Source organism: Gavia stellata, chromosome 6 (genome assembly GCF_030936135.1).
Source record: "Gavia stellata isolate bGavSte3 chromosome 6, bGavSte3.hap2, whole genome shotgun sequence".
Lineage (NCBI taxonomy): Eukaryota > Metazoa > Chordata > Aves > Gaviiformes > Gaviidae > Gavia > Gavia stellata.
Window position 1 is genome coordinate 58,590,914 of NC_082599.1, and position 576,716 is coordinate 59,167,629.

The 576,716-nt window shown below is 41.8% G+C and overlaps 3 protein-coding genes across 3 annotated transcripts; 1 reads left to right on the plus strand and 2 right to left on the minus strand.

The window, feature by feature from the left end:
* Window positions 1–93,013: 93,013 nt before the first annotated feature.
* On the minus strand, window positions 93,014–94,590 carry LOC104261553 (putative protein FAM10A4). The gene is made up of 2 exons (XM_009817633.2): window positions 94,453–94,590; window positions 93,014–94,000 (listed from the first exon to the last, which is right to left on the minus strand). The coding sequence occupies exons 1-2, from the start codon at window positions 94,588–94,590 to the stop codon at window positions 93,014–93,016; spliced, it is 1,125 nt and encodes a 374-aa protein (XP_009815935.2).
* A 16,525-nt stretch (window positions 94,591–111,115) lies between these two features.
* SEC61G (SEC61 translocon subunit gamma) lies at window positions 111,116–114,370 on the plus strand. Its single transcript, XM_059818919.1, has 4 exons — window positions 111,116–111,159; window positions 111,966–112,065; window positions 113,291–113,393; window positions 114,257–114,370. The coding sequence occupies exons 2-4, from the start codon at window positions 111,972–111,974 to the stop codon at window positions 114,264–114,266; spliced, it is 207 nt and encodes a 68-aa protein (XP_059674902.1). The 5' UTR covers window positions 111,116–111,159; window positions 111,966–111,971; the 3' UTR covers window positions 114,267–114,370.
* A 1,357-nt stretch (window positions 114,371–115,727) lies between these two features.
* TPK1 (thiamin pyrophosphokinase 1) lies at window positions 115,728–359,198 on the minus strand. Its single transcript, XM_059819089.1, has 8 exons — window positions 359,144–359,198; window positions 358,751–358,825; window positions 301,548–301,617; window positions 273,102–273,174; window positions 238,700–238,795; window positions 220,509–220,655; window positions 178,663–178,774; window positions 115,728–115,995 (listed from the first exon to the last, which is right to left on the minus strand). Exons 1-8 carry the CDS (start codon window positions 359,196–359,198, stop codon window positions 115,877–115,879), a joined length of 747 nt encoding a protein of 248 aa, XP_059675072.1. The 3' UTR covers window positions 115,728–115,876.
* Window positions 359,199–576,716: the final 217,518 nt, after the last annotated feature.

Here is a 576,716-nt window from a genome sequence, read left to right on the forward strand (position 1 = left end):
TCCACAGCCAGCAGCAGACAGGACAGGGATGTTGTTATCACACCGGCCTGACTCTGATTTCCCAGCCCAGATGACCAGGTACCCCTTTCCAGCGGGATGTGCCTGCAGAGACTCGGTTCTCTGGCTCCAGAGCCAACTACTTCAGTTGCTCCACCACCCTGTCCCTGTCACCTCCCTTCCCTTACCCTGATGCAGCCTTATATAAAGTCCCTTAAAAAATTATTCTTGGAGTATGAAAAGACATCCAAGGTCTATGCTTGATTCCTTCCTCCCTTGCTGTGTCCCAGTACGTACTGCAAAGCTGAGAGCAGCGGAGTTAGCGGCAGCTGCCTGCAGCTCATCTGTTGGCAAGGCTGGAGCTGAAATCACATTCTCCAAGTGCCAGAAAGATAGACCTTCTGAAAGGAAGTATCGGGTGAAAGAGCAGGAAAGCGAGTTCGCTTCCAAACAATAAACATGCAGATCGGAAATAATTGAGGCACTAGAACAAGGGGGAGGGAAAAGAAAACAAACCATAACAACAGAGCCTCAGATGAACTGGTTTTCCCTAGCAATAGGGAAGGGGGAGGAGGGGGAAGAGAGAAAAAAAACCCCTCTAGGTAGCTCAGAGCTGACCAAAAGAAGATTTTTCACTTTCTGATAAATCCTGAGGAGTTGCTAAGTCTTTATGTTCAGCGTCACAGTGACAAGCTGGCATCGTGGCGGTTCTGGCAAAAGAGATGGAGTCTTTCAGGACCTGCCTGCCTGCTGGCTGACCCGCCAAGGAGCCGGGCAGCGAGCCGCTTCGCCTGGTTTCCTTTAAAAACGCCAACAAAATTGACCCATTTCAACAGGGCGTTTCAGATCTACCAACTCACCATCTTCTAGCAGACTCCTGTCTGATTGAGAGACTGCCAAATGGCTCCGAGATGCCAGATAATTACAGCTATAAATATTTTTATTATGGGGTGCCACGATACTGTTCTGCAGAAAGACAAGGAACAGAATAAAGGCCAACGTCCTCTACTACCAGACAGCGCATAGGCTGTGTGTGAACAATAACCTCCAAGCTGCTAAGCGGATGACTTCTGGGTCTCTTGGGGGCCAGGGGAAAGAGGGACAAACAATTCTGGAAAGCTGGGGAGCACCCACACAAACTAGAGGAAAGCGGGAAAATGGACGTTTTTTGTGGCTTCACGGGATACCGTGTACAGACGTGTAAATGTACGTGATACTGTTTTCTACAGCACAACAAGAGGTGTTTTCAGAGCACTGAATTTAGGCACCCAGCCTAGCTGGTTAAGTTACTTGGCTTACCTCCTTAAACTCCCTTAACAGAGAAGCTCTCCTAGAGGCAATTCAGAATAGGAGCCTGACAGAGGCTTACTGAATTGCTCCTGCAAGCGAGTCTCTCTCCCCTTTTTCCATTGACTCCAGAAAGAACCTGGAGAGCCGAGCTGGCTAGCTTAACCAGCCAAGTTGGGTGGCTAAATTTGGGTGGTCTGAACCCCTCCGCTTCTGCGTGGGGCCTGGATTAGGATTTGAGCTTTGTCTAACATCTGCATTTGCTGAAGAAGTACACCGTCGCTCTTCAGCCTTGATGTTGCTGTGCTTTAGATGCAATACGTATTTACGTTAGACATACTTTGGTTTTCACTAGTACGTAGGGTATGAAAGTGAAAAGTCTAGAAATGTGGTGTGTTCATGAAGGGAAGGACAAGGGGTAAGTTGATAAATAATCTGGAAATGACCAGAAGTTCACATTCACTTTGGGGCATTCCCTCTATCGGAGACTGCATCTTCTTGCATTCTGAGTCACAGGAGTGAATAATGAATATCAATGAAAGCCCTGAGTGACTCTACGAGCAACGTGGTATTGTTCACTCCTTGTTCACCGGCTTTATAATGAATTCTCTCTAAGTACGTCTGCTCTCTGTCTGGTTTTCGCAGCCTTCCAAATATGAACATGCCTCTCCAGCTTCAGCTCGCATTATTGCATTCCAGCATACTCGCTTTGCGTGACATACCAGTTACCTTCAAACAAACTTTGGGCTAAGTTTGCGAAGACTAATTCAAAGGTTGTCATTTAAAGAAGCTAAGCATTTCACTGCTAGGTATTCTGAAGCTAAACTCTCACCAAACATCTAGTCAGATCTTTCTTTCAGGCCAACAAAATAATATGCAGCCAGCCCTCTCCCACCTTTCCAGAGCTGGCCTTCAACAGTGCAGACTCAGACCAGAGTAGGAAGCTGAATCATAAATTATTCCTTAAAAAAATAAGCCAAGTCACTTGCCTGTAGTCCCAAGAGCCCAATCCTTATCGCAGCAGGGTGAGCTGCCTCTCCTGTGCCACAGGTAACAGTCTGAACATGGTGGTACCTCCAAGCACTTGGCACGCAGCAGGAAGAGCACTGGACAGACCAGGTTGTGTCACCCCAAGCAGGTGCTTGGGAGAATGATGTGGTCCTGCATCTGGAACATCTTTCCTTCCCCAGGTGATGCAGAATCACTGAAAGAGTCACATTTTGCAGCCCAGATCTCTTGCCACTTCCTGAACAAATGAGCCTGTTAAGGAGAAATACGTATTTATTGTCAGAGCAATCCAAGCATGAGTCTAAAAGGTCAGGGGGTAGATCTGTTGACGAAGATGGAGTTACCGTTACTAACACATTTTTCAAAGCAGAACCACAAAGATTCTGTACCATACATCTACCCTTTTCATATCATGGGGGTGGGTGGGAAGACAGACAGAAATGTTTTCCAGTCTTGAAATTAATGCTATTGCATACTGTTTCTTGCAGTTTCCCCCAGCTCAAGAGGCATAGAAGAATCCACATACACTTGGATTCTTGCAGAGAAACATCAGAGGAAAACAAAATAAATTTTCCCATGCTCCTGTCGCCGGATTTTCACTATGCAGAACGCAGACCTGTAATGGTGCTATTGTATATTCCTCAAATAGGGGTAGGTCTGAAAACATCTGGCCTGGTCACATCACGCTTGGCATGGATGAAAATTCGTATATAAACTCTAATAACCAAGATCTACCGATAGGCAAAAAATGCTGAGATTTTGTTGTGTATACTTTGGAAGAAGTAATTACATTTAGTTACATAAGCAGTTACAGAACACAGATTCTCCTCAAAGTAAGCGGTAGTTCCATCCATGAAGACTTTTGATGTGGGTTCCAAGAATTTATAATAAATCAAGGCATAAACAGGCTTTTCAGTGGCGCAGGTTGGAAATCTTACAAGGAAACAACATTTCCTTGAAAAAAACCCACTGCTTTTGAACAAACACTTTGTTTTCACTGAACTTTTACCGAATACGAGACTTTGGGCCATACATGGGTCCTTGGAGAGTCTGCCTGAGGCCAGTGGTCCTCAGACCCTGGAAGTCCTTGGCCTCAGAGCAGGTCACACGTACATCTGCTCCGCAGCCGCATCCCCAGCCCCAGAGCAGACAGGCCTGAGGGTTACCATCCTGCTGCCAGAGCTGCTAAAACTAGAGGGTTTCTGGCTCCAAGGCTCACACGCTCAACGGCTCTGCCATAGGAAAAGGGGCTCTGGAAGCTTCTTGCAACCACCCTGAGAGATGAATGTTTTTGAATACCGGCGAAGCCAGGAGACCTTCCAGCTTGATTGCAGAAAATTAAATAAAAGTTGGATTCTCATCAGAATCCAAACGAGCTGAATTAAAATGAGAAATTATCCTGCAAGCCTCTGCCTGGTGTGTGGCACTCTCAGTACCACTTGTCTTGGTTTCCTCCAGAACTGGAAGTGGTTTTGTCAGCACACGGGACAGGACTATCAGCTGGTACCTGTTCCAAGTCAGAGGGGACTATGTCTGATCAAATCAGTCAAGGATATAACCAGAAAGCTCAATTTTGAGCCAGTTAGTGTCATATGGAAGTAACTTTCCCCTGGCATCTCTGGGAAGCTTTGACGTATTTACTGTGGTCAGTGCTCAAGGTCTTATGTTCCAGTGCTGCAGTGCAAAAACGAGCAACGTAAGAGATACCAAACCCTCATGTTTCTGTCCAAAATCTTGCATCTTTCTGAAAAGAATATTCCAAATAATGAATGACAAAACTGAAACTATTCGAAAGAGAGTGTGAATGCTTTGGGAGGAGGAAAAAAACCGTCGGACCTTGTCTAAACTCTAACACAAGTAGCTTGAGCTCAGAAGACTGAGAGGGATAAAAAGCATGCAGCCCGTTCTTGTGGAACGTGTTTGCAGAAGCTGGCCTGCAATAGTTTTAATATTCAGTCTGGTGCCCAATAGCTAGAAACATTAAACTGAGGGTTTGGTGGGGAGATTTAGGCCAACTGACGTGACCCCTCAAATTCATGCAGAAGATTTTAATTCATTTTATTGCGGTTACCCTGAAATTCTGTTTCTTTCGTTACTATGGCCTGAAGTCAGTAATACACTTGAAAGCACGTGTATATCTTTAACATAAATTTGAACACGTGAGTAGCCCCATTATCATCAATGAACACGCACGAGTACTCCTCTGGGGCCTGGGTACGCTCTTACTCACCAGCTCAACAGCGCTGGCCAAAAGAAATGCCTCACTTTCTTTTTTTTTTTTCTTTTTTTTTTCTTAAATTAACTAGAGCATGACAATAAAGATTCTCTGAATGATGTCCCTCATTAACCAACAGAGGCATTCATTTTTATGCAGTCATTATTTCTACTTCACGGCTCCAAATTGAAGCAATGTTGTTCTTGCAACAAGGGTTTAAACACTTTCAGTGTTTTACATAGCTCCCCATGGTGACCTGTTGTAACTGGAGCTGGAATACAGAGATGTATTTAAGGTACTGCCTTGTTTTGGTTATTGAGATACATCATTGCACAAGTCCAGAAGGCCTTCTATCAGAAGATCTTCCTTCACAGGGTTAGGTCCATGGCAGTCCATCAGGATTTGGTAGGACTGAAAATTATGATTGCAGTATCATACAAATTTCTCTCTGTGCCTTTAATGTTTCTCTCTGAGGCAATGTTTTATGACGTCTCTCTTGCAGTTTGGCCTTCTGCAAAGAAATATACGAAAAACCTATTGTCGGCTTCAAGTTTGGAGCCTTCTAAATTAATGCAGCAATTCTGAACAATGTGAAAACATCTAATTCACTAGACACATTTGTAAACAGGACTTTCTTCTTTCCTGCCAAAGTAATAACAAATGCATTTTCTTGCTGAACGACCTCCACAAAATGGGCTACATCTATTTATGCAAAGTTAATTAGGTCATAACATTTACTTTTCCTGTTCACAGATGAACAACTTCTTACAAATCAAAATTGAAGCTTTGCCTCCTTCCCAGTATGCTATTTTAAAAATACTTCTGGTGAACATCATACTTTTTTTATTGTGAAATTTTAATTTAATGGAAAATTTAATAAAATTTTTAGCTGCAGCTTTTCAGGCATCACGTTTTCACATGGCAGGGTCTCCACTCTTTTGAATGCTGAAACACAATCTTGAGTTTTTGTTGAACCTATGTTAAAGCTTTTTAAAGGACTAAACCCATCAATTTATAAGTATGCACCACGCAGATAGCATCATACTACAGATTTTCATTTGAATGTAAATATATTCAGTCATTCAGTGGATCTGAATTCTTCAATACAAGGACCGAAAAGCACATTGTGGGTCAGAGGCGAATTCCCTGTTACTGTAAAAATAGTATAGTATAAACTTGATTATAAAACTATCCAGCCCTATTATGAACATGTTTATTCTAACTATTGGAAGCCTCTGCAAGAAAATACCTTCTAATTTACACATTAGATGTAGTCACAGATATGTACATATTTTTATATGTATATATGCACATGCATGTATGTATATGTATGTAGCGCTGAATAACATTTGAGAAAGTGCCAGTCTACATGGGCTGCTCTCAGTGCCAAGAAAATAATTAATGGACAGTTGCAATAATTTTCTAAATTATAGCTACAATAGTAATACGTGAGCTTGAAAAGGGGCCATGGTAATATTTTTGACACAGCGTGAAGCTATTCCTTTCTCTTTATAGCTCCGTAACAAAGCTCTTAAACACATGCGTAAATCCCCAACAACCTGAATTGAACTTCAAAATATATTTAAGGGCTTTGCATAATGCACCTGGGACTTGAGAGGTCAGAAATGGCACACTTCTACATCCCAGAAAATACTGATATTTTGATATTTTTCCAGTTTGAAGTGGAGCAAAAAGATGAAAACATTCTGCAAAATGAACACTCCAGAATTAATTCTTATACCCAAAGCTATCAATTTCAAAGAGATTTGACAGATAAACCATTACAAAATAGTAATACGCAAATTAAAATTCATCCCCATAAGATCAATAGAAACGGAAAAACCAGAACAAAATATATTGATGCCATCCAAATAAAAAACCCCAAAATTCCCCATTTAAACATTTTCTCTTTTCAACACTACAAAATCAAGATAATTTCCACAAACACTTTCAGTTTCAAAAAAGTACAGATTCCAATCTCACTTTTTCTTAAGCTTTTTTTAACCAACCAGCCAGTATTATTTGTTGGTTTAATCATGCAAAACAAATCTTGATATCTATCCTACCGTCAGCATTTCCGCTGAGTTTCTACAATGCCCCAGGAGTTGATCTGTGTGTTTCTTTTCACGATAACTAGAGACCAGGATGCACGTTTCATGGCTCCAGGTTATGAATCAGTGGCTGGGTATCTTTTACAATGGAGTTCAGTTGAAACCATACCTAGAAATGCTGCATATCATTTTGGGAGTAGCTGAATACTTGAAATATATCAACCCTTTGCCGACAAAAGCAATGAAAAGATGCACTGTTTGAGTTGGGGAAACATACGCACTCAAAATTATGTATTAAAAAAAAATATTATTCACTTAACTCCCATAAAAGACCTAATTTTAAACAAACCAGGCTTGCTCACAGCAAGGTACTCATCCTCCTGTCATTATTTATGCTGCAGTAGTCCCTAGAAGCCCCAGGTCCCCATTGAGCTACAAATACAGAGTGATTGTACATTTATTTATAGGGCATTAGATTTCCCCGCTCCTGAGCAAACAGGTAAAGCAGTGATTACCGAGGACGCACATATACCCAGGCAGCGAGCCAGCCAGCCACAGAAAGTAATTTCAGCCTGAGCCTTTGTTTTAAATAAACACCTGCATTTTCATATGGAGAAAAGCATTTGTTTCACAATGAGCTGTCACAGCATGTTTGCCTGCTAATGAACCAAAAGCTCTTTGAATTCTGTCTCCCATCCTTCCCACACTGCAATTTTGCCAGCCCTGACTATCCCTTTTATTGCTTTTTTCTGTTTTTTTTTTTTTTTTCCTTGAACAAAACATTCTTGCTTAGCCCTGCAGTTACTTTGTAATTCCGCATCATTTACTGCGGTGAGAGGCCGTGTCTCCATCCAGAGGAGAAAGCAGCAGATGGCCACAGCTGCTACGTGCAGACAGGTAGTCCCTATTTGACGGTATTTCAGTGGGAAAATACATCTGGTGGTCAGGACAGGGAGCTCGGGACAAGGCTGCTCGTCTCATCCAGGACCGTGACAGGGTCCCGTGCTCCCGAGAGTCCACACGCAACCCAACCTGATCCCACCAGTGGCTGTACGCTCTAGTCGGTTAAATCCCTGAAGCCTTAAGTGGATGAAGCCCTCCTCTGACGCAGGAGGGTCTGGCGCATGGCAATGCACTCCCCGCTCCCCCTGCGAGCCAACCCTTGCTTTTAGCAATGGAAAACACGGAGTCAGCCTTCACCTTTCTGTACCGTCTTGAGCCGCGCTCCAGAGTTTTATGCAAGAAAGTCTGTTTTCTTTGGGCTTCTCGACCAAGGCAAATCCTTTGACAATTGTGGCATTTAACCTTTCTGCTCCCTGGGTTGCTCACCGGGGAGAAGCACATATTGAAAAAGTGATGTTATGCCAACGCAAGGTTTTGTTAACCTAGGAAATTTCTCATGGGGCCCATTATATCATATGAGGAAGAACAACTGAGTCATTTTTAAGTATAGGACCTAAAGCATAAAAATAGCCAAGAATCCTTAGCTTGAGCGCCTGCCCCAAACTCATCCCTCCGCCCTTCCCTTCTGCCTTCCCATCGTGCGTGGGCTTTCCCCTGCGCTCATGAAGAGCGTTTTCCATGCCTGCATTATACTGCACATATCTCACCTAAACCTTGCTTCACGGCAACGTGAAAGGGACTCCACTGGCTCTCCCTTCTTCCCCCAGCTTAAAAGAGGAGACAGGTCTGCCTGGGCAGCCCCTGCAGAGCACTGGGGGTATGGAGATGGAGAGGGTCTCTTGCAGCTGGGGCTGGGGGTGAGCAACCAGCCCGGGGTGGGGATGGGGAGGTGCCGGGGAGACTCTCTGCTGCCCAGCCATGCAGGGACACGTGGGCACAGGGGTGTCGGTGCCATCACGGGGCATCTCTGTGCGGCGTGCCCCGTGCATCCTCGCCACTTTGCAATAGGAAAAGTCTCCTTAAGCTCCTATTTTCCTTCCAAATCCTCCTTCCCTGACTGTCAGACTCCACGAACCACAGATTTTTTTGGAGCTACACAAGCAATGGGGAAATAAAAAAAAAAGGTCAACAACCGCTTGGCACCTTTTCCAAGACGAGAGCGGGTAAAGGCAGAAGAAGGGATGGCTCACCAGCCTCCCTCCCACTCCCCCCGCCCCGCTCTTTCCAGGAGCCGGCCAGGCGGTCCCCGGGCGGTCGGCGTGCACATCCCGTCCCGGGATGTTCTTGCACCCAGCAAAACTCCCCTGGAGAGAGGGCAGGGTCACAGCCCTGCCTTACCTTGCAGGGCCAGGCCAGGCAGGCGGAGGGCACGCTACCTGCTGCCAAAATCCTCAAGCTGGCACGGCGGTGCTTCCTGAGGCATCTCGTCTGCCTCCAGGCCACCAGCATCACCTCCCCAAAGGGTCACTCCCCAAGCAGCCCTCCATGGGCCAGCTCAGAAAACCAAACGCCTTTAAGCTGAGACTGGCTTCCTCTCAGCACGGTTGGCCTCCATTTTGCCAGCCGCTCCTTGAAACTAAAAGCCCTTCATAAAAAAATAATATAGAAAAATATAGCAGGCAAGAAATGCCCAAGTGCTGCACATGATGGCTAGACTGCTGTTCCACTGTGCTGACCGAGGGATCAGAAAAAACCCTGTATTAATGTTAAAGAGAGGGGGAGGGAGGTGCTTTCGGCCGGGAGGCAGAGACGCAGGGCTGTGACTCAGTCCTCCCCCTGCCCCGCGCTCCCCGGGTCCGCTCTCTGCCTTCCCTTCCACATCCTTCAGGCGGACCCGACACGGGGATGCCAAGCGCGGCCGAGGCTTTGAAACGCCTCCTCTGCGTGGGTAAGAAAAAAAAGTAGAATTTTTCCTTTAATCCTCACCATGACCCAAATAGAATTACGCCAGTTTACAACAGATGAGTTTTAACATGGAAGAAAGAAAATAAAACCAACCAGAGAGCTATCTGATGAAAGTTCTCAGCTGGAGGTCTTTTAGACACTTATTGCCATTTTTCCTCTACCACACACCCATTTTACACTTCCAGGGATACCACGCAGCTAATACTAACAGCAAACACTGTACCATTCCCACAGCAGAGTTCAACCCAGAAATTAAATAAGAATCTGCCTTGCTTTGATTTGTGGCTGAATTTAACCCTTGGATGTCAGATGTCAGACTAAATTTTGAAAAAGCAAAATTCTTTATTTGCAACTAAATACACTGAGGCTCACCGGGATTGAAAGGACCGGGGTGGTTTTCTTGCTCCTTGATGAAAGGGAATCAGCAGGCCAAAAGACCATTTTTAAGCTGTCTTGAAAGACAAACTTAAAAGAAATACTCTATAACCGGAGGGGAAGGTGGTAGGGTGGGATAGGATTTTCTTCTCCTGTTTATTAAAAACACACCTTGGGCACCATTCTAATCTGATTTAAGCATCACGTGAGGTGTATTTATTACATGGGAAAATTGCCTCAGTGCTTTCACTGACACAGTTTGGACCCAGCCTGCAAAAGTCACTCTGCATGCAGAGGAATCTCCAGCACACAGAGATGAAGCGCAGGGGAGGGAAGAGCAGCCAAGAAGTAAAAAGGGAATATCTCAGGGAAAGCCATCTGAAAAATAGCAGAAGGTGCCTTGAGGCTTAGTGAGCAAAGACGTCCTGCTCCCAAAAGCTGCAGAGCAGTGGCAACCAAGAAGGGTGGGACCACTGGGAGAGGGGAAGGGAGAGGATGAGGAGAAACCAGTGGGGTCTGGAAAGTCTTGGAGCCACTCCATAAAACTGAGCAAATTATAGTCATCAAAATAACGTGTGAAAGAGCCAGACGTTCCCGAATGTGCCAAATCGCGCTACTGCACAGTTTCAAGGCTTATAGCCTGGAGGCGCAGAAACCCCAGAACAAGGGATAGGCAGCAAGGCTCTGGTCTTCCAGCTAGAGCAAGGAGCATCTGTGGGTCCCCGGGGCTATGGGGGACACCCGCTTCACAATAAAGGCAACTGGAAAACAACTCGCAGGAGTAGGCGGTGAACAAAAGCGCCTGGCGATGACAGCAATGGGGAGCAGATAGCTGAAGCACCTCGTCGAGGGTGCAGCGAGCGGAGGAGAGCAGCCTCATGCCGCAGGGTTAACAGTCACTTGGCGAGGGCTCCCTCCAAGCAGCCAAATCCGGGCTGCACCGTGATGGAGCTGTGGGACTTGACATCAACACAACGTGCACATGGGATGGGGGAGGCAGCGCGAGAGAATCAGCCAGCATCTCACGTAATCAGTAATCTCTGCTCCAAAAGGAGGACTTATTATTCAAAAATAGCCAGTTTTCTGGGCAACAGCCCAGGGCAGTACTTTGCTAGAGGTCTGTAGAAACCAAATCCAGCCTTTTCCCCTTGCTGCCAGCCAAAGGCATTGCCGTAGGCTCCCCATCTCACAGTTCCTCCTCTCTCCAAGCAACACAGTTCGTGAAATCATCCCAAATGTCTCCAGGGTTAAAGCCCAACCTCTCCCAGTAGATCAGTCAATTAGCAAAAGACTTTAGCGTGTCCAGGATAGCGTGCTCCAGGTCCTTATAAACAGACACACTTCCTCTGGACAACTCTCCCTACAAACCTCTGTGCTGCATGGAAAAGCACGTTTAGCCCAGTCTCATCCTTACTCACAGTTGGAATGAGCCTTTTGCAGTGTCAGAGACCCGTTGAGTGGAACCTGGAGGTGGAGAAGCTGAGGTTATGCCTACAGCAGCCAATGAAGGAGGCCAATGATGCGTGTGTGGGGAAAAAAAATATCACAAATGTGTCATCAATTATTAATATTCACCAAAGCTCCTGGGGGTCAAGGGGAGTCGGGACCTCAGAGTGCTGAGTACCACACAAGGCTCTGTCCCTGCAAGGCGATGGGACGCTACGTAGAAATCCCTCAGGCGATAGAAACCAAACACGCTCTCAAAGCAGCATCATCCTCTCAGTCAATAACTGAACAGCTTGATTACCTTGGGCAACGTACCCTGTTAACGTGGGATCCTGCAGCCCTGTCTCTGCCACACCGGCTGCTGGAGCCCTTGCCAGGGGTGCCCAGCCTGGAAAACCACTGGCAGTAACAATGTCTTAGACCGCAACATTTGGATTTTTCTCCAGTTTCACCCCCTCTGCCCAAGTCCACAGTTCAGTGGCACAGCTGGCAGAGGAAGAACCCGCTGGAGAGCCTGAGCTAGAACAGCTCAGGTGAGGACACACTGTCTGCTCCCTGCTGTTGTATTAAGCAACAGTATTAAGATCAGACTAGGTACAATGAAGCCTCTTTTGACATGACATCTACCAGAATTCATTCTAAAATTGGCCAAATTGTTCTGGATCTTGGTTATGAACTGTAGACTGTGTTGGATTTATTATTACTACGCTCGCTACACCATTATTGTCCATGTCTCGGGATCAAAACTGATAATCTACAATACAGTACGGAAATCCCTCATCCCAGACCATGAAAAGCAGTTTCAATAGGTGAGACTATAATGGTAGTGGGATTTTATGTCAGTCACTGATAAAACAACACAACTCCTGCCTACTACCTCCTCAGAAAGATCTTCTGTTTTCCCTAAATTAGGTGTAAAATGTTTAGTCCATGCCACATTAGGATATGGGCTTCCTACTTCAGGGATAGAAATCCACAGCCAAGTCTGTAGATGACCACCTAAACGTTGGCAAGCAGATGCGTATGCAGCAGATACCGATGACCATATCTATTGCCAAGTGCTAGTCCTGTAGATACCTTCCAAAGGTGAAGTCAGGGCAATTATTTATGCAAAAACATTGTTCTCACTTCAGAAGTCATACATAGACAGAGGAAATCACGGAAAAGTCGGTTAGGAAGGGGCCTCAAGAAGCTGTCTACATTTCCTCCTGCACTGAGGAAGAATGGTGTATGTCTAGCTATCCTGGTCGTTGGCTCTGTGACTGAGAGAAATGCATACTAGTGTGAAAGAAACCACATGTTGACTTTTTATGTTACCAGGTTACTTCTTACAAAGCTACACGTCCCAGAAGGGCAGATTGCGGTTGCGGCAGCTGGGTATATTATTAATTAGATCTTTGGCTGCAGCTTAAAGGGTGCATTGTATCTCACAGGTCAGACTTTCCTGCTGCCAGTGCCATCAAAGAATTTGTAATTGACTCCATAATTCACTTAAATTTTTCTGGCAAAACACTGCATTGAGGACTACCTGACACTTCTTCCTACATAAGTTCTCTACAGGGCACATGGTAATAATGACTTATTTAACCCCTGCATACATGTTTGTTTTTTTCTATGCATAGACATCCATTGAAATGCAGACTAATTTTTTATCCATAGATAACAACTACCTTATATATCACATGGACTTTATTGTGACTGCAAAGACACCCTGGAAGAACACAGCAATGCAGAGACACTTGCAACTCAACATTCCTTCTTTCTTGCAATATGAAATTAATGATTTATTATGAAACTGGCTCTGGCTCAGCTAATCTGACTGTCAAGGGGAGAACAGTGCCTTCTAGTCTGCCCTGTCCCATCCCTATTTAGGTGCTCCAAATAGCTGAATTACACAGGGAAAGACCTATGGTTTCTGCAGCTACTGTAGAAAACTCACTCGTGAGCTGTTTACTGCTCCACCAGGCAGTTTGGTGGTATGCACTGTGGTACAAATTCCATTAATTAGTGTCTGAACACCTAATGGCAGAACTGCATGAAAAAGAAAAGGAAAGAAATGTAAAAAAATTAATAATTAAGACAAGGAATAATAATAAAAAATAAATAAATCCACAAACAATAGACTGAATGCATATTACTGTTCTCTCCAATCAAAGCTAAATGGATTTTCTTCAGACTCTTCTCCTCAGACACAAATGAGTATTCCCCTTCGGATCAGAATCAAGTACACTTAACACCACAGCAGTGCTTTACTTTGTTTCAGAGAAGGTTACATGACTTTAGAAATAGAAATTATGGCTCCACTATGGAAGGGCTCATTCTCAAGGCTACTGTTACCTCTCCAAAACATTGCAGGGAAGTGGTCGTGCAATGGGAAGCTAAGCTTGCAAACGCCACGTCAGACACGGCTCTGACAAAACATTAATTCATTTCTGCTGATTCGGTTCGCTATCTTAGCCTCAGCTACTGTATCAGCTCCTGGAATGACAACATGGCTCATGAAGAATTGTCAGTCACCGTTATCTCTAATATAAGGAATAGTTATAAGAGAGAGCTATGAGTCCCTCCCACTCTCTGTGGGATAAGTGCTTTATAAGATTGGTTTCCTGAGCTGGAGGATGAAGGAAGTTTGTTTTGAGGTGACCCTGCTCCACAATGTCTCCATATGTCATCTCTGTTTTATAGGGAAGAAATCAAAGCTTGTTAGAATAAGGTGACTTGCCTGAAGTTACACAGCGCTAAAAATAAAATCCAGGTGTCCCAAACCCTGGTACAACAGGAACCTTTGTGTAGCACCAACCCATTTCTTCTCCAGTTCAACAATACCAGCAGCAAGATACTATATACTTGGGCTTTATGAGATACTGGCTCCTTACATTTACTTTAGATGAGAAAACATACAATGGTCTAGCTCTGAAAAACCTCAACCCTCCCCACCACCTGCTACCCTCCTACAGACCTACATTAGCACAGAATACACCAGGTTAACGATTTTCAACTAAATTGATATTCAGCCTTCTAATGTTTTTTAGTGGTGGTTTAGCCTTCCGATCAGTGAAATTTCACTTTATTGACAGTACCTTGCTTTCTTATTTACCTGTCATCGATCCCCTCAGAAGTAGTTCCCGGGCCACGGGGACTCTGCCAAACGCAGACTGAAACCACTTCTCCAGAGAACTGCTTGTCAAGTTATTTTATGGCCCAGTCTTTTACACTGCAACATAAATCCTACAATAAATCTAAACCAAACTTTGTATACAAGCGGACCAGCTTATGTCCAGAATGTATTACTTCCTATCTTATCACATCTTCACTACCTTTGTTTTACGTAGCACTTGTCATCCGTAAGGGCTTTAGGATCTTATTCCAAAATGCTTCTGGGTCTGCTGCAGATGTGCCTGCTCTCCCAGGACAAAAACCAGAGCAATACTCTCTCCTCAAACCTTGCCACGCAGAGAAAAAGAGTATTGGTCTCTACTAAGGTCATTGATTACAAAGCCATACGTCAAAATGGCAAACACCATAACCAAATCATATCTGTTAAAGGTTCATACAAACTACAAAGAAGCAACCAGTAAGGCAAGTTTTCTGTGCTGATACCTTAAAGAAATACCTTTCTCTCCCTAACACAGACTGCTGCAGAAGGATGTCTCCGCAGGACTTCCTCGGAGAGGCAGCAAATCTCTGCTTTCACCCACTGCTGAAATGCAGCAGCCACGTTTGGGAAGAACCGAGCTCCCGGGCATGGTTTTCATCACCGTCACTCTCAGCCCCGCACCCTGAGCAACCCCGAATGAAAAAAACAACAAGAAGATGACCCTTCTTGTGCCACTATCTGTATTTCACCTGCAAGATGAAGAAAAAAGTAACTTCTCATCAATGTAAAATATCTGAAGGTCAACAAGGAGACCTGCAGCGCTACAGACGGTATCGCAGGCTGCTGAACAGCCAACGCTGGCTACCGACAATAAAGCAAAACCACTCTGGGAGAAAAGCCAAAAATAATTGTAACAATTAGAAGTATATATATAAATATAGTATGTATGCATGAATTTTTTTCATTTAAACGAAAGCAAGTTGTAATTATTTGGTGTTTGGATTTTGCTCAAGAAATGAGGAAAACTTCATTTTGTTGTTTTTCCCCCCTCTAAAGACATTCTCATTTTGGAAAGGAACAGATAAAACTGAGAATCTACTGCATGCTGAGCAAGGGTCTCATCCCTTTGGCATTTCATCTTCTTCTGTAGTGGTACCTCCCCTTGTGACAAAATATCACGGTCTCTCTTCAGCTTTGAGATCCCGCGCGTCAGGTCTGGCTGAGCGTCTGCTGGTCTACCAGACACCCCCGGCTCGTCGCAACCTCCAGTGAGGGTATGGAACTGCCCATAATGGAGCGGCACGTGCCTTTAAGCAAGGCTTGTCCTAGGGCAAAACACTGCTAGGAGGCACGTGCTCCTGATGGCAGGTTCAGCTGGTAGCCCTTCCACCACATATGACCTCCTCCCATGGGCAGATAGGGAGAGAGGTGCCTTCTCTCCCTCCTACAAGTCATAGAATCATTTAGGTTGGAAAAGACCTTCAAGATCACTGAGTCCAACTGTAAACATTAAATCATTTAGTGGTAAATTCAAACTTCAAATGCATGTTAGAAATTAATTTTAATAGTCTGTCTGTTTGAATCCAAGAGGCCAGTGTAGAAGACATGCAGGGTGAAAATGTTCATCACTTACAACATGTTGGCATGGAAGAAGAAAAGAGGAAACAAGTCTGAAAAACAGAACTCAAGTCTGATGTGCGACCTTGCTTCAGATAAGCGCCTGGGTGTCTAGGTCTATCCAAACTATCCAGATCTCTTGGGTTTGTTGCAAATGAGCTGTAAACTTTCCAAGACAATTGCCTGTTATGAGGTTATCACTATTAAAGGGAGTACAAGAAGAAACCCAAAGTTGTTTTTCCTGAATCCCTACATGTGTAGAAGTTCAGGAGGCAGCTACTAGTTGGTGCACTGACTGCCATTAACACACACACAAAAAAAAGTCTGCCTTTCCTCTTTTTTCCCCCTCTCCTCCCATTTTTTTTTTTTCTTCTTCCCTCAGTTTGGTGCCTTATGTCGACATTTGAACTCCTGTGCAGTGAGCGTAAATGTGCCCCCGCAATCTGGTAGCACTGTACATCCACTTCGCACAGGCATAAATTATTTAGCAGGGTTTCAGACAGCAGCAATCAGGCCAACACCATCCACGCTCTCACGAAGACACTGCTTTTTTGCTCTTGTCTTTTTCGCTTAATCTGAAAGGTCACTGCAACTGGAAACATATGTTTATTCTTTTATATGGAAAATATAATACTACTTATTTCCTTCCTGAGAAGCCAGAAACGCTGCAGCAACCATTTCTTTCACAGAATTACTACACTTCTGTTTCTCATCCTGTCTGCAACCTAGAATTTCAAAAGGGCATAAAATAATGGAAAAGTTATGATGAACATTTACGGAAAGTAAAAAAGGGAAAAATTGAGTTGTCTCTAAAAGTAAAAATTATTATATATTTTAAATCAGTTCATCCACCTTGCTTGACTTTGCAGTCCCAGAGGCTGTCAATTCAGAGCAATCGCCAGGGCTTCACGACCAGCTCTTTTGAAAGGATGCATTTTTTTGATCAGCTTTGACTTATCACTGCTAAGCGGTGAGGAAATAAACCTACATTAACGGTATATACCGATACAGCTATCCCGTCCTTTAGTTTTAGCTCAAGCTATCAGAGTTTTGTGGCAGAGCTGCAAGCAGCTTGATAAATTCTGTAGTTCTGCAGTTCTTCCCTGTGGATCCACCTAGTTCCTTTGCCAGAACTGAAACCAAGCTCAGCTGCTAAGGCAGCAATTGAATGGGTCTGCGGAACAAAATTTCCTGGTCTGTGACAAGAAAACGAAGTTTGATTCATTAGCGAGGTGAAAAAGCAGAAAAACAGACTTTGTACCAGAACTGCAGTTCTGCAAACTGTGATTTGAATTTCTGAAATCTGTTCTGCATAGTTTGAGCTTTAACTTATTTTAGCTCCGAGTCTCCCATGGGGCATTTCTGGTTATTTTGAGGATTCCTGATGGGTAACAGCCTTGGCATTGCCCTGGTTTCTGTATTACTCAGTGACCAAGAGCCTCTCTGTTGAAAAGCTTTTTGCTTCCACAAAAATAGAAGCAATATTTGATGCATGCGATACCTGGAGACCAAGGGTGAAACTCAGCACTCGTGGGTCTTCATGGAGTTTTGCTCTCAGTCTTATCCATGCGATCAACAACATTCCTCCTCAGGAGTGATGGGTGAAAGGAATGAAAGGCATGAGGAAAGGTCTTTATAAAAAGAATAAAACAAATAGGCCAAGTTTTGCTCTTGCATGTGACTTCTAGTGTGCCAGAAAAAAAAAAAGCTTCTCCAGACATACTCAGACTAGTGTAATGAAGATAAATGAAAATATGTTTTATTTAGCCTTTCATCTTTGGTTTTTTTCAATTAAAAGCTTAAAAAGATAAATTCTTCCAGACAAAGAAATGATTCCTCATTAAAATGCGATAGATCTTTTGCAGTAGTACCTCAGGTACGCCTGCTGTATTCTTACAGAACAGATTCCTCTTTCTTTGTCTTACACGGCCCTTACTTCACAAACTATGTGCTGAAAACGAGCATGAAATGAAGAGCTGTATGCTTTTTTTAACCCACGGTCAGAGCTTGCAGAGCAAGTACCTAAATTCAGTCCGAAGAGGAGTGGCAATGTACTTAACCACCAAGTCAGAAACCACTAGAAAGATCGGTACATTGTAAAGGTAATGTCAGTGGTGACTTAGGATTTCTTTTTTCCTTTTTTTTTTTTTTCATCTATGGATGCCATTATGGGAGAAAGGTTTTTCCCTCCATTGGAATTAGAAAAAAAAAATTTAAAAAATCTGTCTATAGTAATTATTTTTACATTTTTTTTAATGAAGAGGTCATCTACAATTTCTTCTTTTATATTTTTCATCCCAAGAAAGTCACTTACAAGCCACGAAGAAATGACCTTCCAGCTCCATAAATCAACATGACAGGTGATTCAATCAGCCACATGCCTTCCCTGATTTAAGCAGCTGCTGACTCCCATAGAGCACGCCGAGCGCAGGTCCCCGCGGCCCTGCGAGTGATGAAGAAAGCAGCAGCTTTGCACTTTTAAAACCACTGAAGCCTGGCTGAGGAAATCACTGACACAAGTGAAATAAAAGGGACTGGATATTTAATTTGCATGAGCTGCTGGCACCGTACACACCTCCGCATCGCATTTTCTCACTCTGCGTGCGCTGTCAGTATCGCTAAAGAAGCTGCAACCTCGGTGTAGATTTTGTTCCTACGAAGCGATACTTGAGTCCGTGCCTGCGACGTTTGTGTGCTTCCCAGGCGCGCGCTTCATGAACTTTAAAAGAACTACTGCAACGAGGGTAGGGGAAATACTGTTTAATCTCAAATGGGAAAAGCAGGACTGGACAGGCTGCTGAGTGCTGAAAGGAGACCGTCACTTGGTGGGCCAAATTCTCTTTACATTCAGAGTGGCTCATTATATCAGAATGCCTCTCTGTTGAATTTTTATGGCATTGCTTTGGATTTCTTCAGCTAGATATAAGAAGAGGGTTCAACAGAGTTGCAGGAGTCTAAGCCAAGATACAGTTTATGCCTGCAACCAAGAAGATGTACTTCATCTACTCAGGTAGTCCATATTTTTCTCCTCGCCTAAACTTCATTTGCACATCGCTATCTCAAAATACCCTACAAATTCAACAGTTGACAGTGCTTTCCCAGGACTGAAACTTGGCCTCTCTTAGCTTTAATGCTTCAGGCCACCAAAGGAAGCACAAAGAAAGATCCATGAAGCTTTCCTATGAAAGCTGAGAAGTCCCATCTTAGGAGCATGCTGGCAACTTGCTTTCAGACTTCGCAAAATCTACTTTGAACAAGTATTTAACAGGCCTTGGGGACTGGCAAACTTCATGCAATTACTTAGAATCAAGTCTCTGAGTCTCAGTACTGTTCTTTTAATAAAGGACGTTGCAGAGATTAATTCACTGAAAGGAAACGAAAACACGGAAGAAAAACCAGAAGACTGTCAGCCTTATTTTCATAGTAGTAGTAAAATTCACCTCTTTCTTGGGGGAAGAGCAGTGGGAAGGTTCTGAAGTGTACATGGAGTAATTCCCCTCGACCCTGGAACATAAGACCTGGCATACTGCCTTAGCCGAAACATCCATCTAGCCCAATGTCCTGTTTTAAAAGTACAAACAGTGGAAACTCAAGGTAAAAGACCCATGAAAAATAACAGATACTTACATAAAGTATGTCACAAAGTAATTGTTGTCACAATGCCCTCCTAGCTACTAGCAAATTAGTGCTTCGGGGGCATCTATAGATTGCATCCCGATCCACAGCATTTGGTGATCACTAATAAGCGCACCCTTCATGGACATGTTAAATAATTTAAAAATAAAAAAATCATTTACAGTTCTGGACTCCAATACGTTCTGCAGCAATGAGTTATGGGAATGCTATCATAAGTTTTGTGGAAGAAAAAAAAAATTAAATACATTCTTCACTTTTGTCTAAAGCTGCTGCACCATAATTTCACTACAAGCTTTTTAGTTTAATACAGAAATATTAAACTGTGTAAATGGTTGAGGGATCCACCATTCATTTTCTCCACACCATACATGAATTCACAGACCTGCTTGCACACATCATCTCTTTTATCAAACCTGAAAAGTCCTAATCTTCCTTGTATTGAAGACATCTCATACCTGGGATAACCCGTGTTACATTTGCCCATATTTATTCCAGGTTTGTTGCCTGTTTGAGTTGGGTTGGCCAGAGTCGCATGCGGCCACAAAGATCTACACACAACACGGCTTTATCTACACGACGGCATAATTTTATGTCTTCCTTTTGTTAACAGAAAGTAAACAGACCTACGCACACACATACGGAAGAAGGGACAGCCCTGCCTCAGGTGGCTGCACCCCAGCCGACCATCCCTTACCTTGCCACCTCCTGTCTCACTGCCTCAGCACGCGGCCACCACCCTGACCGAGCGGCAGCAACCCTGCCAGCCCTCCGCAGTTGCACCAAATTCAAGCATTAGGATGTGCCAACTACACAAAGCATGCACATTCCGCCTAGAAGGAACAGCTGATTTTTCATGGCATGGCTCCTTTTGCCCTCTCTCCCACACATGGTTTTGATCAAGGCTTAATTTGGGGAAGTTTTGTGGCTAATGCTATGAAGGAAATCAGACTGACTTACTGAATTGGTCCTTTTTGGCCTTGAAATAGGAAGAAAACCTGTGGTGCACAGAAAATTTGAAGGACATGCTCCCCCACCTTCTGGAGGGAAAAAGAGGAAAGAAAGGAAAGGTCTCCAATCCCCTTCTCTTACAAATTGCTTTCCCTCCACTCACCATGTTTTCCATCATCATTATTTTTCCATGGATCTGCTCTCTCTGATACCTTATTGTCAACTTTCCTCCCTCAAATAAGCCCATTAGGCGTGTTCAACTTCAAAAGCTAACTGGCAGAGGTGCAAAAAACCACTGACACAGACATGATCATTAATAATGAGCAATGGTGAGCATGGTTTCATGCTTTTCCTCTTTAATTCCAGTGCATCAGCTGCATTAATGCATGCTGTTTAAACTCCATCCCACAAAATGATCCAGATTTAGAGGAAGAGCAGCCCAGTCCTGATTGTTTTAGGCAGGCTTCCGGTCTCCTCCAAAGTCATGGCTTTCTACTGGATCCTCAACCAGAAAATGCCGGCATGAAGAGCAAAATACTGAAGTGAAGATCGGTCCTTCATTTGGGAGAAAAGATTCTCACCTGCAGTACATAGTTTCGGCAAGAAATCCCTGAAACTAATCTAACCTCAGGTTGCATGACTACGCTATTTCATGCTATTTTTACTTGGACAAAATGAGTATAAAGCACACACCAAAAAACACGGAAAAATATTTAGGAAGAGAACATGGAACATGCCTCCCAGCTGGAAAGCTAACTTCCTTGTCAACCCTAATCCGCAAAGACAAGATGAGTTTAAAGCTTGGAAGGAGAGAGGCTGCTGGCTGGAATTAAAAAAAAAAAAAAAAAAAAAAAGAAAAACAAAAAAAAAAAAGGAAAAAGAGAAAGGATTTATGGTACATTTGCACTTAAGTCCATCTGAACCTTAGGCAATAAACAGTTCTTGATTATTCCATTTTAGTAGTTGGAGAACGGATTAAAGGCTACATTCTTAGTTGGAGCAAATCAGTTTTATGAATGTGAACAGAGGCTTGCATAAGGCAAGAACCAGAGCTTTGTATTTTTCTAGGTGTGTAGTGGATTCGCTTATTTTCATTTTAAGCCAAAGAACGGAATAATTTGGGGGGGAATCATGAATGGATTAAAGGAAAAACATAACATGGGAGCTTGTGCCAATGCTCCAGCTGCTCTGAAATGACAAGTTCTCCAGGCTGAAACTGCAGTGAAAAATTTCTGTCTATCACTTCATCTGCTTCAAGGATTCTCAGAGAAATACATCGCTACATTCCAAAAATGCAGTCATTTGTCCTGTATTGCTTCATTTCTTGGAATCTTTTTTGAAAACTCTCTCTCTCTCATAAAGTAAGACTGAAGAAGCGAGCAGATGAAAAAGAAAAGATATTTCCAAGGAGTGAAATCACCAAATTATTCTTAGAACCATGGAGATGACAAAGACTTTGTTCTTTCCGTAAAATCTGTAAAATCTTAGCCACAAAAAAATTCTAGTAACATCAATGTCATAATGAGCTGTCCAGGCATGGTACTTTCTCTTTTTTTTTTTTTTAACTAGCAACATCCCCAGTAAGGAAGAAGTAGATACACGTGCAAGGAGATAACCTTGAGTCTCCAAGACCCCTGCTACGCACTGTATTCGGATGTGTCTTCCCTCTACAATAATCAGGTGTTTCCTAACTTATCACAGATTTGCAATTCGTTTGAGAGGGGAATGTCTGTTGCAAATGGGAAGCTGAGACACAGCTGAAGCCTGGAAAAGGTATTTAGGAGCTTAAATCCCCTTGAAATGAGTTATTTCATTGTGTAATCTTTCTGTTGATCTCTGACTGGCAGTAACAGGACATGAATTCAAATGTTAGGAGTCACTAATAACCATTGGCTTCAGCATCTTTCTAGAAATCTGGGAAAATGAAACTGTTCAGTGCTCTGATGAGCTAATCTTTCTCATTGCAAGGGATGTATTGGGCAGCTGTACAAAGGATGTTTTAAGAAACAACAGAAAAGGACAAGAGGAAGATAAACCGATAACAAGCAATACCAGCTGCTCCTTTCCCGAAGCATAGCGATAAACATGTGAATGTCCCTCTCATATTTTCTGCTGAGGACCGGCTAGGACGGCTGGCCGCGTCCCCTCATGCGGGAACATCTCACTCGCAGCTGGAGGGTGTTAAGCCCCGGGGCACTGTCACGTCGGGCCACGGGACCCCAGCCCTGGCCCACCCTACCTAGCTGCTCCTCTGCTGATCACGCCAGCTAATCTCCCACTCCTCTGCTCTTCAGGAGATGTAGAGCAAAGGCTAAGGACAGCCATTTCGAAGAGGTAACATTTCTAAAAAACCCCCTTTTATCTCCTTTTTTTAGGCTCCGATTTTTGCACTCCAAAGGTGCAAATTATTGCCCTGCACTAAGATGACTCCAGCACTGCTTAGAAGTAGTTACTTGGCTCTCATTTTCACACCCGATGAAATTGCTTTACTTTAGGATGTGCTTACATTTACAACGGAAATGCTCCCAAATATGATAATACAAACACAAATAAGCCATTTAAGGCCTATCCATTCTTTTAATTCACACCCGCTCCTCTTGACGAGACATCACCGAACTCTTTCCCCGCTCCAGGAATCGGAAGACCAAACATTGGACTACTTTTTCATCGGAAACATGCCTTTCACCAAAGTAAAGGCAGCAGATGGAAGTGCAAGACCTAAGCTACATATCCCCTTCCTCTGCAAGTGTAAACAGCTTGTTCTGCTGCCTGTTAAGTCAGGTAGATCTTTTTTCTGCTAAGCAAGGTATTAATTATCTCTTTCATTATTTGGAAGAAAAATATCTTTATCTCATTGTCAAAAGCAAACACTTCCAGACATTTGATCATGAGTTTTATAGCAGGGTTTGCATGGAATACAGGCACAATCTTGCAATCTTAAATTTCTCAGGCACCTTGAGGATTATGTTTTCCATTCTTGGTCGCTGCCCACAAGTACAAGCACAGCTCAATCAGCTGATAAACAGTGTAATAAGGATGAAAAAGAGACAATAGTCTTGCAAATTAATCCAACCATGCATTGTTAAGAAGAAACAACTGAGGTTTTAACTTGACTTGGATTTAATCCTCATTAATATCTTTATTTGGTTTGGATGGAGTAAGAAGCAGGAGCATGGGAACAAGGAGAGTACTGGGGCGATCCCGATCACTGTTCTCCTTAGAGATGGAGAAGTTCGCTTTTCAAGGTGGATGTTTTGGGCATCAGTAGACAGCATACAACAAAGCATGCTTTTCAGATCGGATGAAAGGTGTTAACAGTAATTCCACTCTTTTGCATGGCATGCCAAAATCTTAGTATTTCTCTGAAACTTTAAATACATTATGCTAATCCATTTTAAGGAGGCTTACATTTCTCTGTTTGAAAGCTCACGCAGGATACTATTTCTACCTTGCTTTCATCCCTTTAAACAACTTGAGAAACAAGGGGCAAAGAGTGACAGTAAATACCATCCGTGAAAGCTCAAACGATCAGGAAACATAGGGGTTTTTCAATCACGTCTGGGCTTCTGGAAGGGAACGTAAATCTATTTATTTCAATAAGATCACTGTCAAACATGCTACGCTTCAAAAATTCAGATCCTTATTTTGGGACTCTCTATGCCCAAGTCAATTTTAAAAGCCTAGTAACAGTTTGCGAAATCTTGGCCTGAAGTGGTATTGGCTATTTAATTCTCCAAACATCTCCGAGAGATGAATGGTCACGTGCAAGTTCTTCTGACTTTAGGGAGGGGGAAAGTAGGGACAGAACATAAAACGACATGCCCACAGGAAGGTGGTAATTCAGAGCACCGGCCCACGGGCCTTGTCCTGTGGAGTTGGTGCCAGCTAAGGGAGTTCCCAGCCTTGCTCCATACTGTCACTCTTCCCAGCTCATGCATGCATAGGTTGGGATCAGGAACTGCATCGATGAGCCATACCGCAAAAGAATAAAAGGGGTTTATTCTAGCCCCTCTCTGAGCTGCAGCTGGTTTACAACTGAAAAAACAAAGGCGTGCACGTGAGGGGAGGAAGGACAATGTGCGAAGAAAGAGCTGGGATCAATGACGACAGAAGGGAACAGTTTAAACCGACGTTACTTCTGAACAAAAGGTCTGAGCTGGCAGAGCCAAGAGGAGAACATGTAACTTCCTGACATTTAATCCCAGAGGCTTGGGTGATACAGGTCACTTCTTGTTTCTCCCAGTTTACCGCCTGAGCTTCCTATACTCAGTTCTTAAGAACACCCTCAAACATTAAAATTTCTCTTCTAGCTTTCCTGTACACAATTCTCCTCATTTTCACCCATGACATACAGAGGAAGTCCAAAAAAAGTGCCACAGAGCTCAAGAAAGAACAGCTTCATGGAGGGAAAGGAAAAATTGCCCTTTCATGCAGCAATTTATATGTGGGTAATAGTACACAGTGTTCCTCAGCCAGAATTTGAACCAGGTCTCTAGAGTTTGTGAACCAACCAAGAAAACTGGGGCCAGGTCCTGACCGAATCTGGGCTGAATTTCCAGTGATCTCACTCCCTTTCCATGGGCTCCACAACAAGGTTTACGCATTATTTCAGTACGGTCTGGCTAGATACTGTGAAGTTAGAAGTAAGTGGTGTCAGCAGATGGATTTTATTTTGGTTTTAAGTTAGGAAATATCTTAAGGCATTAAAGTTACGAATGCTCCAAGGTGCCTGCCATCTCTTGAGCCTCAAACTCAGGTTTTTACGTAAGAAATGCTGCAACACTAATTACTATGGTATTTGGATGGCCTGTTTTCTCATGCTATAAGACACAAAAGGCCCACACAAAATTATCAAATAGGTGTGCACTATTGCTTAGGGGGGGGAAAAAGGTGTGTGTATGTATATAACTCAGCTAAATGATGAGTAAGAGTGTAATTGGTCTATAGGAGGAGTCAGTAAACATAGAAAAATAGGATACAGCTAACAGCAGCGTATAAAGTTAAAATGTTGCCTAAAAGGAGGAAGGAAGAACACCTCTCAGATCATAAGAGAGTCTCTGGAAGATGACAGTGGATGGTCTTCCATACTAGTACAGCGGTAATCACTAAAAGGTCCGTGGTTACTAATAGTTATAAGGGTTACCATGAGTCTTTTGTACCTGAATAAATGCGAGATGATGACATGCAAGATGCACACACCCCGTAACTGCCATAGGTAGATTGAACTGCTCGGGCAAGAACCCGGCTCGATGATACAGCAGGCAGAAAGGTGTGATAATGTTTTCACTTTCCTAATAGTTTCAAAAGCAGAAACTGAAATAATGCCTCAAATACATTCCAAGGGGGGACACAGCCGAGCTATCTTTTGTGCACATCTGCTATAACCACAATTTAACACAGCCTAACTACTGATCATTAACACAGGGTGCGATCCTAGGACAGGGCCAACAATTGTTCGTCTGCTGGACATCAGTCACTGTCTTCTCAACTAACCCTATGACTGAATATGAAGAGAATAGTGACTATTTTCATATTGTTTTGAATCCATCTATTTTTACCCTTTAGCTTAAAAAGCTCCCAAGCCCTAACACACTGTAAGACTGTCATCCGAAAGACAGCATGCCTATCCACTGAGGTTTTTGGATGTCTAACACATCAGAAGTCCTAATGCAGAACAACATCACTGCATTCTTCTTCCTGTTTTTCTCCATTTTGTTTACTCCAATAAATGTTCAACCTCCTGGCAGGGACAGGAGCAATTGCAGGATCTGGGAGAAGTGAGGGGAGGGTTCAACAGCGAGCGTCATGCCGTGCCTGGGATTTTTCAGGCTGAGTGATTTGGATGCTGCAGAGATGCGCCGACAGGAGCGAGACAAGCTGCAAGTCCTACCCATGCGAAAAAGATTCATGGTGCTGCTCTTGATTCTCCGGATAAACAAACAACTTTGCTTCCCGGGACTACCAGGCTGCAGTTGCCAAGCTTGCTGTTTCTGCAAGGGCGGCCACGCTTTTGGGGACTCCCTCTGACCCCGTATGCTTTGCAAATCTCCTAATTTTCTTGGAGGCCTTTGTGGGCTCAACAAGCAAGGCAGAGAAGATACTCCAAACCTCAAAACGGCCTTCAAGTAACAGCTGGGAAATTGGAGCAGGGACCCAAAAATCAAACGCGTTCAGAGATCCGGGAACGAGAGCCACTCCTTCAACAGCTGACAAGGAGAAAGCGGAGGAGACCGCAGCATGGAGAGGAAGGCGACCTGCAAATTTCCCTTTCAAAAAATCCTCCAGAATGCACTTAAGCCCTTCGAACTGCACTCCTTTGATGGTCACAAACACACTGCTGCACCTCAGTTTTCTATCACGTGCCACGAGGTTTTAAAAAATTACTTCTATAGAAAGCTATTTATTTAATCCTTTTAATCTCTTCAAGTATATTTTCTATGTTCCTTATTCAGTTCTGATCTTTAGATCTATGGGATTAAATTTGCATTGTAGAAGAGTCTGCAGTGTTGCTTTTCAGTTGTATTTTACTGGGGGGAAAACCCCCCAAGTTTAAATTACTAAAATAAATATCAAATGACCCAAGCAGCAGTTCATCAAGTTCACACCACTACAAGTTAGAGCAAGCTACGGATTTACAAAGCATGAACCATGAGAACAATTGCAACATAGATCCAGCGAAAACTCCACTGAGTCCCTAAAGAATTGCACAGCTGTTTTAGGCGGTCTACATCTATCTTCCCTGGGTGCATGCTTTGATCATTTTCCCACAATGACATTTCATTTCAGATTTTGTGACCTCCTCCCTAATTCTTTGTTGCCTTATTCCTTGAATGCCTGGTTTCTTCTTGTGCTCTATGCAAAGTGAGTCTGGGGTGGTTGTAAAAAGTCACTGAATTGAAACAACTCTACTGCCCATGGGACGTTCACTTTGTATAGGAGTACGCAACTCTCTCTGTAGTTCCAGGAGGGGGGGGGGGGGGGAGGGGGGAACCCAAACCAAACCATAGTGGGTCTTGCTGGGTGGTTTTCTGCTCTCCCTCACCCCACTCCCTTGCCTTTTTTTTAAAAAAAAAAAAAAAAAAAAAATCAATTTACAACATGGTTCATGGCCCAGCCTCACAAATAGCTTTACTGCTGCAACTCAGGGAGCAGCATGGGTGAAGCCGTGGCCTTAGCGGTTAAAGTACCGAGCAGAGGAAGCTGGGATCTGCCAAATTACATGAAATTTCTTTCTAAACTAGGGGGAATAAAAAGAGACCTGTCCTGACTTTAGCATGAGTATATTCTGTAGGTTCAGATTCATAGACAGTGTATATTATATTGGCAAGAATTTTTAAGAAATCCCAAATCCAAAAAAGGAATTCGTTAACATGGGAGAAGAGCAATTTCTCTGTACAAAAGGTCAATTTTTATGAGGTTACATGCAAATAAGACTACTTTCAGTATATGTCTGTGATTAAGTTTAGGATAACCTATTGAAAGTGTGAGGGGAAAGATGCTTGGTAAAGTTTATTCTCACTTGTTCTGTCTTGGCAGTGGGCACTTTCCCCTTGGCAAAGCAAAGGGATACAAGGTCATGCATTTCACCCTGTATTTCACAGGTCTTCAGTTACCAGCCCAGCTGACACAAGGCAACTCATTCAGCCATGAAAAACACCTCAGCTGCCTCACCCCGCTGCCTGATGTCACCAACCAACACACACCTTGCTCACGCTCACGTCCCATCAAGACCTCGTACCTACCAACCTCTCGTGGTTCACTCTGACTAAGCATAGCTAGAGGCGAAAGAGGACGCGGTGGGAGTGGTGGTGATGTTCCCAGTCCCCTTTTGAGCATTAATTCAACAGCCCGAGAGTTTGTCTGTTGTGCGAGAGAACGGGGTTCAGTTCTTCATCCATCAGAAGACCTGTGAGGCTGCACCTCCCCTGACACAGGGTAATGTTTTAACACAGACCAGAAGGTTGGGGCAGGGGGGGGATGTCCCTCACTCCTCTTTGCTGGAGAGGGCTAGAGATGAATCGGACAGATGAAATAATTGTTGCAATCATTAATAAGAATGACCAAATATGTCTGAAGCCACAATTACTGCAGTTCTTGGAAACAAACACACAACTCACAGCCTCACAATGCAATAATGCAGCATACGGATACCTGCTGTAACCGGAACAGTGGGCTCCGAGGCATGCACTTGTTCAGCAGTCGTGTTTCTTTTTGCTGGAAGGGCTTAGCTATTTGCTTTGAAGCTCAGCATGGAGCTGAGAGGAGCAGTTATCACTAACCACTGCATGGTTGTGTACTCTTTTCTCATTTTCTCTCAATCCCTCTTATAAAACATTCCATCCTCTTGTAAGCTGCTGTTCCAGTAAGCTGCAGCAAGGTTTTGTGTGAACATGTGCTGCGCTTTGAATACAGAGTAAGCAGTTAGGTTACTGTGTCAGTGTTTGCCTCATGTGAGACAGCTCTTACTGCATTTTCAGAGTTTGCTTCATTTATTTTCAAAAGCCTAATAACTATGCTAACAAGTTTGGTTTGTTTCTCTTTTTTTTTTTTTTTTTAAAAAAAGATGCCACAAGCAACCAACAAAGTAGTGGCATGAATAGGAACCTCTGAACTATACAAAAGTTTAGTCTAACTACTCAGTTTAACTTGCTATCCATTATAGGCTCTGTGAGGGGCATTATTCATCAGCAGTATTTTCATCTAGGTCTCTGAATGTGTGTTGACATTATCCCTGGCAGCTTGACTGGAAGAAGAGGCCTTTTAAAAAGTGCACTAAAGATTAAGATACTCAGTAAACACAGATGTGTGTTTTGACAATTGTAGAGTTGCATGATTTAATGTCAAACACTAACAGTACTTCAAGGAGCACCCCCTCCACCCCCTTCCCCCCCCCCCCCCCCAAAAGTACAAGGATGTTGGGCAGCAATTATTAAATGACAGAGCCTCAAGACACAATAAGACAGCCCTGTTTTTCTTAAAATCCAGCCATTCCAGACAATGTAGAACAAACCCCATCCTCATCGACAACAAGGTTAGGCAAAGAACAGGTCAGAAGCAGGGGAGAGCAAGAACACCTTTCAGCTGGACTGAAACCTGGCACTGGAAGTCTGAAAGCCCTACCAGTGCTAACAGCCTCTCCGAGAACGAAGCGAGGCTGGCAGCAGAGCAGAGGACACCTTGCAAACGTCCACCGCAGTGGCAGGCTGAGTACAGATGGTCTCTCAGATGGATCCCAGCTCACAGACAGCCTGGAAGTCCTGAAACAATGCCTGCAGGGATGGGCAGCGTGAGAAGAACAAGTACATTTGCCTCCATGAAAGATACAGCCCGTGTCTTGGCCCAGCTGCCATTTACAAAGAGATACAGGGAGCTGCTACTGCTGTCTTGCCTGCCCAGGGGGAAGAGAGAGAAATAGCAGGACACGGCGATTAGGAACCATCCTGGAGAATAGCAAAGAGGGTATTTGACATCACAACAGAACGTCCCCATCGTGCGCAGAAGCGTAAACTCATTTAGGTGACCACCCCTCTGCTGCACTCCGCGCACTCCCCAAACACCTCTCAGCCTCGCAATGCCGTACCTGTCATTGCGGGATCTGTGCTGTCTTCAGGCTCCCGTGCCCTCGACAGCACTATTTGCCCAGCTGGTGACGACTACAGCTGGGCACAGGCAGGGCCACTCCGGCTGGAAGCGTGCCTGCTGTCCTCTCTTAGTGCCGCACAAGCCCCCGAAGGGTGGCAAAGCCCCTCGTCATACTGACGGCAGTTCAAAAGAGGTTGGGGAGAGGATGGGGAGCCCCTGCCTCCAACACTGCCGCTGCAAGCACGTAGGAGGCCATCAGAGAACCCGTCCTTTTATGAAACGCACACGGCTCCAAAAGGAGGACAACGAGCCAAGACTCCTTGACCCGTCCATCATAACCATCTCTGAAACAGACTTAAGCAGACGTTCTCGGTCTTTGTGCACAGGGCAAGGAGCCAGAGCAGAAATGGTGGAAGAGATGCAGAACTCGCAAACCTGGACAACCGTGCAAGTGCTGCAAGCGCAGGGAAAAACACGGGTGCGTGCAGGGTGTTGCTTGATCCCCAAACGTCACTGACTTGCTATATACTATTTATCCTCAGTGAAGCCGTCTCCGGCAACCAGTAATACTATGGCAAAATGAGATGCAGTAGACAATGCCATGTTTTAGAGAATTTTTTTGAAAAGGGATTGAAGAAGCAACTGTAGTTCCCAGACAAATTTTTCAGCCTTTTTTTGGTCAGAATGTGACATGGACACATTTAGCTGAATTAGGGCTGTGGGATTTGCCCTTCAGTGCTGCTCTGAAAAAAATCTTATCGAGAACCCAACCTTACCATTTGTACTGGCTCAGCTCCTCCTGCTTTTCAGAAAGCAGTAATTCCACACAGCTTGTTTTACTTAGCTTCAGATCTCCCCCCTGGGAACCAATACTTCTCATTTCAGTGAACGGAGCTGAAGCTGAGAAAACGAAGCCTATTGTTACTTGATCTCAAGAGGCAAAAAGATGTTTGGAAGTTTTATAAGTTTGGCTTAGAAGATGAGGATCTTTCCTACCCTCACCATCCACTGGGACCAGCTGAGCTACAGGCTTATGCTTTGATAATATGGAGAAATATTTCTTTCACAACTGCAAGGGCACCACCCTTCTCCAAACGCCTCCGTCCGTTGAGCGGAGCTCCTTGGCAGCTCTGTCAGTGCAATTACAGCCCATCTCAGGCACTGAATATACCATGTATCCTGGATTTCCCCTAGATGTTCAATTCAGACTGAGTATAAATGAACCATAACTACATCTCAGCTGGGAAATAAGATTTCTAACCAGCTGAGCAGAGAGGATCTGAAACAGTTATGCCACTGGGAGGAGTGAATGCAAAAAGTTTAATTGTTTTTGAGACAGAGCTTGATCTAGCATTCCCTAGGATTAGAGGGAATAGCTGCCCACACAATCATGAGGTTGCTGGTCATGACATCACTTCTAGCCCCATGGTATACTAAAGAATTTGCACAAAGCTAGAGACAAAAGTAAGCCACCAGGCTAATGCACTGTGCGCAGAGTTAACTTGCGCTCGCTACAGCTGTATCCCCATTTCTTAACAACTAGTTTTGCACTTACTGGAGAGCTGGAATACATAAGTCTTCTTAATCCAGTGGAAAGATCATGCGCATTTCAGAGAGTGCGGAATTCCACAAGATATGTTGCTCAAGTCCATCTTCCGTTTGCCAGCGAGGCATCAGACAGTTTTCACTGCAGACCTTTATCTTTGCATGAGTTGAGCTACCACAAAGCTGCAGGACACCCTCACAAAACATACCTGGAAAAAGTAGTGGTAGAGGAGCAATGGGCAGGCAGCACTTCTTCATCACCAGGTCTGACTCCTCCTGTTCCTGTGTTATCACTCCCCTTCCATTCCTCTTAAAAAGGCATCAGCTGAGCCTTTTCTCTTTGTGGTTCCTGCTCCCCACATTTCTCATCTGCATACAGCTGAGACTGTGATCCTGTGAGATTTATGGCAGGTGAAGGGAAGTGTGGGTTAACCATCTTCAGAGACCACGTCTGGCCACACCGCATCTAAGTGCAGGTCTGGGGTGGGCTGGAATCTCTTAAGTCCAGTCCCTCTCTTCCACAACCCTTCCCTACTTGGGAAAGTGCCATAAGGAGTTCAGAAGAAGCACGATCAGATCGAAGGTGTTTGTCATTAATGTTCTGGATCCCGTTAAAGAGGTTCTTTAATCAGAAGTTGATTTAAGACACAGGATCAGGTTTAAAGTATTCTTAGTGCTTGCTACTTATCTGCCTGGCTTGGCCTGAACCTACCACACAAATAAGTGGTATTAGCAAAACCTGAAGGTGTCTTCAGTGCTTTTGGACATAGAACCTTAAGACCTATTAAGTCAGCCACCACTCACATTAGCCTACTATACAGAATAATTAGCCCTGGTGATCCACCTCTCTAGCGATGGATCTAGCGTGGCCTTCCACCAAAGGTTTCAGATGCTGTATTCTGCCTCCCAAAATGTCAACAATTTTGACACACAAAAACATTTAGGAAGTTCACGTATCGCAGCTGAACCAAAAGGATACATGCCTTTATTAGCTCTAGAAATGGCAAAGAAACAGTGGATTACACCAGCACAAACAAAAAGTTGAAAATAGGCCCTAACATGGCATTTCTACTTCTACTGCAGAAAGGCACCATTTTGAAAGCTTTTTACAATTGTAAGCAATTAAATTTTTCAAAATGCTGCTCAGGAAATATATCCTGCCAAGAAAGCCCTAACTTAGGGATTTTGCAAAACATTTCTCTGCACATGGTGAACTTTGGATTTCTGACAGCTCGTACATCAGGCAATTCAAAGCTTAGAGGTCCGCCTTGTAAGAATTGTTTTTGTTCCCTTTTTTGGCTTTATTATCTGGTTTCTCATGTGAGATTTGTGATTTTAAACAAGCCTTTCTTTCAAAACAAGACATTTTTCCTGCTGGAATTCAAACAACAGTCCTACAGCACTACATGAATTATCCCCTTAGACAAATGTCAAAATTTATAGCAACTCAAAACAAAATAGCTTCTACTGTCTTCAGTTCAGGCTTACAAGCAATAAAACCCAAGAAGGTTATGTAAAAGAACCTGATTGTCTATTTTATATGGCATAGCAGAAATACTTAAGCACCAGAACGCTGGTGTACAGCATAGAAATGTACTTCTCTTGTCTTTTATACAGATCAGGCAAACGGGAACATGTGGATGAGGGCATAAAGTTTATTCGCTATGAAGAATTCAGCAAAACCAGAATAATTTTCTTTTAGAGCTTTTAAAATTAAATGTCTTTAAAACTTACATATGTGTGTTTTGTCAAAAATTAAAATGTTTAGGTTTTTGAAAGGAAGGTCCTTCCCAAAGAAACAAGAAGTAAATCTTTAGCAAAACAGTTACTCACTAAAATTTTGTTTTCTTCTTTTTTTTTTTTTCCTCTTCTTTTGTGAGAACGACACCCATGAGAAGAGTCAAACTTCAGTATTTGGTGGTTTGCATTATTATTCTAGGTTTCATATAGCTTCAAGAGGGGTATGAGCTATAGGATTAGAATTATAAGTGTCACCGAGCGAGCACATTCCCCCCGAAACCATTGAGATTCAGGTTGAAATTGAGGAAAATGTCATTCAGTATATAAATCAGAGGTGTGTATGTGAGGAAGCAAAAGTACCAAGCTCGCCCACCGATTTCAGCGAGTGGCTCAGCATTTTTGAAAGTCTGGCTTCTGTTTTATGACCCTGATTTTTGACATCCAGTTTTGAATATCCAGGCTTTAATTTCCATGGCTATATAGCATCAGTTTGTACATTTGATTTTTGTTGTGAAGGTTTTGTAAAGCTTTATGTACGCATACAGAAAAGGATATCTTCAGTGTGACCACAGACTATTGTAGACAGCGTAACCTCAGAGTACCATCACTGAAGATAAAGCTCTTCAGAGTTAATTTCAGTGTAGCTACAAGCACAGCTCAGTCCACTCTCTCTTAAGGGGTTTGCAAAATGGCCCTCTGCTACATCTTCCCCGTAACACGCTTGTAATTACTTTCTGGCCCTGATTTGGTCCTTCGAAGCTAAGCAGATGGTCCTGCCACCCCACTGTCCCCTTCTCCATTAAACGCTCGTGTTGGCAAGTGAATCCTTTGTAGATGGAGCCCAGGACAGGGTACTCACAGTGACAGCTGTGGGCCCAGCTAACCCTTGACTAATGGGGCGTTTGTGATGGCTCTGGTTTCTGAAGACATTGACAGGATTGGAACCACACTGACAGCCCTGGAGGGAGGTCTGGTATTTCACACACGCTGTCCAGTACATCATTTTTACATTTGGGGGTTATGCATGGATGCACATGAGCTGGGCTCTCCCCAGCCATACTTTGAGCCTTCCTAGCGCTTGGCAGTGCAGGTGCATTCTCTCTATATTCCTTAAAAAGAAACAAAACCAAAACATCAGGCTTGGTAATGGAAGCCAGAAGCAACAAAGCCACAGCGTTGAAAAGCAACTGTTAAAATAATGTTCTGGGATACTGCAATTCTGAGACAACAAAGTTTGTGAGCGGCACTCTTTCTTCTTGCTGCCAGGTCTCTGAACTGCTGTCCGAGAGCCAGGTCCTTCTGTCTGGCCACCTGTCACGAGGTGCTGCAGACTGAGTGGTGGCCTCAGAAGAACTTGTGCACCATCACTGGTTTTGCAGATTTGCCACATGGAGCTGGTTAGAGTTTGGTAGTCAGTGGTTTGCAGGAGAGCTGCCGACTGTCAGTAGCAGGAAAAATGCATTTCTCATCAGCAGAGTCAGCAGACAGGACAGAAAGCAGCTCTGTCAAATTAGAAGATACTGTTTTAAAATAGGCAATACCTTGGAAGAGGACCCGTTCTTTCGGCTTTGTGGAAGGGTGTTTTGACAAATGTGGTGGAGAGACAACCTGGAGGTCTCTCATCTTTACATAACCTGTTCCAGCTGTTGCTGAGCCTCATTTCCTGATCTCAGGAACCTAACATTTGACATCTACCAGACCATTTGTTTTTTGCATTGTACCAGAAATTGAGATAATGCCCTTGTTCTAACAGGGAGCACGACCTCTGAAATTCTGCCCATCTGTAGACACCCATCTCAACCAAGTTTGTACAGTCGACAAGGCACGGCTGTGCACAGCAGCCAAATAAAACTTCCCACATTTCAAATACTATTTCTATGTAGAGTCACACTCTGTAGTTGAGGGCAGGCCTGTCTCATCTCTCTCACCTGTCAGCCACTTGGCTCGGGATGCTAGCCAAGTGAGCTCTCCTAATTCATCAGATGCCAAATCACCAAAACAATCACTTTCTTAACAAGAACTAAGCTTAAACTAAATGTATTTTGCAAGTTATTCATCAATGCATTATGTCAGTTATTTATCAAATGCTTTTCTGTCGGTTTATTTTTTCTTCATGGTTTTCTGCTGCTCACCCATAACTCTTGGCACTTCTAAAATTAGCATCTCCCACACTTTTCTAAAAAAATGAGTGAGTTTTCTGAACAAGAGTTCAGTTAATCATCTTTCCAGTGCTGTTCTTTCAGTTTCTACCCTTCCACACAGACCAGCATGAAGCCAACCCAACTACTACGTAATATTCAGGGGAAGGGAATTGAACTCAGACTTACTGGAAAACAAAAGAGACAATTTTTTTTTGGCTTATGTGATGCTATTTTCTTTCAGTTAGAATCAAGTCCTAGTTTTGTGATATTCACGGGTGTTTCTCTAAGAGTTCTGAAAACTACAGTTATCCAGACTCTCCTGAAACATTCTTTACGTTCTAGGGTGATAGGGATGAGAGGTGTTTGCCGAGGGATTTGTTTTTGTGGTCTTAGAGCCACATGTACACACAGCTTCCCTCTCCCCAAAACAGAGAAGAGTTTTCTTTAAGGTTGTTAGGTTTGAACAGATCTTTCTGAGATCAAGCCGCAGCTCTGAACTCATTCAGACAGCCCTAATGGCTTGACACCCCTTCCCAAACTTGTGACATGCTCTCCTTTTGGTGAAGCAAAGTCAATAAGAGTAATTAACTTAAGAGTTTATAACAAAGAACCCAGAGCATAGCTCCCTAAACAGGCACCTGCTCAACACTCACAAACCAGATGGATTACCTGACACATGCACAAACTGCACTGCTAACATTTATCCTGCCAGTTTTGCATGCGAGCTGGTACCTCAAGGGGACATGCAGAATCTCTTGAACCTGACTTAACCCAACTCGTGTCACTCTAGGCTTCACTCTTGGCAGGAAGTGGAACAAACAAACAAATAAAAAAAGCACAGTGCTGCCATCTGCTTAATTTTATTTGGAAAAATACAATCTAAGGCTGACAAAAAAACCCAGAAGTTGCTCAACCTATTAAAAAACAAATAAAGTAGATATATGGATGTTTGCTGGAAGGGGCAGGAGATCAAAGCACATGGGAGTCAAGAAAGGATCTGGGAGAGCAGATGAGCGGAGAAGAGGACAGAATGGGTGAGATGATCAAGTCAGGGGTACAGATCATGAGAGATGAGGTATTTCCTAAATATACACATACACATCCTGAGTAATAAGGCCACTGAGGCCCCTGGATGGACCAGGGCCACGGCTCAGTAGGTCAGAGTACAGCAGGGGCCAGATGCCTAGGCCTGGAAAACTACTCATTTTGGGCTACCTGAAAAAAGATGTGCCATCACTTGGGCTTGCAGTAGAAGACATCAAGAAGACATCAACAGCATCTCACTTGTGAATAGCTTAGATAAATGGGCTGGGTTGAGGGGAGGGTAACTGGAAATGGAGGCTGATGGAGAAGGAGAGACACACCTCTCCCATGTTTTTGGTTTCTGTAACCACTCTGGAATAAAATAGACAAGGCTTTGGGATACAGCCCAGGGCTGTGATTCCTCTCGGTTGGTGAGTTACGAGTGACGCACGCTGAACGTTTCAAAGCACAACTGTAATCTCCATTTGATGTCAAAGGGTAGGGGGTAGAGAAGGAGAAGCAGGCAAAGGAAACAATGGAATTCCTAACTATAGTAGTGTCTTAGCCACGTACACTTGTTTCCCATTTTGCTGCAACCATTTCCACATGGCAAGAAGTTTGCCGAGAGCTGCCACCACCTCTGCTATGCAGCACAGCGAGGAGGCATGCCGGAGCTCCTTCACCGGCACCTGGGGCTATTTGTTCATACATGGCCAGGTGAGACAGCAGGGCTCTCCCATCTGGCACAGAAACACGGCCCAGCCACATCTTTTCTTATCGTATCTAAACTGTGCTTCCTTATAAGCACGGCTGTCTTCTGAATAATACCACGGCTACAAGCTAGTCCAGCGAGCGTAGCCAGAAAGTTATCACTGGCTACTGCTGGCTCCAGGGAAAGGGCAGCGGTAGACTTCAAAATACTGGACATGTGCTACAGTTTTGTTATCTCCGGGTTTTCAGAGATTTGATTCTGAAATATCTAACTTTTCCACCCCTCCAGAGGCGAGAGGTTTGCTGAATGGGCTGTTTCAGAAGGCAGCGAGACACAGTGGCATAACTTTAACTCACTGGTAATGAAGTCTAGCGCTAAGGAGCAAAGCTCTGAGGTTGCGAGCCCAAGTCGCAATGGCAGCTGTACTCCGTGAGCCCCCAGGAGAGATACTGTCTCTGCCGTCTCTTCCTTGGCTTCTACCATCCAGAGGCCTCACTTTATTAGCAAAAAATTGCATCGACTTTGCCAGTTTCCAGAGTCAGAGAGCCAGTTGGTTATTTTTCTCTACTGCACCAGCCATACCTCCATGACACAGTAACACAAGTGAAGTTGGTGTCTGTTTTTCATGTCATTTATAGATTGTGTATAAATACGAAGCAGAGGTAAGCACTGTATACGGGAACATTGATTGAACCCCACAATGGTGTCTCGTTTGCATGCACATGTGACTGCAGGTTGGCTCATACTGAAGGCTGCTTGCAGTAATTTGTTCCGTCATATTGTTTACAGCTCTGTTTCTGCATTTTGCGTAATAGGCTGCGTTAGCAACTGCTGCTTGGGATTCTCAACGTGCATCTGATTTAAGGAGACAGATACCAATACAAAAGAAGCCAGAAGTGGCAACAGAAATTGTTGGCACTGCTTATACGTACTGAGATTGAGAACCCCTGCTGCTGCTTCTGCTGCATAGAAGAAAATTAACATGGGTAAACCTGAAGTATTAATCAAAGAACAAGGAGAAACTGGATTTTCTTCTGGACTGATCAGGAACTATTGGCCAAAACTAAAACTTCTCACTCCCTTCGCCCCACCGCTGCCCCAGCTATAATAGTCCAATTGGGCCATTAAAAACATTTTATGAGACTGCTTAGAGCTTGGCCACATTCAAGTGCTCCATGAAGTCTTAGACCAGTTTATCATTTGCCCATATGTTCTTTATTAGAGGGCTTGCACTGAAGTGCTTATGCTCCCTGGCTTCTCATTTCTACCCACTTCAAAGCTTCTTAATTACAAAATTCTCCTGGTCTGAAGTTTTGAATTTCGCTGCATTTTAAAAGAATGAAAAATAATTATGCATCAAGTAATGAAGAATTGCTCCTTAGACTCTTGGCCCCTAAAGTAGTACATGTTATTCATTCTGTCATTGAATCTAAAGTCTTTTATATTGTTTTGATCGTGGTGTAAGCGTCTGTCTCAGAAATCCCAGTGGGAAGAACTAACAAGGGAGGCAGTCAGCACAAGATGCTGTTGATGGAACCAACATTACTAGAGGAGACCCTGAAGCTGAAGATCAAAACTATGCACTGCCAGCTTGGTCCCACTGCCTTCTGGCCAGCTAACCCCAAAACCACAGGAGGTAAAAATGTCTGCAGAAGGAAGCTTCTCTATAGCTTGGGCTTCTCCTGCTCAGTTCCTGCTATGGGCATGCCTTATAGCCATTTTCACAACGTGTGGCTCCCATCCGCTGCCACCGCAAAGGCAGACACGTCTCCTGGGTGGGTAAGGCGTACATGGGGATTGCAACTTCTTTCTCACACATCCACACATTGCTGGTGACAAAGGCAGCAATGATCAGAAGAGGGAGACTATCATTAATGGTCAGTATAAAAAAGACAGAACTAATTGTTCCCACTTTGGCTGATCTGTTTGAAAAATTAGACCCACCAAAGAATTCCTTCTTCCAGAGTGGAAAGCTGAGAAACCTCTTAGGTGACTGTTTTCCCCCCCCACCCCCCCAAACAGAAGTCAGAATTCAAAACTCAAAGCCGTAATTTGTTTACATTTACTGTAAAGACCTTTCTGGGCTTTTCAGGGAACTCTGTCTTACAATTCTCTCCTTCACAGTGAGAAATTTAACAATTCCCAGGATTATGAAAACAGAAGGAATTTACCAAGTTATATCATATCCAAATGATAATGGAATCATTTCAATCCAAGAGAGTAATTTTTTCCATTTTAGCGTCCTCCCCTATAAGACACCCCACCCTTTTCTACAGACTTGCCAAAATCTCATTCCTTCCATCTGAGCTGCTCCAAGAAAAAAAATGGAAGTAACTATTTCCCTGTGTAAAAGCTGACTTGGGAGAAAACATTATCCTTTTGAACATAGTATGCAGCACGCTATCTTATCAGGAGCTGGATGAAAAATGTCTTGGAGACATTTCCTTTGTTCAGTACAGTCACAGGGAGCTTTAAGACAGCTCAAATCCAATCACTGAGAGACTGGTTTTTTTCAGAGGGGTCTCACTATCTGCCTTCCATTTGATCCCGCACTACTTTATACACAAGTATTTCTGCACATCCAACCAACAGACCTAGATATAGAAGGCCCTGTCTCTAGGAACAGTGGTGGTGGTAAGATGAAGGACTGTTCATGAATTTTATTCCACTGTTGCAACCATGTGTGCAATTACAGAATCACACAGAATCACTAAGGTTGGAAAAGACCTTTAAGATCATCAAGTCCAACCATCACCCCAACATCACCATTGCCCACTAAACCATGTCCCACAGTGCCACGTCCACATGTTCCTTGAACACCTCCAGGGATGGGGACTCCACCATCTCCCTGGGCAGCCTCTTCCAATGCTTCACCACTCTCTCAGGAAAGACATTTTTCCTAATATCCGGCCTGAACCTCCCCTGGTGCAACTTGAGGCCATTTCCTCTTGTCCTGTCACTCGTTACTTGGGAGAAGAGACCAACACCCACCTCACCACAACCCCCTTTCAGGCAGTTGTAGAGAGCGATGAGGTCTCCCCTCAGCCTCCTCTTCTCCAGACTGAACAACCCCAGCTCCCTCAGCCGCTCCTCATCAGACTTGTGTTCCAGACCCCTCACCAGCTTCGTCGCCCTTCTCTGGACACGCTCCAGCACCTCAATGTCCTTCTTGTAGCGAGGGGCCCATATTCAACGCATAAAGCAGGGCCCACTGTGAAAGTACTCTTAAAACTGCCATTAGCTCTAGCATCTTCTTAGGAAACATATCTGGCTACTAAGCCCCAGGTCTCTTCCTTTCAGAGAAGCTGAGGTGGCCACTACAAGGAAGAATACACATTTTTGGACAAAGTAATTTCCTTGTCACTCTGTATAACCAGATCTATGGAAACAGATTTTAGATGTGGGACATTTCCCTCCCCTTCTCTCTTCTGCAGGCCTCGTAGAAGCAACATGGACAGCCCCTGGCTGCGAACGCTTGAGCAGCCCAAAGCACGGTGCCTCCATTCCCATCTTCTTCTCCAAGACGGACATCAAAATACGGAACCTGTCTGTGTGCAGAGTCATCTTGCTTTTCCACACACTGCCATAACAGCCTTTACTGCCTTTCCAAGGACAAAGTTGGTGGTGGCCAGACAGCTAGGTCACCAGCTACATCGGATGTCTAAAACATGGTAAACAAATTAGCTCATCTGATATCTGCCACGGTAGAAACGGATGCCTGAATACATGTCATGCTTCTGAGAAGTACAAAGCAGTGCACACCTGCTCTCAGCATTGGCTAGAGCCTTGGGGCGCAGGGGCCTCAGAAAATTAGGGCGTTTATGGGGACTTGGAGGGCAGCAATTAAATACGTGCAAACAGTAGCCAAGACTCTAACATTTACCCAGTATACAGGCAATGTTGAGGCTTGCTCAGCTTCCTATAAACATTAACACTGCTAAAAAATGTCTAGAAGGGCTTTTGGCTTGGTTTGTTTTCAGAAAGAAGAAGAAAGAGAGAAGGAAGAGGAGTGAAGAGCACGAATACTTGTTGAAGCTTGTTTTCAGAGTACTGACTAAACCAAATTCCGTGAGATTCCTTGTTATCTCACAACAAGTAAGGCTAGAGACACTTGCAACTCACACAATTTATCAGGACCCAACTTAAAAATGGTAAGCATTCGAATAAGCCTCTTATTAAAGTGTGCCTTAAAAGTATACGCTGTGGTTTGTGAATATTTGTTAACCTAAAAACATGTACCATTCTGAAATGGACACTTGCAGATTTCCTTGATAGCTAAAGAGAGATTAATATTCCTACACAAGAGATTTGTACCCAGATACGGAAACATGTCCGCCCTGGATTGCCACTCTGTCCCCCACTGCAGCGTGCAATCAGTCATTCACACAGGAAACGTTTCTTGAGCCAGCCCTTACCCACAGAAACACACAAACACTTTATAATGCTACAATACCAAGCCACAACCTACTTAAAAAGAATAGGAAAATGGGTTAGTCACGGTATTGCCACGTTAGCTCTTGAGCTTCCACTTCCATGAACCTCAGTAAAACAGACTATGTAAGACCTTAACTTGGCCAGGTTGTCTCTACAATCTTTAATTCACTCCTGCCTGCCCCCGGCTCCTCTGCCGCAGTTTGGCTACCTTCTCTGTCCCCCAGCCAAGACCAGTAACACAGATTCCTTTTGGGAGCAACAGTCATCTGCTCTTCTCCTCCCAGCTACTGAAATCTTCTCCCGTCTCCAAAGCCACGACAAATTCAGGCTGCCCTACATGGTCTGTGATTTTGTGATTTACATATCATATGGCTGCTCTTCACACTTGGATGACTTTCATTTTACATTCAGCAAAATTCATAGGCTAAAACTTTGCCCTTTTCTTCCACGAAAGGGGAAAGCGTACTCTGCAACCGGGGGGAGTGGGAAAAGGGGGGGAGAGGGAGGAGAGAAGAAGGGGAAAGGAGGGGGAAAGAGGAAAGGCTTTACCTTTCTGCAATCACGCTGAGGTATCTGTCTGATGTGGGGAAATATCCAGCCACGTGAAAAATTAAGAGAGAGTTAATGAATTTTATTCCGTTGTTGCAAATTGTGAGTGCAATTTAACTAATGCATAAAGCAGGACCCGCTATGGAAAATACTCTTGAAACGGTCATTAGGTCTAGCATCTTCTTCAGAAACATGTCTGGCTACTAAGCTTGAGGTCTGTTCCTTTCAGGGAAGCCGAGGTAGCCACTACAAGGAAGAATACACATTTTTGGAAGAAGGCATTTTCTTGGCCATAGTCCGATGACTGTGGTTATCCGGTCTTGTCAGTTCACTGGGAACCAGAAGTGCTCAGAATGGGCATTAAAAAAAACTTTTTCCATTTTTCAATAAAGCAAGTGACTATCTTACGGCCATTAGCACAGCCTAAAGGCAGAACAGGATGTTTTACAGGCCGGTACCTTCCCTTCAGTCAGTGGGGGCCGAAGTCAGGCACCCCTTCGGGATTTGCCCAGCTGATGGTGTGCATGCTTTGACAAGCCCTGCTCTGCCAGCTCACTCCAGCCGTCTCCAGTCACCCTGCTCACAGGCCTTTCCAAGCCTGAAGTGCCAATGTAAACACCCATATGAGTGCTCGGTCTACTTCTGCTGGTGTTTGGAAGAGGAAAGAAACATCATGGCATGAACTAGCCACAAGCCAGAATTCATTCAGTTGTTTCAGCTATTTATTTGTTTTTAATCAAAGCTGGTGCTTCATTTCAGGAAAGCATCTGGAAACATTTGTTTCCAAATAAATTGCTTTTAGACTAAACTTTGGATGACTAGCTTCTGAATGAAGTGAGCTTTTCTAGCAATTTGTAAGAGAACTGCCAGCAGATGGTTAGATATATTGTTCCGCTATAATTAGAGCAACATCGACTTAAACAACCAAGTTGGAGGCCTTTGGGCTGTACCTGGTTTTAGTCTGGAAAGGACCCTTGTATCTGAAAAAGCTGTTTCAATGTGAGGCTGAGTGAGGGAGCACTGATAAGGCCACGCTACCTTCAGAGTCTGACAGTATCTATGCAGTCTTGCTAAACAGAAAATTCAACCCAAAATGGAAATATCCCAGGAGCTTGCAGTCTACTAGGGACCGTGTTAGTGCTAGCGAGGTTAAACCTGACAGACAGTATCTAAAGCCCCAAGGTACAGTGGGACAACAGCCACGAGTCAACCCGCTCTGCCCAGCTATTTCTAAAATGCCGTCAACTCAGTATTGGGGTACCAACGCCATCGTGACGCTAGAGGGCAATCAATTCAGCCTTTGATAATCCACCAAGAGAGCCATTATACAAATTCATAGACCAAAGTAAAATCTGTAACGTGCAACAGGAACAGAGTTACTAATGTCGCTGTGGAGGTTAATCTAAGTCTTGTGTGTGGTAAGGCTCTGCATCTTCCTACATCAAGACGCTACTCATGATCATTTTCTTTCCAAGTAGTTCATTTTTACGCACCATCTCTGATGAGTGTGCTTGCTCATGCGCTCTCTCTCCCACAATGACTTTCGCCAACTGAGTTTAAAAGGAAACGCTTTTCAGGGATGCGGAGCACAGCATTTTGGGGCTGCCGGAGCCTGCCAGCTCTGTGCGTTTCCTTGGCTGGAGGCAGATGGCAGCGGGGCTCTTGGGCAGCCAGCGAGCAGATGACATGCTCAGGGTGCGTTGTCTGCTCCAGCACACCGCACAGGAGCCAAACCGAGCTCCTCAGAGTCAATCCTCCCGTGGCATTTTGAGGCTTGCTCTAAATCTGGGAAGGAGGTAATCAGGCCATAGCTGGCTGTGATGTGTCTGCAGCCTTAGAAAGCTGATTAATATCTTCTTCAGGAGTAAGACCTTAACACAGTCACTCTCAGCTAACTAATGAGCACCCAGCTCTTTTTGAAATGTTCCAGCACAGGATATCAACAGCATCCAATCTTACATTAACAAAATGATGTTATCAGGCTTTTTAATATTCACAGAAGCATTGAAATTCAAAGCTACCATCTGCACATCAAATTGTAAAAGGCACCAAGCCATGAACTGTATTTTGTGTTGGTTAATACCCCAAACTATGTGAAATCACAAGACCTTTAGATATGCAAGAGCAGGGATGACCCCAGTCTGGAGAGGCATGGGAGTTGGTTGCAACAGGGAGATTTTAAATTTGAGTTTCCCAGAAGTCTGAGGATTGTGAAGATTAAATGTTGCTTTGGAGTCGTCTTTCCCCTGTCTGAGGCGTTCAGTCCAGTACCCTGACCAGACACCGCATGCTGCTCATTCCCTGTGGCAGACCTTTCACACTTGGCTAGTTTGGAGAAAAATCGGAATGGATTTGCTGGAACTTTCCACATACATTAATTCTTGGCCGGAGTGAAAGCAGGAGGAACAGTATCATCAAAACAGTCCTTTCAGGGAAAAATCTTAAACCATTGAAAAGGGGGACTTCTAATAAAAATGACGATTCAGTCCATATCAGCAAGTTGCCTATAACTGGGCTGTAGAAGTGTCAGGGCAAATAGTCCAGCGTGAATATTTTAGTCTCCGGGTCAAAAGCATTAGTGTTTTACATCACCTTCAGAAGGTGATGCATAGTTCAGAGTCTGTGGCAACAGAAGGATCTCTTACTTTCAGGTGATAGCGTAAAGCACCCTCAGCCTGTCCTCCACAGGGGAGCAGGAGCCAGAGCCCGCTCAGAAACAACTGCCAGTGAAGAATGCAGTCTAGGATGCCCTGCTGTGAAAGTGGTTTGTTTTGCACAATAGTCTTATGAAAGGTGGCATACTATATAGCTGTTGGGATTTCATTCTTGGTCTTCTACAGCCGGGGGGGATTTAACCTTTACGTCTTCAGCTTCTCCCTGGTGCAGCAATCTTTGTCCTCAGTAATCTCACCAGCCATCACTCTTCATCCAAGAAACATTTGGAAATTCCAGCCTGATTTCTCAAGACCTCCTAAAAAGTGACTGAAGCGATATCCCCAAGTCAGAGATAATCACAAACGCCTTCCTGCCTGCAGAAAGGATTTTTTAAGCTTAGTCACACAATAGTTCATGTAACTTGGCTACTGGTGGGAGCAACAGGAAGAAAAAGCCAACCTATGTAGCGGTTTAACATGGAAAGGAGGAGAAACTGTTGGAGGAACTGCTGTAATCTATCCCAGAATGATTACGCTGCCTGAGAGGGGTCCTATGCACAAACGCACACCCATTGGTAAGCTCTAGAATGACATGCACTTCAACCTTGGGCAGAGGGGTGAGAAGTGCAAGACTGGCCCTATCCGCCTGTTGGTCTGCGCAGCGAGATGCCACACTGCGCTAGCTGAGGAATGCGCTCAGCTTGGCCCCCCGGAGTACATCGAGCAGAGATGAATCCACACTGTAAACCTTAGTTCATCCCAGCCAAGATGATTTAATTCCTTTAGAGCTTGCCGATGTTTCTGCTTTTTGTCTACTGGAGAACCTCCCCCTTTCAAGTCCCAGGCAGAAGCTTCCCAGAATCTCAGCAACATTTCCTCCCTCTCACTGGTAAAATTAAACAAAAATATCTTCCCACATGTCTGGTGCAAGGAGAACCAAGTATTTAGGTTGCTCATCCTTTCAGCTCTGCTCTCACACAGCTGAACATGTGCTGTCATTGCAGATCCAAACACCACTTCAACATGTACTGCTTCCCAGACTCAAAAGCCATTCATAGTGGGGCTCAGGACAGGTCCATGGACGCTTGCCAACGCTCAGGTAAAAGTTACATGGATTGAATAATATTTCTTTTGGGTGCTTTGAATGGTTTTGATTAGAACTGCTTAAGCTAAAAGGATCTTTCCTTTAACTTTTGGGCACTGCTACTTCCTCAGCAGAGATTTAGAACACATTTTCCACATATACATGCCTGTGCTTACATTGGAGAGTTACATATCTTCTACGTGGCTGAGAAGCAGATGTAGCTGGCATTGTCCTCATTCTCCAAGCTGTTAAATACATCAGGCTCTAGACAAACAAAGATTGGTACTTTGCAACATGTGCGTAAAATTAATCAGATGTCACATTAATGAGAAAGAAGTCAAGGCCACATCCAAATTTGGATTCATGCTGCAAATTGTACTTGAAACTTGATGGTTGGGACCTCCATGATGAGTTCATTCCTGCTAGGCAAAGGGCTGACTGCAAAGGTCATGTGCGCCAGGATTTGACAGAGCTCCCAAATGGCTTTGCTGGCCAGCTTGGAGGAACCAAATTGCACCGAGGGGAAAGCGGGGGAGACGGGGAAGGATGGCTGGTGTGGGGCAGCAGCTAAGTGGGAAACCTCAAAACTGTCAAATCCAGCCAGCCAGAGCGGCAGAATCTGTGCAAAACAGCATTGATTTAGGACTGTGAAGAGAGAGCAGTGCAATGGCGTTCCCCTCTTCACTCTTTGGGGGTCCTAATCCTGCATTTCCTAGCGCTGTGCTTAACAGCATTTTGTGTTTTAGACGCTTCCAAATGACAATTACGTTTTGCTCTAAGTAACATACACGTAAGACCCACTAACTTATGGGGAAACTGTATCCATGCATCCAGTCTAGAATTCAGCCCTCGTTTTACGACGTACAAAGAGGCGTTTTCTCACCACCCAGAAATATTTTGCCCAGCCCAGAATTCAGGAAATCGGGTTATACAACACTTGGGAGATGGATGTCAGCATGACCTCTAGGAGGCAGATTTAACAGAAGTCACATCAGTCAGAGGCATTTTAAAGCAAAATTAGCAGCACGGAATCCTGTGGAGCGACCTGACGGGGCAGCACGTATTTGTTTTACAGCCTGACCTTCCGGCACTGGAAGTTTAAACAAGTTCAGACGTTTTCACTGGCCTCGGTACTCAGCCTCTGTTATCCTATGTCACTTCTCGACAAGCTGTGCAAAATATTTTCATACACAATGGAAAATTGCAATTTTTCTTCCCTGTGACTTTTTCCCACAATATAAATCTGCTATTTGTCTAAAAACCAACAGGGAGCAAAATTTATTTAAAATCAGATTCTAGGTTTTTTTCTGTTCAGAACAAATTAATCATGAAACAGAAACAAAAGCCTATTAAGTGAGCTTGTCCTGAACTCGTTTTTACCGTAATCACACATGGGATGATAGGGAATTGCTGAAACTGGACAGGTAAGTAAATGCACAGAGCTTTCAGTGCAAAGCTGAGGCACAAAGAAAGAAGAGGACAGGGGCACAGTACCCAACAACTCTCCTGGGAGAGGCTTCGTAATGAAGGTGATAGGATTAAAGAAGAGAGGACCAAGTGTCTTGAGGCTTATTTTTCACCCTCCCTCTCCCCCAGACTTCCCCAGGGGGAGGTTTCTGAAAGTTTGAACACACTCAGACCTAAGGGAACAGGATTAGGAATCTGATCTGGCATCCTGTTCCAGGGACTATCTATGATCTATGGAGCTGACATGAGTGGTCCCATCATTACATCTTACAGTAATGTTATTGCAGCTGTGAAGAAATCCCAGCGTCTGTATTTCTGGATGATTACAGATGGACATCATGCCCTGGATATAACCTTTTGGTATGGCACGTAGTAAGCTCTAAGTCTACCATGACACTCAGGAACAGAATTTCAAATCAAGAAGTGTGCTCAGCACCCATTGATACTGATAGGAATGTGGCAGTTAAAGCAGAATATAAAGCTCTAAAAACATGCCAGTCCTCAAGTCCTCACTATGTCAAAATCATCCCATTAGACTGAATTCAGCTTTGGCATGGATGACCAAAGCCGTTTGGGCACACACACTTAACTGGAATTTAATCTGAGCGATGACTGCAGTCTAACCCATAGGCTTTCCATTAAAATATATTCAACAGATAGCTCTTATCTCTTCTTCTGACATGTCTAACAGCAAAGCTAGACATGGCAGTTAAAAAATATGCATCTGTCTCACTAAAATATTCCTAGATACAGTTATAACCTAGTTTCCTAGACTATGCAATTAGCTGGAAGAAAATGGTCTTTATTTTTACCATTATCTGTGGACCTTCTCTGGGCACCACACCTATCACAAAAGCTATTCTAAATGAGGCAGAGAGACTATTAGCATACTTCTGATGAATAGTTAATAGCATACAGAGAACTAGCAGTCACAGGGTTTTTTCCCCTGTTAGCTCACAGATTGATTTTCTTCTGCTTTGACTTTCTTCTGTTAATAAACATTTTTTGAGGCACTGGGAAAGCTGATTGGAAAAAAAAATATCAGTATCCCCTAATGACTGTTTTGTTAGAACTGATAACCTCTTGGAGTTCAATTAGGCAAGCTGCAGACATGTCGTGAATAACCGGGGAAACTGAGAAGACTTTCCCCCCCCTCAAAGTGTTCGCACACACACACAAACACAGAGGAGAAAGCTCACTGCTTGTCTCTGCTGCCTTTCTCGGAAACGTAATTAAACGTTTCCCTCATTTGTCCCTGAGAAAGATTACCTTCTCAGGCAAGAACAGCAAAGAAGAAAAGCATGGCCTTTATCTCTTTTAAATGCCTGTCATGAGAGCAGCTTAAAAAGTACTATCTAGAAAGGGTGGGGGTTTTTTTCACCGTACTTCTGGCACCATCACCCTGGTGCGTCATTTCCACTCATCTGCTAAAACAGAAACACAAGGTGCTAGCGCACTTCGCGTGGCCGAAATGAAGGGGTGCAGCGGGCAACCAGGACGCGGGACAGCCATCGCATCTATCCCACGCCCTCCTGGTCTCCCAGGAGAGGACAAATGATACCACTAATTTTCTAGACTTGGAGATCTAATTTTGTCACTCACTATCAACAATGCAGAGCTGCTCCCTATTGTGTCTAGCATCACTAAATTACAATAATTGTTCCTGAACCTACTCCTCACCCCCACCTTTTTCTGTTGTGTGTGGGGTTTTTTTTTTTTTTGTGCAGTTAAAGAGTCTAGCTATCAGCAGTTTCAGGGGTTCATTATTATTCAAAGTGAAGTTTGGCAGAGAAGACAGGCGGCTATTTTTGGTTTTGAATTAAATCTGGCTGACATTTGCTTAGCTGGTTCTCAGCTCTAGAAGTAAAACAAGAGAAGTAGCTTTGTTATTTCACTCTGTTTTTATCATTTTTTAAGGCCAGCTTGAATTAAAAAACAAACAGGGAGCCCATATGCTGGGCTTTGCAGATAAAAAGCCCTTTGAACAGCTAAAACGGTACGCCAAATTCAGAGGTTACGTGTCAGATGGTTCAAGGTTTTCATCAGAAATAGTTACAAGTGTCTGAAGCTAAAATCCAGCTCTGCTTAAATCAAAACCAAAGACTCCCAATGACTTCAGCCCAAGATCAGCAGGAAGGAGGAGCTCAGCTCAAAGTTAAGTCGGAAGGAGTCTGACTTAAACATCCTTGTATGACTCTTCATTGTGAAAGACTGCTCCAGAAGGTGACAAACAACCCCAAATGAAGCTAGGGCTTTAGAGAGATCAAAGGTCCACGGAATTTTATAGATAATAATACTTTTTCTACAGAAGCTTAAAGCCACTTCTAGAGCACACTGACAATAGCACCCCATTACAATAGCCTACAGATGGATTTAAAATGAATGGAATTACGGGGTTTTCTATTACATGCCGTAATTCTTCCACAACGCTGTTATCTAAGTCTTCGGATTGGGCTTGGTGACTCACAAACACTGGAAGTGACTCATGCCTTCCACTGAGATCACCATTACAACAGGTAAGCCCTGAAGAAAGGTGCTGCCGGCAGGTATGCAGAGACAGTGATTCAGGCACAAAGCCAGGAGCCGGAGACAGACATTTTGCTACCTGAATGCTTCTGATCATTTTGGCCACGTCAAAACAAGGTAATTGCAACGACTGCAGTGCAGAGACCAGCCGGGCAAGGCTCAATAGCATCCAACATCACTTTTACTGTTTTGGTACCTTCCCAGAATCAGTGGCCACTAATGACTAAAATTTTTACTAGGGAAAAACAGTTGGGATTGCCTCCTAAGGACAGTAGTAGTCACTACAAGGAGAAGGAGACTTTCTACTACACCGTTGCTTGCTAAAGCATCATAGTGGAAACGCACTGAGGATAACACATGATGAGAAAGATGCCTTCTTCCCCCTTCTCCCAGTAATTACTGCAGAATCATGATGAGTCCTAAAGGAGTTAAAATACGGACTCTAGGGAAAGTGGCACAGTGTAGATGATCTATAACTTGAGATGCCTTTTGTCCTGACCAGAAAAAAACCTGCCATCTATGCTAGATGGTAAAAAAACGTGTGTAAAACTATGTCAGTTGCTGGAACATGTATCAGAAGTTAGGTACTTTCCTGTGGTGTTAACTTCCAGCACCTATCTTGGATTCCCAAATGGTAGTAACTCGAACGAGTTGCACCAGTGGTACACCGCATACAGATTTGGCATAGAAAACCATACAGTTTTCTTACTCTACCACTGGCTCACGGGCAGTAAAATACAGTTAAAATACATTAAAAACATAGTGAAAATATGCTCACATAGCAACATAGAAAGGGATTTGGGGAGAAAGAGCAAGGCACATGGAAAACATATTTTCTGCATGAAGTAACTGTTCTTCCTGCTTAAAAAGGTCTTCGGGGTTCAATGAGGAATTTCAATAGAAATCCCAAATGTTTGATTTCCCTTGAGCATGTTCATTAAGCATGTACAGGCAGATTTTCAAAAATACTCGTTCCTCTACAACTCTTATTAAGAATAATGAGACTTGCTGTATGCTAAACAAACTAAAGATGTAGCAGGAACTGGATAAGGAAGCAAAGTCTTCACAAACATAGCCGTGCCAGGGGTCTGCCAGTGAGCTCCGGCTGCCCCTTCTCTGCCTGTTCTCCTATATCGGTGCTACAGGAAACCTTTGTTAGATGAGGCAGACACTGTGAGCCGGTTTCTCGTCGCAGTCATACAGCATCTAATCCTGAGAAACTACGGAAAACCATGTCATTATTTGGCTTCATCATATTTACATGGATCTGACACGTACGTAGAGGAATGAGAACTTGGCCCTGAAACTCCACATGCCATGTGGAAAGTAAGTCACTTGTTCAGCACCAACAGCATGTTCAGAAAGTGCCAAGAATCACAATATATTAATAATATTTTCTTTGTGGCATTAAGAAGCTTGGAACTAGATCCAAAACAGCAAAGTGGCTTGGAAAAAATGTCTTGCACTTCCACTGCCATCGTATGTCATCCTGCCAGCATGATTGATCCTACAGAAGATGAGCCAAAATAAACAGAGTGGGTGATTTCCCTTCCAATGAGGACAATAAAGTATATTTGCTATTAGAAGCAAGCAACAAAGATGGAAAGAAATAGTAAAATTAAAAAAGAGATCATGAAATACGTGCATTTCTTGCAAAGACTTGAAAATAGAATGAAATAATTAATCTCTATGATCGAGATTATGGCAATAAATGGTAGGTAGGCTAATCTGCTGACAGAAACTGTTGTTCCTAACTGACAGAGCGAAACCAATATGTGCCTCATTTAAGCCAAGACAGTGCCCACCAAAAATTTTGCATTGTCTTAATTAAGCCTGGTGTAAGGTGTGAAAGGAAGAGAAGAAGAAAAAGAAGAAAGATAATCACAGTTTAATTAAGTTGACACAACTATGTTTTTAGAAACCCCCTGAGGTCCTGGATTTAACAGTCATGCCTCTTGTGCCCGAGTTTAGAAGAATAACTCCATTTATCCCACCCAATACACAGGCACAGGTGTTGCTGAAGGCCTTGAACAGACAATCTCTCAGAGTGTTACTCAGTGCGTGCTCCAAAGAGTAGTTCAGTTGAAGCCAAGTTTAAACAGGGTAATAAACCCTGGAAATGGGAAAAGAGTAAACAATAAAAGAAAAGAGAGTAAACAATAGGAATACATGATTAAAGGCAACAGCCAAGAAGATTTCAGATCAAATACAGATGTAAATAAATAACAGAGGGGCCAACAGTGGCAATGAATGGCAGCAATAAGATCCCCTCTGTGATCCCAGTCAATGTGTCATATCGCCTTATCCTTGGGGAGATGGGAATATAAGCATTTCTTCCCATCACAAGGTGGCTGTAAGAGATAAGAATATTGCAAACTGCAAGGCACTCTGGTAGAAGGATGATGGAAGCCATATGAACTTGCAACGCAGGTAGAGATAGGACAAAAACCCATCCAAATGTCGAAGCGTGGTGACCTAGAAAAAAACCCCAGACAATAGAAGACAACAGATCTGTGGCTGCAGCTGGTATGGGGCCTGCTCTGTAGCTACAACTTTCCCTACAAATTATGAGTCTGACACTGTCATCAGCTAACGCTTGCAGACATCTCCTCTATCTTTTATGTTACGGATACAGATGATTACGAGAGAGCAAGTTAGAGCGGCATTACCAGTTACAATCCGTTCTTAGTTGGGCTCTACAGCTAATATAAAACGTGTCAGTGTACAGCTGCTTCAACAGACCATGATACGTGTAGTAGAAATCCTTCCGCCCCTGATGTTAAGGGTACTGCTACCTTCCTGATGGTTTACGCTCCTGGATCCCGCCCCGCAGTGGTAAACCAGGAGTGGTTTAATAAAAGCACGGAATCAGTCTCATTGACTGAGCTATTGAATGCGCCGCTTAGTGCTGCAACAATCTATACCCCAATGCACAAAGTTCCTGCAAGGTTTTCCTGGAATCACCTAGGCTTATAAAGGCCGGTATAGATGTCATATATATGTAAATGCATATATGTATACATACACAGAAGAATCCATTTATAGGATTTGAATTTAACCTGCAGATCCAATCTGCTGGGAGACGTTCTTTGGCTTTGCCATTTTCCCTTTTTTATTGCTTGTTCTTGAGGGACATCCAGGGTTATATGCTGGTTTCAGCCTTCTTCTAGTAATTCTTATTTTTTATCTCAGTCCTCCTCCCTGCTGCATATTAAATGAAGGACAAACATGTTAATAGCATCAAGAGATACTGAACGGATATTTAAGATGATTAACAGGCATGCACACCTGGCCCCTCACATTAACCTATATCAGCATGTTCCATAAGGTTCCATTATACAATGTGCTATAAAATAAGGTTACCAGGACAGAAACTCAATTACCAAGTATGTAGATCAGATACCCAGCTGTAATTCATATCAAGTCAAAATTCAGTGCAGTAAGCTGAAGCAGGGGGAAGGAAAAAGGAAAGACAAACAATTCAGATGAGGCACTAATTACCTTTTGCAGTTCAAGCAGGGGAGACGCATAAGAAGGGAATTATCTCAGGTTACATTCAGAGAGAGTTTGGATTGCAACCTTTTAATAAAAGGCTATAAATTGCTATGCAGAAAAATCAAGAAAAGAAAAGCTCCATAATGAAGCCACAGTGATATTCTGGTTTGACTTGGGTGGGAAAGGGGGGAGAAATCGCTCATGGGAAGTTTTGGCATTTGTCACAAAAATGTATTTAAAACCAAGATGAGTTTCAGCTGCAAAGCATGAACCTGGAGTTCCGCAAAGCTCACAGATGTTTGACTCCAAGGTTTGGTTCAAGCTCATCTATATGTAAAGAGTTGAATTAACCCATTAAGAGTCACTCTAGCTGTTATTTTCAACCTGTTTTGAAAAGCAAAAGGAAAAAAAAAAAAAAGAATTTGAGCATCTACAGTTTGAGACAAATGGTTAGTCTCTAAATCTAATTGAGATGCATCCAGTCAGGTCTGACTATTCACAAAAAATTCCACTCCTACCTCCTAGAAGTCACTTTTAGTCAAATAAATTGGTGTGGAGTCACTGATTATTTTAATCTGCACATTAAGATTTCCACAGTTGCTTTGCAGAGACACAGCTCCTGTGGCATTAGATTCTCTTTCCACACTGTACTCCTCACACTTTTGTTCCCTGCATCCAGCCTCCTGAGTGTATCCAGTCCACTATCTAATGCTCCTGATTTGTACCTTTCTTTGATGCGAAGCAGGAGCAAAAAGCAAACTACTGCAAACATGGTTGATGTACTGAAGAGCAGAAGGTTGCACCTAGAAACGGTTAGAGAGGAATGAGGAGAGGATGCAGCAGAAAATAACCAGAGCAGTATTTCTTCTCACCATGCACTCAACCAAGCAGTTTTCGGAGGGACTCACATGCCGGGGAGGTTGCAAGCAGCTGATGACGGCCAAAGCCGATGCCATTCAGAATCTCAGGTCTACCCTGGCTGCCACAGAGGTGAGTGGGATTGCAAAACCACTGTGTACTCTGTGTTCAGAGGGAAGAAATCCAGCCTATCAATCTGAAATATTTTGAATAAAGCAACTGCTGCTTGGTCAGTGCTATGGAATTAAAATCTCTCTTCAGGTAACCACGCAGACAGCCTATGTTTTTCCCTTCAAGTAACAGAGCACAGGTCTATTTATACTCCGAGCTGTTTTGAGTCACAAAGGCCTAGAGCCAAGGATTTCTCTTCCATTAGCCATATCACAGACGCAGGTCAAAGCCCTGCTCCAAACAGGAGGCACACACATGAGTCAAGACATGCCTTCCGCATCCTCCCATGGAACGAGTAGAAGCCTTTTCTTTAGCTGGCATCAATCAATAACCAGCTGCAGTTTGCCATTCCTTTCTCATCTTGACATTTTTTTCTTTCATTTTGACCCAGTTCTGACCTTAGATAGTCTCAGGGCTGTCATATGTAGCAAAGTGTATGGCCTAATCCTCCTCTGGCTGCCTACATGCTGTGAAAGCCCCGTGATGGCATTTCACTTCTGCACCTGGTGCCACGTGTTCTTATGAATATCAGATCACCCCACTGAACACCTGGTCCATCTGCTGGTGGCCATTTACTCTGCAGATTTCTAAACCCAGAAAACATCACCTAAACAACTGGCTACTTAAGAGTTATTAAGAAAACAGCATGGCCTTTGTGGCCACAACTACTCAAGGTCAAGAAGGATCATAGGATCATTGCATAAATGAAGTTAGAAGGAGCATGGGGGCCTATGACTCAGTTTTCAGTGGATCAATCCCATCTCAGCACCAGAATACTCAACGTCTCTTACCAGGAACTGGCAAAAAGTATTCAGGTAGCACACCAGTGCGTATATACCAGCTCCTGCAGGTACAGCTTTTCTCTTGCAGTCAGGCTCTGGTAAGTGTTGTGAGGATCTTGCGTATCATCCTTCACCTTCTCCTATGTGACAATAGGGGTAGGTCTCAATCCCAGGACTCTGAGCCATACTAAGAAGTCAATGAAATAGAGACGAAGTCCTGGACACTGATACAACCCTGCTCACATGCTGAAAGCCAGACACTCACCTCATTACAAATGAGGATGGCACTGAAGCTGTCAGCTCATCCTTCTCTGACACCACCAGTCTCAGTGTAGTAGCTTTGATTTGTCACAAGCAAATAAGCCTTGGAGAACTCGGGGATGGCCAGATCTGAGGCTCCCATTCCTACTTGTTCAAGGCTACATCCATCTAATAACCTCACCAAGGTGTCCATGCCAGCTTTTTCTGCACAGCACTGCTCTGCTCAAGGACTATTTGCTGTTTTCTCATCCCAACCTTCAACGTCTGCAGAAGTTACTTCCACTGGCAAGGGACATTAACTTGCCTTGAGACCCAACTGAATTTTTCAGTTTCTTCATCCAATACTAGGCAGTCAGAGGTATTTAGGAACAGTACTCAATTAGTAGAATGGCGTCAAGCTCAATTTTTTCATGAAGGTCTTTATAACTCCCCTCTTGGTAATAATGAGCATGGCATACTGGCTGAAGTACTCTGGAGAACGGGCAGACATGTGGCTCATCTCCTGGAGAAAGAAAAGATGGCTAGATACCAGTAACTTGAATTCTTTGAGGTATGCTATCTACGTGTTCGTTCATTTTCTGCCTCCCTCACCTTACTCTTAACTATTTCTGCTTGGATTGCATGTTCAGAAGAGCTCAAGGCAAGGAATTTCTTTCCTGGCCCACGTGTATACACATAAGAGAGGACAGAGTCTCACTCCACAACCACTATTGCTGAGGAAAAAGAACAACTCAAGTGCTATGTCCTTTTGACTCACACACACACACAAAAACCCCAGACACAGACCTCACATCTTAAAAAATTCTGATTATAGAAAAGTGGCACCACTTGGGCCCGAGAGCATTGGGTGGACTGTTTTTGTGATTTACTACACACAAGGTTGCTTAGGTATTCTCAAGTTTAATTAAATATATTGACTCCTATCCTACAGGAAGGAGAAGCTATGCAAGGTTGCCATATCACCACAGGCTTTCTAACTTTGTCCAGTGTTGCTGTAAATTTCATAGATGTTACGTATTTGGTAAGATAGCTAAGCTGCACCAGATATTCCTGGCTTACATAGCTAAGTAAGCACAGATTTGCAAGAAAGTGTATTGCATCTGGAGTCTTTTTTGCAATGGACTGGTCGCTCCTGGGAGAACGAACTGAAATAGAAAAGTAGAGTGCAAAGCTGGCAACCTTGCTGACCTGCAATAAATATGCTTACAATTCTTACACCTTTACATTACAAATACTTTTAAGCGCTCCTGTCGAAATCCTGTGTTTTGAAAACATTTGGAAATCTTCATATTCTAGGTGAAAACAGAATCCCACTTTTGGATTACTGAATAAATAATGGAATTACAGGAACACAATCCCCCATATGTCTCCTTTAGCTTAATAGAGCACTGGTCTGTCATTTGCCAGACTTTCAACTTCCAGCTTCTCCTATTGACATGGATTACTCTCTGGGAAGGATAATTAGGACTATGCTCCTAATTATCTTGGGGTATAGCAGCCTACTGAAAAGCACCTCGAGTGTCTAAAAAAAATCAGAACAAAATGTCATTTTTGAACAAGAACAACATGGTGAGGCAGGCCCTTATGATTACCTTTTCTCGGGTATTATCTAGCCATGCTTTCCCCATTTCCAACTGTCCTTGGCAAGATGGCACAGTTAATCCAAGCCTACAGCAAATCTTGAGAGCCTCAGACATTTTCCTGGAGGAACAACACCGCAATCTGGCTGAGGCACATAAAAGTTTGGGTACTTTTAGGGTCTTTGCATTCCAAGATAAATAAAGCAGCAAGCTCTTAGACACACCTGCTGCACTCAAGTGCTGGCAAATTATCAGGCTTCTCTTTCTGTAGGGAGACTTGGATAAATAGCAGTCTTCCTTGGACACTAGTTCTTCTGCAGGGAGAGGGTAAAGCCCTCTTCAACCACCCTACCCAGCTGCCAGCCTAGAAGCTGTGACCTCCAGCTCCATCCTGGAAGCCTGCATAGATAGGTTTTGCTGCCCGACTAAGGTTTAGTCAACATCTTATTCATACTATCGATAAGTGAATGGATTTTGTTTATATCAGAGCTATCTCCCTTGCTACGAGCTATAACAATACACACCTATCGGAAAATATGGGCATACATTTCCTCAGGAGGAAAAAAACCAGCTTGCTGTTGACACCTCCTTATAACGTTGGTTACTTCATTGTAAATACCACACCCAATAATATTTGCAAGAGATTTTGCCAGTTGCTGATCTTCAAGTTCTTGTAGGCTATAACCTCTACTCAGAAGGTAACTCCAGCTAAAGCTATGTAAATAAACCGAGTCTTCATTTTAATGCCTACTTTCACTGCCTTGCTCCATGTTAGAAAAATAAAAGAAATTCCTGCATTAGGATGTGAGTTAGAAGGAAATAGCTTGTTTCTTTTCTGGGTAACTTTTAAATTGCCTTTCTGAAATTGCCAATTTTGAAACAAATGGTTCAACCCTGTAATTCTGAAAATACTGAAAACACATTTTGAGATTTCAGATTTCAATTTTCTTTCTTTTTTTAGTAATAAGCCCTTTTTAATGAATAGCGAGAATCCTGTCCGAAACAGTAAATTTGTTTCAAAATAAAATTCACTGGGGAAGAGTTGCCTATGTGTAAACTTGCTCGGTGCAGGCTTTTATGCAATAGAAGCCTCCCAGTGGACCATACTGATTGATTCTTCCCAGTTCATATAGTTTCCACAGCAGAGGCTCATCACTGGCTCAGGAACCTTTTAGCCTTTTTGTTCTGGAAGGTTGTTTCATTTCTTTGGTGATCATGTCGTTACTTCTGCCGCATTCAGCAGTGTGCTGGCATTTTCTTCCTCTCCATTTTCTAGACCAGACATAATCAAACAACTCACTGCTGCATAGTGTGCGATATTCTCTGTACCCTTCGGACAAGCCTCCTTGCTAGAGACGTTAAATTCTGTTTTCTCCCCTTCCAATAAGCATATTCACCTCTTGTAAACTACAGTTTTTATTTCTTTTCACCCTCACAGGCTTGTACACAAAGTCAAAGAGGGACCTACACTTTGGGGTATCCAATCAAGAGGGGCCAACCTTCTGATCTGAAATTAACTCATTGCCAGTACAACCAAACACACACAATGAAGTGTGCACTGATCCTCCCTGAAAGCTAATTACTCCAAAAAATGCCAATTTCTGTAAAGGACAAGAACCGTTGCGAAGAACTGTCACCAAGCTAGCACAGACACTTTACCGTATTTCTTCCTTATGAAGAAATAGAGATACCACAAAATCTTCTGTATGCTCCACCAGCAACTTCCCGGGCAGAATAGGTAACAAACACGAGTTATGAGATTAAATAGAGAGACTGGCACCATCATCTACTTTCCTTTACAGCACAGCCAAATTCAATTTTGTGCTGTTGACCCTTGCAGCCAAAATAAATGTACAGCTGGGCCAAAGTTGGCTGGTGACTCCAGTTCGCTTAGCTTTGCTGGGGTTAAGGATGCCTGGAGTATTGCAGAGGCGTTGCCTTCAAGTCTTCAGGGCAAATGCCTGTTGCAGAGGCATGCTTGAGTGACACAGTACACTGAGTATCAAAGTAAACAATGCAAAATAACTACAAAAGAGACATCTGGAAGAAGGGGAACAGATCTGGACCTGAGAAGAGACATCCTTCCAGTGTCTGCGGTGTTCTCTCCCTCCAGTGACCCAAAGCTGGGTGTAGTAAAGTTAAAACTACAGGTAGTACAATGTTTGATAATGTTCTCAATGAGATTTTTGCTTTCCTTAGAGACCACCTTTTGCATTAAAGGAAAGAAGCTACCTGACAGAACCTGATGCTCACTTATAGTCTCCCGATTTCAAATTTGCAACAGAGCTCATGTCCCCACAGCGCTGGGCCTTACTTCTTGGGAATTTATGCCCCGCCTCAGTCCATGCAGCTTTCATGAATCATATTGCATTGCTTTCATGTGCCTCTTCTCTGAAGGCAGATGGGCATGAGCCCCAAACCAAACTCCATTTTCAAGCAAGCCATTTAAATTCACGAGAAGCAGCTTGCTTAATTGTTCTGCCTCATGCATATTCCAACCAATTCTGGAGAGCATCAAAAAGCTGGAGCCACCTGTGTTTTAGGTAGCCAGAAAATAAAAGACTCTCTAGTACTTTCCAGCATTGAAGAGAGTGCCAAAAAGAGAATCAGACAAAGACTGAGCAGATCTCAGGATGCTGTATCCCTCTGTGGTCTAGTTTAATTCCTCACTTCCACTCCAGCCCACCAGCTAGCCCATCCACTTAGGTTATAACGTTCTGCCAGTCTGATACTGCAATCACAGACACAGCATTCTTCCTCCTTCTCCCCAGCAATTTTACAATAGCGATTCCCTTTCAGCTGTGCGTATGGTGAGCATATGAAAAATACTTGACACTACAGGTTCTTTAGGGTGGCTGATTAGAAATGCAAGTGATGCTATTGGGATGCCCCGAGAATCACTGCCTTAGCTTCTTTGAAAAGGCAGCGCTTTCTTTAGGTTGCAATTACAAGGTAGTCAAAACACATAATGGGCAACAGTACTGCACGCAGCTGTAACTCATTTAGAGAGCGCTCTTCCTTTCCCTGGAGCTAATGCTGTGGAGAAGCTGTTCCATCGCTCTTTTGGATTGGTTTCTTGCAATGCCCTTTTCTATTTTGATCAAGTTTATTGCCACAGAGGTAAATTATTGTCTGAGTTATTTCATATGCCTAGTTTATACAGCACATGTTGAACCACGTCTTTGTTAGTGCTCTAGCATGCAAAAGCTTAGCTACAGCCCCGAGTGTTACATTAATTGTCCCTATGAGTTCTTTTGATCAAAAAGAGCTCACATCTTGTCTTACGTATGTATACTTATCTCGAAAAGCAATAGAAACTACATAAATTAGAGTAATGTGTGTTGCTCTTCCTCCCTCTTTTCTCTGCTTGGTGCTTTATTTTGAAGGGGTACAGTTATTCCTTTATATGGTCCTGGGTAGAGACTGAAATGTGTCACCATTCCACCTGGTCCTCCTGATGATAGAAATCAAACTCCCTAGACCCAACAAGCCCAGCGGAGAAGCAAAGCTCTCAAATACCTATTTTTGTTAGAAAGCATGGGGTACAGTGGGGCAGATTTGGCTTTGAACAGGTCAGTCAGTAACAACGGAATCAGGTGTAGTAGCTGTCTCCTCTCCCTCTTCCTATGATGCCTACCCTTCCTATGATGCCTAACTATCTCCCCTGCTCTGGCGGTGCACCTGGGAGAGCCAGGATGTCGCTCCCTGCATGCCATTACACTTGACCTCTCTACCGTCAGTGGCAACAGCACAGCCAGGTTTTCTACTAGTTCTGAACACAAAAAGTAAGCATCCAGCACAGGAGCCAAAGGATTTTTAGCCCTATAAAAGGAGCAACATTACAAACTTCTTCATAAGGTCTATGTACCGTTGATGAATATTCACACCAGGTTTAAGCTGGTCATAGACTGAAGGCAGCGATCGTGCTCCTGGAGCCCTTGCAGTGAAGTACATGCATTTACAGAATCACAGAATCACTACGGTTGGAAAAGACTCACAAGATCATCAAGTCCAACCATCAACCATCCCCACCATGCCCATTAAACCACACTGCCTCATCCACACGTTCCTTGAACAACTCCACCACTTCCCTGGGCAGCTTATTCCAGTGTTTCACCAAACAGCCAGCTTTCCCTTTTGCAGCCAGCAAAACTCCCCTAAATAATTGTATTCACATTATTGATGTAGCTATTACTGAGTTATTACAGTCACTGAGTTTAATAGTCATCTGCAAGGAAAGACAAGCTGCTAAGCTCAATGTTAAGTACCTTACAGCAATCCTTTGAAGGTCGTCATTGGACAAGGCAGAGCCTGGCTTAAGGTCCCACTGAAATGGTTTCAAGGAGCAGGGCAAAATTCCAAGAAAGCACGAAAACAAAGGACTCTATTGCTTCACTGAGGACACCAGGCTTTTGGCCAAGCGCAGGGACTGCGTTCATGCTTCGTATTATGTGAACATAGACACAAGTCCTTGCCCCTGTTTCTCTTGACCAGAAACGCTGCAGCAAGAAGACATCAGTAAGAGGTCTGACAGATGAAGGGGAAAGGATATGCCTCCACATAAAATACAAGAGCAGATGATGGAGATTGAGCTCGATAGAGGGATTATTCGGCAGCATAGGATTCCAGCTTAGAGGACCTGGACTCAATTTGTTGGTCCTCTCTTCAGTCCCTGTGAGATCTTGGACTAGTCAGCCATTCTGCCTCCCCTTTGGAAAAGGCAGGCAGTGCTTCCCTGCCTCACTGCAGGTTTGTGAGGATGTGCTCAGGCACGACAATTTGTAAGGCCACACGGATGGACTGCCAGTTTGCAGGGAAGAGCAGTGGACCTGAGTATCACTCAGCACCACGGAGCTGCAGCTCCAGTACTCCCTCCCCTTCCTCCGCTCTCCACAGGACCTATTAAACTGAAGATACAAATACCCCCTCTCTTGTAGGTTAGATGCACTGATCACTTTGGGAGCTTACAAAGGATTCAGGAAGCAGATCTTTAAAACCAGAACATAAACCTCTTGTCATCTGTCACCTGCTAAAAATCAATAAATGAAGTTTTAAGACCCAGTTTTTGGTTACCTAGAAAACCCAAGCAATTTACTGGCAATCACAATATAGCTTATGGTAAATTAATGTCTTTTAGCAACCGATGTCTCTTTACGTTTTCCACTGGAACTTGGTACATTAGCAGGACAATAATTCTGGAAATAGCCAGATACAAGGTAATCACAAAAGGCCACCATGACATACGAGATTTAAGCAAGTACCAGTAGCTGTGCCTCACTCCTAGATTACACGCGCACTTGCTGAGATGAGTAGTAGAAGTGCCACCGAGCATAAGGACAGCAGGACTGAATTCCCGTGCAGGTCTGACAGTCATTTGCTGTTTAGTCATGAGCCAATGCCCTGAGGGCCACGGCCACAGAAAGCCCAGCTTTCTGTGGAGGCCTTGCTCTTCATCCGCAGCATGGCACAACACGACTGGTGAGAAAGCACACAGCCTTACAGAAAGCACACAGCCTTACAGCACTGCCAGAGATCACCGGTGGAGACCGAGAGCGCTGAGCTCGTCGAGCAATGACAACAACTCGTCAGGTAGAAGCAATGGAGTATTTTTGTCCAGGCAACATTTTTAATGCAAATTAAAATGGATACGCGTCACTCGGATCCGAAATTAAAAAGTAACACAGAAATCCAGTCTATCATTATATTTGTTTGTTACTTCTGGGGATGTATTCCCATTCTTAAAAAAAGTCTTCAGCATGCATAAATATCACGTAACGCTCTCAAGAGAAAGATCCTGTCTTCTCAGAAACTGGTTGAAGTACGTAAGGATGCAGAAAAGGAATAACCTCACAAAAAAACCCCACACTTTCTGCATTTGTCTATGTATTAACTTGCAGTAAAGAAGCAGGCATTGGATATTTGGAGCAATTCATTCTGGTGAGGCAGAAAGAATTAACTCACGCTGAGCGCGCGGTCACACCTCAGCCGCCTTCAGAAATACGTGATGGTCAACCCCCTCAGCAAGGTCTTATGTACGGTAAGGAAGACATCAGAAGTGCAAGTGTTAGGTAAGTAGATCAAATAATACAGCCATTATAGTGCCTGAGGACGTGTCGAAAACAAGCCTTTGTTCAGACACCAGTTTTTCCCTAAACATTTTGGTTGAACCACAGCTGGCCCACTTTGCCTGCATGACATCTGGGCCCTCAGAAAAAATTTCGTGGTCCTTGGCAATACGACTGGGTGGGAAATCAATTCAATAAGGGGAGAATCTTCTCTTTAGTGCCTTAGAAATACCCAAATTTCAATGCTGGGTAGGTCAGGACCGCAGGATAGGGGCACAGGCAGCAACAGACAGGATGCTATCGAGTACCTTCGCTGAGCAACCACGGCCAGCTCTCTCAGAAAAGAAACACTAAGGCAATTTGGAACTGAGCGGCTGATTTATTCAGGGTACAAAAGCAGTACGCCCTGTGTTTCTCCTCTGCTCTTCTCCTTCAGGGACTCCTTGCGCACGCCTGCAGTTTGCACGTCCTCGGCCAAGCAGTGGGGCTGCAGGGAGCCGGCTCCCCCCTCCCGTCGCGGCTTCAGCCCAGAGGTGCCGATGCAGAAACTCCTAAACGGCTCAGGCTAGTCACAGACCTTAAAGACTGCTTTTATATACAAAGCTGTATGTTGGAAACTGGTTAGCTGGCTTTAACTATGAATCAGTTTTATGCTGCTCTATTCCCTCCAGAGGATTCACCTTTAGGGCAAGAATGCCGTACGGGTGTTTTGGCTTTCAATCCACGCGTTTGATAAGAGATGGAGTATGGAAGCAGGCTTCCCTTATGATAATACCACCTTTTCACCCCTTCCCCAGGGCAGCTAAGCTCACGGTCAGAGCTAACACTCATTCTGCAAGCGTGTCGGTATGTTGCAATGAAAGAGAAAACATAAATTTAGTTTTCTCATTTCACAAACACAGAAGCTCTCATCTGCACACACCAAAGGAAGACAAGAATAATTTTCTCCCAGCCTGCACCACATAGGATTTGTTATCTCCTGACAAATATCGGGGCCCAAGCAATTCAACCACAGCTAATTTCCAGAGCCGCAGGTGCAGCACCAGCCAGTCCATAGAACTGAAACAGGGCAGCAGAAGACTGCAAAATACATACATCTAATATCATTAAGCTCTTCCAAAGAGCAACCTGTTGTTTAAGTAACTTCCATCTAAGCTCTTGGCTGCTACCTCCCATGAAACAGTAAACCAACCCTTTATTAAAGAAGAAAACATTATTTTTGTCTAAATTGCCTTTTTTTTCCCTCCAAGATGCTTCAGTTTGTTGTGTTTGACCTTCTCTAGCTACTCAACAAATCCTTGTATTTTGACTTTCATAGTCTGACCTTTCTTATTGTCAGTTGCTTGCTTGTTAACACCAACTGCACCAGCCAAAGGCCTCTCGGGAAAAATAAATATCAAATTAAACTTTGAAGGACTTACAGAGAAGAAACGCTCTGGCTTACATTGTATGAATCTCTGATGTACCCTCGAAGGATACAACACATTAGTTCCCTCACCTCCCCTCAAATTTTCCGCACCAAAATCCATAGGTAGAAACCATTTATCACTGGCTACATCTGTCATATTGTTTCTTCATGTCAAAGCAGTTCTGGCATGAAGTAAACCCAATATGTCCTGTCACGAAATAATCTGATATTTATCCTGTGCAAGAGGGAAGGAAAGATGGGTAAGACTGCTACTGCTCGTTGGGCTTCATGGGGATAGCATGATCTCCTGCCTGGGCTGGAACACTTGGGTTTCATTTATTTATTTATTTATCCATCTATCTATCTATTTATGTAGGCTGCATTCCTATTATCCTATCTAATCTGTGGCTGCACAGAAGTCCTACACTGATATCACAACACAAAACGAACAAAGTGTTTGAAGAGTGAAAATTGAGTGTGAACGGATGCAACAAGACACAAATCAAGGGACATCCCTTAGATCCTTTCTAACAGTTCTGAGCAAAATTATTTTCACCCCTTCAGAGTTCAAGTGCCATCTTTACTATATGTTATGCAACTCTATGGCCTGGAGGGTAATTTGGATTTATGCAATCTGCTAAAAACTTGAAGTGGGTGTCACCCCTACGTTTAAACTACATAAACACTCAAATGTGCTTAACTCTTAAGTAAGAGCTGAATCTGCCGTGTTTGTTCACCTAATGCCTGTCCCCTGCCTGCAGCAAGAGACAAATCATTGGTGGCTTTACTGTAGATGCACGCAGAGGCTGTGCTTTGGTTTTTGAGAGCAACAGTTGGGAAAAACCAAGATCTGTTACCCAAGCAAATACAGCTATTTCTATATAATACATCTAGAATATATATAGTCATTTAAAATACTGTAGGGACTTTGGAAAACGTAGCATGAAAAGAGGAAAGACGGTGCTTGCCAGTTCGGAGCAGTATTTGCACAATCTGAATTTCTGACACGCTTGTAGGTGCAACTGCATTGTTTAGTGTAACTACATGCAAGCCTCTACGAGTTAACACCGGTAGAATTTCTTCCTAAAATATTGTATTAGCCCACTGAAAAGAGGTTGAGAGCAAAGAGATAGGAAGGAAATCATTTTCCGGCAAATTAAAGTGTAAGTAATATGAAATATTGATCTGAAATCATAAGCCCATGAGAATCTTATTTAAAAAAGCTTCCTGAACTGGACAGCACATCCTTTCACATAAAGCAGTACAATCCTCTATATGATACCTGGTCTCATCAGCTCCAGTCTGGTTTATTATTAATTACTTCTTACAGATGCAGCAGTAGCTGGGAAAGCAAACGGAGTGATATAGATGGTAGATTTTTCCTTCATATTAATCCCTTTCATGTCTGAATTAAAGCCAGAGGCTATGGAAGTTAATTCTACGCTGGCCATGCTAGAACTATAATAACCTGTGAAAACTGCAACCTTGACAAAGAGAATTAATCACCGCTTGCATGTATGGGCTTGTGAAACAGAGCAAAGGTTTACATCAGTAGGAAATGCATTTTTCTTCTGCTGATTGAACGACGTGAATCTACGTGCTCACTCGTCGCCTTGGCACCATGAAATAGGGATTAAAAAAATAAACCTTCTTACCACCTTTCCAGAAGGAATTGGACTTGCCAAGCCATTCAAAATACAAAGTTGAGAGATTTATGTGTGGAAGATTAAATGAAGGAAGGGAATTTCATAAAGCCAGGCTGTTACCGAGCCACTGCAGAGAAAGTGAAGGCTGGCAGTGTAGTTACCCCCAACATGCAGCTACGTTCCTGCCCCAATCAGTGCCATTAAATTCAACGCAGAGACAGTACGGAGTCAGAGAAGATTGTTGGTGGTCCAGAAAGCTCATGGTATGTCCTGGGAGCTGGTTACTGAAAGTGTCTGAAGACAGGTCAGGATTGTCGTCTCTCCAGCACGCAGGATCCTCCGTACAACCCTGATCCGGAGCACGAAGTCCATCTTGGTAAGCGTCCGGCTGACCAACAAAACAGTCACTCAACATCACTTGTAAGATCCTAGTGGTTAGAGTACCCAATCAGGGACCCAGATTCAGCTCCTTCTGCTACAGATTCAAACCACCCTCCCATTTCCGCGGCATGTGCGTTCATCCGCCTACCCACTCAACAACGCCCGTTTAGGCCGTGGGATGAAATCAGGCTGTTGCTCAGCTGGTAGGAGCCGTGGGGCGAAGGAGGCTGATGGGAGCTGTGGGGCAAAGGAGCTAAAAGGGAGACGGATGCTAGCCTGGCAGTGAAAGCACTTAGCTGGCACAAAGTCCTAGGGAGTCTGGCCTGAGCCGTGATTCCTCATACAGTTATATGCGTTTAACTCGTTTTATCCTATAGCCCAACATTGAAGGAGAACAGTTCCAGGCAGCAAGCACCACATTGCTTTGCACCTATGGTCTTTGATTATTTCCCTCTCCTTCCAGCCCACTGTTTACATCCCTTGCTGTACGTTGGCCAAAAGCAGCCTGGAGGTTAGGGCACTCTTTTAGTCCTGCATCCCACAGATCCTAAATGTCTTCGCGCTGAGATAGGAAGTGACGCATATAGCTCCGTTCTTAGGTAAATGCTCAAACTATAAGACAATTATACAAAACAAAGGAAATAGAGTTCCCAGCTGCTTTTGTAGGCAAGCAGCCGTAGTTGCTGGGCTTTGTTCTCAACTACTTTTTGCCTGCAAACTCATTAAGTGTATTCAGAGACTTCAGCATTAGACCAGACACCGCTCTGTCTCATTTCTGAACTGCCGTTGTGCTACGTAAGGTGCTAAGCAGGCAGACCATAAGGTCTTCAGAGTGAGGGTTCCCTCTTGCTCTGTAGTTGGGCTGCGTCCATGCAGAGACGTTTAAATACCCTTGAGGATCTGGATCTAAGTGCCCGTTCAATATCATGGAAGAATTTGCCAGTGGAAGAAAGAATGAAGCAGAGGAATTTCCAGTCTTCAGTCAATTATTAATCTGTAAGAACAACTACTCCTAAGAGTACCGGTCTCACACTACACCCAGGTTCATATCTTCAATAATTTACTTTGGATTAAAGAACCCTAAATTATTAAGATGAGACCCACTTTTAAATCTCTGTATATCTCTTGAGGATTGCTTATTTTCACTTCATCCATTAATTATTTTCACTTGTTTTCCTTTAGTAATGCAATAAGTTAAATGGTTTATATAACCTTGACCTTTACCCCTACATTTCCATTCAAATTCTGCCAAACATTCCCCATACTCAAAAAGCAAGCAAGCACATGCTTTTTTTTTTTTAATTAGGAAAAAAGATACAGTCTTTATGAGAAATTATGTTTTTATGACGACACTTCATAGATCTCCTTTCTAGTCGCTACAGACACTGTAAAAACTATGTCTGTTATCCCTGCAGCCAGAGAGCATTCATAGATATTTAGAACAACAGATACAAAAAAACTTGATAGCTCCAATCCTCAGTGACAGGCCAGTAAACTGGCACGATGCACGCCACGATGCATGAGTTGAGACCCTACTTATTTTAATGAAGGATACCTTGACTGAGCAACTCTTAAGTGACAAAACTCCTCTGAACACTTCCAGGAAACATCCCTCACAGCTTTTCTACCACTTCTGGGCTTTACTGACAGCTTTCCTGACCAGTTACAGCGCATTAGACTGCACAGGAATTTGCCCATGAGTCGTGAGTGCATGTGCTGTTCCGCAACATGACGATCTTTACGGTCAGGTCTCAGTGCCATGAGCAACACAGGGAGGAGGACTGCAATTCCTCTCGGGTTAAACTGGCACATCTCTGTCTGTAGGCTCAGGCTCAAGGTAACTAGAGCAGCTCAGACCTCAGCAACTTTGATTCATAGGCATTTTCATAAGCTTTTTTTTGTTACGCCCGTGGCTTCCATAAAGCCAGCCCCTAAGTAAACATCACACCAGTCACAAAGGAGAAAGTTCAGCGGAGGGGGTTTACTCATCCTCGCAGGGCTGTCTGTCCTTTCCACAGCCCCCGGGACAGCTTCATTTCTGGACAAGTGACTGAGGTGTAAGTCACAGAAGCAGCACTGCCAGCTTGTGAGCAGCCGCAAAATGATCTGAATGAGTAACGGTGTGGACGACGAGATTAAAGGAAAGACGGAGAGGGGCCAAAACAAAGGGACCTGCCTCCCAGACTGAACCGACTGGCCACAAAAATTCCCAAGATCTTTGCCAGCCTTTTCAATGAATCAGCATATAACTTCCTTTGCGACTCAGAGTAAGTCATAGAAATCACAGAACTGCAAAGCGGGAGAGGGTCTTCTGATGCAGCCTCCTGGCACAAAGCGGCCAACGTCATGTTGTTTAGAGAAAGACACAACAAAATCTCTTTTCATATTCTTACGGAAACACCCACATTTAAAAAACAAAACCAAAACAACAACAAAACCAGTTCCTTTTTAATCTCCAACTGTTGGCAGCTGCCTCATGCCACAGTGAATGAGGGCTTATACCCCTTCTAGACATAAGGGATAAAATGATGGGTGCTCTCATTATCCATATAAACACCCAATCCTCTCTTGATTCCTGCTATGGTCTTTGCTTTGCTTCAGGCTCAGGGCTTCCACCATTTAGCTGAGCTCCACATCGCGCTTCACCTGTAACATGCTCTACCAGGGAGATTTTATATGGGACGGGCATGCTGTGGCCATGTCGAGGCAACACCGAGCCTCTACGTACGCTGAATGGGTAATACCTGCATTCAGGCACAGCACCAGGCATCACACCTGCCAAAATGCGGGGATGATGCTGTATGACCACATCTCTTACTGTAACTACACGTTCAGTTTTGCTGAGTGTTGAAAAGCTTCATTATATTCTCTAGGGTTGGTTTACACTGTATCTGTAACTTAAGAAGAACCAGACTCAGAATATGCCTCGTAAAAACAAGCCGCTTGACGTGACAAGTCAAAACACAAAAGTTATCTGACGGATTACTAAGGAGGGCTCTTCAGGATCACAAAGCACTTCTCAAATACCCAGCATTTATTTGGAGAGAGTGACTTTCTGGAACTACACTTTCTTTACCTTTCCCACAATGGAGCCACTGCTTTTCTAATTTAAAAATTTATACATTGGGAAGTCTTTCCTAACACTTATTCTTTGTAGGCTGATCTAGCAGAAGAGGATGAGTCAGTGGTTAGAATGCTGCCTGACACTCAAGACTCACAAGGTGCCCACTTTGCGATGGATCCACTCTGGGTTTTAAGAAAAATCACTGAATCTCTCCATTTTCCTTCAATGCATCATGATGATAATGTGTCTAGTTGACAGGGGTGTTACAAAGAGATATTCTTTGGATCAGTGTGGCAGCTGTAGTCATGTAAACCTGTAAGATACATTGGGGTTAAAGACGGAAAGAGAACCGGTAATCAGTATTGCAGAGAAACCCTTCAGCCTTTCACATGCAGGTGAGGTTGCTCACTGGATATTCAGAAGAAGCCGCAAGAAAAAAGTCCTGATCCAGCTGAAATCTACAATGCGACTGAGCTCGCTGGCATTAGGATTTGCTTTTCTGCATTTAAAGTAAGAGCAGCACTGTCTGAAGTAGATTTTTGAAATCTTCTCCTGGCAACAGGGCTGCCAACTGGCAGGTGTAGGATAAGTCCGTCCAGCCCCGAATGATCTTACACCATTACGTGACATTATAAAGCCTATTTGCCTTTCCACTCCAGAGCACAGTTATACAAGAACCCTTCCCCCCACTGCCGAGGCATCGCACAGCCCTGCCTGCAGTTATTAACTGGGATCATCTTTCTGTTACATGTCCAGGCTTTTCCTTTCTGATGTGGACGGGTTTGATTCCCACAAACGAGCCTGCAAGCAAACGATTACGCTCTTTGCATTTTGTGCAGAGGTATGGAAACCAGCCCCTCCGTCCAAAAGGCTGGATGCCGCCCGGGGAGAGTGTGGGAACTGGGCAAAGGGGACTCTTCTAGTCCTTTACAACTGTGGTGCCGGGTACAATATTAAACTGCTGGGGGAAAAGCGCCAGTAAAAACCATGCAGGCCTGAGCTTGATCACAGTCTATTTTTTTTTAGCATCTCAGTCATCTTTTAATCCAAAAAGAATGGATTTATTTACTTGGTGGAGGGTTTTTGGGTTTGTTGGGTTTTTTTTTTTTTCATTTTAAATCAACAAAGCTTTATGGCACTTGGGAGAAATCTAGAGCTTGATTAACGACCACAGAAAATTAACTTTCTAAAATGTTAGAGCGCCGTGTGGAAGTGCACTCCAGGACACCACCTCTAACCAGGTCTGCTAGTTAATTGGGTTTTTCTTTAGGGAGTATGGGGTCCAGCCTTCTCAGATTTCTGATTCTTTTAACCATTTATGTATACTTGAACCATCTTTATCCTTGCATTATCTAGTTATTTGTTAGGAAGTACAGGATAAATGCTGGGGGATGAAACAGGTCAGATTCCCATACCCTAAATATCCCACCTGTATAGCCTCATGAGAACCCTTCAGACACTTCACAGCCCCAAGGCCTTCCTTGGATAAGTGAACTATTCCGCCATCAAATTGAGGAGTTGGGCAATGCTTTGCTAGATTTAGCAGCACTAACTGCTCAGCTCCGCACTTGCAGAGCCAATTCCTTTCCCAGATCCTGTAACTAAAATGTGGAGTGAAAAGTGTGGAGCGAGTGGAGTAATTTCCTTCCTACAGAAAGGTCAAAGTTGGGAAAACATGGTGATGTGCAAAGGTTATTGTTACAAACAGCTCGCTAATTAAAAATGTGGGGTTTCTCATCACATCTACTGGAACAATTCCACTGATGCCAGGAGGAGTTGGGTTCGTAAGACAATCTCTCCGTTAAGGGGCAAGCAGTCCTAGAAAGAAAATAAACAGTAAAGGGAAGTCCTACTATACGGAAGATGGAAGTAGTGTAGGAAGCATGTACGTCTACAGCATCAGAGGTGGAAGTGGGACACCTCTACCTGGTGTCTGTACCAATCTTTCTGAAACTCGCCACAAGGAGTTCAGTCTTTTGGATATGAGAATATTACCATTTTGTGCAGGTTTTTTTTCAGGGGTGCACAGACTATCAATGTTTCTCTTAAAGCCTCAGCTCCAGGAGGCAAGCGATTACATGAGAAGTTCAGCCGTCATTTGAAATGACAGACAAGAGTTTCTAGTCTTATAGCTACACAGAGAAAAAAATGGGAGGGGAAAAAAGGAATCCCTAAGGGTCCAAATCAGTAGGGCAAAAGGGTCCAATCCCAAATGTAAGCCTGACTCTTCAGCTTTTTTACATGTGGGAGCGATAAACACTAATGACATAAAATTACAGTAATGCCAGCTACAATCAAGAACTGTATGATGACTTTGTCAAGACAAAGGTATTAGCGCAGCTGCCCTGGCACATTTTCCAGCTTTCGTCCTCCCAGTCCCCAGCATTTAAATGCTTTCCATTAGAAACAGGCCTCGTCTTTCTTCTGCCAACAGAGACTGGAAGCTGACTTGGCAGAGCACAGCACCCACCACACTCTCCCTTTTGGCTATAGGTGAAGGGACCTCTTCACACACAGAGCCAACTTCTCCATTCACTTGATTCTCCCCGGTGAAAGAGCAGATATTGGCACGGGGCTACGAAATACTTTGCGACTCTTCAACATGAAAGGTAGTGTTAAAGAGGAGGTGTAATTATTAACCTGTGAGCTAGAGGAGACTGTCTGAGAACTTGGAAGCAAACCTAAAACTTGTGAGCAAGATCAAACTAGTCACCTGAGGGAGGACAATAAAAATGTATTTCACGGGGCAGAAAGGCAACAGCAGTCTTGTTAGCGCATGCTAGTAAATGTACCCATTTCTCTCATTTTCCATCTGAAAATTAAGGTTATTATGAGGCACATATTTCCTTTGTCATACTTCACCAAAACATCTGGAGCCAGACTCTGCTAAATGATACTCAGCACCTCACAGCTTGCGCCTCTCGGTACCCTATTAAAATCGGTCCCGCGTTCATTGGTTTACGCTTGCTGCGGTGTGAATGGCGTGTTCGCGCATATCTGACTAACAACTGATAAACAACGTGAACAGAGTGAGCCTTTGCGGATGAAGACGATTTGTTATTTATCAGGTACATTTATCTCCTGCGTTTGCTAGAGCTCAGTCGTTCTCCCCCAGGGCTCAGAAACAGCGGTTGGGTGCCCCGAGGCTGGACAGGTCCTTCTCTGTAGCCTGTCTTGCACGCTTGTTTCTCCGTCTGCCTCATGCGTTTCAGCAACACCTCAAAGTCCCAAACAGGATCAGCATCAGCTTGCACCTTACACAAATTAAAAGGCATTCCCCAGCTTGAATAACCAAGAAGTAAGCGAGCACCCTCCTCTTCCTCCACTGTCTTTTATCTGCTTTCCAGCCCTCTGCCCTCCCTCGAGCTCCGGGGAGCAGAGCAGTGGGCTTTCCCGTGTCGACCCATCCTGTCTGCATTCGCATGCCTCCTCGCCCGTGTTTCTGCTCCTCGACTGCACATACCCCCACTGCTTCTCCGCTGGGTTAAAACTGCCACACCGCTAGAAAACCACAGGCTCTACATGACTGACAACCAGTCCAGCCTCCTCGCTATGACCCACGGGGCGGGAAGCACATTCCCAGCAAGGCTGTGCGGGACAATGAAATTTTAAAGCTTAAATGTCTAACATCCAAAAGGATTATTTTATTTCCCGTCAGACCGATGCTCGCCTGGTGCTTGCCATGGTGCCCCGCGGGACCTGCAGCAGGAATGCCGCATCCCTCGATGCTGCGTAACGAGGACCAGGACCGCAGCTCCTGGAATGGCCACAGCCGTCCAGGTAGATGCAGACTAACTTTGAGTAATAACATGTAAAAAACCAAACAAAAGGAGCGTGCGCTTTGATTTGGCATATAAATAAACGTTGGAACAGGAGAATTTCCTGTTATTTAACCTGCCGTAGTAACGTGGCAGTGTGGCTACACCTTCTAAGGTAGCCACATGGGTGAGTCAGAAAGAGGAAAAAAAAAAAAGGTAAAGTAAAACACAGATCACGTTGTTCAAATTTTACCTCAGGCAAAACTTTATGGGAATCTGACCCAGCATTTATCCTGTACTTCCTAACAAATGGGAACCTGACCTAATTCTTTTGCAACAAGGGTCTGATCTAGGATGAATTATATATATATTTCAGCTCTGTCACGGGCCTCCTCTACTACACTGGGTGGCAAATTATTCAGCTGCTCTGTGCTTCAGTTTTCTTGTCCGCCCAACGATGACAGTTTTGCCAACCTTCTTTGAACAAGCTCCCCACGATATCTTTAGGAGAAGGCTCATTTCAGCATGAAGCAGAGCGTTCTCCCCCAGGCGCCAGTGGCATGCTGAGGGTTACGCATGCTGGTTGGGTGGCATCGTTACAAAAGGGCACTGCAGACCTCTGAGGTTGACCTATTTTAGACCTGCCGTTATAGGGAAAACAGGCAGTTGAGTGCCGTACAACGAGCGTATCTGGAATGACGACGAGATCTCCCTTTCCAGAAGCAGAGATCTTCCCTTTCTTCTGCACCCAGGAGCAAGAATGTCTCCTATGGTTACACTGACACAGACCAAATTAAATAGTAGCTCTCACTGTTCTCCATAATTAATATTCTTTCCTCACACTGCCTCTGCCTCCTTTGATGACTTAAACAACAGCTGTAACAAGCCGTCCTCTACGCTTAAGTTTCTTTCTTAGCCATAGCTTCAAAAAACCCAAATCCTTTAGTTTGTTCCACGACTTTCAACCATATTCTCCCCCTTCCACAAAGTACAAACAAATCAGTCCACAACCACGACCTGCTCCCTTTCGGACAGAAATCCTGCGTCTTGACACAGTTACAACACACTTGAATGGCTCTTTTTACTCACTCATTGGCTTCAAATAACATTTAAACGTGGCACGTAGGGGAGCAGATCACCAAAGGTGATGCTTTAGCAGTGTTTTCAGTCACCATCCACCACAACGAAAGGATAGTCAACAACGTGAAGACAAGGCGGGGGGGGAACATGTTAACCTTTTATCCCCACCAGAAATGCTTCCTCCAGCAGGATGTTTTGGAATGAAGCCACTGTTGTGTTCCTATCACCAATGCAGCGTTATTAAAAAAAATAAAACAAAAATCCCACCCACTGGATGAACTCCCTTCACGGGAACCTCTGTCCATCTGGACGGAGCTGCCTCCCAGCACAAGCTGATTTTGTTTCACGGAGGCTGCCAGGTATTGTAAAGCTGAAATTCCTGTTTGGACTTATTTGGAGCACAAGTCCCAGGACAGCAGAGCAAAGGAAAGAAAAAGTAGTAAAAATAAATACTCTGAGGGGAAAGTATCAGCTGCCTCATCGTTATAGCATAACCATTCACCTATTTTATTGCTGTTTATTAATCAACAAACAAATCATAATAAATAATTACCCTTTCAATGGTTTTTCTTCAGATAAAAAAAAGCTATTCTGTTGCTCAAGGCAAGACACTATTATCGCTAAGTCTTCTGTTGTAAGCTACTGTTAGTGTTCCATATCTCTTATTTTTTCTTACACCTTTTGAAAGTTGTGTCACGAATACTGATTGAAAAATCTTGTAATAGCTATAAAGCGAAAGAAGAAACCACGCAGGAAACAAGCACATAAAAGGGTGTTTTGATAAGTAGTGGCGATTTGCTGAAGAGTAAATGAGGGTGGGTAACAGCAACGTGTTACCCCGGTGCTCAGCCAAAAAGGGCGCAAACATTTTGGCACGGAAAAAGGTACGCTTCCCAGGAGAGGTACAGGAAAGGGGAAAAGCACAAAAAGAAATTCCAGGCCAAAAAGAAATTCATCTCACTTGCCTTTCCAGATTTGCTTCCTGCCTCACCAGAAGGCTTCTGCTTTTTTTATCCCTCTTGTCATTAATTTTAGCTGCCCTCTCACTGTCCGGCACCTATGTTGCCCTTCACACTTTCATGCCCAATGAATCTCTCTGTAAAGGTGTGGATTAAGTGGTCAAAGGGAAGGGGAGATTCTTGGCTATGGAAGATACAATTATTTTTTTTAAAAAAGTAATTAATTGTTCAAGGACATAAAATGATCTTTTTTTCTTTCCCCCCAAGTAAACAAGGGGTAGCTCTTTGTCAGGTGTTTCACAGATATCTACTTGTGTCCAAGGGTCACAGAAACAAGAAAAACATCATCAACTGCTGGTGTTCCCAGACATGAAAAAGGATACACTGGCACGCTCTGCAGGTTTGCACTGGAGAAGAAAGCTGTTCTGTTTATACGGACACCTCGTTCCCCAGCAAAGAGCTTTTGCCCCACTCATGAATGCCTAAAATATTTCCCTCCCTTCTCCTACAAGCCGGGTAGATCCCAGATACATGGCTGTCATGAAAAGATGCGTTTCCTTCTACCTTTCCTAAAACTGAACAAAGAGACTTTTCAGATGTGTTGCATCCCCTAACGCCTAATTGAGTAGTAGTACCTCTCTTCTTTAGATTACTGGTAAAAGCTGCATCTGTATATTTTAAAAAACATTTTTAAGGAGGTTGGGTGTGCTTTTCATTAACAAACTGACAGGAAAAAAAATTGTAATTGGACTTTTTTTTTTAAAACATGCAACTCCTCATGTGCTGCTCAAATCTGATGGCTTAATGACATATCTTGTCATACATCATTTAGCAACTACAGGTGCCCACACATGCCCAAACATTGTGGCAGACACTGTCTGTACATTTATTACATAGATCATCACATCCTGATGAAGCTTCCTTTAGTATTCCAATTTGTCAAGGCTGCTGTTAAAAATTAACAAAACCCTCAACAACATTTAAGAGAAATAAAGAGATCAACAAGGGTGTTATCTAACTATTTCAGAGCTGGAATTTCTTCTCCCTAGATTATGCTCGTACATCAGGAAAAGGTTTATCCCGGATCAGTACAGAGGTATATCGCTCGGGGTCTTGCAAACCACACTCAGAGCTACTTGTGCAACTCAAGGGGTGAGACGGCTTGCAAATTCCTATGAAACCAGGCTGTTCCCAAACAGTGTTTTGGAACATCTTTCCAATGGTATTCTTTAAACAAAAAATGTATTCTCAAAGCAAAATAGCTCTCTGGAAGAGTTTAGCAGAGACAAACCACAGTCCATTTCTATCTCAGCGGAGGTAGATACCTCCAGCTGTACATCTTCAGCAGGGGAGTTCTCCAAAGCTGCACTAAGCAGAAATGGGCTGGGATTTATCTCTGCTGAGACTGTGTAACAAGGTGGCCATCTCCAGCTTGTTATTCTGATATCAAAGTGGTCTTGTAGCATACGTAGGGGTGAGAAAGCCACCTCAGATCCTGCCAACACAGTGCTCCTCACAAGAATTTCAGCCCCGTGAGATAATGCAAACAAAGCTTGAGCTGTGCCCGCATCTTTGACTTTGATGATAAATAGGAAATGATGTGCAGCCAACCACGCCACTGCTGCCTTGCCAGAGAAATCCACACACAGCAATGAGCTGGACTTCAGGAAACTCTGTGCATCTGGATAGACACAAAACCACGGGAACGGTGGAGAAAGCTGGGAGGGATGCTACCCAGAAGTGTAACGCCATTAGAAGGATGGGACGCAATACATGCCAGTTGCCCTGGTAGGATCCGTCCATCAGATACTAAAAATCACTGCTCTGCACGTAAGAAAAGTGCTATTCCTGGGATTGTTAAGACCTTCAACTATGCATTGCTGCTCACTTTTTCCTTCCTTCAGGGTTCAGGTTAATAGTCTCATCCTGGCAGTTCTCTACAGTTTAAGAAGTCTAAATTAATTTTTGTTTGGTAAATGACCCTTAATAAAAGGGCTATAAACAAGATGAATGAGTACAGCTGAGGAAACCGCAAATCAGATATAATGCACTGTCAAACAAATGCACCATAACAGACTTCTCAAAGGAAAGCAAGCCTAGAACAGCCTGTACGTTTTGTGCAGGACCCTTAGCGTGGGGCGTCTTGTACTGGACTAAAGAGATGTGCTAAAACACCTTAACTTGTGAACTGCTTACTTGCCCAACGTGAGCATAGTAAAAAGTCATCGTTATCAAAGCGGGGGCAAAGCCACACAGGCTGGTTTTTATTAGGGTTTCACAAAGAAAGCAGATTTGCATGCTTTGGACACTTGCTGACCTGCAGGCTGACAGAGGATCTGTGGTCACGGCTCACAGAAACCACCACAGGACTTGTCTGCCATCGCCTCCAGAGACTGGTCCTCTGTCCGCATTACCCGGGAAGACGCAGACGTAGCTGGCGGTACTGAACCCAGAGAGTCCCTTACCTAGCATCACGAATCACGCTCAAATAAATCCTTTTCATCTGGTCATCAGCGGAGGTGAGACATTCGACGGGGGCACGAATCAAAGCTAACATCCATGGTACAGTAGTAAAACAGAGTTGGAAATCCTTTCTAGCCTCTGGGCAGAGTAAGGGTTTGTTTTCCCACCACCATCCACGGGCAGCTAACGCGGAGCTGAGCTGCGTTAGCCACGGCTGGGTTGGACTCTGCTGACGCGCTCGCGTTTGAGCTGGCGTTTTGAATATCGCAGTTCCCCTTCACCCCCCGCTCACTTTTGGGATACGCTTATTGCGGCGGTCGGTGTTTTGCTGCCGGTGTAATTACAGGCGCTGCGAGAAGGGCAGCAATCCTCTCAGAGGCAAGCGGCCGAGCGCTTAAGGCTGCTTGAAGATCATCGCTTCAGGGTATAAACAGAGGGTGAGTGCTGAATCGCGTCAAACGATATCGCCCTGCGGATGGTGGCGACCACGTCAACCTTTTCCTCGGTAGCTGCGACCCACCAACGCACGAGAGAAGCGGTGGCCAGACCTGTCCCGGTAGCAAAGACAGCGGGGATGTGGTGGGCCAACAGGACAGGTCTCAAAACCTGATGCAGAAAACCAGGTTATGTTTTACGTTATCTGCTGAGGCAGATGGAAAAGTACTTCTTGCATTAATCAGGAATTCCTAGATGATTTTTTCCACTTTGTCAGTAAAAAAAAAAATAATTAAAAAATCAATTAAGCTTCTTTACACAGTCTCTTGATTGTTTTTTTTTTACTCAGGATTAGTGTCTCTCTCTCTTGATGCAGGGATGAAAACACAGAAACCTAGTTTGACTGAAGACTCGATCTTTAAAGATATTATAACTGTATCCAGCAGCATGAATCGGCACCGCTCAGTCACCCTCTGAAGTAAAGGAAGAAAAAAGCCAAACCCCACACTAACATAACACCTCCCCATCTCCCTCTCCCCACCAACCCCCCCAAACACATTAACCTTTGACAGAAGGCACCAAAACAGCTCTCGGTTGTGGAAGCGTTAGCGCTGCTATGCTATATATAGAAAATATATAAATATTAATAATGCAACAAAACTATTAATATAATTATTACTAAAATATGTTAAATTATATGTAAAATTAAATATATATATAGTATTAGCACTGCAGTACCTTCAGGCTATGTGCCATATATATGTGTAAAAAAAAAGTCATGCCTCTGTGTGTATATACACACACATATATTTAAAAAAAATACACAACTTTGCCTGGGGAATTTCACAACTTGCAATTTGATCTGCAGGTCTCGCACCGGACTGAGCTTTTCCGAATGCCTGGGGCTGCGCGGGGAGCGTGCCGTCGTGTGTACAGCCTGGGGATCCGCTCCAGTAACACTAAAGGCAAACGCCTACGACAGCAGGAACCGATGGACACAGCTAGCTCCTGGTTTGCCTAAAGCTCGGGAGCGAATGCTGGAAAAGACGCCTTTAAGAAAAGGCTTCTATGACTGCGGCCTATTATCATAGCCAGTAAAATACTTATTTGTATTCAAAACTATGTGAAAACTAGTAGCCCGCATTTTCCAACTTTGGACACACGGATAATAGTAGCACCTCCAGAAAAATCCCAGAAAGATTTGTTAAACTGGTGAACTCAGGGTCCATTTTCCATTTCGGCTTGTATTTGTGTTTCCAGAAAGTGAGGAGACTTCTTACTGATAGTTGGCAAGTGCTGGTAGCAAACTGCAGTACCGGGGGGGGGGGGGGGGGGGGGGGGAATAAAAAAAAATTGGGGAAGCCTTGCCGGGTCTATTCAAAATCATTTCAGAAGGCACAACAGATGTTTTGAGAAGAAAAAAAAATAAAATAAAATTTCAAACCTCTGGTAAATGCTTAAAGGAAAATTAAACTTCCTGATTATTAGTTTTTCTTTTCATTATATGTGACTTTCCATTTGCAAGTTTTATTTTAATAATCCTCACAGGGTCAATGGAAGGGGAAAAATGTTATGTAAAACCCCCAACCCTTTTGCTGTCATACTGGGGGTATGACATTTTTATCTTTAAGGATCAGGAGGAAAGGGTTGTGTCCTCATGCTAAAGCAGCTAATGAGGCCCATGGGAACACAACTCTGCTAACTTTCGGTGCTATTTACATCGGAGTCACTCTTAATTTCCTGATCTTAGCGAGGTTTAAAAAGAAAAACATCGCTGAGCAACAAAATTTTATCTGCACTCAGAGATAATATATACATTAGTACATATTAGAATTTGACTTAGGACATAGCAAAACCACACACGTTCATGTATATATATTTTCTTACAGCACCTGATAAATAACTGTTGTTTCAGGGAATGCCAAACAGCTACAGGATACACAGGCTTTTGATAAATCTCCATCAGCATCTTTAGATATTTGTCGTTATTGCTGGTTACATAAAACCGAGATTAAAGAACGCAGAGGTTGCCGAGGGTTTGACTTTTCCTTTTTAGAAGGCAACTGAGCAGTATTTCTCTTTTTGAAACACTGGCAGTAGGCTGGGCACGGATAAGCTTTCCACTGAGATAAGAGAAGCCTGAGGTCCAATTTCCACAGGGGAGTGCAAACAACCAATGAAAACTATGAAACTCAGTAAAAAATGACTGATGAGAACAATCCTGTTTGGGCAAAAAAAGCTGGAGGACTCTGGGGCGGGTGGGAATGAAGACCTGAAAAGCGACCAACTGCGAGATACAACAGGTTTGAGGGGAACTCCTGACTGCACAGACGAGAACGGACGGCACAGCAGGGACTGCTGGATTTAAAACGTTTTACAAAGAGCACCTCTTCTAGGGAAGAGCAATACAGCTAATAAAACACTCACTGTAGCCAAGGTCAACCTTGTATCATCCCCACACCTCACAACACAGACACAGGGTCTCCAAACCTGCTCTACCTGGTCTTTATGACTCTGAACAACAGCCTGTGTTATCATAGCTTTTACTCTGCCAGACACCCATCTTTGTTTGACCTTTTTTGAGAAATTCACGCTAAGGCTGGGTACCGTGAAAATGGGATTTCACGCTTTGGTGTGGAGGTCTACTTGTCTCATCTGGTCACCCAAAGGAAGACGTGGAGCAGGTAGGGGTGGAACAACAGCAGCTTGACCACAAAGGTTGGGTGGCTTTGGCTGTAGGTGGAAAATGGGACCAAAAATAAAGCCAACATACACATCTTAAAAGCAGGAGTGGGCATATTCTGGGCTCAAAACCCAAAGGCAGATCCACATATCTGAATCTAGGTACGCACCAAGTTTGCAGAGGTTTAGAGTAACATAGGACATTGCTGAAATACTTTAAAGGGCTCTGCAGTGCTTGAGCAGAATATCAATGGCATGACACAGCTGTGACCACAGGGACTTTTCCGGATGCTAATATGAGACATGCGCTTTAAAAAAACATAAAACAGGAGGCAGACAATATTTGGCAGGGATTCAGATGCTCTCAGGACAAGAAATACTTATCATCAGTGCACAGACTTTAAAGAAAGGTAAAAATTAAACAGAAGTATTGAGTAAAGTTCGTTGTTTACAAAATGGTCTGTTTAGACATTAGCATGAAAATACTATGTATGTAAAATGAATGCGTTACTGTGAGCCTAGGGTTTGGACTTCAATATAATTTAACATCACATCATGATTTACACTAGGAGACAAACAGTCAGAGAAATGGTTAAGGAAAACAGATTAATGCCTTTTATGAAGCCTGGGAATTTAACAAGCCACAGGATAAATATTGACGAGCTGCAGACAGGTGGAACAGGTTTGTAAAAAGACATAAAATGACTGTTCTAAGGTTGAAGAAACCTGGAAGCTTACTAACAGGTTGTACAAGATAAGTTCTTGGCATGTTCTCCTCCGGCTCAGCAAGGTCAATCAGGCTCAATCCGTGCAGAACTGGGATGACTTTTAATGTTCTCCTGAAGTAACACTGCCATCTAGACGTAACCTCCCTACCCGTGCCTGCTGATGCTGAGCGATGCTTCTTTAGGAGATGCTGCCAATCTGATGGGAGCGTAAGAAAAGCAAAGCACGCCGCGTGCGTAAAACATATCTGTAACTGAAGGTCCGAGTCCGGTCTCAGGCATGTGCAACTTCAGAGGGAAACCAGGTTGACTTGAATTCCTCAGTCTGGTGGGGTGGGGGAAGGATGGGGTGCCAGACCACAGTGGATATCAGCGGGAAGCTCCAAGGCAATTACGTCGGTGGACTGAATCCCGTTTCATACTAACTATACGTGAGGAAGGGTGAGACGCTACTATGCGGCCACCATGAGTGGTTGTAGACCCCCACCTCGGCATGTATGCCTAGAGACTGCGAGGTGCTTAGAGCATTGGTATCGGCAACCTTTTTTGTGAAGCAGGCAAGTACTTCTGTTCCTGCGGTCCAGCTGGGGAACTGAGGGCAAGGCGGTCTACGGCTCAGCTCATGAAAAAATATTCAGACAAAAAACCTCCTATACAACTACATGAGAATTAGACACCAACACAGTTCTAAGGATTTGGGGTCCGTTTGACTCACGGGGTCTGTATGAGAGCAGAGATTGTATGCATCCACTTGTGAGGTGAAACACCTGCGAATGGGACATTTTCCTGTTTACAGAAACCGCTGCGTTTTACCAGTGAGCTGCGAGTTTGGCGGATCCTGAGAAACTGCAAATTCAATTCAAGCCCGAGTTTTTTTTAGAATTCTGAGAGCCTCTCTAGCAGCACAGTTTTAACAACATGCTCTTGCAGAAGTAAACTGTTTTCATTCCAGGCACACGCACGCTCCCTAAATAGGCACAGATCTAGATCTAAATGGGAGGAGGAAAAGGTTACGTTGATTTTTATAGCCCTTACCCTTTATCTAAAGGGCACATAAGATGACAAAGCAAACCACCAAGAACTTCTATTATGAAGCTCTGACACTGAATCTCTTAATGCACGTTTGCATTTTCTCACTTGTAATATGGAAATAGCATTTAATCTTTTCACGCCTACAGAAGCGGCTCCCATTTGCATTGCCTAGCAGATGGAATAGGGTGCTGGCCCATCCACAGAGTCCCACGCTGCTTGCGTGCAGAAGACGGACTGGAAATGTGGCATCCTTTTCACATAACACTTCAGATTCATATACATAAATAAGCAACATAACTGGCTACTCTATTATGTTTATTCATTGTAGCTCATCAAACCAGGGCTGAACGAATACAACTATTAAGTACTCTGCTAGACTTCAGAAAATTAGTTGATCAAGCCCCAAATGTATGTCTTGCACTGCCCTAAGCCAGAAACAAAGCCTATTGACCAGTAAATCCCAGGCTTAGCTCGAGTGGGTAACAGTTAGGAAAACCATCCTGGTACAGGTGTGATGCAGAAATTAATTCAAAAGCATAACTGGGTAAGAAGAAAGCAAGATCATTCTCAAAGTCTATTTAAAGGCATATCCCTTTGGATGCACAGCAGAGTTCAAAGTTGGGAAAAAGGCAGAAAACAAAAGCAGAGTTTCACTAACATTGAAAAGGAAAAGCCACCAAAAAAAGCACTGATGGCCTTTTACAGAGCCTGGGTCTTCAGTGCTTCACAGCACTGGTGCAACAACAAATGTAAAAAATATTATAGGCACCACGAGTGAACTACTCGGGATCAGTAGCATCCTACAGAACCTGCAGATACCATTGGAGCTGCTGGATGGGGCAGAATAAACACACAGGACACCAGGAAATCAAAGAAGTTGTTGAATCTATTTTTTAGTGCCTGCAGCACTGCGTAGTACCGTAAATAAAAAAGAAATCCCCTGCTCCCAAGAAAAGGCCAGTCAGCTTTGCTACAGCTTTTTTTGGCATTCAGTAGAAAGAGCCCACAGAAGGGCACGATCCCTTTAGAGGGCCGATGGGTGATGTTTGCCCCCTCTGCCACGAACAGGGCCCTGCCTCCCTCCTCGTTCGGGCGCAGGGTTTGTTTCTCAGCCGCGGCAGGAGTAGCCTCGCAGGCAGATTTCCTGCCAGCGTGGTCACACTCGATGTGGGAACGTCAGACACAGACAATGAGTGTTTAAAAAAACACCCAGAAAACAACCTTGTAAGCTTTTATTAACTTGTGCTTGTTTCTTTGCTAATGCAATAATTGATTACAGTTCAAGTCAAATGTGGTCAAAATTCAAATAAACCTAATAAAGCCCTTTCTGGGAAGTTACAAGGCATTGGAGCGGCCAAAAATTTAAAGACATAATCCCCCGTGTTTCTCAAGACAAACGGCTAGCCCAAGGGTTGCTAAAGAATTCAGGGCAAGGCAGAGCAGAGGCAGCTCAGAGCTGTGTTGAAACGGAGAGCGGGTTGTCTACTCCCGAGCAGCACTCTGCCCCCAGCCAGCTCACTGCTGTTATCTCCCATCTGCTGTGACTACCTCCTGGCTGTAAGCATCTAGAGGACAGTCTTCCGGTAAGCTCTCAGTTTTCCAGAGAGAGAAAAGGTGCCTCTTCCATATTTCAAGATCAAGAGGTTAGCGAGAGAGTTAGTGATAGCGCAGGAACAGCATCCATCATCTCAACACTCGCCAAGGCAAGAGCCACGCAGAACGTCCCAAGCATCGCACAACGTTGAGCGTTACAAACCTAGAGTCACTGTAAGCTACAGGGACAAAAGCAGATTTCATGGTTTATAGGGATTTCTTTCTCCAACTCTCCGGATGGCTTCAGTGGAACTTTAAGGATTTTTCTCCATATTTTGGGCTTGTGATAGTTCCTCTCCTCTGTTTTAATTGCCTCCAAAGTTATTTAATCCTCTAGCTTCCTTCCCGCACTTAGAACTATGCAATTATGCTGAACACAGCAAACATGCATCTTTTTCACAGGTTTTAAAATGAAAAAGTTTCCCATAAAGAGCAAGGAAGTATCTGTAGAAATCTTGCAACACTCTTTCTTGTGGTTATTTGAATGTACTCAGATATTTTAAGAATGTGTCTTCAGAGAGAGCTCGTCTCTCAGGTTTTCCTGTCACCACCTCTTGTTTTGGCAGTTCATATTTTCATGCAAATAAGTTCAGTGGTCACCGTTAAATGAACTAAGGATTCCAATTCCCAGTGGGCAAATGTCCACGTCACTAAAGCCACTGCTCTGACCAGTATTGATCCATCAGCTGGAAACCGTGCACATAAAACAAAGAGTAGTGCATTACAGAAATAAAAACATGGTCTGTCCAGAAAATGGTTAACAAAAGCCCAATGTCAGGACAGTGTAGAGATGTCTGTATTTTTACTGTCAAGATGCATCTCTTCTTTGGATAAATAAAAGGACAAAGACTCAAAGTCCAGCAGCCCCTAGGAAAACTGACTTCAATTGACAAAAACATAATACAAGTGTGGAAAAATGTTGTATGAAATGGTATGCATGCGGCGGGAGAATTTTTTTTTCCATCAGTTGATTTGCTAGATATGTTCTTTACCTTAATATTGAGGTAACTCCGCTCAAGCCGACAAGTTCCTACTAGTTGCCGATGCAAACCTCCCGAGCCCTAGCAAAGGCGTGCTTTCGTTTACGGCAATGGGATTATTTTCTCAACTGCCTATCTGCGTGATGAGATGTTTTCTTAATTTCCACCTCCCTTTTGTTTTCTGCCAGTTCCCACAGTGAGGTCAAAATTCTGTGACTTGTAACTGGTTATTGGGGGCTGGAGTTGCAGACAGCGGTCCCACCGAACCTGACATGGTGCCGATGTCGGGGGGGGGGGGGGGGGGGTGTCACGTATCCACTAAGGATTTAATTTATATACTCTTACCAAAGATTCAAATATTAAGGTGAACCAGGGCAGAATAAACACCCAAACTAGAAAATCTCTTTGTGTCAAACCAGAACTGAGGCCGGTAATTCTCTGTTCCTTTGACCATTTTCTCTTTCCAAAGACCACACAGAAATCTTTTGCTGGCATTCACCTCCACACTCCACACCACTGAAACTACCTGCTGCTACCTCTCCTCAAGCAGGATTGTCTCATCTTCCACCCTTCCAGATGTTGCTTTGTACCGTGACACCCACCTCTTTCATCAGGATTTTGTCTCGGACTCATGCATTTCCAGCAAAACGCTTCTCTGTGTAGAAAGCTTAACAGACACCCAGGATCTGCCTTAACATTCATTTATCTCCAATTAAAAGAGTATTGCAAGTGTTGCTGTGGTACAACCAGCATTCCCTTCGAGGGGTTTGCAACAAAGCCACTGCGGGTCATTGTTGGCTTCCTCAGAAGCCACCAGTGCCTCAAGCGCGGTTCCCACCCTGGAGCTCCCACATCGCTAGCTGGCTGTGCCAGCACAGGAGGTGCTGGGGTTTCTGCACCCCCAGCTACAGGGGGGAAGGCACCAGCGTAACCCCACAGCCTCTTGTCCCCAGTAGCAGGGCAGGAACCCTGGGGAACAAACCCCTGCCACTCGCCTGCTGATCCTTCCCTTCGGCTCGTCAAGGGACACTGCCTACCAGGGCAACTGGTATCTCACCCTGAGGGTTGTAAAGGTTTGCTGGTGCAGGGGCCACGCAAGACGATGCGCATACATTTTATATAACAGATCGCCCTCGCCCGTGGCACTTTTGCTGTACCCAAACTGCCAAGTAACAGATGGTCATGACAAAACCTTGTGCAAAATGAAGAAATCAGCTGATGTGGTGCAAGCACTGGTCTGTAACAGGACCCCGGATAATGAGACCATGAAGAGAGAGCGCTTGGGTCAGCCCATCAGATTACACCATACTCAGTGCATCATTACACCTGACATTTCATCTGACCCGTTTAATACCTCTATTGATAGCATGTTGGCCACACTGCTTGGGATCAATTTCTCTTATTATTAGACTTTGTTTTCCCCTTACTGTGTAATCCAAAGTCTGTCTCACTCTGGTCACTGCAATGATTAAAAACCCCACCACTATTGTAGTGAGAACACCAATTCCTTTGTCCTACCGCAGTTACAGTTTAGAACGTCCTACCTACCTAACATTCCCTTCTGCTTTCAAGCAAATACAGCGGTTTTGTCCTAGGTTGTGACACAGAGTTGTATGGATTACTTGATACAGAGATGCTGCCTTCTAAAGTTAAAGAGGGCTATATAAATAACTCAGCATGAAGACAACAGAATGCCCTGAAATCTATCACACATCACTTATCGCTCTCTGGAAAAATAAAAATAAGTAAATCTGCAGAACACCACTAGCTGGGAAACACATGCCACAATCTGCCTACCTTAACGCAGAAAATTCCAAAGAATTACATTGTCTGAATTAAAAATCGATTAATTTCTTCTTAGCATGAAAATCCTTTAGATTTAACAAAACCTTCCCTCTTCATTATCTAGAGGAACCCACAAGTTAGACAAGGGCTCTGCTCAATTCCTCTTTCATGTGGCACTCCAGTCCTCCGTCCTCCATCCTCCCTGGTACAAATGGATGGAGAGCGGGCTGAAAGCCCAGGAAACAAGGAAAGGGAAAACAGGTTTCTCCAAGGGGTGACACCAAACTGCTCTCTGAGGATCCTGAGAAGGAGCATGAAGAGTCTCTCCTACTCAGTCTTTCATAGATTCCCCACTGAAAATCATTTTCTTATTTACAGCACGTGGAATAGGTACTAGGAGAGAAGGACAAGCATTTGGCATGCAGAGAGTTTCTGCCTAAAATCCGAGATACCTCATGGGAGAAAAGCCCGCTTGGCACGCTCTCGCTCCCAGCCTCTCACCCTCCTGTGAGTAAATAACTAGCATGTCTGTGGCTGGACAGACTCGCTCAATAATTCATTCTTGTCCAAGTCAAAAAGGCAGAGGTATTCTAGATCAGTTCTAAACTGACTCGAATTAAAATTCAGTATCATTTGTATTCTAATCTACCTGAGTTTTTATGGTCTTGTTACAGAAAGGAGATAGAAGACATCAAATCACACAGACAAGAACATCAGAAGAAACGATACTACAGAACCAAAAGTTATTTCCCCTCTCTTGTGGTAAGCCAAGATTATTTACATTCTGTATTTCAGCTGCTGAGAGTGTTGACAGAGAGTCAATCATTCAAATCTACTTCAACAGCATATAGAAGTCACGACTTCTCGGTGATGTCCTTCTTATATTGACAGTATTGGTTTATATTTTCCAGTGGTCAGCTAATGTTGGTTTCTGATGCAACTTTCTCGCTCATGAGATGAGCCGTTATCCAGCAAGGCAGCCAAAATTGAATTGTTTCCATGATAAATCCCGCCCACATCTGAGATTACACATCACAGCTGGAACTGTGATTTTATAACTACTAAACAGCAGCATCAGCCAAAATGGTTAGAAGTTCAGCAGTGTTGTCTCTGTTCTCACAGCAATATCTGTACTCAGCCTCAGGCTTCGCAGTGCCATGGGAGAGATGCTGGCCAGGCATCCTGCAGACCCTCCAGAAAAGTCGGCCCTGCCAAGGAGCACAGCTGGTTTAACAGAGCCCCTCCACCACCTTAGCGGGATTAGGGGATAATCCTTTTCCTCAGGGGCCACAGGTCATTCTTCCATCGCAGACACATTACTGTCAGTCTAAGATGCGGGATTACCCACTGCCTGCATCACGCAACCTGCGAGACTGGACAAAGCACATCTCGGAAATTATGACAACCCCCAAAACAAAGCCATAACCCAGTTATACCCAGCCAGATCACCTTGCTGGCAGTTCCATTTAACACCCCCCAAGCCTGCAAAACCTCTACTCCATTGGTAGGATTGGCTGCGGCCATTTCATTTGACCCTGAAAGGCTGAAGAAATAAATCTCTTCAGTTCACTGCAAATCCACACATGTGAAAAGCTGCAGGCCTTATCAGCAAGGGGTTTTCCCCAAGATAAGCTGTTAGCAGCTGCAGGCAATAGAGCTCATTGATGGAAGCTAGAAGGGGAGTTGGGCAGAAGAAAGGCGAGACTTCCTTAATAAGCCTCAAGTGTAAGCTGTCCAAGAGCATGATCAATATTACCAGGTCTATGAAAGCAACAGTAGTCTTCAAAGTGTGCTCTGGCTAACTTGTTCCGCAAATTTTGCCCTCAGTTAGGCAGGGGCATTCTGCTTCACTCATCTTGCAGGGTGTGGTGGGATCCTACAGGCCTCTTGGGAGACCCTGCAGCCTCTCAAGATGTGCATCTCCAAGAGAATTGGGGTTTTCTTCTCCTAAGGGAAGGAGGGGGCGCAGAGACCATACTCATCATCCCTCTTTCTGGTGTAACAGCAACTCAGATTGAAGCCAAAGGATATCATACAGTCTGACAAGGTCCTGTGATCATCATGATTATTCCATTATTATCCTAAATAATTCTAATAATAGTCTTAATTCTAAATTACTGTCCTCTACAGTAACAGTAGCAACAGCTACTACTGCAGTATTCCTCCTATAACTATCTTGCTTTTTCTTTTCCTTCCATACAAAATGTCTATTTTATTACTCACTCTTCTTTTAAGTCAGACCACAAGAGGTATCATTGCAGGATGTCAGAAAGCCAGATTTCTACTCAAGGCCAAAAAGCACTTTTGAATTTTTCTCTCCAAAGGTGGTCTTCTGTTGTGGCTAGCTCCATCTGCGTGTCCCACACAGCCACATCACTGAATTTGGCATCCTAACTAATGATGAGTAAGATAAAGGCACTCAGAATATTTTTTTGGAGCAACTCTACGAAATAGTTTCCTTACAGCCACCTCGGGGCAAGCGCAGCAGCAGCACACGGCTGTGCTGCAGTGATGCCCCGCAGCATCCTTCCGGAGAGGCACACCACTTGCCCCACCCTGGCCTCACATACGTGCCCTTGCCCTGGCCGCACGCAAAGCTGCTTCTGCAGCACTCCCTCATCCCACCGAGCAAGCACCTAAGCTTCGGTATGTAAAACGTTAACCCCCACATAGGGAGTAGGTGGTGAGGAAGCTACCTTGCCTTCACGATACACAAGAAGAAGGAGAATCTGTGTCCTTGGCCAGGTATCTACTTTCTCCGGTCTTTTTTAAATTGTAAGATAAATGTCAGCCTGCATTTATTACTAACGCAAGGAAAAAAATAAATGGCTTCTCCTACATTCTGCTAGACTGGTTATGGACCACAGGCTGCTAGCGATGGTGACTCATTGCCTTGACATGATTCCCTAGGAAAGCCAAACACGGAGGTTAATCCCTGGCCCAGAGCACCAAACTCGCTCATCTTCCTTTCCACTAAAGTGCCCAGGCCCAACTCAATACAGGATTTCTTGGCACCCCACCCACACCCTGAAAACCAGCACCCTCAGCTAAGAGGCGCTTTGGAAATCTATACTGCCTTACAAGGTGCTGGCACATTTCACAGCAACGGGGAATGCAGAGGACAGAGTGCATCAGATGTCTCAGAGGTGGCATATGGAAAAGTTGTCCTCTTCTGAGAGCAGGTACCAAAAGTCCTGGCAGTTGTCACCAAAATCAACTGCTTCCAGCATGTCATGGAAGATCCTCTTTTGTCTTCTTATTCAAAATAATATCTAGAGAGCTGTGCCCAAGTTTTATAAAATACCTCAGTGCTTGGGATACCTTATGTCTCCCTTTCCCTTTCTCCCCCTCTCCCTCACACATACGTGCACACGTTTTGGAGCGCGTGCCTCCTGTGCCAAGACAAACTCCCATTTCCATTTTCTTCTCCTGACCATATAACTCCTTATTCCTTTCTTGACATCTCCTGACATCAAAAAAAGACAGAGAGGAGAAAGCACACTTACATGCACGGCCCAACACGAAGATGTCCCCAGGGGCTGTATGCTATAAATCCATCCCCTGAAAGGAGGCAGCTCTTCTCCCAGACATTCATTCCCCAGACAAGGGCACAAACAGCGCGACACAAATGCAACAACAGTTACAGTCAAGCCACATGACAGTTATTTCTCTTAAACCCCAGCCTTTATTCTAAGTTGATTTTTGCTTCTGTCCAGGAAGTGCCAGATCTCCTCCCCACCTCTGGACAAGGGCCAGCTCTAACCTCCACCGTTACAACAGAGGCGCGTTGGGCAGGGGAGAAACAGCACCTGACACCACTCATTTCCTAACACTGGTGTCCTCAGCGCTGTTTTTGAAGCGCCGTCGTTACACTAAACAACTTCCACTCAAACAGAAGAGCTCAGGAACTCATAGGAGTCATTTATCAGGCACAAGGGTGATGCAGAAAGAAGTCTGTTTAGTATTACTCTTACACATTTTATATCTCTCCATAGTTTTAAGAAGCCCTCCACCCCCTTTCTTACTGAGGCGTAAAAAGATAGGAGGAGCTTTCTGTACAAACACAAGACCCACTCTAAATAAGCTCCTCACCACTCATAAACACAGAAGAAAACAACTCAAGTAAGATTTCCTCCAACAGCGCCCCCGAATAAAATGGACAGTTGTACTTTACCCAATTATTCCAGCAGCTCCTATCCACTCCTTCAACAGACAAAGAGCTTCAGAAATTTCAGCCCAAGCCAAGCACCTCTAGTTCCTCTCTGCAGTTGAAAACAGCTCAGTGCTTCCTCTCTCTTCAAATCCCCCTCCTGCTAACAGGCATCACCTGAACCAGCCTCCTGCCCCAACGAGGCAGCAGCTGCAGCAATTACACCGGGGCTTCTGCTCTCCCACGCCGATTTGTGGGCCTGAGTATCCCCTTGTTTTTACTTCGGGCTGCTGCATATAGAATGCACCCCAAAATATTTTCAGCCAACTTTACAGTACTTGGAGTTTATCATATACTTCTAATCCCTTGAATCAAGTGATTAAAGAAATAATCCTCAAAATAAATGAAGTTAGATGCTCCCAGTGCTCCCAGCTGCAAAGTTTGAAAACAAGAGCCATTTCGACTAAAAGCTCAGTGTTTAAATAAAGACAGCCAAAAAAGTTCAAAACACTTTAATTATTTTACGACTATCCTATGGCTTTGTTTTATTTTACTCTAAAGGCTCAAATCCTGGTATTTATGTTTTCTTAATGGTTGCAGGCCTCAACAACTGATTATGCAACAGGCGCTTTAAGAAGCAAATCTAGAGTTTGACTGGAGAGCCTCCGACACAATACGCGTACCCGGGGTGGCTCAAAGCCAGCGCTTGTAAAGGGACTTGCTGACATCAGGATGTTCCCCCCCTGCAGAGAGCGGCTTGGACAAGCAGGATTCCTTTCGAGACCTCAAGCAATTCAGACGTTGATCCCATCAAGCTACCATATGTCAGAAGCAATACACCATTTAATTTTGTCTCCGTGCCACAGATTCACTCTGCCATTTTTAACCCCCTGTTAAATGCCCGCTCCTTCCCTTCAGCAATGATTCCCACCATTTGTTTAACCCCTAAAAGTCCCTCATTCTCCTGGATAAGGAGCCATTAAGAGCGTCAAACATGTACACAGACAGAAAGAAATTGAACCTGCACGAGAACTGAACCTTGACAACCGGGACTCTTTCTGGAAGGTCATGGAAGCTTGTATGTGGGTCGGAACACGGTATGGGAAACACTTCAAATACTTGCTTAAAAAAATACAGTTTAAGTACCAATTCTGTGTGTCTGCTTTTGAAATTTTACTTTAAAGGAAAAAGCACTCACAGACGGCTCCAAATTGAGCTCAGCTCTTCAGCAAACATTTCTCCCTTGGTTTGTCGTTGGGTCAGACAACAAATCACACCTCGGAGAACCACCCCGATTCAGAGGAGTCCCAAACGGGCTTTGCAGGTGGCCCCAGTGATCCTTCTGGTCGGTCTGGACTTCCCCCAGAGCTTAGCCCTTCCTCCAGAACAGTTTTCGGACTGACACTCTGTTCTTCTGCTTCTTTCTCCCAGTCTCTCGCCCTGTTGCAAAGAAGACGTTGCTTGTTCTTTCAGGTCATTCCTCTGAGTTATTTCCAGTTCTCCAGAGAATATTTTGCAGACTGGCCCAGACGCTTCAGTATTCCTCTGAAATTGCACCTCTTCTTCAGGAAGCTTTTTTTTTTTTGGCTCTTTCCCATTGCATAAGGACTTTCTCCTTAAAGTTCCCTTGCTTTCCAACACACTGCTCCTGAGATCTCTCCCGGGCTTTCTGAGCCCTCTCCTGTTCCTCCAGGGCTTTCTTCTGAGCTTTCCCTTACTCACACTGGAGCTCCTTCTGAGCTCTCTCGAGTTCTTCTAGGACCTTTTTTTTTTTTTTCTTTCCCCAGTTCTTCCAAGATTTTATTAGCTTTGTTTTGTCCATTCTTAGCCCTCTCCTGCTCCTCTAAGGCTTGTTGCTGTGTTTTTGCAACTTCTTTCAGGATTTCCTGGGCTCTCTCTTGTTCTCCAACAGCCCTTATTTGAGCCCTCTCCTGCTCCTCCACAGCTTTTCTTTGTGATAGCTGCAGTTCTTGAGCCTTCTGTTCTTCTAACACAGCCCTCTGAGCTCTTTTCTTGCTCTCGTAGGGCCTTTCTATAAGCTTTCTCCAGTTCCTCCAGAGCACTTCTCTGAGCCATCTCCAATGCCAAAGTTGTGCTTTTTCCTTTTCTTGAGAAGTCGGAAGCAGATCCCTCTCCTCTTCTGCCATGAATTTCCCCACCCTTGGCAATGCATCCAACGATTGCTTTGTGTTTTGTTCCTCCTCATATTTTTTTTGGTGCCTGGCAATTTTCTGGACTCTTCTGTGAACCTCCTTCAACATGTTATTGGTATCTTCATCACAATCCAGCTGGCAGGCCAGTGCAAGGTCCTTTGCAGCCTGCTGCCAGTGACCTGGGAGCCGAAATGCTTTCCCTCTCCGCTTGTATGGCTGTGCAGAATTCGGGTCTATTTTTATGGCTTTGTCGCAGTCTCTGATGGCAGCATTTGGCTTTTGCAACGGTACAAAGACACTGGCTCGGTTGACGTACAAAGTACTAAGGCGTGGGTTCAGTTTGACGGCATCAGTGAAGAGCTGAACAGGTTTTTGAAATTCACCTCTTCCCACCGCATCAAAAGCCACCTTTTTCTTTTCATCAGCCTGCTTCATCATATCGCTGGTTATGTCCAAGTTCTCATCTCCCATCTCTGGCTCAATCTCCCCTTCGTTGTCTGTCTCCAACTCGCTCTCATCCCTCCCCGGCTCTCCACTGGACTCTTCCTCCCTCTCAAACTTTGCCTGAGCCTCAGAATCTAATTTACAAGCCAAGGAAACATTACAGGCAGCCTCTTCTAAACACCCCAAATGCTGGAGGGCTTTTCCTCGGCATTTATAGGCCTGTGCTGAACTTGGATTGAGTTTAATAGCTCTGTCACAGTCACTAATGGCCATAGTTGGCTCTTGCAGCTGCAAAAAAGACTGGCTCTGTTAATGTGTGAGCTGGCAAGGTGAAGATTCAGCTTGCTGACACTGGAAAGCGTATCGACTGCTTTCTGATTTTCACCTTTGAGGAAATCAAGGGCCTCTCTTGTTTTTTTCAATAATCTGTTTCATGACCTCCTCTGACTGCCCCCCTTTTTTTTTTTTGTGGATTATGTTTGTGGATCAGTTGTCTTCTCTTCAGCATTTTCCAAACCATGCTTGCCCTCATCTTCTAGAAACTTTCCTGCTGCTGTAACTAGCTCCTTTGCATCTGTTTTGCTTGAAGCAGATGGTAAGTAATTTTCTGCACTTTCTATGGATTTCCAGAGAAAGCGACGATCCTCAGAATTTAGAAAAGATGGGTCTGATTTTGCCAGTATTTTCCTTGAAGGCATGGTGCTCAGATCCCAAAAGGATGATGTTACACAGAATTTGCTGTCACTGAAAGCAGAGGAAGAAAGGTAAGATGAAAAATGGCTTAGGTGAGAGCTCTGACTATTAAGTTAGTGCCAGGTATATGTGGCAAGCTTCCCTGTTCGTCTTCCTTCTGTTGTCTTGCTGTGGGACCTAATTAAGGGGCTAAGGCCAGCTGCAGGGTCCCAATAACTTCGGGAACTGGAATAGAATTTGTCACTTCATATATTGTGTCATCACTGGAATCCCAGCATGGCTTCTTAAAGTCATATCACACAGGACGGGGTCCCTTTTATTATTGCACATTTTACGTATCACAGATATACGTGTGTGCCTCTGTGTGTGTGCATGCCTGTTACAAAGAGCAGACACAGGACTGGAGAGTCTATTTAATTTCACATTTAAACAAAACATCTTTTATGAGCCACAACCAACATGAACGCAATAACAGCTGGATAAGAATTGTGTATTTAGACATGCTTTGGTCAAGTATTTTCCCTTACAAATAAAATACGAAAACTAAACAGCTTGTCTATGGGGAATATGAAGACCAAGAAAAACGGTGCGGCACAGTTGTGTATGGTATCCTTTGTTAGGACATTCTCCAAAATCTTGTAAAACTAACTTTTTCTAAAGTTCATATATTTGCTTCTCAGGAACATCATTATAGCTCCAAAGGTCATTGGAGGGACAATTTACCTGCATCTAGAAGAACCAAGAAATCTTCTTGACGCACAGAAAAATCTTAGCCTTACTGAAGAACTCCTCAAGCTGAGCCCTTGAACATCCTTCCTTAACTTTCATACTAATTTGGGGCTGATGAGCCTCCTTTTGAGTTGGAGCCTCTGGCCCATGTTTGTTCTTACAGCGGATCTGGCTCTAAGGCATCCAAGAGGTTCTATCAGGCTGGGCTGGCACTGTATGGTGCTAAAGGCAGGCAACTACTCTGCTCTCGTATGGCTCACAAAGTTTTTTAATGTGTCTTTTCAGGTAAAAAGTTTGGGGTTTTTTTCCCATTGTTCCTCAAACCCACTTGTTTACTCCTATTAATTTCAGCAGCTTACTATCTTGTCCATGCTATGAACACCCAGGTCTCAGTCATTGTTTATTTCCTTTCACCCTTGCTTCTGATCTTCTTGATGTGCTTCTTCCCTTTTCTGAAACACCAAGTTCTGGAAATCTATTTCTTAACCCACGCTTTTCTTCACACACCACTGGCTTGTCTATTAAGTCCGTATATCTTACGGACTTGAAAAAACCACGTGGACTTGAGATTGCTTTTGTGTATTTCAGTCCTTGAAGCACCCTTTCTGCTTTTGCTAAGGAGTCAACTTAGAATTATGTTTGCACAATCTTTGCAATATTGATCAGTGTATGGATAGCAAAACCCAGCCAACCCAGAGCAAAAATGGACAGTCCCAATAGGCTCAAGAATTAACACTGATGCAACAGAAATTTGTTTAACCTGCCACATCTGCAGAACCCAAACAGAACACTGTTAACCTAAATAAACTAAATCTACTCTTTCGAACATCTCTTTCGCTGAAAAATGCAGTCTGTGGCTGTCACTGTTTTGAGGATAATAATGCCATCTAGTGAGAGAAAAGGCTCAATGTCCTATTTACGTTCTCTTACAGGTATAATACAGAACATTTTAGATTTACCTGTTGAAATGGTTGCATGAAAAGTGCACTACAAGAAATAAAATGTCTTCTCAGGAGGCCACTTTTTTTTTTTTTAAAGCAAGATGTTAACAGTTTCTTCAGCAACACTTGTATATTCATTTGTATGGGAGGATTTTATTATCTCTTCTGGACTTGCCCATTATACATATATATTAAAAAAATTAATGTAAACAGATTTTTTTCTTATGGAATATTTTTCAATAAACACTAAATTTTTCACTGGTTTGCCTTTAAAAAGCCATCTGACAACTGATCACAATGACAATTGATCAGATGATAAAAACAGGTTTCAAAGTTGATTTTGTTTCTGTTGTTGACTTCAAGAAAGGCTGGCAGGCACTCTGTCTGCCTGTCAAGTACTTTTTTTTTTTAATCCATATGTTACGATCATGCACTGAGAAATCTAAGAAAATATGAAATAGACATTTATGTATGCAGGCAAACATTCCTGGGCTAACACGTCCAAAGAAATCTTAGACCAAGGTTGAAAGTCCCAACTTCCACACGGACAAAAACGTCCAGGCAAAAGAAGAGAGTGTGTCTGCAAGAAGAATGGAGGTAGAGATGCCTTAATTACCTGTAAAGACCTCCAGTAAGATGCTTCTCTCCTATGTAACTCCTTTGCGGTGCTGCACCTCGTAGCGCAAGAAACACCACAGTCAGCGCAGGGAGGAGAGGAGTTGGCACCTTGCTCACACGTAAGGCCAGTACAGTTACAACACGGGTGTGTTCCTTTGCTTTTTGCCCTTTTGAGACCCAACCTGCTCTAAAAGCTCAGACTGGTGAGCTTATGCTTACATTAGGGTAAAAAAAGTCAAAATTACAGTAAGTGGGGTACTCGCAGAGGAGGGATGCAAACATGAGAGGTAAGGAAGCGTTGAGACTCTATGTCTGACCCTGGTGGCAGAGAAATGGGGCTCGAGGCTCACCTCCCTCCTCAGCTCTGGGGGAGCCTACACGCATCCCTCCGGGCAACACGGCCCGGGTAACAACAGCGACGAGGCAGGAACGTGAACATAAACCGTGTGGGGGAATAAAATGCCTGTAACTGTTCTGGGAGAAAACCAGTATCACTAAGAGAAAGTTCGCAGTGCCAAAACTCACCTAAGACAACCATTGGGTGGATTAAAAAGTAACTGGGAGACTTTTGAAAAAAGGCATCAGCTTGAAAAGAAGCATAAAAGCAGCCTGGCCGTTTGGCAGCTGTGGGAAGCGGGATCGGAGCAGCGGTCGGGGGGTTGGCACAACCAGATGCCGTCCCGCATGGGCACTGCCACCTCCGGGAGCTGCCCCCACGGCACCGTGAGCATCCCACCTCCTGCGCCCACGCCGCGGGGGATGCGAGGTGCGCACCTGTAACCCATGCCACCACGGGGGTGCGTGTGACTGCAGGTACGTGTTCATGTAGGTGTTTGGGATGAGCTGCAGAAAAGTGGTTAGAAACCCACAGGCGTTTATTAACACCTTGTGTCTGGTATGGGGGTTTATCGACCGCATTGCTCATACTGATCCCAAGAGTTTAGTTCACCGATTGCTGGTTACTTGTGACTGATAAATCAAAAGGCCCCTTTGAGCCTGATTTAAAACCTGTGAGTTGACCAGTTTTTCCCTGAGACAGCAATACCCTGGTCACCACGGTAGATCTGTGAAGCTCATTTGGGCACTTGACTCTTCCCACACAAAGGCTGATGCATCTTCTCAGAGTTGCTCTGGGCGTTAGGACACCTTCAAGTTCGTTGTTGCAGCACCTACACCCCATGATATTCAGCTCCACGAAAGCAGTGGGTACCCAGCAATGCCTGAAACAAACTTCTGGCAAACACATACATATTTGTCACTCAAGATTTGCTCTTTTACTTTGACAAACTGTAAGAAGGATCCCCTGACAGAATTACGACTTCACAACTCACAGCTGTTATTTATGCTCTATAAAATGTCACCAACATCTGCTACCGCAGCTAAACGCAGTACTGCAATGCGATTTTTAAGCTCAGATGTAAACAAACAAAAATTGTTTCCAAACAATGGCATAAAAGGCAATAAAGCTGAAATAACCCTGAGTATTTTAAAATCTAAAAGGGTAGCAATCCGAGGAATTCTTATAGCATGAGATGCGTACGAGAACTGGAAACTTCAGTTTACCAAATGTAATTCTTATGTGTCTGTCTGAATAAATTCAAGGTTTTCAACTCTTGTTTGCATTTTTCGTCTGCTTCTATGCCATGTTGACATTCCTGGTCCTCACATTTAATATTCACAGAAAGACAGGTGCCTCTTCACATAGTGCCCTAGGATCTGTCACCTCTGTCACTTCAGGTTCAACAAGGCCAAGTACCGGGTCCTGCACTTGGGTCACAACAACCCCATGCAACGCTACAGGCTTGGGGACGAGTGGCTGGAAAGCTGCCCTGCAGAAAAGGACCTGGGGGTGTTGATTGACAGCCGGCTGAAGATGAGCCAGCAGTGTGCCCAGGTGGCCAAGAAGGCCAACGGCATCCTGGCCTGGATCAGAAACAGTGTGGGCAGCAGGAGTAGGGAGGGGATCATGCCCCTGTACTCGGCGCTGGTGAGGCCGCACCTTGAATACTGTGTTCAGTTTTGGGCCCCTCACTACAAGAAGGACATTGAGGTGCTGGAGCGTGTCCAGAGAAGGGCGACGAAGCTGGTGAGGGGTCTGGAGCACAAGTCTGATGAGGAGCGGCTGAGGGAGCTGGGGTTGTTCAGTCTTGAGAAGAGGAGGTTGAGGGGAGACCTCATCGCTCTCTACAACTGCCTGAAAGGGGGTTGTGGTGAGGTGGGTGTTGGTCTCTTCTCTCAAGTGACTAGTGATAGGACAAGAGGAGACAGCCTCAAGTTGCGCCAGGGGAGGTTTAGACTCGATATTAGGAAAAATTTCTTTCCTGAGAGAGTGGTGAAGCATTGGAAGAGGCTGCCCAGGGAAGTGGTGGAGTCCCCATCCCTGGAGGTGTTCAAGGAATGTGTGGACGTGGCACTGTGGGACATGGTTTAGTGGGCATGGTGGGGTTGGGTTGATGGTTGGACTTGATGATCTTACAGGTCTTTTCCGACCTTTGTGATTCTGTGATTCTGTGATTCAGAACTGCCACAGGCACACCGGCAGTCGCATCCAGAAAGGGATGTCGCGGGACACTGAGCCAGACCTACAAGCACCTCCTGTGCAGGCTCATGTCATGTTGCACTCGGGCGAGCAGCCACCCCGACCTGGCTGGGAAGAAGAACGTACACACTTGCCTTGGGGCAGCCAAATGACTCCAGCTGTTCTTCCCAGCACCTGGAAATAGCTTTGGTCAGTGAAAAAGCACCAGTTCTTGCAATGCAAGCACCTAAAATTTAGAAACATCTTGTGTAACACTTCTAGGAAATGTAATTACTGCCACATGAGATGCTAACCCAAATGTGCACTTCCAAATACATAGTCTGATTCTTACAGTCTGCAATGGATCTCCACTCCCCATCTTTTGTTTCCTTCAGTATCAAGAAGTAACTCCTCTAACATGACTCACCTAGAGCAAAAGAACCTGTCTCCTAAATTCCAGTAAGATCTTAACTTCTTGGGCTTTTCTGAAATAAGTCCCTGGGAAAAAAATCAGAAAGGGACACTGGAAAAGCACTGGAAGGCCAAAGACTAGACGATCAAACCTTGGGCCACTATATCCATTCGTTGGGACATACTGACAGCCAGTCGCCTAGAAGTAAGCTTTACTGAGATAGGCAATGATGACAACTTCTTCCAAATGTGCAGCTCTATCCACACACCCCAAAGGCGTGGGCTGGTGCCAGAGAAGCCAGGGTCCAGAGGTCAGCAGCCGTCAGAATAGCCCTGTTCTCCCTGGAGTCATGTGAACACTGAGTTGTATAGGATGGAGCCGGTGCCGAATGTCATCGGGATCTTGCTAGTGCTAAATAAGATCAGTGAGAAGGTTTTCTCCACCTCTGACAGATGAAAAAACCCCCAAGTGGAGGGTAGCCAGGGAGCCTTTCACGGAGTATGAGCGCTAGTTAACTTTCTACCCTGAAACAGACCCTCCTCCACTGATACTTGGAGATGCCCAAAGACTGCAACTACAAAACTTGCCCAGCATCACAGTTTTAGTCTGGCACAGGCAACCTATCAGCAGAATCAAGGAAGTCACCATTGCTAGATGACCTTTAAAAAGTAAAGTCTTGCAAACTCTACATTTTCAGAGAAAAATCCTGAAAGATACCTACAGATGGCTTACTACCCTGAGGACCCATCTGGAGAAACACAACTTGAAAGTGCACAGGAGCTGATCAATTAACCTCTAGACAGCCTGTGTGTTCATAGACCTTGGGGCCGTCAGACGCTCTGAGATCATCTGTCCCCTTCCAAGGCTCCAGCTCCCGCGCCTGCCTGGGCCGACACTGTACCAAACAACTCTTCCTGGAGACAGCCAGAAGAAGTTGGATTTTGTCAAACGGCACCAGCTGTGTCTAGCAGGGTAGCATTTCTACGTAAGGTTTGGGACTAAGGAATGGAATAAAACATCCTCCACTCCATGGACTACGCCAAGGGCTTGAGGAGGATATGTAATGAGGGTGCCAACATTTCAAGCAGCTCCAAGAAAGCTCAGGAGTCTAAGGATGGACACGTAAAGATCATCCTGCTAAACAACCTGCAGGGGTAATTAAGAGCCAGAGAAGACTGAAGAAGCTCTGCATTCAGTGCTACATTCAAGGGTTGGCAGAGAGTTTGAAACCAATGCAGGCAATACTATAAATGATTTAACAATAGCTATCTCATAAGCAAAATCTACAGATACACAATGCAGCAGTTGAGGACTACTTCTAAGGCAGGCCAAAGCCACATGACTCATTAACTGCAGACAAGAGACTGAGCCGAGATCTAACGCCTAGGAACACGGCGGAGTCGTGGCAGCTCCAAGAAAAGAAAGCAAAAAAAGCTCCAAGAAACAAAGAGGAACTGACAGAGAAGTGCAGCACCGTCCCCTCCATTTTAGCTGCACATTTCAGACCTAAAGGACTGACCTCATTAGTACAGCCAACAAAGACTATCCGGCTTCAGTGCGTGTACATCGGTACCCCTACAGTGCAACTGCACGTATAGACAAAGCACTTGGAGTAGAATTATGAATGTTTTAAAATGACGTAAAGGAGGCTCACCTGACAGAAAACGTGGGAGTTAATGTCTAAAACCTTTTACGGTCCAAAAGGAAGCCCAGCCCAACTCCTATTACAATTTATCAGTGGTTGCTTCTTCACAGTTGTAAGACTGGAACAAACTGGTGTTTGCCATTTACTTCCAGAGTAGATCGCTACCTGCATGAAATCTGCAACTGATTCCAGCTGTGGTTCCTTATCCCCTCCTGTAAGAGAGGACACGGAGCCTATGAGTGCTATAGGAGAGCCCATATTACTCAAGTCTTCTCAAGCCTTCAGGACCTATTGTCTTGTCCATCTAGAAAAGCTCCACAGAGATTATTTATTTGATAATTCACATCCACCGGCCCCCTCTCAGGCTGCAACTCTGGGAAGTGAGGCTTTCACTGCTCTAGGGTAAAAGAATAGAAAAAGACATCTTGGATATTTTCTGTAGACCATATTTTGCAATTATTTTAAAAATCGGAAGTCTTATTAGCACCGCCTCTTTCAATCCATGAGAAGCTACAGACTGCCAGTAAGATTAGAATTAAAAAGCTGTTGATGCAACAAAAGACCCTAATTTATGTAACTGAAGCTGTATATTTTAAAGGCCAAGGGTATCAATAATGCTGAACTGACGATAACAAAGATTTGTCAGCCCTTAAAAGCCTTAAATCTATACAGCAGACAGAAGTCTTAGATTTCCCAGCATTTCATATCGTTTTAATAGCTTAATGATTAACTCACACTTAATTACATCATGTTCAGTGGCCGCTATGTTTGTCAGGTTCACGTCTAGAAACATTTGTAGGAGTCTAAATACCAGTCTATCTACACTGCAGCCCCAAAGGAATAACGAGAACCTTGGCAAACGTACAGACCAGGCACCGTCGATACCGAAGCGAAAGCTGGGACACTAACCACTGGGCATCTTTATCCTGCACCCGAGGTAGACTAAGCTCCTGAAGATCCACCACTTCTTTCAGCTGAGCTATCTAAATAACCTGGGGAAGATAGTTTGGTACAGACAAATCACACTGCTCTACCCTGAGGCAAAGGACGTTTTTCTTTGCAATTTAATTGCCGAAGGGGCTTAACACGGAAGTACAGTAAGAAGAACTAGTAGAAGAAAATGAACTTTGTACTTTGACAGTGTAACCAGTCCTTCACTGCTTTACCTCGCATTTTCTCTGGCTCCTCAGCTCGTAATTTCCTTCAGCTCAGTCCTCTTACAGCACCACGCTACACAAAATTTCCTTTGTTTGACTTGCATTACGTACCATACCTGAACGTTCCCTGGCCTCATGGCTGTAGGGAAACATGGAGCAACACCTCCTTATGTCGCTCCTACAGGTAGGATGTACTAAACAAGGGTTTTTTCCTAAGCACCTGACTTCTTCTCAGGAGCTAACTAGGGGTAGTTAAGGGCAGGCTATTTTTTTATAGTGAAAATCAGGCTTAGGGGTGAGTGAGGACTGAGTAGGCTAAAGGAAAGGGTGCAGAAAGGATGCCTGTAAGTGAGCTGGGGTTGAACAATTATCAGCATGGTGTGTTTGTGCCTGGCATGGCTAAAAATGTGAAGAGACTACGTATAGCCTCTTTAGCCTGGGAAACTCAGGCAATGTTTATCAGCGACACTGTTATATTACACAGGGATTATTATTTTACAGTATTAGGTTCTTACACGCATATTTTGACGCAAGAAGAGTGAAATATTAATTTCAACAAATAACTCCAAAGACGAGGACAATAACGCCTTGTGATATCAATTTCACAGCTTGACTCAGCATTAGGTTCTAATCAGGATTACAGCTCTTACAGGCCCAGTGCAGGTATCTTTACTCCAGCCACATAAATCCAGAATAACGAGAATTAATGATTTATATGTATGAAATACCTAGGAGATCAAGTTCTCTGTTGCAGGTAATAAGGAAAAGTGCTGTTGACTACACTTGAAAACTGTAATATTACAAATGCCAGTACCAAACAGCTGCCAGGCGCTTTTAAAATGAATTCTATAAAGGTACGCCAGATTTCATTCACATTATGCGCCATCAATCCCCTAGAAGCGAGATATGCAATCCAGTTAATAGCATTATCGGGATAGCATTGTGTCCACACATTAAGACAGATGCAAGGTTCAAAGTACAATTTGCAGATAATCATTTGGGCAAGATTATTTCATACTTGACTAATTTAGCTAACAATTTCAAAAAGGTGCTAATTAAAAAATGCCTGGGGCTGTAACTTGCTGCCAAAATCGCAGAGATGCTGCCATTGAAATGTTTCCACCTAATTATTAAAGAGAGCATTTGGACCGCTTCAGGAGCTGGAGTACAGACACAAACTTACCATAGTGTTAGCAAAACTCACTTTGAAACTTCCTAAATCTGATTACTCCAACATTTTGGACAGTTTTACAACACTGTAACTCTATGATTAAGAAGAAGTGACATGTGGGTAATAAAGGCATCAGAAAACACTAGATCCTCAGGTATTTATTTTTTAAACCAACACCATCTTGCAGACTTCTGTTCTTTTCTCCAATGATGCAAGTAATTGATTTTTATCTTACTGGGAAAGGAAGTGAGAGAAAGGAGATTTACAAATATTTCATTGCCTGCTCCAACTGCAACCGTTACCGACGGGGCTAAGGAACTACTGGCAAGTTTGTGCTGCAAATCGGCCAGATACATTTGTACCAGTTGAACAGAAGATTCCCCAAAGTCTTTTCACCAATAAAGACTTGGAGCATTACTGGAAAGATAAACAAGCAGAGTAATCTACCGAACCTTATCATTCCCTGGGCGGGATGAAATAAAACCCACCGAGACTGCTGCAGATTCAGACAACAGCAAGAAAGGTCTACAGCTTCTTCACGCTGTGAAAAGCAGCTTCTCCCTCCGCGCTCCTGCTTGCATGTCAGGAGGAGTATGCACTCAACTAGTGACCAAACAAAACTGCTTCTCTAATGACCACCATTTTCAGGTCGCTCTCAAGACATCTTTAAAGGACCTACAGTTCTGTTCAGAGACACTCCATCTCTGCTGGCTGAACAGTAGGTCCCACCAAGGTTCCTCAGACTGAGCATCTAGAAACTGAAATAGTCAAAAATCCCAGATCCATTCAAATTTCTTTTTTAGGTAACACACCGAGTGAAGATCTGTGAAAGCAGAAAGGAGAAAAGGGGGGGCATTTAAAAATATCTTCAAAAGAGTAGGAAAAAGGGGCATTAAAAAAAGAAACTTTGCAATTCTAGTTTTCTGAAGTTCAAGAATGATCCCCGTCCCCGTAAAACCTTCCAAAGACGATTTTCAGTTCTGACACACCCAAACTCCTCTGGATTCTTTTATGCCCAAGTTATTATATATTTAGAGTACGCTTCCAAGGCACCTTTTTTGAAAGCACATGCTGCTAGCGTGCCTGAAGCTCCTGCGCAAATCAGCGACACGTCTGCTTTGGCACAGGCACTTGGCAAAATTCAGGAGACCTCAACAGTATTACAAAATGCGAACCCATAAAAGCTTAATCTGAGCCAAAGGCAAATGTCCTACTTAATCTGAAAGCAGGAACACGGACACAGGCAGCCAACCAACTTTATACAGATCAGCAGGAAAAAATATGTAAAAAAACCCTAGGGCAAGTAAGGTATTGCTCTTTTCAGTGGTAAGAAGTTGTTTTTTCTGTCTGTCCACCTCTAGCCTTTCAGCTGCTCATTCTGCCCTACCCGTCGGACGGTTCTCGCTCTCATAAAGCAGTGGCTCTCAACTTCTTTCGTATTTTCACAGTTTTACAACAGGCAAAAGCTGAAGAAACAGCTTTTACCTTCAGAGAAAGAGATGGCATTCTGGCCCACACTCCTAGCCAGCTGGGATTTTGGACCTCACCGGAGATGACATGTAATGAAATAGCTTTTATACCAAAACGCGTATCATGATAGCAGGACTGGGGTCCAGCTCAGCTGGCCCCACTACCAGGACGGAAGAGACATCCTGAGCAGTTACTCCTGAGCCACAAAGCGAGTAGAAGATGTATTGAAACATCACTGAAAGAAAAGACAGTTTTAGTTTACTACACGTATAAAAAGCAAAAAGGGGCACGGGGCATGCTTCACAAGCTGAAATAAGTGCAGATTTGCCAAAACAAAGTAAAACAAGATCTCATCATGAAAGCGGGACTTTTCATTATTGTTTTGACACTATAGCCATGCAACGATGAACGGCGCGTTCATGGTTACTGAACACATTGGTTGCTCTGTCATCTTGGCTTGAAGCAGACAGGGGCACGTTCAATATACTTGAAAAAATGCTTTGCTTGCACTTTTTGCTGCTACTTCTGCATCCGCTATATGATTGAAGTCTTACGCATAATACATGCAACCACTGCATATTTTTGCAAGCTATTTTTAAATCTCTGAACACACACACACACACACACACACACACACACACACACACCACCTGAAAAATGTTTCTGCTGACATAAAATACTCTTCTGCTACAAAAAGAAAACTATCATCACTTCAATTTTAATCAAACTTTGTTCTCAGGAGAAAAAAAAAATCATCTTAAGGTTAAGAATATTTCCAATTTTAATTTGGCTTTTTTTAAACCTGAAGTGGTAATCAGGATTTCCACAACTACTATTAATTATGTTATTATGAAAGATTGAGTAATTTGTTTCTTATTTATACAGAAAAATCTTTAGGTGGAAATTGCAAAGGCAGGGATAGGGCCTGTATCATCAGCTGCTATTTACCAGAGCAAGACTCAGAGGAAACATTTTCTGGCCCATTGTTTATCAAAGTTACTTTTCTTATTACTCTATTTTTGTTGGATGAGCCCAGAAACGATGGGAGAATGATATTAACTGGCACAAAAAACCAAACCTTGAGCTTAAAAAGTGGCGCAGCTCAAAGAAAGAAGTGAGAAGTGGCTAAAAGTAAGAGAAACCACAGCCATCAGTGGCAGCTGTGCTAAACCAGAACAAACCGTTACAAGATTTGCAGCAGAGAAACCAGGAAGCATTTGAATTTTCTTTACCTCTCAGACCTGAACAGCTGATGGAGGCACACCTACTCCTCTGTTAACTTCCCTGTATTGCTTTTGCTATCTAGAAACCTTATCTTCAGACCTTTTTAGTCTGAAGTATCATTTAGTGATGCCATTTTAGTATACTGCCCTGTTTCTCTCATATTGCGTCTATCGTTATACAGACACAAATCTTCTGCTCTCACTCTTCAGGTCTTTCAAATGAAATTGAACACGGACTTTATTTAAAAGGTCATCTTTAAAATTATACACAATAAATCTAACATAGGTAAAAATCTATTTTAACAGCACTCCTCCCTCATCCCCACATTTCATCTCTACTGAATATTAAGCAGCACAAATCAAAGGATGGGGCTTGTTGACGGCTTCAGACTAGTGACATTCCCTTTCACAACCATGGCATTAAAGCCTGATCTAGTGGCATTTCTATAATTAATGAGGCTAACCCAAAGACACGGACCACAAGCACTTCATCGTTTCCTTCTGAACCCCACATCTGAGCTATCATTTCCTTCCTAACATTAATACCTCATTTATGTTCTTCCCCTGCATCTGTACAGCTACTGAGGAGGGAAACCATCTTTCTTCCCACCGTAAATCATGCAGATGTGCTTATCATGTCCAAACAGAGACTCGGGATCATTTAAGAGAATGAAACGCTAAAAATAATTTTTAAATGTCAGAAGCACATAGATATTCTGAAGGTTTCTCAAGATATAAATTAATCAAACATATTTACGATAATGTAAAATTAAGAAATAAAAGGTCCCATATATCTCAACAATTTCTAAAGACTTAATTTTATAGTCATCTAGTCATGCAACAACACCGACTGCCAAGCGATGGATCACTAGCGTGACTTCAGTCAATGGGGCAACTGTGCTGCCGCCTTTGAAAATCTGAGGAGGCACCTACCCGCAGCACTGTTCAACAGGCTGCTCTGTCCACGGAGGTCCCCTGGCACCTCTCCCACACCATCTCCTCGCTTTCTCCTCTCTCTCTTCCTTCTCTGCACTCTTCCCTTGTTTGGGCTGTAAATCTCAGGCTGCTGTATTTGTTCTCTGCTACGTCTGTTTTCTGTCCCAGAGCATACGCAGATGCCCACTGTCCCTGAAGGCCTGTCTTCCTTGCTTACGTAAGTCCACAAGCTGCCACCTTCCCAGTTTTTGTAGTCTTTTTCTTTGCCTTTGCTGCCTCTCAGAATAACCATTTGCCCCTCAAATTCACGAAGGCAAGTCAGATTCTGTCCCCAAAGGCTACTCTGCTCAAACAATCCATCCCTCCCAAAAAGTCCCCTGGCAAAGCAACCTGTCTTTTGCCTTCCCTCCTTCCAGTTCAAATGCTGCCTCGTGCCCTGCCACCAAGAAGGCATTTGGAGACCCTGGCTCACCCCTCTGGCCCGTCCTCCTGGGGAACAGCTCGATTCCTGCTGCCCATCATTGGATGGGAAGGAGACAGCTCAGCAAGACCCTATATCCCACGTCATCACTTTTTGTGCAGCCACAGGAGACCGGCTGGGATCGCTACACCCAAGTATTTTCTTCTAGGACATAGGCAGTACTCCTTGTAACAAGAAAACCAGACTGCCAGGTCTCTCCCCTCCAGCATGCGGAGAGAAGAGCACTACCCCCTACCATCGAGCTGCTGCTGAGGCCACGCAGCACCCGCCTCACAGAAGCCTGAGTAGGAGCTTTGCTCAGGGCTGGAGGAGAGGCAGGGCAGGGAAAGCAGGGTTACCTCCCGCAGGGAAGCTTGGAGGCCCATTCAGAGCTACTGTTCTGTCCTCCCTGCGCCACTCGGGGATCGCACATGTGCCATCTCAGCACGCAGAGGCTGAAGTCCGTCTCATCCTGAAGATTGTGTCTTTTCTCCTCGCCAGCTGAGCCCACAACTACGTTTGCTACTACTTCTGGCAGCCGTCTTCTTTCACCCCGCCATGCTCCGCAGGCTGCAGCGGGATCTACCGTGGGGCAGGCTGGCAGCGTGGAATGGGAGAGGCTGAAGCAGAGATTTATCTCACCCCCACTTCTAAGCATGGGCATAAGCATCCAGATATCCAGGGGGATGGATGTTATCCAATAGTCTAATGTGCCCATAGTTAAAAGCAGGTATTTATCTTTCGTGTCTTCCAAAGGACAAGAAACAAACTACAAATCAAAAGGTGTAAATAAGCAAAGTAAAACTACCATCAGAACAATTCTCTCATCCTCGGAGTGTACAATAGAATAGGAAAAAAAAAAAAAGGACATTGCTCCAGTTCATGGAAAATGAATATCCAGAAGCAAATCAGCATTAGCACACTACAATATAGGATAACAACTGTCCTGTCCTGTTGTGAGAATGATTATTTATTGCTTAGTCAGTCATAAATGCAGACTTGTAACACTGTCATGAAAATTTACACGTGCAAGCACACCGCTTTCCTCCCCAACCTTGCAAGGACCATAAAGAAGTAGAAACAAAACACCCTAGCAATACTCCAGTTTTCAATGTGAAAAATACACATGCCTGGGAAATGTAAACTTTTTCCTGTCTTCCGTAAATGCAGATGACTCTTCGTAAATATATACGGCAAAGTAGCATAGTTGCCCTGAAGACCAAGTCTAAGTAACAATGTTAGTTCAAGGACAATTAAAAAAATAAACGTTGGAAGAGTTTGAGGAACAGCAAATGCTCTCTGTGCACAACACAGGACTCTACCTCTCCCCCAAGCTGTTGCAGTCCAAACTCGCAGCCTGGCAGGGCAAGAAGAGAGCTCATAGGAGAGTTGAGGGACAGCGGAGAGAGAGGACAATTGACACCTTCTACCCCATCACAGAGAACCCATGGTAATGAACCCACGACAAAGCTACGTTGTTAAGCCAGGCAGGATGCGCTAGGATTCTCCAGAACGTTTCTCCCCAGGAAAAACAACCTAAAATAGGGAATTTGGGGGGGAACAAAGCTTTATTTCAGTGAATGCTTTTGAAAATCAAAACCTAATCCAACCAGAAGTCTAGGTCATGAATTGTTTTATACATGTCCATCTTCTTGTTTCAGGTTAATTTCTTTTTAGTCATTGCCATTTGGTTACAGGAACCTTGTGCTGTGGAAACCACTCCTCTGCAGCCATGGTTCATAGCGAGGCTTGCCATGCATCACAGCTGGAGACGTGAGTTTTCTCTGTTGGCCACCGAAATCTGATGCACTGATTCAAAGCAAAGTCCAATGCAAAGGCAGGCCTTTGGAGAAAACTTGTAGGGGAGCTCCAGGCAATAACCCTCCAAAGCTAAAGAGAACACTCATGTTTGAAGGAGACTTGTAATATTGAGCAAACTGCCTTGTGGGCAAAGACAAGGAAGGTGGCTGTCAAAAAAATCCATGGAATACCCAACAACCCCCTGTCATGATGTGATGGTACTTTCTCTGTCATGATGGCTGTTAGTAAAAAGTTCAGCCCAGAAAATATTTTGCGCACACTTAAATCCAATAGCGAGTTGATATCAGCAAAGCGTTTGCCTAATCTGGCTGTGCAAGTCCCATACCTGACTGATGAATTAATAAACTTTGAGTACTCAAGAGACACTCAAAGTGGCAGCCAACTGGGAAGAGAGTTCTGAACCGAAATTAATAATATCAAAAGCAAATTAAGGATAAAAATCACTAAATGTTATTTTTGTTCTTCCCTTACCTGTTACATGACCTGATTTTCCTTTCAAAAAACAGCAAGAAAGGACACACTTTGGGCAGTGACAGCCTCTTGCACCCCCTCATGCAAGGAAGTGTTCTACATTATGCCTGCGGTGCTGAAATGTAAAACGCTTTCTCATTTTTAAGTGCTGTGCTGCATGCTCCTCTATACAAAAAAGCCACAGGAGTCGATGTTTTTAAAGGTGATGAACTCCTGCAGTTCGCAACAGCTTCAGCACTCCTACAAATCAGTAGATGTCTGATTCACGGGCAATCACGGTCTGAGCAAGTTTTTCATGTCGGTTTTTTCCCCCTCCCTTCATCGAACAGCATTTGTTACCGGTATATTGGTACCATCTGCCCTTTACTTCCCGCGACAAGGCTCTTGGATCCTATGGCTGCAACCACACGGAAAAGCAAATTCATTGCCAAACGTCCACAGAGGCGCCCGCTGGGTAAGTTACAGGCGGATCAAACAGCACAGCTGCGCGGGCCTCATCCCCACCAGGCCCCCCCGACAGCCTCCCCCCGCGCTGTGCGCCGGCTGCCCGCCCTGGGGCGCGGAGGCCTCCCCTCCCCGGGGGGCTTCGGGGCCGCTCCAGCGGCGGGAGAGGCCGGGGCAGCGGCGGCGGCTGCTGGTGCAGCCGACCGGGGGTTCCTGCGCTCACACCCCACGCGAGGCTGGGCCACGCCGCCCCCCGCCCCAGGCCCAGGCCCAGGCCCAGGCCCAAGGCCCAGGCCTGTCTTGACACTGCGCGGTCGCCCCGCTGGTGGAGGCGGCGGGGAAGAAGCGAGGAAGGAACCCGGGAACCGGAAAGAAAAAAACCAAACACACCACCACCCTCAAAATCCGCCTTTTTTCTTCTTAAAACAACCCCGCCCCGCCCCGCCCCGCCGGGAAGGGAAGCGGAGGGGAGGGAAGGGGCGCGGCCGCGCGCACGGCGTGCTGACGTCACCGCCCTCCGCCACTGTGCGACGTGGCCTTGGCAGACCCCCGCGAGCGGTAAGGGCGGCACGGGCCCCGCGCGCTCCCCCCGTCTTGCTGCGGGCGCCCCTCCGCCTGAGGGGACGGGGGGCGGCGGGAGGGAGCCCCGGGCCCGCCGGGCCGGTCTCCCCCGGGGGGGCGGTTCGGGGGCCGGGGCTCCCCTTGGAGCGAGGCCGCTGGCCTGTGCGGCGTGTCCCGGGGCGGTGGGGGGAGCTGGGGCAGGCAGGGCGGCCCGGCCTCGGCCGCAGTGACAAGGAGGGGAGTCTCAGGGGGGCCTTAGCAGGGTGACATGAGAGGGTCGGGTGTGAGGGACCGTCCTGTCAGAGGGTCTGTAGTGACGAGTGGCCGCAGAGCCCTCCAGCCTGGTGTCCTGCCGGGGGGTGCTTGGTTTTGAGAACAAGACTAGGCCATGGTATTTCTGTCGGGGCTCACCCACCCTCCACCAGCTTTTGGCTTGGGGATTTTTTGAAACGGGTGACTTTCGTCTGTTTAGGATTTCTCAATCAATAGTTTTCTCAGAAACATAACAGGACATAAGCTGAAAGCAAGCTGCAATGGAGCTGTTGTTTTCTGTGTTGAAAGGCATAATTTTTCATATTTTTGCAGGTAGTGGTAGGTCATCATGTTTATATATTGACACAGTGTCTTTATTTCCTGCAAAGTGGAAGTGTCTTTTGAAGTCCAGCTAGGTTGGAATATGACATTTTAAGTTATCTTAAGTCTTCACAAATTTTGTAGTGCTCCTTCTACTTCTGTGATTAAAAAATTACCTCTTTTCAGTATATATGTGGCACCACCAATACTAAATCCGTTCATCTTTGCAGGTAATCATGGATCAGGTAATGCAATTCGTGGAGCCCAGCCGTCAGTTTGTAAAAGACTCCATACGACTTGTTAAAAGATGCACCAAGCCTGACAGGAAAGGTAAAGCACACAATAAAACAGAACGCAGCCCTTATTTCATCTTATATTTTATGGTGTATCTTTCCCTATGTGACTTGATTTATTTGTCATTAATGTTACTCAGCTTCCAGTATGAGATTTGAACTTGAGCAGTTGTCCAGTTGTTAATGGGTTTATGGTTCTGGGTATAATAAACTCAAATGTGTCCTTTTCTGGTATGTACTCCGTCAGGTGTGTGAGTGGTACTAAAACTCGCCTTATGAAATAGGCTGAGCAGCTGAAATTGGCCATTTTGAGACAGGCAAGTAATAATTTTCACGTATTAGGTAAACTGGTCTGAGAAGAGCTTGCGTGCCCTTTGAAAAGACATATGGAGCAGTCGGGTTTGTCTGATTGCCGTCAAGTTGGGGGAAGTTCTGGAGGAAACTGCTTGTTAATGTGACCTCGGAGGAAACGCTTCATTTTAGGAGACTCCAAAGGAGCTAGGATTGCTTTTGGCAGTGCCCATTCAGTACTTCACGGTTGTCAGTGACTGCCTGATTGGGACAGGAAGAACTTTCTTGCTGGAAGTATAGGAGAGAAGATTTTTGGACTTCCTCGAAGGTGTTAGAGAGAAGCTGTAACTATAACCAGAATATAACTGATTGTCCGTAATGGTAGTAGTTACGATGCTTTATTCACATGCTCAGGATGAAGTTCACTGACATCTTTTGAGATCAGTAAGGAACTTCATTGTCAGACTGGCAGCGTTGTGAGGGGCTGTTGACCTTAGTCCACTTCATGGTTCCTGTCTTAAAATAATTGAGACTATTACTTCAGTAAGTACTCACATTTTGCAGGGACTTAAGATGCCGTCTTCCTGTGACAAACATAAATGCAGCTTTTCCATTTTTGATACTATATTGGGAATTATTTTCAGGGCTTTTAAGAGGTATAAAGGAAAGAGAATGGAATAAACATTCTTTGAATTGTTGTGGACTGTGGGTTATTTCTGATTCTGCTTACTATTTAAAATTATTGAGACTGGCCATGCTTTGTGGAAAGCAGCATCTTCTCTCCTAAAATCTCCTCTGTCTTCTGAAAAAGTGGATTTGTTTCTCAATGTCAATGCAGTTTGCTTTCAAACTGCTTCCTGTGTTAACATTATCATTTCCTAAAGAGAGATCTCTCCTTTGGCCACAGTAGTGCACATCTCCTCTGTGCTATACATGAGGTTTCCTAGACTAAAATTTTTTTGGTTTTCCAGAGTTCCAGAAGATTGCCATGGCAACAGCAATAGGCTTTGCGATAATGGGATTTATTGGTTTCTTTGTCAAATTGATCCATATCCCAATCAACAACATCATTGTGTAAGTAAATATGAACCTTCACTTTCACTAAATTTTACATTGTTTTACCTGTTCAATGTTAAATAGAGGATGTTAGTGAGCCCTACAGGATCCACGTTGCTTTAGTATCTGTGCATTTTGCACGTTAGTGTAATATGACAGGTGCTACTTGATTCAAAGGACATGATGAGGAAGTAGATTGTTAATTTAGCATGCTGCAAAATATTAGATCCATGGTTCTTAATTTTTTTTCTCAAGTATTCTGCTTCAAAGCTAAATGTCAAATATTTTGATTTCCAGTCCCTTAGCGTGTGTTTATCCATACAACATTTACCTTATTTGGATCTTACATACTCCTACTGTTTCCAGTTTGTAATTTGGGTATCCAAAATAAACGCATGGACAGTAAGGTAGAGAAAACCGTGTGATTGTGCTGGAAGCTGACAGGGCACAGAACAAAGTTGGTCTTGTTTCATTTACTGAGCGCTAGATATGTTTGAAACTTTGTTTTACATGTAACTGCATTCTGTAAAATACCTTTTGAAATAAACGTTGCAGCATGAAAACTTGACCCTTAAATTGACAGGCAGCCATGGTACTGATGTATTAATGCTACCAATTACAACTCCTCGGATTCTCCAGAGCTGATGTAATCCCTTTCCTAGCACGGGAATGGATTAAATACTATTCCGTGACCATGACATGTGGCTTGCTTTTACCTGTCAGAGTGGTCCTCTAGGCAAGGAGAAATGCTTGAAAATAGGAGATAAATGGGAGTAACGTTTGTCCTAATAAGGCGATGGTGGGAGGATAAATTAGATTTCAGATGGGATTACTTGATCACACTTGATTAGTCCAAACTGATTACTTTGTTCTCTCAACAGAGGCGGCTGAATATTCATCATGAAGAACAAGACACATTGTGACACTTGCTGCAAAGATTTCACAGCTTTGTAACTTGCTTGCTATTAAACAAGCTCAGTTTGGGTTTTCACACATCCTTGTCATCTTATTCCTCTTTTAAAGTGTATGCGATCGTACCCGTCTACATTACAGGCGTTTTTTTTTAGTAGTAGTAGAGTGGCATTTTTTGTTCTGTTACTTCTTTCAACCATAATAGAATCACTCAGGTAGGAAAGAACCCTGGGAGGCCCACCCTCCTGCTCAAAGCTGGGTCAGCGTTGCATTCTGACAAGGTTGCTTAGGGCTTTGTCCAGTCGCGTATGAAAACCCCCAAGGGTGACAATGGTACAGCCTCTCTTCAGAAGCTGTTCCAATGCTTAATTTACTGCTTAGTAAACAGCATTGTTTCAGCAAAAGTAGGCAGCAAGAAAAGCATTACTGTATCCTCTCCAGTGGTGATTTAAAGGTCTCTCAGCTGAAATTCTTGTCACTAATTTCTGAAATCACCATCATTACTCCTAGTTCCTTTCTGCATTTGGAAGTCCTCTTAGGTTATATTATTATGTACTTGACTGGGAAAAAACCTCCATCAAATAAAGAACTTGCATTGCCCACCCATATTCTGATGGCATAATTAAGTAACCAACTAAGTTTGGCTTTCTAAGATGTACAGCTTGAGGTTAATTTAGTTGTCAGAGCTACTCAGCAGTCCTTCAGCGAATCAACAACTCGCTCACACTGTTGGGACAGGATATACACCCATTTTGGTTCTGTAAGGCAACTGCATATAGAATTATAAAGGGCTCTGCATGTGTTGACCTGGAAGCTGCCATTATTAAACGATTGAATATTTTGATTTGATTTGATTTTAAAAACTAAGCCTGCAAAAACTCTGGTAGATGCAATGCTCTTTGTCCTCAGATTGAGCTTAAGAAATTTGTATTTCACTCCAAAAAGCTTATTGTAACTTCTGCAAATATCAAATGCATACAGTCCTGTTTCTATTACAGACTCTAAAAGCACTTAGTACTGGGAAATCTGATACTGGTATTACAGCAAAACCGAAGCTTGTTCAGTACACAGCCTTGCTTCGTAAGTAGAAAAGTTCAATTATTACTCTTCTAGAGAAATCTTCACCAGCACCTATATACGTTACAAACCAGGGTAGAAAAATTAACTACACTCTTAGAACTATATTAACCGGTGATAGCACTATAATGTGCGACTCTGAACTGTATTTCCTTGTGGCAAAAGGGGAAAAAATAGTTCAGTACTGGAATAAAATACTTTGTAAGAATAGGCTGAACTAACCAGATAAGCAGTAGCAGTTTCTTCACATTCACTTCTGTTTGTGATCATACTGGGTGGCAGCTCATGTGTCTTCTGATTAAGTGGTATGAGGTACCAGAATGAAGTACTCAATTATTGCTACTAATCTTGATTTGATCTCAAGTGCCTTTTTTATTTCAGATTTGTTTTCCATTCAGTACATAAAATCAGTGCCTGCTTACATCTTTCGGAACAGATTTACTGTCTTAATTCAGTGAAATTTTGCAGTAATTTGAGTTGAGTCAGATCAGACAAGGCAGCTGGAACTCATCTTATCTTTTGATAGCCATTGTCCACAGCAAAGGCTTGTCCGTCTCGATGGTCACAGTCCCGGAGTCATCATAGGTATTGGAAGTACTGACGAGCGTTCCAAACCTCAGCACCTGGTTATCTACAAAAACCCAAAAAAGTAGAAGACTTAGTGGTACTCTTGAAACAAATGCATTGATGTGCATTTATTGTTGTGAAGATTGCTGCTTCCGCAAAGAAGGAATAAAACAGCTGAGTAAATCTAACCACGATAAACAACCTCTAAAATAGCTCTGTTAAATATTAATTAGAAGGCTTGTGTAAGACTGTAGCTGATGACCTGTAGAGGGAATAAATTAACACTTAATCCCCAAATTAACATTTTGGGTTTACAGCAGATTATTACAAAAGCAGATTGTTGAATGATCCCCTGACTTTCACATCTGAAAATTTGTATTTCATTAGCATCAGCTCAAGTGCCAGTGCTAGACAAGGTATTTAAAGTAAAAGGCGGCAGAGGATCTTAACTGTAGTTCCAAACGTGGGATTTGCTTTAGCTCAGCAGCAAGCCTATAATCTCTTAAAATGTGAACAGTTCTAGAGCAAAGGCCTGCCGTTAAAAGTGGTATTATTTAACAACTTTTGCTGTGAAATAAGTGACTTACGTCTTTTCTTCTATGGCATATCTAGTGACATAGGTGTCCACGTGCATTAGAAACCAAGTGGCATTACTCTAACAAATAGCTAACGTCAATTTTAGGAGCGTTTAATACAGCTAACAGTGCAGTTGTAATGATAATTTTGAAATATCTGTGCGGTTTTAAACAACTGTTACATGTTGTTTTAGCTGATGTGTTTTAAGGGTTACACAGACTTCCTACAAGCTGAGACCAAAGATAAGAGCTGCCCCCAAAACAAAAAAACCTCAGAGTTTAACTTGTATCTCCCATTTCCTCCCTTTTGGAGCTAGCATTGCTTGCATTTTGCAAACATATGAACTTCCCCAAAGGCACTCTAAGACTAGTCAGTTCTTTATTAGTCCTTGCTTATATAATGGTTCAGAGTAAGAACTCTAAGACTATCCTTTGTTTTAGCCTGTACGAAAAGCCAAATGACAGCTTTTAGTGACGCCACCGAGGGTTACATTTCTATGAAGGATACAAGGAGAGCTGTGGCTGGGGAGAATTGTTCAGGTGGATCAGCAAGCCTGTGTAGCCTGTCAGAGAGGCCAAATCCTGCCTTAATACTGAAGGAGGAATCCTCTGCATTTTCTGTCAAGTGGCCGACCGCAGTTAGAGATCCCTGCGATCATGAGGTGGGCAAAACAACCTATTAAGCTCTATTTTGTGATTTGCACGCGAGACACCTATTCCAATTGTGGATGTGAACATGGGCTACAGTAAACTTGGGTGTAGTAACGTATTACTACAATGCATGTTGCACTGTCTACCCGTTGCTGGAAGCTGCATGGAAGGAATTGATCTTGCCAGGCTGTATGGCTTGAAAATGAGAGACGGTCTGACAAAAGGCAGGATGTACAATGGGGTTCAGTGTCTCTTCTACCAAATCTGTGCTTGCTGCTGTTTGTTCCTGCTCCGACTCTTGTTATTAGCCTGAAAGGAGCTGAAGAGAAGGTTTCGGCTGCTAGCTGTGTTTGGTTGCAATGAGAGAGTAACACCCGAGTTTCACTACTGCTTTAAACGGAAGAGTCCTGCCATTTGAATCTCTCAGGAGTTTGAAGCTTAACTGCAATGCAGTGCTGAAATTCAGCAAGGGGGCGGGGGAGAAAAAGTACTGTACTAGATCAATTCTGTACCTAAAATAAAGGTGCTAGTTTCTATCAGCATGATTTTGGACACACAAGAGTGCTGGGAAGGCTTCTAGACAAATTCCAGGACGCGTGAGTTTTGGTGTTTGACTTTGGAAGAGACGGCAGAGGCCTTGCCAGAAGCTGATGTGCTGGACTGAGTTGCCAGAGAACCCAGATCTCACCCATTGCAGGTAAACGGGTCATTTGCTGAGGTAACACACAGGCCAAGCTCCCTGTGTAAAAATACTCCCCAAATACTTTGTGAGGTGCTACGATCAAGTTATGAATGTTTCCAGTCGGTTTTAAGTAGGAAAGAACCTTAAATAGTTTTAAAGTACTTGTTGACACACAAATTACCCATTTTTGGTTACTATCTATTGAAGCTTGAAGTGGGGGAGGACGAACTTAGTGGATCAACTCGTACTCTTCTTCTGTATAAACGCACACATTTAGTATCACTGCTTCTTGCTCAAGACTGTCAGAATAATTCTTAATGTTTCAGCTTTGCATGTGAAATAAAGGCTCTGTAGAAGGCAAGAATTAAGAACAACATGGCAGCTTAATGAAACAAAATGCAAAGCAGTATTTCTTCATGCATAAAATTAAGTGAATATCTTGCCTTTTTTTTTCTTTAAATAAAAAGTTCATACCCACTAGGTGGAGCCTTTTCTCTTTCTCTACCAGATTTGCTTCTCTGCACGAATCACAGTTTGAAATGCCGAGGTGAAAAAAATGCAAAAACTATAAACCAGCACTGCTGACTCACGTGGCTGAAATGGACCCATTCCAAGTACTTGGTTTCACAACCAGCCAACATTTCAACTAACATAATTAAAAATGTATGCTTTCCATTCAATAAATGAACAGTAATTAATGTGAAAAACTAGGTTTAAGCCAGTAAAGGAGTAAGAGGATGTACATACCTACTGCTTCTAGGAAAACTCCCTGCTGTGTCATGGATTATGATGTGAAGCTTACAAGGTCAAAGAAGTGGGAAGTTTTATCAGTTCATACCTGATCCATTCCCTTTTTTTAAAATGGCTTTCAGTCTTATTTAAGTCCTAGCAAGAGCTTATGCCTTGGGGAAAAAACCTATTACCAACACACCCCTCCCCCCCATTCTTGCTATTGAAATGATTTTTCTGAAGCGCATTCCAAAGCAAACAACCTTTTTATTTCCTCATATTTAGTATTTACAGTTTTGATGGGTACCAAAAATTATTTTAATGAAGGATTTCACAATGTGATTTTTTAAAAGAAATCTAAATCTCAAAACCCCTGGGATTTTTAGAATTCTCTAATTAAAAGGAAATTTATTTTGGATCACTGAAGATTTTCTTTTAGACAGATATTAGTCTTTTGTTTTTCACGAGAACCTTCAAGAGCTGATTTGGATAAAACCAGGAGCGATTCATCAAAAACAACACACCCACCTCTCCAGCAGCATTAGACATTTTTCCCCCCTAAAGTTTTGCTTAGTGCTTTGGTTCCAATCGAACTGTGTTTACTGATAATAGACTGTTGATGAGAAAAATACTCTACCCAGGCTCCTCCACAATGTAGCTATACTATTTTTCATCACTCTCCATCTATAAAGTCAGCATGTCTCGGGGGCACCGAGCGCAGATGGCCAGGCCTCCAAGGAAAGCAGTGGGGGTCATGAGCGGTTACACGAGAAAGTAACTAAGTAGTAGTTCCATGGTGTGGTTTTGAAGTCGGACAACTCCGGACTTCAGAACTAAAAGCAAATGCTTTTCTTGCCTTTTAGAAAAAAACAACAAACCAAGAACAAACCAAAAACCAAAGAACAAAATTATAAGACAGGTTTTTATGCTGTGCCCTATGTCCTTACCTATAAAGAAAGATTCTCACTTCTGTTTGATGGATTTCAATATATCGCTAATTCAGACCTAACCATGGTCATGGGCAGGGCTTATTTCGATGTGGTAGTGGAAGAATGTTTTTCTAGCAGTTTTTAATTTTGTTTAGCAGGTGGTTGAATGTGTCAGGGTTTGAGAATGTTGGAAATAATTTAGAGAAGAAATCTGAGGGTTGTAGGTGAGCTTCCCAAAGGAGCGTAATCACAAAGATCATTATTTCTTAGACATCCCTTTTGCTGATCAAATTATAAGACAAAGGAAGCCTCGTTAACCCCAAGACTGCCACTTCCACTATTTTAGTGGTCCTTTTTGATACTTTTTTTTAAATACACAATTCTAAGGATGCCACGTGGAAAATGTTAATCTCGGATGTAAGATTTTGAAAATTGAGGAACCTTATGGTTGCCAGAACAACATTTGGAAATGTTAACCAAATGCACCCTATAAGTAATCCAGCTATATAAAACAAACAAAATAGCCCAAACCTAAAAAATATATTTTAAAAACTCTTATCATATTTATACCTCTACCATGGTTGGGAGTTTTATTTTTTAGTTGATGGTACTGAAAATGAGACCTAAGCCTTGCTTGCAATGTGTTCACCGTTGTGCTGCAGGCTTTCAGCCTGGGAACTGAGGAATAGCATGGACTAATTATAATGAGATTGGGTCTTGTCATGTTAGGTGCTGCAAAAATACTAACTCTCAGTATCAGGTTACTCCTCTTAATAACTGTATTCATGATCTAGTAGACTTATAAACATTATTTCTATGACTTCATTGTACTATTTAGGATGCTTAAAGTTCAGTCCAGCAGAAGAGGGCTTATATCAAGGTCTCACATACATCTTAGAAGCTGCACTTAAGCAGGGCTTGAGGGAGGCATATATAGAGAAAAAAATTATTCTTAAACATATTACAGAATCATTAAGGTTGGAAAAGACCTGTAAGATCATCAAGTCCAACCATCACCCCAACAGCACCACGCCCACTAAACCATGTCCCGCAGAGCCACGTCCACACGTTCCTTGAACACCTCCAGTGATGGGGACTCCACCACCTCCCTGGGCAGCCTCTTCCAATGCTTCACCACTCTCTCAGGAAAGACATTCTTCCCAATATCCAGCCTGAACCTCCCCTGGACCAACCTGAGGCCATTTCCTCTTGTCCTGTCGCTTGTCACTTGGGAGAAGAGACCAACACCCACCTCACCACAACCCCCTTTCAGGCAGTTGTAGAGAGCGATGAGGTCTCCCCTCAGCCTCCTCTTCTCCAGACTGAACAACCCCAGCTCCCTCAGCCGCTCCTCAGCAGACTTGTGCTCCAGACCCCTCACCAGCTCCGTCGCCCTTCTCTGGACACGCTCCAGCACCTCAATGTCCTTCTTGTAGTGAGGGACCCAAAACTGAACACAGCATTCGAGGTGCGGCCTCACCAGTGCCAAGTACAGGGGCACGATCCCCTCCCTACTCCTGCTGCCCACACTATCCTAGATGTATATGATGTATCATGTATGGCAAAAGCAAATAATGTCATTAATTTGAAAGACTTAATTGAACAAGCAGGCCCTCTGGTTATTCCTACATCTATACCAAACCCACAATGGAATCTGGACAGCTGAGAGGCATTTAACTGCAGTATCTGATGGTCATGCTGGAAGAGGAGTTTATGAAGTGCAAGTCCTTCCCTACCAGAAGTAGGTTTAGTGAAGAAAGTGATTTTGGTGTGAGAACGGCCAGTCACGCCCCATGTCTTTATCCGAAGACATGTAGGCAAACGGAAGCCTTTTGGAAAGCCCTTGAATGCAGCGGTGTAGCACAAGGGTCCCCACTTCATGGGATGTCACCAAGTCAGGGTCTTACTACTGCGACCACAAATGACTGAGAACAAAACACTGTCACGATAAGCATGTCCCACATTGATACCGTGAAATCTATACGATGCTTCCTTTTCTCAACCGTGTGTCTCAATTACTTCCTGCAATATGTAAAGTCACATTATGCTGATGTCCACCACCGAAAATAGAAATAGGTACAGGAATACAAGCAGATTGCCACTGCTGGCATGGATGTTTGGAATATTAAAATAATTAATTATTAATTAAAAGCTTTATTATAGTGAATGTAATCCTCTTCCCCCAGGCAAATGCTGCATCAAAATGATAGAAAATTAAGATCAATAAGCTGAAACACAAGTTAAAGTGAAATATTGAATTACCATTTGGTATCCTATTACAGTTTATCTGGAGAGGATTTCCCTGAAGTTCTGTGTTAGGAGCAAAAATCTGCATTTAAATGGAGATGCATTAGTAACGCATGAGCTAGTACTTTGCAGGTCACCCTGTGTCTGCAGAACAGCAGCATTAATTTTGCTATTTAAAATAAAAACCAAATAGTTTATAGCCTGATTTTCCTTTCATTCCTTCTAGTTTTAAACTTGTGATTAGACTGACTTCACCAGAGTTAATCTTGATTTACACTGATGTATACAAAGGAAAAATTGGGTCCTTGATCTCTGTGCAGTGGGAACCGCAAAACTGGAAGTTGCAAATAACAGTAATTTACAATAAAACACGAACTATTTTCAATACTGACACAACACAGAAGTACCATAAAGGCTTGCCGAGTCTGCTGGGAGGGGACAGGCTAGCCTGTCGTGGCAGAGACCCCTCAGGGCCACGGGGAGTTTTGAACAGGCAGAGATTGCGTTGGGCAACTTTTGTAACTATTGTAACTTGTGGTACCTGGTTTTGTGGCACAGACCAAGGGGTTTGTAATCTCAACAGATTCTCATGAGAGCATCGAGAGACTACGGGGCAAAGGGGGCCCAGCAGGCAGGGCCGGGTGGTTATTCCACCGGTTCAGAGGCTGGCAAAGACTCTGGGCAGGGGCTCTCCAGCACCGGCTGCCGGGCCTCACGTCGGGGGGAATTTAGGATGTGACAACAAAACCACTGGCTGTCAAGGCTTAACGATTTCATTTAAAAAGAGAGAAAAATACATTAACAGAACTGTGTGTTCTACCCTGGATAGAAACCACCCGTCTTGGGTGAGCCTTCAGAAATGCAAATGGATGTCAGAAGTTTTCACATTTATTTCCAGCACACATTTTTTCCACATATTTTTCCAGCTTTGTAATCATGGTGGTACTGTAAGAATAGCTCAAACTCCTCCTGTCACATCACCTGCTTGGTGGCAATTTAAAATGATAAGCTGATAAAAATGATGCTAAGAAATAGAGTGAGCTCTTTCTATGCTAATGTCTCTGCTACTGCTTCACCAACATCAACAAGAATCATTTAACTGCAGGAAGTTTCTATGGCCGTTAGCAGCATTTTAGCACTACTAGCAAGATGTGCTCCAGTGTTTGTTCAAAATCACTTTAGCCTCTTAACTTAATTAAAAGTGGCCCAAAAAGACTGACATGGAAATTGTATATACTATTTTCAGTAGTGCCTTTCCAGTTTAAATATGCTAAAGCTGTACCAATACTACAATAGTAGAAGTGATTTACCAAAAATGTAAGATTACAGAAAGTCAGGGAACCAGCTGGTCTGCAAGATTGTTTCACTAAGCTAAAGGCAAAGTCAGGCTATGAAGTAATTTAAAGAATTTAGTTTAGCCAGTAAGAAGCTGAGTGTTTACTTCATTTTTGATGCTTTTCAGTAGGTTTGTATAACGTTTATCAAACTACTTACAACTCTGAGGGGCTGTACAAGGGACAGGTACTATTAATAATAGTGTTAGAGCATGAAGAAACAGCTGCAGAAATAAAATACAGCTTCAGTTTGACAGTCACTACTGTAGAGATCTTGCATATAATCTAGACAAAATAACTTGTTATTATTTTGGTCTGTCTCTACTTCGCGTTGTGAGATAAAGAACGCTACTCTCATGAGAAAAAGGGGCAAGAGTAATGCTGAGATGCATCAGCTAATGAACTGTCTTAGTTCTAAACTTATCCATGAGATGCCTCATAGCGCACATCATCCCAGTGCGCTGCCATGCTTTAGAGACATTAGTTAGTCACACAAAGCTGAGGATGGCAATCTGGTACAATGCTGAAACCTGAGATTAGCTAAAAACAATGGTGTTCTGTCTTGGCGTTTAGGTCTGAAGCTCTGGTTTGACATGACGGCAAAGAACCTAAAAATACTTGCAATTTCGAAAGCGAAAGCTGCTACACCGCCAAGCTGATATGATGCATCTAATGGTGAAGTACACTGAATTAGTTTAGAGGAAGATACCCAAATGATCCCAGTAAATGACCACATACAGTGCTGCAGAAAAGAGTGAAATTCTCCCTACGTTCCTCCTGACCAGGCTGTTGGAAACAGGGAAGAAAGGTGGGGGAAGAGAAAGGAGAGGCAATCTTTTCCTGACCCAAATTTCAGGGCTGGTAGACTACGTCCATGTACTCAGGCTTCGAACAACTTGGCACCAGCGAGCTTTTCAACACAACCAGATCCAGGACTGACCTTGATCAACATCTTGCCTCTAGCTACAGTCATTTTCCAGCACTTCATAAAAAGATGAAAAAAACCACCCTCTCACAGAAACCCATCTATCCTTTAGTGGGTTTTTAAGTGTGTATTAGTTAACCAGAACACATAGTTAATTATTTTTCTCTTCTGTTCTTTGGAATCCTGATAAATCCTGTCACATTTAGATTCATAAATTCACAAGAAGAGGCAGGAAAAGAGGATTTTAAAACACATGCATAATACAAGTCTTCCAAGCTTCTGTATGGTACCATTGTTCCCATCGTTTGCAAAAATGTGCAGATACAATGATTATTCCCGTAACATCCAAACCGGGCCTGTAGCTGAAATATGGGTATAAGGATATTTGCTCAGTAAATACCTACACAGCTTGGGTTAAATGGGGATCTCGCTCATCTGCTCCACGGAGGAGAAGAGCAGCACTGCCATAAACACTGCACAACCGTCTCAGCCAAGCTCCTCTCCTGCCTACCAGTGCGTAGGAAGAGTCCCCAACGTCAAGTCTGCCATCGAATTTAGCACTGCTCTGCTTCCTTTCTCTGTGGTGGGGATGCGATTTTCCTAAGGGAGTTGATCTAAAGCCAGTCCCTAGCCAGCCCTGAAAAACAAATTTCGGCATGCTAGCTTCTCCTCCTTATCACTGCTGCCAGCACTAGCTCAGCTCCATATCCAGAGTCCTGTTCTGCTGCACAAGTTGCTCTGTCACTGGGCTAGAGTGCCAAAATTAAATTAAATATAATTTGACAAAGCTCTGCAAAGGCTCAGTCCTTAACTCCTGCTTCTGCCACGTTTTGTAGGGGCACGAAGCAGAGCAGCCGAACGATAGCGGGCTGGAACCAATATCTGTGGCAGAACAAAGGTGGCTGTACGCGACGTGCGGTGTTACGATAGCGAAGATCAAAGCAGATCTTCTGAACTCTGGGAGGGGTTCAACATATTGCAGGTTTAAACCCTTCCCCGCCAAGTCCAGCCCCCATCAGAGCCAACCCAGTCCACGGCTGCTCCGTTCAGACTCCTGGGAGGCCCCCAGGAGCCACGTACATGCCGCGGACTCTCTCGACCACCAGTTGCAGAGTTTCTTGCTCCCAGACCTCATGTCAATCAAGCTGCCAGACTAGACAGACTATTAAACTATACCAGAGTAGTGGATCTGGTGCTCAAAGAGCTCCTCTGACCATAAGGAAGCAAACAGTTGCCTTCACCTCTGAGCGCTGGTCAGGGTGCAAAAAAAGCTGGTACCTCCTGTGTGCCCTGCCACACCGAATCCCAGGGCAGCTGGTGGCACAGTGGCTCGCAGAGGGCAAGGGCATCCCCAGCCTTGAATGCAAGCAGCAGCCCCTCTTAGCTACTAGCACTTTACTACAAACAACCAACTTTGATCAAATTAAATCCCGGACAAATGATTTTATTATGCAAGCTTTAATAGCGAACGGCACCATTTCCTAAAAGAGTTTTATGGAAATACGATATTACACTTACACGGAAAAATGAAAAGAACAAACTAGAATATTCATCCTTATGCACAAAAGGCATCATCAATAAAGCAGCTGTGCTTTTGTTTAAAACATTTCTCTGGAAGTGGGTAATTATTATTTAAAAAACCCACACTGATCTGCTCCTGACAGCTCGCAAGGTACGTGTTCATCTACTCGCTCTCCCTGACAGCTGATCTATTCTGAGCACAGGTGACTAACTAATAAAGTCCATTATACTTCTAATAGAAAAGTAATTCCATTTATCTTTGCCGTTCCTAGCAGCACTGCTTCCTTTCCCTGCGCCGGGGTGGGATGCTGTAAGAGGTTTCTAAAATGTGGTTATTTTCACCCCTACAATTGCTGCGCATTACTTAGAATTTTAGATTGCTCTGCTTTCTTCAGGAAAAGCAATTAGACACAGATAATATCACCCTGAGGATGAAGCAAAAGCAATTATTTCTGTTACAAAATGTCCCTCTAGATGTGAACAACTAAGCTTTTTGATTTTTAACTATATTACTTTGTCTTTCTGTTAACAAATAATTAATATGATTACTAACACCCTATGTACCTCTAATGTCTATACTATTTCAATTATAAAGCCATTACTGATGCTTATTAATTCTATTCCATTTATCTTCAAACTTGCATGGTAAACTTACAACATTTGTTGACATTCATGGAGCTGCAGCTCCTCCAAACTCGCTCACAGGAATCCAGCAAAGTTTATCTGCTGCCACCCCTGAGACAGAACATGAAATTCAACAGGAGACGGTAAACCACACTGTTTTTAGTTCAGAGTCACTCAATCGGATTAGATGGCTCTCCACTTCCTCCAAAAAATCAAGGATTTTTTTGAAACAGTGTTGCCCACTGTGTCTTTGCAATCTTCCTTCTTTCTAAGCTATAAAGTCAGCTTTTTTTAAAAAAGTTTCCAACAAAAATGTGACATATGAGACAGCAAAGCCTGTTTTAGCTAGTAATACCCACTTCTCCCACTTCACCCACCATTAGAGCACTTGGCTTCAGGAAGGACACGGGAGTGGTATCTGCCATGTATATGAATCAGAAAGTCAGTGCATATGGCTCATTTAAAGTTTTTGCCTGTTTGCTTTTACAGTCGTCTTTTGGATGCAAGATTCAGATTCATTGTCGATGCTGCTGAAAACAAACAGCTTCTAGATAATGTTTGTCCCCAAAATTAAAAAAGGGAGATCCATCATTAAAGACAAGTCCTAAGTCTCATCGACTGCCAAAGACTTTATTCGAGTGGAAAACTAGCTACTGAGGATCCTTTAGTTAATTGTGCACTCTGGAAAAGCCCGACTGATTTCGAGTAATGATTTCCAATATGGACACTACTCTGTGTTGGTGTGCTTCCTCCTCCTGACCTTTGAAAAGCCTTTCCCCCCCCCCCCCCCCTTGCCTCTCTCCCTTTGCAAACTGGCTAGCGATTCATCTTCTACTTTCAGAAACATGTCATGCACTTCCAGGCCCTGTGATTGTTAAGGATTCAGTGGTTTGGGAAACGTTTTCCCCTGCTGCTTCTCCTCTAGGGAATACTGCCTTAGCAGGGCCATACCATGCTTTCTGCCTGGGCTGAGTGGAATTAAAGGCTTCTGCATTAATCATGCAGCGCCGTGTCAGGCACTGCCCAGGCCAGGTGATGTAAGCTCTTGACCCTCAAAATGCCGAGGCCGAACGCGCTGCTAAATTAATGTAGTGCTACGTGGTACAGTCAAAGACATTAAAGTTTTAAGAGTGCAATTGATTATGTGTGGTTCAACTTTCAAACACATTGGTCAAGATGGATTGCAACAGTCACGCTGTGGCACAGTGATGCATGTCAGCGGGCTCTCAGTTTTACCATATGGAGGACTTGACACTGGCTTTTAATCTACCAATAAACCACCCCTAATGCACTGCAAGGAATAGGCAGGAAAAGGAATTACAAATCCAGTAGTCACGTCTGAAATAAAAGACTAAGCAAACTACATTACAGCTTGTCTGCTTCTGCCGACACCAACCAATTTCTAGCACTTGGGGTTAAAAACCATGATGGCTGCAATTGCCAAGTAAGGAAATACATCCTCAGACAGCCTCTTTTTTTAGGCTATAGGGAGCTTCCAGAAAGTAAATCCGATTTATAGCCTGGGATGTTCCTCATCTCACCTGAAATTACTGTAATCTTCAAACATCTGTCATTCCTCGCTAATTATCAGTGTCTGAGGGGTATTGTAGGAGAAACATTCCTATCGATAGCTAAGGAAGCCACCTTTCTGAATTTTATTTTGAACTCTAAATCAAACTTATTAAATATGACTAGATCTTATTTGACATTGCTTTTCCCGTCTTGGCCATTTGGCGTACTCAACATTTTCCACTCTTTCTTGTTTTGTAGACACTTCACAAAATGTATGACACCTAGCAGAATTTCATAAACTATCTGACTAATTGTTTATAACCATCAAATGTGAAATAATTTATTTTGTAAATAGGGAAAATGTTACTGAAAGCAAAATTATCTCAGAGGAAAAGTAAATTTTGCTAAAAAATACTTTTAAAACATTGCTGTTAGTTCTAGAAACAGTGACAGCAGCTTAAGTTACTCTTAAGTTCACGTATTTCTTAAAAGTATCTGAAGGATGAAAAAGTAGCACTGTAAAAGATTTCTGATTAACGTGGCATCTACAGCAAGAGTAATGTGACTTTTCAGATGTGTGGTATAAGTGTTAGAAAAGGAAATAAGTACAGTTTAAAAAGTTATGAATATGAGTGAGCATCTCTTTATCCTGGGGGAAGAATCATTGGGTTTATTTCCTATGCTGTTTCTAAACTTATTTTAACTAGGTACGTTTGCTTAAAATGGAAAAAATCCCAACAACATTGATTTCTACTTTCACATAAGGCAGGTTAATAATAAAGCACACAGTATTTCCGAATTATAAGCGTACCTTTAACTGCTGCTATGAGGTTTCGTACCAATAGTTTCAACAAGTCTGCTGCATAGTGCATTAAAAGATGGATGTATCTATGACTAATGCATAGGAAAAATTTAATATAGCTAATTAATAAAAATTAATAAAAAAAATAAAGCTAATCCTTTAATTTGAATTCTTCTATACTCTACTATCCTAAATGTTCTACAACATCCAAATAAAATCTCTGACGTCTACATGTTTACAAAGCAAGCAGATGTACCCAAGAATATATTGACACATCTAAGGATTAATCCTGGGATATTCCGATCAGAGTAGACACTTTTCATAACTAACCAAACGCAGAAGTCTCCAAGCAAGCAAGACCTACAACCCTATTTCACCTGTTGGAAGATGTGGAGATAGACACATATTCCTCCTAATATCATAATTTTAGGAGTATATTGCTACATATCACTACAAAACATCCAGTGACATGGAAGAGGGCAGTGTATCTCCGAGGTAACCCTCAAAACCTAGAGATGTCTCATGCAAGCTTTGAGCCCAACATCAGGCTTGGTGATCACTGAACAATTGTATCTATTTTGTAACTTAAGGCACGATCACGTATCAAAAGGTGCGTCTGTCATGGAATAGGCAGCGCTGCTCTTTAGTACCAGGCAGGCTTGTTTTAAGAACCATCAGAATAACGTCACATGCATGCCCACTACAATGCAGACTTCATGAGACCACAGGAAGCACTTTGCAGTGATTCTCAAAATCAGCCAGGAAGAAAGTCTGGTAAGAGCTTAAACCGTACTGGAGGGTGGGCTTAGAGAACACCAAGTAAAACACCAGCATCTCCAGGAAGAGCTGGAGAACCTTGCAAGGTCTGTACAGAACTGATATAGATGAGCCCTGCAGCAATGAGGTCAGTACATGGCAAGACGTTTGTCATGTCATGTCATGTGCAAGAGTGAAACATAGATGATACAGATTTTGAAGTACAGGGCTCATTTACAGGTAGGTAAGCAGAACAGAGAGCAATAAAGTGTCAAGCCTAAAAGCTCTGAGCAAAAATGTAATTATACGACTTCTAACATCGTTGGCAGCCAGGTGGACAAATCTCTGAATGCTGCTTTGAAAGGGTACCCATAAATAGTCATAGGATTCTCCGGCAAAGCACAGGACCTTTAAGGAAGGCCAGAATACTGCAGGAAGCTCTTACTCAAATATACCCGAAGTCAGTCAGCCATCGAGGATGCCTTACAGATCTCACACACACAAACTATATTGGACGTGGACTGAGTGGCTTGAAAACAATGCTGCAGAACAGAAAAAGTCCCTCAAATCTATCATTTAGGAAGAGGGAAGGAACACTACCAAAGATTTAACAGCAGAAAAAACATCCCTTGGAAAGCTTGCCTTGCTACAGCACTCTGAACTCACTAAATGCAGTTTGCTGGCTAACCTGTCGCCCGCAGGTAAACACTCCTGTTAAGGAAGTTTTGTTCCCTCTCTTGGATCATGGACTTCAAAAGTCAGAGGATGCTGAACGCAACACCGGGACAACTCCTGTAATTTGCAGAAGACAGAACGGACAATATCATCGATGTAGTGTAATGAGCCGTTTCCCTCCTCCTACTGTGATTAATGGCGTGGATAGGAGGTCTGTTCACTGCGCTGATAGACCTGATTCTGGCCCTGGAGGCATGCCCTATATATAGCGCTGTGTGAATACATGCATGAGAGACTGGCAGGCAGAAGCAGCCCTGGGAGCCTTTGTTATTGTCCGGTTTACTCTTTCCTGAGCTCCTCCAGCTTGCACAATCTGTGTAGCCTCTGGGAAGGCAGCTTTAGAATTGGCTGGCTTGATGGAAAAAGCTGCTTTTCTCGATGCATATGATGCAAAGCAATATGACAGTGATTGACAGCTGGGGGGGAAGAGGAGAGGAATTATTAGTTAAGGCAGGGTATTGTGCGAAGGAGAAAAAGGGAGAAGGAAAAAAGGAAAATTCCTCATTACCACAGCACGTGTGCAGTGGCAGAGATAAGAGTTGCTGGTTTTTATAATAATAATCATTATTAAAATCAGTTAGGTTGACACAAGTTTATGATGATATAAATAATACCCCAGTGATTACTGGATGTTTTTCTTCAAAACTTAATCTTCCCCAAATAGAAAATAGTTAATAAGTTTAGGAGTCTGCCAGTCTACCCCCCCTCCACATTTTGTGAACAGGTAACGTAATGAGAATATAACCCCCAGGGCCTAGTCCTAGCTACACTTCCATTGATACACACTACGCTCCCAATGCATACATTTACGGTGAGCCAGAATTTGCCTGCCAGTTTCTCATTCCCTTCTCCGTTATACTGTGGAGCCAACTGTAATTTTTATTGAATGCTGCAATTACATTGCAATACACTGGGCAAAAGTGCGCTGCTGCTTTTGTGCTTTCTTAGCTCAGGTCTGAAAACAGCAGAAGAAGCTGTAATTGATTCCATTGGCTTTTTTCATATTGAAACAAAAGGTAACATCTAGAGAAACTTCCTTCCACTAGAAAGATGAGGAACTCAAAATTTGGAGTCTCTCGCTTTTTTCCCTGTAGGAGATGGTACACGCCGGACAGAGACACCCCATTTTAGTTTATCTTCAGCAGACTGTTAGGTTCTGGACCACTAGCATGGAAAGCTGAAGTCTTGGGAAAAAAAAAACAAACCCAAAAACCAAAAGGGGAAATGATACCAACTTGAAGACACTTGTGGCAAACCCAGAGATATTAAAATACATCAAGGAGGAAAGAGCTTATTTGAACAAATCCCAACTGGCTCTTATTCTTAGTGCTGAGTAAAATACCCATTTCCAGAGCTCCAGGAGACTTGCTGGAAACCACTACTCGTTGCTGCTATTTGGAAATAAAAGTTTTACAAGCATCTCATAAGAATATGCCATGCTTGCATTCAGCCTAAAGGAACTACCATCATCAGTAAACAGGTTATGCTGTAGTTTTCCTTCTGTTGCATATGTGCATGCAGCTCTGTATAACAAAGTCATAGGAGACAAGGTTAGGAAATGCCATGCGCAGCAGTTTGTCTGTCAATACAGAAACCTTTTCTTCCAGAGCAGAAACCAAATGTTGGATTTTTTTCGATTAAATTTTGATCTTCTACAAGTACCAGACCATACGCCACAGCACGCTCAGTTTGATGTAGCATTAACACCAGTATTTTAACAACTTCTGCATGGAATCGTGATGCTCTAAACCACCAGACCCTCCCCTCGAAACCCCTTAATTGCTAATGGAACCAATTTCAGTGTATGCCCTTCCGAAAATCCTGGAACTCAAACCCCTCACGCTTTATAGAAGGCTGTAATCCAGGGTCATCTTTGCAAAAGATCTGCAAGTCAAGATGGATCACGACGGGTCAAACTGTGAATGTATTTCTCGCTTTGAAAACATCTACCTGGTAGATCTCACTATCATTCCTTAGGGAGATCGGGTTCAAACAGTACAAATCTTCAGGCCATTTGAGTACATTCGCTATCATCTTCAGGGACAACTGCAGTTCCAAGACATCCGCACACTCATCTTTAGGGTAAATTCATACCTAATTTGGACTTTATCTAGTCGGTCCAGTTCACTGTTCTTTTCTACAGGCTACAGTTCAGAGAGGTGCTAAATCATGTGCTTAAGCTAAGTCAGACAGACATGTCCCTGATATAAAAACCTCAGCACCCAGCCTGTGTTGTGCTGAATCAAAGTCCAAAGGATTCCGCTGAAAACCCCTGACCACGTAACATGATGGAAAAAGGACAGAGAAATTTGTAACCTCTCACAACAACATCTAGACCCACCAGTGCCTTTAATTCTTGATTTAAAAAGCAAGCAAGACAAAACTCAGCCTAGCAAAGCCCTTCTACTTTTAAATTAATCTCTCTATTTATAACCTTAATGATAGTAAGACACATCAATAATAGCATGGTATGAAAACTCCTCTCTTTTCTCCCCAAAGCAGTTTTTCTTACAACGATTATGGTAATTTTTCTTGTCTCTTGATTAAATGAAGGCGGCTTGCTTCACTTAGGTATGTCTTGCCGGAGCCAAGCTGGCTTTACATTTTGGCGCCCACACAGAACTCCAAAACAGAAAAACCTTTGCCAAGAAAGATCTAGCATTCAAAAGCTGCTCAATCTTGACACTGTGTAGTCTCCTCCATTTTCGTTGCAGCTTGGTTAAGGAGGAGGGAAGTTTTTTTACTTGTCGCATTAAGCCAAAATTGGGTTAATCTGACCCTAGTGACAACGAGACAATTTCAGGAACATGTGGAAGTCCTGCGCTACTTTTCAAGAAATGGTACATGCAGGAGTTATCTTCCCCCGCAATCTCTCAAACAAATACCCCTTTCCCACCCCCCACTACCCAAACTAAAGTCATATGTTTAGAAATTCATCCTCTGAAGTGATCTAGACATTCTGACAGCCGCAATTTATCAACATAAATTACTGCACTTCACAGCAAAGCTTCTGTCATAAGAAAACACCGTGTGCCCCAAATTGCCTGCTGCCCTCTTCAATAATCAGCCTAGTTTTTAAGATCTAGAGATCTGCTGATAAAGGACACCTTGGTGCATACAGCGACAAAAAAATTGAGTTTCATACACATCACTGGAAACGTCCACATACTGGTCTATTAATCTTTAGATTGGGGTCATTTTTCTCTGGAGATGTGGTAATAGATTACTTGGAGGGAAAATGGGGAAGAGCACCCAGACAGGGGCCTGCTTAATACCAAGCAAGCTCACCTCCTTCCTTCTCCGTTTAACCCTAAAAAGTATCTAATGGCCAAAGCTGCTGTTAACTCTGTATTGACCAACACCGATGCAAAAGGAGCGCACAATGTGTTCGTAACATCAGTCTGCCCCTACATCTTCTCAAGCACCCTACACCTTAAGACCCATGCTGGCAATGCTCCTCTTCTCTCCCCGATCACAGCCCATTTTGCTGGTTCCAGCGTCATCACCCACCTGCCAGAGAGCTCCTCAAATCCCCTACCCAACCTCCTTTGCATTTCTCTACCTTCTTCTTTTTTCTGGGAATCAAAATCTACTCACTTTTGAAAAGGCACAGGAGAAAGTGAGCAAGCTCTGACCCTTTGTCTTTTCTCCTGTGGAGATTCAGTCTCTAGGTTACCGCAGATAAAAAAGACTTTCTCTCCTCCCCTCGTTCCTCAATCCCTCTGGATGAGCCTCAGCATGGTCCCAGACCTTCAGCCCCACATTTTAATGTTCTTTTGGTTCAGGACCTTTAAAACTACCTGAGGAAAAACATACCTGAAAGTGCCTTGGAAGGACTTACAGAGGGAAGTGGTCTCACGTTCTTCAGTACTTTTGCCAGTCCTGATTTTTATATTATTTCTCCCCACGTGGACTCTGAAAACCGTGAATACCAGCAGCATAGGGAATGCTCACCACTGTCTTTAGGGGCACACTTCTCCACCCACAGACCAGAAATCAGGGCTGGGAACTCAAATCAGTGGAGTTCCCTCTGTGCAAATGACCAAGAACGAGGCAGTGCCCACACTGGGTTCCTCCTCTTTCACCATAGGTCTTTCATTCTGCAGCCAAGGAGACGGTCTGTCAGGGTAGAAGAAAAGCGCATTGTGCTTCGCCACCCCTGCATCAGCTGAGCTGCCTGTGGGGGCCATGTCTATAGGCATAAACTAAAGTAGTCTCAAGCTGCTGCATGGTGTGCCGGCATCCAGCCTGCCTCCTGGATGGCTCAGGAACACCAGCACCGGGAAGGACAATTCAGTGGTTTAATGACATCGCCACTTTGCATCTCTGCAGCCCTCTGGTCTCCTTATACCTCAAGAGAGCCTCAAAATTAAGCTCTTTAGATGTATTTCTCTCTGTTCACCATAACCTCAAAAAACACCTCCTCCTGTATAACACAGTACGCACTGGCATTGCTGAGATTAAAGGGTTCTGTTAGGATTTTCGCTGAATCTTCCTCCTTCCAAGATACCAACATAAGCTTTTCTGTATTATTGCCCATACAAGTTTCTCAGGAGGCACCCGACTTCTAAATGATGACTTAAATGTCTTAAAAGCTTTAGGCTCTTCCTGATCAGTTAGGAACATCTACAAAGAGGGTGGCTGCATTTTGAATTTTTTGGGACAACACAGACTGGACTTGATTGAGAGAGAAAAAAGGTATTTATACGAGGAATAAATTGAAGTATTACCAGGTAGTCCCATATATAATGGGACAGTATAATACTAACCAATTCTAATATATTCTCTAATGGTCCTGTTCTATTTCTCATTTATTTCAGTCTTGAATCCCTAAATGTCACTTGTCCTGTGGGAGACTATTACAGACCCTCATTGATATTAATGGCATCTGCTTCGCAGAGCTAGCAACCCCCCAACAGCATCAGACATTTAGAGCTTTAGGAGGGGAAGCTCTTCCATTATACTTTATCATAGACAACGTGAAATTCTGTCTCTCCACACTCTGGGAACATCACCCCAGTTTCACAGCAGGGATGACTTGCTCATTGTGCTGTTTCTTGCCATTTAGATCACAGAACCACTAAGGTTGGAAAAGACCTGTAAGATCATCAAGTCCAACCATCACCCCAACCCCACCATGCCCACTAAACCATGTCCCACAGTGCCACGTCCACACGTTCCTCGAACACCTCCAGTGATGGTGACTCCACCACCTCCCTGGGCAGCCTGTTCCAATGCTTCAACACTCTCTCAGGAAAGACATTCTTCCCAATATCCAGCCTGAACCTCCCCTGGCGCAACTTGAGGTCATTTCCTCTTGTCCTGGCAGTCATCACTTGGGAGAAGAGATCAGCACCCACCTCCCCACAACCCCCTTTCAGGCAGTTGTAGAGAGCGATGAGGTCTCCCCTCAGCCTCCTCTTCTCCAGACTGAACAACCCCAGCTCCCTCAGCCGCTCCTCATCAGACTTGTGCTCCGGACCCCTCACCAGCTTCGTCGCCCTTCTCTGGACACGCTCCAGCACCTCAATGTCCTTCTTGGAGTGAGGGGCCCAAAACTGAACACAGCATTCGAGGTGTGGCCTCACCAGTGCCGAGTACAGGGGCACGATCCCCTCCCTACTCCTGCTGCCCACACTGTTTCTGATCCAGGCCAGGATGCCATTGGCCTTCTTGGCCACCTGGGCACACTGCTGGCTCATCTTCAGCCGGCTGTCAATCAACACCCCCAGGTCCTTTTCTGCAGGGCAGCTTTCCAGCCACTCGTCCCCAAGCCTGTAACATTGCATGGGGTTGTTGTGACCCAAGTGCAGGACCCGGCACTTGGCCTTATTGTACCTCATACAATTGGCCTCAGCCTGTCGATCCAGCCTGTCCAGATCCCTCTGCAGAGCCTTCCTACCCTCCAACAGATCAACACACCCACCCAACTTGGTGTTGTCTGCAAACTTGCTGAGGGAGCACTCAATCCCCTCATCCAGATCATCGATAAATATATTAAACAAGACCGGCCCCAAAACTGAGCCCTGGGGGACTCCGCTTGTGACCGGCCGCCAACTGGATTTGACTCCATTCACCACAACTCTCTGGGCTCCGCTGTCCAGCCAGTTTTTTACCCAGCGAAGAGTGCACCTGTCTAAGCCACGAGTCGCCAGCTTCTCCAGGAGAGTACTGTGGGAGACAGTGCTGAAGACCCTACTAAAGTCCAGGTAGACAACATCGACAGTGTTTCCCTCATCCACTAGGTGGGTCACCTGGTCATAGAAGGAGATCAGGTTGGTCAACACACCGTATTTTGCGGAACCTTCCCCCTCCTTTTCAGGGCTTGCGCCAGTCTCACAATTTGATGGAGGGAAAAGAACATACTCTTCTTCTTGGGAGAAGCTGCACAAATGAATGACAGAAGTCCTTGCAAAAAAAGGCACTGAGAAAGAGCCACCACATATTGGTCCCACCTGGACGCTAAACCATAGACAAAGCAGTTTTTGGCTGCCAGCAATAGTGTTGAATATCTGCAGGCAACACTTCGAGCACCAACTTTGAAAGCTGTTTTTACACTAAGTAGGTCATAATTTTTGTTCCCAAGTCACTGTGCAGAGAGAAAGAAAAACCAGCTGGGGCACCCAGTGACATTATGGGGGATAGGGTGAAGATAAGATGACAGTGCTTACTTCTTCATTAAACCAAAGCATCTGCCACTTTGTTAATACTCCAGTATGCCCGGCTCTCAGAGACCTGTGAAGGCAGCAATGATTAAAGCCAGCTCTGACTGGGGAAAACGCATGTTACACTGACCTCAAAAGTGTAATTCAAAATTTATGTTGCTACACCCGCCAGCCGAGCGGTCCACACTCTAATCTGAGGAACCATCTGTGTAGACGTAGGTACGGCACATACGCGGTCTCAGGAGAGGCACTCTGGACTTATCATCAGCACGACAGGGAGCAAAAGATGGTCTACTGTCCATCCCTCCTGCCTAACACAATGATTTGAAGTGAAGCTTGTGACCTGGGAGGTAAAAAGTTACTGAACCTAGTCCTTAGAGAGGCCTCTGCACTGACCCAATCAGCTGTAATAGCTCAAAGAAGCCACCACCGGCTGCTCAGGGCAGTTTTCCTGTAAATAGACAGCTGTGAACATAGGAGACTACGGTGGCTTCCTGCCAAAAATCTGCATTTTAATAACTTTGTAATTGCATATTTTTGCAATCTGTTGACTCTGACTTATTTTAAGAACATCCAAGGAGTAAAACAGTATCACCACCAGATTTTCTGGTACTTTAAATTTCATAATGAAGTTTGCAACAACTCAGTAATTGCTGTGAATAATTCATAATAAGGGGTATAATGATGTGCCACATCTTAGTGAATCCCTGAAATTTAGGATGTTTAAGTGATAAAAACAAAATCAAAATGAAATTCAATAGTAAATATTAGAAGAAAAATAATTAAATTCCATAATTAAAAAAACTGATCGCGAATCCAGTCTGGGTGGTGGTGTTGCTATCAAGCTCGTGCAATTTCATTAAAAGTGATTTGCTTTAAAGATGAAGCATCATTTTAATGAAAATGGCGGTGATCCTTCAAAAGCCAGCATCCACAGGCAAAGCCATGCATACAACTAGTCTCACTGCACAACGGGACAACCTGTGCGCAACTATTTGCAAGACTGTGGCCCCAGTCACAGTTTGCACAACAAAACCCTTGAAAAAATAAACCACCTTAATAAAAATAACATGGAATTAAACCCACTTTTACTTGGTTGCGCTTTTTAGATTAGTGCTACGAACAATATATTGGGGTAAGGGATATGGAACAAGTTTCAAATAATCAAAGTCCCTTTGCTTAAAGAAATGGAGTCGAGCATGCCCTTTTCATCACCCAATATTCTGAAACTGTGATCCCTAAAGCAGGCTTCCAGGGACAGCCACAAGACACCTAACTGCAGTATTTCTTTCATTTACTAATATGGTTTGGAATATCCTGAAAATCTTGTTTCACTGGAAATTGAAATAGTAGGCTTTTCACATCTTCACTCTATACAGATACACTGACTGACCATGCAAAGTCAACCACTTGAATGACAGTGCTTAAACAGAATAATAATGTAAATTCAGTTTTTTATTTCTAATGCCTTTTCCCAATGTTAAGTCAAAATCTTAAATATGGAAGGGCTTGTTGTTCCATTTAACGAATGGAAGAATGAAAGCCCAGTTCTCTTACCCCTTTGCCCAAGGAGGCAGCAGGCTGAAATTAGAATCAAGTCTCTAGCTTCCAAGACTGCCATCTAAGGAACCGTCTCATAATACAGCAGATAAATAGTGATAACCTAAAACGTACATCTCCAAAGGCTGATCAGGCTGAATGGGCAGTGACCGACGGCTTTTCTTTCCCCTTCTTGAAAAGCAGTGACAAAAGCTCTTTGTGGGCAGGTAAATTTGCCGAGCCCAGTATACCCTGGGAGGGACAGTGAAAGTCTGCCAGAGGTATGATTTAAGGTATAGCTGCGCAAGCGTTCAGCCCAAGAGGTGGAGGGCTTTTTGTCCCCCTGTCCGCCGAGTTGTCATTCCTTGCCATTAGAGTTTATTTTCTCAGTAAGGTGTATGTGTTTGCTAGCAAGAGAGGGAAAGTGCTGGGTGACGGATCCTGGTGACAGATTTTCCACATATAGCGATATGCTGACACGATGTTCATTATGATTTGCAGACGGAAACAGAGTTCTTTCACCTAATTCTGAAGAATGTAAAAAACGCAAGGAGGGGTTTTTGTTTTCTTTTTTAACATGAACATTTGGCAATGACCTTCTTGACAGCTTGTTGCAATTATTTTCCTGTTATCCCATTACTCTCTTAATTAGTCTCTTCAATAACCACTACACAGGCCTTAGCCCTCCAGTCTGAAACAGTATCACTCAGCCCCAATGAAGCCCCTAATGTACCAAGTTTTACCAACGATGAATGAAATATTGCAGGAAAATAAACTAGAGATGCAAGTATTTACTACTGGTCACTGAATATAAGAGAATAAATACGAGATCCTAGAATGATGGCAGCCATGGTAGATGAGACAGATTCATCATATACGTGGGATGCAAACTCCCCTCACCTTCCTAACCCCACACCTTTTCTAATGGCAAGGGAAACATAGCAGTCTCTTCATCTCCTTGTCAGCTCCACGAAGCAAACTGAAGAGCCTTAGTCACTAACAAATGTAAAGTAATAGACAGTGAAAGACCATTCTTGAAAGGTTCTCCATCTCTCATCCATTAAAAACCTTCATTGCTATGGCAGCGACAGCAACACTTTCTAGCAGAGGCTTCTGGCAGCTGCCTCAAGGCTCAGCGATGCCATAGGAGGAAAGCAGCATTTAATTTTACTTCTTTATTGGTGGATGGGAGGGATGGGAATGTAACAAATGACCCCTGACATAACGCATTTCATGGAGAATTGACCAGTTGGGATTAATAGCCCTTGGCTGCATTTGGGCTATAAAATTTTTCAGCCAGCCATTAATTTTCAGGAAATGCTCTGTGCCTCAGTCATTATTACTTAAATAAAAACATATATTGTATATATGGTCAAATCAAATTATGGCTAGAATTTTGTCAAGCACAGATAAGGGTGTAAATTTACTGTGTTATTAAAGCTTTTCCTTTTACATTCAGATAACTGTAGCTTGGTAGTGGGAATGACTGTTATACATGCCCAAAGAAAACGCCCTTGCTTTGTCCTTGAGTAGAGCGATCGCAGGATTAGAAACCAGGATAACTATTTAAAAAAAATAAAAAAATCATCATCAATTACCTTCATTTTTCTGTTATGATCATGAAGAAAAGTAGTGTACATATACGCACAGACATTCACTGTAATTACATCCAACAATATGTGTACTTATCACACAAAAATATATACAGTATATTAAACACATAGAGAGCTGTGTGGCATTTTTGCAACGAATTTGGGCTGACTGCATTAATTATGCGTGCCAAAGCTCTAAGTGCATAGTACAGATCATCCTAAAGAAAGGCTAATAAAACTTCCCTATCACACTCGTTCCCTGGTTTTTGCTGCACACTGCAGGAGCACCAATTTATATAAAGGATTTTAACAAAATTTTATTGAAGCTATGGCTTGCAAGCCTGAGTCTGTAAAGCCAGGTACTTCAGCTGCCATCAATGAGACCATACAATGATTTGAGAAAGAGAAAGACTATAACCAATAAAATTTTAGAAGCCTCTGTAAATGACTTCAAATAGATTTTCTATACAAGTGCCTTGACTTGAAAATCTAATGGTAAGGTCTGGACCCATGATAGGTATATGGTCCAGTGTAGTTAGTATTAATGTAAGCTTTTTACCAACAGGGAGAGGGAAGTTGTAAGCTTACCAGAGATTGCAAAGCATCTGTGTAGAGCCAAGGATAATCCACAGATATCTGACTTTAAAATCTTGAACACTTTCTATGCCTACAGAAGTGACGTTAGTTCACGTCTGGGGATGTTTCACCCTTACGAGACGCACCAGTTTTCTTCCACCCAGCCTGGATGGAGCAGCACGCCTACTGAGGCGGGGTGTGGCCCCGCTGAGGATGCAGCAGAGCATGGACCGATTTTGAGGTGACAAAGCTAAGAAAGGAACACCGAAGCTTCACGTCACCCTTGCAGCAGCCTGCTCCCTGGCAGCAACAGGGGACTAATGCCATTCCCTGTCTCTGAAGAGAGGCAGGGCTGGACATCAAGCTCCATGCTGCCCCTCAGCACCGGAGGCTGACGGGGCATCTGCAGTGTGTGCCACCCTGAGGGGCGACACGGGGTTTTACACTGTTTTTACAATACCACTTGTAGAAAATGAAGGACGTTCTAAATCCCTGTCAACACCACCCATTTATCAAAGCGCAAATACCAGCGTTGTTTATGCTTAAATGCACATTACTTCATTTCAACTCATGGGCATGCCGTCTCTAACCCTCTCTCTCACCTCCCTGCCTCGGTGCTGCGCTCCCCAGCATCCTCACCGCGGTGCCCCTGAGGTGCTCTGACCATTCCTCCTCCCTCCCAAACCCAGCCTTTGGGCTTCTCCCCCTTGTCTCCTGCACGGGCAGGCATGCTCCTCCTTCGTCGAGTTACCACGTTCATCCCTCTCACGCTCCTTTCCAAGAAGTGCCTTCTCCCTCAGCAAAATAACAACCCGAGTTTTCCAAGCTACTCAGCACCTGCAGTTTGTCAAATGAGAAGGGCGTTTGCCCAAAACACGTGAAGATGGGTGTGTTTTAGAAAGAGTTTCCGCTTTCCAAATAATTTGCCATTCCTAATGTCTTCCACAAGAGTCATGCCTTGTTAGCTCTGTAGATCACACAAAGACTTCAAAGCTGCCCGATATTAAACACTCTAAAAGATGACACAACCAGGAGAGGGCCCAGTGTAATGCGAGTTTTATACTAATACACAGCCACTGAAATAATGACTTACTGCCTCCACACTTCATGGACACATTTGAAACAAAGGAAAATTAAGATTGTGTGTTCTGATTCACCTTGGCCTTCTTCAGCCTTGTACTTAATGCGGTCACTGATACGCAAACCAATTTTATCAAGTCGCAAGAGATTATTCTGGCTGGTGCTAATGACTGAACCAAAAAACTCAGGTTTGATCAGGCTCTGACACTGAATAGCTCCATATTCAGCTCTAAATTTCCTGGCAACTGCCCATTTACAGTGAACACGCACAGCTGGCAAAAAAATGTTTTGTAAGGACACAACACTGGATAAAGTTTATTCTCAAACCCTAGCCCATGTCCGTCCCAGGAATCTAACACACCACAACTGAAAAAGCGGCCAAAATTTTCTTTCCTTTTTAATTCTTTGTACAGAAATGAAACTTTTCCTACACACTATGTTAAACCATAAAAGAATCAGAAAGGAAATATTCATTTCTGCCATAAAAGCGATGAGCAAATGTAGCAAATATTTTATGTTGTAATTTCTGTAACCAGTACTGTAAAAGTTGGTGAAAAATGCATATCCACCTTAAAAAGCCATGAAACCCTGTAATGAAGGTTAATAGTAATTATTACATTTAATTCACCAAACAGATGGAGTTTAAGAGATCATATGGTGTGAAAGATACAATTCAAACAGGTTTAGTGTCCTGGAAAAATATAAAAACAATAAAGAAGAAAGATATATTTATATGCCATGGGGGGCTTTCTTTTCCGAGGAGAGAAAAGGCAGGAAGACACCATTAGGCGATATTGCCATGTACCCTACGCGCACAAACATACTTGAGAAACAATTGGGTAAGAAGAATCATACTTTAGATATACAGAGTCAGCTAATGATCAAAAACGGCATCACAAACCAGTACGTCTTCCCAGCATTTCAAAGAAATGTATCAGCTGGCAGATGAAGAAAACAGCAGTACTATTAAAAAAATTAAAATTAAAAGTTTTTTTTTTTTTTAAAAAACGAAAATGCTTTCCCTAACAGCATGGTTACAGGGAGATAACAGCACTAGCTGTGACCACCGGTTAATACAAATCCACTTGTCTCTATTGCAACATCCTCCTTGCTTTATTTTCCTCTGTTCATCAATGTATTCAGTTGTTTTTGTAAGTCTTTTTGCAAGATTGAGAGCCTTTTGAGGCAGGGATTGTACATATGCTCTATGTTCATACACTGCTTCTTCAAGCCTTGGTTATAGCTCCTAGACATCACTGCAGTGACTGAAAAAAGAAATTTCATCAGCTTAGAAATATGACCCACGAGATGTAACACAGATAGATATCTAAGTATATAGTTTGATTTTAGAAGTACGAATCCAAATACTTCCAAAAATATTAGCAGTAACCTGTGCTACACCTAAGCAAACTAAGGATGGATTAAGCAGTGAAAGCAGTAGTCTTTATTTCCAAGACTTCTGGAGATTTTTATCTGTAATGATTATTAAACATGGTTATCAGAGGGAATTTGTTAAGTGTCTCTGAAAAATCAGGCCACTTAATACAGGGCTTAATTTTGGGGTGTAAACATTTTCACCATGGTAGCATGGAAACTGCATAGTTGGGGAAAAACACCAAGTACCTTCTGCAATTTAAAAATGTACTGTACTATTATTTTCCACATCAGCCAAAACTCCTTCATCTTCCTTATGCACATGAAAAATAATCTGTCAGACACTGAGAAGCAATTATCAGTTCCTGTGTAATGAATCCCTTATGCTTGTAATTAATGTATTTTAGCTTTAAAACAAAGCAAACTTGAAATTGATAAGTATTTCACTACACTTTCTTGTTTGTTCCACAGAACAGGCAGCCAAAGAAGAGCTGTATCAGTATATCTTCTGATAGTTTTCCAAGTTTTTTGGCCTAGGTCATAAAATAATTAAAGATGGTGGAAGAAAAGAATTTGCTCATAATGCTTTGAATGATATGATGTTATCGGTTGGAGGCGATTATCCACTCCTTAATATAATGCTGAAGTATTTTTTCCTACATGTCAGTCCTCATATACACGGATTTTGCGTTCATATGCACAATATATGCATGTATTTCACAACCCCCCCCCAACCATTACAAAAGCACTGTTAGCTGCATCATTCAGTCACTTTCAACTCATGCTGACAACTAACACGAGAATTATTTGCCTCCTTTGTACTCATCCGTTAAGATGTAATTTTAAACACATACTCCGCAGCTATTTTTTCTCCTGCTTCCTGCCCCTCTGATACCGAGGGGTTTTGAATCAGACCCTTGAATTAAGATTCTGTGAGTGGTTTTGCCTGTGAAATATTCTGAACCTGAGTCGGTACTGTGTTTATTCCAGCAGCGCTGAAAGGTTTCTATCCAAACGCACAGCTCAAGTTGTGGTGATGCTGAATTCAGCCCTGATGTCTGAGAAGCTTTGAAATCTCGCAAGGTGAGAAATAGCATGAGCTTGCTTGATCTTGGTATTCAGGCCTTTTGTTCACACCTGCCTGAATGGGCACTATAGGTGAGGACTTTGATTGGGGAAGAGAAATTTCAGGCCAAAACCCTACAGTGAGATACGGTCTCCAGAAAGGTTAACGTGTTCTTCGGAACAGCAAAGATAGATTGCTGCTCGTGAGTAGCACTGTGATCTGCTTAGCTGAGGCATGCAAAAAAAAAATTTTGCTCCTTCTGCTTCCTGATGCCTTTCATCACTCTTTATGTGGTAAAGTAAATAGTTGATGCTGGCCCGGCACCCGGCCAGTCATTGCCCTGTTCATAAATCAGAATAAGGCAAACATCACTTTCTCCACAGTGTAATCAGGACACAAGTTCCCAGTTGATGGTGTTTTCAGCTGTCAGGTTTCCATATTTATCTTGTCTTTTGGAAATCAATCCTATACAATGTGAATGTGGAGAGGTGGAAATGAAGAAGAGAGAAATTTGCACAGTATCACTCCTCAACTTTACTTATCTTGTAAATCCATAAGGCACCGCTCACACTCCTGTAATGAGCATATTATAAATAAAAAAGGAGAAAGAAATCGTCCCTGCAAAGTAAAATCAACAACAAATCTAACCCTTTCACCCTACTAAATGCTAGAAAAATGCATGGAAAAGAGATCCCCCCCTCTTAAATAATTTAAGGCCATATATTTATGCCTGTATAACACATTGGGTATGCTTCCAGTATTAAGGGGGGGGGGGGGAGTTTTCCTTAAAACTCAAGCTATAATGGAAAAGAAACAATAAAAAAGACATTTATAGTGGAACAAAGGCTTTCTCACATGGAATCAGACCTGTATAAATAGAGTGTGTTTACAGACCTGTAAAAATAAAGCCATTATATTAGGCCAGTATTAACTCACTTGCAACTTCTGCTGTAATTGACATATAATTGATAGAGCAATCTATTTTCAAAGATGGTATGCATTGGTCATGACAGGCTATTTACTTCCAACCACCGAGACTCACAGTTCAGCTTCCTTTTAAGTGGCCCGAGGAAGGTTTGGAGATAAGCAAAGTCAGGGCCTCAGGACTTCAACCAGTGTCAACAGACAAAGATGAATATATATTTTTTTAAAGCTTTGATAAACTCTTTTACACTGCTTTAGCTCTGTCTTATTTGCATTACCTGCTATCACCCCATAAACAAGCACAATGCGGACACATTCGAATCATGAAACTTCCTCTAATAGTCCCAAGAGTAAGTATTCATAAAATTTTCTTTAGACATCTAATTTGGTGTCTAAATAACTCCAGAATTGCACAGAATAACCCCACCATTGCCTTCCACCACAGAGGAACTGAACTGCCCGACTTTGATCTTCTAAATCACACCTAAACTAGAAGCTTAAAGTGATTCAAAAGAGGTGGTGGAGCTGCCCCTAAAAGAGGTATCTGGAGGACACCTCTAAGCCACTTCTGATTCACTGCTGATGACCTCCTTGGAGATTGAGGATCATGAGCCTATGGAAGTGGAAGGCCCCTGGGTGCATTAAGTACTAGCAGGCCTTTTAAACAGACCTGAAACATATATTCCCCAGCAGAAAAGGCCAGAAGTGAAGAGGGGGTTATTTTCTTCTCTATTGCAGCTCACTCTTCTCAGGTTAAGACAATTCAGTTTGGTTTCATCTACAGGGGCAAATTTCTAGAGGAAGCAGACCACTAAACAGCTTTTGGCAAGAAATGTCAGCTGATATTCATTCTTGCCACCTCACCTGCAGATGCTGTGGAGCAGAAAAATCAAGAGACAGCCAAAACACAAGTGAAGTTTAAATGAGACTGGTGTGAATCATGACTGTAATAACCAGCTCACCTGGGGCATGTCTCCTATGTGTAGACAGGAGCTCAATCAAAGCAGTCTGGTATAAATGGTGTGATTTTATAGGGAATGACTTAAGCTAACTCAAACTGGTATGTGATCATTTTGTGTAGATCAAAACCTGAAGAAATCAATACAAAATGAAAATTCAACTGGTCGGGCTTTGTGGCAGACCCTGACATTTAGATCTGAGCTCCACAGGCAACCATCTCCTTTCAGGCACAGGCATGTCTCCAAATCAGACCGCTCATTTCACCTGCTTGGCACGGCAGATCTTTACATTGACTATCCCTTACTTCCTTTGGACACCAAAATTAGCCGGGTTAGCTCAGACCTGCAACTGAAACTGTTAAAGCCAACCTGGCCTGAAGCAAATCGGGAAGCGTACAGGTGCCCTGCTCTGACAGCAGACTAAGGGAGTAGCAAGTCCAGAGGGGGAGGAGGATGGGGCAGCGATGTGCCTCTCTGGTCAGGCTGCATCAGGACGACACAGGGGCCACGGCCTCAGGGGAATGTGCAGGGATTTACATTAAGCGCCTGCCATGCTAATCCGTTATGATAGGACAACCCCAAGACTCCTTCCTTATTTGCATTTGGTGCCTTTGTAGAACAGACCAGGCTTAATTCCCAGGCACACGCTCCAGTTAATGTAAGTGCTAAGTGCTTAAAGCATGTACATAACCTTTAGTGAAAGCCTCCTCTTTTTCCACAAAGCACAGAAGTACCTAAGCAAGAAGCTCCAACTCAAATCAGTAGGCTGCTCCATATACTTATGATAGTTAAGAGATTCACATACATAACTCGGGGCCTGTCTATTACGCACTTACCTAATTCTAGTACATATGGTACTAATTGAGTACAGACGATTTTAGGAAATAAAACTCAAAAGATAAAAAAAAGTCCTTGTTGACAAAATGATCAGCATTATTTCCTACAATAAAGGAGTCTTTCAAAACTCTTCAGGTTCACATCAGTCTATCCTAGCTGCTTTTACTCTTTCCATCTGCTTTTCTCTCCTTCACTCACCAATAGCTGACTGAGCATTGGCTCTGCTTGGGTTAATGGGCTCTGTTTTTAGCCATCTTCTCACTTTCTGTGCAGGACCGAGCTACATCTTGGGGAGAACTGGACAATACAAAGAAAGTGAACAAAAACTGAACAGCTATCCTTTGCTTGTAAAAGCTTAATAGGATGCTACAGCAGATATTACATTAAAACCTAAAGTAAATAAACGCAAACCGTTCCTAGCATAGTAAATATGACGCTACCCTCCGTGTAACCCAAGGATCCAAAAGAGAAGAAAAAAACCCCAAACATAAAAAAGGTGATAGAGCAAAATGGCCACCATGCCTTGGTAAAAATGAAGTTACTGGCACTAAGAACCTAAAGCAATATTTGTACCCTTTCTCCTGGGTGATCAACAGGCAATAATTATTTGTTGATTAGCTGCTCGGATCACTATAAGTTGGTGACGGGTTCAGAAATGGCCGGGGAGTAGACCAAGAAGTATTTCTCCCAAGAAATCAATTCGGCTGCTTCAGGAAAACATGATTAATGTTTTTTCTGGGATGCTGCCTGCACCGGAAGGGCAGCCATGACTTTAGACATTATTAATATAAAGTGTACTCCTGCTATAAAACTCTCTCAAGTAAAGCCACCTATGGCAGAATTACCGACCTGTCAGAGTGGGCCAATTTGCCTTGTAACACCAAGACCATCCAAACCATGCGAGTGCTTACCAAAGCTGCTATTTCTCATCCCTCCTGCCTTGCAAGGCCACGTGCCTGCTAGTAGGTGCGGGGAGGCAGACAGGGATTTTCTCCCTTCCGCATACGTGCATAACCATGCATACGTGCATAACCGTGCGGAAACCTGGAGAACAATGTAATGAACCGGAGTCAAGTAGATGGTGTCCTACATTAAACACTTAAACTGCTCCAGGCTGGGGGAGAGGCTTCAGTTCTCCTCTTCAAGGTGAGAAATAAGGATCACTGCTTTTTGATACAAGTTTACGGCTTTGGAAATTGGTTGTTGAATAGTTTTCTCACGTTTTTTGGACATTACTACAGGTCTCATCTCATTGAAAGACTACCTGACGGCATGACAACAGCCCATGTTTATACGTTCTTAGCCACCAAGACATATATGCACACTATACCTAGAGTTATTTACACCTGAATGTGCATTTGTATGTATGAAAATATCCACTTATATAGTGTAAATTATCCTAGAACACAGCATTGTGTAAGTGCTTTTTGTTGTTAAAAATCCCCCCAAAATACAGACTGCATAGCTTTTAACTTTTTCCCCCCATAAGAAAAGACATTGCAGATGAATATGGAAAAGTTTCTTATTACTACAAAATAAGATAATATATTCTCAAGATGTCAATCGAGCAATAAAGCAGAAGTAACCATAAAGTATTCGGCAACTTTTCTGCAGGTTGCTGTACTTCTTTATCCAAGATATTTTTATGTATGTGCAAATGAGCACATATATTATCCGACTTGTCATTAGCTTATCTAAAACCTGACGTGGAGTATAAATTGTTAATGATGTGCAAATAATATTGGAAGTACTGAGAACTGTCAAAAGTATATAGTAGGGCCAAAAGTCAGCACAAAAAGGTAAATGGGGAAAACTTTCAGTGGCATCTTCTTTCCATCTATAAAAAATTAGTTCACTTTAATACCAGTCAAGCAATCTTTATACTACACTGAACAGGTGAGAGAGTAGCAAAAAATCTTATTTCACATGCAACATTACTGATGGGGAAATAACTAAGATGCCTTGAATGAATAGCCAGTCCCAGTCCCTCCTCCAAGACAGAAATCTTCAGATTCCCATGTCTTTGAGCACTAATGTAGGCAACTGATCTCCAAGCAGGATATTGTGCTCTAGTGCCATCCTTGATTTTACACTGCATTTGCAGTTGGATACACTGGTTTGTGTAAACAAGGGGCAGTTTTTTAGTTAACTGCATGAAGAAGGGTCTCATTCATAAGCACTGTTAAATATTTACTCGCCAAGGTTTGAAGACCAGCTGTTACAGGCCTTGAGTTTGATAGGGATTACACCACTAATGAGAAAGTAAGAAAACTACACTCTGTAATGCAAAGGTATACCCCAGGGAAGAAGGAGGGAGGGTGGGAGGGATACCGCCTAGCTTTTTTCTTGTAACCCGTTCAGATACCACAGCTTCTGAGATAAGCAGGAAGATGTCGGTTTCCACTTTGTGTCATGATGTATAAGCAGGAAAGTGTAGTTCTTTTCATCTAAAGACGGGATGAACATCTTCCCCCATCAGACGCATGTGGGTATACAAGTCAGCATGGCTACTCTTGGGATGCTGCAGTTTAAACACTACCTCTTGCTCTGTATCAATAGTGCATAAAGTCAACATCGAGCTCATCCTGGCTTCTAGTAGTTACAACATATATCAGAAGGTACTGGACTGAAGCTAATTGAGTCATTTATGATTTATACCAGTTTAAAGCAAAGCAAAATACAGTAACCTCTGTAGCCCAGAGCTTATGTACTCCTTGTAAATATGTGCGACTGTGAAAGTTTATCCAACCTCCTTGCCTGAAGAAATATTTACTTTCTAAACGGCATGTTTCAAAGTCACATTTCACATCCAACACATGTTTATACTGAAGTACATCGCATTAGCAACTCTTGGCGCACCAGTCTCATTCTACATGCAGCATCGATTCTCCGGCTAGCAGAGCTGCCCTACTTCCTTGAGACTATAGGCTTTGCATCAATTTTATACCTCAGTGCTCTCTGACTGAGGTTTAACATACTCTAGAAGCTCATGCAGAACATCAGCTACTTTCAATCGAGAAAGACATACATATTTCACATGAACGGGTTTTATTCAGTTGGCAGGAACACTGGTTTGTAAAGTGCACTGACAATTCAGTGTTATTACACGTTGCCTCCTAAACTATGGGCCATCATTATTACTGAAAAAATTGTTCATTAACACTTTTTGGAAAAAAACCCAAAACTCTTTTACTTGTACATGGATTCATAGAGTGCTCTGGTAGTCAGAGAAACACACAAGTGAAAACAAAGAATGGGGGTGAACAACCAAACTAGGTGGCCTAAGGCCATGATGACAAAATGTAGGAAGTGAAAATAATAACAGAAACTTTCAAGTGCTGAAGTTTGATGCCCTGCAGTTTAAATGAATTCAAAACCAAATTTCTGTAGTAAGGGAAAACAAGTCACAAGAAATTTGTCCAAAATGGTGTATTTGGGAAACCTGCTGATTCAGCAAGTTAGGATCTATGAAATTATTGCTACACATGAAATCAGCAATTAACCTCTGGGTTCTAAACTTTCTTTTCATATTTGCTGCCATTCATATGCAGAAACACACAGTGCGTTGTTTCTACTGCCTCCGTGGAAGCGGACATGCTCAAGAAATTAGTCAAGAGACAGGTTTAGGGCACAACATTAAACTTTTATTTAAAACTAGAAACGTGGATCTTGAAATCTTAAGGACATAGATTTGTCAAGCAGGCATTTAAGAAAGGGGAACTTCCAGGGTATCATGTAAGGAACAGAGAAAAAAAAATTATGTGTTGAAGGATATAATGACATCTATTAATCCTAACTAGAAATCATGATCATCCTATCACCTAAGTAAAGTAAAGATTCTTTTCGGTCCAGTTAACTTCAGAAAGCCAAAACAACAACTATCACACTTGCTGAAAAATCAGCGGCAAAGCAAATACTAACGCTAGTATTTCCAAGGCACCTAAAACCTTAAGGATGTGCAAAGGCATGGAATCAACAGGACTCATGTACTTTTCTGTCATGCTTCTAAAAATCTCTCCAAAATACTCCAGTTAATAGAAGTGGTCTTTCCAAAGCGTGATTGAGACTAGGTTGCTCTCAGGAGGGAGAGGAGCTGACACTGTCAGGGCTATTGGTAGTTTGGAAATAGAGAGGCTTGTTTAATATCCAGGATATGATGCCTTACATCAGCTTTTACATTTTGAATAATAAAGTTGCTAGAGAGACTGAGTTTCAGGAAAGGGGAACAAACACTGCCTTTACTTTAACTTTGAGGACCATTCCTCACCTCCCTAAAGAGGTGGAGCAGGGCACCAAATTATGTTCATTATTTTCCAGCGAAGCTGAAAATGAGGAAAGTGCTAACAGTCAGATCACCGAGTTAATTCCCTATTCTAGTGCTCATTCTCATTATTACCAGGATTAAAACAAAAGAACCTACAAATCATAGATTAAAAATTACAAGAGAACACCACCACAAAATAAAGAAGAAAAGGGGGTCAAAAGAAGTTGAGAAAAAAAAAAAGGACCACTCCCCTCCACACTTTTCATGTAAATGATATAATTGTTTTTTCAACATTTACCACAGACTTCAGGGCTTACAAGTCTTCTGAATTCAGAAATGGATTTCACAAAGATTGACAGATTTACTAACTATTCAAAACCACAAACCACAGCACTGATTTCAGAACAGAGGGGAGTCCAAGCAGGGCTGCTATTAAGCTTGGGCAATTAATTGGCCTTCTGTTCTAAAAAAAAAAAAAAAAACCAAAACAAAAATCAGAGCAATAAAGTCCACATTATCTTGTTGGGTATTTTTTTGCTTTTGCAAAAGTGACCTTTAAAATTCATTATAAAGGCTTTTGATTAAATGTTCTGATTTACAGCCAGTAAAACCACAGAAAAGCAAGTGCTGTATCTTTGCTAGCACGAAAATGCCACAACTGCACTCATTTTTCAGTTTTCTGAGTTGCACCAATTGTTAATAAGACACTTTAGAAAAAAAGCCAATTGCATTAAGAAAACATTAAGGAAGTGTTTGTCAGCACAGTAATGGTCACCTTTAGAGATCATCACAGGTGTGAGATGGCAACCATTCCCCACACAGCCAATTTCACATTCTGCAGAGGACACAAGGATGAAGCATTTTGACCTTGTATGTTGGAGAGGAAAAAATCTTTAAATAAAGCATGGACTTAGAAGCACAGATATTTGCACCCACAATGAAAATCCTCTGAAAATACACCGAAATAAGAATGATGGCAATTCACAAAGGACTTCTCCTTCCGAAACACATTTCACTCAGGAGAGGAAATGAGGGTGAGATTCATCTGAGTAAATGCAAACACCTACAATGCCCTAAGGCTGTAGCTGTATAGGGGGTGTGACTCATCTTAAGGTAAACATCTGAAGTATATCAAATAAATGATACTCTCAAACTGCCCACTCATCTACTGAGCATAAAAGGAGCAACTGTGAATAGCTAGCTGCAGACCTCTAACATTTGGCAAGATGAATCACAGCATAGGTATCCACATTTTCCTAACAGCACTACTGTGGACAGGCAATTTATCCCTTAATCCCTTGCCCCTTCTCCCCTTGTAAATGTTCTATTTCCTACATATTTTCCGAGTTACAATTTGAGAGGAATGCAGTAACTGTTGTAAGTCTGAAGTACCCACATCAAAACTGTCTGTAATGTGTACATATATGGATTCCTGGATCCCTTGCGGTGAAGGCAAGGATGCTATGGTATTCCATCTGATTATACGCACGTCATGAAGACATCTAAAATACTGTCAAAAGCAGCCTGCAATACCTTGAGAAACATAAACTACAGCTGCCGATTTACATCCATCCAAAGAGCTACTGATGGTTTATGAGCTGTGTATTGATGAACTCTTAATAAAAAGAGCGACCTCAGTTCCCAGAGAGCCCTTTGGTTTCTCCTGCACTAGGAATTACAGGCTTCTCCGGTGGAACCATCATTTCCATTTGTTCACTCTATCGCCCACCTAGAACAAGTTCACAAGAAGTGATGTGGGATCGGTGCTAGGCAAAGGAAGATGTAAGTCAAACCCCCAACTCTCCTGTTGCACCGGGAGCTCATTTAAAGTGCAACAGGAGGAAGACCTAAAAGTCAGATTAATGTCATACGAATGAAAGGAGAGTTATTACACTAAATGTGACGTTTGAGAAATTGTACGCTAAACAAATACAGAAGGAAACAGAAGGCAGCCCAAGCTGTTTTGCTGACTCTCACGTGCTCATGTATTAAACTCCCAACAAAACATTTTAATCATAATTCTGCAGTAAAGCTGGCAAGCAATTCTCAACCAGACTCCCCTCCCTTTCCCAACCTTCTCTGGTTCCACAAGCACTTCTGCAGCTGGCCAGCTGTTCACCGCTTTGTGTTGTCAAGGGGAAAGAAGTATAATAAAATGCACAGACCAGTAAAAAACAGTGTCAATGTTGCTGACCATGTTGGAGAAGGGCAAGTTCGCCTGCTTCTAATGCAGCAGGATTTTACAGAGAGTTAACGAACTGTCCAGGAGTCCAATAATAATTACTTAGGAAAATGTTAATAGTATGGGTAGAGAAAGGACAGTGCAATGAACGTTGAGTTGTCAAACTGCTGGCTTGTGTTTCTCACAGTGATTTGGAGTCCCATCTCTCAGTAAGTGGCGGCATTAGCTTCACGGAACATCACAGGACTACACAGGACGGTGTGTACTTCTGCAGTCAAAACCTGCGTCAAGAACCTCTGGCAGGAGTTTCTGCATTTGCCAGGATGCACCCACAGCTGCACAATTCTTTCCTTTTGCTCCCCTCTCTAGTCATCACGGGTATGAAGACAGCTTTGAAGAAGCGCACTGAGTGAGACAAAGTAAATGCTACCCGAACAGCTTTCAGATGCAACAGCCACCTCATCTGTCACAATGACTTGTTAAACTATTGAACCTAAAAGGTGACAATTAAATATCAGCACAATCATTTACCTGCTGATCATTTAGCAGAAATATCAAGCCTGTCCCACAATCCAAACTGCCTCCCACACAGTGCCAGGTAGAGAACTGAATATTGCAACAACACAAAGGGAAGGTCTGTTTCTAGTCTGTAGCCTCATTTTCCCCCCTGTTAAAAGGTTAATTTAAAAACTTCTTTTCTTTTACGACTTGCTAATACGCAAAAATTATTCATTCAGATTTAAATAGAATACGAATTTAAACTGGTACAGTTATTCTTGTGTAATTTCCTGTATTAGCTGAGAACACCTTCTCATATAGCTCAAGTTCACCTGTGCAGAGATACAAGATTAGCTTAAAAAGCTGCAGTTTCTAGGAATAAAAGCACCTAAAGCAGTGTTACAGGAGCAGTTTGACTGTAGTGATATAACCAGGGAACAGGAAAGTTGGAGGAATATGAAGTGAGAAGCTATGTTCTACAGAAGGTGGGTAACGACACAAGAGAGAAGAGGGATCTCCTCCCTGTGCTATATTGTACAAAATGGGCAGCTAGAGATACAAAAGGACAGGATGCTTCTTTTACAAATCTCAGGCCAGGCTTCCTCCCCAGGAGTAAGCTGAAGAGGAGCAGCAGTCGGAGGCCTTCCAGGACCCCTCAACCTGGCAGTCAGAAGGCAGGAGCTCCCTCAGTGCCTCCCTTCTCCCACCTCTAACCACCCACATCTCTGCAGCTTGGCTCCTTGCAGAGACCCTCATCTTTCTTCCAACCTTTTCTCAAGACCATACAGGCTACCCCCTGCATACTGGCAGCTTATCACCGCTTCTTTCGCTGACTGCATTTCTTCCTTGTGGGAAGCTGGGACGCACGCCAGGAGCTGCACTAGGACCACTTCTCTTGGGGGCAGGAGCGACAGGGAGGGGTGGGAACAAAGCATATGAAGAAAAGACTACTAGGGCTTGTGTAGGATGAGGACTAAACCACAAGATCTATTTTTTTGGTATCATTTAACAGTTAAAGAGTTCAGGTTCTCTGATATTAAAAATTAATTGCATGCCTGCAGAGCTGGTAATGCTCAGGCACAACAGATGCCTCATACAGAAACCTAGGGCTGTTCTCTCAGCAAACCCTTATATTATTAATGCTGCTTTTTCTATCATGCTTAGTAAGAATATAAGCGTCTTTGATGCTTTGGCAAGTCTTCTGTAAGTACCAGATACCTTATTAAATAAAATACCAAATGAAGGAGCAGCCTTAAGTGTTTGACAGAAGGAAAAACAGTGTTGTATTGTTTGTATCAGCAGCTGCAAATGGTGATCCACCTGTGATCTGAGACAGCTGAGGGAATAAACAGCTCCAAAAAGTCAGGTTCTTAACCTTGCAACCTTCATAGCTCTGTTAAAGCCCTTTGGGTTTTTTTAAATGCCATTTTTCCTACGTATTTTTTGACTTTCAAATGAAACAACACCCCCCCCCACCATGTTCAGAGTTGTCATTGAAAGATTGTGTTACAGCTGTTGCATCTCACTGAATTCAAAACAGTCCGGGTAGAAGCAGCGAGAAAGAATTTCTTTTTCTAATGCTCTGATACAACCCACTGATTGTGCCATCTGTCCGACACATGATGAAGAATCTCTAAACAGAGAATAGCTGTGGGGGACATAGTACAGTATTTGCAGATCTATGCTCAGTAAGAGATAAGAGCTTGTATTAAAAAAGCAAATTCGGCTTCTTTGAACACAATAAATTAGATATGCAGTACGTTTCCGGCACGAAGTGAGGAAAAAACCCCAGCAGATCTGTCCAGATGAAGGAGGGGGAAGTACCACCAAAGGCAGGACAAGAAGGTGCTTGCTCCTGTGTGAAGACCATGTCAATGCAATCTGCCTATCACGATCATAAAGGAAGACGCTGGGAGTTTTAAAGATGTCTTTTTGCAATGCAGGAAGTCACACAAAGGATAAAAAAAATACACAGCTCAAATTACCATGGAAAGAGTGTGCAAAACTGTGCTAATGAAAGTGACAGAGCTAAGTGCTTCAGCTAAGTATTTAATAGGATTGTAACAGCTACCTCCATAAATCTGTCCATACCAAATATCAATTATGTAGGGATCTATCTCACTGCAATAATTTCCCTAAATAGGCTCCTCGCTGGAGCCTCTCCAATTATTTTTAGTAGTAAGGATAGTATGTCTTTATCCTTTTGACTGGCATAGGACAACATATCTTCAAAGAGTCTGATATATTTATAGGTCATGTCACCTCAGGAAAACCTGTGGGTATTGCAGGAATTTTAAAGACTCGGGGAAAAGCAGCAGAGCCTGGAGACAGGCAAACCCTCTACCTGTTCAGCAGCTCTGCTTGGATCCCTCTTTGAAATACCGCTGGCTGCCCTCAGCACTGACTGCTGCTGCAGCGAGATGGCTGGGGCAGCGCCCGAGCACTGCGAGCGACTCCCTGGGCACGCAGGGCCAGGCGAGGACGGCACAGCTGGCTCGTTCGCGTGCCCTACGGGTGCAGAGCCGGCCGAAGGCCAGAGGAGCAGCTGTGGAGATTGATGGCCTCTTCAGTGTTCTACTGCCTGCAGATCTCCTGAGCTTGATCTTCTCCCTTCTAAAAATGCATTGCTAAAATCCCAGTCCCGAGAGCTGGCAAGAGCCTTTCAGCAGCGCTACTGTTGAGAACTGAGGCATTTTAAAAAGTCATTATATATTTAAGTACTTGCTTAAACAGAGCGAACAGAAACACTCTTTCCTATATGTCTAAAGCCAAAATGACAACCTAAAATATTCAATGGCATTTTTTTTTCCCCACAGAATTTAAATTATACAGAATTGGAAGTACAGCCCATGCAAACACTATAGATTAAATAAAGAACAAGTTAGCTGTCTGTCGTTTGATTACAAGATCTTTAGAGTTTCACTTCAAAAGGCAAAGGAGCTTGTAAATTTAGCAAGACAAACAGAGAAACAAATACCCAAGACCAGCGTTGTGAAACCAATGGAGACAGCATGCCGCAAAAACTGGCCACCAGCTACTGCATTTTCTCTCAAAGTATCCCAACTTGCCTAAAAGTCAACAGTTTGCATTCTACGCAGTGAGAAAACCTGAAAGATCAAAATGCCACAAGTACAGGAATTCAGCAAGTTAAGAACGATCCAGTTCTGTGCAGGAGGGATTTACAGGCTATTAACATAAGCATCCCGTCAACTTACTAAGTTCAGCTTTAATTACCAGTGCGATAGCAGTCATTGCCTTCAGACTTCATTGTGCTGCACACTGTACAAACAAAATCCACATGAAAAAAAAACCCTACCAGTTAAAGGAACCAAGACAGTGAGAAGGTGGAAAGAGAAGCAAACCAACAGAGAGTGCAGTCTTCTGCCGCAGTTACACAGTGCTTCCAGTGACCCAGGCAGGAATAACACCGGCACCATTAGCTTTTGTACAGAAAGTTTCATCAGTAGATCTCCCAGCACTTAAAGGATGTCGATGGCATTACTCCTGTTCCTGAAGTGGGGAAAATGAAGCACTAAGAAGTACGTTTGGAGTGGCCCTGGGTTACCCAGCAAAACCTGAGAAAATGCCCGAGTGTAATGATTCCTAGCACAGTTCCCATCTGCTGGACTACGATGTCTCTAATCTAAAATGTAATTGAAACCTTTAATGGAGTATAATTAAAAAAAATAATTTTTCTTATGAGGTCAAATCCAGACAGAATATTGGAACAAATATCCAGAACACAGGCAGTGGATATTCACGGCAATAAGATATTAATGTTGACATCAGATCATAAAATCAAAAAAGTGCTAAACGCTTTGTATCTAATGAAGCCTGTGTCCTCCTCCATTTCGTAACTCTGTGAGACGCATGAGCAAAACCCAGTGTTGAAGAGAGTGCTGCTTAAAAGTGAAGAGTCCTCCATAATTCATAAATATTAAGAATTATCAGAGCTTTTCCTGAGGGGACCCAGCAATTCCTAAGCCTTCAACTGGCTAATTCTGGGGATAAGTCCTTCCTCAGACTGTAGACCTGTGACACAAATTACTTGTCAGTATCATTAGTTAAAGGAGTTATTTCTTTGAAGATGTGTACATGAAACTATCTGTGTAGTGGCAATCACAATAAAAACAGATTAAAAGGTAGAGATGTCAGTTTAGAAACAAAATAAAAGAAGTAGGGCTGATTTAACTTGAGAAACAATAACCTTCAATATAACCTAATCCAGAAACTGCCTTTTTTCAATGTAGCTATTAAGGGGGGGGGGGGGGGGGGAGGGGATATATATATTTAGATACCTTAAAAAGGATTTCCTGTTTTTAAAAGTATTTTGTCACAAGCATGAATCCAAAGAAAAATGAGTATCTACCCAACACAAGTGAAAATGCACTTGTCTACTTCCAGGTCAGCCTGTCTGACATCTCTGCCCCTCTTCCCTACACACAGAGAGGAAGGTTTTAGATTCTCTAGTTTACTAAAGATGTGGTCTTATTTCAGAACTGACTAACAGTTCATCTTTAAAACACTTAATGAATGGGATGCCATCCTTTCTGGGGACCCCTCTTGCTCCCCAAGTCTCCATTCCATTCCCACTCCTGAAGACTCAGGCTCTGCAGCTGTTTCTTTGCTTACTTTTCCTGCAAAACTTCCTGTCGAAAAACAACATGCTGATGGACTCATTTGCTGTAATGAGGAAATATAAACTACTGAGACCTATCACAAGACTTCTAACAGTCTTCCCACTAGTTAAGAAGCTGCCCTGAATACCACTATACTGCATAGTTTATGTTAATACTGTCACTGAGATTGGCTGTAAGTTATTTAAGCACTTCTAATTTATGACCGACGATTCCGAAGGAAATGAAAATAAAAAAGGTTTAGGAAAGAAATGGTATTTACCTAACATTAAAAGTTGCTTTAAATACATATTTTGGGTTTTAGGCAAACAACAGCCTTCAGCGTTGACTCTAGGAGGAGGAATATCTTAGGAAAACAACAAGAAGCTAACTTTATGTGAGTGTAAAATTATGATGGAACACTAAAATGCATTCTGGATCTCTGGAAGTACCAGGTTTTTCTCAAAATTGCTCATAAAACAACAGCAACAATACAATGTACTTGGAGTTTATTCTCATCTTAGGATTTCAGTGTGCTTTTATAAACACTAATTAATTAAACTTCAAAAGGCTCCTGTGAGATACAGTAGGTAAGTATTACTATACCTATTAAACACATATAAACCAGAGTTACGATGTTTAATTATATTCAGAGTTGTTTCTTTTTAAATTGATTTTCCTCTATAAAAGAAGATGCTGATTGTCTATTACTTTTAGAACAGGTTTTTATGAGTTCGGTTTTTAATAGGCAACATTTCACGGCACCTATGTTTGCACATGCATTTACTCATTTAGGGCTTAAAAATCTGCAGCCAACGAAAAGCTGGTAACATTCTGCACGAATGGTTTGTGAGACAAACAAGCCTTAAACCAGAACTAGGAGTAATTAGGGGAAAGGGCACACCGATCTCACCAGAAATCTCTTTTTCCTGGTTCGTAATTTTGGTAACTTCCCAACCAAATTCAAAGGTAAGAACAAACCACCTCTAATCTGGGCAGTTCTCACACAGCTAGAATATTTCCCCAGGGAAATATTGTCCTAACCCCTAAAGACTGACTATATACATAGAAACACAAAGGATGTTCCAAGAAATGTTTGTGTCTTTTCTATTTTAACTATGGACAGTTCCATTACTCAAATAAATTATCCACTCTTTCAGATCTTCCGCCATCCTCACATCAGAGGCATTCGTGATGGTTTGCATCTGTTGGGGAAATTGCATGTTGTATGTTATTATGTTATATGCAGCCAAGGACAAGGCAATCGGGTAGGACGACATGCTGCTGCCCAGGCACTCACTTTGAAGGAACATAGTGTAGTCACACACAACCAGTGCTGAACAAAACCTGACACCATCTCAGCCCAGTGCGCTCCAACGTGAAACTGTGCATTGCAGAAAGCAGCACTTTCTTATCAGTTTTCGATTTAGCACAGTTCAGTTTTGCTGAGTATTCCCTGCTGGCTCCTGAGTCTGCATTTCATCCAAGTTCCAGAAGAAAAGGATGTATTTAGTAATTATTTAACCAACTGCTAAGTCTTTCAAGAGCAGACAGAATAGTGAATATGTATGTATTCCAAAACTAAAACATGCAAGGCAATACAAGTCTACTAATAATTAGCTTTGCTTTGATATAAAATGTCATCCGATTGTATCGGGCGACCTGCATCAGTCAGACACAGGAGGATTTGATTTGTCGCTTTTAGTTGTTCAAGAAGCAAATTCTCTATGAAGAAGAATCTGCTTTGCTTTGCCTCCGAGACTCTGGAGCTCCCACGTAATTATCACTGTGATTGTCATTCCCAGCCAGATTAGTGACAGTGGAGACTAACGTGTCATCTCCAGGCTATGGCAGAAACTAGATATTTGAATCAGCCTCTACTAGCTCCAGTGAACCTTGATCTGACAAGGCAGAAGGTCTAAAATACGAAGTACCATAATTTAATGCATTTTTCTTTCCAAGACAAAACACTGCATTTTCAAGCAATGGGATGATTTTTCTTCTTCTGAAGCAACACAATCAGCAGCTTGGAAATTTCCTGCTAGTACCGTACGTTAGCTGAACCACTGATTAGGGGGCAGGAGCTTCTGCATCATCTCTTCCCATCGATTTCTTTTCCATTCATCACATGGGAAAAATCACTTATTTCACTCATTACATATCACACTTCCAATAGGGGCAGCTCGATTCCTGAAATCCAAGACTTTTCAGTAGCCTGCCAGGCACAGCACTGCCATTGCTTGCCACAAAGGACCCGCTGTTTCCCTACCTTTCTGGAAGGCTCGGGACGCGAGACTGAGAACCATTCACGTTTGTAACTCTCAAATCATGAACTATTTCTCTTCTAGTATATGATTGTACCCAAACAGTGAGGAGACAGAGTAATTTAGGCTACAGAAACATAAAGAATAGGCAAATATGGGATGCGGATGGCGCAATTCACGCAACATGAAGTAACACTGCAAAAAGGCAAAGTTACATCAGAAGCACTACTTCCAGACTGTACCTGCTCGAGGTCAATCACTGCTCTACTGCTCACCTGGGATGATTAGGTTTTTTCCCTCAGGGGTTTAGTTTTGGGGAATAAGCTTTCTGCTAGAGTTAGGTGGTACAAGCAAAAAAAAGGTACGAGCTACTTCAAAATTTAACTTTAGTTCCCTGAAGGTAGATTCCTCTGATTACTATATAATGAAGTGCCTCTGATAATCTGGATCCACCACCCTGTACATCCTATCTATCTATCTATATCTATCTATCTCCTCTCTACACTTACAGACACACCTCCATCCACAGATTTTTTTTTTCCTTCTTTTCCTTTCTCTTTTTTTCTTTTCTTGTTGAGAACAGGCTGCATAGGTTCCAAATCCAAGAGACAAAAAACCCCCCCCAAAACCCCAAACAAACCAAAAAAGTGCAAAACTAATGTCCGTAATACTTCTGCATACGGGAAAAACTCACAACCCTTTGTTGGATATTACTTCAATTAACTTCTTCATTAGCTCTTAATGCTTTAGCCAAAGAAACTGCTTGGAAAAATCAGACTGAAGAGAGAAGGTTTTCTTTTGCACGGTGCTAAAATACCAGGATCTTTTAGAAAGATGTGAAAAGTAACACATTTTGCTTCCTATAGCATAATTCAATTACCTTTCTAAATTTGAATTGAAATATTTTACAGATTTAGATGTACAGTCATGACAAGGCAATTCAAGACAAACGGGGTCTTGAAATTTTGGTTATTACGCAACAGGCCAACGATCACAAGAACGATCAGTCAAGCTGCAAATTACAACATCAGATGAAACCCCAAAAGTGGCATTTCTTCCACAATAAAATATAACCCGTCAATGTTGGATTTTGTTACTACAATGTGCAAAAAACGTTTCACTCACCTTCCTTTCCCATCACCCTGTATATAAATGTTACGTAGTAGCATAAAAGCTACAGAGTTATAAGGGCTGCAGTAAGAATTCTGCAACCTTATGCTCCTGCCAGCTGCTACTGTATCTGCAGCAAAATAAAGAGACATTACAGCCTTTAGAAAGCATCATCAAGAGGTTATTATACTGTAGTTTCACCTTTCAAGTCAGTGATGCAACATGCCAAGAAGGTACCCATGGAACATCTAATCTGCAGTTTCAGTCCTAAAACTGATTTACATAAAAACTACAACTCTAAAAGCAACATGGGCTAGACAGAAGCCTTGTTCACAGCTATATCCTGCCCAAAAGCATTCCTTCTGAGCCAGGAGAGATTATATACATCAGAGAAGGTACAAACAGGATGAATTTGAAGAGAACTCAGAGTCAATTTAATTATTTCTCAAAGAGGGCTCAAGGAAAATAGTAAAGAGTTTCCACCTGTCAGGTGAACTGCTATGAATGCACCTGTGGTCAGCAACAACAGCTTAACAAGGGCATTTAATGAAAGATCAACTTCCCAAGGCATAATATGGCTATTGCTCTCAGTTTACGTATACCCCTACTCTTACAGCTCAAGATTTTAGGCCCTCTTGTAGCTGTGTACCCTGTTACACCATGTGTATTTACTTCACAGCCTCTAGAAGGGAAGATACAATCATACCAGTTTTCTGTTAAAAAAATACAAACAAACCAGCCCAAACAGTTTTCTCTGTTAAAAATTCTGAAAACTCAGGAGAGAGTAAGAAGGGAAGTCAACTCATTCTCTGCTTGCGACTCCACGCTTTGGGCTCATAAACCCACTTCCATTGACGTCTGCAGATCTACAATGTCACCTTTAGAAACCCCAACTAGAAAGCAGGTTTTCAAGTAAAGGAGGAAAAGTTCTCCTCTGAAACCTCTGCAGCCAAAGGCCATTACAACGCTGAGGCAGACCCTCAATTGCCAACTGAGTTCGACAAATTAGCAAGCAATTGAAGGCTGTATTTTCTAGCAGCCCAATACCGCACTAGCAGAAAGAGCCCAGAGATGTTAAAGAAGATGTGGCAGGTTAGATGTTTTCAACAGACATAAACACATATTATCACTGTGGTAAACTGTACGAGGGAATGCTTTCTGAAGAAGGGCGCACAGTTCTAGTCCTCTGTCCAAGAAAGGACAATTTGAACTGAAATGATGAGTCCCTAATCTGGGCAGAGGACAAACCAGCTTGGCAGAGAAGCCCAAAAGGAAGAATATAACTGCTCTCTCAGGAGTAAAGAGAGCTACAGACTCTAAGGGTCAAAAGAGCACAAAAACAGCCACTGCTGTCCTGCCAAGGGTTTGTCTTAGTAGGACACTGACACAGGGGCCTCAGGCAATGGTCCATAATGGGTATTTAGGAAAGAACTTTAAAGACAGGGCAATATGGAGTGGTGTTTCCCTCAGCACACCCTTCCTCAAAGCACCGGTAACTTAGGGATTTCTTGAGGTGGAGACTGTATCACTGTATTTACTGGATCATTCTTCCTTAATTTGTCAAGTTTTTTCCTGAATCCATTTATACCGATGGTCTACACAGGTATAATGGCAATTGTGTGGCAATGAGTTCCGCAGCCCAGCTCTGCCTTGAACGATGGAGTCTGGCCAGGCACTGCACAGCACGCTTGCGTGAGGGAGCAAAGACTGGAACCTAATGAGTCACATCCCTAAAATTCCCTCTAGTAAGTCCCCACCCAAGATAATTTCAGTTCTTGGGCAATGAGTTAACATCTCAAAGGTTACCTGAGTGTACACAGGTGCTTTCACACTGACAACTAATGGTTAAAGGGTTGTTAAAGTGGAGACCAAATATTACGCTTGAGTTTTTAGGAAACTGAATTTAACTCCATTTTCACACCTGCACAACCTCTTTATGTTCAGGGATGGACACATATAAAATGACAAACAGTTGACCATATGTTCTACAAGAAAGGCAGTATTTCTAAATATAATTTTATTAGATACACTTTGGAAATAGTAACTATGTACGATAACATTAAACACACCTTAAAAATACTAAATATCAAACAACGAATTCCTTTGTCCTAATTTACTTCTATCAGGATAAAAAACAATCCCAAAGGTCAGGATACTAGGATTCCTACCTTTTGACTAGCTTGCTTTCAATCTCAGACCAGACAAATGCTCTGTGACTCAGTTTCCTCAAAGAAGAGATTGGGAATGAAGCAGTTTCTCACAACAAAAATGTTTTCAGATAAGGTAATGCACTTATTTTTGGTAAAGCGCCTCTATAGCAGGCTGATGGCAGGTGCTATGGAAGTGCAATGAATTATTTCCTTATGTTTCTCTACTTCCTCCTCTGCGAAGGAGGGAACTTGTCATTCTTCCTTTTATTAGCAAATGCAGCTGGGAGCTGGTGACTCTGACTGACTGATTTGGTAGTGTTTATGCAAGTAAGCAGCAAGAAACACTAAATCAGAGCATAAACAAATCTTAGGCTAAATGTGCAGATGAAAACCTAACACATACTAAAAATTGTATGTTCCTGAAATTAGTATTCAGTTGGTAAAGATCCCAATTTTATTTTCCGGTTTAATTTTCAAATAATTTCAGTACTAAAGCATAACTGCAGACTGCACAAGGAAAAAATACTGAAACGGTTATTCTCCCCAAATTTAGAAACCATCTGTTTTGAAGTTCTGTTTGGCTAAGCAAATTACAGGACTCACAGACCAGCTAAGTAGTTAAACACATACAGAACACCTTTTCTTCAGTGCAGGAAAAAAATGTCTTTAGCTGAGCTGTTTTGCATGGCACCTCCAATTTATCCCTTCTCAATTCTCTCCGGCATCTGTGCTGCCGGTGCCAGGGTAACAATCACATCAGGGTGCTCCACAAAGGTTAATGCAGACAATAGCCTGGCAGCATTTGATGTGTAAGCAAACAGGACTACCATTTCCCTTGCACCTAAAAGGTCAACAAAACAGAACCTAATTCACTTCTTTTATACAAGCCCAAGGGCAGGCACGTGACAGAAAAGCTAGCAAGTTCATTGTCAGTTCTACAATGCCACAGAAAAAATAACAGACAGATTCAGCACTGCAGGTGAAGGGAACGGAGCAGGGAGCAGAGGCTGCTAATGAACTGGGGCTTTTCTTTGGTAATATCCTGCTTATTTTTTCCTCAGTGAATAGAACAATTTATGTAGAATGAAGACTTAGCCTGTAATTTAATTACCACAGGTTACTTTTTGCATTGTATGATACACGAAGAGCTGATATTAAACTCAAACTGCTGCAATAAAAATTCCTTTAAAGTAATCGAACTACCAAACATTGTTACTGTGATTAATAATTAGCAAATGGCAGGTGACAAATCAAATAGAATTATAGCATCATTCAGATTATACGAACCTCTTATCCCACCCTGCTTTTCTAGGGACATCCTTGTTTGTTTCCTTGTTCCCATCAATTTCCAATTATCCAACATACTTGTTCTGTCCCAAATGGCTCTTACAATGGGGACGTACGACATTCATTCCGGTGCCTGTCAAATACTGCACCACAAACGTCTCATAGACCTTACCGATCTACAGGGCGGAAGAAATCCACCAAGGTTGACTTTAACTTGAGGAGACAGGACACCGGAAAGTTGAGACGAAAGGCAGAGCCGTGAGAAGCAATAGAATGAAGAGAAACAGCATCTCCTCTTCTTTTGAGCAGTGGATCTGTGGGTCTTCCCCACCCAAAGCCATCATTCAACAGTACTAGGCTCCCCCATCTGCACTTTCAAGCTCTCTCCTATTAACCCCCCTCCCCAGCTGCACTTGTATTCAGGCCCTGAACATCAGCTGGAAGAAGTTTGGTGCTCAGCCCGTTGATATCAACGGCAAAATTCACCAGTTACTCAGGGAACAGCTCTGTGGTTATCCCAGCCTACAATGTTGGTCCTGTATACTCTTTAAAATCTTAGAGTTTGAATTCATATTCGATACATCATCATTTTGCCTACAGGCTCCATCCTTGCGAGGAAGAAAGTGTTTACAACGGTATATAATGATAAACATATAAAGCCATCATCAATCATTCATCAGTTACAATTACCATTTGCATCCATTTATCTAATCACAGTCTGCAGTAACTGCTGCACTTAACAGTTCAAAACCACTTTAAAGATGGAAATGTTGAGGATAACTACTACATAATTACCCTCACATTTTGTAGCACTCTGCTAACTCATATTTCTGTCCCTTTTCAGGTTTAATGTATATTAAATAAAGAGGAGTTACTATTTACGTACACCCCCCCTCACCTACACACGCACATGTAGTGACTGTGAGAGTGCAGTCAGGTGACAGACAGGTGAGAAATGGCAGACTAGTCTCATAAACTCTATTTAACGCACAACTTCAGCTGTCTCAGACACTCAGCCTCCTAGTCTATCTCTGCTGCTACTTTAAATACATTGAATTTCACACCTAACTATGAAAAAAAAGACTCCTTTTTTTCCCCTCCTCCTTCTCTGCAAGATCATCTGCCAGAAAATTATTTCGTATCTGCCCTGGATGTCAGAACTCATTCTCAGACCCCCCCTTCCAGTTTCTCTTTATCAACCCCACTAATTTAAAGATGCCACACAGTGGGTCCTGAGCTAGTAAACAGCTTAAAGGTCAGACACCTTCCAACGTTCCAAAGGTAGACAAAAGAGGACAGACAACAGTTTGTTCTGCACGGACTACAACAACTTAATTTGCTATATTACATAAGTAATGGATTCCTGAGAGTGGAAGGAGTAATATTTGTGTCTTCTTTCACCATTTTTGTCTTTTAAAAAAATATTATCCTGCTTTCTGCACCAAAATTAACGTTTGTCTGAAGAGCACTCTAAAGATTTGGGGGATTAAATCCAGCTCTCCCTGCAATGCCAATACTGTCATTGCAACCAGTGAACCGTGCAAACACACAACTGCTACTTAACAGTTTTCTCTACGGCATGTGCTTAGGTAACAGCATGGGAGGACACCCTCCCCTTCTCCCCAAGTTTAAACTGACTTTTAACAGAGAGGACAGTTGACAGGGTGCTTTACTATACCTGATGTTCACAACATGATCCCAGATGGACTTTCTCTTCTCTTGTCCCTTCCCTCCTTTTTCCACCTCCGTGTGCCTGTCAGACCACTGTAGTAGGTCGTAATGCTTGCTAGGAAAGCTGCAGTTACAGCATTTCTAGAAACAGTTGCATTAAAAAAAAACCCAAACCACGACAAACCCCAACAATTTAGGCTTCTAAGAGAAAGTTAATAATGGGTGGTGTTGATGAAGCCTGGCCTACAGACATTGCAGATTACAGCTGAAGTGGGTGAGCACACAAACCACCTCTCATTTGGGTACCCTGGGTGACAGAATCGGCTTCCCAAGCAGCTGCAGCTGAGAGAGCAGGAACTGCACCCCAGCACTTCAGCAATAGCTCAGCCAGGCTCTTCAACTCTCATCCTCATCCTCCAATTCTGCAGGCATCCGCTAAAAACTTCTAATACACTCTCTAGCCATGAATGTCAACTCTGCTGTGACAAAAAAGAAACAAACCAACAAAAAAACCCAACCAAAAACTCCCATATAATGTATGAAGTGCAGGCTGCACAACCTATTCTGTAGATGGCACTGTATGTTAAACAATGATTTTCTCCTCTTTCCACAGTACAGTTTCTGAAGATAATAATGCAGATGCAGCCTCTAACACATACAGAATATGCATTTATTTAAAAGCAGGAATCATTCCGTGGTATTAACTTTCAACTGTAACTCCAGAAGTCATCTCCCAGTTGCAATTAATAATGTTTATCCCTGTAGCACGCGACTACCAGGCAGGACAGGGTGCACCGTACAGACCCAGGGACGTAGACAGTCCCTGCCCCAAAGAGTTAACAAGACAAAGAGTAGGAGAAGAGAGACAGTATATTAATGAGAGCTAATGATGTGTTTCAGCCCTACTGCTGCATCCCCAGCCTGGTGTGCTACCCACTGAGTCAGCAAGTGGTGCTGTGCCATGATGATGATGATTAAGTTTTTAGGTTTGTTTTGTTTTTGGTTTTTTTTAAAGACTGCCTTAATTATCAGTAACTTCTGAAAGATTTATTGAAAATGGCATCAGAGGAGGTAGACCACAAAAATGGCAGAGAAATTCAGGAAACACGGGTGCAAAACCAAGACTGACAAACATCTAGGGAATCATTCCCTCAGGAAATTAGAGAATGGCATAAACTGGAAAAAGTGAATTTCACAACAGTGAGTAAAATTCTTCTGAGGCGATTTCAGCTGGGACACTAAAATAATTGTGGAGGCATTAAAAGGAACACAAGCTAATCTGAAGATTCACCGACAATAATGTTTGCTTGAGATATTTGGGATGTAAAATTAATCACCATCAGGAGAGCTCCCAAAAATCCAAGACAAGTCTTAAATGGTTCCAGAACTATACTAACAGAAACACACAGGGTAACAAAAAGCAGCAGCAGCAAAGAGGAAGTGGCACGCATGAGCTCTGAAGAACCTGTTTACAATGAGCAATGTAAATCTCTACATAAGCTCACAACAGAAAGCTGTCTTTCAGAGTATTGCCAGCATTTGTTGATTTGCACTTGCCAAAAAACAGTTTGCAGGCTTTTGGAATGTTAAAAGGTAAACACAGCAACCCTTCTTCTTCTAAAATTTTATTTTAAAATAAAAAAGGAACAATACTTAATTGTTCTAGTACAACTAAGTTTTATGTTGATGTTAGTATTTCATACATTCCAGCCTGTAACATGATGTGGAAAATGTTCCCTGTTCCCTAGTGAGCGCCTTGCGTTGGCTGCATATGCGGTTTTAATGTGGATTGAAAAATCTTGCTTTACATAAGGCAGACAAAGCCACAAATGTGTGGCAAATTTTTAGCACTGTAAAAAAAAAAAATAATTCAAATCCATTGTGGTTGATTTACTCTATCCAGACTGTTTTGTTCTCTTACAACTACGCAGCCATATACCATATTCTAATGCTTTTGGCTATTTTAATGAAAACTTTATGATTGTTTAAAAATTCTGGTAGGTATCCAGAAGTCTTTTTTCCAGAATCCTCATATGAAAAATTTACTCGATGCATGGACCTGACAGCTGTATTGGTAGAAAACCACATCTGGTGAACTACAGGTAAAGAAGCCAGATGCGAGAAATATTTGAAAGTCGTTTGTCTTACCATGTCTTCATCCTTTGCTCAGACATTCAACAATAAAATCGTGAGGAATTCATGTAAATTACTACAGCCAACCAGCAATACATAAAAAATGTGCAGAGCTAGAAAAGGGAGCTTTATAGCATTGGTGAGTGAGAAGAGATATTCGAATAGGAACCAGCACTGACAGCTAACCCCAGAGACTGAGATTAAAGTCACTACCATCTTATTTTACATACAGAAAAGCCATTTCAGGCATTTTTGAAGGTTATATCTCCTGCTGCAGAGTTTGACTTGCAGTAAGTACTTCTGCACATGTTTAACTTTACCCACTGAATAATCCCTTCATATTCCACGGAACTAGTCACATGTACGAAAATACATGGATGCCTAAATCTTCTGATGAATCAGGGGCTTAAGTTACCCTAGTTCAGTGAAGGATGGGACAAAGGCACCTCCAGATTACGATACTAATATTAAAGTCAATGTGCAATTCTCCCATTAATTCTGCAAGCTTGATATTAAGTTCTCATGTTTTCATAAAACATGAATTCTTCAACATACACTGGATGGCAAGGTGCGTTTACAAGGGTGTTACAATGATTACGTGGGGATAAATTTGGACGAGGTGCTTTATTTGCGTGTACCAAAGGTGTTCATAAATTGCGCAGGTCCACTGAAACTCATCTTGTTAAAACCTCTTAAATAATGAATTTTTTCCATGCCCGACACACGTGACCCAGCTTACATGTCTTTTAGATAACATTTTTAAAATTAAAGCTAGGATGAAAACTAAAATTTGACATGTGAAACGAATGGAAAACTGACCGTGCTTCAGCTTCAGCTGACTAGACCCAACAGACTAGCTACAATATCAAATCACATAACTATTATTAAATGATTATTGGAAATATAACACCTGTTAAAAACCAGAATGTTAACGTTTAAGCTATCATCATCCAATTTCAAAATACCTGAAGGAAATACCATGAAGAATACTGACTCATTCATGCCACAGCTTTTAGTTCTACATTGAGCTTTTAAATGCATAATCCAGATTCATGATATCAAAGCTCTCTATAATTGTGGTTTGGTTTTTTTTTTACTGTATCAACGCTTTATAAAATGGAAAAAAACCACTGATATTTCTCTTTATAACTTGCTTTTTTCCTGGTTTGTTTTTATAAGCAAAACAAACCCTATCTTTCTCTCCAACTCCTCTGCTTTAAATCAAGAAGCAAGCTCCTGATGAGTGTTCACGCAGCTGATTAGAAAATTGTCTTATAAACAGCATCATTAAGTGGCATGCCAATCAGCGGTGATACACTGGTATTGCTGGTGCCTGTGTAAATTATAGAGTTATGCCCTGCGCTTGGGAAACCTAAACGTGCAATTCTGAGGTTTCTTATTGGCAATTAGATTATAAATGCTGTGTTCTAATGCTTAACAGCATGAGAATATATTTATCACATACTGTATCCACAGAGTACAGAAAGGAAAAAAAAATTCTAATTGGAGCAGACTTCCTGCAGAAGCTGTTATGAAGGAACAGCCAACACTGAAAGCTTATAAAAGAGGAACGTTTTTTTAGGTTTTTCAGGAGCGATGCCATAGGAAAGCTATACGGATTGTAAGATCTCTTGACATCCATTCCACCCCCACTTTTTTGGATTTACTATTTTTTTTAATGACATGAATCACAACCCACTTAAAATATACTAAAAATATTTGGCCCTGTTTGAAAGGTTTCATCAGTTTTATCATATAGAGTCACATCAACCAAGCAGGCCGGACTCTTTCTCTTAACCGACCCACTTTGAGCCCTGATTCATCACAGGGCTTTATGGCTTATTTACTGCATAGATTTAAACTGCATTGAATGCATGCATATTAAATTCCTCATGGGCTTCTGCATGTTGCTCATTACAACAGAATTGATAATGCCATTGCACCTGCTAAACAGTTCCAGAGCAAAGGCACAGACACATTAACGTCAAAAGTGGGTATCTTAAAGATGATACCACAGCTTTCATTTTGGAGTATCCTGTGCTATTCAGGACTGAGGCAGAGCTCTCAAGAACGTCAGGGTGCTGAGAGCTCAGCTCGAGTGCCAAGAGAAATGAACGGCTAACTCGAAGGTAGCTGAAGTACTTGCACAGAGTAGAAACTCCAGACAATCAACTCCCTGAACCACAAGAAAATGCCACGTTTCAGCAGTACATCACCTTACTCGTCCCAGGTATCTCAGTTTCTGCAGTGGGAGAGGCTGAGGTTGTACCTTCTGCACCTTCAACTATGGCTCCAGATTCATTCCCAGAGAACACACCTGGGACACTGAATGGCGCCAATGTCCTGAATCTATTAAGCACGATTCCATCCAAAAACACTACTTAATTTTATTTCCCTGTTTCTGGTTTTCCCTAATTTCAGAGTCTTGAATTGGTAGCCACAAGAGTGCAAATAAAGAGTTTTCCTTCTTGTTTTCAAATCAAATGTCTAATGCCATCTTTTGCTGTTAGATCAATACCCAGGCAGATCCTGGGGACAGGCCTGATCGCTTGAGCTGACCAGTTTACTGACAGCAGAAGTAGGTTATTATGCCTGGACAGCAGTGGAAAATGGGAGAGATTGCTAACACCAGAGAAACAACAAGACTGAGAAATTCTGGTCTCGATTCAGTGCTTCAAAAGCGAAGATGTCAACTGTCTACCTAAACCACCTCTGTTCTCATTTTCTCATTCTCTGTATTTGTATCTTCCCACATTTTTATGTTATCTGTCCCTTCTTCTCTCCAAAACATGTTTCTAATCCCAATGCAATCTCCTCACATCCCAGTTTTGCCACTCTTTTTTTCCTTCCCCTTCCTGCTGTTGCTCTGACTCCCCCATGTGTATTTATTGCCCAAAAGAAGCCGCAGCTGTTTCTACGGCAAGATGTATTCATCTACCAGAAATTTGTGTTTTCCATATTTTCCAGCTCACCTGAAAACAACAGATTTGCTTAGTGGTCTGTAATTGGTATGTACGTCTAAAATTAACAGTTCCAGAGCACACTCACTAGTCAGTTGTTAACGGCTAATTAATTACACTTCAGGATGCCATAAACAACTTACCGCCAAAACATAACTTTTTAGAAGCATACAACAAAAGTCAGTGACGACATCCACCTGACTTTTGCCCTCTCCACAACTTCATATAACAGCAAGGAAAAATCCACCTCTTCTTTTCCACAAACATCTAGAGGCAAAAACTGGGAGAGAGCAGGGCCCCCTCAGATACAATCTGCAAAATGTTTACAAAGGGAGCAACGAATGAAGAATTGAGACACTGTGGAGGGAATAGCCAGAGCTGTTTGCCATTAAGGTACAGGAATAGATCACTGCAGAGGAAATAATTTCCCTCAGTGTCATGTTTTTGGGGAGAAGAGATCAATCACATACACCAGTAGGTACTAAAAAAGAAACAGAACTAAAAGGTCCGTAAACAAATTGGAAAGGAGGAGTCAATTCTTAACGGTAACGCCTACCTACTTGACCAACCCCCCCAAATCTAAATAGCGCACTTGTTCATTAACTGAGTCACCACAGACAAACGCAGCTCATTTTTTAACTCTGGGAGACTCTAGCCAGACGTGATTGATTTGTCCTCCTACCAGTCCTTGCCCTTTTGTGGTTCTGCAGAGATGTTGGGAACTGGCAATAACTCACCACATGCCTCAGAGAGCTTCCTTGTTTTTGGAAATCTCTCAGCAGTGTGACATTTGCATTTATTACGGCTGATTCTGGGCATTTAAATATGAAAACAATTAAAGTATATTTGCAAGGGATATGACAAACGAGCATTTGTACTCCGGCCAATTTTTCACTGACTTTCATTCAAGTACACCATCATGTTTCAGCTTTGCCTCTTCCATTGTCTAAATGAGATGATTTCCCAGGATCCATATGGGCAGTTGACTGATGAGAATGCCTTTAGGGTTAAATGTCTTTAATAGAAACTCAAAGGTCTGTTTCTTGAACAAATTCTGCCCCCACACCCACCGATGAAAATTCATAGCCACTGCTGAAATCCACAGAATTACTTTGGACCCCCACCAATCCAAATGGTAGCTCTCTGCAGATCTCTCTCTTCCCCAGAAAGGTGCTTCATCTCTACAACTTGTATCCTTCAGAAGCAGCAGGTTGCTTTTGATTTTCACGTGACTTTAGCATTCTCACCAACCTACTGCCACCAGCAAGATGAGGATTATCTGCACCAAAGCTGGGCTGAAGCAGAGCACCTATTTCCTCATACCTCCAGGTCACATTTCCATTAGCAGAAGGAGGGAATGTAGGAACAGAGGGGACGCAAGGGGAAGAACAGCATTTTGCTCTCTTGACAACCCTCTCACCTCTACATTAATAATAAAATTAGTTTCCACAGTTGCAATGTGCCACGGCAACGTAGCTAGACATAAATGTCTCCAGTTTACTTCAGGATGGTATTATTTAGGTTGTGGAGAGCCATCCACTCTGTGTGCAGCCGTGCTGGAGAAGTGTCTCCGAGTTTTTTTTATTCTACCTCTTCCTGGCAATTACTGCCTATTACTGCTGTATGGAAGGATCATATATACGCTCCTTATGTTCTGTTAAAAGACAGCCATCCAGCTGGGCTAAACTTAGGGCTGGAAGTGGTTTGAGCTAGTTCAGAACTAAGGTACTCACATGAATCTTTCCATAAGTGGAGTCCTACAGCAATAACGTTGCCCCAACAGTGTGATCTGGAAGAGCATATCTGTTTATCACGTTAAAGCAGCCTTTCCAAACGGAATGCCAGCACCCTGTTACCCCACTAAAGAAGAGCCGGGACCAAATCTCCCTCCCACTAATTCCAAACATTCACTCAAATATGTGGAAATGGACTGAACGTGTGACCTCAAATCCCCATTTCAAGTCCCTTCACGAAGTTTGACCGAGTTTTCAAGCTGCTGTTCAGGAAAAAATGCAAATACAGCTTTAGGGTCCCAGCACAACTGTGCTCTGTGTTCATCAGTCCTTTAATATACACCAAATGGTCTTTTTGGTTTGAAATCATTTCATGCAATGCTAAGCAATGCCCTCATTGTTGCTTTTGCTGACTTGCAGTAAACCGGTGGGATGCCAGGCTGCCACCATCAGAACATCTGCTTTATTGGAAAAGTATTTCAGCAGGCCTCACCTTGTAACAAATGATGTGACCCTGGAAGGTAGACAGCAGCACTCCTGCAGGCAAATAGCTTGCAAAAGGTCAAAAATGCCTGAAGCTTTGGGAGCCACAGCAGCATTTCTGTCACCCCGCCCTAACCCAGGGTCTTAGAGCTGTAATAAGGGAAAAAAACACATCACTGAGGCTCTGAAGATAGATCCCAGTTGATGGACTGGGAGTCTTCTACCAGCGAAGAACCTAAGAAGGGAGGGAAGGAGAGGAAAGCAGAGGAGAGGGGAATCCAGCTGTGATTTCTTTTTTCACTCTGTCACTGAAAACAGAGCTACTCCTGGGAGTGCCGCTTAGTCTGCCTCAGTCAGAATGAACTGGGGCATCAAAATGTGCCATATAAACTATTTCCGTTATGAAACAGGTTACAGCGTGCTTATACAAACAGCTCCACTAGCACACAGATACCTGTCCATCTTAATTTACAGCCTTTTCAGAACAGTCCCTCACCCTCTGCCTTTTTTTTTAAGGATAGTTACGCATTTTCTTTTGTCTTTTTGACTCTGCATTTCTCCTAAGACATATAACCCCACTGCTTTTATAATCTTTTTGTTCCGTTCACAACGCAACGTCAACAAAACCCCAATGAAGTAAAACAGTGAAAAAAACAGCGTAAACATTTCAGTTTTGCTAACAATGTAAACAGCATCAAAAAGATTTTGGATCCTGTTTATCTACCTGTGAAGTTAGGAGTCAGTGGATGCTCTGTTGCTACAGTTAGAGAAAGGTCTTGCTCCCGTTGTTAATGCTATTGCCTTTTGAAGTGAAATGACAGTGGTGCTCTTTTGAATGGTAGCATTTTACAGCAATTTAACTTCCTGCCTAAAGAAGCAAATTTGCATGAAAATTATCTGGAAAGCACAATCACATACGTGCACACTTTATATATATATATGCTGGCATTTTCAGTATAGGTATGACATACAGCATATCAAAGGCCATAGGGATGAAGAGTAAATCAGTTGGCCAGATTATTTTCTGCAGTAATTTCCTACAAAAGGAACCATTTCCTAGAAAAGCCTACCGTTACCCTCCAACCTCTTCTGTGATGAGCAGTGCAGCTGATTTCTACCTTCATTCTTATTTACCTTCCATGAAAGCATCACTGAGGACCTAATGAAGAATGCTGGGTAATTCTGGCGTTATTGGCTTTTTTGTTATTTATTTATTAGACATGGGAGCTGTTATCAGCACGCAGCCAGGTGAGTCAAATCAGATGAAGCATTTTCTGATTCCTGTGCTGTAAATCAGATTTTAATAGAGAAAAGATCCGTACCCCTTTGGGAGTGGAAAGAATATGTTTATAATGTGTTCTGAATGTGTGCTACACAATAGCAAGTATGGATAAAAAAATATTTTCTCTAATCAATTTTCCACTTGCTTCTCCAAGTTCTTTCACCCATAAGATGAGAACTAAAATAAATGAAAGTTCTGAATAAGTGCCAAGTGCTAACTAAGATAAGGTGCACAAAAGCATGTATACATGTTGCATCTTCACACAGACACACACAAAATACTGAATTCTGCAATCTTAAAAGTATAATCAAGACATCATTGTTCCTCTGCTGGCAGAATAGTTTACAGATTTCGGGTTTATCTAATTCATCCATTGCAATGAGACCTTTGGCAGCCTACTCTCAACGCCAATACAGCTTCTGTCTTAGGCATTTATCCTTGCATTTTTCTATTCAGAGGCTATCAAGTCTCTTGACAGGACCTGTGGATTAGGCACAGATAACATCTGAATACCCCTTGAAGGTTTTACAAATTTTAATCAGTAGAGTAATCTAGATATGCTCAGACAGACATCAGGTATTAAACATTAAAAACCTTGATGCAAAGCCAGCTCTTTCTTGAAATCCAGTGTTATCTGAATTTTGAGTTGCTGGAAATTATGATTTGCAAAAAATGAGGGCTCCCCTCTCACCTAACGCATAATTTTTGATTGTTTAGATAGAACTAAAATTTTGGAAATAATTTATCGCCCAGACACTTAAAACAAATCTTTTGAGGACTCCAAAATTACTTTTTAAAAACAAACTTGTTAGTTCATACTCAATTAATTCCATAACAAACCAGACAAAAAGGCCTTTTGTGTCAGATTTGGCTTAAAACCGCCATTTCTTTCATGATTTACACATGAAAATGAATTTATAACCAAACCATTTTATTCATTGAGGTTTACGAAGGTGTGTGCTCAGAGTGGCATTAACAAACAAACAGGGAAAGCCCTGCCACTGCCAGCCATCAGCAGCAATGCTGACATCCATGTCACACCAGTATCTTCTCGTTCCCTTTTCTTCCCAGGTGAGCCTTTGCTTCTCCATCACAATTTACAGGAGGACTAACATTTTTAAAAGTAACTGCAAAACTACAGGCAGCACAGAAGTCATGAACACAATGAAAGCTAGTATCAAACTTGGGTTATCTGAACATAAGGCTCATTTATTAGGGAGAAAATCCCACCAAGCCATAACTAACTACATGCTGTATTTGAGATACTGGTTTCACTTTTGGGGGATGCAACTACATTTTAATTTGTTTTATCAGTATCTGAACAATAACCTGATGCAAAATCTGTATTCGGATGAGTAAAGGTAATCTCTAGTCACTTGGGCACAAAAGAAGTTTCAGGTTGTAAAGACCTTGGTGTCTCAGATAGATTAAACGTCTTCAAGGAAGACCAGATCATTTTTGTTTTTATATATCTGCAATGATAATGCAGAGAAATAAATGAAGGACCTACGACCTGTGAGAAGCATGAATACCGAGACCGAATGTGTAGCCTCTAATGGGGTGCAGCGTACACATCACTAAGGAAAACTCTGAAAAGGTCTGAGGTTTCCTCTTGGAAACAGACAGCAACAAGGACTGGCAGAAGCAGAGATGGTGGTGTCATGTTAACATGAAACAAGTAGGAAACAGTCACTTAAATACTTTTATTGTCTCCCAGAAAAAGAAAAAAAGAAAAAAAAGACCTAATTACGTGTAATAAAAATCCCCGTAGATCCATATCTAGCTTTGCCTTTAAGTAACCTGAAGAAGTTTATTACAGCACAACTAGAATGATAAGCATCAAAGAAACTGATATCTCAACCCAATCCTAGATATAAACTTACTATTAGTTACCACTGCACTTCCCACCGTGTTCCCCTCCAGCTGGCACAGCTCGACTAGTAATCCCTTTCTCCTTAGCTTCAGCAGATCAGGCAATCATAATTCAGTAGTAACAAAGCCATGTCATTTGTGGGAGCAGACAGACCATCTTTAAAATCACCATCTTTCCGATGAGCACCTTGTAAATCTGATGAAATCTATGTCATTAAACTCAAAAAAATTCCGTAGTATCTAAAAAATAACTTGTTTTTTAAACAAAAAAATCAAAACCACAAGAAAGGACTGAAACCTTACAGCATCCACCACATTTTGATCCACACGGTAGCCTTTTGCAAAGCAACATAGGCTTCAGAGATGCTCCCTTCGTTAACGTGAGGCTGGTTGGAGCTTCTTTCACCTCACTCTGGAGGGCAGAACATTTATGAAGAAATGTGGCAACAGGCCACGGAATTCATTGTACAACAGGAGATGAGCAGATGAAGATTCAGTACCTTACTTGTCAACTGTACTTATCAGTACAAATGAAAATACTTGACTCTTTCAAATTAAGAGAAAGTCCCTTATACAATACATTCAGCTCTTACAATCCAGTTTAAAAGGCTGAAAACATCACTAGCCAGACAGCTCTTCACCTAGCAAGTCTCCCAGGTCTTGAAATTAATGCCGTATTTGTATCTTTTATTATTAGCGAGCTACTAATGCCTACCACCTCCTTAACTGCCCATGCTCAAACCCTCAGTGGACCAAGATGCTCCCTAGACTAGCACACGTGCTGCTGGCTGGCACAGTGGGTCAACCTCAGGTCAATTATTAGCCAACGAAGGCACTGCACTGCAAACTGTGAGAACCTTTTCTACATGGGATGGCTCTAAAGTCTGGCCATGTAAATCAGACTGCAAGACCAGAGCCTCTCAATTACTGCTTTGCTTCCCTTAAGTTTTAATGGATCTTTATCTAAAATATCCCGTTATTTTCCTGAGTAAATATATCCTGAATGACTCAGTATGGGAGGAGAGGGCAGGAGGATGAAGACTGTTTCAATTTTTTTTTTTGTCAGGAAACCTCCTTCCTCTACAGATAAATGTCCCTGTTCTAGATCAAATGCACCTTTTCCCACTTTGAATGAATAGACCTTTTTCTTACTTTGGAGTTGACAAACAGACAATATATGCGAAGCAGTTCAGGGGAAGTGAGGTAGCTTTAATAATCTGTATCACATTATTATTTGTCTGTTGTAACTTTATGGCTTATAACCAGGAGTTTAGGCACTCGCAGCTTCCCCTCCCTGGAGGGCAATGTATCAAGATGGTAATGTATCATGACCTCAACAAATGTTCTATTTAAACAGCACAAAGACTCCCAAACGGAAAACACGTTTCTGCCTGCGATATCGCAGGTTTAAATCTATTTCTCTCTTTTTTTTCTTTTTTAAAAAACTTCATTTCTAGAAAAAAATGGCCTGGCAGGGATTCAACACCATGTTCCACCTTCAAACACGTAAGGCCCTTCAGCACTGGTGAGGCTGGCGTAAATGTGTGGTTAGGATAATGTCAAACCCACCGTCCCGGAGGCGTCTGACTTACTGAGGTTCCACTTGAGGCCCGTCGTGGTCACACTCTCGCAGGAGTTCCCAATGGGGATGAGGCCACACCAGGCGCCTTCCAGTCCCGTGTCCACACGCAGCTTGTGCTTGCCCTGCAAGACAGAAGGGCCTCTGCAGTCAGTGCTCGCCAGGGACCCAAACTGCAATTGCCAACAGATCTTGGAAATAAAACAGAAAGTACTTCGGTGGAAACAGGTCCAGAATGTCCCCCAAAGGCTCAGGAATACTTAGCTGCAGGAATGCAGGTTGTTGATGTTTACAGAGGGAAGAGAGACATGTGCTTAGGTTCCAGACCTCAGGGCTTTCAAAAAGTTTGTTTCTGGGCTTTTCTAAGCAGAATCTGGCTTTGCTCATTCTTCCCTGGCATTTTTTGAAGAGGCACTTCTGTCAAAGCTAGGTTCTTTATTCCCGTGAAATGAAGGCATCCTGGCCCAGTCATTCATTTTTTTCCTCATCTAAACAGCTGTGTTTCACTTCCTAAACAATGCTAGTCAAAGCACCGATGAAACTCCTTCATTATTTTGACATCTGTAAAATTTCATGTACTTCTCCAGGCCTGTACTCTTCCCAAAAGAAGAATACGTGCAGAAACTAACTAGGTCCTAGAGAAATTAACCTAAATATTTAGAGTAACATGCTTACACTAAGTAAGAACAACAAAGTGAAATTAAACCTCATTTTTTGTACATCTAAGATTAATTAATCTTGTAACTATCAAGTTCATGGGATGCAGAAGAAGCAGCAGCTATTAATGATGATGGATTTATGACCAAGCTCTTAATTAGTACTTACAGACCCTGTGTGAACATCTTGCCAGGTATCAGCATATGAACAGTTGCAAGGAAGAGTAGATAGTGGAAATTTTTTACAGAATGAAAAAAAGAGGAAAAAAAAAAGCTGAACATTAGACTTCTGGCATAATTTGTGTTCTAAGAAGCTAAGAAAGTGTTTATGAAAACTAGCTACAGAAAACAGCAAATGCAAAACAGTGACAAGACCAGGGGGGAAATCATCCTCTGGTCTCTTCTGCACAGGTAATTTATTCTTTCAAACAAACATGGGCTTCAGCTGGGGGAAAGTTAGGATTCTTTGAAACAGAGGTTTTTTTTGGGGGGGTTTATTTTATTCTCTTGTGGATGCACAGGCAAGTGAAACCCTTGAGCATGTCTTTGATACACATATTCTTCATCACTATAAATAAAATCAGATATGCCCATTTATTAATCTCCAAAATAAAAGAACCCTCTAAAACCCAATGAGTATTCAGTGAGTACTTTGTTAAGCAAGAAACCAAGGTTTTATACCACAAGAAAAAAGAACAGCTGAACCATACAACTCAGGTAAATGTCCCAAGCAGCAAAACCGCTTTCTCACGGATTTCCTTTTGAGGAATGTATTTAAGCTTTTTTCGTATGTCTTGTCCTCTCATATGCTCATTCCAAATGTCTTTGCAAATACAAAGTCACCAATTAGAAAGTCAAAACTGGAGGCGAAGTATCTTATTGCTGAGATGGTGATGTCTGAGGCGTTCGACAGCTTCTCCTGTTAATGCCAAATGCATTATGAAGAAACAACTTCAATACATGTCATGCTCTCGGTTAACAAATGAACCTTGGAAAAGCTGTCAATTAGGGAGTATCAGATTGCATAGCTTAAGCCTGTTTGATTGTTTGCAGCGCAACAAGAAAACCAATCCAATATCATCTGTCTTCTCAGGGTGTCCAGCTTCATGTGGTGATGAGCCATGTATTTCTACAGTGGTTGTGAACGCTTACCTGCCAAATTCAGAGGTGTAACAAATTCAGGCTTGATAACCTTTTAGCTATGCAATATGCCATGGTACTTCTCTCTCACAGTACAGAGGGAGGAGGAAAGGGAAAGGAGAGGTACAAGTGCAAGCTCTCTCGTTATGTGATCACAGAGATTGTCTATAATGATGATGAAGGAGAGAACGAAGGAGTGGAACTGTCTGTTCCCAATGAATGTACCTATCATTGCTCAGAGCTACTCGAGGAGAGTAGGAAACTCACTACATTTATCAACCAGTTAAGGCACATGAAAAAGAGAGGTAAAAGTAACTGGGCCGACAGAGAACCTGATTAAGTCCTGTACTCCCAAAAACCTGCGTCTACCATAGGTTTGCATTTCCTATTTTATGACATTCTGGTTTGCATTACTCTTATGTTTGCATTTCCTATGTAATTTCTATTTCCTATGTAAATCCTATGCATTACTATATGCGTTACTCTTAGGTTTGCCATTTCCTGTTTTATGACATTCTGGCCCAGCTTACAGATAGGAATTCAATTCAGTAAGACATCTATGCAGAAATCTGTCCTTCTGTTCTCATGAAATTAATCTTTGAAACAAAAGACGTCATTACCAGAGGCTTGCCAATATCTAGGATTTTATCAGGAGTCTTTCACTGTCTGATACTTCCCTAAAAATCTCTGTTCCCACGGCCCAGTGATTATGCGAGAATCTTGACTTTCTTCCCTAAAAGGACATTTTCTAGCCCTCAGTTAAGAGAAATTTCAAACTAGGAGCCCAAAGGGCTAGACCCGACACAGCAAGTAAACAGGAATTGAAATATTAAAATGTAAATTATTTTTTAAAAAATGTCTCAACTGTTAAGCCAAACTCATGGCTTAGGGACTGGTTCACTGATATTACTCAATAAAGTTTTTAAGACTTTTCTTTAAATAGATCAGTAAGGGATCTTAATTTATTGGGGACAGTAGGGATAGAAAAGGGAAATGGTCACTGGGGGGGACACACCAAAAAACACCAAATGACCTGCTCATTGTTGCCAAAAAAGATTAATCAGCCAATGCATTTGTACAGTAAGGCTTTAAAGTCAAAGCTCTGCAAGTCTTCCACAGGGGTAATTAGGTGCCCAAGCTTATCTTCAAGTTTTCGAGTACAGATCTTCCAACCAAGCAAGATGGAACTGCTATTTGCAGGAAGAAGGGAGGATCAGAGCTTGTAATTTGCAAATACAAGTAATAATTTGTTCTATTTAAATCTCTGTGATTAAAGGAACAATTATATACTGGCACTTAAAATATGAAACTGTTTTCAATTTTTGTAGAACTCAAAGTTCTAAAATTAGGATTAAAAAGAAAACCAAAGTTTGACTAAATATATCCCTCCTTCTTAAGTTTTTTTTGCCTCTGTAGGAAGTAACTGATATATTTTCACATTTAACTTAAGAATCAAATATTACCATGTTTGAATGATACCAGTGATAAAATAATGGCAAAGAATACAGCTGCATTGATTTTTATCTTATTAAGTCAGTTTTGAAAAACATTGATCAATCTTCAGCACTGATTTTTTTTTCCTTCATTTTGTCTCTGATGCTGGGAAATAAGATCAATTTCTAAGTTCAGCAATAAAAAGAAAATGTCAGAAGATATTTTTAAGAATGCTTCATCCATATAGGTTAAACTTTTCCTTTTGATCCTGATGTCTTATGTTATGAGAAAGCATTTATGCAGTAATGGTTAAATATAGCCCCACTCCAACACTGTTGTTGCCAAGGAAAGACCTAAAGACATAGTTGTTCTCTGCCACATCTCCTAACTCAAATGAATAGAAATCTGATTGCCGGAAACTCATATACCTAACCCTATCCAAGGCTGTAAGGTGCTAAAACCTTTAGTCAAAAAATTTGCAAGCTGAAAAGCATATGAACGGTACCAAGATAAAACCTGGTAGCTTCTATAGGTGCACAGATACCCAATGGGCACTTCATAAAGGAACAGAGAAAATTACTTCTCTGAGGGCTTTCCAGATCAACCTGAATAACTGTATTGCAATAAATGTATACTCTAAAATGGATATCAAGCAACAAAATGTTATGAAAGAGAGAGGGAATGGGGACTGATCTTCAGCACTACATTCTGAAGGGACCTGAAGGAGGGAAACCTGGAACCTGGCAGGTTGAAACTGGACACAGGGGAGAGGCATGAAGCCAGTTACCAAGATGCTGGGGAAGAAGAAGGAATTAAAATTAAGCTTTAAAAAACAAATTAAGAAAGATATAATAAACAGATCTTGGAAACTGCTGAAGTTCTAGGACATGTGAAAGGTAATGGGGAAGGAAAAGGAACGACATACAGGATTAGAGGACAAAGCAACCTTATTCTAATTTTCAGACTGCCCTGACAGTTTGTCCACTATAAATAAATCTACTGAATAACTCAACTCCTACAAGTCGCTGATTTTCTAAACGGTATATTTTCACCTGCACTTGCTGTGAGATGTGGGACTCCAGAGAAATGGGATTCCTTGAGATCTGGCCAACTGCCCTATGATACCTCCTCCACCAGCTAGATCTTGTTTCCCATAATCTTTTGATAAAACTTCTTTCTATATCAGCTTTATTTCAATGATTACTCCATAGATGGCAGCACGCACTTGAAAACAACAGCAGCAGCAAAAGCTAAATACAGATGTAATAGTGTAATACCCAGGGAAAAGGCAAAAACCACAATCTGCTTTAGTACATAAACATCTGGGTGCAGAAAATGGCATATAGATAAAAGACTCGGGGAATGGGTGGAAATCAACACCATCACCAAAGACTGCAGCAGAGAGGAGGAGGAGGAAAGGAACAAGGATGAAACCAAGCTGAGAACATTTATGTTTAAAATCAAATACCATGATTGGCAATAAAGTAAAAAAAAAAGTTCCAGAAATATTTCTACTAATCATTAGTTGTGTAAGAGCATGACTTAACAATAATAAAAGCTTTTAGGGTGAGATTCTGAGCATGATAAACACAGCCAATTTTTCTAAAAGGATGTATTTAAGAAGAGCTATTTTGTTATAACCCTAAAATATCATCAATTGTCTTTTCAAACAAATACACATAGTGCCAAGTTGCTATTACATGAATGCTATTCACAGAACGTTATCTGAGCCAACCAGGCTTATTGTCGCTGTCGAAAATAAAAGTATCTGCAGTTCCAGTGAAAATTTAGAAGTCTAAGACTGCTTATATATCATAACAATGACTGCTTAAACTCATATGGAAAAAAACAGCAAATTCATTGTACTTCAAAACAATATTAAAATATGTTGGACCCAATCCTACCGATCCTTACTGTCAAATGTTAGTAGTGCTCCTGTAACCAAAATGGATAGGTTTCAGTGTATTAGTTATTTGCAGGACAGAGCCCCACAAAGCCTACCCTTCCAGAGGAGCACTTCATAAAATGATGACTCTATAGTGGATAAAATCCCAGGCAGTAGAGAGAGAATAAATTATAATCATTATTAGACTCAATTAATGAACACATCTGCTTCAAACCAATTTATGACAAGGGTATAGAAAGAAATCCCTGTGGAGGTAAGTGCCACTAAAATGGAAAGATTTACTATACCCTGAGGTTATACATTTAAGTGGTTGCTACTGTATATCTAATGTACAAATTATCCACAAAGAGCAAATGATCCCCAAGTTTCACGCAGTCGCACACGAACTTCTTCTATAGGCCTAGTAAAACCCTCCTGAGAGTACACTTCTCATATAATACCGATGGCATGTTTTACTGAGCGCAGTAGGTGCATCCCTTGTTTGCCCACCTCCTCTTGCAGCACGAGCAAGTAAACCAAGTCTCTATCTGCTGCAGTCAAGCCTATATGACTGACAAGAAAACGGTGATCATAGGTACAAAAAACACCGAAGTATATTTCTCTCTGGGACTGCAAGCAGTTAAAACTGCCAGCAGCGTAGACACCGCTAACATGCACGCAAATGAAGTGAAGAAAACACTTTATCAAGCAAATAAGATATCTGGGAATACAAAAGATACTTTAAAAGGGAGTTTGGGTGGTTTAATTTCTTTTCACAGATATATCTTAAAGACTGACAAATGCCATAAATACTAATTCTTCTAATTTGAATACTACCCTAAAGAAAAACTCATTCTTTTGAAACTTCCCACTCGCAAACGGAATTCCACAACATTTTCTTCAGTCTACCATAAATCAATGCAAAACACACCACGAAGGCAGCATGAAACTACAATAATCAAGACCTGGCTGTTCCTTCTCTAAATCCAAGCAAGCCTTACACCGGCCCAGTGTGACATTTTATCCTTGAGCTTGTGCATTTGATGCCCTATCCTCAGTAGGCCCATCATTATAGGTTTAATTAGCATTTTTAGTGAGGCCTTAAAAAAATCAGAACCATTTTCTTTATATCCATTTATGAGACTACAGAGTATAATAGATTGCAGATAAGAGTGAAAAGTAGACAAGCTGCTGAAGATTTCATATTGCCTGTATAATTATTATGCAATGTTGGTGTTAAATTGTCAATCTAGAGGGGCCTTTATTAAGGGCACTAATATTCTATAATTCCTAAGCGATGAAAATTACAGCATAATCTTTCTCACCATCCACCAGTTCGTAGTACATTTAGTGTCACTGTTCATTCTTTTTTGTGCATTTCTACAGGGGAAGAGTCCAGAGGATCTCTTCTACCTAGACTACATTCTCTTACTTTCTTTGGTATTAGAGAAGCCTGGGAGTTTATTTAAAAGACAGGATATAGTTCACCTAACTTGTGGCAAGAAACAATTTCTTCTTCATAGCACTGAATTACTAAGTATTGCCAGAAGGCACCTTTACGCTGTGTAAGAATACACAGAATTTTTGTGTGAGTATATAGTGCTAGGTTTGTTTTGTTTAGTTTTTTTAAAGTGCTTAGGCTCTATTGCTCTGCAAGGAAAAAAGCGTGGTTACCAAGCCTAATGCACATCAGTGTTTAGTAACGTATGCTATACAATAATATTTGATAGATTTTTTTTTTCTTGTCTGGGTTGCACTGATTGGGTTGCTTTCTCTATGCATCTTGCTTTCTCTTCCCTATTAGAGCTTCCCTTTTGCATAGTACTTCACAGTCCATCCTGTGATGGAGCCTATCACATCCTATTTAGTGGAAAGAGATTAATTGATTAATTTTTCCTTTCATTGACTACTGACCATCTGAATCTTGGTTGTAGCACGTGCCTTTGTGATTTCCCCTAAGATTCAAATCTGTTTATCTGTTCTCAGAAGTCTTCCCAGACATACTGGCTCTGTAGCCCTTCTCCTCCAAAATCTCACTTGGAAATCTCTACTACGTAAGTGAGAAGAATGATCAACGGGCTGCTGGTCATCATCATCTTATAGTTTCTTGTACTCCTCAATCTACATCCATGTGATGCCCTTGCTTTTTTATGTGTTACATGATGCAGCAAATCATGAGCCCACAAATCCTCTTATATACCATCATCCTTTTAGTGGAACTGGCTTCATATTCAGGGGGTTCATGTTAGGATTAGGGGCTTCATAAAAGCCTGTCCTCTAGAATTTCTTTGGTGCAAACAGATTGATGAACAGAGTTCTTTGCATTGAGTGGGGGAATCTCACAAACGCTCTTTTCTCCCTTTCATTTCTGACTGTTATTTTCACATACCTCTAGGTAAGAGAGAGGCTTGAAGTAGTGAAGAATGAACTTTTGAGACAATTTTCAGCAACCCTTCTTGATCTCTGTTACAAGAAGGAATAACTTGCTGTTATTATAAAGACATTCATCGACCTGGGGTAAGAAACTATATCTATTTTCAGTAGACAGGGAAAGAGTTTCTGCTTTGTAACAGCAGGCTTTGAAGAAGTGTTATGCCCCAGATCTTGTGCTAGCAATGACTGCCTGCTTCTCTCTATACCCACGAAATTCAAAGACCTGTTGCTCAGGTCAGGAAGACCAAGTATCATTCAAGAAACTTCAAGCCAGCCATTCAAACATATAATTTTTTCTCCTCTTTCTTCCACCTTCTCCCCATTTTCTTGTACAGCTAAGCAGTCAGTTGGAGACTACAATCCACACAAAAATCCATTCTTTTCTTGGAGCATGTGGTGGGGAAACAAAATACTGTACTACCCTGAACTCAATTTTCCTCCTTTATGAATCACTTTTAGCTAGGGTTGTAAAGTTTATTTGCAACAGCCTTTTTATAATGGATATAGCTTCAGTTCCCTTGCATTTCGGTGGGAACTGCACCCACATCATCAGTGACAGATTTGGTCCTTAGAATACAGAGGAATATTCATAAGCACACTAAAATCACTCAAAGTAGGCCAACCTGAGTCCTAAATCTTTGACAGTGATTTCTTACTAGAAACAAATACAGTCAGCCTGGCATCTTTTCTCACAAGACTTTGCAGCTCTGAAAGCCGAAAGCATGTTTCCAGCACCCCATTTGTCATCACAGTTATAATTCTGAGGGAGCATCCCAAAAGAATTATACTGGTGTATTAAAAATACCACCAAAAGGTAGAAGAAATTGCATTGTGCAGCAGACAATGAAAGAACAAAATCGCCATGTGGCATTTACCTTCTGCCTCCCTTAGACCTATGTGGAGGACCTCTTATATGCCCCAAATGAGTATTCAAAATTATCAACAGGCTGATAGCATATTCATCCTCAGCATGACATGGTGGTGGAATTTAAACTTTTTGGTGTAATGAGAAAACAGCTCAGCAGAGTTGCTACCCTGGATTTCAGGAGAGCAAACTTTAAGCTATTCAGGGAGCTGCTCAGCAGTGTCCCCTGGGAAAATGCTTTTGAGAGCTCAGGGGTCCATGAATGCTGGTCAGATTCTAAGAACCACCTTTTAGAAGCACAGGAGTGGGCAATCCCTTTGTGGCAGAAGTCAAGCAAGCGGGGCAGAAGACCAGCTTGGCCGAACAGGGAACTCTTCTTGGAACTCAGGAGGAAAAAGAAATTGTATGATCTCTGGAAGCAAGGTCAGGCTTTGCAGGAAGGTTACAGAGCCATGGTTTGCATATGCAGGGAGAAGACACAAAGGTCCAAAGCTCAGCTAGAGTTGAAGCTGGCCAGTGTTGCTTCAGATAACAAGAAAGGCTTTTTTTGGTATGTTAATAGCAAGACGAGGTCTAAGGAAAACGTTGGACCCATACTTGCTGAAGATGGTCACCTGACAAATAGGGATGAAGAAAAAGCAGAGGCATTCAATGCCTTTTTTGCCTCAGTCTTTAATAATATCGATAGACCTTGGGCTGCCCGGTCCCCTGAGATGGAGGACCACGACTGTGGGAACAGTGATAGTCCGTTTGTGGACACTGACACTATAAGGGACCCGTTGTCTCAGTTGAATGTTCACAAATCCATGGGGCCTGGTGGAATTCATCCCAGAGTACTGAAGGAGCTAGCGGATGTTACGGCGGGACCCCTCTCAATCACCTACCAAAGGTCTTGGGAGCCTGGGGAGGCCCCCGCTGACTGGAAGCTAGCCAGCACTACTCCAATCTACATGAAGGGCTTGAGGGAAGCCCCAGGAAACTACAGACCTGTTAGTCTAACCTCAGTTCCTGGAAGAATTATAGAGAAGATCATGCTGGGTGCTTTTGTACTCTATGAAATCCTTTCTATTTACTATCTGGCAAAATAGAATTTGAAACCATGAAACAGGGGACCACTGCAGAACAAGTAATGCTATACCAAATACAGAGTAATATAATGCAAGAAGAAAAACCCTGACATAAAAACATAGAACAAGGGTCAACAGAATGACAGATTGCTGTAAAAACAATACACAGCTCACCCTGCCAAATGCAGAAAGGCTGGAACAGGTAATACTGCCTATTTAGGCCCTTTGACTTGTACGTATTGTGTTTTCAGTACATAAAAATTTTCGGTCTGTTTCACACAACAGCAAGTCAGAACCCATCTTCTGGAAAAGAAGCTGAACCCTCCTAAAAAACAGAAACTTGCTAGGTCAAATCTATTTGCAGCCTGTATTAACAAGATAGAAGAATCAAATCAGGGTCTTCCATCACAAAAGTATCAAAAGAGAAACATAAAGACAAGCTAGAAAGAAAACATGTGGCCAAACCCTTGAAAAATCTAAAAGCTAAACAATTAATTTCAAGGTATTTAAAGTACTAATAAACTTCAGGAGAACTACAAATTGATGCCTCTCATTAAATAATACATAATCAAGGATCACTTATGGAATTAGGTGCATTACTCTTGAATACTAGATTTCCTTCCTTCCTCATCTTTAGCTACATCTCCCTCTTGGAAAGCATTCACATGATTTCATTGCTGCTTCTGCTCCATGAAGCAAGATGCCTTTGGGTTAGTACTAGGAGAGAATTGCATTCAAGCCATCTAAGATTTCAGAATGAAAACCCTATTGCTTGCTTCAAAACATTACCAGCAACAAGGCCGTGGAAGTTTGCAGACCGAGAGAACTTTTCTGCTAATGAAAATACATTGTCTTCCATCAAATTTCTAAGGCCTACGCATAGTACAAAAAAGAATTTGAAGGTGCATTTTTGTCAGGTTTTAAAAGAACTAGTTAGTGTCCCCAGAACTGGGCAGGGGGAAAGGTGGCTGTTTTTTAATTTCCTCACTTCTTAGCAAGCTGAAGTGGTCCAGCTTTCTAATACCAAAGCCTTGTATTTGTAGCTGCGGGTGTTGCAGACGTCCCTTCTGCGGCTGCTGGTTGGGCTGTGCCTCTATTTGCCTTTATTTCCCCTCGGTCAGCATCAGCACCTTTGAGTGCCTCATCTGTCCCCTGCAGCCAGCAGCAGACTTTTCCACAGTGCTTGTACCTCCTGGCATGGAGTGTACGTGAGATGACATTAGTGCAAAGCAGAGGTTTTTTCTTTTTTTTTTTAAATTTTAAGCAGGTACAGTATGCCTTTGTGATTTCTGCCCCCCAGTCTGGAAACTGAAACATGAAATACAGGAAAGGACAGACAGAACAGGAGAGGACTTTTTATTCAGCACTAAAACAGGCTACTAAATGCTTTAATAGGAAACTCTTACCTACATGAATCACAGAATGGTTTGGGTTAGAAAGGACCCTTAAAGATCATCGAGTCCAACCCCCCTGCCATGGGCAGGGACACCTTGCTCTAGATCAGGTTGCTCGAAACCCTGTCCAACCTGGCCTTGAACACAGCCAGGGATGGAGCACCCACAGCTTCTCTGGGCAACCTGTTCCAGTTGATGAAACACCTTCGTTGTAAAAAATTTCTTCCTTATATCCAATCTAAATCTACACTCTTTCAGTTTAAAACTATTGCCCCTTGTCCTATCACTACAGGCCTTGGTAAAAAGTCTCTCTCCATCTTTCTTATTAGACCCCTTCATATATCAAAAATGCCGCAACAAAGTCTCCCCGGAGCCTTCTCTTCTCCAGGCTGAACAACCCCAACTCTCTCAGCTTTTCTTCATAGGAGAGGTATCCACAAAACCATTTAGCTCAAAATGATCTGAAAATGTCTAATGAGGAAGGAAGTTTTGAAGTAGAACTTTTCTGCCCAAAACACTTGATCTCCCTTTTTTTTTATATAAATAAACAGAAAACTAAATCAGAACTGATTTTGTGAGGACTGCGTAAAATAACAGCACTGAGAAAGAGCAAAGTTTCATTACTCTTAAGTTTCTTCTGACTTATCATTTCAGAAGATGAAGTTTAAAATTATCTGGGATTTACTGCAACCTTGACTTGATTGACTAAGTTCCAACACGGGCACCTCTGAAAAAAAAAATTTTAATAATTTAAACATGTTATCTGAGACTTTGAAACAGGCAGCAATAAATATTCCTGGCTCAAAATAAGCAGCCCATGTGCAGACACCCATGTACACACACACAGGATTTGCAGAGGGACCCTTTCCAGAATCCGGGCAAAGAGAGATTACTACTCTACAGTGTTTCTTGCAAATGAGAAGCACAGGATATGATGCTCTTTAGAAAGATTTTTCCGATATCGGTGTCAGTCCCTTCCCTCATCTCCAATAGCCCTGTTTTGCCCAGCTAAGACTTATGAATTTGCTTCTTAACGACCACGACTTGAGACAAACTGTAGAGAAGCCTATGATGGTTCACTGGAAGTACAGAATCATTTCAACCTCCAGATAAAAGAGCAACCATTTTCACAGGTTTTTTTTCAAAGAGGTTTTTGGTAAAGGTTCAGACTCTTTCCTGACAGACTACTGAAGCGGGAGACGTTCCTGGCTGCGTTACATCTCTGTGAGAGTCGGGGACATGGAACCACTGTCAGGAAGCCTTTGCACTGTGATGCCCGAGAGGTGCTCCAACAGCTCCTGTCACAGGCTGGACTCTGACTCTGCACAAACACAGAGCAACAAGGCACTTCCTCATTTAAAACAAAAAATAAAACCCTACAATAGAGATGTATGACAGGAACCGACGTGTGACAGGCAGCTGACAATCACCGTAGCAGTTTACAGCGTTTCGATGGACGTCTTTCCAAACAGTAGTTAATAGCCAACAATCCCCGCCTGGCCCTTTACGAGGGCTGAACATATAATTAGCCACGTGTGTTCTGGCTACAGGGCCAAGCATGGTTGCAGGATGAAACCAAACAGCTTAATGTATTAACAGAATCTCTGGAGACAAATCACCCACTTCTTCTGGGGGTTTTTGGAGGTTTTTAGAAAGAAACCAAAAGGAAGGTGAATACAGAGTTTCAAACTTTGGTCAAGAGTACGTTGGTTAGTCAATATGGCCAAGAAATAGTAAGCACATCAGATTTTAAAAATGGGAGAAAAAAGAAACATACGCTGTTTTAAAATGTAATTCACCTTGACTACCAGGGGAAAATAGTATGTTATTATTATCAGATAATAAAACAGGCACTCCAAATTTCTTCTGAAAGGGAATGGTAGAAGACCCCTCTCTAATCTGGTACCACTCTAATGATAAACACTCGTCCCCAATAACATTAATTCAATTTATAGGTTTTATTTTATTTTAAATAGTCACAACACCCTTGTTAGCTACCTGAGAAGCACTTGCCTAGATAATTAGTGCATAACTAGAGTGGCTGAAATGCAACAGGAGGTTTTATACGATCATTTAGCAGAAGAATATTTAAGTAATAAATAAGGTAAGTCCATTTGGTTATGCTTTAGCATGGACAATGCCAAAAAAGTTGGCTAATATGTTCTTTCATTCAGCTAGTGCTGCAGACTTCTATATATTCTACAATATGTTACTAATCTAAATTACTTTTGATATTTGAGCTTAATTTAGAAAGCATATCTTGTTAACATCCCCAAAATGTTTCAGTTCAACTAATTAACATGGGAGCTTAATGTCTCAGTATTTTTTTTTTCAAATGAAGTTCACCAGAAGTCAAATCTGAGATGACATATAAGATGAAATATGTTATCATTAATTCTGCCTGTGTCTGGACAATCAAATAGCATGTGCTTGTCCTAGCTCTCAGATAGAATGAAGTTTGGAGAAGAATTATTTGCGACTACGTTCAAATGTGAACAACTTGTACACAATGTAATGAGTATTCTTGGCCTTCATATCCCCTGTAGACCAAAGGATTGTAACTCGTCTTTTTGGGATACAAGGAAGAAAAAAATTCAGGTCTGCCTTCTAAGTTCGTACAGCCTGTTTTTCTCCATTTCTCCTTCTCTCCTTTGCTTTTCTTAGGATAGCTGCAGGACAGCATCTTATCAGCCTCAAGGATGAATAAATTCGAGACGAGTGTTTTCTGTTGGCTTCAAGAAAACATTACTTCTGACAAAAGTGAGTCATTACTGTTTTATCACTAGTGGTTGGTGAGGAAACCATTTCATCTGTTTGTTTGCTCTCAGCCACCAGCCCAGGATTCCCCACGGGTTCTGAGAATGGCAGGAGGGTGTAAGAAACTAGCGGGTTTTAATTTTCTGTCACTCAAATCCTTCCCTAGTTTGTTGGTAAAGACACTGTAAAAGCCCATGAAAACACATGTTTAACTGCATCAGGATTTCCTGTTGCCACATCTGGGCCTTAAGTGCCATGCTAAAATTTAAGTAAAATCCACAAACCTTCAATTTTAGATAAATTATCTTTCAGTGGTCAAACTGGAGACGCAGTTGTTTCCCCCATCTACTTCATGTCTGTCTATCGGGAAGCTTGCACTTAGATTTCAAGCAGGAGAACAGAAAAGAATGAAGAATTCGGATGTCTAAAATGCTTCCCATTGCAAATGCAAACATAGCTAGGCAGCAGAAATGTCACATTTGACTGTGTTAAGTAAGACTAGGGAATTAAAAGCAAAGTTTTATTGGGGCATCAAAAGTTTTGGTGCAGCAGAACTTTTATCAAACTGGAGTGAAACTCCTGGCAAAGAAAAATGGCAAAGCTTTTGAGAATTTAAGTACGAGTGAGAAGGAAAGCTGACAGGTGCTAAGGAGCACTCAGGTCAGACAAAGACATCTGCCAGGGACACCAGCAACATAAAGGTAACTTTGAATCCCATTGTGGAGGACAAGGCAAAAAATAAGAGTTGGAATGAAGGAGGTGCAAGCTTAAATCACAGAATTAATTTCCAAGGAGAACAAAAAAAATCACCCGGGGTGGTAAGGGATTTAAATAAAAGTATACCTATATATAAAATGAGGGAAAACTTAAAGGGCTTAAAGCTGTAAAACAGAAACATACAGACTAGTAGGCTTTTACTACTGGCAATTCATAGTGTGTTTACATTAACATTTTATTTCAGATCAGGGAGGTGGGGGGTTTTTTTGTTTGTTTTTTTGGTTTTTTAAATCAAACCTCTTGAATGTCTCCACATACTGTGCTTTGATTCACCATGAGCTGGAGCACACACAGCAAATTCCTTCTGGACAAAGCTAAGCTGGAAGATGCTCTTCAGAAGAGGACCTAAAGCACTCCACCCACTAACGGGCATTCACAGAGTCACAGACCCAGACTAGGACTAGTCTGAAATAAAACACCCCAAAATGTGTGCAGTGGGGGCATCAGCCACCATGAAGTGTTTCAGCCCTAAGAACCGCCTTCTACTGGTCTGCACTGCTTGTTAAGGCAGACACAGAGTCTGGAGATGAAGGAGGTCTAAGAGAAATGTGATAGTAGTTCGAGGGCAACATCATCTGCCTTCACAGAAGAAAGTGGCAAATGATTACATTCAGCAGGATTTAGGAAGGCAAATTCTTGATGCCTTGAAGCAATTTTGTGATGTCCTTTGCAACAATTCATAAATGCTGTACAATGGCATGATACAGTCTATGAATGGCTTATCTTGGATAGCACATTTTACAGAAAACAGGCAGGCAACAAAACACCAGGACAAATTCTTCTTGAAGAGTTAGTTTGGGACTGTTGCAATATAATTTGAGAGATGAACAACCGTGAAGATTTTGCTTTTTAACTCTGCACAAAAAATACTGGTTGAGAGGATGCCAGATAAAATTCTGGATCCAAACAGTTCGGTTCTGGTTGCGTGGAAGGACCTGCCACTCTCTGGAAAGGAGGACGGACACTTTGGAAGAGCTGTTGGTGAAGGAACCTGCTGAAAAAGGTAAGTCTGCCATCACCAGCGAAGATTAAGGCTAACCATTTAACAGAACTAGAAGCAGCAAGCAGTCTGCATACCAACTTCCTTAAGTGTTTTGGGTTTAATGTTAAAATACACAGCGGGTTGACTGAAGGAGAGTGTCTGATCATTACACCAACTGCTGCTCACAGACTCCTGAAAGGAGGAATCACAGGTCCACAACAGCACTGGATCTGCGAGCCCTCAATGGACCCAACTGCTCCTTGGATCTGCTGGCTCTACAGTATACAAGACAAGAAGCTAGTCCTGACTTATTTCCAGGAAGCCCACACCTAGTTTAAGGAGTAATTGCAACCGAGCTGCTACACCCGCTAACCCCCAAAACTGAAATTTAACCTTTCCAACACCAAATTTATGAAATGCAATTTTTTGGAACTTGCTTACAAGTTAATGAACACAATTCAAAGATTGTATTTCTGCTTTATTTGATCTCTTCTCATCCTTGCTATGTAAACCTTCTTTCTTGCTATAAATTAAAGTAAAAAATAAAAAAATACTGACACAGGGTAAAAACAACAGTGGCATGTGAATAGATCTGCAATCTCTCCACTGCACAAGGTGGTTCCTCTCAAAATTATTACTAAAGCTGGGCATGGCTACTAGGACATATTGCAAAAAACCCCCATTATATATATACACTTGTAGGTATGACTATAGATTTAAATAATAAAACTGCTATTTTACACTGGCCCACACTTCAGCTTTAACTGAGGAACTAAAAAATAATCAGATCAAAGAATAAATAAATAGCTGCTTCTTTACTAAACCTCTCCCCCTCCCCTTCATTCTCCTCCTGAATTATAACCATATATGTTTCTTCATTTCAAACCAGAGTATACATGGTAGTGATGTGCATTGTTCTAGAAGAAATGCATTTTTCTCGTAGGAAATTGTTACACCCACATGCAAGGGAAGACAAATTCAGATACGGAACAATCTGGAAGTTCAGATCCAACTTTAAATCCAAGCTTTCCCCAAACTTTCAAAGCTAAGATACAGAGTTTTTGTTTTCTACTACTGCATACTACTATAAAATGTGACTCATCACAGAAAGCTGCTCTCAGACCAGCACAGGAGAAAGATCTACGAAAGATATGTACGTCTATTTTATTTCTAGAGTAAATGAATATAACAGAAACAAAGTGGGAAAATTTCTGTGTTCCAGATTCTTGTGCACAAAAATAAAATACACGTCTTTTGTCTTATTGCTTCCATACAGCCTCTTTGCCTATCTGCTGGATATATGAATATTCTTTTCATTTTTTAAACAGCTGTAGCTGCTGAAACTGAAACAAGACCTGTATTACACAGACTGCCTAGCAATCTCCTGAGATGCTGGATTGTCTTTAGTCTAGATGTCACTCGGACAGCTCTGTTCGAGGGCCCATTGGCATCTGGGAATTCCAGCTATAAACTTAGTGGTGGTTCTGTTTTGCAAAGGGGTTAATTTTCCGTACGTCTTCTCTGAATGTCAAAATTACTAGTTGCTTCATTGCTTATGCCCTTTCTCTTTTCCACCTGCTGTCTTTGCAGCTATCAACTGTGTAATCCTTAAATTTTGCTTCACAATATGTAATCGGCAGGCAGTTTTCATCAAAGCAGCTAGTGATTTTCTCCAAGAATTTAAAAAACTCCAGAGATTTTTCACTTTTTTTATCCCGGAAACCAAAGAAAGAGCAAGACCCAACAAAACTTAAACTTGAGTTATTACCCCTAACCTAGAGTTACCGCAGCTATGTCCAGAAGAAATGTGTCAGTCGTTAAAGTTTCATGCTCAAAGTAGCAAGCTTGCTTTCAGGATATTGCATCTTAAACTACTAACGGGTAAAGTTAAAAACTCGTGTTTCCTGATGTCTGCAGCTGAGGTAGCCTTAAATCCACTCTAAGTTTGGAGGTTTTGTTTTAAATACCAAGCGCTCTGGGGCACAGCTCTGATGCCTACTTTTTCATTCAATGAAATGTCTAAGCTGTCAAAACGTATGTTTAAACTCAGAAAAATCAGAAAGAGCTCCAAGTAAACATTTATCTATCAGATATTTTTATGAGCTATTCCAACGACCAAGCAATGCAAGTCTAGAAGTCAGTTTATATATAAAACCTCTGGACAACTAGTAATGTGTTTTCTACTGGAAAGTTTGTATACACAAGCAATCATGCACTACACACATCTTTTGCCTTTGCTCAAAAGCAGAAAGGTTGTGAATAATTACCGTCTTTCCCCGTATTCAAAGACCAGAGGTAAATATATCCAGTGCAATGTATTACCTGAAATGATACTGCATTTTTCCTGAACCACCTCTCTCTCCACAGTGTATGCAGATATGGCATACAGAACTTACCACATATAATGTCTATTAGCATAAATTTCTATAACCCATTGGAATCAACATTCAACAGCCCGTTCTATAAATTGGGTGTAGTTAAACCTGGAAAGGACAATCTCTCTAAAACCAAAGGTGAACTTTTCTAGCACAACTTTTCCACACCATGGGGTCAGAGACTGCATTTTCGCCTATATTCAGAAAAGGACACATGATAAACGGTATGCTACACACACATATTTTGATTTTTTTTTTTAATTGCAAATACTGTTAACTGGCAATTTTAAACATTTAAAGATCTCTAGAATGTGATTTTAGATTCCTATGGAATGTAATGCCCTTAAGCCTCTGACTGTATGACACATATCCCTACACAGCTGTATATCTATAATCCCATTTACACCACGCACATTTTTAAATACTATTCCCATGATGAAAAGGAAAAAATCCTTGCTTAGAAAGATAAATTATAATGTGTTCTGAGTTAAAGATAAGCTGCTATATTGTGTAAGAAAAGGAAATACTGGTTACACCTTGAACTGGTTCACTGTACATTGAAGCTTAATCAGAACACAGATGTGGGCTGTACAGTAAACACGGGATATATACTAGGGATATGTGATGTGAAGTACGGGAGGATAGTACTGTTCCTAAATCAGGCTGCAAACTGATCACACCTACACAGCTAAGAGATGAACAACTATTTGCTGTAGGCACCTGCTTGTTCAGCAAGAGAGAGATAGGGCCCATTTCTTGCACTTCCACAACAAAGGCTTCTGACTTCCGTTAAAAAAAATTGGGTGACTGTAAGACCGAGAGGCTGGACAGCAGCCAAAGGTAGAGTTCACCATGAGGATTTCTTAAAGATACGCATGCCCAGAATTTTCAAGTACTTTCTGCTTCATAGCTAAACAGAATCTTCATATTCCATCTCAAGAATTTCATCTTCACTGCTGCCTTCACATCATCACGCAAAAATATTTCAAGACATTTCCAAAAAACGTATAATCTCTTAACTCTGCCATCTGCAGAGCCAGAACAAAATGAACAAGTCTGTTCTGACTTTGTGAATGAAAAATCCTGTGTTTCAGTGACTAGCACCGTACACAGTAAATGTCCATTAACCAGCCAGCTGATAATGTTTAATTTTCACCATTTCCCCAAAAACCTCGTTAATGACTTCTGCAAATTACTGGCAGTCAGTCACAGTTTGCGTGAACAGTACTGCGTGTAATTATGCGGCACAACTAAAACGCAGCAGGCTACAGGCCAAATCTTAGTTTCACTGAAAGGCAATGTTTTACCACAAATTTCAATGACTGGAAGACAGGATTTTTAGTCTTTTTTTTTTACTTCTACAGATTCATCCAACACTCATGGATTTGAATCACTACCGAAATACGCTGCAGAGGCTTCAGCAAACTCGAGACTTGAAAGGAGAATGAGGAAATCAAGGCAACCTCGATCCTTAAAAGGCATTTGCATTTCTACTTCTGGCAGTCCCTGTCTAACCCAAAGGAGAGTTGCTCATTGTTTTTAATTTAAAACACAAATTTCCCCCCCTTGGAAAATTCTCACTGGGATTGCTGTATAGATAAGAGAGTTAGCTGGCAAGTGCAACAGGTATGTGGGTAACCCGTTCAATCCCTTCCCGCTTTCAGATTAGCTGTTATTAACCAGAGGCAGAGAAAGGCACCACAGGATGCTCTTTCTGTAGCTGTCTAAAGACCAGCTCCACAATACCCACCTGATGGGGAGAAGTCCCTCACCCGCCGGAAAACGAGGAAGAAAAAACCCAAACCTACCCTGAGCAACATGAATGACTCTATTCATTTTTATATTCAAACGAGATTATTGGTAATTGCCTCTGCATGCCATGAACACGCTGCTGCTGCTGAACCTTACGCTTCCATGCGGTGCATGGGTCTGCTCAGTTTTTCTCCCTTGCGTAAATAACTCTTTCGACCCAGGGCTCGCATTCCTGAGGAAATCTCTTTCCATTGTCTGAAAACCAGCAGGTTTCATAAAACTATAAGCAAGGGAAGCAAGTAAAGTGTCAATCAGCAGACTTAAAACGTTACTTGTTGTCAAGGCAATGCAACATCTCTCACCAGCAGTCACGTAGCTTTTGCATATTACGTCCGCCTCTCATGCAGCACTTTGTCCGTCTTCCAGAGTCCAGAAAGGCTGAGTAAAGGAACCAGCTGCAATTTTACCAGCACACAGCAGTAACAAGCAGACCCTAGGATGGGGGTCTTTATGGAAAAGCTGTGTATGCAGAGGGGAGGGCCTGACCCACGCAGTAACTAAAAGCACCTGGAGCTCTCTCTCAGGTGAACTCACTGACAAACACATCACTGATTTTAAACACCAAATCCCCTTCCCATCACCCTGTCCCAGCCCTAAAGTGCTTCCAGCCCCGGCTGTCCCTATCTAGCCCCTTGGAGCTCCCCCCACCCTGCCCGAGGCCCAGGACCCCATGTCAGGACCTGGGGCTGTCAGCTCCTGCCCCAGCGTCACCAGGTCCCTGTGGCCCTGCCCTCCTGGGCCCATCTGCCGGCCCCCGCCCTGTCCCGTCCCCATCCCCAGGGAGGTGCCCCATACTCAGGGTTGGGGCTGCCACCCAGCTGGGGTGGTGGGACAGGTTGGGCTGCCAGGCCCTGCCTGGACAGAGCCCCCAGAGCTCCTGGTGCCCAGGGAGCCCCAGCCCTCACCGCACCCCAGATGCCTGTGCTTTCATGTTACTCCTCAGTAAAAAACCACGAAAGCTCAGGAAATTGGAATATATAAGGGGGAAAAAAAAGTTTGCAATTAGAACTCTTACATCTTCCTGAGCGAGATCTAGTATTTCTAAAGCAGAAGATAGAAATAATAAAAAAATTCAGCTTCTCTTATAAGTCAAGCAGAAATAAAAGGTCACAAAAAATTATTTGCCTTTCCCACCAAAAAATTAGACCGGCTATCAGTGACTAATGGATCATCAAACAGAATATTGTCATTTTATTGAAAAATGACATTTTCCGAACCATCTTTTATTCACTTTTTTGCAGAAGTTGTTTCATTTTGCCTAATTTTGCAATATTAAAATGAAGGTCAAAAAGGACCGTCTCTTGTCAGTTACAAAGTTATTCAACCGAGTCCACTGCATTAATTACACACTGTATACTGCCGTACAAATTATGCTTGAAAGAAGAATGAATGAGAAAAGTCAAATTACTGTGTGAAATACTTATCTGAAACTAAGACTTCTGCATGCCTTTCTAAGAAAATCGGTTTCCAGAATCCAATTGTTTTTTCTTATAGTGACAAGTAACCAGCCAGCAGTATATTGGTATTTTATTGATGGGTACAGTAAAAGAACACATAAAAATATTTTCTGTAGACTCATTTACAGGTTTTTCTCCGTGTTACTTCATGTGACATTTCTTCAGTTGCTGTCTGTTCCACTTTAACTTTCTAAAAATAGTCTTGGTCTTGAAAGATCTGCTTTGATTAAGACATCCTTCCTTTACACTGCAAAAGTTATGAAACCACTTCACCGTGCCACAGGTTCGGGTTTTTTGCTCCCAAACACTAGGAACCAACTAAATTAGAAAGACACACTTTCCCCAAGCTCAAGTCCTTGGAAACACATCTGCAGGTGCCCCAGTTTTACTAACCACTGCAGATGGGCTGAAATGTAGAAATTAGCTTTCAAGTCAACATACACACACCCTCTCCCTCATGCACCACACATTTTAAACATCTGACAACAGTTTTATTTCAGGACGGTTAATCATCCATGAGTATTTACTTATAAAAGCCTGTTTTCAAGATAACCTAACTGGACCATAAAAACTTGCTTTAGGCAGAGACAAGCACAAAACAAAACTTAATGCTTTTAGTTTGTTTCCAGAATAATAAAAATTTGTTTGAGCTCTCCTAAGTCATTGACACCAGTGGATCCAGTAAAAATAGCTTTTACTTTTAAATTAAGTTTTACTAACCACAACGTAAAGACACCCAACTGCTCTGATAGTTATTTTACGTCTAAGGTGCTTCAGAGAACAGGCAGTCTGACCAAAAAGACTTTTCTTCAGGAGGGAGGGGCTCTTATTACAAAAAGCTCCCTTTTCCGTATCTCACAGACCAGAGCTGCCACTGGAAGGAGAGTCTGTTGTAGGTCATGCTCCTGTAGCGTTTCTTCTGCACCTCAGAGAAATTTCGGAGGGGTGTTTCCAAGTGCACTCTGTACTCATCTGCCTCTCCTCTCACTAACATCACCATCAAATTCCCTGGGACCCAGTGGGAGCTCAGGTAAGTCACACTCGACATTTTCTGGAAAATGTCAACAATGACTTAAACATACAAAATTGTTTAAATATAGAAGCATTAATTTTTCTAATGCCAATATCCTTGCCTTTCCCCCACGTTTTTTTCTTTCTTACTTCAGATGTATTGACCAACTGCCTAAACCATTGGTTTCCCATTTGGTCTGATACAATTATTTGTAGACAGCTATAAGAAGAGTGGTCTTTAGACTCAACTAGAATTTTTGTATTGTAATGTTATACAGACAGGACATTTACATAAAGGCATGATACACTATCCTGTCTGTAAAAGTCTTTCCCCATCCATTTCTACCCCAGACTCAAGCCTATCAAAATTCCTTTAAGAGCGAGGTTACATTTTTTAGAAACAAAAAAACCCTGCCACAATCAAACTGTTCGTTTGGTAGAAGCAGGTGCTTACCTACAATGTACCATATGTATAAAGCATCCCAAACTCCTAAGCACTGCTGTCAAATCCTACCGGGCATATAATTTATACACAGAGCACAGATTTCCCACACCTTTATTCTCTCTTTTCTGCCTTCATGTCTTCTTTTTTTTTCCTCTGTTCACTCCCCATTCTATTTTTACTTCCTTTATCCTCTGAATATTTTTATATTTGTCCTCTACATCAACCAGAACGTCCCGAGAGCAACATGAGTTAAACCATGTTTGAATTTAGCTATTCATACTGCAGTAAGCATATGGATTCAAGCCTACACAAAGTCCTCTTATTCCTAAATAAAAGAACAGTAGGGATGGCCTTGGACTAAGCCTCCAATCTCACCTCCCCAGAACTTGGAGAAAGTTCAGATCTAACTTCACCTTCCCTAATCAGGACCGTATATACGTACAAGTAAAACCCATCACATTTTAGACAAGAGTTACATAAGAAAGGTACAAAATTCTGAAAAAGAGATCAAGAATGAAGGAAAACGAGAAGTGCATATTGGAGACAAACATACAAGCGACTTGAAAAATGTAGGTATTTTTCTTGACTACTCAGACAGAGTGCTAGCAATGCCAATAAGACTTGCTAAGCTAAGGCATGTCAAGGCAATGTTTCTCACCTTGGCATAACATTTTGACAAGTCTTTTAAGGCCTTAAACTTTAATGAATATGGAAGCAATAATAAGAATGCATGACATATACAGCGTGTTTGCTCCCTAATAGGATGTTTTTCTACCAGAATGTCTTCTGCCTGTAACGTCCCAAAATGTAGCTGGGTAATCTAATGAAATCACAAATGCTCTTAAACTCAAATTCTTTACTATAAAAGTCCATGTGTTTTTATTACCTGTGTACACAAATACACCCATATTTCCTACCCATCATAAATATCAATCAGGAGAGAAATAAGGAGTCAAACTTCACCCTCATCCATTCTCAAAAATTGCAGTAATCTCATTTTCACCATTCAATACTCACATATACAGAAACGCAGGTGCTTATTTCTAGCATTTCTAATATAGCAAATTAAACCACAGAGGGGTCAGGAACCCTGTTTGATAGGAGGGCTCAGGTAGCCTTTTTAAAAATTAACTCCTGCAAATGAGGTCTTGTCCCCCTGCAGAGAACTGCATTCTTCTGGGCAGCACAATTACACACGTGTCTTAGAGAAGTGTAAGATTTCTCATCCACATGGACACACGAATTCAGATAGTGCTAAATATTCTCCTTCCGCTTTCCAATTAGCTTTCTTGTAAACACATGCACTTTCCTGCTGATGCATAAAATATGTCTTAGTCCAAGCAACCCCTTAGATCCAAAAAGCGTTAAACACTGCACAACTAAATCTTTTTAAAATTCTACTGAAGTAAATGGCAGCACACACAATCCTGAAGTTGTGCATATATTTCTAGGACAGATGTCTTTGGGATATTCCTGTTGTAAAGCAAATGTTACATTCATTTTTCCTTTTAAAAAACACATACAGGTAGACATTTGGAGAACACTCTGAGAGTGCTTTAACTCTGTTACTTTACAGTTTATAAAAACAGACCCATCTTTGCACTTCCGTCTAGATGAAAGCTGTATTTTAAAACACTTATTCAGTTTTTAGCTAATTTGTCTTAATAAAATGGAAACACCCTTTTTAACCAGCAGAAACATCAATCAGTTCAAATGGAGTAGCCTTCAAGTAATTTCCAATAGGTATCATTATCTTGCTTTTTCTCCCCCGTAACAATAAAAAAAGTGGCACAAAACACTGTCCCCAAATGATTTATAAACATATTCTTTCCATCCATCACATTCCTGGGAGCATAACAGTTATAACACCATGGTTAATAATTTCCTCTTCAAAAATCATGTTCCATTTTTGAGAACATATTATGGGTCTATAATGAAACTCAGCAAAATGTTCTTTATTGGGTAACAGTCAATTTTTAGAACTATGTAATCTTCTCCAGGTATGTAAAAACGCACCCACACAGCAGAAAAATACCTGAGGGGTTTTGGAAGGGGAAAGGTCCTACAGTCAGAGAATCTTACTTTTTCACACGTGACTAATTTTATCATTGTGATATATTTATAGTTACACACATAGACCTACAAGCTTTAAAACAAACTATCCTCATTAGGTATTACATGATATATCAAGTTCAAGTGATACTTCTTCACAGAAATCACGTCATCTACTCAGAGATGAAATTACTTCTGAGAAGCTCTATCTTTTACTCTGGCTTTGCTTGGTCCTCAGTTATTTCAGCCAGGGCCATTCAATTGTAAGGAACAGACCAAAAGCAATTCTGTTTATTTCCTTTGAATATTTCTTAGGCTGGAGGAAAAAAGTCAAGACCTCTTGAGTGCCACTCAATTGCAGGTAATGAATATTAAGGCTCTGGCTAATGCCAATTAGAGCCCATTTTGCAAAGACTGGCGTGCCTTGCATGGCCTCCTCTGTCCTTGGAAATGGAAGAGTTTGTTTGTGTCTTATTTAGGAAACTCATTGCTTTGTGATGCAGAAACAGGGGTCAGGCAGGAAAAATCCTCATCCCACCCACATACCTCCCTCTGCTTCTGACTCCCTTCCAAGTCTTTTTGTGGCTGTCTCCTCAGCTGGCTATGTCTCCACCTGCCACACTAGCCATGGACTTGCCACCGTGCCCAGTCTCCAGAGCACCCTTTGTGCCAACTTATGTATGAAGGTCTAATGAGAAATTCCTGCTCCTTTCGTCCACAGTTTGCAATGAGACGCCCAGATTATTCTGTATGACTCAACTAAGTATTTCCACTAATCTGATTGGGACTAGGCAGGTGAATAGAGATAAGCACGTATACAAGCATTCACTCAGTGAAAGCCTATACAACCAATGAGAAAAGGAGACACAACTGTAACAAGAAGTACCTTCTTCTGTACACAGGTTATCCATGTAACCCATACTAGGTGCTAAGGAATAATTTACTACACACGAGCATACATTACCTGTGATTTTTCAAATACTGGATTAGAAATAGTGACAGCACACTTTTTACACAGGGTGGTGGATGATCCGTGCACTGACATCTTACCAGAATGTAGTGCGTTCTAAGTGTACTGGTGAATATTTGCACTGGTTTAACATAAAATCAAAACCAAACAACAAAGCAACAAATCTCCAAGACTCACTCCCTTCTTCCCCAATAAATCAAATGGAGAAGAACACTCTCCCCTAATTTTGTCCCCTACATGAATAAACACTGTGAATAAACGCAGTCAACACCACAAGCAGAGTGAATGTGAGTGTGAGCATGTGTGCGTGTGTGTAGGGAGGAGCAATTGCGGTAACGTGATGTAAAGTGCACCCAACACGCACATACAACTGCTAGAGACTATCACAGACCTTCAGAAGAAGCCCACAGCATTCAGACACTGACCGGGCAGTATTTCTCTGAAGTTAACAGCTGGGATGGTTGAGACTCTGGTGGTCACCTGTAAAGTGCAAGGAACAGCTTGGACCCTCTGAAGACCAGGCACAGATGAGACTTGCAATAAATACTTCTGCTATGACCTTAGAGTTCACTTCAATCTCCTTTTCAATCTACCATGGATCCAGACTATAAGCATCTCTTAATATCTTTCCTAAACAATACAATAGGACAAGAAACGCTTTATGTTTTTATGCCAGTAGGTAATTACCATACCCACACTGTTAGTTCTTCATGTCATTTATTGCATTCTCTCCTTCTCTAGCCTGTCTCAAGTCTGTAACACTCTCCTCTCCAGCCCATATACAACTTGCAAGATCTGCATTGCCTCTCTCTTCTCCTTGCATCTTTTCACCAATTTCATTCCTGCAGAGCATTAAGTGCAAATGTTTTCCCTCCACTTCCAAATTTATTGCCTAAGTTGGCCTAGATTACAGACCAAACCTAACACTTAAAAACCTCCTCTGCTTTCCCTCTACAAAAGGACAGACGTGATTCTGGTTTTCTCGTAGTGTATTCAGTTTCTTCCTCCGTGCTGAACACTACACCTCAAATACTTCATTTGACACATATTTGTGAAGTATCTTAATTTCAGGGGTGGGGGGGGGAAGATAAATAAATGTATGCTGGTTTTATACAACTGCGGTGAATGAGCACTCAAATTCTGTATTGTTACACTAATTTCAAGAAATTTGGCCTCTCTTTAAAAACAGAGGTCAGCAGCTCTTCTGGGAAAGGAAAGAATCAATTACTTGCTTAGGGATTTATACAACATCTACAGTTAGAGATTAGTTTGGATAAGAAACAGGGAAAATGTGCCTGTCCATCCAACCACAACAGTTTATCTGACTACATACTCAAGGAGCAGCAACATACTGCTATGCTTGAGTTGGCTGTGTTCATGACAGCTCATTGGACTGGGACACGATATATGAATTTCCTAGAAACCTCACAGAATGAGAACAAATCTTCCTGTAAGGTCTGTCATGTGATATCCTAGGATTTTCTTTTCCTCAGTCACCTATGAAAGACTGTGATAGCTATAATAATTTTCCCTTCTGCATTTCTAACCCATACATCTCTAACACATTAAAAGAGGCAGGAAGGGACAAACACCCATCCTGTAATGTCTCCTGTGGACTGCTTTTTGTCATGACAATCAAAATAGAACTTGTAATACTCTGATGAGATGAAAAATGTTTTATTGGATGGCACAATGCTCACTGCTCATGCACAGGGGCAGAAAGCTAAAAGATGTAGATTTCTAATAATTGTCTGCCACATCCTGACAAGTTCTTCTTTTCTTTTTGCTCCTGGGTATATTCTTCATTAGAAACAATCAGCTCTTGTTATAATTGGCACATATATATTTGGCCAAGCTAAGCCATGACATTCTCAGATTCAGACATGAGATATTTTTCTCATGCTTCTTAAGAGCCGAGATTAATTAATTTATACATATCCAACTTTTTAACAATTTCTCCTAAGGAAGTTAGGATGAATTTTCAGCTAGTAGAGAAAACTGAGCTTTTGTGATTTTTCTGAGAGGATTAAGCGCTTTCAGTAAAAACCTCCATCATCTCTAAAGTTTACTCCTAGTCAAGTCACAAGCACCAAGAATTGGGACAAAAGGTCCCAGCTGACAGGCCACTGGAGATAGGAAGCCAGAAAACTGGATTCAATTTTCAATATGATATTGACTCTCTGGGTACCTGGGCAAATAATTTCATTTCCTCATGCCTTTGTCTCTCTCCCTGTAATATAAGAGTAATATACCTTGAGATCTAGCTAAAGAGTGTGACATGAGATGTAGTCTGAGATTCACTAATGGAGGATCAGAGCCTATATGAAAAGCGAGGTATGTTATTATTCCTCGTCTTATGGATTCTTCTGAAAATAACTATTTCCACCAAAGACTTTGTATGTCAGCTACCTCTCAAAATCAAAAATTTTGAGAATACACATAGCCCTAATAATCTGATTTAAGATATATAATCTGAAGGAAAGAAATCATGCTACTGCAGTATCACACTCTAGTATAAAACTGTACAAACCAGCATCAGGCATGTCTAAATACTAGGCTTATTTTCAGATTTACTTCACCACCATTTCCCTCTCTCCAAGATGACTATAAAGTAGGAATTATCAAAGCAATCAGTCAAGAGAAAGCATCTGCAGGTAAGCTCTAGCTGACTCACCATTGGATTTTCATCCCTCAGATGGGAAAATATGGCCAATAATAAAACAGTGGCCTTAAAATCACCCTGCATTTCCAGCGTCCTATGGAGAAACACTGCCAAACTTCAGGGTGAGAAGATGTTGTTCTCACTCCCCCAGCTGCAAGCAAAGTTTGCATGGGAGGAACCAGATGCAGGCTCTTGGCAGGAGATGCCTCTGGGCTTCCAGGAGGAGACACCAGTCTTTAGTTTGACTAAACTGCAGGGGTTGTCTCAGCCTGTCTCAGAAACACGAGCTCCTACCGTCTTTCAAGATGAGAGATGTGATCATCATTATGCATGGGTTTCCAAGTGCTATAGAAATAAGCAATTACATTTGCTTCATTATCTGAAGACCGTGGCTCCAGCTGATGCTTGTGAACATTGCTGTCCTTGCCACTAAAGTGCATAAATTAGGAAGAGGGACATCTCAGCTGCACATTTGAATTTTATTACCAATGTCATACAGCTCACCATAGTGCTGACAGTTATTTCTGACCATTTAGTGCCTTTTAACAGACTACACTAAATAACTGAAACTGATTCACTTTTCCAGGTGACTTGGTATAAAAAAAATGAATGTTTACGTATTTTACCTCCTTAGAGTTTTCTAGGGGTATGTTTGACAGTTCAATGTGCTTCCATACTGGAAGCACTTAAAAACTATTGTTGGAAAACCTGCTTTCTAAATCAACAGCTTCACAATACCTCCCCAAGGAGACACAGAACACATTTAGTACAGTAATCTGAAACGAGGTTTAAATACAAAAGAGGAAAAAAAAAAAGACAGACTTTCATGAAGGGCATTACTACTAATAAATTATAACGGAGGTCCAATGTTGCCCTGCTACTTCTGCAGTATCACTGATTGATTGTGGACAGGTAAGAAAGGAGATCCATAAGTTAGACACATGAAAGACCAAGAAGTGACACAGGCTGAATGGCATTATTAATTCAGTTGGTATCATTGAGCTTACAGGAAATTGGTAAAATATGTGTAGAAGAGATGGTGAGATACTTCCTTTAACTGCACAGGTCCTGAAGTACACCGTCATTTGTGGCATACATCATCTGGCACAACGGAATAGCTGGATTTGTTTATGATAACTCAGGCTGCTGCTCAAGAGTTCTGCCTGTGGCCATTCATCTTGCACTATGGGACTATACCAGAATCTCCACATTCCCCATGGGATTTCAAGAACCAGTGAGCATGGGTGGGTTAAGGCTGCATGCAGTAGCTTGCACACCTACAACACACAGAAATAACTCCCATGCAATCCTGAATGGACAGGAGGGTCTGGGACTTCACAGAGAGACACACTGGCCCCTCAGAGACCTACCGAGTCCTCCCTTGGTGCTCTTTTAATTGCTTTACAGTTTCTGCTGATACCCTGGGTCCAGTGAATACCCTTATCAATTTTATTCCCGTTCCCAAGTTCCTCTAACATAAAGGAGACAGCTCCTCCTTAAAGAAATTCACCAAGCTCGCAGCTAATGAGACTCTCTGCCTGTGGCATCATTGCCACAGAAGACTAATTCCAGATCTTCAGCTGCTCTCACTTCACTCTGAAGTACCTCCCCCAGTTGAGGAAAAACTGCTGGTGGTTACACAGAGGAGAAAAACATACCTTTTTTTACCAGAGAGGCTTCCTCTTTTTCCTGCCCCAAAAGGAATGTGATAGCTGAGAAAGGACTGAACAAGGTGACCTCATTATTAAGAGCCTAAGGAGACATACCTGCTGCAATGCAGCTTTCAGATGCATATATCTAAAAATCTTTAAGTTGCTGTGAGGTAGGAAGACCTCAGACTCATAACGCAAGGGCATATTTCATTGCCAACACTGTGGTTACTAGTAGAGAATTCTGCAAGCTAATTATTGTTCAGTCTGATAATTTATTCTTTGATCAGAATAAAAGGATTCCCCTCTGGGTGTAGCTCCTTCTTCTCCCTCAGGTACCTGATATTGCTGAAATTGAAGGCCATAATTCAATTAACAATGGATGGGAACTTTTAATGAAAATTAACCATTCAGAAACAGATGTTGACACCACAGAAATGCAGATACTCCCTATGAAGCATCACTGGCTGTCATGTGGGTGGGAAAATGCAGAGACATCTTAACTTGGAATTATACACCAGATGAGATACTATACTTACATCTGCAGACCACAATTCAATGAAGTGCTTAAGCACATGCTTAGATTTCATTAATCTGCTTTGCCATATGCTAGAATTTATTCTGTACTTGTAACATTACTAGCCATTACTTTCACACTAATAAAACTTCCCTGATTGCTAAACCACCTTTGGATAGCTGTGGTTTCTTATGGCATACACAAAAGCGATGCCTTCCGGATATAGTAAGTAAAATGTGAACTTGTGAAGCAGACTCCACGGCTGGGGCTGGAACTAACACTAACCATTTGCAAACCGGCACTGCTAAAAAGCTGGCTGCAGACCACCATGGCTCATGTGACTCATGGTTCAAAATGACTAACGCGACTGCCAGGCTTCAAGTTTAAAAAGCAGGATGTGAAGGACAGTTGGAAACACAATGCCTACATAAGGTTGTATGTTGGCAATTTCTGAAAGTTTTACGTTCAATTTTTTTGGGGAATGCAGCTGGGAATATAAAATCAACATAGTGAGCTCTGTTCCTAACTGTTCCCCTCCTCCCCATTATTCCCTTTTGGAAAGCTGTTGTGGAATCTCAGCAGACCAATGATTAGGGAATCTTTTTTCTAATTTCCGATGGAAATTTATCCATCACTGGTTTAAAGCAATTTACTCTTGTTCTAACATTGGCCTTAAGCTTAAACACTGTTTATCTCCCTGGCATTTACTCCTTCAGTGCATTTAGAGACAGCAATCACTTCTCTTTTCAGCATTTTTTCTGAGAGGTTACACTAGAGACTAAAATGAATCTCCCCTTGTAAGGTAACAAAAACATGGACAGAGATCAGAGCGGACAGAACTACTATTTCTGAGCATGGCCACATAGCCTTCTGTATCAGGAGATCCCAGATTCTTCTCAACAGATACTTGTACAATGGCTCTTAACACCCCTGTTCAATCTACCTGCGTCTCCACAAGTGTCCCAGAATCACTTAGGTGGGAAGGGGTCTCAGGAAGTCACTAAGTGCAGCCTTCCAATCAGGTTTTGAACACTGCCAGCGCCAGAGATTCTCTGGGCAACCTATTCCTGTATGTCACTATCTTCACAGTAGAAATTTTTCCTTATAGTTACCCAGAATCTCCCATTTCAGTTTAGGACCAGTGCCTCTCATTCTTCTGCTGCGCACCTCAGGAATAAGCCTGGCTTCGTCTTCTTGATAACCTCCTCACGGATTCTGGAAGACTGCTATTAGGACTCCCCAAAGCCTTCTGTTCAGGGCTGGGCTGATGAAGCCCAGTATCCTCAGCCTCTTCTCACTGGGCATATGCTCCAGCCCCCATCCACCTTGGTGACCCTTCACTGACCCTGCTGCTTTGACATTCCGAGCTGCCTCCCACAGGATCCCTTCTACTGTGAACTGCTCATTCCCATAAAGGGCCACCACTCTCCTCTTCCTTGCCTGTGTTTCCCAAAAAGCTGCTATCTCCCTATCACAGATCTCCAACCATATGAGCTACCCCATCATTTCTCAGCTATTCCAATGATTTCACTGTTCAGTGTCCATACATGGAGCTCTAGCTCCTCCTGTTTGTTTCCGAGGCTGCATGCATTTGGGTACAGGCACTTGAGATGGGTTCTCTTTTGATTTGTTTTATCTTTCCTGAAGGCTCTCTCACTCCATTCCTCTGCCATTTGAACTTATCACCCCAAACCGCTACTCCATCACTTAACTATAAGTTGTCATCACAATTCTCTGATGTAACCCAGTTTAAAACCTTTTTCATCAGGTTGGCCAGCCTGTTGGCAAAGATGTTCTTTCCTTGCTTTGCCAAATGGATTCTGTCTCTCACTAGCAGTTCTCATTCCTCAGAGGAACCCATGATCATAAAAGCCGAAGCACTTCTTGTGACGCCAGCTACATAGCCAGCTGTTAACTCACAGGTTTTGTCTGCACCTACCTGAGCACTTCCCCCTCAGCTGCAGGATTGAGGAAAACTCTACCTAGGCTTGCATGTAGGCTCAACTTTGCCTAAAGAGCTCTGCAGTCTGTCTTGATTTACTTCAGATTTTCCTTGGCAGTGTCACTGGTGTCCACGTAGATCAGCAGCGCGAGGTAACAGCCCAAGGGCCAGATAAGCCTTAGCAGTCTCTCTGCAACATCCTGGAGCCAGGCCCTTGCCAAAAAACACAACTCCTGTGAAAGCAGAAGGGTACCTCCAGTCACTGTCACCTGCTGCTAAGCTCAGATGGTTCTCCCAGAAGGAGCTTGTTCCCTTTCGCTGGCTATTAGGGCACTGTACCAATTCTGTAAATTTAGATCGGAGGATGGAGAATGAGCCTTTCTTCTGCTGCCAAGTCACAAGCTTCCAGACTCCTTTTCTTGCTTTTAACAGGAACACATTCACTCCAAATATCTTGATTTTAGGATTAGGTGTAGGAAGCCCGTGTCCCATGAAGGTCATTGGGCCCAACTGCAATGTTGGCAAGTATTACTGGTTGCAGTTGACTTGAGAGCAATAAGACACATTACAATCTTAAGAGACACTGAAGAACTCAATCCCTGATCACCGTCTCCTCTTGGGATGTTCTGTTACAGTGCTGAAGTAATGTAACCAGTTGTTACCAACATGAAGAAAATTCGGATTGCAAAGTAAATCACTTTCCATGGCAAAGCTGAACAGTTCTAGCTAAATCTTGTTTATCAGGGTAGTACAGCATTTTCCCTAGAACCTCAGATGTTACTAAGTATTATCATTCTTCTGCACTGACCCTTTTTTAACAATAAGTGTAAATGCAGAAAATCCATACAGTTGACACCACTGCCCTGGCAGATACAGAATTAAGAGTGATACTGTAAGAAATTGGAAAAGCCTAAGTACTTTCATAAAGGGATTGAATTTAAGAGATAACGTATTCTGAAATGTAACCGAGGCCAGAATACAGATGCTCACCTTCTGCAAGTTCAACTAATGCCAATACTCAGATGTGAGCAGAAAGGACCATTTTTAAGTTTTCCTCTAAAGGAATTTATCAACCCTTCAGGCTTGGTCAACCATTAAGTATTCAGCATTCTGATTTTTTTGTTTGTTTGTTTTTGTAGTAGATAACAATTTATCACCTACTGTCACTTCATTTTTTACTGTCATTTACATTCAGTCTAGGAACAATAATACTGATTTTCCCTGCTATATTTTTAATTGTATGCAATAAAATATTTTCCATTCATTTTCTTTCCAGAGGAGGCTCTGTCACAGATTACAGACTTCTGATACCCATTGGTTTCCCTACAGAACTTTCTGTAATGCCAGGGAGGGAGTGGAAAAATCCCATACCCTCAAACTATCACTGAAATCCATTTAATACTCAATGAGGAAAGCTCTTACTACAAAACTCTGGTGAGGTTCACCTCAAGCAAGGCAGAAAATACCTTCAGAGAGACAGTGTAACTTGTAGGTGGCACAGAATCCCAGGACCTGAGAAATTTGGGCTAACACAAAAAAGCTGAACAGTTATAACTCAGCAATAACTTAAGGGTGATGCATAGGCATGCTGCAGTAGACATCACCCCAATAGTTTCCAACACTACACAGATGAGGGCACTTTGGTCATTGGTACAACTGCAGAATCAACAGGAAATACTGCGAGATCCAAGAGGAATAGATGAAGCCAGAACAACAAAAGGGCATTGATGAATTAATGCTTCATAGGATAGAATTTTAACTGCTGCAAGGAGACGAATCCTGGGAAAAATCTTCAGGGCAGCAGTGGCTGCTTAAGTTGAAGCAAGAATATTTTTTTCAAAACTAAAGTAAAAAATTAAGATATCACAATGTGCCAAGAAAAGACAGTTGATGGGATCGAAGAAAAAACCAGAGGGGAAAAAAAAAGGAAAGAAGAAGAAACAAGAATAGAAAGACAAAATAAGATCTTGCTGTATGATGATTAATTAGTAAGGGGAGTGGCCTCTGATCAGGCAAGTCACAGAAAGAGTTCATAATTATCCCTTTAAATCCCCTGAGTCCTTTATGTCTAATGGTTAACCTTGAAACTTCAAAACATTGTATTACTCACTCTAGGTGTCAGGTGGTAGACAAATGTTTTAAATCACAGCAATAATCATAAAAATACTACAAAAATCCATCTGTAAAGTACCAGTCTATGAGACCTTCATACAGACAAGCATTGACTCATTTCTCTGTTTTAAAGTACAAAAATATGGCACCTTGTAGAAAGCTTATTAAATTATGTAAAAAGTATTTAATTCTCTTGATCAAATTTGGAATCCATATTAACAGTTTTTTAAAATGCTTTTTTTTTTTGGTCAAAAATCTACTGACAAAATGCTTGGGAATCCCTTAGCTTGATACAAAATCCCCATATAGGATCAAAGTCCTACCTGGAAAAAAAACCCAAACAAAACTAGAATGCACACACACATGCATGCACACTCCAGCTTGGTCCTGTTTAGTTATAGAAGAAAGATTAAATGAATGCACAGCAAGTGAAAATACTGCTGTGGTCTTCCTCAGCTTACCGCTATCACCACAATGGGAGAAAGTTTTACCAGCTTCCCACTGATCTCAGTTTAAGCATCAGCTCCTAACGATAAGCAAACGTCAAAAGACAAACGTATGTTTTGCTGCTTATCATTTGGCGTAAAGCAAACAACTTGTGCAGCAGAAGAACTGTTTTACAGTACAGAAAATTATTAATGCTACATTACACACAAAAAAATGAAGTATCAGAGCACTGCAGAAAGAAATTTGTTAAGGGTGGGGACGAAAAGAAGGATTAAGACTTCAAAGGAAATGCGAGTAACTGGCAGGTTTGGGAAAAAAAAAACAGCTCTAAGAAAATTAGCTTTGTAACAAAAAACTTCTAGTGATTTCCATAAAGCAGCAAAATAGATATTATCATACAAACCAGATCATATTGTAACAGCTAGGGGCAACAACAGACAGCAGGAACCTCATTGGAAGAGCTTTATTTAGGGTCAAGATTCTCCTAGATGATCATTCATCAGCTGCTGTAGTAACTAATTAAAAATCTGGACAAAGACTGAAAAATTTTGAGGGCAGAACCGTTGAAACTTACCAAACACCAGATATTGGTTCAGAATCAAGCTGGATGACTCCAGAATTTAGAAATACATAAGTAATCCAATTAGACTCCTTACATCATCTTTTCTTGCAGACAACCATTAAGGTCTGAATTTAAAATCAGCTGTGTGATTAACATATCCTGCTATAGAGTGTTACTTGTTTCTTAAGAATTATGAGCAGATGAAAATCTCATTTGGTAAAGACTATTCTTTCTCACTTGGCAATGACGGTTTGGTATTTTCCTTTCCTCTCTGAAAGACAAGTTGTTTTTTTTTTAAAGGGGTTACCTGCAAAATAAGAAATTGATTTATGAATTTGTTGTAATTTGTTTGTCTAAGCAAATGCTGTAGGATGAAACTTACATAAAAAACATATTTTGCATATGTCTTCATTATACAGAAGTAATCTATAACTATTAGATGTCATCCTCTGCAAAAAAGTCCATGAAAAATCCACATAATTCCAAATATTTTGTAAATTTGAGGCAGATTGCCCTTTTAACTGATGCTAAATAAACTGCTTGAAAGGGTATGAGTGTTTCAAAAGCTAATTATTCTTTCTAAGATGCTGTATAAGCTTTGTATATTTCATACTACACATGTGCTGATGCTGGAATAGAACTAAATTACAAAGAATTAAGCTGTTAAGAGAAAAGGTCCCATTTACACAGGCACACTACAAAAACACCTGGTAAGAATGACTGAATGATCATTAGCCCAGCTGGGTTTTCCCAGGGAAGAAGAAAACCACAGGCAGTCTTATTTTTATATATATTCTCTCTCTATAAATATACTTTTTATATTTACTCTAACAGTCTCATTTTAAGAACAAAAGTTGAGCTGTAACCAAATCCTCAAAGTTTCTTACCAAAGAAGGAAACTAAGGCACCTAAACTATCAACATAGCAACTTTTTTTCTGAGAAGCCATTTAAATGCGTTACTGAAGCTCTGGAAGCTCAAACTCCCTTTCTGCAAAGGTTTCTGTGAAGGAATCGGGCTCCCAGAGAAGGGCTTAAGTAAGACTTTTCCACTGCTAATATTTTTGACATTGGCAGTGTTTCTGTCCAGCTGAATGCCTGGCTTCCTCACAAAAAAAGTCACAAAAAGATGTATTTATCGAAGAACAGAAGTTGTATATTTGCAAATTCCATAGATGTTCATTCAAGTGACCTACAAGGAGCTTGAGGCACAGAGACTCACTGCTTTGTCAACTAGATTAAGTTCCAACAGTGCTCTTTGAGAGCAGATACCAAACAGGAAAGACAGCCTTTCAGGGCAATAAATATTTTAAGTGCTAAATATATGTTTAAATATTTTGTTTAAATATTAAATATATGTTTAAATATTAAATATATGTCTAAACCCCTTCCTTGGCAACTGGGACCTTTTTGCAACTGAATCTACCCATAAAATGTATTAATAATAAAGGAAAATTAGACATTAAAGGTTATCCCCAAATTTCCAAATTCCAAACTTATCCCCCAGAAGAGGCACCCTCACAAACGATTTTCTCCACTGAGTGTCAGTGCAAGCCAGATCTGCTTCTTACACGCATGAGGTGGTACAGAACTGATCTGATAACTCATTCTCGAAGTTCCTGAGAAATTCAAGAAACTGGGTGCCAGAAGAAAACTCAGCAGTTGAAGGTACACCCTGAACTTCCCATTAAACTTTACAAGCGTGGACACAAAGCAAAACAAATAACATTGGCATAGAGAATGACAGCGACAAACTCCAGTACAGTTTCCAGTCTTGTATCTTCCCTCACTTACACCTATTGCAGTGTCCCCATCTAGAAGCAGATCTCCATGCCTAGTCACTCTGTCTGCATCTGTAAAAGGGTTCAGGTTTTACTCTCTGGACCTCAAACCAATTGGCAGAGCACTGCTCACATGCGTATGGCTGTTCTCTCTCGTCCCCAAGACAAGGCGGTACCCTCCAAAGGCTTAGTAAGCAGTTACTGGCCTGTGCTAACTCCAAACTGTGCCCAGGCGCTGTCTGCGAGAATGATAGTTAGCTCCCCACTAAAACTGTGCTTGGGACCATGCTAACCTATTAGCTGCACAGCCTACTGTAGGGCAATATTTATATTAATTAAGGGCCTTATTAATACTGTTGTTACGATTACCATAATATTATGTTCTGCCTCGGTGTGGAGCTGAGGATGTAATGGCATTTTGTAAAAAACTAAACGAGCCTCACAGTAGCCATTCAGAGAAGGATGTGGGTTTTATCCAATTTACAAACTAGGAGACTGTGAGATCAAAAGACTATACAATTTACTTCTCTCCAATGAAACGGTAGTAAAGAGCCGAGAATAAGGGATGGGACTCCTGATTCTTATTGCTCATATTAGCTGCTGGACTAGTATCTATGATGTTAAATTATTCATCATTTCTCACAGGGAAGGCAAGCATGCACTCACAAGAAAAGCTGTGTGCAAGAAAAAGGGTTATCAAAGTATTCACACACTCTTTCAAAAGAGTTAGCTAACTGACAAAAATATGCTGCTGTAACACATTTTCGTGTGTAGGTAGCAATTCTTCTCTACATCCCAGGGCTGGAATCCTGTGTGGGGAAAACTGAACTCCTCAGTATAATGTAAAAGACAGGCCTCATTAACTCTTGGACATCTTCTCATTTCTTGGTCATAAATCCTATTACCTTGTATTACAAACTGCCATAAAACTCACAGATAAAAGATAATTTATGCTCAGTGTACAGAAGCTAATGTTTCTGTACTCCTGAGAAGCACAAAGCCAGAAAATGAGAAAGTATGTATGTGAAACCTTAAGCCATTCATATTGAGCATGGCTAGCATGATAAACATGACTCTAAGGGCCTAATGCTCTTCAGCCAGGGTATATTCTAATGGTAATTGATATTACCGAAATTTCAAGCATAAAATGTACGGACTGTTGCGTAAAATATCCTGCTTATAAAGAGTGATTATTCCTTATTAAGAATTCAGGCTTTCCTCCCTTCCTCCACTAGAGAAAGAAATACGATGGCTATTCAGTACAGAGATACTTCTTTTCTTTTTTCCTTTTTTCTTTTTTTCTTTTAAATTCCAATCGTCACATTAGAAAATGCTTCAGAGCAAGCACCACCTCCTGGAATTCTTAGATAGTCTCCCTATTTCTGACTCCTATCCTAATTAGTGTTGCATGGCACACAAAAACTAACAACCCTTGGAGCTGGCAAAATCAAAGGGGCAGCTCAATCTCTTATTTGCTTTTTCTCTGAAGCAATTTAAAGTCTTTGGACTTCGGCACTGATTTTAACTGTGTTGGTTACCTGCTCAAAGGAATATTTTGCTTTAGTGAAGACTGAGCAAAAGATGCATTAAATTTAGGCTATTTGTCATTCATTTCCTTTTCCCATTCAGACCAGAGAAAAATCTTTCACTGTCAACTTACAACTTCTGTAGTAACAAACTATGTTCTCATTGCTTGGTCCCTTCCACAGATGCACCTCATTTCATGCCTGCTTTCTTTTCTTAAATACTTGTTTAATAATTTGACCTATATTGGAATTCATTTATCTAAATTTAGATACCTACAGTGTATACCTAGATCTCAGCCTGCCACCCAATTTCTCCATAGAGTCCATGGAGACAGGTATTGATGGGGTGTAATTCTTCCCATCTTTTTTCTCTTCTCCACCTGTCAGGATAGTTCATCCTTACAGGTCAGAAATTAATATAAAAGAGTTTACTTCCTTGCAGTTTTCTTCACTTCCCATGCCAAAACATTTTTATCAATCTATTGCAAAAACTTGCACTGTCTGTCCATCTATTTCCCAAGAGATGCCTCAGTACTCAAATTGCCAGTTACCCTTACATTCAGTACTTGGATCATTTTATTGGCTGATGAAAAAAGGCTTTGTTTACCTGGTCCTCCTTGCTTGGTAGTCTGTGGTGGAGTCCAAATCAGGCATTGTCCTTGCTCTCTTCCTCTATCACCCTGAAGACTTTTAGCAAGCCTATAAGCCTGTCTCCGACAACACTGTGGACCCTTTACAAATGTGTTAAATATTGATATATTTCTTCTGCTGTACCCCTCTATATCAACATTGTAATAATGTGAAATAACTATCTTTCAAAGCAATTACTTAATAGATTTTATGGTGTACTTAGATATTTACTCACACTGTCCTCCTCTTAGTTTCTGCATTAGTAATTAAAAAATCAGCAGCTTGACTTGTTATTCCGCTTTGTATCCTTCCTAGGGCTGTTACGGGATTACCAGTTTATCTGCTCTGTCCAAATATTTTAGCTTCTGCCTAGGTACATATGATAGAGAACCAACACTAGTCGCCTGCTATAGTGAACAGAGGGCTAATGTTATTTTGAAGCAAAAAACATGGTTATATTTTGCTCGTATATTTTATCCAAAGAATCCAATAAAGATCAGATTCTTCATCCCCAAGAGAGAAAGGTTTCAGATCTACGTTTTATAGAAAAAGCAACATGCTCTTAACTTTATCATTTGCATTAGCATTTGAATCTCAAAACCTTGCTTCATTTGTTGCAGTTTCCAGACTTGTATTTCAAAAAGTCAGTGGGTCTCCTGCTGTGTTCAACTCCCTCCTACCTTGATTTTAAATTACAAAGGGGAGAGGGTAAAAAGAGAAAATGTCATGATTGTGGCTGTAAGAAAAACATCACACTGAACTCCACACAACAAAGAGTACTTCCAAGCTTAGGATCCTCTTTTCTTTCTGTGTATAAACTACTCACTTGATTTTTATCTAAACTATGCAGGATTAATGTTATTATCTGGAGGTACCACGACAGTTGGCTGAAGATGCTGACAGTGACAAGTTTAAACCAACAATGAAAAGCAATTTTGTGTCAAAGTTACCATTAAGATCGTTTAAACGGCCTGCCCCCTATGTCTGCCCTTTATTTCTGAACGCTAGAAACAGCCTGAAGTTGCAGAAGTCAGTTACTAGCAATGCAGACTGACAGCCAGGAATGGCAGAAAAAAATAATATCCTGTGGAACTCTCCCCATCAACAAAAAAAAGTATTAAATGCTTCTCGTACGGCATGATTAAAAACAGAACATAAAGAAGTTTCCAGTAAGCCCAAACAATTAGCAACCTCCCATTTCTATTCAAATGCACAGATCATGAATTTTTGTAAAGTTACAAAGGGTTTAATTATTCATTGAAGACTCTTCTGAAAGCAACCTTAGGCATGGCATTTTAAAGCCACTTATGGAAAAGATGAATGAAAAAAATTAATAGTCTTTCCAGTCCAAGTATGTGTTTTGTAAGCTAAATTGGGAATTCTCCGTCCTATTTCAGCTCTTCAGTATGTCCTTAACCATATCCTAAAATTAATTTACAGTCGTCAGTGAAGTACTGCACCCACAGATCAATCACAAGCCAGTTCATCCTCACTTTCAGATTATAACCACAGTTATCCTTTGCCCTCTTTCCCCCTCACTCTGCTGCCTCTATCCATTTAGCTGTGCAACTAATGATCAGAGTCATTTCCCATCATACTGGCAAATGAGCTCCTGTGCCTACTGTCTTTCCTGCAGACACAGGGCTTCGAAGTTGTTAATACAGCAATTGCCCCTGCGGATTTAAATCTATAATCTCATAGAACCTTATTAATGCTTTTCTCAAATTACAATGAAGCACGTGTGGTGCAGGGTTTTGTCAAATTTATCTGTGAATGTTATTTATTTTAATGAAATAAGCTTGCCAAGATAAAATGGGAAAGTTAGTTAAGCTTCTAGAAACCCTGACGTCAGGAGAAGTTATTTCCAAACAAATAAATGAATCACTGTTAGAGAAGACTTTTTGATGCTTAGATTTGCCTTTAATTTAAATCTTAGAAACCGAAGCCCAGCAAGATCTTTTGTGTGTGTTGTTTTATGAATCAATATATGGAATAACAGACCTGAAAAACCACAAAAATAACACATTTTAAATAAATTCCCTCGTTGATGCTAGCTGGTTTCCCATCATAATGAACTGCACCACTCAGACCATACAAGAGCTCTGCCTGACGTGTTTGTCAGGAACTCCCTCATATCTTCCTTTTACATCCTTCTTTTGTTTCTCTTGCTGCAGACATCCTTATTGCTACTTGACATGTAAAAGGGCTGTGTGCTAAATTTAAACTTACTGGAATCTAATTAAAAAGTTAAATTTTTTTTTCATTTATAATCAAAATACTGGATTTCTATGTTCCTCGCTTTTTAAACAAATCTATCCTGAACAAACTAAACACAATCTTTTCCAAGGCAGGAACGCAGAGCCCATCATTTGCTGTCCACTTCCCTGCAATATATTTTATATTTAGCCTCTGACCCTACAGAACACAATTAAGAAAATGAGCACTTAATGGTGCAAGACGTACAGGGTCAGGGTGGGTGGAAGGTCAGCGTCATTATGAAGTAACTTTTCACAACACTCACAGGTTGAAGCAGGTAAATCAGCGAGCACTCCTGGATAACTATCACTGGAAAAGGAGTGATATTTGTTGCATGAAAAAGTGTTTCCACTGATGCCATTGTTTGGTCAAAGCGTCCTCCAAGTCCACCCAAAGTCACAATCACATCGATCTAAAAGATAAAACAAAAACAGTCACCAAGAAAAGTTTCAGGCACGATCTCTAGACCCTGAAATTCAACAATAAAATCACTTTGGGGAAAACAAAAAGAAAAAATAACTACTGACTATACAAAAGCAAACATCAAATACAGTTATTTACTCCCATTACCGATAAATACCATTATGTGATTTTTTGAGGCTGAGTATTAAAGCTCAGAAAATTCACAGCCGATGTGGTACTTTTGAAGAGGACATAACTGTTCTCCCTAAAATACAGGCCAGTCTTTGCAGGTACTTATCTGTCTGCCCTGAATATATAGACCCTAAGATATACCACCACATCTACGCCCCTCAGCTAAGCGTGGTATATCTCAGCCTTAATAACTTTCATCCCCAGATCTTAACATCATTTCAGTATTACCCTCACAGTTTACAGAGCCAATAAAGGAAATTTCAAGTTAGGGCTGTTGTACGTCGTTCTCGTTCCTGCCACACAGCATTTTAATGTACAAGTGATCCCACTCACAGGTTGGCTCTACTCAAGATTAAAAGTACTACTGAAGCAGGAGGTTCCAGCCCAAGTGACTGGCACATCATCTCCCAGCTGTCAGGGACAGGCACGGGAGCACTCTCCTGTCCCAGTCCCAGACCCGCAGAGAGCACCGCTTGATTGCTTGCAATAGGCCATGGAGTCAGACTGCTGTTGCTCAATTCTCTCACACTCCATCAAGCCTCTGAACACTCTACTTCCTACAAGCAGAAAGGGAGTATTTAAAAGCCTTGGTTAAGAGCTTTTGGCTCTATAGATAAAAGGTCACTGAGTGCAAAGTATTATTATTATTACTTCCATAATGTGGATCAGTTATGTTCAGTAATGGTATTTTAAAAAGCTACCACTGACTAAGTCGTACCTAGAGCCCTAACACATTGCAGCAATAGTCTTTAGAAGCTGCCTTGACAATGGCCATCTGGTGAAGTTTCCAACTTTATAGGGCTCAAGTCTATGGCCACTGTGATTACATGAAGTTTTACTCAACCCAGGAGCCACATACTAGTGCTCCGTCTATCTGGAATGATGTATTAATAGCGTCAGCTTCTATTTTTATTACCAGGGTTAGGGCTTTACGATTCTGTTGAATATTGGTTTGCATGAAAATTAAGCTCTCTTCCTTTTGGTGAAGAACTATACCAACTTTCTCACCATCATCAGGAAAACGCTTGACAATTCAGAGTGGATCAATATAACACATTATGTTAGCAGCAAACACTGAAACAAAAAAGCTATTCTTGTACTGCAGACGGCATGTATTTTCTGTGCAGATTACAGATCACACAGACCTAATATACAACCAGTAGAATATGAACGGTAGGAAAACCTGTCCTTAAACAGGAGACAAACCAGCAAAAGCTAATGGCTAAGCTTATGGCTAAGCCATAATACGTTTTCTATTTTATTGATTCTAGCGTAGAAACAAACTGCTTTTGTTTGACTGGTGACGACTGGGATTAAAATAGTTGACTCAATTACCTGAAAATAATACTACTAAAAAGACCCACCCACAACAGTTCCCTACCAGTGTTGACTGGTAAAGATGCCCCCCACCCCAATGGAGGCCATGGGGAAAATGTGCTACATTAACCTGGAACCACAGTGAATTTAAGGTGACCTTGCAAAGGATCCGTAACCCACATATATGTTGCTTTTCTTGTGAGCAATGGGGCTGAAGCTTAAATACTAGCCTACTCTTCAAAAAGTTGAGCAACTACTGTATAGTTTCTTGGTATATAGGTCTCACCATACGTGAACTTGTTTGTTTTGGCTTTGAGGTGTTCTGCAGTTTAAAAGGTAAGAATGAAGGTAACACAGAGTTCCCTCTGACTTGTAATTAAAATGACGCAATAACATTCTGAATGTGTCTTCTTTCCCTTGTAAAACTGTCAGTATGCGAGACTCATCCTGCTCTGTTATTCACACACGGGTACTTATCGCGAAGTACAGGACCTCTCTGAAACAAGGAATTGCTCACTGACTGCATCTTTTTGTGACAGAGATTGCCAGAGTACTGCAAGTTGAAGAAAAACATTACAATTTCTGTATTTTAAAGTACAACAGAAGTGATCCCAAAGTCCTACTCCTTATTCAAGAGCAACAGTGCAGTGATCTTGTGGATTGGTGCCCAAAAAGTAAGAAAAGAAAACCAACCTAGTGTGGAGTAGATCTGTTGAAAAGGCAGTCATAAAACAGAGGTTTGGGGTTGTGGCATGTTGGGAGAAGACTAATAAAGATATCTGAAAAGGGAATGTAGCTGTTATTTAGAGTTTGCATGGACTGTGAAAATGAAAAATACAGGTATGTGACAGGTACGGAAACAAACCCAGCTGAAGTATGAGAGGAGCAGGCAGAGAGCAAAGCTAAAATTCGGCACTTCTGTGATGGTTGACAGTCTGCCTTTCACTGGATAGTCTTGGCAGCAGTGACAGGCATCCAAACATTGTAGGACTTTTAAAGCCTCTATTTGAAGGTCTAGTTATATACATTTCGTCTATTTAACAAAAACACAGAGAGGCTAAGTCCAACAAAAACCTCAAGAGCCTTTTCATCCTAAAGCTATCACCTCTGTTAAAAAAACACAACACAGAAATCACAAACAAAACAATCAGTTCTTTCCCTGCAATCGCTGCTCCTCTCGCTCTGCCAAGCACTTCAGAAAATGGATGTGCCACAAAAGCACATACACGACTCTTGGTCATTCCAGAACCTAAGACAAAGTGAATATCAAAGCATAAGACATATATATATTCCCACACTACAGCCAGGAAAGGCTGTTCATTTTTCTACTATGCCTTCCTGTATAACACAGGCTACAGAATTATACTGTTACTGCTAATCAGCCCAGCAAGTAGCATTTAACTAACACACTGTACTTCAATTGAAATGTCCATGCTTCACTTAAACGTCCTGTCACCAGTCCCCTTACACAATTTGTTTTCACATTCATTTCCTGAAAAAGGATAAAAAATCCTAAATAACTACAAAGAAAAGCTTAGATCATCGCTGGCACAGTGTAGAGGGCACCATATTCCCTTAGACTATCTATAACCTGACTTAAACATATTGCACAACATCCTTAAAGGTGAGCGAGCTTTAATTTAGAAAGAGTTGAAGATCTAAGGGATTCAGTAATCTTTAAATGATACACTTACACATTAGTATCTCTTGAAAGAGTTTTAGGAGTCACTACCAAACAGCAGGGCAGTTAAAAGAAGAAGGGGAGCATAAAGAAAGACTGGCAACTCAGGGATGTCCTTCTTCCTTCTCCCCTAAGCTGTAATTTAGAGGGTGCAGTAACCAAGGGGAGCCAAGGCTGCCACCACGTCAGAATGAAGTTCACAGAAACACAGAATCACTAAGGTTGGAAAAGACCTGTAAGATCATCAAGTCCAACCATCACCCCAACCCCACCATGCCCACTAAACCACATCCCACAGTGCCACGTCCACACGTTCCTTGAACACCTCCAGGGATGGGGACTCCACCACCTCCCTGGGCAGCCTCTTCCAATGCTTCACCACTCTCTCAGTAAAGACATTTTTCCTAATATCCAGCCCAAACCTCCCCTGGTGCAACTTTTGAGGCCATTTCCTCTTGTCCTGTCTCTAGTTACATGGGGGAAGAGACCAACATCCATCTCCCTGCAACCCCCTTTCAGGTAGTTGTAGAGAGCGATAAGGTCTCCCCTCAGCCTCCTCTTCTCCAGACTGAACAACCCCAGCTCCCTCAGCCGCTCCTCATCAGACTTGTGCTCCAGACCCCTCACCAGCTTCGTCGCCCTTCTCTGGACACGCTCCAGCACCTCAATGTCCTTCTTGGAGTGAGGGGCCCAAAACTGAACACAGCATTCGAGGTGCGGCCTCACCAGCGCCGAGTACAGGGGCACGATCCCCTCCCTACTCCTGCTGCCCACACTGTTTCTGATCCAGGCCAGGATGCCGTTGGCCTTCTTGGCCACCTGGGCACACTGCCGGCTCATATTCAGCCGGCTGTCGACCAACACCCCCAGGTCCTTTTCCGCCAGGCAGCTTTCCAGCCACTCGTCCCCAAGCCTGTAGTGTTGCATGGGGTTGTTGTGACCCAAGTGAGGACCCGGCACTTGGCCTTGTTGAACCTCATACAAGTTGCTCAGGTTCTTGCTTCAACTCTAACAGAGACTACTGAAATGGACAACTTGCTGTAAACTGTTGACAGGCTTGCGAAACACTATCTGTGAAAACTGGTCCAGCTGACATTCCTTTTTCTGGTATGGATGGGTTAAATACAAAGAAGACTTTCACTGTATGATTGAGGAACACATATTTAAGGAGAAGGGTGAAAGGAGACAGGAAGCTGGGAACTGCCTGGGGTGGGTGAAAAGAGTGCAATATCTAGCTTTCTAATGTCAGCATCGCCGTGGCATCTAAGAGCGAATTCCACAGCTCGAATTGACAGCAAAGGATGCCCATTCTTTTCAAAACTGTGCTCGTTATCTCCAATAAGAAATCCTCTCCTCAGGGTCTGGGTAGGGCTCTGGACAGACAATTTCAGTTTCAGCTAGACAGCTTGCAAACAAACACGCCTAAGTCTCAAAGAGGTGGGCAGGTGAAAGGGAATACACTTATTAACAACAACCAGTAGCACTGAATGAACCGTGAAAAAGACCTCCCCTAAAGGAAAACAGGAAGGTATCTGTAATCAGGATGTCGTAAAAGCTCCAGAGCCATGAATAAACCTCCCTCCCTCTGAGGCCATGGAGACCATCCACTGCTAATACCAAAGATATTTCTATGCCAATTACAGGTCAGATATTGTACCTGATTGGAACATAGCTTCCTTTTATCACCTTCTCACTTCACTGATAACTTTTCACCTTTCACAGTCTTTCTTAATTTCCTACCATTCATAAGTCTATTCTTTTAATTTAAAATTTTGGAGGAATATGAGACAGAGAATAAATTATTGTAGTAACATGCATAGTAGGTTGAAGTATATTATATGTTGAGATACATATATATTCAAGTATACTATATGCTGAAAAGCAAACAAGTAGTAGTGTGAATGCTACATTTATTATTGCCTTCTCGCTTTGACACTTTATCCATTTTAACCAGTTTACAAGAAAAGCGGGTTTTTTTTTCTTCATAAGGCAATTCTGTCAAGTCAGGATGTGGTTTGAAAATCCAGATATATCCTTTCTGGTCTCTGCATCAGCTTCAGTACTGAAGACTTTAAAACACAGCAAGCACTTTCCTTTATAACAAATGAGCCGCAGTGGATTTCAGCTCATTCTCCCATAGCTGTATGTGCTATGTGTGTGCTCTTGTGCCGGCCAGATCACAGTCATTTTTTTATATCATCCACAAAACTGCAATGTAAATTTAATGAACTATTAAAATCCCACAACCCAATGCTGAATATATAGCAAGATACTGTCCCTTTTAGTTGATTATACTGGCTCTCTAGCTCAGTGTTTTACATAAAAGGTATGGCATACATTTCCTACGGGAATGATATGCCCAGCCACACAGCAGCATCTGAACTTCGCTCAGGTAGAATCCTCTGCTCTAGCCGGAATTTGCTTGTTGCTTCAGCCATCTGACTCTTCATGGGAACGAGAGCTCTCAGCTGAAGGCTGCCACTCTGTCTGTGTACCTGAGCTGATAACCTTCAATCAGCTTCATCGTCACCTCACTTATTCCACTAATCTTTATATTATATTGTTCCAGCTCCTTCACAAAGCACTTCTGGCTTCTTATGCTAATTTTCTTACACTTTTACCCAAGTGCTTTCTCTATTTGTAACCCTTTTTATTTTAAGTAAGAGGTTAGTTCTTTCTGCTAATGACAATAAGCATGCAAACAGATTGCGTTTGCCTGCTTAAAACAAGCAACATGTATGATGGCAAGATGGAAAAGGAAAAGACAATCTCAAAATCCAGTCACAGATTTGAGTAGCTGGAAACATTTTAATCTTGGTTCTACTACTGACTTGTGTTTATGTCTCTGGTCAAATGACTTGATTTCATCTCAGTGCTTTGGCTTTGCTCTCTCCTGCAGGTAAACGGAACTTTTGAGGGTGTATAGAACATCATCTGGCATAAATTTTGTGGAACATAAACTTCATAAACATTGACTTCATTCTTTCTTACTTACAGAAACCTAATCTACAAAATCCATGTGAACTGCTGGACCCCAAGCAATCTGAATTTTACTGCTTGCTCTCCTGCTGAATATTCCTGTATGACCTTGATCAAACTGTATGCCCTGTGCCTCAGGTAGAGTTAAGGACAGCAACAACTCCCGCTCTGCTACTGCCTGTCAGCTGGAGCGAAGCTCTACAATTCGTGCTGCGTGTGAGATCAGGGTCATTGGAATTCCTTACTGCCTCCAATTTTCTGGGTGAAGGGCTTGCCCCTACTCCCACAGTTGCGATGATGTTGCGAGTAGGCAAAAGCACACTAAAACTCTTAAAGCAATCTGTTCACTGAGGCTTTGGAGGAAAACGTGTGCTGGTTTTGACCCTGCCACATTTATTCTGTGCACGAACAAGGATTCCAGGACTATCAACCACGTTTCTTCTGAAAAATCATATAATCTTCTCATCTTTTAAAATAGTATGAAAAGACATTCACAAACATCAGGCTAACCTTTCTGTTCCCGCAGCTGAACCACTGTAATCCACAGTACGTACTGCGGTATCACCCCCACGGAAATGTAAAACCTATCACTGTAAACTATCATATCCCTAAGAAAGCAAGCCCTGGATTTGTATTAGCAGCAATGCAAGAGGCCCTCAAAAGATTATGCTAAAATCGTCTAGAAAATCTCTTTAACGATCTCATATCCACTCGCATCTAGTGCCAAAAGCTGTGTTTGGCACATGCTGTGTTTTTAATCTTTTCGTATACTGCCTCCAGGAGTAAAAAAAGGAAAAACAAACGAGCTAAAAACTCGCATCAATTAACAACTCAAGGGAAGGAAAAAAGTGATCCTATCTTCTTCAAGAGAATCTGTTCGTTGTGAGCTTTGTATTTCACATTTCGCTTAACTCTGGCTATCAGTCTTTACAGTCTTCATTCCCCACCCTCCAACACACTTCCATGTTGTCACAAGATCAGCAGGACACCACCACTACAACCCACCGCTTCCCTGCCAGCGGCCCCCCGCCCCGCCGTGCTGTTGCCTGTCATCCAGCACCCCTCAACTACAACACGAAGGTCCCTGGCTACTCAGGACCTGATGGATCAGAGACACCGTACATTCTGCCTGCTAGCCCACAAACAGGCTATATATCCCAGGACACATATCAGTGAGATCGTGTGCACCTTCGCACACCTCCATGAGCCCCGACAACTTCTCTTTGATCTCCTTTACAGTCCTGTGGTGGGTTAACCTTGGCTGGTGGCCAGGCACCCATCCCAGCCGCTCTCTCACTCCCCCTCTTCAACAGGACAGGGGGGAGAAAATAAGATGAAAAAGCTCACGGGTCGAGACAAGGACAGGGAGATCATTAATTACCAATTACCATCACAGGGAAAACAGACTTGACTTGGGGAAAATTAATCTAATTTATTGCCAATTAAATATCAAGTTAGAGAAGAAAAAGAAGACAAAACTAAAACCACCTTTTCACCACCCCTCTTTCTCCCAGGCCCAACTTCACTCCATTCCTGACTCCTCTATCTCCCCTCTCCCCCTCAGCAGAATGGGGGGCTGTGGTCAGTCCATAACAGCTCCTCTCTGCCTCTCCTTCCTTCTCATGTTGTTCCCCTGCTATAGCGTGGGTCCTCTCCATGGGATACAGTCCTTCAGGAACAAACTGCTTCAGCGTGGGTCCCCCTCAGGCTGGAGCTTCTGCCAGGAGCCTGCTCCTGCGTGGGCTCCCCACAGGCCGCAGCTCCCTCAGGAGAGACCCACCCGCCCCGGCGCGGGCTCCCCAGGGGGATCTCTGGGGAGGGGCGGCTGGAGCCCCTCCTGCCCCTCCTGCCGCGCTCCCCTCGGGGCTCGCAGGGCTGTTCCTCACCCCTTTCCCCTCACCCCTCACCGCCGGGCAGCGTTCTGCCCTCCCTCAGCCGCGCTTTCCCCAGGCGCCCGCCCGTGGCTGCGGGGCTGGGCTGTGCCCTGCGGTGGGGCCGCTGGAGCCGGCGGGAAGTGGCGGGAACCGGCTGTGTCCGGCTCGGGGCAGCTCCGGCCTCGCCTCTCCTCACAGGGAACCCCGCAGCCCCCCGCCAGCACCTGGGCACACAAACCCGATACGAGTCCCTACTTCAGCCTAACTAATAACCCTCATCGCTTAACTTGTTATTATTTCTCTAGAAGGCTGAGACAAACATAAGATGTGTCTCTCGGCCTCAAAGCTCCCTTTCCATTCCCACCCCACCTTTGTGCGGTGTTGTATCGGCTCCTGCCCGGACGCTGGTCCGGGGCCCTCGGAAAGTCTACAAAGGAGGCTAAACAAACCGGCGGTTTTTCAAGGCAATGGGGTAGATTTTCTGTAGACAAGGGTCGCTATACGAAACGCCCCGCCAACAGCCCACAGATGCTTATACCCAGATGAACAGAGAAAGAAGACTTCAGCACTATGAGAGGTGAAATCTTTTCCTGTGGCTTCCTAAACCAGATGCGTCTTTTCTTGAAAACTAATTTTCTGCCTATTTTTATTTCCATTCTGTCACGTTAAATTTAGGTATCAAATTTTAAGGAAAGAAACACAGATTTTTTAAAGGGAAAACATCCCGTACAAAATACAGACAAGGAAATTTAAAAAAACTTCCATTTTCATTAAAGGGTGATGCTTTTCTTTTTTTTTTTTTTCCTTCATCTGAGCAAGAGTTAATAGCTCAGGCACTTTCCCTGCTTATGTTAACATTTAGCAGTGAAGCCTATATAAAAGACACCACAAATAATGCAGAGCTGTAGGGCATCCTCACTCTCCTGCAGCAGCATCGCAGAGGAGATAATGGCGAAAGAAGCATTTGTGCCTAACTAGGACGAGACGTTACCTCTGCTATTTAAAAAGTTTAAACTTGGGTTCGCACAGGTCCGAAGATCTCTCGACAGGTCCCAACAGAACAGTAATATTTTCAGCTGGTCTGAACATTAATCTTCATGACGAACAAGGGGATAATAGCCTGTCCTATTATACTCAAGGGACAGATATAAGACCTGAAACTAAAGACAGAAATTTTTTCCTGTCTCTCTCAGGCCCAATTCTGCAAATGGTTCCTCTTTTGAGTGATTTCACTGAATACCTGGGCAGTACAGAATTATTATTTTTTTTCCATGGGAGTGCAGATTTGCAGAAAGAAGTCTTGAATTTATACAGTTGTTTCTAAGAGGCTGGAGATATTCTTATATTGAAGGAAGTAGGTTAGGATCTTGGATGCCAATTTTTCTTTTCAGAGTAGGTTCAGTATTTATAGCAGGTAAGCTAAACATAGCCTGAATTATGTCAGCTTACACCCGTTACAGAATCTATTTTATTTTTCTACACTGTCCTCTAGACCATATAAATTTAGCCATGCACTTAAAAAGAAATGAAGCATGATTTCTTAAACTGAAGGCGCTTGTGAAGCTGTAAACATTTTATGTTCACATTTAATTTGCACAAAATATTGAGCCTTAATTGTTCAGTGCTTAGTTGTTCAGTTGTTTAAAAGGGAAGCTCCATGGGTTCTTTAGGCAAGTTGAAGAGACCGTCCCCCGCCTCTCCTCCTTAGCAGTGGCAAAGTCAAATTAAAAGGTAGCTGATTAAAGGAACAGCATGAGCATCAGAACTGGCAAAGCCTGGTTGCCAGTGAGGCTCTGCTACAAAGACCCTTCCATCCCTACCTCTGTTGAGCTCGTGCTACTGCCTTTTTTACAGTGGGAATACTTTAGGAGCCTCATTTTAGGCTGCCTCATTTTCACAATATTTGTGAAGAGTTAAATTACTGTGAGCACCTCCACCCCTTCTTGAACACTACTGGTGTCAGCCAAGAGGTCCAGAGTTAAAGGTCAGGTAAAGTCAAAGGATTTAGGACAAGAGGAAAGGGCCTCAAGTTGCACCAGGGGAGGTTTAGACTGGATATTAGGAAAAACTTCTTCACTGAAAGGGTTGTCAGACATTGGAACAGGCTGCCAAGGGAGGTGGATGACTCACCATCCCTGGAGGTATTTAAAAGATGCGTGGATGAGGCGGTGACAGACATGGCTTAGTGGTGGACTTGGCAGTGTTAGGTTGGACTTGATGATCTTAAAGGTCTTTTCCAACCTAAATGATTCTATGATTTCAGAAGACAGTCAGGCCTCAGGACTACAGACTAAACCATTTCTAGGTAGCACCGGTCACACACTTCTACTTTGCAACAGTCTTAATACCTTCCTCTCCCCTCCAACCCCCAATACTCCTTTCTAGGTAAGGAAAAGAAAAAAAGAGAAAGATCCACCCACAGCTTTGAAAGATTTGACCAGTGTTACAATTTCACTGTTTCTCTTGACTATTCAAAGGCCATACAATGTTACAAAAGGGGGAAAATGTCATGGGGAAAAAAAAACCCACCACCCTAAAACTGGTAAGGAAGCATTCTTACATGCACTGCTTAGGTTAAATAAGTTTCCTTGAACAGGATAAAAAAAGAAGCCACAGAAAAAGGTTAATTTGTTGATTCACCTACTGCTTGAAGGACCAGATCACTGCAGTTTATGAAGTTATGAAACTTGACTCTAAAGCCAGTGTCTCTACACTCATGGATGTAGAAAACTGCTAAAGGATTTCATGAAACTATCTCACCAATAGCCAAACCCCTGTCATTTATTCTTGACAAGCATTTCAATTTAGTAGGAAGAAATCACATTTGAGATGTAAAAAAATGCCCTGACTATTATAATCTGCTGTTAAAATTTGCTGTACCAGCACAATTTTCTTAATATGCTTAATTATAAAGATAAACTTACATCCCATTAACCAAAGAGAATTTCATAAAAATACTCATAACTTATGGGAGATTTCATAACACCACAGTATTCATGTGTCAAGCAGAAAAAAAAAAAAGAAGTTATTTATGAAAATCTCAGGCAACAAACTGAACTCTTAGTCCTTGAACGGCAGAGAAATTCCTGGTGTCAAAACCTATGGCTGTTCATGATTTCCTGCTACAACGTCCACCTCCAAGACTCTGTCAATGCAAGCAGGACAGTCTTTTGAGAACAGTGGTACGTCAATGTAGCCTGACCACGTTCCCAGCATGGAAGTAGTTACAACAGCAATAGCTACTATCAGGGAAGCTGCGCTCCTGTAAAGCGTAAGGAGCTGGGGGGGGGGGGGGGGCGGGGGAGGAGAATCTCTTCTCCTATCAAAAAGTAGTCATAAACAGGACAAAATTGGTGGTTGCAAAAGGAACAGTAAATCGCCTGTCGTGACCTCACGTTTTCTGTTTCAAATATATTTAGCATTTGACCAAGTTGAGAGAATATTAGCTGGCTTCCTTATTAGCTTCCACAGTCTTGTTAATGAGCATATCCTTGATCTCTCCCTCAACAAACTGTATTTTTTCCCCTTGTTCTTCCCCTCCCCAAAGCTTGATGTCGGGTTTATATTTTTTAAACAAACAAAAATCAATGCATTCTCCAGAAATCCCACTCTGCTTCTGCCTTTTTTCTTTAAATTATCTTCATAGTCCAAAGACAAGCCCCAATTGAGTATACAAGGATTACATAAGAAAATATCCCAGTACGTGATGCACTGTGTTCTTGCAGACACCCACTTTGCATGAAATTATTCTAACACAAAGATATTTGGTGTGTCTTGATGCCCACAGCTATAGTGGAACAGGTAGACAGCCTGCTTCCTTTGCATGAAATTAGGGTGTTTCTCTTTGGGAACTGGCAAGTTCTGATATCCTGTATTACGAGAGATGTGCTTTGCCATACCTTTACAATGGGAGGCCTTAAAATAATTCAATGGTAGGAAAGATAGGTTAGATGCTGCATTCCTGGAAGGCGGATTCGGACCTTGGAGTCAAAACAGTCAACACTCAAGGATATGTCTGTGCACCCTAGAGGAGGGATCTACTCCTGTTGAAAGGTATTACGAAATTCTACATTTTAGAAGTGGGAATTAACAGGAAACACTTTAGATCCATTTGTTTCTTTCTAACAGGAAAGGTTTATGAAGAGGATTACTATTAATAACTCATGAAAACCTTTTGATACAGCACTTGACAGTATAGAAACCTTTTCATTACATGTATTTAACTTGCCCTAAAATATATCTCATTTGCATTTTCTTTTCTCCTCCTGTGAGGCATTAAGAAAAACTCAACAGTGCCACCAAAACAGAACAGGTTCATTCTTAGCCCAGCCTGCTGTATGGAATTTGGAGACAGAGCCACAAACTTCAGTGTCCTTGTAAAATCTTCGCACTCCAGCTCCATGCCAGCTTTGGTACCTTCTAGACTGCCTCTCCCCCTATTTGGGGTATTTATAAGTTAATTCCCTGTTCCCAAATCCTGGTAACGGCCTGTCATCATTCCTGGGCTTTCCTTTAAAAGCCATTCCCGCTACTGTTCTGGGCCCCCAAAAGTTTTCAGAAATGAAAACAAGTAGTGATCCCGCATGAAATTACCGACTACTAATGTGAGCAGCAAAATTACAGTTCCGTCAGGAACTGAAGCTGATATATTTACTGTTACAAAAATGTCACGTCATCGGGAATAACCTCAACTGATAGACAAAACCAAAGCTAAGCCTAACAGAGCCTGGTACTTGCAATAATTATAGCCTTTCTACATGGGACTGCTCTTTACGTAAAAAAGTTATTCTCTTTCAAAGTACTTTCTGGTTTTCATTTTAGAGTATTTTCTGTTGTCCTTCAGGGCCTTTCTCTTCCTGTAAAGACAAACCAGAGAGTGCTTAATAAGCTGTTTGAACACTGCATAGCTGCAGGTGGTACACGAACATCACTTCATTGTCTTCTCTTCAGCACTTTACAAACACAGGACTTTACTAACATTATGTTTAGTTTAGCCTCTCTCAACAGAAAAGAATGTGGACTGATTTGACACTTTCTTTAAAAGGGCAAAGAGAAGAATGCTTGCATTCGCTTAAAAGAAGTAATACCCTAGACTGCTGACAGATTGAACCTTTAAAGTGTAATTTTTAAAATGGAAATGTTAGTATAGTATCCCTTTACTGCAAAGGGGTTTTAGGAAGAGTTGGTTTGGATTTTTTCGCTTTTTCATGTTGACACTGATGCTTTCATCAGTTTAAACACACTAACATTAAACCTCTAAAAGGCACGTAGGTTTCAATAAAATTCATTTTTTATATCTTCAGCCCATATAACCAAATGAACTGCTTTAACTTTTTTTAAGCAGAAAAGATAATAAAGTTAAATGAAAAGTCCCAGAGCTTAGTTTTAAGACTAAATGGTATTTTAGATGAAACAGTTAGAGAAAGCAGAGTTTGTAACTCTGAGATAAAGATAATGGCTTAAATCTATCTTTACATTATGAGGATTTTCTTGGAGCTGCATAATTGAGAAACACACTTCCACTTCTCACTGGGGTGAGCTGCTGTGAGCTGCCTGGGAGTCAGACCAGGGACACTGTTATGAAAAGAGCACTTGATGAAAGTTGGGAATTGGAGGATCATCCCCAACTGTACCGCTAGCATGCTGGGAGACTGTGGACTTTTGCTTCTGTACTTGTTTTCTGATCTGCAAATCGAAGATAATAATTGCACTTATAATGCAAGATCTGTTGATCTCTAAATAAGAGATATTGTAAGCAAGCCTATCATTTTGCCAGTTCAGTTGGTTTCTTGAAATAGCTTGTGTTACGTGAGAGAAAATTAAGAACAGAAAGCAGTACCAGACAGAAATTACTGTAAATCAGTTTACTTGAAGGTCTTGTAATGAAGAAAGGAAAGTACTCACATAACCACAGAATGGATAAACTAGTGATTAAAGCAGTAAAGCAAAATGTGCACACCTAAGTGTTCAATAGACCATAAACAACATAAAAGCAGCACATGGCAGAAATAGAGACAGAGTTATTAGGACGTTAAAAAATCATCACACAGGGCCAGGAAGGTACACTGCCAGAAAATTTGTGCATTTACATACATACATGCACATGCATGTGTGTGCATGCATACTCACAGTCATGCAGAAAGAGAAAGAGAAATATCTAACAGCCTTTAGGTTGGAAAGGAACTTCAGGAGCCAGATTCTGGTGGTGGTACTTCACTGCTTCACCCATCCAATACAACGCAATTCACAAATGAATTAGGGCTGTGGAAAGGGAAAATTAAGACTGATTCTCGCTTGCACATGTAAAGGGTACTGCTTGTTCTAACATTCACTGCAGTATGTAATTATAAATACATATAATTAGGTGACTTAGATATAAAATGACCCCAATGCTGCTTTCTGCATGACTTGGCTATGCAACCAAAATATGCAGTGTAAATCAGAAATGAATGACCCTGAGGATTCAGAAACTATTCTAAGAGTTCTTACTTGAGACATAAGGAAAAAGCAGTTATAAATTTGGCAAATTATTCTAGAAGACAGAATAACTGCTGTTTATATTGAACAAGGAGTTCAAGAATTAACAAGGTGTTTTTTCTCCCGGATTTGCATCTCAGTTGACCGTCAACTCCAATTGCATCTTTCCTTGTGGTAGAGGCATTTCTAAGACCTCTTTTCAAACTGAATTCTCCAACAACCAGTAAAATCTAAACTAACTTTGCAGCCTTCTCTCCAGTGGGGGCACCGAGTGTCTATCTCACATTCACTCCCACTCAGGTAATCTCGAAGAAAGCTGTTCGACATGATTATCTTTCCGAACTGTGGTTCCTCTGTTCAAAAGTTATTTGTTCAAAAGCTATTTGGGTGAGCAGGAAGGAAGAGGAGGAGGAGGATGGAGGTGCAGAGACATGGAAAGTAAATTACACAAACTTAATTCCTTCAGAACAAAATATTGCCCCCCTACATTAATGTGAGCTCAAAAACCTCCTTGACGTAGAACTTCCGTAGAGGTGACTGATAGATCACAGTAGAAATTTTATCTGTTCAGTATAGCAGATAAATGGTAACTTATTCTCCAACCAACAGAGGAACATCTGTTTCAAATACCTCAGCTCCTCACAACTGAATTTCATCCAGACAAACTATGTCACAGGATTGTGGATCCATGGTATACATTGAATGTAATTAATTTCCTAGCTTAACATATTGCTACCCAGAAAAAGCAGCAAACACAGCATGACTGCAGTGTAATTTTTTTTTAAGATACTAAAGAGGTACTTTCCTTGTTTAGTAACTTCAACTATAAATCATGGGGAAACAGATTTGTAGTGTCTCTTTGTCATATGCCTCTTCGACAAGTGCTCTGAATAAGCCAGTGTGGGTGAAAATCAAAACTGGAGACACGTATTTTTCCTGGAACCACGAAGACATATTCCACCCAGTTAATACTCTCAGTTAAAAGGAAAGCTTTTATGATATATTTTCCAGAAGGAAAAAACCTTCATGCATTGTGACATGCAAGTTTGTACTTCAGGCCAAAAATGTAAAGGCAGACGAAGAACCCTTCCTCTGTCCACTTCTAGTTTTCAGACCCTGGACCGACCTTCTTTCTCAGCTGTATATACTTCCCAGGTGACCAAAGAATTCAATGGCAGCTTTCTTTTCTGAAGAAATTTGCGTTCTCCTCAAAGATTTTAGGTCTATGGCTTGAACAGTCTGTTTTCTTACTGCTTGACATTTTTTCTGCCAGAATGTTACCCATAAAGACACCTAAATTAAGTGCTAATTTAGGTATTTAAAGAGGCAAGAGTTTCAGAGGAGCCAAGTGGTTGCATCCATAAACTGAGGCCACTATATGTTGAGCCTCCTACCAACGAATTATACCTAATGCTGCTGAACAAAGGGCAAATTGGAACCCAAACTAGTAATTTATATAGTTGTGATACAGTTTGGGGTTCCATTTGTTTAAGTTCCACATATTGAATCAACGACTTCTTGAAACTCCTTATGTCAGAAAATGCAGAAGACTAAAAATAGAAATGTATGCTTTAGCTAGAGTGCATGAATCAGCTGATAGCATCTTATCATTATGTTTTACGGAACAGACACTGCAAGCAAGAAGCAGCTAGGATTTAACGAACATGGTAGTTAGTTTTAGAAAACATATCTGTGTTACTTCTTGCACCTCTGAAAAACTCAGATTGTATTTAAAGCACATCTTACATGTAATAGCACGAAAATATAACTGAACTGAAATCTTAGAGTTCATGCCAATGCACTAAACCTACACAATAATTACACTCTGGCTTGTACTTTACAAAATATCATCAAGGATTACAATGCAGTATCCTTTAGCCAACTTAACAGGGCTTTACCTAGGAGAGTGATCAAAGAATTCAAAGTTTTACAAATACTTATTGTTGAAACACATCTGTAGCTGTCATGTTCCCATTGCTCTTATTTTAACCACACATAGATTATTCATTATAAAACCTCTTGTGATAGCCTAAAAAAAAACCCCCTCTATAGCAACAGCTGAGATTTAATAAGGAACCAAATCCAGGAAACACTCAAGTTCTTCTTCATTCTAAGGGTAATTCTGTGAAGAGGGAAGCACCTTACTTGCCAAAGTCAAAACAAATCCTGGGCGTAGGTGGCTCATCTGTTCCGATGGCACTCATTATCATTCACGTCCTAGATGGCAAGACATCCCTCTGTGCTCTTGTGATGACAAATTATAGGGGGAAAAAAATAAACTAGCATATAAAGAGTTTATCTGTCTAGCTGTGAGCCAGGAAGAGTCATGTATGGAGAAACCCTCCCACCTCTGTCTATACTGATGGGGAAAAAAACCTGAAGAACAAGAGTATGTATTAAGGGTGGCAAGAGGAGACGCAATTGCAGATGGGCATTGTGTGATAGCACTCTGAAATGTGCCGTGGACATATATTTCCTTTAGAAGATCAAGACATTTGAAAATAGCTTAAGCAAAAAAATGGTTAATTATTTATCAGCCTGGAGTGAGGAGAGAAGAAAGAGGGAGTGGTATTGGCATTTCTGTCTCTTGCTGCTTTGTTGGAGCGCAGTGATCTCAGGAAGTTAGCCAACTTTCCTATCCTGCTATAATTAAAATGGGAAAAGAAGAGGTTTACACATCTCCTTCCATCTTGTGCTGTTGTTTTCACTTTCTTACGTGACTCTTGCCCTCACTGTTGGTAAGAGGATGCAGCAGCTGTTTCCTCTCAATTCCTTTCACCTGTAGGTACAGAGCAGAAGCAAGAGCTCAGCCCTTACGAACGACTGCTCCACAGGGACGAAAGGGCAGCAATCCCAAGACCACATCTGCCATCAACTCATCATGCTGGAAATTCCCAAGGAATTTTAACTTCTCATCTCAGAGAGACGAAACAAGCGGGCCTCTGAAACCAAACTGTGGAAGGGGAGGGGGAACGTTGCCTCCTTTGCCTTTCTGATGAAATGAGCAGCTGAAAACTCCATATGGCTCCTTTTAAGTTTAGTGCACGGCTTGCTCTGCAAAGGTTCCCTTTGATTCCAGGGGAACCTTCTGCAGAAGGAGGTATTGCGTACTGTATGTAATGTTGGCAGGGTAAGACTCCCCCTCCCATCTCACCCTTGGGAAGGGAGAGGAAGGAGATGAACATCAAGGCTCAGTGTGCCAAGACTTGAAATTATATTTACATGCCAAAGTGGAACTCTTGCTTTGAACACCAGACACAACAGCTCTTCTGCACTTTGGGTAGTTCATTAACAGAAATCAATACAAGCTGCCTTTTAAGAAAGCCAACGCTTGTTTGTTGACAGACTGTGCAAATCCTTTTAGCAGAAGTATCAATGCTTACCAGGTGTGCAGTAAATTGTGGCAAAACCGCAGAATGGCAAGGATACAGAAAATATTGTTTCATTTCAGTGCAAACTTAAAGCATAAACCTAAATACATTGAGAGGAAGAGTAATCACTAAGAACCAGAGACAAAGGATGTGTTGCCTTTACCTGGAGACCCTTCTTCTCTATCTTTTTCTGGAGTATCTGAAGGCACTTGGTGAAATCTGTGAGCTCCTGATCCATGGTCTCAATTAACTCACATCCCTAGTGAAGAAGCAGCAAAAAGGAGAGAAAAAAAATAATGTCAGTCATCTTTCAATTTCAAGAACTAATGCTGTCTTTGGTGAAATTAACTGCAGTCAACAACTCTTAAAGTCTCTGCATGGAGATGCAGAATTAAGTAAAAGACTATTACCCTTACAGAACCCAAAGACCGTAGGTCCCAGCTGAACTAGTTATTATGAAACAACAGTTTGATAGGCACAGGAGTAGATACTGAAAACCCATCGAGTACATTTGTGAGTCTGCATAAGCATGTTATACGATGCTCTGCTGCATGGACAAGCTCTGGTGTAGTGAGCCCGTGGTGATCACTAACTTCCAGGATCAGGTTCCAGGAAAATGACTGTCCTCTCTGGTGCTACAGTTACTACGTTTCTGCTGCATAGATTCAAATGTGTATAAATGTAAGCAAACAAAAGTGGTCAAACTTCCCGGAAACAGCACTAGTTCATTTGCAGTGATACAACAACAATTTCCTCGCAGTGTGGTAATATGGATGAGAACATGTTAAAGTGGAAAAGAGCAGGAGTTCAGATTTCTTAATTGAGAGCTAAAGCAATTCCTAAGCCTCTGAGAAAAAGCTGAGTAAGGAGAAGTGGAGTATATCTACCACATAAAGTCACTATTCAAAGAGGTTTCAAGGATACAAAATACCCAATACAGCATCGTAAATTAAAATAAGAACCATACACGCTAGATTTAGAGGTTCCCTCTCCTACCACTTCAAGGTCCCCTTAAAAGCCTCCTAGCTTTGTCTTTATCTGACAGATTTTATGTTTCCGCTATACACAATAAAAACCGGTAAGAGAACAGTATTCAGACTACAGAATCTTTGTATGTGTGCCTGTGTGTATAAAGCGCATTATTTCATTACATCAGAAAAAACAACCCAAAATGTTAATGTTGCCTCTACCTTAGTGGTAAAAATAAAGGTACTGAAGACAAAATTTCCCAGATCAGCGCATGGATGGGGTTTAGTGGACTGCATGCAACAAAATACTGAGCCTCCAGTAGGAAGACATACGCTATCATTGAAACACTTCCCCTCACAGCCAGAAGGCATATAAAACCAAACAAAACCACCACGCAGCAGGGGATTCGGATGAAGTGGAAGAGACAAGGGAGGAGACAACAGAATGCTTCTTATTATACCTCTTCTCCTCCCTCCTCAAAAACTTCTGAAAGGAAACCTGGTCAAAAGCAGTAGCATTTCTGATACCTGATATTGCTCTAAATACCTTTTCAAGTAGTAATAACAGCGCCGCCGAGGTGAAGCATCATACAACTGCACAGCGCACGTAATCAAAGGCCTCCCTTGCAGAAGCAATGCTGCTGCCACAACGAAGAGGCTAGGGAAAATGCAGCTGGAGCCTGGACTCAGTGCTAAGCATCAAACAATGTGAAGAGCTGCCGTGTCTCCATTCTTCATCAGGAAAGGCCGAAACATAAAATTGGCAGGGGGAGAAGGGACACAAGCCATCTGGAATCCGTAATGAACACGTGAGTTGTGCAATGCCAGGCAGAGACACCAAGGGAGCCCAAGAAAGGTATCGGGATGTTCAGGCCCACCCAGAAAGCTCACAGTTGGATCTGAAAACTACTGAAGGGAATTTGTTAATCAAAGCCACTCTAAATGAAAAGAGTTCTCATTCACTAAGAACAGGGTGCTCTCAGACAGTCTCGTTATCGGCAAGAGAGACCAAGCTGTGCGAAACTGTGAACAGACAGAACCTCCTCAGTCTTTCACAATCAGCTTTTGAACAGCGTGAGAACGTGACAGAGGAAGACTAAATCAATGGCAGGGACAGCTACTGCTGAGCAGGGGAGAAGAGACAGAACCTGAGTTACCAGCTCTTAAATTAGCAGTAGAGAAGGAAGGTCGTCTATCTTCTGCCAGGGCCATTCCTTGGCTTCACAGCACTGGCAGAAGTGGTTTATAGGTACCAATTTATAAATAAAAGATTTAACCCCTACTCTCCCCCAGCACTCTGAAATATTCCCTCCTGCAGTCACTAACAAGCCCGATCTCCTCCTTGGACAGTCAGGTTTTGGCAGATGCAGGTAGGCTGCTGTTCTGCTTTCCACCCAAGGAAGACCGAATTATCTGGGTTTTTTTTAAAATGACAATCTACAACAGCTTAAATTATTTTACTGTTTATTATTGTTTTATGCTCTCTACTATTAAAAATGTTTCACTTGAGGTTAGCTCTTGCCTAGCTTCTCAGGATGTTCTTTGATAAGAAAAATATTTCAGAGCAACTACAAGGTACTACCAAGGCAAGATAACGTCCGCATGGTGGCTGGAGAGCACCGTAGGTCACTTACCACAGCTCCAGAAGAAATCTGTGATGCACCACACATAAACATCCTACCTTCAGCCCGCTACTGTCTTTTGCACATACTCACAATAAAAGGCCTCAAATACACGTCACGGAAATGCAATCTAAATGTGTAAACAGGACGTCAAATGAACAATTCATTAAAGGCAGGTTACTGCACCCGTGATATTGATACCAAGAGGGTACCGTGGCAGCAGTAACTAAAAACAAAACCTGGCTTAACAGTGGTATCCTGAAACTGTCTACTCACTGTGTGCACCTTTGACACTTTATACAAGTACTGCTGGAGATCATACTGAAAAATGTTGACAGAGTGCCACTATTAAAGCCACCACTTCCTGCAAATTAAACTGTGATTGCTCATTCTCCTTCCACATCAAGCAGATAACCGGTTCTGGAACTGGCAGAGATTTTAGATTTGCTCCTTTTGCCACAACAGCAAAGAGACTGGCGTGGTCAGACTGTACACTGGAGAAGAGGACAGGCAGCAGCACTCGCATCTTCCTGCATCCTCTTCGCAGCCTCACTGGAATTCATGTCTGTGCAGTTCATGTTCACTGATGGTAAGAGAGTTTTAGATAAATCTGTTGCTCCTGACATATCAAATCCAATATTTGATACCACAGAACTGGACGATGACTCAAATGCAGTTCTTGTCAACCTTCACTGTATTATTCCCGAATGACAAAAATCTTGCAGACAGAGCTTTCCGATGCAGCCAGGGTTTAATGAAAGGACAGCATAACAATTGCAAGATAGGCAATAACGCTTGTAGTTTTATAGATACCTGCTCAACTTAATAACATTAACCTTTGGTAAGAAAGTTAAAAAGCCAAACAAATTTAACATTAGGAAAGGTTAGAAAAATCAATACCACACAGCAGGAAAGAACACAACAGATTGCATCTGATGACGATATAACTTTGCTGAGTGATAGGATGAGGCACACAGAATTAGGCTTTGGCTGTTTTGTCTTACTATAGCAGTTATGGGAGGCACATTGCTAAAGGAGGAGCAGTGTGCCAGACACACATAATAGGATTATTGAACCCTATATTTCAGACAGACACTGAAATCAGACAGGCACTGAAATGTCAATCCAAACATCTCAGCATTTCTCTCATTTTTAGAAATACTGTGTCTCACAGCATGTTGTGTGTTTGAAGAAAGCAGTGTGTAGGTGCCCATTCCCCCATGTCCTTATCCATCTCTTATTAAAAGAAAGACATGTTTTTTCTTTCTCTAATCTTTCTGAGTATGGGAATATAATTAGGACAGAATACATAAAATACCCTAATTTGTACTCTATCTCCAAGACCCTCCTATGGCAAGACATTCGAGTCTATCTTTTGAAGCCCGTGTCTGGCTGTGCTCACTGAGTGCACCAGTGACGTCCAGTTCAGCCTTTTAACAATTCCTGTTGCACTGAGGCTCAATTTTGAGGTATCATTCTCAACATAGAGGCATTTATGTATAGTGTTAATGGCAGACACAGGAAAACCATATATCCTCAAGTTAGAAGAGAAGAAAGGAGACAGTTTACAGAGCCTCTCACAACCACAGCATAGACAAATAAAGTTTAAGGAACCTGTATAAATTAAATAACTGCAAGTCTTGGACCAGGCCCAGCAAAGAAGATAAACATGTGGAGGTACAATCAAACAAGTTTAACAGATGACAGACATTACGTTCTACCACCTTGTCCTCCCACAGGAGGGTGGTGGTGTGAGACCAGAGTGTTCAATCAGTATCGGAAAGAAAAAAAAAACAGTTTGGGAAACATTTCTTGCAGAGATGGCAGTCACCCAGACAGCCGTCGTCTTTATCGTTGGCCCAGTGTTTCACAGCTGATCCAGAACAACTCTCCCAAAATGGAAACGAAGTCTAGCATGGGATAAAGATGCAGCAGGCTAGAATGTCACACAATGTTTCTGAAAACATTTAAAGAGACAGGTTTGAAGACAGACAGACAGAACAAGAACTTCTAGCTTGAGCTACTGATAGGCATAAAAGCTGCACAGATTTCCTACAGGCCGTAAGTTACTGGAGAGTGATGTAGTAAGATAGCACCAAAACCATGGGGTTGGTTTATCTCTATGAATTACAAACCAGCAGGAAATCAGTGAATTGAGTCCTTTTGCATTTTGGGAGTAGGATGCAAGTATGGAAGGCAAAGCAGTTAAGTTCACTGATGTGCTCTGGAAGTTTCAAATACTGTTGAACAACAAGTATTGAACAGATTCTCTTTTGATCAGCTTAATTGTATGAATTGCCTTTTGATTTTTGTAGTAGAGAACAAAACAAATATGTGTAATTGGTGAAAATTATTTTGGATATTTAAATAGCCAAAAATACATAATTAAGTGAAATGCATTTTCTTTCAGTTTTTGGACTCAAATTTGGCTGACTGCTTGGCATCAGCACAAAGCTAATGCTGTACAGATTGCTTGGCCCTCAGTTCTGGGGTGGATGATGTTTTGACTCGTCCAACTGCACATTAAGTGGTGCTGCCATTCAGATTAACTAAAAAGAATTTATTAATCACGCTGAAGCATATGCACTGGAAGCCAAATAACTGAAATCCACACTGAAGTGACAGCCCCATTACTGAAAAACAAACCAAGAATGTTCTGTTTTGACCATCACTTCTAACCTTATATAATACCACTTGATTTATTAAACAAGTACTATCTGGTGGCATGAAACACTACCAGTAAATATATGTAAACATATGCACACCTCCGCAAACCAAAAGCTACATGAACTTGTCAAATTTGTCAAGCATTAAAAAAAAAGAAAAAAAAAAAGCAGAGCTCTGTAGTTGAAACTTTGACTGCAACAGCTGCAGCTTCTCCTCCCTTCCCCTATTTCTATTTTGATACGGTCTTTTTCAAAGTAAATAAAATGTTTCCTGTTTTTGTTTTTAATGAGGCAGCATGTGGCTGCTGGTGGAGGATAGCTTTTTTATACCATACATTTGATGTTAACAGAAATGAAACAGTTCTTCTGCATTAATTAGGTTGCCCCCTTTCAAAAGAAAGGGCTATTGTTCATGAAATCATGGCAATTACTTAAAATGAACAGTATATGAGTCTGTCTAGTTGGTATTTGACCAATGCCAAAGAAAGCCAACATGTCGTCTTTGCCACCTTTAACAAACTGAAAAGCAGAAACCCAAAGATTTCTAAATCTAAGAAATCAAACCCAAGCAAGAAACCCTCACAAATTTAAAACAAACAAACAAACAGAAACCAAACAGCACAGTTAGCATTCCATTTGCTGGATAAATTCCCAGTACTTATCTGTACTGGAGCAAATTCTTCCAATTTATTAAGTTTGGTGAATGAAAGCAAGCATCTTAAATACTCACCCACAGGTCATGAAGTGCAATAAAATACACGTCATTGCAACACCTTTATCAGAAGACCACTAATGTCTTTTAAAGCTTTTAAATAACCAAGCAGAAAGGTAAGAGTGTTGTGTGAGAAAACTGAGGTAGAAGGGTCTGTCAGGAGCTGCAGTCTCATATACACAACCCATACTTCTCCATACCCACTTCTGGCATTTAAACAGCAGACCTACATTTGTACATCCCTGTGCAACCCAGACGTGTTATTTCTCCAACCTGATGATTAAAGCTGAGCACAGCGCAGTAGTGACAGCCACCTGCTATTTTTGGTTCTTCTCTGAAATTTCCCTTATTTGCCCTTCCTTGTCTGAAAAACGCAGGTTCAGAGAGAGGAGTTTTAATTGATGGTCAGGCTCCCTCTGTAATCAGGACTGTGAAAAGCTTTTGTCTACCAAGCTGATCAGGCCCTTTGGATCCTAACCTATTGATAGGACTGATTACAGTACTTCGCTTTTCTTGGAAAGTCACTTGGAAACAGGAATCGTTACTCTATCTGTGTGCATTTAAGGGAAATCAGAGTGCTGGAATAGCACCGGTCTCTGACAGAAGGGAAGCACAGGCCACTGACTGTAGACAGTATGAGCCACTACCCAGTCGTGTCAATGAGAGTCTTTTTTGTGGACTTGGATGGACTTTGAATCAATACTAAGAACTATATTGTTTCTAAAACGCTGTAACTACACTTAGACACGTATTAAAACTAATACTATCTTTGGCACTCGGACCAACAACAATGCAAGTAAGAGTCAAGCAGTCTCCTGAAATAAAGCAGGAAACAGGAAAGCTGCCCCAACCACAAATCCTATGCCCCACAAAGCTGAAGAAATAGGGCATGCAGTATTCCTTGCAATTCAACCATTTGAGGTAGCTTTTATGAGGTGGGAGGGAGCTAGAGAGGCTATCTGCATTTCAAATCCCACAACACTTTATGCAGAGTAACCAAACAGGGTTTTGTTTTAGTTTTTGTGTGGTGGTGTGGTTTTTTTGTGTGGTTTTTTTTTTTAATTGTTTTTGTTTTTTTAATTGAAAGGGGTTCAGGTTAACAGCTTTTGCTTTTTTATCACATAGGATGACAGACGCTCTAAAGAACTAGAGTTAATAAGCAGACATTGTATTTGAATTGACTTCAGTTTCCAGACTGATTGCCAATTCTCAAGATTCATCTCAAGGTAAGAAAAACCAGGAGAAAACAGCAAGGCTTGTACTGGGGTGTTTTCAAGGATTTGGGCTGGCAAATTTTAGCCATCCTAAACACTTTCTTAATACGATCCTTTGCCAGCAGCCTAGGGACCCAAGAGCACTGTTGACTGTGAAAAATGCACAGAAAATAGCAGAAGAGATGTTAACCTGGATGGCATAAAATTCCCTGCGAGGCATTTCTAATCATTAAGCTTTTTAAAATATATATGACCAGTACAGTTAGTCTCTCTCTCTCTTGCATTCAGACAGGCTTTATGCGAGAGAATTCCTGTTCCTTAGCTGGTATCTACCAGTATGTCTTTAGTTTGAGAGATATGTACTTGATCTGAAAAGAATTTGGATTGTGAGAGTGGAGCTGCATCTCAGGTATCGATCACTGGACAGAATTAATTGAGACCAGGCCCCAAATGTGTGCTATGCTCACAAAAAAAAGGTACTTTCTTACACAGCTCTGTCTACACATACAAGATGAGCACGAAAGGATTCAAAGATCTTGATTACCTAAAGACAGCAAATTGAAAAGAGAAATATCCTCCTATTGTGGATAAAACTCCAAAATTTGTGCTATCAATACAATTCAGTAGCTCATTTTTCTTTTTGGTATTGGGGTAGTAATGAAAATAGCAAGATTAGTCCCAAGACTGATCCTTCAGGAAAGTCACTGATTACTTCCCACTGCTCGTTAGTTTTCTTAGGAACAGCTGGCTTCCTTTAATTTGTATATTAAGTTCTAACTTGGCTAGGTATGTGACTAGATAATAGTCTTTTTTTTCCCCTTGTTACTGTTCTGTCTGACAGTTTCTAAAACCTCTCAGCCTCAGCATAAGAGCTGTATGTCACACGAAATAGAAGAAACTTTCTGGAGGGGGAGTTTATTCATTGTCTAGAATACCCCATCATTTCAGAATCATTTCATACAGATCAGAAGGAGAACGCTAGACTATATGTACCCTTAGCCCAATTCAGGTCAGCTTCTGTGTTCAACATTTTAAACGATATGCCTGGCCCCTCTTCTTCCTCCTCCAGTTTTGCAACCTTCTTTCCAGTCACATTTCTCCTTCCCTATCAAGGGAATGGCTAATTTAAATTTATGGCTGTCTCCTTTGCTTTCTCTAGGCAGATCATCTGGGACAGGCAGATTATATAACATTTCCAGTATGTGCTGGTGCCTGAGAAAGGCAGCAGGTTTACATCGCTGAAAACTGGGTATCTCCCAGCACTGCTACACCAGGGTCTAAATCCTCCTTGTATATTTATAGGAGACCAGAAACAGTAATGCAGAGTGAAGTTAGTATTTGTTGTTAACTGTACATACTCCACATTAACCACAGGCAGAAAAAACCCACATAAAATAGATGTTGCTTTTGGGAAGTAATTGGAGGAAAGTTCCTATCCCATGCTTCAACAGATTCTTATGTCACAAGTACCAATGTTGTAAAGGGTGCCAAAGTCAAAGGGCACATTGCTATTTATTTAGCTATAGTGTTGTGTACTGAACTGAACTTTATGGGTCCAAGAATTATAAAGACTGAAGAGATTTTGCAAATGCCTGGTCTTCATGTAGACCAGTGGAAACAGGTTTCCCAAATTAAAAAGAAAATTAAATTGTTCTGTATTTCAACAAGTGATATTGCAAAGCTAAGAGCAATGAAAATAAACACTAATACTACTACTAACAACAACAACCACCACCACCTAGCTTTACAATCCTTTTCCATCAAAGATCACCAAACCATCTGGGAGCAGCGAACACAAGTAATTGACACACTGACATTTTGACAGACATAAGGGAAAAGCTCAGGAAAATTAAACTACTGCCCAGCAGAGCAGTTCTGACTTCATCACTAGCAAGTGTTCCACTGAGTATGAACACATTTCCAAGGGAAATTCAGGATATTTGCTGTATTTCCACATAACTGAGGTAGATTCTTGAATAATAAAAGGTCACACATCATATTCACACAGTTGCTTCATTTTTGATTTGTGGAGGGCTTCAACTGCTCTGAATTGAAATGTGAGGTTGCTGAACAAACATTCAGTCTGTAAGTCTGAGAGCGCTTGATTCCTTGGTAAGCTGGAAACCAGTTTTATCTTGCAGGTATACTTCAAGGCCTGCTTTTTCAATAAGCAGAGGTTGCAGGTTTAGAAACAGAGAACACCTTGCAGTTGGGCTGTACATCCTTCTCCCCATCTCTCTTTTCCACATGATGTATAAACAACCACTCGGGACTGTTCGATTAGATAGCAGAATATCCAGGTTACTGTACTGAGAATATTTCCATTGCACATGTGAAATGCTTCAAGCTTTGAACAGGTGACAAACATTACCTCAGACAAAAGAAATAATGTGTAGCCAACTAACAGCAAGGACTCTGCAAGCAATACAGAGCTTTGCGATAAGAGATTTTGCACTGGTATACCCTAGGTCTCTCCTAGTGGGATATTCCTTTGCTTTATATAGCGACAGTGATTTCTGCAGTCTACCAGTGTCAATTCTAGCTCTCCTTACAGATAGCTGTGGATCCCTGGCAAAGGCAAGCTAACACAACATACTAGATACAGACATTACGAAAGGCACTATACAGTCATCATCTTGTTCTAACAAGGTCTGTTCAAAGCCCACTCCACTAACCAGCCTGCGAGCTGCCATCAGTCACAGTCCACTGGATAGGTTATGTTTTAAGGGATGTACGTCCACCTCCAGAAAGCAGGGGTCCCAGTCTGATCTCTACTAATGCTGTAGCATATGCCATAAGTGAATTACCCTGAACAGACATCTATGTGAAAGATCAGATCCCATGATCTTCCCCAACATGACTGAGAGCAGAATTTGGCCTCGCGCATCTGTTGTTGACAAAGGGCAATGGCACAGTCAGGCCACATTCATAATTTCAAAACTCAAGCCACAGCTATTTGTGCAATGAGCTGTAACTGCTTTGCAGGAACTGAATACAGCAAAAAAGCAGAGTTCCACATTGCACTAAAATTTGAATGCAAGTGTCAAAAGGAGCTGGGTGCACACACGAGGGCAGACTGGCCTAACAGACCTTCTGGAGCATGCAAGGATGCAAGATAAGCCATTTCCTTGACTGCTGCCTAGACAAAGCATAAGGCTCAGGAACATCCTGCTGTGCTTTGAGCTTCCCATCAGTTACACGGGCTAACATGATTGCTGGGTGAACCTAACCTAACATTCATTGATACCAATACTCAGGACAGTAAGGCACAAGATAAAATTTCCATAACGCCCTATTCTAACACATGATCACGTCTGGGAGCTTTTCCTTTTCTGCTTTCCTTCTTTCTACATGTCCTCTATTTTATACTGCTGTTAGAAAGAAAAGAAAAAGAAGATATCAAGACCTGCTTGTGCATTTTGATCAGAGATCTAAAAAAAGCTTACAGCTTCAAAAAGCTGTGAGAAGAGACATCAGAAGCTCAGCAGGGCTATATGTGCACTTTTTGAAGGGGTGATTTAAAATTTTTTTTAGCTAATGCAAGTCTTCCCCACATATTGATTATTCTGACTGAACCTTGACTGAGCTGTAAGTCTGAAGCAGATCCAGGTGGAGAGAGCAAGTTATGCAGATACATACTCCCCCAAATTCTGAAGTTTTCAGAATATTTGTCTCTTTTCCAGATGGTGTTTGCAGACAATGGTTATGTCTCCACCATAGCCAATGCTGTGATTGCAAACTGGAGTGGACCTAACCAAGCTTTAGTGGGCAACAAAGCTCAGCCTAGGCTCTACCTGAAAGCCTCAGTCTTCTCTGGCGGGTTTTACAGTCTAAACAGATCTAAAGACTGCCACTGCTCCTGGGAGGACAACTAGCTGGTTCAGAGCTAGGTAGGTTTTCCCAGTGACCTAGTTCACAGCTAGGCAGGTTATGTCTGCACTGAGCAGGCACAGAACAGCCTTATGAGCAAATCAATGCCAGACCTTACCCTACCACTCAAAAGCCTCTCCCTGCAAAGCAGTTTCAAGCAACGATGAACATTAGTGACTGCCCTTTAACCTATTCGGTCAAAGATTTGTAAGACGTTTCTGAAGGGATGAGGATACTTGCAGAGAAAACATTTTCTAAATGTTTTCCAGGGCTAAATTTGCTGTAAGAAGGCCATTAATACACTAATTGGATGATAAAACACGAAGATTAAACTAGCCTTTTCAGTTATCCTGTCCCATCTTTCTAAAGAGAAAGCTTTTCTCCAGTACACTCTCAAGTGTTCTGTTCAGTTTAATTGAAAGATTTTTCAAGCCTCAGAGGTTTTGCTTCTTTCCAGCAGAAAACTGCCCCACTCCACAACTGATCCCGTTAGGTGTTTCTCTTGATATTTACCATAGTCTTTTATTCAGCTGTATCCCCGCCTTGCACATAGGTGTTGCAGAAGTCTATCTCCCCAGTCCTTCGATGCCCATTTACACTCTCTCTCTTTCCTAATCTTTCCACAAACTCATGTTTCAAAATCCCTAGCATCCAAACAGAGAAAACATCAAGGCAAAGCCAATGCACAAGCAATACCTGTGGTATATACAAAGCAGCCTTTCTCCACTGACAGAAGGCATTAGAGCTGCTTTCCTTTTTTGCAGGAACTGATGGTGCTTTTCCTTGCATAATGGGATGGCAGTCCTGTGCCTGAATTGGACCGCAAAAACTATTTGTGTTGAAGGGCTTTGCTTTTCAAGCTGCAGATCATATTCTAAACCTCAACAGATTCCAATACATTCAGTCACTTAATAGTTTTCCCTTAAACAAGCAAAAGCTCCCCCAACACCTTTCATTCCACGTCTGCCTAATTACTAGTTGTCCACCCATGGCATCTAGAGACAATGACCTGCTTTTACCATTCGTTGCAGCCTTCAGTTTTATAATCCACATCCAAACGATTCAGAAGGAACTTGTCTTGCGATCAAGGCACTGAGACAACGTTCATTAGCTAAGGCTTCAGCCACTGATGCTGCCATGGGAATCTTGTGTGATCTGGGCGAGCAGTCAGTGCACAGCCCCACAATCATGTTCGGGCACTAAATGGTTCCTAGCTTCTGTGGCTGTTAGGCTTTGATTTTGGCCTCTCTCCATCTCAGTCCTTCAAGTGTGCAATGAATTAATACTTCTGGTATGCACTGTGAAAATAAGTGAATAAGCGTTCAAGAGATAGTCTATACGGCAACAAGAACCATCATAATACAGACATGTAAAGCAGCCATAATCCTAATCGGATAAACAACTGCTTGAGGCAAACACCTACCTCTCCTCTACAATTTTTTAAGATGTAGCCATATATGAACATCTGTGGTTTTCCTATATTAAAATTCTTTAAATACTTAATTTCTTCACCTTGATTTTTACAGAAAAAAAGAAGTTAGCATAAAAAGGTAGCAATCGTCATCTATTCTGCATCCCCATTTTAGCCATCATAGAAGCTTTTGCTTCCTTTTGAAATTCAAAAACTAAGCACTCTAGAATTACATGCTGCATCAAGTAAAAATAAAAATACCACAACAGAGGAAGTATGCGACTCGCTTATTTTTTCATTTGAATGAATCACATTGGAGACCAACAGTGGAAATGGTTTTGCAGCAGAAAGCAAAAGCTGGTTTCCCAATCAAATTATATTATTACTAAATGAAAGAAGATAGTTATTTAAGACTTTCTTCATGTAAACTTGAAGAACCACTGTTACACTTCTAGATAGTTTATGTGAAGTCAGTACTTTTATTCCCTAGATACTTTAACTCTTCTCAACTTTTTTGTGCAGGTAATGCAAGTGAAATTCAAAACTGCAGCTTTCAATCAGATAGTTTTTTTGAATGTGACAGTCTAGCACTAAAATTGGTATCTGAATGCAGTCTAGTGGAATGTAAAATACATTGTTTTTAATGGATTCACGAGAAAAATAAACTAAAACCACTCTGATCAATTCATTGAAATGATGACTAAGCAAGTAGAGGATTTTGGCTAGATTGTTAGAACAAAAGTAGAAGAGAACTACCACAGACTTAGGTAAGAACATACCATTAAGGAAAAGCTTTGCGTTTGGTATGTTTTGCAAAAAACCGTAACGCATCTCTTCTGACAGTAGGAGCATTTTCCTTCATTGCTAGCAAGCTCAGCCGAAGTTTAGTTAATGTTAAACTTCAGACAGTGGTACAGCACCAGACATTTTAACTAACTACTTACTTGTTTCAAATAATTTGGCTGAAAGTGAACAGAGCTCATTTTAAAAGAAGCCAAGATTATCACGTGCAAGAAGAAATAGAGTCCCTCATTCAAGAGGAATTAGTAGGTCACTCTAAATAACATCTGCATGCTTACTGTAGATCATTTCGGTGACAGAAGGTAATGCCATGCAGTCTGATCAACATTACCGATGAAGCACAGCCAATTATTTTGATACGTTTGTATGACAGATTGCTGTTATTAGTCAACATTAGGATGTCTGATGTAGTTGCATAGGGCTGCGATCCCCCAAACTTCTTGTTTTCTACTCTCAAAAAAGCATATCTGCAAAAATTAAATTGAGGTGAGAAACAGGGATGAGGGTTTTCTTTCACTCGCATCATGTAAAGTTCAACTGCAAGCCACATCTTCTCTTAACTTCTAGCAATCTGTAACTCATCTTGATATCTATACAAATTCTCTTGTGCTGTACCTTCAGCACCTTCCATCATCACCAGTGTCTGCAACCAGAACTCAACCAACACATATGCTTTGCATGATGCAACATTGAACCAAGCCTCCTCCTCCTGGTGAACTGGAGTAACTAAGAGCAAGATCTTCCTTTGCTTCAGGAAAATATGGCATTTTCTCCAAGTTCTCTGAGCTGACAAAGCACCGTTGCTTTATCTACAGTTCATCGCAAAGGGGGCACAGTAATTCTGGTCACGTTCTGTCGCTGCTGTTACGCCGACACTGGTGTATGATGCAGAGATTCTAGTCTGGGGGACAGGAGACTTCCATGTTCCTTGAAAGACCCTCTTCGACTTGAGGGCCAAACAACTATACTTCAAGGAATTCAGCTGTTTCTTTCTGAAGACAAGGAAGATTACAAACAGTGTATATAAATAAAGAATTTGGGAGGCAATAAGCAGACAATAGAAACATACGCTAGAAGACATTGCTGTGCAGACCTTCCTAGGGCTGGCAAAACAGAGGACACACCTGTGAAAGTGTGAAGGCAGTAAGAGAGTCCCAAACACTACTAGCCGGATTTGCTACTGTGATTTGCGTCATTCCATCTTCATCTTCCATTTCATTTTCAATGGTATTTCATATGCTTTGAGTAAATAATGAATTATTGACCTCAGATACTTATTTTTACATACAACATTCATCTCAACGGGAGTCCTGCAAGCGCTGCCAACTGCTGCCAATCACTGTTGTGAACAGCCCATCTCTGAGAAGGCTGATGTGCTGCCTGCTTCTCTCATCCAATTTTCTTTTCTTTAAAAGCAGTGCACCTAGTAGCTATTTAATACTGAACCCGCCTATCACCCTGAAAATCTCCAGTGACTCAAACAGAAGTAAATGTTCTTAGAAGATATTCCTGCCGTACCACCCGGCTCTCACTTTCACTCTCATCTTCCATTCCAAATACTCAATTTTTTGATTTCCCATGTTTCAACTCACTAACCTCTTTCCTAGATTTCTAGCTCAGAAGCAGAAATAAAGACAACATAAAACGCAAATTGTGAGGCAAATAGCAACCCATGTAATTCTTCCCGTTGCTCCCAACGATGGCCTTTCCCTCTTCACTAGTGTCCCATTCCCGTTCTTCATAACTTAGTTTCTCTGCCCAAACCTTTTGGTCAAAAAGCTGCTTCAAACAGGATCCACTGCATCAAACCAAGCCATGGCAAAGGCCAGCCCCTTTATAGGACAACCGCATCCCAAAGCAAAACAAAACATCACCGCAACGGAAGCCATACTCTGCCCTGGCTCACTGCTGAGCGTTGTCCCTCCAGCCACCTTTCCACGTTCCCCACATTGGCCCCTCCTGGCCTGAGAAGCAGCCAGGGTAACTGGGGTTCCCATCGCCAGCTTGCTCTGTCGCCAACAGCAGGAGAGTCACCCATTCTCCCCGTCAGCTCTGAAATGAGCCCACATTTCTAACACTTGGAAGATGTCTCCAAGCTCTGGCTTAGCATTATCAGGAGGAACAACTGGATGGAGTAGACTGAGCCAGATGCTGATTAGTACAGTATTGAACCTGTATGTCACAGTACAAGGAGGGGGAAGGGAAGAACACATATACCCTACCTAACCCCTGAGGATCTCCTTTACTCAGTTTTTCCTAGAGACTGTGAGAGGAGATGAATGCGTGAATCGACGACTCTCAAGAAGTACTGAATGACGCAAGCCCACAATCTGCGGAAACAATACAGGGAAGGCAAGAGTCCTTGACCAGTCTTTGAAAACCTCTGACAAGGCATCTTGTGTTGGAGGGAAACCAGAGCCTTCACCTAAATGGGGAGCACAGTCCCCCTCTAGAATTGCTCTTTTCAGAGTGGGGAACCACGGGAGAGGCAGGGAAGAGAATGACCTAAACATATGGGGCTCACAGGTACTGTGACACCACAAGTGATAACAAAAAGGTCATACATTTCTCTTCTAGATTAAGTGCAGGGATGTACAATGACATCAACAAAGCAAAAGGGACAAGGGAAACAAAGTATTCAGAAATACATGGGCATGGATCAATGAGTTAATAAATTGGCCTAGCAATGCTGGACAAAGGTTCCTTGCAAGGCATCCCAAATAAACTGAAATTGCTAGTGATAATCTGTATGATCCCATTTCCCATAACCGTACCTTATCCCTAAACCAACATCATCCCTTCCTCTGTTATTGATTTATCTTGGGCCTTCCTTCTTCTGTACAGAGATGCAAAATAGCACTGACAGGATTAAATCAAGCCCATGCTTTTAAGTAAGCGATTAGTAAAACTCTAGAGAGGCAGGGGGGCGGGGAGAACAAACACTGTCCATTCGATTGTACCACAACAGTAGCTTTTCTTCCTCAGTAGTATGCTTACAGAGATGGCTTTTTCGGCTGAAAAATTAATCACAACAGACTTTATTACTTCCCATACTACAGAATGATGAAGATGACTAGTGGAATAATTACATTATGCTATAATTACACATAGTAACCAATTGTCAAGAGCACGGCAATGCTCTGGAAGTACTTTGAATTCTAAACATTCTCTGTATTTCTCAGGCAGCTGTTAAGAGCTTTCCTGTACTGATGATTCCCAGCCTACGACCTATAAGCACAGGATACGTGAAACCCAAGTGCACGAGAAGCGCTCCCTCCATGCCAGCTCTGTGCAGAATTGTTGCACAGACCTTCACAACATGTTCTCGGGCTTGGGAGCACTGCAGGTCATGCTGCTGACACACGCAGGTCAATCGGGATAAAGACATCCCAGAGGACACCTAATCAAGTTGGCCTCAAAGGTGGAAGTGGAGGTTTTGAAGAAGAGGAAAAAGGAGAAAAGACAAGGAACGTTACTAGTGACTTTGAGGGAATTTAGCCAGAAGTACTAAGCTTGACAGCCTGCAGTACAACCAGAAACCACAGACGTCAGACAGACAATTGGTTCTGGAACCAGCATGGCAAGGAAACATTGTATTTCATTGGGCAGAAATTGAAAAAAAAAAAAATTAATTAAAAAAATAAAAATCAAGATTTCTTTCATTGTCTCTCTTATCCTCCCTACGACTCTACAACCGCGTCCTGTCTTAGTTGAGAAAAATGTATTCCCTCTTTTTGCACTATATTTCTACAGGACCTGGTCAAAGGGCAACATAAATAACAAGTACGAATAAAATATCAGTCACAACTAGAGGCTTGGAACTCACTCCATAACCACGAACTGGACATTTGATGTGGAAGCTGTTTGATATAGAAGGACACAAGAGAGAGCAGATAAAAATCTGCATCTGTCTACAGCAAAGATGCATCTACTTCACTTAATTTCGAGTACAATCCTTTCAGGGTACTCATACAGACTAATCAGATTAACGAATCTGTAGACTGTCCTGTGTGATAGATTGTCTGAATTTCTTACCTAAAATTTGCATGAAACATGGTGGCTGGTTTGTCTGGAGGTCAAACAGGAGATTTGATCTGAAAGTTTTGTTTGCACTTTTTGTAGTTCAAAGGCACACAGGTTCAAAGTTCCACCGAAAAGCACACATTCACTGTAGGAGTGGCTCACCTGGATTACTAAATTTAGTTAAGTGAAAAGTGAACTTCAGCTCTGCAAGTATGAAGATTCTTATTTTCCCTGAAAAATCCAGTGTTACGCCTTATAATGCACATACCAGCAGTTAATTTAAAAAAATGCATACACTTTAACATTGTTAGTTTATTGTCTATTTAAAAAACAATGCCTGAGAGCTGAATCTATGAATCAGATGCATGTTGACGTAAAAATTTAGGACGTATGCTTTTGCTCTATTAATTCTAGCTTTTTCTGTATTCTTTAGAAATCATCAAGAGGTCTATCAGATTTGGGGGAAAAAATCCTGGAACAGTATTTGTGGTGATAACCAACTTAATTTTCCAATACTGAAAAAGGAATGTTGGTATCAACATTCAAATTAGGCCCATTCTCATCCTATGTTATTTAACAAGATTGAATCTATCAATTGTCAAATTAACCAATAAAGTCATTAAAATGAAATACACGTTCTCTCCACAACAGATGCAAATCCTATCAGGTCATATTAAACTGGCTATTAAAAACATGCAGAAGAAAAATAACCCAATGATTATAAAATCCAGTTTTGCTTCTAGACTATTTATTATTGCAGATTAAACAGGTTTAAAAACCAAACAAACAAAACAATCACCTGCACTGTTTATGTTTAACGATTAGAATTACAACTTGAAAACCATATGCCTGGATTCTGTTCTTTAGAGTCAAGCTGGTTTCAGCAAGGTCGCAGAAACATCTAAACTCATGGTCCAAAACAGAAAACATAAAATTGTCTTCTAAAAGAAAGGCTCTTTCTCTGTAGGTCATCACGATCAGCTCAACCCCGAAAACAGTTTTGTTATTATTCTTAAATGATATGACACATTTACCACCCCCGACACCTCTGTCTAAACACGTTTTTAGTCAGATTATTAATTTTATACATCTTTTTGTTTTTCTAGAAAATAGTGAATGATGCCTCCCATTCACCACATGATCAGTTTTTGGTGTTTGTCCTTTTTTTCAAATCAAGCCACTTTCAGATGGAAATTGGAATCAAATTAAAATGCACACAACCACCGTTTCACATTTTTAAAAGCAATGAAAGATTGTGATTAAAAGCTATGGCAGGTAGGATTGTCCTGTCTCATCAAATTCAACCCAGTGCTGCCACAGGAAACATGTCATGAAATACTTCTCAAACTTTCTAGCATCCATTTTAAAATCAGTCAGGCTTCTTCTTCCCCAACCACAATCTCCTGAAAGGCTCATTCCTCCAAGGGGTAACAGCACACTTCTAATTTGCAGCTTGGTTTTATTTGAACCGATCTTAAATCAATATTATTTTGTATCTTCTCCAATCCTAGTGTTTATAACCCCTTTACATATTTATTTTACTTTACTTTCATTAGGCTAAACAAGACAAGCTCTTTTAGCCTTTTCTCATAAAACAGGCTGTTGAGCCCCTGCTCAACCCTGCTTTTATGTCCAAACTAAGATGCTAACAGGAGGGTTAGCAGGCTTGTTGTCCAGCGTGTAGCTGTCACCTTCTGCTAACAACAGTGATTTTTCACTTCCATGTTCTCCTTCCCATGAGCCAGCATGCTTTTCCCTAACTTCTACTCCATTCTCTTTCCCAAAAACTTAAGACAGGTATCGTTTTGCCATGGAGTGTAGTAAGATGCTGCTCTTCAATAACCAAGTTGTCCTCATGGCTCAGCTTGACCACTTCATCCTTCTGCATTTTCTAGGTAACTGAAGTACCCATGACTACACGTGGAGCTCACAGAAGAGAGCTCTAACTCACTTGCCCATTTTGACCTTCGAAACCATATTTTTGCTGATCAGCCCTCTTTCCTCGCCCTGCCCTCCTCCTCTTGCATGCTTCTTCCTGTTGAGTTCACATGGTTGTAGTTGACGTCTTTCTTGTCTATCTTTCACCTTTTGTTTACAAACCAGTTCCAGACAGAAGTTCTTTAAGACAAAAGGGGTGGAAATCTACCTTCTCTTCATTTAGTGCATAAGCTCCTATACAGATGGCCTTCTGTTCTCAATTTCTTGAGGCTTTCCCCTTTTGAAATACAATTATGTAAGATTTATTAAAAAAAACCCCCAAAACTGAAGTAGAGCACAGACCTCACAGACTTTCTGTTCATCTCCACAGTTCACAAGTCAACTTCTGATCATTCTACCTAAAGTAATTTTTGGTCCCTATGCCTACCAGAAGATGTTTTACTGTCCACCAGAACAATGCTGAAAATACTATGGCTTCTCATTTGTTCAGTGACTGTATGCTGAAAAATCATCTGCCATCCACCAGTCAGGTATACCTGGGTTTTATCACTTAAAGAGCATTTTTTCCCCTCATGCCCCCAAACATGAGCCCAAATCAGCTGGTTTTGCTTGTAGTTCATCATAAACATATAAAGTTATTTCACATTAACCTTTGCTTTTTATTCCTATTATTCCTGATCAGTGAGTGCCTTGTAATATTTCTATTCAATCCTTGCCTGTCATTTCACCGTATTTCCGGTAAAGGTGTAAAATTCTATTTGCATACAAATATTAATTGTTTTAGTTCTTCTGTTTTGCTGCCAAGGTTCTTGTGCATTAGTCAACAAAGCATTTCAGTTACTCCTTACTGACCTCATCCAATTTTCTAGCTGGGTTACGTACATTGTCCAACTACCGCTCCAATCCACATTAAATCGTACTTCCCTCCGTTCCATGCTCTAACCCCCAGTTGTGTCTTTATCCTCTACTAAATAAGGCAATCTGATATGCTATGGAGACATAAATAAGCTTATCTAACCACATTTTGCATTTAAAAGTGAACTGATTTACTGGACACATGTGGTTGAACTCAGTAGCTAGAGATAATATTGATCGTTTCTCACCACCACGCCCTTCTGCACTTTATGAATAGTACTTCTCATCATCTCATACCTCATTTTTATTCATCCACTGAAAGAGAAAATAAACCATTCTACTTTTTTCAAACCTAAGCATTGAACTGAAGTGAAATGTCTACAATAAAATAATAAAAAAAACCTCTGACTCTACAGTAGACCCCTATCAAAATCTTCTTTAGCTTACTCTGGCTCCAAATGCTCAGCTAGTAATGTGGCCAGTTCTCTCCGGTCCTCAGCAGTTCACATTTAAAGAAACCTTATTTACTTTGAATGATTTTAAACTAAACTGAGGAATTTATTAACAAAGCGACACATTTTTCATTTTCATTAGGTCTGCTTTTCAGGAGAAATGTATGAATTTAGTGCAATACCAATCCTATGGGTTTATCTTTCAGATCAGTTTGGTGTGTTTGTTTTAAATTTGTGATAGCAATACAAAAGGTAGCTGCTAAATACTTATTCACCGCTGAAAGGTATGTAAAGGACCCTATGTGTTTCTAAAGCAGATACTCACAGAAGTGCCTGATGAGCAGACTTCAAAAACTGGTATTATCTGCCAACACAGCGACTGGAAGAGACCTCCTGTCTCACCACACTTGCTGCCAGCAGCCCTAGGTAACTGCCTCCAAAACACCCTTCCGCTGAATTCGTCAAAGACCAAAGATGGGCCACAGGCACAGAATTTGGGGTTGAAAGGACTGTGACTGCATAGCCTTATTAAAACCACTGTCAAGGACAAGTGGCCATTTAGAAAGCGTGTCGGTGTACTGTACAACTCATTATTACACAAATACGTTTGTTTAATGCATTTCTGAAGATGCAATTTCAAAGCCTGGCTCTCCCGTCATGTTTTAATTCAGATTTTCGGGTCCAACTGTAATGCTCTTCCTTCCTTCATAACTCAGACAAAACTCCCAGCAAGAAAGGCTTAGGTGCAGAGATTTTAAACTAGTGAGTCTTTGGAAGTAGAGAGGAAAAAAAAAAAAGATAGGAGAGTGGGATGGCTTGCAGTGGGAAGAAATAAACGATCTATTGACAGATAACAGGATAGGAAGGCATTGTCCCTTATTTTACCTTCTGTGCAACTTCTTTGAAAGTGAGTTTAACTCAAGGAGAGACAGCGTAAACACCAGTAAGATGATTTAGGGACAGGTCATCTTTACAAAAATTTTCTGGTATTTATCAAACCATATCAGATTTACCCTAACCCTTCAAAGCATCTTGAGTTTGCCACAAGAAGTACATCACATTAGGGAGCACTATGTATCATTTAAGAACCTCAATCTTTTTATACTATTTCCTTCCCGAATCTAACTGTCCATTGTACATTGGTGCCTCTCTCCTACTCCACCACTCTCCTTCTGCCACAGGGAATTCTGAGCTATTCCACAGCATCTATAAGCTGTCAACCCATACCTACATTTTTCACACTATATAGAAGCAAGTTCAAGAAGAACTTGTCAAAAACCGTCAAATGCAATTACTCTCTTTCCCATATCACTTTATTTCTTTACCGACACACCTACTTGCACTTCAGGTCTGCGAGGCATTTAGGCATAGCATTGATGCAAAAAACATTACACAGGGCTGTCCTGTATTCTGTACAGGAGGGCACAATCACAGGAGAACCACGGACTTGCACTCTAAATGCTGCGTAATCTCTGTTTCCTCTAAGAAGATGTCCCTGTTCAAAATCCTGAGAGCCTCACCATTTGTCATAGTCTTAAATAAGCTGAAAAGTTTGCAAATTCATTGGTTATTTCCCTAAGAGATCAACTGAGCTGTTATCATGTTTTTTGGGCTTCTCTCTGCAGACGGCTGCCTCGGGGAGGACCTGTCCTGAACATCCTGTCACAATCAGTAGAACTGCCATCGACTTGGGTGGGAACAGCACTTCACACCGACTGGCCGTGCCTCCTGCAGACCTGCTGCACGGCATTACGCTTTCTTTGGAAGCCTGGTGCCAAGGGCTACAATCAACGCTTTATCACAGGCTCCAGTCAATTGGAACAAACCAGTTCTTTTTGATGACAAAGTGTTCAAAGAGACTTTCCAGTGAAGCGAGAAGCTTGTTTTACATTTAAGGCGCAGGTTTGACTCATACTTAATTTAAGGCGCTGAACCTCTGAAGGTTCACAGCTAGTCGGGTGCTCTTCTACAGAAGGGGAGCAAAGCAGAAATTGAGCCTGGCCACAGCCAGCTTAGTTGCATCGCTGAGGGCACATTCATTCAGACCACCTGAAAATCCACAGAAGTGGTAAAATCTGTGGGGAGAGCTGTCTCCCTTGGCCGGACTGTTTCTAACTCTTCCCGGGCTGTGGGAACAGCTCTGTGGGAGCTGCTCGCTACCCATCAACCCAGGGCTGCAAACCACAACCAGGGCAGTAGAGTGAGGGTGGCACAAGGACTGAAGCATGCAGAGCAGCTTCAACTCATTAATTAAAGGCAGGATATGTGCTTGAATCCTAACTGCTGGGGGTGAGGAGGAGTTGGCTTGTCCAAACACTAGACAAATTACAAAAAATGTTTGAAAACTCCACTCCCCTCTCGAAGATCAAGCCAAACATATTTTAACTGCAACCACTGGAGCATATATGAGTTGATTCTGTGGCAGACAAAACTATCCCTTGCAACGCCCTGCCCCTCAGACCAAACTATACTTGCTCAAGGCCTGGTGGGTGCAGAGATCTTTTGGAACAGTAATGGAGCCTTTAACATGGAAAAACTCTTCAAGCAGTTTCAGACCCCCTCCACCCTCCCTCCTGTTTTATCCCATCAGTGGGAGAACAAAATGGGAGTTGAACTGTGATATTCCCAGTTTCCTCCCAGCACACGCCCCACTTCCAGTCTGGGATGAGCTCAAGATACTGAGAACATAACCTTATTGCAGAAAAGATTTTTTTTTTTTAATCGCCCTAGAGACCTTGCCCCACATTCAGCTGTGTAAGCAACTGTCGATGCCAGATCAGAAACGCACCTCTGCAGGTACCTCAGGTATTGACAAGTACCTTTATTTGCTCCAAAAACCTGCGATAAATACAGGATACAGAGCACATTCTGATGCCTGAACCTGCTCCACTACTGTCCCTGTTAAAATTTCCACTAGAAAATGTATCTTAAAGCCCCAAGAAAGACACCCATGTTTGATTTGAAGCCAGAATGGATACAGTTCCCACCCCATGAGGACTATTATCCTGTCGAATTGTCTTAGGCAAAGGCTGATACTTCACCTCTCAGAAGTATTTTTGAGGCAGAATCCAAGTAAGTCACCAGTGGATGCAGAGAAAGGGGACAGGACCACAAAGACCATTACATGGCATTATTCCTTCCCTGTGTCCACCGCAGATTGCTTAGTACAAACCCAGTGCTAGAAGTACAGGTGTCCCAGCCGAGACAGTAGTATCCAGCACAACTATTAGCCTGTTGCCTCAATAGAGCAGGTCTCCCAATTTTTACTACTTCTTACAAATACCATTTCAATAGTAATTCAACTATAACGTATTTAAGCCACTAAAGTGTAACGGCTACACTTCACTATATGCTGAAACTGTAGATGGTGAACAAAACAAATGGAAGGCTTTACAAACAGTACCTGCATACGTCAAAAGATTCCGGCTTTTAAATGCCAGGGAAAAACGGAGCTGGGTCACAACAAGCAATTATATCCCACATTTAATCCCTACTCTGTTCTCTAAAGGTGTCCTCCCGCTGCTGAGCTTAAAAGGAAGAAGGTCTTTTCAGCTCTCAAAAGAAGGCTCCTCTTGAAGGCTACATTTTTATCAATTAAATGAAGATCTGGTAATGTTAACTGGCAATTTATGGTAAATTGCCAATTCCTTACTTGAAAGGTTATCATCAATTAAGTGCAGAGTAAATACTTACTAAATTAGTTGCGTCAATTGGATTAACAGTTGCTTAGACACATTCTATATTACAGCAGCAGCTGCTGCAGAATTTGGAAAAAATAGTCTTAACACCTGTAAATTTCCTGTAAATACCTTCCAAATTCCATTGCAGTTATTTTGTATGATTTTCCATTCTTCACCTGATGAAACTCCCATCAAAGCTTGGTCAAGGATGGAATAAACATAGGTCCTCCGATTTTAACTTCAAACAGGAACATTTGAAAACAGTAAAAAAAAAACCCAACAACCCTCCACTCATTCCTAAAAACCTGAAAATCTTACTTTTAGATTAGAAAAATGTGGTTTCCGTGCATGTGTGCTTATCTTATCACACTCACTTCTTCATGGCTCCAAAAAATGACAGCAGAACTAATTTGCTGATGTGTCAGGGAAATTTTTCTTTTTCTGTCCAGTTCTCTTTCCTACCCTCTGCTGATGCTACCTTTATTTTTCTCTTAAAATGCTTCCCTTTTTCTAACTTTTTATAAAGAGTCTCTGCCTTTTTTTCAGTTTCATTCCTCATTTTCCTCTCCCCTGACATTTTTCTCTCTCAACTCATTTCATCACATAGGGGACTGTTTCCATTTCTAATTATACCTCCAAATCCATTTGACTTAAGGAACTTTTATTATTTTTTAATCAAAGACCATCAGAGCTTCTTCAAATGAAGCAATCTGACAGCACACCAGAAGACAAACTAACTCACACTGGTCCTGAGACTCACCAGATTTCAGCCAAGCTTCCTGCACAGTCAGCTTATCAAATCTTTATCCAACCCCTCTTTGCCAGGCTCTGCTGAGCACAATCAAGGACAACAGCAGAACTGAAACAGAAAAACAGAGCTTCAAATGCCTACTGACGACAGTGAAAACAGCAAGAGCCCAAAAGAATATTACAGTCAAGAAATACAGGACAGAAAAATAAAAGGAGAAGGTACCAGAAAGGTAAGTAGGAGAAATATTGCAATTTGCAGAGCTTTCCCCACCGGGCTGTAGTTACAGCTGTCAGAACTTGAGTTCTTCCATTCCCCTCCACCCCCCAGTAATGGTATTTCTCTGCCACTAATGGTCTTCTTTCAAAAATTACATCTGAAGTTAGATTTCCTCCTGGTATATATGAATGCAACTTTTATCATCTTGCACTATTTCTGAGTGCAGCTATAAAAACAAATCTTGTATTTTGCATGTTTTTGACCAAATAAAAATTCAGTATGGAAAAATAACTGTGCTCCAGAAGCTGCACTTGAATTTTCCTGTTGGACTCCACCTCTATCTTGGTTCATAACAAAACTCCAAATAACCTTACACTTCCATGGTTAAGTTAATTAATAAAGGCAAATTCAAGTTTGGCAGCTTTAGCTCATCCTTTGTTTCACTGACAAGCTACAAAAAGCATTTAACTTTTCAGCCTGAACAATACATATAATTTTCTTTTTCTTTTCCATTTGGAGGGTTGTAGAGCACTCATCTATCTGCATGAACGCAAACAGACCAAATCTGGATTATTACCCTTGAGGTTTTGTAACTGTACTGCTGTAAGCGAAGTGTAAGCACCACGAGGGCAACTTTGTGCTAAGGAAAGACGTGGTAGCCCTGGATCGTGTATCCCAATCTATTGTGCCTTTTTATGTTCACAGTTGTGTCAAAGATGAAGAGGCAACGTTTATGGTGGCCTTGGCGAAGCAGGCAAAGTTTATGGTAGCCTTGGCGAATCTGCCTCTGGAGTCTGGGTGTTAGGGAGAATGATCCTGAGTAGACCACACATTCCTTTGTAAAGCAAGGGAACACACTCACCAAAATGCCCACTACAGGTCCCCGAAAGCATTTCAGAAGCATTCCTCCTCCTCCTCCTCTCCAGCCCACCAGCAAACCTTCCGTCTTTGAAATGAGCAACAGACTGCATCTTCTCACTCTGCTTCTGAAATGAGAGCTGCCCCCTCTTTGAGAAGCTGCACAACAGAATCATTCGCAGAGGCTGCCAAGATTCTTCTTAAAATACTTAAAAATCGTAGCATCAGGATCTTGGGGATCTTTTTCTTGGTTGATGATCAGGTTTGTGTTCCTCTTGTGCTTTGGCTAGCTAATGGGCTCCCCCACAACAGAACCAAGCTTACAAATCCCACAGAGCATTTGGGCTGAACTTGGAGTTTGCAGCAACATTTGATGAGCCGCGAGGTTGTGGGTTCTGCAGCTTCATTGGAAACTGCTCTAGTTAGCAGTCCATAGGCACAGACACTGAGCCTTGTGCTCCAGGAATGACTTTCTCTTAAATTCTCTAAAAAGAAAAGATGGATGTATAAACCCCACTTACATCTAAAAAGACCTATCATCTGAGTCTTCAATCACTAGCACCGTATTAAAGCTGTCTCTTCCGTGTGAGGAGGCTTAATCACAAAATAACTCTGTTCAATTTCCTTCTCCAGACTAAGCTGTCATTGTTTAAAACACCTTTTCTGTTCCTTGCACTGGAAATGAAGTTAATTCAATACATTTCTATTTTTTAAACTTTTCTGTTATATTCTCCATCACAGGCTGACAGACCAGAGTAATCACTTCTTTCAGAGATTAACACCAGATTAAATTTTTTAAAACTCTTGGAAGTAACTCAAGCATCTATTGCAATATAGATTCTACCCTTTTCCCTCCTCAGGCCATAAGCAATGAAAGGGAGAAATAAATCTCATATTGCAACATAATATTAAACTGAAATTGGATGCAAGACTAAAATACCACCAGCATCATTTGTGTTATATGGTGCACCGTTTTCTTGCATATTCCACTGTCAGGCAGTTGAGCTTCAGCTAAGGCACTTGTGAGAAGAAAGAAAACAACTCGTAACCTGCAAACCGTCATTTCCAACCTAAGCAAAAGAAAGACAAACCACCCCTAATAAAAGTTTGAGCTCCTAATTTCTGTATACTGTCTCCCAAAGCTACATAACAAGCAGAAAAATACTGCAAAGGCAAATAGAGTAGCACTTCCTTTACGGAACGAGAACTTGGTCAAATTGCATTCTCTATCCTACTAGATAAATCAGGGCCTGCCTCAGGTCCTGATAAAACGTACACGGGGACTCTCAATGACCTCAAAACTCGCTGAATCTCAATGATATTACATTGATCTTACAACACAAGCAGGACTTAGCTGTTTCGTCAGGTTCGAAAGGAGTGGTGTGCAACTCCGGGAGGTAACACAAAGAACACACATTACCTAAAAAGATGCAGGGCTGTGTAACTGAATTTGGGTGGGGTTTCTTCCACAAATCTCACCTGCATTTAAACAGATATATTGTTTTCTGGAAACTGCTACCTTGGTAAAAGCGTGAAGAACAATATTAAGACCTGGACAGAGATTTTTCTTGGTTTTGTTTTTCACCGGCACGTAAGACCAGCACTGTGCAAGCCCAGAGTCCTGCAATCCTTCGCTTTAGGGAAGACTCTTTCCAGCAGGACTTCCCAGCCATTATACGTATATTAACTCAGCAGGACACAAACCATCTGTACAGGCTGTACATAATTTTAGACCAGAATTTTGACGGCATCTGCAATATTCCTTTGGTTTAGCTGTGCACAGACACACCCCTACGTACCTACAGAAATGCTCGGTGCAATCACGCTGATACAATCAGAATGGGAGTGAAGAGGTGGTTAAAGTATGTTCATTCACTCTATATCACAATATAAAAATTCAGAAGACTTAAACGCCACTATCAAAAGTCAAGCTTAAAACCAAAATAACATCCAAAAGACAGATATTCTCCACAGTAAACACTTGGACTGGGGAACACACTGCCAAGGTTTTATGGGGATATTTGCAGATTCATCTATGTAGTTGGAAGAAAAGCATGTAGACTAATTTGGGGAAAATTAAATCAATCTATGAAGCGATTAAACGCAAAGATACCACCTCTGACTTAGGAACTCTTTAAGCCATATATTAGTGGGAGATGAAAAAGTGTATCAAAGAAGCATCACAGTGCATACCTGTGCTTTCAAAGGTATCCTGTACCAACCCAACTGAGACCAGACGCTGGCTGAATGAACCTAGTATGACTATCTGTCATGTTCACCTTTACAAAAGTGCCACCAAGCACAGTACCTCTTACAAATTTATGACATTTCCGGAACATTATGATATTACTTTTGTTTGGCATGAATAAGAAATCCACATAACCCAAATCAACCACACAACTCACTTGGAAACGTGATCTTGACAAGACCTCTGACATACTGGCCAAGAATGGAACCATTTTATGAAAGCTCCCATTGAATAATTACGTGACTAAGACATACAGAAAGCTTCCAGTCCCAAATCCTAAATTGCATATACAGTCATATACAGTTTGAACTATTAATAATAGGACCGTCTCAGCCCTATAAATCATTTTAACTTGATGCACCTCTATCTACATCAAGGCATGGAGGCTCTTTCAATGAATGTACATCAGTAGAAAAAAAATTACACCTTCTAACTTGGTTATAAGTCCAGGTGGCACTGGGCACCCTCAACACGTCAGAAGCTGAACTGAGGTAGGCACAGCACTTCTTGTAATTGTCAGAGATGTCTTCAGCAAGACACAAAACCAGGGACTGCCTGAAAGCTGAAGTGGTGATTGTCAGGTAGGAGTAGCCTGTTCAACAGCAAGACTGAATTGTTTCAGATCCAGCCGCACAACTTTTACAGCTCCTTCTGAAACCTTAAAACCTCTCACAAAGGAATCATGCCCTAAAATGAAGCGTGTTTTCTTAGAAAACTGTTCAGTCTAACAAGAATGCTTTAAATGAGTCAAACTTCTTAAATATTTAGAGTCCCATCCTGTATTAAAAACTAGTTCTAGAAAAAAATATCAAAATACTAGGGATAAAAGGTAAATTAAAACAGTCACAGAAAAACTCAATGTCTTATATGCACTTAAATTATAATACTATAACTGAGGGAAATCAGTTAACATTGTGATTTGCCACAATTATTAAAAAATTTGGCCTCAGAAACCAAGCAGGGAACATGACACTAAAATAGGCAGTTTAGCAAGAAAGTGTAGAAGTCAGCAAGATGTACAAGCACTACTCCACTGCTACAAATACATTTCATAAATCTAATTATAGGTGCATCATCATCATAGAACAAAAAGACAATACCCACACCATACCTATTAAGCATTTCTACAACCCCTGATAACCATTAAACCTTGGAATTGTAATAGAAAAAGGAAAGGGAAAGTGCTACAGCTGCAGAACTGCCTGCAAAAATAAGCAGCTCTATGGGGTTTTAAAAGAAAAGAGAATAGGAAAAACAGTGGGCTTGTAAATGAGTTCACAGCATTTAATTACAGACCTGAAGCAGAGCCTACTAAGACTACAGAAACTTTTTAAAGCACATGAAGCTTGCTTAGAGGAAAAGCCAAACTGGATTTTTAATAAATAGCATAATCTGGATTTTGAAGGGCATTGGATTCAACCTTCTGCTTCTAGGGCTAATAACAGATTTGGTATAATTTTAGATAATTTCTTTGGTCTCAAAACTTCAGAAACTGAGCCTTGTTTGAGGTGTAACAATACAAGCGGCTGCTTTAACTTCAAAAGTAACGTTTAAAGGGTTTCAATAATAGAAACATTCAGCTAACGCAAGAAACAGATGAAACTGCAGTGACAGAAATATCACCACAAGTCCTCCCTGCTTTGTGCAGTGTCATTTCCAATGCGCTTCAGACTATACAGAGAAAGATTGCCACTGCATCTATTATGGGCTCATATAAACATGCCTATTCATCATGAAAGTATGAAAACTCTTCTCAGTATGTTTTAACAATGACAGAAAATATACAGAATAAAGAATATTGAATTGTTATTCTTTACCCTTCATTTATAGTGCAATGTGATTTAAAAAGGAAAATTAAACATGATATTCCATTTCCAGTTGTGCTGCAGTTTTATCCAGTTTTAATGTTATTTAACTCTTTAAGAAATGGAGGAAATCATCAGTAATTTTTTAATATACAGACTAAAAGACTACAAGTACCTACTTGACAAGCCAATGAGGTAAAACCAAGACTGCAGAAAATAAAAAGTAAAGCTGAATAACCTATGACGCATGCTTACTTATTCTCTCCCAAAAGCATACCATGCCTAACCCATCACTTACACATCCCACTCATAAGTCTATTACACGACTACTTTCCAACACAACTGAAAAAACCCAGCACTTTTGCCTTCAGATCTCTTCACTAACTATGGCAAGCCACACCTAGCAGAGATAAAACGGATTTATTTGCTTCACGTTTATGAACTTTATTTAAATAAGGTTCCCTGACACAATGGCGATAATCCTCCTTAAGGGAAAATGGAAACACTTGTCATGTAATCCTCGCTCAACTGAAAACATCAGAGGAACTGGCTTAAAGATATCCCTTCCAATAAAACCCTTCGGCTTCAGGAATCTTATGTCATGTTTCCTACGGTGGCATATATCTGTTCTTGCTTTCATCACTTAAATGAGGTGGAAAACCTTCTGAGTCTAGTAGCAACACCCTGGCACGAGGCTGGTGTGACGGAGGAGTCGAGTCTGTCGTTGTTGCGTGACGATGATACAACTGCTTATAGGCAACGGTTTACAGAACCATAATTAGTTGCACACACCGAGTTTAATACTCCCCCTTCTTACTCAGCACTACACAAGGCTGTCTTTGACACAAACACTTGTAAATGAGGATGTTTTATAACTCAATAATTAATGTCCATAAGCTTTACTATGAAAAAGTAACTCCTCTAAACCAGTGGCATGCTATCTTCAGATAGAGAAAGGGAGTCATGATGTATTAATTTCTGTCAATAAGGGTAGCTTTTATAAATAAATTAAAGAAAAAAACAAACCATCACTGGCACTCTCTTGTAAACATAATACTTAACAGAACTATAAAGCATGTTTACAAAAACCATAAGGAAACTTACCTTCACATTCACAAACACAAAGGAAAAAAAAAAATCACTTTAATTCCTAGTATAACTTAAATCATCACAATTGAAATACCAAAGGAACCTCCAGCTCATTCAGCACTGCTTGCCCTTCACCTGGCAGATGAATCTGCAGCAACCAAGTCAGACTTCAGCAATAGAAAAGTTGGTGTGACTTTTCCCTGTACATCATTTAAGAAGGCAGATGGGATTGCAGAGGGTGAACACCTCTCAGCACTTGCTGCTTGCTCCACTTTCCTTCGTGTTCACTCCGCACACATGATAGCTCCTCCTTTCTGCTGGCCGTAATGAATTACCTGGTTACACACGCTCAAAGGAACACCCACATCCCCACGCACCCCCCATTTCCTTGCAGGTCACAGCAATGTTACAGCCGGGCAGCAGAGCTCTGGACTTACCCCAAGTAAGTGCCTTCAAAAAGCGTCACCTTTCCTTTGAGTAACATGTGGAAATAAAGTACATTAGATCTATATGGAAAAAAAGCAAGGGGCACCAAGAGATGAAAATCTACACGACAGTGGAGGATACTCTACATAGAAAGTGTGAACTTGGAAGAAGCTAAAGCAATAGCTACAGCATAAGTCATTACTAACCCCGGCCTGGCAGCAACCCGAAGCCAGGTGCATGTGACGGGGAAAATTCAGGCAGGGAAGTCCACTGCCCGGCGGAATGGGAACAGCGGCCTGGCAGTAAATGGGAGCAGAAGCATTAGGAATGCCGATAGAATATTCTTGTTATTTTGTGATGAAGACCTAACACCCTGAAAAAATTTACCTAGAGACAAATTTCAAAGGAAAAATAAATATTTAGTTGTCTGAAGGTACCATGCTCAACTTCAGAGAAGTCCAGCTAATGAATGAAATCATTGGCACTAACCTGGGCACATGAAACTGGAGCGATATCGCATGAGAAATGTACGTGCTTGCAAGTAATTCTGTGCAATAAGAACGATTCAGACTTTCCATTCCAGCAAGGGCGAGCATTTGGAAGTGTGACTGTGGAAGGGGAAGGCTGTAGGAGCGTGCCCATGGCAAAGTAATTGACCACCAATACCATAAGCTCGCATGGGAAAGGGCTTTTTCTTTGTACAGGGAAATACTGATCAGTTCGTTAACAGGTGGGATTTCTGTGGATTCTCAGCCACTTGCTCATCAAAAACTGCCACATCACATCAGTCTGAGCTTCGCTACCACAGTTCTTCCATTTTCCCCATTCATAATCGTCAACAATTGATAAAAGAGAATGTTTGAAACAATATACTAATACTATCTAACGATAATGGCTTACCGCGTCTCCGGGTGAAATCTGTAGGCAGGCGAGGGAGCGCTTTGGTGAGGGAGGAAGGACGGCATGGGAAGCAACCCTAACTCTATTCTGGGTCATCAACACATAGAACATTTCCAAATGACAGTGACTTTTGAAATTGCCTGGGCTACAGAGTGTGCTTTGCTGGACAAGATTACAAGGAAAGCAGCACACACCACTCTCCAAATTCTGTGTTTTATTATATTTTTTGCTCAAGACCTCTTTAGACACCCACCCGTATCTACCATTCTAATTTCCTGACTACAGAAGTTTAATTTTAAAGTGCAAACTATGATTTTTCCTACCATGTACATCCAAACTTAAAATCCTAAAGTCAAACGGCTTTTTCCTCAGTCATGTAGGAGGACCCCGGGCAAGGATACCGTAGGCTAGATTACGTTCTTCATTAGACCCTTACAATCCTGATGAAATACCGCTTCTTTTACTCCCCATCAGCCCAGCATTTGCATGGGTGTATGAACTCTGTGTGATGCAGAACGGTTCACCACTACGTGTTCACAAAGAAGAAGTAAACTGCACGTCAACTGTCAGCGACCATGGAGCTGACAAAAGGGATGCTATGGCCAGAAAAGTAATCCCTGTGAAAAAGCATAATACCCATTTAGTTTAGCTTAGCCCTTTCCATATCCTACTGTATTCTTCCCCCTCCTGCCTCTTCCATCTCCCCTCTCTCTGTTGAGCAATCCTTAACCCGCATTCTTTGGTAGGACTTACCTACCTCCCAACACGCAGTTTATATAAGCGTTAATACCAATGTCCATGCCAAACGGAGCAGTGCGTTTTGCAATTTCCCTATTTACTCACAGATCATGAATTTCCAGTTTGTAATGAACAGCATTAACCCAAAGCTTTTTATTTGATTTTGACTTCCCAAGTCGCAACCTAAAGATTCCCAAGCATTTTTCTTGACCTGTTCTCCCATGATGGACAGCCATCACACGCTTCTCCCTTCTAACCAACGAGGTAGAACATGGAAAAAAAAACCCAAACCACACAGTGCTCAGAGAGGGACTAAAACCCAGTCCTACACACTCCTCCAGCCCTCACAGTCTGATATCTTTTATTCTAACCATTTCACCCCGAGTCCATCAGGGAAGATTTTAGGCAGATTTCAGCCTCACACTTTGAATTAGCAGCAGACATATCGCAGACCTCTAAGTCTGCTAGCTCACAAGGACCGAACACTTACCTGCTCTCTCAAGTGCAGCCTGCTGCAAAGGCAAGCTGCCACACCGAGGCGAACTCTGAATTTGCAGAAACCTGCTGTCCAAGACAGGGTAAAGTGCTGTGCTCCACCCAAAAGCCTATACAGGCAGGCAGGTGAAGCGTTAAATGCCAAACAGTCAGCTAAAGGCAGAACTTTGAGCCCTAAGACCTAAGAAATGTGAGTTTACATTTATGTTGCTCACTGGAAACGCGGCGGCTACACTGGGAATAAATTAACATATGCAGGAATGTGTCCAAAAACTCATTAAGGAGGGCACTCCACTAGTGAAGCACGGAAGTAGTCGGGGCATAATTCAACGCTTCAGTGGGTGATGAAAGAGACAGATGTCTCCATCTGCAGCTTCCCGCTAAAAAGGTAAAGTCGTATCATGCAAAAATCACACAGAGAAACTCTTCTCTAGAAAGTCTGTGGGTGCCAGCCATGCGGGAATCACGGGACATTAATCTTTATTGCTCTGTACCTCACTGAGCAAAAGAAGTCACAGATTTTTCAGAAACTTTTATCCTAGTTTCTAGTTGCTATAATCTCCAGCCACGTACGATCTACTTCTTGACCTGGTGCTATGAAACCGCACCCTAGGCAGGACTGGGGCTGTACCGCACCTCCCGCGTTTACTTTAAGCATTAGTACAGTGCCAGGCAGAGAGCAACACCCGAGCTTGTAAGGTGCTTCACAACTGAAGCCTCAAAGAAACCAACGGAGCCAGAACCACTTCATGACCAAGGGGAGCACCAATGGGTTGGATCCTACAATGCTCTAACACACACAAACTCATCAAAGAGATTTAATTTACCTTGACCTTGTAGTACTCCTTGACTTCAGGCTGAATGGAATCAAAATCACCACTGATGTAATCAGGCAAGAAGCTGAAAGGAAAGCAATGAGCAGTGAAATGAAACATTAATCCATCTTACTACAGTTAATATTTATTTTCTCAAGAGCGCTAAGGGGTACAAGCATTAATCTCTCAAGGGAACAGGAGTTAGTTAAAAGCATGTTAAAACAAGAGTTGATATGAGGTGATACAAAATAAGGAAACAGACAAACTATAAAACTGGTAAATCTAGTGTCCCTTCTTTGCTGAGGGAGCTACACATCGCTTAGACATCTCCCTGGGTCAGTACAGCAAGACTTGTATCTGCATGGTTCTAGAAAGACAAGTCTCAGGTACCTTTCAAATGTATCATTCAGTCAGCAAAGTATTTGAAAAAGCGTATCTGAGTGCTGTACATCAAGTCTCGGAGGATATCGTTTGTCAGAAGATGATGATGATGTTTCCTGGACAGCTGGTATGCCACAAATGTTCCAAAGATTTGTATTTCAGTTGTTACTGATGTCATCCCATTTCGGCTCTTCTCCTTGATTATTAAGAAGAGTCCCCCCAAAATATGGAAGCCAAACGCTCAGTGATTTTTAAGTTGTATTTTGGACGTATAAAATGTGCATGAACTTGATTTCAAATCCTAACCAACATTTGTAAAGTAACGTTGTTGCAAAGCACACAGAAATTGTAATGTTGTGATATTTATCCCAACTTGCTTCTTGTTTTTTTAATTGCAGAATGCTTCAAGGTATTTACTGGGCAAATTCTTATCGAATTCATACTGAAAACTCAACTGTGCTACAGAAAGAATAGTTTAAGAATATTTTTTGGAAAAAACCCCACAGAAATACAGCTTCCCACCTTGCACAATTCCTGGAATTTTAAGCAGCAGCAAAGACGACATGTGGAAGTGTTGCCACTGTTTCAACAGAGAAGGCTGAACTGAGTTTTGAAATTCAAGCTGCAATTTCAGTGTTCTCTAACAAATTCAATACATAGCTCCTCACCTCCAAGACTACTACTTCACGAGGGGTATGAGAGTTCATCAGCAAATTAGTTTACAGCTCAAGCTGAGTTACGAGGAATTGGGCAAAGCACACTGAGACATATTTTTCTTCCACGTGATTTTAGAAAAATGCTGCAGGCTCTACACACTCCCCACATCAGTAAAACTTAGAAAAATCTCATGTCCTGGCTCTGTTCAAAGGTTCCAAAAGAGACGCATGGTCACTGGCCACCACTTTCTTTGAAAACTGAAAGCTGCTTCTGCAGAAGCTGGTAAGCACAGTTGTTGCGAGTTAGTTCACGTGCAACTATGGCACTTCAAATCCACTGCTCTCTGCTATTACTAAGGCTGCTATAAAAGGAGATGTTCTAAAAATCATCTCTCCAAAAGTGATGCTCCCCCACTCGTGGTGGGGGGAAAGGCAGTCCCTCCTGCATCGGGTTTTATCAAGGACACAGAAACCAACTAGAAGAAACGCAAATGCTTCAGTGCTCTGTTTTATATGCCCCAGTCAGTACGGTTCAAAACCAGCAAACATTAAACAGAAAATTAGATTTGTTCCTTGATTGTGAGACTGACCTTTACAACGTACAAAAAAACCCCACGTTCTCAAAATTTAAATTTTAAATTACTGCCTTTTTACCTTTCCACAAGTCTCCCCAATGAAATATTTACTGAATACAACAAGCCTAAAAAAGTACAGGTATTCTCTTTCAATTTGTTCTTTTCCTTTCATTTCTTTCTGACTGAAACAAAGCCACTCAAAGTAAACTCAGTGGAGGCGTTACAGCGGTGGCCCCAAACGCAAGCCCTGGCTGCAGCCCAGCAGGCTGGGCAGGAGGACCAACAGCCAGTTGTCACTGAAAGCCAACTTGGTATGACACACACATCCACTCTGATGAAAAAGCTGATGTCTTAAGGTTGTTTATCTTACTGAAATGCAGTACGTAAATCCTAAAGTGTCTTTGTCATTTTTTTTTTCCTCTACAGTAACTACAGACTGCAGTGCTTTTAAGTAATCAACCATTTCTCCTGAGTGCTTCAAGAGGCGTATCTGGGAGCAGAATTAGCCAAAAAATTATCTTCTCCAAATCAAATGCTTCTGTGCAGCTTTTGCCCTTCTCCAAAATAAAACCATTTCCATGACAAAAGCTAGCTGAAGTTCTGTCTGAGTTTTTACCAGCAAAAGAAACAAGAATCTCGGTGGTGCCTCCCATGTGCTCTGCCAGGGCTCCTGGCTACACTGCCTGTACGGGTCTCCTCTGCCAGGAAAGGATATGTCCACTTCACAGAATCATTAAGGTTGGAAAAGACCTGTAAGATCATCAAGTCCAACCATCACCCCAACCCCACCATGCCCACTAAACCATGTCCCGCAGGGCCACGTCCACACGTTCCTTGAACACCTCCAGCGATGGGGACTCCACCACCTCCCTGGGCAGCCTCTTCCAATGCTTCACCACTCTCTCCGTAAAGACATTTTTCCTAATATCCAGCCTAAACCTCCCCTGGCGCAACTTGAGGCCATTTCCTCTTGTTCTATCGCTTGTCACTTGGGAGAAGAGACCAACACCCACCTCACCACAACCCCCTTTCAGGTAGTTGTAGAGAGCGATGAGGTCTCCCCTCAGCCTCCTCTTCTCCAGACTGAACAACCCCAGCTCCCTCAGCCGCTCCTCATCAGACTCGTGCTCCAAAACATCTTTCAAAACATCCTCTTTAAATGGTTCACCTGTAGCCACCACAAAACCAGAAATGACTAACAGAGGGTAAGGAATCGTGGCTGGGAATTTCAACGTTTCAAAAAGTGTAAGCTTTGTATTAGTGAACACGTCCTTTTTCTAGAATAGCATAAATTCTTTCTTCTTTTCTTCTCTTTCCCTTTGACAAACACCAGAAACAAGGAAAATACATAAAGACACTCCTGAATTAAAAAAATATCCTTCATGAGTAAATCTCAACTTTCACCATCTGCTTCACAAACATCACAAAACGTTTCAGCTTTATCTTCAGAGGATGGCTGCTCTTTGTAGCTCATTGACTACACAAACCAACAAAAGGAAGCCAACATTCAGCCACGAGTCAAAAAGCTGCATTTGACTGGTCCTTCCGAGTTCTGCGGCACAAATTGCCCGAGTCAGGTGACTGGAATTCAGTCAAAGCTCTTCTCTTCTCCAGTTGACACAAGTGAAGAAGAGTCATTGTGTGCCGAGTTGCCCTAGACTGACTAACCTCAGAGAAGGTCAGTGCTAGCTGATAGAGAAAAAGGGGAAATAGTTGACACAGAAATATGGAAAAAGCCCCATACGAAAGTAAAGTAAGAATATTTTGTAAGAATTGGTTTTCACTTGTTTGCTCTGGTATAGTTTTGTATTTACCCCACAGTACAGACTAGTCCAGGAGAACAGGCTCTGGAGAATCACATCTCAAACTTACTACTATGTGACTGGAAGAAATTATGTCAGAAAACAGTAACAAGAAATGCCCCTCCATAAAATTTAAAACAGCTGCCTTTATTTAAAGTACGGGTTAAAATCAGGTATTATATCAGTCTAACCCATACTTTCCTACCCTCTGACCTCAAATTCATGAATAATTCTTATTCTGTAGCACAGCTGTATTGAAGATGACACACATTTCAGTGACATGTATGCCACAGACACTTTAGTGAAGGAGGTTATCTTTTTGCCCATGGTGGCAAAAGATGTCTTTAATTCTTTTCAAAGTGCAAATTAAAATTTTAATTTCTAAACAGTCCGGATGATCCAGTCTACTGCATTTCAGAACCATGTTTTACCACTCTCATTAGCTATTAATTATCACTATGCATATAAGGTCATGACCAGCTCAGCTGGCTTGATCCTCTGCTGCTTTACACTGACATTTATCAGGAGCGAGCCAACTCCCTAATCCTAGTGGGACCAAAAGTATAAAATTCACGTGAGATCAGCCTGGTCCACCAAGCCTCTTCTAGAGCTGTCAAGCAGCGTTAACACCAGGCACTGAGCAACAAAAAAATCCTCAGAGGCTTTGGGCCAGCCAGAGTTTTCCTTTCTCTTCTCATTCTCTTCCCTTTCTTGGGGGTTGAGGGGTTTTTTTGTTTGGCTTTGGGTTGTTGCTTGTTTTGTTGTTCTGGTTTTTGTTCTCATGAGGGTATTTTAGAGCCATATGGCATCCATCTAAAATGAGTGTGGAGTCAGGAGAGCCAGGATTGTTTTCAGATAAGGACCTGAAGGCACTTCCATAGCAGACTGCTTATGTTTCGTGTATATAACTTTTTAAAAAAAAAAAAAACCCACAGAGTTTCAACATGAAACCTTTAAAAGTTTAGCTAGCTTACCACGAAAAACCAGCACTATTTCTCAGAAGTTTCGAGATGGATCCCAGCTAGGGGATTTATCCAAACTGGATAAAGGTTGACTGTTGGCTCAACAGTTTTATGAACTCCCAAGACGCTGGGCTGGGGAGCAAGGGGAAAAAAAAAAAAAAAAAAAGAGATTCCAGCAAGTTTGCCACAGTTTCAAGGTACGCTAATGAAATTTTAGTCACCAGTACCATAAAACAGTAACTGACTCATGCCATAGACACAGATTACAAAATAAATAGAAGCTATTTAAAGTCTGAGGTTCTCATGCTAAGTAAGCACAACTGTGCCTTTTGCCTTCAAGAAACCCATCTGATGGACAGAGCTTAATCAAGAAGCAGTTTTATTTTCAAATATTCAACACTAATGAACAGCATGTTACATTTAAAACATCCGAATACTTGGTTCTTTATTCACTCACTTTAAGAATTCAGTATGGAGTGGTAAATATGCCTTTTTATACAGTTATGAAAAAGAAAAAACCCCAACAACATGGCACTTTAGCAGTTTATAATAAAAATCTGTGCTGCCTCCTTAAACAAATTGCTCTGGCATAACTGTTCAGTTCTATCATTAATTCAAAGTTACAGTTTCCTAGTACTATTGACTTTTCTTGTGATGTAGCTCCTTTAGCATGTAATTGTCTGCAATTAACCTTTTTTAAACAAACGTTAACATCAGAGACATGAACATTTAAAGGCAGTATCTGCGGTACCCTTTGCTTCCTTCAGTTACAGCACAGAACAATCCCACGCAGACGAGCCGTACGTGTCCCAGCTGTATCATTCGAGGGCACAGAGTGGGTTCCCTATGCTTTTTTTTTTCACTACTAAAAATAAATTTCAAACCCGGTGCCTTTTACCCCAGACTAACAGACACACACAAGCTACTTCCCAGCAGAAAAAAATACAGTGAAGAGAAAACGCTGCAGACTTAACATGAAGCAAAGTCACTAAAGTCAGCTTTGACTTTCACAAGCATCTAGTAGTTGGGAATAAAGAAGATAAAGCACTCTAGCATTACTTCAGGATAAATATTAAAATCACAGTTCAACAAAAAACCCCAACAGACAGAAATTAATGCCCCCAAATCTACATTTGCTAACTGTTAAGATGCACTTTCAGCTTGCCCTCCTGCCCGTCAGTCTTGTCTAGAAGGGTGAGTGAGGGCTGTTCTCATCAGAAAGGTGTTAAGTCTATTTAAATCTGTCAAAAGTATCCCGTTAACTGCTGTGAAGATCAAAGTGTCTTTCTATCTCCCAGAGACAGGTACAGCACAAGTAGATGCCATTTATATTTTGTCTCAAAGCAGCATACTCAGATGCCCCATCTAGCTGTACGGAGGAGAGTTCCTGGGGAAAGGAGAAATGTCAGATTGTGAGATATATTCGGAGTTAATGGCTATTCAATCTATAAATGCCTTCCCGCTATTACCTGCAAGGTTACCACAAGCAAGGGTCGCACCTGAAACTCAGAAGCCAAACACTAAATACAATTAATGAACTTCAAACTGACCGTCAAAAAGCATTTTGTTTTGGTTCAACCTTGAACAGATCACGTTAAGGATTCCGTAACTTATTATCATCAGGGCTTTAAAAAACAGCTAAAGCACAGCCCTTACCTCCTCCACGCTCTGCTTCCCAATCAAGACTCTCCTGAAGTCAGCTAGCTTACTTTGTTCTGACTCCGTGGTTCACATAACTATTTTTTCAATCCACAAAGCCTCCCTTACCACTATATAAACTTTGTATTAGGGTAGTACTGACAACGACGTTGTGCTACTTGCTGTATGAATTCAGAAAAAAAAAAAAAAGGAAAAAAAACCCCAACAGTTTCCCATCCTTTCTTCCAAGACCTTAATAAACCCTGATGTTCATTACGCACTTGCTTACACAGAACATAATTCCCAAACAACATTCTGTATATTACAGTAAATTCAGATGAGATTTAACAAGATTAAAAAAAAGCAGCACACCACAAAAAACCAATAAAAGGAGGGGGAACAGCAACCATACTGCAGACCCCAATTTAACAAAAAAGCAAGTATATGCGTACATCAGACAGCAGAATCCTGTGACCCTGCCAGAATTCTTTGCACACTGTTACCAAATCTGTGGATTACAGTCAGGTAGCTCTGTGGTTAAAAGTACTTGGTAGTATTTGGCAACCTTGGAGAACAGCCTCTTTTCCCCTTACTTTTTAAAGAGCTTAAAAAGCATAAAAGTATTGTTTTATTTGCAAACGCTATGATTTAAAGAAAAAGATAAAAGTGTGAAGATACGAGGGCAATAACGCATTCATTAATGCTTGCCTGGCATGCAGTGTCACCTTGCAAATAATAAAAAAAAAATATCCGAAATAAATTGTAGAACATATTACCCTCAGTTCAAACCGCTATGCAAAGCACACATCAGGGGAACATCTTCTGCAGGGGACAGCCAACTTGCTCCCATTATCATTAACAAAAATCATGCAGCTAACGCCCTGCCTCGAAACCTTATCCCTCAGTGACAAAGAAAAGTGTTAATGATAGCTACAACTGTTGCATTTTTCTTTTTAATTGCTGATATTTGAAGCTGTTCTCCAGTTACAGTCCATACGGCAGAAAATAAAACGATGCTCCAAGAGCCAGGACAAAAGCTGGGGAAGCATAAGTACTCAGCCCGAAGCGCCAATCTCCAGTCTTCTAGGACACGAGGCCAGAGGAAAGGGGAGAGAAGATGAGCAACATAACCAGGACTCCCTCCAACAGCATCCGACTAACTAGGCTGACAAGACACCCAAAAACATTTTCATGTCAAAGCACGGCAGAATTTGCCCTAAAAATTGAGGAAAACCAGCCACCACATTACAGAAAGGTGAACTGTTCGCTATTAACATTTTAGACAGCGCATGAGGAATCAAGGGGATGGGATGGGATCTAAAACCCGGTAGATTTAGATCGAAGGAGTCACAAAACTACGCAAACTGAGATTTAGACCCCAGTCTCAAAAAGGCAGCACTGGAAGCCAGAGCCAGCTCAGGGCTTCTTCACGGAGTGCCACCAAAGTCGGATTTTGCTGCCCCGAGGTGAGAACAAACTTTTCCAAGACAAGATAAACAATTTCTCTTCTTTCCCCGAAGAGCTAGGAATGCGCACACTGTATTTTTTCTCCTAATTAGATAGTTACTAACAACTCCTACAGTGTGGCTTGAAATCTCATTATACAATTTTAAAAGTCAGCTTTGATAACTAGTATTTTAACTCTACGTGTCCTTTCTGTGAACTTACACACCAGTAAGAATGCTTAAAAGTCAAACACAATCAAACAGTCAGCAGTTACATGTGAAAGACCTTCATGGGGATTTCTCTGCTTCCATAATTTACTTACTCTCGCCTGAGTACCTTAAGTACCTGAGTTTAGCATCTCTTTACGTACTTCCAAAACCAGGGAAGACCTCCTATGCAGGAAAGGCTGAGTTTGAAGAAGCCCTCTGCTTCTTCAGGGCGTGAAACCGCAGTAAGTAGCTTGCGGCAGCAATCCTTTAGAGCCCTTTCTACATAGCGACTCATGAGTGCAATGAGAAGAGATTTATCCCCTTATCGAGCAAGCTGTTCCAAGCAGGCAAGGAGAAATCTGCAGGTTTTCAAAAGGCTTAATTATGCTTCTCCTGTTTGGGTCAGCATTTTCTTTTTTTGATTTCCACACACAAATCATTTTATGGATTAATTTTCTGTTTCATGACCCGAAGAGACATCTTGACACTTACCCATAAGGAGGAAGACCAGCCGTAAAAGGAGAATTGCCACACAAAAATCTATTTAAGAACACCTGCTCAGAAGACATGAAGTCTTAAGGAGGAAACCAGAACATCTGATGGCAACACAACTACTGAAAGGCAAAGTCGACTCCCGTACAGTTCATGAAAACGTCTTCTATCCTGAGCTCTGCCTGTAGAGCAGCCACTCAGCAAACTTCTGACCCTTTTTTTTTTTAGTGAAGATGTGTTTGAGTACCTTAAATACGTTAATCAAATTTCTTCAGGTTTTGAGCCCTTACACTGACAAGCTACATAACATTTGGCAGAGAAAACACTTGGGCTACTCAGAGGAACAATACATACCGCTTCGTCTTTTTAGGGAATGTGAGCCCACACGGCAACGAACGGAGAAAAGAGACGTAACGGGAAGAGAGCTGTTTGAAGCTTGTTGTCTCTGTACGGCTGAAATTGGGTAAGTCAGTGGGAAGCAGAAGTTTTATTAAACCTTTCGCTGCTGACCTCTGCTGCAGCTTCTCCGGAGCTGACGGAGAACCAGGATATTCCACCGGAGCATTAGCATGTCAAAAGGTACCCGCACCTCTTGCCCAGCACAGCACAGAAGCATTAATTAGAGAGACAGCAGAAGATAAATGCGCATACAAAATGAGAGTTGGGCTCTGTTTGATGCTGAATAACCTTTACTAAAAAGCACCCTCACTTTCATCAGATGAACTCAAGGGAGTTTTCTCCCATTTCTACACAATTTAGCCGTACAACGTATGACCCTATTTCATCGTCTGGAACGTGTGATTTAGACAACAACATACTGCAAAGCTTAATAGAAATTCTTTTAAGGTTAGTACTAATCGCAAAATCGAAAGGTTGGCCTTAAGAGCTCTGAAGGAACTGCTGGAAAAGTGTTTAATACAGCAGTGGCCCTGTCTTCAGTGGGCTGGAGCATCACTGCTGGGTAAGGCTCACTTTAATCCTCGTCTTAACCGTCCTCACCTCCTCCCAGTGTCACCACCTCTACAGACTCAAAGTACCAGTATGGATATTTTAGTTAGCAAAGCCAACAGGTTTACAGTTATGAACACACATAAGCAGTTCTCTCTTTCTCAAGTAAGTTTAGAAGTATTTCAAAGAATTATTTTGGTGAGCATAGCTGCCATTTAAATGCCTCTGATAAAGCTCTAATTAAAGAATAAAAACCTCTTTTAGAGTTACCTGACATATGGATGAAATTAAGAAACAACAAAAAAAAAAGCTGCAACTCTGCTGTATAAATAAATCTACCTTCTGATCACAACCTGCTGTACGCAGTTGAAATACTTTTTCTGTTAAGGTTTTATTTGTTCCATGCTTTTTAAGGAACAAAGACTGAGGGATTGACAAAACGTGTTCAGCTAATGAAAAGTCATCTCTTTCTTGCTGTTTTCTTCTGTAAAATGTTTAAACTGCTAAAATAAACAGGTAAGTTCATACCTATGCTCTGCACCTTAATAGATGCAAAAGGATGTCTGGTTGACAGTGACTTGCCGGACCTAGATTTTTATTTCTTTCTGCTATTTATTAGTGAACAAACCTAAGGAAACCTAACAACACATAAGGAAACCCGTGGCAGTGCCACCCTGGCCACTATACGGGCTCTCTGGTTTCCTAAAGACTGCCTCTCCCGAGTGCAAACATGCTAAACTTGCCGTTAACATCTTCCTTCTGCTTTGCTGCAGTCAGGTTCCTCCTCCTGGCAGCCCGCGCAGCTTCCAATGCCCCCGAAGAAAAGGGCTTTTAAGAAGTTAGCCATCACCACAACGGGAAGCTCCCTGCACCTCCCTGGACGGCCTGCCTGAAAAGGGGAGAAAACAATTACGCAGCCATGGTATCCAGTGTAAGGGTGGGAAATGATCCTCAGGAGGAAAAAAACCTGAATTTGGCACTGGCCAAAGCATCGTGCCAAATCCCGAAGTCCCTCTTGTTTCTCGGAGTTTCCTTCGCCCCCCGAAAGCATCAGCTCTCACAGAGATACTCGGAAGGTACAATCTTTTCCCATCTTCAGCTATTGGCTAACGCTGGAGTAACACCCCAGCATGTAATCGAGCCAAGATGACTTACAGAAGCTGAGGATCTGGTTTGTTCTAATTATTTCATAATTTAGCCCACAGCTGTTAAATATTACAACCATGAAGCAGGCCGTCTCTTCTCAGACATTATCTCATACATGTCTAGTGGCTACTGAGGCCACACTGTCCTCATTGGACCTACCAATATTTCACCTGCAGCTTATTAAACTGATTTTACCAAAGAAATCCTGCACAATGTAGAGTGGCTATCATAACAATCACAGGGCTCTGCGCTGGCTTTTATCTCTGGTGCAGACTTTGCAGTCCCAACTCTTGAGAAAGAGCCAACAGCAAATACATGAAGGCAGCAAATTTCTGCAAGAGGTCAGGGTCTGCAGATAACCCTTCCTTCAGATCACATTAGAAGACATCTATCACTGCAAAGCCTTAACTACAGAAATCACTAACGAGCACCAGGAATCTGCACCCACATGCTAAAATCCTTACTAGGTCCCAATCCTTCAAACCCATGCACGTACCGCCTCGCTCAGCACACGTAACCAGCAGCTCTCCTCTCCAGGGAGAGGGAAGCTCTGCGTCGGCTCCATCTGAAAGCAGCACAGCTACATGCAATGCAGCCGCGGAGTCGGAACCCGCAAGGAGTTCAACACAAAACTCAAGTTCAGAAGCAAATTCATGCTTATATTCAGACTTTGCAGATCAGAAGAGGATGTAAAATTAATTTGTTATATTTTACTACATTTAAAACCGAGCGATTTTCCAAATAATCTTTGCTACAAAAAAAAAAAAAAGGAAACAAAAAAGAAAACCACAAAAAACCCCAAGAAAGTGCAAGCGTGACCAAGAGAAATCAAAAGGGCACTGTGAAGGGTCTCCAAGGCTGCACTGAGAACTTGGTTGACCGAAGCGCATATAAATCTGAGCTAGCTTTAAAATAGCTCAGAGACTGGTAGGAGAGTAGTTACAATGGCAGTGGTTGCTGCACTGCTGCGCTTGTTTCCTGGACAATACCAGCTTCAGATACAACAGTCTTAACTGTGTTCAAGAAACAAATGTGTGTGTGCGTCCATCTCGCCCAGTCCATTAGTCAGACTAGGGTGCTATAGTGTGTTTGCAGGAAAGCAAGTAGGTATGTGCTACTATTGCTATTAAGTCGTTAATACCCAGGCTGTGGCCGGGACCTATCTACCAAACTCCTACTGTCTGTGGCTTAAGCTGGCTGCCGTCATTATTTTTTCATCAAAAGCAAAGAAATTGTACTGTGGAGGGAAGCTTTGAAGAGAGCCTGGGCCAGCCCTCCAGTTTGTATCTGCAGCGTTTAGTTTACTGTCGCTTCCCAACATAGTATTTAGAGCACAAATGATAGCATTTCGGTAACTACCCACCTGACAGATATCAAATCCAGGCAGGTCAATGTATAGATTTAGTGCTTACTCATAAATGGCATTCATAAATGGTAATCACAGAAAAAATTGCATACGTGAGGCATTAGAAGCATTACAAACGTACACGTTATCATAGAGTTCTCTGTTCCCAACCTCTCTCCCTAACCCTCCTCCTTTCCCTCTTTTTGTCTATGATGTGGGTTAAAAATGCTCTCAGACAGAAAATACCTCAATTCTCGGTAAGTAGCCCATAGTCCAAAGAGCCCCTATCTTGGGCTCAGCACAAGTAATTTTCTCTCGAGTAGCTGGAAAAAACACTTTTAACATAAACTCTGATGTTGCTGGTGCCCTGCTTATTATATGAAATTTTTAACAATACCCCCTGTATCAACTTCACAATTCATTATGATTTAAAAAATATTTCTAAAACCCTTCACTGCTATCCTACTAAGTTCTATTATCATCATTACTGCTTTCATTTAACCTTTCATTAAATTTCAACACACTAATCAACTTTTCGTATAGAATCAGAAATAGATCTTATGGACACAGATCTACCTATAAATAATACAAATGCAACTATGAGCTCCTATCAAAAGCTATTCCCTTTATATATGGTGATAGTAACCACTCCTCAGGGAAGACATTCCGATATCCCTGCTGCTGTCTGCAGCCATTTACGCTATGACAAGGGGAGGGAGGACTCTTGAGCGGATGCAGCACTGGGAATGCTTTGGAAAAGACTGGACACGGACAAGTTGAGAGTCAGATGTTCTGGATTAGTGCGTGTTGAGATGTCTAGGAGTAGCCCGCAGACCACTGCAGGTGACATGATGTAATGTAACTGTCATTAGAGATGTAATTTAACAGAAGAGTGAGGTTCTGCATGACAGTGTGGCCCATTCCTTCAGTGTAAAATTCACTGCTAGGTAATTTTTTCCACACATTTTAATACCAGCAGGTCACTAATTCACAGGTTGGTAAGTTTTTGAAAACATGTGCCTGATAATCACAGAATCACTAAGGTTGGAAAAGACCTGTAAGATCATCAAGTCCAACCATCACCCCAACCCCACCATGCCCACTAAACCATGTCCCGCAGTGCCACGTCCACACGTTCCTTGAACACCTCCAGGGATGGGGACTCCACCACCTCCCTGGGCAGCCTCTTTCAGTGCTTCACCACTCTCTCAGGAAAGACATTTTTCCTAATATCCAGCCCAAACCTCCCCTGGTGCAACTTGAGGTCATTTCCTCTTGTCCTGTCGCTTGTCACTTGGGAGAAGAGACCAACACCCACCTCCCCACAACCCCCTTTCAGGTAGTTGTAGAGAGATAACAATGAGGTAAGAGACCCATATTTTGCTGGAATGACAGAAAAACTCTCACTGAAGTTCCTTTTGTAATTGTCCTCAGAGAGAAATGGGAAGTCCTCCTGAAGATTAACAGAGAACTCTAGCTCATCGTAAGCAAAACCACCACCTAAATCCCCGGTTGTTAAATACCTGATTAAGCTCAGATGCAAAACAAGCCTGCACCAGCCAGCTAGCAACAAACAGGAATCTGTACTTACATGCTGATAAAAAGATTTCGGACCATTCCCACCTTCAACTTCAGCTCCGCGCACTCTAGGAGGTGCGGCACACCTACTCTCTCCCTCGGTAGCGATGGCTGGTGCGGGTCACGCTGCAGCAGTTTTTGGGGATCCCACCACCAGTGTTTTCGGCAACGTGGCTCCCTGACTTTCGAAAACACCGCCTCCCTTAGCCAGGTGGGTGATAGAGAGGGAGGTGGTGGACACAAACTCCCTTCTCAGAGCCACGGGACCACGGCCAGGTCCACGGCCCGAGAAGAGCAGGCTGCAGCATCAATGAGCGGTGCAGCTTTTCCAGAGGCCCGGCTGCGGAATCGCAGAGCAATTTCTTTTCAGTTGTACTCCTGGTTCATGTTGGTACATGGAAGGGCTGATGGAAGGTAGAAGGATTCTCAGCTTTTACAGAATTTTACAAAATGCAGGTTCCTAGATTCATGCCTATGCTTCGTCTAGCCCAAGAATGAGGAGGTACGAGCAGTTTTCCCCATCCCTTTCTTCCACAAGGTGTGAAATCCAGTTTACAAATGCAGCTTTCAGATGAAACAAAAAAATTCAAGTAATGAAAATTACTTTTAAAACACAGAAGTAAGGAATTAAAACTACAACCCAGCAGCAACCGATGCTTTTGTCCTCTAGATTCCTATAATATGTTCAGAGATTAAAATCACTCACTCTTCAGAGATAACAGAGTGGAGCAAGCCAGTGTATGAACATCTGAATCAGATGGTTTAGAACGATGGTTGGGGGGAAAAAAAAAATAAAGAAAAAAAATCTATGTTTGGATTGACAACTTGCCTGTGGCCCTGTACCAAGATCCTGCCTAATATATTTGAACATGCTGAAATATTAAACCTCAGAAGCACAAGAATTAAAAGAGAAATTTTGATGAGCTCTTAAACAGGGTCATGAACACAACTGTGTTTCTGCTGGTGCTACCGAAAGAAGTCAAAACTCGCCACGGTTTTTCCAGTGCGAGCGTGGCAAAGAAAGCACTTTCCACTCTGATTAAAAATGAGATCCTGCAGAATGGGGAAGGCATCACCCTCCTGATGAAAGCGCTCTTCAGCATGTCAGGAATGCTATTAGAGTTCTCAAAACCACTCCCGAGGTGTATTATGATCACATACATGCATGACAGCGCTGACCACTTAATCCCCCTTCTGTCATAGGCAAGTTGGAGAATAAAAATTACACTGACACCCAAGGGTATTTTATAATAGAATACGAAATAAAATAATAAATTTGCAGATCATTTTGGCTTTGCCTCGTGGTACTGCATTATACACCAAATATTCCTGGCCTCTCATTCATTACTATTTAATTACAACAGAATACCTTTCTTTCAGACTTAATTAACCTCTGAGAGGCCTTTGTGACCTTGGGACCCTCCTGCACACTTGCAACGTGCCGTTAGAATATTGCTCTGCCAGGAAACACTTCCTTCAACGCTGAGGTTTAATGAAATGCACAGGGTTTTATGGGGAACACGCGAAAATACGAGCACCCTGCATGTGGTCACTTAATGAGCAAAAGCTGGAGCATACCAATTAGAATCATAAATCGATACTAGATTAATGCTAAAAGATTCCAGAAGAATTTCCCCAGAGGACAGGCTCATTACAGTAAACATGATCACGGACCCTATTACTTTCACCGTGGGGCAGAGAAGAGGGAGTAAGGAAATGAGGAGGGATTTGCCCATGTAATTCCTATTTGTTTAAGGCAGCAGAAGCTTAAGTGCCCCACCAAGCCCCATGACAGAGTAGCACAGTTCCAGCTCCTGCCTTTGTCAGAAATTGCTGTTCAATCTGACAGGCTTTGACTCTAAAAGGAAATCAGAGAGCAGTAACCTTCTCGCAAGATGAGAGGCAGAACCACAGCCCGTGCAGTCGCTTTCATTGCTTTGCTGCAAAGCTTCAAAGGACGGATCAGCGTTGGCCCCTTGGTGCCAATCAGAGTGGACGCTTGCAGAGCGGCCGCGGGTTCGCTAACTCACTTGCTAGCAACGTTAAGTCTTCAAAACGGATTCTTCACTGGCCTGAGAATTCCCTCCGAGAGCTAATCCCCGCATCAATCTACTCATGCTCCTCACAGGATTCCCTCCTGTACAAAAAACACCCCAAAATTACCCTATGCACAGCTTTCTTTTTTCTTAAAATTAAAAGCATCAGAAAGAAGAGATATTGCCACCCACACCTATCGCTTTCTTACTTAAAAATATTTGTTGTCGCACCTTGCAGATGACGTTTTAACAAAAAAAATGGCACTGAACTGTTTACTGGCTCTTTCTTTTTCAGTTGTATTTTTGGGACAGTCTGTCTTTCTCTTACCACTCAAAATACCTTAATGCACACAATTCCAATCTGATCTGTCACCAGCATTTAACACGCCTGCTGCAGCTTATAAAATTAGAAAACATCAATCCTCCCACAGATACTGCTGGAACTTGCAGAGGCAAATCACATTTTTGTCTTAACTACTATAGAGCCTTCCTTTCTTTATTTCTTGTGACAGAATAACGGTTGCTCCACTGGAGTTATTAGCCTGGTTTATTCCAGAGACTTTTCTCCTTTTCAGCTTTAGTAGCAAAAACATTTTCACTCCCTTGCCATGCTTTTCTTGTACCCTGTTTTTCTCCCTCCCTTCCAATTTTTGCCTGTTTTAGATTATGCCTGTGCCAACCGTCATCTAACCTGTTTAGCTCTCCTAAACACCGAGGCAAAAGCCCTGCTGACTAAGAAACAGAGATATTCAGAGTTCTGTTGCATCAGTGCGTAAAGACCGTACGATTTCAAGCCCTTGCAGAGTGACTTCACTTCTGCACGGAGGGGATGACAAGCCCAGGCACCGCACTCGATGCTCTGCCCTACAGCTGGATGACCGGCACCCTGAACGGTGTCATTGGATTTGTAACACACACCAACTGCAAGGGGGGAAGAAAAAAAAAAAAAAAAAAATCATCACTATTACCCACTAGCGTACTTAAAAAAAACCCACAACCCACCTAAAAATCCTACTACCCTCATACTAAGTAATTGAGCTACACCTGAATACCAGTCTCTTTTTAATGCTGAAGAAAAAGAGAGAGGAAGTCCAAAGGCATGGCCTTTTATCCGCTGCCATTGCTACCCACTGTGTCATTGTTTCGTACATCAGGCACTCTGAAAATATGCCTTTTCCAACCTGCTGATCCTTATCAATCTTCTTTACTGTCATCCTGTTAGCTCTCTCCACAGTAATGGGATAATCCAGTCTCAAGCTGCAAATCCCTAATACTGCCTTCAGTTAGACAGTCACCCTTCTTTATCCGTAATGCTTATAATGAATAAATGAAGGGGAACAGCTATATGATTATTTACTGCTTCTATTCTTTTTTACATTTCAGACACCTTTTACACAGAGATCAAAACACTTAAAAGACACACTGAAGGAAATACAGAGCAAACTGCATGCACATGTGTACTCTGTCAGATCCAAAACATTTTATCTACACATTCCCATTAGCCATATGATGTGGATGCCTTGAATGGGCCACTCAGCTTAATTTCAAAAGAAAGAAGAAACTTATTCCAGCTGGAGTTTCTTAACAACGAGAGAAAGCCAGGCAGTTTGACAGTCAAGCAGCTCGTGTAGGTGGGATATCCCTCAAGAGTTACTAGTCCAAGAACAATTTATTGCTATAGGATGAATTTCATTCCTGGTGTTACTGCTTCCAAAGACTATTCTAAATATTTTGATCACTGTGTGGGCACCACAAAGTAATTCCAAATACAATAAGCAGTAACCATTTCCAACTATTGCCAACGCTGGCTTCAAATCTGAAATCAGAGTAATAGATGCTCACACACTATTTACACAGCTAAAAGTTGTTTGGTTGGGTTTTTTTTAAAGCACAAGGGATAAAAATGGATATGTCCCAGTCTCTGGAGGGCCTGGTTACTGACAAAGTAGCGGCGAGAGTCTCACTTTTGCTCCATCCATTTCACAGGCTGTTGGAACAGTACCAGGTTGCTGAAAACATTCGATCCAGCTGTGGCCGTTTCCCTGCTTGCAATCACCATGGAGAAGCGATGCATCACGTAAAGCATTCATCACATTGCAAGAATTCAGGGCAATGTATGGAGAGGGTGTAATTGCTTAGACATCTAGAGCTTAATCCCTTCCCAATTAAGTCAATAGAAGATCCTGAATCTGTACAAAGGGTGATCCGGGTCCCTATTTGGCAAGTACAGGCCTTATTTATTCTTGTGTTGTGACATTGAAGAAGAAAAACTAAGTAACGCTAAAAAGAAAAAAAACCCAAAAACCTGTGTTAAAAGCTCTGCCAAAGTTGCACGGAATCTTAGCTTCTCCTCATTCACCAAGGGCATTTCAAAATCCCAAACAAACCCAAAACCTAATTTCTAGCAGGATCTGCATGTGGTGTGCCCACAGAGACAGCCACTGGTCAGTTTGGATTTGTTTTTTCTCTCTCTACAATAAAAGATAAACTTCAACCATGGTGAGCTGTATTCGTCCAGAAGTATTATTTGTTTGCCCTTTTTTATTTTGTCATTAATTTAGTTCAGTAGTCATTACTACTCAGAGGAATAAACCAGGACATCAGTCCAAACCCAACAAAAGCCGTGAGCATTTTACTGGAAAGCATCTCTTCCATAGTCCATTTCAGGGCTTTCTTTATACACTACATGCATATGTACCTATTTGAGCTAAAAAGAATTGCTGCAGGACAGATATGTGTCCATTCTGAGTGTGTTTGTGATCAGTGTGTCTCACACCAGACTGGCATTTTGGTGGGATTCTGAAATTGTCACCTAGCCCTTCATCTACTGCTCCCTTATCTCACATCTCTATAAAGTTCACTCTTTTAGGCGTATCTTTGCAGTGCTAAACTGTTCTTGAGGTGCTTACACGTACACGAGCGCTCACAAAAAGATAAGTGAGATGGAAAATATTTGCAAGTATAGGCGTTGCCTATGGCATGCAGAACAAGCTCACTCCGGTGTCAGAAACCGTCCTACTACCTCAGTGCATGTTTCGGCCTCAAACGCTCTCAATTTCTTAGTTGGGTTAATGAGCCAGAGCTGAATGATGTGCTGATACTGGTCCAGAGTTCTGCAGAGACACCAAAACCAGTCTGCAGATAGGCTCTAGACTTGCTCGTACGGAACATACCACACGGGTAGAGAAGCATCGTAAGACAACCCCAGGGCACCTTCATGCATCTCCATTTATCTTAAGACACTCTGTAACCTTGGATCCAATCTACTTTACCAGTTTCACATCCTGCCACACGATCAGACATCATTCTGCTCAATTATTTGTGATCGGGAGGCAAGATAGTTCTGTACAGCTTATGCCGTTTCCAACTAGCTTTTGACTATCTTTTAACATCACTGCCCCCTGTATTTCCACTTGTTATCCAAAAAGATCTTTCTTCCCTTGCTCAAAAGTCAGAAGCCTCTGCATTTCTCTGCAACTGACATTCACTAGTGTTTTCAGGTACATCGCCTAAAACTTCTTTAAAATAAAGTCTGCATGCAAGACAGAGACAGCAAATTATCTCTTTTTTTAAAATAGAACTAAATCAAGGCGTTAGAAGACTTTTTCTCTCCTATTTTGCAAAAATAAAGCCCAGACTGGTACCTAAATAAGGCAGGTAGTATGTTGCTTGCAGAGGAGTGTGCATACCCAGGAGTGTGATTTTTATATGAACTATGAATTAAAGGAGAAGATTTGAGTTTCTCTGAATATAAATGTATCCGAGAGCAGCTTTGCAGGTACCAGTGTACACATTATCCATATGCTTGAGCAAATTGTTTCTGGTAGCAGAACAAAACTGGTTCTATGATGTCTCAGGGCTCTAACTTTTTACGAGGGATTAATCCTCGTCTCTTAAATTACGGAATTTGTAGAGCTGCCTGGCAACCTTACCTAGTCCAACTGATTAACCGATGCTCAACCCTTCACGTGGACGGCTTTGCAACTGGTTCTGCAGTTTTTGCTCCACGGCTTGGCCTCATCAGAAGAGGCACAGAGTACTCATCACTGGGCCCTAAATCATTAATTTATTAACTATTCTCATTTATCAACTGTAATAAGTAGCCTTGATCGTAGTTTGAGAACATAGTTCCTTGTTCTTGATAGCATTTTCTGTGAAAACAGCTGTGGCACAAAACATTTTAAAACGAGAAGTTGAAAGAGTCCATTTGTAAAACAGAAACACTCTTGGAATACAATTAGATTTAAAAACAAATCTTAGCAGAAGAACTAGGAAAAATAGTTTAAAGATAAATGGATTTATATTTTAAAAGTTTTACTTCTCATTATATTCTATAATGCATAAAGTCCCCCATTCGCAAGCTACTGGCTTCACTAACACTAAATTTAAACAGATTTGAAGTATACAATCATCTGTTCTCTAAATAAAGGTGCCCATTTGAATGCAAATTGCTGAACGTCAGAACTTCTGGCTTTCACATATTTATAAAAAGAGAGCAGAGTCTAGTGAAGAAAGAGAATAGGAAAGAAAACCAAGAAATAAACATCCAAAATATCTTTACGCTCCAACAATCACTAATAAGTTTACTGAAAAAGCATTTTAGAGACAGCAAAAACTAATCTGAATAATTTACCTACGGGTGTTATTTGTGTTCAGTCCCATGATGTAATTCTCTGTAATTTGAAGTCACCTGGAAGGGACTGTATCAGCTCTCTCCAGGAATTTTCTAGACTACGGAAAAAAATAGCCAAAAAAGTGAACAGGTGCTATAGCACTAGTAATCCTTCCCTAAATGTCTGAAGGGCAACTGTGCAGATCAGTCAACTTTAAGGTCGTTTATTAACATTCATTTTAAGGCATTGATAGCACACGTATTTCTGTGCTCCCAGATTGATCGCCGATCTTTGCATTCTTCTCAGTCTTAACAGAGCTCCTTTCAAATGTAAGATCGCTCTTGCCATGTTCAATATAAAGTTCATATTTTAAATTTTAAATGACAAGTCCTATTGCAGCAAAGACCCATCCTGGTTTGAGGCTTGTAAGAACTTTCTAGTTTTGCTTTGTTTCAAACACAGGAAAACTCCCACCCCTCCCAGCCTGCCCCAATCACTTGTAAAAAGTATTGCTCCATAAAAGAAAGCATTGCCTGCCTAATCCTTCATTTCTATTGATATTCAGAGATCCAAAAGAAACACAGGCATACGTTTCACCCTAACGCTACCCACAGAGCCAGCTTTCCCTGGATCCTGAGAATGACTCCTTAGGCACAAAGAACCGAAACACTATAAAGTGCGGAGTGCTCTTAGGCCAGCTCAGGACTCTTTTCCAAGCTGCTTTTTCCAGTGGTGACTCAACGCACAGATATTTTATCACTACTAAGTCCTAACTTCTAGCATCGGGGTGGCCATAAATGATTTTTACCATGTCATAAAGCCAGAAATCACCCAGATGGAGATGACATTCCTCTACTTACAGTACACTAGGGGCACAGATACAGCTATTTGAAGAAGAAGCTGAAGCAATACAAACCCTCTGATTGAGAGACTTGGGATTAACTGAAAGTGTCCCTATATTCTCCTTTCCTCAGCCACTTTTTTTTCCCTGTTTTTTCCAGAATTACTGTTCTGGACAAATCGTGACCCTTTATTTTCCTGGTTGGCAATTATAACTTGGTTTATCGGTGCTCTTACTGGGACAGCACAGTTTTATGGGCAGAGCTCCTCACTGGCAGCCAGTCTCAAACTGTCCATCTCTTTCATATTTGCTCATCACTCCATCTCCCCGGACTTTTGTCCTGGTCCTTCCCATCTACTCCTTAACAAGATTAGCATCGTTCCAGAAAAGCAGAGTCTCACTCTGTTGATGTGGCTAAAACAACCGGGTCCTAATACAGTCTTTGAGTGTCTTGTGGTATCAAAAAAAAAAAAAAAAAGAAAATCTGTGGGTTTATGCCAAAATGTGCAGGTACCTGGAGGGCTAATGGAGATCAAGTCCGCCTCCACCTAGGACCTATTAAATACACAGTGATAAATATTAAATCCACCTATTCCTTATTAAATACTGATTTCAGGAGGAATGATACTTGGCCCTCTTACAAGCTCAGCTTTTAACAAGGAAATATCAGAAACTCTGATGAGACCACGTGAACAAGGACAGCATTTTAGCCCTTCTTAAGGGCTATTTGCCCGCATTTTAAAGGTGACTGACTGAGACTCTGAGATTATTTGGTAACTCACTGGATGACTTTGAGCAAACTGGGAACAAACCAAAGGTCTTGATTCCCAGTTCTCCGTTTTAAGCAGTAGACAATACTCTCACTCTTACTCTAGCTGAAACCTGGTACATCTACCTCTGCCACCTGTGAATCATAGCCAGAAGTTCTACCTAAGAGTGCTTCTCTTCTTTAGTCTTCCCCCATAAAGAAAGCACGGTCCCGCACTAAGGCAGTCACTTACTTTCAGTGTCTCCCGAAATAAAAGAAACAAGGCGTGCATGCGTCCGCGTTCATCAGGGATGAAAAGCTAGCTGTTTCCTAGCTTCTCTAAGAGTATGATGAGACTAAGCCTTCTTTCTGATAGTGGTCTAACTTTCAGGAGTCACAACAATGGGCAACGCTGTCACCTCCCATCATTATTAGTTATAAATATTACTATTACTCTACAATTTCCATCTTGACTAGCAAAAGCAACAAATTCAACATAATGAGTAACTTAATCTCAACTAAATTCTGCTAATATTTATAAGCCCATGTGCCTTTTTTTCTTTATAAGTCAAATGATAATCTGCTGTTTGATTTTCAGGTTGAGGGGATGGCGGAAAACCCCTTGTCCATTTTCTGTTATGGTTTATGGAATATAGCAGTCACTACAATTAGAAGCACCTCCAAGTAAACCGAGCTGTAAAACAGCTTTTACAGCTGGTTGCTGGTGTCTCCCTCAAAATATATCTCCTCTTGGTGCGATCTGCAAAACACAGTACTTCTGCCCCTCCTAGAATTCTCAAGTGAATCCGAACTATGGCGATGTAACTTCCAGATTCTTCCTTTATAGCATCTGATGACTAGCTGAATAGAAATAAAGCACCATAGTGACTTAGTCAATAACTCCAGAAGAATACATACTCCTGGTCTGGCTTTATACTGCTGTTAAATATCAAGAGGAACCCAGCAGTAAAAAAAGCACCAATTATTTTCACCTCTCATCGTTTCTGTGAGCATTTGATTCAGAGACCCAACAAGCCCGATACGCCTCGTGATGTTATTGCCTTAGCACTTCCAGGAAACACCTCCCAATACAGGAAGCTCAGCAAGTTTGCAGACGACACCAAGTTGGGAGGGAGTGTTGATCTGCTTGAGGGTAGGAAGGCTCTGCAGAGGGATCTGGACAGGCTGGATCGATGGGCTGAGGCCAACCGGATGAAGTTCAATAAGGCCAAGTGCCGGGTTCTACACTTCGGCCACAACAACCCCAGGCAAAACTACAGGCTTGGGGATGAGTGGCTGGAAAGTTCCCCTGCAGAAAAGGACCTGGGGGTGTTGATCGACACCCGGCTGAATATGAGCCAGCAGTGTGCCCAGGTGGCCAAGAAGGCCAACGGCATCCTGGCTTGCATCAGAAATGGTGTGGCCAGCAGGAGCAGGGAGGTGATCATGCCTCTGTACTCGGCTCTGGTGAGGCCGCACCTCGAATACTGTGTTCAGTTTTGGGCCCCTCACTACAAGAAGGACATTGAGGTGCTGGAGCGTGTCCAGAGAAGGGCGACGAAGCTGGTGAGGGGTCTGGAACACAAGTCTTATGAGGAGCGGCTGAGCGAGCTGGGGTTGTTTAGCCTGGAGAAGAGGAGGCTGAGGGGAGACCTTATCGCTCTCTACAACTACCTGAAAGGGGGTTGCAGAGAGGTGGGTGTTGGTCTCTTCTCCCAAGTGACTAGTGACAGGACTAGAGGAAATGGCCTCAAGTTGCGACAGGGGAGGTTCAGGCTAGACATTAGGAAAAAGTTCTTCACTGAGAGAGTGGTGAAACACTGGAATAGGCTGCCCAGGGAGGTGGTAGAGTCACCCTCCCTGGAGGTATTCAAGGAGCGTGTGGATGTGGCATTGTGGGATGTAGCTTGATGGACATGGTGCTGTGTGGTGTTGGGTTGGACTCGATGATCTTACAGGTCTTTTCCAACCGTACTGATTCTGTGATTCTGTGATGCTAATCTTGGTTTAAATTGAGGACTGAACCTACGAGTATCTCTTGATAACTCAACTCTTCAGTGTTCCTGAAACAAACGTTGAATTATATCTACAGTGCACAGCTACTGGAATAAAAAAGTATTTGAAAAAGTAATCAAGTGAAAGTAATTAAATTGAAGATACCAATGAAAAAAGCCAAAAACTAGATGAACTTAATGTGCCTTAAGAATTTCTCATCGGCACTACCTGAAACAAACACATTATGTAACTCCAAATGGACTCATCTTTCCAAACACTGAGAGATCACTCACTTTGGTTTTTTGAAATTTCTTGATGCCTGGCAGTTTTCTGAAGTATGCTAGGACTTAAAAATGGATCCCAAGTCAGGTATTTCCTAAAGGAGCAGACTGCAGATAGGGATGGGGTTTCTGAACACTCCTGCAGAATTTATTAGGATAAACTCAAGATCCTGATTTTGATCTTTAAACACTGCTACAGTTTTTAGGTCAGGCAAAAATGTCTGATGTAAAAGATTTCTGTAAGCCATCTGACAAATAAAGCACTGCCTCAGCTTTCAACTTTCCTGGCTTTCAGACTGTAATCCCTCAATTCAAAGAACTCTTTACCACCAGCAGCAACGGAAAAGCCATTTCAAATAGCTTTGACCTCACAGTTTCAGAGGCCGTCTTTTTTTTTTTTCCCCCCCAACATTACTGAAACACATCCTTATATCAACAGTAATAAAGCAAAAACTTCACGTGTTACTATCTCACATCCTCCCCAAAACAGACAATGAATAGATTTGAAAGACAAGAAACGACCATTGTACTCTTCTAGTATAACTCTATACTCTGAAAATCTCATTCAATGTTTTCTACATCAGTGCCCTAAATTTTGCCTGAGTGTAAGATAGCTTAAAAACAATATCCAGTTTAATCTGAAGAGCTCAAGCAAAGAATTCCTCTCAACCCTACATTAAGCTACATCAATGGCTAATTACCTTCATAAGTACCCTATTTCTAATACAATATGGAACACAGTGAAGTATAGATGAATTTCTTAGTCTATAATCCTATTAGGGACCCACTTTTCCATGAGTAGAAGGTTATTCAGGAAACAAGACAAAAGATCTCATTTTAGATATGGGTGTTGCTAGTTGTTGTCCCGCTGTTTCTTTTTTTATGATCTTGACCACGGAGACAGTGGTTTCTAAGATTAGGCAAATCCAGTGTAAGTTGTAATAGCCAACTGAACTAGCTAACAAAAGGAAGACAGGATGGCTGGTGAACTGGCACTACTAACCCTCACTGACTGCCAAAATGCACACATGAAGCCATCAAAATATACAGACAATTCCACTACAAGTTATCTTTCCACCTTCCACGCAAGCAAACGTGCGACTACGTTTCCTCACGGAAGTTACGCTAGCTTAGTCTTCCTATTCAAAGGTTGAAAGTGATGTTCTCGGTGATTGTAGGCAACCCACCCCATGTCGTACGGTAAGTCTGACATACCGAAATACTACACAGAACCCCAGAAAGCCAGCATTTTTTATGATAGGATTATCCTTCCTCTTACAGAGCCCACTGCTCCCCCCTCTTTGACCTGAAGCTCTTAGTGTTGCAAAACCTGACTACACGATGGATTTGACATCTCTCTGAAAAACAGCACCTGAGACACAAGCACTAATGATTGTTTTTACAGGTGCCAATACGATGATAGTTTTCGATGCGTCTTCACCTTCATATACTCCAAAGCCAGTGACACACAGGTTAATCGATGCTTTAAGATTTAATCAGAAAGTGTTGAGAGAGAAGTTGCTGTAGTGTGATACAGATAAGCAACTCCTAACTCTGAAGTGGATAACAGCGCTTCATAGTGATTCAAGGAAATTGCAACAGGATAGGCAAGGCAGACAGAATAAGGCAGAGCAAAAAAACCATAAACACCAGTAACTCACCTTTAACTCTGATTAGCTGCCAATGTTTAGCAATCAAGAATGGTTTAGCAGTAATCCTTATTTCTAAGTGGGAACTGACGTTAACAGAGAAAAAACGTAGTCTAAGGAAAATAACCTTTCTGGGCTGTAGAGCCAAAAGAGAGAAAAGCAACAGAGCACAGCAATCCGTCCCTTCTTCCCTCCTGCCTTTCCTCTGTCCCCAACGCTGACAGCTCCCAAGGACAGGCCTCTCTAAGGAAAAGTTAGCCTGCCCTCTTGGTTACTCTTCCCACCCCTCCGGCTCTAGAAGGTAATCTGTTTTAACGTCTTGTTGAAAAAAACAGCATGATTTCTCCTCATCAGTAGTTACAACAATGAAGGTTTTCTTGGGTTTGTTTGCTTTTAAACAAGAATAATTGCAATTCAGATTTGCTGAACTAGTTTCTACAGAAACTTATGGGAAAACCAACCAAACACATCATAAAAATGACACCGCAAACACGGATGAAGACATATAACATCTTACATACGTTAATCTCATGACCTGAAGTCGCATTGCTAAGCCAGCCTGGGCAGCGTGATAGAAAGGAAGGTGAGAGTTTCCTGTGCTTGATGGGAATAGATGAGCCACTCAAGCACAGAAACAAGTCAGGACACCGATGGAGAAAACAGGAAACTGATGGTGGCAGGAAATGGGGGCCCTTGAATCTGCTCCTGCTGCTTTTCATTCAACAGCAAAGGCCAACTTAACGAGCAAGTTAAAGAATTGTTCAGCACTGGGTAAGTCTCCTGTAGAGCATCTCGCCTAGCTTCAGCCACAGCGCCTTAAGATAAATACGGACTAACTGAAGAGAGGCCAATAAGAGCAAGAAGCAAAGATGACCAATAAAGAAAGACGAAACAAGCTGGGCATATTTTAGCCTAAAGCAGAGGAAGGTGGATAAGGAGCCGGAGGGAGGCTGCCACTTGAAGATTTTTAAGAACCAGCTAACTAGGTATGCATCAGGAATGGTTTGTCTTCACCTTAAAGCAGAGGGAAAGAAGGATGGATCTCTTGAGGCCATTTCTAGCCCTGTATTCTTCTAGGATTTGGAAGTGGACCCTTCAGAACAGCAACAGCTACTTCACTTCTCTCCAAAGGAAGACACCCCTATAACAGTCCCGTATTGCAAGCTGTTATAATTTATTCCAGAGTGTTATAATTTATTCCCATTCTATAAGATTCTTCACACTGCCAGAGCGGCAGAAGGACACTTTGGTGTCACCGAGAATCAAGCCCCAAATATCAATCAAGTTCTTTATTTATATCTCTCGGATATAATAATCTCTCTAGAATTAAAGCACTATAGTTTTTCAGTTTTGATACAACACAGTTAGATATCAGGGCTTTGAATAAAATAAAGTTTTAAAAAGAAGGTTAAGACAGCATTAAAAAAATTATTAGCATGTCAGTAGAGTCTGAGCAGACAGCTCTTTAGTAACACTGGACAGGGAATTTAAGGAAAAATACTTCAGAGAAGTAAATGAATATTCTTTCCAGCAAAATGATTCCTTTAAAGACAAAAAAAAAAAAGAAAAATCAAAATTATGCAGGTCTTCTTTTTGTTTCAAAAGAATCACTTTGAAGGTAAAATATACCTACCCAAAGCAATTAAGATGAGAAGAAGAAAGATAGAGGAAAAAGAATACTCCAAGGGCCAAGTATGTTAGACTGAAAGAACTATTCAGTCACGGTATAATCATCCATTTTACTCTGAATTATATTTATTTAATACGAACATAAAGGTGGGCAGAAGAGATGAATGGGTTACAGGAGAAGGTAAAACGAAAGCTTTAAAATGTTGTTCTTTGGAAAGCATCACCATTATCAGAGAGAACTGCTTGCTGCAAATCAAACAGATCTCTATTTGAATTCAAGATTAAGTTGTGCATGGCTCTGTGAGAAGAGAAATAGAAGATTACAGAAGGAACTCCTACAACAGTTAGCAGTGCTTGACAGACTCCAGTCTCTGTTTTAGCAGCTGTAGATCTCAGCCATCAAACTTCTCACAGGTGACAAAGATAGAAATTCCAAATTAACTTTTACTTTAAGACTACAGTCTTCCTCTCCAACTCTGGTCTTTACTTTGAAGGACAGGAGGAAACCGAGCTTCCCCTGGCCTCCATCATATACTTGCCATGAGATGAAAAACAAAATGTGTATCAGATTTTGCTGTACGAACAAAATTGTAAGTTTGTAAGTTCTACCAAATACCTGTCTCACTCCTTTGCCCCGAAAGTCAGCTTTATTAATTTATTTGCTTTTATTAAACTATTGATTTATGAATCCTTGCTCAAAACAACTGTAAATCCTAAAGACAAACACAAAGGATCCTTAGTAACCTCAGATTACACAGAGTTCCATGGTTCCACTACAAAAATAAGAAACCACCTGAATGCAGTATTTTGCATCACAACCCCAGCTCAACGCTTCTGGGGCAGAAATCTGGGATATTTTACAATTTTAAATGCCATTACAGGAAACAAGAACATATTCTCCTTTCGGTCATATTTCCTCACCTAGCATATACATTTATACGCAACCTCTGTACTTGCCTTCGGTCATGTATGATGATGCCCCGACGCTAGTTTAGAAATAATTCAGAAAGAAAAGTAGACTTCCTATTTTCTTACCCATCTCACTTCACAAAGCAAACAGACTTCCTTTAAGGCCTCACAAGAAGAATGAAGAAGACATACTTTGTTTCAGCTCCTGCTGAAGGGAATCAGATGCTTCTTTAGTCAACCCTTGCTAAGGGCACAGCACGTTTTATCAGAGGCTGCACCAAAGGCCTAGAAAATAAGACAGACTGAGAGCAGAGCTTTCAAGAGATAAAAAGGCCAGTGGGCTTAAGGAAAAAAGGTATTTCAGGTTACCTGCGTGTTTTTAAAAATTGTAGCTGGGTATAAAAATTAAAGGTAACATGGAGAAAATACACTACCTGCCACAATTTGTTACAGTACCATGCACAGATCAGGCAGCTACATCGGTAACTGAACAGATCCTGTTCCTCCATATTTTACTTTCATTGAGAAGAGATGACTTCAATGACTTCAGGTTCATATACATGTAAACTTTCAACATACCTGTCCTGGCTTCCTTCTGTGATGTGGTAGAGACGATTGGCACCTCCGTCAGCACAAGCTCTCAGTGCAGCTGCAAGTGAAGAAGCAGAACATCAATGTACCGGCATTATGAACAAAAAGCCACAAGCAGTTACTCCATTACTGACATTTCTGTGTAAACTCGAGTGTTCATTGCAGCACAGGGAATGAACTTGAGATCTCACATGGCTTTTAGCTTCATATACTTGACTACTTCCCTTGTTTCTCTAAATAGACATTTGAACTGGTTTTATCAGACTAGTGCCAATCTTCACCTGACTGTGCCACCGTCCTTTCCAAATAGCTTATTTCGATCTATCCTACCCTACTGCCCAGTCAGCTTGAAGTGCACAGGGGGCAAGTATTCAAAACCTGAAAAGGGCCCATCCTCCCTGTATGGGCATGTACTTGTCTAAACAAGCGGGAGCTTGCACCTTAAACCTAACAGTCTTGTCCCCTGGGCAAAAAGTTCACGGTGGTGGCTCTATAATGACCTGCATAAAAACTGGGGGCGGGGGGGGGGAAGAAAAAAAAGTTAGGCATGACAATACTTATTTTCTCTTTTTTTCCCCTCCTATGACACAAAAATGGTAGCTCTACTACAGTTCCTACACTGTTCCACAGACTGTTTGAATCATCTGACATAAAGCAGGTGGGTTAGGTCTTGGCTTGAAATCTTGAAGTATCCAGGTGCAAAAGGAACAAAACCACAATAATTTTCAGTGCTTCCACCTAACCTGGGGACCGCAAAGGGCACGTGCCACTAATTCCGATTGATTTAAACAAGCACAGACATGCTGTTCTCTTTTGCCCCCTTTCTTTATATATAATTCAATCAGAGAAAAGAGAAAAGTCTAACGCTATTATTACAAAGCCAGATATAAATTGGTATATTTTATTCATAAAGCATCCCTATTAACCATCATTTACCTAAAACACAGTTCTTTCATGAGATTTTTTTAAATATGATAAGCTATTAAAGATTGAAAATTACCATCTTGTCTTAGCAGTCTTTATCGGTTTTGCTCTGAGATGCACAAGTCAGATAACCGCAGCACACAAAATAAAAGAAACTGCTGCTCCTACACTAGAGCAAAGCGTTCCTTCCAGGTCTGCGGGCAAAGAGAGACCGACTGGTAGACCTGAGAGGGCTGAAAGTCAGAGGATCGGGGGCGAGGAGGGGAAAGGGAAAAAGAGGAGAGACAAAGAAAAGGAATGGCCTGCCCAAGTTTTGGAAAAAAAGGTATAAACAATCAGATCAGGCACTTGCAGCTGCTGAAAATCCAATTTTCAGCTAAAGCCACTTTGCTTCGGTGTTTATTTCTCAGTCAGAACCACCTCCCAGCAGTGATACACACCTACATTTTTCCTTTTGGCACTCATGAGGTGGGCAATCCGCCTCTCCCCCTAGCTTAGCCATCAATTTAGCCAGCCTATACAAATTGGGACAACAAGGTTCACCTCTAGATCTGCTCTCACCTTTAAGCCATTCTTTCTTGCTTGGCTGCTGAACTCCCACCACAGGGAACGTTCTGTATGGGTATATCCACCACGCAGTACCACGCGACCTCGGCAGGGCAGCACAAAAGCTTCCCAGTTTATCACAGGTTTGGCTTTGGGTAAAGCAGCTTTTTTCCTGCAGGCTGCAAGAACGTGCAGGGCAGGAGAACTAGCGCTGCACTCCTCGGTATCTCTTCTAGCACTGCTCCTGCTCCAGTGCCCCCTGTTCTCTCTTGTCCATAGTATTACATTACCCACCACGGTAAGCGCTACCTCTCTCAGCCTTCTTGTGCAGACCCTGCTCTTCTCTGGCTCCTTCTCCTCCTTTGCCCGCTCCTTCCAGCCACCATCCAAACCCATATCAACAAGCCAAGGTCAAGCAGATTTCATCCAGACAAATCGTATTAGCTGAAATAATTTCTAAATTGTGGTAGCTGGCCAGCCACTTACCATGGTGATTCACTGCTTCAGGCTCTTCCAGGTGCCTCATCCATCCTGATGAATATAAACATCACAAGACAAGAAGAACAACCTTTTTTGCCCACTGTGTTTGACTGGAAGCTTTTAACTTCTCCTCTCACTTGAGGTTACAACCGAAACTGAATTAATGTAGCTCCTTTCACCTGGGCATATTTGTTAAATTCTCGCAGGTGGTTCAGCTCACACAGAATTTAGTAAAGGCCCATTGCAAGAACAGTGTGTAATACCTGCCCTTAAATTAGCAAGAAGAGTGTGTAATACCTGCCCTTAAATTAGCTATCCTGTCCATCGGTTTTTTCAGCAGATATAAGGCATCTAAGCAAGGCCTAGGACCTAACTAATTACAGAATCTCTTCTTTCCCCTTGAGCTACAAAAGCAATTCATCAGTTGAGACACTCTCTATAACCAAAACCGTAAGAAGGCTGCAGAAAAATTATTTTCTAACTTCAGGCACAGAACCTGCCTAAAGGTTGCTTCCCGAGCCAAAGAGAGCCCCAGCTTTTTCCTTCCGAGAACAGTGATTTTTTACATCTGTTCTCCCGCATTTTAAACAAGTAAGTGGCTTATGACTTCTGGGAAAAAAAGAAGGGATGAGATACAGACAAAGAGAGATGAAAGAGTCTATTAGCTGTCTCACTTACTTTAAGACAGCCAGAGCCTTAACTATCATAAATTACCTCAATGGACTTACAAGTGAAGCCTGGCCTAAGATCTCTCTACCTGATCTTATTATTTTAAAACAACATGACCAAAAAACCAAAACAAACTAAGTATTACAAAACAAATCAGTCTTCAATCAGTCTGGTACATGTAAAACTACTGAGACTCTCTCAAAGACCTGAAGGTGCCTTAGTAACAGGTCTCTGACACTTGATATCTCAAGTCAAAATAGTTGCCTTATACAACGGCAATTTAAAGCTGTCCCCCACATATTTATTCTTATAAATAATAATAAATAATAAAAAAAAAATTAAACTTCGGCAGCATTGTAAAGTTATTTAGAGAAACTATTCATGAGGTACTGATCCTTTACCAGCAAGTTAATAACTTACACTGGAATAAACCAAAGCCCCAGGTGCTTTGAGTAACTAGCAGGTAATTAAGTGATTGGCTGGAGGCCAGTAAATCATATTATTTCCACAGCTACAAACCAAGCCTTGCTTGATAAAAAGTAATGATATATATTAGCTGGAAGAACATGTATCATTATTATCTGGAAGTGTTTAAGGAGACAGTCAGCAATTCTACGCTTACAATTCAGATGGAAAATTCTCTATGAAAAGATAATAGGAACTGATTTTATACAGTGTCTTTTATATTAGAGGCAAAATTGCTTTACAAACAACAATTTGGCCAAGATGCCGCACGGCAACTGTGTAGGCAAATCTAGCAGTCTCTAGGCACTTTGCAACAGCTCACACAAAAACTCATTAATTATTTCAGCAGAAACTGAAGGACCTGAACAAGATCAGGGCTTTGTTTTGCTTGGCATCCCAAAGACAGAAAGACCTTCTTCCAAGAAGTTTACAACTCGAACAGATGAAAAAACCAAATGAAAAGGTGGAAAATGACTCAGAGGGATGAAGTGCTAATGGTCACACATGGGTCAAAGGCAAGTTACCTTCCAGGGTGACCAAAATGGATGGTGGGGCTTGTAGAGGGAAGAATAACTTCAGTGGTCAGCCAGAACACAGGTGGTCTTGCATACACCTTCTCTTCTGACCCAAAGGTTACCATCCCATTATTGGAGACCCCTCAAATTTGCCAGGTGCGCTGCACATGGAAGTACTCTCTAGCTCACGTATGTCAGAAAGAACTAAGTCGTTAAAGACCTCATCTAAAGGCTTTTAGTTAATCCTGCCTCTGTGAACTGAACCAGACTGAGGACTGGTCGCCCAAGTAGCTCACCGAGCTCTGATGGGTCAGGAGGACCAACAACTCCAGCAAAGACGCCGCGATACGCAATTGGGAGCGGTGGCTTTTTCAACCAGCACAGCTGGAAGCAAAGGAGACCCGTGCCCTTGGCCACCCTGCTCAGCTGGAGAGCCCCAAGGTACCGTTTCGTGCTTTTGTTATTAGAAGAGACGACACTAAGAGCACAAGGGCGCAAGCGCACTGCAGCGCTAGCTCGGTGTGCGAATCTGCACTCCTTGGCATTACCACAGCTTACAACCTTTCCAACCTGAATATACTGTGTTAAGTTCCACTCCTCAGAAATAGCTCCGTCTGTCAAATTACCACCTTTTCTATCTGTCAAATCCCTTTCTGATATAACTCCAGCATCATTCGGTGAACTAGGGAATGGAGACATAACCAAAACCATCAACTGTTTCATTGTGCTGCTTAGTGGAAGAGTACAGAAGAGGCAACTCAATGCCACTGCCAATAATTGCTACCCAAGCTGTTGGGAGCAGCGTCTGTTTAGTCCAGTAGCGTTTGAAATTACGGCAAGAGTAAATACCCTTCAGCTCCACCTACGCTGAGGAAGAGTTACATCAAGAGCATAGTATCAGCCCATGATCTCTCTGAAAGAGTTTCCCATAGGCAATGTGAATGAAGAAACCAAAGTCCTTCTGAGCAATGTCCTTCCTTTTAAATGGTGTCTCTTCTGCTAGGAACCAGTGAACTATTTCCCTTTAGTGACCGAAGTTGAGAGGCTAATTTTAGCGAATATGTTTTTAACAAAAAATTACTGTAACACAACAAAAATAATGGAAACCATTTATATTATATTTATATTTACTCTTTTGATAAATATAAATAACGTCCTGTCACTGTGAGACAGAATACGAACAGCATATCAAACACAAAATGAAGGTCTTGGCTCTGAACTAACTAGTACTGAAGCTTTTTGCAGAAGAGAAGCCAGTATTTTATCGCACCTTCAATAGCCCTGCAAACTCAGGCGGGGGAAAAGACTCTACAAAACAGATACAATTCTTGCAGACTGAGTAAGACGAGGGCATAAAAACGGAATACATTTATACACAGTACCAATACCTGGGGAAGAAAAGCATAACTTTATTATTCCTATTATTATGCCTATTCTAGTATTCCTTGCAATTAGCTTTTAAAATATTTCTTCTTTTTTCAAACAGATGTTGAAATTAATCCATGTTTTTGCCGAAATTCAAATTTATGACATCTGCCCTTAAACTGCCTTAGTATATCCCCTCTGTTCCTTGTCTAATTATATACAACAACTTCTAGGTATGCGATCTGTTTCCCTCATGCATTTATTGATTCAGTAACCTGGTAACCATAATTAACCTGCCAGCATAATCTACACATAAGAGAACCCTGCTTAATTAATGACTTGGAGCCCTGGTAGTAATAAATATGTGATAATATACGGTAGATATGCAGAGAATTGCTTGGTTTGCTTGATACATTTGGCTGACACATTTTTGTCTCAGCATTAATAAAAAATACGAGTTACCAGCAACAAAATGCATAATCTGTATTTATGTGCTTTCTCTTTTTCTCCTTCATCCTGCAGAAACTGCAAAAACGTATTTAACAAATCCATGGCTTTGTGTGGCTGCAGATTGCTAGCTAGGTCTATTTGCATCTCAAACTATTCTCTCCCACCCGTGTGTTTCTGCCTGTGTTACCAGGACTGCATGCAACTGCTGTTATATACCGAGCAGAGTGCACCGCAGACATCTCTCTTCTGGTCACCTGCAGCTCTGTTTAGCAAATCACCTGTCAGTCCATAATAGTTTTCTGCTTTGCAGATGGACACTGGCCTTGCTAAGAGGCTTTTTCACTATTTAAAATAGGTCTATCTATCCTTAATTTGTCTAAAACTGAATAGGCTCAGCTCTGGTCACCGGTCTTTTAAATTTGCAGCAGTGCGTGGGGCTTTAAATAAGCACGACAAAGAACCTCACCTGCTCGCGGGATATTCTGTGGTTCCAAATGAAATTAAAGAGATATACAGGTGCCTTCTAAGCTCCTGCTATAGGTGCACATTCATGCTGCTATAATCAGCAGTAGCAAGAGCAGTCAGCCTTCCATCGTAGTACTCGGCACTTTCTAGGATTGAGCCCTTTCTTGGGAATTTCACCCAAAATTTCTTTTTTTTTTTTTTTCTCTTTTTTTCTGCCATAGGCGATTTGTAATTTTTCATGCAAACTTCCAGCCCAAGACCAAATTTTAAAGAAAACAATGCTTGTTGTTCTTAAATTGTACCCAAGAATGGCCCATCAGCTACAAATGTCGCATACCTGACGCCCATACCACCTGTATCACACAAAGAACATAGAAGCCCAGTAACCCTCAAGCAAAACGGATCACCAACAGCGGAGCTGGCAGCCTGCTTCCATACAGACCGGATCATGGATCTCAGATGAAAAACTACTGTACATCTAGTAAGGTAATAATATGCTTCCTACAAAACTGCTGCGCTTCTTTGATCACTCTGCTTTGAGCTATAAACATCATAGAGATCTCTGCTAAGCAGAGGCAGGATTCATTAAGCAATTAAAAATGAGAATACAAGGAAGGAACCAATGTGCTGATGAATTAGGAAACGCTATTCTTTTCTCAGCGCATTGATTCAATATTGAGCAAAAGCCACACAGATAACACATCTCTCTAAAAAGTTCACCCAGAAATGAAACACAGGGAAAATGAAACAATTTCTCCCACAGACAAAAGCCTCCCCTGCCTTTTAGCCAAAAACTAAGTTACGCGGTCATCAAAACAAAATCTTACTTTAAAAAAAATTTCTAAAAGATTTAAAATCTTAATGCTCACTTTGGAAAAAAGAAAAAAAAAGGAATAAGAGAATAGACCAACCCTTTTTAAAACAGATTCTTAAGGACCAAAAAACACAACTGCAAGCAAAAAAACCTGAATATCAGTAAATATAGTAGGAGTAATGTGCTGTCAGAGACCGAGGCAGGAGAGCAACTGTGTTTTCACTAGACGGAGTTTCTGGACTGTCTTCAGGTACACTTCCACGCGGAGTTCATTACAATGATTCATATTCAAGGCTGCTGGGTTTGGAGTAATCTCTTGTCAGGTGTTAGATTTAATATTCCTACAACCCTCACTTAGGGTATGATTTTCTCTTCTCTTTCCTGTCATTCTTCTCCCATTCTGTCAAAGCCGGGCGCTCTGGCACTCACCGCGCTGCCGAACGCTCATTGCCGTAACAGGCTCCGCAAGCGGGAGCAGCCCCGTGCCGTGTCACAGCCAAAACCAGGAGGAAAGAGCCCCAATAGACACCAAAAGTATTTGCTGCCATCATTTTGACCAAAATCTAAGCAACCTTTGCAGGACACGGCCACGTGGCTTCATGCCACTGGGGGAAGAAGTAGGAAGAAGTTTATTCTTTTCATTTTCTCCTTTTTTTTTTTTTGCTCTCTGTTTGAAAAATGACAGCTAAAGCAATAATGTAACATTTAATCAGCTTGTCTTTCTGCCCTGAGCACACATCTATTATTACCAGGTAACAGTAAAAAACACTGATTAAGGCACGCACCAAAAAAAAAAAAAAGGCGAAAAAATGCACTAAAGTGCATAACGTTAATCCTGACTTTTTTCCTGATAAACTATTTGTTCTGAGTGTCTTTAAAGGATAATTTCTCAAAGCAAAGATCCTCATAAATCAAACAAGCTTCTGAAACATAGGCGGGAGACCCTACTTGTGTCTTAAATCCTGTCTTTTCCCGAGTGAGAAGGAATCCAAGCTCTCTACAATCACGTATTTGCGTCTTATTGAGGGCTGGGCTCTGACACCGGGAATTCCCGGAGATTCACAAGCCCTTCCCGCAGAGCCACGTGCCAGCCCCGCGGCTGGGTTGGATCCTGGTTTGCAGACTGCCGTGCAAGTGCCCTGGAGCTTGTTCTGGACTGCGGCTCTTCCCCAGAGGATGTGTAACCGAAATCTCTCATCCAAACGTTGCTCACGGAACTCCCGATCGCTGATGGAGGATCTGCTGAGTCTCAGCCGTCAAACGCGTACAGACACCACGCCGGCTATCCTTCATAATACATCCCATCAGGTTGTCTTTCAAATACCATCTTCTTTCATTGCTTCGTAAGTACAACGCACCTCACTAATGAAACTTTATTATAACCTGTCTACTGGTGTCCTACACCTAAACCAAACACATACATCAAAATATAACCGAAGGTAAAGTAACTGAAAGAGTGTGCAGCTAGTTTTTTTCTGCACCCATTACCTGATTATCAAGTTAAATGGAAAGGCTTCGACATCAATTTTATTTCTGAAGTTTTTGAATTATATTGTTTAATAATTCAGCGTAACGTGCACCGACTTCAAGGTTTGAATGCAACTTTTTATTTCTCATTTTGTATTTTCCATTGCTGCAACATTGATTTCTGACACAAGGAAGATAAACAGCTACAAACATGATGGAATACCCCAACTTCCTGCAATTTTAATTGCCAGCCAGCTTTGTTATCAGGCAAACTTTAGTAGCAAGCTGACTCTATTCCTACATGGAAAAAACTGACAAAAAAAAAATCACCTTTATTAGCATTACAACACACGCATTTGCACAAAGGATCAGACTGTAAAGAGAAAAAAAGGTCTTTTTTTAATCTGGCATTGCTGATTCAATGCCAGCAGCAGCAGCCTGCGTGTGATCACTGCTCCCTACCCCACAGCGAGCAGGATGTGGGGCAGGCGGGGAGGCAATGTGCAGAAAAGGGTGGTCAGCTGTGCCAAAATAGCAAAGAAGGAGAAATAATCTCCCACTGCTACTGGCCACCCGCAAGCTTATGTCCCTCATCACAGCCAGAGTCAGTGCTACTGTCTCTTCTGCTTCCACTGAACAATATGCATCAATAATATGGTTGGACTTGATGATCTTACAGGTCTTTTCCAACCTTAGTGATTCTGTGATTCTGTGAATAACGCAAGCCAACCTGCAAGTGTAAAGCAATAAGCATGGTAAGTTCATATTCATGTCTACGATTAAATATTTTCAGCTAACACATTTATATTTCAAATTTTGTTTGCCTAAATTGGATTTGCAGTAGCCTGCAACTCATCAAAAAATTAATCACACACTTGTTTTAAATAGCACAAAATATATTCATTCTCATGCTACTGAAACACACACCGTTCCTTAGCAGCCCAGAATAAATTTCCACACAACCATTTTATATCATAGTCTAACAAAAACTTTTGTGCCTCAAGGAAATTTCAGAACTCATAAGAGTCAGAAACTCCAATTTTTTAAAAAGACAACTAGAATATTACAACGCATAAATTCCTGAGCCAATCAAACTTGCACCAACACCTCCTTGAAAAATTCCTTAAACTATTCAAAAGAATAATCTTGGTCTAAAAGTTGTTTAGAAGTAAGTGTCAAAAAGAGGGACAAACAAGAAACCAGAGAAGTAAAATTAAGATGGGAAATACAATTTCTTAATGCAAGTGGAACTGCTCTTTAGAATGTGTTTTCTAATGTCTTGATAATATACAGCTACCCTATGTTCATGCTACATAGTCTTGTGCATAGATCATTTCCCCCACGCTTAGCAGGTAAACCTTTCCATAGATTTTCAAGCAGACAACAATAATAGTAAACTATTCAAAACAGCATCAGGAGAAATGTTCATAAAAAAAGGAAGTATTCCATCTGAACAAAAATAAAAGGGTTTATGGGGCATTCTTTAAAGGCACCATAAGCCAATTTAATTTCAGAAATGAACTCATCTTCTGAAACTAGCCCAAATTAAGTGAATACTTTAAAACACTGAAATTAAGCCAGTATCTTGGAATTACTTGTCTAAAACATCGGGAGCAGATAATATCATTGCTGCATTTAGGACAGCGTCGCCCCTTTGTATCTGACCGAACCCCACGTCTTTTCCGTTCTCCTCGCTCTCAGATTTGGGCAGTGGTAAGCTACAGGGGAAGTTTTCCCAAGAAACTGGAAATATAACAGTAGCTATGAAGGAGACTTGATCTTCGCTGCTTGATTTCATATTTGGGATAGCTACAAGTACATACACACTGGCGTCTGTACCAATTTAAACCAGAATTATTTCATGGAAGCTGTGGATTTGCATCGCTATTACTCCGGTACTTCCATCTAAATACAGCTCTAAGGACGAACCTGAACACAATTTTGATATTAGGATGTATTGCTCCTTTCAGGAGAAGAAGAGTTTTATCTACCTGCACCAGGACTAATCTCAGATCCCAAAAATCTTCCTACTAAAATAAATCTAAAATTGAAATAAGATTCTTGCTAGGGCACGTACTTTTTGCTAAATTTTCCAATGGTCAAGAAAGGTCAGCTTAGCACACAGACACCACAGACCAGATCTACAGTATACTTTTGTCAAACATATGTTTCTTTTGTTATTCATATTTGAAAAAAAGAGTAGAAAAACCCATAATGAAGGACAAAATAGGATAGTTGCATTTTTAAAATAATATAAAAGGCGTGAGTTAACATTTTCCAAAGAAATAATCACCAGTGGCAATCATTTTTTGAAAGTTTTTAGTTATCTTGATAAAAGGATACATTAAATCATCACAGGACACAAAGGAAGTGTATTTGGACAGGCAGAATTGGCTACAAACCACGCTAGAAACCCTTAATCTGAATTCTGATTTCTCATCTGAATTCTCTTCCATAGAGCAAATGCAAAAACAATACTGTTCTCCCTGAAAAAAAGGATTGACATCTGTATGGAAACTATCTGGTTATGAATGAAGATGGCACAGCAGTAGTTGCCCGCTTCATAAAAGTGATGAAGAAACAAGTACATTGATTTCAAAACCTCCCTTTAATGAGGCTATAAGAGAACCTTAAGATAAAATTCCAAATAAAAATATTTGTAGGAGGCAATCTAGAGTTTACTGAACAAAACCGAGCGTATGTTCTCGAGGGGAATAAGCTTCTGTGTGACAACTCTCTTCACAGCAAGGCTGCAAACAGAATCAGAGGCTGAACTTACAATACCCGACCTGCGTATCATCCACGACGTGCCCGTGGGAAAAACACGAGGCTGTATCAGTGTTCAAGGTGTCCTTTAGTCCTCCCTCTGAGACAAGAAAAAAAAATGCACCACCATCTGCCTTTTGCCAAGGATTTTCGCTGAAAATTTTATACTCAGGTTCTCCTGAGGATACGCACTTAGGACACAGCTTTCCAGACGACAGTGCAGCTGAGAAATATAATGCCATTAGTTCACCGAAGTCCTGAGACGATCCATATCCAAGTCATCCCTAAAACAGGAAAAGTAGATGCAAAACCAAAAGCTTTGTGCGCGTGCTCTATGAGGACCCAATTCAACGCCGAAAGGAGTTGGCAGTTTTATGCAAAGCTAATGAGGACCTGAAAACCCGATGGGTAGCAGCAAAACAAAGATTGAAACTGTAAAATGATACATTTACTGGAGGTAAATCCAGCCTTTGGGAAGATTTTTAATAGAGGGAAGTCCATAATTTAACCCTATGTTTTGGGGAATATGATGTTTGGATATTATTTAGAGAGCCACCCAATTAGTAACCCATGTAATATCAGTAAAACATCAGACCTCTCGAGCCAGTTTGCTCTCCCACGGAAAATGCTGAAGTGCTAAAACCTTAGTTTTGATGTTCTTCCCGAAGAAGGCGTGATGGGAAAGGCAACTGAGAGGATGCTGGTCACCTGCTGGCCTCAGGTAACTCGTCTAAGGTAATCCGTTCGTAGATCTTCGTGTTAAGCAGACACAGCTCTCGTCCTCTACCTCTGAAACAGCGTCACGGGCAGCTCCCTAAGGGCTCCCAAAGGGAGAAAGGCTCAAAGAGAATGGAAAAGTGGTCTCAGCGGGGACCTCCATCCCCAAACTTTGGGCTGCTCGGTGTTTTAGGAGAGCTTGCAAGCTTCTGGATTTTTTAAAAATGATTTTTAGTAGCAGATTTGTACATAGCTCATTTGCAATTGCAAAGATGATCAGTATATTGCAGATCATTTTCATCAGAATGCTACAGAATGACTGCTGCAGGCCTTCCGTTTCAGTGTGTTCCAAAGATAAATAGCCCCAGAAGTGCAAAACGAAAGAACTTTTTCCTCTCATCTGGGTCCGTATTTTTCATTTTGAAGAAGAGAGACTGGATTTAAGCATATATTAAAGTCTGAAGTGCAGAAGTGAACTCATGGAAACGGGGTAGGAATTCTTTGTTTTGTTTAAATTGTCTGCTATCTGACGGCATGATTTCCCCTTTTAAATGAATGCTAATATGGAAGCAATTTGCCATCCCTTGATCGTAAGACCATTTCATCTTTACTGAACAAAAATTTTGGCCCTTCTTTGGGGCCGTTTTCTCCTTGTAGTTGAAACCTGTGCATTCAATAAATAAAACCTTAGATTTAGCACACCTGAGCTTATTCCCAAAGCCTGCTTTAAGAACACATTCCCAGCAAAACAAACCAACAAAACCCCAAGACACAGTCTTGTTCAAATGGTAATACATTACGTGTTGTATAGTGTTGCTCTTTGTTCTCAAACCGGTTCAGCAAAAAAAAAAACCAAACTCAAAGGACTATACAGTAGCTGTGAATTATACTACAGCAAGTGTTCCTTTTCAGTGTTGCTACTTAACTGCAAATTATCACCCCTTTAAATTTTCCATAGAAACACAGCTTACGAGTGTGGGAGAAAAAATTATCCTAAGTATATCTAATACATCTTTATCTAAATTAGCCAAGTGTTGGCCAAAAAGACTATCAACATTCTATTTAATTTACAAGCTCTGTCCATATAAACACTTCATTATCAGCAACAGAAAGTATTAGAAGACAGGATGTTCAAATGCTATTTGAGTCACTGCACCCATGCTACCCTATCTACCAGATGTGCTGGAGATTCCAGATTAGTACGCATGACATCTTCATTTAAAGTAGTGTGTTCCTGCACTTGGTTTAAATCAGTATTGCCAGTGAAGAGCTGGTAAAATGTTAAAAAAAAAAAACAACCCAGCTTTTACTTGTTTAATCTGGATTTCATCTTTCATAAGCCCTTTGGAGCCTACAGTATCATTAGCTATTGGGCTTTGAAGCACAAGAATTATACAGGTCAGTCTTTTCACCTGGCTTTTATCTCCCTGTTTTAAAAGGAGAGAAATCCTGTCTTCCCCAGATACTCAGTTCTCTCTCCTTCTGCTCATCCGTTCTTGACCAGGTCCTCTGCTAGCTCCCTTTGGTCTATATAGGGGAATTCCCAGACCAGAACCTTACATATTGAATGTTAAAAAGAGGGTTTTTTTAAAAAGAAAAAAAAACCAAAACCACAAAACAAACCCAAATAACGCAGCAGAACAAGCACATATTAGCGTGCAAGGAAGGACTTTTCTCAATTCACCTAAAATATTTGTTTCCTCACTACTTTTTACTTGTTTACTTCCCAACATCTGTGTTGGTCATGCACTAGCTAAGACGCCCGAGGTCAAGTTCCATCAGCCCACTTCAGCAACAGGCATTTAGAGCAGGATCCTCCCTTTTAAGAGGTTTAGTGAAAGGAAAACAGTTTCTTTTACTCTTGATTTGATAATACATGCCTAAGCCCCTAAGGCAGGCAGCTGTCCTTCCGCAGTGTGAAACACCCAAGACTGGGCGACTGTTTTCCCTGGCCATGAACAGGAATTGCAATGCCCTAATTTCACATGTGACACTGCCATGCAGACCCAGAAAGACATTCCCTGAGTCCCTGATTCACAAGACGCTACATGGTACACATCTGTACCATAAAGACAAGCAGCACAGAATGAAGAAAAAGATCTGCTGTTGCTGTGCTTAACCGGTGCAAGGCCTTGCCAGCTGCTTGGAACAGTCACTGAGCTTCTAATGGACTTGGTAATTTGGGGGTTTTTTGATTAAAAATGCAATGATTTCTCTGAGAAAGACGAAACGCTGATCAAACTGCCATCTTTATAAACTAAACGAAGCTTAAAAAACAAAGAGAGAACGAGAGAGACCCTGGTGCTTTCATTTATCTTGTGCACAGGTAAAACTGAGTATTATCAAGTCACAGCTCAACCTATCAATACGCCCCCGGCAGAGAAAAAGAGTTTCAGAAATTTGGTTTAACAGCTGGCTTTCCCGTCTCAAACATTTGATGTTGTTGCTCTTTTAGCAAACCAAAATCAATAGTTGTGAACAATAGAAGTAGGTTAAACTTTCCTTTATGTGATTAATTCTTCCCGTAGCCAACCCTACTCTTAACTCCTACAGTTGCAAAAGGCTTATCTGGAGGGGCATAGAATAGTATTTGCTTTAACCCATATTTTGAGAGGCTTCTGTACACAGCTGGTCCTCACCCCCTGAGGTTTTCAGTGAAGCCACCTCTGCTGAGCAGAGCTCTGCTCTTCAAGTACCAGGATTCAAACCACGCTTAACCACTCTGCCAAATACAAGGTGCCCAGAACAGTTTGAGCCCTAATGCTATATATCTTTGCTTCTCTCTTCACTGTCTGTCTCGATCCCTAATCGCTCCCTCTCTGCCGTTTCATCTATTCCAGCTTCCCGATGCACACATTGTCTCATCAGCTCATGGTGACACAAATACCCTCTGTCAGCCTCACTCTTCCTCCCACAAGCACCAAAAAACCACCTCATATCCTCTTCTTCACCTACTGTCACCTTTCTCCCTCGCTGCTGCTTCTCCCCAGCCGTGTTCCCTCCTATTTCAGGGTCTGCTTTATGAACCACACAATTATGTTACTTTACTTAAAATTTAGCAATTGTGAGAGTAAAGTAGAAAGCGTAACCAGAAGCGCATGGACTTCCTGGGGTTTTGTACAAACATACTCAGAAAACAAAGAAAAGAGGACAGGTTCTCCTAAAATAAACTAGAATAAAAGGGGAGCGGTCATGCCATTTCACAGAATCATTAAGGTTGGAAAAGACCTGTAAGATCATCAAGTCCAACCATCACCCCAACCCCACCATGCCCACTAAACCATGTCCCGCAGTGCCACGTCCACACGTTCCTCAAACACCTCCAGGGATGGGGACTCCACCACCTCCCTGGGCAGCCTCTTCCAATGCTTCACCACTCTCTCAGTAAACCTGGATAGACTCTCTCAGGAAAGAAATTGTTCCTAATATCCAGCCTAAACCTCCCCTGGCACAACTTGAGGCCATTTGCTCTTGTCCTGTCGCTTGTCACTTGGGAGAAGAGACCAACACCCACCTCACCACAACCCCCTTTCAGGCAGTTGTAGAGAGCGATGAGGTCTCCCCTCAACCTCCTCTTCTCCAGACTGAACACCCCCAGCTCCCTCAGCCGCTCCTTGTAAGACTTTCCTCATAAGGCAAATCCATTTGTCTCCATACACAACAACCTCGTGCACTGTCCTGTCACTCTACCAAGGATGAGACCGCCGAGCTGAGCCAGCAGCTCCTCAAAGCCCGTATCACACCCCGGGCAGGCGCAGGATGGAGGCCAAGAGTCCTTCGGGGAGGGCGGTCTTTGCCCCGGGAGCTGCAGAGACAGCACTGCTGTCGTTCTCTCGCTCTGAAGGGCTTTCCAGGCACTGGAGAGCGGGGAGCTGGGCGCTGCCTTCCGCCTGGTGCGAAGATGCTGTCTCCCTCCAGCAGCAGACATAGGTCACTGTGAGAAGCCACCACTGACCCCCCACCGCCCTGCCACCACAAACCGAAGAGAAAGCCTTTGCAGGGGGATGAGACACCCACCTGCCCCCAAGGAGGTACCCATCTGGTTTCCCGAGGAAAGAATGGGGACAGATAGGAAATTGAATTATACCTTTTTTTTCTTTGCCGGCATGAGTGGCACATCTCCTCATGCATAACGAAAATAAGCGGTGTTTAAAGAAACATTTGCTTCCTGAGACAGCGTGTTTCACCGCGGCATTCCCAGTCTCTCCTCTTCTAAAGAGGAATGACACCGCCCGTTTGACAACAAAATGACGCAATGTGCCTTTGGAAAAAAATAAAAAATAAAAAAAAAAGAGAGCCACCAAACCACTGTTCTATTAAAAAATAGGAATGCTAAGAAAGAAATGCTTGTGTAAGAGGAGATAATTAAAAGTAGCCGTACAGAAAAATAAAAAAAACCCAAACAAATAATTAAAGCTAACCTTTAAATTATTGTTGCAGTCTGTAAGGGACCTGCTGCAAACTTTAATAATATTGTTTGGAACATCAGTCATTTTGCTCTTGCTGAAATTCATTTTTGATAATGCAATAGTATCATATCAAGAATGATATTAAGTTTCTACTTTGTATTAAAGTAGAATTGTATTAGCATGGTACAGTATGTGTATCCCTGCTGGGATTACTTTCATGCTGGAAAAAACAATGTTATTTTTCTATTACTGAAATAAGTTATCTATTTTGACAGTGGAAAATATATTTCACTGAACTATAAACTAACCAAATCTGTCATCTAAGAGGATCTCACTAAAGTTTCTCTTCTGGTATACCTGCAATTCCTAGCCAGCAGCAATTCTGCTAATTTTTTTGCACAAACTCATTTGATTTGTGGCATACCTGTGAGCCCATATACTAAAGGTAGCATGTCCAGTCCAATTACTCTTCCTCAATCCTTGACCAAACTATTGGGAAATCTGCCTGAGGAAAGAACAAAAAATTGCGACTGACAGATCTACGACTTTCTGAACAAAACTCAAGCGTCCCCCTTCCAGGATCTCTCTTGATCCAGCCTCTGCCTTTGACTACCTGCACCCCAAGAGAGTGAGCCCAAAAGCAGCTTGGGGGCAGGAAGAAATGGGGAATCCGAGTTCGTTTACATTCAAACACATCTGTATTTTACTGACATCATTTCCCAAAGCACTCAGTCTCATCCTAACTTTTGTTTTGCAGGTTAAGCAGTGGGATCACTGGTCACCATCCACCTTTCACAGTGGTGAGTTACCTTGAACCCTCTCCAGCTGGCCCTAACCCATTGATTTCTTGTCGGGGCAAGGAAGAAATGAGCTCTGACAGGGATTTAAAAGGAGGAGAGTGGAAAAGAGAGGAGTCACCTTATCCGACATAATCTGCCTCTGGTACAAGCTGCAAACAGTTCCAGCTTCGAATTAGGGAGGCTATCAGAGACAGACGTGGAATTAAGCCCCTCACTCATGGATCAAGCCCACGGTTAGCAAATACTGGTACTTTGGCAAAGTCCAGGGTTTAGCCACATAATTACCTCAATTCAACCCAAAACGTACATTTCCAAACATACACCCTAATTTGCCATCGCTGAATGATGTGTAATTTACAGTGCATTTCATGTCGGTTCTGAAGCCAAGCCACAGACTTCCTCACGCTGAAGCCGCACGTCACACCGCGCCTGCAGAGTAACGGAGCTTCGATAAAAATAGGTTAAATTATCATATCGGTGGTGCAAGAAGCAGCATGGGTATCAAGTTTGGGACCCACCATGTGGGTTCCAACTGCTGGCCTGAGGGGCTTTTTCTCTCTTTAGCAATAACACCGGATTCAGAAAGAAGATAGGGAACTTGAATATATTCTAGAAAAGCTACTAGCAATCAGTTGAGGTGCAGAAAATTACACCTTTGAGCTAAGAACTAGCTTTCTGTCAAGTCTGCCCATGGCAGCAGGTGTCGCTGCAAGGCAGAGGTATGGCAATTAGTAAATTATTGGGACAGAGGTAGAAACAGAAGCAGGTGAAGATGCTTTATGCTACGTGGTAAGAACATGGAAGTTCTTGACAGCTGGTAGCTATGCACGCTTTCTGTGCTAAGTGTTTTGGTTGCAAACATGATCAAACAGCAGATTGCTAGTACACACCTGCTGAAAAAAAGTATGGAAACTCTTACTATGGAGGTAACGGCTTGCATAACGGCATTCATTACGTGTAGTTTTCCACTTACTTGCCGAGTGCTCAGTCCTCTTCCACACATTAGAGAGTTTACTGCTATTTAGTGCAAACAGAACTCCAAGCAGCACCTAGTTAAGCACCTCCGGAGCAAGGCTTGTTGTTGGTTCCTCTGAGAACAGCTGGAAACTACCGAAATGGTGCTTTTAAGTTCTTGCAGTGGGCCTTTTAGGGCTAAATTCATACACAATTTTTTGTCACGCTAGTGTCCAGTCATCCCAGGTTACGGATATTGCGTCTTCCAGGGAGCAGTGTCAGCTGGCTTCCACCCAGCACAAAACAAGGGCCAGAAAGCCTCTTTGTTCTGCTCTTCACTTGTGCGCCGTGTCAGCCAGAGGCTGGTATTAGGAAGCATCATTTTTGACCTGCTTCGAGTCCTTTAGGATTCTGTAACGTGTTTTCTTCCACGCTGCCTGGAAAATGCAAAGGCTGATGTGTCCCTGAGAGGAGAAGGGTTTTTTCAGGAGGGTTTTCAGCCTGCTGTCAAGCAGCCTCTCCCTTCTACTCCTTCATGCCTGAAATATTAGCCTTCAGCTACTGCTGACACAAAAAAGACATTTTCTGCTACAGCATTGAGCCATTTCACAAAGAAACTGCCAAAGAAATTAAGAACTAGTCTTCTACTACACAGGCTGACAAGGCAAGGGGAGTAGGCTAGGAAAATGCTAACTCATAGCCCAGAGACTGCTAGAACAACGGTGCCGTGATTTACTTCGATGGAAAAGAGGGCTGTTCCTGCTTAAGAACAGATCCTTCAAGGTCTTGTCTTGCCCTCATGGCTATAAGCCAGAGATAGAAAAGTCAGTGTTCTTACCGCCACTACCACAAACTACTACTAGAGCTGCTCATTTAGTTTAAAAAATAAAAACAACACTTACAAAGCAGACTTACATTATAGTAAGAAAAGGTTGTGCAGAGACTTGAAATGGGCACTGGGGCAAACCCTGAACGTGCTGAGTACCTGCAGCCGGAAAGAGGATGCAGATCAGCAGAACCACTGAGCAAACTCTGAGCAAAGAGGGTTTCTCCTGGACAGCATCCAGTCATTGCCTGGAAGGAGCAAGGTAAAAATAGCTTCTCATCAAGGAATCCACTTCGAGCTGCAGGTACAGCATACTTGATTTTTTTGGTGTTTCTTTAACCAACAGAAACCACTTCTAGAGCAAAGGTTTTATGCTGGCTTCTCTGAAGCACACTCAGAGATTTCCTGTGGGGAGAAGCGTAAGAACTTGGAACAGGAACACACAGAGTCACTCCTCCACCAGCGAGGCACTGATTTCACACCGCCACCGGCGTCAGCACCACCATGCCATGGTGGTAGTTAACGACAGTAACACATAGCCAACCATCAACTAAGGGCAGTTGGGTTCTCCCTGCTTCCTTTTCCCATTTTCGAAACGTCTAATTGAGCTGAACCTGCTTTCTCCTTCCAGCCTCAAAAACCCCAAGCTCTCCTCAATATGCCTGTAGCAGCCCATTTGCCCTTGCACAGGGACTTCCCAGAAGCCACAGATTTGGCTCCTGAACAAGCAGGGTGGTTAAACAAGTGCATCAGGGTGCTGCGGAGCATCAGGCAAGCAAGATACTTTACTACGGCTTTTCCTCTTGTCATTCATCAGTCTCTTTTTTTTTTTTTTTTAAATTTAATATGAACAGGACTAGGCCTAAGAGTTTTTGTGCTTACAGTGACCGGCACACTGCAGGCCCTCTCCAGGCACCACCATAATAAAAACAAGACAGACAAAGCAGAGAGAAAATGGATAATGTATTATCTACAAAATACGCTATACCCACTGGAAGCAACCTGTAGGTTGCTAATGCCGGTCCCTAATGCAGCGTCTCTCTCTTACTTATGTCTGTACAATAACTAATAAAATACAACCTCTGGGGAAGAAACTCATCATCTCCTTCTGTTCCTCTATGCGTGCAAGACCTCTCGTTCACCAGTTCAGCAAAGATCCTGAGCTGCAATCAGAAAAAAAGGTGCCAAGATCATGTACTTTGCTGTGGACTGGACCCAGCCTCCCGTGACTCGTCAGCTGGGCAGGAGGTGGCAGGCGCGGTGGTCCACCCCTGCGATTTTTCCCGGGAATACTCGGTCCGTGACCCGTGGAAGGTGTGCAGCCACACCGGGGGTGGGCTCAGGCAAAGCAGGCACAGCCGGAGCCCTGCAGACAACGGGGCACTTCACTGCTACATCCATCTTAGGAGGCAGAAGTCAAGCCCAAACTCTGAAAATACAGCCTGAACCAGGGGAGACATGACAGCAGGTTATCTACCCGCACTGTGAAGCGGCTTTAGAGGAGGACAGAAAATCCTGCAGACCACAGTCAGGGAAGAATAAGGTTGCAAAAGGTTTCACTTCACATAAAGCCTAACATCAATTTAGTGATTACAGTCCAAACAGGCCCCAATTTTATTTTAAAATTAGATTTTGACTGTCTTCCTATTTTTCGAAAAAGATGACAGAATTGCATGGCCTGTTAAAATTTGATTTTCCTTGGACTTAAGTAATGGGCTTTTGTATACATAACAGGAACATATTGCTTGCAATATCCCTTTGATAGGCAAGTTTCAGGGAAACCTGTTTTGAAAACGTATTTAGTAGCAAAATCAGAAACCATTTTCAAACTGAATGCTTCTGTTTTAAAAGGCATGACTTTTCTTAAAGAAATGTTTGTGGTAATGTAAGGAAACGTAATCACAACGTAAGAAAAAAAAGGAGAGCATAATGTGTGCAATGAGAAAGAAAGGATCGCTGCTCAATATGTTCAATATATTCAGTACACTTGAAATATTTCTATTGCTTGGAGTATTAAAGCATGTTAAATTTCCACCTACGTTTTTTTCCTGTATTTACTATTGTGTGGCAACATTAAACCCGTCTTTTTAATAGTTTTGTCTTTTTTAAATATTTTTGTTCTCCCCTTTTGTCTAGTTGCATGGACTGTTTTAAAAACAGTTAAAGTTTTAAGCTATCAAACAGCAAAGCAGCCCTAAAAGCAAAAACTAGATTCGGTTACCGCAACTGCCGTAATAGCAGAAGCATGTCTTGCAGGTGACCGATGGACCTTTAACGTTCCTGTGACATGGTTCATAGTAGCTTGGCCCACGTCCCGACCTGACTGGAGCTCCATAATCAAGTGAGCAGTGCTGTGTTAAACGTAATTCTCCTACGAGTAAGTTGCATCAAGTTTCCAAGGTGTCCTACCATTAGAAAAGGTTCAGCTTCGGCTGATGCGAATCCACACAGCTACAGCTATTTAAAATCCCACTGCGGAGAGCCACATGCGCACTGTTCATGCTGTCAGCCCTCGATTGAGCCATCTGTTATCGCACCAAAATCCAAAGTAGTTTTACCAAAGAGAGAACGGTCAAACCAACAGTGAAAAAACAGCTGAAAAGTCCATAAACATGTATGTCCGAGATACCTGCCAAGCCTGAAAAGCCATGTTAATAAAATTCAGAAGGGCAAGCAAGGTACAAGAGGCTGCTGAACCATAATATCTCTGTTTTCACTAAATCATCTTAAAAGACACATTAAAAAAATCTTTCATCTCAACTCTATTTGTGGGAGTCCATCATCTGTATCAAAAAGCCGCTATGGCCTTGACGAAATGAAGATCAAAGTGTGGTCTTCAGTATCATCCATGGTATTGTCTTTAAGGAGGTTTTGACATTACTTATGTTCAGTTGAGATCAGTTCCTTCAGCTGCGCCTTTTGCACACATTCACTAGTCTTCCCAAGCAAGCATATACTCTTTTTACTCAATATTAACTCAAATCAAATGCTTTTCTCGCAGAACTGTTAAATTTGGTGTCATAACTAGGCTACATAAACGGCCTCGTGAACCAGAAGTCAAGAAGCACCAGAAATCACTGCTTCAGAACAAGCATTTTTGAGATATTGAGCTATACAGATTGAGACTTTTCTTTTTAGTCTTTAAACCACATTACAATGATACTGCACCTCAGGTTCGGGAGGGTTGGGTAAATAAAATAATACTTTTAAAACAAGTTAGTTATTATAACACTGAAAGTGGTTAGAAAATAAAAACATCTGTTCCAAGTTTTCTTAGAGAAACTTTCCTTTGCTTTTCAACTTAAACTGAGCAATAAAATCTGGGAAACAGCCAGAATTAACCAAATTTCCCATTTCTTCCGATAAACTAAGCTATAGAGTTTGTTATTTGGACCAAGTCGCAGGACGTGATTGGATAAAGGAGCAGACAAATTAATCTGTTCCCACCTCCTCCCCATTCAAAGACAAATATGTTGCAAACCTCAAATTACCCACGCGTAAACCCTACTGTACTCCTACTTTCCACAGGGATGTCTCCGCATCTCCCTTTCCGCTCTCGAATATTCACCTCACCTTGAATCTCTCTTGCCAAGCTACTGTTAATATAAAAGGAAAATACATATTTAAATCCCTCTCCCACTAATCAAATCTGAATAAATAAAAAGGCATTATTTAATCATTAGTCTGAACCAAGAATGATGGTAATACAGACACAGAGGAAGTCAAAGTAAATAATTTTATTCTTGTTTGGGTTTTTTTTCCCCCCTCTAACTTAACGGTGACCATTAAACTCCACTTTCCTCTGCCATTCCAGAGTTATGTGGTAATCCCAAACACATGAAAATAAATTGTTTACTCCACCTCCTCCTCCTCCTCCACGCTCTCTGCATTTATGGTGGTTGTAACTTTGCTACTCATAAAGAGCGACGGAGAATGCAGACCAAATGCAGCAAAGTCAGCATTAACTAATAAAAGGAAATCTCATCACAGAAGGACAAAGTTATCAGCAAACTTAAAACCCGTCTGAAATTAACACACAAATCCACTTCCCAGCAGCTCTGCGGCACCTTCAAAGCAAATTCCCTCTAGAAGTGCTCGACTTAGAAAAGGGGGTGAGGGAAGAAGAGAGGAGAAATAAGTCAAGTGGGAGAAGCTGCGTGTGCACACTTATATACATAATTTTTTCTTATTAGTATAGTCACTGGACAAACCTATTTCCCGTGGATTTAAATATAGTTTTACATGTTATTTCGTGTCGTTTTTAAATGCACAATTTCTACCGCAGCTTCCAAGTCATTAAACTTAAGTCAAGCATCTGAGGGAAGAAAATAAAAAGATACGTCTATTAAATAATTTTTAACAAAACTAGATCAAGCAACACTTTATTTAAGAGCCTTTCCTAAAGACACAGGAAAATCCAGACAAGTTTAGCAGTCACAAATTACTTTCAAAGTGAAAGAAAATGGAAATCATTCTTTCACAGCTCATGTAGATCTATGCGCGTATTGTATTTTATTATCGTCTATACCGGGATCCTCTACTTTGATTCCAATATCCCCTTCTTTGGCAGGACAAGTCTTTTGCATCTACTAGAATCTCTAGGGACTGCCTTAAAAAAAACAAACAAAACCACACCAAACCAAGCCCTGCATTTATTTTTTATTTATATAGGTACATAAAAATTGATTCTGCATATTAACATTGTATATGCAGTAGCAAGTTAAAGCAAAAGGTTTTTAGCATTTTTTCTAACAAGAGAAAAAACCTTTTTAATTTATGTAAACTTCCTTTGGAAGCAGAAAAAAAAGTATTTCTTGTCAACACAGTGTCTTCTCAACAGCAAATGTAGTTTCAGAAATTATTTTGGTTAATATTTTAGGTATATGGAACTTGATATTAACTGTGATAAAATGCAAGGTAATAGGATATGCTAAACTATTTTAAGAACATTAGTATTGCAATATTTATTTATGAGACAGTAAAATATGGGGGAAAAAAGCTCCCAATTGAAAGTTCTGCTCTTTCAACAATGTTCCTGACAAATGCTTTTGAATCCTATGTATTCAGCAGGGTGGTTAAACTAATTGAGCTTCTTTTAACATTCTTAAAAACTCCTGTAATCCATCAGCCCGAAACGCATCCCACACACGGCAGCCACAATCAGGGCGCTGTGGTTTCCCCAAAACAGCAGCCGTTTCTCCACGCTCCAAGGTAGCCGGACCGGCTTCAGGGCGCACAGCTCCACAGGGGAGCGAAAGGCAGTAAAGCACTAACAATATGCCACCGCCACGAAGTCAAATTCAGATGGGATCTTGAAAATCATCCACGCCAGGGACGCTTGCACGCGCGCAGAGCCTGGTGGCAGCCTCCTTGGGAGGATGCAAGGCCAGACCTCCTCCGTGGTCCGCGACCTAACGCGTGGCCCAGAGCACGTGGGCACGCAGACCGAGTACCCAGGGCAGGTTCCCGCATGAGGGCACAAAATACTCCAGTACCTGAGCGAGCACAACTAGTTTCACACTTTGCCACATACAGCAAACAAATGCCCTCTTCAACTAAGATCATGCCATTTTCAGAGAAGCGACAAGAAGTCGTTTTCACGCTCACCAGCAAGCTGAGATGAACTACGCTCTTCCCGTCTGGGATTTGGAAACAAAGGAGAATGATAAAAACAGAACCTCTATTACTACGTTCAGTAAAAACACGTGAATGAACACAGCTCCGACAGCCTCTCGCTGACTTAAAAGCACGTATTATTTTATGAGCTATCACACCTGTTTAGGAAACTGGTTATTTAAAAAAAAAGAAAAAGAAAAGAGACCACCACCACCACCACAACCCCCAAACAAACCCTAGGAAGCCAAAACCTTCGCCACCCAGCGCAACAGAATATTCTTACTGAGTGCCAGGGGCAAGGGAAGGACAGTAAAGTCCTAAGCATCACCCACCCTTTCCCAGTTCTGCTGCTGCGACCACACAGTTAATATTTTGCTGCTGGTACTCTGTGATGGAGATGACGTGTTCGCACGTTGTTTCCATTCTTTTCCTCACCTCCCCTCTTCCCCCTCATTCAATTTTGTGTCATGTTCATTTTGTTTGTTTGTATGAGCACAGAGCAAGTGAACTGAGCCCACATCGTCAATTAAACCGAAGTCAATTTGGAGAGAAGTACAGAAGGTTAATTAACTGCTAATGATTTTGGCGTTTGTTTAGGTTAGTCCCTTAACTTAATTTATTGATGTGACAGTATATCAATGTGCCATGATTTATAAAAGACACTTGAAAAGCAAAAAGGTTGGTCATGCAACATTCAGAGTTGCACACTAAAAATATGTACAGGTGTAATAAAAACTGTTTTAACGGAACACTCTCAGATTATAAACAGCAATTTCACACCTGAAACAACGTATCAGAGGAGAATTGCTCTGAGAACCAGCCAAGCCTAACAGAGCCACAGAATATTCTCCGCTGCTAGCGAAGTCTAAGTACTTCAAGCTCCTAAATGAAACCCTCAACATGGGTTTCGAAACGTAGTGCCAGGCTGCCGTTTCCACAGCCCTCTCTGAGGTCATTTCATGGCATACCCTGACGCACTGGTTTTTCATAGCTGCGGGTAACACTGAAAATCAGGGACACGCAACATCGATGTAGATTTGAATGAAGGCTGCTCTTCTCATGAATACATTGTAAGCTATGGCACAGACAGTACAACCCAGTAAGTTTACTTCAAGTTAACTTTTATGTAAGAAATTGAAGCCAACTGAGACAATGGCACGAGAGGGTAAATAAATACATGATTCTCAACCGCTTTCAGTCACGGGTCAATCTTTCAGGCTGAAGCACTCAAGCACAGTCGGGTCAGGGTCCTCAGAAGCGCAAGTGCAAATCACAGCGTGAGTCAAGGAAGCCACTTCTTCCTGCCGAGGTGGGAAGGCAAAGCGGCATGACTTGGATGAAAACGTGAAAGTTGGCTTTGCGTAGCATTTAGGATTTTGAGCAAAAGCAAAAATTAACATCTGTGGGTTTTTCCCCCCCGCAAAGGAACAGAGGTACTTTCTTACCAGCTTTAGACCTTCTGTCCACAGAGGCCAAAGCTGAGATGAACAGGTAACACGTTGGTGCTCAACGCCACGGGGTGAGAGGGAATCACGCTGCCGTTCATCTATGCACTGAAATCTTAACTAGGCTTCTAAACAAGAGCCTTTTGGGATTCCAGCAGAAAATGATGGTATACGTGAAAGTCTCCTATGCTAAGGGTCACGCACAAGGAGTACAGGAGGTAGGGAACCTCAGCTAGAAACATCTGTCCGACCGCAGCCTTTTTCTCGCTCTAATACCGATGCTGCAACTCCACATTGTAACTTCTAAAGGATGGATGGTCAATCATGAATCCCGTAGTCAGGATATTTAGAACAAGCCAAAAAAACCTTGCCACATTTTTAGCAGACAATCTGCACTGCAAATGCAGGACTCAGGGTAAGAAAGAGACTGAGAGAGCAATAAGCATTTATTGCAGTAACTCAGTGGACCTGAATAAAAGATAATTAAGTTAATAGTGAACTTTCACCCAAATCGGCTCTCTTCATTATTAACATGCTGTAACCAAGACAAAGGTAAATGGAAGGTGATGATAAAAAACCATTCAGGAAAGAGTCTTAAAAATAGCGCTATTGCTACAGAATATCATGTGGCTATGTGGCTGCGCTGCCATTATATATAGTACATAAATTCCGGGGCAGATATAGTTAAAGAAGTGCGGATGCTTAACCAACACCCCGAATCAAGACACACAATAAATAAAAGATTAATGACGTTTGTTGTTGGGAGATGATCCTCGGAGAAGAGAGAGTTTTGCCTCGTGGAAAACAATGAAGTGAAAACACAGACATTAATTTTCACTATCTCCAGTGAACTTCTGCAAAATAAAAGTATTTGCAGACCTTGCTGGTCACAATAAATACAAGAGCAGCACCTATCTAAGAAATAATAATAATTAAAAAAAAAAGTCAAGATGCAAACCAAAGCCACTATTTTCACTCTTACCATCTCACCAGGGTAAGAATCAAAGGAAATTAATATATTACAAACAAGATGGGTGCAAACAGAGCCTGGTGAGAGCTGGGTTGTGTGTTTGTACACGACCTGTCGTAAAAGGGAATATACACATTTCTCTGAAAGCCCTACTAGACAGACCATACTTGTTAAAAAAAAATCTGAAGACAAAGAACGATGAGCTTGCTTTTGCAGCATGAGAACGAAACCGAGAGTACTGAGGTACAATCCTCTGCTCTTCTACAGCTGTGTTGCCTGCGTGACTCCAAGGAAGTCATTTCCCACCTTGATCTTTTCTTCTCCACCCAGTTCAAAGTACTTAAATTGCTACCCTAAATTGTAGTAACAAATGAAAGATTGTTATTTACTATGCACTGTTACATAGTAATATTATCCCTGAAATGACACGTACACAAAAGACTTTAATCTATACCGTGCCATAAACAAGCCCTTATTGGCCAAATACTCGTGAAGGATTAGCACTGCGCCAAACGCAGCACAGAAAAGGGGCTGAACAGATTCCAGTTCTCATTTTGTTCCGTTGTATCCCGAGGCAGCTGTCAGGAAGAGGAAGAGATTCAGCTGCTTCTTTCACACTTCAGGTTGCTACCTGTCGGCCACAGCAGCTTCAGCGTTGCTCCTGTGTTAGGGTGATAGCATACTACACATACACCGACTGTGCTGCCGCAGTCAGACGCTGCCCCAGCTGCAAAAGAAAGCAGTGGTGGCTGCTTAAACCAAATGGCTAGGTGACCCTGAAAACAAGCTGCACAGCTGCTTAGTCCTGTCTTCAAAGCGAGAAGTAGAGCCACGGAGGGACCACTGCCATATTCAGCCTCCTCATCCCTTACCTCCTTCAGATACGCAAGGACTATGCATCTCGTGGCACTCTGCAGGGAGAATTTGTGGTTTGGCTTCTCAGGTGAGCGCAGGAAGGTTCAGCAGGATTTTGCCTGAGACGATCAGGAATAGACCTTGCGCATTACCACCCTCCCCACCACCTGAATGACAGATGGCTGCAAAACTTGATTTCCCCTCCTCCTGCGCGTCCCTGAACCCATAGCTACCCAAATCAGACCAAGTCCTGGCTGTTCTGTGACACCTTCCTTCCCATCTCACACAGGACATACCAAAGTGAAATGGAGCTGTAAACCCAGAGACCTGCAACTCTTGTCTTGTTCCCCTTCTGGAAATGGAGGGATGCGGGAGGGAAGACAAAGACAAAAAGAGAAAAGGTTGTTTTTATAACTCCCATCCCCTCCTATGCCAGTTGCTCCCGGTAAATTCTCTCCTTAAGAGAAATCCCAGAGGTTTTCACATCAGGCTTTTAGATGTTGTAACACGGTCTAACTTAGCCTCTCAACACAACCCTGTGTGCTCCCAAGTTTCATGACATGCTGCAGTAGTGGACAATAACACATCTGAAAAGAAAGCATGATACAGAAAAGGTGAAAGTGCTTCGCTTGCAGGTTTCAGACACTATTGGATATGCCTTATTGATCCAGCCATGCACAGCTCTGAGCTGTTATCAGGCAGCTCCAGGAATGCAGCCGCTCAAGGCCAACACCATAGAAATGGCAAATATAGAAGCTGGAAGAACTTTTTGCCATTTTGAAAATCCTTCAATACAAAACCTTATCCTCCTATTTGCTACAAGCTTATTTTGAAATCCGAAAGTTATTTTTCACTTGCTGCTCCTGCCGCTTTTGCCTCGGTCCCCTTTTTGATCGTTGCACAGCAATAGCACTGCAGATCCGCTGTTCTCAAAGGAGCAAAGGTGGTGCTTCTTTCTCCTTGGACCTACGGCAACAGTCACGCTGCCTTCCACCTTCGCTTTAAAGACAAAGAAACAAAAAAAACCCAAAACAAAACCCCCCCAAATCCTGGGGAGATGAAGCAGAAGCAGTTTGATTTATTTTCCTCAGTAAAACACATACTGCTTTGACTACTAGCAAAGTGCTGAGAAGTATGGGAAGAAGGCTGCGGCAGAAACGTGCAACCTCCTTTTGAAGTTTAGTCAACTGAGGAAAAACTGGCAGCCAAGCTTCAGAAGTAACTGATACGGCTTTTCTCCTCACACTCACCTAGCCTCCACGCATATTTCCTTTCACCTTAAAAACTTAAATCTCAAATGTTTAAGAAAAAAGAAGCCAAACAAGTTCATCCTTAGCTGTAAGTGAAAGCAAAACTTCAGACATGGCCAGCTAGCTCCACAGCAGTATGAAACTCTGCTGGAGGAAGGAAAACAGATAGTCGAGACTGCCTCAGCAATTACTATCTTTACTTCACGCAGTGATGAGAAGGAAGACTCATCACCCCCAAGGCACAGCCCTTGACAGCAGAGAACTGACAGATGCCACTTACTACAAATCAGTCATATGATACTACTTCTACACTACCATGCCCTCAGGACTTCTGATCCCCGTGCCTTCACCAGATCCACAAGAGAAATCCTGACAGCAACCAGGAGTCATCAAACCCCCCTCAGTGTTGCAGAACGGGCATAAAGAAGGAAAAGGAGAAGCCTGCAGAGATGTGTGTGAGACTACAGCCCCAGAAGGTTCGTTGATAGCCAAAGCTACGCTTGCTCTGCACGAGAACATCACATACAATTACCATCTTCCCACCACACCAAAAGGTTTAATCAATCAGTCTTCAGCTCTGCCAGCTGATTAAAAAAACCAAAACAACAGTATTAGCATACAGATAGCCACCACAATTACTTTCTGATTTATTAGCAATTTCTATGGATTAGGATTTATTAGGATTTCTGCGGGTCCTTGAGAAGTAGTTTAAAATAGGGCAGAAAGGTTTAAAAGCATATATTCCTTTTCTGATGTATGACAATAGCAACAAGAGCATGCACAGAAAGTTTCAGGAGGGACTTAGATGGATAAGGGAGCAGAACTAGAAAACAAACATAGCCTGATTATAGAAGAGGCTGAGGCACTGCTGTTCAACGAAGCTCTTTTTCTCAAAGCTGGCTGCTTATAATAATCTCTTATTGCTAATGAAACCTTCCCCTTGCCCCTATATTATTTTTTTTAAATGGCACTCAACCCAAAGCTCACTATTAATAATTTCTTGATAGGTACTAATCTTCCCTAATCAACACTAGCAGAGACCTACAGTTTCCTACGTGAAAGCCAATACTTGGTGGTTAAAACTGCGGCTCTTCTGTCCCAATTCTCAAAGCATTTAGTATCCACTGGTATTCTTCAGGATATTATCCACCTAAATTACTGATTGAGACACTGGCATTTTTTTCACACTCCTACTCTTCATATCTGAAGTGAAGGTAGCCTGTAGGCATGTTGCAGATTTTTTTCTTACTTTTTATGAAATACAGGTTGGCCTTTTTTTTATTTTTCATGAGGTATTAACCCAAGCTGCTCAATGACATGGATTTTGAGCCAGGCTGAGAGGAGAGGGGAAGAGGAGGAAGACAGAGCTGGCATCCAAAGCTGAAGAAGCTCTTGCAGAGAAATAGGTTGGACAGTCTTCTTATTGCTCAAAATTGAACACGATTCAGCACCACCCATTTTTATACTATGTCCAGCTATAAAAATTGGTTTACATGGTAACAGATACATTAAAAAAGCATGAAGAAAATATTCTCTGTGGGACTTGCACCTTCAGCATATGCTTTACTGTCTTTAGTTCTTTCAGCTGCAGAAATTCAGGGACAGATACACAGGGGAGCAGCTGGGGAAAACAGTTACCTCTCAAACCTTCATAGCAGGTACTGTCATTCAAGGAGTCTTACTAGTGGAGCAAAAAAAAAAGAAACAATTTGAAGAAAAAGCTTCCAACAGGCTATATATGCTTTTACATCCAAAGGCAGTGGTCATGCTTGAAGTATCTCCTGACCCACCATCAGAAGCCAGCATGTTTGCACCCCAGATAGATTTTTCTTTTAAATAGGACGACATGACAGCCAGTAAGACAACTAATGCAGCGGCTGATAATTTAGGAATAAAATACGTGTGAGCTAGATAAAACAAGACAAGGTGTCAACTAAAGATTCAGCTGTTACTGTTAACTAGTGGTACTAATACATGCTAATTATATACAGATTCAACCTCATGCTAACACTACAGCTTCTCAAGCTCTCAAGGCACCTCATGGTGGAAGGTCTGTGGATGCTTAACAAGACAAATGCAGCTTTGCAGCCTGTTTGCTCCGGCTGCTCTTCAAACACAGGGAATTCCCCCAGGCCCCTGTTTTAATCTCAGACCCAGTTTCTTTTCCGCAGACAGCCTTCTGCTCCTACCATTCAATATATTTCTCTGTATCCAAGGTCAGGCAGCCTTTACTTTTCCAGAAGAGTGGTTTTTTCCATGTTTGGCCCCATTTTTGTCCTTGAGGATAGAAAGTGGTGATGAGGACTTGGGGAGGGCGTGAGGTGCTGCGTGTACTAGCAGGAACATGCAAGTTCTGCTTTTGTCCTCGGTACTGCGAGGCAAACACCAAAATCCTCAAAGACAGGCATTTTTGTGCACTGGAGCTGCCTTAGGATACAGACACTGGCTTGAATAACAGTTTCCATAACTTTCCTGATTTCACTGCTGATGTTTTCTATCTTTTACCCCACCCCTTCTTCTCTGATAATTTTATACACCCATTTTGATAGTCCCTCAAAAGACATTGAAGAAGAAACCAAGTTTTAGGTTCCCTCAGTATCATACGTCCGCTTGAATCTTAGAAATAGTCAGAGATGCTATGCATCCCATGCCAACATCCGTAACAGCAAACTATAGAGAGCCCTGCTTCTTGCAGCCCAGCCTCTGCGTGCTGGCAACAATTGTACCCAAAAGATGAACGGCAAAGTCAACTCCAAGAACTGGGTACCTCCTTACGTGTTCCCGACATTAGGCAGAAGGACCGTTACTCCAATATGCTCCCACATTTCAATCTTATGTACAGTTTCAGGTAAGAAATTGCCAGTTGTCTTCACTACGATGGAACCGCAGGTGCCTTTGAACTCTTCATTGAGAGCACTGGACACATTGGTTACGGTGCATGTAGAAAACATACTAACCCCAGATTAAAGTCTCTTTAGGAATACAGCTCAGCTAAACCACAATCCCCCAAACCCAAACACACTGTTCTCTGTATGCTCTGGAACACCTTCCCGGCACTGCCAAATGTGAGTTCTCCTCGCACCAGAAATTCCTAGAACATTGCTATTTGGGGACAAGGAGGAACATGCCTTTTTGTTGCTCGGTCTCCGTATAGTTCCAATGCCACTGAATGCTTCTGACCAAATCTTTTTTTAAAACATCATCATGCGGTGACAAAAGACCCTAGAAGATTCCGCTGAGAGAATTATGGAAAATATAAGCAAACGGAAGAAATTAAAGCAATCTGGATTATAGAATCTAGATCTAATCCTGGAAAAAGACATTAACAAAGAAATGCACTGTCCTAGTCTGAGTGTAAATGTTTGCTTTAATCTTGCCATGCTGTCTATTTACACTATGAATATTCATATGTTGTTATAATTAAGATTTAGCGCTTGGCACAAATTAGGAGGTTTGATTTGATTATTCCTTATATGACTGCACATATTTTATTACATAGCTGGGCAGGATTTACTTACTTATTTAGCGTCTACCTGAAAACCCTAGGCACTAGCTCTAGTAGAGAAAGGGTCTCCTTTTTGTTTGCTGCTGTAGGCTGCAGTGCATAGTTTTCCCATGGATGCTCGTATCTCCTGATGTTACTATTTTTTATATCATTCATAAACTGAGATCGTATGGATGGTATCAGTGAAGAATTGGGTAACCAGTTCAGTCTGCCCATATACTTAAGCTGGGAGTGGGACAGAGAGGTCTCTATTCTTCTGCTTCTATTACAACGAGAATCTGCATACTTGACTTTTGTCACGTGAGACAAATAAAAAATATTCTCACTCCCTCTCTTCTGTGTTGCATTTGCTGCAGAATTGACCGTTTGAGTTAATACCACATCTGGGAGCCCGAAATATTTTATCCCAGATCCATTAAACTTGCTTCCTACACAAATCAGATTGACTGAGTCACTCACTACATTTCTGCTAAATCTACTTACTCACTTATTCATCATTGGCTTTTTATATAGCTAGTTGTGATTTAGTCCTTTTGTACAGCCATTAAGATGCTCCCATGAAGAGTACAACATAAGCAGAAGCAATAGGATACTAGCACGTTCTACAACTCGCTCCATCAATTTATGTGCTGAAGATGAGTTTGAAAACTCCCGTGAACTTTAATAGGCACTATGTACACAAATATCCACTGTACTGCTGAGATGTTCAGCCTCCTTAAACCACAAAGGCATAGATCACCTCCTTAAGCCACAGAAAACACAGAGAACTCAGTATTACTGCAATTAGTGGAATTTGTATTTCCTAGCCAACTTTATGTAGATGGCCCACAGAAAGTGATGGTAGATAAAAGCAGCGAAAAGTGTTGAGCTTTATGTATGTTCAGTAGACAGACTGTAGTCCCACCTTGGGCACCAAATACGATTAATTTATGTATGAATGCACATTTTGATATTCTGCATTTTAAGCATCCATTTCTGAGGTCTGGTTTCTCTTCTTTCCTTAGGAAAACTAAGAGCCCCCAACACTCAATAACGTTAGTGAAGAATTACCAAGATGTTTTGTGCTGCTAGCAAAATTGTGTGTCTGGGATGATGCAGCTACTAAGAAACCAAATGAAATAAGATCAGCACAACAGAGATGATGTTCTGCTAGCCACTTCAGTTGCTAGAATAAGCAGGAAGAATTAGCACGTCGGCCTTTTTAGTGGATATACAACAACTTCCCTCTCCCCCCCCATTTCTCTCCTTCAACCCATAGATTTATTTCAAAAGAGTTTATTCATTGCAGATTTAGGTCTTGTCATTCTTGTGAGTCTCAAGTCTATTCACTGGTAACACTTAACATACATTCACTATTTACTTATGTACATAAAATGTATGTACCTAAAACGTACATAAGCTAAACCAAGGTATTTGAAAAGCATTTGCATTTACACAAACACCCTCCTCAGTGCCCTGGCTAAGGTCTCTTCTACATTGCCAGAGAAAAGGGGCATTTGATTGATTTATATCCCACTTTCAGATTCTCTCTTCACTCTAGACAAAATGCTGTAGATGAGTCTTAGTGCAAAAAAAACGTTCTCGACTGAAAATTTACAATGCTGCAGCAACTCCATTTATTGTCTATGGAGAAAGGTTAAGAGCCAAACCAGTTTTTTCCTCATGAGTTCTCCTATGGTTTTAAGTCCAGAAGCTGTGCTAATATCTTGATAACTTCGATAAAATTACTATATTGTGAAGTTGCAACTTTGCAGACATTAAGTCAGCGAGTCTAAAAAGAACCTTCCATGAAGCCTACATCTACTACCATCTTCCTGGACAGTTTCTCTTATCACCATATATATAGTCACTATAAGCAGATGATCTCCTCCAATGGTTCAGTAATGTTTCTAGTATCAGGTGGCACACACCACCTTTTTGAGAACCGGTAGGCTAATACGACGCTCTTTCACTCACCTCACGGCATCAGCCGTTCACTGCTTCATTCTGGCCTCATTGCTGCCTGGCTTACACCACTCTGTCAGGAAAAGGTGGACACATTAAAGGGACTATTTTCTTCTCAGTCTTCTTAAAGAAGAAAAACTCCCTCAAGAGCTACAGCCTTACTACTGCACACATACTGGTCTATGATACCTGTTAGTGACGCACAGCTTTACCAACCCTGCAGGAATCAAGACTCCTTTAGAAGTTAAATTTCCAGCTGTAGCTGCCTTCAATGGATTCAAAACCCAATCCTCAACAGGGGAGTAAGATCTATTATCTTTTTAAGGGGGAAGACTCACAATGAAGGCTGAAGGAGGAGAAAGAAAGATAAGAGCTCTTTCTAGGTTTGGCTGCCAGGAGGTCAGAGTAAAGAGAGGTACACAGCATTAGCAATGCAAAACACTCAACTCCAGAAGTCAATTCCCTCACTGATCTGCACTTGGCAATCTTCTAAAATCATCCCAGGGAGCATCTACTCATTCACTGCCTTGCCTGAGATCTACAGCTTGAAGGGATGGCTTTTTATAAGCAGAGTGGAGTGAATTAGTAAAGGGTGATTTTCTGCTACCTCTTAGTTTTGTTAGCTGAGGTTTTATAGAAGAACGCACAAAGCCTTTTTCATTCCAAGCGAGAACATCAGGAAATCCCGGCAGGACCCCATTCCCTCCTGCTCTATAGCTCTGAGGGGTCCAAGCGAGCGCAACCGCTCGCTTTTGCGAGTGCAACGTACTATTTGATGGCACGCTGATACAGGTTCTGCCAAATTCTGCCACTGACTGGAAGTGCTCGAACACATTTAAAATAATAGAGGACAGTGAAAGCGAGCCAAGAAGTGTTATAAAAAAAAGTCTTATCTGCGACATTCCAGTGAGCAACAGCAAATTTTAAGGCCCTGCCCATCAAATGGCCACCAAAGAGCAATCTCCGTTATGCATAAAACCATATTTTGCTGGCTTGATTTTTATATATACAAGCAATTCATAGATCTTTGAACAGAGTTCTTCAGATTTCACCCAAGCGTTGCTCTCTTTCATAGCCAAACCCCTAATGATCCCTGGTATCTCACCTGGATGCCCGGAATAAAATCTTGCCCTCAGAATGAACGCCAGTGTGAAAGACTGAGACAAAGAGTAAGATCTTCCCATGCTTCCTACTATGCTTTCTAGATTAGTTTGCTAGTAGAAGAGATTAAATCAAAACACTTCTTTCAAGATTTCGTAGGGATGAAAAAATAATCTTATTAAAAAAGGAAAAGCAACCCCCCTCCTAAGAAGGCATACTCAGTTTCAGTTAAAATACAGAAGCACAACAGTGCACACCATATCAGGGTGTTTCCTGTGCTAGGACTGGGTTCAGCCCTCCATTCTTTGTGCCCTAACTTTAATTCTCGCTTTTGTTCATAGAATTAGAATGAAAAGGAGCCAGTCATCAGGGGTATCCTCACTTTTCTTTTTTGTACTACGTGGTTCAGTTTGGTTAAGGAAGCCATTTGTACAGTGGAGAAGAATAAATCAGCTAATGTACAATAATATGCAACAATATCTAAAAGCCTACATTATTGTACTCAATTATATTATTTTGTCCTACCTTCCATTATGATCTTCTGCTATGGGTTTTAATTATTTCTAGCATTCACTAATGAGGTCAGAGACCATAAAAAAAGTCAGTGTATACAAGACTCACTAAAAGATGGGTCAGTCTCCTTTTAGATTAGAAAGGTTTTAAAAGGGAGCTTTCCACTCCATCTCTGGAACAGAAGCTTCTTCCTTCTTTTTCTTCTAAAGAGAACATGCACATAATTGTTACGGTTTTTTCTTGCCATTAGTCAGGTTACGTGAATCTTCATTATAAAAAGAAAGATGTTATGTTCTACCTTTGCACTGAGAGCAATGCTTCTTGGTAGCTTAAAAAAACCAATTCCTTTCTTCTGCCACTCTCTCTGTCCACTTGCACTTAGCACACATTGATTTTTATCCCATCTCTTTAAAGAAGTGTCAGCCATCACAGCTCTGTTTTGTTTACTTTCATCAATACTGGTGTGAACATGTATCACATCTGAGAAAGAAAAAAAAAACAACACAGGGGCTGGTAATTAACTGTTACAGAGGAGAGTGGGGAGGGAAAATGGCAACGACGCAACACTGGTAGTTCTCTTAAGTAACAAAACTTCCAAAAATCTCTTTTGCCGTGTCTTGCAATCTTAGTGTTTTGCACAAGGTGGGTTTTCTGGTGGCTAGTAGTAAGTTTATGCTGTAATTTCAGTGAGAAGCTATGTCAGGAACTAGCAGGATCATTATTCTCCCTCTTTCAACTAGTTACCTATATTCACAAGGCTTACAGCCCATTATTGGTTTTGATACTTCTATCCCTCTCTCAAATTTGTATAAATTTGTCAGCCAATTCAAAACTTGTTTTGGAAGAAAAACAGAGAGCACAATCACATATCCCTTACGTGATATAACTTCACATTGATGTAGAAGCAACAGCCAGGCTATTCTATTAATTTGCAGCAGTTAATACGAGCTGGCACGAAGAATTGCAACGTCCCTCCCACGTATAGGTACACTGCACCTTTGCTTGTTTGAGTATCCAGTACTTTGACTAACCTCAGGGCGTGAGTTTATGCGAAAGCATGAACCGTGGTGTGGTCCAGGGGAGGTTGTAGTTAATGCTTTGCACTGCGCCCCGACCAAAATGACCCAATGCTTTTTTATTCACCCTAACAGCAATGCTTCCATGCAGCCAGCTTTGTAAGGGTATCTTTTTTATTTTCTTTAACAGACATGTATTAAAAAAAAAAAAAAAAATACCTGTGCTGCCAGGCTTCCCTCTAATTTCACACTGGCATCCACTAATACTATGATCAACCAAGGAAAAAGCCCTGTGCCTGTAAATAAATCAGTTAGGTTCCGTAACAGCCTGCTCATTTGCTTGACTTCACTTCTCTTTAGTCTGTCCCAGATTGCAACTCCTACTTGATGTTATTAAGAACCTTTTTTATGTATTGTCTTGCGACTTTTCACTACTTCCAATTTATTTTTGGCATATTAGCAAATATATAAATTATTAGCATTTCCAGGTCAGAGGAACTTAGCATCATTAAAAGGGAGCATCTTGTGATTCTTGTCTTATGTGTGATTTTTACCTGTTTCCTTATTTGTTGATTGCTTAAATACTTATGTAGAAATCTCCCATGGCTATAAGCTGCTTCGTAACAGAAATGACTTGGACGCACTGAAGAAGCGCTTTAGAACGTTGCTCAACAAAAGAATATCCCACACATGTGGATATGGTAAGGATTGCTAGTACACAGAGAGCCTCATCCTACCCTGCCACCATACTGACCTAAGAGAAAGCATGCGTGGAAACTGTACATTTTATCCATTGAAATATATAGATTCTTACTACTGGGTCACTCAGAGCACCACTGACTTTGTAAGCAGACAAATTATTTTTTAAGTTAGAATTTTCTACGGAATTGCTGCACTCCTTATTATGAAATAGGGAAAAGTGTTTGGGCTGTCCAGTGCATACCCTTCACCGAGACATTTGTTACAAATGCAGCAACATGAGGTGCTATGTTAAACACCCGCACAGGCTTCGACTTGCCCGTGTTCCCACTCTCAAGCTGGTGAAGTCACCCAAGCAGCTGCCAAAAAAGCTGCAATTGATTCTTTAATTGCAACACTGGTGCAACAGGGAGCTGAAGTGTAAATTTGGTCTGTTAACACACAGCAGCCTTTGTGCATGATCAGCCCCTAACTCAACCAGCCTGTCTTCCAAAATCACCAGCCCCGTTTTCCTGTGTAAAATGACTTGCATCTATCAGCATCAGACAAGCTCATTTAATATTTTACTGACTTAGTCCCGGTGCAGAAATAACCTCCTACACACACTTCCTTCATCACGGAGGTAAGGCAGACACAAATTTCTGAATAATTATGGTTGCATGTACCGCAATGAGATAACTACAGAAGCCCAATTAGTCCACTCATGATTTCCCTGTGGGAAACCTGGTTATTTTTGGGAGCAAGACTGCGGTTCTTTCCGGAGGGTGTAAGCATTATCTTAAAGCTGGAACTAAAACACGTGCCCATTGCAATAAATACCCCTCACTTTGACATAGTGATTTAGAAGCTACCAGCTAATTGAAAAGCTGACTACATTCCTGGTAAGTCCACTGAAATATGAATCACATCTTGTTCTCCAATTATCGATTAAGATATGAGGTTCTGACCTTAAGCAGAAGTCACAGCCACCCCTGGTGTAGGCATCCCTTGATCGCTCAAGCATGATACCAATTTGTGAGTAAATTCTTGGTGAGTGAACACAAGGTTCTCCAGGGGGAAGCCTGAAATATCCAGATATTAACTAATAATGAAGCAGGATGTGAAGAAAAGGGTGGCCCTGTGTGAGGAAGAGCTGTATCATCAGAAACCAGGCTGAGGGCAAGTAGGGGATGTCAGAAAATGGATGCTCTCACAAGCCTCTGTGCACCAGATGGAAAGTGAGCAGAAAAAAACCTGGGCTTAGAAGTATCAAGGGGACTAAAGGTTCAAACAGGCCTGCAGACCCTGATTCGTCCTGCCTAACTGATCCTAAAAATCTCTGCATAGCAATCAGAGGAACAAGAAAGGAGACTACTCAAGAGGGGGACTGGGGTCAGACGTTAGCGTAGGCACTCCGAGTCGCCTTCCGGAGGTGCCTCTGCCTCTCCCTTCACTGTGAAGGGAGGTAGCCCCTGGCTAGCTAACGCAGGTGCCGCAAATCAAATGGTGTTGAAAAGTGCTATTTTCAAGAACACCTACATCAGTGCTTCTGTAGCAATAACGTGCTTCGTGATTGCCATCGTCTCAAATGATGCTACTGCAACATAGAAGGGATAGCTCAGTAACCCCACATTACAGTAATTGCAACTGTAAATTGGTAAAGAGAAATGGAATCACGCTTGTGTTTAGTCTAGCTAAACTAGTGTTTTATCTATGCCATGACAAGGCTGGATCAGGAGGGAAAAAAAAATGGTTGGTTTTTTTTTTTTTTTAACAAACAGACTAAGGTTATTTCCACCCAATTTCTTTCCATGCATAGCTACACGTTCTGTAGCCCTGTTCCCCTGGGTTGGTTTCTTTTCCATACCCACAGGCCCTTTCGCCTCACACCGTAAGTTTGCTACACATGGAAACACTAAACTAGGTACTTAATGCACTACTTCTCCCACAATCCCACCCGAGGAGGGACAGGAAGAATGATGCAAATGCAGCGTTAGAACCAGCAGAAAAAAACGCTTTAAGGATCACAGCATCCCTGTAAGTCCATTCAACTTCCCAACCAATGAATCAAAAAGCTCCTGCTTAAAAGGCATTCCCCTGTCAAAAAGTGAAGGTTTTTCTTCCTCACACAACAGTTGATACTGACATTGGATTATTCCTTCCCTCGACGGACATCTTGTTCCCTTGCTGTCAAACTTTCATCTTCCTGCGAGGGGCAACTCCTAGCATTTTCAGCAGACTTTCTACTAAATTGCATTTATTAAACCAGCTGCCTCGAGGATAAAGAAAACCTCCCAGTGCCTCCTCCCTTTCCCCAGAAGGTGTGTCACCAGTTCCTACCACAGAAGTAACCTGTTAGCTGAGGAAATCAGCTAGCCCTAACCTTCTTAAAGAGGTAATTTATCCCACCGCAGGCCAATTCCTATTGACGTCCCACGTCACAAACTCGTGCTGGTGGCAGAACATGGAACCCCAGCAGCCCCGTGAGCACACAGGATCCGTTTGTAGGACGGAGCAGACTTCAGAGGGTTTAAACCAGACTTCCCAGGCTTACTTGTCTCAATAAAACCGCAGAGAGAAGTTCTGGCACTGCCGCTGTCCTCCTTCATTCAAGGGAGCTGATGTTTCCCTACTACTTAAAATTCTTGATCCAGCTGTCCTTTCATTACTACTTTGGGACTGTGTTAGGTATATTATGTTAGGTGCTTGTTTATTCAAAACAGCCACCATTTTTCCAAGCCTCCCTTTGTAACAAGCCACCAGCTTGCCTCTCTGTTCAGCTGACTCCCATTATCTGGGCTCCCCATCATCTGAATATATTTAGTCTCACCCAAGTAGTTTTGATTATCAAGATCCTACTACAGTCTAATTAGTGACATTTTTATTACTAATTTGTCACTCAGACACTTTCAGTCACATTAAAAATTCCTGCCAGCTTCTCTGAAATTGCTGTGTGCTTGCAGTCCTTTTCTTTTCACACAAGATCAGCTAAGCATTTTTATTTTGCTGGATCCTTGGGAGACTTTTAAAGAAACACTTAGGAAAACAGTCTCAAGTAGAAGGAGGCTTTTGAGCACCGCAAAGAGGACCCAGCCCAAGGAACTGATATGTGGTTATTTTACCTCTTAGACATCGGTTTGAATACCACTGAGAAAGACATAAAAAACACTCGGAACCCTTACGTCCTTTCCGTTTTGTTTCTAAAGGTATGGAAGTAGTTGAATCAGGACACAGCATGACGCTTCCTCACACTCAACTCACCAGTCAGTGGTGACTCTGTGGTAGTTCCTAATAGTACTACATTTGTGGTCAGCTGTGCCGTGCAAGTCTCTGCGGAGCTGCAAGAGCATGCCAGAACGAGCAGGAGCGGTGAGGCTGGACGTGGTGAAAGTCTGCCAAACTCTACCTGAAACTCAGCCCCACACATCTGGAGTCAGTACCGACTTCAGAACAAAATGCCACCTGTTTGTTATCTCTCTCTTGATCTCTTCATAGTGCGTCTGTCCTTTCAATGGAATGGAAGATGAGGTTTACACCCATATGGTCTGGAAAGGAACGCATTGCTCAGGCTGATCAAACTCAGGCTGTATCCCTGCACCTGCCTTCACCAGGTTCTGAATTTAAGAGATAATATCAACCACCAGGTTTAAAGCCAAGGTGTAAGCCTTCCAGAACAGCGCACACTGGTGAAGGGAGACAATTTCTGGAGACATGGTACAGCTAAAAATGGTATTTAAAATTGCTACCTCAATATTATGCTTTTTTCAGACAAAATCCATCCTGGACTTCAGAATGCAGCCATACATCCCTTACAAAGGGTTAATAAACAATGGTAACATGCATCTTATAGGCACAAGCAGTATGTTTTATAACTGTTAATTACATAGATAGCTGCTATTATAAATAGTTCTGAAGCAATCCATTAACCAGATGGCTGTTAGCAGATCAGAATTTATTACTCTTTTATGAGCTACTTATAAAAATGTAACTTTCACATAACAAACGTGAAACAGCTGAAGCAGTTGTCCGTATCTGTTTTCCATTATAGCGTCTTTGAGGGTAGGGAGAGGGAAGGAAGAAAGCCTCTTATTAACTCTGTACAGACAGCTCATCCTATTGGAAACTTCTCTCCTTTTCCTGGGGAAGGGCAACGCTTGCTTAGACTTCCTCTGCACTGGAGTGCGATGAGGTCTGTTAGCAAGGGCAGTGAAGGCAGTAGAGGATAACACTTCTTTCTGAAACTCTGACCAAAGTCAAGGAAACAACTACTGTTGACATGAGTAACATCATGACTTCTGTCTTAAGTGCCTGCACATAAAAGATAATGATATAAACCATCTGAATAAGTGCCTTAGTATTATATATGAGTTTATTACTCACTTCCTCATGAATCTACTGAAAAGCATTAAGATTCTGAGCAAGACAAATGTAATTTATTTGCAGCCCAAGACATCAATATTTGTTCACATTTCTAAAGATTTTACATTAGAGATTTTGACGAGGTAAGTGTGGCACTCTGTGCTTTCAGCGGCTAGCCTCTGCACAGGAGCATAGGAGAGGGTTAACTTTCAAATGTGTCAATAAAATCCATTTCACAAGTCTTACGGCCTAAATAATATCAGTGGGCAATGAACTGGAATTCACAGTCATTTGGAACTTTGATAGATTAAACTCCAACAGAAAGCTGGCAGATAAAAAAAGTTGAGATTGAAAAATGGCTCCTAACGTTCAGGATTCATTTTACTGCATTCCTCTAAAGAATACTTATCCAAGGAAAGCGCTACTTGGGAAAGCATTGCTGTTTGGGGTTTGTCTGCCTGAGCTTTTTGGTAAAACTTAAGACTCTACTACCTTGTAGGTCTGTAATTTATTCTCCCACACAAACTGACATCCAGAATGGTATGCCAGCTCATCACCCACAGTCCAACATACTTTAAGGAGATAGGCATTGAGCCAAGATTTAATGAAGTCACAGAAAAGTTAACCAACGGTTTCAACGCTTTACAGTGTTTTGCCAGCAAGAGCTCAAAGAAGATTTATCCACCTTTACTCTCTAACCATTAATAGATCATACAAAAAAAAGAAGACAGCACTCTGTGTGTGTTGCCATACACGACCTTCACAGCTGATGAAAGCTTTTGGCCTCTTGCCTTACCACAGCCAAAGTCTCCACGTAAGTCTTGAAAGCATAAACTATGATGAGCGTTATCGCTTGAATAGTTCTCATCAACCACCATGCACAAAAAGACGACTTGCTCTGTATGGCTACTCACAACTTAGCACACCAGGATCTCTTCCCAACTTCCATTTGTAAACAAGGAAAAGAAAGTCTGGGAATCTCAGTTAGATGAACATGTATTTTCACATGATTTGGGTAAGATTTCTCCAAAGAACCAAAGATGATGAAACTTGCCAATTTTAAATGGCACAACTTCTCCAGGCTACTTCGAAAAAGCGTTCCTTAAGCTTATTTATGTTCGGGTATATTACTACTTCAATGTTTCTCTTGGAATGCCCAAATATGCCATATATTCCCCATAAAAATACAGTGTGTCAATCTTCCCGCTCAGCTTCTCTCTCAGCTGCTTCTAGCATGAATGCAGAATGTCTTTTCTAAACAAAATAAACCTGTGCTACAGCACTACAAAGAGACTGAAACAACATTCTGAAAAAACAGTTGGCTTAATACATGTAAATGTATGGTTGCTTCTCAGTCCCTGGTGAACCCGGGGACAATTTGTTTATGTCAGCACTGTATTTCAAACATGGAGTGAACTGGAAGATATCCCAGAAACGGTTTAACGTTCGTGTCATCACAGTATTGGCTGCTCAGAACACGTATGTTTGAAACTTGGCTGCAGTGCCAGATGCTCCTTTCTACTGTTTCCCTCACTGTCTGGAACCATTTAGCATTCAGAAAGATCACAGACAAGGGAGGTAATTCCAATATGATTTCAAACACAATTCTGATTCTGGTAACGGTTCCCAAACAGAAAGTGAGGTACGATGTGAGAACCAGAAACACCTCTAGACCTAGAAAAAACTCTTAACTGACCTTGTATGGAAACATGTGGCTAGACAATCACTCATCCATGTTTGGACACAGAGGAAAAGTTCTTCTGCACAGATGTCAGGGAAGCACTCAGTGCCTTGACGCAAATCTGTCTAGGTCCCACTTTCATATCTACTTTTTCTAGATTCCCTGGGGCAAGGTCAATAGCTCCTAAGTGATCGCAGAAAAAGAAATCACTGCAACTCCCAAGGGAGCAGAGACTGAAATGAATTCTGACCTCTCCACACGGAAGAAAAGTGAAAAGGGGAAATGTACTTGGTTTCCCAAACCGAAGCTCAAAAATCTTCAGCCTGTATTAGAGTGGGTTTGTCTCTAATCAGAGCATTATTTCTCACTATTCTCTGTAATTCTAAAGACTTCAGCATGAAATCACCAAATCCACTGATATCCACTATCTACTAGTGTGTAACACACACTTCTACCTCCCACCTGAACGTCTACAGTGGTCTTGCAGTCTCAGTAAGAAAAAAGGAATGTCCACACAAGTTCCTCATGTACAGGCTTAACAACTGTGTCTACGAATGAAGAAAAACATATCATTAAGTCCCAGCTGCTTCAAACAACCACACTAATTCACAGGAAATAGTGATATCCTTCTTTTACAATACAATGCTAGGTAAAAGTATCACAAATAAACTGGGAATAAGAAGATTAGCAGGCTTAAAGACACCCCCAAACCATTCCAAACAACATCTTTTATAGTTTCTTTTTAGCAGTGCATTCCGTTTGCAGGCAATGATTGTGCCATTCTTCTGGAGCTGGGAATGAGCTGGATACTTCTTCATTACAGTCAAACATGACACATAAAATGTAAATCAAATTTGTTGCCCCAAAGTGTCTTCAAGATCCTTTTTCCCAACCTTTTATGGCTAGTGAGATGGGTTATCAACTACAGCATCCTGCACTGCCTTGATAAAGAAGCGCCCTAGACAATGTGATACTACCACATCAGCAGGGACAAAGGTTCAATGTGCAGTTATTCACGTTATTTTAAGCAGTCCCAGAAGGGATAAGACAGCACACTTACAAAAAAAAAAAATTAAAAAAAAATGCCAAGACTTGCGGCAAACTTCAACAATTTTGCACACCTCTAAATTTAATATCTAAATGAGATCAGCAGCGGCATGCACCTCTTTTAGTAAAGATTCGTTACGCTAATAACACTAGAGCCTACCTATTGTCCTGCACGGTTTGAAAAAGGACACTGCACATGTATATTCAAATTGCCAGAGATGAACAGTGGGTCACAAACAAAACTTAAAATGTTGAACTGCGTCAGCCAAATTGATAGTGCATTTATTATTTCTACCCTTATACATTTTTGCATAGTCAGTTCTGCTGCCAAAGCATTTCTAGAAGGTGAATACAAAGGATATCAAGCACTATAATCACTGAATGAAATATGACTGATGCATTAATGCTCACTCAAATCTATAGATCTAAAGAAAAAGCAATAAAATTAAATGCATGATTTAGAAGTAAGCTTAAATACTAAACTGATCCTAAATTCACTGAGGAGAGCAAGCTTCACAAATCACTGCCAAGAGCATTAGCAATCTCCCTCCCAGACAAAAGGTCAACTTCAGATGCCTTGTTAATATGTATGTGGGTTTTACAAAGTTCTAATGAAAGTCTTGCTCTATGACAAAGGTGCATAGGCCTACAAAAAAAGAGGTGCTCAAGGAAAACAACAACCAAGGCAAGTTCAAAATTAGATGATAGCTTTGCAGTCTCCAGGGTCTTAACCTCATAGTCCTTCCCCTGTTGCTAAATAGAAAAGGAAGGTTTGAGATGGCTAGTGGGAAAGACTTGAGGTAGAAGACTGATAACACTGAGACTAAATAAAGCAGATTAACTATAGATACCAGCCACCACAAAATTCACTTGCCTCTTGTTTTTCTAGTAAACTAGCCAAGGAAACAGAAGAGAAAATAAACTCACATCTAAGCTGCTATTCAGCCCTCCCCACCTCCTCAATTTTAGGTACCTAGCAGATATATCTAAATTTCTGTGGAGAGGCAGAAGACAATTCAGATCTCTGTCCATTGATTAAGAGGAAAACACTGGCACCGACCTAAGAAACTAAGGAACTCCAGCTAAATGTCCCAAGTTAAGTGAGATATAACTGGGGGACCCAGTGAATTACTACTTAAGCAAAATGGGAAGTGCAACTTTAAACCTTGTCAGTGTGACATTTAGTGGACACTTGCTATGCCTCATCCACCCTCCTACGCTTTCTCTTCTCTTTCAGGAAGCAGAGGGAAAGACAGATTCACAAAAAAAAGGGAGACTGTGGCTTTCGCCGAACAGTTGCTAATAGCACAGTTATTTATATTACAGCAACACCAAGGACAACGTATAGACAAATTGGAAGAACCACTGTACTTCTGTAACATGTTGATATTCCCAGAAATTAAAATGGGTTGTAATCCCTCTTTGCCTGACCTAATCTTATTTCCTAAAAAGTATGGATTATACAGCAATGCTCTATGTACTTGGGCACATTCCTCTCCCTCTGTGTGTGTCTTTGCTCACTCTTCATTCCCACCGTAACTATTGAAACAGTTATCTAACTTCAAAAAAACAAATCAAGAAACAGTCTCCAAGACGCAAACTTCCTTTGACTATGAAAAAGAAGCAGGTAAGTAGAGTGAACCAAAACAGCCAGTTCTGTGAGATACTTGGAGGGTTCAACAGGCTCAAAGTTCTTGGTGAGACTACTATTTCCAGCAGAAGCTTCTTCTGATGGTCTAAAGACTTTCCTGCAATTTAAAGATGACTTTTGATATTACGTAACAGCCTTGCATACATTTGTCCAAATGATTACATCGCTCAGCTAAATAAAACTGACACATGATCTATGTCACGCTCCGGTCAACTCATTTGGCAATGACCAAATGTTGTGACTTCTTGAGGAAGTTTTGCTGGTATTAATCACTTTCTAGAGAAACCTCGTAAAAAAAAATCACGTTCCAGATCTGTAATTACTTCACATCATTTTAGCGGTGAAAAGGTTTAAGTCTGAATGACCGCAGAGGTTCCTTCAAATGCAGCATCTGTCACAGAGGACTCAATTTTCCGCACCTTAATGAAATTAACACCAATTCCATCAGACCCCTCATTATCATCTGAAAAGAACAGGAGCAACATTCACTTAAATTGGGATAATAGGAAAAAATAACTATGAAAATTAGAGAGAGATCATTTCAGTACTTCTTCTGTGATGGAGGCCTACCTAGAAAATTCTTCTCCTGGCTTGTAACACTCTTCAACTTGTAGATTTTATAGACCGAGAGAGTATACTGCACTGTGGCTTTGTAAGGGTTTGTTCGCAGTCATGCTCTGCCTGAGGAGTAAGGGACTTAATATTTATCCTCCTAGGAACAGAAGGTATAATTCTCATTCCCTTTATCTTGGTTTAGCTGTCAAGACAGTAAGGGGACTGTTCAAACATTCAGTGTTTTCAGTGGTTTTAAATCAAGGTGAAACAAAGGCCAAGCTGTTAAGACGTGCTGCATGACTGCACGCCTCAGTTGCTCAGGGCTCAGCTTCTCTCCCAGTCCTGGGTGGGTAAAAGGGAAGGTTGGGATGTATTTTAGAGGGAGGGTCACTGTCCCTTTAAAGCCAGAGCCCAGTTAAGATGTCAGTTTGGGCATCCAAAACCAGAAAATAATGAAAGCCCTCTTTCTTTTGGAATGATCTGGGCCAGATATTGCACTTATAGCGCTTTTGTTTTCTACCTCCATGGACTTCAAAGCAGTTTTACCCACCTTAACCCAGTATTAAACATGAGTTGTGTTATTTTGTTGAACCGTCTCTTTTCACAGGCTAAAGAACTTACTCAAAATTATTTGTAAAAATCTTAAGATTATTCTTAAAGTACAGAATCGGCATAGCCCCAAATTAATTTTAAGTCATCGTGACAGCATGTTACAAAGGCATGCTCCTTCTTAGGCCACTTACGTTGCCCAACAGTGCAGTCTAGATGCACTCTGAGCCGCTCCGGTTCTTTCAACTTCAAAATATTTGGGGCCTCTTCAAAGATTTGCCAAGTCAAATCAGTCCCTCTTTCTCTGTTCCTCCTCGAATGAAACACATTTCAAGAGTGATGTTCTAGAATTTATCATCCAGTCTAACGTGACTATCGATTATTCATAGCTTATTACACCTCATGAACACCAAGCTAACACTATGGACTACTGGAAGCTAGGAGCTAATGCAAATGCTTGATGCAGCTCACATTATGAAGGTTGAAAGACAAGTGCATCTTCAGACATAAGCAAAAACTTAGTTACCTGCTGAACAGCTCATACTGCCAGAAAGAGAAGCCCCAAGGAGCCACCCCCTGGGCTCTGAACATAAACAGCAAGGGTCTGAAGTTCAAAGAAGCTGGGATTTTTCAAAAGAAATTCCAATAGAATAATATTCATACTCTACAGCCCCGAATTACTTCAGTGCTAACGCAGCTTACATTGAACCAACATTCATTCTTGTGGTAACACCTTATCCAGGACATCCGAGTTAACGTTAAACTTTAGTTCAGTGAAAACAGGAGCAGGCCCGCTCTAAAGAAAGGATTTTATGAAGGTCTGAGCCAAATTTATTCAAAGTAACTGAAGGAATATTGCTATCAAGAGCCTCTACATCAGACTCCTAGTCATAAAGCTTCCAACAATGGAAGATGATAATAAAACACTTCTAAAAATTATAGGTTGTCCCTGCTATTTCTGAGGTCAATGGAATTTTCCAGAATGAGAAGCCTATTACAATTTTTTCTTTCTGCTCGAATGTGATTCACTGTCAATTAAACCAAAGTCAGGCTGCTGTATGTCACCGTTGTCTCCTCGGTGTATTAGATAAAGAATTGTTAACTTGTGAGAAAAAAAGGTGTTAATAGCCACAATACTCGTTCCATTTTTATATGCTAAGTTTTTTGCTGGTGTAAATACATGAAATTGAATCCAAGTCAACGGAGCTTCATCCATTTACATAAGCAAATCTTTGGTGCAATCAGAAATAAACAAGCCAAAAAAATCAACCAATACTCCAAAGTTCCAATATGGAACTGTTCAACTAATACGGATGCTCAACAGCTGAACATCCATGCTCTATCCCATATATTAACATGTTTATGGCAGAGGAAACAATAATAAATTCAGAAAGTTCTCAAATCATTCTTATAATTTGTCATGCTCAGATAGTATCATTAACACCGTACATAGCTCCTTTGGCTCATCCCAACAAGATGCAGTTCACACCAAATCTAGCAAAGTACCTGATTGCTTATTTTCGGTATGTAAAGCTTAAGAATGATCCCAGTGAAATCATCAGGCTTACCTGTTTATTTGCTATCCATAAGAACTATTTTCTTACTCAAACTCTTAGTGTCTCCAACTAGGTATGTAAAGTGAGGAGCCCAGACCTCCATTAACTCTTGAAAAACTCTGATCTTTGCCTAGGAAAAAACACACCCCTTGATCCCAAACTCCAACAAAACACATCTGCATGCGCCTTACACAGACAACATTTTGAGTATTATCACACCAAAATACATTAAAGAAGCTTAGAAGAAGTAATGCTATAGAAGGTAGTTAACAAAAACAGAAAGGATCACAGAGAAAGCTGCCTTTGACACAAGTCCATCAATCATTTTAGAACTTATATGGTATGTTGTGAGGCAAGCTATCTAACCCATTACACATTAAAAAAAACCCTCACTATGCTGTTTTCAAAATGTAAATGCACATACTATTTTTAGTAAGACATTTATGTAATGCTAAAATCTAACAAAACAGCTGACCTGTACAAAAGAGCAGAGATAATGAGTAGAGCAGAAAAGTTAGCTATTTTCTGACTTATATGAATTTAAAGTTCAATTTTAATACCTGATAATATAGGTGAGCGCAAGACAGTATGTAAACCATTTAGATGAGAAAACCAGCAATCCAACATCCATATTCTCAAACCACCGATGTTCCTTCAGGCACTGAATACAGTGAAGGATGCACACTCCATCAGCCAAGTAACCAGTAAATACCAGAAGAGTTAAACCGTTCACTGGCTGAGTTACTCATTGTTTCAATCGTGGTAATAAAGTAATCAAAACTTCTAAAATTCAAAAGCTGGAAACATAACTAGATTTAGCTAAATTAAAAAGAGGAGATCTACTTTTAAAAAGCAGTCACCATTTGAAATAACCACTGGACCAAGATTAATGGTGAGGTGTTTGTACCAGTACAGGCTTTTTCTTTTTGCTTTTTTTTTTTTTTTTTTTTTTTTTGTCTGCCCTAAGGCAACCCTGGAGTAGAAGGCAGACTATAACACCATGGTTTGATCCAAAGGCCATTACAGCCAGTGAGAAGACCTTGATGTCCACAACCCTAGATAACATCCGTCTTTTACATGACCTTACATCTTTACCCTCGTATTGGATTCATGATAAGCTCTAGCTATGAAAATAATACTTTTGCCCTGTAGTGACTCCCAGAGAAACAACCTTTTTAAACTCTTCTCACTGTGTAGCTTGAGGCAGTGAAAATCCAAGTGTTCCTTTTATGGGATTAAGAACCTGCTCTTTCCTGTCACAGGTCTGTCTTATGCTAACCTCATGCATTCACCCCTGCTCCCTGGGTTCATTCCCAGGACCATTTCTCTTGTTGAATCACTAACAAAATGAGCTATTAATCATCTTTTTTTTTCCTATTGCCTTATGCTTCCCTTTCTGCTTGGGTTGCTCTAAAGCATCCTCCTGACAATATTTTCCAAAGCTCCTTCTTTCAACTGTCCTCTGGGAAACATCATGGTAACCAGATATATAGTACGATGCTATCAAAGGCTTCTATATAGCAAATCTTGTGACAATAGAACTCCCCTAATGGGATTTGCATCCCAGCTCAATAGAAAAAAGCACTGTAATAACCTTCCTTTTTTTTTCCTTGTGCTGTAATCATCTGTTACACTTTTCACTAGTACTTCAAAGTAATTCTCTATTGTTCTGTTACTCTGAACTTCAGCTCAGTGGGGTTTAGCTTGCCAACGCATCACAGAAGGGGATCTTAATTACTAATTTTTTTCATTTTTTCGAACAAAATCTCAAATCCATTAAACAAACAAAAATTCCTTTTAGATCTCAGAATTTCCTGTTGCTGGATTTGCAGAGATTTAAAATCAACAAAAAAATTGCAGCCTAGGATGTCTCAAATTTTATCTAAAGACCTCATTCTATCACAGCTACTGCTATGGTGAGGGAACCTGAACTGTGCAAAAGGCCTGGAAAATCAGCTCTGTTCTCAGCTTTGCCAATACCTGTCTAAAAATTTGCAAAAAATCAATGAGACCTACTTTTCAAAATGTCCATGCTCCTAGGCTACCTCTCAAGAGCCCCAATTCTGAACCAGAAAGGCACTAACAATATACGTGTCACAAATGGGAGAATTTTACCGTATCTCTGGAGCTTTAAGCTTATTTTTACGAAGATAAATGTAAAACTCCAGTTCACCACTGAAAAATCTGGTAGAGGTCAAGCTTATACACTGAGTCATGGGCAAAGCGTGGTGTAGGAAAACTCTCTTGCCAAAATCCCTCCTAGTGCAAACTACTGTATGTCCTAATAACCAGACACTACTTCATTTCCAAGCTTAAAGCATGGTGCTAGCCAGCCCTAATCAGGGCCAGATTTTCTTGTTCCTAAAGTATATCGTAGATTCCCTACCCTCAAGAACACTTGAAATAACTTGTCTCAGACTCCTGTAGTTGAAGGACATTAGCTCACTGCATGCAGTCCAACAACAGGCACACCACCGTACGAAAATGTTGTTTAAATCTAAGTTGAGTGGCACAGAATGGCAAATTTAAGTTACTAAATACAAACCAGAAATTACATTCCTGTTTTGATTCAAATGTGGAAACATGAACTTCATTGTTGACTTATCAGGAGTCTAATATTACTCAGGGGAGAACAGAGTAGTTCAGCTGAGGCCAGCGGTAAGAGTTACTGCTAGTCTGGATGCCTGCTGGAACGTGCAATAAAGCATACAAGTCCATGCGACATCCCAATCACCATTTTTATGAACATTTTCCTATTTATTAATAGTAGCTGCTCTAAATTCACTCAAGTTTTATGCCAGCTGCCAGTTCTGGGTCTAGTACAAATTTGAGATATATTACAAGTAAGTTCACCTAGAAATGAAAATAAAAGGTGAGAAAAAAGCGCACCGTATGCCAACAAGGCAAGTTCATTACTGACAGGTAAGAGGGCAAGTGAATGGCTGTACATACCAATAATTCCAGAAGCGTAGGTGAGCCCAACCACTGAAGACAATGGAGGAAAAGGTATCAATCATGGAGAAGAAAAAATGGCACCAGGGATGGCACAGGTTATTTCCCTCCTGTTATTAAACTGCCGTAACCTTTTCTCTGCTCTGAGACATTCAGACTGTTCCAACTAATCTGTTACCTTCCCCTCAGTACATTTACCTGAGCTTTGCATCGCCCCTTGTATTTGTATCTCATTTACCTTTATACACAGCTCTTGGACCTCAACAGAAGACATTCAAAATATCAATCACCAATTATAGTGCAGACAAAAGCATATGGAACATAAAATGCATGGGAGCATGTGGCGTTCAAAGACAGATGACTCTGAAATTCATGATACAAATTAGCACCTTTCCTTATTTGACTACTCAGGAAGAGGAGACATTTTGTAATTCGCAGTCACCTCCAGGTGCTAACAATCCATTCATTAGCAGCATTTTCACCTACCAGTAGGCTGACCTTGACAGGAAACTTGCCTCAAATTCAAGACACTATTTAAAATCCAATAGCCGCTTTGATTGTTGTAAAACGGGTATTGATAGAGACGTAACCTGAAAAACTCGATTTATGGATAAACAATCACAACAGATGTAGCATAAGAAAGTACTGTTTACATGAAGACATTCTAACACAGTTTGGATCTGAGTTATTACACTGCTGCTGTAGAATTATGCTTCCTCCTACCTCAGTATACAGACCCCCCAAAAATACAGAGCTGCAATCTCTAGGGTGAGCAACATTCCTCTTTCTGGAGTTCCTCCATGTTCATGATCTACAAAGTGTCATACAATACCTATATACTATGCGTATGGAGAAGTGGCTGGTAGGGCAGCATAATAAGGAGGTATAGCTAGACCCCAAATTCCTTCACTGGAAAGAATGGTCCATGAAGGAGAGGATTTAGGGAAGTACTCCTGAAGGACAGACATTTTTGCAGCCCAGTGTCATAGATGTCTCCTCCCCATCTGCTTGTCCAACATTAAATACGCCTCCCACGAGTCAGGATTCAGTCAGCCCGTTCCAAAAGGATGTTGGTAGTTTATTCTAGTACATCAGCCAAGGACATTTTGTAGTATGAACGGCTAATATTTAAAGTAGTGCAACATGTTCTGTTTGATTAAAAGCTTTTGCAGAAAGTCTTTATTTGCAGAAAAAGATCACAATCCTTTTGAGGAAGGCACAGCGGCTAATGTACCACAACCATTGTAAGAATTTAAAAACACCCATGGACATGTTTTCTTACCATAAAGCACAAGTGTAATAGTCTTCCTCTTCAGCCAAGCAGAGCTGCACTAACCAATATTTTAATTCTGCAACTGCATTTATCATGGATATAAGAGCACCCAGCCAGAGGTTAAACGGAACCTAAGGAACAAAACACTGTTGCAATATGTCTTTCTCCACAGGCAAATCTGAAGATGCTATTTAACAACAAACCTGCCACTCCCAGAAATACAGCACTGATGGGAACTTCATCAGATTGCTGTAGAACGTTGCCATTTCACTCTGATTCTTGAAATGATAATCTTATTTTTCAGAGCATAACTTCTTGCTCTTTACAGCTGTCATTGTCAACATTTAAGAATGGAAAGTACTCTACAATGCACAGCCATTTAGCATGCTACCATCAAGCGAGGACATGAAGACAATTCGGGATCATTTGAATAGTATAGCTTGTAGCGGCAGTATTTTCAGAAACGAGAAACAATTTTCAGATCCTGAACTTGAGACAATTTTACAGACATGATTTCTTAGCACTGCAATAATTCTGCCCCTTTCCTGGTACTTCACGAGGGAGACATCAAAAAAACAGAAGCACTTGTGATCACTAGACATTGCGGAAATTCTTGGTAAGTCAGTCATTGAATTTCTGATTAAAGAGATTTTAAAGAGCAGAATCAAAATCTCAGAAACTTTCATTTACTCTCCAGAAAGCCCCTTCTGTTTTCAGCCACTAAAGCTGGGCCTCTGTACTTTTCAAACTTAATGTAGACACAGCTTCAGACTTTCAACAAGCAATCATTTCTGTTAAAGTTGTATTTACATTTGAAACCATTGCAAACTAACCCTAGAGACTAATGTAAACTGAATTTTTTCCCTACTGAATTTTTTGTTAAACAGGATTCAAAACAGGAGTTAGAAACATCGCTGAATACAAGCAGGAATTTAGGGTGTGAGACAGGGTTATTAAGGTAATGCCCCACTGGATCCTCCAGTCTTCCTCATAGGAAGCTCCCAGACCCAAAAACGTGCAGCTCTGAGAAAAGCAGGGCCCTGTCTCTTCCACATATTTTCCACAATTAGGATAAGGACTGCAAGGGAAGCAGTACAACTTCCACTGCTAAAAACGGCTGCATTAACAGCTACAGTCAAAGCACTTTTGACAGACTTGACTGATGTTCCCAGCCTTGTGCTTACTCGTAGTCTATTCCCAACCCTCTGCATCCACCTCACCTTCCCATATTCAGTCTCCTTATATCAGCTTCACTTGCTGTGAGACCTTTTTCCCTTACCTATTCCCCTTTACTGACCTATGCTCTTCAATTTCTCTTGCCATTTGGTTTGTCCCCTCCCCGCTATACCCAACCCAATAAATCCTTCAGTAAACTACCAGTGTTTTCTGCCATATTCTTCATCCTGCTTTTGCAAACTATCCCTTCTCCAGCATTTCATCCCTCCCGCCTTTAGGACAGCACTAATACTGTATGACTGTGCCTAACACAAAGGTAACGTGTTCTAGATTGGTTTACTACAGTAATGGATATAATAGACTAAAATAACAGTAGTCGCTATTGTCACTTAACCAGCTTGTACGGAAAGAGTGGTAATAGCTGTCCCCTGGAAGTGAAGAAATCAGATTTCAGTGTCCTTCACAAAGCACAGGGAAGGAAGTTTATACAAACTTGTACAGATTGAAATAGTTCTTTTCAAAGTATGTCAGTAAAAATAGATTTCATACAATTCTGGAATAAGACAAAGGCTAATTAGCTGCAACAACTTTTTCTTGAGGTCAAAAGGAGTTACACCTGGGATGATTTTAGCCTAGAATAGCCACACTTATCAATGTGATTTTTTTTTTTTTTAAACTCAGGACATACCACATCACACCTTCACTTTTACTTGATGCTAAAGTGACAGGGCTAATGAAACAAGTTATTTTGATAGGACACAACCTACTTGAAAATAACACTTACGTCTCAGCATTCTGTACTTGGTTTAACACCCAAGATTGCTGTAACTTAGAGAAGTCGGTCAATATTCTATCTTTTTTTTTTTCCCCCCTCTGCATTCCTCTCTCCCTTTTTCCCCCAATTTGTGTAGCTGGCAAATATTCTGTGGATCAACAGCCCCACTGTTTCCTTCTCATCACTCCTTTTTGAGATCTCAGGCATATACAGCTGGTCATCAAGCACTGTTTCTAAGGATGTTTCATTCTTTCAGAACTTCTTTCAGTTCACATACCAAAAGCCCAGGTTCTTCTAGGCCTGCAACACTCTCTCTGCTGAGAGTCCTTCCAGAGCAGGATCCAGGAGGCACAAGATAGCTGACCCCTACAGCAGTCCACTAGGATTGTCGGTCAGGCGTTGCCAAAACCTTGTCCTGGATTCACTGAGGTTTACTGAAGCTGAGATGCTTTGAAGAAAAACATTTCCGGTTCACTATGTCACCACCTTCTTCTGTCATTTTACTTAGATAGAAAATATCCACCTATTTCTGGAAGTAACCTCCCAGCAGAAGTCTTAGCTTAAATAGGACTTCTGCTCCTAACTCTCACAGACTCTTTGAAAAACTCTTCAGAGCATCAGTAATTACTTTCAACACAATTATGCTCAGAGGACAGGAACCCATTGAGGTAGTCTCAAGCAAAACAGTCTGTGGTCTACTCCATTTTATTCAGCTTCTTATCCCAACCCTTCACTGAAGCACTACAGTTAAGGGCCCACTAGTGTTACGGTAAGAAGTACTCCATGCCTCAAGGGTCACCCTGCACAGGTTTGATTGCAAGAGGAAGACTTGAAACTCCGAAGAACAGACAAAAAAAGCCTGATTAACAGAACACAGCATAAAAGCAACACATGCAAGGTAACTACAACACGCCAAATACTGCCATTCAGTAACTGTGCATGTCTGGTTTGCTGTCTCTTTTTTAAGCTCAACCCTCAAAACACAGGAAAGGTAGGACAAAGAAATAGGATCAAAATACTTACCTTCTTCCCTTCATTACTTAATACAGAATATGTCTTTCAGTGTATCTTTCTAAACGAAAAAATATGTAGAATCACATCTAGAAAATACACTTGACAGCTCTACCACTGAACACTTCTTGCTGCCACTTCTTGCTGATATTGCAAGTGAAACAGAGCCCGTTTGGGGTACAGTACTCATTCAGATGCTTTGAATCATCCTGCGCAAGTCTCTCCCTTCTTTTCTCACTCCTCTGCCTATATAGGCACCTAATTTAGGTTTGCTGGAATTAAGTGCTACGAATACATCCTGCCCGCTTGATCCCTTACTCCAATTTCTTTTAACAGTACAGTGACCCCCTGCCAGCCCTTATGCCTATGGTGAAATCAAATAGCTCTATCTGCCCCAGGCAGTTAAGAGGAATCTCTCTGCAAGGTTCCCAGCCTGGTAACAAGTTAGAGACAGTTCCTGTGGTTTGTCAGAAAGCTTCTGAAGGACTACATTTCTGCACCGGAGGAATTAATAGCTCCAAGCTTGTAAAGATTTACATATCTCCACAAAACGTCAGTAAATCTGCAGCTATCATACCAGAGATAATGATTAGCACTATGCATATTAAACAAAGGGGTAGTGAAATCTCATTTGCATATTTCTGACACGCATGCAAATTCCCACTGCTTTCACAACGTAATATCTACACGGTTCATTTTATTTTGATTAAAATTAACACATTCCACTGATGGCCTTTAAAAGAATGCTCGCTTCCAGACTCTTAAATGCACCATTGATCTACTACACTTTGTCAGCAAAACAATGATCATTCCTAAGATGCCTCTGAAAAGCTACGGTCTTACACAGATCAGTCCATAAAGTTCCCACTGACGTAAGCAATGCAGAGATGCAGAATTTGCATAATCAGCTCATTTGCTGCATTCAGCAACAAGGGACATATTCTGCCGATTCACACCCTCACCAGAAGGTTGCTCTAGTTAAGAGGAAATTGCCACATTGCAATTCAACAGACATGAAGTGCATTAGCTGGGTAGCAGCTAAGTAAATAAGCAAATGAAGATGTATGTAAGTTATTATTACCTTTGCTCCACAGACAATGAAAGTGACCTTTGTTGAAAGGCTGGTTCAGAATCAGAAGGCAAAACTTCAGGTCTCCTGTAAGACAAACGTTGATTCTTATTAGCAAGAATATTGATTTTTTTTCCCCTTTTTTATTTTTTTTTGGCCGTATTAATTTTAGTCCAACCATCTCAGAGCAACTCTGCTAATTTCCTTGCTTCTTAGGTCTCATAATTTCAGATAGAGAAGCTGCCAGAACTTCATTAGACACCTTTTACTTGGTAGGGTTTTGCTAAACTTTTTATTTATAAGTGACTTTTACCCACTGAAGGCCATCCCCAACAGGAGCCCACATCTATACAGCTCTCTCCTTTAACGTCCCGCTTGCTGCTGCCGCCTGGATGCAGCATTTACTGATACGAGCTTCGCCGTGGTCTCTGTTAACAGGGAAGGCTGTAGCTGACTCCATCTGAAGCTGTCTCTAACCTAGGTCCAATATTCCACTCTCCCGGTGGATGCAGAACTCTGTGCCTACATTTTCATGTCATGTAGAAGCCCTAATTGTGGTAGATCCACGCTGGTAGGTACTTTACAAATACAGAATGAAAGGCCATGCCCAAGGAACTTAAAATCAAAGCTAGTAAAAGCAAAAGCGAACCTTAGCCTGTGTTATCTAGGTCATACTGCAGACTCAAAATCTCAGTGGATTTACCAGCAACCTGAACTGATCCAACTTGATTGGGCTCCTAAAGCCTCCTACCCTAGCAATATGTCTGTTGTGAAGGTCGATAATAAACCTACAAATATAAAAGCCTTAAAATAAAAGGTTTTCTAATGTGACACACTTTGGTTTCAAAGAGTAAATACGTAAATCTTATGATGGTTGCCTGTGGCGGGATTTGAATTATTTAACTTCCTAATTATCTTGCCAATCATATAGGAATACAAGTTTCTCCTGGAGCTTGATATCCTTAGGCAATCAGGTTAATGAAGTATTATTTGGTCATGTGAAGCCACTGTAATTGAAGAAAGAAAATCTCTATCACTAGAAAGTCTTTTGGGCTTGTGACCAGCTCCAGTATAGCAGGAAGCAGAAGGCTACAGTTAAAGCTGTGGCTTAAGCCATATGGCATTAACAGGGAAAATACAGGTGGTGAAAGCCCTGAAGGTGCAGCAACATCTTGGGGTGGGAGTAGGGAGGGGACAATCTTTAAAATAACAAACGAAATGCATGGTTAGGAGCATGAAGTGAGGGTTAGGAGATTGGGACACCACTATTCCGCATCTCGCCTTTCCAGTGATATAGGGTTTCTCCGTGGACCCGTTCTATGCCTCAGTTCCCTAAAACAGAAATAACAGTGTTGTCCTCCTTTTTTAACTACGAGAGAAACACCACTGAAGACCTAGACAATTTTTACTCCAGTAAAAAGTCTACATATTTATCACAGCTATCTTCTGCATGGTGCTTTCAAATACCTTCCCTCATGTCTTCCACTTGCATCTTTGCTGACATGGTCCACACTTCTATTTAATTCATGTATATATAGGGGAATAAATTTACTTAGAAAAGGATGGAGAGGTCAGAGGACCAAGTAAACAAAGCAAAGTGAGAAAAACCTTTTTCTTTGCGTAGTCTGAACAGTTTTGCCTTGTCCTTGAACTTCAAGAGAAAGGTAGAAAACAATACATTCAAACTAAGTGCCAATTTCCAGCTGCCTCACAAAATGGGACCTCAGCAGCAGATCTCCTAATGATGGTTAAGTGGGAAAGGCTGCCAACTCCTTATATTAAACATAATCATCTAGTGGTGCCCTCCACTGAAGACAGCCAGCAAACATCACAGGTTCTTTTACTGATACGGTAATACAAATAGACACCGCTGCTGTAATCCAGTTCCTGCTGGTGAATCACAAAAGGCAGTTCTGTGTCTGTTTTAAACCCTTAAGCCATATCAGCATATGAAAACACAGTAGATTTTTTTAACTCTTTTTGCACATCAGGAGGACTCTTGTTATATATTAAGATACCTTTTTGAAGCCAAGGCCTGGCTGTAGGTCCACACCAAGACTTCAGAGGCCGATTTTCAGAGATGACAATTCCAAGAGCTTCCAATGAGGCCTGTAAGAGTTGCTGGCTCTTACTTGTTCAGTTGTTGCAAAGAAGCAAAGAGGTAGATGCACCCAGGACACAGAGTTAGGAGGGGGGGGTTGTGTGTTTTGGGTTGGGTTGTTTGTTTTTTTGTTTGTTTTGTGGGTTTTTTGTTTTGTTTGTTTTTTTTTTTTAAGCACAGTCATGGGTTGAAAAAGTGGAGAAATGGAAATTATTGTTTCTCCTACTTTTAGAAAAGTGAACATTTCAGTCATTCCAAACCCCTGCAATTAATGCATGATAAAATGCTATAATTAATGCTACCAAAATGAGTCTAAATGTCAATATTTTAATGGTACTCGCTGAGTTAATATAAAGCTGCACAAAGGGCTCAGTCCTCGGTAGATGTAAAACAGTAATAAAACTGGTCTGCAATAATTTACAACCATTGCCCTAGAAACTATTAATAAATTGGGACTTCTGATGGCAAAGACCACATCAACGGACAGAATATGCAACATCCATCACTCCGAGAAAAACTGATGAGAACTCACTGTGCCACTGCTCCGAGCACTCTACTGGCTATTCGTTTGAAAACAAATCTACTTCAAGGCCATTTATCTTTAAAAGCCCTTAACAAGTTAGGAAGCATCTATCTCCTGGCCTGTCTGCCCATCCATTTTTCACAAAGATAATTAGCACCCTGACCCAACCATTAACAAAACTGTGCTCTGTTTGGACTAATGGGAAAGAGAATTCTGTAAGCAAGAATTCAGCAGCGAAAATAGCTTGTCCCCAGATATGGGTATCTCCACTGAAGAAGCTTTTGTTGGCCTTTTGTTAGAGACAGAACAAGTTGGTCTCTCGCACAGTTTCTTCCATTTTTAGTATAATTTTCTCTTCCATTATCTACTTTTCTTCCAGCTTTTGCAGACTGAGCAAATTCAGCCATCTGCAGCACAAGCAGGAAAGAATAAATTCCTCCATACAAAACCTCCAGCTTATTCTTGATGTTTACATCAACACAGAGAATGAATGGAGCCAAGTCCCACAATGTAAGTCCTCTTGTAGAGGAATTAGCCATGCAATAAGGCCCAATTTCTACAGGACAGGATGACAGAAGGATGACTGTAGGAAATTTTTACTTGCATTTAGGGAACCAAATTTGTTCATCTCCAGTCTCACCCGCTTATTTTCCTATTTGCTGCTTCTCAACCTTGCAGTCTTACAGGCATAATTTACAGATGTATGTATTAACAGGTGCACAACTACATCAACAGCCAGTTATATGCAAAAATATAGTTAAAAAAGTATCTTTTAGCAGACTTGGAAAATTCCTAGTCTTTGAATAAAGCTGGATCATTTTAATCCTGCCGGAAACACAGAGAACCATTTCTTTACTTTCCTAGGTTGCAAATCAGCCAACAATCCCTGCAAGTCCCACTGGGACCATCAGTGAATAACCTCATCCTTTATGAAAACTTTTTCCCTTCTCCGCTTTCCAACTTTCATTTAGCTGCACTTCTTTGATGAAGCTTTTCTCATGGCTGCTTAGAAAGGACTTTAATCAAAGGTGTTGTGAATGTCTCTGACAGCTTATGCAATGCCTTTTTACCCCATTTTCACTCACTTGGAGGAATTCCAATATACTTTAGAGCACACATTTGCTATTCTAAAAGCCTTCTCGGCTTCTCCCTGTCATATTATACTAATCCAGCTATTCTATAAATGTTTATAATATCATTATGTGTTTTTTATTGATTTCTCTTTGTCACATGCCAGTCTTGGGGCTGTATGTCTGCCACAAAACATATGCAAAAGGTGTATATATTTTTAAAGACAACCTTTTCTCTGGTAGCCAGTAAAATAGTATATGCCCCTTCTTTGTTTCCTTTCAATGTTAGAATAACATCGCTAGAAGTTATTCCATAGACTGTGAGGTTTCTGGCTATTGAATTTTCCGAGGGGGAAAAAGCTTTCATTGCTTCAAACAAGATCGCCTTTGGGAAAGATCACTGCTATTCCCAGTCTTTGTGAAATGATGTAAGCGGTAACACTCAATGTGGGGATACGTTGTGTTAAGACACCGGCATGCCTCAAGATGCTAACGAAGTATGACTCCAAAGTCAGAGCTTCAACCACAGAAAGGGGCTTCCGCTAAGCAATTCGTGGTTTGGTTTATTGTTTGGTATTTGTGTTTTACTGCTTGCCTGAAGAGGAGCCGTTCCATTCCTTTCCTTTCCAATGATCTATCAAGCATCTTCCACAAAGAGGCAGGTTTAGTACAGAGGAAGAAGGAGGAAAGAAACAGGTAGTACGGGGACAGAGGGGTTTTACCATTAATAAAGTATTTCATTAATTTAATCTAGAAAGTTGAAAGTCAGTTATAAACTTTCATTAAATTTCTGTACTGTTAGAAATACATCTAGATATCCAAGATACTAACCAAGATCCCTTGAAAAGATACTGCAGAGATTTGGGTTATGCATATTCCTGATCACATAGGTGAGAGTCCAAATACACAATGAGCTTCTGAGAGAGAAAAACTCTGAATGATCCCACTGAAAATTTCCTCCTGTCATGTTGCTGCTCTCACAACAGTCTACTTTCCAGGATAAAAAAAAGAAAAAAAGAAGTGATTTGGTTTCCAATACCACCATTCAGGAAATTCCTGCCCCACAGATTTGTTTTTTAAATGAACAGTCACCACCTACTTAAATGCCAGAGTATGTGGGAAGGGACAAGGCATTTTTTCACAATTCCAAAACAGTGACACTGATAAAAGACAGCGGAGCAACAGGCTGAGGCAGCTCTTTGTGTAGCAGCCGAAGTTTCTTCTGCTGCAGAAGAATTAGCATTGAAATTGTGATTCTAAGAATTCCACGTAAGTTATATTTAGTGGGAGCCTATCATAATAAACCCTAAAGAAAGCAGTTCATGAAACCAGCAAACATAACAAAATAATGTTTATGCAGAACTACAGTGAAGATATAGGCAATAAGGCTATTGCTACAGATGACCAAAGCAAAATTACTGAAGCAACTTCCTATGCTGTTGGTTTGGGTTTTGGCTTTGGCGTTGGTTTTGTGTGTGTTTGTTTTTTAATTAATACATTAAACTCTACTATTTAATTGAAATACAACCTACCAAAAATCAGAAGATATCAGTTTTTACTTTAAAAATTTTCTTAACATACTGTGTGGAGTGAAATACTTGGCTCCTGTGTAGTGGTAAGTATTACTAAGTCAAACAAAAGCTGGAATGGGAACGCCTGCTATTGGTGAAGCAGATGTCACTAAAAACAAGGGCTAATTAACAAGTGAGTTGATAGAGGTATGAATTATGACATCAAGAAAAAAAATAATTCATTGTAATGAATTGGAGTGGACAATTTTGACAAACACTTAAGGAAAAAAGGTATTAATACTGATATTCCTTACATTAGGAACACGGCTATTTAAAGAATCCTACTCCATTAAAATAGCCCACATTCTTGCTTAAATGAAGGCTCATGTAGAAAAATGCCACTGATTACACCTGAAGCATTCTGGTTTTACTTCAGTGAAAGAGAAAGGACCCTAGAATAGTATCTTTTGCTGCCTCCAATGGCAGAAAATTATTGTAGTGTTGAATACACAGAAAGGAAAAGTATTCTAGCTGTTCACTACAACCTCAAAAAGCTTCTTGGTAAAACTTTTTTCACTTTGCTGTACTAGTTGTAGCAACACAATTAGCTTTTTCTTTGACATTAATCAGCATTTTTAGTGCAGTCCTAATGGGCTATTTGTTCCACCTATCACTTGAAAAAGAAAAATCAAAAGTACTGAATCAGAGTTTCCACTAAACAAATGACAATATATTTGGTTTTTTTAACCTTGTCTTTATGAAAAAGCAAATACATGCTCAGCACATACACAGACGTTACTTGAACGCAGAGAACGCGGGATTTAAAATCTAAAAGAAAGGAGTTTGGGGGATCAGCACCAAATCTACATCATTTTCTGCCAAGTAAGCACCTGTCCCCAAATGTTAAGTCCAAAACCGATGCTCTGGGAAGAACTACTTGCCGGCTTATTGAAATGGACTGTTTCATTCAGGGCTTGTTTTAAGAGCTACCATCCATTTCCCAAACGTATTCAACTGGAACAGCCTCCCCATCAGAAATGAAGTCGGTAAATGTTTGATTAGACAAAAACTAAGGAGAATAAGTCCTTCACACTACGCAGCATCCCCCGTTTCCTGAAAGGGTTTCTTCATGGTGGTTCTTGGGGTTTTTTTTGTTTTTTAGACATTGAAACATCACCACCTGTCGTATCCTACCCAATACACAGATGCAGTTCCTAATAGGCAATTTACTTGCTGACGTAGCAATTATTCTTGAAAGGTGACTTCTGCCTCACAAGACAAATTTTTGGTTTTATCAATGAACGTCTTTGGCAACTCACTGACTATGAGCGCTATCTATGTCTATGTTAGCAAGTAGCATGGCACAATAAAATCAGGTCTATAGAGCAAAACTGTTGAGGGAGCCTACTTCAGGTTAGGTCTAGTCTGGTCCTGTAGACTAAATACCCGTTAGCAGTAGGAAAGCATTATGCACACTCCTGGAGCACGTTTTTAGTTTCATCCAAAAGGAAATTAGCTTACATAATTCAAAACCACTCTGCAATGTAAAGCAAAGCACAGCAAATAGGCAGGATCAGGAGACTTGCTTCAAAAGCATATTCTTGACCCAAAATAGAGTGCTAAAGTAAACATACCAATAGTCACACAGCTTTTGGCTTACCCATTTTTTATTTTTATTTTTTAAAAGAAAGTCTTTACCAAACTAAGATGACCAATGCCACAAGATCAGCTTAACTGAAACGAGCAACAGATTTTTGTAATCTTACACTCATCAAAATTTGGTTTTAACTTTAGACTGTTATACTTAAGAGGCAACCTGATACTTGTATCTGTCATGTAGGGAAGGGGTGGGGGGGAACGTTAACCCAAAACTTGAGCTTATCTGCACTATGAACTCCTGGAAAAGCACTCGACATCGAAGCCTAAGATAATACTTTTTAAGGTTACCTTTCAGAATAAAACCTCACTTTATACTGAACAAATATTGCACCTTATACAAAGGCACTCCTCATTCTGCTCTTCTCTTTCTTGAACCAAGTTTTCCCCCAGCAGTGCTTCCCTTCACCGGGAAACGCAGTGCTCTGCTGTGATACCGGGGAATCTAAAAAGGATCGCTTCAAACTTATGCAGCCCAAATCAACAGTCTGAAATCTAAATGCGTCACATTTAAAAAGCTTCACAACTCCTGCAGAACTGCTACTTTGAAAATGGAAAAACTTCTTTCAAGACAGTCAGTAAAACCCACTCCCTACATCTGTGCTCTTGCTAACAAGGCAGTTGTCAGCTTTAATTCAGAGAAACAGGTAAGCTTGGACTACTGTATTAATTATAACCACTACTTATAAAACATTGTGTAGCTGCATTTTACCACACTGAATCCCAAGCCTCCAAACAAGCCATTTAATTTTCCTCCTAAGAGTGGCAACTCCAATAATAAACCAGCACAAATTATGCAAAAGGATCACAGACCTTACAAACATGTTCTCAAACTTATTGAATGAATAAATCAAATATGCATACCCAGCTGCTTTTCGTACAAATGCAGTGTTATCCTTGTCAATGCATTTTAGTGTTAATTTTTTCATGTAAATTCTATTGATTTTTAAACATTTTACAGCTCTTAATTCTCCAGGCAAATTCCAGCAAGAGGAGTAGGAAGAACAGGGGATTTGTGCAAACAGCCTTATTGAAAAGCTGCAACGTGGTACTCTCTGGGGACCCCTCTACAAGAATTTATATGGATGAATTCAAACAACTAATTTTTCACAGTAAGTCACAAACACGGCCATACGCACGGGATAACCCACCTACATGATTGACCACTGCTGCTCCCAGAAGGGTGCTACGCCTGCCTTGCAATGAAAACTTGCCAATTAATTCTGGTGCTCTTCTGGAGACTGCGAGGGCTGCATTTTTCATCTCAGTATGTGATGGGACACTTCTTTTCATACCGACTCCTGTAGTCTCTAGCTACATTTCTGAGTGCTTGGAACTTCTGCTCTTCATGTGTCAAACACGTCAGTCTGGTCAAGCAGAATAAGATCACACAGTTCCCAGTAGTAAATCTTCAGTGTTAGGTAACTTGTCCAGCATCACAAAGAAACTTTATGGCAGGATTCAACTCTCCAGGGCAACATTCGACTGAGCTGAATCATGAGAACTGTCTATGTAAATATAAATCATAACAATCACACTTCTTACTACTACATACATGGAAATGATGCTTGTGCACCATTACCAATTCTCTTCTGAAAATAAAACCTCACTTCGGGGAGGCAGCAAGGTACATAAACCCTACAGGGCTCTTGGAGAGACACACTGATATATGCAGCATTTGCTACTGCAAGGCCTTTGGCTTGGTTTACCTCATACCCTTGCTGCTTGTCTCCAGAGATGTTGCTACACCATCCATCCATCATTCTGCACTTTGTGCAAATAGGACTTTCATTTCAACCTGAGCACAACAAAGTTCAGAATTATCTGGAAGCAGCAGAGGTTTTTTTAGCTGAGGTGCTACCACCTAATCGGTTATACTCTTCCAGTTTTCAAGACTGCCAGTTGGACTCAAATTGGTCAGCAATCAAAAAAAGAGATTTCTGGCACAGACAAGTAGAAGTCTAGGAGATTAGTCAGATATATTTCATCCCGTGGCATGGAAAAAATAGCCAGCTGAGGTTGAAGAGATGAATAGGGGGTAAAACAGCAGGAGGAGGGCCAATTTTCTGCAGAATGGGAAGTCTAGTCCACAAGGTTGCGGAATCTGACATGACCTTTCATAATTCAGATCAACTTTGAAAGTGCATGAACTTCGCTGCAGCTACCTTCTAAAAAAAAAATATATATACCAAATGCTTTGCTTTGTTATTCACAGGCAAGTCATCTTCTAAGACAGTACCCATTTTACAGCTTCTAAGTTCAATACCAATTGGAAGCCCTTAAAAGACAAGAATTAGACATACAGGCTTGCTATAAAAATATTGATAGTGTTATGGTAAATTTGACTTTCCTGTTTAAAATTTCTAGGCACAGAGCATTAGGACTGGAGCTTAAATCTACATCAAAGCAAAAATGAAAGCAGATGCAGAGAGAACCTATGAAATTTCCATTTTATCTTCAGGCTGAAAAATAAACACAAATTACTATAAAACATTAGCTTCTAGTTTTAACCTTTTTTCCTCAAAAAGATTAAAACATCTTCACTTTAGAGAAACTTTAGGAACCACGGACCAACCTCTCCAGTGCCCTCAAAACTACGACTACTATTCAAGTAAGTTCCAACCTTAAAAGAAAACCCAAGCCAGTTGCCTGCTTTCTAGCTGTTTCATAGCCAGGTCTAATACACCGTCCTCCTTGCATTTTAAAAAACATAGCATCACACTGTCTGAATACACCATGCTAACAATACTTGTTATCTGGGATGTCTCTGTTTCTAGGGATACTACTAGGCGCACAAACTCCCCAGCTGACTTGAACTCCAGCCGTTATCACCAGCTCAATCTGTACAGCTACAAGAGTAAGGTGACTTCAAGGAATCACAAGGCAAAGAAGGCAGACTTCAGTAGTCTCTTTGGGGAAATTGGTATAAAGCACAATACCCCCGGCAAACATTCAGTTCTGCAAACAGTATAATGCCATCTTATTTCACTTATCTACAGTCAACAGGTATCTTTGGGTATTTTCTATAGGATTAACAAAATTTAATAGATATCTAATGATTTACATATTAGAGTACTGACCAAAGAGTAAGATCTATGTGAACGCCTAAGTGCCTGACCGCTCAGCACTCAAAACCCCTGCTCTGCTGCCACCAAACACTCCACTGACACTTCAGTTATTGGCATTAACATTTCCTATGTACATAAAAGTCTGATTTCTATCTGCACCGAGATGCACCAGAGGTTTAAGAGGCTGACGGAACCTGATGCCTCGTTTGATCTCAAAACACCACTGCCATCCACCAACTAGGCGTTTCTCTATTCATCTTATTTGAAAGGCACGTTTGAAGTAGCTGTTCTCAGAGCATACCTAATAGATCTAGCTTCACAGTGTCAGCCATCTCCTTTCTAAAAACTGGGAAGAAGCTATACCTTTTATCAGCATGGGTTAATAGTTGGAGCGTTCCCTCAGGAGGCTGATAACCCACATTCAGGTTCCTTCTCCATCAGAGAGAATTCACATCCAAATCCCACTTCAGCCAAGACAGCGCACTCCTCCCCAAACAAGATGTTATTCATGGGGAAGCAGATCCTTCCCTCTCTCCTCCAGAAGTTAAATAAATTGAATTAATTTCATAGAACAGTTACACAGGAGGAGCATGTGGAAGTCCGACTCTGCAGTCCACTGACCTGGATACAATTTGTTCTCCAACATTTACTTATCCAAACCTCTCTTTCACACCTTGAATAAATCCTCCAATTACAGAATCACAGAATCACTAAGGTTGGAAAAGCCCTGCAAGATCATCAAGTCCAACCATCACTCAAAGGCTGAAGGCAGCTCCTGGGATTCAATTAATAAACCAGAGGGCTGTCAAAGACAGAGTCACAGAATCACAGAATCATTAAGGTTGGAAAAGACCTGTAAGACCATCAAGTCCGTCACCCCAACCCCACCATGCCCACTAAACCATGTCCCACAGTGCCTCGTCCACATGTTCCTTGAACACCTCCAGGGATGGTGACTCCACCACTTCCCTGGGCAGCCTGTTCCAAAGTTTGACCACCCTCTCAATAAAGACATTCTTCCTAATATCCAGTCTAAACCTCCCCTGGTGCAACTTGAGGCCATTTCCTCTCGTTCTATCGCTAGTTACTTCACCACGGTATTACAATAACATTATCCCCACTGTTGCCTCCTCCCTAACCTGTGACGTGCTTTCAGAGAAAACCGTAACTTCTGGTTTTGTAGGATATTTTTCGGGTGAAAAGAGTGGTTCTCTCACTATCTTCAGAAGATCTGGCACATGGAGTCACAAAAGGAAGAAAGAACTTTCTGCAGCACAGTATAAGATCTCTAAATCCAACAGAGCAGGATTTTAGATGCTTCGTTCTTCCTGCTGCTCATGGTATTCCCACTGACAAGCTCAGCCCGATTCCTTCTTAGTACACTTATTCTGAGGGACTGTACTCTCCACATACAAGAAATTCTCCCTCTGCCCTGTATATACAGTCTGACTACCATGCTCAAGACAAGTACACCGTGGCTAAAAAGTCGTATGTGCATTTGCTGAATAGTCCAAGGGCTATACTCCAGTACAGTGGTGTAAGCGCAGACAGTAATGGCCCATTTTCAGAAATGGGAAAATAGGCATTATGTGACTGCAGGAAGAGCACGTCCCAATTCAGCAAATGAGCAAATACTAAAAAACAAAAGTTCCTTTCTGCTTCTCAGCCTGATTTTAGAACAAACATTACAAATCTTCGGGCCAAATTCTAGTTTGGTCAACTTTACAAACTTCTGTTTCCCTATTTCCCTTCAGCCATCCCAACGAAATACAGCGTCTCTTACTGTCCTGAACTCGTGTACTAATTAAGCACTTATTTAACTGCACATAACATTCAACCAGGCTACCATGGACTTTGGAGTTGGTTGTTTTTTGTATTTAGAAGGCTCACTGAGTTTAAAAGAGTCGTGTAAATTATAAGTCATCTCTGCAATCATCAATTATTTACTCCTCAGATATAATGAGTGAGATTGATGAGAAAACTCCCATTGACTCCCAGGATTTCTCCTCATATGCTTCGATGAAAATCCATGCTGAGACAGTAGGTTCTGCAACACCTCCTGCCTCTTTGGGCTGGATGCCAGAGGTGACGTTTGTGCCCATGCCACCTTTTCAGTCTTGCGGTTTTCCCAAAGCAGATTCCTCTGTCCTTTGAAGGGAGCGGATCTGACGCAAGGTCCAGAGTGCCATCCAGAAGGTTCACAAGGGCAACAGGGGCTTTCAGGGTGGTCAGAACAACAGCCCACGTAAGCGGTGGTGGCAGTGGGAGGGTGTTCAGGCCCCCAGAGAGAGGTTCTGGTAAAGAGTGATGAGGAGGAGAACGTCTTCCACTATTACCCTGAGAATCCTTTTAACAGACATAGGAAGGAAAGGCAACGACTGTAATTTGCCAACACCCTTCACAAACTTTTCACTTCTAAAATAATGTCTTTTGTTTTCATGAGCTTCATTTGATTATTTCTAGAGTTAATTTATTACCTAATGGAGGCAGCTCAGTTCTGCTGCCTGTTTTAGAACATTCTATAACTTTACATCCACTACTGGCTTCTTTGTTTAACAAAATATTTTTAAGACCTACATCTATATATTTTATAAATAGATAAATCGACATCTGGAGAAAACAAGCTAAAATAAATGAAAAGAAAGCTAAAAAAACCCAAAGGCAATGAAAATTGCATTACATTGGCAGCCACGTAAGGAATTTTTATGTAACCTGGACAAAGTTCCTCTTCAGATTTTATTCTGCAGTATGTCACTGTGTTGCATCTGGCAGAAAAGTAAGACCTAAAAATCAAAGTTCTGCGGACTGAATAGCTCTGACTTATGAAAATCAGGAATTTGTCAACATTTGCATTTTGGAATAAAACTACTGCGTGATGAAGAAACAAATGTAGAACGCTGCCAGAATATTGACGCTTCTTCCAGAGGTATAAAAAAAGTGTCTTAATGAAAATTTTGGAGTGAGAGCAGTTCATTCTTCACCTAACTTCTAAACAAGATTGAAAAAGCCCTTTGCAAGTAAACGGTCCGATAGTATTATTGGGATCACTTTGTAGCCTGGTAGAACAGGATACCATAGCTGGCAAATACAGGCTCACAAGAAAGGAGTCCCCCACAGCACACCTGTAAGTAGACTACTTATACAAGAAGAGCCAAATCATTATGACAATCTGTTCCCATAAGATACTTGTCACACAAATAAGGTGTGGTAGGTTTAGTCACTCCGCAAAGTCTATGATAACTGCTTTTACTATAAGCCACTCGTGCTTGTTTATAGTCCCTTGTTTTGACATGCTGCAGATCATATACAATTAAAGATAACTGTTACTTTCTTCCTTCCTCCACAATACAGTAAAGCCTGTAAACAGAGACAAGCTCTGGGACCATTAAGAGAGGCCCTTGTTTGCAGACTGTCTTTCCAACTAGCTCCTTCAATTTCAATACTAAAACTGTCAAGCTTAATTAAGAGTTACGGGGCATAACCATTTCAAAACCATAAATCCATAGCAGAAAAGTAACATGACTGCCTTAGTGAACATCTCTTTTTAAATAAGCAATATCTCTTTCTGAGACCTAATTTAGGTTCCTTATACACAACTTTGTATTGTAAATATCTTTATTGCTTTTCCTGCAGTGAATATAAAGACCCGTCATAAAATAACTTCATCCTGATGTCTTCTGCTTTATTTGACTATTTAAAGTGGACCTCAATGCATATGCTAGCACTTACACTGCTATTCCATCCAAATTCACCATAGCTTTTCGCGAACCTTCAGAAACTCTGCAGAGAACTGCGTTTCTCTCCAGCTTCTTTTAATATTTTCTTTCTAAAGTCGCTTCACCTTTCGAGTGTCCACAGCTCTCCACACGTCCTCACAGCCTCGAGCAGAATGATACTGAGAATTATGAGCTCTTGATAGTTATTTAACTGCTGCCCTTTAAAGACATCTTTTAACCTTTAGCGCACCCAGTCTGAGACACCAATGACCCACTCCAAAACATCCACCAAAATGACACTGTAGCGCAGGCTTAGATTTAATCCTTACAGCCACCTTACCCCTTCCAGGGGAACTACACATTTGCTTCCATTTTAACAGTACTTAGGGCTTCCACCAGAACCTCTGCCGAATCAGTGTTGTAGTGAGATCAAGACCAATTCACAAAACCCAGTGCAACCTGAATCATATTGGTACTTTCAAGAAGAAACTGGAATTTAACAGACAACTGCTTACACTGCTTCAAAAGCGTGAAACTCACAGTATTTAACAGATTTTAAAATCAATGGAATTTTGCCATTTTCAGTGTTAAAAAAGTCCCATGTACAGTCTTACCATTAGCTTTCATTTTTTTAAAGAGATTTTCTGGCCTTTACAGCAAAGAAGCTACACTCAAAAATGCAAATCCTAAAGGCTTAAAAACAGAAGGGTGATTAAAACAGTATCGCATTTATTACTATTTTTTAATCTAATGATTTTTGTGATATGATTGCATGAGGAAGCTTTTGGCTTTGTTCTTCTACTTCATGGACTAACAGTGTAGTTCAATTTATAGAACTGCTAATCACCTAATAGTCAGTCAACAGCCACCCCCTTAAAATAAAAGTTTCCTTAAAACTTAAATGGTTTCTACCTTGATGAGCACTTTTTTATGTGTTAAGCAACATTTGGGTCAACTTATAGAGAAAATTGTGGCTGAATATCTAAAAGCATAATTTATGCAGACTAAACATTAGCTGTCAAAGACTTTTATTGGCTGTTTATCAGATCCAGAGAGGCACAGAAAATACACCCTGACTAGTGAGTTAATACATTTTGGGAAAAGATACTAAGAAAAGGAGCTAAGCCTCTCCCTTCTTCATCACCCTATCTGGAAAATGTGTTTAATAATAATGCTTTGAACTTAAATTTCCATTTGTAGATTTGAAATCACTTTACAAAGGTGCATAAGCATTATTATTCTCATTTCACAGTTGGCCTCACTAAGTACAGAGATTTGTAGCAATTTGTATGAGAAGCAGTGTTCTCTAGTGAATAAGTTAAGAGTCTGAAATTACCTCCCCAGGGTTTTCTTCCCAGTTAAGCTGTAAACTTCAGTCTATGCTGAAACCCACTGGGGCAAAACCAGACACAGTTCATCTGAAATTGGTGGGTTTCTGCACAGGAATAGGAGTCCAGGCCAGAAACTCGTGACGCAGATGTGAAGAATTTCTGCCTAACGTTGCTCTAGTCGATTAAAATTCACTTTTCTGGACCACTGGGGAGATGGTCATCACAGTATTCAGACGCAAAAATATGCAAAGAAATGAAATGGCACCTTCTCAGAAGAAAAAGGAAATAATAAGATAAATAGCAGTAGATAGTCTGGAGTTCAATCAGAAGTCTTCAATCACCGTCATTGCACTTTTTTTCTCCTCTTTTGTTGACAAAAGGAAAAAAAAAAATCTATCACCCCGATTCCCTGTAATACAGTTTTTCTTACTCTATGTAATTCCTCCTCTGGACGACAGCTCCTGCACATGGCAGTAACTTTACCTATGGGATTCAAATTTTGTCATGGAAAGCACTTCTGTTAGATAAGTCCAAGGAGTCAGGAAAATATTAAGAGCACATCTTCTCTGTTAACTGGAACCATTTTAGGATCTTTTATTCTCAAATATCACTTGGTCACTTAGGTTAAACTTTAACCAACATTTCCAATTTCACACTGGATTAAAGGCTAAAAATGAGGAAGTGGTATGGTACTTTTCTTTTTTGGAATTATGGGAACGATAAAAATCAGGCCTATAAAGCTAACATGCAGAAAAAAAAAGATTTTCGAGGTTGCAGCCTTTAAACTATTATCTATTCTTCAAAAAGGTGCTTACTTTCAGGGTCAGGCCTAAACCATGATAGCCCACAAAGTCGAAAGAATCTCTTGCTCTTATCAGCTTCAAAACTACTCCAATGTTTTCCAGAAATATCAGTTGGCCAAGAAAGGACACCAACACAGCCACAGTTAGATTAAGCCAAAAACATGTTTGCAGACTTTTAACTTTAAATAAACAGAGACCTGGTATTTTTTAAAAAATGGCAATAGTGGCCACGGAAATCAATCTGTTTACTCGTATTTTTCTCAGCTGTAGTAGCCTGTACATGTAAAAATTGTATGGACAATCAATTTTGTACTTGAAGGAGAAAAGCATAAACAAAAGTGAACTGTCAAAACAAACAAACAAAAATCTTAAATGTTTATAATTCAACAACAGTTTAGTAAATTTTATACAGAATACAAGCATGAAGTAGACAGAATAAACTACTTTTCCAAGCCCAGTCTGTCAGACAAAGAACAGAAGATGCCAAACTGGAGTTCTAATAATGCAAGATTTTGTTACAGAGGTTGATACCCCTGCAAAATTTTGTAATTCATAAGTCATAAGCAAAAAGGTCAAAAGGACTGTTAAATAATTTAACTCGCATAACAGAAGAATTTTTTTTTCATTCTCTTACACGTCTCGTAAGCACAGAAAAGCCTGTTCAAATTAGTAAGAAAAAAATCAACAGCTGACAAACCCACTGTGGTTTTTGTAGTTTATTTCAGGACAGCATCACCTCTCTCTTTGTGGTACAGTTTTGTGTCGAGGCATAAATCCATAACGGGTTCATGCTAATTTGTGCCCAGTGTGGTAACTGCTATGGCGTGTCTTTGGAGATTGCAACACCGCTTCGTTACACGGTTGTCCCTAACACTCCTATATACAACCACAGTTAGTCAAACTGTAACACACGAACGCGTGTTGATGACGACGACAGGCAAGAACAAAAAGTTTGGGAAATATGCGTAAACCAAACGCGTTTAGTTTGACCACCAGCATCAAGATCTCTTCATCAGTTCTGCAACACACCACAGCGAGTGAATCTTTGAAGACGGAGATCTCAGTGACAGCCCCCTTCCCTCCCCAGCCAGGGCATCATGGGGTCCCCCACCTGGGAGCGTCTCCGCTACACGGGACTCATAACGTTAGGGAGGATGTCACGGGGGAGCCTTGCACTCCGCGTAAAAATTCACCAGAAAAGAGAAGAGGTTGCAGAAATTGCAATCTGCTGGTTTAGCATACTTTTGTGGTTAAGAACTTTTGCTTCTGCTCCGCTCTAACTGCACTACAACCAAATCAAAGTTTCCTGCCAGCAAGATCTACTGGGAATACACACGTTACTTTCAGCTTAACAGCTTTCAGGCTCCTTATGCCACCTCCCACTTCCTCCCTAAAGCCACAACCAAGATCGTTATCGACTAATATGACAATGCCTAACAAGGGTACAGCTGATAAACTGTAGGTTTGATCCCATCTACAACGCTCATATGCCTCCAGCCGACGCGTCAGCTGTCTGATTTTGAAACAGGAGGTAGCACTGCGACTAAATGTAGATGAACTGAGGAAAATATATAAAATAGAAGTTTTTATTTTAGAAAGCACTTTCAAAGAGCATCTCTAATTATGGACAGAATGAGAGAAAAGGAAAATGAACACTAGTCCGTTCAGCACTGCGTTGATTTTCCAGTTCGGCATGTGAATCTATCTTTAATCAAGATTCGTATTTTCTGCACCAGGACAAATTCAGAGGAAGCAAAGGAAGTCAAAGGAGAAAAATAAAGAACTATGGAAGCATAAAAATATCCATGCGCATACACACATGTGCACACACCCACACACACAGCAAGGCATACTTTGCCATATGGGATTACAGCTCTGTATTTAGCTGATGGATTAAGCACCAATAAATTAAAAAAAAAAAAGAAAAGCTGAATATTACTTTTCTAATAAAAATAAGTCAAGGATTTAAAACAGAAAAGCCTTTTTAATGAAAAACAAATGGCATTTAAAACTTAATAGCCCTTAGGTCTAATAAAAAAGTCAAATCCTTTATTTAAAGAAAAGAAACTTTAATAATCACAGACACTACTATGCACAAAAGGAACCACTTGCAATGCAATGGGTCCTACTTAAGGCAGTCTGACCATGGCAAACAGTAGTAGTACTAATGGGAGAAAACACGTATGCGTAGAAGTAAAATGATAAACCGTTTAAACCAGATTAAACTAAGAGGCCATTAACTATTTAAGAACATTTTTAAAAAACATTAACAAGTGTGGGCTTGTCACAGTGTCAAAATGACTTGCTAAGTCTAGAGTCCTCTGCGGAGATGCTGTACCCGCAGGCGGGAGTTCTCTGTTGGTTTTCTAAAGGGCCACCATTTCACCCCACGTGCCAACTGCGAAAGTCCATGTAACTCACTTCCCTCCACCCTCGCGCTGCTTTTCCTGACAGACAGTAAAAGAACAAGTTGGTTTGATCATTAGGAGAAAAGTCAGTGAAAGAAATTCTAGACATGAAGTGTGCACACACAAGCGTTTCACCTTCAGCAAGGCAAAGAGAGAAGCTAAAGCTTCAGCAAAGCAGCTCTTATGTTGCAGTCCCTCTCCCAGCTTTTCCTTCACACCCACTATGTTGACTTTTAAGCTTATCCTATCCCAAAACTCCATTCAGCATGCAGCCTTACTATCTTTGAACTTATTGAAATAAGCAATACCAACAAGAGTGCTCACACACTACAATTACCTTCAATAACTGCATTTGATGGGCTTGTAAGAACCACCTAATACCAAATAATGCAAAGGTCTTTTTTTCTCAGTCTCCCTAAATATTACTTTTTCAAAAGATGCATCAAATTCTAATACCTTAAATATTTGAAGAGCATGCCTTCCCTTATATCCTTTTTTGCTATAATAATACTCAGATAAAACAGGTCAACACCACTTCAGTCTGTTTTTTTCATTTTCCAGAGAGAAGATAATGGTTTAGATGGATTTGCCCTATCAACTGTAGTATGCAATTTAATGAGGAAAGTTTCACACCCGTAGTTTTTAAATCAATGAAGTTTCAATGACAGAAAAACAAAACAGCAGAGTGCAGATGCGGGTTTACTTCTAACTCTGTATTCCTTAGAAAGCTAAAATCACCACCATATACAATAAAACTACATATGGTGCTTGCCCTGCAAAAAAATTCTTGCTGAGGCTTTTTTCTTTTTAAAAAAAAAAAAGTAAACCTGTACTTTCCAAAGCATTTTGAAATTCAAAGGACAATTCAGTAGACTGCTAAGTATACCTCTATAGACACACAAATTAATCTTTTCTTCTAATTACCTCACTTCTCTGATGTAGAACATGCAAAAAAAAGTAACGTAATTTCAGCATTAAAAAAGTGATTAAAATGCCCCATTTGGCACCAAATGGTACCATCATAAAAACACATGAAGGAACCTGAAATGTGTTTCCACTTTTTGAATATCCAGTTCAAATCTAAAAGCCATGAATTTCAAAATAACACAGATCTGAACTGAGTAATTATCCAAACGTTCTTGAGTGACAACACAAAAGTTGCTTACAGTGTAGCGTGACCTCCAGAAACTGGAAAACACTACCACACTAGCAGTCCTTTAAAGCATATTTTTCAAAAGCTCTAATACTTTTTTGGTTGCACCTGAAAAACAGGGATAGGCACATGGACTGCAAATCTGACACTAGGCAGCTATCTGCAAGAGGGAGCATTTACAAAGTCACCAGCGAACCAAGCAGCAAGCTGACTGCAACACCTGTACGGTGAATCAGGCCGATAAGCTAAACGAATACAATATAAATGGTGGTGATTTTCCAAATGTCAGGGTATTTTTGAGTGTGGCAGCGTATCACTTCAACTGCTCTGCATCTTCAAAACAAATCCCACCAAACAAAAAAATCCCCCACTAAATTAATTAAATGCACATTGACACTAAGATTACTTGGCTGAGATGGCTGTTTTTACACACGGTACAGTTTTGAGCTGAGATGGACTAAGAGTTGTGCGTGGCTTTCAGGTAGCTTTTGGTAAGTCCCAAATGAACTTATGCCAAGTTCTTCCCAAATGAAGTTATGCCAAGCCACATAACTTCACATCTCAGTGCACAGCAGTGTCCCTAACGCTTCAGGTCAGAGGTAGCTGCTACGCAATTACACCCAGGCACGCATTCTGCTCTCCAGTCCCTCCAACAGGGCAGCACAGTGATGACCATGGACAAGGACAGAAGTAAAACAGCCCCTCTCCCCAACATCTCCCCTTAACGCATGAAAAGGGCTGAAGCTTTCTTGCGGCTTCTGCAGCACTTGCTCCACATGGTTCAGCCTCTCTGCTTCCAAATGCCACATGGCACTGCCTTCACTTTTACGCCTGGCCCTACCCATTACATGGTACATCCTCCAGCCCCACGCCACACCGGACTTTCCTCTGCCCCTTCCCCAGCTAACTGTTCCCCACCCCTGGCTTCACTTCATCTGCTGTCCAGAGCGTCTCGCTTGCATACGGCCCTCCAAGCAGAGCCCCTGGCCCCTAACATCTCACCCTGCCCCATCAGCCTCTGACCACCACCAAATCGACAGGTTCAGCTTCTGAAAAGACAGCGCGCTGACACGGAGGCCGTAATTGGAAGGGGAAGCAGGCAGGAATACAGCATACAGAAGAAGGGAGGGGTGAAAAGTAAATTCGTGTGGGTCCTGATGGTAGAGATCACAAGATGGATATCGCATCATACACAAAGAATTGGGTCTCTACAGTCTAGTAGCCTAACTTAATTCTCCGTACTAGATATTATTACCCTAATAAAAGCAGACCATCCATATAAAGCCAACATTAAAAGACATGTAGGTGAGATTCACAGTACAGTTTGCTATTTGTAAGTCTATGAGACATTAACAGGAAATTCTGGTAATTCGGGTTGACTAACAGTAAGATACTTCAGAATTGTGGCTAAAAGGGTGATGGATTTGGCAGGTCTCTATCTTGAAAAATGGTTCAATCTACAAACGATTTTGTTAAACTTTATTTTCCAAAATTCCCTAAACAAAGACCTGTTCATACTTCTGCAAAGCTCACCGTAGTTTATCGCAGCTCACTATAGCAAAGTTTAGCTTTTGCTAAGCAGATGTCAAGAAGAGAGAATATAATAGTATCTTTGTTTGAGAGAGAAAGTGCAAATCCGGCCCATGGCCCATCTCTAGATCCTCTTCCTAAACAACCTTCCAAGTGTGTACACCTGCAAGTCTTCATGGAACTTGGTTTAGAGAATGCAGCAATTCTTGCTGAGGGTTCTGGACAAAAATGTGGTTTTCAGGTAAACCAATTCACCGCCTGGGCCAAATGCAATCTCCAGTTATGCAAAGAAACAAGAGAGACAGTTGTCAAGCAAACAAAACAAAACAAAAAACCACATAGAAAACAGTGGTTTCAATTCCCTGTTTCTTTATTAGAGGCCCTTGTACCCTGTCTATTAATATATTATGAACATATTGTATATGTTTGAAAACATAAAAGCAGCCCAGTTGGAGAGACAATAAAACAGTATCTAGTTATTAGCCTCTGGTTTTGTACATATAAAACAGACTAATAAAAAAGAAAATTAAAAAAAGATCTTGTCATGCCTTAAATAATGTTCTTACAAATTGGTGGAAGTACTCTGGGCTTGTACAGAGCCAGAATGTGAGAGATTGAGATAAATGTGAGTTGTTGAGCTTTTCAGGGAATGCAGTAGCAGCAGCCTCTTTTAACCCGAACTTTCCATCACACATGCATTTCATATGTCTGATATTCCAGTAGAAATGTAATTTGATGTCTTTTGAAAACAACGCTTCACTATGACTTTAAATTATTCCCCATGGGGGACCATTTTACTACAACATGCTTTGTTTACCAGCTCTGCTCCTTCCAGCAAGCTGCTTGATAGATGCCAAAGATGAAGATGAGCTCTGTAATGCACGTTTTTGGATGACTGAAGATTCTCTGCTTCTTGGCATAGTTTTCCAAATGATCATGATTCTTAAGGCATTCATTACTGTGTAGTAAGGCAATCTATATTTCTGTCAAATCATGTTATTTACAATTTATGGAGAATAAAGATTATAAAGGAGAGAGACTTCAATGAGCAAAACAACACACACAAGGAACACTTTCTGCTCTAATTTTTTTCTCCCCAGTGACCTTGTTATTCTTGCCCTTAAGCGACAGAGAGATCATTAACAAGTCACCCTCTTTGAAGCAGGAACGGTGATTGTACAATAAAGTACTTGGATATCAAAAATAAAAGCATTCTAAGATTATAAGAAAGGACAACCTTTTGACAACAAAATAAACAGTGTATTTTTATTCTTTCTTTGCACATTCATACTGTATTATTACTGTTTTTAAAGTAACAGCTATGGGCTCCAGTGAAGATCAGAACTTCACTGTAATGATACTGTCCAAGAAGATAAGAAGTACTCTGGATTTAAAGAGCTGATCAGTAACTAGATATAGCTGCCAAAAGGAGAGAGGACAAATGCAGATCAAGTCACTGGAACAAAGTGCCACTTGCCACATACTTTGAATCATGCTAGCAGCATATGCAGATATGAAACAAAAAGTAATTGCCTGATCATTAAAGAAAGTCCAACCTTGAAACTCTATCAAGACAAACTCATGTCATACTTCTCAAGCAGCTGGTCAGGTGCAGGGAAGTTACAAGAACAAGAAACAAAGCTGTAGTAATGATTTGAGCAGTGCACGTTGATCCTACTGTTTCTAAAAGCACCAAAACATCATGCCTCAGCTACATCCATAACTACTGTCAGTGATCACCATTCTCAGGCTGGATTCTTCTTTCCCGAAGAGAACCCTTTGTTTGTACATTCTTTATCTCAGCAGGGGAATAGTAAGCTTTGTGATGGAACCAAAAATCCATTTATCAGAATAAACCTTTTCTTTTAATAATATGATAATGACAGACCTACCCAACAGACATCTATCTTTACAAAAAGGAATAGTCTCCTGCCACTTGTTTTTCTACTGAGAGTCCTAACTAAAAAACAAATAAGCTTTTACAGTTATTTTAATAAACTACCGCAGTTTTTCTGTTTTAAGATGTAGTAAAGATCATGACTATGATCAATAGGATACAACGCAGGCATGCCAATTGCATCAGATGAAACTTAGACAGTTAGCATTAGTTTGTAAACAGAGCATACGATTATTTGCCTTTTCAGTTATGTGAAACTTTTCCAATGTCTAACACGTCAATGACAAAGTCACTCTGCAAAGAGCTGTACTAAGAAACAATACTCACCTTATCTGCCTGATATGCTCCTTTGTCAGAGTTCATGGCCAACACAGAAATACTAGCAGAAGGTTTATACAATGGCTCCCAAATTTTTTTTAAGGGACAATCAGCCAGAGCAGCTCAGCCTACTGCCAACCAAGCTGTAGGGAAATAATCTCAAACCTGTTGTGTGGCAACAACCAGATTCAAAAGAAAAACATCTGTGATCTAGTTATTCCCAGGTTCACTTCCATTTCCACTTCAGGTTATAAACTGACTTAAAAAGATATCGCAGCAGGTACACCACATTGTTCTCACAACACAGGTCAACACAGCCACACACATGCAGATTTAGGCACATCTTGAACTTACTGAACCGGCACCTGAAGTCCTGGTGACAAATTGATTCCTTTTTGACTACAATAAATATACTGTACACTAGTGTACTACATCTCTAACCCATGGAAGACTTTCAAGCCTGTTTCATCAAAACAAAACACTGACTCTTTTTTCTTTTTTACTTCCAGACCACTCCTGACTTACTCGTGAACCACCTGTATTTACAGGCAAAGTTTGAGTCCAATATCCCTTCCTCATCACACCCACCTTAAAAACAGAACTACTATGACAGAGATAATTTGAGCTCGCATACCACTCCAGGCAGCCAATTCCATCATCTATAATTTACTAGCCATTCCCAATCCACTCTGGTCCTCATTCCCTGCAGTCCTCGAGTATCTCTCTTCTATAAATCTTGGGAACTATTATAGATCTGGCATCAGCTCTCTCTCTCTTCAGCAACAGGCTCTTTTAAGATTCAAGGGTGACTTGAAACCTTTTCCAGTCATTTTCGCTTACATAAAATCTGTGGTAAAATGAGATGCAACTGTTACTGTTAAGTAATGGTCGCAATCAAGATTTGTCTCAAACTCTGCACCTGTGAATGATTTGCAAGAAAAAGTATTTTCTGACTTTAAACTGCTCATATCTCATCATTAAATGATTATGGAAACAATTTTTTACAGTTATTTTCCACAGGATTTTATTTAAAAGTACAACTTATGAGTAAACGCAGATTCATCTGCTTATTTTCCAGGGAAAGGTTTCTCCTGTTTTTCCACCGGTCATGCTCTCCTTCCTCAAGGTTGCTCACTTTGCAGAAGTTCTCCCTATAGCAAAGTAGAACTGGGCACAAGAAATGCTTCATGTCCCAAAAATATGCCCTATAACCCTACTGGAACACATGACCCAAGAATGCTTTGAAAACAAGGAAGATTTTCTCTATTGTTTTGGAAGGAAAAAACAAAAAAAAAGCCACCAACAAAACCACCAGCAAACCATGAGTAAGGAAGACATGTTTGGAAGTGAATGTTCAAGCTTATTTGTAAGACTGTCACCACAAACAGCAGTCTTAAGAAACTGTAGGATGTTTGGCTTTGGTGTTTGTTTTCTTTTTTTCTCTTATAAAGCACAATTCCTGTACACTTTTAGCAAGCCTAGGCCAGCCAAGATACCGAAGTGCTTTCAAAATTCCCACCTACATACCGTAGGCATAAATGTGGACAGCATAAGGATGATCTTTGCTTAATACGGTCACCTGCACTGCGTCCCAGGACGGCGTGATACCTCCCGGCACCTCCACCAAGGTACACGAAGAACACCTTTGGCTGAGCTAAAAGCTATGCACAATGTGCATCTCAGAAAAAAAATAACAATGCAGTGGGATTCACAGTGAGCTAAAAAAATCAATATTCAGTGCAACATTAACCAGAAGCAGCAAATGGGTGAGTAAAGTTAGCTGAAGTGCACAGAAGAATGGATGGTTTTTCTCCTCTGAAGAAGTTTCATTGCTTTGTTCCACATTACTATACAACTGATAATGTTGTGGGTCCCCATGCAACAGCCTGTGTTTGAAAGGAAAAAACGGGCAGAGAGGGAGCTTTGGCAAGAAAGGATATTCCAAGCATGAAAAAGGATTAGACAGATGCAAAAACGTTCAGCCATGTGGGCGAGTCCTTAGGAAACCAATGGAACGTGAGTTGAGTCAGAAAAGGTCACAGAGACACCAACAAGAAACTCAAGCTTGGTGCAAGGTGAAGGCACTTAGAAGTTTCAAAATGGAATCTTACACCAGCTGGGAGGGAAGGAACCCTTTTAACACCTACACAGCGTCCTTACCATCCTTCACACAGACACTGTATCTTGGTTTAACTTTCTCTGTTTGACTGAAGTGCTCTCTGTAAGCAAATTCCTGTCATACCCTGCAGTCAAGTCCTTTCATAAACTTCTCTCATGAAGCTAAACAAACACAGGTCTGAGTCTTCATACTTTGTAAGTATGGTTCTTACTTCTCATACCACACCTTATTTCTCAGCGCTCTTCTCAATTAGTATACACCAGAACTGGACATGGTATTTAGTACAAGTTCTACTGGAAGACAAAACCAGAGGTAGCATGAAGTTCCCTTGCACAGAAATAAGCTCTGCCCCAGCACTTAGCTGTGAATTCATAATCTCTTTCTTTCAGAACCATTATTTCTCACTTCAAAGTCTTCCTTCTCTGAACTTAAACATTTTGTTTCTGATTTTTACACTGGATTGTATTTAATTTCAGCCACTTAACCTTGTCTGTCTATGACCAGTTCACCCAGAAATCCAGATGCCATTGTATACCATACTCTTCCTCTTCATTACTTATTTCCCGCTCCATCAATCTTTGTGTCCGTAATCACTCCCAGTAATGATCTGACACTTTCTTCCATTGCAGACAAAGTATGACCACGTACAAAACCCTGCAAGACTTCAAGGAGCACTCATATATTGCTGTGTTTTGAGACCTGTCACACAGTCACTCTATCACCTATACAGATATACCATGCTGATTTTGTGCCATTACAGTTTCTAAATCAAAAGTACCTTGTCACGTGTCTTACAGAACCCTAAGAACATTACATTGCTCCTATAAATGTAAATGTTCCATCCGAGCTCTAGATCACTTGACAACACCTTTGCCCAGAACCCCTAGTGACTAGGATTTTCTCAAGAGCATTTGGTTTAATTGTAGATTTAAGGCTGTAACTATTACCAAGGTATGTTTTGTTTTTTATATATATGCACACAACCTTAGACTGTTTCTGCTTACCTTACAGAACATATCTATATACGTATATACTTTTAGAACTGAGTTAGTTTTACTAAGACCCTAAAAATGCCCCAAAAGTATGTCCAAAGAAGTCTAAGTTGCATCACTAATACAGATAAAAATATACCTGAAGTAGCTTGGTCCAACAGAATTGTTACCTGCTTTCTCTACTGCAAAAGACATCTTTAATTTACAGAGGAAAAAAGTTGAAAGCAGGAAAATTATAAAAAGGACCGGAGGCTGCTTTTTACATTTAGGTTGCAGAAATGATATCAACTGAAAGGGTTTTTCTTAAGGTCAAGCACCAAAAGGCTCCACTGCGATCAGCATTACCAAAGACACGCAAGTTTTCTACAGAAGCAATTGTCCTGCTCATCAGAGGATTAATAAGCAAGGTTTGCTAAATCACCTGAGCAGCATGGAGACCTTGAAAAATACTGGGTTTTTTTATTCTGTCTGCAGTAACAGTATTTGCCAGAACTACAAACAGAATTTTCTGGTGCCCAGTAATGGGACCAGAGGCAATGGGCACACACTGAAACACAGGAGGTTCTCTCTGAACACGAGGAAACATTTTTTCACTGTGAGGGCAACCAAGCACTGGCACAGGTTGCCCAGGGAGGTTGTGGAGTCTCCCTCCTTGGAGATACTCAAAAGCAGTCTGGACACAGTCCTGGGCCACTGGCTGTAGGTGGCCCAGCTTAAGCAGTGGGGGTTGGACCAGAGGACCTCCAGCGGTCCTTTCCAACCTCAACCCTTCTGTGGTTCTGTGATGTAAATGTCTTCCCCACCCTGAAAAAGAAAGTAACATTAAAATTCAAAATGGTAAGAGTAATTTCTGTTCTGTAACAGAACGTTCACATTTGCAACAACAGCTGATGGGGTTTTATAAGAGACTGACAGTGTAAATTGGAGTACGTGATTAAAAATTGATGTTGTTACAGTTTTATTCTGGTTGAACATCTGTTCTGTTGTTGGTTAATATATTTTGTTCAATTGCCAACCGGAAAGTAGAGGGACTAGAGTTTAAAAAATCGTTCTGAAAAACAGTATGAACAGAGCTATGGTCAGTACATGTGGAAATATTACAATCACAGGATAAAACAGCAATCCCAATGGGCTACCAGCAAAGTATAGTTTTTATCTCAAGGTTTCACAGTCATTTCCTATAACAAAGAATCCCTTCGCTTGGTGATGTATACCATCAGTTTGGCAATATTTTGAAATCAGTCAGGAAAGAATGTAAGTTTATTGACTCTGCACTGTTAAGCAGCGGATGTCATATAACTCTTCCAAAGAAGCGATGAGTGCAGAGTTATATAAATCCAGAAATTAGTGGAAGTATATTGCAAAGGAAACTCGTGGGATTATTTCAGTTTATTTTAAAAGGTTGGCAAACTTCCTTTAGTTTTTCATTTTAAGCAAACACTACCAGGCTGAACAGGTCAAAGGAGGTTGGACAGAGTAATTGTGTACAGTTTAAGAACATGAGCAGTTTGTTCTTGCTGATAAATTAGACAGCTGCTCTGAATTACATTTCATGCTGTTTTCACACAACAGCTAATTTCCTCCTGCTAGTTCTAAAGCTACTTGGAACTGTACACAATTAACTCTACCACCTTTCCTTTATCCTTCAAAAAGCATCAATTTTGTTTGCTTACAGTTAGTTCTCTACATATTTCCTTTTCTTCCTCTATCCTATAATAGTATAAAAAATAATACACATTTGTAAGAGAAGAAATGCATTAGCAGCATAATGCAAGTTCTAAAAAGACTAAGTTATATGATATTTTTAATGAGAAAAAAGTGCACATTCTCGTACTACAGAATAATCATGTCATTGGAAGCTCCAATGAATTGCATTTTTTCCTTATTTTCAATGTATTTTACACCTCAAAGTATTCTTTCCCCCTGTATTTGGAAAAATAGTACTAAATGGCAACTTTTTTCTTTTCTGAATATCATTTACACTTTGTCATCAACCTACTTTCAATTATTATGCAAATTGTATTATAAGTGGATGCAACATGAAGCTACAGTCTTTTTTACTGAAAAATTTAGGAAGAAAGAACAGGAAAGTCATTGTGATAAAAAACATTTATAAAGAATAAGGTTGCACCACTGCTGTTTAATACAAAGATACAAATGAAACACGCTTTTAGGAAGAAGTATCTCTTTAAAATGGTATGATTAATATGTACCACAGTAGATCTATGGCACAAGAGTAAAATACTTCTTTAGTGAATGACTTAAGGTCCTTGAAAAGGGAAAGCAGTTTTTGCAGGGAACAACAGTTAAGGCACATGCTTAATTTTAAACACAGGCTTAAGTTCTCCTTCCTTCCCCAAGCCTGAGTGGGACAGGTCCACGTGCTGCACAGCTACGCTGAAAAGCATGGGGCATCTTTGCTTCTTTCGAAAGAGACCTTTAAGAACTTTATGCCTAATTCACAGAAGTCAGCTCTAATCCTTCCACTGACTTCAAGGGACTGTGTTTAGTTGTCAGCTATTAAAAAAAACCTGCATTAAATGAATGTATTTAAATTGTAAATGCATTCATCCAACATAAAGCATTAACACATACTTCTCACCTACAGGAGTCGAAACCATCATCATCAGCAAGCTCATTCAACATGTTCCATGAAGTCGTTAATTCTCTTACTGTGATGTTTTTTAATGATGACAAAAATATTTATAATTTTGGTTTATAAAAGAGTTCTTTCACGGCAATAAAATTCTCATGGTAAATAAAAAAAAGAGGAATTTCTGTTATTCTTGTAGTTATGATGGAAGTGAAATAACGTATTATCTTGCAGTTTAAATTTCATTTTGACATTCCTCTAGCTAATTGTGTAGGCAAACGTTAAATCACTTTCAAACACACTAGATTCCAAAGATTCAAAATAGATATTCCTACAACAATTGTAAATTGCTCCTTTTCCTGCTCTCTTTACTGTTCTATTTAAGTCATTTTTTAATTTGCCTCAATAAATTTTTGGTACTAAAAAATAAAAACAGGGAAGAAGAAAAAAGAACCTCATTTTAGATTCTGCTAAGTCATTAAAACTGGAACGTGTAAATTGAAAACACTTACACCAATTCATTAACCACGTCTTTACTTTTCAACCAACTTTTCTAGGAGCAAGTAGCATTTGAATAACATCTGTTCATAGCAGTACTGGTCCATACTGGTATGTAGATTTTTTTTTCTTTTTACTTGCTCAAAATGTTATTTGTTCGGTTGGGGGAAAAAAATTAGCCCCAAAGACACATGCAAGTATTCCAGGTGAAGTTACTGGGAGCTGCATTCCCTTAACTCAGGCTGAATTTTGACTTTAAGTATAACCATTTTCTCCCAGTGAAAGTACTTAGCAACTTAATTTTGTGGTAGGATGGGGTTCACAGTTTGTTTTGCTATCTTCCCTGAGATATCTAGTTTCTTATGACAGTTCTCAGGCCAAACACAATTGATGTACAGGTATTTTTTGCTAGAGCCATCTGAGGGGTTTAGCACAAAATCCAGGTATAGTGGATTTCTACGGTGTTAGTTAAAAAAAAACCCACAACACACACCACCACACTTGCCATCTACTCTGCTGAAGTGACTGTGGATACTCTTGACTCATTATAAAAATAAGGTTACATTCGTCTTTCGACTTCAAAAGCCAGTCATATCAACTTCTAACACTAACCACGGCAGAAACATCTTAAGGAAATAGAAAACTTCAGAAAATAATGCACATATACTAGTATAATTAATTATTATGTATTATTCAATAGATATTAGACTGAAGTATCAGGCCCCAAACTACCGTCCTGTTGGCATATGAGACTCTTTTCATACCTTTTCTTATTTCGGACTGGCTGCTGTTTTTTGTGGGTGGCACCCACGTCCCCAAGCAGAGCTACTGCTTACGATTTACATCAGGAAAGCAGAAGTAATTCATATTTTTTGTTGCTGTTGTTCTCTCACAGGAAAAGCAGCCTCAGCTGCACAGTGCCATCGTGTACGTGTCGAGCGCTTCACTGCCATCAGTGGTTCTCAGTTATTTTAAATGGCGCAGGTGGAAAGAGAAAGAAAAAAGAGGGAAAAAAAAGCAAATATCTGAAACAATGACAGCTCCAGTTGTGTTTAGTGCCTTCCAGCATCTGCTTGGAAGACTTCTAAAGCTGTCTCACAAAAACAGTCTTTAAAAGTACTGCCATGTTATAGTTATACAGCATAATGCAATCAGAACATGGCTGTTTGTTGTCAGAGGAACTTTACAGCAAAGGAGAATAAAATGCTACAGATGGACAACACACATTAAAAGAAATTCAAACACTCAGTGAACCAAACAAAAACAGAGTGGCCTATTTCAGAGGCTTTAATCCAAAGCACTGAGTAAAATTCTGGATGAAGTCACCATTAGATAGCTATGCAACAAATACAGCAAAAGACTCCTTTTTTAATATCACAACTCTGTGATTTATTGATCCCTCACAGAATCTGATGGAGGAGGAGAAGCTTTTAATTAAAAGAAGTGATTCAGTGCAAATCCTTCCCAAGCCTTTCATGAAAATCTTGCTTCAGAGAGTGATCTGAAGAGCCATAGCAAGGCTGAGTTGGTATGCTTAGAAAGAAAAGGCGTATTCGTAACGCGATTAGTTGCATTGCGTTAAGATTCTATTGAAGATAAAGGGAGCTCCTAGTTCTCAGTAGGAAAGAGCTGACAAAACTACCACTGAAGAACACTTTTTTCCTCTTGCAAAATTAGCAAAGCTGCTATTATCAAGTCTTTCAGAGAATTTTAGTGGATTCAAAGTTTCTGTAACACTTCCTTTTGTTTTATTCATTCTCATGACAAAGAATCGGATCTTGTTTCAATGGAGCTATGCTTCCCCAGCTCTAGCAGGGGAAAGTGTAATAGGAACAGATGAAGGTGAATATTTTGTCTCACTAAAATGTGACACCTTGGCATTGCAGAAAGGCCTTCTGTTAGAGGAGGTTCAGCCACGTCAGTTAAACAGATCAGTGATGCAGCCTCCTTCATTTCAAGGAATGAGCTGGAAATGCCTTTTTTGTTTCTGTACCATTTTTTCATAAGTGAACCAACAGAAAATAATCTAGCTTCATAATTTCTCATTCCTATTAAAACAACCGTAACATGATGGGACCTATGATTTTCTTAATGAACTTTTCCTAAGTGTCCTTTTTCCCCAGTAGGGTTTTCTTGAAATTTCAACTTTAAACATATATTTGTATGCATCTGTATACACTTTTTCCTATTTCAATTTTATTGCTATTTATATAGCAATTGGTGTAAAACATTAAAGCAAAAAATATAATCCCAGACACAAATTTCTTAATGTGAAAGCTCTCACGCAGGAAGAAAAAAAAAAAAACACACAGAGAATTAATCAGAAGGGATCTTAAGAAACCGTTTAATAAATCTGCTCAATCAAAGCCAGAAACAAATACATCTAATGTGAAAAGACAGAGGATAGAAAGTAGAAGCTATGCCATAAATAGTAAACTGACTGAGACAAGTGGGACATCCAGAAGTCATATGAAGGAACTTAATGTCTATAACTGGGATGAGGAAGGAGACTTTCAAGTGTAAGCAACTACATGGAAAAGCATGTGAAACTGGAAAGACTGATATACAAATCAGTAGAAAAGAAAGTGGCATGGAGAGGAAAAATTGGGTAAAAGCCAGATCCAAAAGGAAATTAGTAGAAATCTATGGGTTTCATGTCAGTTGGAAAAAGATAATAGATACCCATTTGTAAATGGATGAGCTGGCTTCCCCAGTGCTTCCCAGCAAACTGCCTTTAGATCAAAACACGCAAACATGAAATGAAGGTTCAGGAGCTGAAGTTCAGAAGAAACAGAAAAAGCCTGTCACCTTAGTAACACAGTAAGCAACATGATGATAAAGAGCACGTGGAATAAACAGTTTCCTTCAGTGCCTCTAAGACACCATGCCGCTATCAGTACCCGGGCTAGGTAAAGCTAAATCAAAGTCGTGTTTAATACTTCACATGTGCTCAGCTGCTTCCCAGGCAGCAGGCACGCTCATGCTAGGAACATGGCTAAAGCGGTTTTTTTAAGTGCACTACCCACAACCTTGTGCACTCTTCTGGCGTGGGTCTCTTGGAGCTGTTCTGTGCGCTATAAATAAATAAAAATCCCTTGGAGCAGTATTGCAAATTAATGGATTACTCATCTACGTGCCATTCAGGAGTCTCACTTCTCCTGTTCTGACATGAGTTATGACCCTCAACCTATGAATACTCTTCCAGCAAACATTTTTTATATTCCTACACTCCTATAAAAATTGTTCTCACATAAAAATTCTCCCCTATCTCTAGCTAATACCTACCCTGTTGGGTATAATGAAACGTAACCCAGTTTTGTTGGTAAAAATTCCAGTATTCCAGTCCAAAGGACTCCAGAGAAGTACAATGCATTATTACTGATAATTGCATTTTATAGCAATTCTGCAATATTAAATCACTTGACCAGAAATTTGTCTGAACAAGGCAATGCTGAATTTAAAAATCTCTTCTTGTTTGCATACAATTTACAACAGGGTGACTTCATGGATTTCTACTGAGTCAATCCTGATTTACATATTAAGAAAATATTTATATTTGTCTGGCTGGAAATCACCCTGTGAGGGCTACTGCCTTGTTCAGTTGCACAGCTAATAGCACATTATCAGAAAGAACACTTAAAAGCATCTACCAATGATGTCTGCAGTTATTCTGGAAAATATGGCATTATAAAGTAAAGAACTCAAGCGTATTTTGGTGAACATGAATTCACTGAAGGAAAAATAATGTCAGATTAAATGTTTTGGGTGGGGATTTTTTTTTCTTTACTGATTTTTCAGAAGAAAAGATATGCCATAAAATCTGGAACTGCAAGGGAATATGACATGAAGCTGCACAGGATCTTACCACTTAAACTACAGAAAACAAGCATCAATAGAAGAGGGCTAAACAGGGCAAGAAACTGGCTAATGGGCAAATGATACTGATTTATTTCAAAAGGAAATGTACCAAACTGAAGAAAATGTTACTAGCATAGATCCTCAGGGATCAGTGCTGGGACTCGTCTTAATACTTTAATTAATAACTGTGGTATAAGACAAAGTTTACTAATAACAAGGTCAGAAGACATTATCAACCCAAAGAAGGAGGTGGATCTCTCATGGAATTTATTGCCTAGCTTTGAGGCACGAAACAACAGAAATAGGATGAAACTCAATAGTACCAAAACCGTGAGAGATGCATTTAGGGAGTCTAAAACCAAAAAAAAGTGCTATAGGCTGGGAGCTCAGCAACTGCCCACGCAAAAGGAGAAGTACATAGGTATGCCAACTGGTCACAAGATTGCTACAAGCCACACAAACACAACAAAGTTGTAAAAATGATAAATGCCATCCAATGTTGCATTCAGAGACACAGAGAACAACAAAATTTTGTTTAAAAGATACAGAACCTCCTATGGGAGATTCCATGCAGGAAAACAGGATTGAAAGGAAAATGTTCACCCATGAATGAACAGGTATAAATTACCCACAAATGAACTTAAGAGGGGAAATTAGAAAACAGTTCCTAGATAGTAGAACAATTATGTTTTGTAATATCAGCCAAATAGAGAGTAAAGGACAAAAAACCCCTGCTGTTACCTAAAAAACAGAGCTAGTTCAAAGCAAGAAAAGGATTACATTGTGTGAGATAAAAGTTGTCATCAATTAGATGACCCAGACAATCTTTTTCATTCTCGTTATCTTTACGATGACTTGATAAACTATAAGGTCAGAGTTGCACTCACTACATATCCAGAGAAAGACATTATTTAAAACGTTCATTGGTAAGATTTTTGTTTCCAAAACAGACTGCATTCGCTAAGTACCCATATCTAATTATAACATTATAGAACCTAATACTGGAAAATATAAAAGAGCTTACCAGCTCCTTTTTCTCCCATTTGGGAATATATTCACCATACTGACAACTATGAGGAGGGAATCTGAATCCAAACCAAACAGTCAGTTCAGTAACAATCCCGTGCTTCAGCGATGCAGACTGGGCTCCGTGAGGTGCTAGACTTCAGTAACCCATCTGCTTTTCAACACAAGGTCAAGAGGCTTTCTAAAATTGAGAGCAAAAGAACAACCATTTACTAGCGATACAGTGGCAGTCCCTCTACAGGGACACAGACCAGAAGTCAGTTTTCTTTCTTTCTTAAGGCCCAATATTGCATTCCACGGTTCAGGTGACTGCTTCATTAGCTGTCATTTCAGTAAATTCTGAACAACAATTAAACCAAATAGGACATGTTGCTCTGTCACTAATTCTCTTGAGATCTACACTCAATAGGGTTTTTTCCATAGTCAGCGCATAGTGTTGACACATAGTTATGAGTATATTTACTTGTTTTTTACTGGAAGACTGGTTAGCAAACAAGTTTTTATCACTCTGTTCTGATGGGAAATTTGTATTACAAACTGTAATGCTCTATGGCTCAAAATAATCTTGTTATTTTTTAACATGTCTATAACTAATTACAGCTCCCTTTTTTTTTAAATAAGGCTAGAATACTGTGCGTTGTAGCTAGTTTTTTTGATTTATTTTTTCTCAGCTCTGGTAATAAAGTAGGTACTCTGCAGATATATTGAAATCCTGGAAGTTAAATATCCACACTACAAGCCAGACTTGCTTTGTTTTTACACAGCTTTCATCTCTCAAGTAATAAAAAACAGAACTATTCAGGCATTGGGCTTGTTTTGCTGGGATTTTTTTGTAAGGGAGGGAAGGATCTAATCACTTTCCTGCATCATTTGCCTCAGTACTTTGCCATAATCATCATTAATATAATTGTATTGCATTTATATAGAGTTTTCCATGCAAGGAGCTCAAGCACTTTACAGAGCAACAAAGAGGAGAAGTTACTCTATCCTTTAGCTTGCTATGAGATGTGCTTTAGTTCCATAAGGAATACTTAACATGTGAAATGAAGTCCATGTGAAACACTGTACTAGTCAAATGCTTTTTAAGATCTCACATACTGTTTATTTACTGATGAAAAAATAAAACTAGTGATGATATAGCTCTCGCAACAGGAAAATAATGCAATTAATTGGACTGAAAATTATTCTGATAGGATTTTACTGGTATCAGAAGGATCATACCCCTACACATTCTTTGAGAATGACTGCCAAGCCCACTGAAAAAAACATGCACAAAATACTTTATTTGTTACCCCACACTAATTATTAGTACCTTTATGCAGGATGAAGTAGCGGAAAATTCAACTCTGGATAAGACTATTTTCCGCAACTATGTTTTCACAACGTATAGAGTTTCTCCATACAGATTTGCACCTATTTAACTAAGTAAGTGCTGTAAAACCTGCTGTCCTTTTACTCGATGAGAGTTTTGCCAGTGGTTTCAAAGGGTACAGGATTTATCCTCCAATGTTGAAAAGTTAATCAAAATGTAACATGGATGCATTTGTCTTGATCATATGTCTTTTCCTCCTCACTTAAGTTGAATTCATTGACTAGCGTTGTGGTCAAACAATCACTGCAAAAACAGTGTGATGAAACGTTAGTATCCGTGGGGCATTCTGAACTAACCCGTCCTGTGCACACCAAAACAGATGAGGAGCGCACACCAAAACAGATGAGGAGCGCTCGCGTGGCCACCCTGCTACCTGGGGTGGGGTAATCTCCAGCAGTCACAAACTGTCAACAGGTATGGCTGGGAGGGCAGGATAAAGTCTTAATCCAGAACAGTTATTTCTCCAGTTAACAGCAGCCTATGCCTTTAGTTCTTAAGAAAGTAAGTACTAGGTACTGAAAAAAAAATACAAAAAAAGTATCAAAGATCTGTCTACTCCATTGTTCCAACTCTGACAATAACAGGCATTAAATGCTTTGGGAAGAGTACAGAAACTGGGAACGCATGAAATGACGCTTCCCTTATTGTATCATTCAGCACCCCATGGTTAGGAACTGAACCAGAGGCTGCATCCAGGCCTTTAATAGCCACTGCTGTTTGTTTCTCCATCAATTTCTCTAATCTCTCTGAAACTCTTAATACTTTTAATTTCCTCTGTATCTGTGGCTGTGAGCTTGTACAATTTAACTGCACTCTGCACAGAAATTACTTCTTTTGCTCCAAACCTTCTATGCAACAGTTTCATTTTACACCCTCAGCTCTGGCACTGGGGAAAAAAAAAAGAAAATAATTGTTCCCGGCTTGCCTTTTTTTTGTATTAATTACGATTTTATAGGCTTCTACTGTGTTTTCTCTCAGTCATCTCTTTTCCAAGCTTACATTCTAGTCTGTTTAGTCTCTTTGCATGGAAACGCTCCATACCACTGGCAGTCCTTACTACCCATTTCTGTACTTTTTTTTAACTCCAGCTGTACCAAATTGACTCTGTGTTTCCCCTATACAGTCAATTTGGTCTGCTCCAGCTTTCATCTAACCCAGTAGCAAAGAAAACTCTTACCAAGTTCAACAATTTGAAGTCAAACTCTTAACTATGTTCACACTGCAGTACATGTATTTGAAGTAACTTACGAACTCATTAAATGACTTTAAAAAAGCTAGGAAATACACAGCTGGTGCTAGCATGAATGGGCACAACAATATCAAAATTAATGAGGATATACCAAGGTGTATCAGGTGAGAACCTGTCACTAGATGCATCTTACTTAGTTAAAAATGTACAAGGTTTAATTATGCATAGTTTGAAAGAATTACTTCCATCTTATAATCTACCATAATGTTTTTACAATGCACAATAATCTTCTGTATGCCAGGATTGTTCAGCAAACGTATGAACATTAATAGAAAAAGTATACCTATCTAAATCACCTTACATTGTCTTACTTTCCTTTATGAAGTACAGGTATAAACGACTGCTGTCTTGGATTTTACGTAAGGGTTGTATTATTTATAGAAGTAGTCTTTCCTTGACTGCCAGGTTTTTTGTTGTCTTACAAAGAAATACAAGCAGACATTAAACTTAAAGCACGTTGGAATGAAAATATTTCTATAAGAAGTACATCTATTTTATCATGTAGCACTAGGCTCTGAGTTTACAGCAGAAAAAACAAGCAGCAGATACAGCAAACTGGGAAATTTTTGAGAAAACATGTTTTTGTCTTAAAATAAATACTCATTAGTAAAACAAATTGTTCACAGGGAAGATGAGGTTTGGTAAACATGTTTGCTTCCAAAATCTCTGAAGCTGTTAAACTATCCCAACTCATCATTCTCCAAGTGAAGTATTTCATTGTGCGAGAATTTTCACTATTAAAACATGAACTTCAACAGTCACATTTGAAATAAAACATTTTATGATAATTTAAATGAAACTCTTTTGGTTGATCGTAGCTAAAATTTAGGGACTCTTCTGAGAATTCAACTTCTTGTCCTAATTTAGGACAAAGACACCTTTTAAAAATCGGCAAAATTTTCCAGGACAGGGTAATCTTCTCTCAACCCAAGACCTACAGTAATGGCACAAAGTGTCTGTGAATACAGATGCTCATCTCATCTTACTCTTCTCAAAATGACAGAGAGTACAGCAGCTCTCTTTTAGGAGTGGGGGCAGAACTGATCTTCTAGAGCTCCACAGGAGCAGACAATTGGCTTCTTTGGATCCACCGGGTGACAGGGAACCACCATTTGGGGGGGGTTGTTTGGGGCTTTTTTTCTTTAAAAAAATGCAACATGTTATATTTTTAGCACCAGAGTTCCATTAAATACCACTTTAGATGGGATTTTTTTTTTTTTAATTCATCTGCATCCACGATACATACGTAATAAGTGTCACGCTAATAACTTGACTCTTCAGCGCTTTGTCCCTCCCAGAATAACCTGATTTGCAACAAAGAGCTAAAGATGTAGTGAATAAATGTTGTCTCAACAACATAACTTTCCTGGCAGAACTAGACCCCCTCCAGTAGCGCTGCCTCTCCCAACGAGGTCCTCCGGTCTTCCAATATCCACAATTGACCTTGGTGGCATACTGCTAAAATAAATGACTCGAACCTGAAAACCAAGAAGTACATCATGATCCGAGATACATCTTGCACACACAAAAGAAAGCAATATTCCCATTAAAGATATAAAAGAAAGATGGCCAAAGGTGATGTGGTAGTCTATCATGATTACTTCATTACATTTCTGCTGCATAATTTCAATGAAAGGAAGGAAGGTAATGCTGAAGAGTATTCCAAGAGCTAAAACATACCTGCTTGCAGCATCTGTTTGCCATCTACAAGGCCTAATTCTTTCTGATGAATGAAACAAGCGAAAATGGCAATCAAATACTTACTAGCGGAAACAATCACTACACACACCTCTTCTCCTGTAAAGCCACCAACCACATCTGTTGTTAGCACATCAAAAGATATTGACAATTTAAATTTGGATTTAGAAAATAGCACTCAGTTATTGCATGGCAGTTGAGGTTTGTTGTTTGTTTTTTTTTTTAAAGACCTATATCACCTCTAAACTCCTAAGCTGTTTCACCAATAGGAAATACATAGATTTTTAGTGATGTCTGAAAAGATCACCAACTAATAATATTATTTTTTATCAACAGTCTTCACAGCTTAATTCTTACAGAAAAAAATCCAATGCAACAATAAAAATGCTAATTGAGAAAGTTTGGGAAAGATGCTGCAGACAATACAACTACATGCACAGGAAATTAATTCTGTAGACGATGTGGAAAAGATGGCTTATAAAGTTAACGAGATATTACTTAAGGCAAGAGAAACAATTAGACTATTAACAGTGAAGATAAAGCAAACATCTTGCCATCAAATATAATGAAACTAATTTAAAGTGCAATGAAAATAAAGATACGAATATGAAAACAAAATCAAACAAGATAAAAGGCCAGAGTTCACAGACTCAAAATCCAAACCAACGTGTTCAAACACACAGCACCTATAAAGAACCTGAATGGACTGTAGTTTATCGTTGTTGGGGTTTTTTTGCACATGCTAAAACGGAAAGATCCATCCTCCTTCAGGCATGGATTGGTCTGCTTTTTTTAAGAATAAAAAGAGATTTTACGGGCCCCAGAAACAAAACTAACAGGGAAAGGTCTGATTGCAAAGAGTGAGTGCTGAAAAAGCAGTAAGCTGTGTCATGAATTCTGAAAAATCTGTAATGTTTAGAAGGGAAGATTCTTCTCTAAGGCATGTTGCAGGCACATGCAACAATAAAGCAAGACAAATCTATAGCTGTACAAAATACTTTTCTGACGCTACAGAAGCACGACAGGTGCCAGATCCAATTCTGCTGACACCACTAGTCTAATTCACATAAGCTGATGAAACAATGGGGGATTTATACTCATCAAGACATTTTACGCTATAACCCGTCTTTCCTATTCAATGCCATCACCAGTTGGGACTGCACACGAACACTTTATGCTATAACCCGTCTTTCCTACTCAATGCCATCACCAGTTGGGACTGCACACGAACACTTCAGGCCCCTTGGTTCGGAAGGGCTTTTGTAAGAGAGAGAGAGTACTGAATGGTCTCAAGACTACGGTTAACAATGCCAACATGTTCTCGGCATGCAGTCACTCGTCAGCTTTCATGGGTCTGTCCCCATTTTTTATTTTTGCTTTCCAAGCATTCCTTTGTCTTTTCTTTCCTCCTTACCCTTTTCCAAAACTCTGAAGATCCTCTGATTACCCCTCTCCTCCTCCTGTTTCTGAACGATCCCACCCCTTACGAGTCTATCAGATGATGCTGTCCTTACCTGCTGCTGCTGGCACGTCTCTGTCAGTACTGACATCTTTTTAATGTTTTGTTCATGGATGCCATGCAACAATTTTAGCCCAAAAGACCCGTGTGAGCCATTTGAATTTTCAATGCTTTCTGTTAAACCATCGCACATTTTTGAAAACTGCAAGCTCACTATATATTATCCTTAAAAATGTCTTAAAATTTGCCTGGTGCCACAATAGCACGGACATGGATTGGCAGTTAAGCGGTTTGCATGCTGTGGTTACTACTCACAGTGCTGACCACAGTCATCTCACCTTGGTGCTTCCCTTCTCTCACAGTTTATATTACAAATACCTTAGCTGTTGCCTTAAACTAGTATATGAATGGTTTTGAGTAAGAACCAGTCTACATGTTAATTTCCACTAGCCTAGAGGCCTCATCTTTCAGGATATATTTAAACGCAAATAAAAGTTTTAATTTTGTTTTTAACAGCCATCAAACCATTCATATAAGGGTGAGTGTTCCTCGTGCTCAGAAAAATGTAACGAGATAATGCAGAATGTCTTAGGAAAATTTCCAGAAATGAGGAGAGAGAAAAAAAGAAAAATAAGAAGAGAACATCCTAAAGGCAAAGCTCCCTAATTGCAGAACATGCAATGCAAGGAAATAACACTACCCTCTCCCATTATTTAGAAGCATCCCTTGCTAATTCAGCCTTCGAACAACTTGGGGCATTGTCTGCATAACATCAAGCAAACCTGTAATGTTGTATAAAATATAATTGCTTAATAATGAATTGTTGAACAGTGTGTTCTCAAGAGAAAAGGAATAAGCATTTTCGCAGTAATTAGCTTTTTAATTCTGATTGCCAGCCTATACACTTATTCTGTATGTTATAATGACCAGGTCTGCACAGGATAAAGCCTCAGCCTTCAGAAGCGTCACAATTACCTTCCTTATCTGACTCGCACACAAATCACAACAATTCCACCAACAGTTGACAGGAGCTAACCAGTACGTGCAGAATTCTGAGCCAGTTGGTAATGCCTACCCGATACAGAGCAGTGATACACAAAGACACAGTATGAAGTCCTCAAAGGAGTACTGCTATATCAGCAGACCGCTCTGTACCAAGAGTGCTGCCATGATGTAACAGTCCTCCTCCTGCTCACTCTGGGGCTATCTGCAGCACGGCATTGTAGACAGCATTTCCAAAGACAGAATTTAAGGTGACTCAAATGCTAACAACTAAATAACAATTGTAAAGATAATAATGTTACAACACGTAATGTTTTTAAGCATATATCCCATTACATTTAATTGGAGTTATACACACATTTAAAATCCAGCAAACATAATAATCCATGAACAGCTTGAGTAGCTCTAGCAAACACTCTGGAAGAAGTACTTGCAAAGAAACCCCTTAAAGGACCATATCTGTTTTACTGCAATATAACAGGAGATGCTACTCTCTTGCTTCCATAAGAAGTAATTAAAATATTGAAGAAATTGTTACATTTACAATGAGTTAATCAAAAAGACTATTTGAATTTTCTTTTTAAATTCACTGTGAAAGAAAATACGGCTAAAATTGGGCAAACTTATAACTCTAAGAGCAGAAGCACAATCTACAGAGGAATCTCCAGGACCAACTGGTGCGACATGTACTGACCGCATCTTTGTCGAATCACACGCACTTTTCCGAGCATTGCAAGGCACAAAACATATTTCAAGGGATCTTTTGATCTCTTCAAAGTGATCCACTGAAAGGAGGAAGCCCATTTCTCAAATCTTAAGTCTGCCAGTAACAAGCCATGGATGTGAACAGTTTCCAAGACTTCACTCCGCTATTCAAACCAGGGCCAAAACGAGACCTTATATATTTCCACTGATTTCAATGTTACAAATGCCAGCACTGGAAGCTGAAAGTCTTGCCTCTCACCCCTCCACTCCCAGTAAGGGACTGTCTCCATGAAAATGCTGACTAGCTATCTGGAAGGTTATGATATTCAACCAACTTAATTGTATTGGTACAGAAAGCTGCATGGACACTCTTGTTTCAGCTCCCACTAGGTTTACTTTAGTTTTATTTAAGTTCTTTTTCTTAGGAACACATTTAAGTTGAACTGAGTAAGCTGCTTTCACATCACAAAACAGAGTCCATAAAGGGATTTGTAAAAGTTTACTTACACAGTGCAGCTCCTGCCTTTAAATAAACTTTCTCATGTGAACAATATCAAACTGCCACTTGTCTCCAAATTCCCCAAACAAATTTAAAAGCAAGGTGCATTCTTTCCTCTCCAGCACAATCAGAGACTCTACTGACTCAGTAATGCTACTTCTAGACAATACCCTTTTTACTCCTAGTATGCTCTCAAGGGATCCCCAGGGAAACTTACCCATTTCTAACAAACCACAAGAGCACATGGCTGGAATTTTAGAAATATTTCTAAAGAAGCCACCCAGAGAGAAAAGCTTTGAAAGACAGAACTTTTCATGATGGCCCTGCAAAGCCAGCAGTACATCACTTACCAAGAAAGAAGATATGACTACAATAGGGGTACCCAAATGTAACTAAGTAGGAAAGATCCTTTTACATATAATGATGGTTGAAAACAGATATGCATTTCACTCTTCCAGTAGGACTTGATAAAGTCATAGCTATAGAATAAAAATATAGGCCAGACAAGGCACTCGAGGGGTCATCATCAAGTTTCCAACAAATGAAATAAATAGAGCTCCATGACCTAACTGATTAAACCCTATGAACCACTGGCAGGTAAAATAACCACCATTTTCATTAAACGTTCTGAATTAGTTAAGTTACATCTGCTCTTCCGGACACATTAGCTAAGCAAGCACTGGAGTGGCAACACCTGCTTTTCAGCTCTTTGACTTCGTTTTCAAGAAAAATCAAATGCCATACATCACAGGGGACAGAACTAAAAGACAGAAGGTAGAAAGGTGATGTTAAGCAGGCTGTATGCTCACTGGACCCCATTCACAATCTCAAAAGTAGCTCGATGCGTTTGGTAAAAAGCGATTGACATTTATGTTTTCCTCAGTAGACCTAATTAGGTCTGACATACATCCATTCACACTCAAATAGGCACAGAAACCTTCAAGGTTATTTTCCAATTATTTCTACATGTACTACCTCATTCTGAAATGACTGGGAATCTGAACCTTTGAAAGATGCTACAGGTCCTGCTCATGCATCTTCTCTCAGCACCCGAACCCTTCATAAGAAAAATACTTATTATTTAGAACTTGTGGCTTTCAATACAGGAATTCTAATCGCAGTCTCTTTGATGCCATTTTTATTTGTGACTGACAGAATTTGTAATCACACAAATGGTACAAGCACTGTTCTAATATTGTAAATTTGTTTTAAATGTCCAAAAAGCCAGTCCTGTTCATAACGCTATTATTATTGTAATAACATTAATATCCATTGGAAAAGCGTAAAAGGTGCTAAAGGATGGTAAAGTAAATTTTCACACATGGAAGACACTCAGATAATAAAACTTCCCCAAAGAGGTTAAGAAAGATTAAAGTTAAGATAAAGGTCACTTGAAAAGACACATCGCATTTAGCATGATATCATGGGGGTGGTGGTAGAATCCCCAAACCAAAGGAGTCTCCTCTCTTTGCTTTTCTCATAAAAGCAAAGCTTGCTCTAGGTTTATATAAACATTTCATAAAAATGTCAGCAGCCCATCAGTAGTCAACTGCACTTCCACAATGGTCAGTTTACCTCTGAAAAGGACTGAATTCTTAATTCAGTCCCTAAATACTATAACATTCTGAATCCTGTCTCCTAAAAAATACTCTTTTCCTGTGACTTTGTCACAGACTTTGTAATCTGCTGTATCATGAACTGAAAACAGCAGTCAAATCAACAATGCGACCAACAGGTTATCTCAGAAAAACAATCCAAAAAAACCCAACTTTGGTGGGACCTGTATTTTTTTTTAGACCACATCTGTTCAACTATATTTTGCTTTGCTTCTGATGATGGCATTCAAACTGCCAGAAGCAGAGGCTACAACCTAAGAAACAACAATGACATCCTTTCTGAAAGGGTTCAGGGACTGTTCTTTAGGTTCCGACAAAGCAAACAGTGTTATCTTGAAATCTGCAATTAACATGAACATTAAAAGAAAAAAAAAAGAAATCGGTAGCATTACTACTAGATAAACTTTAGAGCTGCTCAACAGGTATTTCAAAAAGTATCATTGTCTGTAATTTATTGATGAGGAACAGAGGCACAACAAGGTTAAAAGCTTTCCCAACATTATGCAGCACAGGACTCAGGAAAAGAATCCAAGTCCCTTCAGGTTCATGATAACTGGAAATGAGTAGACTGACAAAAATGCTAGTTTGTACTTCACTGCACACAAAAGTCTTTCCCACAGACACCTGCATAACAGTGGAATAACCAGCAATATTAATGTTTAAGGCAAAAAATAAATTTAGTGGCAATGAAGAAAAGAATGAGAATTTTGTACGTAACAGCTGAGAAAATGAACTCGAATAAACATCTGGAGTGTCAGGACAAAGCCTCCCCAACACATACAAAACATTGTAAAGCTCACACCATAGGATGTCAAAAACAAAAATTAATTATCAGGTTTGTAGAACATCATGAGAACAGAATCAGAGTGTTTTCTAAAGAACGCATGTTTAGCTATCTTTGAATTCCCATATAAATGTAATGATCTGCAAAATACCTTTTTGGCAAATACCTACACTTTTTTAGCTGCTGGCTTTTTTGACTGCCAGTGCTATAAGCTATACCTCTGCACAGGCTCTGAACACCTCCATGTTGAGTAGGGCTCCATGAAAGTGCTAGGTTCAGCCAGAGAGCTTCTCTGTGCAAGATGAAACTTCAAAGCATTCAAGGCAGGAATAGCATTTTGTCATCTACCTCCTCTACCACAGATGTCCTGCGAGGACTTGAGGATGCTCAAATAATACAGCAATAACACATTCAAAGTTCAGCCTTCTACTTAAACCTAAACTTCAGAAGTATAAAGCTGCATATAAATGCCTTCCTAATTTAGACTCTTCTACATTATATTCAGAGACGCTTATTGTGTCCGCCTCTGTAACGTACCCTAGGTATCTTACGCTGTTCCCCACTGTCTTATTCTGGAACTCTGACAACACCATTTTAGGATTTGGTGCCGATGCTAGCACATTTCAAACCTTAAACTCATTCAGTTCATGTTTCACTCTCACAGGAGACTGGCTATTTATTTCTATCCTCTAAGGAAGCTCATAGCATGAATGGCAAAACGTCAAGAATAATTAGGAAAACTAGTTTTATGCCCGTAAAGAATAAAACATCGTCTTTGTCCTCTCAGGCAGGGTGTTGTCTTCTCTAAATAAAAAAAGAATGGCTTTTGGCATCCATCAAGTAAATTCAAGCCAGCATATCATTTAGAGACTACTTGTATTTATTCCTGAATCTTGCTCCATTTCTTTCCTCGGTTTTACGACATTACCTTCTGCGCCCTCTACAGTCATAGCCTACTGTGAGAGTGGGAGCAGAAAAAATACTAGATTCAAAACCCCTATTCCCTTCCCTAGGGAAATCACCTATAGCTTTTGCTACTCCAGGCTATTTGGCAACTCATGATACAGCGGTCCAGAAAGTACTCTTCCCTAGCCTCCTTCTCTGCCTCCTCTTCTCCCCTTACCATCTCAATGTATTTTATTTCTATGAAGCGCTTTTTATGAACTACTAAGCACTGGCATTTGACATGCCTATCCAGGACCATAAAAATAAATTAAAACTTCCAGGTGGAGGGTTAAGTATAATTCACGATATATGCACAGCTGCTTCCTGATGCGAGATACCAAGGAAAACATCTCAGTGCCACACCCTTTTCCTAAGTGCTACAGTCTTCTAGGGTAGTAGCTCAAACTTTAAGTATGTAGCAACTGAAAAACCCCAAACAAACAAGAAAAAAACAGTTGTATAGTAAGAATATAATTTGTTTCAAAGCCCCAACTTGTGCACAAAGATGTGTGGTGGAGCTGATGGTTTGTTGCACACCACCTTTCAAGTGCTGACATGTTTTGACAACGCTGCCACTGATTCTGATTTTTAAAGCTGAAGAGAAAATGGATGTTCACCTCAGCCATCTGCCAATGCAGCATATGAACACACTGCACATAGCTTCCATAACTCTTGTACCTCAAATCACCAGGAATCCCGTAATTTGAGGCATGCTTTCTCACTGGAGCTAATAACAACTGTATGAGTTACACTGACAACAAGGTTTGTCTCTATAGTGACATACACAAAAGTGACATAAATTAATTCTGTCAGTATAAAGTGGATTAAACTATAGAGAAACTCTTTGTAGATGCATTCTCTTGCTGATTTTTACCCTCAGAAACACATACTCTGAGTTTGTGAAGAAAAACTTAGGAGCCATTTTCTAAAAGACGCTTTCTTTTTAATCTAAAGTCCCTTTTGGACATCAAGAGAAAGTAGATTCCTGGAAAACTCCTGTCACAGTCTCTAGAAGACACTTCTGTTTCTTATCAACACAAAAGATCATCTGCAAAAACTAACAGAATAAGAGAACTTGTAAATGCCCAGATTTTTTTCTAGGTAATCTCTCTGAAATCTCTAGAAATTCAAATGCCAATTAGCAGCAGTATGGAAACAGATGAAGTGAAATCACAGAGACAGATTTCACTGTCTGGTGAATTCACAGCAATTGTTATACACAGTTTTCACTCATTTCAGAACTTACGGAGCTTCACTTCTCATACCTCTTTTCATACATTTGTGTACTTTTGATGTCATCTGTCATTTTGCTAAAAATCATGTTTGGATAAATATCATTAATGTACTGCAGAAGAAAGCATTAGTAATTTACAGACTGAAAGCTTCAAGACACAAGAGTAAGTCCTGCTTGTCTGAGTAGCCCAACTGAAGCTAGTATAATTACCTGAGTGAGAAAGTCCGCAGAAACGGCCTGTCCTTCAGCACCTGATACGCATATAGGAAGCTCTCTCTGACTCTAGGTATAAGATTATTAAATACACATCTCAATTTGCTACACTTTTGTACATCTAAGTCTTCAGAAGATCATCTAGTCCTTTCCTCTGTCCCTAAGTAGAATCACCCCTCTAGACAATTCCTCTGCCTACCCCTGAAAAAGGAAAGGCTCCCAGTGACAGGGACTACATCATCTTCTCAAATAACGTATTCCAGTGCTTCTGCCTGCTGCCTATACTTCCCCCCCCCCCAATATCTGAAGTTGGGTCTTCTTTGCAGCAGCTGAAATTCATTTCTTATCCAACTGTAACAGAACCAGTGCATATTTCCAAGGTATGCTCTTGGGGAAGCTGCGAATGGGATAATTCTGTGCAGATAATCTTCGCAGCTGACAGTCTCTTCCACTGACTAGAACAGCAGGCTTTCCCTGCCACATTTTCCTCTTTGATAGGCTCCTCCACTCGAGAAAACTCCTTTTACCTGCTGTTGTAATCATAAGATGCATATTTTCCATATGTATTTGCCATTGAGGGAAAAGAAGAAAAGGGAAGATTAAACAGCAAAGGATCAGACTACAAAACTATAAGTTTATAAACTCTCAAAAAACATTACTAGCTCTTCCTATATATTCCTAAATTTCGATTTCCTCTCTGCTGTTCTAATTTACATTATTTGGGCTGTATACTGCATTATTTTAGCGTTCAGTCCCTTTGTTAGTACTGTGAAGCCTTATATTTATTCAGTTCCAACTTTGTTCTCAAAGGAAACTGGCTATTTATTTCAGCAAATGTATTCGGCAAATGTAAATCCGGGTGAGAAACAGAATAGTTGGGCATAATATTGTATAAGTTCAGCATAACTATTCGCTCCGCTGTCTAAATTCAAGCCTTTTCTTCCTCCTTGTGGGATTCACAATTATAATATTCATAGATAAATAAGGATAGAATCTGTGGAAATAATTTTAAAGCTTTTGATAGCTCACAGTAACTAGCAGTAAATTCAGCACACTGTGTAGTATAGTCTTACTGCAGGAAGTTCTTCTTGCTGCCTAGGAACCATAATCAAGTGCTACAGGGGTTTTTGAGGGGTTTGTTTCGGTTTTTTTTTTTCAAACGTACAACTTACTCAAAACGTAAGGAGGAAGTACAGTCCTCAGTTTCTGAACTGCATCACAAGAGCTCTGAAATCTGCTCCCCGTTCTCAAAGACCTCCTTTGCAACATGAGAGTAGTCACTTGACACTCCATGCTGCAGCACCCCAGAATATGCCAGTTCCTTTCTTTTCCCATAAGTCTGTCCTGGCAACTTAAACAATAAGGAAAAGAAGTCTGTCCTTTGGTGGACTATGTGTTTCCGATTTATAGATTCAGAGGCTAGAAAGGATCGCTGTGATAAACTAGTTCAGCCTTTTGTATAAAGGATAGCCTGAAATTCATTCTTGTTTCAAGTGAAGTATGACTTGCTACTGATTTACACTGCTAAAGAATCCACCTTTCTCTGGGTGCAATGTTCAAACGGCTGGTTATGCTTCACCACATTAAAAATCTGTACCTAATTCAAGTATGAATTTGTTTGGCTCCAATGTCCAACCTCTGGGTCTTGTTATCCCTTTGTCTGCCTGACAAAACATAGCCACTGCAATACCAATGCAAATAAATTACACTATGTGTTATCTAAACAGCATTCCTCCTTAACTGCACCCCTGGGACAGCTCTAACAGTACCTTACTGGAGCCAGCTGACACTTAAAGCTTTTGGCAACAAGTATGCTACCAAACATCTGTTGTGACACCCCTTTTAAGCGCCCTCTCCCACACCATATGGCCATCTCCACTGAGTGGTACCGCAAGGCCACGACCCAGCTCTCATCGCTCCCCATCCTCTCTGGCGAAGCCAGACTCTGACTGATAATTTCACACAGACTTCACACTCCATCAGCAGGAAAAACAGCCCACTGCAGTGAAAGGAGAGGTGCAGAGCACATCTGTGTTGCAACACACTCTGCCCATGTCCCTGCCAGAAAACCCTCCTCATGGAGGTGTAGCGTACTCTAAAAGAAGGGATTTTTTTTTTTTCCTAGCATTGCTGTTGCTCCTCCTAAGCGGCCGCTGCTGTGCTCTCTGTGTATTTGGGCTTACACTTGGAGCTTTGTCAACACAACTATGGCAGCTGTGGGTGTGTGGGGAAAAAAAAAAAAAACAACAAAAATGGTCACAGAAGACAAAGCAAAACATTACATAGTAGATTTAGTTTCCTACTCACTTAAAGAGATTTGTTGGCACAAAAATTTAATCTATGTCCTTATGAGAGGATGGCAGACTAAGACGGAAGAAGAAATTCTTCCACAGGCTCAAGTGACAAAACTCCTTACTATGAGTCGGGTTAATACAGCAGCAGCATTACTACTGACCAATATATAAGAACAGTAGTCTAAACAGAGACACAGGGAACTAGGAAATTGAGTTTCCAAGCGAAAACCCTACAACAAGTCAGTTCAAGGAAGAGCATCTGATATCAGTGGTTTTGTTTCCCACAGTTACAAAACGACCATTTAAATCCTCTGTTCACAGTTACCGAAGTCATTAGAAAGGCTCAAAGCCTGTGCATACAGTACTAAATGTCATTCCCACACTGGATTCTGGGCAAAGAAAGAAGAGCTAACAGGAAAGCACTCTCAATAACAGCAGGAATATGCCAGCACCCTAAAAAGACAGGATTGCAGATAACACCCTTCATTCTACTTTGAACCCAGTGAAAGTCATTGTATCTGTCTGAAGCAAAGTCTTGCAGCAGCGACCTTTCAAGACCACTGCTGTCAGAAGACCAGAAAGACAAACACTAAGTTGCCCTTAACAAAAGTTTTCTCAATATTGCCCCTTTTTTCTTTTTAAAAAGTAAAAAAAAAAAAAAACACTAAAGAAATCAAGCTCTTTAAGGAACTTGAAAGGTAAATTTCCCATTTGTAGCAGGAAGCAGCAATATGGAGACAGACACTTTCATAGCAGGAGCTCAGTCATCTCCCATGTACCGAGGTCAACTCATTATGAAATGAGGTGGTGGATTCACAGTAAGGCAAAACACTGCCTAGATGGTTATTAAATATAACTGTAAACTGGGCAGGGAAGGTGCTCCACATGGGAAGACAGACTACACTCACAAGGCCGTGCTTTACCCCGAACATCTTGCAGAGCACTCATTTCCAGAAGTGAAAGTGTTGCCTGCGCTGAAGTACCTGCATTAGAGGCTTTCAGTTACGTAGTTAAAGCCGACAAAGATCTTTATCCCAGTACTCATTACCGATACACAGGTCAAACTCTGTGGTTTGACCTTCGGGACTTCCCCCTTACATAAAACTCTCATCAAGAGTGCAAAGTCTCAAAATGGAACACCCGGAGATTGACTCTGTATTTGCACAGCTGCTCTGGGACACAAGTCAACCTCGGGAAGGGTTCAAGTGATGTAAGTCACACCATCTACTGAAAAACTGCCGAGGTGTGGTTTCAACCCGGCATCCTTTTAACTCAACCTGGGCAACTGGAGCTTCGGCCTGTGCTTAGGGCTGGTCTATATGCCAATGCTTTGCCTGCCACAGCTAAATCATCTATAAGCATAAAAGCAAATAAATCTCACACATATATACACAGAGATTTCGTGGACATACCAGTGCCCTTCTGCTATGGAAGCAGAATGGTACTCTTCTTTCATATATGCTTATGTAGCATACATAATTGTGAATTATGTTTGTGGGAAGAAAAACAAAAGAAAAGAAGAAGGAATGCCTCTCCTGTGCCTCCACCAAGCAGAACCACAGGCATGCTTACTGACGCTGTCATAGCAGTCAAAGCTTTTCTAGGTGAGGAACCCCTGCGGCCCCAATGCTTTGTAGCATCAACATATTTTCATTTTGCAGCAAAACTAACTTCTTTGTATCAGACACACAGACAGCTTTTACCACCAAAGCCACTGAACAATTTGGTCAAAAACTGTACATATAAATATTTCCGAACTACTCTCTTATTGCTGTGTTGCCCGGGAACAATGTTGACCACATAATTTTGGGGGAAGACTAGAAGGGAAAAGAGGAGCTACAGTCAAAGAAAAAAAGAAATAAACCAAAACAGAATCCACATCAGCAGTCACAACTACAAATTAATTGCGAGGGGACAGGCTCTGCTCCTACTGAATTCCCTGGCCAGCTTCCCATTTATTTCAATTGGCCTGATAAACACGTGCATCCCTCCAGCTTCTGTCCTGCCAGAGAGGAAGGCTGGCAGACAATCCATCAACACAAGCTACAAAGAAGCAGCACGAGTGCTGAGAAAATTCGACTGCCATTCAAAATAAAATTCAAAGCTAGGAAATGACAGGAAAAGCCTTCCAGCGGCTTCAACTGCAACTGGACGTACAGCAATAGCTTTAATTTAAAAGCAATCCAAAAGCTACTGTGTGTACTCTCTATGTAAAATTTAACTAACTGAATGTTCCTGTAGCAGCTTTAAATTCTCAATTCTCTTTTTAATTATGCAAAGGCAGTACTACACAAACACTGCTAATCATATTCCTCATGTTTAAGGTCAGAGCTGGATGGAAAGGAGACCCTGTTTCCATAAATTACTTGCATGTAAGCCAGCACAGCTATAATTTACAGAAAGATTCAAGCCAAAAATTTTAAGAACTGGTTATCCTTCGCTGTGATCACTTTGGTGGAAGGGACAACTGACAGTCAGTTCTTTTCAATCTTTAAATTATATGGCAATAGATCAGATTAGTTAATCTTGCTGGACACACTGCAAATTCCCCTCTCTCTGTAGACATCAGAGATGGGAAATGTTCTATAATGTACCAACAACCAGGTGTATTCATCAGAGGTCTCTCCCGTTGATTTACTATATTTTGTACTGTGTACAATCTACTACTGGGTTGTTGTTTTTTCTGTTTGTAGGTTGGTTTTGGGGTGTTGTGGATTTTTTTTTTTTGGGGGGGGGGGGGGGGGGGAAGAGTGAGAGAGTGTGTGTGTGTGTGTCCCCTTTTATCTGCATTTTTCAACAACAGCGCTTTGAGACCAGCATAGATTATTTTTATTTTGTCACACAGAAACAAATTTGTTAAATTTCTAAATTACTAAATTTCCCTGGACAAAGCACTATTTAACAGCACTGTTCTTAAAGGTCCTAATCCCTTAGGTTACATCCAAACCTAAAACTCACTAGAAGTGAAAGCTGCTGAGACCTAACTTACAAAGAGAAGCTGCTAGCCCTTTTACTTGTTTTCAGGTAGTTTGTTTGCTTGGGGTTTTTTTTTTTTAGATTATTTGGGTTTTTCCCTTTTTAAGACTTTGATTTTTGGTTTTATTCTCAATGCTGCTATTTTCTGCATATATTAAGCTTTGATTAATGTCTCAGGATGTTCAAATCTAAAGCAAATCTACAAGTATGCCTGGGATTTGTTATTTTGGATCTTGAAAAATCTGAAACCTATACTTATTATGTTTTCTCCAGTGTAAATAAACTGCCTCATTTCTTTGCTTCATATTCAATCTCTCCATAAATCAGACTTGGATGAGCTTTGCAAACAGGAAAAAAAAGTGTCTTCTGTTTTCCACTTCCAGAAAGTAAAACTACCTTACATGTATACACACAGATTTGAGATACACCATAATGTTAAAGCTGCTGTGAAACTGCTAAAATATCTTAAGAGCTGACCAGAAACATGCAAGCAAAACGTAGTAAAGAAAAACAAAATTTCAAAGTCCACGATTTTCCTTGACTTCTTGTACCTTCTTAAGATTAATATTTTGCTCTTTAAAGACTAAGAAATTTAAATGGTTTCCAGCAGTCCTGCACACTTTTAACTGGATACAAACAGGAACATTTTGATGTCTGAAATAGGTGTATTTCCCACCTCCTTATCTGATGTTAAATCACAGGAGAAAAAACAAAAATAAAGAAAAAAACAAAGAGACTACAGGATACATTAAGAGGCCAGCTAGCATATTTCCTAGCTTTATGGTTCAATCTGCTACACCTAAGTGACTCCTCACAGAACTTGGTGTAAGCTGCTCTTGAAAGCCTCAACTGATGGAAAATAACAAGACCTTCCAAAAGGAATTTATCTGAGTGCTTTACTATCTGTGCAAGCAGTAATAAATATGAGTTTTTGTCTCAGAAGCTCCAGTGACATCATTAGTGCTATTATACTCTGGTGGGGTTTTTGGTTGTTTTGGGTTTTTTGGGGTTGTGGGGTTTTTTGTTGTGTTTTTTTTTTTAAGATCCCCTCAGTCCCCTCCACCATTATATTCCCATCCAACAGAAAGCCAGCTATGCCCTATTAGTGACCGCAAGATATGGAACTAGCAGTGCACCAACACTGCACGAGATGAGAATCTATCATCCACACAAACAAACAGCAACCAGCTTCTATGTCAACTTATTTCAAAAAAGGGGCTCTGTGTGTGCATACAAAAAAAAAGTAAATGTATATTCATCTTCCTGTTAGCTCAAATGGTTAAAGATGGCTTGCTGCCCCATTCCAAATAACACACCTGCATGTAAAGCATTTAAAAAAAAAAAAAAGATAAAGAACTCCAAAAGCTATCAATGTGTGAAAGCAAAGATCTAACAGAAAGTGGTGAGGTTAACAATGATTTTATCTGCTAAATGCCACCTGTAATACTTCACTCATAAGTGCACCTGCAAGTAATCTATACAATAATACTTAGAAGAACAACTGCTGACCCAGCACAGCAAATTAGCAAGCAGCAGGGTCCGAGGCTGAATATTTACAGCTACCTCAAAAACAAGCTGAGGCATCCCAGGTAACTCGACTAAATGAATGGTGTTACTACTTATATGAAATGAAGAGCAGGAGCAGGTCAGCGACATTCAGGTAAAACAAAGTGTTTCAAATGTGTTTCAATTAAAAAGAGAACAGTGTAACAGACATATGGAAGCGCTTGCTAATTTCATTGAGTAACTCCTGCAATAGTCTTAAAGGACTGACACCCTTGCTAACATTTTTCAACTCAATCGCAGCTTTTGAACGATCTGATTCACCCAAAAACTTTACTACTCTGACCCGACAGCAGTGGCACAAAACCTGTAAAATTACAGAGTAATCCAATAGCCTCTATTTTCCATAGGCCTTTAATGTTCAATAGATAACAGAGACCACCAGCTTGATTTCCTAGCCCCATGACTGCCTTGATTTCTACCACAGAATTTTGTATATCAGACTGCAAGATAATGCATCACAGAGACCATGCAGAGCCCTAGTGAAGGGGCATTTAGATGGTTATTGATGCTGATTGATGCTTATGCTAGGCTGGAGGTCATTCAGTGAATGGCAAACATGTCACTGTTTTACAAATAACTTTCAATTCTTCATGACAAGACGAAAGGGAACATTAAGGAAGGAGTTTAAGCCCCAAGCATTTAAAAAGGAATATGGTGATATAATCCTTTCAGAGGTAACTTGTTTACAGTCAGTAGCATTTCCAGGAGAAGACATATAGTAAAGCAAGAGACAATCAAGCTTGCAGAATGATGGAAGAGCATTCACAGCGTATTGTTGCTTCCTCTTGTTCTTGCAGAATTTTATAGTCCCTTTGCACAAAGAGACAACATATGTTTCCACATAATTCTGAAGCAGTCTTTGTCCTATTTGTTGTGGCTGTGTCTCTCATGACATATAGATGACCTTGCTTCAGTGAGATGAAGCTAGCACATCCTCTTTTCAACAGACCAAGTCTTAACCACTACCTCTCAACACAGCATAGTTCACAAGTGCATTTGGTCACAGGATTCGGGGTGCGGAGGAGTAGGGACAGGGGGGAACCAACCCTCACTGGTAGCACAGGCTCCTGTCAGTCAGAGGAAACTCAGCTCCAACAAACCCTCTGCAAGGCACAGAAGAGAGCAGAAAGACTAGATTGGCTTCTGCTTTGCAGCCCCTCCGCCTCAACAAGACAAGACACTCCTAATGGGAGGTGTTGGATTATGAACTGAGAAAAATATCCTCCTTCTGCATCACTCCACTTGATAAAACCAATAATGACCTGCATTTTTAAGGACTGTGTAAGGCAAAAAAATCATTAGCCACACCTGGACATGAGTGAGAATCCAGGCCACGTTATCGCATGCAATGCAAATTGTTCCCTGTGAGAAAACACAGCTTAGGAAACTGGCACTCTGCCCTTCTAAAAGTATCAAGTGGTATTCAGGGGCAACCTTATTAGAGGATGCCACAGTACTTCTGCTGTTAAGCGGTCACAGCATCACAAGCATACCACACTCAGCTCCTAAAGTTCATGGTATTAAAAAAATAAACTAGAAACACTTGTCTCTCTGCAGAAGCACCTGCAGCACAGTCTGGGACAAGCAGCAGGAGGCAACGATAGCACAAGAAAAGGGTACAAACAGCAGGAGGGAAATGTCTAGTCTATCAAAGCATGCTCCAGAAGAAACCAAGCTACTCTTGTCGTGATTCACAGGCCATAGTGTGACATCACTGATTATGAGCTTTCTACAACAGCTGCATCACAGCTTCACCCTGTGAAGCTTCTGCCTGACCCTTTCAGAGCAGCATACAGGACTTCAGGGTGGGCTTCTATGAGCCTTCTTAATGGTTTCATTTCACGAGGAAATAAAAATGTATCTGTTTCGGTACTCAATACTCAAATTTTGAGCTCAATCCCACTTTGAATTCTACCTCGTTACCCATTCTAATCTACATTAAGCAAACCAACACATTTCTGAAGTACACGGCACAGCTTTCTGACTGTCACACAGTCATTTTCAACTGTGCTCCAGCTGTTTGACTGAATAACATTCAAAGTCTCTGAGCATATTAGTTTAGCACAGCAGTTCTCAAGTATCTGCTACGTGGACCTCAGTCAGGTACTATACAGGGAGATGTATAGTCCACTGTCTAAATAAAAACTCGCTCTAACTACACTGACTAAAATTACCAAGACACACATGGCACTGAAATTCCAATTCAGGTACCTAATATCAGGTTCCCAAACCTGTAAGCGTTTTTTTCTATTCCATATAAATATCAGCATAATTCCTGAACACCTTAAAAAAAATAACTAATAACCTCCAAACATAGATGATAAATCTTTCACATTCTCCTCACCATAATGTGCCACTGTGTTTGCACAGGGCTTTAGAAAGCGAGCAGAAACATTATATACATTGCTATACTTTTATATAGTTGAAGGCAAGGGGACAAGGTCCATAGTACTTCAATGTCCTCGCAAGGGTTTATTTTATAACCTCACATCTAGCATCTAAGAAGCGTCATGTTCTACACAGATTAGCTTTGTATTATTTGGACCTTAAATACACATCCCATTGAAGCAAACAGATGGAGAAGCTACTTCAAGAATAATTCAGAAGCCTCATTTCACCTATCCAATTTTGAAAACCTTATTTCGGAGCTCCTTAAGTGGGATACCAGATTTTAAATTGTGGAATTGCCAAATAAAGCTGCTCAGCCTTGCATACTTTGGCCAGGTTAAACCAATCTGAAATCCTGGCAATGAATGTTTGTAATGATGACAACGATCCAGGTGCAGTACCACCGTGCATTCTGTAGGCACGCTATCCTGTATAACCAAGTCAATTTGCATAGTCGATTTGTATACTTGTAGCAGCCATTTCTTTACAAGACACAGGCTTCTTGACACCCAGCTGAAGCCTCTGGTCTGACAAGGCTGTGGGTCGTCTGAAAACTGTGAACAAACATCCCAAATCTTCAACTCCAATCAGATGTCACAAAGCAAGGAAAAAAAAGGAAAAGAACCCACAAAGACAACTCCTGGAAACTGGGGACATATGGTAGCCCTAATATCAAAAGGAACTATCTTAGAATATAAATAGCGATGCCTGTTCTTCCCCAGGGATAAATTCTTAAGGTACATTTTTGTACCACCTTTCTATATACTCGCAGTAAGTAGTTGCTCCTCATTTCATACAAGAGGATATCACATTGCAACGAATCAAAGTTAACCCATTAAAATCTCACCTCCATGACCACTCCCTCTTTCTACCCAAGGCAATGATGCATCTCAAAATGCATGCACACGCACAGAGTCAAATACACATTTCTGGTAGGAATACCTTGAGTACATCTTTACCCATTACTAGCTTTGACCATACCCCGAAGTTGTTTTTAAAAATTAGAGCAAAACATGATTTAAAAAAAAACAACAGTGGAAAGAGTTTAAACATGCTTTTCAATGGCTAGCTGTAAAAACGTATGGAATTGTTACAAGTGTACATTCTGTTAAACTCCTCCCTTCCTCCAGGTCTTACTAGTAGATAAATAAAAACATAAGAGCTCACCATGGCAGCCTAAGCCTCAGTGCCAGAACAGAGCAGAAAAGAGCAGTGCAAGTTAGAATTCAGCTGCTATGCCAAAATGATTTTTATGCAGCTTTAAAATCATGTAATAGAAAGATAAAAATATTTACTGTTTATAATGGTATCGTAGCAAATTGGGCCCTACTGAATTAGCTACATGTTTGCAAACAGGTAGTGAAGAAGAGGTGCCTATTCTGAACAGCGTACAAGCCACGTAGGTGAGTCTGTGCTTATTACAGGGGCTCTATACGGAGATAAGGAGGTTAATGATATGTATTAATAACGCTCACCCCTCAGGTCTCAAAACTAAGAAACAAAACTGGAACACTCAAGAACAGCTGGGGAAAACAACAATAAAAATAAACCCACCACCCCAGGCCCCAAAGCTCTGCCTGGCAGAAGCGACGAGGCAAGCGGGGTGCACGCGGCGGCTCCAGGGCAGCGTGCCAAGGCCGGAGGCTCCGCGGGCGAGGCCGAGGCCTTCGACGCCAAAGGCACATGGCGGCTGCCCTGGCCGAGGTGGGCTCCGCCGGAGCGCCCGGCCCTGCCAACCCAAGAAAACTGTGGCAAGTTCACTGAAGACAGGGGTTAAACCCGAAGGGGTTGACATTTCAAAGCCGGAGGGGGTAAAGTGTTCACTCCCAAGGGGTTAAAGCGGTAGCAGGTTGGTGTATTAAAAGAGAAACCCGCTGAGGCGCGGCAGCCCCGCGCCCGGCCGGCCCAGAGGCGGGGCAGCGCTGCTGACGGGCCGCGGGCGGCCCCTCAGGCAGCGCCGGCGCCCACACAAGGTTCCGCCGTGGGCGCCGGAGCCTTTTAAAACCAAGCACGCACAGCGGGGCGGCGGCGGAACTCGGCGGCGAGACCGGGCGCCCGCCGGGGCAGGAGGCACACCCGCCCGCCGAGGGAGCTGCCCCCGGGATCGCCGCACCCCCCCCTCCCCCGGCGGGTGGCGGCTGGTACCGTACCGGCGGGCAGGAGGCAGTCCAGCGGCGTGAACGCGCGCTCCATGGCCGCGGGCCGCCCTTGCTCGCGGGGCAGGCACACGGGAAAGGCACGGAGAGCCCCGCGGCTCCCCCAGCGCGCTGGGACGGGGGGACGGGACGGGGCACGCGGGGACTAGCGGTGCCCCCTTCCCTTCTCCCTCAGGAACGCCCGCCGCTGCACAGCCGCGGCGGCTGCGCCCGCCCTTGCCGGCGAGCAGGCGGGAGGTGGCGGGGGCGCCGCCCGGGTACCTGCAGCCACGCGTCTTCCTACACTCCCCCGGCACCCGCCCCCGGGGTGGTGCGTCTAACCGGGCGGGCGGGGGGGGAGGCAAGCCGAGAGAATCGATCGCGGCTGCGATCCATTGCTCGGCGGCTGATTCAGCGGCGGGAAGGCGGGGCAGGAGGCAGCCGCGGCGCTGCCGGGCGCGGGCCGAGCCCCGCCCTCGCTGATTGGTCGCGCGGCGGCGGCCGCTGGGGCCTGTGGTGAGGGCGGGGGGGGGGGGTGGCGGGCAGCCCCGCACCGCCCGTGCCCACCCTGAGGAGAGGCCGCGGGGTCGACCGGGCGGCGGCCGTGCCCGGGCGTTCGCTGCGCGGGGTCTTGCCTCTGCCCCGCGGCCCCACCGGGCCTGGGCCCGGCGGCTCCCACCGCCCCTCAGGGGCGTTTCCCACACCTGAGCAAGGCCGACCTCGTTGCAGCTGCGTTTGGGGCGGCGGTGAGGAGCCGCTGCGGCCTGGTGGCGTGCTGGCTTTTCATTTTCTAAATAAAAAAGCGGCCGCAGAGGACTTCCTTCTTATTAAGCATTATATCTAATGTATGGAGGGGTTACTAGGGCAAAAAGTGATAGACGCCCGCATTAAACCGAAACCCCCAGGTCCCTCTCCGTGCCGGCAGTGTTCTGCTTTGCCATCCTGTAACGCACGGTTCGCTCAAAGAGTCGTTAGTAGCTTTCAGCCCAGGGAAACTGAGGAAAAAAGAAAGAATAAAATTGCAGCTGCAAACCGCGGCTGCGATCCTGCAGCGAGACCTCGGCCCCTCGCTCCGGCTGCGCTGGGGATCTGGAAAAAGTTGGGTGTCCGGAGTTTGGCAGCCTGGCTTCGCTGTCACGACGGCCGGCCTCGCCGCCTGCCCCCCGCAAAGCCCCGAGAGCGAAAACAAAGCCCGCGGACGCTCTTCTCCCTCGTTGTCGAGGCCTGGCAGAATAATGCGGCGTGTGTAGCCGCAGCTTCAGTTTCAGTTAAAATTATTTTAACATCACCACAAAACTTGTTATAGTTTCTAACCGCTTACAGACTCTTAACCTGGAAATGAACCATCTTCAGGCACAAAATGCCTAACCCCTTTTAAGTTTGCACCGGGAGCACAGGGGTCAAATTTTTCACGCCCAAACCGTGGCTCTCCTGCCTTCCCACCTTCTGGAGCAGCCTCTGATTCCGCAGCTACCCCCGTCCCACAGCCCCGGGGGCGCGGCCATCTCCTCCCACCGCACCTACCCGCTGCCCTTCCCCACGCCGCCACGCCCGGAGCTCCCCTCGCACCGCCGCGGGCTCTTCCCCGTAGCCCGCCGAGCCGGGCCGGCGGCGGGAGCTCTGCGGCGGCAGCTCCGGGGAGCTGCGCGGGGCCCCGCAGCAGAGGGCAGCAGAGGAGCACAGCCCGCGGGCACCGGGCACCGGCCGCGGCTCCCGCCCCTGCGAGACGGCGGTGGAGGGGCCGGGAGGGTCCGCCCGGTCGCCTTCTCGAGCGCGCCCTCCGTGGGGCACCCCGGGCTGGGAGAAGGCGGGAGGACGAGGTCGCGTTCCGAGGTGTTCGGAACAAGGCAGCGCGGGAGTCGGTTAAGGTTTCTGGTCAAACGGGAGGGAATTGGGACCGACACGTCAGCCCCCTACTCAGTCCTCAACTGTTTGTCCAAGAGCCATGCTCAGCCCAACAGGATTTAAGTGACTTCAGTATTTGGGCGAGGCTGGGCCACCTTTATCCCGCACCATGGCCCAGGTCTGCAGTGGCTCTAAGGTGCGCCTTCAGGCTGAATGGTGCAAGCACCTCGAATGCTGTGTTCAGTTTTGGGCCCCTCACTCCAAGAAGGACATTGAGGTGCTGGAGCGTGTCCAGAGAAGGGCGACGGAGCTGGTGAGGGGTCTGGAGCACAAGTCTGATGAGGAGCGGCTGAGGGAGCTGGGGTTGTTCAGTCTGGAGAAGAGGAGGCTGAGGGGAGACCTCATCGCTCTCTACAACTGCCTGAAAGGGGGTTGGGGGGAGGTGGGTGTTGGTCTCTTCTCCCAAGTGACAAGCGACAGGACAAGAGGAAATGGCCTCAAGTTGCCCCAGGGGAGGTTCAGGCTGGATATTGGGAAGAATGTCTTTCCTGAGAGAGTGGTGAAGCATTGGAAGAGGCTGCCCAGGGAGGTGGTGGAGTCCCCATCCCTGGGGGTGTTCAAGGAACGTGTGGACATGGCCCTGCGGGACATGGTTTAGTGGGCATGGTGGGGTTGGGGTGATGGTTGGACTTGATGATCTTACAGGTCTTTTCCAACCTTAGTGATTCTGTGAAGCACTAAGCCTTTGCTTCAGACCTTTCAGATAAGCTGCCCTACCACCTGTAAGAGATGACACTCCACAAGCGATTTTAGTCTACAGAGATTGATAGAAGTTCAGAAGCATTGGAAGCGCTCATGCCTTGACAATGAGAGAAATGAGAGGTGATTGGGAAACAAGGAAAAGATATTAAGGACATCAAGAGATTACTGTCATTTACACTACAGAAATAGAAAGCATTTTGTTTCACTTTTGTGTCATTTGAAAGTTTTCTTCCCTCTCCCCTGAGAACTGAATCTCAAAGGCTATTAGAACTTTGGTATCATCTCAGCATCATTCTTTAAGCAGGTTAAAAACAATCAGCATTAGGATGAAGCAGCTTGTCCTCGCTCCCATGTGGGGACCGCCCTGTAATTGGCCTGGGCTCTCCTCCTCTCAATTAACTGTCTCCTCCTCCACTCTTTTTTTTTTTTCCTCCCCCTTTCAGTTTTGCCAGGCACTTTCCTACTGCTGGGTAAAATTATTAAACCTTCTCCAGCGTAGCATATTTTTCTTCAGTATCTGTCAGTGTCTCTGTAATTTTTATTTGTTCTTGGGGGGGGTACCATCTGGTACAAGCAGTTGCTGATACGCAGCAGTGGCTTCTTTTGCATGGGAACAGCCATACTTGCTGAGAGGGAAGGTCCGTCTCAGTCAGGGCCCTGTTCCTGGTAGTGTTCACTTACAAGCCTTCTTCCTCCTGTTCTCTTTTGCTCTTTTTTTTTTTTTCTGTAGATGCAACAATTTCCATCTCTCCGCTCTTTTCATATCTGACAAGATGCTTTTTCCACCTCTGTCAGGCCTGGGGTTCCAGGCCATCCTTTACCAGCCACCACTGCAAAAAAGTAATTGTGCCTCTCTCTGCTAATTATAGTAATGCATGATTCATCACAACAATAGCATTACAAAGAGAAATCGGTCTTGAGAGAGCAGGCTGGCACTGCTATCCTTTAAATCCTTTCAAGATGCGCAAGGGTCTGCAAGGTAAGGCAAACTGCTGGCCCACTCCACAACTAGGCAAGGGGCAAACAAGTCAGATACGCTTTCTCTCCCTGAACTCCGCCTTTCTTTCACTGCCCTTTCTTTCAGGTACGAACCTCTCATCCACAGCATAAAGCTCTTTTTAAGAGTCAACTCCACAGGAATAGCTTCAGTCGATGCTGAAATGCGCTGATCTCTAAGGCAGGACCTGACAACTATTTAATACTGTTTAGCAGAGCCTAACAAAGGTATCTAGTAGAGGAAGTTTCAGAGAGGCAAAATGAGTAACTCCGCCCAGCCTGGCATGTTCTCTTATAGACAGTCCCTTAAGGACAACAAGCAGTCAGGAGGCTGATTTACTTTTTTGAAAAACAAGTGCTTTCACCTACCTTTTGCACTTTACCTCTGTGCTAGGACATCAGTTGAATCTTACCGTGAAGGGTAAGATTCCATTTAATAAACTAGCGACAGTTTTCCTGTTACGGATGGGAAATTCCTCAGTAAATATTACGCCTGTTTTTCCAGGTAGCATGTAAGATTCAGCAATATTTCTTCCCTCTAGCTGGATCTCAAACCAAACCAAACAAAAAAAAAAAAAAAGCCTTCTCCCCTGTTCTTTTCCTCTGGTCGTATATGCCTACATTACTTTGCAAGGTTTACAGAAGAACAGAGAGGCTATTCAAGAAAGACATCCCAGGAGCACTGATCTTGCGCTTTGATCACTGCTGTCTCCTCTGATTAGCTAAAAGGAGGGCAGGTGACCTCGACCCTAAGTGAGAAAATAAACAGGCAAGCAGATGTAGTTCCTGAGTGACAGATGAGGCTGTCTGACAGAGGAAGTTTCTGAACAATTGGCAGGAAAGGTTGAGGGAGTGTTCAGACCTTTTAAACCTCCTTTGGTAACTAGCCAGCCAGTCATGCCTCTCACATGATATATTTTTCATTAATTTTGTACAGACTTGATGACTGGTCCGTGTATGATATACGGTAAAATTATTCTTATCAGGCTCCAGACAGCTTCCTCTTCTTTAGGAAAACTATTCCGAGAAGCACTCTGTTGGGCAGCTTCTGTAGAGCACAGTTATGATATGACTAGCTCTGCACTTCTGCACGACTAAAACTGATCAGATGGGAAGAGTTGAAGGGTGATTAGGAGGGCAGCAGCTTTTATTTACTCAGAACATCTCCTGGGACTCAGCAAGGAAAGAAGAGGGAAGTCAACATGAATTGCAAGGGGATTTAAGTGGGATTTATACAACAGGGCTAAAGCCTGCAGGGTTTGCTGTGCTTCCTTAGTATGATCAGTCTCTGCATATCCCGGTACAGATACACGGCCGAGGATAACTTATAGTCGCATTAATTGCTTTCAGAATTTTTTTCCTTCTTTCAAATAGCCCAATCCAGTTGAGACTGAAAGGTCTAGAGGTATTTAAGGACTTTGTCCAACAAAATGATAGGTCCTGTCGCTAGCATTCACAGCACGATGCCCCTCCTTTAGACCGAAGTCATATTGGTCTGGTAATGCAAGACGTCATCATTTAATGCTTTATTTTTTGCCCCTTCCCTTCTGCCATCCTTCACCAGAATAGGAATCATATCTCTGCGCTTGACTGAAAAGTACTTTGGGTAGTGTTCACAAACTGTGGCAGATTTTAATAATTGGCAACGTGTATCTGAAGCCTTTTGGCTGGAAAGTATGTAGAATCAATACTACCCAAGTACCTTCAGAGGTCCCTCTTGGTGACGTCTGAAACAAGCTGCTTGAAAAGTAGGGGGCATTTGTTCCTCCTGCTATTCCAATTTTACTGCTAAACCAGAACAGTCTGTACAAGGCTGGCAATCAGGATTCAAGCAATGTGTAAACGTTAAGAATATTTTCTCCTTCTCTCCACAGCTTAACTTGGTATTAAAATGAACCCAGAGTTAAAACTAGCTGGCTGGGGTGGTTCATTCTGGTACTTATTCCAGTATTTATGCAGAATAATAAGGTTGGGAATGTTTAGCTAGCTCAGCTGTCTGATTGTCTGAACATCCCTAAGTGCTTTATAATTCAAAAAATGCAGGCATCAGTAGATAAATGGGATGCTTTATTATAGACATTATATCCTTGCAATTCTCCTGTGCCAACAATTTAAGTCCCCACAACCTCCTTAAAACTCAAACACCAATTTGAAAGGTACAATCATTCAGGGGAAAAAAAAAGGAGAAGAAAAAAAAGACCTGCAAGTAGTCACCAGCATACACAGGCAGACAGAATCTAACACACACACACTCTTCAAATCCAGGTCCTGGAACAGTTAACAGTGCCAACTTCACATTTGTTTCAAGTTCTGAAGAGATCATAATACAGTAAAAAAATATAATACTAAGTGCGATCTGTTTCTGTAGTGCTATAGAGCAGGCTGGAGAAAAACCTTATGAATTCTATTAGGTCACACAGCAAAGCAGAAGAAAAGAGTGGTATAATAATCCTATGGCTCACCAGGCAGGACACTGCATTCGGAAGTTTTAATCCATGCTCTACTACTGACATGTGTAGACAGAATTAGACCACATGGATCCATATCTTCAAGTATATAGGAATATACGGTATATAGGACTCAGGAATTAACATACCGTTGAGAAATATGGTTTGTAGCATTCTATGCTTTTGTTTCCTCATCTGTATAATGGCATCAATGAGGTATACCCATACTTTTAAATCAACCTGAGATCGACACCAAATACAAATAAATCTGTATTACTAATGAATAGACAAATGGCATTTGTTTATCAATCAGTTCTGTACAAATTGAGAAGAAGATTTGTTAAGATCATCAACCATATTCTGTCGTGAAGATGGATGAAAGGTAAACTTCGGAAAGAGGATTGTGTATTGAAGTGATAACTTTTAGAAATAAGGAATTTTCATCAAATCGGCTGCTATCCAGTCACTATGGACAATGGTGAACAGAGGTTGTGCCGCCTAATAGCTATGACTATATTCTTGACTTCATGGAGTCAGGAGACTATGCAGATTGGTGAGATGTTAGGCAAGCTGTTTGACAGGCCTGGCTAGGAGTTTCTGAGAGGCCTTCGCTGTAGTGTCCTGGCAGCACAAGAAGAGTTAAGAAGTAGGAACAATCCAGTGGGATGCTGCACTCTATTCTGCCTGGAAGGATTTTGTCTGGCATGTACAGGAACTCTCATTGTCTTCTCAGTGTGGGACAGCCAATGTGGAGAATCACTCCGCATTTTCCCCTCAGGACCATGTCTCCAGCACAGTCTAATTTCTCGTTTAAGTGCATTCCACAGCACCAAGAAATGCATGCGCTTTTAGTTCTCGATGTCTTTACCCTGAGCCTTGCTAACTGCGCTACTCCTGCAAGCATAGCTCTCTCAGTAGGTGGCACGAGGAGGCAGCATTTGGGAAATGAATATCATGCATTTGGACTGGATGCGAGAGCAAATGGGATGGCATGGGATGCTGAGGTGTGATCGATACTTTCCTGCATCTCTGGCCACGTCCATGTGCCACTGCATTCAGAGCGATAGAAAGCAAGTTGCGGTAGCTTCACGTGGTGGTCTGTCAGGTTCTCGTCCCTGTCCTGTGGGAATGAAGTGGTCTCATAAAGCTGCAGAGAGCAACCTCTACCTGCGGTCATTGGAGCATGCAGGGCACTCACCATGAACCTACAGTGGTGGAGATCGGAAGGTGAAGAGCATCTCAGGATAAGAACAGGGCTAGCTCCTGCTCACGAATCATTAGTGTCACCTCTGTCTTGGCTGGGTTAAGTTTGGCCAAGGCCCGTATGGCGTTCTCTGCGGTGACGGCTGCCAGGGTGATGAAAAGCGGGGCCATTGATAGCTGGCATTTACAGCTGTACTGACCCCTCCAAGCCACTGCTCTAACTCATCAAAGTAAGGGAAGAAATGTTGAGTCCTGCAAGGACCTAAATCTGTCGGGGATAGTGTCATTGTGAGGAGGAGCCACTCTGAGGGATCTCTGGGATGGAAATGATGGGTGGCACCCAGCTGCTTCCGTGTCTTTGTTAGGTTCCATAAAAGTGGCAGCAGCCCTGCCTGATGAGCAGTTTAAAAGGCAGCAATAGAGAAAAGATAATGGCTGCTATTCTGTCCCATTAGTCTGAACAAAGCTGCCCTCAACTAAGATGCTAAATCTGTTGTGGCTTGCTTGCTAATTCTGTCTTTGGGTCCCGGGTGGAGAGGAAAGAACATTCTGCTGGGAGAGAGGGCGGCCCTCAGATATACCTGCCGGAGTTGTTACGTGAGGAAATCGAGCTTCTCTCACTTGCATAACCTTTTTCAGCTAGCGCATGCAAAGACGCTCAGTAGCTGGAGATGCCTGCCATTAATGCTTCTTTAATTGAAACGCCTGCAGTCAAGAGCATCACGCAGGACACAGTACATCATTTCTTCATGCGCGTTAGATGCTGCTATTTGTGGACATACATACAAATATGCACGCAGATAAAAATATTGCATCTTCTTTTAGTTTAGTTGCTTAAGTTATCTGCAGGCTGACATATGATAGAATTCACATTTAAATCTTCAGAGTAAAACACTTTGAAAGCAAACCTATTAAGGTTAATAGAATGAACTTACAATGCCCATGGATAAGAAGGAGGGGGGAGTGAGACACTCAGTAAATTGTTCACCAAATAGCCTGTCACCTCTAGGTCTGCAGCTGAAGGCCTGCCAATGGATCATTCTATTATCTTTAATGAGCTTAATTTTAAAGTGGTATGCACATCAAATGTAAAATATTGACGTCAGTTTTGTTATCTGTGATCCTGCATGTACCTTAAATATGTTAATAAAGAATATGTGCAGTCTAAGAAAGTGCAAAAGCATCCAGGTAGCGTTCACTTAAAAATGTCAAAAATTTAAACCAGAAAGAATTTCTGTTCATTAAGCAACTCCATGCACAAAATCCAGTACAGTATGTACAAACGTACAAGGTAATTTATAGAAAATACATTCAGAATTGAACAAACCTACCAAATTAGTTGTTTGGCCTTTTTTTTTTTTTTACCTACTTCATGAGAAACCAGATAGTCATTTACTTAAGATTTAAGGTCAGATTTTCAAAGTGCCTAAAATGCAAATCAGCTTCCTGTGATATTTTTGCTGTAGTTGATTGCATTCATCCTTTGGCCCCTCGTCACCTTAGAAAAATCCGTCTCCTACATTTTAAGACAGACTACCGCATCCAGCTGGGCTGCTCGTGCATTTGATGAAACACACAGCAGATTTCTACTCCTGCAGAACCTCTGCTTTTCCTTGCGTCCCCTTTAAGAAATCGTGCTGAGTGTGCCACAATACCTATCGCATTTGCTTGGTGCCATTTCAGATGTTTGAATTCCCTCAGCCACCGCTGAAGTTATTTCCCCCACAACAGTGCCAAGTCATGCCCAGGCTTCTACTGCAGGAATATTCTATCAGGGACATTGCTGAGAGGTTTCTCACCATGATATCCAAATACCAATGAGGAAGATGTTTCAAATTGAGATTCAATATGTATCAGCCCAGTCATGGGGGTATAATCACTAAAGATCACTAAAGCAACATTATTATTCACATTCCAAGGTTCTGCCTACCAACCGTAAAGGACAGACAGGAGGTTGACAGCACAGCTGGAAAAAGGAAGAGATGGGTGAAGTTACTAGCACAGAGCTCAAGGGTGTTCTCTCCCTCTGTATAGCAAAAGTGGCAAGCAGGCCAGAAGCCAGAAGGGGAAACCAAGCCTAATAGCAAGCTTTGGCAGCCTTGCAACGGCAGAAGTACCGAAGGATAGTGTAATCCCGGTGAATTTAGCTGTAAGTTGATGTTAGCACACGTTCCTTTGTAAACTGACGTTTATCACATCCAAAGCACTCCTTGTGGAAACATGACATGTATTTTTGCCTGGCTTATACTGGCTTATTAATTTTACCTGTGAAATCTGTTCTGGGATAAATTCACAAACATAACCAAGGTTTTAAATTAGTATCTTTTGAAACACCAAAATGTACTGCTTTAATTAGCATTGGGCCATGCTACCTGACAGTTTTTATTTAAACTAGTGCAACTTTGTATTTAGGCAATTCCTTTAAAGCTTAAATACTTTGGAGCATTGAGCTAAAAGGCTTAAAATTAATACTTTACCTGAACATCGCTACTGATCAGGATCGCTATACTTTGTGTGTTTCGTTTAATCTTGTTTTCTCTCGTTATAATATTTGTTTCCTCATTCCTTTATTTTCCTCCTTGCTGCTCCCTAAGTTTTTCTTCCCTTCTGTTGAGTTCTAACCTTGTCTTCCCATGGGGCCTCCTGCCTGAAATAATGGAGCAGAGTGACTTTAGCAAAGCTGATTAATATTATTTCCTGCCTTGGCAAGAAGTGGAGAAGGGAATACTCTTGCAAATATCGCCTACTTAAGATGCTAAGCCAAAGAAATCTGTGTTACACTTGAGGCTATACACTGCAAATGGTGTATCCCAAGAAAAGCTAAACTTCTTTGCGGGGAGGAGGAAATTGCTGACTCTCGATGAAACTCTTTCCTAAAAGATTTTTAATCTGGGATATGACTCCCGGCCCAGTTCAATATCATTTTAATGCAGGGCACAATTATAAAAGGTGCAGTTCTTTCCTTTCTGTCCCCTTGCACCCCATTTCCCTCATATAGTTATACTCAGGCTTTTACTCCAAGTTTGTTATATTAGGGCAAATCTATCCATGACCTTAAAACTGCTTTAAAGAATAAGTTGAGGGGCTGTTAAAACATTCTCAAATTGTTGCAGGCTGTGAATTATGTTTTTGTTTTTGCCAGCTGCATCATTAGAGAAACTAATTTCATAATGTAGTAGATTTGCCTGCCTCAAGTAGAGGAATTGGTTACACAAGAATATTTTATAAGGAAAGGGAGAAGGCCTGTGGGCCAATTTTAATTAGAGGTGAATTTTACTTCAACAGTGATGCTCTGAGATTTAAGACCAAAACAAAACAAAAAACACAGTTCTGTAGAAATTAGAGAGTAAAGAACCCAATACTGGATATTTACTTCATTCTCGCTATGGAATATGTTTTACACTCATACTATAATGTAAAATATTTACTCTGACTATTAAGGCAATGAAAGCATGGCAGATGTGAGGAAGAAGTAAATATCATGAGTACAGTAAATAACGCATACACTACCAAAAGGCGGACAACAGACCATAATAAGTCATTACATTCTTTAGTGCCTATGATAATTTAAAAGCATCCTGTATACTGGAATACAAGCTTGCTATCAGAGCATAATGTGTTGACTCAATAGCAAATCAAATGAAGAGAACGCTATGAAAACACTTCAGAAAGTCTCTGTTGTTATTCAGAAACCCTATTTGTAGAATATGTGAACAAGAAACAAACTCAGTGCTATCTCTTGATAGGTTAAAATGATGGTTTAGTCTGGTTTGCAAAGGAAAAGATATTTTTCAAGATTCCGTGAAGTAAATCATGAGGATCTGCACGCATGAAATCATGTGGAAAGGTGAGAAAGAAAGAAAATTTGGGTATCCCTAGTAATTTCTGAATTTACAGCTCAGTTTCCACCAATGTTGACAGAGAAACAGGTAAGTTTCTTCCAGTTTCGTGATAAAAGCCATGATGAAGGAAGGAAAATCTAGACTCACATGTTATGAGACATTGGAGAATCCACCTGGGACGGCTCACTTTCCAAATTTCACAATATAGGAGAAAAGATTCATTATGAATTTACAATCAGTCTCATCACACAAGTTGCCTATACATGAGGATTGTAGCACTCCGCTCAAGTAAGGGAGAATGGAGTTTGGGCTTGAAAGGCAGAGGCCTAGTAAATTAAAGCTCTGACGAGGAATATCAAGGATTAGGGAAAGACCAGTTTACCCTTGACATGGCTAATGTCTGGCTTCCGCTAATTGGAGAGCAAGGCACTAAGCTTTGTGGCGCATCAGCTTGTTAGGATCAGAACATGTTTTAACTGACTAGATGGAATTAAAATTACTTCAGCTCTTAGACGGACAAGGTATGTTGCAGGGCTGGTCTCTTTAGTATAGTATATTTGGTATGTTTGTACAGTCAAAGTAACTTACGGTTTCGGTGCTGTAAGTGCAAATGCAACTGTGTTAATTCAGCAGAATATAGGGCACCAAATTCACTGTTGGGTTATTTTGTTGGCATCAAAATCTTGTTATAGGCAAAAGTTAACACACTATCTATCTATTGAGCTAAGAATTCATTGCTACTCCGGTTACTGCTTTAGCAGTCCAATAGTCCAGAATGATCTTATTGATACAGAAAAGCTTCATTGATGGTGCAGTTACATTTTTTATACAGAACAGCCTAATACCAACCCTCTTCTCTGGTGTTATGTTCACTGTTTGGGTGTACCTCTGGGTCCTATGGTTGACCATTTCAGTCTCCCTCATCTCATGGTGGTGGTGGGGAGTTACAACACATCCTTAGCATTCTGAAGTCCTTGCTGGGAGGACCTTAACGGTGGGATTTTCTTCCTCTTCAGCCTTGGGTCTGCTTGGGACTAATTTTGTTAATTTTCTCATCCCAATCTCATTCCTCTTCATCAGATCCCAGCCAAAGTTTGAAAGTTGCACAACAGCCTCACTTAATCAAGGGCTGCTGTTGTGCACACAGGGACGACGGGGTCTGTCAGTCCTTGGCTGACCGTGATTTTCACCGAGTTGAAGCCCATCCAGGTCAGGCACCAGTCAGGTGGCTGCTGGCAAGCGTTAACCAAGCTACAACCAGCTCAGGCCCAGGCAAACCCAGACAAGTCCTGAGACCCTGTGCTGTCAGGTCGACATAAAGCTGTAGCCTTTTATTAGTGATTGCAAAAACTCATATTCCCTGTCCTAAAATGGCCCAAATAATTTTTACTGGGCTACAATTTATGCCATATATAATTAATTAATGTATAAATCAGCCAGTATGAAGATAAGATGGCTGTTAAAGAATGGCTGTTTGGAGCTGTTCCCCAAGGTGATATCACAATTGCTGTCATTCACATTATCTCTGCAATGCAGCAAGTGTGATGCTCAGGAAGTCTGTCTCTTGTTACAACTGACTTTGATTTTAAAAACAAAGAAAGGAGCTCATAATTTGCTCTTTTTCTTTTCTTTTCTATTGCAAACACAGCTCCCTTCAGTAACTTCATCTGCAACTCTGCAGAGGGATGGACGAATCTAACAAATCTAACAAACTAACTTAAAAAATGAACAATAGTAATGAGAACTTTACTAAACTGTAGGTTTAATGAAGTAGGAAATCTGGCTTCATTAGTTCGAGGGTTCAAAAGACTGTTTAATGTGTAGCGCCTCAGGCTGGATAGAATTTGCTCAGAGCCTTTGCTGGAATGGTTACACAAATTAAGATCCTCAGTAGAGCTCTGATGATAGAAGGGAACTCATGGAGAGCTGCAATGTGTAAAATCCAAGGTTATTCAGAAATCCACTGGATTTGGGGAAGATTTGGGGAGCTGAAACTCTTTCCTTACAATGCCAATTAAAATAGGGGGAAGAACACTCCTACTGGAAGATTTTACTATCCTCACAAAGTAAAGAACTCCGTCAGAATAGGGCATCAACAACTCTTGTGCTGGCTTACTATATAATAAATGTGATGCTTACTTTGCTAAGCTCTTTTGGCAGTTAAAAAGAAATCAAACCTCCATATGAGTTTGCCTCAACTGACAAACATGGGTGCAATACCCGTCAATCCAATGGGACCGCAGCCCTTCCCAGAGAGCTCAAATTTCAGTGTGCTCACTTCCAATCTTCCAGTATTACTTTTCCTTTTGGGTGCCTGATGGTGAGAAGAAAATTCAGAATGTATGTAGAGCAGGTATTAACAATACCGTCTAGCCGGAACTCTACCAGCGCTGCAGGATCAGAAAACATTTCTTTGCCTAACCAGGGGGAGCTTCAAAACAACTTCCAAGTATCAATCCCTTTATCTGAAGTGAACAGGTAGGTTAGAGAGAAAGGCAACTAACCACAAAAAACCTGGATTAAAGCATTTCGTATTCTCACACAATCTTTCACGCTTTAACCACTACCTTAGAAATGAGATAAGAGCAGGGCATGATCAGTGGACAGATCTCCCATTTAGTCCGGGAATGAGGGGGTTGATTCGTATGGAGAAAAGGCTGGAAAGTATAGTGTAATCTTCCTGAGTCTAGAAAAAGTGGATACAAGAGACAGAATATTGCTGTTGTGTTTTAAAGATATATGCACCAGGAAGTCTGATCTCACAGCTATTCGTCTTCTCAAATGACAGTATTAGAACATCTTTCCCCCCTCCGCTCTCCATCCCATCCATTCACTTTGGATTTTTCTGCGGTCAGAAGCTATACAACTATCTAAATCCATAAAACACCATGTGTTGCTCTTTCCTTTGCTTTGGCTTGTAGCCAACACTCCAATTATTTTGGACAGAGCCATTCATACCACCATTGCTCCTGACAGAAAAAATGATAATCGCTCCTCATTTGTCTCCCGCTACTGAAGCTGTGTAGATTGGACCATGGCACCATTCAAGTGAAGACAAATTTTGGCAGTTCCTGCTTATTATTCATTTCCACAGCGACTTCTCATCAGCAAGTGGTGTCCACACAGCGATGAAAAGTGGGCTTAAACTTGGAATTGTATTAGTGTTTACTTACAAATGCTAATGCCACTGCCAAAGACTTTTGAGAAGGTATTAATCCTCCTCCCAATATCTTTTAAAACCTGTTTCTATAGTGAGCAGATCATGAACCAGATTTTAATCTCAGTGATTATTTAAAACAAGCTCGGTTTAGTCAACTCTAAATTTCCAACAGTAACCAAACGGAATTTGACAAGTTAATTAAGCCTGCACTCAAAGTTTGATTCAGAAGAGGGTCTGGGTAGTGCAAAAAAAAGCTTCCTACTAGGGTACTTAGCTGGAGACACAGCTTCTCGTCTCTACTCCAATGAATTGATGAATTGTTAAGTGCTTTAGACAAAATGCTAACAGCTTCAATAAAAAAAAAGAAAAAAAAGAAACATCTGTTAAAGCATTCTCTATAACTCAGTAAAAGTTTCTTGAAAAATAGAAGGAACCAAGGTTAAGGTCCCTGCTCTCAGTCAAGAAGAGGGAATCTTAATAGTCCTGTACACTTATCATTTGAAATTACTTCATAGCTTCTGTAGAGAGTAACTTCTGGTATAACAATCTATTTGGTGTAAGTAAAGAACTTATTCTCAGTCCTCCACTTTGCCTCTCTTAGTCTTTTGTGTCTGGTTCTCCACGCTTAACTTTATTATATCACCTCTTCCGTCAGCAACCACCAGAGCTCCCTTCTCCTCACCAAGGAGGAGGTCAAACAAATTAATAGTTTCCAAAATAGCTTTGTGTATGCATTTCCATGATGTCCATGATCCAATGACTTTTTTTTTTTCCTTTTTCCTCATAAAAGCTTTGAAGTTACTTATCCAGTGTTTTCAAAACCAGGTTTCCTGGGCTTCAAAACCTGGAGAGACTCTGATGCAGGAAGAGATGAAGCAAGTGGCATTTCTGGAGGAGCGATTACTTTTGAGAGAAATTAAGGTGAGTGCTTCAAGGAGAGGGAAGCCAAGAAAGTGCTGTGTAAATGAACATAAAGAAAAAATCTGCAACATTTGCAGGAAAAAGAGAAAAATGAGAAAGTAGTAGATCTCATCTTTGGTTTTGCGTTTAAAATAATTGGCAGGCCCTCAGATCAGCATCATGAGTCAGACTTCTCTGTTACCGTGAGAATAGTAGGAGCAGGAAAACATAAGGCAATTTGGTATTTGTTAAAACTGGCAAACCTCCTCATCCAAATCAATATAAATAGGTTCCACCAAGTCCCCGGTCAACTACCTCTCTTCAAAATGCATCTCCCTTGTCGCAGAAGTCAAGAACAGCAAGCATGGAAAGTTTTGCTGAGCACCAGCTGAACTTTAGCGAATAATGATCTCTCACACTTAATGAATGTTCTAGATGCAAAAGATTCCAATACCTTGTAAAAACCGATAAATCACTTATGCATTATTGTATTTACTGCTAAAATAAAGCCACATCTGCAGAGTTACTTTGCTACTTGATATTAGATGCAAAGAAACAAAAACAACAAATCAAAGAATTAGATTAAAAAAAATAGGTAAACATTAGTTTAACTGCATGCAGAATAAAATTATTAGATCTGAAGTCCCTGGTCACGAGGAATAATAATCTTGCATTTTTCAAAAGTGACAGTACAAGTGCCTAACAGCAGTCAGAATCCCTCATGTATATCTTATCAAAGAGCTGGTGCCTACAACATATTTTCTCTACTGTTTTCTGTAGTTCTCATCCCTGACCCAGAATGAGGAGCACCCTTATAGTCCTGAACCGCTATCATCACCTAAATCTCAAGTACGCATCGAGGCAGAGTGTTAATTCTGTTGCAGAGCGTAAATGGAGATAGATGCAAATGGCAAATTATGGATTGCTAAATAAACAATGCCTAAATGGTCTTTAAAATGAAGACTCTCCCATACTTCAAAAAATAATCTATTTTTACCACTCTTACTGCTATAGTAAACTAAAAAGCAAATTAATGCAATGCTACCACTTCAGAAAAAGGAAATGCACTCTGATGGATTTAGCTGGATATTAACAATCACAACGCCAGAGCTCTTTTACCCATAGTTCTCACCTACAGCCACATAAGAATTCTGGGCAAAGCTTCTTACCTCTGTTTACAAAAACCCAAAACCAAACCACAACCGAACAACAGCTCCCCACCCCCTACCCCTCCCCCCCCCCCCCCCCCCCAAACCCAACCTGAATCCAAAATGAAAGGACATCCCAAGAGTTTAAAGAAGCTTAATTAACACTTTGGAGAATCAAATTGGAAGGTGTTGCGCTCTGTACGGATTTGTTACATCCTGATTAGTCTACGGAGAAATAAGACCTCTAATTATATATATTAGTCATGATGTACAGTGCTGCATATATGTGATCATACTTTCCTTCAACTCTACCTTTTAAAACCTACTTGAGATTTTAAATCCGGGATACTTGCCTAACAGATCTTTGTTATAAGGTGCTATCAAAAGATTTATGCTTTAATACACTTCCAAGCATTTTTCTTCTAACTGTTCTTAATAAAATTTTTGCAATATATTTTCTGAGAGAAGTTACTTTATTCCAAGGTGGGAGAAGGCACAGAGAGCCATCTATCATCACAAGCAGAAACTTTCAGTCCAGCCAGCAGTCTGAAACCACGCGCTCTGAAGGTACGCAGAGTTTGCATGGGAAAGAATATGAAGTTGCCTTGTGAGAGCGCTCCACTGCCTTTTTTATCCAAATAAAGGTGGATGTGTAGAAAAGCGTATGCTGGAAAAGCCAGTTTTCGCTATTTTTGCTAACGTCATGCATCAGTAAAGAGATTTTTAAAAACCAAACCAACCATAAACCCAGAGCATGTTAGGAGGGAGAGACACCTTTATCGCGAGTGAGTAGCAGCTATATTTGTTAGTGTTGTCTTCCCGCCTTTGAAATTTGTTCTTTGTTCTTCAGAGCACAGACAAAGAGTTCACAAAATCTTCGCCAAGCTACAAAAGCTTGCCAATTAAAGCCCACATGGAAATATGATGAAGAGAGGAACAGTTATCATAATGACAGATGTACTGTACATAACAGATAGCAATTTACTTCTTCAAGGGTAATTACAAAAGTTGCTGGAAAATAATCAAGCCCTTATTCAGCCAGCCAGGACGATAGAAGGCAGCTGTACAAATACCAATATTCATAACAAAGTGCAGCCAAAAACAAAAGCTGAGGCTGAGCTGGGCGTCCTGGAAAAAACTTGTGTAGGATGCATCATTGCTTCCCGATGGAACTACTCGAAGGTGGGCACACAAGTATTTGGAAAAGGATAGCCAGAGAGTAATTACAGGGGCTGGCCATTGATGTAGGTGTGTCAGGGGGTGTTACAGGGGTTTGTCCTGGGCCCAGTCAGCGTTTGCAGAGGTGCCAAGAATGACGAAATAGAGAATTATGCTTCTTACATTTTCTGATGAGCTCAAGGTGGATGTAACCGCAAGCACACTAGAGATTGGGACCAGGATTAGGAAAAACTAAGGCAATTACATGACAAGAAGTACAAGATAGAGTTTGCCAGGAAGAGTTTCACCCCTAAGACAGAAAGTTATATGCTTGACCCATGGAAAAAAATCTGGGTATTGGAGCAGATTTTAAAGAGGTGAATCAATAGTGGTCTCCTATTACAAATAAGGGACATGCAAGTGAGAGTGCTGCCTGTCAGCATAAGGACATATTTTCACATCACTCAGAAGCTGAGATAGATGGTCTTGAGTGGAGTTTTCCAGGCAGCTTTGAGGATGTACGTTAATAAAGACGGAAAAGAGCTGGGCGTAACAGTGGCCTAGGAAATAATAGCTGAGTAAGCGAGGGTTGTAAAGACTAGAGAAAAGAATTCTTAGAGTTCAAATATGTAGCAGGCTGTTGCAAAGACAAGAAGGGTGTCCTGCTTCTCCTTCTCCACAGTGAATAGGACAAGAAAGAATGGATTTTAAACTGCAGCAAGTAAGATTTATATTAGCTATTAGGAAAACAAATAATGATGGTGAAACAGTATAATACACTGCCAGGCAAAACCAGGGGTCCTTCATCAATGGGAGTTTTTAGGAACAGGTTATCTCACTAAAAAAGGTTTAGGCACAACTAATACAGCCTTGGGAGGTGACAGATTTTATTTTCCTTGATTTTATCCTTCTTGTGTGCACACACACATCGTGCATCCTATGCATTTTATCCTACTTATATGCACAAACATATGCATCCTATGCATATTCATGCTTGGAAAGCAAATTAACTTGATCAAATTTGATCAAATTACTTTGATCACTTCACAATTCTCCTCTGCTCTTTTGACTCTTCCTCTACCGCTGCTCACTTTCCACATCTCTTGGGTCCTGCGGTACTTTTGGCTTCATCTTCTTCATTCCCCACTTCCCTTTTCCTCCCTTACAAACCGGCAATTCTTCCTCTGAAAATGTCAGCTACCAGGACAATGCACAAAAATTAGAGACCAATAATTTGTGACCTGAAAGAATGAAGGGTAGGAACATGGGATGTGTTTGTCCTATTTGTTCTATCCTTCAAGTCACATTTTTTAATGTTCAGTAAAGATTAAAAAGATATATATATATATATAATCATTTCCAGCTGTGAATTCCTCTCCTTTCCTGTCCTTTGACACTCAGAACGACTCGACCCTCCGTCACGTCACAAGACTGATCAGAGGCTGCTGCCCACCCCCCCTTGCAGCTCTCCTGCCAAACTAAACCCTTTTGGTTGCTCCACTTCTCTGCTCCTCTGCTGTAACTTTGATCATCTTAGGCTCCTGCTACAGTGGGGAGAAACAGAGAGGCATTTCCAGAGGACAAGTAAGCCTAGCTGTGGCTCAGATCTGCCCTCTGGAAATCCCTCTCTCCGCTGACTACAGAGCCAGCCGGGGGCTTAGACTGTGAACTTGCCTCTGGGAAAGTACTGTACCCTGAAGGAGAATACATTGAATTGCCCTCAGAAATCTCCTTTTTTTTCAAGGCAGAAAGCTTCCCCCTGAGGTAGGGACATCCTCACGCTGTCGGTTAGTTGGCACATGCTAGGTGCTACAGGGAGAAAGGGGACATTTACATTTTTAGAGGATGTCTACCCTTATGTACAGAGCTCCGGCAAATAACTTGCATACCGAGAAGAGTATAGCCCCCTAATGAAGGCCTTCTAATCAGAAGTTTGTCCTCACAGGGAACAAGGCCCTGATGTGGGAACTGGAGAGCTGCTGACAGACGGCGTTGCCTAGAGGACAGCAGAAACTAAATGGGGCTACTAGGCTATGGAGCATGGAGCCCTGAAAAAAGCCCACAGCGAAGCAAAATGTTAAGTACCTTCTCAGTAGAGAGCAAGCACTTAATGAAATGGGAACATTTGATAGCCCAATAAATGGAGAAATAAAAGACAGGCAGCTATAGATTACATGGGTTTCTGGTGACGTGATTAATCATGAACGCGCAGCTCATCTGGATAAGGACATTACTAGAATATTTTTGTTTATTTCCTTGTAATTTATAGTGTCTGCATTATAAAACAGGATTCTCAACAACGCATACTAACAGGATTATTTTTTAAAATTTTTTTGGGCAGAGCTGTATCAAACAAAAAATTGCAACTATCAATTATTTTTTCTCTGCAAGAAGACGATCCTTTAATCATTCAGATTCTGTCTCCTCGATGGCTGAGTTGAATAGTTTACCTCTTTGGATGAAAAAAATATACATAAATTTAGAATCCCTCATTGTGATGGCGTGTTTCTGAATGACACTTTTCATACCCAAACAATAAATAATTCTTGGGGCTTTTCTTACCCGCTATTAAAAGAAGAACTGCAAGCACATTCAGTAGGATATTTCCATTTCTCGTAGAATCACAGAATCATTAAGGTTGGAAAAGACCTGTAAGATCATCAAGTCCAACCATCACCCCAACCCCACCATGCCCACTAAACCATGTCCCGCAGTGCCACGGCCACACGTTCCTTGAAAACCTCCAGTGATGGTGACTCCACCACCTCCCTGGGCAGCCTCTTCCAATGCTTCACCACTCTCTCAGTAAAGACATTTTTCCTAATATTCAGCCTGAACCTCCCCTGGGGCAACTTGAGGCCATTTCCTCTTGTCCTGTCGCTTGTCACTTGGGAGAAGAGACCAACACCCACCTCACCACAACCCCCTTTCAGGCAGTTGTAGAGAGCGATGAGGTCTCCCCTCAGCCTCCTCTTCTCCAGACTGAACAACCCCAGCTCCCTCAGCCGCTCCTCATCAGACTTGTGCTCCAGACTCCTCACCAGCTTCGTCGCCCTTCTCTGGACACGCTCCAGCACCTCAATGTCCTTCTTGGAGTGAGGGGCCCAAAACTGAACACAGCATTCCAGGTGCGGCCTCACCAGCGCCGAGTACAGGGGCACCATCACGTTCAAGCTACACTTGTATGAAAACTTTCTGAAAATTTCCCATCTTCGGTTGCACTACCGGTTGTGGTGACTGCACAAGCAGGCATGGCAGTGGGATTTTGTGATTGCATCACCTCTACTACTCTTCGGAGTAACTGTGGGCAATATACCGATAACAAATGACAGCAGCCAGAATTATCTGATCTTTTTAAAACTAGTTGCAGTGTCTACATAAACATATGAATATAAACGCTAGTTAAAGTTGGGGCAGGAATTATTCAGTTTAACAGGAGCTTTGAAGTTTTATTTTAAAAATTGTCTTTAAAATCACCTATAAAAATAAAATGTAATTTTTGAGTCATAAAATTTTCATGTCATCAATGAAAATTAGGTTGGCACAAAAAGAATTACAAATTAAACCATCAATAATTTTGGCAGCTAGAAAAATGCAACCAGATCTTTCTTCAAAGAAATCTAAACCACTCTAGTCTCCCCACCTTGTTTCAACTATTGTTTCTCATCCGGTCATCAGTTTTCTTTTGAAGATGTTTGCCTCAATTTGTCATTTTTTCATGACAAATAACATAAATAAATATATCAAAGAGCCAAGCCCCAGTTCCTACCTCTGGCAATGATTACATTTTATGTCCAGAAAAGAAAGCTCTCTTGCCACCGAGCGTGACAGATGACACACTGTCCTTTCAAATATACCTGCTCTGCCAGCAGAAGAGACTCTGCCCTCCTTTCCTACAAGGTTACGTGCTTGCTAGGCAGAAGTGGCTCCGTGAACTGACAGCCTCGCAGCAGAGTTAATTTCTTATTTTGTGTATTTTCCTGTTTATTTACAGCAGCTGGGTTTCACTTCTATAGGCCCACAAAAAGGGCTTTCGTCAGAACACACCCCAGCATCCCAAATTTTGAAACATGAAAATTAAAAAAAAACAGAACAAAAGTCTCTTGCTACCGACATTGCTATCCCCAAAAGAGATCAAGAACCACTACATACCTCAGACTCAGATTTACAAAGTGTTAATGACCCACTTCCCCCACTCTCCTCATTACTGATCATCACATCTGAATGTCTCACTTCACATCCACTGGTGAAGTCCTATTGCCCCAAAACTGCTGCGAGTCCTTGGAAGGTTTTACGGTGGAGGACATATCACATGGCATTTTGATATACATTGCTTTGGAAACTGAATCTACTGAAGAGATAGATAGCTGAGTATTTTATGCACCCGACATAAACGTATACAGACACACACACGTGTGTACTACAGTACAAAAACCGAAGAAAAGCAAGCTGCCGATTTCATTTAAATGGATCTGGTTTTGTGCTACAGGATAACATATCTGCAGACTCAAGAGCTAAAAATTTGGTGTTTACACACTGTTTTCAATGCTCAGTTTCATGGGTAATTTTTTTCTTCTTTTATGACCTGCATTCATTCATGTATTTTGCAGAGTGTTAATGTCAGGAATTACCTGGATCTTTGCATTCTGTAGCTGTCTTGTTCTTCCAGGGAACTGAAAAGAACGTGGAAGTGATTAGAAATACTCGTCTCTTACATTTTCAGTAGATCCTCTTCAGCTGTAGCATTCTCCAAATGTGCAAACACAGAATTCATGAATTGTGTATTGATATAAATTATTGAAATTGCAAATGATTACAGTTGTACCTTCCTCTGCTGCAATATTAATAAATGGGATTTGTGTGCTATAGTAAGTGTAGTAAGAGTGTTTGCTTCTCTGGCAAATTCTCTGCTACGTCTGAATTTTAGGCAAGGCCAATAAACTGTTCTTCCCTTTCCTATCCACGTTCTTGTTTGTACTCTTTCCAAATTCTGATTAAAGTGCATCATACCCGAGCACAACAGCTCTAAAGGAAATCCACAGTTTGAAAACATCCCCTTCAGGTCACTGCTGCTTCAAGTGCTACCTGGCTTGTGTCGTGTACTGTCGGTGGTCACCGTTCAGTGCCTGCTGTTCGCATTAAAAACACGCACCTCACCGCCCTTTTGTGAATCTCAGGAGAGGGGTGACTGCCTGAATGGAATTTGCTGATGATTATTCCTCCAGAGCTGGCTCTCCAGGGGATGGCAATAGCAGGCTAGCAGCAGAAAGCTGCTGTCGTAAATGTGCCACAGAGAGGATTGGCAGGTCTTTAATTACCGACACTTACAAATCTGGCCAAGTTCTTGTGGTTTGTGGAGCTAGCGCCTTTATATGTTACACTGTCTGGAGCGTAAGGTAATATTTGTTTTATGCTATGCACAAAGCTAATGGGAAGTTTACAGCGCATCCGTGCCATTAGGCTATCGTGCTGTATATACAGGGGGAGAGGCAGCACATACAAACATTTTAGCTTCATAGTATTTGTTTCATGATTTATACTAGCTAGGGACATTGGACATTTCAAGACGCAATCGTTCAGCTGGCCAGTGGGTAGTGGAGTCAATGTGGCTACATTAGTTTTTCTCTGAAGTCCTACTAAGCTCATAAGAATGATAAAAATAACTCAAAGTAAGGAAAAAGAAAAAGAAGGGAGAGAAAAAACATAAAGGCAAAAGGGACAAAAATGTATAATAAAAAAAGTCATTACAAAAGTAGAAAACAGATTCTCTGTTACCATGTATAGATTGCCTGTTGGCATCTCTTCAAGGTAGCTAATGTATGCATGCATTGGGATTTTAGTTCAGAGTTCACAAAACACCTCATCACTGACTGAAGCTTTGCAGCCCTTATCAGAACCGTAACACTCTTCTGTTTGCCAGTGGTACGAGCCACAATACAGCAAGCTTGATCCTTTATTAAAAATAGTTGTCACCTTTCTTTCTGTCCTTATTCTGTGAAAGATACGTGTGTGTCACTCAAATTTCTTCCAGCTCTGGGTACTTTCTTACTTCTGCTTAATGGAAATACAAAATACAGTTAAATCAGAGGAGAATCATCTCTCCCCTATGGTGTGCTGCAGCAGCCAACTGTTGGGACGTAAGGTGGTGACGTGCCAGGCTCCGATGTTCTTAAGGGCAGGCAGAGTTCACTGAACTAGGGGGGGTTTTGGAGGAAAAAAGGGAAAGAAGTGTTCTGAAGGAAACAAACTTTCTTCAGTTTAACAAAGTTGACAAAAAAAATTTGAACAACTCTACTCAGCCGTACAAAGAAAATTCAGGAAGCTCGAAAGAAACGTCTGTCCCTTTAAGCTGTCTTCGGGTAGGCCTACATTAGCAATTTGATTTGGATCAGGAAAGCACTTCTGAGGTGCATCGCCCCGTGATCGCCAGGTACTGGCCTGCGATTCACCTCAGGGAGCTGCTTCAGCGCTTATCACATGAATTTCTTTAGGACAAAACTAATCAGAAGATACACTGAGAGCACCAGCTGCACCCAGCCACTCAAGTGGTCCACTCCACAGGACCAGACTAAAGCTATGCCAAGGAACAATCCTCCTCGCCCCCCACAACCTCACACCCTGAACCAAGCACAGTGGACGCGAGATGCTCAACGCCAACTCTTTCATCCCGCAGATCTACTTGCTCTACGCTGCATTACATGTTGATGTAGACATAACTTCTGTTGAACTGTCACTTTCTTAGAAACACCATTCTGTGGCTTTGTGCTCAATGCAAATAGAGTTTCCTTTCCAGATAGCAATTTGGATATAAAACACATGTCCACAATGTGGCATGTGTTTTTTTCCCCCTTTTCTACCCCATGTAGCTACTCAAGATCGATCCTGCGCTCTGGTTGTAGCCCCTGTGACCATATCCTCTTTGTAGTCCATTACCACTTGGGCAATAGAGATTCAGCTTCTGGATCCCATGTCTTTTAAATCCATTAGGTCTAAGCATCCAGACCCTTCAAGTCTGGCCTCTAAAATGCATTCCCTTGTGTGCGTTTGAGTGCTGACAGCCCTCGAGAATAAACATCACACGGTCCAGTTACTCTGGGCCTTTAAAAATCAGAGCAGAACCCCTGAGGAAGCTGGGGAAAAGAGAAGGAAGTATTCACACCATCTATCTTTAAGCCCAAATTTAGATGCCCTCTATAGCCAACGGAGAGAAGTAGGGATTCTCCACAGACCAATTCTGCACAACTAAATTAGGCTCCTTTTCTGAATTGCCCTCCGGAGAAGGATTTGCTTTCCAGTACAACAGAAGCAGTCCAGGGAAAGCAGCTGGCGACATAAAATCACCACAGTCAGGTAGTGTGACTGTCCCTCCATGTCAGGGTTAGAGCCAGAACCATGCTAACATACACACGGCCACTGACAAGTGACACATTCATGGATGCCATCCTCTCCCTTTATTGCCCTGTCTCTATCATAGGTGTCTATCTTTCCCAAAGCAGCTCAAACCATCATCCCTCCCCGCACTCCATTTGAGAATCTTCCTCTTCTCCCCCCCATCCTTTCTGTGAGTGCTGGGGGAGAGCTACTGAAAATCACTGTCTGACCACTTATCTCACCCTGCTCAAAACTGCTCAACATGAAACTCTTAGGCACTGGCTCTTTTACTACAAGATTAGGATGCAACGCAGCACAAAAGTAACACTTCCAGTTGGAAAAAAGATGTCAAGCATAATGGTTTTTTCTCGCTGAGAAATGCACGCCTTGAACTGAATCTACCAGGAAATCTGTAGTGAATTTGCTCAATTATTTTCATTGAAAAATCAGGGGGAAAAAAAGATCTAGACTTTTCAACAATGGCAGCACAAAAGCCTCTGCAAATTTCTCTACTAAAGTGAACCTCTGACAATTTTTTTGTGTGTGGCTTTTTTTCTCTTAGCTGGAAACCCATAAGAGTTTGGCTTCATAGCCAGCCTGAAACAATTCCCACTGATGTATTTCACAGGTCTAGCAAGCCATCGGTAAAAGACATTAATCAAGGTTCCATTCAAAACCGAGGCAGATATCTAATCAGGCTTTCAGAAAAATCTGATTTGTAATACAGGCAAATATAGGCAAAACATCGTAAGCACCCACCTGCATGTGTAACGATCAGAGGGATAAAGGACTTACGTCTTGATTTTATTAGAACTGCGATCTGTTAGATTGTAGTCTCAATATAAAAAGACAGTTTTGCAGAGAAGTCAAAACTCTGGTTTAATACCAGTATTTCATAAAAAAAATGAAACCAGGAATCATTTTGAAATGATTTCAGTTGTTCTTATACTTTGCCATTAGTAGAAAGGGCTGTCAAATATTACAGCAAAGACAGAGGTGACACAAGTACTATGAGTTTAAGGACAAATTATTTCAGGAGTTGAAGACTGTGCTTTGGAGTGAGGACTTTCAACCATTCTAGTAAACTGACAAGGCTGGTTGAGCTTTTTGCTTTCACCTCTAAAAATAAATAAATAGCATACTTAAACTGACCTATGGCAAAGTTCCTTTAATTGTATATGCAGCACTTCAGCATCCCCAGATGAAAGATACTGTACAACCTAAGATGCTGTTGACCCCTTCACCCGGCAGCCACACGTGCCTACGTGTAGCTCTGCAGGAACATGCGGTATTGTTAGATCTGTACAAAAAGCCCAGCACTAAACACAGAAGTCTTACAGAAATCAGCACCCAAGAAATGCTACTTTCCTTTTGAGTTCCTCTGGCTATAGGTCATTACACTACTCATTAAAATCTGTTTCTGCTAGGAATTTACAACTGTAGACTCTGAACAGTAAAATTCAGGTAAAGCCTGCACATTGTTTTATTTTCCTCGGGGAGTTTTTTAAAGTTAGTTCACTACCAGATCTGGTAAAAATTCAGGTGATGTTCAATAAACTCCTCTAATTTTATCCTTCCTTCCACGAAGTGGAATTTAGGACTAAATTCATTCTACATTCATTCTGCAGGGTTATAGCAGAGATAAATTTGGCCAATATGTATTCATTGCTCTGCTAAACACATTACAGTAGCTTTCTTGTGATATTGCATGGAAGAACCAAAAATAACTTGTTTTTCCAGTGTCCTCACCTACTTTTATAACAAATATAGTTGGTGAATGTAAATTAATGGTTATTACAGCATCTGCGCTGCATTTCACTTATTTTTATAGTGAAAGGCTGACTAGACTTTTTATTTTGATATTGCGATACTAACACACCTGCTGGAACCTGCTATATTACTACTCCAGGGAAAGGTGGTTAATTGCATTTTCTGCCTATTAGAAATAGAGGGATTTAGAGTTACTATTGTCTCCCACAAGGTTCTTTAAACATCTTATCAAAGCCTTCCAAAACCATAAAAAACCCCTCAGTCCTCCTTCCTGCCCACCAAGAAAAGCTCTGCCAAAATCAACTCCTTGGGGAGTGAATCCTGTCTCAATAATGTATTTTCTATCTAGAATAACAAACATTCCAGCAACTACAGTAATAACAATAACATTAATAATGACTTCCTTACCTGTACTAAAATGACACCTCAGAGGAGGACTAATGCAGTGTGAGCTCTAAGACTTAAATCTAGCTCACAAACTAGAACGCAGTTTTACAGGGATAAAACTGCAGGCTGTAATTATTGGCAAAATCAGAGGAAGGGTCAATTTCTCTTCATTTCAGCAAGGAGGGAAAAAAGATAATTAAGGGCCAAAAAGTTAAACTTACATTCGGTTTAGGAGTACAAGCCTTTTGCACGCGATTATCAAGAAGCAGGTACTAAGCATGCTGTCAACTTGCTGACGGGTGAGGGGCTAATGGGTTGGCAAGGGAGAACAGCTGATCTGAGAAAGGAGCTGGGAATTCTGCCCTCCTACGATGGAAGGGGCAGAAAAAAAAGACAAGAAAAAGAAGAAAGAGAGGCAAAAAAGAAGATAACAGAGTTAGAGCCTTGGTCTTTTTTTGTTTGCCTTGGCAATAGGCAATTTTGTTCTGTAGCTGACATGGAAGGATCTGGTTAATGTGCCTTTTAGTCACCACTCGAAAGAATAAGAAACAGGTGTTGATGATATGAGAGTCCTGGAGGGACTATGGCAAATGAGAAGCGGCAGCGATCAGGCGCCCACACTAGGAACAGCTGCTTGATGAGGACCATAAAAAAAAAAGAAAGAAAGAAAACAAACCAAAAAAACCCCCAACCCTGAGTAGGGGAAAGAATAATAAAAGAACAAGAGCAAAATAAAGTCAAAATCTGGAAATTAGGAGGCAAAGCCAAAGCCAAAGCCAGGTTTTATTGGCCAGTGTTACAATTAGCAGTGGAGCCCTTAACAAAACCCACAGTACTAACTGTAAAAGCCTTGCACCATTTGCCCAGGTTCCTGGGACTCCCTCCTCTCGCAGAGGCGGAGTGCTACTGCGCAGGCTGCAGCAGCGGGTCCCTGTTCCAGCACACCTCCTACCACCCGGCGTGAGTTAGGAGCCTCATTTAACTGCCTCCACCTAGACGACTGGGAGGATGTTTATGTTCTGCGTGTAGGAGACTAGGTTTGAAATCCAAATTCAATTGCATAAAATTGACTTCTGTATAGTTTCAGGCAAGTGTTTCCCTCTACTAAAGTAATTGCGTCGCATAATCTATTTTAGAGGAACAGACCCACCAAGCATCTTGGGTACTTTGGACTAAATTGAGGGGAATAAAAAAAAAAAAAACCAAACACCTTACGATCTTTTTCAGCATCTGAAGCGTACAATTTGCATTCTAGCGTATCCTCTAATGGCCGTATCCTGTAGTGTTTACCTGTATAATGTGTTGTTTGCGTTTATTTCTCTTATTGTTAATGCTAGCATGAGACATAATTCATTTTCTCAAAGTATATGGAATTAAATGGCTATAAAGAGAAAGTAAATAAAAGAGATGTAGGACTGAGTATGAAAGTTTGGTTTCGCAGTGAAACTAATATAACACTAGCCTAGCTCTACTGTCTTCAATTCATATTCAGGCACAATTCCCTCTTTAAATAAACCCACCCCAGAAACAAGCCTGTATCTTAAACTGTAAGTACTTCAGGTTGCGACTGTGATATTTGTACAGTGCCAGAACAGCACAACTGCTGTTTTCACACACTGCCACGGTAGGGATGAATCCTATGAGTAAAAACAGCTAAATAGAAAGAAGAATAAACCGCATATGGATGAGAGGGAAAAAAGAAAAAGTCATGAGCATAGGAGTCAGGCAACTAACAAGAAGGTTGAAGGCTCTTCAGGGACAGCAATGGTAAATGGCATCTTACTGTTTGTCTATAATATCTGTGTGTAATATGAAGGGCAGCGCAAGATCTCTTAAGAGACCCGAGGGTGTTACAGTAATACAAATAAGAACAGCTTCTGGTTAGAGAGGCTCTAACCATTAATGACGATTCTTTTTCTGGGTAAGTAAGCCTCTAACAATGGGTGTGATGTTAAAATAGCTGTACCGCAAAATTACAAAAACAAAAATAAAATAGTTTTATCAGCAGAAGGAAAGGCTTTTTTCAGATGCATATAGTGGAATTGGATTGTAAAATACAGGGCAGAGAAATACGAAAGAAAAAAATCCAGGTTGATTCTTCTTGAAAGGCAGCATACTGCATTATAAAATATCTGAGCCATGACCAAAATAAGACACAACAGATGCCTAGCAACAAGGCACTTTGGATAATAGAACAGTTACTTGTCACCAGGAATAGTATTTTTCAAAGGCTTCCTCTTCACCAGTCCAGAGTAGACAACTTGTTTCATCTGTTTCAGCAGCAATGCCAAACATTCGTCTTTCTTACGGAGCGTGAGTAAGTCATTCTGCCGTGGACTGTCACCAGGATATTCCTGAGGTCACTCTCCGAGGGAAAAATAGCAATTTCAGAGAGACAGTCTCCAAGGACAAAGAGGTTAATCTAGCGTTTGCTTCTTAGGTGATGAGGGTGAATTAAAACATCCGCTCAAATGCTGTAATTTAAAGAAAGTTGATCTAATAAGCAGTAATTGTAAAAATTGCAGTTGGAAGAGAATATGCTATGTTATAAAAGAGATTAAGATACAGCAGTCGGAAATGGATCCAGTATTCTGGCTCTCCAGGGGACTAGCAGCTACTGCTTTGTAGTTTCCATTCAGACATCTGTTAAATGGGTATAATTATTCTTACATACTTCACAGTAATGCTTAATTACTTGCTTAAAAAGTGACCGCAGATTGTAAGGTACATTGTGCTAGAAAAGTGCATCCTATAACTCAAAACTTAGTCTATGGCTCTCCTGAGTTCTCTTCTATCCAGGTTTACTGAGAGAGTGGTGAAGCATTGGAAGAGGCTGCCCAGGGAGGTGGTGGAGTCCCCATCCCTGGAGGTGTTCAAGGAACGTGTGGACGTGGCACTGCAGGACATGGTTTAGTGGGCATGGTGGGGTTGGGGTGATGGTTGGACTTGATGATCTTACAGGGCTTTTCCAACCTTAGTGATTCTGTGATTTCATCTACAAAAAGCTATATTGTTATGACCAGTACCTGGAAGATGGAAAACATATGGGTGTTTGAAAAAAAAAAAAAAAGGTGATTTCTGCTCTGTTAAGCTACATAGGAGTTGTAGCTCTAGCGTCCTCTTCCAGCTGCAGGCTAGATCTTCTACCTGGGCTATTCCATCCATGAAGCACTGTAGTGAATCACCAAGAGGTAACACAGTGGCCCTTCATAGGAGATCCGTTTTGGATGGGTAGCCTGTTTCAAAGAGAAAGCAGACCTTGGGAAGCATCCACTTGAATTTCCAGACAAAACACTTGGGGTAGTGGAAGGTTGCTTTTGTTCTTTTAAGGAAAAAAGCAAAATTTCCCACCTGGACCACACATATACCATAAAGCAAAAGAGTTTCTGTGTGTGCATGCTACATGTTAAATTCATATACATATGTATGTGTCATTACGTTAGACACGATGAGTAATACAGCACGGAAAGAGTAACTATATGTCAGACAGCAAATTTCTGCTGCTGAACTCCAGTCTGGCAGACTTGCACCTTAGAGTGACGTCTTTGAATTAGCTACCTCTGCAAGCTCCAGCAGGAGCCATCCTTCTGGAGACATATTCCTTAGCTCGGGAAGTAAGAGGTCACTTATCAATTATGTAGGAAAAGTCTAATCAGTCCAACTGGGGAAGCAATTAAGACCTTTTTCCTTCTCTGGTACTCCAGGAACACAGTAAAAATTGAAATTGTGCTAAAGCCAAGTTCTACTTGGGGTTCAGTACAGATCAGTTTGCAGTAGCTGAGCTCTGGTGACTGCTGGTAGCACTTTCTCAGTCTACCTTGACTGAAGCAATGAAGTAGTTGAGGGCTGTGATTCCCATAGGTGAGATAGGCTAAATGTATGCCTGCAGATTTATCTCAGCTGATGGGTGACAACTTCCTTGGCCATGATAAATCAGGTGAGTTACGATATCTCTGAACCCAGATTTTTACGGCGGCATGGTCTAACATACGGTACACGCACAGGAATGGATTTGCCATGTTTTTAGCTTTACTAAGGTTCTCTTTTCCCACTCCCCCAGCTGTGACATGCAGCTGAGGAGCTTACTTTTTCCTAAATCCCACTTTTTCCTAAATCCCACAATATTAACGCTTAAGTCTTAAGCTTTATGTGCCCAAAAAGCGATGTGATGTTCAGATTTCTCCAGCGCTCAGGAGTCGTACTGATTTTAAACAAACTGAGGGAAAACAAAATTCGAAGAAAAGCCAGTCTACTTGGTTAGTGCTTTAAACGTCTAACTGCAGACAACCAGATTGGGCCGTTTGGCCTAAATAGCTTAAGACACGCTAAGAAGAGCAGTTAAAACTGCAGAGGAGGGAGAGAAACTGCAGCAAGCGCCAGAACAAACCAACCATATGCTCAAGGCGCTTCACTGGGCAAAGAGAGAGGCTCTGTTGTGCAGGCTGGGGCCGTGATCCAGCATAGCATACCTGAAGCATTTCACCATGCGAAAGCTTAATCAAGGGATCCCAATACAGCCTGGGCCCGTTAACTCCAGACAAGCATGAAGTGTGAAGCTACTGCTGCAAAGAGAGGTGATTGCTGTTTTGAAATGCATAAACAGTAGCATTACCGAGCAAGGAATCGAGGGAGTAATACCGGCACTATTTTATATCAACTCTGCGAGGCCAGGTCTGGGGCTGTACATGCCACTCTGGTGCTGCCGTTACCTTCGTTTCTGTTACGGCAAGATTTATTTTGTAAGTCAAGGTGGTGCTGGAGGAAAAGCACTGGCTTCAACCCAAAATATGAAATAAATCAGAAAGAATCCAATGAGGGCAACTAAAGCGATAAAAGACTGGAGAAATACATTCAGTGCAGACTGCTAGGAGAACTGAGTGCGCGTTGCATAAAGACAACAAGCAAATGTGATAATGTGTATGTACCTGGAAAAGATTAACTGTGAGGGCAGATTAGTCTCGGTTGTGAATGTGGACACGAGAAAAGAAAAACCCTCACTAGTTTCTAAACATCAGAAAGAGTAAACGCCCGTTTTCTATGGATTCATGGATAAGCTTCTAGGTGGACTCGCTGTCAGTAAAGAATCACACAATTACCTCATTTCTTCTCCCCAGTCTCCTCTCACCACAAAGTTCGCAGGGACTCGGTATTTCTACGGGGCCGACCCATCCAAAAAAGTGCAGCTGAAATTAGCAAATACTTTCAAAAATATTAGGGGAGAAGTGGCAGATGACAGACAACCAGCCTACTAAACACAAGATCAACAAAAAAAGTATTTGACTAAATATCACAAAACTTTTCTCGGAAGTAAACCAGTCCTATATTAACTACCTAAAATATGGCAGGACAGGAAATGGATAACGGATCCTCGCATCTCCTTACGCCATCCTTGTATTATTACAGGAGAATCACCTAAGAAAAAAACTTAAATAGTCCGTCAACTCTGTTTACTTCTAACTCTAGATCTCTGACACTTGACAATTTTTGAGGAGGGCAAATTTGAAGGGCTGCCAGATTGAAGTTGCAAGACCTGAACTATTCACAGCATCTAACATTGAAAGGAAAGTCCAAAGGATAAAGGCATGCTGCCTGAATTTTGAAAAAGATATTGGTGGCTTAAATCACAGGCTCTTAATGTGATCACACATTAAAAGCCACCAAGCAAGACTTGAGAGAGTCAAAGCAGAGGAGGTTTTTTTTCTCTTTGACAAAGCAGTTTTATAGCACCAGCACGCTTTATTGAAGTACGTTGAAGGAATCCATCTGTTGTCAGTGACATTTTCCATGGGAAACAGTAATAAATGGATAGTTTCAACTTCAGCAGGAAAACCCTTTGTTTGGGCATATATTATGAAACTAAATGGAAGACATTGAACATTATCAGATAAAGTCCAGTGAAACAGGTCCACCCCTTGTTGAAACCAAGGAAGTTGTCTATGCCTTGACTTAAGGAACGCATTGGCATGCAGTGTCTTTACAGCCAAACTGAAACGCATACCGCTTCCCGTGTAGAGAAACCGTTGCCTTCAGTAGGTTACTCCTGATATCTGTACACTTACTGCTTGGCCTTACATGCAGTTTCTCACGGGATACGGCTGACAGCAGTTTCCCAGGGTGCTATACCCACCTCGAGCCACGCGAGCCAAGCCGCAGGTCAGCCCAGGGGTCTTATTGTTTTCTTGCTCTTTGTGCTTTGTGTATGTTTCTTTACTGTAGAAGAGTTAATGGGTTTCCACTGTGTAGCAGGCCCCAAATATAAGCAGGGAAAAAAAATAATCAAATCACATAAACATTAAGTAAGCAAAAGGTAGTGTAGAGCACTATGCAAACATGCGCTTGCTTAAAACGGCTTTAAGAGACTGTTTCAGAAGGAGTATTATTTCCCAATTACTTGTCATCCCTTGTGAGTTTATTTTGAGCCTCTCTTTTCCCTTGTAAAGAAAAGAAATGGAAGAAGGCACTCCCTTGGAACTTCACAGGCATTCATTTACAACGTAGACCCTGAACCAAAGCAACCCTGAGGAACTGCAAGCTGGCCAACTCTTTAAATGCAGACAGATGAACAGCAGATGTTGTCATCTGCCAAATGAACGCAGAATTTGACCCGTTCCATCCAATTTTTTTTGCCAGTTGCTGTTTGCCAGCAGAGCACGTGGAGATCTGAATCGGGTTTCCTGATTTTAAGAGCACGTGCTCCATGAGATTAACATGGTGGGGCTGCTTGATCTGAGCCAAGTGCTAGAGAGCTGGTGGTCACGTATACTGTTCACTGATACTGATTTAACAGCACTGTGTTTACTATAAATGCAGTCCTCCAAATCATCCTTTATTATATTACGTGGACTGAGCCTTTTAAATTCTGCTGCTAGTCTCCCCGGTGCAAAACCAATTCTTCACAAATGTGATGACATATTTAAAAAGTTTGAAAGCACAGTCTGACTCCTTTCCTGCTTAGATTGCCCAGGCTCGAAGGACTTCAATCTGAAGTTCTGAATACCTATTATATATAACCGTTGTATGTGTGTGTATATATGTACACATACATGAAAGTATATACATTTGTGAGTGTACATTCATAAATAGATATGAATGAATAATTGGGTGCCCGAGTGCGTAATTCAGTGGTCCAACCCCTAAGACACAAAGCTGAATTGTGAATAACCAGTCACTGTTTTCTCAGCCACTGGGTTGGTCCCTCATCCTCCTTACAAACACGACAGCGGCTCACTGCAGCACACAGATTACTCTAGCAGTATTCCAGCAACTTAGGGAGCTACTGTAGAAAACCAAAACTTTTTCAAAGATTATTTTACTTTACAAGGAAAAAGCAACACTTTTTTTGTGCTGGGATGAAGGATAGTTAATGCACAAAGAGGATGGATTTCTTATTTTTTTTTTAAATAAACACAAGCATAGCCTGAAAGAAGTTTTAGTAACGGATCACTGTTTTCAAACATTGTGAACATTTGCCAGACGCAACATGGCATCATAGCAGAGATGCTGTAAAGCAGTTTCTCTATGGTCAAGCGCAGGGATTTGCAAACCTTTGCAAGGAAGTACTGTTATCCCACAACATTTCTTGTGGCTCACTTTTCTTATCAAGCTTTTCATTAAAGATGCAAGAAAGTCAATGCAAATGATAGACCGCTATTTAATAACCACTAGGCTTTATTACTTGTGATAGAACAATTTCACTTGGTTACATTCACCTCGCATTTGGGAATAAGGAGGCATGGAAAAAGAAGCATAGAGCTTCATAACTACCATAAATCATCAGCAAAGGCTTTTTGTTTGAATATAAAATATACAAAGCATTAAACGCTGGATGTTGAAGAGTAATTAGGGATTGTTTGATAAACTGGGAAGAATTTTTTTTAAATTGAATGGAGCTGGCAAAGGAATTGCAAAACCATAACAAGGTCCTGATTTAGCTAAGTGTTGTTGGGGCCGCCTTGTTTTATCTGGCCAATGAGCCACTTTCTTAAAATCAGAGAAAGCCTTTGGAGACTGCAGGAATATCAGAGGGAAAAACGTGCAGCCAACAGCGAATTAGATGAAGCCAAAAAAGTGATGGTTTTATCCAAAAGAGTGGTAAACAATGCAAATCTAGGGCCCGGCAAGGCCAACTTTATTTTTTCAAATAAGTCTCCAGTTACCCTCTTCTTTTGACAATAGTAGTATGGCAGTAGCTGTGATATGCTAACATATAATAAAGCCAAGGCTGGAAAGAAGAGGTTAGAGTTTTGGACAAATAACAGGGAAGACGGAGACAAACTTTCAGGCACAAACCCCCTTTCTCCAGGTCTGAAATAGAAGCAACAAACTTCAAAGTCAAATTCAAACTGAAAGCAGCTCCTTCGAGTTTTACTCAGATTATATTTTTCAGATTACGACACTGTGCCTATGGAGGAGAGAAAGACAGGCATAAGATCGTCTCTGCGGGACAGAAGAAGAAAGGTATTTTTCGTGGAATAAAGATGAGGCCTCAGAAGTAGGGAAAATTATAAAATGCCATAAAACTAGTATCGCTAATGCATCCATGTTTTTAATGCCTAATAGAGTCAGGAATTTTTGATTGGTGCTTATCTTTAGGAGGTATTTTGCATGACGTGTTTTTGAATGCTTATTGTAGTGAATGATAAAAAGATGTGCAATAAAAGAGATATTCTGAATCTGATGACAGTTCATGTCTCCAGAAAAAAAAAACTGTCTTCACCTCTGTAATATTGTTTCCAGGTGAGCCTTTATAGAGGCAAAGAAAGGACATGCTCCAAGTAGCTGGACAATTGTGTTACCAGCAAATACGGAGATTGCAACCGGCACCTATTACCAAATTTAAGAAGTGGCTCCAGCTCCTACTAAAAGTGTTGAAGCAGCTACTTTTCCCGCATTGCCATGCAGCTAAACAACAAGGATCCAAGAAGAGAACTCGGGAATCAGTTTCAGACCCTGCATCTAAATTACTAGTGGTGCCTGTAAGAGGTTAATTTCATCCAATCCAAATATTTTCAAGAAAGATTCTAATGGGATTTATTATAAATAGTCCTAATAAATAGGGATTAGGGTTTACTAATCCAGTTTTTAAAGAACTTTACAGGAAGGCATTAGGCAGATTCAGATAATTATTTTACACCCTCCATCCTCCTAAAATTATAGATGCCTATGACCATAAATCAAAAGAGGAAAAAAAGAGTTAGTTAAATTTATTAAGTGGATAACCTCTTTCTCATAATGATAAATGCAAATTATTATTTAATTGACAGTCACCTGAGGACAATATACTTGCAAGAGGTGTCATGGAAGCATACCAAGAAATCTACCATAAACTGAAGGCATTTGATTTAGTGTCCAAGGCAAGATGATTGAATACCTGCGAAGCTGACACTGAGAGCTATAGAATTACCTGAGAGATTTGGAACTTTTTGATCAAATGAAAATTCAACCCCCCCCCTCCCCAACTCTGCTGTATTTATGGAATTACTACACAAAAAGATTTACCGCTTTGGAGACAGAGATCAATAACAGTTTGTGAAAAGCCCAAGTTAGAAACATCTTGAACTAAGACAAGTGTTCAATATAGAGTTCATCGTTATAGACTTTAAATTGTCCGGTATAAAAAGAGGGACTGACGTTTGACCTTCACCAGTTCCTGTGCGAGGAGAGGGGAAAAAAAAAAAAGGTATATTTGTAGCAAAAAAAGGATGAAAAAAGACCCTGGAATTGAAGTGGGAGATTAGGAACACCAGTTAAAGGCGATTGATGGGCATTTCCGAGCAGGCCTTGGCAGGGCAACACAAGGCTTGATGCTACTTTATAAATAATTTGTTAACGTTCGACTGCATTAGCCTTTCTCCAGACTCCACGATCCTTTGTCAGATAGCGAATATATGTTGCATGTGTTAGGTACTAGCTAAATTACTAATCTACGTATAAGTGTAGATTTTGAATGAAATTACAGATTTAGGACTTCATCCGGTGAACGAAAAAGCTGCTAAGGGCTGTTGACCTTCATCCGTTCTTATGGGATGAGATCTTAGCCTGATTTGTCCTCCCTCATGGGAGTTTGATGCATTAATTTCAGTGAGGTCAGGATTTCCCTGCAGTCTGCGGTGGAAGTTACTCAAGCTTAACTGGGTATCACCAACTGGTACACCTCAGCCTCAAGAGCTGTTTTTCATTAGTGAAAAGACCCCATGTCTGAAAGCAAACTAAAAAACTAACGTTCAAAGAAAACGTCTGGGACGTGACAATTTGGCATCAGCTGAATCGGGGTGCATGGGCCAGGAGCTCGTCACGGGAGTGAGGTTCAAGGACACTGTGATTTACACCCAACGCCCATCCAGTGGGAAGTTGTGTTCAGGGAACCTCTGGGAGCGATTCCTCAGCATTTTCCAAATCCCGTCTCTCTCCATCAAGGAGCAGATTCATTATGGAGCACAGAGCAATATTCTGGAGTCACAGGTCACCAGCGTTTCCTGCTTCATTCTCTTGTTGTGGGAGGAAAAGAGCAACTCTCATAAAAGCACAATATGTTCCTGACACAACCCCAACGAGAGCCTGGGGTCCCATAGACAAATAAAAAAGGCAAAGTTCCCAGTTTTGCAGAGGTTACAGAGCTTCCCAGTCTTGCTGTGGACACTGCACTGTCACTGGTGTTGGATATTTCCTTAACATGGAGAATAAAGCGACTACGGAGAAGATGCAGACCACCTTATGATTATGGCAGCAGGGACTCCGGCGACAGGAGCTCAGTCTGGTGTCTTTTGCCCAATTCAAGCATGGGCATGGACAAACCACTCAATTTTGAGTTAATAAAGGGAGAAGGGCAGGGAAAGATGGAAGTTAGCCTTTAATGATGCACTTAGACGTGTGTGAAAGCTTCTCCTCTAATATGTCTTTGACTTCTCCCCTCCATGAAATAAGGCTCACATCAATTATTTTGCTATCTTGTCAAATTTTAAACTATTAGCTTTTGGAGGTAGGGCTGTAACCCCTAAAGAGAATAAACTAGAGGAGAGTTTTCAGAACGCCTACATGATTCAGGAATCTGAGGCTTACTGGGCTTCAATGAGATTTAAGAGATTCAAAAAAGCAATTTAGCACTTTGGGAAAATTTTGTGTACAGTGCTTGATCCACTGACTTCTCATTCTTATAAAAAATTCAAAGTACAGTATGACAAAAAAATACCAAATCAAGAACTAGGTAATGAGTTATCTAAGGCAAAATCTGAACACATTAAAATAGCTGCTTGCCTAAAGTTGTAATTATTATAGGTTTTCTCATTTATTCCTTTTCTTCACTACAGCACAGAAACAAATCTCTAATTTTAGACTAACTGTCCTGCTGTACGGAATACTTAGTCTCAGAAAGCAAACTCTTTCTTTCTTAGATATGTATTTTAGAGTTGTTTTCTTACTCTTTTAGAGCAGTCATAAAGCTGCTACATGAATAGGAAGTTACCTTTTTCCTTTTACCTGCAATAAACTTGCCTCTAAAATCACCATTAAATCATGGGAGATGTTGGAAAACTGACACAAAATGAAAGAAAAGAAGATTAAAAACAGTCATGAGTGTACAAACTTCCCTGAATAAAATCTGAATTTTGAGTGCTTTGTTGGCGAGACCGCTGTTGGTGGGATGCCCCTCCACCACTGAGAAGGTCACTGCTTTTCTCAGAGGGATGCGAGAGCCGGCCTGGAGACAAAGGAGAAATCAGGGAAAGGAGAACGCGGTGGAAGGTATGAGCAGACAGAGAAGATAAAGTAAAAACAGTGCTAACTTCTTGCACAAAAGTGTTCTAATAACACCAAAGGATATTGCTTCATTTTACCAACACTTTTTTTTCCCTTCTTCTTGAAAATAACACAGATATTTCCAAGTAGTCAAAAGTGCAAAGGTTAATGAAGCATCTCATTAATCTTTCATAATTGTAGCATGCCCTTGTGACCTTCGGGTCCATAGTATAACAGTATTCAGATTATAAATCAGAGGAGCCTAAAATAAGACCCAAATCCTGTAAATAAAACCCCAGCAATACTAGGTGTAGAGCACCATGCAATTAATGGCTGGAAGGGTAGTTGGCTTTTCGGAATATGCCAAACCAGATGTTAGGCTGCATGGCTCAACGCTGAGAAGGCAAGTGCTGTATCTGTTCCCCTTCTGCTTTATTCACCGATGTGTCTGTGATTCGGTATCAGCTGAAAACTTGGTTGGACAGTACCGCGAAGCAGAGAGGGGGAGGACAAGGGGCAGAATAGCCGGGGCTGGCTGTCATGCAAGTTTCTGAACCACCATCAGCTTGTCTCACTTGAAGCGCATCCCTCGAACAAAATGGGAGTAACTGCAGACCACTAAGAAGAGATAGAGAGAACCAGGTGGCTTTCAGAGCGGGGAAAGCACTCGTTCAGCAAGCTGGAGGCAGAACTCACTGAGAAGACCACGCAGCCTCTTCTCTTCCCTTGTTAAGAAGTGCCAGCCTGCAGATGTTCCTTGGGTGCGCGCCTGGCAGGGCCACTGGCTCCTACCTCATCTTGTGACCGCTAACGGGAAGACTTACAGGCCAGCCAGGTGCTCTGGGGAAGGAGAACTATAGCCAGTGGGGTTTGACTTGTTGATGGTCACTGTTATGCTATCTAAGTGATACTCTGTCTGGTTTTCCTCCTTGTTTTTTTGCCTTTAATCTGTCTCACTACTGGAACAAGATGGTTCATCCAGACCCCTTCATACGTTTGATAGGTAGTACAGATCCTGCTATCCTTCTTGAAAGATTAATCCAGTCTACTATCTTATCATTCTATCCGCAGGCTTACCTATGTTTTCGCTCTGAAGGGTGTAAAATCGGCTTGCTATCTCTGGCTGATAGAGCAGTACAAGCAAAGAATAGCAAATCACTCCTTCTGTTTATTTGTATCACACTGTTGGCTAGAGATTATGACATCCATTGTTAGGTACCATCCAAACGTAGCATGAGAAATAGCACCTCTCCTTGCGGTTCGTCAAAAAATGTGTGATCACGGAAGGAGGATTTCATAGAGAAAGGCTGAAGCGTGGAGAACTGCAGTGGATGTTTACAAATACAGGGCGGCACTGAGGAGAGATACTCAAGCCGGGAAGATACCCTCCTTCTCAGTTAGGGGTTAAGCAGTCTAAATAGAGTGCTGTGTGAATAGCAGCCCTCTTCTTGGTACCTAACTACCTTGGGAACATTTCCACAACATTGCAAGGTCTCTGGTAGGCATAGCTAAAGCCAGTTTCAAAAGGTCATGAAGGAATTTTGTAGCATACCTGGGACTTGAACCTAAATCTCAGGCCTCTCAGCTTTGCACAGGCCAAGTCGTCTTCTCTAGCTCTTCCCTCCCTCCCCAGTCTCACATTTAGAAAGTAGTGAAGAATAACAATTCATATCTAGCATATCCCAGACCCTCCCTCAGAGACACCTCTGGTGCGAGAGAGTTCTGGGTCCGTGCCTAGATGAAGACAAAGCAGCCAAGGGTGACTAACAGAATGTAAACTACAGCTCCTAATATCATGCAAGAGACTCAAACAACGTAATGTGAATATTAAGACCTGATTCACATACAAAAAACATCAGAAAGCAAAGCTTAATCTTAGGCTAAAAATAAGACTGCATGAATTAATATTTAAAATTTATAGGACTTCAGATAATAAGGTAGCAGCCCTTATTATTAAATGCAGCTCCAGATGCAGAAGAGAAAAAAATAAGACCTCCTGGCTAGCTATGAAATTACTTGCCTGTACATATACCTGTAACATTTCATTTATTTTGATAATAAAGTCTTTGGTATAGAGAATGTTGTTTTTTACTCACAGGGGTAAAAGGTGCTTGCAAGCTGCTAGATCATATCACTGATCAGTATACCAACAGTACTTCCAACAGCAACTTCCCCCTCAACCCAATCAACCAAAAGCCAAGAGTGCCGCACCAAAATGCAAACACCCCCCCAAACCTAATGAATCCTAAGGTTAGTCAGACAACATCAGACGTCACCGCTGATCCAATTCCAAGTCCACTCTCATGACCTAGGATTCCTGGTATTAGCTTACCTGCTTGATACAATGGAATGGAATGGAACGGAACTAACCTGCACCACTAGGGATGTTTCTCAGTCCTCACGTTCAAAACAGACAAATTGCATCTGGAATGAAGGCAAAGAAAGACTAAGCCGTTGATCAGGGGCATGGAGGGCATACAGAAGGAGGCGACTAGCAGGAGCAAGACAAAGGCTGAGAGGGCTGCCATCACTTTCAAGAAAGGTATCAAGGACGAAGGCCAGAGGAGGAAAAGAGCTACTGAAGTGCTGGGAAAAAGATGGTCAAGAACACAAAACAATTGAGGACATCTTTCCAAGAAGAAGACCTCAGTGTAAGCAGGGCAGTAGCAAATGTCGCTTGGTGCATTGGGAAGGAATGGGGAGGAAATGCTGCATGCTCTCTACGTCTCTGCAGAGCTGGTGCAGAGGGAACCAAAAGCCTTTCTTTCACCTCAGGCATCCCCACATCCAGAGGAATGTCTAGGGTGTAAATGTCCTTCTTTACACAGTCTGGACATCCAGATGAATTTGCAGGGAGGCCCAGCAGCTGTGCCCAGCGCATGGCCACCACGGGCAGGGACAGCCCCCTGGGCCTCCTGGGCACAGGGACTGCCTCGGGGCCAGCACCCCAAAGGCCTTCCTCCAAAGGGTGCTGGGTGGAGGGGCGGTGGGTGGGGCTGTGCACAGGGGGCCCTGTCACACCCATGTCATAGGGCCACCACCCGGCAACGCAGCAGTCACAATACCCTGGGACAGGATAAAAGGGAGCTCTGTCCCATGTCCCGCTGCCAGAAGACATCCGAGAGAAAGCTCTTGAGGAGCTGGTGGAATTACTTGGAGAGGGGGTGAGGGAGGAAGACCAGAGGAGTTGGGACGAGGCTTTTGGAGGTTCTCCTCTGCAAGGCCAGCTCCTGATGGAGCCACCTTCAAAGCTCATCTGATGGACGGAAATCCTTTTCAGCTGGATAGCCATGGCCAGACCAAGGGAATGGCTTCTTGAGGAGCACTGCAGAGTTTTGCCATCCTCATCCCCTGCGGAGCCAGGGGCAGCAGCCGTAAGCAATGGGATGCAGAGATGTTGGCAGGGGTCCCAGTGCTTTGGAGCACCCACTGGTGCCCTGCCCGGCGCGGGACGGATTCTTGCCCCCAAGGTCGATCAGGCCGGGGGCCTTTGGCCACTCTGGGAAGCCCCTGAGGTGGCTCCAGGTTGAGGGAGAGTAGGGCTCGGGCATCTCCTGGGAGGCGTGACCAGCCCATGGGATGAGGAGGCAGGTCTTGCTCCCATGCTCAGGGACTAGCCGATCGCCAGCACTGGGGTCAGGAAGGAATTTTCCCCCGGGGCGGATTGGCACTGGTCCCCGGGGGTTTTTTGCCTTCCTCTGCAGCATTGAGCATGGCCACTTGTCAGGGCTCCTCGGGTCCCCTTTGGCTGGGTCACTGCCTGCTGCTCATGCACCACGAAGACGGCCCCTCGTGCCCTGCAGCTGGGGGGAGGAAGGCTTTTTTTCCCCCGGGGTGGGCTAGCCAGTGTCCCCGGGGGTTTTTTGCCTTCCTCTGCAGCACTGAGCACGGCCACCTGCCAGGGCCCCTTTGGGCCATTTTGGCTAGGTGCCTGCTGCTCCTGCTCCACGAAGGTGGCCCTCGTGCCCCGCATCCGGGGGGAGGAAGCTTTCTGGACTCCCAGGGTGGGCCCCCAGGGGTTGCTGCTTGTCCTCTGTAGCATTGAGCACAGCCCCTTCCCAGGGCTCCTCCGGGCCCTTTCAGCTCGGTTCTTGCCTGCTGCTCTTGCACCTCCAAGGCACCGCTCGTGCCCTGGATCCCTCGGGCTCTCTTGCCCAGCGCCCGTTTGGAGCGGGAGTGAGCTCTGCTCTTCCCTCGTCTCCATTTCCCCAGGGGTTCTTGCTTGTGCAAATCATTCTGTGCTTGAAGGGCTCCAGGCTTGCTGCACCATGCGGAGCTGCTGCTTTTCAGCTCTCCCTGCGTGCAAGAGAAGCGCAAGGCAGGCACGATAGCGCTTTTCATGCGCCACTGGCCAAGAAGCACAGCGATGGAACAAGTTTTGGAAGGCAGGAAATGTGCTTGTCATCACTACGTGTCATCCTTTGGAAAATACCCCACGGTACGACACACCTCCTCCTCTTCTTTTTCTTTTGTGTGTGGTCGGTACTGATGCTCATTCCTCAAGTTCTCACTCTTCAGGAACCAGGGACTCTTGGCCTTATTCCTGCTGTGACTTTCCATGGCTCTGTGGCTTTCCTCTGACAGACAGCAAGGGATGGTTTTTCAAGCTAAAATGAAGAATGCATCAGCCTGCTCCTGGCTACACATGTGCATTGTGTTAGTGCTTGTGAGCATTGGCTATGAAAGGGATTCAGAAAAATAACACAAAAAATAACAGGGGAAAAAAAAACCCATAAAACCCTGTAAAAATAATGTAAACATAAAAACAAAATCCTGTTTCCACTCATAACCTTTGTGATTTGTGTCCTTGAAAGTGTTTTTGGGGCTGAAAAATCTCTGGCATTTCAGGCAAGTAACGGTCTCATCATTATGGTCATGGTGAGCAGAGGGAAGAGAAGAGAAGAGAAGAGAAGAGAAGAGAAGAGAAGAGAATAGTAATGCTCTGTGGTGCCTCAAGCTCTGCCTGACACGCCGTGCCCTGGGCCTGAGGGCTCCCCCCAGGAGAGCAGCTCTGGGCAGTGCAGGGCCCAGGCCCACCCAGGGGACGGGGGCAGAGACGGGCACACCGACAACACGGCTCCGGCAGGGACTGAAGGCCCCGGGCTGAGCCGAGACACGTCCCCAGGCCCTTGGCAGCAGAGGGTGGGCGTGGGGGTCCCAGGGGAGGCCGGTCCCAGCCATTGGGGCCTATCAGCCCCCCCAGCACCCTGGCAGAAGCAGACATGCACTGCTCATGTGCTCTCCTTCAGACACTGACGGTTGGCCACTTTGGAGACCAAGTATTGGGCCAGGTGGACCTTCGCTCGGAGGGAGCGCTGCTGTTCTCCGGCTCTTGTGGTTTAGCATGTGTTTCCAAGGGAAACAGCTCAGGCATTTCTAAAAATGAGTACAAGGAAAAAGAATATCCACGGGAAAATGAACAGTTATTGCTCACCTCAAAAAGGTTTGCAAGCATTTAGTGGAGGAGCACGTCCTGCTCCAGCCTGAGGGCTTGATCTCTGAGCCTCACTAGGGTCCCAGGTGGGGGGTTCTCCCATCCTGTGGAAAGCCAACTCAACTGGATGGACACAGAAGACTTTCAAATCCTGCACTTCCCACCGGCTTTTGGCAAATCCGTTCAGATGGTCAAATGATGTCAAGACACTGCCCAGCTCTCACCCCCACCCGAAGGCCCATGCCTCCTTCCCACATGACAGAGCCAACGCGTAGACTGGGACATGGCTGCCCATTCAATGCTTTCTGCTAGTGCAGGGCTGGGAGGAAATGTCATCAGAGATTTCCTCAGTATGTACTGGCAGGGAAAGGAGGAGGTAGGAAGGAGGTGGGAAGAGAATAGGGAGAGAAAGAAGGGAAGAGAAGAGGAGAAGAGAGGAGAGGAGAAGAATTCAGCTGGAAGGGACCTACAACAACCGTCTAGTCCATCTGCCTGACCCACTTCAGGGCTGACCAAAGTTAAAGCATGGGCATTAAAGGCATTGTCCAAATGCTTCTGAAACACTGACAGGCACGGGGCATCGACCACCTCTCCAGGAAGCCTGTTCCAGGGTTTGACCACCCTCTCGGTAAAGAAATGTTTCCTCATGTCAAGGCTGAACCTCCCCTGAGGGACGCAGCTTCGAGCTGTTCCTATGCGTCCTGGCACTGGGTCCCAGGGAGAAGAGCTCAGCACCTCCCTCTCCACGTCCCCTCCTCAGGAAGCTGCAGAGAGCGGTGAGGTCGCCCCTCAGCCTCCTCCTCCGCAAACTAGACAAAGCCCGAGTCCTCAGGCGCTCCTCACAGGACATGCCTGCCAGCCCCTTCCCCGGCTTTGGTGCCCTTCTCGGGACACATTCATGTACCTTAACATCCTTTTTACATGGTGGGGCCCAGAACCGCACACAATACTCAAGGTGAGGCCGCACCAACACTAAACACAGCGGGACAATCACCTCTTTTGACCGGCTGTTTATGGTGTGTTTGATGCCCCCAGGATGGGGTTTGCCCTCTTGGCTGCCAGCCCACACTGCTGACTCCTGTTGAGACCCCGGCCAACCAGCACCCCCAGACCCCTTTCTGCAGGGCTGCTCTCGGCCACTCCTCTCCCAGTTTAGACTGGTGCTGAGCATTACTCCATCCCAGCTGCAGAATCTGGTATTTGGTTTTGTTCAGTTTCATGCCATTGATGATTGCCCAGTGCGCCAATCTATCCAGGTCCCTCTGCAAGTCTGCCTGTCCCTCGTGAGAGTCAACAGCCCCTCCCAGTTTAGTATCATCAGCAAACTTGCTAATGGTGCGTTTGACTCCTACATCCAGATCACTGATACAAATATTGAACGGAACTGGCCCTAGAATTGAGCCCTGAGGAACAGCGCTGGTGACTGGTCACCAGCCAGATGTAGCCCCGTTCACTGCAACCCCGTCAGCCCTGCCCTTCAGCCAGTTCTTCACCCAGCGCACCGTCTACCTGCTCATCCCACAGCTGGACAGCTTGTCCAGAAGGATGCTGTGAGGGACAATACGTCACATTTCAATCAAACTTGGTCCGTACATACAGATATATACAGAAATTATTGCCTGCTTCCCTCTCTGTTCTGCTTGCTCATGTCATAGTCTTCTCTCCCCATTTATTACTTCTCATCTACAGTCTGAAACCAATTGGCTGGGGTACAACTAATTAACCGCTGGGGATCAAGCACTGACCTCAAGATCCTCTAAATAGTAACAGCCATAGAAAGGTTAATAGTGATAATAATAATAATGTATTGTTGTGGGACAAAATATCTTCATCATTTCCGATCACGTTTGCAACATTTTCTTGGGGCCACTAGGAGTCCTGGAGACTTCAGCATAACATATGTTCTTGCCACGCCTCTACGTGCTCAAAGGCTGGTGAATAAATAAAAATGGTCCCTTGTACCAGAGACCAGTTGCAAAATCATTTGGGAGTTCAGAAGCCTTTCTAATGAAAAACCCCTGTCATACACTGAAGGCAGTATTTTTAATTAGTCAAACCACATTACATCATGTCAGAGCTGCAGTAGAGCCACCTCATTTGGTGGTAAGACCAGACACGCAACACAGCAGCATACGTACCCCTTGGGGCTACCAGGCAGTAACGCATTTTATCGGGAAAAACGGAAGGTGACATCACATTCAGAAACAAAGGCCTTAATTTAGAAGTTACATAATTCTACATGTTCTCAAAAGAGAAAAAGCAGTAGAAAAAGACAGCAATAAAATAAAAAGTGTGTTCTTCTGTGAATTTAACTTATACATTTCACAGATTCATTACAAAGCATTCAAGTCATACATATCTAAGAGATAATAGCTGGTGGATTTTTTAAAAAGCTCTTATTACTCCAGGTCTATAAGAAAATTCTTTCAGTTCAATCACTTTGGGACTAATGGAGCTAATTCAACTTTGTCCTAAAATCTTCTGGCTGGTTTTATTCAATATATTCATCATTCTGTTACATATAAAAGTCTCTGAAAGTCTTTGTCAATAAAGGGCTTTCATAGATGTACAGCCTAAGGATTTAGGATATCTAAACATTACCAAAAGTTAGCCAAATCTTTCCCCATGCATACTGTTGTGTAGGTATTTTAAAACTTGCACAGGTCTAAAACTGGTTCCAAAAGCTGAACATGCTGCATTTGGGTTGCTTTTTACGCCAACACTTTGTAATTTTTCTGGTTTCAAGAGAATGTACACGTGTTTTCACTGAATCAGAGAATCACTAAGGTTGGAAAAGACCTGTAAGATCATCAACACCAACCATCAGCTAACACTACCATGGCCATTAAACCATGTCCCACAGTGCCTTGTCCACACATTCCTTGAACACCTTTGTTTTGTACGCATAACTTAATTAATACACTGTAGTTCTGCAAGTCGAGCAATGCATCTGTGCTGAATAAATTATTCCAGCATGACTCAAGAAACATGTCTTCTGTCCCTTTTATCAGGAAGCTTTTCAAGTAAGCTGTCATCCTATCATGTAATGAATGAACAAATTCCTCGACTTTTAACATCATCCTGATCATAGCATTTGCACAATGGAGGGTTAGGTGACACAACAAGGATTTATATGGCTCATCATCTAAATAGCTAGATTAGAGGCATCTAAGAACAACTTACTATCCCATTCCTATTTGTCATTACAGTTTCATTTGTTATTGTGTGACAACCAGTTCACACATACAGCTCAGTGCAAGCACAGTGCCCTCATCTTCCTTTTTCTTTATGTTACATTTTACATGTTTATTTGAGCTCTCTGCAATTTCAGCCAATTGTGAAAAAGCTCTTCTTGATCATGCTTATATTTACTTGGGCACCAGTGATCCTTCCTCCAAGACTCCCAGGGTTTGTTTGCTTATTTGTAAAGCAAAGGATCAGCTGCTTCCAGTGTCACTTTTACACTGGCAAGGATCATATCTTAACTCGTGGTCTGACAGATTAAGCGTATCTAATATTTTCCCCAAGCAGGAATGGTGAAGGAGCAGCAGAGACCTTGCAAGGGCCAGATCAGGCAATGACTTGGCATGGACGTGACATGGTATTTTTTTCTCGATAAGACAAGACCCAGGGTGAGGTAATTTCATCTATTTCAAGCAACTTCTTTGAGATGCCGGATGGAAACATGGTCATGAGAGATACTATTCCTAATAATACTGTTTCAGAAATAATAAACACCATTGAGGTGACTGACACTGTTCCTTTGTGCTTTATGTTAAAACACTCTTAGTTCACTCTGTCCAGCCACAGTTCCTTTCTGCAAGGCAGAAGAACATCGCTTTATCTTAATATTGCTTTTAAAATAAGAACTGGGAACTACATGTTTCTTCTGAATGTAGAAAGTGTCAATATAAATTAATTTTATGGTTCTATCTGAGTTTCTGTGGAGAGGCTCAGAGCTCGCAGCTGTAATTTTAGCCTGGGAAATAGGATGCCTGGGAAACAGGACGCCTGTGTAGATGTGGCATTTGCCTACCTGTTCATCTTTTCTCCCTCGGTGCCCCAAGGGACTTTTGCTGTTGGTTGATTTCTGGCCGATCTGACAGCAAGGCAGCTCCTCGCCCCCCGTACCTCATCCCTCACCAGCTTTGGCAAACATCAAAGGCTGGGTAGAGGAGAGAGCCCCAGATTAGAACTCAGGTGATGGGCAGACCACATCATGAGCATGACGCTACCTCTGCCAGCTGGCACGCTTCAGCTGTACCCCCTGCAGTGGTACAGGCTGGGGACACTGGTTGGGAGCAACCCTAGCAGGCAGCGAGCTATACAAGAGCCCACAACATGTCCTAGCAGCAATGGTGGCCAGCAGCACCCTTGGCTCTCCTAACAGGAAACATGGCCAAGGGAAATTATTTTTCCCCTTTACTCACAACTTGTTAGACCACATCTAGGTTCTGTGTCCAGTTTCGGACCCTCCAGTACAGGAAAGACATCAGTGTACTGCAGCAAGTTCAGAGGAGAGTCCCAAGATAGTCAGGACTGGAGGATTTACCCCGTAAGGAGAGGTTGAGGGACCAGGGTAGGTTCAGCTGGTGGAAGAGTCAGCTTCAGGCAGGCCTGACAGCAGTCAGGGTGGGGGGTAAGAGAGATCGTCAAGGAGATGAGGCCAAGCTCCTCAAAGTGGTGCAGGGCAAGAGGACAAGGGCCAGCAGACATAAGTTGAAAGAAGAGAGGCTCAGAGTGGCTAAAAGGGAATGACATTTTTCATCTGGGGATAGCCAGACAGTGGAGCAGGTTGCCCAGAAAGGCTGTACAGTCTCCATCCTTGTTGGTTTTCAAGACCCAGCAGGCAGAAGCTCTGAACAAATTGGTCTGGTGGCATAGTTAACTCTGCTTTGAGCAGAAAGTTGAACTAGAGACCTTCTGGTGTCCCTTCCAACTGGGTTGTCCTATGACCTAGTCAGTCAGCAGTGGTTGAGAACAGTTATGACACTCTTACCAGCTAGCAGAGGGGACAGATTGTTAAAGCAGCTTATAATGAAAATCTATCATTGTTATGATGGTGGTGCAGGTATACAGATGTAGGACGCAAATCCAGAGGAAGCCAGACTTCATTAGTTTTGATGTCTTCCCAAAACTGCCTGTAACACATATTCCCATGGGCAAAGTTGCCTTAATCTCTTTCAGAATGTTAAATATGGGGGTGTGTTGACAGTAAAGCTTGTAACTTAGGAAGACGACGAGCTAACGCCCCATTTCTACTTTCACACAGAGTGACATAAAAACAGCAATAACCTGACATTTTATTTGATAAACTTTTTTCTTAAATATTTCAAAGAAACTTGACTTGCAGTGGTACACAATCTGAAATTACTTCCCTGACAGTCCCTCACGGTATCGGTTTCACTTGGGAAAAACTAATTAAATGTGAGTTCTCTTTGATGCAGGAAATAAACGTATTATAATCACTCACCCCACAGGCAGCCCAAGTGCTTAATTATACACAGCATATGCATGGCACAACCAGACTCCATCGGCTCTTCCATGGGTGAGCAGTAGCAAGCAGGCCTGCCACCAAACAGAGACCAAAGGGAAAGTGATGATCAAGAACTCTTGGGCGCATACTCCATTTTTAATGATGTTTAAGCACTGATTATTCCCCAAAATATGTAGGAGGGGCAAAGTTAAGGCTGTGGTCACCAGAGGCAGTTTCTGTACTCAGTGTAGATGGACTTTGTGGCGCTTTCTCCACTGAGCAGAGAAAGTAACTTGGCCAACATTGTAACTCCCTAACAGAAAACTTGAGTTGGGTTCCTCAGATGGGCTGATATGAACATGGGCCATAGTATCCAGGCAAAGTCAACAGGGCTGCTTTCCTTTATGTTTCATTTGAAACATGCCACACAGCAAACAGCGTGCAATTCAATTTATCTGCTTTAGAAGGGCAAAGGGCTGAGTCAACTCCACTGGATTGCTTCCTCGCTGCTCCTGCTTAGGATATTGGCTGATAAGCTGATCTTTGCTTACTGTCATTCAGCTTTAGACAAATCCTGAAATTACCTCTTGTGATAAAATATATGCATCTGTCATTGAATGTAACTGATCTATGTGACCAGTTTGAAAATCTCAGAGTTACTTCAGGTGCAAGCATAAATAGCAAATAATGATTTTTTTCTCATTTTTTTCCTTATTTGTAAATCCTTGATATGGCCTCTGCTAATGATGCATCTATCCTTTTTACTACTCACTTGATGTGTGAATAAACACAGCTCTGACTGAAGCAATAAATTACTCTTAATCCCCTATTAAAAAACCAGCTAGGCCAATACAAAATGGGTCCAACTACTTCTTCATTCACAGCCAGTTTTTAACTCTTTTCACACCGTAACAGTCAGATTTAGACAATGTCCTTTTCCAGCCAGCCTGCCAGAGCCCTGCCTAGTGGATTATACCTTTCTTCAGTCCAGGAAGCTGGCACAGGTTTTTTGGGCAATCTGTGACATTCAAATGCCTGAACAAATTCCTTTTACAAAAGGGCAGAGACAACAACTGAACGGTAAGCACCTCAGGTCGTTAACAGAGACAGGGGGAAATGCCAACGTGTTTAGATTTGAGGATTTGGTTCTGTTAATAACCAGCCCAGAGTTCCTAGAAGAAACTAAGAATTGCTGTCACTAGCTTTCAAATCCTGTGTCTTGTGGAGGCAGTGATTAAAAAAAAAAACACTTCATTCCATTTAAAACCCCAGAGAGGAGAGAGCGGGGAAGGAGTACAATCCTTCCCCCTTCAGGAGAAAGACAGGTGGGGGGAAGCAAGTCCAGACTTTTTGCAAGCTACAATAAATTCCACCCAGCAAAGCGCAGGGTCATATTTTGCTCATCAGATTCACTTCATCATTGCTTCACTTGTTATCTCGCCTGTTACCTCAGCCTACCCGCTCATCACCTCTCTCCTCCCCAGTGTATTACTGGGATGCGCTGGTTTGCCACTTGCATTTTCCTTTGCCGTCTTTCCTCCACCCCTCTGCCTGTGACACCCCATCCCATTCACAGCCCCGGCATTGCTGCCATCTCATTTTCTGCTGTCTCTTACCATATCTCCTGTTTCAATTCTGCCTGTCCTTGCTGGGCTCACCCCCACCACCACTGTCACCTTCTCTCTTTCTGTCCTCTATTCCTGCTTATCCTTTCCTTGTCGCCTCTTGCTGCCACATCACCTCACTTGCTGCTTACCTTACTGCCTCATCAGTCCCTGCCTTGCTCTACTTCTCCTAGTCTGACATTTGTCCTCACCTAATTCCCTTCACTGCCTCTCCCTGACCCCCACCCCGCCTCATTTTAGTGCTTCGTTTGCTGTATTCCTGTCCCATTGTCACCTTCCCCTGTGGTCCCACAGCTTCGTCCTTCTCTTTGTCACCCACCCTTGACACCTCTCTGCTTTCCCTTCTCCTAGCTGCTCTCTTTCCCACCATGTGTGTGCCTTGCTACTTTCATTCAATGCCTGTTCTGGCCAGCCCCATTTCACAGAATCACTAAGGTTGGAAAAGACCTGTAAGATCATCAAGTCCAACCATCAACCAAAAAACCACCACCATGCCCACTAAACCATGTCCCGCAGTGCCACGTCCACACGTTCCTTGAACACCCCCAGGGATGGTGACTCCACCACCTCCCTGGGCAGCCTCTTCCAGTGTTTCACCACTCTCTCAGGAAAGACATTTTTCCTAATATCCAGCCTGAACCTCCCCTGCTGCAACTTGAGACCGTTTCCTCTCATTCTATCACTAGTTACATGGGAGAAGAGACCAGCACCTGACTTGCTGACCACTCTTAACTTTCATGCTGGACCGTGTTTGTCATCTCCCTTTACCAGCCTGTCCGCTGCCTCCTGCTGCTGCCAGCCCCCTGCCTCCGCTTTGCGCCTCATTTGCACCCTATGCTCAGTGTGTCTTTTCAAGCCTCTGTCTGCTACCTGACTTCATCCTCAGCTCGTTGCCCAGAAGCTGTGTTTGCTGTCCATTTGCTCTTCTTCCTCATCTTTTGCACTTGTTGCCCTGCTTGTCCCCCTCCTCTTGCCAGCCTGTCAGACATGCACCTCTCCCGCTGCCGCATAGCCTACAGCCTGCTCTTGCCACATAACCAGCACTTTCCACCTGTGATTGTTACTTCATTTACTGGCAAGCCTCCTCATCCTCCTTACCGGCTGCTCTCAAAACCTCCCTTGCCTGTAGGCTTACAGCTGTAATGCAGCTACCTTTCACTGCTTCTCATAGCTGCCTCTCCTCCCCGACTCCCTGGCTGCCTGCCTTCGATGCCTTTCCAGGCAGCAGTATTCAACTCCGCGGTGGGTTGACCCCAGCCAGCAGCAAAACTGCCACACAGCTGCTTGCTTATTCCTCCTCCCAGTGGGACAGGAGAGAGAATAGGAAGAGCGAAAGCTAGAAAACTTGAGATAAGGACAGTTTAATGCAGTTGATAAGTGAAGTTGATAAGCGAAGACAGTTTAATAAGCATGGGAAAGAGAGGAAAAAACCCCAAGAATGCAAAGGCAAAGGCTCACCACCTCCCACAAGCAGACCTATGCCCAGCCAATCTCTAAGCAACGGTGATCTTGGAAGACACCCCTCCCTCCTTCCCCCCCAGTTTTATTGCTGAGCATGATGTTGTATGGTATGGGATATCTCTTTATCCAGTTCAGGTCACAGAATCATGAAGGTTGGAAAAGACCTGTAAGATCACCAAGTCCAACCATCACCCCAACCCCACCATGGCCACTAAACCATGTCCCGCAGTGCCACGTCCACACGTTCCTTGAACACCTCCAGGGATGGGGACTCCACCACCTCCCTGGGCAGCCTCTTCCAGTGCTTCACCACTCTCTCAGCAAAGACATTTTTCCTAATATCCAGCCTGAACCTGCCCTGGCGCAACTTGAGGCAGATTCCTCTTGTCCCATCACTTGTTACTTGGGAGAAGAGACCAACACCCACCTCCCCACAACCCCCTTTCAGGCAGTTGTAGAGAGCGACAAGGTCTCCCCTCAGCCTCCTCTTCTCCAGACTGAACAACCCCAGCTCCCTCAGCTGCTCCTCATCAGACTTGTGCTCCAGACCCCAGGTGCAGGTCAACTGTCCTGGCTGTGTCTCTTCCCAATCTTTTTCCCCACTCCCATCGGGGAGGCAGAGCAGGAAACAGATAAAACCTTGAAGCTGCTCAGCAATAGCCAAAACACTGGTGTGTTACCAACACTAGTTTCATCGCAAATCCAAAGCATAGCACAGTTCGGACTGCTATAGAGAAAGTTAACTCCATCCCAGACAGACGCAGTATAATTTCCTGCCAAAATGGCTGTCCTTTAGCGGCCCATACTTGTCCTCACTCCCACTTTTAATCACCATGCTCTCCTCTCGCTCCCTTTCACCGTGGTTGTATCTATTTGCCTTTTTATATGCCACTTGCCCTCATGCCTTCCTTACCTACATAACTACTCACCTCCTTCTCTCACAGCTCTGTTCGTATCGATTCACTTGCATAATGTTTCTGTTACCTGATCCTGCCTCATTTTCAGCCTTATTTTCTACCCTGCAAGCAGAGCGGTGGTCGCTGCCTGCCCACTCCAGCTCGCTCACCATTAGCCCTGCCAGCAGTCATTTCTACTTCTCTCTGGAGGTCTATTTTCTGTCTCCTGCGGCCCGCTCCCAGTCCAAAAGGACTTTCTTTTGCATCTTCTGGAAACCTGTCCTTTCATTCTCCTTCAGATCATGTGTGCTTGTTATCCTCCCCACCTCTCACGGCTGAGCCAGTGTCGCTGTCCCATTAGCCGCCTTTTCCTTAGGGCCCCTTTGCCACCTCTATTGCACCCACATCACCTCATTTTCTCCCCAACTTCTCTTTGACTTGCTTCACAGCTTTGTCTTTACTGGATAGTCCTGCCTCGGTCATTGCTCCAGCCTGCAATTATTGCCTCTCCCCACAGCCCCGTTTACAGCCTGCCCTCTTGCCTTACTTATTGTTAACTGTGTCACCGGTCAGAACTATTTCTTCTCACTGTTATGCCTGTTTCCACCTATTCCAGATGCCAAAATGACCACTTCACCTTCTGCGCTGTTGTTTTTTTTACACTTTTGTTCCAATCTCTCCATCCCCTTCTTTCACCGCCTCTCGAAGCTTTATTTCCTCTCCCTCCCCTCGCTGTTCCCAGTCCCTGCCTCAGCTGCAGTCTCCCTTTGATCTCTCCTGATGCACTAGCACATATCTGATTTGCAGCCGTGGCCTTTCTTTTCACGGCTCCGCTTCCCCCGAGTGCTCGCTTGCTGCCCCATCACCCAAACACTGCCAAGCCTCTCCACATTACTGCTTGCAGTACTGCTGTCGCTGCTCTTCCCTCCCCTCGCAGACCTGTTAGCCAGCCATCCCCACGCTGCTGCTCCCTTCTCCCTTTCTCTAGACCCCCCGTCTAGAGCTCCCCTCCACCCTACTCCTGTTCGCTGACTCCTCCTCTCCCGTTTCCAGCTGTTTTTCTCTATTGCTTTTTTCTATTCCTAGTTCTTCTGCCAGCCATAGCCTACAGCCACCCCATTTATGACCTGCTTTTGCTGTCGCCCTTCCTTTAGCGATCTCTCTACTGTACTTACCACTGCCCCTCAATCCTCCCGCCCCATCGACTACCTGCCGTCACAGTCTCTCCTCATAGCCGGCTTTACTTTCTGCCCAGCACATTTCTCCTCAACAACCCCTCGGCGTTTCCTCACCCCAGCCATCGCTTGGCTCCCTCCTCGTCTGCCGCTTTGCCTCCTGCTCTGGCTTTCTCCTCTGGTAGTCCAACTCTTGGAGTCTCCATCACTGCCTGCTTCATCTGCCTCTCCCAGCTCCATCGTGCCCTGCCTGCTCTTGCCACCTTCTCCCGCAGGCTCTTTTCTTCCTTCCAGCCTCACCAGCACTGCTCACAGCTTGGCTCACCTCCTGTCCAACTCGCCTCACGTGTCGACAGTACCTGCGGCATGCCGGCACCTCCCAGGCTGTGGGGGCTCTCACAGTCCCTTACCAAACACTACATTAGCATCTTGTTTTTATAAGCCCCCCGGCCGCCTGACCCTCCTGCCTGCTCAGGACATCACCCGCCTTGTTTTCATCCTTCCTTGCCACACAACCCCCTCCCTACCTGCAGCGTCTCCCCTCCCATCCCACTTCCCATCTCCTTTCACCCCCTGCCCGTGGTGACTGCTGATTTTCTCAGCTGCTGCATTTACTGCTCTCCTGTGACACCTCTTCACTGTCCCCTTTGCCACCACCACCTCCCTTACCCGACACCTGCCCTTTGCCGCGCGGTTAACTGCCGGTTACCACCCACTCCTCAACCGCAGCTCTCCACTGCTGTCCCATTTACTACCAGTGGTTCTCTCATCTTCCCCGTTTACTGCTTCTTCTCACTGGGGGGAAGGAGCCTTTTCTGTACATATTAATCTCCAGGCTTTGATTCTTCCTCCGCCCTTCTCTTCTTCACCACCTTGTTTCCCAGCTTTTCTCACTGCTTTTCTTTTTGTCACCATGCTGTGCTTGTCCCCGTCACTCTCTCTTCCCCTTTCCATTGCTCTGTTTATCATCTGGTATCACACCTGCTTGGGGCTTCATGTACCTGCTTGTAACCGTGGCCTGTTGCAAGGTTATTCAGCCCTTTAGCCTTGCTGGCACTTCACACTTCACCTTCTCACCCCGCTTGCTAGTCCCTCCTCGAGATACTCATCATTTCCTGCACCTCCTTCCTCCTCCTGCTCCTCCCTCCTCACCATCAGTGCTGCCCTGCTCCCCGCCATCGTCCCTTCACCGCGCTTATCCCGTAACTCCAAAGGAAAATCGCAGCCAAGCCACAATCTGCTCACTCTTGGCTGTGTCACCGTCCCCTCCCTCACTGCCCAAGGTCGTTGCGACCTGGTGCTGCTCCCTTCCCAGCCCCTGGGCTCTGCTAGTCCTCTCTGCGGCAGCACCCCTACCCTGCGCTCCATCGGTTTGGTTTTTGGTTGATGGTTGGACTTGATGATCTTACAGGTCTTTTCCAACCTTAGTGATTCTGTGATCATAGCCCTACGTGCATAAAGTACAATTTCCAAAAGTACCCATATGATTTATTTTCTCAAATTCCTCATTTTGGAAAAAGGATCTTGGGCTCTTAGCAGCTTAAGTTTCATTACAAGTCGATGAAAAATGAACAGCAAAATACCCCGTGGCTGGATTTTCAAAGTTATTCAAGCATGCACAAAATGGCTTCAGGGCCCCAGCTCAATTTTCAACTGTATGTGGGCCACCTAAGTTGGCTTCTTGAAATTTGTCTAGGCTGGTTTTGTTAAAGGCCTCAATACACGTGAAAATTCGGCCACAGACTCCCTTTTGAGGCTGAAGGAAGAAGGGGAGAATATTCTGAGTTTCTAAACAGCTTGTATGCTTTTGGAAAATGTACCGCTGGCTTCTTAACCCTAAAATAACTAATTATTGGACTAAAAAGTTGATTATAGTAGAGCAGCTTTCAGGAGAAACATGTCACATAAAGGCTAAGATTGTTAGTGGAGGTGTGAATTTTCTTAAAGCATTCAGATCATTGCTCTCTCCCACACACATTGCTGAAATGGGCTAAGCTCAAAAGTAATGTTGTACAAAAGACATCCAGGGGGTAGATTATAGAGTGTTACATTTAAAACCTATGGTACCTGGAAGGATCTGTTATTTATTAATGTGTCTACAGGAAAAACAAAATATAAAAATTAGAGGCCAAGCCAAAGTGAACGAGAATTCTTCGAATGAGCTACACACCTAAAATGTAACATTGAAAGATATTTCCTGTGCGAAGGAACAAAGTTTTTGTATGAAATATGCCTATTTCTAACACTTTACCTACAAAAGCGTAATATCCGTTTTTCCACATGATGTATTCCTCCGGGGGAGAAAAAGAGGGACCAACCAAATTGTAAATACCCAGGCTTTAAGCAGTTGAATAAGCAATAACTTATTTTGGCTGTAGGAATAAATGGAGGGAGGTTGAGGACAGGCCAGTGGATTATCAATTAAACATATACCACCTTTTTGGTGCCAATCTTAGGACCGGGTAATGGTTTTCTTGAGAAATGATCCAGGTTCGCAACGTGCCCTTCAGATTGAAAGGCTCAGAGAAATATGAATGAGACAAAGTCTGCAGAGCTACAAGAATTTCCTGCTGAATAGTACCAAACTATAGCTGCTTTATTAATGTCCTCTCAATGGGACCGCGCTATAAAAGAACACTGATATTAAAAAAAAAAAGCTCTAGGCTATTCCTCAGCTGTACAGTGCATAACAACAGTGAGGCAGTCTTAGACAGGTATGAACAGACCCAAATAATTCTCATTTGGCTCTATTTATTAAAGCCCATCTGGTGGGTTTAACTTAGATTTCTCTATAGCAAATAGTATAATTCGAGGATGACTGGTTTGGGACTCTACTTAATAGGCAGAGCTGGATTGCCCTTTGGATGTTCTGCCACAGTCTCCAAAAGGTAGTACTTGTCCTTCTACTTCTCACCTTTACTGGCAATATTCACATAAGGAAGACTTAATAATAGAAGGCAAAAAAATCCGAGAAGGCAAACTCCTACAGTAGCAGTGATCCAAAAGCAATTGCAGCTCTTCCTCCAACTACTTCTACTTAGGGATTGCCGTGTCCTCTGTCTCTCCTGGCTGCTAAGCTATTACAGAAATATAATAATCTGCAAATGAGGAGGAAAAGTGTGAAAAAGTAGGAAAAAACCCGCAGACACAAACCTGTATTAGCAGAATCTTGCTTTGACTGTTAACACACCACTCGTAGCTCTGTCAGATTCCAATGCAGTGGTCTTGTCTCTTCATGGTACCTGAAATAGCCCCAAATTAATTAATTGTCTCTCTCACACTGGATGAGTGAAAGAATTGAGCATACTTTTTTAACAAGCCTGATTTTACTAGGTTATGCAGCTTATTTTGCATCTTAGTACTACCTTTATCAGAAAGTCTGCATCTAAATAAACCTCCACAGTTTTAACCTAAAATGGAAAATGCTGGTGCTTTTCATATTGATTGTTTCTCCAAATTTAAATATGCTGTAATTAGCATAAATAGAAATAATTTACAGAAGCAGCTGTAAATGAGATGTCACTTTGCAAACACTGTCTGTAAACAGCTAATAATAAGCAGGGCTCCAGAAGTGGGCACAGAAGTGAAAATGGATCAACCATGCCTTCAAAATAACAGGTCATTGCCCCAGGTGGCTAATCCTTGGAAGGATCACGAGGGTGCAACAAGCAATCAGAATTACTGAGCCACTAAATTATTGTGCAGTTTCAAAAATTCAACATATATTGGTATAGTTCACGTCGTGTTTTAAAGGCATTCTGTACGCTTAGAGTGCGCAAGCATGGTCTCCTCAGCAAGGAGCACGCAATTCTGAAAACTAAAATGCTCTCAGGCCAATAGAGAAGGATCTTTCTTTTTCTTCTGAGCTTTTCCACTCAATAAAATTTTGTGCTGAGTTTACCTTCTGTGTAATATTAGCACCCTCTTGAATTTTTCCATTAAATCTTTATCAGTAGAAACAATTTTAAGAAATCCTACAAATCCTGTATTAAAAAGAAGCAAATCTCTGTTTCTCCCTTCCGCTATTAAGTTCTTATGACTTGCACTTAATATATTATTTTATTTTATGAAATAAGACTGAAAACAACCTGACGCTCATCCAGCCATCTGGCATAAACAATAAACCGTAGTTAGAAAGGTCATAGAGACTCTGGGGCTTGGAGCACACAACATTCAGGATATCAAATATGTAAAAAATTAGAAGCATCTACGTAATGCAAAATTCTTTCAAGATGCGTACCAGGATCTAAGATTTTATTAACTACAAAAAGTATACGCTACTCCCCTACAACATCACTCTACTGCTGGATTCAATCTGGCTGTTAAAGTAACAGTGAAGACAGTATTTGGGACACAAACCTGAAAAATTTCTCTTACATCTGTAAATGTAAGAAAACCTTTTGTGCATGTTTCACCCTCATATATGTAATTACATGTTATGAATGATCACATCTATTAACATAGCCAACAGATTACTTTGACCACGCAGCCATTGTGTAAAATAGATCAGTATCTTTCGAAGATAGGAAGTACCCTAACCATCGATATAGTAATCCTGAAACAAGCTATTTCAGACAGCGGTAAGCCAGACCTGAAACCTTACTAAATACAGTTTAGCAATATTACATATTTATTTAATAGGCATAATATTTTATGTGTATGTATTTATGTGACATATAATTTGAACTCTGCTTGTCTTTAGAATCATCTCCCCTCCAATGTCAGAAAGACATTTTCAGTTTTTAAGGTTCTATACCATCCTGTAGGAAAAGATAAACCCCTCGTCTGCTTTCACCCCATGCCACACACTACAAAGTGGGCACTTATTATTGATCGAATTCAACCATATGAAAGAGATCCAAGTTCTAAGCCTCATTTAACATCAGTTTTGAGGGGTCTGGTTCCCTCAAACAGGATCACTCGTGCGGATCCCCTCCTGGGCAGACCTTGCTTTATGGGGTTGAGAAAAAGCCAAACGTCAGTTGATGGAAGTCAGTGATGCTCATGGAATTATACCTGTTTATAGCAACTGAAAACCTGCATCTCAGGAGTCTGACCTTTTACAATAGAAAGTTGATCCTTAAAATACTGTAGGTCTGTATTAAAAAGAATATTTTAAGAAGCTGTTTGGCTCTTAATGGGTTTTGCATTTGCTATTTCAGTATTGTCTACTCTAAACATGAGTTCCTGGAAGGAACATAATATTTCTTATAGGAATAATTATTCCAATAATTGGAACTACCAGTAATTCTGTGCTTTCAGGAAACAGATGTGCCTCAAGCCCGTTTCCCATTTCATGACACCTCCATCATTGCACCTCCTCTGGCTCCTGTTTTGTGAACCACAGCCTTGTCCACATAGAGTAGAATCTATCATAGCTTGCCAAAAAATGAGTGTGTTTTCTATTAGTAATGTAAGATGAAACAACGTATTTCTTGTTTTGCTTGACACTTTCAGGGAAAGACTTTGTTTTGAACTAGATGAGATTCTCCCTTTTTCCTCTCTTATTTTTCCCACTGTAGGAAAATGGGAGAGAAGCAAGTATTCACATCTTTGCCTTTTACAAAAACAATCTTTTGATGGGGTTTACCTCTCCTTTCCCTCCAATAAAAGCAAAATAAATATCTTTAAGCAGATGGAAAAATTCTTTGAAAAGCTGTGCTATGAAAATCTCAATCATGACCGAAATTTTGAAATATTTTCAGGAAGTTTGCTCAGTTGATATCAAACTTGATGAATTCCAGTGATTTGCACATGGAGGCAGCCTCTATTGTGCCTACTTTCTCTTTCAATTTGAGATGTAAAAACGTTTCTCTTTTTTTCTTGTAATTCAGTTTGCTATTTTTGCACATTTGACATACATTTCAATATGTTCTCACTCTTCTCTCTGACTATCCAGGAATCAGACTGATTCTAACCAATTGTTGTAGAAGTTTAAATATTTTTAATTACAGAACAACATAAATGGAAGATTTGAGAGGAGAGTATCATAACTCCTTCCTGCTGCCTTGGTTTGTAAATGGTCCCTTTTAAAGTAGGTTATTAATATTTTATGCCTTTTTCTACTAAACTAATTTCCCAAGTATTTTACGTGTTTTGAAGCTAGAATTTTAAATGCAGTGACAGGAATTGCCATAGTTTTATTTTCTTTCTAAAAGAAGGTCCAAGTCCTTGGAGTTTCCTAATTAAGAAAAGCTGTTGGAACAGTAAATTTCTCATTAACAGCAAATACAGTACATTAAGGCCAAGCCTTCAATATTCCACCTGTCTTAGCACAAAGAAAGTTTGATGACGTGTGTTGTAGTTAAGTCAGCTACCCAATAATATAGTTTAAAGCCTGGGAATCCAATTATAATCTTTGCTGGGTGTAATTAGTGACACTTTTTGGGTTTGTTTTTTTTAGCCAGGGCTTTAAAAAGCCCAGAAAAGCATCTGTTGTCTTTTTTTTCTTTCATTTTAAAAGACTGTAAGATAATCAAAGGCAAGATCCCGTTCGTGCATGGCCAGATAGCAAGCTAAAGGGAAAAAGCGTCCTGCTTCTGACTTTCCTTTCCCGCTGCTGTGAGACAAGGAAGAGCAAGTTAGACTGCAGCAGTTTTCGCAATGCTTTCCTTGTTACCGAAACCCCGGTTTACGCCTCTTGAGGGATGGCCATAGACTCAGTTTGGTAGCAGAGCTTCAGGCAAAGCAATCATCAGCAGGGCAGGACACTAACTCAAGGTGTTTAAACACGTGTGCTTTTGTTAAGCAACCAGAACTAGCATGGGTTGGATTTGAAGTCCTCCTGTGTCTTCTGGTGGACCTGCAACCCACTTCTCTTACACAGGCCCCGGGGACTGTCCTGCGCTTAACGAACTCAACTCCAAACTGGACATCTTATACTACTCTCCTGACCACAGCAACACAGAAACTTGAATAAGCAGTTCCTCTACCGGTCACAGTTCCTGTGTGGCTTTCGCTGCACGACGCTTCAGCGGAGGCCGTGCTCGCTGCGCGTGCAAGCGCACAAAGCAGCACAGCGATGCCCCTGCAAGCTCTGGCAGAGAAGCTCCTTCGCAAGGGCTGCACCAGCGAGCTCTGCACAGGGCCGGCATAAGGGTTTACATTTATGCTGCCTCTTATGCACAAATGGAAATATTTTAGGTCGGTAGAGATGTATGAAAAATGACGTGGGGTTTTGTGCTTCGTTCTCTACTGCTACAGGCAGTAGTCGGGAGAACTGGAGATAATGCGCAAAGTAAGGAGAGCTGTATGGACTATAATCTCGTGTCACCTATTAGCAGGTCTTTTGCTCAGTGTTTTCAGCTGAGACTGCTAACATCAACTAAATTTTGAAGTGAAGGACACTGTTAGGATAATCTTAAGTCTGATCTTCAGTCGAGTCACAGACTGTAGACTCTGGCCCAGTAATTCCTACTTCAAGCCCACAACATTTCCTTGCACTAAGGTATACTTGTTTAATATTCCAAGTGGTGCCTCTATAGCTACAGAAAATGAGCCAGCAAGAAGAACAGGAAGCTAAACAACATTTACTTTGCCATTTTTCTGTCTCTTATCATCATTGTATCTCACCTTTTTTGAAACTACTGACAGATTATGTTCTCAAAAATGCACTTAGAATTGAGAATTACTATTTATAAAATGGGCAATAGAGTTAGAGGGTAGATTAAGTGATTTTTCTGAAGGTCACAGTATTTATGAATAAACCACAAAATGAGCCGATGTTTCCCACAATCTGTCTTGACACACAATGCTATTTCTTGGAATAAATACAAGGCAGATTTTTTTTCTGTGCTTTATGATCAAGCAAAATTCGTGTCATTCAAAATAGCTCAAACCAGTTACAATAGCTACTCAACATAGCCAAAGTCCTTTCGTGAGTCACGATGACAAAACAAGTACCTTTGTGAGCAGCATGGGCAGACTCCATTCATCAGAGATACCAGGTTATCTGAATCTTCCACCCTTACGATACAGGCTGGCTCATTTTTAGTAGCAGACTGCACATTAATCTTCATTCCTTCAGGCAGTGTATATTTTAATAACCCTTAAAGGCAAATCTGACAATAAGAGTCCCAGCTATGCATACTTCTATATCCATATCCAACAACTGATTAGAAATGAGAATCTTCATTCTGACAATTGAACACTTTTTTTCAATTTTCAGCTGGGGCTTCTTGCATGATTTCTGGATGACCACCTTTTCATGAATTGTAAACCTTGTTGTGACATGGGGATTGTAAGAAAATATGTAGAGAGAATAGCTAAAATAACATTTCATTTTTACAGTGGTGAAACACTGCATACCATAATTGCAGTAAGAGAATAATAATGTCATAAAAATGACACTTACGCAAGCAAATATGATTTGGTGTGGGGTCAGGGCTTTCAAAATTCACCCGTTCCAAACATGCATTTTTCTTTCAACAAAACAGTGTGCTGCGATGGCAAAGAGCACCAGTGATGTTTTTTATCCATCTTGAAAGCTGTCACTGTGGGTTTGAAAAGAAACCAACTGATCAGGCACTGTCGCTTCCACATGCTTTTCAAAGGCCTTCCTGTTTCTAAAATTTTAGCAAACTTCCGAAAAGTTTTATTAAACCTTAAGTATTTTCAGCCTCCGTTTGAGGCTGCCTCCTCTAATATAATTGCATCTTTTGATATAAATAGCACTTTCACATTTTAAAATATGATTTTATTCACTCGGTATTGTGAGGTGATGTGACACAATAGGTATAGAAAACCTAAAAGACACATTTAATAGATCTAGGATCTCTTATCACATCCCTTTTCAGTTCTTATTTGGCAAATGGCTTTCAGATGAGCTCTCCTGAGGAGATAAGCCACAATCTTTTTATCAGTTCCATTGCCCTTTTCATAAAGGTTCTTTTAGCTAATTTTCTTTACTATGTGCCTTTTTCCCTCTCAACAGTTTATTAAGCCTTCGCTTTACATTAATAAGCATTCTGTATCATTTCGGATTTCAGGTAGTCTGAAGAGCTTCCACTTTCTCCTTTTTTTTTAATTTTAAGAGAAGTCATTATTTCCAACTATTTTTTAGTTAACTTATTAGGTATATCAAGTAACGTTTTTCAAATTACCTTGTTGGCCATATTACATAAAGCACAATTATTGGCATCTACTACCTCTCATTCTGTATCATCAATATATTTTTAGCGACTATTTTCATCTTTTTAATGAGGGAAATGCATCACATCAGCCTCCAGGACATCTCAGGGAAGGCCATGAAAAGTGTTACTGTTAATGTTAACTTCATGCACCTTTCAGGGATTTATTTTAACACGGTTTCTGCTTCCGTGCAATGCACCGTTTCTCACATACCTGCTTATTCCATTTGGTTTGGGAGTCCCTATTAAATGCTTTTTCTCCTGCTGTATATCTTTATTGGGTGCAGGTGCCCAGGTGCTGGTGGGGGTCTGCTGCCTCCGTGGTCTCTGTGAGGAGAGGTCGGGGCTGCCCCGTGTCGGATACAGACGGTTCCAGCAGCCCCACGGCTGAGCCTGGGAGCAGGGAGGAAAGGTGTTGTTTTAATGCCTGTCTTTCTATTTCTCAACACCCAAATCTATTTTAAATGGCAATAAAATTAAGCTTCCCCAATTCACGCCTCTTGCCCATCGCAGTATTTCAAGCCACGAGCTTTTTTTCTCCTCTGGGGAGGGTGAGCGAGCGAGCGGCTGGGTGGGCGTTTGGCCCTTAGCCAAGGCTGCCCCACCACAACACGCTGTGAAATATTTCTCCGCACAGATTGCGACTGTCGCTTTGTCAGAGGCAGCGGCAGCAGACCTAGGAGAGACGGTTAAAGGTGGCTCTAATGCACTGCATGCCTTTGGGAAATTGTTTTCCGCGTGGTGCAAAGTTGATTCCCAACACAGAAGCTGATGGAGTCCCTGGGCCACGAGTCTCTTCTGCTGTCGCAAAGCCCCATGGACAGTCTCTTCGCCCTGCCCTTTCTCGGCCCTCCATAGGATGCAGGCTTGGCAGCCTATGTTCTATATTTAGCACCCGGCTCTAGGGAGAGATCTAAGACCCCGTCCACCCCCACCACAAACGTACTTGCTATATACAGTAAAAGATCATTAATAAAACACTGCCCATTCCCCTTTGAAGACAGCAGCTTCTCACCCTGCAGGTACATACATATTGCTGCTTTCCAAGAAAAAAAGTCTCCCTCTCTCACACACGCTCACTTCCATTGGTATGGAGAAAGATAGATATATAAAAAGGCTGGCCATTTCTGTTTCTTCTTAAGAAAGGCAGTTGCATCCAGTTTTTAGGCCAGTTTTTTTTTTTTAAAAAAAGAGGGCTCTGTGTTTGACAGTAAAGTTTGGAAGCAACTTTGTAAGCTCATTAAACAGTGTTGGTGTGGCTGAAGGAAGTAGGTTGGGATAGTCTAGGAAAACGTGAACAGCATCCTTTCAAAAGTTCACATAAATATTACAAAATTGGAGGCATCGCTCTGTTTATCCCTGAAGGGAAAAAGAGAAAATTCATACCTCCATCCAAACTGAGCTCTTCGCTCCTTCCACAGAATTCTATTCCATTACATTTGACCATATATACAAAACATGTGAAAAGACAACAGGAACTAATTAAAATAGATTGAACTATTTGAGCAAGAACTAAGAAACCAAACACCCGAAGTGGTACCTGAACTGTCTATTAAAGAAGAACTAATCATAATATAACTGTCCTCACAGGTTCTACCATATGTCATTTAACTAAAAAAACCAAGTCAAACAAAACAGGAAGAAAAAAGAAAATTGTTTCTAACCACATATCTAAGGAACCCCCAGCTTTTTTTCCATTTCCTGGTAAATACATATGTAATGACTTTTAATATTACTCTGTTAAAATATGCAGCGCGTATGATTTTAACTAAGATAGGGAAATTATTCCCATTGCCCTCTTACCCAAACAAATTACAGGCACTGCATAATTCTACATTTAAACATAATTTTTTAGAATAACTTGCTTCATCATTCGCTGCCTATCTATAATTTTAAACAAACCTGGTAAAAAAAAACAACTATCAACAGGCCTGTGCTTTTAAGGGCTCTTTTTCCAACTCTGGCTGCTCTTTATAAGAATGATCTGTTGGACACATATATTAGTTGTTTACCACTATTTAGATTATCCATGCAGTCCAGAAGTTACATTGCTTCACAAGGATTTTAATTTGTGATTCCTTCTTTTTTTTTTTTTTAGTGAAAGGCTCACGAGACTTCAAAGAACAAAGGATATGCAGATTTCTTTCATTCTGACTTATTTGAGACAATACGAAGCATTCTTTTCTAAGGGGCATCAGAGAACTTCAGCATGACAATTGTTGTGTTCCCAGTTAAAGAGAGCTCATTAAATCATGGCTTAGAGACCAGATAGTGGGGGAGTGTAAATGACTGAACTTCACAGATTTAGTCTCCCCCGTATGGAAATTCAACTTCTGCATTCCTTGCAGCTTTTCTCCGCAGAATAAAGTAGATTCATTATTAATCTGAAGGAGTTCCTGGGGCAGTTTCTTTACCAGTTTTGGAATCTTGATCAAGAATTTAGATAGAATATAACAAGGGACCTTATGACCAAAACTGTATTCTCAGGGCTATTCGTATCCTATCAAAGAATTGTAATTTAAAAATATATTTCAGCAAAAAAAAGCTGCTCTTTTCAAGAGTGGCACTTAAGCTACTAGGTCCACTGAGATTAAATTGCACATTTTCATGAATAAATGCTGTCTTATATCAGGCTCACAAGCAATGATCTCAACTTCAGGCCAATTACCCACATGGGCAACCTCACGCCAGTCTGAGGAACTGGGTCAAAATCTGATTTTGCATTTCGGAGCACCCTTGGATTATGAATTTCAAGTACACGTAAGGAGTTAAAACCTAATCCAAGAAAAGCATTCAGGTTCATGAGTGCTCTCTGTTCAGCTGCATCTTCTTTGCCAAATTAGGGTCATACCTTCTGGTCTTGAAGAGCATTAAATGTCCTTTGCAGGTTCTGATCATTAAATATTAGGCATTCCTAAGGACATGTCTGAAATGCCAACTACACTGGGAGGCAATTACATTGTCATTCTGAGCAGCGGGCTGGGCAAGGTAATGTGCGAGGGACTAAGGCAAGAGCTAGCCTTGTTTTGCACATAGCTTTAGAGATAGTTAGTTAATCAGGTACTTATCCAGGTACTACACCCCTCTACCTTTTTTTTTTCTAATTATGAAAACTATTATTTCCCTCAGTAATAATGCACAGATAGAACTTATTTAGTACAAATGACTTATTCCAGAAGAGCCTCAAGCTAGCACTCCATTCAGTAACACTACAAACATGAGATATGAAGCAAATAAACTCTATGCCTACATTTTCCTATCAGTAGGTTACATTAATGGTAGAAGGCGATTAATACTGTACCAAAAAAAACCAATCATTAAATCGACCCATAAATATTCCTGTCAAGAGTTCTCATTTACATTCATCCCCTTCTATTCCAGCAGTGAAAAGACATCTTACAGTAAGCAGTTCCTGATCACTAGTTTGCTTTCTGTTCAAGTAGTTTGTAGTTAGCAAATGATCTCATAAGGCCACTCACACAATATAGAAGCCTCTGAGTCAGCAATAAATTTCAGGAGTTAATCTGGCCCTAGGAAAGCATCTTTGCATGACAGAGGAGAGCTTTACTTCCAGGTCCCCTCACCCACCACGTCAAGAATTTCAGAGGTACAAAACCCAAAACTGTACTTGAATTTTAAGAATTTAAACAACTGATGCACAAGTGAAAGAATCCTCTAGACAACAGAAAGCAAAAGAAAGGAGACTGAAGAGAAAGCCCAGCGAGGAGAATTTGCAGAAAAGCTTCCTGAGCGCAATTTCATAAACACAACAAAAAAACGCAGTCATTCTGAGAGCTTTCGGCGTATATCCAAGCAACATTTGTAATTAGCCTACAGTCGCACCTACTCTGATGTCTGGATTCATCAAGACTCACTTCTGGCTTAAGGCAGATTTCAGTGGAATACAACATGTACATATGCTGTCCCTGTAATGCAGAACTCGGATGCGGGGTTATGTGTAACATCAGCTGCACAAAAATGTAGCGTTTACTAAAGAAACTGCATGAAAAGTTTTTTGGATATTAAAAAAAATAGGCAAGCACTAATATCAATTCAAGACTCCCTTATTTTGGCCAAAGAAAGTCAATTGCTGGATTCTCAAAGCAGTCCTGGATTTTTATTTAGCGTCATCAAAATGCTAGTGTTAAGAGAAGGCAAAATAGATTGGTGATGCGGCTGCAGAAATATGTTCAGTCTGTGCCCTGAATGCCGAGACTTTTAGATTCTCACTTCTCAAGTCTTCTCCACAACAGAAAGCTCATTTATTTATTTCTAAGAAACCCAGGTTCTCAGCAAGCTGATTTTTTAATAATGATATTACATGTCATGACACTCACAGTTTATATGTGAGAGTTGGTGACTCTGCAACCTGTAGAACTACATGGAGCTGCACTTAAGCATGTCCATACCAATTGAACATTTGGGCTGTAGTTTTCTCCTATTACCACAGTTTTCAAGCATCATGCTGTAGAGGAAAGGTTATAGGTTCTATGCATTCACGCTTTCATTAGAATTCAGATAGGCTGCAAGTTGCACTTGGTTTGCTTGAAAAACCACCAGAAATACAACATTTCTAGTCGTCTTGTCAAGAATTCTGTGCTCGTGTCAAAAGCAGATCTTTTTATGCTTACTGTTTAGAGGAGTAACATCACCAGAAGTCAGAGGGATGTTCAATATCCTTACAGTCTTCATTTTTTTATTTTCCTAAGGAAGAAAAATGAATTCTCACTTGCTTCTCAGCACGATAATTTTATTTCACAATAGTTTATTGTTGTCTGTGTGTAAAATTGTATAAGTTTATATCAAACAATAAGATACATGTAAACATTTCAAGATCAAAAGGTTAAGCTGTCCGTTACTGTGGATTTATCATCACTGTTTTTATGTCTCTTGTCACAGATTTCTGAACTGACAGTTCTCAGAAGCCTTTAGACTCTCCAAATTCCTACGCTGACACCGTATTCCCCATGTGAAAAGCTTATATCCAATTGTGGTGCAAACTCCGAGGCAAAAAAACATTTACCATTTGCACTAAATATGAGTCACGATGTAGAATGCATTAATCCTAGTGCCTCCCGGATGGCATGGTGCTCTATCCCACACAATACTGCATCTCTCATCCCAAAGATCAGACCTTTTAGAAAGCGAGTCCCTTGTCATCATTTTCTGTAGAAGAGATGGGTTTTTATAAGGCAGCTTAAGGCCTTTCTGAACCTTCACTGCCAAGTTTAACTTAAAAAAATAAATTATTTCTTACACATCTCCTCAAGGAGTTTATGCTTCTCCTGGGCTCCCAATGACTATGTCATTTAAAATGAAAAATGAGGCAAGGCCCTGCATAGCTTTTTCACCAAGAAAAAAAAGCAGGCTCCAGTCTTTCAGTGCTACTGTTTGCGACAAGAACGGCACAAGGATATCGAGGAGTAAATTTTTAAAGGACTAAATCTTGAAATAAATCAACAAGCAGCCAGATCCCTCATCTGTTTTGTTCACCCTCAACAGTAAACATTTTCTTCAGGGATACTCAATGGAAATCCATGAGAACCAGCAGGTAGAGAGGAGAAGGAAGAGTGACAAGTCCAATGCCAGGGGATCTAAGCCACCTGGACCTCTTGGTGATGGCCAAGAAGGATGAGGAATAAAATCTGAGGAGATTAAGCCCAATTCCTCCCCTCATTAGAGCTGCTGGTGAAATTGTGTGGGTTTCTGGATTTCCAGCAGGCAGGCTACAGGGCTGCCAGGCATTCAGAGGTTGCAGACAAACGGTCAATGCTGGTCGCTTTGCTCATCAGCGTCAAGTCCGGCACTTCTCGCTAAAAAGGCTGTTGGGATGTTTTCTGATGAACAGACCAACACAGGCATCCTCACCAAGAATAACTGCATCACCTTAGCTAAGATATTCCCTCATACAAGGTAAACGTGGTCTTGACAGAGTTAGGCAAACAGCTAACAAACAGGGTCTTACGTATTCATGCAGCCTCAGTTCAATCATTACAACTACATGTATGCACATATACACACAAAACCACATGTGAGCGCACATACAATCACTGTATTTTCCAAGACCCCAGCTCTTAATGGGTCACAAAGATACGATTTGTGGTTTCCTAGCAGATACTTAAAACCCACTGAAGAGAGAAATCAGAATGAAGAACTCTTGTTACAGATTTTACTTGGTTGTGAACAAGGTTTAAGATTTACATGAAACATATTTCATGCCCTGGGAGATCATTCTGGAGATGAAGCCCTCTGAATCGGTGTTGTTGAAACAGAAGCTTCTTTTCTCGCCAGGAGTTATGAATTGTGTTGTCTGTTCAAGTCTAACTGAACCAAATGGTAGAGTTATGCCCCCCAGGTGAACTTATTCCCACTATATAACGTTGAAATTAGCCACAAGTTCATTCTTTTTATGACACCCAAGCAATGACATTAGTATTTGGCAGCAGCTAGTAAAAAAAAAACAAAACCAAAGCCCAAAAACTAACCTTACTGTTAAGATACTAACATATTTTTTTAAATCAAGCTATTTTAAAATTAAAACTAAGGGTTAAATTATTTTGCTGCTGCAGTCCTTTTTATAAACATACAAAATTATAGAGGATTTAAGTACATGAAACCTAGGCACTTAGTACAGAAAATTTGTATTAACTATAAAGACAACACCTCAGCACTAAAGTTTACACTCAATTTTTTTATTTTGGCTTTTTTTTTTTAAATAAAATTTGGTCAGTAGGCTTTTCGGTTTTGCTCCTTGTACTAGTGCTGAAAGAAAGTAGGCAGAAGAACGTAGTGCATACTTCCACATAAAGAATAATCAAATTTAAGGACTAGGGTGCAAATTTGAGCATCTAAAAATCAGGAAATACAAATGTGCACACTGCCTCTGCAATCCTAATGCAGCCACGGGGATCCATATGCACGTTTCCGCTCGTCTTTAACTGGAAGCTTAGAGGATGGGTGCTAGAAATGGTGAACAAAACAGGACTGTGCCGTGAATAGTTCTGTTGCCCACAGAATTCCTGGGAGCGCATTGGCCTGGACATTGCATGCTTACCCATGTTTTATTTGTAATCTTCACGGGTGCATTTCATCCCTAGCGCAGCTGGGTGCAGCATTAAGAGGTTGCCAGATGAAAGCCAGGCCAATATTTTTTCACTTATAAGCTTCTCAAAGCCTCAGCACTATCCATTTCAATAGCCGCTGAGCAAACACGTGCTGAACACTTGTGCCAAAAACAGGTTCGACAACAGCTTGTATTTCCACCCTTTGGCTCTAAGGGCACTGCCCTATCCCTCACACCTGGAGCCTGGCAGAGGCGAGAAGGTGCCTGCGAGGGGGACCCAGTTTGCCTTGCCATCGCCCAGCCAGGCACCTCCATTGGCCGACCTCAACATCTGGAACTTTGGGGAAGCAAGAAGTAAGTCTGGCAGCATACTTTCACTTTCTGGCTCTAGTGCTGTTACAATTTCAGGATTTCTCATCTGAGCTAGATGAACTAGACACCAGATGAGAAGGTGCCGCCTCACTCCTCAAATCCAACTCCACTCAATTAATGTGGGGACCATGTAATTTAATCCCCTTGGATATGTTATCAAACCCACATTTTATAGGCGATTAGAATTCTTTCTTGTTATTCTCTGCTCTTATTTTGTGAGAAGGAACTTAACGAGGGGAAACGTAACAGGATATGGCAATGACAACGTCACGTGGCTAGAGGAAGCTGCCTGACACAAGGCAGATTATATTGGTATGAAGGACAAAAGAGGAGAATGATAGAGCAGTAACATACCATCCTCCTGAATTACCTACCGCTGCAGACTACCTGCACTTTGCCTTTTTTTTGATGGTTGCTCAGTGCCCTAGGAACATACATTCCTAATTTAACTAAGGCAAAACAGGTTGCCCAGAAAGGTGGTAGATGCCCCATCCCTGGAAACATTCAAGGTCAGGTTGGACAGGGCTCTGAGCAACCTGATCTAGTTGAAGATATCCCTGCTCACTGCAGGGGGGTTAGACTAGATGGCCTTTCAAGGTCCCTTCCAACCCAAGCTATTCTATGATTTTATGAAATGGCGTCAATTGAATATATCTTTGGATTTAAAGAACTTGTACATTTTTCACAAACACAGGAGAAAAAATTTGATCAATATTTAGATTACATGGAGTCCAGGCAGCAACATTCACACTATTAAGGATGTAATCTTAAGTGGAAGAAAATAAAGGCTTTTCACAAGGGTGCTGTAGTATTACTAACAATTATATATGTACGTTTGTCAAACACAACCTCTAAGCAAACCTCAGAATTTTATCAAAGTATATGCTAGAGCTGCTTAAAGGTTTTCATGGTTCGCCTTACTAGATTTGTAACGGCTTCCAAAGAAAAGATAATACAGTGAAGAACACCTTTCGTATAAATAAGTATAAATCTTAAAAAAAGTTTAAAACTTTCTTTTTAGTAATATTTGCCTGAAAAATGGGCCTTTCCACTTCAGCCATTTGGACACAAACATCTGTACTTAAGACTTATCTGAAGAGAAATTGCATGGGAAGGGACAAAATTGGGATATCAAATTTTTAGTTCAATATGTAAACATCAAAATGGTTTGGTTTACTGTTTCCAGAACCGTTTCCCCATTTCATCTGGAGACAAAACAGAATGCAGACTTATTTTATAAAGCTGTAAACTTTATAGTGGTGATAATTTTTCCCAGGACAACTCCAAATAATGATCTAGATTAGCTAAGCTAAAATTTTATGATCGCCTCCTGAAATAAACCTGACTCTCAAATAGCAGTAGCTTCAATTTATATGTGGTCTTTGTTCTCTTTACTTCACAATATCAATCGACTGAGAAGAGACCTTCCCGGATTTCTGGCCCCAGCTATTTCAGGCCACTCCACCTGTTTCCCAAATATCACACAGTTTTTAAAGATCCACATGCCTCCTCACCGTGTGAGGCTTTTAGCAAAGACATTTCTCTGAAATCTTGTTGGCTATTTAAGGTCAGTGTTTAAGACTAAATATGACATTGAGTGTCGTCATTACAGATTATAGGAAGTCTATTTCCTTAATAACGCACACTTGAAAACGGGACACACGTTGCACAGAACTAGCCAAAAGCAGCAATCAAACTTGGAGGAAAAAAAAATATTTTGCATTAGCCAATGTACATGCACTGGGAATCCTAGGTGACGAAGAAGTACAAGATAAGACCAGTTAAAATGCTTGAGTTGAATGGAAAAAGTGCGTAACAGAGCTCAGACTGCAACTAACTACAGACTCAGAAATGCCGTATGAAAGAATCAAGACAGCAGGAGATTTTGCTTGGCTAAAGGCACTGGAAGAAAACAGATAGGATTATTCTTTTCTTTGTAAAAGAGCCAAGGAACAAGCATGTGCCAGGCGAAAAAGAAACCCCAGCTAAGGAAAGCTTAGAGTGGCCCTAATGAGCAATTAAAGAAGTTGACAGAAGAATAATATACGCAAATAAATAATGCTGACAGTCCCTAATATGGCAGGAATGCACACACAAACTTGGATTCAATGGGAAGAGCAACGTTACAAATGTAGCAGAAAGGCACGGGAAAGACAATATTACAGGGAAGTAGTCTGTACAGCAAGAGAGATGGGGGTCTTTTGCAGTCTAATAAAAAAAGTACACCCATTTAAGCCAAGAAGGAACAGCACCTTTGACGTGAAATTAGAAATGTACTTGCAGTTGATTCAATGAAAGAAATTCCTAGCTGACCCCGCATTACAAAGGAAATGAAACTACCCCCAGCATGTCAACTTTTATGTTCAGAATACTTCCTTCCTACTGTCCCAAATAAAGCAACAAAGCTCAAAATATGCTACCGGTGACGTAACGCTGGCTCAGCTTATTCTCTGAGGAAGGAGACTGTTAGATGACATGAGGGAAGTGTTGTTCTGTTGCTGCAAAAAAGAAAAGACTAGAGACGTTCTCAACAGGCTGAAACTACCTCCTATATTTATTGAGGTGAGAGATGAATAAGAGGCTGATAATGTGTAAAATAAGTGTTCAGGATACCATCACATGTTTCAAGGAGCATTAAAGTGAGAAAGAAAAATAGAAACAAATAATTAAAACTACTCTGAAACTCTCAGCTATATCTTCACTTCCCTATGCAGTGGGCATCTAATGCACACCAACTTGTCTCTATAACCACCCCACTCTTCTCTTTTTATCTCCAGTTCCCAGTATCTTCACCCTAGACAGCTCTCTGCCCTAGTTCCCTTATCTGGCCTTAACCACACCTTCTTGTAGGTTGAGCTCACACCTCCTCTGTATCTCACACAGTTGAATCTCTTACTCCTTAGGGCTCAGGGGTGGAAAGCATGGGAGAGGTGACGTCTTAGCCCACAATTGCCAAAGCCGTTTCCACCTCACTTCAGGCACAATTTTGGGGGAAAATCCATTTCAATCACCAGAGCTCAAACCTGGACCACGCTTAGTCACACAAGAGCAGACAGTTTGGGGCCGTATGAACATAAGGGCAAACGCCAGCAAGTGGGCCAGAGTGTAATGAGGGCAGATCATTTCTGGAGAAATCTGGTGCCCTGTTGAAAACATCTGTTGATTGTACTCAAAAAGCCTTTTTTGGAGGCCTTTGACACAGCTAAAGTGGGTTGTTTTTCATGGAAACAAAGAGAACATTTTTGCAGGTAACGATTCACCAGCTCAAGTGTTGCCACTGACACGTGGGGTTTGGTGGGTTGTGAGAAGGAGAAAACACTGCTGGCGGTTCTTAAAAATATATTCAGATTTATTCTTTCAAATGAGTTAAACATGGTATTTCCCCCTAATCATCATCTCATAAATAGCTGCGCCATGTTGGTCTGTAGCTTTCACAAAGAATTGTTGGGTACAAGGAGCCAGAGGCACACGCACAGCGTGGAAGGCTCTAACCTGAGCAATTTACCATTGACAAAATCCTCAAACACTAAAAGCAGGGTTATGGGAGACAAATCAGGCTGTTGTAACTGTTAGCTAAGGCTAGGCTGTGCCACCCACAGCTACACAGGTTTTGCAGAGGACACCCCCAACACGCTCGCTCTCTCAGAGGCTGACTGATGCTTTCCTGTTCTGTTATTCTCCGAAACAGAATTAAAATTCAGTCAGGCTGAAAGGAGCCTTTTACTCTGTGTATGAAGGGAAATAACAATAACTGTGCAATTCATAAAAACCTTCTAGCGTGTATATACACATGCATGCCTTCACTGATAAATCCGAAACAGAGGTAAACATAGAGGAGGCATTAAGTTGTCTTTTCCAGGAGGCAGAGAAATCTGCGTGACAAGTTTATTGAAGCATTTTGCAGAAATCCAGGTTACTGTTCAACGTACACAGTAAGTTCTTATTAAAGGCTGCATTTCACCATAAACAGCAATTTTGCATGACAATGTTGCGCATTTGCCATCAAACATTATTGGTGTTTGCAAACACCAAGAGGGATCCATCTGCCGTTATTTTTTACAATGGTATAAATAAGAATATTTAAGTAGATGCACATTTTGTATATAAAAATGTATCGGTTTGAAGAACGTAAGTGAGAGAATCAAGATAAGGTGAAACAGAAATTTAAGCCAGAAAATATGGCATTTTTAAGTGAAGTTCACAGCACACAGTAAATTATTTTCTGAATAAAGTCAATTCCGATAACAAATTTAACATACTTGTCACTCCCTAACAAAGACAGTGAAAATGTTCTGTGGAAATCGCTTTGAAGCAAAATATGAAAGGCACCTGCTTTCCAAAGGAGGCTTTGCCAAGAAACAGAGCATCCAAACCCATAGCAGTTTGATTTGAATAAGCTGCCATCGTGCTGCAGAGGAGTTTTAGTTCAACTATTTCAGCACCCAATCTCTTCTATAGAACAGGTTCTCCAGCCCCGAGACACTGGAAAGAGGACAGCGGATGATACATCATGAGAAATACCTAGGGAAGCTGGCTCCCGATGGAAGATGACACAGATTTCAAGGTGCAACTCCTCCAGAGCATCCTTGTGATATTTCAAGATCAGCATTATTTTCTTTCTTTGCTGAAGGTGGTGTTTTCTACAAGAAAACCTCTTCCTTCAGAATTTCCCACTCTCTGACACTTTTTTTGAGAAAAAAGGCCATTCTCTGGCCTGCTGTTTAGCTTGCTCTCTAATCGTAAGGCTTGACACTAAAAGCAGCTGAGCACTTCCAAAGCCATACTGAGATCTCTTTCTTGCAATCAGTGGAAATCAAGTATTTTTCATGGATCACTTTCTTGCAAAGATTAGTCAATAGATCATTAGCAAGTACACGGTGGTAATAAAAGTTTCAGTTTACATGGAGAAGTAAGTTTCCCTGTGGTAAGACTGCTGCTGAGGAGTATCGGGCACTTCACGTGTAATCAGCTTCACAAAATAGCTACTTAACTGTTGTCTGGGTGATGATTCAGGATTTCAAGTGCTGCCCTGAAAGCAAGTTGGAGACAGTAGGTCCTTTCACAGCTTCTGTTTTTCAAGCAAGCTACTGCACAGATTCCTCAGCTTTACCCCATATTCTCTCCCATGAACAGAATACAAAACTATAATTAAGCCAAAGCACAGTCTACATGTACAAACCAGGTTCACCGACTCCCAAAAGCAGAACTATGCAAAGGTGAAAGTGAAAAAAAGGATACTTTCAAGTCAGCGAGGATGTACTCTGTGATTATGTGCTTTGGGGCCTGCATTACAGCAGCAGTTCATACTCTAAGCATGAGAGGGATTACAAATTTGCTTGCTACGACAGCATGTGTTTGCCAATTAACTGCATCTAGCAGTTCCAGAAGAAATGTACTGCCAAATAATTCAAAAGATCTCTTGACTTAGCTTAAGGCCATGTTTCTTACTTCAGAGAAGACTGAAAAAGCTGTAATTTTCAATACAATTAATAAAATATCAGCTTCCATACACAAAAAAAGTTATGACCCCTGGTTGTATACATTATTCTATTAGGTTCTAAGCCATGTCCATTATCCAGCCTGTGGATTGTATCTTTATCAGGTGACAGTGGTGTTCAGACACCTAGGCAAGTTCTTACCTTACTGGAAAGTATCCCATTGACTGAGTAAACCAGAATATTATAGCGCAGCAGTATTCGAAGCTTGCCCTCTGCTACTATCTCTTTGCATTGGCAGAAAAGTCAGAGTACGGTTTCCCCCAGAGAAGGAGTTACAGCTAGAACAGAGTTTGCTATAAAGGACTCCACTATTCCCCCACTGATAGTACAGAGCAAGAAATACTACAGAATTAAGGCCCTGAGACAAATTGCTCCCCTAATAGCAGAAGGATTGTTGTTACCTTCAAAGTCTAAATCTCTCTGTCTTTACATAAAATTCCACTTTTTCTATCCTTTCTTCAGAAGCATCAACTGGCATATTCTACTTTTTAGTTAAAATTTTAGATGAGAGCTGGAAAGAATAGGACTTGAGCAAGTCAGCTTCTCTAGAGTTCCTAAAAAAAGGGATATTACAGATAGAGAAGACTTACTATTAACCTAATTGCATCTTGTTCATTCCTTTGCCAAAGTAACACTGTTCTCCAAAATATATTCTGAAGTACTTGACCCAATCTGATTTTAAAGGGTTTAAAGCAGTACTATAAGCTTTACTTGGGAGTTGCTCCCAAAGCCAGTAAGGCTTTTAACTGGAACTTTTCCTCAAGGTTAGATTTCTAGACCATCTTTTTCTGGATAGGTGAAAGATGCTGCCTTCAAGATACCGTTTTTCTTAGCATAAAAGTCACAACACCCAGCTTGGAACAGTCGATTACGAGCCACAGTCAACCTCCTTTTATCTAAGGGCAGGTAAGAATCACTTCTAAAGCTTATTTTCAGTTCTAGCATGGCAACACAGGATGGAAATAGTTTTAACAAGTCCTTTCATCCAATTTCTAGTTGCACATGGAAGAATTAGACAGAAGTTAAGTGGTTTTCTTTTGACAGCTCTTCAAAATTTGATATTCAGAATGATATTTCAACATAATTTTATTTTACTTGGGACAGACCAAGAGGTAACATAAAACACCCTTGTTATGTCAGCCAGGTTGTTTTCCTATATAGATGCACTGGTATCCCAGGAATTTTTCCAAGATGTCAAAGGTTCCCAGCTTATTTCATCCAGTCAAAACCCTTGACTGAAATTATAATTTATTCTTTTTCTGGTTCAAAGGATGCTGCCATAGTGGCACGTGCTGTGCTTACAAGAACAGCCACCATAGCGCAGTCAATTGAGCGGTGATAAACAGAGGGAAGTAAAACAAAGTGCAGGCACAGTCCAAATTGTCATTTTACTGAAAGAGACACTTGATGACATATTCAGCCCTACGCAATAAACATGCTTAGACCACCATATTTACAGTTAACTGAACAGCATGAATATGTGGATGACTCAGAGTCTGGCAGCAGGAACACAACTACTTTAAAGAATATTTGTGATCATAAAGGAAACAAAAAAGTCACCCATAAACATACTAGCTCCTAGTTTGGGAAAAAAATGAACTATGAACAATGAAGTGGAAAAATTAACCAAAAGATAGGATTTTTGTGCAAAAAAAATTCTACTAAGTCATTAAGTTTTAATTCACGTATTTTTCTTAAGCCTGCAAGTGTCATTTTTTCCTCAACAGAAATGTTCCCTATCAGCTTTGATGTCGGGAAAAAAAGGAGAAAATTGAACACAGGTTAAAAATCCCCAAGAAGCCCTTTCTCCAACGTTAGGGCATGCCTACAGCTACATTACAATGCAAACCTTTTGCCTAAAGAGTTCTGAAGTTGGCTAACATAAGGAGAGAAAAGAAGCATCTCTAATCTCCTCTCGCCCCACTATCTGTTTGGTTTTTGTACTCTGCTGTATTACCCACAGTACCTCAAAAAGAACTGTTTAGTGCTTTCTTGTAGCTTCCTACAAAGTGCTCCTGCTGTATCCATTACCTGGATCATTCTGCATCCTAAATCACACTGCCTTTTACTTCCAAGTCTGTTCTTCTCAGCAGAGATCTTTTTCTGACATGGAAACTATTGTCAACGGCACATCTCAAGGATCAAGGGGGATGAAGACTTGCAGATTAAAGCTGTACTGTTCTTGACAATATAAATTGACACCATGGGAGGCCATATATTGCATTTGTTCACTCACATGTTAGTGTGCAATGTTTCTGGCAGTCGGTACGCTCACGATGTTTTTACTGTAGTTCCCAGAATTTAGCGTAAAGACTGCAAATCAGTAAAGACTCAAATCTTTAAAATAGTTTTCTATTTTTTCCCCCAATAATCTCAATGGAAAAGCATTTGTAAGTCAAAAGCCGAGCCTCCAGCTCTTTCCTTCGCTTCCTGAAAGCTGGAGGTTTTGGTTGCTAGCTTTGGGATTAAAGAACTGATTAGACGTTTTTACCACTGAAAATATCCATGCATAGTCTCTTATCCTCTAAAATATCCCTGCTGAGGTACTGAGTATGTTTGTCAGAATTTCTTCCTTCACCATTCTTCCCAAGTTGCAAGGATAGTTGCAAATTGGCTTTTTTGTACAAAGGAAGTTGTTCCAGTGCAATTTTACTCAGGCAGGCCAAAAGTGGCTTCATTCCTAAAAGCACTCATCTGAACTCATTAACAACTACGTCCTTTCCAAGGAAAAAAATTTTGACAGCTTTCATTGCTGCAGCAATTGCATCCCGCACTAGCTACAGACAGTCTCTGTACATTTTTACTTATGGCAACCACAGTGAGATTGAAATTGCAGCCTAGGCTTAACCTACACACAGTCCCCTCCTTGTTTGTCTCACCTGTATCCTGTTTCTTGATTCATTGGATCTTTTAGATCACTACATGCTTGCACACTCATTCTTTGTTCCTCATTTACTTGTATTTAACTTTCAGAGGATGACACAAATCTCTTGCAGCTCAGCCCGGCCACAAAGCAAGGCCAACTGCTCAGACTACACCAGATCCCACAGAAACACTTTTTCCCCCCCACAACTTGAAGTCTGCCATGGTGAAGCACGAACAAAACATGCTAGCTCCATACTGAGGCACTTCAAACGGAGCAAGAAGTAGTACAAAGCTGTCTGAAGGGATCTTTTTCTTTTCATTGTAAGGAGCTTGAGAAGAGGGGAAAGACAACAGGGAATAGGAGAATCCTAATTAGAGTAGGCATAGAAAAGCGAGCAGAAGGTAGACAGAAGAGACTTCCAGTTGTATCTTCTGTGGGGATGGCACTGTCTTCCTTTGTAACATGTTTGTACAGCACTTGCCATGGAGGTGATCAATCTGATGATCTGCAGGTGCTATTAAGTATGCAGTATGCATCCCTCACTGCCAGTTCATAGGCGATGCGGTCTTGCTTCAGTGCCCCTCCACAGCTTTGGCTCTTCAGATTGAGACATTCTTTTTCTTCAGCATTGACAGAGTTCAAACGGAAAAAGACAAGAGTCAGAAAAGGAAAAAGGAAAGTGTAAAAGATCTTGAGTGGTCCAATTAGCACCAGCTGTGGTTTATTGTGGCCATTTGACTGAGGGGTGAGGAGAACATAAGACTAGTATGTTCTCTAGGGTTTTTGCTAAGTTATTAGTTTGGATGCTATGACTTTGCTAGACACAGTTATACAAGTGAAGGTAATCTTCAGATTGAAATGAGTATGCTAACCAGTGCAACAGTATCTGAGCAAAGCCAGTCATTCCTAATGATGTGGGCTTATCCCCACTCATCTGAGCTCGTATTAATACTAAACCATAATCTCCCTATCAAAAACATAGAGGGGAAAAAAAAACAAAAGAAAGAGAAAGGCATTGGCATGGCACGATGGTAAGTCTGTCTTGAAAAGAAAGTTGTTTCTTATTTAGGCAGGTAGGTATAGGTGAAAGGTGGTAGGATGTCACTGCTTCCTGACAGAGAGGAGAAGAGGGGCCCAAAAGACTTCAAAATGTGCTAAGTTTATTTTCTTCTGCACACTTAATGTCTGAGTAATTTCTAGCTTGCAGAGAGATGTCAGAGGAACCCCTCTGAACTCCAGAGAGGACTCATTTTTGACTTCTGACTTGTGCAAGCTTGCTGCCCTTGGTGTAATATGCTGGCTAATTCCCCTGTGAGGTATGTATTTGTTGTTCACCAAGGGATCAGAAAGTTATTCTACTTAGAATGTAGTGGGTTTCTTTTCTTCAGATGGTTTGTTCAATCTGATCTCCACATCCAAGGCAGGCCAAATGCTACTGATGGAGCCACTACAGAGACCGTGCACACACCTACTTGTTCTGCTCTCACTCCAGTCTCTAACATCACTTGTTCTTTTTGCTGAACAGCGTCAAAAGTCAAGAAAGATTTTTCCATGTTGTATTTTTTTTAGCTGAAAAAACAAAAGCTTAGCTGTAGCAGTGAGAAATAGGCTGGTCCTTATTTATAACTGAGACTTGTTTCTCTCTACACAATGGCAAAAATCAGCCTTTAACTCCATTTTCTGCCCATGCTTTTATGAAATCTGTTGCCAGCGAACAGTCTAAGGAGTCTTAGGCAAGTTGCTTTTGAGACATGGTACTGCAAACATCTGTATAATAGAAGTAAAGACACTTTCATATTCTTCTAGGCTGTCCCTGCCCTACGTAGGATTGTACCTTTCTTTTCCCCCATATTTCACATTTATTTTTCGCCTCTCAGGGTCTTCTATTTCTGTAGATAAACCATCTTTCAAATACAAGCCTGTGTTTGAAAGTTTTTAATCTATCTAGTCTCATCTCCATTTTCTTATGCTCTGACTAAATCACAAAGCAATGAAATAGCCTTATTCACAAGTCATGGCTAAATTGCCAATGTAAAATTAATCTGTTTTTTTAGATTTAAGTTTTAGGAGGGTCAAAGCAGAAGCCGTGGTGAAGAACAAGCTAACAGGCAAATCAACATTACCCACAAATGCTCCAAAAAAGCATGGAAATAATTTTAACCGTAGCCCTCGTTAATTACTTGAACACTACCTTCTTAAACACATGCTTCCCAGCTAACAAATTTATGCCTTCAAAATATCAAAACACATCAATGTACCAACGTTCTGCCTTTTTTCTACACATCACCTGCAGAGCTAGAGAAACCAAGCAGTATCACAAAAGGAACCTTCAATCCACGGCATTAAAATCCAAGCCCACAAGTACAGGGTGATAAGAGATCCTTGCAAGTCAACCACTAAATATTTAATATTGCTTCCCAGCTTCCTGGGGGGTTTAGAGCAGACACAGCTTAGGCTTTCTGAGGCCTCCCGTGGGTGGCATAAGTGAGGGATTTATATCCATGTCATCCATTTAAAAAACTTCTCAGGGGCATCGAGAGATGTTGTAGGATTAGGAGAGGTGTTTCAATATGGGGTTTATATGCAAAATGGTGAGAAAGACATAGTACAATGAATATATACATAATAAAAACTACTGAAACAACAACAGACAAACTCAAAAAAAGTATACTTCATGACAGGGAGAAAGTAGAAGACAAGGGGAAAAAGTATAAGGAAGACTAATGCCCTTAGACACTCAATATAGAAAAGATATTGTCTTCATATACATTCTTATTTATCTTCCCCCTCCTGCAGTCTGTGTATTACCTCCTTACATACAGCAGTTTCTTTCTGTCACAGAGGCAATTCATTCCTGTCCTGTCAGGCTCACTTTTTCTTTCCTAGTGCCTCAAGACACTAGTTGCTGTCAAAGCAGTAACAAAAATAACCCAAGAGATTTTCTTCTGACAGCTCCTGAAGTGTGGAATCATCACGTCAGATATATATTTGGGGTCAGAAAGCCCAACTTCTGTTATACGACCTCATCCAGCCAGACCTTTCTCTAAACCCTTGTCAAAAACACGTTTATGCTCCCCAGCCAGCCAGGAGAAACACTGTTTGTTCTCTCAAGCCCAGCTAACCTGTTTTCGATTATGTCCTTATTAACGAAAAAGATTGTGCTTCATAAAGCAGTCCTAGATGTTGCAGAATTACTGCCTGAAACACAGCATTTGGAACAACACGTTTTTATTTCAATATCGGTATCCCATGCCTTATGAGTCATTGTAATGATTCCCTGTTGCCTTCTGTATTGAGCTTAAATAGGTTAGGCATTTTCAAAGCTCTTAACTAAATTCACATTGGAACTAAAAATGCTCCTGCAGAAAAGCACGCAATATAGCTAAGGAAGACCCTTAGCTGGCCTATACTCATCTTTCTTATACCACATTTTGTTCCGCCACCCTGTCCTGTAAACATCCTTCCCAAATCAAATTGTTTCTGTTACTTCATAGATTTTGCTTCTAAGAAAAAGGGGGGGAATTACATCCAGAGCAACAAGCAGCTCTGCAACCATCAAGAACCATAGCAGCATTTCCAACCCAAGAATCTCGCATAATTAAATTGGCCCACTTGTCCTTTTCTTTTTAAAATATATTTACACCTTTGTTATTAAGGCGTACCAATTCAAGGCTACTATCCTGCTAAGAATTGCATGGGTGAACAGTTCCACTGATCAGTGGAGACAGCAAACCCTGATTTCCAAGATTTGAGGGAAGGAGGTCCCCCCACAACAAAACAAACCAGAAAACCCCAAATGACCACACTTGTCTTTGTTTTCATCTATCCTGTCTCAACTCTGTTTTGTTTAATCCCAATTGCTTTTTCCTTGCATAGACACTGACTTGCCATACACGAAGAAGGCAGCATTGGATACAACAGGTATTTCCCCCCGCTCCCCACCCCCACGCACAAGAGAATTTAAAACTAGCGAGCTCAAGCTATGTCAGGTTGGGTTGTTTGGGTTTTTTTTTTTTTTTAAATTAAGCCAAAAAGGTAAAGATCATACGTTACTCTGATGTGTGGATATTAATAAGTGAATATCGACAGTGAAATCTGCCTTTGAAAACAGAACACCAGGGACCAACTCAAACAAACATAATTGGAACCAGGCTGATTTCAGGTTACCTGTTACCCAAACTACATGCATGTACTTTGTAGTTAGCAAATAAAACTCTGCAGTTGTAAAATAAATCAATCTGAAAATACATACATAAATAAAACTGATTTAATATTACCAGTGAGAAATCTAGACATCTCAAAAGACTTAACTCTGAGTCAAGGCCAATTCCAGCAGTTTCAACATTTGAAATTTACTCAATTTCATTCAACAAATTCTTTCTAATAGCATTTAGCACTGTGTTCCTCTGTATCTCTCGCTATACGTATGCATGTATATGTACAGAAAAATATATACAAACTAACATTTTTGGATATTTAACTTGTAAGACAAGCAGGATTTTTGTAAGATAGCAACACAGAATAAAAATAAATACTCCACAGGCAATGAAGCACCTCACTAAAACTAGTTAACAACATTTTGAAGTGTAAATGGACATGTGCTTATTTAGTTTGCTATGTAGTGCTCAGAATAGCGGAAAACGTGTGCCTTTTTATGGGAGCTCAGGACTCCATGTGGTCTAAAAACCTGGCATCTGCATTCTCCAGTTGGCGTTTTTCAGGCCGTACTGCCTGGCACATCCCTCATTTCAAGTTGCCAAGAGAGCGGTAGAAGAATGAGACACCCTGGCACCACATATTTTCTACAGCAACACAAAAGAATGGCCTTGGGGATTTACAAGTTGCTATTCCATCACACAATGGGTTTTAGTTGCATTTTACATGTTAACCAGCTTACCTCCTCCAAATCTGCTTTATTATGTTTTAGTCACAGGGTTGAAAATGGAACAATAAATAGACTGTGTGCACTTGTTTTATTGTGCCAATATTAATGGATGTTTTCACAATTTATGTCAGAAAGTAAAAATGTTGTCCAGCAAGCTGTTTATATACAGAGAGCAAGAATACCACATTTTGAAAAAAGGACTGCATTAAGGAATAGAGCACTTACAGGAGAATTCCTCTATTCCAGATACGTGTCAAATCTGCAGGAAAGGCAATAATTGCAAACAGGTTGTTGGTGCTGCGCGCCAGTTGTAGAGCTGTACAGGGTGAACCATGTAGCTACCAAATGTATTAGCGTGCCGCAGAAGTTCAGCAGTCCACAGCAGAGCTGCTGACCGGGGAGAGGCCGGAGCACTCACTGCAAATGCATCGCAGGCAAAGTAGGACAAAAGAATAAAGGAAGGCACAAAACTTGTGTTGTTCATTTAATGTAGAGCCAAGCCTTAAGCCTTCTCTGCTTTTCACACCATCCCCTTCTTGCCAACTTTCTAAGCTGTATACATACCTGCTTCTGAGACAGGGAACGCGAAGATTTCAGGTTGAGTTTCTTTACAGACATCACATGTGCTGACTATGCTACAGGCCTCATTCTCCTCTTGCTTTTACCTTCACTAACCCTCCACTGCAGCACGAAATCTAGAGTAGAACTTCTGGGATTACAAACTGCACTCCGGATGTTGCGTTCCTTACTTTTCCAAGGGCATCCTTTTGTTGTCCATCAGATTCTCCACTCAGTGAATAACTTAAATGAAATTGTGGAGTGACTTTTCAAAACACTATTCAAAGTATCACCCAATGGTATTACTCATGCAAAGTTTTCTTACAGAAGTAAACCATTTCCATTGAAAGAGTAGCTTTGAGTTGGGAGCCCCCACTTTTTTTTACGTTGGAGTTTGTTTGGCCAAGGATTGCAGAAATGAGCCACTTTTGAGAAAGTCGAGTTGATGGGAAGTCTCGCATTGACTTGAGTCTGAGGCCAGTTCTGGGGAAATCAACTCGAAGGAGAATTTGTTTTGATACAAAGGCAGCTGCTTACGGTTTTACATCACTGCAAACAACAAGCTCATGTTTTTCTGTCAGTGCTTAAGGTTTCATATTAGTCCCCTAGTCTTTGGTTACTAAAATGGCCTTGAGTATTTTAAGAAACACTAAATGATTGACAAAATTTCTAATGAGAGAAATACAAACAGATTAGACAATTAGGCATTTTACATAAAACACAAATTTTTGCTAGTTGTAGGTGTCTCATCCATTATGTCATCCAGCCAGGAAAGACTTGAATAAGTAGCCCTCTCAACAATATATTCTTGACATCTTTAAACTTTATTATTGTATTGGGTTTGGATGGTAAGGTTTTGGTAGCAGAGGGGCTGCTAGGGTGGTTTCTGTGAGAAGCTGCTAGAAGCTTCCCCCCCATCCAACAGAGCCAATGCCAGCTGGCTCTGAGACAGATCCACCCCAGTCAAGGCTGAGCCCATCAGCAATGGTGGTGGCACCTCTGAGATAACATAGTTAAGAAGGGGAAAAAAAAGGGACAGGATAACAGCAGTGGAGAGAGGAGTGAGAATACATGAGAGAAACAACTCTGCAGACCCCAAGGTCAGGGAAGAAGGATGGGGAGGAGGTGCTCCAGGTGCCAGAGCAGAGATTCCCCTGCAACCTGTGGTGAAGACCATGACAAGGCAGGCTGTGCCCATGCAGGTCCATGGTGGAGCAGATATCCACCTGCCACCCATGGAGGAACCCACACGGGAGCAGGTGGATGCACCCCAAGGAGGCTCTGACCCCATGGGAAGCCCACACTGGAGCAGGCTCCTGGCACGACCTGTGGCCCCATGGAGAGAGGAGCCCACGCTGGACAAGTTTGCTGGCAGGAGTTGTGACCCCGTGGGGGACCCGCGCAGGAGCAGTCTGTTCCTGAAGGACTGCAGCCCGTGGGAAGGACCCACGTTGGAGCAGTTCGTGGAGGACTGTCTCCCATGGGAGGGACCCCACACTGGAGTGGGGGAAGAGAACATGAGATGGGAAGGAGCAGCGGAAACAGCATGTGATGCGCTGACTGCGACCCCCATTCCCCATGCCCCTGTGCCACTTGGGAGAGGGAGGAGGTAGAGAATTCAGGAGTGAAGCTGAGCCCAGGAAGAAGGGAGGGGCAGGGGGAAGGTGTTTTAAGATTTGTTTTCATTTTCTCATTACCCTAACTCTGATCTGATTGTAAATAAATTAATTTCCCTGAGTTGAGTCTGTTTTGCCCATGACAGGAATTGCCAAATGACCTCCCTGGCCTTATCTCAATCCACAAGTCTTTCATTATATTTTCTCTCCCCTGTCCAGCTGAGGAGGGGGAGTGATAGAGCAGCTTGGTGGGCACGTGGCATCCAGCCAATGCCAAACCCAGCACACTTTTTTTTTTTAAAAGATCATCTTGCCTATAGTCTATTTGCCAAAATGGAGGTTTCCATAGGAAGCCTCCTCACTGAATTGACATTAACTGTTCCCCCAAAGGGATTTAAATGCAGTGACTATTCCAGACTCTTGGATTCACCCAGTTAGCCCACAAGGCACCACAACTGCTCATGAGCTGGGGGAAAATGAGAAGCGATTCCCACAAGAACAAAGCTAGACTTTCTCTTTCCTGCTATTTGCAATATTCAGAACCCTCTGCATTTCCCTGCCCTAGTCTCTCCACACGTAAGAAATTTTAGAATCATCAGCAAGAAAACAGGGATGGATCTGCATCTTTGAATTTAGAGGTGCTGACTCATGTCTTGAAGGCCTGCCAACAACTACCTAAATTAAAAGATCTTGAGTAATCAAGCAGAAGGGCTTCAAACTACTTTTACTCTTGTTTCACTGAAGTGACAACTTTGCCTTTTGTTACCCTATCTTATTAGTCAACACATTCTTGTGTGTGTTTGTTGAAGTCTCACTTCCACAAAGTCTCTTTCAATAAAGAATGATTGGGTTCAAAACCTGATTTCCTCTACAATTCAACCTTCAGCCTAGGTTAAGGCTTTGGGAAAGCTCTTTCGTAACTGTGAAAGGAACAGCTGTTTTGCCTGTATCAAGTAGCTTCCCTTGGCAAAGAATTAAAACTTGATGCACTGATCAAATTAAAGAAAATAGATTGTAATTTGATCACCATATTGTTCCATCTTTAAGTACCTCAATAACATTGTAATAAATTAGCTCAGTGATATGCTTGCTCAACCTTTTTTGCTCAAAAAAATCTATAGATGTATATAAAATTGTTTTACTCTGCCAAATTGTAACATGAGTTATGAACACTGAAGTTGTACGTAACATCAGGTAAGAGTTCTGCAAGCTACTTGGCTCTTCTTCCAAAAGAATATCCAAGTCCTCACACTGAAAAATTTCTCTATAAGATTAAGGGAAAGACTGGACACGCTTCCCTCTGGTACTTATTAGTGTCAATTGCCAAAAGTTTTGCTAGAGAACATACATTTTCTGCTCATCCCTCAAAAACAGAGCTCCTGAGCATGATGCTTTTAGGCAGGGAAAAAAAAGAGCAAGCTCTGGCCCCAACACCAGACATCCTCAAGTGCCAGTAGAGTACCGTGGTCTCAGTTGACAGATTAAAAAGCAAAATAGCACTGGATGTAAAACCCCAAGGTCTTTCTCTATTGTAATGTAACACATTTTGCAGGTGCATCTAAACAGTTTGGTAGTAGCGAGCTTCAAGTTACTCCATTAGAGTTTTGGGCCGACAATGCTTCGGGCTTGCTAGACACCTGTTTGTGAGCCACAGAGTCTGTGCCCCGCACCGCAGAGGTCTGGGCATAGGGCAGCTGCAGTCAGCAAGCACATCAAGGGAAGGCATCCTAGGGGATACAGCTTTTCTTAAGGAAATAGGTGGCCAAGCAGTAGGATTGCTGCTGGTGCCACATGGTTTATGGCTCTGATGTAAATTCAAGTATGTGTACTGGCATGGTGGGTTGAAACCAGTGCAAGTGAGGCTCAGAGACATTTATAAGCGTGTTGTTCATAGGATAGCCTGGTATTGTATTCAGTTTGAAACAGCTTATTCAAGCTAACAAAATAAAGTCTACTTACAGAATAAAATTGGATAGACACAACTGAACAGCAGTATCAATAAAAAACTTTGGAAGACCTTTATCCCACTGGGTTTTTTTCTTACATGAAGATTTTTCAGTTACCACAGTCTGTATTTCAGGAACTTATTTCCAGGAAAACAATACGTTTGTCTTCATTGTCTCTAGGCAAAGCAGTTTGGGCTGAGCATCAAAACTTTTTGCTGTTGATTTTTTATTTCTAATCTGAATTTTTAAAAAAGGTGTTGTACATATTAAATACTAGTGTAGTTCCCTAATAGTTGGGCTGTGGGAATAGGAATAATGGAGCTATTCACGTTTAACAAAACGGCCATCCAGCTCTGATTTGATGGAACAGGGACGATACATGACTTCTGTGTAGCACTTCAACCCTATTTTCTTACTGTAAGAGCAATAGAATGTCATTATTTTAATGTAGTATCTGATGAACAAAAAATGTTGTCGGGTTAACTGTGAAAGTGTGGAAGACAATAGGGAGGAAAACCAGGTTTTCTGATCAGATATGGAAATAAAAGGGACAGTGAAGAAAGAGAGAAATAAGCAAGTAAAGGCCATCTAAAAAGGCTTCACACGCTCTTCATAAAAAAAGAGGAACACTGATTGGTTGCATCTTGAGTCTGGATTATAGAACAGTTTTCTTCTGTACAGCCAAAAGAGGATTAGTGTATTTTTCCAGTATGCTTTGCATACTTGTAGTCACTAAATTACATGTGTGCTTTTCTGTACATTTTTGTATCCGCTTTGAGTTGGAAAGAGCTGGATCATAACAACCCAAGTTGTACAGTGTTTTCTTTACCCATCCCACCCTACCTCACTGCAGTAGCAGTGTTGATGCTAACTCAGTTTTAATAGTAGTGTCACCCGTTGCTTTACACTTACCTACCGGGTTGGGAAAGAGGTTTTTACCCACAGCCAAGATGACAGCCGCTATGCTCACCTATCAGGAAAGGAGTTAGGTGTTCCCAGACCAGAAATAATCGTATGAATTTCACCTGAGCAGCCTACATGAAATTAGCCAGGCAAACAAGCATTAAAGGAACTTCAAACGAACCAAGCAAACATGAAGAAAACAGTGCAAAGCACCCACATGTCTACCCAAGTAATTCACGTGCTGTCACTGTTTTGGCTACAGAAACATTAGTTGCTCTCTAAAGCCACAAAACATCATTTCATAAAGGCCGGTCTATTTTTCTGAAAGTCACAGTTCTCCATGAAGTCATCCTTTACCCAACTCTCTTGGTCAACTTGTCTCATTAATTTTCATGTGTTTCCTCAGTTGTGCTGCTGGTAGCATGAAACGATAAGAGTACAACTTGAGATTAAAGGGAGTTCCAAACTAACTATAAATTTTCAAAAATCTTGTTGTTCTTGTTCTAAACATTGATCCTACAGTACTTAATGTACCTCAGTCATCTGAAGCTGTTCTCGGATAAGACTGATGAAACACACAGCTACCTTAACAATTAGAGTAAGACTGGCCAAAACCAACACTTATTTCTGTTCTGACTTTGATAAGAGCATGAAAGGATTTTCTCTGTTCTCAAAGAAAAAGACATAGAAGGTTTGCATATGCTCAGCAGGCACTAAGGGCAGGGGGGAAGAAGTCAACAATTTGTATAAACAAAAGCCACATAAGAAAATCATCATGCTGAAATATTGTAAACTAACAGCAGGCTTGAGTAAAACATCCGTATTGCCAGAGCTCATTTATTTCTTTTAGGATTACCTTATAATCCCTCACCAAGGAGGAATCTTTTTTTTTTAAACATGACAAATATGCATTCTAATCAGTCGAGTTAGATTAGTTTTTCTTTTTTTTTTGGAGTTAGGTTTTCTCTCCCTGAACCTTCAGCTGTGACTGCAATGAGTTTCTTCAGAGAAAGAGAGATTACAAAAGAGCGCTTGCCATATTCCATTATTAAGCCATACAATGAAAGAGAAATACTCTTTCAAAAAAATAAGCAAAATAAGAATCCTAGGAGAAAGCCATCCCCTCAGCTGATGGAAGAAGCGACAAGGTTTGTAAGACCTGATGTATACTTAACAGATTATGCCATGCACTGAGGGGGAGAAAAAACAATTTGGGTGAAAAAGAATCATTCTGAATAGTTTCAAGGGGAATCAGACAAGACAGGCTACTAACGATCAGGCTTAAAAAAACCACAGATGAATTTAAGGGTGAAAAACAATAATATGTAAGAAGAATCCTGGTGAAATCTTGTGAAAGACAGCTCCTGAGGACAAGTAACATCAAGTGACCTGGCAAGTCTTTTAGGACAATCTCTTCCCAGCATAAGAGCGGTCCATCTAATGTTCAGAAAAATAAGCAAACATAGGAGGAGGCCGGCTTTATCAAATAGGGACTGAGCTCCAGCACAAGCTGACTATATGCAGGAGTTGGAATCAAGGACAGGAATTAAAGAAATGTAGAGGAATCTCTTGGCCATGCTGGGATGGTATTAGAAAAGCCAAAGCTCAGCTAGAATTGAAACCAATGAGGAACAAAGGCAACAGGAAGCGCTTCTACCTCTATATTAATGGCAGAATAAACAAGGACAACATGAACCCATGGCTCAGTGGGGCAGGTCACTTCATGACAGCAGATATATTTAAAGCTGAGGTACTCAACCCCTTCTCTTTGTAGATCTCCCAGGACTTTGTGCCTGGAAGCAGAGTTCAAGAAAGGGAGCTACTAGTAGTGGAAACTGATCAAGTTTGGAATCTCTTCTAGAAATTCTTGATCCATACATGCTCCCCAGTACCAGAAAGACGTTGATGAACTGGAGCAAGTGTTGACTGCAATGACAGTCAGGAGGCTGAGTCACTTGCCCCATGAGAAGCTGAGGAAGAGGGGCTTTTCTGGGGAGACCTGTCAGCAGCCTCCCATTGCCTTCAGGGAGACTAAGATGGCAGAGCCAAGATCTTTACAGAGGTGCACTGTGGGCACCAGGAGACATTGATCCTGAATTGAAACAGGGGAGGTTTCAACTAGATAAGAAGGGGAAAAAACCCCACTGAAAGATAGCTGAACATTGGAGCAGGTTGCACAGAGAGGTTGTAGAGTCTTCCTTGGAGGTTTTCAAGACCAAGCAGCACAAAGTCCTGAGAAAGCCAGTCTGAAATCAGCACTGACCCTGCTTTGGGTGGGAAGGTGGGTGGGAGGACCCCTCAGGGCCACCGCCAAGCTGAACTCTTTTTTTTAAGACTTGGTCCCAGACACAGGTGAAGCATGAGGAAAGGTACAGCCTATCACTGAACTTACCACTGGTGTATACCGACAACTAAGTCCTGTAAACTGTAATGTGAGTTGTAGTTAATTGACTTTATATGGATATTTAGGCCCAAAAATATATGGTTTGATGTTTAGCAATAAGTAGCTTTTGAAGTTCTGGGTGTTGCCTAATACAAGTAACCAGAATTATGCATTTTACAGTCAGTATATTGCATTTATATAATATTTTATTATAGTTGTATGGATTACTTTATATATCTTCCTACAAATACATAAAAATTAACTCAAGCTTTACTGTGGAATAGGTAACCAATGCTCCTAATAGTGGTGTAAAACTGGTGAAGAGGAAAACAACAAATAGATCTTATTTTTACCTTCCCTTTTAAGATTTCATTAAGCATACTAGCACTTGAATTTCACAAGATGCCCAAGGCTTTAAGAGCTCAGAGTCTCATTTTAAACCCTTGGGTTTGAAGGCATTGATCCAAATTTATCGACATACCCAGGCAGATCACAGCATCTCCTCTCCAAACACACAATGAAAATAACTCTGTGAATAAACATTAAAAAAATGCTGTCCTGGAGATTCAGGCCCAGGAAAGCGCATCCCCATTCTTAAGAAACAAAGAGAAAAATGAACTGATTGACAACTGAAGAACAAGCATGTTTAGACACAAATTGGAAGAAAACAAATGTTAACACTGGTGTTGAGTTTATTGAGATTTAGACTACTTAAAGCCTCACTGAAATTATAATTTGCTAACTATCACTAAACCATGTTATAAATCCAGGAGGAAAGCATGTTTGCCAAGCACAGTGCACACTGACAAAAAAATCTTTATAAAAGTAAACAAATGGAGCAATAGAGCATAAATCTAAACCAATTAAAATACTTGCAAATTATGAATAATTTAAAGGCAGTGATGGACCAGGGACTGCATGCTTTCTCCTGATCTGTAACTAACTGCCACAAAGATGATCAAGGAGCCTACCAGGCAGGGATGCACGTTTAGGTGGTGGGAGCAGGTTGCAAAGGGACCAAAGCAGGGAAGAAGGACTGGTTTAAGGTAAGGGTAAGCAGTGTGTCTAGGCCCTAATTCCTATTTTTGCTGAAGCCCTTCGCAAGAGATCAAGTGATATCTAATAACTTTTTATCCTACAGAACTGAAGGTCTGAGACAGATCACTAGTCTCAATTTGAGACATTGACCTTAACTTCAAAGTTCAAAGGCTAGTTCGAGCTTTGGGATTCAGTTTGCCGCAGAAGTTCAGTCCCACAGGCAGATGTGGAAGAAGGCTGTTTCACGAAACCTCCCTTAATTCAGATTTCTATAGTGGGCACAGTACATTATATTGCATTACATACTCCTGGGCTATGCAGAAGGAAAAAGGAAGAGGACTGCATTTGACATAGTCATTCTTATCCAGCAATCTGAAAACAAGGGTGCGTAACACAGCTGGCATATGCAGTTTATACAGCAGCTTTCACTATAAACCAAGCTGCAAATCTAGTAAAAATGGGAAGCTGTACATGTCTGAGTCTCATTACTTACTGCATTTTGTTTTCTAGGAGCAATTTGTCTCCTGTAGATTTAAGCATCTTCTAGCCCCCCCATCACAACTCCATTGGTTGAGGAATACTAGCATATGCTCAGAATTACAAGTAATTTTGTGAAAGGATGAAAACATTCAAGGTGTACATTTTGCATTGACCTTCAAGGCAACCAAGCATTTTCATAACGAATTTCTTTTAATAAAGAAGAATCAAAAGTTCAGAAATGCTCTAATTTCAGGCGTTTAAAAAATTTGAATATTCCAAAACTAAAAAAATGTTTTGCTACATGTGCAATTTTTTAAACCGTAAGGCTATAAACACGAAAGTACTATGTGTAACATTTTGAAAACTACCTGGATGTTTAGGAGCCTAAGGCTTGTTTTCTGTGCCGTAAATTTATTGTAAATTAGCATGTGAACTCACAGTGCACCAACTTCCCACGTAGACAGACACAGCAGACATTAAGAACACTAACTTGCAAGTTACCCAGTTCCCATTTTTATGACAACTTTGCTTGAATAAAGCCTTTGTGTTGGCATGCCTTGGCACACGTATGGGAGGGAAAGAACTTGGAGAAGGACCACGATGGGAAGAAAAGAGATTGTGAAGGAGGACGCCAGAATTCAGAAAAATGGGATTGTGAAGGAAAATGTGGGAGAGAAACAGCGCAAATGAGACTCGGCACAAGAAGCAGGAAGATGTGAAAGGTACAGAGAAATAAAAAAGACAAATACTGTTAATAATCAGGGAAGAATAAGCACAACAGCAAACCCAAAAATTGTGCTAGGACTCCAAAGGAAAAAGGGAAATTCAGACAAAGCATGTTTGCAAATTCCCAAACACAAGCCCATAAAGCCAGCAAGCCCCGCTATAAAGCCGTGTACTTTTAAGGTATGTAGGCAGCCTCCTACATTTTATGAAGATGAGCTGATCGACCTCTATTTTTATGGAGCCCAATATAGACCCAGGAGCCCAGGCTGCATTTCCTCTGATGCACTGAGGTCCTTTCGAGGCAGGCCGCCTGCAGCCAAGGTGGCCCTGGGGGGGACTCCAGCGCAGCAGAACAGGCAGGGAGCACGTCCTGGCTGCAGTCCACATGAGACTGCAGCAGTGCAGCGCACCACAAGTTATCACCAATCTGCCCTTAATTAAAGTATCTTGCTTCAACCTGATATACTGGCATTTTCGAAACAAAGCTTTTTGTGGCACTGAAAAGTTGCTTTAGCTTGAGTTACCATCCCAACGCAGGAAGAAAAACAAATATCTCAAACTCCCCTGGCACAGACATTGAGTTCCCATCAGCTCCTTGGGGACTGAACCATTACCCAGCCTGAATGCAAATGTACTCTCCCACCAGCTCTACCAGCACTGTTTATTCCCCAATTCTGGTAACACTTGCTCTCTTTTCACCTCCCTGGGTATCCTGGATATTTTTTGTCTCCTCAGTCTGACACACACTCTGTTGTCTCTTCCATTCTTCGCCTTGTTTTATTTAATCCTCCTCTTTTCACTTCCTTGATGTTCTTCCCTGTCCTCCTGATACTGCCTGCCTCGTGGGGCTGTATTACCCAGCTCCTGGCTGCCAGCGAGTCCCAGGTGAGCAGCCCCTTCGAGGCACAGAAGCCCACAATTATTTCACTTGTGGGCTGATGCCTCAAGCCTTGGCACAAACAGCTGATTTGGGAAAAATATACATTTGCAACTCCTGAACTGGATTTATTACAACTCACAAAGAATAAGTGCGTCAAGTATTTTGTCAGGGGTTACTGCCTGTCTAAGCTTTTTCTAAAGGTCTTAGGGTTTATTTGGTTTTAAAAAACTTCACTTCTCGCAGTGTCCAAGCGGTACCTTTCCTTAACCAAGCTATAGCAACAAATTCAACATTGTTGGTACTTGAATATACATATGTATATACAACCCCCTAAATCTAGAAGTACAGTTATAAAAGTGAGGTAAGGATAATTTAGAAGGCTTTATTGATCCCATCTGCTTGGTGAACAAGCCGCACATGCCAATAATCACTCCTAAAAATCTTGTCCCAACATAGAACTTTGAGGGCAGGTTCCTCTGTCACTGTTTTTAACAGGACATCTTTTTTAGATTCCTCAGTGCTCAGCATGTTTCAATTGCTTTTCCACCTGCAGCTGAGAGAGAACAGATCTATGCCATGAGGGGAATAAATGGATGCAAGATCTCAGTTACCAGAAAGTTCCGCTCAAATTTTTCCTCTGCAAAGAGAGCTTCCGGACTGAAAAGCTGCTGTTAGATTTCTGCACAGGCTGCATGGTGCTGCTAGGTCTGCAGGGTGAGAAATCAGTGAAGGTGCTCTGAATTTAAAAAGAATGCAATTTGTAACAAAATATAGGTACTCTTGATAACGACTTAGAATACTCAAACAATAGGCTGGAGCTAGAAATGCAGTATTGTGTTTCTTTGCCAACTTTTTTGTGCTGTATAAATCTGAACCAAAAAACAAGTCCTGTTATCCTGGAAAGGAACAGAAAATTGGACAACTGGAGCCTAATAAGAAATTCAACAGGGCACTTATATGCCAGCAAGTATAAGCATATCCCAGGTGGCTTTGGCTGTGTTATTCAGGTCTCAGGGGAGAGCAGTGTGTACACCTCAGTAACGTCTTCAGTTGCAAGCAAGCAACAGACCAAGTCTTCCTGCGACGCTGTCCAGATCAGTAGATGCCCAGGCTGGATGTGGCCTATTTCAGACTTGAGCTAGAAGGTCTATGTGATTCACCACAGCCCAGGCTCTTCCAGACAAAGCACCCTGCTAGTCTTGGAGGCCTCTGCATCAAGACTCATGGTGTAGGGCTTTTTCATCAGCAAGTTAATCAGGACAAGCATTGCAGTAAGGAGCAGCATCTCTGGAATAAAACTTTAGACTCCTCCTTGATGATGAGCCTTCCATCTCAGGTAGCTGTACCCTTGTCTTCCCATCTTCATTCAGTCGAGCCCTGCTTCAGCCAGGGTATGTGGTTTAATCACAGGATGAGAATAAACCCTCGTCAGGCAGCCGTGGAAAAGGCAGGCAGTGCCAGAGGCAGTTCCTAACACTCTTGAAAAGGCACTAGGAAGACCTTATGGAATATATGGTTCTGGTCAGCTGCGTTCACATTTGAATTAGTGTTGGAGAGGGAGCAAAAACATCCACTAAGGACACAGACATTCTATTTGACAGAAGAGAATGAGAAGTATTTAAGCCAGAGCTACTTGAAACTGAAGGCTGGTACTGGCAGAAGAACAAAAGGCTATGAGCTAGTTTTGTTTGTGAATTAAGTTTCTAATGACAAGAACAGTGAAGCTCTTGTACAAGCTCCTCATCAGTAAGTATGTACAGGCAATCTGACCAACAGTAAAATGGAGGTTCTCATAGGTAGGAAAAGAATTTATGTTCTGCTATTCAGGGTCCCAAAAGCTCCACCGCAGATGCTTTTGTAAGTTTTCCAAAGTTCATCTGTTGGTCTTCTCTGCTGCCAAGTTCCCTCACTGACTGCTTCCTTCCACCACCATCCAGCAAGCCCCTCTTTATATCCCACCCCCCCACTCATCAATCTAATCCTGCTGACTTCAGCTCAGCTGCGTTGATGACCTGGCATCTGCTTTCAGTGCTCTTTCTTGTGAGGAGAGCTGTTCAGTCTCCCCAAGCTTCAGCATTTGCTGATGACAAGAGTAGCACCAGCTCAGTTTTTTTGACAACACCCTCTGTTGCCAAATCATCTTTCTCTATTCATAGTATGCTGCAGTGTTTGAGGAAATCCCATAAATAGGCTGACTTACTCCATTATGAAAAACATCTTTCTGAGCAAATGTCTGCAATTTGTTCAACTTGACTAAATCCTAGATGCTGAATCCTTTTTGCTCTTCTGGTTCATTTTTCTCTTCCATTTTCCCTCCCTACACAGAAAACCAACAAAATTATCTTTGCCCTTACCATCTTTTACCTCCCTTTCCATTTCTCTCCTATAACACTTCCCTTCCCCTGAAACACGTATTTCTCATCTGCTCTCTTCCCCCTCTCTCTTCTATTCATTCCAGTTTTTAAGATGCCTCCTATCTGTTTCCTTCCCTTCCTTTCTCCGTTTTAGCTCTCATTCTCTTCTGGTTTACTCCCCTTGCCCCCACCACACAGTCAATGTGATTTAATAACTCATTTCTAGTTCCTCCCTATCATCTCTCCTGTGACTCTGCCCATCTCCCACAATTACTGTTGTATCACCTCATTCATTTTTATGAAATACATGCTTTATAATCCCTCCCCCCAATTCTAGGTTAGGGTCTCTGAAGTCTGCCCTATGTCTCTTGCACGCCACTGAAAGAGTCTTCAGCAAGGACTTTCATCAAACCTAAAGCTGCAAGGGTATAGTCTTTCTTATTCCACTGTTTATCAGCACTCTCAACACCAGCTGCACTCCTTTTCTTCAAGTTTGTTTTTTTTTTTTTTAAACATTGGCTTCCATATCAGTAAGATTAATAAGTAACAGCTAATAGAACATATTCTTGGTAAAATGAATTAAAATTCACTTGGATTTCCTTAACTATCAGGGTCCCTTTCTCCTTTGCCAGTTATGCAACTAAATGCACCAATATGCTCCTCTGAAGCATACCTCCACCCTAGCCACAGGCAGAACATTGGTCTAAAAGAAAAAAGCAGCTAGGGCTGGTCTTTGCATATACTCTTATCTCTCAGAGAGCCAAGGGATTCATTCATAATATTTTCCCCTATTTATGAATTCTCCAAGCAGTATGAAGAATCCTCTTATCTGTACTTCATTAAAAGTATTCTCAAATTGCTTCAGTAAATAATTTGTCTTGTACATACTTTCAGCCTTCTCTATTAAAATCAAGTACATATGCTGCAATATAAGCTGCAACCTTCTACATTAACTTGTAGAACTAGCACAACTTTTAAAGCGTACCGTACGGCTGATTGTAATGCGCACTATCAGTGATGTAAGTTGTATTAAGTATTCAAACAGGATCCAAAAGTAATACCTTTCAAATTACATAACCAACCTAATGCAAGCCATTAAATGCGGATTCTTAATTCAAATATGCAGTTATTAATTTTTCTATGAACACACAAGGATTTAAAATGAACACTAATATTTTCATGAACATACGCATGAGTAAAATTAAGTTTAGTTTTTGAATAAGCTATAGAAAAATACTCATTGGCTGTTCAAACCCACTGCTTGGGCCCAGCACAATCTTTTTCTTTTCATTTTTGTGTTGTAGAACTCCAGATGTCAAGTGATTTAGAAAAATTACATGTTCTGCCACGTAAGAGTGCTGGCAGAGCGCTTCGCACAGCAGGGTTGCTATCTCTTGTGGTCTCTGAGCACTGCCCAGGAAACATGATTAACAAATTGGAGTTCAACTGTAGAACACATGTTGCTGCTCTTTGTTTAGCATGCCAGGGAGGGAAATGGGAGGAAGATCCTCGTTTATCACTGGTATATGACCATACCCTCTTTGCTTGAACTGAAAGAGAGGTAGAAGTATCATATTTAAATTCATTTATATTTGTGACAATTTTATAATTGAATCAGGAGAAACCTCACTACCATTTGGATGGCAGCAGTTTTGAAACCCAGTTTTCTTCACTCATAGGATTATGACCATCTCTTCCCATTCTGGAAGAACATAAAAAATATCCATAGTACTAAAGTTCTGATCAAGCCTTGTATCAAACTTTACCACAATTTTTCACAGAATAATTTAGATTGGAAAGGACTTCCAAAGGTCAGCTAATCCCACCCTCTGCTCGAAGTAAGGCTGACTTCAAAGTCAGGTGAGGCTGCTCAGGGCCTTGTCCAGCTAAGCTCTGAAGAGTTCCAAAGCCCCTCCAAATGACTCATTCCAATGTTGGACCACTGTCATTATGAAATTTTTCACTTCTAACCAGTTTTTTGCAACAACTGACTATTTTCCTTTCACCATGCACCTCAGAAGAGCCCGTCTTCCATCCTCTCTAGCAAGACTCCTACAGGCAGCTGAAGATCTCCTCAAACGCCTTCTCTTCTCCCGGCTAAATAGTCCCTGTGCCCTCAGTATCTCTTGATATGCCACATCCTCCAGCCCCTTCACCACCTCAGCAGCCCTCCAGTGGACTGGCTCCAGTTTGTTAGTCTTTTGTACTCCGGAGGGGCAAAACCAGGCATGGCACTTTCAATACTCAAGTGCTGGAGAGAAGGGAACAGTCCCTTCCCTCAACCCCACGGCTACATCCTGGCTAACGCAGCCCCCTGCCCGGTTAACTTTGCAACAAGAGCATGTAGCAACTTCTCCAGATCCGTCCACGCAGGCACCTGCACTGTTGTACACAGAGTTATTCCCTCCCAGTCAGGTCCAGGACTTCCCACTTGCTTTTGCTGGACTTAAGAGGTTTCTGCCACCCCAGTCCTCTAGTCTTTTGAGATGCCTCTGGGTGGCAGCCCTCTGCAAAGCTCATGAGGATGCATTTTGCCCTGCTATTCATTAATCATTTGGGACATGGTTGTATTTAGCATCGTTACACTGCATTATAGCTTTGTACAGAAGTCAGAACAAAACAGGTTTTCCACACCTAAAAACCTGTTTTTGTTATTAATCATCTTGACAAAGCTATTAAGAATGTTTTTAATATTACTGAAAATCAGCATTCTCTGACAAAATTATTCTGACAGAAAAACATCAGCTCTTCTTTGGATTGAGTTAACACTTACTACATGCATAGAGAATTATGCCCTGGTCTGGTCAAGCAGTGGTCCAAATCCTATTTTTAATACATGACTTTTTGGCAGGATTTGGGATTGAGACAAGCACCTGTCAGGAAGCGGATACGTATCAGAAGGGCAACTGTGAAACCTGAAGAAATTTCCAAAGTATCGCTGCTTGAGGATCTAGCGCTTACTTTTCCCTGTATGAATTGCAGATTCCTCTTCCCCACTCCTGCACCAGAAGAACTAGGGAAGGTGTTACATCTCCCCTAGAACTGCTGAAACAGGACAGAGCAAAACAAGCTTTAAGGCATCATCCTAAAGAGGACAAGCCCCTTCTACTAAATGCGCAATGATATGTTCCACATCTGCTAAGATCTTGAAAGTAAGCCTCTTTGGTAACTTTATTCTACCATACCAATGAACACAAAAGATACGCTTGATTTTTACAGGCTTATTCAGTTTAAGCAAACATCTTCCATTTTATATAGAGACTGCAAATGAATGAGAGATTCCCAATTTTCTATTTTGAAAGCATTCAATTATACAGGTATGACCTAGCTGAAATAAGCTTTCCCTTATGGTAAGTTCAGTGGGATTTAATGCATGCTGATCTCAGAAATACCATTACTATCCCATAAACGAGCTGCAGCTAGACACATGCTAAAGTAGCCAACCTAGGGTCTGTACCGCCTCTCGCAGCAGTGGAAGGAATTGCATTATTAACCTAAATTGATTTCCCTATTTAGTTTGATGGATACAGACAGTAACTGGATTCTCTATTTTTTTCAAGCTTCCATACTCTCCAAATAGGGTGCTACCCTCTCCGCACCCACAGGTCTCTAAAGCCCTCCATACGTCACACAAAGGCAGAGAAAGGCCCCCAGAACAACAATGTTTATATCAGTCCTGCAGAGAATGGAGCATTTTCATGAGAAGGGTGGGATATGCATCAGCACTTTGTTACAGCAGGGGTCTGTCACAAGCTTCAGATGTGGATCCAGATATCCCAAAATACAGAAGCATGTGGTCCTCCTTTTGAGGCACTGGGGTTGCGCTCTAACAATAAAGAACTGCCATTCAAGTAGCAACCCGTAAAACCCTGATGTGTTTAATAGTTACTAACTTTTGCTACCAGGCTAAACTGGCAGCATGTTTCTTTCCAGTTAGAGATGTAAAATAAGAAAACCAAACACCCAAATTGCCAGGCAATGTTCAATTAAAATGAAGGACTTTTCACATATATTCTCACTTGACAGACCATAAAAGAGAAAATTGGTCCACTAAAAAGTGATAGTAGGGAACTGGCGACAAGGATGAAAATGGCAGATTTGTTAAACAGTTATTTTGCTCCAAACTTTCCAGAGGACAAAGACGGTGGAGCTTTGTTTTCTAGTTACAGCACATACTCCAGAGGACTGGAAAACAGGAAACCTACAACCACTCTTGAATGAAAAAAGCCACAAAGTGTATTGTGGCAAACAAATTATAGCCTGGTTAGCGTAGTTAAGGGAGAACAGGGATAGGTGAAGAAGCACTTTGAAGGACATATTATGAAGATCTTCATGTGAATAATTTGATTCTAAATACCCAACGTGGAGCCGTAAGAGTCCTGCTTAAAACTAACTCGCTTTCATTCTTAAGAGATAATACTGCTGCAGCAGGAGCAAGGGAACTGCAGTGTTTCATACACTTAGATTTTCAGAGAGTAATAAGGTTCCACACTGAAGATAATTGAATAAGGCAGAGAGTTATGGTACATAGGTTAAAATAATAGCTTTAGGATAGAAAATTAGCTCAAAAATAGGAAACAGTGAAGAGGTAATATGAGGTGCAAAAGTAAAGAGTTTACTGGTGAGGGACCTCAGAGGTCAGGTAGCTTTTAACTAATGCATGCAAACAATTTAGGTAAGACGAAATTTCACCTCTTCTGTGCCTGCTGCAGTTGTTTTGTCAACAGGGACTAAACAAGCACAGAATATACGATGGAGACCCGGGATGTACAGAGAAGAGGTGAAGGTTGGTCATAGTTTGTTGACAAAATAAAAATAGTAAATGCCACACAACCTTGATTATACAAAGGTACACGAGGATACCATGTGGTTCCAGACAACCAGGAGCGCAGAGACAGCCTGCTCGTGAGCCTTCAGTAAGCAGCAGCAAGTGAAGTCCCGTAGCAGTGTATTCAAGTAAGTTTTATTGCAGCTCTGCTATAAGATATCACCTGTCCGTTTTCTCTTCAGTAGATAGACTTGAGCAGTCATAACTTCAGGACTAAGTCACAGTCCTCAAAATCTGTGCTGAGGTTGAAGGGAGGGCAAAGACAATGAGCTGCAGGTGGAGTCCCTGGGAGCTCATGTGCTCCTTATATGAAATATGCCTGCAGCAGAGATGAGGGTAGAACAAGGTTGGGTTACCCAGCCTTTCCCAGCTTTATAATGTCTGTCTTCAGGGGACTCCTGATTGTTCTGCTCAGAAAAAAGCCTCTCTTACTTCTCCGTACAAGACAACTCGGGCACTGAAGCCTTGGAAAAAACTCAGGGAAAAAAGCCCAGTAACCCACTGAGTAACAAAACCCACTTCAAACTTTCTCTATAGGCATTATGGTGGGAGGTGGGAAGTATGAGGAAGGAGGAGATGCTGCTGCTCTCAAAGTTTATACTGGAAGCTCCAGGTGTGCCAGGAGCTCCACATTGGTTTTTTTGAAGCTAAGCTCCAGCAGGAATAATTGTCTCTTACATTTCTGTTGACCCACTGGTCAACAGTGCCACCTACATTGAGATTTCAGGGGCAGCTTGCATTCCCCTCCCAAAATAGAGGATCAGAGATTAATTCACTCCCCTTTTAGGTATGAAGGCAAAGTGGCTTTGAAGCAACATCATTTTATATGGAGAGGAGACTAAGCTGGCTCTGCCCACTCAGCTGTAACTCATATTGAGGGATGAGCCAAGAAGCATCCAGCCCAGAAAACTGCTGGATGCTGGATTCCTTCCCTCTACATGAACTTGTTAATCTAAAGAAGCAGCCTGAGGATTTCTTTATGCAAGGCACAGAAATCTGAACTCCACTGAAGCTCTTTTCACAGAATCACTACGGTTGGAAAAGACCTGTAAGATCATCAAGTCCAGCCATCACCCCAACCCCACCATGCCCACTAAACCATGTCCCGCAGTGCCACATCCACACGTTCCTTGAACACCTCCAGGGATGGGGACTCCACCACCTCCCTGGGCAGCCTCTTCCAATGCTTCACCACTCTCTCAGGAAAGACATTTTTCCTAATATCCAGCCTGAACCTCCCCTGGTGCAACTTTTGAGGCCATTTCCTCTTGTCCTGTCGCTTGTCACTTGGGAGAAGAGACCAACACCCACCTCACCACTACCCCCTTTCAGGCAGTTGTAGAGAGCGATGAGGTCTCCCCTCAGCCTCCTCTTCTCCACACTGAACAACCCCAGCTCCCTCAGCCGCTCCTCAGACTTGTGCTCCAGACCCCTCACCAGCTCCGTCGCCCTTCTCTGGACACGCTCCAGCACCTCAATGTCCTTCTTGGAGTGAGGGGCCCAACACTGAACACAGGATTCGAGGTGCGGCCTCACCAGCGCCGAGTACAGGGGCACGATCACTTCCCTACTCCTGCTGCCCACACTGTTTCTGATCCAGGCCAGGATGCCGTTGGCCTTCCTGGCCACGCTGCCGGCTCATATTCAGAGTCATATTCCAGAGTCTTAAAAATGGGGAGCAAGTAATTCAGTGTCTCAGCAATGCAGATTTGAGACTTGTTCAAGGACAAGGATTCTGACCTGCATCAGAAACAGTGGAAGCAAGGGGAAACACTTCAGCATGTATATAAAGGTGACCAAGCTGTGTAAGCAGGTATTTTACAGCTGGAATTTGCACAGGTAGTTACAGAAGAGAGATGGCATACAATGATGTATTAGGGAAGCATTCATATCTTCAGTTTCCTCCCTCACCAATGGAGGTATCCAAAAACCATCCAGTCTGCTAACTAGTGTTAGATCTAAAGTGTCTTTACACTTCAATTCAGAATACCCCGCCTACGTATTAAAGTACTTATTCAACAGACACCCACTGGCTTCCGTGGAAGGTTGGCCTAGGTGAGAACAATAATTTTCAGCAGGATGTGGTCCTTTGTCTGAAGTAGTTAAAAAAAGATTTTATTCAGTGTCATACTTCAGTAGATTAATGTAATTGGTTTGCTAATAGTGTTTTCTATAAAAAGAAAATAAACAAATTCTATTTCCCAGCATGACAGATAAGATTTTATTATCTTTTATTTAGCTGTGCTGAAAGGCCACATATTACTTCTTTTGAGGAGAGCCATAAAAATATAGTCCTCTTGCTTAGTCTGTTCTTCAAGAAGGCAGGCAGTGACCTGCCTCCTACACTTTGATAATTTCCTCACTTTGAGCCAATGATGTTTTTGATAACTTTGATGAAGCATTCCTTGGTTTAATAACAGCAAGTAGCACTTCCTATTTTCAAGCATTATGGATTCAAACTAATGTTCAAACTAATTAAAAACATAGTTTTATCCTCAGAACCTGTTCTAATCAATTGTCAGAAGATGAGTTAGAAATAATTACTATGCTTAGGCAAATTTTGAAAGGAGTTCTATGTCAAAATGACAGAAACAGCAGCAGTTTCATAGCACTACAGAAATAAGGATGATAAATAAAAATATCTTAACATGACTAATTCTACCATAGCTTCTTATGTCAGAAATAGCTTAGTGGAGAGAAAACGTCTTCTCCAAACTGGATGGTAATTGCAGGTATGGATTAAGATACTTTTCCCTCAAGTCATGTTTAATTGATTTCCTCTAACAGAAACAAGGATATTCAAATATTTTTTCTAGAGGTTTGTGGACAGTTCCAAACAAGCAGGAGTGGCAGTAAATTATTGGCACTGCTGCCTTCTGCTGATGAACATTAATAATAATGTATACATTTATGAGTCAAAGAAACATGGGTGTGTAATATGCTCATGGCACATTCTTGGGGCAAGTTTGAATTGCAGAGATTTGTAATGGAAATATTAAGATTGGTACAACTGAAATATGAATGGCAGTGCATGCGTGTTTACAAGCACCAGAAGGAACAGCATGACAAGGGTTAAAAGAATAGCCTGTCTTGACAAAGAGAATACCATTCCCAAGACATTGCTCTAAGGAGTAAGATTGAGGAATGTCAGTTAATATGAAGACTGGAAGACCTGTACTACGGTAAAACCACAGCAGAGATAGGTCAGCAGCAGAAGATCCTGCATCATAGTAGCAGGAGGACAGCAACAAGGCTGCAACATCTCATATGCCATTCTTTTTCCTGCTAGTCCCTCAGGAACAGACATCTTCCTACCAGATGAGAAAAATCAGGTAAGGTTACTCCTCATTGTCCAAGATTCATGAAGGCCCAGACAAGCAAGATCCTTAAGCAAAGGACCATTCTCTAACAACCGCTGCCTCCTGAAAATAGGAAAGCTTGGTTCATAGAATTAGTTTTACATCAATCAAGAACCACAGCAATGAGTTGAGACTGGACAGGTAGCATCCCTTGTCCTCTCTGTAACACAAATTATCTTGGCTATAACATACAAAATCACCAAAATGCATGTTGTGAATGTCATGTATGGCAATGTGAATCAATGAAGTCTAGGAGAAAATGAGTGTGTAAAATCAGTTTACTTGCAGATTTTGTAAGCCAGTATTACAGTTTGCCTCAGAGGCAGTTCTGAAGAAAACTCTTCACTGAACACTGTTACACCTGGAAACAACTGCCCAGAGAAGTGGAGTCTCCCTCACTGAAAATATTCAGGACATAGATTGATGGGGCTCTGGATTAAATAGTCTAAGACCCTGTTTTTAAGAGAGGGTTGGACTGCACAATCTCTATACATGTCCTCCAACCTCGACTTTATAATTTTTATGATTCTTCTTTCATATGATCTCATTTTGAATCTTACTACACAAGTTTCCAAGTGTTTAGATTGTTTTAGCCAAATGATATGCACCTCATATTGGATAAAATGTCTGGAATTATTTAGAAGATGGAAATATGGATGTGTTTTGGGATGGGAGCTTTTGTGAAGTACTGGATCCTGCTTGAAGAACACATTTTTGTTCTGGAGAAAGTATAGGTTTATTGGAGTAGCAAGGAAATTTGTTAGTTTAAGTCTTCTGAGACAGATTCACATGAGACTATTCTGGTTCCATCTCACAGACTTAGCATAAGCAGTGGGCTCACAGATCTGACCACATGGAAAACCCTTACAGACCCTAGATATTCACTAGAAAACTCTCATGTACTTCAATACATCTTAGCCAATGTCTTTTCTGAGCATGGAAAGATGAAAGGCAAAAAGACAAGAGATGACTGATAGCAAAACATTCACAAAAAGGTGATCAGATTGTCAGTGGTGTCACAGGAGAAGTTAAAGACACTGCAAGCCTCGAACTCCCCTCTCTGCTAAATGGAAGTAGCCAGAGAAAGTAGTGCAGTCGTCAATGTAAAACCACAATGATTCAGATAAAGAAAAACATGTTCCCTGGGCTCACTGTTATTCTCAGAAACAAACTTGTTTCTGTTTATTTTCCCTTCACCATCCTTTCCTATTACTGTCTGAAAATGTTTTTAAAATGCAACCAAATGAAGGACTCATAGGGATAGGAAGTCTAGCTACAAAGCCTGCAAATGCCAATTTTCCACATGAATCATATTTAAAAATTACTTCAGAAAAGATTGCACACTTCTCAAAAGCAATAACTATCACCCCATGCTATGTTCTGTAAACAGCACAAATGACATTACACATAATTACGCCTGTCAGGAAATTCTATGCAAGCCCACTCTACCAGAGCCTTTCCAACAGAAGGTGCAGTAGCCTCACCGCAATGTGCATTGGCCAAAGCTCCTAAAGATTTGGCTTCTAATTATCAAAGAGGAACATGGGCACGAACCTCATTTACCCCAGTGCACCCCAGCAAGGGGGCTAGGAGAACTAGGTCTACCAGATAGGAAAAGATTGACCGCTTTGTCACGTCCGTCACCTCCCGAGTAAGCTGCTGTAAGATCATGATGGGTAACTGTTCAAGAGTCCCCACAACACAAAGGCTGTTCATACCAAGAGCCTGGCATAGAACAATCTTAGACCCAGCTGGGCTGATCCATGATCAAGCTGAATAGCTTTGAAGAAAACACACTGTTTGATGGTATTAATTTCCCTCTGCTCTGCAACCGACAGAGTGGGAGGCAGCCTCTCATATGACCTGTAGGCCCCCAATCTCAATCAAGGGGGCTTTGGGTATAGCAACAGCCAGTGATATATAGGGCATCATCCATGGTGCAGATAGTAGCAGGTACCTGATGGCTTCTGTGCACACTGCCATCACGGGTATCAAAGGCACACAGCACAGCTGTATTGCTCACACCACACTAGGGCTGCTATTTGCATCTACTTCCAGGAATAGCCTGGCCACAAATGCAGGCGGTTTTGCCTCCTGCTCCTTTAAGCATTAAAGATTAGTTTGCACAGGAACATAAAGAGACATCAACAAGTTCGATGAAGTGTGTTCAAAGCTGTGAATAAATCTGTCAATACAGCACAGTGCTGCACTCTGTAGAGATACCTGCACTAACTCTGAAGGAATGTCATGTTATTGTAGCCCTACTCTTATGGAGAAATACTTCCAACTTGCAATGCTGTCCAAGACATAACTAGAAAGCACTTTCAAACTATCCCAGGATTGTCTTCAATCATTCTTAGCTCATTCTGGTAGTGCAGCAGACTAATCTTGTTACTCTGTAGAATCTGGGCTTTAAAATAAGATGCTACAATGAAATAAGAAATCGGAAGAGGTCAAAACTGCAATACCTCAACATGACTAAAGCATATTGCAAACACTTCAAAGAAAAGATAAAGCAAACCACACCAGCTATAACTGATCAAAACAGTATTGGGCTCTACCCTTTTCTTTTTTGCCCCCATATAGAAATAATCCATTTTACACATACAAAAATATACTTTAAGCACCGGAAATTGAGCTTTCTACTTTTCATACTAGAAAGAAACCTGTCTTTTAAACTAGTCTGTACTTCTTCTTGAGCCATAAGAATCACCTTCAACATGGAATGATTACGTGCGATCCTTTCTGCTATTCACAGAATGAATGGTAGGGGTTGGAAGGGACCCCTGGAGATGATCTAGTCCCACCCCCCCACCAGAGCAGGGTCACCTACAGCAGATTGCACAGGAATGCATCCAGGCGAGTTTTGAATGTCTCCAGAGAAGGAGACTCCACAGCCTCTCTGGGCAGCTCATTCCAGTGCTCTGCCACCCTCAAAGTGAAGAAGTCCCTCCTCATGTTTAGATGGAACTTCCTATGACCAAGTTTGTGCCCGTCACCTCTTGTCCTGTCACTGGGCACCACTGAAAAAAGACTGGCCCCGTCCTCCTGGCACCTACCCCTTAAGTATTTATTTATAAGCATTACTAAGATCCCCCCTCAGTCTTCTCTTCTCCAGACTCAAAAGCCCCAAGTCCCTCAGCCTTTCCTCATAAGAATGATGTTCCAGTCCCCTAATCATTCACACCATTCAAAAACAAATCTGCATGAGGGACATATACATGCATATATGAATAAAGCCAGTTTTAGTTAAATCTTGCTCTATAAATCCTGTTTATCAGATTTTTTTCCTCAGAAACAGCAGTTTTCAGTACTCGAGACAAAGCAATTAAGCAAGATGTCCTAGAACTGAGGATTTGCCATAGCATACTTTACATCTAATTGTTTCTCCAATAACTGTTGTTACATACTAATTGCCAATCTAGCTATTTTATTTGGTTAGTGTCATCATACTACAATATAATGGCTGACCTCCTCTATTTCCATTACAGATTTACAAATACAACACAAGTAAGAATAAAGAGGTCCCAAACCCCCTCCCTTTACTGTTTAAGAGTCTGGGCTTAAATCTAGCCAGTTATCTATTAAAGTTACTCAGTTTGTCTTTGGGCACCATAAACAGCAGCTCTGGTTTCTGAAACTTATTTTCAAAGGCTTTCACCTACCTACATATGAACTCTGGAATGTACAAGATGTACCATATTTTATTAGTAGTAAGCTCCACCACTTGTCTTTTAACTGTTTCTGCATGGGACAGCACAAAATATCTGATCAGCTTCATGACTGTAGAGTTCCTTGACTGTTTTTTTGCTGTGCCATTGCTCAGATTTGACTAGGGAATGGTTTTTATTACATAGCAACTCAGGCTAATGCCTTCAAATATTTAGGAAGATTACAGTGAAATTTCTAAACAGCTGATCCAGGTTTTTTTTTTAAACCAAGATACTACCATTTGTGGGTACGTGTAGGCCCAGAAATGGAAGCGGTTACTGGGATGTAGCCATTCTGATCAACAGAAAGGTGAGGAAAGGACTGATGAGAAGAGGGTCTCCAATCAGATCTGCCATGCCTAGGACATGCAGTAGAGCCTCAGACTCCGCAGACTTCAACACCCTTTATAACCTTAGCAGAAACTAGAAGCATTGGCGGCTTTTTAACAGAAGCAAACCCTTCATGTACTCCCGGGAAGTTTTTAAGTTCTGCATGGCTTCATGCTGAATAGATAAGCTTTGCATAGACTCCTGGAGGGGTTCCTGCACATAAGCCACACAGCGTTTTTCACTCTTACAGGGAAGCACAAGAGATTTGTGGCCCTAATATGTTGATACTGAGAGCACTGGACCACTCCAAAATCCTATTCAGAGTAAAGATGAGGTTATGCAGAGGTTTATAACCTACTACTGTTTTATAGTTACCCCTCTCACAAGTTTGCTATCCAGGAAGGTATCAAAAAACCTGAGGCTACTTTGTGGTAACTTCACCAGATTGGGAAAGTCCAGTAAATACTTACTGAAGTCGTTATTAGCTACACTGCAACGTGCTATTCATAGTATCAACTATTCTGTTCTAGATTTAAAAAACCAAAACAACAAAACTCCCAAACAGTTACAAGCTGATCCAGGAACGAGTCTTCTCTGCTTCCCAGGACCTGACCTGAGTAACAGCAGTCACCAGAAGATGCTTCTCCTTCATTGATCCCTAAAATTTCTGGTTCTGACATCAGCCTATGCATTACCCAAAGAGTATAAAGCATAATTTTGCTGTAATCTGGAGAAAAGTATTGGGGCTGCAGGCCTCTTTGTTTCAAACTGTCACAGATGTGCAGATGAGTTTCCTGTTAGGTATTTTGTAATAATCCTCACCTCTAGCTAGGTTAAGGTATGAATTTGAAAGCAAAGAGAGAAAACATGTTTACGAAAAGAGTCAAAAAGATATAGGAAACAAGGTAAGGTGTTGGGAGTTAATCCCAGTAGGCAGCTAAGGACCACATCACTCCTAACTCCATTCCCTCCCACACCCCCAGTGGGACAGGGGAAGAAAAAAAAAGGAAGAGTAAGAATAAACTCATAGGTCAAGACAAAAATAGTTTAATAAGCAAAGGAGAAGTGAAAGAAAGAAAGAACAGAAGAGAGATCCAAAGGCACTCGCCACCTCCCATGGACAGACCGATGCCCACCCAGTCCCCGAGCAAAAGATGCTAACTTTATTAAATTCCCCTCCTCCCCATTTTATTGCTGTGCTTGACATCACACAGCATGGAGTAGTACTTTGGTCAGTTTGGGCCATCCGCCTGGTTGTGTCCCCTCCCAGCCCCTTGCCCACTGCCCAGTCTCTTCACTGGGGGGGCAGAGCGAGAAGCAGGGAAGACCTTGATGCTACGCAAACACCGTTCCGCAATGCCTCGAACAGTGCGATCAGCATCCTTTTGGTCACAGAGCTGAAACACAGCACCATACAGACTGCTATAAAGAAAATGAACTCCATCCCAGCCACACCCAGTACACAAGGAAAACCACTCAAACTACTATTTCAAATTCAAGTCCCAAAGCCTCTTTTGCTCTACGCATAGCTGCCAAGTTGTTAGTCATATGGTCTAACACAAGTCCAAGGTCTCAGGCCAGGTGCCTATTCTACCACCTCACACTGCAAGGTGAGGGAACAGCAGCTGGAAAAAGCTATAGTTTACTGTCCTGCCTGTTATTCCTGGTTCATCTCACTCCCCACCAGAAAGGGGCAAGATTTTGCCCTTGCTGGTTTGCTCTTCCCTCCTTCTCAGGACTGAAAAATCCTCAAAGTGCCTTAATCAGTGGCAAGAGCAACGTGCAAACCTCAGCATGAAGCCTGCCATACCCCAAAACTCCCATTTTCTGTAAAGGCGTTTTGTACAAGCATCAAATCATACAAGGTCAATGCACTGAAACACAAGACCAGTGTCAGATCTTGAAGCCAGCCCCGATGGCAACCAACCATGTGATGGTTTGGGGATCACTGACTCTAAATCATCTCTAAGTATGCTGTGCTATGGCCCACATGTACACTTGTGGTTTTCCTGCGTAGCCTAATGCTCAGGTAAGAATTCATGAAGTTTTATGAAGTATGATGTTTTACAGACTGCAAGTTTATCATCATCCTATATTTATTTGCTTTACCTTTAGGAAAAATTATTCTGGCTGCTTTTATGGATCTCAAAGCTAATTCTCTTCTTCCCCAAATACCATCTAATATCTGATGTCTTTCACCTGTTGCACACCTGCAGCTGTCATCTCCCATGTTCCAAGGTCTCCAATCTGATATCAATTATTTCCTTTCTCTCTGAACAGCCCCAAACTTGGCCTATTCTGAGAGAATAATCTCACTTTGGACTAGTGTTCAGCATAGTCTTTCAAATAGATAGCACCTGAGAACAGTCATCTACATCTCATAGCAGCAGAGGAGAGGAAGACATTGCAGGGAAATCTGAAGCCCAGAAAAGCTCCCCTTTATCCAAGGACAGCTGGACACTACAGGCGATCAAATACCTGTAGTCCTAAAAAAGGATTTTAATTTATTTTCAGAGTCAAAGTAGGTAACAGTTGTCTCAACCGATCCTAATCTTCCCCCTTGCTTTACAGCCTGGCTTTTGCCAATCAGCCATGCATCAGCGGCAGAAATACACCACTTCACTTGGCAATGGGGAAGTGTTGATTGATTGCTGTACAAACCATGCTGATTTACATGATTTTACCATTGAGACTAAAGGTGATTTATTTTAGGTGGCTGGGAGAACATCAGATCTTTGCAGCATGCTCTGAAGTTTGCTTTACCTGTCCTCACAAGAGATGGAAATTATTCCATTTACATAGTTATTTTAAAATTGGGCCTCGGTTAGTTAAATCTCTCATTCTGACAAATCGCCGAGCCATTTCTGAAAATAGGTCATTTTGATGACATACTATTCTTTCAGTCCACCCCATACAATGGCTTTTTCTAAACCAGAGATTCGTATTTGCTACATTATCATAAGAAATACAAAAAGGTCATTAACCAAAATCAATTTCTTTAAGGAACATCTTTAAAAATGTATGAAATCTACTTTACTGTCTTTGGCTTTCAATTAAAACTAAAATCTACAAAGGCTGTGTTTACAAATGTGACATATTCAAGTGAGAAGGGCAAGTTGTGCACAAGTGAGATTAAGCAAAATTCATAATAATTCAGACTGAATGCTGCCTTGCTTAATATTTTCCTGCTGTGCTCTTTTTGAACTTTCCATTATGCTTAATAGGATTCTGTGGGGATATAAGATTAAAGGATTACGGGCATTCTTACAGAGGTTACCTGAACTTTACAGATAGACCCAAGACACAAGAGTAATCTCTGGAAGTGCATCAGGTTATGCCACATTTTAGGATATTGTCGCCTAGAGCTTATTTTCCAGTTGTACGTTCCCAAAGCATTCAAACCTAGAAACTGGAAAGAACTCCTTCAAAAGATTCAGTGAAACAAGATCATATGGACATGAGCTACACTAGTCATAATTTTTCCCTAAAAAACCACTACACCCATAAAAGACAGTCTAGTCTTGTCAGAATGGGAGACATGACATGACAAAGAACTGGGTCCAGAGCAGGGTGCTATCAACAGGAGCAAGACAGCAGGTCTCTGCACCTGATAGCCTGCCTGTCCAAGGAAGGCAGCTCCAAGGAAGAGAGGACAGCAGCTGTGCCCAGCAAGACCCTGCTTCCAGACATCCTGAGCTGTCTCTCTGTTGTTTTACCAAGTCCAGAGCCAGGAAACATTTATTAGCTCTTAATAGGTCCCCTGGAGACAGGGGCAAGGCCAGGTGAACACCAAGACCAGCAGAATTGCAGCTGCCTGTCTCACCTCAGGAACAGGGAATTGAACGATGCAGAATTACCAAAATCCTCAATGAGAAGATAAGAAAAACAGAAATATGGAATGCATTCAGTATAAACTGCGGTGAAAGGTGCCACTGTTTGGATCAATCTGTAAGCATGACACCACCCTTCAACTTCATGCGCCCAGTACTATTGTCCAGAGTCAATTAGTCTGGATCCAGCGGTGAAACACCACAAGACATCTCACATGTATTTAAGTTTAAGAACAGAAGTGCTCATGACAACAAAGCCGCATTCTGACCAGGAAAATTGCCACAGTCATCATTATGCACTCATCATAGTCTAATATTTAAGTACAACAGAGATCCTGCATGCTTAATGGGAGTTCATCAAAGCTTTTACTTTATATTCACTTGGAATATTTTTCCCCTCAGTGACGTAGGCAAAGAAAGACAGCAAAAGGACCCTGAACTGCTTTTAGTAGCAGTCACAAAGCAGCACTGGAAGTTCCCTTGTTGCTCTATTAAGTGCAGGCTGCTGCAGCTGCTCGGGTGAGCTGCAGCACACATGGATATTCATGTTGTCAAGAGGGGAAAAGAGGGAAGTGTAGAGTTAACACCAGGAGGGCTCTGCATGGGGGAGCAAACACTGCAGCAGCAGCTGAACTCCCAGAGGAGGAATGCTTCCAGAAAACCTTCCCCCTCCCCGCCTTCACCCACGCAAGAGGAAAATCCAGGCCAGCGATGCAGCCTCACAGGCTGTTCAGCCAGACACACTTGCATGGGTAGGTAGGCACGTGTCCCGAAACCAGGATGGCGTGACAAGCTAACTGGCAAGTGCACCTGCAGAAAACCACAGGCTGCTGGATTTTTCAGGCATTATGCAGTTCCAGCCTTGCATAGGCTGGAGTCACACCACCAAGGGGTATCAGCCTTCCCAACTACACTCCGAGTCCCACCGCTCACACTTGCCTCCCACCTTCCCAGAGCTAGAGCAGCCAGAGGGGTGGCAGCTTTTAAGGCACACTGAGCTGACTTTGACTATCAGCATACCGTGCATTTTCTGAAAGACTAACTCTGTTATTGCACTCCTGTTTATTGAGGTTATATGGCACTATTCAATTTTAAGAGCAACTGCAAGTCTCTTGTCTTCTCTCAGTGCTCTCAGACTTCAAGCCTCTATATGAAACTTAGGGTGAAAGCATTTTGTTTTTAAAAGAACCAGGCTTTCTACCAGTCACCAAGGCTAATACAAAAGTAATCTCTCTACCCTTATGTGCACTTACCATTGGGTGACATGCCTCCCTGGCTGAAGCTCTGCAGCCTGTTCTCCTGCAATATGTTCTAGGAAGCGTAGAGGCCAGCTAGATTGTGAAGTGCAAAATTGCAGTTTTCATCCTCAGAGGCCCAGCACAGCTTGGGCTTGTATTGTCCATCTTCAAACTAGCCCAGCTTTCTCTGCTTCAATATGAAGAGCTACGTCTGTAGCACGCAGGGGCCGCTAGCACGGACCAGTGGCATGCTGACTACATTGGCAAAGCCAGCCGCTGCCGAGTCAGTCCTCAGCACAAGCCTAGAAACAATGCCGCATACAGTATAAGTCCAAAGTACATCCAGAAAACCCAGGTAGTAAGCCAGGACAGCAAAAAATAGATCCAGTCACAGGTACAGTTACAGCACAGCTCACAAAGAGCTGACCCCCCTCCCAGGTCTGACTTAAATAGAAGCCACAGGGCCCATGGGCAGGTGTGGGTGGTGGCCCCATGTGAAACCTGGTAAGGGCAATTAAGGCTTATTAGCACCCTCAGGGCCTTGTCAGCAGATTTGCCAATGTCTGTTCCTTCTGGAGAACTCCACAGTAAACACCAAAGAGAGTTTAAATGCAGGAAAGCTTGCCTTGAGAAAACTAGCAATGGCAATACCATTAGGAGCTTGTTCCCTGCATGCTTGTAAGCAGGTCTTTTCTGCAGGACTCATTTCAGTCCACTCAGTAGCTTTCTGAGTTGCTGCAAACCCTGCGTAAACCCCCTTGGCCCAAAGCTCCTCCGGGACGAGGCTCTTTACTCCCTGTTTTCCACCCAGCAATCCTGTGCTCTTCCCGCAAGCTCTTTGCCCCTTGTCCTGCTGCACCCCATTGACCCTTCGGCTCTGATGCGTAATTTTTGTAATGATTTGCTCCACAGGTACACAGATTTGTCACCTTTCCTATCCCTTTTCCTGCAAGCTCTGAGAAGCTTTACCTATAAGCACTTTCTGTTTGCATTTCTGGGAAGGTCCTCCCGGCTCCCTTTGTTGGGCTTTTTTGGTTTGCTTCCTGCAGGGATTCTGCTCTTTGATCTCCGCAAGAATCTTGAACCATCTTTTCTGTCTTTTCTCCGTGTCATTTAGGAAAGCTTGGCTCACATGTCATCTCTGCTAGTTCTGTCCCGGCTGTTTCCATCTGGCTCGAGATTCCCCAGCCTTTGGCTAAATGCCACGCTTGCAGAAGAGAAACGTTCACGGGCCTTGTTTCCCTCTGGGGGATGGCGTAGCCTATACTCCATCACCCGCTTGGCTGCCTCAGCCACAGTGATAAGGTGCCTGCCCCCTACTTACAGTTTTACTGCCAAAGGTTAATGAACACGTTGTTGTTCCAGGTCTAGAAAATACATGACTCCTCCTGCAGTTTCAGCCCTTTCTTCCTTAAACAGTTTCCCCGGGAAATCCCACACCGGTAGCCACTTGACAGGTGCTATCCTCTTTCATTTTTGTTTGCCTAAATCTTGGGCCACGATCCTCCGGCATGATTTTAGACTGTATAGCAAGGCTTTCTTCACTAGTCTGTAAACCTCAAAGTCCTCTAGAGATGTGTTTTAACCAACTTTTAGAGACTTTCTCTGCAGTAGATAATAGGTACGTATCCTTTTCCTGCTCCTTCATGCAAAACTTTTCGCTGGCATTGAAAAAAAAGTATTGATAAATGATTTTCCTTAATACTTTGGAATATAGATTGCGATATCCGTCTGGGTATTCAAGATCCCTGCATGAATGCTTTTTCCACCTTAAGGCCAGCGGACTGACCCTGAGGTGAGGCCGTTGGTCACGAGCCCGGCAACGGGCAACTGTGAGTGATGGCAGCAATGTCTCAGCTCAGCCTTGAGCCTACTGGAGTGGTCACAGCGCTCCCATAAAGCTGGCGTACGTTGGGAATGGCGTAGCTTGCAGGAGGGGGCAAGGCACGGAGGCTTTCAGGAGGCTGAGAAACACAATGTGTTTTCTGCCGAAGAGCAAGGCAGGCGCCTTTGGTGCATGTTGTAACACAGACCCAACTGTGAGCTATCCTATGGCTGTAGATCTAGCCATGGAGAGGCAGCACTGGAGGAACGACAGCCTTTTACTGCTAGGGACGACTGGGCCTGAACTGCTATTAGTATCCGAACATGCCAAATGACTGGGCTCTGAACAAACCACGAACTACCCACTCTTTCCCAGGAGGTTTTTTTGCATGAGCACATAACGCAACAAGAGCACGAACAAGACCGTCCTCCTCTCAAATGTAAAAGCAGCAGTTCCAGTTTTTTGTTCAAACCTACTGCTGTTAAGCTTGGCTTTTTTTAAATTTCAGTAGCATTTTGGTGAGCTTCACGCTGTCCAGGATAGGATGTCAAATTTAATATGATTTCAGTCAACGTTTTAGGGATGTACACTCAAGTCAGACATAAGAAGAGACCAAGCTGCTGAGCTGAGGATAGTCCAGCCGAGTCTGGTATGTCTGGGCACATACAGAACAGATATTAGGAACCTAAATAACTACTGCTAAAAATAGGTGACTGCTTGTGATGATGTTAGCTCAATGTAAGAAAGAGGTTACTGCCTTCTTCAGCTGGAAATGACTGTCTCCTTAACAGAGAGTAGCTGACAGCTGGCATGGTCTTCTGCTCTGCAGACTGATGAAGTTCACCTGAAAACTTTTCAGGGTTTGTTTTACATCCTAATAGAAAAGGAGCTGTTGTTATGTCTCAGCTGGGAGGAGGTAACTTCCATTAAGTGTGTAATAAGTTGTATATGTGCTCTTGTCTGAGAGGTCAGGGAAATGGTCAGACATTTGATGACTTAAATAAAAGTGGTGTGGATTGTTTGCTTTTGGATTGGGAAATTTCAATTCCATGTCCCTTGAGTGTTAGGGACCAAAGTGGGTTTTTTTGGATCTAGTCCTTGTTCCATAGCCCACATATCAGAATCTCTTGGGAGGAGGGAGGCAGGTTTGAAAGACATGAGAATCTTATGTCCTCTCATGGTGTTGTGTTATACACAGATCGTCAAATGCATTTCTTTGCAGAAGGTATTAATCAGACTCACATACTGTTAAAGTTGCTATTAAGCCTAAACCAAAAAGGACACTATGCGTGCTTTATTTATCCCTTCTCACAGGGATTAGTTTTGTTCATAAACTTGCATGCTTTGTATATACTAAAATGTGCATAAGGTACTTAATTTGATGAGTCATCTGCATCCCTCCTAATAATTTCTGATTAAGAGACGCATTCGATGCCAAAGAACTGAGCTGACTTTTTTTTAATAGTCTCTCTCTACGAAGACTAAGAGTGCTGCATGAACTTGGAGGCATATCTAATGATCACATGCAAACAGGTGCAGGTAAGCTCACCCATATTTCTAAACAATTAGAAGTCAGGCAATCTCGTTAGACAGCAGTGAATGGGAGGTAATATATTCCAAGCTGGTTTGCTTAGTCTCAGCACGCTGCCCATATCCATACTACTCCCAACTGGACATTTTGAGCGCAAGCTGAACTTATGTCCCTATTGAAAATATTGCAACAGCATGTAGAAATGTCCCAAAAGTGGATGTACAATAGGAACACCAGAACTGGTTCCAGGCGGGAGGATAATAGGAAAGTTTCAATTTATTGCAGTAGACACAACTGATAAAGGCAGCTCAACATTTATTACATCAAAGAAATGGGGTGCACTGAAAACCATCTGTAAAAGGGAAGGGGGCCAGCTAAGGCCATCCATTCCAGAATACTACCCTAGAGTCACAGATAGTATTTCTAAACTGAGAGGAGTGCCCAAAAGTGTGTTCAACAGTCACATCTGCATCACAGAAGCCTCCAGGTTCTTTTGTAGTCACCCTGACATGTCTTCCGTGATATGATGTTAGGATTTACAAATTACCCCGTGCTCCTTTGCATCTGTGACTGTGCCACATTTAAGCAGCAAGTGCTGCTTCGTAATCATCTGCTTGAGACACAACCCAGTGTGATCCAAATGATGGACCTCACCTCCTACAGATCTCCAATATTCTCTCTGGACTTGCTGCACAGTCTCATTTCTGTTCATTGTTTCCACCAGTGAGCTACATAAAGTCCACAGCACAAAATCCGTGAGCAATGCACATCCTCTGAGGGATCATTTATCTGAACCAGGAGGTGGTGAAATGAGTACCCTCTGACCTCCGCAAAGGAGTAAGGCAAAGGAGGGTGGCAGCTACCCTAGGCAGGAGATAGTTTCCTCCCTCCCCAGTCGGTTTCCCCTCCATCATGAGCCATCCTTGCCTTTGCAATCAATGTCTGAGCTAATCAGAGGGCACAGAGGAGAGGAACACCCAATTTCTGGAGTCATGTGTACTGGGGAAACCTCTAGTGCCCCTAAAGACAAAGCTTTTATTTCATAAAGACATTCCTAGGTCAATAGTGAGTATCCTCTTCTGCAGGCCTCTGTCATCCCTCTAATCCTGTCTATGCTGTCTCTCTGATGGATATTGTGAATTTGGGTGCTGCCTCCCCACTTGGCACAGCTATGGGCCAGGAGAAGGACTGAAGTATCACAAAGCAGCGCTGTTCAATGACCTGCTGTCAGTCACATCTCACCTGCAGAGGTGAGGGCACTATCTCAGCCAGAGCTGTCTCACTGCATTGCCCATAGAAGCAAAGCCATAACTGATACCTGACAGAATGCATGGGCGTGCAACACGTGGGAGCAAAACATCACACACACACACACACACAGAGGAGACAGGTAGGTTAAGCAACACAAAGAAATATAGGAAAGAACCCGAACGTAATTAAAACTATCCAGTTGGAGAACAAACCACGTCTGCTCTCAGTGCCTCCGTGAACGTCATTCCTGGTCATCTGTTCTGCTTCATCTTTTCCCCTCTTCCTGGCAGCAAAATACTGCCAGCTGCGGGATCAAAGCTGACGACCTTAAGCGATGGTTTCCAAAAGACATCCCCCTTTTTCCAGGAATGGTTGTCGCGTCTTTCCTTACTTTTCTGGGCAACCCCCAAAGTTGGCAGGAGAGCTGTGCCTGCGTGGCTACAGCAGTAACCACTAGTGTCACTCCTTTGATGGAGGAGTGCCCATTCCTGGAGCCCTTGATTGCGGCAATAGTGCCTTGAAGTCTAGGGGCTGCCACAGATGGAGTCAAACAGCATCTCTGAGGGGCAAGGGCCACAGGCCATCGGGGACTATGGAGAGGAATCGCTTCCGTAGCTCTCTTGAGCTTTTCGTCACTGGGACAGGAACAGCAAATGTCCTTCAGTGAGCAGTGTTAGAGTAGTTTGCTTGGCTGGAGTTGACAGGACTGGATGACAAAGTTTGCTAGAGCCACAGACAGCCTGCGTCTCACCGCTGCTGCTCACACACGTCTTGTCTCGGAACCCTGCTTTCAAACCTAACTATGAAGTGACCAGCGTATCTACACACGGCTGTATCATGCAGGTCTATGTATTGCTTCTCTGGTACCCTTTACATTGTTGACAATTAGAGTTACCCAACAAGTGCAAAATTCATGGAACACCCAGAAAGAACTATTTGTGTGGTAGGGAAAGATGAAAAGGGAACTTCATTTCACACAAATATTGTTAAATCCTGCTTATACTTCCATGAATATATCTCTCTTCATATTTAAACTTTTATAGTGGAGTACAAGGTACAGCGTTTCTTTTCATATTCAAAGTTTACAGCAGAGCTTCAAATACATATTAATATAGAAGCTGTAATGTATTCTGAGTTAAGCTGTCATAAAATCTGGGGCTTTTCACATCATCACTTTTGAAGGTCGGTACCACAGAGAAAAAGAAGCATCTGTATTGGATCACCATGAAGGTTTGTAATACATTGCAATAAATACTGCAATATATTTCATTTTTATATGTTTTTGATGAAGAGGCAAAAGTGCATCTTCAACAGTTGCTTTTCAAAAATTGCTCATCTGTTTGGAACGGCTGTAAAAGAGATTGAAGCTAAACATTATTCATGGATACATTATGGCTCCTCACTGAGACCACAGCTGAAATGAGAAGAGGATCCCAATGATATTTCATTTGGAGTATTGATTTTTCTGAGCTCATCCCACAAAGCTATTGCATGCGCGTTCCAGGCAAGTATGAGAAGATGTAGATTATCTTAGCTAGTTTTCTTGCCTAAGTTTATTTTTCTTTCCCCAACTTGGCTATACACATTTTGCTAATTTTGTGCTTTGATTCTCCCAGAGCCCCTAACAAAGGGTGAAGTTTGCTCCTTTGCAGACTTTTGAAAATAAAACTAACACTTTTTGTTCAGAGAGCACCTAAATCAATTCCGAAGCGATGTGTGGAATACCTTTGCCCCTCCCTGCACAGCAATGAGACGTAGCAGTTATTTCACTGTGAAACAACACTGGTCAACAATTTAGGTGCTGGGTGCAGAAACCTGGACAAGTCCCAGTCTGAAGCACGAGCATAAGAATTGGCTGCAGTTCCCTGCCTCTGCCTGTGGCCTCGTACAGGCTGGAAAGGCGCAGAAGAAGCTGGGATCAGTTTGAGAATTGACAAGATAAAAGAGTCCAGATTACAGCCTTTCCATTAGATCTAGTTTGGCACCCTGGAGCGTACCAACATGCATTTTGTATCGAGCGGCACTGGAAACCGATGCCCCAGAGCATATGCTGGCACAGCAAAGCGCAGACTACCACGGGCACACCAGCAACATCCCTGAAGGAGGGAAGAGTAGGGAAGAGGTTGTAGACATGTTAGTAGAGTGCTCCATCTGGGCCAATCTGGCCTGTCAAGAAGTGGCCGTGATTTTTTATTTGCAGCAGGTTCTTCAGTAGTTAAGCTATAGAATTCACTTTAGGGTTGCCTAAGGACTGGACTGTCTCCGAAGCTCCCCTCTCGTCTGGTCAAATGACCTCCTCAGATCACCACGAGGCACAGTGACAAAGAAGCAAGGGGGCTGTACTGCAGTTACTTCTCATGATAGTTTAACCTTGAGGAACTGAAGTCAGTCTGGCTCCTGGCAGTGTAGTCAGCTCCTGGAATAACAGAGATTCCTGCTTATTCTGCATTCCCGTGTGCCTGGTGGCTGCCGGTAAGAAGAAAACTACAGCTTTTCAGCAGTTCCTAAAAAGAAAAAGCCCAAGGGAAGAAGAAGCAACAGTGGTAGTGACTTCAAGTTATGCTTCTGTCTGCAGGGCACCAGGATGCTCGGAGGCCAGCGTGGGCTCCGGCCCGCTGCATGGGCATCTTCCGTGGGCCATTACCCATCCTGGGCAGCTCAGGAGATACCGCCAACAAGGGCTACGGGATTCCCTGCTGACTTGTGCCACCCCCACTCTCTGTGCTGCCTTACAAGGGTTTGCACAGAGTTGCCTATGGCAGCTTTGCCTATGGACTGCATTCCTGGGGGGAGTTCATCCCCTCCTGATGCAGGACACCAGCATATGAAGTTTCGATCAGAAAGCTAATGGCCTTTATAGGGGGACCTCTCTTCCACAGCAGCTGCAAGCCTGACACAAGGAACAGCATGCAATGGTCCTTTTCTTTTTTGGATAAGCAGACCAGAGTCAGCTGAACTTTTCCCTATAAGAAACACTGTTTTTTCCATTCCGTGATGACTTATTTATGTCACTATAGATTGAATTCTGCTAGAACGGCCTATTAACTACACAATTTCAGCACGTTGTGCATGTTCCAGAAGAAGCTGCATTAACAGTAACATAGAGTAGTTAGGATTTTATGAATTTGCGATCCTGTATGATCCTTTATTAAAACATTGCAGGTGAACATTGGAATTCATGTTTGGATCTACCATAGCTGAATGACGTGAAAACATCAAAAAGGCAGGGTTGTTCTAGTTCAGTGAAATACTGGGGTGGTTTCTCAAACATTTCACATTATGATGTGAAACCCACCACCCCCCCCCCAAAAAAAATATAAAATCCTAAAACTTTGCATTTCTGCCTTTCTTTTGATCCACATTTCAGGGTTTTCCAAAACAAGAGAGTCTCATATTGTGAATGTATAGTGACCAAGATCTGCAAATATCTTGAATTTGGGGTGCCTCTATCACTATTAGAGCATTTGGATAAGATATATTTTCTTTTTTTAAAATCCATTGGAAAAAAGGTTTTGTGAAAAAAATTCTTTGGGAAACACAGGGTTTTTAGTTAACTTCTCTGGCCCCAACTGATCAATTACAGGATGCAGTTGCTTGCCAAAACTGGGTGGAGAAGAGCTGCAAAATAGCCCACTGACCCAAAACTTACCTTTTGCTACTAGCATGTTATTTGTGATAAATAAGAAAAAGGTTTGAGCCTTGCTCATTCTATATCTGAACCTACTGCATTTAAGGTATGTCAGCCATCAAATTAGTATCTTGCTTTCTGGGGCTTTCCACAAAAACTTTGAACGATCTAGGCTTGATCCCATGTAAAAAAGTGGAAAATCTTTTAAATCCAATAAAAAATATCAGAGAGAGAAAAATGTTTCACTCCATATCTACTTGATTCCAGTTTTAGGGGAAAATAAAAGGGGACCTTGCAGCCAAAAAAGAAAAAGAAGAAAAAAATAATCATCAAACTCTTAGATAGCTATCCTGACAGAAGGAGCTCCTAAATTACCATCCAGTTACAAAAAGTTAACTAAGACCAATTTTTCTGTTTTGTTTTCATTTCATTTTTGTTTGAAATTGCATAGAAAGCATAGGCATAAGCTGAGACAATCAGCAGGTAAATATTGAGCCAATTTATTTGAAAGTCTGTATCTTCTCCCATTGATAGCAGCAATAAAGCTTTCAGCAGTGTAAAATCTAGAAAAACATTCCCTGAAACTATGGCCAAATGGATCTATTTTTCACTCCAACTGTATACCGTATGGGGGCCATAAACTGCCACAGGGTCACATTTAACAGGGGAACCAAGCTAAATGAAATAAGAACCAAGCACGTAACTTCGTCTCCAGCTTTCCCCCCCCACCCCAGTATGAATCTTGATTTGAAAACCAAGTTGATTTTGCTTTATAAATAAATAAATCACTTGCTTTGACACTCAGTAAATGTAGCTGGAGGCAAAAAGAGATCTTTTGAATACTGTTTGTTCTTGCACTGTTTCTGACAGAAGCCCAACATCCAGCAATGACGGAGTTTAAAAGAGACGCTTTCTTCTGAGATGTGTAAAGAACAAACAGGTAGAGCGTATCTGGAGTTCAAACAAACAAAGCAAACATTCAAGCCCATACAGACAGGGTAGATGTTAGGTAGGAGCTTTTAATCTGCTAACGTCTATTGACACATTCTCATTGCTGTTACCCAACTTCTGGGCAGACTTGCCACTCCTGTCACTAAGACAGGAATTATTTTTTTTCCATGCAGTGACCACAGATGACTAATGACTTTTGGAATAGGTTTGTTAATGTTTTGCACTTGTTTCTGTTACTGCGTGTGCTTGGACGGAAGAAACAGAGTACCCTCGGGTTTTGTGTTTGGTTTGATTTTTTTTTCCTTTCATCTTGACAGCCTTACTATTGAAAAAAAAATGAAGTTGTTTCAAGACCAAGAAAAAGTCTTCCGCACTGCCTTAAGAAATGATATTCAAGACATCATTTATCTAGTTCTACTGAATACCTCTTTTCAAAGCTTACGGTGCTTATTTAACGCAACGTTTTATTGCAAGTTTTCGAAAAACAAATTCTGGAGTCACAGTTTTCTACATGTCTACATACCTATTAAGGCCATAACTATTTCATTAAGCTGACCTGCATCAAAGTGGCAAAATCTAGTGCTGGACGTTTTATTCTGAAAAGTCTTTGACTGGCAAATCCCTCGGTTCTCTTACTGCTTTGCCAACCCTCCCTCCTGCTAAAAATCATTATCTGAAATGATCACAAATAATCAAACCCTTGTTCTCTCTTAAGAAACTAGAATGAGCGTGTCCCTTCACATTGCTCCAAAAATAAACCAAAAATCTTATGAAACATAGAAAGCTCACCAAACTTCATTCCCTAGTAATGGGGATTGTTATTATAAGCCTTGTGTTCCTCCTCTAAATAGGTTTAGTGTAATTGTTACACAGCACTAGAATCAGTACCTGCACAGCCTGAATGCCAATGTTTCTGCAGAGGTTGTTAGTTAAAGAGACATGAAAATAGACTCAGGACAGTGCAACCATTTCTTTGTCTGTCTTATAGAATATTTCAAAACCATTTTCACAACATCCTGAAAATTTTTCTTAGATGAAGCTCCCAATAAAAGCTGTAATTTCCTTTCAGGAGAATTCAAGAACCACTGACAGGCCCAGAAGAATAATTCTTTCTGCAATGTCGATGGAGAACAGAAAAAAGGCAGATCATGCCAGCTACTGACGATGCTTTTCTTTGAGAAGATACTGCCTTTTTGTAGACAAGGGAAATATGCTAGATCCAATCTGCCTGGATTATAATAAAGCATGCAATGGGAATTGCTAGAGTAGAGAAGTCGGGAATTTGGAAACTGATTATAAGGTGGGTTAGGAAGTAAAGGGAGATGACTGGCACTATGGTAAATAAGGAACTTCCAAACTAGAGGAAAGGTGATAGGAGAACATCTCAGATCATAGGACGTGCTGTGTTCAGCTTTTCCTTAATGACCTTTACGGAAGGAAAAGACTTGTAACTCTGCTAACGAAACATGTGGATGTTGCAGACCTGGAAGACACCGTTGGAAAGGAGAAATGGATTATCATGTGGAGAGAACCAAATGACCTTAGAGAACAAAGTGAGAAATGAGAGACAACATAGCAGTACTAACAGCTGTAACACTGTACAATGCTATCAGAGAAAATCCTCTAATGTACTGGAAGCTAATCAGCTGGAATTAATATAGAAGGAGGAAAATCTCCTTGCAGATAGTCAGCTTGGAAGAACAAAAGACACCAATCTGATGTGGTCATTAAAGAGACGACTAATATTCATCAGGCAAAGTCACTCTAGCAAAGATGGAGGGTATTAATGCTTCCCTCTAAAACCCTGTTAAGAGCTTATCTAGAATTCAGAACACAACTCTAATCACAAAGGCTCAAGAGAGATGAATTCAGAAGGAAAAGCTACACAGTGTGGCTCCTAGGATGGCCAGGGGAATGAAGTACCCATCCTGCAGAGCGAGAACAGAGGTGACTGCCTTGCCGAGGGAACAAAAATCCGTGTTGAAAAAGAATAGGGTTTGGATACCCAAGTTTTGAAAGTTTGGGTTACTCACTGTTTTGGTTTTAGATGGATGTACATTGCTTTTTTTCCCCCCAGGATGGTCATATTTTACTCTCTGAAAATGCACCTTAAAAAAAAAAAATTAAAAAAATCAAACCACAAAACAGTCAGCTCCTCCCTATGATTTTGTGAAGCACAAGCAAGAACACCGTCCTGCCTGGTTAGTACTTCAGTGAGCATTTTAGTAAGGCTGATCTGTAAAGCCCACTTCACATGGTGCATGTGTGTTCATGCTGCAGAACCTCATAGTACAGGCTTGCTACAAGCACAACGCATGAGAAAAATACTCATAAATAAATATTTCATATGCTCCTTAATCAATGTTTTTCCTTCCTTTTCAAATCCAAGCAAATGGCACTTCTTTGCAACTTGCTGTCTAACACAGTTGTGACATAAGTTCTCATTAATCGATTCCTTTTCACAGTAGGAATACTTTGAAGTCTTTATCCATTTAGTTCCTGAAGTTGGAAGGAGTGAGGTTTCTTTTTAATGTTTCCTTAAATTTCTGAGTTATGTTTAATGAAAATTTTTTTTTTCCAAAAGTTAGACTCCAACCGCTCTGATAGCATATATCCAATAAAATTTTCAAACTCATTTGCTGCAAAATTTACCTGATAATATATCAGAAAACCAAAACCAAACAGTTTTCTTCCCCCACTTAAGAAAGAGTTTGTTTGTTTGTATGTTTAAAGGTGCTTGTTCATACAACAATACATACACTTGTTCAAATACAACTGTATAGAGGAGGACAGAGTTATTTTTTTTAAAGAAATACTTTCCCCATCTCCTGTTCCCACTTCTCTTTTCCACTGTATATGCACGCTCTTTCCTTCTTCTCATTTCTTGCCTTTCATCTGTGGCATTGTAGACACTTAGCAGAAAAAGAGCAAGAATGGTCTTCCTGATATTAATTTCTTGCACCCACTGGATCTTGAAAAAAATGTCCTTCCTTTGTGTCTGCAAGAGACAGGCTTCCAAAGCAGCTTCACAGAGTACCAAATGACAATGATGCACGGCAGCCATTCCCCAAGATTAATTATAGATTGATGGAAATGAAGGGAGAAAAGTAGAAGCCATAAAATCCATGGAATGTTTTTGAAAGAATCAATGGAATAAATACACCTGCTTCTGAGACAAGTCAATGCATCATGTTGCCTTCTGACAATATGCAAAGCCATTTTCATCCCCCGTCTTGAATTTCCTTAATGAGTTAACAAGGAGCTCTGTTAAATGAGATCCTATTACACAAGCTAAAGACCTAAACAAGATTTGTTTTTAAATGATTCACTATCCATCATCTTACTATTCAAAATTCAGCTTCAGAAAACATCATAAGTAACAACCTTCAAAAAGGAAAATGCGCAATCCCTACCTTGCTCTTCTCATTACCGCTGTTAAGGTGGCTTGCAGTCTGTCAGCCAAGTGCGGCACACTTAGGCACAGTGATCTTGACTAACTGAATGCCGAATTCTCCATTCTTTTTGCCCAACCTATTCCCACGCAACATCTATTCCCACGCAACATCTATTCCCAAAACCTGAAGGAAGATCGAATGGCCTTCAGTAGGCTTAGCTTTAGGTCATCTGGATCTGCAGCCAACAGCAGCCCATTTTAACTGGCTGCAGGTTTGCATCTAACACTGTATCAAACTTGACTAAATTAAGGACTCTCTTATTCATGTGGGAAATACAACACATCATAATGGAGACCTTTGAAAATGCATCTTAATTTCTTACATCATAGAGTCATGGAGCACTTTTAAAGTAAGAAAGAATACTATAATGGAAGGTATTGAATTAGTCCTTACATGACCTCATGTTATTATATTCTTTCTGTATGACCCCAACAAGTGATTTACCTCTCCGTGCCCTTTTTGTAAAACAGGAATAAAAATGCTTCCTCTTACTCACCTTTTGCCTGTCTTCCCTGGAGTGTGAGTTAGTAGGGTATGAATTCTCTCCTTTGAGTATATACAGAGCCTTGCACAGCAGGACCTTTCTGCACTGTGCCATCTGAATAAAACACTTGATACCATTTAATGAACACTGACGTTTTTGGAGTATCCTTGATACTTTGAAAAGGCTTCTGTTACATTCTCATTCCTAAGCAATAGCATGATCCCAGTCATTCTAACACTTGAGACTACCAGGGAGGATGTGCAAGATTAAAGTTTATGAAAAAATATCTCCAGGCTTACGTAAGTGTATGTATGCTGCATGTATGTAATGCATCACTCTCGTATCTCCCTTAGTTACTGATTATCACAGTAGCCCTGGGATCCAGCAAAGAGGACAAACCTTACCAGCTCCTTGATATTACAGACTTCCATAATTAGAAAAATCCATGTATGAGAAACCTCTCCTCTCGAAAAAATATTCCAAGACCTGAGAGATCCTATGTTACAGTTATGTCAATTAGTTTCAGGCTGGGGTACCAGATATTTCTCAACTTGTGGCCCAAGAAGCTGTGCATGCACTTGTCAAAATTATCACAGAATCACAGAATCACTAAGGTTGGAAAAGACCTGTAAGATCATCAAGTCCAACCATCACCCCAACCCCACCATGCCCACTAAACCATGTCCCCCAGTGCCACGTCCACACGTTCCTTGAACACCTCCAGGGATGGGGACTCCACCACCTCCCTGGGCAGCCTCTTCCAGTGCTTCACCACTCTCTCAGGAAAGACATTTTTCCTAATATCCAGCCTGAACCTCCCCTGGCGCAACTTGAGGCCATTTCCTCTTGTCCTGTCACTTCTCACTTGGGAGAAGAGACCAACACCCACCTCACCACAACCCCCTTTCAGGTAATTGTAGAGAGAAATTGTAATTATCTCCCTAGAGGCACGGATGGGAAAATTAGTTCTGTCTCTGAACGACCACAGTGCCCGCAGCTTCAGCCCTAGCATGGCCACAGACCCGCCGGTGTTTTGCTCTCCTCCCCATGAGGTAGACCGAGCAGCAGATGTAATACAAGATTTTGGGGAAGGGACTGTCATTTTGTTCTATAGTTTTACAGGGCCCAACCCAAGTCATTCCAAGCAAATGGAGGGGCTCCCGACGGCATCTTGCTGGCTCTGTCTGTCTGCCCATGTTGCCGTGAGAGGCGCTGGAAGGGATGGCTCAGCTTGACTTTGCTTTTAACCTAGACAGGCATTCTGTTGGCAAGGTCCAAAGATCTGCTTACTCCTCCTTACTGCAAGGAAGAAATCACTGCTTGAGGCTTTCCAACCCCCAGCGCATTTCACCAAAAACTCCAGGCTTTGCTGACCCTACGTGAGGGCTCCCTGAGGCTGAGGGAGGCTGCTGGGAGCACGTAGAACCTCGCATATCCGAGTTCGTCAGATGGACCCATATTCTGCAGGTTCCCCTCAAGGTACCTGTTTGGAAATGAGGCAACAACACACAGATGAATTCTCAGCTTTGCCAAATCTCTGTGGGAGTAGGAACAGACACAAAGTAAGACTCTGATGCATCGAAGTTTCTGAACATGCACTTACCACTACCAACCATTACTTTCATGGAAAGCACCAACTCATGCATTCAGTTGTCCTGGGATTTCAAGGGCACTTCAAAAGGTTTCTAAAATTCAGCATGTGCTTTAGTGAATTGGGACTAAGGAAAGTGAATAGAGAGGAGAGAGAGCGGAAAGAATAAGGAGCCATGGTTTTGTATCTGCTGATCCTTCATGTCAGTGGAGAACCTGGAAGCACATTTCCCAGGAAATATTCTGACTCTAATTTTCACTTTGCATTTCGTTATTTAACTGGGCATCCTACTAAGGTCTCTTGTCCCAAATGCAGTTGCAGACCCTTGCTACTGTAACAGATCCCCCAGGTGAGCTAGAAAGCTCGGGCAATTTTTTAGGCCAGCCCCTTGGTCAGAGCAGGACTATTATGTCTACCTCATTCCTGATAGGTGTCTGTGCCACCTCTCCTTAAGCTTTTATAGCGATGGAGTCTCCTCAGCACCCTTTAACAATTATTCCATTGTTTCATTTTCTGCTGGCTCAGCCATGACCGCCATCGATAACCTGACACTTGGCTTTGTGGTTGCAGCTTGCCCCAAATATCACTATTCCTTTCTTCTTCTCAAGGGATATCTTCAAAGCTGCATACGAGACAAATTCTGTATTAACTGCCATTTATTGCTGCTGTATAGCAGGGATCCTTTGGCAACTGCCTGTTGCAAAAAGTCCTTTTGTATCCTTCCTCTGGCCTCCTGAAGGAACCTCTGCAATTCTTCCCCTATTCAGCTCTTCAACTACTACAATACTGTGACTTCTTTTACCGACTTCTCTGCAGCTGCTTCCGTTTCTACACTTAAATTTTCAGAACTCACCTCTTACTTCTTCCGTTTCTTTCTGAAGAGGGGGAGTTATCTCCAATTTCTCCTGTATGTTCAATAACAACCTAATTGGAACAACTTCACTAAAGATTAACGTCTTGTTTGCTCTTGTTTGCCCATCATGTATATTGTCTTGCAGTTGATAGGCTGTATGATAGTTTCCATTCCTCAAGTACACTTTCTGTTTTGTTTTTTTTTTTTTTCTAACTTACCTTACCTCGAAGTTAAAAGAAGTGGTTATACAATCAAGTTGTCTGGCTCTAAGTTTACTGTCAAACTGCATTTCATCTGGTGACAGATCAAATTTAAATGACAGTGCCCTGAAATTTAGGAATGCCAAATAGGAATCTGATTTTTCAGCTTTTTAAAGCATTCTTCTGTCAATTTCTACAACACTTTCCATAACACCATTGAGCCTGAAGTAACATACTTATGATCATATTCCTTTGAAAACCATTTCTTTTACCCATCATAACAACATTTACTATGTCCCATTTAGTAAACTCAGACATTACCTTTGAGATTTCATCTCTAAAAGCCATAATTTTCTACTGATGCTACTTCTAGGTAGCAAAAATAATTGTTCAGAAGCATATCACTCTTGTTTCATCAAACAAACTTTTGATACAGGTTTGGGTTTTTTTACCTTCCTTCATACACATTTATACTAGGAATTATTCTCTTTCTCTCTTCTTCCAACTTCCCTTATTTTAGCACAAGGAACTTTTCTGCAAAGCCTTCGTTGCTACTAGCGCACAAGCTTGTGCACCAGGGTTCACATCACAAATTATAAAGGTTTCGCCAGTGTTTAAGGTGATGTTCCAGTTCTCACGTGTAATTCTTTGGATGAGTTTCACAGAAAGCCCTCCTTTTACTTGTTATCCAAGATTGCATCACGAACTTAGTTTTAGACGTATTCAGTCTTCTCTACTGACTTTTCTAAAAGATGGGTTTGCTTCTTCTGAATATAGTCTGTCTAAACACCGGGCACTGCTTAAATCTGATTTTTTCTTTATCTTCCACGTTCTGCACAATTATTCATCCTGCTTCTTCTAAATAATAGATCAGATTTTGTTTAGACTTCTCCTTTGAGTGTGTGATCTTGTTTCATTTCTGTATGCTCATAGGAGTTTTAAGGTTTACTTATCCTGTGCATCAACATTTCTTGTTTCCCCCCTCAAAACATAGGGCCTGGCTTGGTTGCCTTCCTCAGCCTGCCAAACCTGCAATTTTTTTATTTTTTTTTTTTAATGTACAAAAAAGGTCTTTCTGATAATCCTTTTCTCAGGTTGGGGCCCCTGGTTTCTGTTATAATTTGATCTCAAATTAGCAATTGCACAAGGTGTCTTGTCTTGCATGTTTGACATCAGTTTGAAATGTGCTAGGATGCGTGAAAAACTTTCCCTCATTTTCTGGTTTCCTCTGTCAAATAGATAGCTTTCAGAAGTTTCATTCTTTCTTAGGATGGTATATGCCTTACCTCACCTCAGCACATTGCAGTAATTACTCTGCTCCTCTTGTCCTACTCAAGTTATCCATTGCCTTCCCGGACAGCCCCAGTTGTAGTGGGACCTGTTTCCACTTCACTGCATTTCTACTTTTTGGTTTGAGTAGTGCAATTTATCACTTGGTAGTCAAAGAGAACACTAAGTCCAGAAGTCTATAGATATGAAGTATCCCTGACTAAATAGCATATAAACCAACTTACAGAAGAATAAGCCTATGGTGAGGAAGGGACAGTGTGTATCACCACCAGTCTGATTAAGCCACTCTTAGCAGCAATTCTAGCTTGGTTCCTGTATGATATGTTATTCAGTTTGAAGTGGTCTATTAGAGGGCCAGGATAATAAATGAAGGCAACAATAGGGACCATACAGTAGGTGTTAAATTTCTTTCAATGTCAATAAACTGCAGTGTCATAAAATTTTAAACAAGATTTCAACAGATGTAGTTCATTCTGTAAACTAGACTGCCCTTTTACCATTTTACCTTTAAACCACATAACAAATGCTACATAAAAAAGATACCGTTTTCTCTTTTATATATACCATATATATACACACCATATAGCCATTGTAATGGATAATCAAGGTTATTTTCTCTAAAAATCATTAAGTACTTGTCACCAAATTTTAAAGACTTTAAATGGAGACCTGTGAAGAGCTCATATTTAAATGTCTGTGTTTCCACAGGTCCATTAAATACTAGCTAAATTAAGATAAAAGCATTTAGCTTCCACTTATGAGCAGGGTTAGAAATAGCAATTAAAAGAAGAAAATCTCAGAGAAAAAAAAAAAGTTGTGTTAAAAGGGCTGACACAAACAATACCAAAACCATAAATGTCTTTTCTGGAAGACTATTTCTGGAAGCTTTCTCCCATGTTTTCGAACTATTTCTAGCTAAAAACTTCTCCTTCAGCCAGCCTGCAGCCAGAACTCGAATGGCTAGAAAATAACACAGGTCAGACTGTCAGCTGTATATTTCATTCATGTAAAATTCTGAGTGCATACCGGGCTGCTATACACAGCAGGAGTCTCTGTTTGCAAAAAGTAAATGGACAGCTTTTCTACAGGAGTTTGGCAGGAAAATAAAATGTCATAGTCTTCACATTACTTGTTCCTTCCCTGCTTGAGACCTCTCTCTTCCTTGCATCTCCTATTCTTTTAAGTTTCCATGTTGAACAGAATCTGGATCACAGCCTGTGAATTGTGTTGGGTCTTTTGTCTTTCTGTTCAAGGTGAATCAAGCTCCATCCAAATTGCTTACTGAAACAATCTAGGCCTGTCTATTAATCTGCTTCAAATACAGGGCCTGGAAATAGCTCTGAGGAAAGTGATCTATTAATTGTATTGATCCTCATTTGGCCTTTTATATCACTGGTATTTTCCCCAGATAGGTACTGTTTGCTCTACAGGTTTTGTTAGATCAAAAACCCACATGCCAGCATCAGACTTTGGGATGGAGCTTCCAAAGCATTTGCATTTTGTGATTCAGATCCATCCCTTGTTCTGACAGAAATGTCTTTGGCTTTAAGTCACTTGCTCTTATTCTATAGAAGCCACATGAAAACAATAATTAAACTCCCTTTGTCTTATACATGGCTTTAAATGTCAATTTTTGCTCCTACTTGCCCACCTGGGGATCCCTCCAGGGATGGCTCTAATTTACTGAACCCGTTAATTCCTCCAAAACTACCCAAACTAATTAAAACATTTTGGATTTTTTTTTGTACTACTAAAAATTTCCAAAAGGCACGAGCCAAATTTTGTTTTACTTTGGGTCATATTAAGATTCTGTATATTGTAATGCTAATGAAGGTAAGGCATAATTTTTTTCAATTCAAGTTAGAGAGACTATCACTGGTGCAAGGTATTATTTAGAGTGAGCAATGGCCTGACAGTCTAGGCCTTGGATTTTATTAGTTATTCATAGAATCATTTAGGTTGGAAAAGACCTATAAGATCATCAAGTCCAACTGTAAACCTAACCCTGCCAAGTCCACCACTAAACCATATCCCTAAGCGCCTCATCCACACGTCTTTTAAATACCTCCAGGGATGGTGACTCCACCACCTCCCTGGGCAGCCTCTTCCAATGCTTCACCACTCTCTCCGTAAAGACATTTTTCCTAATATCCAGCCTGAACCTCCCCTGGTGCAACTTAAGGCCATTTCCTCTTGTCCTGTCGCTTGTCACTTGGGAGAAGAGACCGACACCCACCTCCCCACAACCCCCTTTCAGGCAGTTGTAGAGAGCGATGAGGTCTCCCCTCAGCCTCCTCTTCTCCAGACTGAACAACCCCAGCTCCCTCAGCCGCTCCTCATCAGACTTGTGCTCCAGACCCCTCACCAGCTTCGTCGCCCTTCTCTGGACACGCTCCAGCACCTCAATGTCCTTCTTGGAGTGAGGGGCCCAAAACTGAATACAGCATTTGAGGTGCAATTGAAAAGTTCCTTATTCTCCCACTTTCCTCCTCAAACATTGATTACACATTTCACATTTTGTATTCTACTTATCTGATAGCTTTTGCAGTTCTTGCTTGTAGGCAGCCAGACATAAGGCTGTCACTTCTTAGGACAATGGCAATAAATGTAGGAAAGCACGATGACACTTGCAGAAAAGGTTACAAACCTCGCGTTCTTGTGAGTCTTCCGAACAGCAGTCTGATCGAGGAGCTCAGAGGAGGTGTATCTTCCACTCTAAGTTACCACATTTGGTTTTAAATAAACTGGTAGATGTACAGAATTCACAAGAAAACAAACAGGTTTCTTTACTGATTGTTGCATGCAAAATCTTCCTATTTAATAATGGTAACAACCAAGGTAAAAGATGCTAAACAGCATTCTCATTATTTCTACCAACTTCTTTTTCTTCCCCCCCCCCCCCGCGCCCCATAGGAAAGGCGTGATTTTCTCTTCTATTTTAGATCACAGCAGAAGTCCACATTATGTTCTTTTTGCACACCTTTTGACCCTGTTGTGTAAGTTTGACACTTCCAGCTGCAAGCGATACAGCATCTGCCAAACAGAAATCTGTTTCTAACCCTTTTTTTTGCTACTCCACAACAAAAAAAGCAATAACCACACTGCAGTTTAATTATACATTAGCACCATAGTGTATGTACAGAAATAAAATAATAAAGATGCAACTGATTTTATGTTTTATCAAATTTACTCCCAATGAAAAAAACCTACTAAATGTTTATTTGTCCATTCTGTTATTTCCCATATAAGGCTTACAATTTAATGCTTTAACAACATGTAAAGAAAACAACTTAGGTTTTTTAAAAAAATCCTTTTATATAATTACACAATTTGACATCGTAAATCTTAAAATAAAAATAGACCTTTGTAGACTTTTTGTGCATGAACATCTTCTATTATTTGAGGCATAGCCTTTCCATCTGCTGTGCTGCAATAGCCTTTGCTTTGTTGTTCTTACCTCTTGTTGTAGCGAGCTGGCTTTTTGGGTCCTGTTTATTGTTAGTAGAAGAGCATATCAGCTGTCAGGAACAAAGAGAGGAATAAAAAGCCTGAAAATGCTTGTTCTAGTTTGAAAGTTGAAATTCATATATAATTTTGAAACAGTTCTCATGAAGGATGGTGCAAATTTATGAGCGAATATTTTCTTTTTCACAAAACCCAAAGATGGTTTTACCCGGCTCTGACAGATATCCAGCAAAACCAACAGTACCACCTTTTCCTTAACTGGATCTCAGAAGGGACAGATTATCTTCTCCTTAGAAACATATCTAACAACTTTCTCTGAAGGCAGTTGTGGGTCAAAATCTCTCATGCTTATTCATAAAGTCCAAACCTAGAAGACAGTGTATGTGCCATGTTTTTATGTCTAGTTTCTACCAACATTTAAACACCGCTCTCAGCCGTGCCTTGCATTTCCTACACAGATGCTTCTCCTGTTCTCCTTGGTGACTTTTGATAAAACTTAATTGTCTTTTTTGACAAGAGTTTAACTGTGATGTTCCCTAGCTAGGTAAATCCCAGGGAGAACTCAGGCGTGCACAGTCATCTGGCTTATCCTGGATGTTTTTCACTTGCCGCACGTGTGTGGTCTGAGGTCGCACGTACAATGGACTGGAAATGGCTGTGACATATTGGACTCTCTTCATGGGTCTCTCGCACCCAACCCGCATGTGCGTAGTGGCCGCTCACCAGAGGTTTCGAGATCTTACTGCTGGGGCCGGGTTGCCACACATCCAAAAGTCTGTCAACCAATTAAATATAACTTTTCTGGACGTATTCAGAGGAGGTAGCTGGGAAAAATCAGGTAGCCCTCGAGTTCCCCTCTCCCCCTCCTCCGATGACCTTCACCACAATACTCTTTATGTATACACTTCAAAGAGAAAATAAAAGAATGGATTCTCTTCTTCCTTGCATCCCCACAAGCAAAGTGGAAAAACGAACAAAAGCACGTTTTGTGTCTAAAAGTAGCTAAGTCATTGCACAGAAAAACCCATCCAGGTGGCCTAGGAGCATCCCCAAGAGACCAGTTTTCAAGGCACCATCTCCTAAATGCAGAAGGGAAAGGAAAGAAAAAATAATAACAAGGAAGAAGTAAATACACAACACACACTTCAACGTCATTGTGCAAAGTGCTAAGAAAGGAAGTCAAAGAAGGTGCTTTGATGAGCAACGAGGATAAGAGTGAGGTGCAGCTAACGAGAATCAGAGGCCTCGTGTGACCCAAGGGCTGTAGGAGCCTTACTGGGCCCAGAGGAATGCTTACTCTTCTTCTGTAGCATTGGAGAGGCTTTCCAACAACACGAGTGTCTGCTCTGAGCTTACATTGTGTCAGGGCAGAGCAGTTTTGTGCAATGTTAAATTCCGTTGGTTTTCATATACTTTCCCTAAAACCATGGATTATGAGAAATTGGGGCTAGAAAGAATCTACGGAAGGAGGTTTGTTTATCTCTCAGTATACAGTTACACTATATAGCACATAAATTATTCTCTGATTAATCACATTTTTGGAAATTATAAGCTGCTTATCTGTGCGATAAGCTTGATTCCAGCTATCTTAATCATGTAATTGCTTTTCTCCTTCACCAAGGAAAGCAGTGTTCCAAATTATATCATAGTTTGTTGCATTTTATATTAGTCCCACTAGGATATTTTGCAGTTCACACAGAGCAAATGCACATACCCACACTGTGTCATACACAGCTTGATTCTGTCACTTAACCAAACTGGCTTCGTTGACTTCAGCAAGCTTGAACCAAGCTCGTTTTATACGTATGTAAATATATATACACACACGCACACTATAGTTTTTTTTTAAACCCTAAATCTAGTCGGGGTTTTTTTGTTTGGTTTTTTTAAACCATAAAGAAGAGAGAAATCTGATATCACCTATATTTTATATCACAGTGAAAATGTTTGCTGCAATAGAAAAGTGTGTGGTAAGGGACATTAAAACATAATAGCACAGTAGGCCAACTTATACCGATTGCTTCGCAGTGGGACTATTGTCATTCAAGTACAAGTACTAAGTTAAAGAGCAATAAATAGTATATTAGGTCTATTACTGCAGGCATTTTAGCTACAGTAATATCTACTGGAATTACTTGTGTTGTTATTAAAATAGATGATATTTTGGTAACAGTGTGCAAAGCAAGAACATGAACAGTTTCTTTCCAAATGAAGCATTATTCCACATCTTTTACTCACTAGGATTTCAGATGAGTGGGCAAATAAATAACAAGGCAGAGAAAACTTTGTCTGCAGAACCAGAGACTAGAGATCACAGAGGCTCTGCAATAATTATTACAAAAAGCAAACAGGCCCCAGAACACAGCAGCTGGAAGGCAGGTGGAAAAGAGAGAGGGGAAAAAACGCTGAGACAGAGAGAAAGAGAAAGATGGAAGAGTGAAACCCTTACACCTTTTGCAAAAGAAGTGGTGAATTTTCAGATGTGCTGACGATCCTTCAGTTCAGAACATCTGCTAGGAAAGCAAACCTTGATGATGGCACGGTAGCCATTGGTGGTTTTGATAACTGCGTCAAAGTTCATGTTTAATTTTAGGACGTACGAGAGGGGACATATAGGAAGAGAGAGTCAAGCCTGCCTGCAACTTCTGAGCAGGAAGAAGGGGATTCCTAATACAGCATGAAACTGGTTGAACCCGTTGCTGCTGTTTCTGTACAAATCTCTTGTTGTCTTTTGAAAGTATTTGTGACCACAGTGGCATACAGATATTCTTTAGCACTCTCCTTTCCAAAGCAGTAAGAGAAACAAACCCAAAGGCTAGATCTTAGCTTTTGGGCTTGCCGGCATCACAGGTGCAGCAGAGAGAAAGCTTCTATTAGTGAAGGAGGCCCAAAGTTACAGTTAGCTGAACTTAAACACTTTTTCACTAGTAACCTGTGGCTATAATATTATGCACGGATCACAACTTAGATTTTCATTTGTCTATCTGCAAAAGATTGATGAGAGTTGTCATCGGTAAGGAAAAATAATTGTTCTGATTCTGGATAAGTGTACAGCAAATCTTGAGATTTCCCGAGAAACGTATCGTTTTCTCACCACTTAAGGTCATATATTTAATCCACGCAATAGGCCATGGAATATGCTAGAATCTCAAACTGCAGCATAAGGAAAAGAATTTCTAATTTGATCAATGACCCAGAACACCTGGTCAAGAAGCATTGAAAACGGCATATATGATTTAAAAAAAAAAAAAAAAGATGCCAATACACAATAGTCACAAAGTTTTTAAAAAAATACTCAGACCTACCTGGTGCTTAGAAAAGCAACTTTTAGACTGAGTCCAAGCTACAGCTAACATAAATTTTGTAACAAAATAGAAGCACAGTTACCTTACCTGTGCCGAAGCCACAAAATTTACTATCTCTCCTCATGCAGACATTTGTCATCAGAAACATCCCTCACTCTGCATCTCCACGTTGTCATCATCCCTAGGGAACCTACGCCCCGAGAAGGCAAGGGTCCATGGTGTCTCTTCCTTGCAGTGGGGCATGCGTTGCCACCAGCATCTGACAGCCTGCGGATGATTATCAGGAATAGGAAGGTCAATCTGCAGAATAAAACCCCCAGCAGACAAGAGGAGACTGGTGCCCTAAACTGGAGGGCAAGTAGCGCTCAGCGCAGCTGGGCAAGGACAAAGGGCTTTCAGCCACACTGCTAAGGACAATAGCCGGCACCACAGAACAACACGTGGAGCTGGCTGATGCTCTCGGTCTGCAAGAGATGCGGGCATCTCAAAACCACCTTCCGTTCCTCTTCGGCATAAACACTCACCTCTGAATTTTCAGTCTAGTAGAAATTCTGGAGGGAGGACACAAAAGAAAACGACAACAAAAAGCACTTTCAACAGTAAAATGACTTCAAAGTGTTTTGTATTTGTGAGTACAGGCTATTTTTTTGGGGTCTTTACAACTCATCCCACGATATAAAAAGCAAAAGGAGTGTACCACTCTTCTTGACTTGAACAATATTTCAGTTCTGTGTTTTATTCTCACAGTAAACAGCTGCTTAATCAGCCCTGGCTGATTAAATCCACTTCTATAGGGCAAAAATTTTCACAAATCTAAAAATAACCTTCACCTGACACTTACAGGCACAGTAGTGTGTCTTAGGATACTCTGTTTTCAAGCAAGATATTTGGCATCAGATTAATCTGTTATTAACCCATAATTGTTTGCTATGTAGAAATGAACATGCTTTAACCACTTATGTCCCTAATATAGCTATATGGAAAGCACCAAATTTGTAAAACTAAATTTGTAACTCATAGTAGTAGGCTAAAATTAGTATGACTTTACTCTTTTCACAAGCTATGAAAATATGAGCTGGCCCCATTAGAATGTGACTCCAAAAAGGGAAAAAAACTTGAAAATAAACAAGCATTAAGAGCTAAATTCCCAATATCTGAAGATATTTGGTCTTTATATGTGCTGTCAGGAACACGAGGCATCTGTTTTCTTTTAAGCATTGGGAAGTAGCATTTCTCAGCCCCTTGTGGGTGTCGCTCACTGTTATGAAATGGCTTTTATTAGTCCAAATATCAGAAACTGTAACCAACACAGCTATGACAGAGTCTGTAATCTTGCTTTATGTGCTGTCTTCAAACTGAGATCCTAAAAAGCCACTCACCTTCACAGGCCATGGGGCAGAAGGCTGAGATGTTCCATTCACATTCCACAGAGAAAGCAGTACGGGGAAACCATAAGCTCTTAACATCTCCTACAAAAAGAGAGAACAAACTTCCAGGGTGGATTTTTAGTGCCCTGAGGTCAGGTCACCAGAGGTTTCCAGACCAGAGCGTAAGGTTACAACAAAACAAGAAAAGGTAGCTAACTAAGTACTGCAAAATACTTTCAACAGTGGCTTTTCAGATTAGATTTTTAATAAGGTGTGTAGATGGCAACTCATTCCTCTCTTGTCAGAATGAAGTGACGTCTTCAGCTGTTGCTAATTGCTTCCAGTAATGTCTAGCACAGTATTGCAAAAGCACAGAAAATCTGGGGTTTGAAAGAAAAGGGAAAATATCTATGCTTCAAATGAGAGCAGATGTAAGGTTGTATATAACTTTTTTTAAAAAAAAAAAACAACAAATAATAGTCAGCAGGGGAAAAGACTATCTACTTGAGAGTTTTGTTATTACTGCTTATAATAAAAGACCAGTTCCTGAAACATTCGTCCCCTCTTTTTCATACTCACTCAGACAAAGCTGCCATTTAACACTAACGATCTGAAAGGTCCTGTTGCCTTCGCAGTCAATATTTCCCTTTCATAGCTCCTCACTTGCCCCTGTAATAAATCACAAAGCTAGCATTTTTGCCTATCTACATTCATAGCTATAGATATTAAAAAACAGCGAGAGCAGAGCTAGACAACTCACTTGTTTAGAGCAATTGCAAGGACCACCATTTGTTGCTAATGGGAATGGGTAAATAATTACTTGACTTAATTGGCAGTTATTCACAATTCAAAGGGACCTGACCAAAATGGAGTGGAAGGGAAAGGTCTCTATGGGAATGTCTGCAACTAAATGGACTGTTTATAGGAAACTTCAAATTATCAGAGTGCCACAGCGTTGTTTTTGGTTTTTTTTTTACTGGAAAATACAGTTGCTTTGGAGATCATTATATCAGACTGCATCATTTTGTGATGAAATTATGTTTTAGAAAAATTAACATTTTGATTGAGTTGAGCCAGTCTTTCTTAGAGATCTGACTGTTCACAATATTTTTCAAAAAAATACAGCATTTCATAAGAGAATAACTTTTTTGATTCATTGACATTCAACACTTCATTTAAACTTGATATTTTCATTTAAAATGCCTGAACTTCTGAACAAATATTCCAATTTTCAGCCAGTAGTCACTGTGACAGAACAGTAACCACGTGCATTACCTGACCAATGTCAACAGGAGAAGACATTAGCACCTTCTAAAGTCAGGTTGGTCGTTCTTATTCAGACCATACTCTGCTTACTGCTTAAGGATGAGCTAGAGTAAATGGCCTTCTGCAAGTACAAGAACATGATTTTGCTTGCCAAATGCAAATCAACTTGCACAATACTAATGAGTTTGCATTTAATGATTTTCCTTGTAAAATTTTTTGTGATGATGTGTTAATTTGTTAAACATATGAAGGATACAAGACAAATGTGACAATACTTTTAGGCAACTTCAACCCACGTTAGTTCAAAGCCCCATGAATAATTTTTTCATATGCTAGTTTAAAAATTACCCTTTTTATTATACATGAACAGCATTCTTCTCCCCATTTACAATCTCTTTAGGATAGGAAGCCAGATCTCAAGCAGGGATCTAGACAATGTTGTTTGGAGTTTTGTTTTTGGGTTTGTTTTTTTTTTTTTCCCCCCCCAAGAAATACTATGCTGTTGAGAACTATTAAATAGCTACCTGGAGACAGGTTAGTTTTTACAGCCTTGTGAACGTAGAGCACTGATTTACAGGTGTCATCTACTGTACTCTATCTTTCAAATCAGCTTTGTCACTTCCTTTAAATTTGCACTACAAATTATACGGCCTGGCAAAGTTGTTCCTGTTAAGATGAAAAATAGATTGTAGAAGTCAGGTACGTCATTTGGTGTAATCTTGTTTATTTACAGAAAATAAGCACAAAGTGCAGGTTCCTTGAGCAGAGTAGGAAAAACAACCATCTCAGATAAACCTACATCTGCTGCTTGGGCAAGCTCCATGGTTCTCTGCTTCTCCTCAAGATGATTGGCTTGTTTCCCATCCTGACTCCCTCTGCCTGTTGTAAGCCTGGTGAAGAAAAGAAAAAGAAAAACCCCACAAAATAAAACCTCAAACCACACACACAAAAAAACCCCACCAACCCAAAAAACCAACCAAACAACCCCAACCCAAACCCCTTACACACTTCTATTAATTCAAAGTGTTAATTCACCACGCCAAATGCAAAAAATACGGCTAAAAGAAACTTGGAGGTGAAGGTTCAGTAGAAGACAGACAAAGTGGAAAGACAAAATGAAGTAGGTAGGCAGGAGAAGTGGAATTTAACCAAATCAGAGCTGCAGAGAACAGAGCTTTAGTGCAAAGATGGGCAGAAAGCCAGAGTACAGAGACAAGGATCCAGAATAAGTAGTAAGAGAATTTAAAAAAAAAAAAAAAAACAAACAAACCCCAAACAACAAAAGAAGAAGTCTAGTGATGAAGCGAGGAAAGAAGAACTAGGGTAGCAGTAGAAGTTGATAAGCGAATGAAAACTTCCGAAAGCAATGGAAAAGATAGTGCATGAGCTGCAAGACTAAATAAGAAGTGAACTTGTAAAAGCAGCAAAGGAATAAAAAATAACTGGGTAGCAAAAGCACAAAACATTGCTGAAGCGGGAGAGGTGAGTATTGGTGATTATTGATGTAAGGGAGCTTATGAAACCAGGTGAGGACAAAACATTGAAAGGTAGGCAAGAAAGCAAAAGCAACGTAGAGAAGAGTAAACACAATGATAAAAGAAATGAATGGATTTGATGTGTTGTGGGATACGAGACATTCCTCAGCTTCTCTGTAGACTGAAAGGCAATGCACTTGTTCACTGTGAGGAGCAAGAGCACAGCATGGTTCCTATTGTAGGCTTGGGGGCGGGGATAAAGAAACCCTGCATGACTTTCTGTAAATGGTACTTGCACACCTGAAGTCTGCAGCAGTTCCCATAAGACTTACAGTAAATACATAGAAGGTTACCAAAAAAAGGAAAATTGAAATGATCAATGCTGTTTAGAATGACTTTCCTTCCAGACTGGACAGATTGTCTCAGCCTTTCTTGTTATTTTATTATTTTACACAGTCTGCTGCAGCGCTATTACTGCTTTCCATGATCAAGAACTGAAATAATCAGGGAAAAGCACACAGTTATAACTCAGAGAAACATTTACAGAACTGAAAGCCTGAAACCCTCTGCAAGTTGTTCACAGAGTCAGTTTAGGTATCATTTTGAATACATAAACATCAATTTGCACAGGAAAGACATCGTTTATAGATACTGAGGCTCTCACACAATGGCCAAACAGTCTGTACAAACTGGGACTTGAATTTGATTTTCTAGAAATGTATTTTGCATCTCAAAGAGAAATAAACATTCATGTAGTAAGAATTAAATGATTGCCCCCTTTTTTTTTTTAATGCTGCTTAAATAAAAGACACTTTTACCTTTTAATACAAGAGATGAAGACTCCCAGTTACTGGCCAAATTATATCCCCTGACCCTTGACAAAAGTACAGGAAACACTTTTTTTTTTTTTACCCATAGACTGCTCACAGGTCTAACAGAACCAAAAATGAACCAAAAAAAGAAACTCTGTCCTTACCAGAACCAGTTCCAGTTACCAAGTGACTAAACAGGAGGAGCAGTCTCAGCTGGAGAGAGCAAGTTAAATTAAGGAAGGGAAGCACAGGTGCTTTCTAGTAGGAGGGGAAAATTCTTCAGGTGTGGAGCCCAAAGATGGTGTTAAATCTTGTTTCCAAAAAAAGAACATTCCCTGACTGTGAATGGCTCTTAGGTGTAGTGAGATGCCTGGAGGAAATGAAAATGTTTTGGTTTAAAGTCCTTCCCTGAAGAGAAGCGTTTACCCTTAGCAATTAAGAATCAGCAGTAGACAACTATTCCTGTAATATCTTTGGGTGATTTTATAACACACCCTGGAGAAAGGCCTTGATATATTAAAATACAGAGATGTGCAGTAATAGCAGTATGGCACCACTATTATTGCAACTACAGAATAAAAGCGAAGAGTCTTTCTCTTTCAGTTTTTAGTTCATACAGTTAGATATATTGTTTTGCAATTATTCATGCTGGCAGACTCAAGGGAAGCTTTCTTCCTCGGAAAGCTGTGGGACAAAGTGGGCTGAGCTTTAGGTGGGACTGGATGAGACCTCACCCGAAGTCTGATTCAGAGGAACGTGAACTAGGCTCAGCAGACTTCTACTGTTAAAATAGTCTGCCAAGGAAAAAAATGGGCGTAACATAATGTAAAAGCAGTAAAAATTTTTGTACGTGACTTGACTCTGAAAGCGCGCAAGGGAGAAGAAAGGAGATGAATGAGACAAGTGAGATGTGCCACACGCTTCTGTCCGGTTTTTCCTGCCTTGTGCCAGCTAATGCAAAAAGTGACAGCACTCTGCTGGAAACCAGTTCCAGCATTCCTGTGATTAGATTTTAATGGACTTAGATCTTCATTTGCATAGAAAAAATACGCTGGTTTATTTAAAAGAAAAGAAGAGAACGGCTACGGACTCTTAACTCACGCTCACTGAGCCAACGCTTGGTGTGGTTTAAGAAGTTCCTTCCCCCTGCTGCGAGGAATCGCCGCGCAGCGAGGGTCCGCAGGCAGAGCGTGTGCCCGTCTCGTCACTCTCAGGGCATTTTCCTGCAAAATCACACAAACCAGCAGTTTAAGCCACACTGTGATTTGCAGGGGCTGAGGCACAGGCAAACACGTTCCCTCCTGCTTGACACAGTCATAGCTGGAATAGGGAAGGGCAGGCACTGCGGGGGGGGGAAATCCTCCTCCTCAGCAAGATGAGTAACCGATGAGAAGTCAGAGCCCAGCAAACTGTGGGGGTTTCTTCCACAAAACCCAGGGAAAAGGGAAAAAAACCCCCACAATCCTATGCTTACTTTGTTCTGGGTACCTTCAGTTCTAGTTTCTTAGATAAGCAAACATCAGAGGCTCTCCTTTGCTTGCAAAAAGCTATTAGTCTTTCCCTGGCAGCTGCCACCTCTGAGGTGGAGGAAAGCTCATGCCTTTTATACGTGGCAGGCTCCAGCTCCATGGTCTTTAAAGATTTCAAAGTCCCTGAAACTGAAGTGCAACAGTGCTGTGACACAAGCAGCAGAAAATCGAGGTGACAAATTTTTAGATCTACCTTCTTTGTATTGTGCAAAGCAAGAAAACAAAAAAACACCTTCAGAAACCTAAAACCTACTGTTCCTCAGCAAACAGGATGCATCCGCTGTTCTCATACAGCAGTCGAAATGTTATCTGAAATACTTGAAGGGAGTCTGTGCCAAAGAGCTCCAACTTCCTAGTAAAAAAACCCAGGCATCACACAAAATGTCACTTGTTTCTTGTTTTGTTTTTTGCACAAATCTCAGAAAACATTTGATCTTTCTGATAAGCTGGATACCCTGGCTCTCTGTGGATGCTGGAAAATGTGTTTACACTCAAATTCCTTATGTTCCTCAGCAAGCTTTCCCATGCCATGTGTTTTATGCTGACTTGTCTCAAAGTCTTTCTTCATTATTTGGATTCAGAGTGGTTACTTTGAGTTAAAGCTTAGCAGGGTAGTTTTGTGTGGTTTATATTTCCACATCACCCAAGTCTGTGTATAACACATTTATTTGAAAAGAGCAAGGCAGTAATTATTTAGCAAATTAATCTGTGCAGCCCTGGCATCAGCCGTTACGGTGAAACTGCAAGACACTAACAAAATAGTAAAAGATGACATCTTCCTTCTAAAATTCCAAACCAAATCATGGTGTGCAGCAAGTAATCAAACTCCAGTTTATCTTATTACAGAGCTTACTCTAGCTTGGATGTCAAATTAAATTATCATTTGCCTTTCCGGCAAGAAATAACTGTCTTTGAACTATCATCTGACTACAGATTATGTTTTTCAGCCTTTATGTTCTCTTTCTCCCTCTCTTTTTCCCCTGAATGAAACCGAGTGATGTCTTACATCAGTGGCAGCAGCAGCTTTGGCTGATTCCAAATTTGCAAGTTTCTAAATATAACAATGTATTCTGGACGGGATGGGCTATTACACTTCTGCATGTCTTACTAATAACGACGACTCTTTTCTGAACAATCTGCTTCTATCTGCAAAGGATAAAGCTAAGCTTTCTCTTACTCAGCCTCCACAGACAACTGATCAGAGAATAAATAGGTTGATGTTTAAGGAAGGTTATTCTCAAGAAACCAACGTCCTCTGTTTCTCCCCAGTTTATGTGGGTCTTTTCTTACCTGGAAAACCGGTAAAATAAGTCTACTGATCTTTGGAGAGGATCAACAGTGCTACCTATTAGTGGTGTCTTCTTCTCTTATTATTATTCATATTACTCAGAAAACAACGGGTATTTTCTGGCCAGCTAGATTTTCTCCATGCTGGCCTGGCCGTCTGGAATTGCGGTGGCCAAGAAGGACATCAGTGCTGTGCCACGACGGGAATGCTCTGACCGCCCTCCCAGAAATGGCTTTGAGTCTGTACTTCTGGGCAAGGATTGCTGAGAGGTATAAAATACTCTGGCTTTCTCTTCTGAGCCTAGACGGATTATTGGTGAAAACACACGGCTGTTCAGGGAGGGGGTGAAAGAATCAGAAAGCAGGTTTATATTTGGCAGCTGGAGTTGTGTCTGCCAGGGCACAACCTTAGTCTAATACCTACTGAACTTCCAGAGCTGAAGCAGATTTCTGAGTTCTGCCTTCCTCATTGTAGACTTAACAAATGACTTGATCCTTTGGCTACTGTACAGCAAGACAACAGTCGCAGGATATTAAACAGATAAAGGATCTGAGACAGAGGTTTTCTTCAGATTTTCAGGTCAGCTTTCTTGGATTCTCCCAATCACTGCTGCGTTGTCTGCAGTTTCTGAATGCTGCTGCTTCTCAGAATGGTCCCAGGAAAACTACCAGCTAAATGCATGTTACTTTTATGTTCATTTATTGTGATTCTTTTTTTCCCCCCAAAAGAAATATCACTTTGCTGCCTGGCATTCAGTCCTGTGCTTCTGAACATCAGAAGTTCTACTTTAGCCTCCCAGCTTCAGCAGCTGAAAAGAAAAGCAGATAGGAAGGTGAGTGGGCAGGCAGGTGCAGTGAAAAAAATGTAGCTCCACTTTCTCCCCTGGCTATGTTTCACGTCTCCATGATATGTGCAGTCTTTCTAATTTCTCTGGGCATTATTCTTTGCATATCTAAAAAATTAGGGGGAAAAGTGTGTTTGCTTACTGTCATCCCCAGTTTTTAGTGGTAACTGTCAAATGTGGAACCCAGCGGTACCAACTCTGCTAGAGGTGCATGAGCAAGCCCCTCTCTGCTAAACCCATTAGTTTTGGGTGACTTTCCCCCTTTTGGTTTTTTCTTTGCTTCTGGCCCAGATCCAGTGCGAGGCACACATGGAACCAGACTAGCCATTCTGTCTTTTTCCAGCTGTGATGCAGAAAGAGGTCTCCTCAGTAAGGAACATTTAAATTGTGTCTACTTAATTTGGAATAACAGAAAAAAAAAATCAAATGCTGAGGAAGGTGAGGGCTTCTAATGTAAAGCAACCCTGACCCCCAAAGCCTTTCTACAAAAGCTGCTGCTATTAAGTCTGCCTGACATGATGGTGGTGAAGACTGCAAATTTCCCTCTTTGAGAAACTTCCACATCATCCAAGAAACAGAACAGGTCAAACCCAAGTCATCCTCTTCACTTTAGGCTATCGGTTGCCACACTTGAAGCTGTAACACAACACTGAATAAATATTTTGGGGAAGTTTTCAGTGCTCCTGAAACTACTGTAGGATTTCTGCCACAGGGTAGTTTTGCGTTTAGCTCACTGTCAGAAATTCCTGGTCACCAGCCCTCTGAAAATTGCAGCTTCCATAGGAACCGGTCAGGGTGAGGAAGGCTGATGGCTACCAGCAGGCATAGCTGCTGATAGGCAAAGAAAGACCTTGAATATCTGAGAGGTTAATGGGTGTGCTAACCACCGTAAAAAGCATTTTAGCCTCGTACAGATCAGGATGGGTGAAATGGCAGGAACATTATCCGGAGCTTTAGAGCAGGATGAACAGAAGCTGAGCCACAGGATCCGTGGGTTTCTGGGGCTGGGGCTGCAATGCGGCAGCTTCGCTTTCGAGTTTTGTCTGTCGGGAAGAAACAAACAAGCAAGAAACCTCTAGCAGGGAAAGCCAGGAAAACAAGGAGAAAATTCGAGATGCACTGGCACGATGGTGCTGAGAGGGAGCCAGAAAACCGAGCCAGCCCGGAGTGCTGGAAAAAGAAATTACCTCTTATTTATTTTTAGTGTGTTGACGGAAACAAAAATTTGTATATGCTCCCTAAAAAGAAGAAGGATTGCACGCAAACAATACTTGACTACATTGTGAGTTTCTCTTTCTAACAGAAACAAGTCAGCAAGACCCTGAATATTGGCTAATCATTCATGCTAACGTGTTTGGGGTGGATTAATGAAGAACGCGTTCTGTGAAATCTCATTGTGTTACACTGTGTTACATTGTGTTTTCCACCTTTTTTGATTTCTGAAAGTTTCCAGTGAAGGCATTGACCCTGGTTTAATGAATTAAGACTACCAATAATATGTCTGCTTTGTGTAGCGTTTGCAGACCCTTAGAGCGATCCATAGACTTTCTAAACATCTGTGATTGGGAGATAAAAATCAACAGGGTGTGCTTGTGACCAGCTGCTATCAAATTTCTTTCCATGTGAATTTCAATAATACTTACTGAAAACTTCTTAACTAGTAAGCAGAGTGACAAAGGTAGCTTTACCTCCATTTTTTAATATATATGTTTGTGTTCTAGCACAGCACTTTTTTTTATTCCACTACAGAAATTTCTTAGGCAACTCTTGCCTTACGCATTGGAAATAATGCATTAGAACGTGTGTGAAGATGACTACGCATGGCTCAGAGAAGTTGACATCATCGCATCCTGCCGAAAGCAAAGGCAACAAAAGTTAATGATATTTATCTCCTGCTTTCACACAGAAATATCCCAGAAGACTGCAGAGATTATGTATAGAGGGACCATTTCACCCGTCACTGAAATTCATTCACCTCTGTACCATCTCTGTGCTTTGCAATGCTCCCCTTATGTGCATTAATGGACCAATAAAACATTCCTTGGTATGCTTTAATACTGCAGAATATTTCTTCCTATGGTAGGTCCCAACTGAGTGAAATGATTCATCTCACTATTTCTTTTGGATGTTTCAAGATGTTTATTTTTACTTTTTGACACATTTCAGCATAAGCTGCTCAGGCAGATATCTCGGCTTGCGAGCATCTTGAAGATAACAGCTTGGTTCTTTCATTCTATAAAATTGTCAGGTCACTAACAGCTGTGCATCCCGATGATCACAAAGAAAATGCTTTCTTACAAAGTATGTCTCAGAATACTTTAAAAATAACACTGAGATTACTCCATAACCCAGATATATTTGAACCTGATTCGCTATACCATCTCTTTAATCATCCCCTTGACAGAGAAGGATTTAAACATTTAGTTGTATCAATGGTCTCTGCAGAAGAGTGGGAAATCATATTGACCTGATCCAGTTCCTATGATGTATATGTTTTTAAGTTCAAGCAGATGAACAATTCTGCTTAAGTCAAAGAACCCACTCATGCTTATTTTTCAGCATGTATTTTAAAAGCTCTGAGTAGGACTATAATCTTCAGACATTTCTTTCACTGTCATCTTTTCCCCTCTGGTGTTGGATTATAAAACAACTAGAGATTAGCTCTTTGTGCTGAGGTTGGATTCTGCTGCCCTTACAGACTCTGAGCAACACTTTCTCTGGTGAGGAATGCATAGAAATCAGTGAGGTCAAGTGGTAGTCAACCTTGAAACTCTTTAATTATCATTTTCAAAGCTTTCCAGGCTGCTGAGAAAACACTAACCCTTGCAGACTTTCAAGGGTGCGCGAATAAATTTTCTTGAGGCAGAGTTTTTGTATGACACAGGCTGGAAATATGAACATAACCTCCTTCATAGTTTTTATTGTCTCTTAAAAATATGTATTGAACATACTGAGAAAATCTAGGAGGAATCCCTTCACCTCTAATTTATGGCTTCCTGGCACTTAATAGAGCAAGCAGTGAGCTATAGTCATGGACAACTACAAGTTCTCAGTATCCTGAAGGTGTCAGGACAGTTAGCAGGTCCTGGTTGCTGTTAGGCTACGAATTAAGGTGGATGTTGGCAGCTGTTACTTGCTGCTTCTCCGTTCTGACTTGGCCCTTTGCTTGCCTGCCTTCTCTGAGGTTTTTGCCTGAGAGGTACACAGCGGCTCTTCCTCTCCCTGCGTTCAGCCACTCCTTTGCTTGGCCAGTCTTGGATCTGCTTTGCATTCCTGAAACAATACAGCTCCTCTGTCCCTTTGAAGTCCCATTATTAATTGAATCACAGATTTCCATGTTCCTTTTGCTTTGGTTTCCTCTCTTTGACACATCTTGGATCTCCTTTACTTGCCCCAGTGATTTTAATTTACTCTTTTAATTACTGAATTTGCTCTGCTGTCCCTTACTTCCCTTTGCTAGTCCCTCCACAGAACATCAGCTAATCTAAATCAACATAGCTCTCCGGATCCCAGAATGCTTTTTCTGGAATACAGCCGGCTGGTAGGAGGCTGGGGACTGTATACACTGGTGTGTGTTGCTCTGGGAAAACAGTGCAGCATCCAGTTTGCTCGTGGCAGTTTGGCTTCCAGAGGGTGCTGTAACCAGTGTGACCAGAAATGGGCAGGACGTAGCAGCCCTGATGCTTTCTTTCAACCCCCCTCAACCTCCCCCCTCCTTCTGTCAATTCTCTAACCTTCGCCTTTGTTGTAATTTCTACGTTGTGAGCACAGAACCGTAAGGCACGGGATAGTTCAGGTTTGAAGGGCCCTCCTCCTGCCCAAAGCAGGGACAGCTCTGAGATCAGACCGGGTTGCCCAGGGCTCTTTCCAGTTGAGTCTTAAAAACCTCCAAGGAGGGAGCCTGTGCAACGCCTCTTGGCATCACCTTCCAGTGCTTAACCGGCTTAACAGCATCTTTCTAGATCATCTTTCTGGCGTGTTGTTAGGACCTTGTTGTGCTTTGCTACCATTTACTCCCTTGCTTGGTATTTACACGCCAACTTTAGTGTATCAACTGAGGGATATATTCTAAGCAGTACCTGACCTCTGCTAGTATTGAAATCAAAGGCAAAATCAAAGGGATTAAGGCTGTATCCATTGTAAAGGAAGGAAATGCAGTCTGGACCTGAATCAGGTAGGTACCCAGCCAGCCAGGTACCCAAAATATGTCTCAATTTGCTCCACGTATTTTGTCAGCCTGATGTGGAATTGCTGTTGTTCCCTTTTCATTTAAAACCAATAAAGCCCAAAATTTTCAAGCTGCACAAATGCAGTTTTAAAAAGAGATATTAATAAACCTTTTTCTACATCTAGTGATGGATAAAAATATTTCTATGCTTGGACCAGCATTTATTTAATTAAATATTAATTATCTTGTACTATTTCTAGTCAAATTATCAGCTATAACAGAGGAGCGGAAAAAAGAGAGAGCATTTTAGAGTCATGAGACACGTCAACATTTCTTAAGGAACATTTTGATAAAAACAGAAAGAAAAAGAAAACATCATGTTAATAATGGTAAGGATGACCTTAACATTTTGGATGCTGAGACCGTCTTAGTCTTTACTTCCTTCAGTGGGGTAGTATTTATTTTGGCGATCATTTGAATTTGCAAAGAGAAATTAAATAGTAGGGCAATACAAGCTGGATTGAGGACAGATTTTTTTTGTAAGAAAGAGATCATGTTCTAACACTTCCAGCTGTGTTCAACAGCTGACTACTTCTGGAGTTATCTCACTGGATCTTAACTAGTAGTGGTGTAATGTACTATTGTATCAAAGTGATGAAAAAGCGTACTCAGGCTCTCACTGGAAGTGTGTAGCTTCACAGTACTCACATTTATTTCAGTCTGACTGTAGGAAAGTAAACGCATTAGAACATGGCTTTAGAAGGATTTTCTAAAATACAGTGAGACAGATTTTGCCATTTCTACTTACTTTAAGTAGCATCTTGAATGAAGGTGGCAGGAAATGGCCGTGTAGTACAGCTGTATTAACTAATTGGTTATCACATTTCTGGCATTATTCTTCACATTTTCCACTCCTGTGTCAAGCTTTTATAGTAAATGATTTTGAGCCATTTACTAACATCCAACTTCATGACTTTCAGAGTCATTATCTCTTTGTTGCAGTTGCAGTAATGCATTGTGCCTCTAAATTGCAAGGCTAGATAGCAGTGTCTCAGATCCCCTTTTAATCACCAATAGTCGGTCTGGTGGAGTAGCTTCTGAAGGTGTTTTATTGACCAAAAGTGGCATTTTAACACCTGTTCATCTTATTGCCCCATTCCCCTCTTTCTGCCTGCAGAGCTAAATGGAGGTCTCTTTTGGATGCTATTATTATAGAAAATATTTAAATAAATAAATAACCCCAATTATTCCAGGAAAGTGCCTGCATTTTCATCCTAATCAAAAATCCTATTGCAACTTGTTTGAGCAAAGCTTTCTCTCTCACCCTGCAGCCCCTCTATCTCATCCGGCATGGTTTCTGATTCTGTGAGGTTGCAGGTACTCTTAAAATACCCTTGATTTTGGTGCGAGTTGATTGTTTTGTTAGTAATTGAGATTGTGGCCTTTTCTTTTTTCCTTCACTGGGCTTTGCCTCAAGCCCTGGAACAAAGACCAACAATGCCTCTACGCTTAGAAACTGCAATGTCAGTTTACAAGGCCAAATGCATTATTTTTAGTAAACGTACATGACAGCTAGTTACCGGATCAGAAAACAAATCCTCCCTTAAAAGACAAATGCTATGGAAAAAGACGGGCATAGGCTGTGCAAATGACATGGCAGTTTTCCACACGCCCCGTGTTCAGTCCTAGAGAGGCTCCAGCATGGGACCGCACCTCCCACCTCCCCTTGCCATCGCCTCTCCGGCTGAGGACAAGCAGTAGGGAGGGGAGTGAGTCCCTGTGACACCCGTGGTACACGGACACAGAATCAAGCCCTGGGGAGCGCAGCTCGCCTGTGCGTGTGCCTCATGGCAGGATCAGCTGTGCCTGTGTCATTCCTAGCATGTCCCTCTAGCCTCTTCCTGAAGACCTCCAGTAGCAGTGAGTCCAAAATTTCTCCACAGAAACTCTCCATTAGAAACTTCCTTTCTGACGTCTAACGTAAATCTCCCTTGCAGCAATGTAGACATTATTATTTTGTCCCATTCATTAAGGGAGGTGAAGTCCACCTGCAAATCTCAGTCCGTAGAGGGAGATGAGATGATAATCTAATGACAGCTCCCCTAAAGGCATATCTAAATGACTACAAATATGCCATAACCTGTGTCCATCAGCTGCCCAGAGGAAGTCTCTGCTGCTTTGTGCTCAGTCTCTTCCTATCTAGTAGAGGTGAATGAGATTCATCTACTTTTTCAAGGCTTCACAACCCCCAGGTAGCACGTCTGAAACACTAAAACTGTATTCAGGAGATGAACTCTAAGAAACATCAGATAGCACATGGGATGAATAGTTCCTATATAGTTCTAAAGAATAAAAAAAGACTGCCAGCGTACTAAGCTTTTAAAATAAGTAACAAAAAAAATCCGGTCCAAATAAAAAGTATGACATATATGCAATTTTTGATCTTACAGTTGGAGCCAGCCATGTTTTATGTGGCCCAGAAAGCCGCTCTTTCTGTCTTTTTGTGGGTTCTACCTCACAGTGATTTCCAAACTTGAAGCTGCATTCCTGCAAGCGTACATAAATGCAGTTGCCTGTAAGAAAGCTTGGAAAATCACTGTCACAAGGAGAAAGTCCGCATTAAAAGTATTCAAAAAGTGAATCTGACAAATGCGGTATGTAAAGCTAGGAACCCTTTTAGTCACACCCTATTTCATCCTTAAAGAATGAAGCATCACAGTAGAGAAGCTTTATGGGAAGAAGTGTTAAGCTGGCATTGATGTTTTACTATCTGGAAATCAATTTCAACCTTAGACAGTGGAGCTTCCAATGTTAGTGTCTGCTGCTTGACAGAGATACGGGATCCTGATATATGACTTGGGCCTGCAGGGACTCACACAAGTGGTTAAAGTCATGTTTTGTCATGATGCCCAACAACGTCAGTGAGATGGTACTCTGTGTACAAGTCCTAGAAAGACTGGCAACATGTTGAACATCTTTTGCGAGGAGATAAGCCTCTTCCAGCCCAAAATGCATGGGCAACTGGTTCACTGATCTCATTTTTATATATATACATATTTAAAGAACAAGTTTTGAAGCTTGCTGAGAATGCATGGAGTTGGACGAGTTTATTGCTGTGGATTCATAGGCATAAGCTGAGTAGTTGAAATTTCCAGATTTGCTCAACAATTCTGCTAAACTACTTTATTCCCTAAAGCACATCGTGTTTATTCTGTTTTTTCAGCAAAGTACAGCTATTGATTATGAGATAGAACGTACACAAAAATCCTACAACAAAACAAAAAGCCTACGATAAAACAAAAAGTCTGTCAGTTTAAGTTTGCCAGAGGGTCAGTACAAGGAATTTTGGAGCCCTCATTAGCTGAGCTCCACATGCAGAGGTTAGTTCAACTTGCCCCATTGACTGACAAAGCGATAAAATGGATTTAAGATGTAGTTCCATTATATGTATTCTTCTGTGGTGAATCCAGCGCAGGAAGTCTCTGCGCTCTCACCTGTGTCTCCTATGGAAGCGACTTCTCCCCATTTTTGGACTGCAATTCTCTGATCCTTCAGCTGAATGACGGCTGCTGGCAGGACCGCTGGATCACTGGGTTAGGAGTAACCCTGCAAATCACAGCTTTTACTCTACTTGCATCATTGCACCGATGCCCCGATGTGGAGCCTAGGTCTCCAAGCACCGCAAAAGCCCACCTGCAGGGAGGGCGAAACGCAGCTCTGGGACCTTCAGACCTTCTTATGGCAGCTTCATCAGGGGACACGGGGGAAACATACCCCTATGGCAGCCCCTCAGGGTGCAGTCGGACTAGACAGCCCACCTCATCCTACAGTTTGCTCCTTTTGAATAGCATAGTCCTGCTCCCCCTTCCTTGGATCCACCACCATAGCTCCTTGCCTCCCCTGCTCTGTCTTCCATCCCCAGGTCCCACCTGCCTGATCGCAGTATCTCTCCTGTCTTTGCTCGGACAGCTATCTACCTGCACAGCAAACCGATGCAGCCAGCCAGCCTGGCAGGCTCACTCACTTTTCCTCTGCTGGATCTCTGCCACGTTAGCGATTCTGCCCTGAGGCTGTGCTTTCGTGGACATTTGCGGGGGAAACACTGCTGGCTTGGGCATTTCTTTTGTCAAGAGTGGGTTCCCTGCCCCTGTGCCGTGCCTGTTGCGCTGGTCCCACCGTTCGCTGGGTATCACAAGGAACGATGATGACAAACGATCTAGAGAAAGAAACCTCCTCCCTTTTCTTTACAGTTATTTTAGCCAGAGCACTTCACTGCTATTGCTTCTCACACAGTCCTGCAAGCAGCCAAACCATGGGACAGAAATTACTGAAGCCACCTAAGAGCTGCCAAAGAGAAATGTCACAGGAGCCACAGCCTGAGACTGATGCTGAACAGTAGGTTGTGGGGTTCGGGTTTTTTCCTTAAGTTTTTGGTTTGGACTTCATGTAATGTCATCTCATTTTGGAAAGCTTTCCTTTATTTAGAACTAGCAAGGATTAGTCATCGACCTAATTGGGAAGAGCCAGGCAGTACCTTTTGATAAAGCTGTGACAATAAGCCGACAATTTCCTCCTTGAGTTTTCGAGGCCTGTTAGTATCTGTGCTGTGTCGGTTAATGAACTGTTTAAATCATACAGTGACTCTTATTCTTGCTCACTATATGCCTTACGGGTTTATCAGCCTATCAGCTTTTTTTCTTCTCCCTTCAGGTTTTCAGAGTTCAGTCCTGACCTTTGACTAGATGACTGCTACAGGATTTATCCTACAGTTCTACGTTTTGTCATATAAACTGACAATTCAGCGGATAGCCCCCTGCTATCACAAGTACAAATGACTTGGATGTGAGGTTCACAGAAAGGCAGCGAGGATGTGGGATTTAGGAGAACTAACATGCTTCCTCTTCTCTCCCCAGCAAACACCTTTCCCTAAACGTAATGCAAACAAAATTGGCAGGATGGGGAAGATTATGTCCCTAACAATATTCATCAGGACATAGTATACTGCCCGTCTTCAATTATCGCAGAGGAATTGCAGCCAGATAATATTCAATTAGTCATTAGCATTACAGAATATGTTATCAGGGCTTCTTCATTCTTGCAGGTTAGGAAAAAAACTGGCTGGCCAGCAGAGAAGGAGCAAACAGTTCCCTGACACCTTTTTCCTCATTCCACATCTCCCCTCCCACCTGCTCTCATTTCTTCTCTCTGATTGCTCTGATGTCCTTTCTGATGAGATACTAATAATAGCAAGGGTGCTAACCTACTTTTCTTCAAAATGTTAAAGTCACAGAGCCTCGCCACGGTGCCAGTCAGCAGCTGCCGGTCAGGCAGCGGCTTACAGCAGAAAGAGAGGGAATGCACTTGCAAATTTTCTTTGGTTTTGCTTTGCTCTTTTCACTTGTGTGCAGGGACAAAGGAAACTGAGAGCAGGAAGGTGGCAAAGGAGGAGGAGAGATTGTTCAGCGGAGAACAGAAAAGAGCAACCGGTTGAAAACATTGGCACAAAATCTTCCTACCTGGCACTGCTTTGTGTTTCGGGTGGATTACTCTCAGAGTGTTTCTGAGCACCTCTGAGGTCGATGAGACGTGGTAACAGCAAAGAAGCTGGAGCCCAAACTCCATGCCCAGTAAATGAATGAAAAATTAACTCAACGGCTACAAGCTTGCTTGACTTAGGGGGTTATTCTTCTATATCTATAGCTGTTGTTTTCCCCATTTAGGAATGCCCTTTAGGAAGAATATAGCAGTAGAGCTAGCAAGCTGCAAATACCATATTTTTATATTAATGGCTAGCAATCCTTCTTATTTCTTTAAAAATCAGAAAATACCTCTACACTATTTAGTAACATCTGCTCATTTTAAATGGAAGAATAAAAGGTTATGTCTCTGTTCTGCATGTTGTCACAAGACAGGTATGTTTAGGAATAAAAAACAAAGAAGTTCAAAAGAGGTCATTCGACAGAAATCAAACATTGCATATTGCTTTTAAATAAGTGGGGTAAACCAGGGAAGTTTTGGAATGAAATGTCATTACAACACAGGTCGGAGTGTCGGTCACTAAAACACTGCCCTCAATCTCCATTTTTTGACAGCATAGGGTACTATTTTAGATCTGATGTACCCAGCTCTCTCTCACACATGCACACATGCACACATGCAGAGGCTATTTTCTAGATAATTCTTACATTCCAGTTAGCCTCTACTGAAACGATGTCTGAAAAAAAGACAAGTTGGCAGGTCTATTTTGTGAGTATATGCGCTTTCTTCCTATGCAAGTATGAACAGCCTACATCTAAAATAGCCTCTTTGGGAAAAAAAACCAAACCATCCTTTGTCGTAATTTAAAGGTTTAGAAGAATACTTATTCCCCTCCCAAAATTCAAAGAAAGGACCAGCTCCAGCCTTGCACTTCGAGCAGACAGAGCATCCATTCGCCTTCTTACTTTTTATTTTGTATAAAGCAGAAAGGCCTGATCTGTTATTAAACCCAGCTGAATGCATGTGCTTTACTTCACATAATCCTTCACTGTCTTTCCTCTATTGCGATCGCTGTGAGATAGGTTCTAAGACATTAGCCAAAAGCAGTGTTTTCTTAAGAAAAAGGCCGAGAACTACCTAATCTGTCTGAAAATTGTTCTGAGAACTCATTTATTTAGCTCAGGAATCTTCTGTCAGATGCCAGTAACAGCCACAAAGACTTGAATCAGATTATGTGAAAGGACTTTCTCTCAATAAAATTAAGGTTTGAACCCCTCTCTGGTACATTGTTCCTGCCTGCAGCTCCTTGAATTTTAAATACACTTTCCTTGGTTGCTTCTGGAGATGTCATTTCCCTGGTACAGCTCACAGAAGTCCTTGAGAATATGGGCTCACTGCTATCTTTTTATTTAGGAAAACAGGAAAGGCATATTAAAAAGACACATGAAAATCAGGCATTTCTATTTATGTACAAGAAGATTAAGAACACAAGATGGGCCTCTGGAGTTTACCCGCTGCACAGCCATGGCTAAGCACCATCTACTACATAGGAGCAGCTTTGTAGGGCATCGGTACAGTGGAAAATGGAGCATGGTGCAGAGCTGCTACCGCTGGCTTGTCCACATTGTATGTGACGGCATCATGCAGAGAAAATATTGTTTGGTCCTTAGCACCTCTCAAAAGGGCTTGATAACTCTGTAGCAGCTTAGGAGCAGCTGTCCCTGCTTCTGTTTCTGCAGGTAATACAGACTTTGGTACCCAAGCTTCTCTGCACTGAGAAGTGCCTTCAGTCTTCAGTCTCTCTGTGAAGGCTGCCCCTCCTTCCTTATCTGATTAGCTCATTTGTGAAGAACTGGTTTGTCAGGCCCTATATTGATGTTGAGCTAGCTGGTTGTGTACTGGGATATCAGCTCTGCTTCTGCTGCCTTATAGGAACTAGAGTCACCATCTGTCACACCTCTGTACAGTGAATTCTGCACTGCTAACAGCCTGGTTAACGCTGACCGCAAAGTTCACAGCACTGCTATTTCAACGAACAACCCCCACCTGGGACCCCTGTCCATACAGATGTAATGTGAATAATTCTTAGGACAGTGTTTGTGCTCCAAAGAGCCAACCCACAATGCTCTACTGGTGTTGGAGTTTGATACCAAGTCTGAATCTGCTACTCATAATCTTTAAGTCAGTTGCTCCATGGCATATCCTGCACACGTCCTCAGACCCCCTTTCAAGTTCAGTACCAATGGTTCTTTCTCACCTTTGCACCTCCAAAACAAGTCTCACCCCCAGTGATGAAACTTAGCTGGTAGACTTCATGATAGAAACAATATTGTAATCTGGGTAAATGAAGCTGACCAGAGATGCTTACTCTCCAGCTTCAGAGGGGAGTGGTGGCAGAAAATTCTCTCTCGTGGACTCCTCTGAGCTTGGGTTTATATCACGATCTTAAAGCCAATCTCATGATTTTTCAGTACCTCTACTTGCCAGTCACACAGAGGAAACCTATCCTCTTCAGAAAGGAAGACTGTTTATTAGGCTGCACGATTCAAGCAAAGGCCAAACAAGAACAGGAAAAATTGGATAGACTCATATTATATCCTTTTTCTAACGGAAACATTTGTGTTGGCTACTGTCCTAAGAACTGTCAGAGTGATTGCTGTAGGAGCGCACCATATGGGTTTATGATCTACTTCTCTTCAAGTGGAAATACTGTATGCACTCCTTTGAAAAGGATTGGGAATTGGTATTTTGACAGAACACCTCAGAAAAACACTATGTCATGAAACATAGTGCAAAATAAAAACAATATACTAGTTAATGGTTCTTTTATTTTACA

Bases quoted from the DNA above. Each gene is read 5' to 3' on its own strand.
- LOC104261553 (XM_009817633.2), bottom strand. From the start codon at position 94,590: ATGCCTTCAAGGAAAATACTGGCAAAATCAGACCCATCTTTTCTAAAT. The intron at 94,001-94,452 runs GTTACAGCAGCA...GCAAAGTTTGAG, and splicing joins AAACAGATGCAAAGGAGCTA to AGGGAGGAAGAGTCCAGTGG.
- SEC61G (XM_059818919.1), top strand. From the start codon at position 111,972: ATGGATCAGGTAATGCAATTCGTGGAGCCCAGCCGTCAGTTTGTAAAA. The intron at 112,066-113,290 runs GTAAAGCACACA...TTGGTTTTCCAG, and splicing joins CACCAAGCCTGACAGGAAAG to AGTTCCAGAAGATTGCCATG.
- TPK1 (XM_059819089.1), bottom strand. From the start codon at position 359,198: ATGGAGTCAGCTACAGCCTTCCCTGTTAACAGAGACCACGGCGAAGCT. The intron at 301,618-358,750 runs GTAATAATAACT...CTTCACTTGCAG, and splicing joins TCATTGTCTGTGGAGCAAAG to CTGCACTGAGAGCTTGTGCT. The intron at 220,656-238,699 runs GTAAAGGCAACA...TTTATCTTTTAG, and splicing joins TAGAGAAGAAGGGTCTCCAG to ATCGATGTGATTGTGACTTT.